General features: G+C 43.1%; 5 protein-coding genes and 2 pseudogenes across 74 annotated transcripts; 4 read left to right on the forward strand and 3 right to left on the reverse strand.

The window, feature by feature from the left end:
• Nucleotides 1-5,021: 5,021 nt before the first annotated feature.
• Nucleotides 5,022-22,396, reverse strand: LOC110502440 (rap1 GTPase-GDP dissociation stimulator 1). The gene is made up of 14 exons (XM_036960267.2): nucleotides 21,689-22,396; nucleotides 17,904-18,008; nucleotides 16,860-16,982; nucleotides 15,396-15,521; nucleotides 15,011-15,139; nucleotides 14,683-14,808; nucleotides 14,395-14,538; nucleotides 11,044-11,175; nucleotides 10,525-10,659; nucleotides 10,160-10,285; nucleotides 7,897-8,036; nucleotides 7,640-7,766; nucleotides 6,705-6,833; nucleotides 5,022-6,617 (listed from the first exon to the last, which is right to left on the reverse strand). The coding sequence occupies exons 1-14, from the start codon at nucleotides 21,699-21,701 to the stop codon at nucleotides 6,490-6,492; spliced, it is 1,683 nt and encodes a 560-aa protein (XP_036816162.1). The 5' UTR covers nucleotides 21,702-22,396; the 3' UTR covers nucleotides 5,022-6,489.
• A 10,182-nt stretch (nucleotides 22,397-32,578) lies between these two features.
• LOC149972507 (small ribosomal subunit protein mS37-like) lies at nucleotides 32,579-39,480 on the forward strand (annotated as a pseudogene).
• A 6,938-nt stretch (nucleotides 39,481-46,418) lies between these two features.
• si:ch211-51a6.2 (neurotrypsin) lies at nucleotides 46,419-66,656 on the forward strand. The gene is made up of 14 exons (XM_021580465.3): nucleotides 46,419-46,896; nucleotides 48,801-48,843; nucleotides 52,904-53,146; nucleotides 55,827-55,965; nucleotides 56,082-56,260; nucleotides 57,281-57,428; nucleotides 61,295-61,473; nucleotides 61,581-61,722; nucleotides 61,856-62,070; nucleotides 62,231-62,372; nucleotides 62,578-62,856; nucleotides 63,023-63,145; nucleotides 63,455-63,735; nucleotides 63,914-66,656. The coding sequence occupies exons 1-14, from the start codon at nucleotides 46,819-46,821 to the stop codon at nucleotides 64,231-64,233; spliced, it is 2,511 nt and encodes an 836-aa protein (XP_021436140.3). The 5' UTR covers nucleotides 46,419-46,818; the 3' UTR covers nucleotides 64,234-66,656.
• Nucleotides 66,657-74,733: 8,077 nt separating this feature from the next.
• LOC110502442 (zinc finger SWIM domain-containing protein 8) lies at nucleotides 74,734-116,305 on the forward strand. 45 transcript variants are annotated; one of them, XM_090216872.1, is made up of 24 exons: nucleotides 74,795-74,959; nucleotides 76,512-76,704; nucleotides 87,794-87,947; nucleotides 88,418-88,512; nucleotides 91,507-91,679; nucleotides 94,455-94,562; nucleotides 94,932-95,013; nucleotides 95,360-95,480; nucleotides 95,596-95,797; nucleotides 99,433-99,608; nucleotides 100,165-101,921; nucleotides 102,117-102,215; nucleotides 102,371-102,495; nucleotides 102,583-102,886; nucleotides 103,060-103,215; nucleotides 103,411-103,633; nucleotides 103,758-104,047; nucleotides 104,191-104,465; nucleotides 104,608-105,105; nucleotides 106,206-106,404; nucleotides 106,605-106,808; nucleotides 106,985-107,104; nucleotides 107,601-107,779; nucleotides 114,748-116,305. In XM_090216872.1, exons 2-24 carry the CDS (start codon nucleotides 76,527-76,529, stop codon nucleotides 114,949-114,951), a joined length of 5,922 nt encoding a protein of 1,973 aa, XP_090072998.1. In that variant the 5' UTR covers nucleotides 74,795-74,959; nucleotides 76,512-76,526; the 3' UTR covers nucleotides 114,952-116,305. The 45 variants fall into 45 exon arrangements, with proteins under 45 accessions (XP_090073008.1, XP_090073003.1, XP_090073018.1 ...); XM_090216896.1 differs by having other exon boundaries at nucleotides 103,063-103,215; nucleotides 106,227-106,404; nucleotides 106,635-106,808; XM_090216870.1 differs by having other exon boundaries at nucleotides 100,165-101,920; nucleotides 102,107-102,215.
• On the reverse strand, nucleotides 82,883-83,747 carry LOC149972508 (uncharacterized; annotated as a pseudogene).
• Nucleotides 116,306-119,611: 3,306 nt separating the features above from the next.
• On the forward strand, nucleotides 119,612-316,855 carry LOC110502443 (bifunctional heparan sulfate N-deacetylase/N-sulfotransferase 2). Of its 5 annotated transcripts, XM_090216916.1 has the most exons (18): nucleotides 119,845-119,989; nucleotides 126,722-126,761; nucleotides 195,986-196,028; nucleotides 248,808-248,885; nucleotides 286,175-286,226; nucleotides 286,346-286,553; nucleotides 288,277-289,983; nucleotides 301,510-301,597; nucleotides 301,761-301,915; nucleotides 303,574-303,759; nucleotides 311,626-311,754; nucleotides 312,056-312,238; nucleotides 312,400-312,496; nucleotides 313,074-313,197; nucleotides 314,468-314,642; nucleotides 314,976-315,146; nucleotides 315,343-315,555; nucleotides 315,731-316,855. In XM_090216916.1, exons 7-18 carry the CDS (start codon nucleotides 288,961-288,963, stop codon nucleotides 315,854-315,856), a joined length of 2,670 nt encoding a protein of 889 aa, XP_090073042.1. In that variant the 5' UTR covers nucleotides 119,845-119,989; nucleotides 126,722-126,761; nucleotides 195,986-196,028; nucleotides 248,808-248,885; nucleotides 286,175-286,226; nucleotides 286,346-286,553; nucleotides 288,277-288,960; the 3' UTR covers nucleotides 315,857-316,855. The 5 variants fall into 5 exon arrangements, with proteins under 5 accessions (XP_021436144.3, XP_021436143.3, XP_036815708.2 ...); XM_021580469.3 differs by lacking the exon at nucleotides 126,722-126,761 and having other exon boundaries at nucleotides 119,612-119,989; XM_036959813.2 differs by lacking the exon at nucleotides 286,346-286,553 and having other exon boundaries at nucleotides 119,835-119,989.
• A 555-nt stretch (nucleotides 316,856-317,410) lies between these two features.
• On the reverse strand, nucleotides 317,411-448,144 carry LOC110502444 (calcium/calmodulin-dependent protein kinase type II subunit gamma). 22 transcript variants are annotated; one of them, XM_090216924.1, is made up of 23 exons: nucleotides 447,909-448,132; nucleotides 446,845-446,939; nucleotides 387,409-387,468; nucleotides 374,542-374,596; nucleotides 371,477-371,542; nucleotides 367,611-367,683; nucleotides 363,836-363,938; nucleotides 361,504-361,587; nucleotides 361,078-361,172; nucleotides 359,537-359,659; nucleotides 359,287-359,370; nucleotides 359,141-359,183; nucleotides 357,940-357,999; nucleotides 355,109-355,152; nucleotides 351,788-351,820; nucleotides 340,261-340,344; nucleotides 338,240-338,284; nucleotides 337,608-337,662; nucleotides 335,695-335,787; nucleotides 329,196-329,271; nucleotides 327,584-327,678; nucleotides 323,872-324,121; nucleotides 317,497-320,404 (listed from the first exon to the last, which is right to left on the reverse strand). In XM_090216924.1, the coding sequence occupies exons 1-22, from the start codon at nucleotides 447,971-447,973 to the stop codon at nucleotides 323,889-323,891; spliced, it is 1,764 nt and encodes a 587-aa protein (XP_090073050.1). In that variant the 5' UTR covers nucleotides 447,974-448,132; the 3' UTR covers nucleotides 317,497-320,404; nucleotides 323,872-323,888. The 22 variants fall into 22 exon arrangements, 20 of the variants coding, with proteins under 20 accessions (XP_036815711.1, XP_036815715.1, XP_036815716.1 ...); XM_036959816.2 differs by lacking the exon at nucleotides 351,788-351,820 and having other exon boundaries at nucleotides 317,411-320,404; XM_036959820.2 differs by lacking the exons at nucleotides 351,788-351,820; nucleotides 357,940-357,999 and having other exon boundaries at nucleotides 317,411-320,404; nucleotides 447,909-448,144.
• Nucleotides 448,145-455,559: the final 7,415 nt, after the last annotated feature.

Consider the following 455,559-nt stretch of genomic DNA (forward strand, 5'->3'; position numbering starts at 1 on the left):
TGTAAGACACAGTTTGCAGAATCTACAAAGTGTGACTCCTCATCAACCATATATACTGGATGTGTTGTTATTGGGTTGCTTAGTCACACTTTATCCACACCCTTCACATTGACAGTAGAAGTTTTCAAAGCTTTGGGATCGTTAGCTATCAGATGCCATAGCCTGTAATCCACAGAGGTCAAAGGGCGAGGGTCAACCACCACCAATTGAAATGAAGATTAAGGCGATGGAGCTACAGTGCCTTTAGAAAGTATTCATACCTCTTGACTTGTTTCACATTTTGTTGTGAATGGATTAAGGGCTTGTAAGTAAGCATTTCAAGGTAAGGTCTAACCTGTTGTATTTGGCGCATGTGACAAATAACATTTGATTTAATTTACAGTATTTTTTTTATTTATGAGGTTGAGTGATACCCAGTGATGTGCACAGAAAGCTCTCTTCAGGTCATTGCACTGTCTCTCAGCAGCAACAGTTAACATTTGGAAAATGTTGACATGGACATTTTCTATTCTAAGGTACTATGACTGGATTGATGTAGGCAACTTGACAGATAAGGTTCATGGGAAATGCACCTTGAAGACTGAAGTACTTGGAAAGAAAATACATTTGTGGCCCGCAAGGCGGTTCACATCCTGATCAAACCTACAGATAAAACAACAACTCTTTGAGTCAACAGGGGGTGTTATTTGCAGTATGATTTCCTGTCTTATCCCTTACCAAACAACATCCTCAAACCCTCTACTCTGTACAAAAGCAATGTGGGGTGTGTTGTGTAAACATGAGACCCACTTAACAGAGACCAAGGACAAACCCTATCACTTGAGACCTGTGTCACCTTGGAAACTAGTTATTGCCCTCCCAGTCATGTCAGAGGAGAGTGGAACTAAGGGATTCCTATCTATGCATCAAGATCTGCAAGACCTGCTTCCCACAGGAATGCTGAGAGGCCTGATGGTGGCTATTATAGGGGGCTTAGCAAGCAGAAATCTACAGAAGGTCAAACAAAAGATGCTTGTATGTGATCCCTCACCTCCTGTGGTATATAAAAATGCTGGGTTATCATCTTTGTCCGCCATGTACAGGTGTAGGATCGTAATTTGACAAGTATTGTCGCAGCAAAATAATGAACATTTAGTCCATTCACTCTTTTCCAGATGTAATGTTGCTTGATCGTGGTTAGGCAATTAGCTGGCCAAAATTAGGCTACATGAAAGTGCAGTACTGTTAATATAACCATGTGTTAGTGCAGGTTTTTAGTGAATTTATGTAAATCCTGTGACGGAGGGAACATTCTCAGCGACAGCAAAGTAATCAAATTAAGATCCCACATCTGTACACTGTCTGTCTGTTATACAGTGCCTTCAGAAAGTATTCACATAGCTTGACTTTTTCCACATTGTGTTGTGTTACAGCCTGAATTTAAAATGAATTAAACTTCGATTTTTTGTCACTGTCCTACACACAATACCGCATAATGTCAAAGTGAAATTACATTTTTACAAATTAGTTAAAAATGAAAAGCTGAAATGTCTTGAGTCAATAAGTAGTCAAACTTTGATATGGCAAGCCTATATAAGTTCAGCAGTAAGACTGCTTAAAAAGTCATATAATCATTTGAATGGACTCATTCTGTGTGCAATAATAGTGTTTTTAATGACTATCTTGTCTCTGTACCCTACACATACAATTATCTGTAAGGTCCCTTTGTCGACCAGTGAATTTCAAACAGAGATTCAACCAAAAAGACCAAGGAGGGTTTCCAATGCCTCGCAAAGAAGGGCATTTATGGGTAGATGGGTGAAAAATGTCAAAGCAGACATTGAATATCCCTTTAAGCATGTTGAAGTTATTAACTACACTTTGGATGGTGTAGTAATACACCTAGTAACTAGAAAGATACAGGTGTCCTTCCTAACTCAGTTGCCGGAGAGAAAGAAAACCACTCAGGGATTTCCCAGTGAGGTCAATGGTGACTTTAAAACAGTGACAGAGTATAATGGCTGTGATAGGAGAAAACTGAGGATGGATCAACAACATTGTAGTTACTCCACAATCATTTAAATTTAACTAGGCAAGTCAGTTAAGAACAAATTCTTATTTACAATGACAGCCTAGGAACAGTGGGTTAACTGCCTTGTTTGTTCTGGGGCAGAACAACAGATTTTTCCCTTGTCAGCTCAGGGATTTGGTCTCACAACCTTTCAGTTAGTGCCCCAATGCTCTAACCACTAGGCTCCCTGCCGCCCCAAATACAATACTAACCTAATTGACAGAGTGAAAAGAAGGAAGCCTGTACAGAATAGAAATATAACAAAATGTGTATCCTGTTTGCAGCATGGCACTAAAAGTAATACTGCAAAAAATGTGGCAAAACAATTCACTTTTTGTCCTGAATACAAAGTGTTATGTTTTGGGCAAATCCAATGCAAAACATTACTGAGTACCACTCTCCCTATTTTCAGGCATAGTGGTTTCTGTATCATGTTATGGATATGCTTGTAATCGTTAAGGACTGGGGAGTTTTTTAGGATAAAACATTTACGGAATGGAGCTAAGCAGAGGCAAGATTCTAGAGGAAAACCGGATTAAGTCTGCTTTCCACCAGACACTGAGAGACCTTTCAGCAGGTCAATAACTTAAAACACAAATCTGCACTGAAGTTGCTTACCAAGAAGACAGTGAATGTTCGGGAATGGCCGAGTTACAGTTTTGACTAAAATCTACTTGAAAATCTATGGAAATACCTGAAAATGGTTGTCTAGCAGTGATCAACAACCAATTTGACAGAGCTTGAAGAATTTTGAAAATAACAATGGGAAAATGTTGCACAATCCAGGTGTAGAAAGCACTTAGAGACTTATCCAGAAAGACTCACAGCTGTAATTACTGCCAAAAGGTGATTCTAACATGTATTGACTGAGGGGTATGAATACTTACAGTATGTAAATGAGATATTTCTGCATTTAATTTTCAATACATTTGCAAAAATGTCTAAAAATATGTTTTCACTTGAGTGTGTGGACAGGTGTCTTTTATACAGGTAACGAGTTCAAACAGTTGCAGTTAATACAGGTAATGAGTGGAGAACAGGAGGGCTTCTTAAAGAAAAACTAACAGGTCTGTGAGAGCCGGAATTCTTACTGGTTGGTAGGTGATCAAATACTTATGTCATGCAATAAAATGCAAATTAATTACTTAAAAATCATACAATGTGATTTTCTGGATTTTTGTTTTAGATTCCGTCTCTCACAGTTGAAGTGTACCTATGATAAAAATGACAGACCTCTACATGCTTTGTAAGTAGGGAAACCTGCAAAATCGGCAGTGTATCAAATACTTGTTCTCCCCACTGTAGTTCAAAGCTTCTGCTCTTTTTTTAGATGCTGTGGGGAATGCTGTATCTGGTCTATACATGGCATGTAGGTTTCGCAAACTGGGATTTCGGGGAGGGGAATGGGCAGAGTATATGCAAATGAAATACTGTACTATTTATAATAGTTAAAAAAGTGTAGTGTTTTATAGAACTGTGTTTTTATTGCAGACATTACTTTAGTATTTAGTACAGTGTTTCTGTGTGAATAATAATGTAGTATTCACTATAATAATCAACAGTATTCTACAACATTCTATAGTAAAGTACTACACACCATACTACAGTGTGTAGTGTTGTATTCTACAGTATACTACTGTTTACTACAGAGTTCTGTAGTATTCTATAGTAAACTGTAGCAGTGTTTCATGTGTGCTTCCTGTCTGTCTAGTGCTCACAGTCTCTGGGGAATGCTCTGCTAGAGTACAAAGAAGATGTAAGAGTCCGTGACATACAAATGACATTCAAATGTCACACGACTTGTACGCTTCCATAGATAACTTGGTATACTGTGATACACAGATCTAACATGGATGGCTCTTACAGATGTATATTTCTAGTGGTATGTGGTCCTAAATGTTTATCCCACACAGATGACTTGGTACATACTGCAACAGAAATGGAAGCCACTGACATGACGGTCACGCTCCAGGTTCTAATTCCAATGTTGCGAGATGTGCAGTGCGACTCCAATAAAGTCAACCTGGTATACAACCATGTTGGTTATAGAGGTGGTTATCTGATTAGCTCAGGGTGCAGAACTTGGGGCAGGTTGGCAGCAGTGTTAATGACACACTCAGGACTCAGCTGTGCTCTGCCTGGTGTGAGACACACGCACATACACACACACGCGTGCGCACGCACACACACACACACACAAGAATACTGTCTGGGCCCGTGGCCCAGTATCCCACTCTCCTGCGGAGATCACCCATATGTTGGCCACTGTGCAATCTGTGAAAATCTGTGGCTACCCAATGATACACGTACAAGCATGTACTCACACACATAGATCACACTCGAAAACACACACACACACACACACACACACACACACACACACACACACACACACACACACACACACACACTGAGACTCATTTCAATAAGGAGCCCTGGAGAAGCATCTACTGTACCCTAAAACTATGTTGCCACCTAGTGGTTAGAATGGTTGTCTTCCTTTCTAATGTGCTACATTGTTGTTTCCCTGTCCTTCTACAGGCGGGACATACAAGGGCTTTTTACACAGTATGTATGGTGTAAAGCACAGTACGGGCCTTTAAAACCCAACGAAAAAACATGACCTCTCCTGTAACCACGGAGGCTTTACCACAACTCATTCTCCTCACAGGGAAAGAGCCTAAGGGAGTCTGTGTGAAACAATGTGTTAATCAGTGTTTCGAATACGTTAGCAGAGTGAGAAGAGCAGCCACCATGTTCGGAAAATGACAAGTAGACAGCAGACCCAGTATTGAATTGTAGGGGGAAAAAAGACCAGCAGCCCTCCTCCAATTTTTTTCACCTGTCCTGTGTTTTCAGATCAGTGCAGACGAAGGAAAGGAGACAAGGACAGGAAGTCTTTTAGAGGACTGAAACACACCCACAGTCATTCATATATACTCCAATGAACAGAAAAGAGTCACAGGCCATGGCCTTTCATATTTTTATTTTATTTCCAGTTGTTTCTGTAAGCCACTCTTTTTAAAACATCAAAATAGTTATATTTCAAAGATAAATTCAATAACAACAACTCAGCTCCCATTGAGTAGCTTATTAGGTACTATTAAGGGCAGACAGAGGGACGGAGGGCTGTTTTCAGTTGATATTCACTATGTAAATGCTTTTGAAATAGCCAGCCAGTCTCCGTTGGGCTCTAGACACCTTAACAAATTGGTCTTAAAAGGAGTTGGATGAATCAGCGTGGCTCTGAGTGCAACATTAAAGCGCCCTTCATCACGAGCCCTTTGCTGCCCCAGCATTCACACAACATATTGATCTCTTTTCATCAGAATGTTGGAGCTGGCACCCAGTGGGAAAGCTGCCTGACACTCTCACAGCTCTGTAATGATTACCCTGCCCAGTGCCCACCCACCCGGGCTCTTACATAACTAGGACTGAGCTAGATGTGTCAGTAGGAATTTTTTGGGGGGATAAATGTCTGGAGATCTTCCCTCCGACAACATGGGATAAAAACCTCTTAGGTCTACAGTTACTGTTATCTTCCTGGTACCTGGATGACAATCAAAGAATACTTTGGAATAAACTCCAAACGCCTCACACAATTGTTAATCAGATTAGATTTCTTACTTCCTCGCGCACAGTTTTAACAATTAGAATGTACTTTGGTAAAAGATCATGATTGAGATATTGACTTTGAATGCTTTTCTTGTCCTGTACACTGTAGATATTGCCAAGAGAATCTCACTATACGAGATCCACAGAGAAGAGACAGGCATGGTCATATTCTTGGAACATTTACATCCATATACATTGGTCAATACAGAGCATATATAGAACATCACATTGATAAACAGTGTCAGATGTTAGTTTTATGTTTTCCATTGAGGGTTAACACAGTAGATGCTATGAATAGTAGCCATCGTTAACTCTATGGCGCATACATACGCAAACATTTCCTTTGACAATATACACTGATCCCTACAGGAAATCTACATAGTGTACATTCAACTGATTGGTGTACTGATTAGAATAGCTATTTCACACATACAGTAAACACTCTTTCTACAGATGGTCATGATGAGTGAACCGGGGATGTTGTGATTCGTGTGCGTTTTACATGGGTTGGCTTGTGCTTCGAACATCGGCAATCACCTTGTTACCTCTCTGTCAGATTGGGTTGGTCAGTCCTAGTATATCTCTGTCCAACTGTGATCTCCATAGGCCAGGTGAATGAAAACCCAGCTTTGGAAGACTGTCAATATGTATTTTCAAACCCTCCACCTCTTTTCCCCTTTCAGAGCGAGGGATGGGTTGTTCTCTGGTGAAGTGCGGTTGATGGGTAGGATGGTGTGGTCACGGTAGTAGGGGTGATTGTGGTGGCACGTGGTGCGGAGAGTCTATGATCACATTGACCAGGGCAGTGGTCCGGTCAGGACAGTCTAGTTCGTTTCAGAGAGCATGGCCAGCACTGTGTCGGCCTGTGTGGCTAGCTTGGTGCTGGAGTGACCAGAGAGCTTGGTGAGCGTCTCCTTCAGGTTTAGAGATTCCATTTCTTCCTTCATCATGCCTGAGAGAGTGAGAAAGAAGTAGAGAAAGGACATGCATATATGTGTGTGTGTGTGTGTGTGTGTGTGTGTGTGTGTGTGGTACCTACTGGAGTTGGCCAGGCTACAGATGAGGCCTAGGGCGCTGAACTTGACCTCCACTGCCCCCACTGGGTCTTCCAGCATCTTCTGCAGTGTAGGCAAGAGCTCTGCCTCCTGGAAGGATTCCTGCATGGAGTCTGGAGAACAGCAGGACACACAGGCACACACACTCTCATTTACAGTAAGTACATTACGATATATGTACGTTGGTATGCGGGGGAATTAGTATAAACTAGAATAAGCTTACAGTAATTCGCCATTGTAAAATATGAGCTGATATTATTACATTAGCAGTATATTATTACATACCGATAATAATATAATATATACTGACATTATTACAAATATATACTTAGTATACCAAACTTTAGGAACACCTTCCTAATATTGCCCTCAGAACACCCCCCTTTTGCCCTCAGAACAGCCTCAATTTGTCGGGGCATGGACTCGACAAGGTTGTGTCAAGTTGGCTGAGTGTATTTTGGGTGGTGGACCATTCTTGATACACACAGGAAACTGTTGAGCATGAAAAACCCTGCAGCGGTGCAGTTCTTGACACAAACCGGTGCACCTGGTACTTACTACCATACCCCGTTCAAAGGCACTTAAATCTTCTGTCTTGCCCATTCACCCTCTGAATGGCACATATACACAATCCATGTCTCAATTGTCTCAAGGCTTAAACATCCTTGTTTAACCTGTCTCCTACCCTTAATCTACACTGATTGAAGTGGATTTTTACAAGTGACATCAATAAGGGATCATAGTTTTCACCTGGATTCACCTGGTCAGTCTATGTCTTCATGTTTTGTATACTCAGTGTATTAGTTTTGGTTACTGTCAGTAAACCTGTATCTAGTTATATTATGCTAGTCCAAATGGTAGGTTTAGATGTATTGGTCTTTCCCTCTGAATGCGCTCAAAGGATAGAAAAATCCCTCACCAATGTCAATGGCAGATGCAATCGCCAGGGCAACCAGGGCTTCATTCTGCATGATGACGTGTTCACTGGTTGCCATAGAGATGAGGTGACGCACCCCATCTGCTTTGGTTACAGCGTTGATGACTTCCTGTCAAAGTCAGGAGGGAGAGAATCAGCCTCTAGAAGAGATGGGGATTACGTACTGTATGTATGGTGTGTGTGCGTGCGTGTGTGTGTGGGTATGTGTGTGTGTGCACGCGCATGTGTGTGTGTCTCACCGGAGCACGACTGTGTCTAATAAGGGCAGCCAGGAGGCGGTTTGCCTCTCCCCTGACCCCTGCATGGTCCCTTGCCTCACACCACTCCATGACCCTCGCCAAGAGAACCTCATCTTTGCCCAGCACCGTAGCTGCCTCCTCTGACAGAGGTCGAAAGGAAGGAGCGGAGGAAGAGAGAGTCGGAGATAGAGAGCGGGTGTGAGAGATTGAGATAAGGGAGAGAGTAGAGATGAGAGAAATATGTTGGGTAGAAAGGGATGATTGAACGAGAGGGATATAGAGGAGAGAGACAAAAAAGAGAAGGCAGGAAAATAAAGAGCAGAAAGGATCCGAGAGGGTGAGGACATTAGAAAGTGTCAAGGGAAAGGGGATTGCAGAAGTTAGAAAGAGAACCACAGAGACGGGCAAAGAAACAGTCAAGATTGAGGTGGGCTAGTGAGTAAAGAGAGCAGGAGTGAGAAAGCAGACTCAAGAGTGGTGACTCCCTTTAGACTAGTGTATTACCTCAGTAGACTCCAGTAATCAAGGGGAGCCACAGTACCCTGCAATTTACCGTGACAGGTCATAGCAGCGCCTGTGGCGGCTTGGCATTTACTCTATTGTTTGGCGCTGAGACCTCCCACAGACAGTGTAAATAGGCTGTGATTCCAACAGTGCCGTTGGACATAGTATAACATTACAACATCTAATGGAGCTGAATTAACTATCAATTACAGATGGTTGGTTGTGGGAACAACAGCCCTGTTTCACACATTTATCACAACTAAAATGACTCCCACCACATACAGTTTCAGCCAAGTGTATTTGCACACTTGCACTTTTCTTACAATTCCCTACTTGTTCAATTCCCTACTTGTTCAATTCCCTACTTGTTCAATTCCCTACTTGTTCAATTCCCTACTTGTTCAATTCCCTACTTGTTCAAAAAAGACTTTGAAATTGAAAAAGGTCTGTCCTTGAGGTTTGATAATGCTGTGTGGTTGCTTTGCTGCCTCTGGCACTAGGGGCCTTGAATGTGTGCAAGACATCATGAAATCAGCAGATTACAAAGGTGTCTTGGAGTGCAGCGTTCAACCCAGTGTCCAAAAACTGTTTCTCTCCAAAACACACGTTAAAAAAACCACCCAGATATGGTTCAAGAAGAAACGTTGCACAGTTCTGGAGTGGCCAACGATGAATCCAGATTTGAATCCCATCGGAAATCTATGGAGAGATCTGAAAACAGTTGGTGGAAGGCACACCTCAAACTTTAAAGAATTGGAGTAGTTGAAGAGTAGGGCAAATTGCCAGTAGAAAGGTGCAGCCCATTGATGGCTACAAGAAGTGTTTGTCTGTAGTTATCTTGGCCAAAGGCTGTGCAACCAAGTACTAGCTCCGGGTGCCAAACATTTTGTCAATGCCATTTGTTTCTATTTTCGTAATTAAAATTGTAAAAGTAACGGTGCTACATATAGGTATTTCTTTGTTGAATTTTAGCATCGTATTTTCAGAAAATGTCCATAACATATATCATTGTACCATCTAAATCACTGTGAAATATATTTCCACTAACAAAAAAATAGTGTTTTTACAGCTGTTTGAAGCTGGTGGACCAAAACCTCTGTTTGAAGCTGATGGACCAAGACAGAAAGCTCCATCATCTTCAAATAGCTGTAAAAACTACATTTTTGTTATTGAAAATAGACGGTACAATAACTCCCTACACTATTGTTTTCTCACATAAACTGAAGAATTTTACAGCCAGAAAATGAGTGCGAGTTCCACTAGATAAAACAGCCAGAAAGAACAGTTATCCCAGTTTATCAACAGATGCCACTCGGGCGGGAAAAATCAATAGGCAAATATCACAGCCAATCACAACACTGGCAGGTAAATAATACTCTGAAACATCATCATTCCACTGTTAGTGCCAGATATATTATCAACATTTTCTGAAATTATAATGCAATGATTTTTGCAAATCATTTGTGTAGCACCTTTAAGTTTCCCGAAAATACATTGGTTGTGCAATGTTGAAAATATAATAACAATGTGTGGAGACCAAAAGTATTTTTCCTCAAATTTCTACATATTTTAAAAGAAATCGGGATTTTTTTAAAGAAAAGTGCAAGGGTCCCAATATGTTTGGCTGCTACCGTATAATTACCTCTATACCGGCTAAATGCATCATGCCTTTATGATTTTAGCTTAATCAGATACAGTATAACCCACACATCTACACTGAGCACACACCCCTCTTCCACCATACACCTTTTCCAGTCACCTTGGCCATCCACCATCATGCGCAGTGTGCCCAGTAGTTTGAACTGCACTGGGGGCATGTCAGAGCGCAGCAAGGTCCTGATTCTCTCTGTCACCCCGTCCTTCAGCATCCTCACCTTATTAGTGGCTGAAACACCAGGGAGAAGAGGGTTCAAAGGTCAGAGCTGACAGTCCTGAGAAGAGCTTACAAGAGAATACCATTAGTGATTCCTTTCATGGTGTCAGTTTGTAATTCAGTGGTGGGGTCAGTGTGTGTGTGTGTGTGTGTGTGTGTGTGTGTGTGTGTGTGTGTGTGTGTGTGTGTGTTTGTGTGTGTGTGTGTGTGTGTATGCATGTGTGTATGTGGTTATCCATCCTAATATGCACCTGGGATGGCCAGGTTTCTGAGAGCGCTCAGTCCGGCATGCTGGACGGACACATCGCCTTCGTCCACATGCTGCTCTAGCAGGGTCAGGATATGAGGAACCACCCCCAACTCCAACATCTTCACACAGTTACTATCTGAGAAGGTTGAGAGAGGAAGGGCGATAGAGAGAGGGTAGAGAAGAGACAGTAATTGAGTGGCCCAGCCAGAGCTTGGACTTGAACACAATCGAGTGACCTCAAAATACCTGTGCGGTAATGCTCCATATCCAACCTGACAGAGGTTGAGAGGATCTGCAGAGAAGAATGAGAGAAACTCCGCAAATTGTAAGAAAAGAAAGAAAAGAGTCGGCCCGAAGAGACGTTGAAAAAAGATACAGAGAGAGAAAGAGGTGATAAGGTAATCAAATATGAAGATAGACAGGGGCTTAGAACATCGGAGACGGGGGAGAATCCATTCTCATGTCAAAACCAAATCAGACAATGCAGATAAGTCAATCTGAAGGCATTTTGCCATCTTACCGTTCCTGGCAAAATTGGCGATGGCCAGGGCTCCAGACAGCTGCAGCTGAGTGTTGGAGGACTGCAGCCAGGAGAGCACGTCCTGGTACACCACCCCTGTGCCCTCGCCGAAACACTTCTGCATGGACTCATCTAATGCACCAAAACACAGCACACAGGGAAAGGCAGCACATCAGACTAGTCAACCACCAACTATAATTTTTTTGTGATCATTCTTTAATTTATAATTTTTTTTTTATTTTTTATTTTTTTTATTTTTTCACCTTTATTTAACCAGGTAGGCTAGTTGTGAACAAGTTCTCATTTACAACTGCGACCTGGCCAAGATAAAGCAAAGCAGTGCGACACAAACAACAACACAGAGTTACACATGGAATAAACAAACATACAGTCAATAATACAGTAGAAAAAAAGTATATGTACAGTGAGTGCAAATGAAGTAAGTTAAGGGAGGTAAGGCAATAAATAGGCCATGGTGGCGAAATAATTACAATTTAGCAATTTAAACACTGGAGTGAAAGATGTGCAGACGATGAAAGTGCAAGTCAAATGGCAAATGTACCTACGGGGGAAGGATGGACAGCCACTCAGGAGGATGATTTTTTACTAAAGTGGAGATAGAGGCCGTGCTAACCGAGATTGATGCAGGCCATTTCGGAGTGAAGTGCATGAGTGAAGTGCAACATCGACCTATACGCTGATTCGGTGAGTGAGTTTATAAAGAAGTACATTGGAGATGTTGTACCCACTGTGACTATTAAAACCTACCCTAACCAGAGTAGGTTTTGAATGGCTGCATTCACGCAAAACTGAAAGCGCGAACCATGGAAAGAGGTCTGGGAATATGGCTGAATATCAACAGTGTAGTTATTCCCTCCGCAAGGCAATCAAACAAGCAAAATGCTGGTACATGGATAAGGTGGAGTCGCAGCAGGGTCTACAGGAAATCTCAGACTACAAAAAGAAAACCAGCCACGTCACGGACACTGACGTCACGCTTCCAGACAAACTAAACACCTTCTTTGCCCGCTTTGAGGATAATACAGTGCCACCGTCGCGGCTCGCTGTGTTAACCCTCAAAAGGCTGCTGGCCCAGTCAGCATCCCTAGCTGCGTCCTCAGAGCATGCGCAGACCAGCTGGCTGGTGTGTTTACGGACATATTCAATCACCCCCTATCCCAGTCTGTTGTCCCCACATGCTTCAAGATGGCTACCATTGTTCCTGTACCCAAGAAGGCAAAGATAACATAACTAAATGACTATCGCCCTGAGGCACTCACTTCTGTCATCATGAAGTGCTTTGAGAGGCTAGTCAAGGCTCATATCACCTACACCTTACCGGCCAAACTAGACGCCCTTCAGTTTGCATACCGCCCCAACAGGTCCACAGACGACGCAATCGCCATCACACTGCACACTGCCCTTTCCCATCTGGACAAAAATAATATACCTATGTAAGAATGCTGTTCATTGACTACAGCTCAGCATTCAACACCATAATACCCTCCAAGCTCATCATCAAGCTGGAGGCCTTGGGTCTCAACCACGCCCTGTGCAATTGGGTCCTGGACTTTCTGACGGGCCGCCCCCCAGGTGGTGAAGGTAGGAAACAACATCTCCACTTTGCTGACCCTCAACACTGGGGCCCCACAAGGGTGCGTTCTCAGCCCTCTCCTGTACTCCCTGTTCACCCATGAATGTGTGGCCATGAACGCCTACAACTCAATCATCAAGTTTGCAGACGACACTACAGTGGTAGGCTTGATTACCAGCAACAACGAGACAGCCTACAGGGAGGAGGTGAGGGCACTCGGAGTGTGGTCAGGAAATCAACCTCTCACTCAACGACAACAAAACAAAGGAGATGATTGTGGACATCAGCAGTGGAGAAGGTGGAAAGTTTTAAGTTCTTATGAGTACACATCACAGACAAAAACAGTTTCTATCTCAAGGCCGTCATACTGCTAAACAGCAATCACTAACTCAGAGAGGCTGCTGCCTACATTGAGACCCAATCACTGGCCACTTTAATATATTGATCACTAGTCACTTTAAACAATGTCACTTTAAATAATGCCACTTTAATAATGTTTACATATCTTACATTACTCATATCACATGTACGGCACAGTATTTTATACCATCTATTGCACCTTGCCTATGCCACTCGGGCCATCGCTCTGGCTGGCCTCCTTCAACCACTCCCTGTTCCTCATTGCCCCTGGTCCCATATATCCCTGGACTTTGTCACCGGTCTCCCTCCGTCAGATGGCAACCCCACTGTGGTAGATAGGTTTTCCAAAACTGCACATTTCATTCCCCTTCCCAAGTTACCCTCAGCCAAGGAGACAGCCCAGTTTATGGTGCAGCATGTCTTCCCGGATCCATAGACTTCCGGGTCGACATTGTCTCTGATCGGAGTCCTAAGTTCTCGTCCAGGTTCTGGAAGGCATTCTGCACCCTCATTGGGTCATCGGCTAGCTTGTCCTCCGGATTTTATCCTCAGTCCAACGGCCAATCGGAGCGAGCCAATCAGGACCTGGAGACTACTCTTCGCTGCCTCGTCTCTGTCAACCCCACCACCTGGAGTACACCAGCAACTCCCTTCCCTGCTTGACTACTGGACTCTCGCCCTTCGAGCATTCCTTGGGTTACCAGCCCGTGCTCTTCCCTGAGAAAGAGGAAGAGGTCAGCTGTCGCGTACCTGGAAGAGAGCCTGGTCCACTCTTCTTAAGACCACCTCTAGGTATCGGCGACAGGAGGATCGCCACCGGACCCCATCTCACCGCTATCGGCCCAGACAGAGGGTATGGCTGTCCTCCAGTGATTGCCCCTACGGGTGGAGTCTGGAAAACTTTTCCCTCTGCTGTTTGTCTTCTATTGCCCCGTACCCTCTGTATACATCCCACTTTCCATGGGTCTAGGATTAAACCTTTGTCTCACAGCCCGTTGTCTCCTGTTTCCAGTTCTTCTTGTCTCATTTTGTCTCTTCAAATGTCCCAGCATGTTTTCCGTGTGTTACCTTCTCTCTTGTTCTTGCTTTATAGTCTTCCCGGTTCTGACCTTTCTGCCTGCCCTGACCCTGAGCCTACCTGCCGCTCTGTCCCTTTTAGACTCTGCTTTGGACTACGAACCTCTGCCTGCCCTTTTGTCATGAAAAATATTTTGAGAACCGAACCATCCACCTCCTGTGTCTGCATCTGAGTCATATTCTGAGTCGTGAGAGATGTGAGCTGATAGACAGTGAAATGGTGTGTGTGTGTGTGAGTGAGGCATGGACACAGAGGGTTAGGTTGAAGGGGAGGATAGTAAAGGGTTTCTGGTGCCTCCAGGTCAGGTTGAGTTCCTTACCTCCCAGCAGGAGAGACACAATGAGGTTGGAGCCGATCTTGATGCTGCAGAGATCATGGGGGTCAGAGCCACCCTGTAGACCTCGAATCATCTCAGACAGAGCCTTAGGCACCCCCGACTCCACAAACTGCAGCTTTAGCACGTCTGACAACAGCAGCACAGGAGGGGTGTGTTAGTCTGAGCACACATTCATTCAACCCTTCATGTGAAAAGCATAAACCCCATACAGCCTATTTCATCTCGCGTGTCTCTGTATAAATTATATTTCAGGCCCTTGTCCAGACTCACCACTCTCTCCCAGGGATCCCAGAACCTCCAGTATGATGTGTCTTCTCTCTGCGTCAGGAGCCCGTTTCAGCTGGGCTGTCAGCACCTCTGCCACGCCCACCTCTACCAGCGCCTCCCGCGCCGTGTCTGCAGGGATCAGAGGCCAAACGTTTTTGTCTAAACCTTTATCTAACCAGGTCTTTCAGTTATGAAACAATTATCATTTGCAGATAAGATGTGAGGAACACAATATCAACTGGTTCAAGTCAGTATACAGTGTAAAGTCTCCAAAACAAATGAGTCATTCCTCGTTTCTGTGACCCTCTAAAGTTCCTCTGGTGGTCCTCACCCATGTCGGCCAGGTTACAGAGGGCCAGCAGACACACGTTGACCAGTGGGTCATTCTCTGGATACTCCCTCATGATGGCCACCAGCCTGGGGATCACCCCACTCTGCACCAGCTGATCCTGCTGGGCCGCTGAGAGAGGGAGGAGGAGAGAGAATAGAGAGAAAGGGAAAGAAGGAGGGAAAGTCTAATGGATTGAGACTGAGATAAATAGACATAGAGAGGTGGAGGCACACACATCCACACACACAAAATCCACCAGGACAAGCATTGCGTGCTAAGATTACAGAATTAATTGAATTAATAGGGTAAAATTCATCCTGTCACTGCAGGTGAAGCCTGATTCCCTGTGGGAAGGCCCCGGCCTGCTAGAGTCAGTCTCACTCACTGTTGTCGAAGCAGATGCGTCCGATGGCTCTTCCAGTGTGGAGCAGCAGTTCCTCATCTGCACTGTTCAGCAGGGGCACCAGAACCTTCACTAGCCCTGCCTCAATGCACGTGTCCCTCACGGCCGCTTTAACACAGGGACAGAATTTCATCAACCTCTGATTCTACCCACAGTGAGCCTATGGCATTGGACTGGATCTTGGCAGATGTAAATGAAAAGTACTCTTGGCACTGTCAGTGAGTGATAACCAAAACCACCCCCTCATTTTTGGTTTAGGGGGTGGTTAGTACTGAATGCAAATAACTGAGTGGCAGAGGTGCTTTAAGCATAGCACAGAATAAGGCATAGAATAAATAACAATGTATAGTGAAAGAAGGACAGGGCACATCAGTAACAGATATTATGCATCGATCCAGTATCATCTACATAAAGCTAGAATGTGTCAACATCAAATGTGTCAACATCCATAGCAAAATCAACTTATTTTTTTTTAATCAGTGAGTCTTTCTGACACAGTATGAGTCAGAGTAGTAGTGATTAAGGCCTTGGTTCTCTACATTAAACTCAGATTGCAGGCTGGTCTCAGACTAGACATAACATAGTAAATGAAAATCGGTGACACTAAAATTAGTATGATATGTTACGTTTGGTATGGTTACATAAAACAGAAGGTTACTTAAGGCAAAAACTAAAGTAGCGTTGTTGGTCGGGGTGGGTTTACAACGCAAACGTCTAGCAACCCAAAGGTTGCGTCTTCTAATCTCATCATGGACAACTTCAGCATTTTAGCTACTTAGCATGTTAGCTAAGCCTAACCTTAACCCTTTAATCTAACTCCCAACTCTAACCTTAACGCTAACCTTAACCCTAACCCCTAACGTTAGCGTTAGCCACCTAGCCACCTAGCTAATGTTAGCCACAACAAATTGGAATTTGTAACATATCATACGTATTGCAAATTCGTACTACTGTACAAATTATAATTTATATCATATCATATGAATTGTAATTCGTAACATATCATACAAAATGGATTATGGACATCGACAAATTAATGCATACCATACCAAACCTAACATACAGTATCATACTAATTAGAGTTTTCTGGATTCTCGTTTACTATGTTACGTTTATGTAACAGTATAACTTTAGACCGTCCCCTCACCCATACCCGGGCGCGAACCAGGGACCCTCTGCACACATCAACAATAGTCACCCTCGAAGCATCGTTACCCATCGCTCCACAAAAGCTGCGGCCCTTGCAGAGCAAGGGGAACTACTACTTCAAGGTCTCAGAGCAAGTGACGTCACCGATTGAAACGCTATTTAGCGCGTACCACCGCTAACTAAGCTAGCCGTTTCACATCCGTTACATTTACCCCTGAGTCCAGGTTGCAGATTGGTATTCATGCCCCATAACCCCTGTCCCTTTGTCTACAGTAGTAGGGTGGCATCTAATCTCACCTTCCCTGGCCATTTCTGCCACCACCAGTGCCACCTGTTTGGTGAGGAGACTCTTCTTTCCGAGGGACTGGGCCAGGATGGGAACGATACCACTGGAGGCAATCTCCACTGCGGCACCCTTCTCTGGGGACAGATAACACATACTTATATGGCAACAACCCCTGGGTATGGATATAGAATAAAATGGAATATAACTGAGGATGGAAAATTACCATTGGCTCCATAGTAACATAAATATCTTTATTGACCTATTGACAACTTGCTAATTGTTAACCAGAAATTAGTTCTGACACAAAACTCTTGCTAATGTACTGTAAGTGTCCCAGCAGTAGATATAATTCCATTTCCTGTCAATCTTCTCTGTGTTGAGATTGATCAGGATCACTGGGTGCAGAGGTTGTCTTCGGCCTTCCTCTTTCTACTCCTGTTTCTGATTAACAGTGACTCTAACCCCTCTGTAAAGTCAAGAGACCAGAGAGAGAAACTAAAATAGAATCCTCCTCTGTTGAGTTTGGGAGGCAGATTCATTGTCATTAAAGCAGCAACGTGCAATAGACACAGAGGAAGACCTGATATTAGCATTTCCCCTTTCAAAGAATGACACAACAGCCAAGGAGGCAGGTCAGGTTGTCAGGCTACGCTGCGCTGCTATGGTAACGTCCCCTTGTCCGTTTTTGAGGGGAACCAAATTTAGCTGCCCGTGCACAGTGCAACTTCAGATAAACTGGATATTTGCTGGAGCAGAGAGAGAGAGCGAGAGAGAGAGAGAGAGAGAGAGCTGGAGAATAACCTGAACTGTCCCTATCACACTTCCTTCCGTTCATTTCAAGGGGGGAAGGACAGATTCCAAAACAACCTGATGAATAACGTTGAGATAATTTAAGCTGAGACGATAGATCCACATTGCTACTATAGTTTCTAGAAGCTAAGGCCTTGCTTGCCATGGCCAAAGCAATGCCATAAAAGCTGTCTGATGGGAACAGGCAATAGTGAGATTGATGAATCAGAGGTCAGTGTCTACTGCAAATGTGTGTGTAGACTCACTCTTCTCTAGTAGTACAGCCAGCAGGGTGTCCAGATGAGGCTTCAGCTCCTGCTCTACCAACTCCGTGCTCACACTGATGGCATTCAGTGCCTCAGTCAGGGAGTCTGCAACATATACAGACACAACACACACATGCACACACACACCAAGCGCACACACACCCTCACAAGCACACACACAACAAGCACACACACACAACAAGCACACACACACACACACACACACACACACACACACACACACACACACACACACACAACAAGCACACACACACACACACACACAGGAAGAGAGACACATCATGTATTAGTCATATCCTCCTGCAGAACAACTACCTTGCTCACATATACAACAAAATATTCCTGTACAAATAATACATGCTGGTAACCGTACACCCTGATGCTGTATAAACATCAACACTGCAACTCCTCATGAACCTTCAGGATCTTCCAATCTCATAGTGGCTTACCAATGCACATACATGTCAAATGTATTGCACTTGTTACTGTTGGTGCAATTCATCTCAGCCAAACACATTGGCACATAGAGTATAGGACCAGAGTGATATGAATATATGAATACACAGGCAAAGAGGTCAAGTTGCGTCATGGATTATACATCAGAGACAGCGAAGGGGTGGCTGGCAACGGTATCCCCCATGCCAGAGGCTAGGAGTAGAAGGGAGAGAAGTGGGGAATGTGTGTGCGTACATTATTTCCGCAACATGCCTCTGTCCCCTCCAGCTAGCAAATATCGGACTGCTTGGTGCGTGACGCTGTCTTGTCACATCCCACACTTTTCTGCTTGATGATGTTGTTGTGACAGGGGACACTGTGTGCGTGTGTGAGTGCATGAGTGTTTGGGGGGCGGTCTCCCCGTTCAGGCTCTCCATTGGTCTCCCTCCATACAGACAAATGAAAGAATTATCATACAGTATATACATTACATATATATATATATATATATATATATATATATATATATATATATATATATATACACATTACATATATATATATATATATATATATATATATATATATATATATGTATATACAGTGCCTTGCGAAAGTATTCGGCCCCCTTGAACTTTGCGACCTTTTGCCACATTTCAGGCTTCAAACATAAAGATATAAAACTGTATTTTTTTGTGAAGAATCAACAACAAGTGGGACACAATCATGAAGTGGAATGGCATTTATTGGATATTTCAAACTTTTTTAACAAATCAAAAACTGAAAAATTGGGCGTGCAAAATTATTCAGCCCCTTTACTTTCAGTGCAGCAAACTCTCTCCAGAAGTTCAGTGAGGATCTCTGAATGATCCAATGTTGACCTAAATGACGAATGATGATAAATACAATCCACCTGTGTGTAATCAAGTCTCCGTATAAATGCACCTGCACTGTGATAGTCTCAGAGGTCCGTTAAAAGCGCAGAGAGCATCATGAAGAACAAGGAACACACCAGGCAGGTCCGAGATACTGTTGTGAAGAAGTTTAAAGCCGGATTTGGATACAAAAAGATTTTCCAAGCTTTAAACATCCCAAGGAGCACTGTGCAAGCGATAATATTGAAATGGAAGGAGTATCAGACCACTGCAAATCTACCAAGACCTGGCCGTCCCTCTAAACTTTCAGCTCATACAAGGAGAAGACTGATCAGAGATGCAGCCAAGAGGCCCATGATCACTCTGGATGAACTGCAGAGATCTACAGCTGAGGTGGGAGACTCTGTCCATAGGACAACAATCAGTCGTATATTGCACAAATCTGGCCTTTATGGAAGAGTGGCAAGAAGAAAGCCATTTCTTAAAGATATCCATAAAAAGTGTCGTTTAAAGTTTGCCACAAGCCACCTGGGAGACACACCACACGTGGAAGAAGGTGCTCTGGTCAGATTAAACCAAAATTGAACTTTTTGGCAACAATGCAAAACGTTATGTTTGGCGTAAAAGCAACACAGCTGAACACACCATCCCCACTGTCAAACATGGTGGTGGCAGCATCATGGTTTGGGCCTGCTTTTCTTCAGCAGGGACAGGGAAGATGGTTAAAATTGATGGGAAGATGGATGGAGCCAAATACAGGACCATTCTGGAAGAAACCCTAATGGAGTCTGCAAAAGATCTAAGACTGGGACGTAGATTTGTCTTCCAACAAGACAATGATCCAAAACATAAAGCAAAATCTACAATGTAATGGTTCAAAAATAAACATATCCAGGTGTTAGAATGGCCAAGTCAAAGTCCAGACCTGAATCCAATCGAGAATCTGTGGAAAGAACTGAAAACTGCTGTTCACAAATGCTCTCCATCCAACTTCACTGAGCTCGAGCTGTTTTGCAAGGAGGAATGGGAAAAAAATTCAGTCTCTCGATGTGCAAAACTTATAGAGACATACCCCAAGCGACTTACAGCTGTAATCGCAGCAAAAGGTGACGCTACAAAGTATTAACTTAAGGGGGCTGAATAATTTTGCACGCCCAATTTTTCAGTTTTTGATTTGTTAAAAAAGTTTGAAATATCCAATAAATGTCGTTCCACTTGATGATTGTGTCCCACTTGTTGTTGAGTCTTCACAAAAAAATACAGTTTTATATCTTTATGTTTGAAGCCTGAAATGTGGCAAAAGTTCGCAAAGTTCAAGGGGGCCAAATACTTTCGCAAGGCACTGTATATATATACATAACAAATTCTCTATATATAAATGACTTTACAACTTCATTGAACCTATCTGAAAATAAAGCGATATGAACAAAAAAGAGCAGAGAACCCTTGACTTGAGCGCAGAGAGTAAGAGAGAGTAAAGCAGAGCTTAGTCAATGTGTGGGTGTGATAGTTAGCTGTCCTCTGTGCTGTGTCGTCAACACATACTTTCCAAGCAGAGCCACAGACAGAGAGTAATCACCTTGGCTAATCCCTGGTAAGCAGTGGGAAAATAGAACCTACAGTAGGGGGCTATCAGGGTTAGATATAGGCCCGGAACGATACCAGAATCACAATACTCGTCATTATCGTGGCAAGGAAACTAAACGTATTTCGTAAAACAGCCCCAATGTTGGAAACAATCATCCAGAGTCCCATTTATTTCATTACCAAGCTAGAGCACACAACATTTTACATACAGCAGGTTTTTAAAGGACCAAAAGACTTTGGTCTGCTTCGTGTTTTTATTTTTGCCATGGAAAAAACATGATGATACTGGTATAGTTACGGCGATACCTAGTAAATACACAGAGTCAAGTACCACACAGATCCCAATTTCACAGTTTCCGTTTGTCATTCATAGTGTGTGTGCATGAGTGCGTGTGTGCATATGTGTGAGAGTCTAGGGAAATGCTGCGTACAGCAGAGTGTTAATCTGTTCCACTGATATAGATATAGCCCCCCCCCCCCCCCCCCCATGGTCCTTATTACCACTGACATACCACAAACGAGGTGCTTCCTTTAGGTATCTCCAGCCCTCCCATCTCTCTCTCTTTCTCCCCTCCTCTCCCTGTCTTCCAGGGTTGCTTCTGAGACATCCCGCTGTGCCCTGTCTCTGTCCCACAATGTTTACCTGGGCCTGTAATGTCAGCCTATATTACTATGACCTTTAAACACAAGACAGGGAACTAAAATAGACAGGCTGATTGTGTCTTGGAATCTGAGCTACATCCTTGTTGATTCCCACTGTACTGTACATCCCCTGCTCCAAATATTGGCAATGCCTTCACTGCTATACTCACTCATTGGCATGCACACGCTGTAACGGAGGTTTTCAGAAAGGGTTTTTCTACTCACCCACGTCGGCCATGGCTGCAGGTCGGCAGGCGCTCACTACTGTCTCCCTGGGATTTTATCCCGGCTCTCTGGCTTCCTTCCTCTGCCGATACTGTATGTGTGTGTATGTGTGTATGTGTGTGTGTGTGTGAGTGTGTGTGTTTGACTCAGTAATGAGAGAGCAGCAGCCCTGCTTCAGGCCAGGCGTGCCCTGTCTTCAGTCACTGCGCTTGCGTTCTCTCTCCCTCTTCCTCTCCCTCTCCCTCTCTCCCTCTCTGTCTTTATTTCCCTCTGTCTCACACACAGTAGACACTGTCTCTCTTCTCTGTACCACTCACTCCCTGCCTCTGTTTTTTAATTCTCTCTTGTCTTTCTCCTTCTAGTTCTCTCTCACACAATCCCTCCCCCACCCCGCCCTTCTGCCTCTCTTTCTCTCTCTTTCGCTCTCTCTCTCTCTCTCTCTCTCTTTCTCTCACTCCCATCCATGCTCTCTCTATCTCCCTCCAGCCCTCCTTCTCGCTCCCTTTCTAATACGCTCTAAATCCTAAATCTCTCCAAAGCTCATCAGTCGACTATTAGCTCCTAGGAGACACTGAGACTGAAATACAAGAAGCCACAACAATGACGCAAAAACGGATTCCCTTTACTGGTCCAGCCTCCCTGTAAACCTTTAAAGATTACTTTAAAAAGGAACAATAACAACAAATAAAAAAATCAGGGTTTGATTGCTAAATAAAGGTCATAATGCAATATAAACTACAACACAGAGGCTACTGTGATAGGACTATCACTAGTATATGACATCATCTTATTACCTCTTATTACATCATATTTCCTTCCTATCAATAAGATTTACTGGGCCAGCAGAGCGTGAGACCTTCATTTCATAAGAAGTAGCTAAATGAAGCCACACCGGCGACACGTAATGTAAAGTATTACAAATCCAGATAGAACCTATTACTGTAGGGGTGCCAGGAAATTCTGTGGCAGATTAAGAGGCTCTGTGAGCGAGTTGATCAATACTGGTAGATCACAAACCTCTATGTGGGCAGTGTTAACACCAAATTGATACCATGAATAATTTCATTACCATGTCCATGGTTGTGTATAGAAGTCACCAACAGAGGACGTTAAAGAGAAGTCCAGTTTAGAGCCACATGGATAGTTCCATTTCTGCTGCCTTGGTTTTGAACAGCAGGTGGCAGTTTAAGACAGCTCATTAAAACCAAAGTTTCTTCCCCCAAGGTTGGTGATTCAATTTTGTTTCTCCAACTTACATCCTTGTGCTGCCAATTCATCACCATCTGGAAATGCAGATACCGGTCAGACAATGGAACGTAATTAATTCAGCCCTTTTATCACTATTCGTGACAGTTACGCTATCTACTGAAAAACTGTCATGCAAAAATGACAATGCCATTGTCCAAAGCTTTAGTGTCGTGTTTGATCCCTCCACTCAATACTAATAATGTGGACAAAATATCAAGGCCTATTCTTTGTATATGAGTCATGTCCCACTCGGGATGAAGAGGACTAAGTAAGTAAGTCTGTAAATAGTTGCCCTCTTATTGGATATCTGCTTCTAACCCCATGAACGAAATCCATCATGACCCGACAAGACATGTTATCACAGGACAATCATAGGAGAAGCACGGAGAATGTAAGGAAACCCAAGTCTCTCTGACCAGCTTGGCCTCAAAGACGGTTGCTCCGACACAGTTTAACAGGGATTTCCCCCCCAGACAAGTCAGCCTAATGTATCAGAGGGTCTGAATAGGCCCCAGAAGGTCATGTTAGCTGGGTTCCTGGCCACTGAGGGACTATTAAGCCTCATAGAGTCCGACCTATGGTAAGGCTTCAGAGTTATTAGAGAGATAGATCTTACTCAGTGATACGTCCATCCCAGACTCAGATAAAGTGAATTACATGGCTAAGTGCATCGTTGTATGTTAAATGCTCCATACATACACATGGAATCATATTTAGTTAGACTGACGCAACAAAACCATTCACTTTTATTCACAGCATGAGGAGTGTTTTCTTTGAGTGCACCTGCCACAGAGACAACACGTAACCAAATGACCTACCAATCTGATTGGAGTTACAGTTCAGATAACTGTTTAATGGACAGAGCAAGTTTAAGATCAGCCTCTGGAGTATGTTAAGAGAAGACTCCAGGAGCACTTCTGAAGTGCATCAGCTCTCACGGCGGAGAAGCACGGATTCGTATTCACACAGGTTCCTTCCTCATGTCATGACTTATAACAGAGACATTATTCACACTAATGCACAAGAGCATAAGGGCAGCTTTGTGATTCATTGTGCCTTTCCGGATTATGTCAAAATCAATGCATCAGGCATTCTCTAAATTCCCTTATGTAAATGTCTGTGAAGTAGGGCTGTAGTTCATGTTGTAGTTCTTGCATCAGAGAACCACATCTGGTCCAGACTGAATGAATCTATTTCACAGCCTTTACGTATGGTATGTGACAATGATAGTGGATGCTGTAGTGCTGTCAGCAGTGCCCTCCCTCCCTCCCTCCCTCCCTCCCTCCCTCCCTCCCTCCCTCCCTTCCTCCCTCCCTCCCTCCCTCCCTCCCTCCCTCCCTCCCTCCCTCCCTCCCTTCCTTCCTTCCTTCCTTCCTCCCTCCCTCCCTCCCTCCCTCCCTCCCTCCCTCCCTCCCTCCCTCCCTCCCTCCCTCCCTCCCTCCCTCTACCTGCCACATGAATCCAGTTGTGAGGGAAGGAAGGTAATTTCTGGAAGAGGTGCTGTTGTCTTCCCGAGACAGCCTTCATTAGCTAATGGCCTTGTCCACAACTAATCAATTCAGTCTCCCAGACATCCATCTTCAAACCTAGACAGTACGCAGTCACATTCTGTGCTCTCTTTTTTTCACTCTCTCCCACCCTCCTTCCTTCCTTCCCTCCCTCCCTGTTTCTCTATTTTCTCCTCATTCCATCCCTCCCACCCACTCAGAAACCCTGTTTTGTTTCTGTCTGTCTTTTACCCTCAGCAGTGACATTGGAGATACTGTACGTGCTCATGCATTTCCCTGTTCAACTGCCCAAGGGGCCTGTCATGACGCAGTGTGATTTTACTACAGTCTCCTCAAAATAACTACCAACTAAATGATAACATTTATTCAAATAAAAACTATTATCTGTGGAGTCGTATAGGACATTAGAGGGCCATTCAAGTAAAATGTTTGGCAATCGAATAAGTACCCTAAAGGTTTCAAAATTGATAAGTTTATCAGTGGGTGTGGGGTTCTTCTCTCTTCTCTCTCTCTCTCTCTCTCTCTCTCTCTCTCTGACAGCTGGGGCGGTGGACCAAGGCTCTATGGGGGGGGGGGGGGGGGGGGGGGGGGGGGGTCAGGGATGTTACCCCCTGTGCCAGCTGAGACAGCTCCCAGACCTTACGCCCTCATCAAATATTGAACAGCACGAACACACAGGGATCCCCTCCATCCCCTGGGGAGTACCCACGTCATGCAAATCATTTGAAGCATAATGACGACCCTACAGTACACTCACAACTGCATATTTAAAGACTATATGGAGGGAGACGTGCACCCCTTGACCTGGGGCAAAAATACAAAATGAAAGATCCAGAGTGAAGATACACCGCACACATCTAAACACACGTGTTCTCTCACTTTTCTTCATTTGCTCTCATGTGGAGTGTAGAGATTTTACAGTGCCAGAGGCTCTTAGATAACTACTTCAAGCTCACTTTTATAGATGCCGCCACTGTGTGTTGTTTTGCCAGATGAAGCTGTAAACTGATCAATCAGAGAGATTTGACACAAACTGATGAATTCCTCAAAGCCATCCTGGACCATTATGCCAAAACTCTCAAAGCCTGAGATATCTACGCTCAGACTCAAATCCCAAAGCTCTCATATGGCTTATAATAACACACATGTTGTGTTTTGATTTTCCTTGAAAAAAAAGCTTGCTACAATGTGGAAAAACATCAATTTCTGCAGTAGTTCTGTGAATCTGTTTGCCTGGTATGGTCCCATGTGCTAAACATCTACCCTGTACAGTGTTACAGTAAGTATTAAACTGTAAAACAAAGACAGAACTTGTATAGGTGCAAAAAATAGACTTTGGACAAAAATAGACGTAATTTTGGAACGGTTATTTTACTGTGGATTTTCTGTGACCCATCATTGCCCCTTGCAAATTACTTTTAAATCTCTGACAGTGCACTGCCCCCTTCCTCTTGGCCTGCTTAAACTCTGATCCTCAAATCCTCAAGCGTCATGTATCCTACCCAAGGAGAATCCATTAATTCACTCCTCTCTCCTTCATGATAATTCAGTTTCATGCTGGTTTCCTGCTTCTTCACTCTCCCCCACCTCTCCACTTACATCCAATATTCCATAACTCCTCACTATTTAGAGTGTAAAACCCGCCCACTCCGACACAGGCAAAGGAGGTGAGGGCAATCTCTTGAGGCATGAATTCTCATTAACTGTACAGCACAGTAACAATTTAAATGAATAGGGGGTTTCTTTCGTCTACATGTGTAGAACATCTCTCATTATAAGTATGTGAACATCCTAAAGGAGAAAGAACAGCAGAGGAAGGTAGAGGGACTCATAGTTCAATATTTAGCATGTACCGTATATTAATCAGACAGTTAGCTGAGCCAGACTTGCATTAAATCATCTGTATCATTGAAGCTGGAACATTGTCAATTAGATTATAACACCCTACATTCATTCAAATCCTGTGCGTCAATCGAATTAACATAATAAAACAATCTGTCAGTTTAAGCTAGAGATGCATTTGGAAAGTATTCAGACCCCTTGACTTTTCCCACATCGTGTTACATAACAGCGTTATTCTAAAATTGATTAAATGAATTTTTTTCCTCATCCATCTACACACAACACCCCATAATGACAAAGGGAAAACAGGTTTTTAGAAATGTTTGCAAATGTATTAAAATACAAACAGAAATACCTTATTTCCATAAGTATTCAGAGTGTTGTTACTATGATCTATTATTATTATCATCAAGATTTTAGCTTTTATATTTAGTATTTTTATTTAAAAAATATATATATAAATGTTATGTTTATTTATATATATATATTTATATTTTGTATCTCACTTGGTCTCTCTTCTTTCTTTCTTTCTTTCTTTCTTTATTTTCAATCACTCGGAAGGACATTATGGCAAAGAACATTGTGGCATCTTTCATGCCCAAATAATTTCAAAGAGTCTGAAACTGATTGTGTAGCTCATTAAAGTTACTTGGCCATATGGCTAGTGTTGACAACAGCTATTAAATACTGAGAAGATAACAGGTGAAACTGTGGATTAGACTATGATGCATTTTCAGTGACACCTAAGCACATTTTTGCTGGGGGCCCCATCTCACAGGCAAAACATTTTAGTGGCCCTCCTCCTGAAAAATATACTTTAATATTTTTTTAAATGCATTTCCTGAAATTGTACACATTTTGTCATAAGGCGTAGAGAAAATGATTCTGTTTTAAAGCAAGATCGCGGGGGTATTCAAAGAGCTGGCACACATTTTAATGCTACATTTATAGTTACATAAAATATACATAATGCATCTTCCACCAACAGGTTTCTGTGCCAATGCACCACATAACCAATAAGCAAAGCATAACTTCTACATATTGATTAGCCTACCTACTTTGATCGAATCAACATTATGGTTTACATTTTCAACATTCAAATAGATTAGGCTAATGTCAATCTTGACCAACATCAATTACATCCCTCCCTACCTCATACCCATTATAGTTGGCATGGTTATAGGCTTACTGTAATATCCAATCTTTTGATCATCATTATGAAGAGTAGTCTCCCTAGGCAGATGGGCTGTCAATTTCAAATCTTTATTAAAGTTTCTTTACCCTGTCACCAGTCTATGAACAAGGTATGACATCAATCCATGCTGGTTTAGTTTCCAAATACTATGTTCTAGCATTTGTGGCACAAATCTCATTCAAGACAATTATCGATATTAGTATTTTTCGTCCATCATGTCCAAATCATCCAAAAAGTTTCTAAAATTGACTGTGAAGCTCACCAATTAAATTTTTTTTTTTAAATATGCGCGAAAAATGCTTATATCGGTCCCATGACCGGAGTGCTGCCGTGGAGTGCTGCAGAGATGGTTGTCCTTCTGGAAGGTTCTCCTATCTCCACAGAGGAACTCTGGAGCTCTGTCAGAATGACCAGGTGTTGGTCACCTCCCTGACGAAGGCCCTTCTACCCTGATTGCTCAGTTTGGCTGGGCGGCCAGCTCTAGGTAGAGTCTTCGTTGTTCCAAACTTCTTCCATTTTAAAATGATGGAGGCCACTGTGTTCTTGGGACCTTCAATGCTGCAGACATTTTTTGGTACCCTTCTCCAGATCTGTGCCTTGACACAATCCTGTCTCAGAGCTCTACGGACAATTCCTTCAACCTCATGGCTTGGTTTTTGCTCACATGCGTGGTCAACTATGGGACCTTAAATAGACAGGTGTGTGCCTTTCCAAATCATGTCCAATCAATTGAATTTACCACAGGTGGACTCCAATCAAGTGTTAGAAACATCTCAAGGATGTTTATTGGAAACAAGATGCATGTGAGTCTCATAGCAAAGGGTCTGAATACATATGTAAATAAGATATTTCTTTTTTTCGTAGTACATTTCAAAAATGTTCAAAATAATCTGTTTTTGCTGTGTCATTATGGGGTATTGTGTGTAGATTGATGAGGAAAACATGTATTTAATACATTTTAGAGTAAGGCTGAAACAAAGTGTGGAAAAAGTCAAGGGGTCTGAATACTTTCCGAATGCACTGTAAGTCGTTCCATGGCCACTGTGCATCATGACTGGATAGGCTGCGCTTCCACACTCAAAATCCATGCCATTATCAACTGCGTGACCTTTAACACATGCTTTTTGTGGGTCTAAACTTCCCATTGGCGCTGCATGAAATTGTCACTTTTGCACTTGCTTTTAAGGAACCCCTCATATTGCCACCCCTCCCACCTCAGTGCAAGCCAGCTAATGTTAGACAGGTAAACTGCCGAACCTGACGTAGAAAATTCCAGTGCGCCAGTTTTTGCGTTAAGGATAGAAGTTTTACTCGGACTAGTTGAAAGTTAGTTGAACCTTTTGACAAAAGTCTTTAAAATGGAAATGTTGATCTTCGTTTTGACCTATATGTGTAAGTAGACACATATAAGTCCAACATAAAAATCTAAAAAAAGAGGCAATATTCATACCAGTGATCATCAACTAGAGGCTAGCCTATATACTGTATCAGAAAGTGCGGAGGAAGAGGACTTCAAGTTCTCCATAGTTTATAAACAGGGAATGTATAGCCTAATGACGGGGAAGTAAGATAGACATACAGACCGTACATGTTTTGTTATTCCTTTGTCTGTAGCCAGTGAACCCGTCTCTCAGGCACACTAGAGAGGTGAGAGGCTGAGAAAGCAGAGTTGACCTCAGCAGCAGCCAGCTACCCCCTCCCCACAAGGTCACTAGTAAATATGCAGATTCACTGAGCGCTTCAGAGTGATTCAGAAGTCCCTGGGCGTAAAGCTGAACAAGACAGGACAGGTCAAAGCTGTAGAGGCAGCACCATCCTCCTGACAAACACAAACTTTCCCTCAATTAACAGACAGTGTACATAGACATTATTTCCCACTGTTAGTACATCTGCAAATTGTTAGCACCTAAAACATCACTGCATCATTACTGGGGCTGTGACAGGAGAATGGGGCGACAACTCCATGGGGGCTCCGGTTGACCAATTTACCAGTTAAGGGTTGACTTTCTGAGAGCTGTTTCAATACCAACAGTCCTGTAATTGACAGGCCAGCCCAGTTCTGCTCCAGTTGGTAGGCAGGTGGTTATGGTTGGTGAACATTGACAACATTGTGGAGGACAGGCTTTTGACACTGAGCTTAACAGCAATACCGGAAGCCTCAAGCAATAAACATTCCATTGTTCATCAACAATTTTCATTTCATCATCTTAATCCATTGTACTCTTTGTTGTTCCATTGGTTGACCACACCATGCTCATATTGAGGGTGATGAAACACACAGGATATTGGTTGTCACCATTAGTACACAAACAATGTAATATATTTGCCAATGCTGTGGTTCACAAAGGCATCATCTACATCAAGCTGTCAAAGGCCCAATGCCTGTTATGCTTAAACAAGGCATTTTTTTTCATGACAGCCATATATTGTACCACATGACAAGTGTTCCCTGTGCCAATTTAGCTTATCTAAATGATTTCATTATCATACAGCAATTACATTAAAATGCTGGGGTTGTGTTGCAACTTGACTTATCACTGGCATGAGTGATACTGATAATAACCTCAAGTTAGAGTCAAGAGCTCTGGAATTGAACAAAAAGATCAACCTTTCCCATATGGTGACATGCAGATGTGTGAGAAAAGAAGAAGAAACCAGCACACTGCTCTTGCTAGTATCACTGCTCTTTATGTATCCGCCGCAGGGCCTTTGTCAGAGCGTTTTGTGGCTCTGACGAAAGGCCTTGAGGCCGATACGTAAAAGCTAAATAAAGAGCAGTGATAGTAGCAAGAGCAGTGTGCTGGTTTCTTCTTCTTTTCTCTCATGTTATTCAAGTGTTACTACGCACCTGCAACAAAGATAGCTTAGACGTGCGAGTGCCTTTGGAATTTTGACTATTTTGAATGCTCAAATAGAAAGTGTCAGATTGATTTACGATTAAAATCCTCACAAAAGGAGGAACTTCACAAACCTTTCTGAGAGTGTCTTTCTTTGTGAGCGTGTGTGCGTGCGTGTGCGCGCGCGTGTGTGTGTGTGTGTGTGTGTGTGTGAGAGCGTGATATAGACAGAGACAGAGAGAGAGAGACAGAGAGTGAGAATGAGTTAGCGAGCGAGTGATTAAGTGTGTATTTGCCATGTAGTGCTGCTCAGTCAAGCGAGTGTCTGGAAGGTTCAGGGTTTAGAGTTCAGCAGGGGCCACTTAATGTCTCCATAGCATTGTCCATCCCAAGAGTTTCCGCCTGCACATTCATCATCAATATCTCATTTGCATTTCCCCTGTCAAATTACCAGGATATAGCTTTGAATGGACTACATTCCCTGATCTGTAGATACTGTCGGGTGATTGTCTCTTTCCAACTATGTGTATCATTGAGCCCTAAACCTTTGGATGTCCAAGCTATACCTAATTGACTGCGGTGAGATTAGGCTCCTGAGGAGAAACTGATGCTGGCTGCACATCAACTATTTTATCAAGTGCTCTTATGCAAGTTTCCTCCAGGTATAAGCTTGCAGAGACAGAGTGAATAACAGAAACTTTGGGTCCAGGAGGCGGTGAATCAATGGAATGTGCCAGTGTGAATATGCTGGAGCCCATCTGCTGAAATATTACCCCCACGAAAACCTGACTAGGGAAGGAAAGCAAACATAATCAGTAAACATATTAAGTGATAAACATTATTCTACTAAGAGCCCTAACGAGCCTTGTGTTGTTCCCTGAGGGTCCAGCATACCTCTGAGCAGCTTCGATGTCAGGAAATACGACAGCAAACTGAATCACTGCAACACACACACACACACACACACACACGCACACACACACACTCACACACACACACACAAACACACACACACAGGAAAACGTTCATCATCCTGGTTATATCCACGCCACGTGATAAAAAAAGTAGGAGAACATGACTTTGCCCACCTACTATACTGTAACTCTATCTGGGTTTGAAGTTATGTGCAGCAGGCACGTGGTCTGACTTTAATGGTCTTAGATGGATACTGGATGAAATGTTGTGCAGTTGTTTATGGCCGCCTCCACGGTGCATGGCCCAATCACTGCCACGTTTCAGTGGAAATGGCATCCAGTGAAAACACGAAAGAACGCATTAGACCATTTCCTATATGCAATGTAAATAGTGTACTACTCCTTTATCGATTTTGCAAGTCCACTCCCCAAAACCATATGTTTATTTCATAACTAACTATTTATTTCAAGTGATTCACCTAGTTATAAAACTGTTATACTATTATACTGCCATTAACGTCCCTTAGATGTGTGCGTCATCTCTTGAAGATCCCCTTTTGTGTATTGGGAGTTGGGCGGTGAACTCACCTGACAGAACTATCAACACTAATATCTGCTGAGTTTGCAGCCCCCACACAACGTGCCCCAAGAGGTGAGCCAATGTTTTGACTTGCCCTATATTATAACAAAAATGTCACACTGCCGTATTGGAGAGTCAACATATTTATCTTTGCATGCTTACCTTTCCACTGGAAACTCCAGGTATCCTTGAGACAGAATGTGTCTCATTTAGAATGTGCCAATGCCAGTGAATTATTGCAGCCCATGGGCAAGAACGCAAAAGCTCAAGAAAGGCTCTTAAAATTGGTGATCTATAAATATGCGACACGCAAGTTATGTAACTCCTTTGGTACAATATGAATTGACAAAAATACATTGTTTACAAATGGTGTAAAACAAGCTTATATTTGGGGTTCTGATGGGGTACGACAGTTGAACTAAGTGGAACTAAGTAAAATTATTCAAGAATCAATGATCAAATATCCTTCATTTAAAGTTTTAAAAAATGGAAGTACCAATCGCATATTGCCGCTTTAAATACATTTCAGAGGTGCAGCCGAAGATATCCTATTAATGTATTCTAATTCCTAATTATTTGGGTGCAGCTCATTATTCGACAGAAAACTACAAATGGTGTACGCTAATATTTTGTAATGTATGGTCGTAACTTAGTCATTACGACAGTAACAGCAAAATACGATCAAAGATTGCTCTCCACGTTTGTCTCTAGTGGAAAAGTTGTTTGAGAAAATATCACTAATACACATATTATGTGCGTATGTTTTGCCATAATTTATTTGCGAAAGCAATATTTTACTTTCTTATTTCAGCTATTTAGCTACGTGTTATAATTGTATTGTGCAAGCCGCAATGTCGATGCACGGTGGGACTGCACTTCAGGAGGAGGTCGTTCAGATGTTGAGCAGAAAGCAGAAAAAAACGTTCTGAAACCCAACAAACCGCTGTCTCTGAAAGATGAGGTTGCCAACAGGAAAATTAAGAAAGGGGATAGGCAGTGGTGGAAAAAGTACCCAATTGTCACACTTGAGTAAAAGTATAGATAACTTAATCAAATAAAATATAATTTTATTGGTCACATACACATGGTTAGCAGATGTTATTGCGAGTGTAGCGAAATGCTTATGCTTCTAGATCCGACAGTGCAGTAGTATCTAACAGGTAATATCTAACAAATTCCACAACAAAGCGTAATACACAGAATCTAGTAAAGGAATGGGATAATAATATATAAGTATAAAACATATGGATGAGCCGTGACAGAGAGTCTAAGATGCAAAAGATAGTAAAGAATAGATAGTGAAGGATACAGTATACAGTATATACATATGAGATAAGTAATGTGAGATGTGACTAGTGTTCCATTTATTAAAGTGGCCAACGATATCAAGTTTGTAGGTAGGTAGCCGCCTCTCTGTGCTAGTGGTGACTGTTTAAAAATCTGATGGCCTTGCGATAGAAGCTGTTTTTAAATCTCTCTGTCCCAGCTTTGATGCACCTATACTGATTGCGCCTTCTGGATGGAAGCTGGGTGAACAGGCAGAGGCTGGGGTGGTTATTGTCCTTGATGATCTTTTTTTGCCTTCCTGTCACATCGGGTGTTGTAGATGTCCTTGAGGCCAGGTAGGTTGCCCCCGGTGAAGTGTTGTGGAAACCGCACCACCCTCTGGAGAGCCCTGCGGTTGTAGGCGGTGCAGTTGCCGTACCAGGCGGTGATACAGGCTAAGAGGATGCTCTCAATTGTGCACCTGTAAAAGTCAGTGAGGGTTTTTGGTGACAACACTAATATTTTAAGCCTCCTGATGTTGAAGAAGCGCTGTTGCGCCTTTTTCACCACACTGTCTGTGTGTGTGGACCATTTCAATTTGTTGATGATACAGTATGTTCACCGAGGAACTTTCCACCTTCTCCACTGTGTCCCGTTAGGGGGGTGGATAGGAGGGTGCTCCCTTTGCTGTTTCCTGAAGTCCATGATCATCTCTTTTGTTTTGCTGACATTGAGTGAGAGGTTATTTTCCTGAGACCACACTCCGAAGGCCCTACCTCCTCCCTGTAGGCAGTCTCGTCATTGTTGATAATCAAGCCCAACACTGTTGTGTTGTCTGCAAAATGTATGATTGAGTTGGAGGCGTGCATGGCCACGCAGTCGTGTGAGTACAGGGAATACAAGTGGGGCTGAGAATGCACCCTTGTGGGGCCCCAGTGTTGAGGATCAGCGGAGTTGAGATGTTGTTTCCTACCTTCACCACCTGGGGTTGGTCCGTCAGGAAGTCCAGAACCCAGTTGTAGAGGGCGGGGCCTTGACCCAGGGTCTCGAGCTTAATGATGAGTTTGGAGGGTACTATGGTGTTGAATGCTGAGCTGCAGTCAATGAACAGCATTCTTACATCGGTATTCCTCTTGTTCAGATGGGATAGTGTGCAGTGTAATGGCGATTGCATCGTCTGTGGACCTATTGAGGCGGTAAGCAAATTGGAGTGGGTCTAGGGTAACAGGTAGTGTGGAGGTGATATGATCCTTGACTAGACTCTCAAAGCACTTCATGATGACGGAAGTGAGTGCTATGGGGCGATAGTCATTTAGCTCAGTTACCTTAGTATATAGCCCTGCTATTGTTATTTACTGCTGCTCTTTTTTTACAGGTATTTTCTTTAAACTGCATTGCTGGTTAAGGGCTTGTAAGTAAGCACTTCACTGTAAGCCTTATCTCAGTTCACTGGTCACGATGGCAACACCCACCTGTAGCACGCGCTCCAGCAGATGTATCTCACTGATCATCCCTAAAGCCAACACCTCATTTGTCCGCCTTTCCTTCCAGTTCATTGCTGCCTGTGACTGGAACGAATTGCAAAAATCATTGAAGTTACTTTAAACATCTGCTATCTGAGCAGCTAACCGATCGCTGCAGTTGTACATAGTCCATCGGTAAATAGCCCACCCAATTTACCTACCTCATCCCCATACTGTTTATATTTATTTTCTTTTCTGCTCTTTTGCACACCAGTATCTCTACCTGCACATGACCATCTGACCATTTATCACTCCAGTGTTAATCTGCTAAATTGTAATTATTCGCCTACCTCCTCATGCCTTTTGCACACAATGTATATAGACTATTTTTTTTCTTTTTTTTCCTACTGTGTCATTGACTTGTTAATTGTTTACTCCATGTGTAACTCTGTGTTGTTGTCTGTTCACACTGCTATGCTTTATCTTGGCCAGGTCGCAGTTGTAAATGAGAACTTGTTCTCAACTAGCCTACCTGGTTAAATAAAGGTGAATAAAATGTTAAAAAAATAAAAGCAGTATGTAAACATGATTAAAGTGGCCAGTGATTCCAAGTCTGTGTATATACTGTAGGTCAGCAGCCTCTAAGTTGCAGCTTTGCGTAACCGAGTGGAAGCCGGCTAGTGATGGCTATTTAACAGTCTGATGGTCTTAACCTTTCTGATCTCCCCATCCCGGATCCGGGATCGTGAATACAGACTCAAGCTCATTACCATAACGCAACGTTAACTATTCATGAAAATCGCAAATGAAATGAAATAAATATGCTAGCTCTCAAGCTTAGCCTTTTGTTAACAACACTGTCATCTCAGATTTTCAAAATATGCTTCTCAACCATTGCAAAACAAGCATTTGTGTAACATTATTGATGGCTAACGTAGCATTTAGCATTAGCATTCAGCTGGCAACATTTACACAAAAAAACAGAAAAGCATTCAAATAAAATCATTTACCTTTGAAGAACTTCAGATGTTTTCAATGAGGAGACTCTCAGATAGCAAATGTTCAGTTTTTCCTGAAAGATTATTTGTTTAGGACAAATCGCTCCATTTTCTGCGTCACGTTTAGCTACATTAACAAAAACATAAAAGCCTTCAAATAAAATAATTTACCTTTGAAGAACTTCTGATGTTTTCAATGAGGATACTCTCAGTTAGATAGCAGATGCTCAGTTTTTCCAAAAAGATTCCTTGTGTATTAGAAATAGCTCCGTTTTATACATCACATTTGGCTACCAAAAAAAATCCGAAAATTCAGTCCTCAAAACGCGAACTTTTTTCCAAATTAACTCCATAATATCGACTGAAAACATGGCAAACGTTGTTTAGAATCAATCATCAAGGTGTTTTTCACATATCTCTTCATTGATACATCGTTCTTGGACGCATGCTTTCTCCCCTGAATCAAATGGTAAAGTAGAAGCAGCTGGCAATTGCACCGAATTCGACGCAGGACACCAGGCGGACACTTGGAAAATGTAGTCTCTTATGGTCAATCTTCCAATGATATGCCTACAAATACGTCACAATGCTGCTAAGACCTTGGGCGAACAACATAAAGTGTAGGCTCATTCCTTGCGCAATCACAGCCATATAAGGAGACAATGGAAAACAGAGCTTCAGAAATTCTGCTAATTCCTGGTTGATGCATCATCTTGGTTTCGCCTGTAGAATGAGTTCTGGGGCACTTACAGACAAAATCTTTGCAGATTCTGAAACTTCAGAGTGTTTTCTTTCCAAAACTGTCAAGAATATGCATAGTCGAGCATCTTTTCGTGACAAAATATCGCGCTTAAAACGGGAACGTTTTTTATCCAAAAATGAAATAGCGCCCCTAGAGCTCTAACAGGTTTTAAGATAGAAGCTGTTTTTCAGTCTCTCTGTCCCAGCTTTGATGCACCTGTACCTCACCTTCTGGGTGATAGAGGGGTGAACAGGCAGTGGCTCGGGGTGGTTGATGATGTGGTAATATTGTCAGCATTTGATTGTGAGGTATTCTAGGTCGGGTGAACAAAAGGACTTGAGTTTCTGTATGTTAGCACAATCACACCATGAGTGGTTAATCATGAAACATACACCCCTGTCTTTCTTCTTCCCGGAGAGTTCTTTATTCCTGTCTGCTCTATGTTTTAATTTTTATTTTATTTAACTAGGCAAGTCAGTTAAGAACAAATATTTACAATGACAGCCTACAGATGTACTTAGAACCCAGGTGGCTGAATGGACGGGGACAGTATATCTCGAGAGAGCAATGTTTTAGTTTAACATTGTATGTTACAATCCCTGACGTCTCACTGGAAGGAGATTCTCGCCCTGAGCTCATCTACTTTATTATCCAGAGACTGAACATTAGCGAGTAATATAATCGGAAGCGGTGGATGGCTTGCACACCTCCTGAGTCGGACTTAAAGTCCACTCCAAATACCTCTTCTCCGTCGGGTGTGTCTTGGAGCAGCCTCTGGAATAAGTTACATTTCCCGGGCGGGTACGAACAAAGGATCCAATTCGGGAAAGTCGTATTCCTGGTCGTAATGCTGTTGAGTTAGCGCCACTCTGATATCCAAAAGTTATTTCCGAGCTGAATGTAATAAGACCCCAAAAAATTCTGGCCTTATTATATAAGAAATAATACACACACAAAAAAATACTGAAAAGTTGCTTAGGAGCTAGAAGCAGATCTGCTATATCTGTCGGCACCATCTTACTGAAGAGTGGCTTCTGTCTGGCCACTCTACCATAAAGGCCTGTTTGGTGGAGTGCTGAAGAGATGGTTGTCCTTCTGGAAGGTTCTCCAATCTCCACAGAGGAACTCTGGAGCTCTGTCAACGTGACCATCAGGTTCTTGGTCACCTCCTTGACCAAGGCCCTTCTCCCCCGATTGCTCAGTTTGGCTGGGCGGCCAGCTCTAGGAAGAGTCTTTGAGGTTCTGAACTTATTCAATTTTAGAATGATTGAGGCAACTGTGTTCTTGGGGACCTTCAATTCTTCCGAATTTTTTTGGTCCCTTCCCCAGAGCTGTGCCTCGATACAATCCTGTCTCGGAGCCCTACAGGCAATTCCTTCAACATTGGTTTTTGTTCTGACATGCACTGTCAACTGTGGGAACTTTTTATTGATAGTTGTGTGCCATTCAAAATCATCTCCAATCAATTGAATTTACCACAGGTGGACTCCAATCAAGATTCAATGGAAACAGGATGCTCAATTTCAAGTCTCATTGCAAAGTGTCTGTTTACTTATGTAAATAAGGTAATTCTGTTTTTATTTTTGATAAATGTGCAAAAATGTCTAAACCTGTTTTCGCTTTGTCATTATGGGGTTTTGTGTGTAGATTGCTGAGGAAATAGTTTTATTTAATACATTTTAGAATAAGGCAGTAACGTAGTGCAGCAGTCTAAAGCACTGCATCCAGACTGTATTACAACCGGCCGTGATTGGGAATCCCATAGGGCGGCGTACAATTGGCCCAGCATTGTCCGGGTTTGATCGGTGTAGGCCGTCATTGTAAATAAGAATTTATTCTTAACTGACTTGCCTTGTTAAATAAAAGTTAAATAAAAATAATAACTAAATGTGGAAAAGTCAAGGGGTCAGAATACTTTCCGAAAGCACTGTATCTAGATACTCATACAGACGAGGGACAGGTTGAGGGAGAGGTTGTTTAGCTGGTACCACACCGTCAGAGTGCCAACCTCTTCCCTGTAGAGGATTGAGTGTGTCTGGGAGGGAGGAGGTAATGTACAGAAGTCTTTGACTAGCCTCTCGCAGCACTTCATGATGACTGATGTGAGTGCTACGGGTTGGTAGTCATTCAGTTACTTTCCCTTTATTGGGCCCTCTGGGCCACCATAATCACAATGTTCTTCAACTGGTCGTTCAGTACAGTAGGCTACCGTTTCAGTTGAATTAAACGCTGCACCATGTTCTGTCTACTAAAACGCCCTCAGCGTTTGATTGGTCAGCCATGTTGCCTGTTACACCTCTTTTTACTGCAGTGTGCATAAATTATACACTCTCTTTTGAAATCAATGTAGATCAGCATGCTGAGTTAGTAGTACCTTATAATTCAGTGTTTTATTCAACATTTTAATATTTTTGGTGACAATGACAACAACACTGGACAGTGATTACACTGTTTCCCCACAGATGCCATGTGTATCACTGAGATGTCCATGATGATGGCATGCTGGAAGCAGAACAACTTTGCCGATGCCCTGTGTTCCAATGAAATGCAGTCCTACTACAAGTGTGTTGAGAAGCCCAGGTAAGATGCTGCTTCTCACAGTGTACCGGAAATCCTTGCTACAGGCTTATTACACACACACCCCCCCCCCCACTCTCCCGACTCCCTGTTGTTTTAAACTAGGTCAGCGTTGTTATATTAAACATTTTATTAGGAGATAAGGTAACCAAGCAGTATGGGTAACATGGTTTTCTATGGCGTTTCCTGGCTTGGGAGGAGTCATAACAAAAAATCTACCCCAGGCCTGTTTCCTTGAAGGTCTTCCTTCCTGTTTTGCTTTTGTTTTCCATTCTTTCACAATTTCCCTTCCTCAGCTGAGATGCCCAGCTACCGCATGCTACTATAGCACTGCATGGATGGATGACAAGTCTTTGGCTAAATTACACTTTCAGTTTAGTGTCTACAAGGAAGTAAAACATTATTTACAAATGTGAATAAATAGCTCAAAGCCATTACGCTTTCAATTGAATTAGTATTGAATGAGGCAATGCATTTTCTTTAACAGTTTTTGTCTAAATGAATTTCCTCACAGATTGCAGTGAAAGCCATATCAGAGCATCACATCATTGGCCAAGGGGGATGCTTTCAACCAAAACAAGCCACAACCCTGCTGAAGTGACACCCCAAATTACACAAATGAATCTAGTACTACCACAAGCCCTACTATTAAGATGTGTTCATTGACTCAGGTTGCTGGCCAGAGACTATTTACAGTGTGGCACAAAAGTATTTAGTCAGCCAGCAATTGTGCAAGTTCTACCACTTAAAAATAGAGGCCTGTAATTCTCATCATAGGTACACTTCAACTATGACAGACAAAATGAGAAAAGAAATCCAGAAAATCCCATTGTAGGATTTTTAATTAATTTGTTTGCAAATGATGGTGGAAAATAAGTATTTGGTCAATAACAAAAGTTTATCTCAATACTTTGTTATATACCCTTTGTTGGCAATGACAGAGGTCAAACGTTTTCTGTAAGTCTTCACAAGGTTTTCACCCACTGTTGCTGGTATTTTGGCCCATTCCTCCATGCAGATCTCCTCTAGAGCAGTGATGTTTTGGGGATGTTGCTGGGCAACACGGACTTTCAACTCCCTCCAAAGATGTTCTATGGGGTTGAGATCTGGAGACTGGCTAGGCCACTCCAGGACCTTGAAATGCTTCTTACAAAGCCACTCCTTAGTTGCCCGGGTGGTGTGTTTGGGATCATTGTCGTGCTGAAAGACCCAGCCACGTTTCATCTTCAATGCCCTTGCTGATGGAAGGAGGTTTTCACTCAAAATCTCACGATACATGGCCCCATTTATTCTTTCCTTTACACGGATCAGTCTTCCTGGTCCCTTTGCAGAAAAACAGCCCCAAAGCATGATGTTTCCACCCCCATGCTTCACAGTAGGTATGGTCTTCTTTGGATGCAACTCAGCATTCTTTGTCCTCCAAACACGACGAGTTGAGTTTTTACCAAAAAGTTATATTTTGGTTTGATATGACCATATGACATTCTCCCAATCTTCTTCTGGATCATTCAAATGCTCTCTAGCAAACTTCAGACGGGCCTGGACATGTACTGGTTTAAGCAGGGGGACACGTCTGGCACTGCAGGATTTTCCTTTACTCTGTGGTCTGACTCATCCCAAACCATCTCAATTTGTTTGAGGTCGGGTGATTGTGGAGGCCAGGTCATCTGATGCGGCACTCCATCACCCACCTTGGTAAAATAGCCCTTACACAGCCTAGAGGTGTGTTGGGTCATTGTTCGATTGAAAAACAAATAATAGTCACACAAACCCCAAACCAGATGGGATGGCGTATCGCCGCAGAATGCTGTTGTAGGCTGGTGCTTCCATTCCTGTGGCGGTGGTTTTTGCTTGATGGTTTTTGCAACTGCACTATTTTACCCCATTTTTTCATATTGACTGACCTTCATGTCTTAAAGTAATGATGGACTGTCGTTTCTCATTGCTTATTTGAGCTGTTCTTGCCATAATATGGACTTGGTCTTTTACCAAATATGGCTATCTTCTGTATTACCCCCCCCCCCCCCCCTTTCTTGTCACAACACAACTGATTGGCAAGAAATTCCAGAAATTAACTTTTAAGAAGGAACACCTGTTAATTGAAATGCATTCCAGGTGACTACCTCATGAAGCTGGTTGAGAGAATGCCAAGAGTGTGCAAAGCTGTCATCAAGGCAAAGGGTGCCTATTTGAAGAATCTCAAATATAAAATATATTTTGATTTGTTTCACACTTTTTTGTTACTAAATTATTCCATGTTTTATTTCATAGTTTTGATATCTTCACTATTGTTCTACAATGTGGAAAATAGTAAAAATAAAGAAAAACCCTTGAATGAGTAGATATTCTAAAATTTTTGACCCCCCCCACACAGAAACATCAAGTTCCATCGATGCCAGACGTGATTAATCAACAAACTGGGCTGCAGATACACTTGTTGTGATTGCTATGTTTAATTGAGTATGCTGTTATAGGTCATCTAAAACAGTACCATTTAAATGGCTTCAGTCACAAAAGAAGGTTCCTACGAATATATAACTTCACTCACTGTCTGTAATATTTTGAAAAGCATTTTCATTAGGCTTTCAGTTATTGCTATATTATTACATGACTATATTAATATTACATATATTACTACTTTACTTTTTACGATGCGCTACTAATTCACATTTCTCATAACAATCAAGGACATTTGTTTTCGTAACTTACTTGACATGATATTGGGTGTGACCTGGATGAAATACTGTGACTGACTGTTAACCCAGTATCTTGAGTTAACGCCCATAAAAATGATCGCAATAATTCTATACTGCACAGTGGTTGCTAATGATATGAAGATATTATTAGTGACCTGTGCAGTATTGAATTATTGTTCTTTTGTTGCTCATCTTCTCTGGCGTGCACTATAACTCGATGGTCACCTCAATAGAATACCTACTTTGAGTTTCAAATAGATCACTCAAATGTAATTTGAAACACTCCTGATATAGTGAACATTCTAGCTATTCTGTATTATTGACCAATTTGCCAGATAGGATTACATGCCGGGAAGTAAAGCCCATTGCTGGTCATAGTCACACAGGTATTGAAAATTGCATTAAGATGACTGAGGTGCCAAGAAAACATCTCATTTGCTGACTAACGTCTACTGTAATTTCAGCTCCAACTGCATTACCTTCATACATTGTTTCCGTTTTCTAATCTTAAAACCCTCCCTTAGTCCTTTTGATTCAGGCACTGTTTTTTATATTACGCTAATGATGTTTGAAGTCAGCATTAGGATGCACTTATGCTTTGTCTGCCGTCCAGGAAACGGCTAAATCCGATGTCAGAATTGGGTATTTTAAGTATTTCCATATTAGGCTGCCCCTCATTATGAAGAGAACCATTGCCATCCCACCCCATTGCCACCCCGCCCTACCATTTCCTCACCCTCCTTATAATTTCCTGCTAAACGCCTAGACTGAAAAAGAAATGCTGTCCTTCACCATTAGCAGTGCAGATGGGTTTGATCCCACTACCACAAAATAGCAATTCACTATATATACAGTGAACAAAGTTACAGTTCATATAAGGAAATCAGTCAACTGAAATAAATTGATTAGGCCCTAATCTATGGATTTCACATGACTGGGAACACAGATATGCATCTGTTGGTCACAGATCCCTTAAAAAAAATTGGCCCTACGGCCCTACAGTGGGCCTCAGGATCTCGTCATGGTTCCTCTGTGCATTCAAATTGCCGTCGATAAAATGCAATTGGGTTCGTTGTCCGTTGCTTATTCCTGCCCATACCATATGTTCTGCTAAATTCTCTAAAACGTTGGAGGCGGCTTATGGTAGAGAAATTAACATTAAATTATCTGGCAACAACTTCATCAACTTCATTCATCAACAGCATTCCTGCAGTCAGCATGCCAATCGCACGCTCCCTCAACTTGAGACATCTGTGGCATTGTGTTGTGTGACAACTGCACATTTTAGAGTTGCCTTTTATTGTCCCCAGCACAAAGTGCACCTGTGTAATTATAATGCTTTTTAAGCAGCTTCTTGATATGACATACTCATCAGGTGGATGGATTATCTTGGCAAAGGAGAAATACTCACTAACAGGGATGTAAACCAATTTGTGCACAACATTTTGAGTGAAATAAGCTTATTGTGTTTATGGTACATTTCTGGGATGTATTTTTTCAGCTCATGAAACATGGGACCAACACCTAACATGTTGCGTGTATATTTTTGTTCAGTGTATTTATGTACAACTATGAAACAGTACAGTACTGGATTATTTCTATATTTCTGTACTTAGACTGGCAGTCATTTTGAGTTATAGTATTAAAGCATGTAAAAGGATCAAGGCCTCCTATCACAACATGCTGACCTTGGCTTAGACACTGCGAGAATATTCTAGACCAGTTACAAAAGTTGAACTGTTCTTAGACTGTGTGTTGCCTGGTATCTAAATCTATATTCATAAAAATGTGACTATATTTACTTTAGACTGACACCCCGAAAGTGATTAACAGTCCAAGACTAGAGGCAAATCAATAGGTCCTTTGAAGATCATATCAGAATCTAGAAGGCCTTTCCCCTTTTGTTTGGCCCGCTTTGATTCCTTGTTCAGACCAGAATAGAACTTCAGAAAATAATCAGCTGTTTCAATAGGATATAAGAAAAAATGGGCTATCTTTGACATCTCTTAAAAGGTTGCCAGCAGAGCATCACAGACTCTCAAGTCGCACAGAAATATATAAAAAAACCTTTGAGGAGATGTTGATTTTATCATGCTCATGTTGTGTACCCGTCTGAATATTTATGTTGGGATGCCAGAGAAAACAGTGGTGCCCCTTAAGTAGGACTAATCACGCCTTGGTCAGTGAGAAACAAATTCTAAATCCTTTAAAGCCATGTTTGAAAATAGCCTATAGGCCTATACTAGAAGTACATCTCATGATCTCATATTTGTTATAATAACGATAATCTTCTTACTAATGGTGAGAAGGTCAGTTGTGGTTGGTTTTTTAAGATCTTTATTAAAAACATGTTTCTATTAAGCATGCTGTAGATCAGTGGCAGTCAGTGTCGTTTAAGATGAGGGAGGACACTTTTTTTTTCAGGAGCATGGCCTTATTTCTATTACAGCATATTGGATGACTCATTCATATTCCATTCACCCAGTTCAATGTAACAGTGACAGGTTTAGGTTTAGGTTACTACATGATACTCAACTTTTCCCTATACCCATCTTGAGGTTGCTACAACCTGGCCTATGAATTAAAGTTTACATGGTAGGTGCACACAGATCGAGAGACACATTTGAGGTGACAGACAGTGACATTCAATACCGCCTAGCAACACTCTTGCCTGTTTCTAGCTGATATAGGGTGTAATCATTAGTCCAACAGTTGCAAACGAGAGTTTCTATTGGACAAATTCAGGTATGTTTATCCCCATTTTGTTCCGTTTGCTTCCATTTAAGAAACGTTTTTCAACAGAATTGGCAGGATGAATACACCCCTGATCACGAGTAAACAGTTCACTTTCATAGCAGCCACGTTGTATTCCTTCTCACATCTATGTGCTCTTCTCTCACCTCTTCCCTTCGCATGTGGACTTCAATGCACAACACGTCAGCTGTATTTGACCCGCCAATCCGCTACACACAGCCTACATCGTTGTCACCATATTAGCTAAAATAACGTCATAGTCAGCATAGCTGATAGAGCTAACGCGTTAGTACGTCCGCTACAATCATGCAGTAACGTTACAGTGTACAGTCAGTATGCAGTTACACCGGCGGGCCCCGCTGGCAAAAAAAAATTGTAATACCAAAAGCTTACCTTGACTTGGAAGAGTTCCAGTGTCGTGTTAGAAAGTCATAGCCAGCTAGCTAACATAGCATCCCTCTGTTTGAGCAGAATGTTTCAGTAGGCTGTACTAACTAGCTGCATTTGCTAGCTAAGTAAGTGAAACTGAAAGTGAAACAAAATGATAATCTCTATTTCTCTCTTGCTTCTACATTTCGGAATAAATTAATTTGTTCAAAACTGGTGAACTATTGTCTTTTTCTCTTTGATGCAACCACTCACCACATGTTATAGACTGCAGCGCTAGCTAGCTGTAGCTTATGCTTTCATTATTAGATTCATTCCCTGAACCTTTGATTGTTCGGACAAGATGTCAGTTCATGCTGCAAGAGCTCTGGTAGGCTGCTGAGGCGACTGTAGACCTTTGCAAAATAGTGTTTTAATATAATTATATTTAGTATAATTTTATCAAAAAATTATGACTTTTTAAATGTTTTACCATTTACATTTTATGAAATTCCCTGAGGAGGATGGTCCTCCTCTGAGGAGTCTCCACTGCTGTAGGTGTAGGTCACACTTCCACACAGAATAAAAAATCATACGTTATCAAATTCGGGACACACCTTTAACACAGTTACTGATAAAACATAGCCAAAAGGCGTAGTCTATTTCAAACTCTAAAATTAGTCCAGAGCTAACAAATTCAAAATACTCTGTAGTTGACAAACAGGCATATATATGGGTCCAACATATCAGACAACCTGGCTTTTAAGTAAGCTCTGTGCATTAGGCTATACTGCTGCTGCCAACATGTGTTCATATGGCTTCAAAGTCTCATAAAATGTTTCCACTGCTGCCTCGGGTTGTGAGCAGTAGCCTAGCTTACTCTACTCCTGGAACGAATTTAGTGGGAGAATGACTAGTACTAGCCTATTGCCAATTACATATCTGGAGATCTCCATTAGCCAAGTATGGCACAATACCTGTCACGTTCTGACCTTTATTTTCCTTTGTTTTGTCTTTATTTAGTATGGTCAGGGCGTGAGTTGGGGTGGGCAGTCTATGTTTTGTATTTCTATGTTTAGGTTTCTTTTTCGGCCTAGAATGGTTCTCAATCAGAGGCAGGTGTCGTTAGTTGTCTCTGATTGAGAATCATACTTAGGTAGCCTGGGTTTCACTGTTGGGTTGTGGGTGTTTGTTTCCTGTGTCAGTGCCACACGGGACTGTTTCAGTTTGGTCTGGTTTTCGTTCATGGTCACATTTATTGTTTTGTAGTTCTTAGTGTTCAGTTTATGTTTTATAATAAACAATATGGACACTTACCGCGCTGCGTTTTGGTCCGATCCCTGCTACACCTCCTCTTCAGACGAAGAGGATGAAATCTGTCGTCACAATACCCTTGCCTAAATGAGAGTGCCACAGTGTCATGATCTATGTTATAGAATGTGTTTAGGTCTCGTTACTGCAAGGCAATATACATGTAATTGATCTTCGAGTTTAACTTTCCATGCTAGGAAAGCATAATTTGGAGATTAGTAATTTTATGTTTTTTGCGTTTTGGTGACTGGTTGAAATGACCGTCTACATCAAATCCAGGTGGAACATGTGTCATTAAATTCAGGCATATTCTTGATTTAATATCCAACAGCAATATTAAGTTAGGGGCCTACTCAGCCCAATCAAATATTCATTAATAAAACATGAAACCTTCACTCACCTACCTATCCTCTGAGCGCAGTAACGCCCCTTTACGCAAGTGCAATAGGCCTACAACTAAACCGCGTTGAGCTTGCTGTGTTGTTTATTGTCGACATATCGGCATATGTGGGCTGCGCAGAAGGCGAGAGGCGACAGCGTGTGTCTCTCACCGGTGTCTCCTTTCAGTGACACTTCCTCACTAGGAGGTTCGTCATTTATAGTCGAAGCTTGGAGCACCTCAGGGTGTGTAATGTCACATAGGAGTTTGGATTATTTAAAAAATATTTTTCCAGACAGAAAAACAAGCACATCGTCTCATTGTCCCCCGCCTAACTTTGGACGCTCAGTAGCGGGCTCTCTCTGGTCAGTGTCGCTTGCACTCGGAGGCTGGCTGTTTGTTTTGGATATGGGTGAAATCTGCTCAAGGTGCGGGCAATGACACATATAACAGGATGATGGACAAGGACGCTTTAAAAGGAATCTTCTCTCTGTCATTTGCATGGTGTTTTCTGGTTTCAGTTTCTGGAGAGGTATGTGTATCTTTCATCGTCACTGTGCGTTTTCTGTTTGCGAGGGGATATGTATTGACAACAGAAAGGTAAACAGGTGACCATAGATAACCAAATTCCTTACGATTTACATTCATTGGGAATATATAGGTAGGCTATAGACTTCGCGTAGTCTACTGGCTATATACTTTGCGTAGCCTATTGCCTATGTAACATAAACCTATGTGTAATTGCAAAAGGTATGCTGTGCGTGGCACCTTCTCGTGTGCCAGTAAACCCGCTTTCTGAGGTTAAACCATCCAAATTGGGCCACACATATTCACTTGAATGTATCATATTAGGCCTGCTCTGGTTCTGCAGTGCATCATTACTGAGCTTTCGCTTTTATTTTTCTTCCAATTATTTTATAGTGCCCTATGTAGGCTACATTTTCATTTCACTAAGGACTTTGCTCCCAGGAAAACTTAAGAACGAGTAATAGCCTATAGCCTACCCATATCAGTTTGTTTTATTGCCGGTGAAGGAAATAATTGGGACAGACCATCACCCTATCCTCAGCAATCAATCTTGGCTTGCTGTTGTCATAAGGTAACTCATCCTAAGATACTGTTAATACAGTATCACTTTGTAAAACATTTAAGATAAATAAATGCTGAGCTTTCCTAAATGCATTTCTGAAGGCTGACTGTGTGTCCTAAATTAGCCTTCACAGTAAGCGCGCCCATCAGCTGGTAAATACAACGATATTCCAGTATAAATTCGGTTGAATTGGACCCAATTATTTTTCTTCTCCGCCAGCGATTTCATTAGATGACGAGAAATAGTTTTGTCAAACCGCGCCATCCCTTGCGGAGGTCGTGCGTCAGAGTTTTCTCATCATGCGTTTTACAGTAGTTAAAGCCATGCACACTGATGTGTGCAATACTGAACCACCAAGAAAAATATAAAAACACTGGGGCAAATGCATTCAATGATATGTTCAAACTTCCTTGCAAATAGCAATTGATTCATATAGCCAATGACATTCCTTGCGAGCAACATTTTTGTAAAACATGGTTCGAGGCTGTAGGCTACATCATTTTAAAGTGACAACAAAAACACAAAAAAAGAGTAAAGGCAACGGTTGTAGGTTACTTGCTTGCACTTTATAACTTTCAATGTTAAATGCTATAAATGCTTATGAAGTGTAATGTTTATGAAATGCTTATGCATGTTTACAAATAATGAAATACTAATTTAGGAATAATGTGTATAAGCTACTATTTATAAATAGTTTATTAATTCTCATTCATGTTATTATGAAGAGTTACCCACTGAAAACGGTGAATTCATTTTTAAATGGGCTAAGGAACTACTCCTGTCCTTTCCCCCAAAGAATCCTTCTATGGAGAACTCCAGCTGCCCCTGTCTCCATTAGATTGACAGATGCAATTATTAGAGTTCAACTGATTAAGGCGCAGCTGTTTCCCATGCATGACAGTATTGATTTTAGTGGCCTGGGTGGGGATAGTGGTGCCACAAAGTAGAACCCTTTAACTTAACCCTTCAATAATTTAATTGCTTTCTGCATAGACATTCTAAACGATGCCACCTGCTCCCGGCCTCAGTGGTAAAATAGAAAGTAATTGAAAACAGATAGCAGAAGAGAAGAGGGATGAACATGGTTAACACAGTGTAACAATGCTTTTCACAGATCTACAGAATAGCATAGATAGGTTGAGTAAAACCATATTTCTACAAGTAGGCTACAATATAATACTAGAGAGAGAAAACGTTGTTCTGTATGAAGGCTGCAAACAATCCGACAGGCTACTTATGGGATATAAGGGACTACTTATGAACAGGCTTCCATAACCTAATGTGGAAAACTTGGTCTAAATTAAATAAGCCTGCAGTTTCATATTCTGTTGTCTTTTTTTTTGCAGGTCATCTCTCAAGATGGCTACCTAAATACTATGCAGAGTGCAGGTAGACACCTCTTTTCCTCTTCCTCTAATAGGTCTTGATTTCATCCATCCATCATTGTGATTCTGCCAAGTCATCCAAGGACATGGATGAATGACTCAGCAGCACTAATTGAATAGCCTAAATCAGGGATGGGCAACTCCAGTCCACGGGGGCCAGACTGCTGTCACACTTTTGTTCCAGCTAACATAGCGGACTCCAATAATCAACTAATCATGATCTTCAGTTTAGAATGCAATTCATTTATTCAGCTGTGTTTGCTAGGGATGGAGAAAGTGTGACACCAGTCCGGCCACAGAAGACTGGGGTTGTTCATCCCTGGCCTAAATGAACAAATCAAATCAAATGTATTTTGCCCTTCGTACATCAGCTGATATCTCAAAGTGCTGTACAGAAACCCAGCCTAAAACCCCAAACAGCAAGCAATGCAGGTGTAGAAGCACGGTGGCTAGGAAAAACTCCATAGAAAGGCCAAAACCTAGGAAGAAACCTAGAGATTAACCAGGCTATGAGTGGTGGCCAGTCCTCTTCTGGCTGTGCCAAGTGGAGATTATAACAGAACATGGCCAAGATGTTCAAATGTTCATAAATGACCAGCAGGGTCAAATAATAATAATCACAGTAGTTGTCGAGGGTGCAACAAGTCAGCACCTCAGGAGTAAATGTCAGTTGGCTTTTCATAGCCGATCATTAAGAGTAACTCTACCACTCCTGCTGTCTCTAGAGAGTTGAAAACAGCAGGTTTGGGACAGGTAGAATGTCCGGTGAACAGGTCAGGATTCCATAGCCACAGCCAGAACAGTTGAAACTGGAGCACCAGCACGGCCAGGTGGACTGGGGACAGCAAGGAGTCATCATGCCAGGTAGTCCTGAGGCATGATCCTAGGGCTCAGGTCCTCTGAGAGAAAGAGAGAATTAGAGAGCATACTTAAATTCACACAGGACACCGGATAAGACAGGAGAAGTACTCCAGATATAACAAACTGACCCTAGGCCCCCGACACATAAACTACTGCAGCATAAATACTGGAGGCTGAGACAGGAGGGGTCAGGAGACACTGTGGCCCCATCCGATGATACCACCGGACAGGGCCAAACAGGAAGGATATAACCCCACCCACTTTGCCAAAGCACAGCCCCCACACCACTAGAGGGATATCTTCAACCACCAACTTACCATCCTGAGACAAGGCAATCCTGAGACAATCCTAAGACAAGGAGTATAGCCCACAAATATCTCTGCCACGGCACAACCCAAGGGGGGGCGCCAACCCAGACAGGAAGATCACGTCAGTGACTCAACCCACTCAAGTGATGCACCCCGCCTAGGGACCTAGTGGGATGGTGTGGATGTGAGATGGCAAGGTGTTGTTTCAGCAAAATGTCACAATTTCAGAACAAAAGCTTGAAAAAGCCTCCCTCCTCTGCTAAATACGCTATTATAAGAGTAATTTGATGTCACCAGCGCTGCTGATGATCAGATGGTGATTCTAATTGAGCCTCTGAAGGTTGGGTTGATATTCAGGCAACGCTCAACTCCCTCATCAGTCTCTTTTGTTATTTCTCCCTCTCGCTCTCTCTTTCTGTCTCTCTCTCTCTTTCTGTTCAACAGTGGAGGCAGTCTGCTGGGAGTGTCGCTCTCTTTATCCACAGCCAAAAGACACATAACCAGCTCCCCTCTCCCACCCCCAAATTTGTCTCATTTTTAGGCTTTCATTTATGTAAATGAGTGTCCCTGATTTAAGAGCCCTGACATCATCTCTGATCGACTCTCACTCTCCAACAACCAGATGCTGTATGTCTGGTCCTTGTCTTTGGTGAAGTTATGTAATGGGGTCTCAAAAAGTCTGGGTCTTAAAGATGGTTGTGTCCGTTTGTGGCTCAACTATAGACACCCATCGGGGATAGAATGCAAGCTATGTTAAGATACTTTAGAGCTTAGTTAAACTGGGATGGACAGTGTGACAGATTTATGACACCAACGTGCATACTGAGTTTCTTGCTCTCAATACATGCATTTATATACTCACTCCCTATCTCATCCTCTGCATGGAAACAGATTATCCATGCATATACACATTCGATACAGCACATCTGCTTTCATGTGCTGGTGATGTTCCGGGTAACCTTTCGTAATAACGCTATCCATAACATTTCTGTCTCTGGCACACCCTCTTAATGTGTGAACTCTATCAAATATGTATCTCCTCCGATTATGCGATCTGAAAGGATTAGATAGGTGTAAGCAAAATTCTATACAAATCCACCTAATCTATCAAAGAGCCAGATGGATGTATTACCTTTACCTTGCTAGAGCTATTACCATATTGCTCATAGATATCCAATCCTTTAAGATCTACATGAAGTGACCAGGGTTTGGGACAAGGTGTCAATCTGGAATTGAGCAGAGTATTGCTCCTTCAAGATGTCTTTTCTCTCAGGCATCAGTCAGACACCCTCTCCAGTCTTAAGTCACTAAGCCTGTGCGAATGTGGACCAGCAGTCCCTCAAACAAACACAGACAGGGGTTAGGCCACTCACTGGGCGGGTGTAGATTTGCGAGCGATCGCTCACAGCTGTGAATGTTTACCCAGCGACACCTCAAAGGACTTGCGGTCCTTAATCCACTGGTTTAGAGCGTTCAGGACGAGGAGTTTAGGTGCGTGAAGAGGATATCTTTCTTTCCTGGCTGGACCCCAGTGCCCATTTCCACTTCCCTCCAATCTCCTCAGGGTTTAACACTTGGATCTAGAGGGATGTTAGCACGTCTCCCCTTCATATCCTATACAGTACACACACACTGATATGGCTGAGGTACAGCCACATCAGTTACACATCACAGGAAGCATGGGCCTAAAGCTAAAGATTATCTTACTTCTACTGAAGACTGACTGCTAGGCAGATAAGCGCATACATATCCCATTGAAAAGGGACTGATAATTCAGTTAGTTATAGTTGGTTCTGGATTTGCATTTAACTGACATTCCCAAGCAACTGTCTGTATTCTTTGCATGATGTATTACCAGACATTGATCCCTTGGAAATACATGGGTTATTTATGGATCAAGTTCAGGGCTGCCTCTGGCTCTGGTTGCCATTAAATGTCTGCCTCTGCATTAAACCACAGACCCTTCCCCCTGTTTTTAAAACTCAATCTGTGGACCAGATGTGTGTTTGTGTTTAATGGCCCACTCCTATTCAATGTGATGGGTCATCTTCACAAGTGGTCCCAGTGGTTCTTTAACCTGCATAGTTTAGAACGTAAGGCTGAGCTCAGGTTTTTCCGTAACGATCCCATCTCACGTTTTCTCAAAGCCAATTAGAGAATAGAGATGCAGCACTCGCAGACCCAGTTCAATGCATCTGTAATTAAAAAGCCCTGGATTACTCAGAGAATTGCATTGCAGTGAGTTTCAGTTAATCAGTACGCCCTTTAGGAACTAATGGCTTATGCACTGGATTCTGGACATGAGCATCCACCCCTCTTGAGGAATAGTTGTCTACCCCAAAGTTGTATATCTATCATCAAACTATGCTTTTGACAGCATTGAGAAAATAATTGTGAGGATTTGAATTTTTAAAATAATTTTAAGACCTGTATGCCTGGGGTGCATTTTAAGGACAAAAAAATAGAGATATATGCACGCACGGGCACCCACACACACACACACAGAGAGAGATGGCTGCAGTAAGGGCACAGGTTTTCAGGTTGTCTGAGAAGGTAGCCCACCACGCTCTGTGACTCAGCAAAGCAGACCTACACAAATACTCTGGCCCCTGCACTGCAGCAGCACGCTGTCAGTCTGACCAGCCAGGTGGCTCACTCCTTTACCTCTGAGGATGGAGAGAGAGGGGGAGGTGGAACCAAAAGAGAGAGAGACAAAGGAGAGGAAATTGTTTGAACGCCTGCCTGGCTTAATGTGACTTAATTATAAAACTCTGCTTTAACCCCCCTCCATCACTTCGTCTCACAAAAATGTGTATCGCTATACTGTATTAACTAAGCTTCAACAGAAGCTCATCCTTTGATTAACCCCTTGAATGCGAATGTGTCTCCCCCTAGCTCCTCTGTCCTGTTCAGAAGGCTTCACTGAGCTGGGCTACTACAACGGCTCTGTGTCTCAGACTGACTCTGGCTCGCCTTGCCTGAAGTGGACAGAGTTCCCAGACTACGTCCTGCAGTACCCAGGCCGGGGGCTGGGCGGCCACAGCTACTGCCGTAACCCTGACCGTGAGTCCAACCCCTGGTGCTTCTTCCGCCAGAGCTCTGGAGCCATCGGCTGGGCCTATTGTGACTGCCACCAGGGTGAGAATTTACAGACTGATACTTACTTCAAGGGAATCAATACTGCTGGGTAACTACCTGGAACCAGATTATTTATAGTGGTGTATGAATTCCAAAGGGACCAACAAATAATTGCGAGGTATCTTTGTATCTTTGCTGTGATTTTGGGGTGATCATGTTGCTCTGGCAGGATATCTATGCCTCTGACTATCTAGGGAACCTACAGTGCATTTGGAAAGTATTCGGACCCCTTCACTTTTTCCACATTTCTGTTACGTTACAGCCTTATTCTAAAATGGATTAAGTAAAAACATTTCCTTATCAATCTACACATAATGACAAAGCGAAAACAGGGTTTAGAAATGTTTGCAAATGTATTAAAAGTCAAAACAGAAATACCTTTTTTGCATAAGTATTCAGACCCTTTGCTATGAGATTTGAAATTGAACTCAGGTGCATCCTGTTTCCATTAATCATCGATGTTTCTACAACTTGATTGGAGTCCACCTTTGGTAAATTCAATTGATTGGACATGATTTGGAAAGGCACACACACCTGTTTATATAAGGTCACACAGTTGACAGTGCATGTCAGAGCAAAAACCAAGCCATAAGGCCGAAGGAATTGTCTGTAGAGCTCCGAGAGGCTCAGATCTGGGGAAGGGTAGAAAAACATTTGTGCAGGATTGAAAGTCCGAAAAACACAGTGGCCTCCATCATTCTTAAATTCTTAAACGGGCCAAACGCCCGGGCAATCGGGGGGAGAAGGGCCTTGGTCAGCGAGGTGACCAAGAAACCGATGGTCACTCTGACAGAGCTCCAGAGTTCCTCTGTGGAGATGGGAACCATCTCTGCAGCATTCCACCAATCGGGCCTTTATGGTACAGTGGCCAGACGGAAGCCACTCCTCAGTAAAAAGGCACATGACAGCACGCCAAAATGCACCTAAAGGACTCTGACCATGAAAAACAAGATTCTCTCGTCTGAAGAAACCAAGATTGAACTCTTTGGCCTAAATGACAGGCGTCACGTCTGGAGGAAACCATGCACCGCTCATCACCTGGCCAATACCATCCCTACGGTAAAGCATGGTGGTGGCCTTATGCTGTGGGAATGTTTTTCAGCGGCAGGGACTGGGAGACTAGTCAGGATCAAGGGAATGATAAACGGAGCAAAGTACAGAGAGATCCTTGATGAAAACCTGCTCCAGAGTGCTCAGGACCGTAAAGATTCACCTTCCAACAGGACAACGACCCTAAGCACACAGCCAAGACAATGCAGGAATGGCTTCGGGACAAGTCTCTGAATGTCCTTGAGTGGTCCAGCCAGATCCCGGACTTAAATCTGATCGAACATCTCTGGAGAGACCTGAAAATAGCTGTACAGCAATACTGTAATCGGTGCCAAAGGTCCTTCAACAAAGTACTGAGTAAAGGGTCTGAATACTTATGTAAATGTGATTTTTCAGTTAAATGTTTTTAACCTGTTTTTTCTTTGTCATTATGGTGTTTTCAGAGTAGATTGATGAGGGGGAAAAAACTATTTAATCGATTTTAGAATAAGGCTGTAACGTTACAAAATGCGGAAAAATTCTGAATTCTTCCCGAATGCACTGTATGTGCCTGTCTGCTTGTGTCTCTCAATCTGTCTGCACCCCATTATTTTTCTGTATGTCTGTCAGTTGGCTCCTCCCACTGTGTTTCCCACCTATCCATTAGGCAGCCGATATTGTTCTCTCCGTGACTCCCAACCCCTTTAGTAGTGTAAAGGCATCCACATACTGTCCATCGGTTCGGTTTGCTCCTAGCAGAACTCGGTCAAGTGAATGTCTGTGCTCGCATACTCCCTAAAGACCTTTGCTTGAAAAACAAGAAAAATGCTTGGAAAAAAAATCAAGAAATCTGTAATTAGTTTAGACTTTTTTTTGCTTAGTCTTGCAATTTTACATCTAGCTAAGATGTTTGGTGCAGTACTTCTCAAGTGAAAAAATGTGCATGAAAACTAGTGCACTGCAGACAGTAGGGCCTTGCTGCTGCTGTGCTCTCCCTCGTTGAATGACAGCAAACACTTCATTGAAGAATCCCATCCATAGTTCCCACCCCTACTGTTGACCAATCACAGATGAAGGGGCGTAGACTTCGGCTACCGAACTTCGACTTGCCTCAAGAACAAAAAAATGTTGTGTGCACAAATGGCCTGAAGAAAAACCCTACCGAACACCAAAACGTCAAAAATGGTTTCATAATATATGCTCAAACTGTTTAGACTGGGAAGCATGTGTCAGCCTTTACCCCTGCGTGTCCATTAGCCAACCATCTGTCTTTGTACTGGTCTGTCAGCACCTTGCTTGTATGTAGATATCCCCGTGTTGAAATATCTGTGTTTGCTGTCATTATGTCTGCCTCTTTTTAACTCTCCCAAGTTCTCTCTTTGAAACGGTTAACCTTTCTCAGGGTTTGTAGGCAATTTGACTTAGGGTGTGTGTGTCTGTCAGGTTGGAATAGGTAAGTGTTGCAAGACCCACAAACCAAGGATAATCTATACAATTATCCTGAGATAATCACACCTGTTGGATTCATGGTTGACTTGGTAGCAATTTGTCGGTCTACCTGTTTCTGGTGGGTGTGAGAGAGAGATGTCCCACCTGTCATTTCACAATCTCTGGTGCTGTTCCATATCTTAATGCCTTCTCTCCTCTCCAGGAGCTGCCAGGTTGGTAGGTGGGTCCTCCCCTCAAGGCGGGCGTCTGGAGGTATACCTAAATGGCCAGTGGGGGGCGGTATGTGACACACACTGGACCGACCGCGATGCCAGTGTGATCTGCAAACAGCTTGGACTGGGGTGAGAGCTACTGCCATACTTGTATCACTGCTTTGTGTGTGTGTCAAATCCTATCCTCCACTCCTGACTGTCCACCGGTCTTTTTCTCTCTGTCCATCCTGTCTTTCTGTCTGCAGTGAGATCGGCACGGCCCTCCAGCACTCCTACTTCGGGCCCGGCTCTGGACTCTTCCACTATGAACGCCTTGGCTGCCGTGGCAACGAAAACACTCTGCTGGATTGCAGGAGTCGGAAGTTTGTCACCAGCGACTGTAACCATGGAAACGAAGCGGGGGTGGTGTGTGCTGCACCTGAAGGTGAGGCTGTTGGAGATTTCAAAACATCCATGGGGATAAAGCATAGATTTCGCACAAGTGCTACACATACAGTATAAATGTAGTACATTTTACTTTACATGTGTACTAGGCCTACCAGTAGAGTTATCTAAAGTTGTGAAGAACCACTTCCCCTTTTTGAGTAAGACAGTGATAGAGAGAGACTGTGTACCCTCTCTCTTAAGAGTTTGTGTCCTTATCCCACCTCATTCAGAGCTGCTGCACCAGTTTGAGATTCGTGGCTAAGATTCATCTCCATAACACAAACACTGCAAGGCTAGAACAAGAACAGTCTCTTCTGAGCAGCACGGCCAAGAGGGAGCTGATGTTGCCTGCCTAGTCATTCACGTAGCTTTTAGAGCTCTCTGAGGCTGCCAGCTCTCACGGCTTCTACAGCACTCGTGTCATAGCGTCCCAAAGGGGCATAATGAACTACAACAGGGGTGTGTGTGTGTGTGTTTGTTTGTGTGCCTCCGCGTGTGTGTGCCTCTGCGTGTGTGTTAGGAGGGTAGAGAGAGGGGTGCCCAGAGGAGCAGGCCCTGGTGATATATTTAGTGTGGTGCGGTGAATTATTCAGTCTGGAACATTATGAGGGAGAGAGCTATCTGAGAGCCCTGAGCCCCTGTCAAACCACCTACCCCAAACAACCCTCCCACCTCCTCAACTTCTCTGCCAGGGCTGCTCACATACTCCGATTGCATAACTGATCCACCCCCCTTTCCTGCTCCCTGCATCCCGCACATACTTATACTTGCTGTAGTTTCAAATGACATGCCGGAGCGTTGAACCAAACTGAGCCAGTGTTAGGGGTCACAGCATTCCAACAGTTCTGTGGTTCAGATCACTTTATTTATCATGGCACTAGGCACGAGGTTATTTACATTTGCATTCATCAAGGAGACCATAAGTGGACAAGTAGATAACTTAGAAGACTGGTGGTTTCTATTGTAACATGATGCCAACTTGTTCTGCCAGGTAACTACTTTCTGCTGTCTTTTTCAGGCAATGGCGCCCCCTTGAGGTTGGTAGGTGGCCTGGAGGACTTCGAGGGTCGTGTGGAGGTGTACCATGATGGGAGGTGGGGCACCATCTGTGATGACCAGTGGGATGACATCGATGCTGAGGTGGTCTGTCGGCAACTGGGACTGGGGTGAGCAGCACTGGGGTTCTGATGGCTCATGAGCATGGTGCTTGGCTTGCAGGTAGCTTATGGGTTATTAATGTGATTCCCTCCACTAAATGTGACTCAGTTCCTATGTAGGTAAAAACTAGAGGTGATGCCCTATCAGTGGTAGCAAGGGTTCCCAGGCATGAAGTTGCCCACCAACCAAGGCTCTCTGCACTCCACAAAGCTGGATGCACTCCTGCTAGGATAGCCTTATTTACACTGCTGCATTCCCACTGAGTGAACTATATTAATATAGATGAACGGAAGGCATGCATTTTTGATGGCCTACAGTGTTTTGGGTTGTTGCTCTGCTGGAGAGGAGCCAGCTGAACCAGATTATTCAGATGTCATCGTTGCTCTTAGCAGATCACCCACATGTAGCCACGCACACAAAATGAGTGGCTTACAGTACGTTTGATTTATTTATTTTATTGAACCATTATTTAACTAGGCAAGTTAGTTGAGAACAAATTCCTATTTACAATGATGGCCTACCAAAAGGCAAAAGGCCTCCTGCGGGGATGGGGGCTGGGATAATATATATATATATATATATAGGACAAAACACACATCATGACAAGAGAGACCTAAGACAACAACATAGCAAGGCCACACATGACAACACACCATGGTAGCAACACAACATGGTACAAACATTATTGGGCACAGACAACAGCACAAAGGACCAGTAGGTAGAGACAACAATACGCAAAGCAGCCACAACCGTCAGTAAGAATGTCCATGATTGAGTCTTTGAATGAAGAGATTGAGATAAAACTGTCCGTTCAAGTCACTAGCTGCAGCGAACTGAAAAGAGGAGCGACCCAGGGATGTGTGTGCTTTGGGGACCTTTAACAGAATGTGACTGGCAGAACGGGTGTTGTATGTGGAGGATGAGGGCTGCAGTAGATATCTCAGATAGGGGGGGAGTGAGGCTAAGAGGGTTTTATAAATAAGCATTAACCAGTGGGTCTTGCGACGGGTATACAGAGATGACCAGTTTACAGAGGAGTATAGAGTGCAGTGATGTGTCCTATAAGGAGCATTGGTGGCAAATCTGACGGCCGAATGGTAAAGAAAATCAGATCTATAAATGATGTCTCCGTTAACTAGCATGGGTAGGATGGTCATCTGAATCAAGGTTAGTTTGGCAGCTGGGGTGAAAGAGGAGTGATTACTTTAAAGGAAACCAAGTGTTGATTTAACTTTAGCCTGCAGCTTGATATGTGCTGAGAGAAGGACAGTGTACCGTCTAGCCATACTCCCAAGCTCTAAACCCTCATAGGTAGTAATCACACCTGTGGGGAGAGGAGCATTCTTCTTACCTGAACCACATTACCTTTGTTTTGGAGGTGTTCAGAACCAAGTTAAGGGTAGAGAATGCTTGTTGGACACTAAGAAAACTTTGTAGAGCACTTAACACAAAATCTGGGAAGGGGCCAGCTGAGTATAAGACTGTATCATCTGCATATAAATGGATGAGAGAGCTTACTACTGCCTCAGCTATGTTGTTGATGTAAATTGAGAAGAACGTGGGGCTTAGGATCGAGCCTTGGGGTACTCCCTTGGTGACAGGCAGTGGCTGAGACAGTAGATTTTCTGACTTTATACACTGCACTCTGAGTGAGGCAGTTAGAAAACCAGGCCAAAGAACCCTCAGACACCAATACTCCTTAGACGGCCCACAAGAATGTAATGGTCTACCGTATCAAAACCTTTGGACAAGTCAAAAATAGCAGCACAACATTGCTTAGAATAAAGGGCAATGGTGACATCATTGAGGACCTTTAAGGTTGCAGTGACACATCCATAACCTGAGCGGAAACCAGATTGCATACCCGAGATAATACGATAGACATCAACAAAGCCAGTCAGTGATTTAAAGAGCTCAGCCATGTGCTTCTTGTCAGTAACATCCACATCATCAACATTAAGGTACATGGGCAGCTGTGTGTGTGTGTGTGTGTGTGTGTGGGGTGGGGGGGTTATTCTTAAAAGTAACTAACTTTGGCCTTCCGGATCTGAGTGCACTTATTTCTCATTTGCTGAACGAGTGCCAGTCAACCTGGGTATGCATGTGCCGAGCCTTTCGCCAAATGCAATTCTTGATGTGGAGTAACTGCAAGATCACGGTCGAACCAGAGGCTCAACCTGTTTTTAGTTCTCATTATCTTTATGGGGGCGTGTTTGTTAACAATACCACAGAAAATATCAAAAATGAAAGGCCAAGCGTCCTCGACAGAGGCGATAAAGCGGATTCTATACCATTTTACAGAGGCCAGAGCAAGCATTGTCATGAACATAATTTTTTTTTAGCAAGCGTCTATGACAAATCAGGACAGGTCGTTTCACTGAGCAGTGTTACAGCAGTGACACAAGCTGTAAAACAGTAATCACTAAGGTCATTACAGAAAACACCAGACTAATACCTATCAGGATTATTTGTGAGGATAACATCGAGGAGAGTAGCCTTTTCTAGGTGTTTGGAGTCATACCTTGTGGGATTGGTAATAATCTGAGAAAGATTTGGGGAGTCCCATTGCTTTAGGACTTGGTCAGGTAGTTTAAGCATGTCCCAGTTTAGGTCACCTGGCAGGACAAATTCAGACTTAGTGTAAGGGGCCAAGAGAGAGCTTAGGGCAGGTAGGGTACATACTGGTGCTGATGGAGGATGATAGCACCCAGCAACAGTCAACAAATAGTTATTTGAAAGTTTAATGTGTAAAACCAGCCAATCAAATTGTTTGGGGTCAGACCTGGTGGAGACAACAGAGCACTGAAGGTGATCCTTGGTAAAAAAAAAAACTGCCACTCCCCCACCTTTGGAAGATCTGTCTGGCCGAAAAAGGTTATAACCAGAAAGGTTAACATCAGTATTTAAAACACTCTTCCTGAACAACTTCTCAGTAATGACCAACATCTGGATTGGAGCTGTGAACCCACACTTTCAATTGATCCATTTTAAGTAATAAGCTTCTAGTGTTAACATGCAGAGAACCCAGGCTTTTACAAGAGCAGAAATCAGTGAAGCAGATATCAGAGCACAAGTCAGAATTGGGGCTAGCAACTGTAGATGGGCCAGGGTGTACATGCACATTTCCAGACATCATCAACAGTAATACAATCAAGGTACGGCACAGGACAGGGAGAGCTCTGCAGTGCTGATTTATGACATCTGCATCAGATGGCAACAAGATCATATTGTACAGCAATTTCATCAGGTAACATGAATACAAAGCCAGCGAGAGGTGGTTAGAATAGGATGTTAGGCCAAAAGTCTGTGTAACCTATAGAGAGTCAGAGTCCCGAGTGTGGGAACAAACAGTCTGTCCCACAGTTGGGAAAAGAAAGTTCGTAGTCAACAAAGCATACAGGAATCATGAGGCAAATAGCAAAATGTTCTATATTTAATTTTTTCTTGTACGACTCGAGGCTAGCCATGGTAAGTTCAGAGTCACTCGCACCAACAGTGCGTGTGTACAAAGAGTGAATAAACAAAAAAGCAAAGTGGATCGGTCTCAGGACACTTTTCAGATATTCCACGGGTCATTAATAATTCATTTCTCAATTATATTGACTATGTTTGGTGTGCATGAGTGTTGAAACAGGGACTGGGGTTTTTGTGCCATGTAAATGTATTTATCTGCTCTGTAAGTGCATGTTTTTGTGCTCTGTACAGTACCCTTAAAGCCTGTTAACTTGGTGGGAATACATTTATATGTGTACATTTGAATGACCCTTGAGTGGTTGCCATATATTGTTTACATGTTGTCCATATATGGTGTTTGTATTTCTTGTGTGAGTTAGTCATATGGTCATTGCGTATGCCTGTGTGTGTGTCCACTCAGGGGTGTACCGAAGGCTTGGACGTGGGCTCACTTTGGCCAGGGCTCTGGTCCCATCCTCCTGGATGGGGTGCAGTGTACAGGCAACGAGCTCTCCCTGGAGGAGTGTCCCCACAACAACTGGCAACAACACAACTGTGACCACATGGAGGATGCTGGCGTGTCCTGTAACCCATATACAGGTCAGGAGTCAGGACAGGAACACTATGTGTATGTAAACACCCAGAACATTACACATATTTGTATGCAAAACACATACACACTGTTTCAAACACACACCGTGTTGCAGATGGTGTAGTACGGCTGGTGGGGTCTGACAGTCCCTGGGAAGGTCGTCTGGAGGTGTACCACTCTGGGGACTGGGGTACGGTGTGTGACGACAACTGGACTGAGCACCACGCACAAGTGGTGTGTAGACAGCTTGGCTTCAGGTCGGTCTACAGGAGTCCTTATATGTACAAATACAATCTGAACATGGGAAGTAGGTGTATCTGTATTAATAGTGTTGTGATATTGTTGTAATAGTGTAGTGATACTGTAGTAATGGCGTATTTTGTCCAGCAGAGGGCGTGCAGAGGTGACATCAGACGGGCTGTACGGAGAGGGCACAGGGCTGATCCTGCTGGATGAGGTGCAGTGTAAAGGCTCAGAGGCCACCCTGCTTGCCTGCGGGCACGCCGAGTGGGGTCGCCATGATTGCTCCCACAGCGAGGACGTAGGGGTGCGCTGTGAGAGGGGGGGAGAGACCAATGAGGTGCCAGGGTTGCCACGCATCGCAGGTAGGCCAACTAACTGTACCCACTGAGATTGCATAAGAAATCAAATCAAAGTTCCTATCCACATATCTCTGTTAGATGTCTTATCTTCTCTGGTGAATATTGCAAAGAAAATTCAAATTCATACATTGCGGTTTATGGTGGTTCTCTGTTCTGGTCCCAGGCCCTCTGGTGCGACTGGTTGCTGGAGAGAGCCGGAAGGAGGGGCGTGTGGAGGTGTTTCTGAACGGCCAATGGGGGAGCGTGTGTGATGACGGCTGGAATGACGTCAATGCTGCAGTGGTCTGCAGGCAGTTGGGATTTGTGTAAATATGGATTTTCTTCTCATATTTCTCCCTGTTAATGTATCATATCCTTTCCCTCATCTGTGGTATACCTCAAAGTCAAGTATGTGGTTAGACACCTGGGGTTTCCCTGTCTCTGAGTGATCAACTCTTACTTTAACTGCCATTCAGGAGATGGGGACATTTAGGAATTTTGAAATGTACTTTTCACTTGGCTCTTCCTCAGTGGGGTGTCGAAGGCTCGCTCCATGGCATATTTTGGAGCAGGCAAGGGCCCCATCCACCTGGACAATGTGAGGTGCATGGGGGCTGAGGTGTCCCTGGGGGAGTGTCCGGCCGAGGGAGAGGACGCCCATGACTGCAAGCACAGCGAAGATGCAGGGGTCATCTGTGACTACGTCCCCGAGCCGGTGGGAGATGGCGCCATAATAACGCAGACCTGCGGCATGAGACCAAACACACAGCGCCGCAGGAGGAGGATAATTGGAGGGGACAAGTCAATCAGGTACACTGTAAACACACGCACGTACAAAGGGTTATATTACTTTGTATCACTGCATAGATACTGTATATGCAAAACACATTACACAAGTCAAATGATCACATTATCAAGTCATCCATGATCTATTTCTACATATGTTATCTCTCCTCCCCTGGTTGTGCTGTGTTAGGGGGGACTGGCCATGGCAGGTGTCTCTGTGGCTCAAGTCCCAGTCCAAAGGGAACCATCCACTGTGTGGAGCCACGCTCATCAACTCCTGCTGGGTCCTGACTGCTGCACACTGCTTCAAGAGGTGGGACACAGAGACGTCTAGTGTTCAATGATGGAATTGCAGTGACTTCTAAAAATGACATGTGTCACGCATACAATAAATTATCTATCAAGGAGCTTGTCTATGTCAATAATTGTATAAAGTATTCTTAGTAAGAGATTGACACGCCACTGATAAGTGAAACTTTCTTGAGTCACTGTCTTGATCTTTTCAGCTTGGCTTCTTTTCAGCTTGGCTTCTTTTCAGTCTGGCTTCTTTTCAGCTTGGCTTCAACTTCCTCAGACCTTGATTTCGTGTCCTCTTCTTTTTCGTCCTCTCTCCCTCTCTTAGGTTTGGCGGGGACCCATCGCGCTACGTGCTGCGACTGGGTGACTACCACACGGAGGAGAGGGATGACTTTGAGCGCAGCCTGTCCCCGGAGCGCATCATCATTCACAGGAAGTACCACAGCCAGGGCTGGGAGTATGACATTGCCCTGCTTAGACTGAAGGGCACCGAAGGCAACTGTGTGGCCTTTAACCCTCATACCAACTCAGCCTGCCTCCCTGCGCCTGGCAGCAAGTGGGGGAAGAGGCCAGCCGCCTGTGTCATCACAGGGTGGGGCATCACAGGTGCTGAACATGAGCCTCTCTGTTACAGACAGTTCCTTTTTTGTTTATATTGGAATCAGCCATTTGATCTGTTCATTGCTTGATATTTTATGTGAGAGCATTTCCATGGATTTTGCCTCTCTCTCTCTTATCTCTCTGTTCGTCCCTCACTTTCTCATTCTCGCTCTCTCTTTCTCAGACTCGGAATACTCCCGTACCCTGCTGCAGGCCTGGGTTCCCCTGCTGCCCTCCTGGAAGTGTAAGAAGCGATATGGCGAGCGCTATACCAGCCGCATGCTGTGTGCGGGCAGCCTGTCGGACCGTCGGCGCGTGGACAGTTGCCAGGGTGACAGCGGTGGTCCCCTGGTGTGTCAGGGAGAGGGGGGCCGCTGGGTGCTGACGGGGGTCATCTCCTGGGGTCATGGCTGTGGTGATCCCTCCTTCCCTGGGGTGTACACGCGGGTCAGCAGGTTCCTGCGCTGGATTGACCAAGTCACCAACAACCCTCCAAGGATCTGATGCTGCTACTGTGCCATTGGACAGCTCACTTTATCATATGACTTTGGGGAGGTGGGGGGATTAAAGGCGCAGTGACCGGTTAGAGAGGGTTACCACATCCGGGTATCTGCTCACGGTCTCACTCATAAAGTTGCACATCCAGCAGAGCGCTTTTAAGTCACTTTTTGTTTTGCATACACTTTGAGAAGCCTGTATGGCATTGTGCATTCTTGGTTGTGTGGAAATACCACTTTGATGAGAGCATTTAATGCATCAATGGTTCAATTATGAGAGCCAGACTGCATAGGTGAATGACATTGCACTAGAATGCATGCCATAGTATCACACTGCGACACCTGTGAAAAGCCAATTAATGGTGCCAATGGGAGGAAGTCTAGTCAGAAGCATTAGGTGGAGTATCATTAAGGTACAATATTGTATATTTACAGTACATATGGCTTCTAAATTAATAATTGTTTCATGAACATTCCTGTTGTGCATGCATTTTAACTTATGCCTATGCTAATGTGCTCCACTCTTGATTGAAACAATTGGCCAAATTGGTCAGCTTACAGATCGCTGGTTTAGATCATATGAGAGGCATGAGTGGGCCTTTGAGGCTCTGTATATGTGGCAATGATGACATGGCTTCTCACAAAGGCTTAAATTATGTCTGCCTGTTTGCCTGCCCACATACAGTATCCATCTGTCAACCAATTTCTGTTAAAAAGCTGCACTTTCCTATCAGCATTATGTGAAGCCAGAGGGGGCGGGGTGAGTGTGTGTGTGTGTGTGTGCAAGCATGTCCGTGTGAGAGAGTGTGTGTGTTTACATGTATTGTGTGCACTGTCAATTTATTTTTCATACATCATCTCAATTCTATATCATATCTGAGTTTTTGTCTCAAGTTGCAGTGCAATTCCCAAATGATCCATGCAATCTTCTCATCATTCTTATATAGTTTGACAAACATGAACACATCTTACATACTTACCAAGCCTATACAGTGCAGACGTAACATGGTCACATGCCACTCTGATTTTGAAACGCTCATACTGAGGAGATGTCTAAGCTTCATGTGGTTATTACTAACGCAAAAATTACAACTGTCTGGTTTTAGTACTTCAATCCCAATAGGAAACAAAACTAACGACTCCCCTGTACACTTGCTGGAATGTTTGTTTACAGTTTCCACTGAACGTTCAAACCTTATTTTGTTATATGGGGCTTTAAGTCACATGACTGCATGTTTCCGATTGTCACTGAACAACTATTTATTTTGTGATATTTTCTTTAAAACAATCTTCAGACTCTCGCTCCTGCCACTGTTGCTTTTTCATTGAAGGATTTTTATTCAACTCCAGAATGCTATAGGTCTACTGTACTAGAGGTCGACTGATTATGATTTTTCAACGCCGATACCGATTTATTGGAGGACCAAAAAAAAGCTGATACCGATTAATCGGTCATTTTTTAAAAATGTATTTGTAATAATGACAATTACAACAATACTGAATGAACACTTTTATTTTAACTTAATATAATGCATCAATAAAATCAATTTAGCCTCAAATAAATAATGAAACATGTTCAATTTGGTTTAAATAATGCAAAAACAAAGTGTTGGAGAAGAAAGTAAAAGTGCAATATGTGCCTAAAAGCTAACGTTTAAGTTGCTTGCTCAGAACATGAGAACATATGAAAGCTGGTGGTTCCTTTTAACATGATTCAATATTCCCATGTAAGAAGTTTTAGGTTGTAGTTATTTTAGCAATTATAGGACTGGGTTCCGAAGAGCTGCTGGCAAACACACGAAAGTGCTGTTTGAATGAATGCTTACGAACCTGCTGGTGCCTACCATCACTCAGTCAGACTGCTCTATCAAATCATAGACTTAATTATAACATAACACACAGAAATACGAGCCTTTAATGCTAGCTAGCAACTTACCTTGGTTTCTTGCTGACCTCGCGTAACAGGTAGTCAGCCTGCCACGCAGGCTCCTAGTGGAGTGCAATGTAAGGCAGGTGGTTAGAGCGTTGGACAAGTAACCGGAAGGTTGCAAAAACAAATCCCGGAATCCCTGCGCTGACATGGTAAGAATCTGTCTTTCTACCCCTGAACAAGGCAGTTAACCCACCGTTAACTAGGCCGTCAAGGAAAATAAGAATGTGTTCTTAACTGACTTGCCTAGTTAAATAAAGGTGTAATTAAAAATAAAAAAAAATAGGCAAATCGGTGTCCAAAAATATTGATTACCGATTGTTATGAAAACTTGAAATCGGCCCTAATTAATCGGCCATTCCGATTAATCGGTCAACCTCTATACTGTACACACCTCTCTTCATACATATCCTGTAAGTACTCTGTATAAAATACCTTGAATGTTAAGGTGAATATATATAATGTGTTCTTGAGTGGTGCCATTAAATATCTGAGTCACTCTTGTGTTTCATGACTATTATGTTGCTCCAATATTACTCATCCTGCTCAGCACATCAGAATTACAGCTCTAATGACAATTTTCCATGTGCTTGTCTTATTCATCATGACATTTTCCTGTAGGCTACTTTGTCTTGAAGGCATCTTGGGTATTGGCAGATTGCAGAGGTTTCAGCACATGGAAAATGATGTCATACTTTTAGGATCATGCTGACCAATTGAATTGCAACCTGAAACCCCCTCCTGTACTTACTCTTATATAGTGTTTCAAGAGAAGTCAGAAAATAGTGCTGCAAAAAAAAACATTGTTTTACAATATGTCAGTGCTGTGTTTGCAGATCAAACTGTAATAATAGCTGAATGGGATTCTGCCCAAGATTGGTGGTGCTTAATTGCTACACGTTCACATTTGGCGCACAATTGCAATACTACCTGCACAAGAGTAATCATTGATGTTGACAGAAGTAAACTCTCCTAAACCAAGCTGGCACTCTGGTTCTTATCCCATGAGGCAAACCTGGCAAGGAGCAGGCCCATTGAGCGATCTGAAGTTTCTTGCTTTGTGCCTAAAATGTGTCACTGTCCCGAATCAAACATTTTTGAGGAACAAAGACAGACGACAGAAAGGGAATCCAGGCTGGGTTTCCTACACTCCTTCTAGGCTCACTCTGTGAATGTTAGAACAGCTACTTTTGAAACGATTCTTTCATTCTTATGTGTATATATAGACTGCTGGCATGTTCTGAGGTCTTGGATTAGCTCTTTGTTTTGCATTAGTCAGTTTGTGAATACCATGGCAGATGCTAAAAGAAGGGAAAACACTGATATGCTACAATGACAGAATGAAATGGAAACAAACTGACATCAAACCGCCTATATTTTTTTCTGAATTGCTGAAGAGACATCAACTGTGCAGTGGCCAATTGATCAAATAGAGGTCATGATTCTTATCACAACTCTATTAAGGTGCCTACAGATGGGCCGCGGTAAATGGCAATTGAACCACGAGAAAATCTGCCAACCGTGTGTAGAGACCAGTGGTCCCGGTTGTTGCCAGCTTGAATGTTGTCATTGATTGGTTGACAAGATGAACTCCGCTCATTGGTTAATCATGCACGGCGGCCACTCAAGACTTAATTTCATCTTTCGGCGCCACGATCGCCAAGCCAGTGGCGCCGTTTACGGGAGCGAGCATCACAAACCACGCCGCTTGCAAAACTGCTTGTGTTTTGCCATCCACCTCCATACTCCCAATGAAGTCTCTTGAACATCAGATTTGCAAGTTATGTTTACACTAGTCTTGGATGTGGTTTAACCAAAGCCACATTCCTGCTTCCTGTGTGAGTGCAGCTATTAGCTTAACGTAGTATATAGACAAACAATATAAGGATAGCAATTAAAACTATAAAGGAGCTTCTCATCCAAACCATATTGTGCATAGTGTTGCACACTTAATTAGTTCAATGATTCGTATAGATATTTTAAAAGCCTAACAGAGCTAAAATGCTGTCTACTGGTATTAAGGTAATTAAGGTCATTCTCACAGGGAGAGCTGTTGTCTTTACACTTGTGCCACTCAGTGGGACTGTCACCTTGTCGTGGTGAGGGGGCTTGTGTACCTTAGCGACCCTTTAGAGATATGTCGGTGGGAGGTAACTCTCAGCAGGTCTAACCAAACCAGACAGGTCTAGGGCGAGGGGTCAGACAAAGCATGATTACAGAAACCAAAAATATGTAAACTCAACCTCTCCAAAACCTGAGCCGAACAGACTACCCTTGAAGGGTGTCTACGAATCCCCTGGGCCAAACTCAACTGAAAGCCTAGAGGAGGAAAAGTCTACTACAGCTCAAGTAAAGAGTGAGAATTGTATGCTGGAATGTCAGAACATTACACCAGACAGGTAATCTGTCACAACTAGCCAGAGAGATGAGACGATACAACCTGAGCATTATTGGAGTCTGTGAAAGGTGGAACACTTTTGGTGAAATAACAACCACCAGGGTGAAACCTTCCTTTGCTCTGGAAGCACAAATGAAGAATACCCACAAAAACATGGAGTTGGACTACTTCTGTGAAAAAATGCAGCAACGAGTCTGATTGAGTGAAAGCCAATGTCTGCAAGAATCATCACAGACAGATTTACATCTAAAGGGTGCAACACTACATTCATACAGTGCTATGCTCCAACCAGCTCAGCTGACTTCGAAAAGACGCCTTCTGTCAACAGCCCAGGCAGTTATTCAAAAAGTACCCAAAAGAGACATCCAAATTGTATTGGGGGACATAAATGCCAAGACCAGAAAGGACAATGACAACTGGAGGGGCACAATTGGGAGAGACGGTCTAGGACAGATGAATGAGAATGGTCTTCTGTTCACAGACTTCTGTGCCCTCAATGAGCTGGCAATTTGAAGTCTTTTCCCACAACAACCACACCCACAATGCCACATGGATATCCCCAGACCACCGAACAGAAAACCAGATTGATCACATAACAATAACCAGGAAATGGAGAATAGTTCTCCTGGATGTCAGAGTCAAAAGAGGGTCTGACATGGAGTCAGACCATCACCTCCTGGTTGGGGAATTCCAGATGAAGTTGGTAGTAAAGAGCACGGTGGGCAGTAGGGTGCAGAGGCGATTTGAGATCAGAAAACTACTAAATAACTAGATATGCCAGGAATTGGGCAATATCTCTATTAAACAGATTTCAAGCATTGGCAGAGGGAGAAATCATTGATGAAGTGGTCAAGATTTGTGAAGCCTTGTGAAGAAGTTCTAGGCCACAGGGAAGTTAGGAGAAAAGACAATCACAGATGACACCTGGAAAAAAATAGAGGCAAGGAGGGAGACCAAACTTAACAGGGAATGGATGACGCCAAGTAAAAGTATGAGACAGGAATACCAACACAGAAACAAGGTGGTTAGAAAGAGATGCAAGAGGGACAAGAAAGCACACACTGAACAACTTGCTAGCGAGGCAGAGATGGCAGCCAAGCAACACAATTCCAAGGAGTTGTATAAGATCACCAGAAAGCTGGCCCGGGAAGAACAGGAGCCGAAGCCACTCCATCCGAGACAAACGTGGAAACCTTCTTACCAAACAATCCCAACAACTGTAACTCTGGAAAGTACACCTCGAGGAAAACCTAAACAGGCCTCCACCTGACTTAACCCCAGACATCATCGAAGCAACAGAAGACCTAAACATAAACTGTAGTAGGACATCCAAGGCGGAGATCAAGCGAGCCACCAAAAAGCTAAAGTTAGGCAGGGCAGGAAATTACAACATACCACATGATGTTCTAAAAAAAGAAATCCGTGCCACTGCAGAGGTCTTACACATCCTACTGAATGAGATCTGGGAAAAATAAGAAGTACCAACAGAATGGAAGACAGGTTTGATTGTTACAATCCCCAAGAAAGGAAACCTCAGTGAGTGCAAGAACTAGAGAGGGCTCATGCTCCTCTCAATCCTCAGCAAAATCCTCTGTCGGATCATCTTGGATAGGATGCAGGACGCACTTGATAAGAGACTCTGAAAGGAACGAGCAGGCTTTAGGAAGGACTACTCCTGTACAGACCACATTGTAACACAGGATAATCGTTGAACAGTGCATTAAATGGCGGACACCATTACACATAAACTTCGTAGACTTCGAAAAAGCTTTCGATAGTCTAGACAGAAACAGTCTATGGAAACTGCTACGGCATCCCTCAAAATCAGCAGTCAGTCAGGAAACCAAAGGCTAGCTTTTTCAAACAGAAATGTGCATCCTGTACCTCTAACTCCAAAAAGTTTTGGGACACTGTAAAATCCATGGAGAACAAGAGCACCTCCTCCCAGTTGCCCACTGCAGTAAGGCTAGGTAACACGGTCACCACCGATAAATCCATGTTAATCGAACATTTCAATAAGCATTTCTCTACGGCTGGCCATGCTTTCCTCCTGGCTAACCCAACCCCGGCCAACAGCTCTGCCCCCCCGCAGCTACTTGCCCGAGCCTCCCCAGCTTCTCCTTCACCCAAATGCAGATAGCAGACGTTCTGAAAGAGCTGCAAAACCTGGACCCGTACAAATCAGGGCTAGACAATCTGGACACTCTTTATAAAATTATCCGCCACCATTGTTGCAACCCCTTATTACCAGTCTGTTCAACCTCTCTTTCGTATCGTTCAAGATCCATAAAGACTGGAAAGCTGCCGCGGTCATCCCCCTCTTCAAAGGGGGTGACACTCTAGACCCAAACTGTTATAGACCTATATCCATCCTGCCCTGCCTCTCTAAAGTCTTCGAAAGCCAAGTTAATAAAGAGATCACTGACCATTTAGAATCCCACCGTACCTTCTCCGCTGTGCAATCCGGTTTCCGAGCTGGTGCACCTCAACCACGCTCAAGGTACTAAACAATATCATAACTGCCATCGATAAAAGACAGTACTGTGCAGCCATCTTCATCGACCTGGCCAAGGCTTTCAACTCTGTCAATCACCTTATTCTTATCGGCAGACTCAATAGCCTTGGTTTCTCAAATGACTGCCTCGCCTGGTTCATTAACTACTTTGCAGACGAGTCCATTTTGTCAAATCGGAGGGCCTGTTGTCAGGACCTCTGGCAGTCTCTATGGGGGTACCACAGGGTTCAATTCTCTGGCCGACTATTTTCTCTGTATATATCAATGATGTCGCTCTTGCTGCAGGGGATTCCCTGATCCACCTCTACGCAGATGACACCATCTGTATACATCTGGCCCTTCTTTGGACACTGTGTTAACTAACCTCCAAACAAGCTTCGGTGCCATACAACACTCCTTCCGTGGCCTCCGACTGCTCTTAAGCGCTAGTAAAACCAAATGCATGCTTTTCAACTGTTCGCTGCCCGCACCCGCCCGACCGACTAGCATCAGTACCCTGGATGGTTCTGACCTAGAATATGTGGACAACACCAAATACCTAGGTGTCTGGCTAGACTGTAAACTCTCCTTGCAGACTCATATCAAACATCTCAAATCCAAAATCAAATCTAGAATTGGCTTTCTATTTCACAACAAAGCCTCCTTCACTCACGCCGCCAAACTTACTATCCTACTGATCCTCGACTTCGGCGATGTCATCTACAAAATAGCTTCCAATACTCTACCCAGCAAACTGGATGCAGTCTATCACAGTGCCACCCGTTTTGTTACCAAAGCCCCTTATACCACCCACCACTGCGTCCTGTATGCTCTAGTCGGCTGGCCCTCGCTACATATTCGTCACCAGACCCACTGGCTCCAGGTCATCTATAAGTCTATGCTAGGTAAAGCTCCGCCTTATCTCAGCTCACTGTTCACGATAACAACACCCACGCGCTCCAGCAGGTATATCTCACTGGTCATCCCCAAAGCCAACACCCCCTTTGGGTGCCTTTCCTTCCAGTTCTCTGCTGACAGTGACTGGAACGAATTGCAAAAATCTCTGAAGCTGGAGATTTATGTTTCCCTCACTAACATTAAACATCAGCTATCTTAGCAGCTAACCGATCGATGTAGCTGTTCATAGTCCATCTGTAAATAGCCCACCCAATCTACCTACCTCATCCCCATATTGTTTTTATTTACTTTTCTGCTATTTTGCACACCAGTATCTCTACTTGCACATCATCATCTGCTCATTTATCACTCCAGTGTTAATCTGCTAAATTGTAATTCCTTCGCTACTATGGCCTATTTATTGCCTTACCCCCTCACGCCATTTGCACACACTGTATATAGAATTTATTTTTGTTCTATTGTGTTATTGACTGTACACTTGTTTATTCCATGTGTAACTCTTTGTTGTTGTTTGTGTCACACTGCTTTGCTTTATCTTGGCCAGGTCGCAGTTGTAAATGAGAACTTGTTCTCAACTAGCTTGCCTGGCTAAATAAAAGTGATAAAAGTGATAAAAGTGATAAATAAATAAATAAATAAAAATATATATATATATATATATATATAAAAATCTGATAAGGAGTATGTATGAAGGGTTCACTTGCCAGGTCACTTCCAACAGAAAACTTAATGACAAACTCCATCTCAAAACTGGAGTATCCCAAGTCTGCTTAAGATCCCCTCTGCTTTCACTAATAGCCATTGATTGGACCATGAATAGAGTCACAGCCCACCAAAAAACAGGGATCCAGTGGAGCCCATTCGCTCAACTGGAGGACCTGGCTTTGGACTCTGAAAGTCAAAAGCAAATGCAACAAAAAACAGATTGACTATAGGAAAACAGCAGGCAACTTGGCCTCAAAATAAATGTGGTTAATATCAAGATTCTGACAATAAAAAACAAATCCCCCGGAAAAACTCCCAATTGATGGGAAAACTACTGAAAACGTGCCTGACTGTCTACCTTGGAAGCAACATCAGCACTGACGGGGGATTTTAAAATATGCTTCAGCAAAGCTCGACATGCTTTCATGACACTCCGCCCCATATGGCTCTCATCACAGCTCTCCTTAAACATCAAGATTCGCACAATTCCTAATCAATAAACTTCCTGTCTTCACCAACAACTCCCTGCGTTACATTCTGAGGATATGGTGGCTAAACAAAATATCCAACTTAAGGAAAAAAATGTATACAGGAGGCTTATTAGCAATGTAATCAGTAGAAGGAAATAGAGATGGATTAGACATAGAGTACACTCAGTAAAGACACATCAAACATAAGACAAGCACTGGACTATTGCCTGGAAACTCAACTTTGAATTGTATTAAATACTACGTTGGGCAGAAAAAAACATTTGAATCTGGAACGTTTCCTCTTACGACCAGAATGTTGAATACGATTATATTTTAACGCACTTTACCGGTTATCCATGCATCTTGTCCTTTTGGCGGTAGGAATGTGAGACAATACATACACTTTTCAAAGCGCTGGTAGTGCATTCCGATTTTTAACACCTGAAGCATGTGCACAAAATAAAAATACATGCACGAGATGCATGCATACTTGCCAAGCTCGTGCACATGTTTACATAATTCTGAGCATGCTTCAGGTGATAGAAATCTGAACGCACTACCTGGCTTGGAAAAGTTTATGTAATTATACTGTCCTTTAGATATATTGTTTCCCGACATAGAATTCAATGCAATTCAACGTTGGGTTTCAAGGCAAATTGACTTCAACCCAGAAGAAAAAAGAAAGCAGGGAAGGCCTAAAAACAACTGGAGATGCTCCACTCTTCAATGACAAAGTAAAGTGGGGGTCTTCTGGCTAGAGGAGAAAGTCCTTGCACAGAAGAGAGTGAGGTGGAGATCCATGCTCCCAAGGGGACAAAGAGGTTTAAGTCAAGACTCAGACAGGGGTGGGTATGTGTTGTAGATGTCTCCCATGCTACCTCCAGAGGTCGTTTGGGAGACATCTCTTAAAGAGAAATTTGAATCAAGATTTCTCTTTACTAAGTATCTCTCCTGGACCTATTCTGTGTAATCAAAGTAGTGTAAAGAGACTCTAAGTAAACCATGTTTCACTTCACATACTTAAAGGCCCAGTGCAGTCAAAATTCTGTTTTCCTGTGTGTTGTATCATATTGCACAACAGCTGATGACACTAACACTGTAAAAGTGTGATTTCCTGATAGTTGCTGGTTGAAAATACAAGCTAGGACCTTCTTATCAGCAGGTTTTGCATGGGTGGAGTTTTGACTTGCCAGGTGCCATCACCAGGCGTTATAAGTTATTATAAACTGGGTGGTTCGAGCCCTGAATGCATATTGGGCAAGAAAATACATCAGCAAATCTATAAATCAGTACCTAGTACAATAGAATGTTAAATACGAAATATGCAAAATATACAAGCAAAATATACATGGCAAGTGAACACATGGCTCATCTATGGTTTGCATGTAACAACGCCTGCATAGGCATTAGCAAAATAACAGAAGGCTGAAACATAACATACTTTTTGCATTCATACTTTAAGCATATAAAGTTGTCAAAACCAATTAGGCCATGAATGCAATCATAATTTAGTTTTGTCCAAAGGGCAACTATTGACCACTCTGAAATCTGAGTGGTAGTTAGGATAGGGTTGTGAAAAGGGTCAATTTTGGTGGCGTTTATGCCAAGATTTGTACAGTCAGATGAGAGTTTGACGCTAGCGAAAACGAGGCTGAAGTTAAAATCAGCTGATAGAGGCAACAGCCAAGCTTTGCTGAAGCCAGCGAGAGCAGAAGAGCCATCTTCCCGACCAGGGAGAGTGGAAGAGTGGGGGACTGTTGAGACAATTTGGAGGGACCCCGGTGTCGTTCGAAGGCTCGAAGACACAACGTGGGAACGGTAGGACTACCGGTGTCAGTAGGGAAGAAGGGTCTTTTTTTTTTCAGTATTCGGACTCGGAGTCATCGGGAACCAGTGGGGCTCGAGCGAAGAAGCTTTTAAAAAAATATAAATACAAAGGCAAATAAATTCGAGTCAAGTCTATTAGCTAATAGAGTAGATGTGCAATCCAACAAATATAAAACTAACCGTGCACCACTTACCGAAGACCGTTGCTCGAAAATAGTATGTATTCAGTCAAGTTTGACGGATGTGTAGGTCTTTAAAGGTGTCAAGGTAAACAAACACCAAAGCCCCTGTTGGAGCGGGTGCTGCTTTAGCTAGCTAGCTAGCTAGGTCTTTGAGACATGGATTAGGACCAAGGGTATCCTGCCAGAGACAGTGTTTGAAAGAATATTAGCCAATTTTTACGATGTTTGCCACAAATTAGAACTCCTAGCTACTACAATTGTGAATAATGACAATCGAGACTCTTGTATTTTTTAGATGTTAGCTAGCTGATTTAGCAACCTATTCTTGTTGGCCAGTGTTCGCTTACTACTGTAGTTAGCTGGCTAGTTAGCATTAGCAGATAGTTTAGCTAGTTGGCAGTTTAGCTAGTTGGCTAATGCTAGCTATTAGCAAGCTATCAGCTCCTCACTCACTACTCAAGCTTGTCTGTCAAAGAAAGCTACCGTCTCTCATTCTATCTGGATTTCACTTGTTATTTTATTCACGTTCTATCCACAGGGGAAATGAAATAGGCCTGCTAGGTTGTATTGCTTGCAAGCTTTTGGAACATTATGTTCGGTTGTCTCGAGAAGGGCAGTGTGTAGCACAGCTGATTCATCGAGGTTGGAAATGGAGGAAAACAAGTTACGTTTATGTAGATTTAATTTTAAAGTAAAGTACAATAGCTGACGTCAATATTTATTTGGACAAGTTGGGTTAATCGTAGCCAATGTAGAAAGTGTTAAATTAAAATTAGTTAGATAAGAACCCTATCAATATGTGTCTATGGGCGACTTGTAAGTGAGTGGGGGTCGTCTCCCTCGAAGTACTGTCCACTCAACTAGACAGTCAAGCAGAAACAGTCCAACTTGAAACTGTGTGGTGGTAGTGGACAGAAACTAAATTGTTACCGGACTAGGATCAACTTTCTCAGACGACATGGATATACGGTGTCTCAGATAAGTTATCACCCTAAATGGCAAGGCCTTGGTAAGAAAGATGAGGAAAAAGGTCAGTGAGTGACCTAGTTGTGCCTCTCTTTTCCAGATATACTGAATACTAATGTGGTACAATTTGTGACAAAGTATTTTTCCCCCTACTGTTTAGAATGGATATTATTGTTTTATTGTGTAGCTCGCCAGCAAGACTACAGTGAGCTCTCAGCAGTGTTTTGGTTGTGTTGCGCTCACCCCTCCCCCAACTTTTACTGGAGACTTGTGGAAGTGTTCTTTCCTTCTGCTGCCTGTCAGTGGTGGGCCACTCTCACCCTTTTTATTTTTTTTAATCCTTTGACGGAAGGCCTTGGCTATTGTACAGTCCACTTGAATCCTGTGTTATATAGTCTACAGTGGATGTAATGGAACTAATGTTCGCCGAGTGGGAAGACGGAGAAAGGTTCTCCTTCGAAGATTCTGACCGGTTCGAGGAGGACTCGCTCTGCTCCTTCATATCAGAAGCTGAGAGTCTGTGTCAGAACTGGAGGGGATGGAGAAAACAGTCTGGTGGACCAAATTCTCCTACAGTTAAGATTAAAGGTAAACACACACATTATATTACTCGTAATCACATCCTCTTGTTACACTTTCAGTGTCCTCATATTGACCTTTGACCACTTAAAACCACTTGATGCCTGTTGCCAAATAACATTGTGGTGGCCAGCATGGGTTCTCCTTTCTCTCATTACTTAAAGTGCCTGTGATGATGGATCCAAATCATCTGAAAGCCTGTCTTGAATCAGAATTTGTTGTTTGTCTAGGACGTCAGTGTTTTCTTGTGAAAATCTCAAACAAACATTACACTCATGCATTAGCCTGTTTTCAGAATAGAAAGTTCACAAGATACGTCAATGTAACTATACACATCAATCTCCAAAGTAATTTATAAAATGTAATATTGCACATTATCTTCACTAAGCCAATTTATGCTTGATCTGAAAATGTGGTCGGAGGCACTGTATGGATGGTGTGACGCAATTACGGAGCCTCTGGCAGCACGCAGAGGCCAAATTTAGCTCTGTACCGCATCACCGTGCGACTCACAACATTTGTAACAATGCAGAGGGCTCTGTATAGCTCCACATTGACATGATTGGTTGACGGTAGGTGAGGGCTGGAGGTCCTATATAAATACAAACTCACTTCGTTGACAACAGCTCTGCGCTGCTCCGCGAAGCGCAAGAACTATGAATGCACTGACTTCTGCAGAGGCTGTATCACTCTAAATGCTGCTCTGCCAATGAAGAAGTAGTGCCTTTTATTGTACATTTGAATAATGGTGTAGGCCTACAATTGTAAACTGCTTTGATCAGTGTAGCCTAGTTAAAAATAATTAATTTGGTCCTAATTTCCAGTTGGTTGTCCTGTCATCATTTGACCATTGATCATTTAGGCTTTGTGCATTTTAGTTTAGTTTGGCCTTCCTAGGATACCATTTTCCCAGAATTGAGGCATTGCAAGCTTGTTCTCTCAGAATGAAGCCCATTTGTTGACTGCACAACAACAGCCCATGTTGCTCTGCTGCTTATTCTTTGGAGAGTCCTCAAAGGGCTCTGAACTCATCAGTATGGGACACTTTGCCAATGGGAGTGCAAGTGCTGGCTGCCCATGTCACTGAGTTCTCATTTAATTTAGGCCTATTGGCTGTGATGTCATTGATGATAACCCATAGTTTATTTGCAGGATAGTTCCTATAATACTTGCATAATGTCATTTCTTTCTACATCCCCCTAACCTCAGGTCTACAACATTGTCCTCCAAAATGTATTACTTACTTTCTCTACCAAAGTAGATCATGTTGTATAGGCTAGGCAGCCTACCGGTTAAGAGTGTTGGGTCAGTAACAGAAAGGTTGCTGGTTCAAATCCCAGAATAAAGTACGTGGAAACTCTAACCGTGCCCTTGAGCAAGGCACTTAACCCTTATTTGCTCCAGGGGTGCTGCACTACTATTGCTGATCCTGTAAAACCACACATTTCACTGCACACATCTGGTGTATGTGACATGCATAAATACTGAACAAAAATATAAACGCACCATGTAAAGTGTTAGTCCCATGTTTCATGAGCTGAAATTAAAGATCCCAGAAGTTTCCATATGCACAAAAAAGCATATTTCTCTCAAATGTTGTGCATACATTTGTTTACAACACTGTTAGTGAGCATTTCTCCTTTGCCAAGATAATCCATTCACCTGACAGGTGTGGCATATCAAGAAGCTGATTAAACAGCAGAATCATTACACAGGTGCACCTTGTTCTGGGGACAATAAACGGACCCTCAAAAATGTGCAGTTTTGTCACAACACAATGCCAAGTTTTGAGGGAGCATGCAATTAGCATGTTGACTGCAAGAATGTCCCCCAGAGCTTTTACCAGAGAATGTAATGTTATTTTCTCTACCATAAGCCACATCCAACGTCATTTTAAAAAATTTGTCAGTACGTCCAACCGGCCTCACAACCGCAGACCATGTGTATCCGTGCCAGCCCAGGACCTCCACATCCAGCTTCTTCACCTGCGGTAACATCTGAGACAGCTGATGAAGCTAAGGAGTATTTTGGTCTGTAATAAAGCTCCTTTGTGGGGAAAAACAACTTTTGATTGGCTGGGCCTGGCTCCCCAGTGGTTGGGCCTATGCCCACCCATGGCTGCACCCCTGCCCAGCCATATGAAATCCATAGATTAGGGCCTAATTAATTTTTTTCTAATTGACAGATTTTTTTGTTTGAACTGTAACTCAGTAAAATTGTTAATTATTGCATGTTGCGTTTATTTTTGTTCTCTCTCTCTCGCTCTCTTTTATTTATATATATATTTATTTATATATATATTTATATTTATTTATATATATATTTATATTTATTTATTTATTTATATATATTTATATATATAAAAATATATATATATATATATTTATATATATATATTTATATATATAAATATATATAAATATATATATAAATATTTATTTATATATAAATATATATATATATATAAATATTTATTTATATATATGTATATATATATTTATATATAAAAATATATATATACATATATATATTTATATATATATATATATATATATATACATATATACATATATATATTTATATATATATATATAAATATTTATTTATATATATATTTATTTATATATATTTATATTTATATATATATTTATTTATATATATATATATCACACACATTTTTTTTAAACTTTGGTTTCATTGAGCATAGTGCTGTTGGAGTGACTTAATCTGTCAATGATTTGTAATGTTGGCCGACCTGGCTGTGTGGGTGGAGTTGTACACTGGGGTCCGTCCGTCCGTGTGTGAGTGGGGGTCCTGGAGTCTCAGCTGAGTTCTCTGAGCTGGCTTATTGGACGGCAGCTGGGGAGGGGTAAACAGAGCGCCGACCCGTGTGGGTTGTACAAGCAAGTAAGGAACCGGCGGGGGGGAGAAATATTTATTAGAAGCCTCAGCTAGGGGAGTTTGGGGGAGGGTGTGTGTGCGGTCAGGCCTGTTTGTTTACGTTTAAGGAGTGGTAGGGGAAGGGTGGAGTGGAGTCAGCTGTGGGCTGTATAGAGGGCTTTGTCTTGTTCAGGTCATTCAGTTCAGAGCTGGGGATTGTGGTTTAGTAATACAAAACCCAATTTTATCAATCTTGAAGGCTAGCTTATATCTACTGACCCTGGTTCAATTCCAGGCTGTATCATAACCCGCCGTGATTGGGAGTCCCATAGGGCGGCACACAATTGGGCCAGCATCGTTAGGGTTTGGCCGAGGTAGGCTGTCATTGTAGATAAGAATTTGTTCTTAACTGACTTACAGAGTTAAAGGTTAAATATATTTATTTATCTCAATTGCTCAAAATGTAGGGTATGGTTAGGGTTTTGGTTAGGCCCTATGCATCTGTTGGCTCTGTTGATTTCTTTCTAACCACAGACTGGAGAGAGACAGTAAGCACACAACCTACTGGGTATGTGTGTGAGCAGCAATCCTTCACCACTCTACAATGGAACAGCTATTTGAGCGTGGCACCCCCCCTGCTCTCTCCTGATTGGTCAGTAAGGAGTTAGTCACCATGCAACTGGCAGTGACTGGATGGCAACAAAGACTCTGCGAGACCCTGTTACGGCACCCTCGCTGCTGTTACTGGGCTCCCCCTATTTTTCTCTTTCCCTCTCTCCCTCGCTCTCCTTCCTATTTGTAGCTTACATGGGACAGGGGAGCAGGTGTTTATAGTAATGCTGAGCGATTTAACCAAAATGTTGTTATTTTCCCAAAGTTATTAATCAACAAAATTGACCGATGTCTGTTCAATTACTTTAATTCCATTTATTTTTTGTGAGCTCAACGTGTTGTTTCTCTAGAGAGAAATCAAATCATTCATGAGATAAATTAGGCTAAGAGCTTTGTGGGACGCTGGGCTGCTTGGAAGTTGTAGTTTTCATTAGGCAAATATTGAACTTAAGTTCAGTGCAGAAACATGGTAATGAACTACAATGACCATAATCCATTGCGCCTATTCTTTCTGACCACAGACCGAAGCGCATATACACACAGACCGCATGAGAGAGGAATAGAGAGCAATAGTAATGCTGTTTTTTTGTAGGTACTAACAGAGGCTACCTCTGCCATGGCTTGATGGCCAAAGCCTATGAGGAAATATTTATTTTTATTTTTTGTTTAGGCTTTGTGGATAAATGCTGAAAATAAGGTCTGTAGTAAACACAGGTTTAGGATATCTTAAATGTTTTGTTCTATGAGAATCTGATCACATAACGCCACGTTTTGTGAATTTTGAAGCATTTATGTAATCAAAACAAGTAAAACGCTAACGATGTGTAAAAAAAATACATTGCATGCCGTTGTTGTCTAGCTAACAGGCTTAGTTTACTTTATCAGACAGACCTTATCAACATCGTCTGGGAACCGAAAAAACTAGCATCTTCCTGCTGAAGAGAGATGGTTGCAGCCTGGAGCAAACCAAAATAACATCCTTGCGTTTTTGTTCAAGCTGATAAGCAGAAAGCTAACTAGCTTTTTTGGCGGACTGCAGCATAGACAACTTTGCGTGGTTGGTGTTGTGACTTGAAAAATGTTGCGACTAATGTATTTCCATTTCTGAAAGCGACTTATCAACTGACTTATTTTGAGCACATAAAGGTCATCCATCTTAACGGACTGATATTATCTCATAGTAGAACATTTATAAGATCTCCCAAGCCTGCGTTAACCTCAGACCTTATTTTCGGTGTATATCCCAAAACCCCATTAATTTCCCTCCATAACAATGCCTAATATACCAAAGTTATAAAATGCTAACTAGTTTGGGACTACAAGCTGGCGAGCTCTATGACACTGCCAGTTTGTGAGGTAGCTCTACCCGATTTGATAGTTGATGTTAGATAATAAGCAGTCTTGAAAGTATGCCTTATCTACTTGGAAGAACTTGTCAAATGAAAGAACTAGTAAAACTACTAGCTGAACTAAATAGGATGCTGGCTGGCTGCTACTGCCTGAGCAGAGATGTTTTTAAAGGAATTTAAAAATAAGTAATCAAATAAAAACAAAGTAATATACTTAACTTAAATATTTTATTAAAGTAAGTCATGTGAGTTAATGATGGATAGTGATAAGCAGTAATGTGCGTTCACTACCATCATGGGCCTCTTATTAATTGTTAATATTCATTCAACAAACTGTCAGTGTCAGGAAAAAGGCAGTTGATGGCTGAGGGAAGCTCAAATCATTTTAATGTCATAATTTTATAATGTATTAAATGTTTTTTGTAACAAAACCGAATAAAAAAAAAAAAATAGAATCGAAACGGCACCAATCACTCAGCACTAGTTTATAGTGATGTAAGCCACCTTGGTTCTCTCTGTTTGAAAAGCTCAAGCCTAATATCTAATGCAATAGAATTCACACAACTGCCTCAGGCTTAGCCCCTAAAACCTTCTATGTTAGGACAGGGATGAGGATAGTGTCCACTGAGGGCCAGGGCTTTGTTTTGGGTGTGTAGTAGTTGTGTGCTGGGCCTAGCTTGGTTGTCAGCTTATTTTATTTTCTGAGGATTGGGTCAACATGAAATTGAGAGACAATGCAGCCTGTTCTGCGTCATCCTGAAAATGGAGTCATATCTTGTCAAAACCTTTTTTGTTATTCAAACATGAAATCTTTAAAGACTTGCATCAACACATTTCCTTTTTAGGCATTAATAACCAAGTCTGAAGTGTTTGAGCATTAATTTTAAAACATTTACTAACAATTTAACACCCGTTTGAATAAATTGTCCAAAACATGCGCTTAATCTCATTACCTGAATGGTCTGAAAACATCAAGAACATTAGGAAAGCTAATACATTTTCACATTTAAAAATATTGATTATTAACAGTCATGCACAGTTACTTGAAACACTATAATATAAATATATTTTTAAATTGATTTGATTTTGACTTTCTCTCATTACCGCAACACCTTCCGCAATCTACAACCTAATATTTTTGATATTTCATTGAAACCTGACATATTTTTAAAAAATGTGGCAAGCCTGCATTTAAAAGCAAACTACTATTTTTCCTTTCATTAAATTAACATAAAATGTTATTACCTGTTGCGGTAATGATACATATGTTTTGGTATTGAGGTTGATGATTTCGGTAATGATAATAAGTATACTAAGACTGAGGTATGGTTAAAAACAACATTTATTGTAGAAGATATGAGATATTGGCACAATCATGGATTCAAGTTCAAACAATTTTATTTTGCAGTGCTTCAAAAGTACCTACCAAACAGGCTAAAATCAGAGAACACATACAAAAACATTAGAACAGCACATGTCATTGTCACTACACACACTGGCCTGTACATTGTCCCTTGGGGATGATATTTCTATGACCCCCAAGCTGGTGCAGCTTTATCTTCAAGCCAAAGTTTTCTTGCGCTTTGCAAGCACATGTTTCTCTATCTGACTCTTCGCTGGCCAATCCAAAGTGGCTTTTCAATTTAAAGAATTGAGCCTTGGAAAGGTTGTGCCTTGGATTCTTAGACAGAAATCTTCTTAGAAGATTTGCCATAGTGTCTGTTAAGGCTCTCTTACGGAATATCTTGGCCTTTTACCGAACTTCTCTGGATTTCCCATTTATTACAGTGGAGATGAAGGAAGCGGCTAACAAGTTTACGCATTTGTCTTCTCTGGCTGTTATTGGCTAATGTTCTCTGATGACCTCTCTTTGTAGTTTTCTTCTGGACCTTTCTGCCTTCCATGTTGACAATTACCTGCTTCCTCTTGGCCATCATCTCAAGTCTTTTCAGTCTTTTCTTTATCTCTTTGGTCCTCTCCAGCAGCTTCTCTTCTGTGTTGCTCAACTTTGACCTCAATTTTGATATTGTTTTCTTTCTTATGTTCTTCTTTTTGTGTGATTCCTTTGGGGTAGATATCTTCATTGGTCCTGGTGTCTGTAGAGATTAGAGGTCGACTGATTACGCGGAATGGCCGATTTAATTAAGGCAGATTACAAGTTTTCATAACAATAGGAAACCGGTATTTTTGGACGCCAATTTTGATGTTTTTTTTTTTTTACACCTTTAACTAGGCAAGTCCAGTTAAGAACACATTCTTATTTTCAATGATGGCCTAGGAACGTGGGTTAACTGCCTTGGGTTAACTGCCTTGTTCAGTGGGTTAACTACCTTGTTTTTAGGGGCAGAACGACAGATTTTTACCTTGTCAGCTCAGGGATTCAATCTTGCAATCTTACGGTTAACTAGTCCAACGCTTTAACCACCTGCCTCACGAGGAGCCTGCCTGTTACGCGAATGCAGTAAGAAGTCAAGGTAAGTTGCTAGCTAGCATTGAACTTATCTTATAAAAACCAATCAATAATAATCACTAGTTATAACTACACATGGTTGATGATATTACTAGTTTGCATATAATCGATGCGGTGCGCATTCGTGAAAAAGGACTGTCGTTGCTCCAACGTGTACCTAACCATAAACACCAATGCCTTTCTTAAAATCAATACACAGAAGTATATATTTATAGAAATTTGCATATTTAGGTAAAATAAATCCAGGTTAGCAGGCAATATTATCCTGGTGAAATTGTGTCACTTCTCTTGCGTTCATTGCACGCAGAGTCAGGGTATATGCAACAGTTTGGGCCGCCTGGCTCATTGCAAACTAATTTGCCAGAATTTTACATAAATTTGACGTAACATTGAAGGTTGTGCAATGTAACAGCAATATTTAGACTTAGGGATGCCACCCGTTAGATAATATACGGAACGGTTACGTATTTCACAGAAATAATTAACGTTTTGTTTTCGAAAGGATAGTTTCCGGATTCGACCATATTAATGACCTAAGGCTCTCATTTCTGTGTGTTATAATTAAGTCTATGATTTGATATTTGATAGAGCAGTCTGACTGAGCGGTGGTAGCAGGCTCGTAAGCATTCATTCAAACAGCACTTTTGTGCGTTTTGCCAGCAGCTCTTCACTGTGCTTCAAGCATTGCGTTGTTTATGACTTCAAGCCTATCAACTCCCGAGATTAGGCTGGTGTAACCGATGTGAAATGGCTAGCTAGTTAGCGGGGTGGAGGCTATACTGTTACACTGACAATACTAAAGTGCCTATAAGAACATCCAATAGTCAAAGGTTAATGAAATACAAATGGTATAGAGGGAAATAGTCCTATAATTCCTATAATAACTACAACCTAAAACATCTTACCTGGGAATATTGAAGACTCATGTTAAAAGGAACCACCAGCTTTCATATGTTCTCATGTTCTGAGCAGGGAACTTAAACGTTAGCTTTCTTACATGGCACATATTGCACTTTTACTTTCTTCTCCAACACTTTGTTTTTGCATTATTTAAACCAAATTGAACATGTTTCATTATTGATTTGAGGCTAAATTGATTTTATTGATGTATTATATTAAGTTAAAATAAGTGTTCATTCAGTATTGTTGTAATTGTCATTATTACAAATACATTTTTTAAAAATTGCCCGATTTAATCGGAATCTGCCTTTTTGGTCCTCCAATAATCGGTATTGGTATCGGTGTTGAAAAATCATAATCGGTCGACCTCTAGTAGAGATGTCTCTCTTTTTAGGAGTTGAGTTGATGGCAGGGACATTTACCTGCTGAGGTGAGAATGACTGTTCTGTTGTGTCTTCTTAAAGATTTAGAAAAACTTCTTCATTTTGCTTCTTGAACATGTTGAAGTGTGTCATCTTCCTCGCTTGATGGCGTTATGTCCAAAACTGCTTTTAGGTTTTTCTTTCTTCTGTAATACCTTTGAGTTTTCCCGGCACTCTTCTTTTCATGTTGCTTCTTTGTCAGATCTTGAGTTTTCTTGATTTTACAATTTAGCTTTTGTTTTTGATATCTGGAAATGGAAAGGAAGCATGACATGAAATGAGAATGTCTCAAAACATGGGAAAAATCTTACTGTTATGGACACGTCATCCTATAGTGGAGACTGAATGGCTTACTGACTGTGTGTGTATATCCTATAGAAGGGACTGAATGGCTTACATCGTGTGTGCATCCTACAGTAGGGACTGAATGGCTTACAGATTGTGCGTGGACATCCTATAGTATAAACTAAATGGCTTACTGATTTTAGTGTGCGCATGTGTAGACTTCCTAACACTGTAGGGTATTGACTTCCTATAGACACTATGAGGGCATAGACTAATATATATATGCGCTAATTACGCTTGCTGTAACCTCTCCAACCCCTAACCCTCTCTGTCCTTCTGTACTCTTCCAGCAGTTCTGGGTTGGTGTAAACTTTTTCTCTGAATTTTGTCAGCCTTCGCTAAAGCTTTCTTTTTGTCACTTGCTGACTGTCTGCAATTAAACCAGAAAAAAGCTAAATATCAACAGTTAGTAAATAATATTTAAATGAATAGTTCATTATTTAAAAAAAATATAGTCTGTATGATTAAATTCTCATTACCGAAACAGAAGTTCTCTCTACCGCAACTGGCCTTATATTGCAGCGGTAAGTGAGAATGGTGTTGCGAAGGATGAGGAACCTTAGCATGTTATGCTAACAATAGAGAAGACATGAAGACTAAGCAAATATTTACTCAATGTACATAATTAGACATTAATGAAGTATATTTTCATAGAAAATGTTACATCTAACGTTTTACTAAATGTGGAAAACTACATGTTTCGGTAATGATAATCAATACTGTCGTGTATGCAGGAGAATGTTTAACTTTTAACTGGAGAAATATAAAGAGATCTGCTGGTAGCCATCTTGAAGGTACTGGCAGATGTGTTGCTTCAAAATCAAACTTTATTCAACATTTTGTGTGTGTGTAAACAGTATTTTAAAAATGCTTGTGGAGGATGAGAACATCAGTCATGGACACTTCATTTTTCCAATATTTTTTTCTTTATTATTATACATGAATATTCAGTTTATAATTTTTGTAATTTGAAAACATGTAGAACATCTGCTTAAATTACAACATAACATACATTCAGACATAGCTGGACGCCTTGCGCTAATGACAATTTTAGCAGAAAATGCAATAAAATACAAAAATAATGAATTCCTATGTTGAAATTACTCTTTGTGCATGGTAGAGAACACTATCTTATGATATTTTGTTATATTACTAAATTACATGTTTTATATTTAAAATCATTACTGCCATGGTATTTTAATGGTTTCATGAGAATGACCCACAAGTGGTAGGTTTATTTAAAGGTATACTGCGAGAATCTGGCAATTTGTTTTATTTTTATGACTGCCTACAGTATGAAGAAAGTTAGAGGTAGTTAACTAGTGCGAGCCAATGCTAACTAACTTTAGGTCAATGACTGGAAGTATACAGGTACTGTAGAATATACTAGATGGATTGCAGTGCCATTCCCTCATGCTTCTTCGTTAGCATAAGTCTCCCTGATGAATTAGATTGCAAGGCTGCAATGGTAATAATTTTTACAGATTAAGATTTATATTTGCAATTTTTATGGATTGTGGCTGACCTTATGGTTTCCCTAGTTGTCAACACTACAGTCCAAGCCAGCTGAAGATAGGGCTGTTTCTGGGTAGGAAACTGTCTAGGATTTTTTTAGTGTCAGTTTTCTTTTCAGGGTCTCTGTAGCTTTTGAAGAGTGCTGTGTTTGGAGAAGGGGTTGTGTGCATTCAGAACCCCTCAGGAAACCCAAACCCTTCCTGGGCTGACAGGACAGGCTCCCGAAGGGGCTGCAGGTTTGGCAGCTGTCCTGTGCTCTGAGAGACCAAGGGAGCTTGAAGTTCTAAACAGGCCCAGCAGGTTTTTCTGACCACGTGAACTGACCTGTAACATGGGAGTCCAGGTTTTTCCTCCCAACTAAGGCTGATGGTTTTTCCTGGACAGTTCACATGGTCAAGAAAAACTCTGGGCCCTAGTCATGATGAAGTCCAGGCCAGGACCATGTTGAAAGTGTGGAGGCTTGCACCAAGGCAATGTTTTGATAGGTTTACCATGGCTTCTGACCAGCTGAACCACAGCCATCAGTTTATTTAGACTGCTTTCTTTCCTCTAAATGGTTGATGGCAGAAAAATGTATTCTCTCTTGCTCTCTGTCTGTCTGTTAGATGGTCAGGTCATCCCTCTGGTGGAGCTTTCAGCCAAGCAGGTGGCATTCCATATCCCGTTTGAGGTGGTGGAGAAGGTCTATCCTCCTGTCCCTGAGCAGCTGCAGCTACGCATCGCCTACTGGAGCTTCCCTGAGAACGAGGAGGACATCCGGTAAGGCTGGACATGCGCGCACACGCTCTGAAATCTTGCAGAGATCATCTTGGATTTCCGTAATATATTCAGAGATTTTTATGGGAATTTTGTTAAAGGCCCATTGCAGTCAAAATTCGGTTTTACTGTGTTTTGTATCATATTGTACAACAGCTGAAACTTACACTAAAAGTGTAAAATGAGATCTGTGTTATTTCCTGGTAGTTACTGGTTGAGAATTTACACAGGACCTTTTAATCAGCAGGATTTTTGCATAGTTGGAGTTTTTGCTTGCCTGTTGACATCACCAGGCTGTATTAGTTAGACCATTAAAAGTTCCAAGAGTCACAAACGCCAAATACGCAATTTATACAAATGTATTTTATACAAATGGCTGGCACAACTTCAGAGGGGACATAGTTTTTGGAAAAGTTAATGTCTTTATTTTTCTCTGATCTCATCCCCCTTTCTCTGTGGATCTCCCTCTGCAGGCTGTACTCGTGTCTGGCCAACGGCAGCCCAGATGAGTTCCAGCGAGGGGAGCAGCTGTACCGGATGAGGGCTGTTAAAGACCCTCTGCAGATAGGTGAGCAATGGCCTTCACCTATACCATCTCAGCACTAAGACAACAGTAGCACGGAAGACTGAACTCTCTAAACCTCCTACAAACCTCCACAAAGTCGTCCTGGTCACACATTGGTTGGCTTGTCCCACAGCCACACACTCACCCTTTGGGCTTCAAAAAAACGAGTTGAGAATTTATATAGTTGAGTGTTATTCCCAGGTCAGATGCTGTGTCCACCTCAGCAGTGTGGTGTCCTGGTGGAACTGCTGCATTTCTCTGCTCATCCCAGATGACTGGATTAGAGCAGGCAGGCAGGATGTGTGGGGATTACAGGAGCTTTAATGACCCTAAACGTTCCTAACGGAGCCTTACTCACCAGCTGTGACAGATAGAGTTCAGATACAGCACACCACTCTCACTGCTCATTACTAGGGCCCAGAGTTTATCCTGAGCTCGTGACCTGATCAGGAAAAACTGTGGCCGCTACTGTTTTTATTTTCCCGGTCAGGTTATATTTATCACAAATCATTAGCCATTGACTTTGCCAACCCCCAGTTCATTAGTAGAATGAAAATTTGGTGTAGTGTAGGAATGCTGCTGTACTGTGCCGTTTAAGACATTTCCCAGGTCAATGAATGAAGTCACGGGTGAAATATAGTGCATATAGACCTGCTATTACATGGGGCACCTCAATAGTCACCTAGGATTATCCACAAGCCAAGCAGCCTGCCCCAACACACTGGACATACTACTTAATGATTGGGTTATTAATCCAGTCCTCTCAACATCACTGAGATGCCGGCTAGGATCAAAAAGTCTTACAGTGAAATGCCCTTTTATGCACTGCTCAACAGTGGATCAGTGGTTTATGCTTATACAGTCGCAATAAAAAGTATGTGAACCCTTTGGAAATACCTGGATTTCTGAATAAATTGGTCATACAATTTGATCTGATCTTCATCTAGGTCACAACAATAGACCATCACAGTCTGATTAAACTAATAACACACAAACAATTATATGTTTTCATGTCTTTATTTGAACACACTGTATAAACATTCACAGTGCAGAGTGGAAAAAGTATGTGAACCCTTGGATTTAATAACTGGTTGACCCTCCTTTGGCAGCAATAACCTCAACCAAAGTTTTCTGTAGTTGCGGATCAGACCTGCCAAACGGTCGGGAGGAATTTTGGACCATTCCTCTTTACAAAACTGTTTCAGTTCAGCAAAATTCTTGGGATGTCTGGTGTGAACTGCTCTCGAGGTCATGCCACAGCATCTCAATCGGGTTGAGGTCAGGACTCTTTCTCCACACATAGTGTTGTGTTCCCTCCAAACAACTCAACTTTAGTTTCATCTGTCCACAGAATATTTTGCCAGTAGCGCTGTGGAACATCCAGGTGCACTTTTGCAAACTTCAGACGTGCAGCAATGTTTTTTATTTTGGACAGCAGTGGCTTCTTCCGTGATGTCTTCCCATGAACACCATTCTTGTTTGGTGTTTTATGTATCGTAGACTCGTCAACAGAGATGTTAGCATGTTCCAGAGATTTCCGAAAGTCTTTAGCTGACACTCTAGGATTCTTCTTAACCTCATTGAGCATTCTGCGCTGTGCTCTTGCAGTCATCTTTGCAGGACGGCCACTCCTAGGGAGAGTAGCTACCGTGCTGAACTTTCTCCATTTATAGACAATTTGTCTTACCGTGGACTGATGAACATTAAGGCTTTTAGAGATTATTTTGTAACCCTTTCCAGCTTTATGCATGTCAACAATTCTTAATCTTAGGTCTTCTGAGATCTCTTTTGTTTGAGGCATGGTTCAGGCAATGCTTCTTGTGAATAGCAAACTCAAATGTTGAGTGTTTCGAATAGGGCAGGGCAGCTCTAACCAACATCTCCAATCTCGTCTCATTGATTGGACTCCAGGTTAGCTGACTCAAATGAGCTTTTGGAGAAGTCATTAGCCTATTGGTTCACATACTTTCCCCAACCTACACTGTGAATGTTTAAATGACGTATTCAATAAAGACAAGGAAAAATACAATAATTTGTGTTATTAGTTTAACCTCTTGAAGCTAGGGGGCACTATGTTTGTCTATTGTTGTGACTGAAGATTAGATCAAATTTGCTGACCAATATATGCAGAAATCCAGGTAATTCCAAAGGGTTCACATACTTTTTCTTGCCACTGTAAGTTATGTTAAAGAAAGAGACTTTCACTTAACAAGCAATCTAACCTTTCCCACTGTATTAAACCTTGGAGGGGCATGCATCTTTTTCAAAGACTCCCATAATGACCCAAGGGTTCTGATTTAAAACGTTAACAACCATCTTTGAAAGCAAGCTCTTTCTCTTTATCTGCTCTGAGTGTACTTCGTTGTTTTCCTGCGAGTCCAGGGTATGTTATTCAGTGCTGTATTAGGTGAAAAGCATTAGAGCTCATTGTGAGGTAATGGAAACCATGTCTCTCAGTGGAAGTAGTAGGGGAAGGGAAGTAGGTTAGGGGTGGAGGAGGCATTAGACTGCCAGGGAGAAGCAGAAAGACTGGAACAGAGCTCCGCTCTCTGAAGGGGGCCTATTGTGTTGAATCTGGAATAGTTACGCTGAGTTGTTCATCTAATCCCATTCCCTCTCCTCCTCTTTGCCGGCTCGGCCTCACCAGGAGAATGCTGGCTGCTGTCCAGCGGGTAAAAGCTTTTAGCCAACCTTCCTAATCTCTCTCCCTCCCCCCTCTCTCTCTCCCATCTCCTTGTCTCTCTGTGTGCTTGGAAATACAACTGCCTTTCATTTCCTGTCTGGCAGCCCTTACTGCTGCACAATGTCGGCCAATGGCTGGCTCACTATTAGTGTCAGCCCCAGCACTCTAAGTTTTCCTGGCCCACTTCATCATAATAACACTTTCTCATTCCATTTCTCCAGTCTCATTGTCTGACACAGACAAGCAGATTGACCTTTCAGAGCTGATATTATCCCCTCTGTCTTTCTCTCTCTCACTCTCACTCTCTCTCACAGGTTTCCACCTCAGTGCCACTGTGGTATCGCCCCAGACTGGCCAATCAAAAGGGGCGTACAATGTGGCTGTCATGTTTGACCGCTGCCGCATTACCTCCTGCAGTTGCACCTGCGGGGCCGGGGCCAAGTGGTGCGCCCACGTGGTGGCCCTCTGCCTCTTCAGGATCCACAACGTGAGTTTAGAGTACACACGCACACAAGGCATTACCGCATGAATACACCTATTCTGTACACCTTTGTGCTGTAGTATAGACAGTATATGTGTGAGTGAGTTAGTGTAGCACTGTGTAGTCAAATCCATTTCAATTCAGGAGCTTTTACCCAAACCTGGCACAGACGAGCCATAGCCTATAGACGGGTTGACAACGTCACAACAATAATTTGTGCGCAACTCTTGAGTTAAAAGGCTGTGTTGTCATAGATATCTAGCAACGGCGTCTAGAAGCTGCTGTGCGGTGAATTGTAGATTACTTGTTTCAGCTAGTTATATTTGTTCTTAATACCATGTCTTGTTTTGACTCTTGTCACGTCTATGCTAATATGGCTAGGGTTAGCTAGCCAGATAACCAACAACTGTAACAATTTATTTTAAAGACAAATAAGTGCTTATTGGGAAAATGTCTTTATTTTTTCAATGAACATTTGCAGACGAAATATAACTGGCATGTTATCAAGAATCCTTTGACTGTAAGCCAACCCTGTCTGTTTTTACCTCGTAGTTGCGCACCAATCAGTTTTGTTGGTAAACACCCCACCCGACTCTCCTGATATCACAGTCGAGGTGGGTCTTGCAGGGTCTGATGGGGTGTGTGTGTGTGTTTTTGCAGGAACGTGTGTGTGGGCTCAGTTCAGCCTTTGAAGTTCTGTCCAGATGTACTAAGATCATATGAACCCTTGGCCAAGCTGATTATGCCATCATGATCAGAATCAGAAAATGAACTTTGAACTCTCAATCCTCATATTTATTTTCCTCTGGAAAACAACTCTATCTCGCTCGGTAATCATCAGTCCAGGAGAGCGCCTCGTCTCCCATAGCCATCCCTGTCTTATCGCCCACTTCATCCTGTTAGCTGTTCTGTGACACGCGTGAGCGCACACACTAGTTTTCTTGTGACCATTTATCAGGCGCACATGGACCCTCATTAGCCATTATTGTATTGAATGGGTGGATTGACTGTAAATGAATGAGCAGCTTTCAGGCCCAGATAGGTGTGCTGTGCTATTTATGTTATGCTTAGCCATTTCCATAAATTCAGTCCCCTCACTCTGTAGCCATGAGAGGTGCCATTTTGTCGTGACCAAACCCATATCATCACTCTAAATACTAACCGGGGCACTTATTCCAAAATCTGTTTTAGAACGCAACAGATGTCATTTGTGACTTACGAGTTGCCACTGCCCTCATGAATTGGATATCAAATAATGAGACGTCTTGAAATGAATGCTTCTACAGGTATTATGAGAAATACAGACACACTAGTGCAGTTTTTTGAGGGGTTATGTTAAAATGGGAGCCACTGGTTGTAGATGGGCTTGACCTAGTCCATTATTAATGACCAGTTAAAAAAAAAGTTAATCCAGTGTCTTGAGTCTGTCTCCTGAGAGCACGTTCACACAATGTGTCAGAATATAGTCGCATCTGTTTTTTAAAGGCACTGTGGTTTCAACAGGATATGATCAAAGTGTGCATTTTCATAGACACCAATTGAACCCACAGTCGGAGTCTTCCCTGTTTCTCTCACTAGGGTGCATGTGCGCGCGCACACAGACACGCACACAGTGCAACTTGACAGTGCTCAATTAGTTCCACCTTACGAAACCACTCCAGAAGATCAACGCGATAAACACTGAACACACACACTGCAGACCAGAACTCTTGACTGTTCCATTTGTAAAGCAACTTACATGAACACCCCTAAAGAACTGTTACATCTAACGTCACTCTCTGAAGAAGCATCATCTAATGAAATATTTTGGTCAGAGAACATTCTAATAGAAGCGCTTCACCGGAAAGTTGAGTAACTGCTTCTAAAAGTTTGGGGGTTAGGGAGGAGTGTGCGGGCAAAGGGCATATATGCTGATGATCTAATCCTATTAAAGAGCATGACATTTTCTTTAGCAGAGTATTAGAGCACAAGCATGCCGCTGTTCCTGCTATTTACCCTGGCTCTTAGTCCACACTTAGCCAATCATTATATTCCCCCCCCCCCCCGTTCCTTTTTCTGGTCTCCATCCTGGGCCAGGAATCCTGAGGGTTTCCACTCCCATTCACCACACAGTAGCAGCAGACTACCCCCCCCCCCTCTTTTTCCCCTCTAGTCTTTTTTAATGTCAGGTATATTGTAATTTCTTTCTGTGGTGGTGGTGTCTCGTTCTGTACAACACCCACCCCCCAACATTCCATATTCCCTTTAATGACCTTCTGGAGAGCCAACCAAGAGAATAGGCCTTAATCATCAAACCCTGGCCTGGCCCATCTCGCCAACATGTATTATGCATGGGCAACATCCTCCCATTTGCAAATGAGGGGGATCTCTGCCCTGCTCCACAGTGGAGCAGAAGGTATAGCTAAGCAGTAGGCAGCACTCTCACTGCATTCTTAATAAAGTCATCACACAGCAGAGACCACTCCACAGCCTCATGGTCACAGCTAGCTAAGTATTCTAGGCCAGGGGCCACCAGCCTACTATAGTGTGGGAGTTCTGGTTGTGAAGAGGGATATGGCAGCTCAATGTTTCTTGTTTGTTAACAATGTGTAAGTACAGTATGGTTACTGAACAGTTAATGATTGTGAATTTGAAGTTTGTTGCACACCTACAGTTTTATATTTGAATGATCTGTTTATATTTGATTGATCTGCATTTAAACTCACTGTGTGAACAGAAAACAGAGCAAGATGAGATCCTAAATGTATGCTAATGCCTGTCACCCCTGTATTTATCTGCCAGGCGTCTGCAGTGTGCCTGCGAGCCCCCGTTTCAGAGTCCCTGTCCCGGCTGCAGAGGGACCAGCTGCAGAAGTTTGCCCAGTACCTAATCAGCGAGCTTCCCCAACAGGTAAGAATGTCGAACCACACTAGTTGGCTAAATTGTATGTATTAGCACTAGCAACACTGTTGAATCCCAGACACATTTCTCACTCCCTTTTTTAGGCTTTCCAAAAACTATTAGATAATGTGGTTTATGTACTTAAGTTCACCAAGTTAGTCATAAAAATAGATTTTAGTTGAGTGTAAGAACAATGTTGTGTGTTTTACCTCCCAGTGGCTAGGTTTGTAGCGGTAGCTGACCTCAGCCTGTAACTGGCCCAGTCTCAATACTCCCTTTTGTCTGTGCTACTGAGATAAATAACACACAGTAGCTACATTGTCTCTCTATGTATTGCATTTAGTACTCATTCAAACTTTTCTGTTATTTCTCCTTCAGATTTTGCCCACAGCCCAGAGGCTCCTGGATGAGCTCCTGTCCTCCCAGTCCACAGCCATCAACACAGTGTGTGGGGCTCCAGGTATGCCCTGGCTGTCTGTGCTTCTGTTTGCCTCCTGCAGAGGGCAGCCTCTACTCGTCTCACATGGGTTCATAATGTGGTTGGAGATAATAATAATAATAAGTCAAAGGGCTTCCACTTCCACCACCAATATGAGATGGGGGAGTTGCTTCCCACACCCTCAACTCTAGATAGACCCCCATCTCTGACCATTTGCACTTAAGGTGTTTGCGTGCTTATGTGCTTAGAACACGCTGTAGGGTGGTTCAGATGGGATGTTTCACAAATATCAGCTAAAAACAGTTCTTTACATTTGTTGTATTGTATTTCTTAAGCTTTCTGTTTACTCCCTGCTTTCTGTGTACAGACCCCACTGCTGGCCCCTCGGCCTCTGACCAGAGCACTTGGTATCTAGATGAGTCCACGCTCAGTGACAACATCAAGAAGACGCTGCACAAGTTCTGTGGCCCCTCTCCTGTGGTCTTCAGGTAAGAGAGCAGAGACATGCATGATCAAAGTGGAGTATATTAAGAAGAGGAAAGAGTATGTGTGTGTGGAAATATACTTGCTAATCTTTGTAGCGGGTCTTCCCTCCCGGTGCAGTGACGTCAACTCCATGTACCTGTCATCCACGGAGCCACCGGCTGCGGCAGAGTGGGCATGTCTGCTGAGACCTCTGAGGGGGCGGGAGCCTGAGGGGATCTGGAACCTCCTGTCTATCGTCAGGGAGATGTTCAAGAGGAGGGACAGCAACGCTGCACCTCTACTAGAGATCCTCACTGAGCAGTGTCTCACTTATGAACAGGTACCACACACGTAGACACATGTTACATACATACTTATAAACTGGGTGGTTCGAGCCCTGAGTACTGATTGGCCGACAGACGTGGTATATCAGACCATATACCACGGGTATGGAAAAACATGTATTTTTATTGCTCTAATTATGTTGGTGACCACTTTATAATAGCAATAAGACTCCTTTGGGGTTTGTGATGTATGGCTAATATACCACGGCTAAGGGCTGTGGTATATTGACCATATACCACACCCCGTCAGGACTTACTTCTTAATTATATACAGCAAATTACATGTTTGACTGTTTCAATTGGAGAGGGCTTCACTTTATCCATGTGAACGCACAGAGCCTTCTGACGAAATTAGAGGAATTAAAACTCCTCGCTTCTAACTCACGGGCTGCAGTAGTTGCTGTGACTGAGACATGGCTTGACGGGTCTGTGACTGAGACATGGCTCTTTGGGTTATAGCATTCATAGAATTGACCGAAACGGTGGCGGCGTGTGTGTTTTTACTAGGAATTATATGCATTTTAACCCACGTTCAGATCTGTAAACGGATGGTCTTGAGGTTGCATGGATAGATATACTTCTTCCTAAATGTCGTCCTATACTTGTTGGTCTGCTATCGGCCTCCTAAGCAGAATAATTTCTATGATTTACTTTAAACTAATTGCTGCAATCACAATGTATCGGCAGATAGGGAATGTATCCCGCTTGTCGATTTTAATACGAATGTGCAGTTATCACCCAATAAAAGTACACTAGTAAATGCCCTGTATAACTTTAATCAATTTTTGGGACTAAAACAACTGATTGTTGAGCCAACCCAGGTTTGTATTGACAGTAAATCAACTTTAGATTTGATTATTGTATCAGACCATGAGAATGTCTGTCAGTCAGCAGTCTTAAATATTGGTTTTATGGTAACCTACTGTACTCGTAAGAAATCCAAAATGCTACTAGAGCCAGGTAATAAATACATGAAGGTACTGTCTATGAAACAATACTCAAAGGAATGTTTTGCAGAAGTACTTGGAATTTCAAATCAAATTTTATTGTACACATTTTATTGTACACACACAGCGTGTGCTTCTAGTTCCGACCGTGCAGTAATATCTAACAAGTAATCTAAGAATTTCACAACTACCTTATACACACAAGTGTAAAGGAATGAATAAGAATATGTACATATATTTTGGATTGGTCTCATGTACTAAACTGTGATGTCGATCAAGCTTGGTATCTTTTTAAAGATCTGTTTCTGTCTGACTCCGATTTAAACAAATTTGAATCAGCGGTCAGGGAAATGGATCACTTACGACATCTTAGACCTCATAGGGAAAAGGGATCGCTACCTGGCCAGATTCAGAAGGACAAATCTACAACCAGATTATTATGGTTATATTAACTGTAGAAACCAGGCAAGATACAAAATGGATAAAGCCAAATTCCAACATTACATGTAAGTTGTCATTAACAGCGTCTATCAGCCTTGTAAACTGGAAATGTTAAAGGACATTGGCTCAAACTCCCCATAAGGCAAAATCCTGTAGTATTGGCCTAGATATTGATGATGTTTTATGTTATGACCAGGAAAAGGTTCAAATGATTTTAACATTGTTATTATTTTTTTTACCACGCTAGCCTCATCTCTAGTTAAGAAGTTACCTACCTGCTCTGGACACTATGGCCAGTCTTTCATTAACAACTTTTACCATAGCAAAGGTATCACAATTTGTTTTTGTTTGTGCTGTGCATGGTAACAGAGGACACATTTTCTAATCTACTATGCTTAATAAACAAAGCAACTGGGCTGGATAACCTTCCTGTAAGATTCATAAAGGATAGTGCTTGTGTCACTGCTAAAACGATAACGCATATTGTAAACCTTTCTATAAGTAGTGGTACATTTCCCAAGGATCTCAAAACAGCCCGGGTGGTTCCACTCCACAAATGTAGGAAACTACAGGCCTGTGTCTCCTCAGCACCTTATCCAAAGTTGTTGATAGATTAGTTTTTGATCAACTTGAGGGGTAACTTCTCGAGCACAAACGTCTTTGTGAACTCCAGTCTGGCTTTAGAACACCTCATTCCACTGATACTTGCCTTATCCACATTTTTGACCACATTAAGCAGGAAAGTGAGAAGGGGAACTATACAGGTATGGTCATGTTAGACTTGCAGAAAGCTATTGATACTGGACCATGATATTCTCTTGATGAAACTGAAATGCATGGGTCTAAATGATGTAGCAGTTTAGGTCTTATCTGACAAACAGAACACAAGTATGAAATGTTGGTGATGTTCTGTCAGAGGCCAAAGAAATATCCTGTGGGTAACCGCAGGGATTCATTTTAGGGCCTCTTATTTCTTATATACGTTAATGATATGCCAGATACAGTAAAGTGCAACTCCTGCTTAATGCTGATGATTCAGGTATACTGGTATCAGGGAAGGATATAATAAAAATCACATTTTATTTGTCACATACACATGGTTAACAGATGTTATTGTGAGTGTAGCGAAATGCTTGTAGTTTACATAGAGGAGACACTGAGTAAGAAGTTGCATTTTGTTAGAGATTGGTTGACTGACGGCAAATTGTCGCTACATTTGGGAAAAACTGAATCGATTTTGTTTGGAACAAAACGTAGATCGCTTAAGGCTGACAAGATAAAGGTAAACTGTGCAGGCAAGGAGATTGAATCTAAAACAAGTAACTTATCTTGGTGTGTCCCTAGATCAATCCCTTTCTGGAGGCCTGATTGCTGCTGCTGCAAAAAAGGCAAAGAAATGTTTATCGTAACACTAGATGTTTTAACATCAAAGTTAAGAAACTGCTCGTCTCAACCTTGATTCAGTGTCATGTTGATTACGCTTGCTCTGCTTGTTATAGTGGGCTATCAGAAAAGCTGAAAAAAAGAATGCAGGAGAATGCAAGTCATGCAAAATAATGTTATCATGTATATGCTGAATGTCCCCCACTAGGACCCACATAGGGATACAGGAGTTCCTGGTGGTGGGCTTGTTGCTTAAATGATCGTGCCCCAGGTTATATGAAAAACCACATTGATATGGTCTATAACCAACACAGTTACAATACCAGAGCTAGTGTTATGTCTCGTAAAATCCCAAGAGTAAACAGTACTGTGGTGAGCAGGTTTTTCTATATAGGCATTTGTCTATGGAATAGCCTTCCCTTGGAGATCAAACAAATAAAAAAATAAAAATAGCTTTAAAAAGCAGGCAAAGGTTTTAATTTGGACAAGGTTGTCCAAAGAGAAATCACTCCACTGCCCCTTGTGCCCTCTACTGTTGGTCAGGTGTATTTATTTGAAGGATCGGTATGATAGATTGATTTAATGGTTGATTTTTAAGGTTAGGGGGAAGTGCAGTGAAGAGTGCCACTTTTTAGGATGTCAATAAATGAATGTATTTATGGTTGTTTATTATTTGGTCTTGCCTTTTAGTCATTATATGTGTTATTGTTTTTACCATCGAGGACCACTTTGGAAACGAGCTTAATACTTTGAAACGATATCCTCTGGGTCCACATTGTACATTTTGTTGTATGTCTGTTACTCAATATAAATTCAGGACATGATAGGACAGCAGTGACTGTTCTCGCCTTTCTCCTCAGATTATTGGCTGGTGGTACAGCGTGCGTACGTCGGCGTCCCACAGCAGTGCCAGCGGGCACACGGGGCGCAGTAACGGGCAGTCGGAGGTGGCAGCCCACGCCTGCGCCAGCATGTGTGATGACATGGTGGTTCTGTGGAGGCTGGCTGTGCTAGACCCTACCATGAGCCCTCAGAGGTGAGGTCACTTCCCTTTCTGCCTGTTTAATGTTTAGCCTTGGGGCACAGCCCTCCTCCTGTCTCTTACCTTCATTTCACCCCTCACTTTCACAAGCGTTCCCAGGCCTGAATCTGTCTGTGTAGGGTTGATTGTCACTCCTTTTGAGGCTCTGTGAATTTAATCTGATTTGAGTAGTCAGTGTTTGGGACATTGAGTGTTTTATAAATGAGGGCATCTTCCTGATTCACTGTGTCATGTCCGATTCTCAAGGCACAGAGCCAATTTGCTGCTTGGCTTTCAAAGTGTTATGTGCTCTCGCTCTACACACTGACAAAGAAAAATGTGGAATGACTGTCAGATTTCTCTGCAGAAAGCCTTTTTGTGTCTGTGCACTTCTTCCATTTACATTGATGATTTTCTGAATGATACCCATTGTGTGTGTGTGGCAATACATTGGCAATTATACAAATTGTGTGTGTGCCTTTGTGTGCTTGCTTGTTACTATAGTCTCTGCTCTGTGGCTCTTGTTTCCTGGACTGACTATAACAATGTTTATTTTTGCACCATCCTAAAGGCGTTTGGAGCTGGCCTCCCAGCTCAAGCAGTGGCATCTGAAAGTGATTGAGATTGTGAAGCGAGGGCAACATCGCAAGTCCCTGGACAAACTGTTCCAGGGCTTCAAGCCAGCCGTGGAGTCCTGCTACTTTAACTGGGAGGTGGCCTACCCACTGCCAGGCATCACCTACTGCAGTGCTGACAAGAAGAGCGCCTCCTTCTGCTGGGCCAGGGCAGTGCAGCAGCAGAGAGGGGCCAAGGCTGGCCTGGCTGGAGACACCTCTGAACTTGGAGGAGGAGGGGGGAGATCTGGCAGCTCTGAGGGAGGTGGGGGAGACTACAAGGGCAGAACTCCCCAACAAGAAGTGGCTGTCAGGCCCAAAGAGACCATTGTGAGCAAGAGGAAGGGGTTGTCGGCCGGGGGCGGAGGAGGGGTCCTAGTGCGGCTAGGGGGCAGTGTCTGTCTTTCTCTAGAGGAGGGCAGTAGTAAGGGGATGTACAAAGGCGCAGGTTCCTCCTCGTCCATTGGGGGCAAGGCTAAGCTGGCCCAGGGGGGGAAGTCGTCCTCCGGGGGATCAGGAGTGGTAGGGGGAAAACACCAAGCGGCCAAGCGGCGCACCAGCAGTGAGGACAGCTCCCTGGAGCCTGACATGGCCGAGCTGAGCCTGGATGATGGCTCCAGTCTGGCGCTGGGCGCCGAGGCCAGTAACACCTTTGACTTCACACCCCCGCCACCCGAGATGCTACCCTCACCAAGCCCGCTACTCAGAGAGCCACACAAATACAGTGGGGGAGGGAAAGGGGCCGGAAACATGCCCAAGGAGCGCTCCTTCGAGGTCAAACGTGTCACTCTTGCTGCCACCCTGCCTGCCACTGAGTCCCAGCCCGCCTTCCCCCTCAAGGAGAACGCCGCTGTCGTCGTGGAAGCGGCTGTTGCCTTGGAGAAGGAGGTGGAAGTAGAGATGGAGGTGAATGGAAATAAGGAGGTGGCCCCCGCTGGAGACGCTCGGCTCTCCACCTCAGTCGCTGTTGTTACCGTGACTGCTGCTGCCGCCAAGCCACCGCGGGGTGGGCGCCGAGAAACTGGAGCTGGAGCCGTAGCCCTGCCCAATCAGAGCCCAGGGGCAGGGGGAGACCCTGTTGGAGAGGATGACTACCGGGCCTACTACCTAAATGCAGCCTCTGAGGAGGGGGCAGAGAGAGTGCCAGAGAACAACCATGAGGAGGAACCAGACATCTTTGCTGGGATCAAGCCACTGGAGCAGGAGGGCCAGATGGAGGTGCTGTTTGCATGTGCAGAGGCCCTCCACGCCCATGGCTACAGCAACGAGGCCTGCAGACTGGCAGTGGAGCTGGCTGGAGACCTGCTGGCCAACCCTCCAGACCTGAAGGTGGAGCAGCCCCAGACGAAGGGTAAGAAGAGCAAGGTGTCCACCAGCAGGCAGACCCAGGTGGCCACCAACACCCTGGTCAAGACCTCCTTCCTGCTGACGGTGCTGAGCGAGAGGCTGGAGCTCCACAACCTGGCCTTCAGCACGGGCATGTTCTCCCTGGAGCTGCAGAGGCCCCCAGCCTCCACCAAGGCCCTGGAGGTCAAGCTGGCCTACCAGGAGTCAGAGGTGGTGGCTCTGCTGAAGAAGATCCCTCTGGGCCTGGTGGAGATGACGTCCATACGGGACAGGGCCGAGCAGCTCCGAGACGGGAACTTCTGTGACTACAGGCCTGTCCTGCCCCTCATGCTGGCCAGCTTCATATTTGATGTGCTGTGTACCCCAGGTGACTCTCGCTATACATGTCAAATGTTCTCTGTTTGAACTCACACAATACATACAACAAACCGTATATATGCAAACAGATGTAGAACTTTTACTTGCTAATTGATCAGAATTACATATCATGCCGTCATCACACTAGTGAGACTTCCAGTAATTTATATTTCACCCCTCCCCCTCCTTTATTTTGTTTGTACAGTTGTCTCCCCCACAGGTTCCCGTCCTCCCAGCCGTAACCGGAACAACGAGATGCCTGGAGACGAGGAGCTGGGCTTTGAGGCTGCTGTCGCAGCACTGGGTAAGTTTTTACATTTACACCTTCAGTAAGTGGTAGGCACTACATTCAATTAGTGATACTTAAATAGGAAAACGTCCAGGTACCAGTTTGGCTTTGAAACTGAACTCGTTTGCTGCCGTCTGTTCATATTTCTACCTCCCTTTTTCCGGCTGTAGGTATGAAGACCACAGTGAGCGAGGCAGAGCACCCTCTGCTGTGTGAGGGGACCAGGAGAGAGAAAGGAGACTTGGCTCTGGCTCTTATGATCACATACAAGGATGACCAGAGCAAGCTGAAAAAGGTAGCTCTTGGTTTCCACACTGTAGCTAGTAGAATGAACTACTTACCAAATAATGATTGTGATGACTCTCGCTCTGTGACCTCTTAGATCCTGGACAAGCTGCTGGACAGAGAGAGCCAGACCCACAAGCCCCAAACCCTGAGTTCCTTCTACTCCAGCAAGCCAGCTGCCAGCAGCCAGAGGAGCCCGTCCAAGCACGCTGCCCACAATGCTCACGGACACGGAGGTGCCACCGGAGGGGTGTCCAAACACGCCCCAAACGCCACGGCTGCAGCTGGGTCCTCCTCTGTGCAAGTGGTGGCTGCTGGTGGGGCAGCAGGACAACTGGCGGGCAGTGGGGTGCAGAACAACGCCACACCCGGAGAGGGCGTCAGTGAGGCCAGAGAACAAGGTGAGACACAGACAGGGTGGTTATGTTGTACTGTACCTGTCCTGCACTGAATGTTGTTACCCTACCTATACAAAACAGATTTGTTGAAAATGGAAGGAATCCTTTGAATCCAACCCTCACTGTTGCTACTGTACGCATGTAAAACGTATTCAATACTTAACTTATTGTCTCAGCAGATGGCGCCCAGCCTGCGTCATGTGACCAGCCGAGTGAGGCGGTCCCATTCAAGCCCGAGGGCACTGTGCCTAGTCGCTTGGCGCTGGGAGGACGGGGGGCATACAGCGGGCGCTGCTGGGGCTCTCCTGTCCGCCAGAAGAAGAAACACACAGGTAACCAACTAATCATGACCCTCAACCTCAGATTAAGACACAGGCTGTGTCTCTAATAACAGCCTATACTACTGTATAGTGTGCACTGCATTTGACCAGGGACATGTCATATGACTGGAATGGCTTCTAGAGGTAGTATTGACATGTGGCTGACTAGAAGTTTTAGGTTTAATGGTTTTAATATTGTTGTCCCAGGCATGGCGAGTATCGACAGCAGTGCTCCTGAGACCACCTCAGACAGCTCCCCCACCCTCAGCCGACGTCCACTCAGAGGGGGCTGGGCTGCGGCCTCCTGGGGGAGGGGCCAGGACAGTGACAGCATCAGCAGCTCTTCCTCTGATTCGCTGGGCTCCTCCTCATCCAGTGGCTCTCGCAGGGCCGGAGGGGGAGCTAGGGCAAAGAGCACAGACACCAGCAGGTGAGTGACTCCTCCTACATATTCTATACACGTCTTGATGCTTTCTAATTATTGAAGAACTTAACTAAGGTATTGACGAAAATATGCTAATACCCTGAATTTCCTCCTTCCGCCACCCTCTTAGGTATAAAGGGCGTCGTCCTGAGTGCCATGCACCACATGTGCCCAACCAGCCATCGGAGGCGGCGGCTCACTTCTACTTTGAGCTGGCCAAGACGGTGCTGATCAAGGCCGGGGGCAACAGCTCCACCTCCATCTTCACCCAGCCCTCAGCCAGCGGGGGCCACCAGGGTCCCCACCGCAACTTGCACCTCTGTGCCTTCGAGATTGGCCTGTACGCCCTGGGCCTGCACAACTTTGTCTCGCCCAACTGGCTATCCAGGACCTACTCCTCCCACGTCTCCTGGATCACAGGTGAGGTTTATAAAAATAAAATAATCTAGTTCATCCCAGAAGTGTTTTTTTTTTTTAATAGTCCATGAGACACGGGTAGCTAGCTATAAGCTTGGTCTGGTCCACCACACTTTACATGAGTGTCTCCTCCTCTCCCCCTCCAGGCCAGGCCATGGAGATTGGCAGTGCTGCCCTCAACATCCTGGTGGAATGCTGGGACGGGCACCTCACCCCTCCCGAGGTGGCATCACTGGCAGACAGGGCATCACGGGCGCGGGACCCCAACATGGTTCGCGCTGCGGCCGAGCTGGCCCTGAGCTGCCTGCCCCATGCACACGCCCTCAACCCCAATGAGATCCAGAGGGCCCTGGTGCAGTGCAAGGAACAGGTACATGTCCGGTACTCTTCAGTTCTGCAGAAGACACATCGGACTACTCATGTAGGCTGGGCATCTTTTTATTCTTTTACCCTTTTATCCATTTTGTCCTGAAAATTCACTTTTTTTCCTTCTTAATCTCATAATTTCTTCTCCCTCTCTTGGCACCCCCCCCCCCCCCCCCCCCCCCCCTCTCTCCCTGCAGGACAATCTGATGCTAGAGAAAGCCTGTATGGCTGTAGAGGAGGCAGCCAAGGGGGGCGGTGTGTACCCTGAGGTTCTGTTTGAGGTGGCCCACCAGTGGTACTGGCTCTATGAGCAGACAGTAGGAGGGGGCTCAGGGGCCCAACGCGAGGGCCCGGGACGCTGCAGGGCCAACGGTGGAGCTGGGAGAAGGCCCCCGGAGACTGGTCACGGTGTGACGGACAACAGTGGCAACATGGAGTCCTCTGGTGTTGCCACAGTTACTGCCTCTGTGACAGCAGCGGCTGTGGTGCCCGTCATCTCTGTGGGCTCCACCATCTACCAATCACACGCCCTTCCTGGCTCTGCCATGGCCCACCCCCACTCCCAGGGCCTGCATCCCTACACTACCATCCAGGCCCACCTGCCCACTGTCTGCACCCCCCAGTACCTGGGGCACCCGCTGCAGCATGTCCCCCGGCCCACTGTGTTCCCCTTGTCAGGGGGTGCGTACCCACAGGTAAGAGGACTGTCTGGAGGCATCATGGGAGGGAGGATAGAGAGGGTAAGACTGATGGAGACAGAGAGCTGGGAGAGAGATGGTGGGGAGAACTGATAAGATGTTCAAATCAAATTGAGTTGCTTGGGCTTCCAGTGAAATACTGTGTTGCTAGTTCTTCTTTCCGTAATAGCTTCCATATACTTAGAGGACATTAAGTCTCCCTATAGAACCCAGCCTCTGCTTCACACTACATGCCGGGATTCTCTCAGTCCCTAGATCCCTCAAACTCAATTCTGGACCTTTTTTCCACTCTTTTTATTGTTACCCTCTAATTAGGGACTGATTTAGACCTGGGAAACAGGTATGTGCAGTTCTTTATCAGGTAGAACAGAAAGCCAGCAGGCTCCGGACCTCGTAGGGTAAGAGTTGAACACACCTCCCCTATAACATAACAGAGAATAGCTGATGGCAGAGACTGCTCCACCACGTCTTTGACTCGCAAGATCCAACAGTTTTGAATTCCATTTATTTATTTTTCATTGTTGTTTTGGTAACTGTTTCTCAAGTTTTGTTATTTTAATGACCTTTTGTTCAGTTTGTGAAGTTTGAATTGATATGGAGAAGGGAGGGAGAGTTGGGAGGGAACTGAACGAGTACAATATTGAAACTAAGTTTCAAGGAGACTCAACTAGACAATTGGACCACTGCGAAGTGATCAGTATGCACCTGGTGTACCTACAGTTTTTGACTTTGAAAATCTTTTTTCCTTTCTACTTACGCTACATTCTCTCTTGTGCATGTCAGGAAATTTGAGCGGAAATGATGGGAGAATTTATTAGTATTGACTGACAGCCACTCCGTAACTATAGGCTGAAAAAAGTAAATGGAGACGCAAGCACACCATGCCTTAAACCCCCCCCAAGGGCTCAGTGGGGAAATCTGACAACCTTTGTTTCACTATATGAATGATAAATGACTCATCTCTTATTGTATTAAGCCCACGGCCATTGTCTTCCGTCACTCCGACATGTCACTCGTCCCTTAGTGCGATATTCTTATGCACTATCTGACGTAAGACAGTGGCCCGCAACAGAGAATAGCATCTAACTAATTTTAAGTGTGTATGTGTGCCCTCCCAGGGAATGCACCCGGCCTTTATCGGTGCCCAGTACCCGTTCTCAGTGGCCACCGGCCCCCATCCGCCCATGGCAGCAACTGCGGTCACCTTCCCTGGTATTCCCGTGCCGTCCATGACCCAGATCGCCGTCCACCCGTACCACACTGAGACCGGCCTGCCTCTGAGCACCACTGTAGCAGGTGAGCGGAGACCACTGCTGCGTGTGTGTTTGCACACGTCCATGTGTATGATGTGTTGTCTGTCTATAAACGTCAAATAGTAATCTACTTAGCATGTTAGCTGATGTAGTTGATGGATCACATTCAACAGGAACAACTTTTAAAAAAGAAAACATTTACTTGATGGATGTTTTATAATGGGCTCTCCATGGCACTCTCAGGAGCCACGACTTTTTCCTCTTTCTATCCAGTAGGTGGCGTCCATTCAGGCGCCACAATCCAGGCCATTCAGGGGTCATCTCTTCCTGGTATGTCTTCCCAGCCCGTCTCATTGGTCAGCGCCCCCTTCCCGTCTGAAGACGAGCAGCATAGCCAGCCAATCAGCCAGCAGGGTCTTCACTACCTGCACTCAGCCTACAGAGTTGGTGAGGAATATACCTATGGAATATACCTATGCTTTTTTGTCCATGATAAGATTCTCTAGATGTAATACTAGATGGTATATGCACTGTGAATATCAGTTCTGTCATTTGCGATTGTTATGCTTTCTATTCAAAGTAATTGGCATTAACTGTGATATTTGACCCTGGCTCTTTGATAGGCATGCTGGCTTTGGAGATGCTTGGAAGGAGGGCTCACAACGACCACCCCAATAACTTCTCCCGCAGCCCCCCATACACGGAGGATGTCAAGTGGCTCCTGGGCCTGGCTGCACGGCTAGGTGAGAAAGGGGCAGGGATGAAGAGGGCATGCTGCGGGCATCTTGGATTCTAGTAGTTTCATCTATTAAGGTGTTTTGGGAAAACAGGGAAATATTGATTTGAATTATTTATGCACCATCATCATAACCTCTGGTGGTTGAAGAAGGCGAAGACTAGAGTTGAATGCTAAGTAAGACACACAAACATATCAATACCAGAGAACTGAATTTTCTGTGTATGTTGAGAGGATTCTACTGAAATGATTCTGCCAGAATTCAAAGTGTAACATACTGTATCTTTGTTTAAAAAAAAATGATAATAATTAGGATCCCCATTAGGCGACCCAAACTGCGACAGCTAGTCTTACTGGGGTCCGCACTTAGAGACAAAATACTTTACAATTTACATACATTTTAAAACATTAACATGTAGTGTCTGTGTGCGCATCCGTTAGCCATAGACTTTCGCTAACTGTCAGCAAAGCGTAAATGCTCACCATTCTCTCATCCTCTCCAGGTGTGAACTACGTGTACCAGTTCTGTGTGGGTGCGGCTAAGGGTGTGCTCAGCCCCTTCGTCCTTCAGGAGATCATCATGGAGGCTCTCCAGAGACTCAACCCCGCCCACATCCATGCCCACCTCCGCACGCCCGCCTTCCATCAGCTTGTGCAGCGCTGCCAGCAGGCCTATCTACAGGTAACACCAGAGCCCAGGCCACAAACGACCCCTAGACCAGGGTTCCCCAACTGGCGGCCTGATTTTATTTGGCTCCCCAAGTTTTTATTTTTATTTTTATGAACAAAAATAAATAATCATTTAAATTGTTGTACATAAGACTGTAAAAACAACAGTAAATCAGTTTAGTGATTTTAGTTTTGGAAACGTGTTCCAAAGTATTCCAACACATAGTGGCTTTGGAAAGTATTCAGACCCCTTCACTTTTTCCACATTTTGTTACAGCCTTATTCTGAACTGGATTTAATATATTTTTTTCTGGGGCTGCCTAAGTGGGGCAGCGGTCTAAGGCACTGCATCGCAATGCTAGCTGCGTTACTACAGATCCTGGTTTGATACCGGGCTGTGTCACAGCCGGCCACGACTGGGAGACCAATGAGGCGACGCACAATTGGCCCAGCGTCATCCGTCTGTGAGCTGAAGCGCAGCTGGGCCATGCAGCAAGACAATGATACAAAACACACAATCAAGTCTACATGAAAATGGTTAAAAAGCAACAAATTTTAAGTTTTGGAATTGCCTAGTCAAAGTCCAGAACTAATCCCTATTGATATGTTGTGGCAGGACTTGAAACAAGCAGTTCATGCTTGAAAACCCACAAATGTCGCGGAGTTAAAGCAGTTCTGCATGCAAGAGTGAGCCAAAATTCCCCAACAGCGATGTGAGAGACTGATCAACAACTACAGGAAGCATTTGGTTGCAGTCATTGCAGCTAAAGATGGCAATTACTTTTTCACAAAGGTTAATTGAGTGTTCCATTTTTTTTTTGTAAACTCACTTTCCCTTTATCTAATATTAAGTTTTGGTTTCACGACACTGTAGTTGAGTGCTACAAACTTTTGTAAAGGGAGACTCCGGAGTGCATCCACTGGATTGCCTGCTCTGATGGGGAAGCGGCTAACAGGCTATGACTGTTGCAAAGCTGAAAGGCATGTTGGCCTCTGGAGATTCTGCGCTAGCTCACATGCACATTTAATTCCTTGCTGTGGTTTGAGTCACTGTCTTTCTGCTTTCAACAAGGCTAGATTAAACCGATGTGTGGGCTTTTAAGGTGAATGTTCAAATTCTCAAAATGAACACTGCTTTATGAGCGTGAACATAGTCACACACACACCACCTCTTCCTATCTGCCCCAGTTTCAGCTGACTTGCTCTACCACCTGCATAATGTGTTCTTGCACACACTTTCACAAGTGTGTGTGTGTGTCGACATATTTGTTGTCAGCTGACAGTGTCCGCGTGACACATGCTCTCCTCTATCTCATCAGGCTGTTAATGAGATGAGGTATCTGATGGGTTGTACTCAAGCGGGAAATATACCATGACTAACAGTGAGTCATCTCCTCAGTCACAGGAGAGGAATTAATTCCATATGTTGGGTGTCATTATGGATATGTTCACCAGAAGAAGCTGGTGGGAGGAGCTATAGTAGGACTGGCTCATTGTAATGGCTGGAATTGAATAGAGGGAATTGAGTCAAATGTGGTTTCCATATATTTGATGTTTGATATAGTTAAATGTGTTTGTCTTTACACTGAGCCCATCCTCCTATAGCTCCTCCCACCAGCCTCCTCTGATGTTTACCAACTGTCTTTCTCTGTAATTGGTTCCTCATCTCCCTTAGAACACATCCTGCTTAAATTAAGCTCCAGTAAATGAGGTCAAAATAGTAACTTTTGAGGTTCTCCTATTGAAGTTTAAAGGACTCTCCGCACTCACCCGATCAATGAATCACTTGTCATTTATTTAGGCGTCAGACCATCAGAGCATATAAAAACACACAATGACAAAGGCCACATACAGGTAATGTGCGTCAATGCAATCAGACATGATGAGCAACACTTGTGTACAACACAAATGCCAGGAGGCACATCAGTAATCATTTATCTCAGAAAATGTGTGACTTGATTGAGACAGTCATTTTTTAAAATGTATGGTATGTATGTATGTATGTATGTATGTATGTAAAAAAGTGTCAGGTTTGAGAACCATCATAAATGACAGGAACCACATAATGCGTCCGGGGGGGTTAGGGGGAAACATATTAAAGCATGACACTCATGTCAAAATTATCATTAAGCCTTGATGGATGTAAAGTGCCACGCATATGAATCCAAAAGAGTTTCCTTTGGCACAGCTTTTTACCTCTGGATGAAGGTTTAAACTTTTTCAATACCCTGAAATCGTGAAGATTTGTTAGTGGCAGGCAAAAGGGTAATTTTCACCATTACACCTTATGGTGCTCTTGCTCACATTCGTTTCTTAAGCTGCCTAGAGATTTTCCCAACATACAAAATACCACATGGGCAACATAAGATGACAATAACATTCATGGTGTTATATGTAATATAATGATTTCAGATAGTCCTGAATTAATCATGAATAATGAAAGTTATGGGGTATGATATTTATGCCTCTTTATCACTCATCATTATTCACGATTCATTCAGGACTATCCGTAATCATGGTAGTAAACCACAACGTAAACCCTGTCTTTTTAAAGATACTTTGTAAAAATCCAAATAACTTCACAGATCTTCATTGTAAAGGGTTTAAACACAGTTTCACTTGTTCAATGAACCATAAGCAATTAATGAACTTGCACCTGTGGAACGGTCGTTAAGACACTAACAGCTTACAGACGGTAGGCAATTAAGGTCACAGTTATAAAAACTTAGGACACTAAAGAGGCCTTTCTACTGACTCTGGAAAAACACCAAAAGAAAGATGCCCAGGGTCCCTGCTCATCTGCGTGAATGTGCCTTAGGCATGCTGCAAGGAGGCATGAGGACTGCAGATGTGGCCAGGGCATTACATTGCAATGTCTGTGAGACGCCTAAGACGGTGCTACAGGAAGACAGGACGGACAGCTGATCGTCCTCGCAGTGGCAGATCACGTGTAACAACACCTGCACAGGATCGGTACGTCCGAACATCACACCTGCAGGACAAGTACAGGATGGCAACAACAACTGCCTGAGTTACACCAGGAATGCACAATCCCTCCATCAGTGCTCAGACTGTCTGCAATAGGCTGAGAGAGGCTGGACTGAGGGCTTATAGGCCTGTTGTAAGGCAGGTCCTCACCAGACATCACCGGCAACAATGTCGCCTGTACTCTGGAGCGAGATTGAGGTGGCAGGTCCGTCATGTTGTAGGGCGGTGAGTCACAGCATCATCGGACTGAGCTTGTTGTCATTTCAGGCAATTTCAACGCTGTGCATTACAGGGAAGACATCCTCCCTCATGTGGTACCCTTCCTGCAGGCTCATCCTGGCTCAGGCTCATCCTCCTGCATGACAATGCCACCACGCACAGAATGAACAGTATGGCTGATTTCTCTCTGTTTGAAGAGTGGGGTAACATCTCACAGCAAATCTGGTGCAGTCCATGATGAGATGCACTACAGTACTTGATGCAGCTGGTGGCAACACCAGATCAAATCAAATCAAATTTATTTATATAGCCCTTCGTACATCAGCTGATATCTCAAAGTGCTGTACAGAAACCCAGCGTAAAACCCCAAACAGCAAGCAATGCAGGTGTAGAAGCACAGTGGCTAGGAAAAACTCCCTAGAAAGGCCAAAACCTAGGAAGAAACCTAGAGAGGAACCAGGCTATGAGTGGTGGCCAGTCTTCTTCTGGCTGTGCCGGGTGGAGAATATAACAGAACATGGCCAAGATGTTCAAATGTTCATAAATGACCAGCATGGTCGAATAATAATAAGGCAGAACAGTTGAAACTGGAGCAGCAGCACAGTCAGGTGGACTGGGGACAGCAAGGAGTCATCATGTCAGGTAGTCCTGGGGCATGGTCCTAGGGCTCAGGTCCTCTGAGAGAGAGAAAGAAAGAGAGAAGGAGAGAATTAGAGAACGCACACTTAGATTCACACAGGACACCGAATAGGACAGGAGAAGTACTCCAGATATAACAAACTGACCCTAGCCCCCCCAACACATAAACTACTGCAGCATAAATACTGGAGGCTGAGACAGGAGGGGTCAGGAGACACTGTGGCCCCATCCGAGGACACCCCCGGACAGGGCCAAACAGGAAGGATATAACCCCACCCACTTTGCCAAAGCACAGCCCCCACACCACTAGAGGGATATCTTCAACCACCAACTTACCATCCTGAGACAAGGCTGACTGTTACTTTGGATTTTGACCCCCTCCCCCTTGTTTGTAGTCACAAGCTTGATGTTGTCATTGCGTGCTAGGAATATGGGACCAAATACCGAATTTGATAAATTTTGGTCTCCTAAAATGGGGGGGGACTATGTACAAAACGTGCTGTAATTTCTAAATGGTTCACCCGATATGGATGAAAATCCCCTCAAATTAAAGTTGACAGTCTGCTCTTTAAACTCATAGTCATTGTATCATAAAAGAAAGTGTCACTGTCCCAATACTTTTGGAGTCACTGTATACGCTTTAGGGTTAAATGTGGTTATACGTGTAGCATAGCAGTTTCTCTTAGTTTTCACACTTTTGCCCAGCAACTCTTGGCGTACTGGGAAGAGGAACCTCCATCGAAGAAACGCTGTTCCATGACTGTAGCCTTGTAAACGTAATCGTCAGTGGAGTGGCTCAGGCGTCCGTCTACAGAATTGACTCCTAGGTAAACCGTTTAAGTGCATTAGGATGCGCACTGTAAGCTAAAATAAGTGTTATGGTCTGCCTTTTTGATAGAGGGTGGTGATGAGGTTACCATCAGAGACCATTATTCACATATCTAGAAAATATAAATATTTCTAGTCACATTCTATGGAGAACTTGAGATCAGGGTTTATATCATTTGAGGAAAGAGACAAATTCATTACGTTAATCCTGACTTCCAGTCCAAATGTATCATCAATATATCTCATATTGAAATTACTGTCTAAAATTTGCAGCAGTACCATAGGGCAGTGTGTACCCTATTCAGTCATATTCCATTAAACCACACCATTGTGAGCAAAATGAAGCGCTCTCTGTTTCCCGTTAATAATTTATCAATTTAAACTCATTATGATACAGAATTTGTCCTGAGAGGTTAACAAAAATAAGTACCTGCTCAAGGCTGGGACTAAAAATGCACTGTACTGGAGATGTGCGGAATTCTCATCACTTCATTAATGCCCTCAAGGGCTTACCCTGAGATGGAGGGATGTGATTAAATTAACAAATGTAAACCTAGTTACAGGTGGCTGTATCAATATACAAAAGTATGGACACCCATTCAAATTAGTGGATTCTGCTATTTCAACCACACACGTTGCTGACCGGTGTATAAAATTGAGCACATAGCCATGCAGTCACCATTGGACAAACATTGGCAGTAGAATGATCTTACTGAAAAGCTGACTTTCAACGGGGTACCGTCGTAGGATGCCACCTTTCCAACAAGTCAAGTTTGTCAAATTTCTGCCCTGCTAGAGCTGTCCTGGTCAACTGTAAGTGGTGTTATTGTGAAGTGGAAATGTCTAGTAGCAATAATGGCTCAGCTGCGAAGTGGTAGGCCACACAAGCTCACAAAACAGGACTCCCCGGGGCTGTGGTGCATCAAAATCATCTGTCCTCGGTTGCAACACTCACTACCGAGTTCCAAACTGCCTCTGGAAGCAACGTCAGTACAAGAACTGTTCGTTGGAAGCTTCATGAAATGGGTTTCCATGGCCTAGCAACCGCACACAAGCATAAGATCACAATGCGCAATACCAAGTGAATGCTGGAATGGTGTAAAGCTCGCCGCTGTTAGACTTTGGAGCAGTGGGAACATGTTCTCTGGAGGGATGAATCACGCTTCACCATCTGGCAGTCCGACGGACGAATCTGGGTTTGGCAGATGCTTGGAGAAAGCTATCTGCCAACTGTAAAGTTTGGTGGAGGAATAATGGTCTCGTCTGTGTTTTATGGTTTGGGATGGTCCCCTTATTTCCAGTGAAAGGAAATCTTAATGCTACAGCATACAATGACATTCTAATCTATTCTGTGGTTCCAACTCTGTGGCAACAGTTTGTGGAAGGCCCTTTCCTGTTTCAGCACGACAATGCACCCATACACAAAGCGAGGTCCATACAGAAATGGTTTGTTGAGATCGGTGTGGAAGAACTTGACTGGCCTTCACAGAGCCCTGACCTCAACCCCATTGAACACCTTTTGGATGAATTGGAACGCTGACTGCGAGCCAGGCCTACTGCCCAATGTCAGTGCCCAACCTCACTAATGCTTTTTGTGGCTGAATAGAAGCAAGTCCCTGCAGCAATGTTCCAACCTCTAGTGGAAATCCTTCCCAGAATAGTGTAGACTGTAATAGCAGGAAAGGGGGGACCAACTCCATGTTAATGCCCATGATTTTGGAATGAGATGTCAGATGAGCAGGTGTCCACATACTTTTGGTCATGTCGTGTATAACACTGGCAGTGGACCACATATGTTTATCTATATTCCCACCAAACACTATTGTTCAATCCCAAATCCCTATGTACTTGTGTAAATCTGAATGGATTGGTATTCACAATGTTCATATTCTTGAAGAACGTAAGCTCTTGCTTTGAGACCACAAAATCAACCAAAACTGCTGAATAGCATTTCTAATAGCTCTATATTGAAAATACTTTGAAGAATAGCTGAGATTAAATGATTTATTCACTCTCTACCTGGTTTTATGATTTGTCATTTAAGTTCAGACTTGAGTATTTTTCATTAAAATAAAAATGTATAACAAAGAACACTTCCCGAAACCCAAATTTGGGTCATGACCCACCAGTTGAGAAATTGCTGCTCTACAAGTTCATTGGGGGTAGTAGGAGGTAGGGGTTGGTTTAGGATCTGGGTGCCCTGTCTGTGACTAACATTGACATAAGTAGTAAAGTAGATTACCCTTTGGTGCCCTGTTTGACTCAGTTAATCTGCTCCTCTGTCCCACCCGTCGTCCCCCACTGCAGTATATCCACCACCGGCTGATCCACCTGACCCCGGCCGACTACGACGACTTTGTCAACATCATCCGCAGTGCCCGCGGGGCCTTCTGTTTGACCCCTGTGGGAATGATGCAGTTCAACGACGTGCTTCAGAACCTGAAGAGGGGCAAGCAGACCAAGGAGCTGTGGCAGCGCATCTCTCTGGAGATGGCCACCTTCTCCCCATGACTGTGAGGGCAGTGGGAGTGGGAGAGGAACGACGCTCCCACCCCACAAACCCACAGCCCTGTCGAGCTCTGGCTCTCTCCATCGACATTTGGCTCTGCCTCGAATGCTCTCCCCATCCGCTTCCCTGGCCTCTCCTTCACCTGACCTGACGTCAACCCTTGTGTACCTTGATGTACATACCCTACACAGCACACAGGCAGCACAATCAACCTCCATTCCCCACCCTTTTAGATGTCATAACTGTGTGAGACGCAGAGCTTTGTGGAAAGCTGAAAGGGAATCAGCTTATGTTGTGTTCTGTTTCTGTTCGTGACTGAATTGCGTTTCCCATTGTCATGATTCATGTCTCTGTGTAACTTCCTGTAACATATATTCCCCCTCATCCTCCCAACTTTCCTTCCAGAAGCAGTCACGAAGGAGTACTTTTTGGTTGCTTGGGGCATATAAGTTGTCATTTATTTTGTTGTTGGTTGGTTATTTTATTGAAACCACTGAGTAAGTCAGATTCATACTGCAACATTCCACTGTCCTGGGGGGAGTTAGCCTCCACCAGTCACTACGGATCTGAATTTTGGGTATTCTGACAGTGTTTAAACAAGAAAGTTAAAAAAAATTGACAAAAAACAGTTTGTTGAAATAATAAAATGAAAAGAAATGTAATATGAAAATAGTAACCTGAGTACGGGTCAGGATTCTTTTAGTGTTTTGTTTTATCTTTTTGATATTTTGAATGATGTGTATGCAGAGAGGAATTTTGAGAATGAGAGAGTGTAACGTGAGTGTTGTGTGGGTTCCCTTTTCCGATTCAGCGGTTTGAGGTTTTGGGTCTGGGAACACGGGTGTCTGGCTGGACCAAACTCATTGGCCCTTTTTGAGTGGGTCAAGAGTGCAAGTGGATGGCCTTTTGCAAATCTCAAGTACAATCATCCAATCAAATATCAGGATCACATAAAGGATGAGTGGACATGCTATTTACATGCCCTACACATCTAGAATCATAAAAGTGCTATGCTCAGAAAGGCTTATATGCAGACTGGGTTTCCAGGTTACATCCATCAGCTGTTACTGTGGAATTCATGTCCACTGTCCATTGATGTTCTATAGGGGACGTTGCCAGATCCCTGTGTTCCAAACCTGCACCTCCAACCCTGCTCTGGAGCTCACGGGTGATGTGACTTAGTAGAAAATGTACTGTGATATTTTTGTATTCCTCAGTGTAGCTTGGTTGGGGAAAAAAAAAGTATATATATAAATTGTGCTGATTGCAAGAGGTTGTAATTTAGAATAAAAGAAAAAAGGACATAAAGCAATACTGAAATGTAGAGTTTACTTAATAAAGGTTATTCAAAACACATATGTGCTGTAATTTATTTTGTGGGTGGAGAGTACAAAAAATGGACATGATCAAAATTGATCGGTAGTGTACACAGATTTGCAGATATTGCAAGTGCAGCAGAATGTTTGTTTCTAGCTCCAACTGTAGTAATGCCTAGCAATAAAACATTTTTTTAAAACAATCCAGAGACACAAAAAAACAGAACGAGCAATGTTAGTCGTGTGTGTGTGTGTGTGTGTGTGTGTGTGTGTGTGTGTATATTTGGAAAGTATACAGACCCCTTGACTTTTATTCAAATTTTGTTACGTTACAGCCTTATCGTAAATTCCACCTGTCGTAAATTCAATTGATTGGACATGATTTGGAAAGGCACACACCTGTCGATATAAGATCACGCAGTTGACTGCATGTCAGAGCAAAAACCAAGCCATGAGGTCGAAGAGCTCCGAGGCAGGGTTGTGTTGAGGCACAGATCTGGGGAAGGGTTACGAAAAAATGTCTGCTGCATTTATGGTCCCCAAAAACATAGTGGCCTCCATCATTATTAAGTGGGAAAAGTTTGGAACCACCAAGACTCCCAGGCAGCGCAGTTGTCTAAGGCACTGCATCTCAGTGCAAGAGGCGTCACTGCAGTAACTGGTTCGAGTCCAGGCTTCGTCACACAATTGGCCCAGCGTTGTCTGGGTTTGGCTGGGGTAGGTCGTCATTGTAAATAAGAATTTGTTTTTAACTGACTTGCCTAGTTAAACAAAGGTTAAATAAGACTTCCTAGAGCTGGCTGCCTGGCCAAACTGAGCAATCGGGGGAGAAGGGCCTTAGTCAGGGAGGTGACCAAGAACCCGATGGTCACTTTGACAGAGCTCCAGAGTTCCTCTGTGGAGATGGGAGAACCATTCAGAAGGACAACCAACTCTGCAGCACTCCACCAATCAGGCCTTTATGGTAGAGTGGCCAGATGGAAGCCACTCCTCAGTAAAAGGTACATGACAGCCAGCTTGGAGTTTCCCAAAAGGTACCTAAAGGACTCAGACCATGGGAAACAAGATTCTCTGGTCTGATGAAACCAAGCTCGAACTCCTTGCCAAGCATCACGTCTTGAGGAAATCTAGCGTCATCCCTACTGTGACGCATGGTGGTGGCAGAATCATGCTGTTGGGATGTTTTTCAGTGGCAGGGACTGGGAGACTAGTCAGGACTGAGGGAAAGCTGAGCGGATTAAAGTACAGTGAGATCCTTGATGAAAACCAGCTTCAGAGGGCTCAGGACCTCAGACTGGGGCAAAGGCTCCCCATCAAACCTGACAGAGCTTGAGAGGATCTGCAGAAAATAATGGAAGAAACACCCCAAATAAAGTTATACCAAGCTTGTAGCATCATACCCAAGGAGGATTGAGGTTATAATCGCTGCCAAAGGTGCTTCAACAAAGTACTGAGTCAATGGTCTGAACATTTTTATGTAGATGGGATATTTCAAAATTTAAAAAAAAAATACATCTGGAAACTTCTAAACTTGTTTTTGCTTTGTCATTATGGCATATTGTGTGTAGATTGAAGGAAGAAAAAAAAACAGAAAAAAATATCCTAAACTTTGAACATCCCACGGAGCACCATTAAATCCATTATAGAAAAAATGGAAAGAATATGGCACCACAACAAATCTGCCAAGAGAGGGCTGCCCACCAAAACTCACAGTCCAGGCAAGGAGGGCATTAATCAGAGAGGCAACAAAGAGACCAAAGATAACCCTGAAGGAGCTGCAAAGCTCCACAGCGGAAATTGGAGTAGCTGTCCATTGGACCATTTTAAGCTTTGTAGCTTTTTGGCCATCAAGAAAAATGCTATGTCTGGCGCAAACCCAACACCTCTCATCACCCCGAGAACATCATCCCCACAGTGAAGCATGGTGGTGGCAGTATCATGTTGTGGGGATGCTTTTTCATCGGCAGGGACTGGGAAACTGGTCAGAATTGAAGGAATGATGGATGGTGCTAAATGCAGGGAAATTCTTGAGGGGAAACCTGTTTCAGTCTTCCAGAGATTTGATACTGGACGGAGGTTCACCTTCCAGCAGGACAACGACCTTAAGCATATTGCTAAAGCAACACTCGAGTGGTTTAAGGGGAAACATTTAAATGTCTTGGAATGGCCTAGTCAAAGCCCAGACCTCAATCCAATTGAGAAACTGTGGTCTGACTTAAAGATTGCTGTACACCAGCGGAACCCATCCAACTTGAAGGAGCTGGAGCTGTTTTGCCTTTGAAGAATGGGCAAAAATCCCAATGGCTAGATGTGCCAAGCTTATAGGGACATACCCCAAGAGAAAGGTGGCTCTACAAATTATTGACTTTGGGGGCGGGGTGAATAGTTATGCATGCTCAAGTAGTTTTTTTGGTCTTATTTCTTGTTTGTTTCACCCAAAAATATTTTGCATCTTCAAAGTGGTAGGCATGTTGTGTGAGTCAAATGTTACACACCCCCCAAAATTATATTTTAATTCCAGATTGTAAGGCAACAAAATAGGAAAAATGCATTGGGGTGAATACTTTCACAAGCCACTGTAAGCATACATGCGTGTAGATTGATGAATAATGGTGTGTAAAGACGGTATATGAATAGAAAAGGTATGTACAGTAGTAGTTATAGGATGAAGTGGGTGAAATGGTATGTAAACATTGAAGTTACCAGTGTTCAATGACTAAGGCAGCAGTCTCTAAGGTGCAGGGTAATGAATGGGTGGAGGCTGGCTACTGGTGACTGTTGAACAATCTGATGGCCTTGATAGAAGCTACTACTGAACCACAATTACTCTAAATCAGAAATACTGTTTTTGTCTAAATCCTCTGAGCACTGACTGGCAAAATGAATTGGTATGATTGATGTAAATTTTAAATGTTTTAAATGCATGCTACGGTCTGTCACAGTATGAACAGGAGAGGGAGCTATAGGGCAATTTATGATCAAGTTCACCGGTAGCCTGGTTACAGTGAGTTTATTTTCACACTTAGTTAATGATCTTCAGTTCTATGTGGTGTGGAAATAGGGCATACAATGTGATAACTAATTGTGTTTTTTAGTATTTCCCCAACAATTGACTTTCGTGGAAGGGTTCCCAAATTAAACGTTCAGACAATGGGGTTCACATTGGAATACCCAATGTTTTAGTTGCTACCTGCTCAGACGCCAAAGTTAGCATTTTGTGAATATTTTGTCATCACTTTGTTGACCCAAGTAAAAGGAGTAGCATAGCCGAATAAGCTCTGCACTTTTGCCCCTTATGCACCTGTGAGTAAAAAGTAAGCCTGAAAGAAGCTCGGGGTGTTCTGTCGGGACAAGGGTGTCATGAAATATATCCGTGTAATGGGGGTTAAAACAAGCATGATCAATTGTATTGTCCGTTTTGAGCTTTAACCTTAAAATACCAACACAATTCGGTTTCAAATTGGGTAATTTCGAGGATTTTCCTCCTCTCCTATCAGAGAAATTATTCAAAATAAACAACTTTGTATGTCCACTGTTACGAAAACTCCCTCCTCCTCCTCCTCCTGCTCACTTTGGTTCATTCCGGAGTTTCGGCAGAATGCATCGATTGCTGAATGAAGATGGCGGATTCAGGAACGATGCTGTCAACTAGACTTTAAACATTTGCATATTTTCTGTCGTTATGCATGTCGTGTGGATAATGGTCTTTCAAAAACGTACCTAGGTAAGTAAAACACCATATTTACTTTGAATATGTTGTGTGTCCTCTTTAACTTGAAGGCAGCCCATTGAATGTGTACAACACTAAGTTAGCCGGTAGGCTAACCTCTCAAGCCTATAGCTAGCTATATTTCATTGCCAGTTGGCAATGCATGGTTTTTCTCTCTATTTTTTCTTTACAATTTAAGTGAATGACGTGGACATATGTGTATTCACGTCATTAGTAACGTTCGCTAAATATGAAGAAACCAAACATTTGGTGAATTCCAGCAGCATGTGTTTGTTGGAGCTAGTCGTTCTATCGAAATGCTTAGAGTTGTTTGCTTACTATTAAGAGGCTAGTGGTGAATCATATGGCTGACTGTTACATGTAAAAGTTTTTCCATAACCAGTAACTCCCCATCGCTATTCTGGTATGTAACAACTGTATTTATTTATTTATTTATTTAATTTAAAAAAAATTTTTTATTGTAAAGTGTTTTTGTTCTGAAATATGTTTGAAATACATTTGAAACGTTTATTTTTATTTTATTACATTCATGTATTGTAAGTGAGAGGTAGGCATTAGTCTGAAGCCGAAAAGTAAATGAAATTCATGAGCACCACAATGCCTATTCCACCCATGCTCTACCAAGGCTTTCCAGCACACAGCTTTGATTTACTACAGTAGCTATGTTGGTATATTGTACTTCAAACAATGTGGTTGAAATTCACTGCCGACTACGTGATTTTACAGATAATTGTATGTGTGTGGTACAGAAATTAGGTAGGCATTCAAAAATCATGTGAATCCATGACACTCATAATTTGTGAAGCAAATGTTTACTCCTGAACATATTTAGGCTTGCCATAACAAAGTGGTTGATTACTTATTGACTTAAGACATTTCAGCTTTATATTTTAAAATGTTTCTAAAAACATAATTCCACATAGACATTATAGGGTATTGTGTATAGGCCAGTGACACATCTCAATTTAATCTATTTTAAATTCTGTCTGTAACACGTGGAAAAAGTCAAGGGGTATAAGTACTTTCTGAAGGCACTGTATGTTAACACTCAACTGGCCTAATAATTGCAGAGTATTCCAGACATTTTGACTCTTAACAGTGTGGTGGTAGAGGTTTTGCCAGGACAGAGGCTGGCTACTCCTCAGTAATTAATTGCTCAAGGAACCACATTATCTTTTTGGTTATTGAATGAAGGTTAGTAGATTTGAAGTTGTTGCCATTGATTGGTTGAGATGTGGACACCATGGGAGAAAGAGCCACAGCAACCTTGGTGTTCTTTTATGTTTTCTCTGATGAGCAGTATTAATGTGATAGATTCAAAACAATAGTTTCAAGGCTATCGATCCTGATGAGTAATGTAATGCTAGTGAATGTATGTCATTCTTTTCCCAAAGTGCACTTATACAATGCATGTAAAAAGTAGCCTACATATAGCATCATGCTCAGCTTAATTTTGCACCTCAAATGAACACTTTTTTTTACAAGCTCTATTTTGAAAGACTGGGTACAATAAGCTCAGTCCTTGTTTCATGATCCCGCTTCAACAACTTGTTTCATTCTATTTTTGAGTGGAAAGCCCAATTAGTGTTGAGCTGTGGGCTCACGACGACTTCTGTCCTCTGAGCATATTACTGATGTCTGAGAGAACCACTTTATAATTAAGAGTAAGGCCTGGGGGTGGCTCTCACAATGATTGTTTCTGCATGAAGGGTATTAACTAGGTATTTTTTAAAGTGGAACAGGACTAACTTTCCCTTTTTAATGTGGCACTGGACAAACCCTATCTCCAACAGTACATGTTTTTAAAATGGACTATGCAAAAATAAACATTTTGTTTATTTTTCATGTTTGACCCATTTATAGAATATTGCTTTGCTTTGCTGGAAGGTAAGGTTGATTGGTTATGTCCTTGCCTTTAATGCTCATCAGCAAGCCTTTAGATTGTAGGTTCCTATTCTATACTGAACAAAAATATAAATGAAACATGTAAAGTGTTGGTCCCATGTTTCATGAGCTGAAATAAAAAATCCAATAAGTTTTTCATACGCATAAAAAGCTTATTTCTCTCATTTTGTGGCCAAATTTGTTTACGTCCCTGTTAGTGAGCATTTGTCCTTTGCCAAGATAATCCTGACGTGGTATATCAAGAAGTAGATTAAACAGCATGATCATTATAAAGGTGCACGTTTTGCTGAGGATGATAAAAGGCCACTCTCAAATGTGCAGTTTTGTCACACAACACAATGCCACAGATGATTTAAGGGAGCGTGCAATTGGCATGCTGACTGCAAGAATGTCCACTGGAGCTGTTGTCAGAGAATTTAATGTTAATTTCTCTACCATAAGCCGCCTCCAATGTTGTTTTAGAGAATTTGGCAGTACGTGTAACCACGCCAGCCCAGGACCTCCACACCCGGTTTCCTGTGGGATCGTCTGAAACCAGCCACCCAGACAGCTGATGAAACGGAGTATTTCTGTTTGTAATGAAGCTCTTTTTTGGGGAAAAACTTATTCTGGTTGGCTGGGCTCCCCAGTTGCTGGGCCTGGCTCACCAGTGGGTGGGCCTCTGCCCTCCCAGGCCCAACCATGGCTGCGCCCCTGCCCAGTCATGTGAAATCCATAGATTAGGGCCGAATTAATTTCAATTGACTGATTTCCTTATGAGCTGTGACTTAGTAAAATCATTGAAATTCAGTATATTTGCTGCCTAATTAAGTTTGAGAGTGGACATTTCTTCCTTTGCCTGAGTTTTAGTCCAACACGTCAAGTGCACCTGATGTTTATGGTCCTTGCTGAGATGTTATATTTAGGCTATACTTTGTTCATCATTCGGCAATTGACACCTAGGCATAAACCATAAGAAATGATGTGGAGCTGGTATTTAATTGCCTCATTCAATTCTGCGAGGTTCTCTGCTGACTTGTGGTGGTTACGATGGAGTTGAAGTACATTAATAACATTTAATGCCCCCCGGATTGGAAAATGGGCCTTGAGATTGATACAGGGTTGCATTGACATTTTAGAGCTGAAGGGTGGCAGTTGTATGGCAATCTCAAATCAAATGTATTTATCATAAGGTGTAGACTAACAGTGAAATGCTTAGTAGTGGTTAAGTTGAGCATCAATAAATTCCTCTTATTTTTCACCTACTTGGACACAGGATTTTGTACAGATCTCAGGACACTGCCTCAAACCCTTTTCCTTCCTAGGAAAATGGGAGAATGATATTGGCAGGGGTTGAATTCCTATGCGCTATCGCAGCAACACAGGAGGCAATGCTAATGGTTTTGTCTGCTTGAGGCTGTTCTTAATGTATTATCTCTTGAAACAATTAGAACTAGTCACCAGTGTTGGGGTCAGTTGCTTTTAAATGAGGAAAATTGGAACTGGTATTGGAATTTCAGTTTGCTTCCTGAATTGACTGTCCTTTCTAGGTCATTTTCAGAGGGTCTAGGTTGTTGTTGAGTCAATGGTTCAGTACTATCTATTCTGAGCAAACATCCTGTGTATGACTCTGGAATTCAGAGTCAGGCAGTATAATGAAGTGTATCCGCACTGTGTGTTGGAAAAGTATATTTCATTTTGTCTGTTCTAGATCAGAGGTTCCCAACCAGGGTTACTAGGACCCCTGGTGGTACTTGCCCTGGGTGATATGATTTTCTCAAATTTATGGGCGATTCTATCTATCTATATATATATATATATATATACAAATGTTTTCTCTAAATAGGCCTTTCATTTGTTGTTCAATGAAAGGACAAATATACTGCATTTCAAACAGCCAGCAATAATCTAATGAATTCAGGGATTGGGAAATTATAGCTAGGCTAAATATAAGCCTTTTACAACCATAAGACCACTAATAATTGTATTATTATTATTTGGCGGCAAGTAGCCTAGTGGTTAGAGCGTTGGACTAGTCACCGAGCAGTTGTAAGATCGAATCCCCCAGTTGACAAGATAAACAATCTGTCATTCTACTCCTGAACATGGCAGTTCTTAGGCCGTCATTGAAAAAAATAATTTGTTCTTAACTGACTTGCCTAATAAAATAAAAAACAAAATTATCTGCTTTTTTGCAATAATCACTGATCTGTCTTTGAAGTCTGAAAATTCAATTTTTGTTACAAATTTAACCAGAGCCATGCATAATGCACATTCACTTCTTGTAGCAGTCATTATAGAAATGTAACACGGGTCCATAAACAATCTCTCAAGCACCACATGCTAGTGAGTAGCCAGCTAATCTTTATTGGAGTCTTCATATTTTAAGTTTAGACAAATTTGCTAGCTAACAAGGCAGAACAGTTTAATTGTTATGAACACACCCTTCAGTCCGTGTCCAACTGTTTGAACTGTAGTGATGCTTCTTGCACTGAGATGCAGTGCCTTACACTGCCGTGTGTGTGTGTGTGTTAACTATTTAACTGTACTTGAATTCTTAAAAGGTCGCAATTTTGTTTTATATCGGTTATTGGTATTGTTTTTTTTTTTTGGCAAGGGAAATACCAGGTATCGGCCAAAAATGTCATATCGGTGCATCACTAGTTTTTGGGTATACTGGTTAGAGAACCTGATTTGACAGCTTGGCCAACACTTGGATATTCAAATTAGCTCCCACATAGTGGGGCCCTGGGGCAGACTGCCTGAGCTCGGCTGCACCAAGTGAACTAGCATGGATGGATTCAGGAAGCACAATGGAACTACTAGGGCACTTTACTACAACAGCAATACATGCAGACAGATTATTTCACAAGCGTGAGTCATTTCTATTCTTTGCTTTGTCACTAAATTCCTGATATTTCTTTCTCTATTTTTGTCACTATATTCCTAGCTAAGTTAGCCGCCATAGGTAATGTTAGAATGCTAGCTAATAGAATTGACTGGCGAGATACAGGTAACTGCCAAAATAAAGGAAACACTTCAGTAAATGAGGGATACAAAGTATATTGAAAGCAGGTGCTTCCAAGCAGGTGTTTCCTGAGTTAATTAAGCAATTAATATCCCAACATGCTTAGGGTCATGTATAAAAATGCCCAGTTGCTCATTATTTTGACTACCATGGCTAGAAGAATAGATTTCATTGATTTTGAGAAGGGTGTTGTAATAGAGCATAGGTGGTTAAAAGGGTATGTGTGTCTGTCACCTGATCTCAAACCCAATTGAACACTTATGGGAGATTCTAGAGCAGCGTCTGAAACACCATTTTCCACCACCATCAACAAAACATCAAATTATTGAATTTCTTATGGAAGAATGGTGACGCATCCCTCAAAGAGTTTCAGACACTGGTAGAATCTATGCCAAGATGCATTGAAGCTGTTCTGGAGGCTTGTGGTGGCCCAATGCCCGATTAAGACACCATGTTGGTGTTTTCTTTATTTTGGCAGTTACCTGTAGTTGTTGTGTAGGCTTTGTCCTTTCTGCTAAAACCAGCTGTGAATGGCTTGTCTTGCTAGCTTGTGTGCAGTTGAGTGTGCACTACTGAGCCCATGGGGTTTTCTAATATAAGCAAAAGTTCGCCCTCTCTCCTCTGTGATCTGGAAACCGATAAGTGGTCAACACGTGTGTCAATTTATTGGTAGGCAAACAGAAGTGTTATCCCCCCTCGATAGCCACCTTTCATTGATGATACTCATGTGTATCCTACCGCGAAAATGTTTTGAAATCTGCCACACCCCCTTCGAATCAGGTTTTGTTTTGTTGGAGGAGAAAACATACACACGTGTAAAAACAATATGCTACTAATTGTTTTTATCTCTACCAAACAAAAATATAAACACAACATGTAAAGGGATGGTCCCATGTTTCATGAGCTGAAATTAAGATCCCAGAAGTTTTTCATATGCACAAAAAGCATATTTCTCTCAAATTTTGTGCACAAATTTGTTTACATCCCTGTTTGTGAGCCTTTCTCATTTGCCAAGATAATCCACCCACCTGACAGCTGTGGCATAGCAAGAAGCTGATTAAACAGCATGGTCATTACACAGGTGCACCTTGTGCTGGGGACAATAAACGGACCCTTTAAAACGTGCAGTTTTGTCACACAACACAATGCCACAGATATCTCAAGTTGAGGGAGCGTGCATTGGCATGCTGACTGCAGGAATGTCCACCAGAGCTGTTGCCAGATAATTTAGTGTTCATTTCTCTACCATAAGCCGCCTCCAACATCGATATAGAGAATTTTGGCAATACGTCCAACTGGTCTCACAACAGCAGACCACGTATAACCATGCCAGCCCACGACCTCCACAACAGTCTTTTTCATCTGCGGGACTGTCTGAGACCAGCCACCCGGACAGCTGATGAAAAGGAGGATTATTTCTGTCTGTAAGAAAGCCCTTTTGTTGGGAATTTTTCTGGGCCTGGCTCCCCAGTAGGTGGGCCTATGCCCCCCCTTCCCTAACGATGGGTGTGCTCCTTCCCAGTCATGCGAATCCCATAGTCCTGCAACAATTTTTTTTCAGTTGAATGATTTCCTTACATGACCTGTAATTGTTGTAGGTTGCATTATATTTTTGTTCAATGTATATAAAATGATTTGTACAATTCACTTAAATTGTTTTGAGTACTTTACAGTTTTTTTTATCCACCCCTGTAAACATCATTTGCCTAATGATGCGTTAGTGGCGAAGGACTGTGTCATTTCCAACAAGCGCATTTTCATCCAATGTTCACTCTCCTCGCCGACTCTCCTCGATTAACTTTGACCTTTTTCAGGTGGCGAGAGAGGGCGGCGGAGGAGAAGAGAGCGCAGGAGGTGAGCAAATCTGATTGATAAAAGGCCCATGTCTCCCCAAGCCTCGAAGGATCCTTCTCCCCACCGGAGAATTTACATACAGGCCTGTCTCGGGCCAAATAGGATGTCATTATCCAAGCAAATGTCTTTTAATTAAAAAGAAAAACATAAAAAAAATAAAACAGTTTGTTTCAAAAACAAGTTTGAAATGAGGTTTTACTGAGTGTTTTTTCTCAAATGTATGCTCTGGCCACTACTGCAAATACAGGACAAGCCAACATTATTTGGGTATGAGCAAACCGAATAAGAGCTTTTTAAAATGAGATTTTCACTGGACAGTTACCCGGTGAAGTGAATAGCTGCACATCTTAATTTCACTGACAGCTCACTAAGGAAGTGGATTGACAGGAAAACCAGAGTCCTTTTTCAGACATCCTCCTGTCAGCCCTGTGACTTTCATCAGGTCAGGGAACAAACACATCTTTCAAACATGGTCAATCAGAGAAACCCAATTGGGCAGGGAGGAGGAGCCGGGTGAAGTCATCCCATTAGAAGGCAAGATTGAATGGTCCTTGACCCCTTCTCTATCTTATTCACAGCCAGGATCAATATGTGCTTACCTTAACAGCTTCTGTTATTAATAATATACACTGTGTCTGAGATGCAGACGCTGCAGGGATTACACAGCAGCCGGGGTCAATAGGTTGAAGTAATGATGCGGCAGTGGTTTAATATTGGGGCTGCCGTGTGAGCTTTGGGCTGCAGTCAGAGCACGGTGGGGGGAGGATCTCTCCACTCGAGGCCTGTAGGGCCTCAATTAGCTCCATCTGATACACACTGGCTGGAATAGTGTTTAACGTGTCAGTTTTCTCTCTTTCCTTGCAATCAATGAATTGTGGTTGAAATTTAGTCTTAGGGTTTTGGAAATAAGGTGACCTGTGTAGCAGTGCTTTGAGAGCATTTATTTATTTAGATTACTCTAGATTGTGTTAGTTCAAAAATAGGTAATTGTGTAATGTTATGTGCTAGCCTATGCCTACAGTACCTCGCAAAAGCATTCATCCTCTTGGTGTTTTTCCTATTTTGTTGCATTACAACCTGTAATTTAAATAGATTTTTATTTAGATTTCATGTAATGGACATACACAATATAGTCCAAATTGGTGAAGTGAAATGAAAAAAATAACATGTTTCAAATAAATAAACGGAAAACTGGTTCTATATGTGAATATGTATTCACCCCCTTTGCTATGAAGCCCCTAAATAAGATCTGGTGCCACCAATAACCTTCAGAAGTCACATCATTAGTCAAGTAAAGTCCACCTGTGTGCAATCTAAGTGTCATTATCTGTCACATGATTTCAGTATATATATACACCTGTTCTGACAGGCCCCAGAGTCTGCAACACCACTAAGCAAGCGGTGCTATGAAGATCAAGGAGCTCTCCAAACAGGTCAGGGACAAAGTTGTGGAAATATATCCAAAACTTTGAACATCCCACGGAGCACCATTAAATCCATTATTAATAAATGGAAAGAATATGGCACCTCAACAAAACTGCCAAGATGGGGCCGCCCACCAAAACTCACGGACCAGGCAAGGAGGGCATTAATCAGAGCGGTAACAAAGAGACCAACGATGACCCTGAAGGAGCTGCAAAGCTCCACAGTTGAGATTGGAGTATCTGACCATAGGACCACTTTAAGCCGTACACTCCACAGAGCTGGGCTTTATGGAATTGGCCAGAAAAAAATGTTTGGTGTTTGCCAAAAGGCATGTTGCAGATTTCCCAAACATATGGAAGAAGGTACTCTGGTCAGTTGAGACTAAAATGGAGCATTTTGGCCATCAACGAAAACGCTATGGCTGGCGCAAACCCAACACCTCCCGTCACCCCGAGAGCACCATCCCCACAGTGAAGCATGGTGGTGGCAGCATCATGCTCTGGAGATGTTTTTCATTGGCAGGGACTGGGAAACTGGTCAGAATTGAAGGAATGATGGATGGAGCTAAATACAGGGAAATTCTTGAGGGACACCTGTTTCAGTCTTCCAGAGATTTGAGACTTAGGGTCATTGTCCTGCTGGAAGGTGAACCTAAGCATACTGCTAAAGCAACACTTGAATGGTTTAACGGGAAACATTTAAATGTCTTGGAATGGCCTAGTCAAAGCCCAGACCTCAATTCAATTGAGAAACTGTGGTCTGACTTAAAGATTGCTGTACACCAGCGGAACCCATCCAACTTGAAGGAGCTGGAGCAGTTTTGCCTTGAAGAATGGGCAAAAATCCCAGTAGCTAGATGTGTTTATAGAGACTAGATTAAAGATTTTTCAACGTCGATACCGATTTATTGGAGGACCAAAAAAAGACGATACCTATAAATCGGCCAATTTGTAATAAAAAAAAAAAGTAATTTATTTGTTATTAATGACAATTACAACAATACTGAATGAACACTTATTTTAACGTTTAATATAATACATCAATAAAATCAATTTTGCCTCAAATCAATAATGAAACGTGTTCAATTTGGTTTAAATAATGCAAAAACAAAGTGTTGGAGAAGAAAGTAAAAGTGCAATATGTGCCATGTAAGAAAGCTAACGTTTAAGTTCCTTGCTCAGAACATGAGAACATATGAAAGCTGGTGGTTCCTTTTAACATGATTCAATATTCCCAGGTAAGAAGTTTTAGGTTGTAGTTATTATAGTAATTATAGGACTATTTCTCTCTGTACGATTTGTATTTCATATACCTTTGACTATTGGATGTTCTTATAGGCACTTTATTATTGCCAGTGTAACAGTATAGCTTCCATCCCTCTCTTCGCCGCTACCAGGGCTCGAACCAGGAACACATCAACAACCGCCACCCTCGAAGTAGCGTTACCTATGCTGAGCAAGGGGAACAAGTATTCCATTGAATCCCTGAGCTGACAAGGTAAAAATCTGCTTCCCCTGAACAAGGCAATTAACCCACCGTTCCTAGGACATCATTGAAAATGATGTGTTCTTAACTGACTTGCCTCGTTAAATAAACCGACTTGCCTCGTTAAATGATTTTGCCGAATGAAGTCGGCAAAATCAGTGTCCAAAAATACAGATTTCCGATTGTTATGAAAACTTGAAATCGGCCCTAATTAATCGGCCATTCCGATTTAATCGGTCAACCTCTAATAGAGACCCCAAGAGACTTGCAGCTGTAATTGCTGCAAAAGGTGGCACTACAACGTATTGACTATGGGGAGGTGAATAGTTGTTTTGTTTTTTTTGTCTTCTTGTTTGTTTCACAATAAAAAATATTTAGCATCTTCAGTGGTAGGCATGTTGTGTAAATCAAATGATACAAACCCCTCAAATCATTTTTTTTATTCCAGGTTGTAAGGCAACTAAATAGGAAAAATGCCAAGGGGCTGAATACTTTTGCAAGCCACTGTATATCACCTGCCATAGTCTCCCAATTGCCTCAGTCATTGGCATGTAGTAGAGTGACCGGGACATTTTGAAATGATGTACCTTTAGGCTGTAGTCAAGGTGTGTGTTAACATGAGTCGCAGGTTGTTTTAATGACATGTTACCTCAGAAGTGCCTCTGTATTCCTCCAGTAGTAAAATAGGTCTTCTGCTCAGAAAGACCACGAAAGCATTGTAAATGTTCATACCTGAATTGCCATCAGTTCAATCGCAACTACTCCCTCTCATACACTTTCAGAAAGTCATTAGCAGCTTGACTGCCTACTGAGTGCGTTTGAATCCTCACCTCATTGTCCTTCATGAGCATTTAAGAATGGCGGCCCAGCTGTTTTCTCAACTTCCTCCTAGCAGCATGTTTAGGGTAAGAGTGGGTGTAACTAATTACATTCTTGTGCAGACCTGACCCATCTTCCCTATGCTATCTATGGGATAAACCTCAGCATTTCCTCGCTGGGGACACAGAGGGGCTAGAGAGCAGCATAATTCTCTAATTTAACATGATCATCTCAATGCCGCCCTGAAATGTGATGTTCTGGTGTGCAGTGCACTAAGCTGTATGTAGTCTAACAGTAAGTAGCTCAGTGTGCAGTGATGCACCCCTGTGCTGGAGCCATGATACCTGTCTCTCTGCTCCAGTACTACTAGGTTATATGAACTGATGGTTATATATACACTGCTCAAAAAAATAAAGGGAACACTTAAACAACACAATGTAACTCCAAGTCAATCACACTTCGGTGAAATCAAACTGTCCACTTAGGAAGCAACACTGATTGACAATAAATTTCACATGCTGTTGTCTATTCCATTTGCACAACAGGTGGAAATTATAGGAAATTAGCAAGACACCCCCAATAAAGGAGTGGTTCTGCAGGTGGGGACCACAGACCACTTCTCAGTTCCTATGCTTCCTGGCTGATGTTTTGGTCACTTTTGAATGCTGGCGGTGCTTTCACTCTAGTGGTAGCATGAGACGGAGTCTACAACCCACACAAGTGGCTCAGGTAGTGCAGCTCATCCAGGATGGTACATCAATGCGAGCTGTGGCAAGAAGGTTTGCTGTGTCTGTCAGCGTAGTGTCCAGAGCATGGAGGCGCTACCAGGAGACAGGCCAGTACATCAGGAGACGTGGAGGAGGCCGTAGGAGGGCAACAACCAGCAGCAGGACCGCTACCTCCGCCTTTGTGCAAGGAGGAGCAGGAGGAGCACTGCCAGAGCCCTGCAAAATGACCTCCAGCAGGCCACAAATGTGCATGTGTCTGCTCAAACGGTCAGAAAAAGACTTCATGAGGGTGGTATGAGGGCCCGACGTCCACAGGTGGGGGCTGTGCTTACAGAAGTTCTGCTGCCTGCAACATCCTCCAGCATGACTGGTTTGGCGGTGGGTCAGTCATGGTGTGGGGTAGCATTTCTTTGGGGGGCCGCACAGCCCTCCATGTGCTCGCCAGAGGTAGCCTGACTGCCATTAGGTACCGAGATGAGATCCTCGGACCCCTTGTGAGACCATATGCTGGTGCGGTTGGCCCTGGGTTCCTCCTAATGCAAGAGAATGCTAGACCTCATGTGGCTGGAGTGTGTCAGCAGTTCCTGCAAGAGGAAGGCATTGATGCTATGGACTTGCCCGCCTGTTCCCCAGACCTGAATCCAATTGAGAACATCTGGGACATCATGTCTCGCTCCATCCACCAACGCCACGTTGCACCACAGACTGTCCAGGAGTTGGCGGATGCTTTAGTCCAGGTCTGGGAGGAGATCCTTCAGGAGACCATCCGCCACCTCATCAGGAGCATGCCCAGGCATTGTCGGGAGGTCATACAGCCACGTGGAGGCCACACACACTACTGAGCCTCATTTTGACTTGTTTTAAGGACATTACATCAAAGTTGGATCAGCCTGTAGTGTGGTTTTCCACTTTAATTTTGAGTGTGACTCCAAATCTAGACCTCCATGGGTTGATAAATTTGATTTCCATTGATCATTTTTGTGTGATTTTGTTGTCAGCACATTCAACTATGTAAAGAAAAAAGTATTTAATAAGAATATTTCATTCATTCAGATCTAGGATGTGTTATTTTAGTGTTTATTTATATTATATTGTTATATTTATTTTTTTGAGCAGTGTATATTGTCAGTGCCTTAAAGGTCTCGAACAGTCATTCTGATTCCCATGTAAAACAACCTTTTAAGTTACTAAAATATCACCCATGAACTGTTTTTTTTTGTTTACTTTTCTGTTCTCTATTTGCTCTTTTTTCATATTTCTATGAAATATATTTCTAAGTGTTAAATTGATTATTAAAACAATGACATTGAGCATTATGATGAAGTTGTTATAGCCATGAGAGAAAAAGTATAACTACCAGGATGTTTGAAAAGAGTGAGCGGGGAGCTTATATATATTCATCTTTTTTTATTTTATTTATTTCACCTTTATTTAACCAGGTAGGCCAGTTGCTCTTTTACAACTGCGACCTGGCCAAGATAAAGCATAGCAGTGCGACAAAAACACTAAGTTACAAATAAACAAATGTACAGTCAATAACACAAAATAAAATTCAAATGGAATCTATGTACAGTTTGTGCAAATGTAGGGAGGTAGAAAATAATTACAACTTAGCATTAATACTGGAGTGATATAAAGTTGAAGTTTACATACACCTTACATACACCTTAGCCAAATACATTTAAAATCCGTTTTTCACAATTCCTGCCAGTAAAAATTCCCTGTTTTAGGTCAGTTAGGATCACCACTTTATTTTAAGAATGTGAAATAGAATGATTTCTTTCAGCTTTCATTTCTTTCATCACATTCCCAGTGGGTCAGAAGTTTCAATAAACTCAATTAGTATTTGGTAGCATTGTCTTTTAAACTATTTAAACTTGGGTCAAACATTTTGTGTAGCCTTCCACAAGCTTCCCACAATAAGTTGGGTGAATTTTGGCCCATTCCTCCTGACAGAGCTGGTGTAACTGACTCAGGTTTGTTGGCCTCCTTGCTCGCACACGCTTTTACAGTTCTGCCCACACATTTTCTATAGGATTGAGGTCAGGGTCATGATGCTACCACCCCTGTGCTTCACGGTTGGGATGGTGTTCTCCCCCTTTTTCCTCCAAACTTAAGTGGTCATAATGTCCAAACAGCTTTATATTTGTTTCATCATACCAGAGGACATTTCTCTAAAAAGTATGATCTTTGTCCCCATGCAGTTGCAAACCGAAGTCTGGCTTTTTTATGGCGGTTTTGGAGCAGTGGCTTCTTCCTTGCGTAGCGGCCTTTCAGATTATGTCGATATAGGACTTGTTTTACTGTGGATATAGATACTTTTGTACCTGTTTCCTCCAGCATCTTCACAAGGTCCTTTGCTGTTGTTCTGGGATTGATTTGCACTTTTCGGACCAAAATACATTCATCTCTAGGAGGCAGAACGCTCCTTCCTGAGCGGTATGACGGCTGCGTGGTCCCATGGTGTTTATACTTGCGTAGTATTGTTTGTACAGATGAACGTGGTACCTTCAGGCGGTTGGAAAATGCTTCCAAGGATGAACCAGACTTGTGATGGTCTACAATTTGTTTTCTGAGGTCTTGACTGATTTTTTTGTTGTTGTTGATTTTCCCATGATGTCAAGCAAAGAGGCACCGAGTTTGAAGGTAGGCCTTGAAATACATCCACAGGTACACCTACGATAGGCTAATTGACGTCATTTGAATCAATTAGAAGCCTCTAAAGCCATGACATAATTTTCTGGAACATTCCAAGCTGTTTAATGGCACAGTCAACTTAGTGTATGTAAACATCTGGCCAACATCCGGTGAAATTACAGAGCGCCAAATTCAAAGACAGAAATACTCATTATAAAAATTCATAAAACATACAAGTGTTATACATCGGTTTAAAGATTAACTTCTTGTTAATCCAACCACGGTGTCAAATTTAAAACATGCTCTGCGGCGAAAGCATACCATGCGATTATCTGAGAACAGCGCCCAGCAGACAAATCATTTCAAACAGTTACCAGCCAAGTAGAGGAGTTACACAAGTCAGAAATAGCGATAAAATGTATCACTTACCTTTGATCTTCATATGGTTGTGCTCACAAGACTCATTTACTCAATAAATGTTAGTTTTGTTTGATAAAGTCCCTCTTTATATCCAAAAACATCAGTTTTGTTCACATTTTGTTCAGTAATCCAAAGGCTCAAAGTATCAGTAAACTTCATAGAAACATGTCAAACGATGTTTATAATCATTCCTCAGGTTGTTTTTAGTCATAATAATCAATAATATTTCAACCGGACAAAAGCTTCGTCAATTTAAGAGGAAAACCAGAAAGGTGTGCCTCTGGGACACTGCAGTGTCCACTCATTCAGAGTGGTCTTACTCCCTCATTTTTCAGATTACAAGCCTGAAACAATTTCTAAAGACTGTTGACATCTAGTGGAAGCCATAGGAAGTACAATTTGAGTCCTAAGTCAATGGAATCCGTATAAGCAGTCAATGGAAAACTACAAACATAAAAAAAAGATTTTAAAAATATTTTTCTCAGGTTTTTACCTGCCATATCAGTTCTTATACTCACATACTCACAGACATAATTTTAACAGTTCTGGAAACGTTAGATTGTTTTCTATCCAATGAACACAATTGCGTTTTATCGATGGCAATTCGAATGCACAGAGAGAGCGTGACGAGATCCTGAGGCCCATTGTCGTGCCATTCATCCGCTACCATCACCTCATGTTTCAGCATGATAATGCATGAAGAACTGCAGATATCATGAACTGCAGAAGTTTTGCTACTGCTCTCCACTTTCTGTAGGACAATTGTGCCATGCTGACTCTCAGACTCTGAAAATGAATCAGATGAGGAAATTCCTGATTTAGGTAAAAACATTTTCAATGAACTAGACATTGTGGAGTCTTCCTAAATGGCGATCAACTATGCTGAATGGGTGTAGACAAAGAAGAGCTCTCCAGTACGTGTACCAAAACATTCAAGGGCCATTTTCTCAAAAGTGTGGTTAAAAGTTTATCGACTTTCAAAGCAGAATAACTTTTCCATTGTTCCTCAACTGGAGTGTGTGATATACCATTTTCTAGCTCTGAGTCTCTACTTTTATTCAACGTAAAAAAAACACTTTCAAATGTTGCTACATAGGTCCGGATCAAGCCGATCGGTCACAAATAGGATGTGGGAGCACTTCTGATTGTTCATCAGTTAGAACTGAGCACACAGAGGTCCTTGTTTGAATGGTGAAACTGTTTGCTTTGGACCTTCCAACTGAGAGGTCTACACTCTGAGCAGACAGTTACCCTTACCTCATTGACCTGTCAGTCAAATTAAGTCTGAGTGCAGGTATTTTGCAAAACCCTGCTGATGGGCAGCAGTTACGACTAGGGGTGGGATGAGAAACGGCTGTGTCACGCTCCGATTGTGACAGCCCTGGATGGCAACCCTCCGTAGATAAGTACTTGTAGAGCTCTCAAAGGTTAGAACGCCTTGCCAAACCCCAAGCATTTAGACTCCGTGCAGTCAGTGCACTGAAGCCAAGGGGGAGGGAGTTGCACTCCAGTCTTGTATGTCTGTGCCAAGAGGAGGGGACGTGCCTCTGAAATGGCTGCGCTGTTTACAAATTTGTCTGGGATAATAGTATGGAATGAGCAGTGTTCCCACTTAACGGCTCAACTGCCCAAAACCGCTTGTGGACATTGTCGGTTATAATTCCCTCTGCCCCACAAGTCCCCTCTGCTAAACTACTACTGATGAGTAAATAGTTATTACAAGCTACATGCTCCTTAGCTCTTTGTAAACTGCGGCATGCAGCCAAACTGAAAATAAATGCTAATGAAGGTAAGGCACTCTGCAGCCCTGCTTTAATCAGTGTACCAGCGTTGGAGAGAGCCTGAGGAGGGGAGTGGGGCAATGATGTTACCTTTAGGTTGAAAAACTGGATGATTTTATTAAATTAGCTGTAAATTACAGATAAAGGGGAGTGAATATATATATTTTTTGAAGCAGCAGTACCAGATTAGAGAAACTAATCATTTCATCACGGTGCTCTATCTGGCTTCAATAAATCTTATACTGAAGAAGGGTGCATCTCATGTTCTCTGCAAGTCAGTCAGAACCTTATTCACATGCTTCGCTCACACCGGGCCCATGTTCCCCACTGAAAGCCAAACAGAACTGAAAAAGGTTTATGTTCAGTTTCTGCAGATAAAGGCAATGCAGCAAATGTACTTGACTGAGGGGTCTGAGGAACTGAATCCAGATACAACAACACCTCATTCAGTGTTTTCAAGAAGTACGTAGAGTAGCCAGCCAAATAGAAAAAGTGGCCAGCCATGTGCCCCCTGGCCAGGTTTGAATATTGTTGCAGAAAGAGCTCTATTTTGGTGGCCACTGGTGCATTCTAATGCCTTGATTCCATCTGGAAATTCCAATCAAATCTTATTAGTCACTTGCGCCGAATACAGCAGACCTAACAGTGAAATGCTTACTTATTAGCCCCTTACCAACAATATAGTTCAAAAAAAGATGCGAATAAGAAATAAAAGTAACAAGTAATTTGAAGAGCAGCAGTATAATAACAATAGTGAGACTATATGCAGGGGGTACCGATACAGAGTCAATGTGCTGGTTAGTCGAGGTAATGTGTACATGTTAGTAGAGTTATTAAAGTAACTATGCATAGATGATAACAACAGTAGCAGCGGTGTAAAAGAGGGGGGAGGGGCAAATTGTCCGGGTAGCCATTTGATTAGATGTTCAGGAGTCGTATGGCTTGGGGGTAGAAGCTGTTTAGAAGCCTCTTGGACCTAGACTTGGTGCTCCGGTACCCCTTGTCGTGCAGTAGCAAAGAGAACAGTCTATGACTAGGGTGGCTGGAGTCTTTGACAATCTTTAGGGCCTTCCTCTGACTCAGCCTGGTATACAGGTTCTGCATGGCAGGAAGCTTTGTACTAGTGATGTACTGGGCCGTACGCACTACCCTCTAGTGCCTTGCGGTCGGAGACCGAGCAGTTGCCATACTAAGCACTGATGCAACCATGCTCTCGATGGTGCAGCTGTATAACCTTTTGAGGATCTGAGGACCCATGCCAAATCTTTTCAGTCTCCTGAGGGGGAATAGGTTTTGTTGTGCCCTCTTCACGACTGTCTTGGTGTGCTAAGACCATGTTAGTTTGTTGGTGATGTAGACACCAAGGAACTTGAAGCTCTCAACCTGCTCTACTAATCACTAATTCACAGCGAAATGATTGAGTATTTTATCAAGTTTACCTCCCAGATTGGAAAAATGTGTGGTATTGTGTAGAAAGACATGACTTTACAATGTTGAATTACTGAAAATGTTTGAATTCAGTGAATTGCTAGTAGTTTTGGATATTGTCTAATGTTTTAAAACATTTTAACCTGTCTTCTCGAGATTTGTCTTACTTAGTTTTACTGCAAGATATGAAATCCCACAATTATGTTCTTTAAATAATGTATTTTATTAAAACACAAAATTAAGTACATAGCCCTCATTATCTTGAAAAATGAAATGTTTTGTTTTTCCAGGTTTCTGTTTTTCAATTTGTTTCAGGTTTATACTCTCAATCACACTTTTTATACTAAACAAAAATATAAAAGCAACAATTTCAATGTTTTTACTGAGTTACACTTAATATAAGGAAATCTGTCAATTGAAATAAATTCATTAGGCTCTAACCTATGGATTTCACTTCACTGGGCAGGGATGGCCCACTGGGGAGCCATGCCCAGCAAATCAGAATGAGTTTTTCCCCACAAAGTCTTTATTACAGACCAAAAGACTCCTCAGCACCCCTTCTTTCTGCCAATCCCGCAGAAGATCTGAAGAAGCCAGATGTGAAGGTCACGGGCTGGCGTGGTTACACATGGTCTGTGGTTGTGAGGCCAGTTGGATGTACTGCCAAATTATTTAAAACAATGTTGGATGCGGCGTATGGTAGAGAAGTTAACACAAAATGATCTGATGGGCAGTCCTGCAGTCAGCATGCTATAATTGCACGCTCACTCAAAACTTGAGAATGTGGCATTGTGTTGTGTGATAAAACTGCACATTTTAGATTGGTATTTTGTCCCCAGCACAAGGTGCACCTGTGTAAGGGTCATACTGTTTAATCCGCTTCTTGATTAAATTTATCTGCAGATAATCGTTAAAAAGCCTACCAGTAGCTTATGCAAATTAGGGAGCCAAATGAACAGCTCTCTCACCGATGCGATTCGGGCTGACGATAGTCACTCACTTTAGCATCACTGTCTGGCAAGCCCCGACATCCTAGTAAAGGAAACCCTTTGGTTTACTTATCCCGATGCGATACAATGGACATGATTTATAAATGGCAAGGGGGGATAGAGGAAACCCCAACTTAATTGGGTCTATAATCAAAAGCCTAACTGTTAAATGTGCCTGACTTTATAAATCATCCGTACTGTGTATATCTACAGAAATAAGACAGATCCTGTTTAGTGTTTGTTTAATAGCCTACTGATTCCGTGAGCACCAAGCCTCACTCAACCACAACATGTCAGATGATAAACAATTTCACAAATGTAACAGTTTTTAATCTTGCTTTGCTGTAATAAAGGCTTTACGCTTTTTCCCCCCGTTAGAACAGGCTCTCTGATATTATTCATACTTTATTTTGAGTTTACACTGTTCCAAACTGTCAAAAATAAAATGTATAATAAATAAAATGTATAATAATAGTAACGCTCCTTTTTCTTGATATCCTTTGTATTGTTATTATTACTATTATTATTATGATCATAAGTAATGTCATTCTGATTAGTAGGTTTAATATAGCAGCCTTGTATAACCAGCATCAAGCTGTAGGCCTAAGAGCGCATCCTGTTGAGTCTTAATACCATCACTTACTTAGGCCTATATTTCAATCATTACAGTACTGTAGCCTATATACTGTATCTATCTATCAATCAATCATTCATTCGTTCATGTCATCACACAGCATAGGAGTCATTCATGATTTGAAATGCAATCAAGCATTTTAGTTTTAAAATAGAATGACCCTTGAATAATTAACATGAACAATAAATAAACCTTTCCATTTTGGAAATTGCATTCACAAATTAATGTGACTGTTTTTAGTCTTTGCTCTAAAAAAAGGCTTTCCAAACAACCTAAACTTTACAACTGACTCTCTGGTATGCTTATAATTTATCTAGTGTTTACATTGTTCCAAACGGTCATATTAATGATATTGTGATCTATACAGCACCTATTTGGCACATATAGTATGCATGCAGCTCCTTACCTTATTTTTCTTGATCTCACAACTAATCAAATTTATTCCACACATCTGACTTCCTCTTTACAACCAGTAAACATTCCCCAGTTTTTGAGTTTCACGTCCTCTGCATCCATTTTTCTGTTACGATGTACGGAAGATTGTTCTAACCAATTTATTGATGTGATTATGATATGCTTTATTTTAGGCCCTATTGACTACGTGCATGTGATTCATACGTGTGCCATGTGAAGAGAGCAAGGGTTGAGGCAATAGTATTAAATGAGGGATTTTGGTACCCAAACTTTTCAATCAAATGGCTGTAATTATGTTGCAGCTTCAGCAACACAGACAGCGCGATCAACACTGTTCTGTTGTGGTCGCTGCAGCAGGGTGTGAGAGTGAGACAACGGGTGCTAGTCACACATTCACTCGCTGTTTTAACGCAGCGCAGCAAGTTTGAGCCCGGCTCAGCACAATCGAATCATTTGCGGTCGGACTCTAGTCATTTGTGTGTCGTAATTATTTCTTCAAAGAGTGCTCTTAAGCTTTAGACAAGCTCAGTGCCTATATTTGATTAAAACACATAGGATTTGTCTATATATGGAAACATACACTTTTAAAAACAACAAATGACTCTCGGTCGACCAATCATTTTTTGTTGTTGTAGTGGACAGCCCAAATTAGGTTGTGTATTTTGACTCATCGTTACCACATTACATGGGAAGTGCAAATTCATGACCACTATACTCTCCTCCTTATAAAGAAGTTTAGGTCCAAAATAAGCCCATTTAGGACTGCTCTCGTGTCTCTGCATTCGTCTTTTACAGACAACCATCAGAGCAGTGCAATACTGATAAAAGCATCTGTCTTTTGTAGCACTCAGTCTTTCAATTGCAAACTTCTCTCTCCTCTCTACCAAGGGCTTTATGTAATTGGAAAGATAAAATAAAAGATGCTAAAGGGTGCTTATTCCTATGGGAATGCTAAATGAATTATGTCATTACCACTCTGTGGGCCTATTCTGTAATCATAATCACCCCCATTGAGATTGTTTTGGACATATTTGACAAGAGTGAAACCTCACGCTTTGCCTCTGCATTTCCCTGTCATCATTTGCTTTGTGACTAACAGGCGCCTATCCTATCAATAGATTGCTAGAAGATCATTCTAGCGGGAGAGGGCTCGACTGAATATCGTATTGAAACTTTTAAATGAAAATTAGCCTAGTTAATATGAATTGGAAAATGTAACCGGCTGATTTACCCGACATCCGTCACTAATGGGGAAACACTGATCATTGCTGGTGTTTCAATGTGCAGTAGGACTGCTCTCATGTCTCTGCATTCATCTTTTACAGACACCCATCAGAGCAGTGCAATACTGATAAAAGCATCTGTCTTTTGTAACACTCAGTCTTTCATTGCTGACTTCTCTCTCCTCTCTACCAAGGGCTTTGTGTAATTGGAAAGATAAAATAAAAGATGCTGAAGGGTGCTTATTTCTACGAGAATGCTAAATTAATTATGTCATTACCACTCTGTGGGCCTATTCTGTAATCATATCCACCCCTTCTGGCTGGGACATTGTCCTTAAGCTTTCTAATGTGTGTCAATATTAACATAGGCTAGCTGTTGGTGTAATGGCACGTTCAGTATGAAAGTCTATCTTTTTCAATACCCACCCGGCACCTAGAACATTATTCAGTTCTGGTTGGGTTATCAAGTCCAGGCCTGTCAGTTGTTTTTTTTTTTTACAAAGTTGCCCACTGTCACTGGCTGTCAGATCTAGACTTTTCCACCGCTGGACTGTTGTACATGCATACAGACTAGAGGTCGACCGGTTTTAATTGGAATGGCCGATTAATTAGGGCCGATTTCAAGTTTTCATAACAAATCTGTATTTTTGGACACTGATAAAAATAAAGATTTTATTTAATATTATATTTTTTTACACCATTTAATCTTTATTTAACTAAGCAAGTCAGTTAAGAACACATTCTTTATTTTCAATGACGGCCTAAGAAACGGTGGGTTAACTGCCTAGTTCAGGGGCAGAACGACAGATTTTCACCTTGTCAGCTCGGGGGATCCAATCTTGCAACCTTAAAGTTAACTATTCTAACGCAATAACAACCTGCCTCTCGTTGCAGGAGACTGCCTGTTATGCGAATGCAGTAAGCCAGGGTAAGTTTCTAGCTAGCACATTTCTAGCTAGTTAACTACACATGGTTGATGATATTACTAGATATTATCTAGCGTGTCCTGCGTCTGCGTATAATCTGACTGAGCGTACAAGTATCTAAGTAATATTAGTAGCGGTGGTAGGCAGAAGCAGGCGCGTAAACATTAATTCAAACAGCACTTTAGTGCGTTTTGCCGGTGTGCGTCAAGCATTGCGCTGTTTATGACTTCATGCCTATCAACTCCCGAGAGTTGAGGCTGGTGTAACGAAGTGAAATGGCTAGCTAGTTAGCGCGCACTAATAGCATTTCAAACGTCACTCGCTCTGAGCCTTGGAATGGTTGTTCCCCTTGCTCTGCATGGGTAACGCTGCTTCAAGGGTGGCTGTTGTGGTCCTGGTTCGAGCCCAGGGAGGAGTGAGGAGAGGGACGGAAGCTATACTGTTACACTGGCAATACTAAAGTGCCTATAAGAACATCCAATAGTCAAAAGGTATATGAAATACAAATGGTATAGAGGGAAATAGTCCTATTATAACTTCAACCTAAAACTTCTTACCTGGGAATATTGATGACTCATGTTAAAAGGAACCACCAGCCTTCATATGTTCTCATGTTCTGAGCAAGGAACTGAAACATTAGATTTCTTACATGGCACATATTGCACTTTTACTTTCTTCTCCAACACTTTGTTTTTGCATTATTTAAACCAAATTGAATATGTTTCATTATTGATTTTATCGATGTATTATATTAAGTTAAAATAAGTGTTCATTCAGTATTGTTGTAATTGTCATTACAAATAAATAAATAAATTGTCTGATTTAATTGGTATCGGCTTTTTTGGTCCTCCAATAATCGGTATCAATAACGGCATTGAAAAATCATAATCGGTCGACCTCTAATACAGACTAATGAGAACAATGCACTCCTGCTCTTCCCTCCTGACAGAGAAACCCAATCGGAGGAAGTGAGTTTCAGAGCTGCTGCTTATAGGAGCTGACGACATGTCTTTCAAGTGATTATTTCCACATTGGGCTCCTTTTTGATTCTAGATAAAGTTGCAAGGGTCCAATCAATAGTTTCGTATTACTCTCCTGATCGTCGAAGTTTAGTCACTTAAAGTCTTATCCTCTTAACATTGACTGCAGTTTGTATTCCTGCGCTCTTCTTTCACCCAAATGCTAAGCCTATAGGAAAATCAATTTGCAGTATACTCTGCTCGATGTGGTTCTTTTGTGCATATCTGTGAGAGGGGGGGAAGAGTTCTTCTCCAAAAGCCTGAGGCTGACAAACTTTCTTATTCACTGGATAGGCCTAGTGCTTCTTTGTTTAGTTGACAGGAATAACACTAATTTTTATCCACAAATAAAAAAAATAAAAAAACCTTGCTCTTTTGAATCAGTATCTGTGATGGACTCACTTTTCTAATCCGTTTGCTTTCAACGCTAGTTGTGTTTACAAAACACCAAGATGAATTGTTCTTGCTATCCCAGGAACAGACCTAACAGTGCAAAATTGCAAGTCTATTGTTGCGTCTCTCTACTCAACCTTGAACATGATGTACTGTTCCTGGGTTAGCTAGGAGGTGCAAAAAGACTCTGTCAGCAAGCCCCGAATCCTACGTGATGAAACGCATCACAGCAGCTGCTTGAAAATATTGCAATTAACATGAGAGCCTTGCTAATGAAATTATCATTGACCGTGTTGTAATGTATTATGTTCAACCAGAGAATATTAGTTTTCTGGTTGAACAAGCCCAGTTCTGTGTTCAATGTGCAAGTAGCCTGTTCTGTTCATCTGCATCTGCAATGCCTCTCTCATTGGTGTTTGGTCACCATAGCTCCCTGGGGAAGACATTTTATGGCATTTCAATTTATTGACGGGCATTCCATTGATTACCTTTTTTTATTGATTAATTGACTGGCATTCAAATGGAATTGACCCGGTTTGTCAGCATGCAATGGCAAGATGGTTAACGTGCAATTGTCCATGGTCCATCTACAATTGAAGTCTGAGGTTTACATACATTTTAGGTTGGAGTCATTAACTTGTTTTTCAACCACTCCACAAATTTCTTGTTAACAAATTATAGTTTTAGCAAGTCGGTCAGGACATCAACTTTGTGCATGACCCAAGTAATTTTTCCAACAATTGTTTACAGACAGATTATTTCACTTATAATTCACTGTATCACAATTCCAGTGGGTCAGAAGTTTACATACACTAAGTTGACTGTGCCTTTAAACAGCTTGGAAAATTCCAGAAAATTACGTCAAGCTTGGTCTCAAACGGGTCTTCCAAATGGACAATGACCCCAAGCATACTTCCAAAGTAGTGGCAAAAGGGCTTAAAGACAACAAAGTCAAGGTATTGGAGTGGCCATCACAAAGCCCTGACCTCAATCCCATAGAACATTTGTGGGCAGTTCTGAAAAAGCGGGTGCGAGCAAGGAGGCCTACAAACCTGACTCAGTTACACCAGCTCTGTCAGGAGGAATGGGCCAAAATTCACCCAACTTATTGTGGGAAGCTTGTGGAAGGCTACCCAAAACGTTTGATCCAAGTTAAACAATTTGAAGGCAATGCTACCAAATATTAATTCAGTGTATGTAAACTTCTGACCCACTGGGAATGTGATGAAAGAAATAAAAGCTGAAAGAAATCATTCTCTCTACTATTATTCTGACATTTCACATTCTTAAAATAAAGTTATTATCCTAACTGACCTAAGACAGGGATTTGTTTTACTAGGATTAAATTTCAGGAGTTGTGAAAAGCTGAGTTTAAATGTATTTGGCTAAGGTGTATGCAAACTTCCGACTTCAACTGTACATGTACTGCACCATGGAACGTAGAGCTTAATTTTATGAAATTAGAATAGTCAAAAAGCCATTTCATGACATGTCCCTCCCTTGTCATTATGCTGAAAAAATAACCGTAAGGGCCAGCACAAACAGTTTTTAAATAGCAAGTTGATTGGATGAAAAATACCAAAACCCCTGGTTTGAAGTCATTGGAAAGTATGCTGTAAGAACAGGTTTCTTTACCTCCTTAATGACCCCTGAATGCTTGAAAGCCACCCCCTTGCCTGTTCATGGCTGGATATTTTGGGATGTTAATTGCATACAAAACGTGGGAGAGCTGTAAAGTGTGTGTGTGTGTGTGTGTGTGGATTACTGTGAGGCTTTCTCTACAGCCCGTCTATCTGCATTTGTTTGGCGCTCTGTGAGAAATGTTCTGTCGGCTCCGTTGACCCTCATTAGGAACATGGAGCTTTTAAGTCCTTGCGTCTTTTCTGCTTGATCTCAGACAATTGCAAAACATTTTTCTCAAGCTCTTCAAAGCTGATGCTACTTAAAGGGAGCCATTTTGGTGACCTGTTTTCACAGATAAGCTGCCTATTTATTTATATAATTTTGTTTACTCAGCATTAATGACATCCTCCCTGACTACATTGTCAACATGTATTAAATGTCAAGCCTCAGAATTTCCTTAATTTGCATTATCAACCACAGAGTGACGTAGGTTCTCACTATTTTCCTTCCTTAGATTGAGGAAATAAAGCCATGGAGCCAAATATAAACGCAGGGTACTTCGATGAGTCATGCTAACAAAATAAAATGTTACCGGATTAAAAAACAAAAACGTTAATAGCTGGTTTCAGTTTGGTGAAGTATTGGCCATACATTGTTGAGAAGATTTTATCAATAGTTTTCCACAAATAAGTTTTAATATTATTAGTTTCCCTGGGCTTCCTTTTCTTAGCAGGTAGGCTAGTTGTCTCTGTGGTGGTACAGAACAAGCGGTGCTAATTGTCATCACCCTAATGAGTCACGTTTTTGTAATCCTGTCAAGAAAATGGAGTCATGTTCTTCAGTTGACATGTAGCTAGGCTATTCAGTCAGTTTTTTTCAGAGGTTTTGCAATGTTGATTGAACATCCTGTAACAAATGAGAAACAGCTGTGAAAAGATGCTTTTGAATGCTGATTTGTTTTTACATTTGATCAAAAACCGTTTTGTTTATCCTATGTAGATAATATTGGTGGAATAATGATGGACATGTTGGTAAAAGCCAAAAATAGGCCAATATTGGCCGGTAATATTGTTCAACGGATATATCGGTTTGGCTTTACCATCAACACACTCCTTACCCTCAGTTTTATTTGTCAAGTTAGCTTTCACATGTTCTTTCATGCAACAAGGACAAACCGTTCTAGTGGAACTCAATGTGACGATCGATGTGTTATATTTTCTTCCCCATTATCACAGCAACACCTTTCTCTGCTGTTGTCGCTTTGTGTTTGCTTTCTAGATGCACTGCTCCCGACCATGTGAGTGCTGCTTTTTTACAGTTAGTGATGTTGATGTGTTTGTAGCTGTTTGGCACCATCTTCCCAACCCACGATCACAAATTATCGTGCCATAGACACATCAAATCACATTTTATTGGTCACATACACATGGTTAGCAGATGTTATTGCGATTGTAGCGAAATGCTTGTGCTTCTAGTTTCGACAGTGCAGCAGTATCTAACAATTCCACAACAGCTACCTAATACACACAAAGGAATGGAATAAGAAAATGTGTGTGTGTGTGTGTGTGTGTGTGTGTGTATATATATATATATATATATATATGGATGAGCAATGACCGAGCGGCATATGCAAGATGGTATAAAATACAGTATATACATATGGGATGAGTAATGCAAGATATGTAAACATCATTATTAAGTGGCATTATTAAAGTGACTAGTGATCCATTTATTAAAGTGGCCAATGATTTCAAGTCTGTATGTAGGCAGCAGCCTCTGTTAGTGGTGGCTGTTTTTCAGTCTGATGACCTTGAGATTGAAAAATAGCTTCTATCTTTCGGTCCCAGCTTTGATGCACCTATACTGACTTTGCCTTCTGGATGGTAGCGGGTCGAACAGGCAGTGGCTCGCATGGTTATTGTCCTTGATGATCTTTTTGGCCTTCCTGTGACATTGGGTGCTGTAGGCCAATAGGCTGTCTTGTCGTTGTTGGTGCTCAAGCCTACTACTGTTGTGTCGTCTGCAAACTTGATGATCGAGTTGGAGGCGTACATGGCCATGCAGTCATGGGTGAACAGGGAGTACAGGAGTACAGTCTGTCAGGAAATTTGTGACACACACATGAAAAAGTACATTTTCCCATGTCCACCACACTATTTTGTTTACAGTGCATTTCAATCACAGATTAAGACAGAAACGATAGGAGGGAGGTTGGTCAGGGAGGATGGGTGGGTGTATAACGCAAAGGTCTAGCAATGCAAACATTGGTTGCGTGTTCGAATCATATGATGGATAACTTTAGCATTTTAGTTAATTAGCAACTTTGCAGCTACTTATTACGTGTTAACTACTTTGCTAGGATATTGCCTAACCCTACCCCTAACTAGGGCTGGCACAATACCAGTATCGGAATATTTTTTCCATGCCAAAAATGAAGACACAAAGCAGACCAAACTCTTTGGTCCTTTTTAAAAACCTGTTTTAAGTAAACTATTGTGTGCTTTTGCTTGGAAAATAAACAAATGTGTGGATGACAACAATGTTTGTTTCCAACCCTAGGGCTGTTTTCCTAAAGAAGTTAAATCTGCTTTGTGTTTTGTTTCCTTGCCACAATACTAATGAGTGTTGTAATACTGGTATCGTCCCGGCCCTTACCTTAACCCCTACACCTAACCCTCATACCTAAGCTTAACTCCTAGCCTAGCTAACGTTAGCCACCCCCCCCCCCCAAAAAAATACTTTTGTGTGCCTGTCACAAATTCAGAATATGTAATTAGTGTCTATTTCGTGATAATCTGTGATAGTGTGGTGCTCTTCCCTGTGGTACCCCATGGCTCGATTGGAAGACACCCTCTCTCTTGTACTCCACAGCCCCTCTCTTGCTTTCTTGCTCCAGCCTTCGTTAACCTCCCATAGGATAGGAGCCCAAACAGCTTCTATCAAATAGCAGCTAGCCTAGAACCCCAGCAGTGAAGATAAGCACTGCTCTACTGTATAATTACTTTTCTCCCTAAAACTGCTCTACTTTTGATTATAGCTTTGTACCCTTTCTGGGCTCTCTTGTGGAAGAAGTGACTGGAATTGGAATTTAAGCATGGATAGTGCTCTCCATAATCTCCGGGAATTCATTTTATGTGGGGAAATGGGGCATTCAGACACCCACCCATCCCTCTCTTTTCTGTGCATCTCTCTCTCACTTTGTGTCCCTCTTGTCTCTGTCTCTGTCTCTCTGTGTGTTCAACATGGTGGCTGGGGTCTGTCCTGACTTTGTTTTTCAGTAAATGGGCACGGTATGGTTTACTGCTCTGCTTACCTCCCTCTCCCTCCACTGTGCTCCATACATTTCATTGTATAGTATTTTCTACCCATTTAAAAACACAAGCAGATAGAGGAATACAATCTTGTACGTATGGTTTCCCTTTCTTTGAGGGGAGAGAGTGAGAGGTGTCAGAGAAACAAGCAGGGCCTTTATTACCCTACATGAGCACAAACCCTATTGACGACTTATTGATTGGGTTGTCATGGCCTGCTTTATTACTGCGGAGCCCAGGCCCTGTTGCCTTGGCAGCTCAGTCAGTCAGCTCCAGGTCTGTTGTCAATGGGCTGCAGCGTCACCTAAAGAGAAATGGACCCCATGCCTAATCTATAGATAGATTGTTTGTACCAAGGGGCTTATGCTTCTTTTAAAGATGGGCTTTTCCAGCTCTGGCTTTCCACTGTCACCACCAGGAGTGTAGCTCTGCCTTTGCCACAGTTGAGTAATGGGAAATTCTGTCTGGTTAATTTGGTCAGAATTGCAGTGGATTTGTGTGTTTGGTCACTTCAGTTACTGTGGTCTGACATTTTCAGAGGCTTCATTTATCCATACTAGATTGACTCATTTGGTGTTTCCATAGCGTCATATGATATCAGCAGTGCAATTACCAAACTGTGCTGGGAGAGGTGAGGTCATAGATTGGAAGGATGAGTGGTGTGTTAATGAATCTTGTCTTGTGCAAACCCTACACACACATGTGTCATCTCCCTTGTTGCTCTCTGTCCCCTGACATCTCTCACAGGGGAGGCTTTATTGGCTCCTTTAGCTGTTCCATTAATTAGGGCTTTGTAAACAAATGGGATTTGATCTCTGCCTATGCAACTGCGCTGTATGTTGTATGCGTGTGTTGTGTGTACCTACCGAGCCTCTGTGTATTACATTTTTCTGTTAACTCGGAGCCTTTTTGTCATGAATCCCATTTACAGTTTGGACACCTGTGAATGCCTTCATTTGCTTTGATAATGTTTTAGATTAGGTTTTTACATACATTTACATTCCCAAGTGAGACATTTTTAATCCTTAGCACTTTAGTCCCCAATATAATTCTAGAATGCTGATGTAGATTACTGAGAATATTCAAGATAAAGCTCATTTTCTCACACATTTCAAACAGACCCAGTTCAAAAATAAAGAACAAATGACAATTACACAAGTTAATTTACTTGTAAAGAGCACAACCTCTTTAATATGACACCACATTCATGTCAATAGAAATAACACAAATTTTGTCTTCCATTGTGGAAAGACACTCACTATCAAAAAATAATTAACACTCAACACAACAAAAAACCCTACAGTATTTCAATTGTAGTACATTTCAATAAGTGACAGACTCAAAATGTACCAAGTATAATATATTTTACTTATAAATATTATTTACATATATATTTGTTTAATGATCAAAATGTGACCAGAGGGAAATATATTTCAAAACCCACACAAAGGCTCTTTGATTGACAATGATTCTTACTTCTGTAACAATGCAAGAGACTGTTGTTGGCTCCCGAGTGGCGCAGCGGTCTAAGGAACTGCATCTCAGTGCTGGAGGCGTCACTACAGACCCTGGTTCGATTCCAGGCTGTATCACACCTGCCTGTGAGTGGGAGTCCCTTTGCCCAGCGTCGCCTGGGTTAGGGTTTGGCAGGGGTAGGCAGTCATTGTAAATAATAATTTGTTCTTAACTGACTTGCCTAGTTAAATAAAGTAAAATAAATACAAATGTCTCTCAATAAGATTTAGTACAGACTAGGTCTGACCCAAAATGTTGAAATTGTGGATGTGGTGGCGAAGAAAACCCACACCTTTTAAAAACAACTCCATGGATTTTAGGCCTAGGCTGTGTGGTACAAAAGTGAGTGGTGGGACTTGGGGCAGACACACTCCATTGAAATGTAGGATCCCCTCTAGGGTGTGTTCTCCCTCTGCTTCCTCTCTCCATGTTCACTCTCCTCTCCCTCCACTCTCCTCTCGCTCCACTCCTCCCTCCCTCTTCCTCCTCGCTCCACATCTCTATCCATCCAATCATCTCTAACTTCTCTTACTTCCTGCCTTCTGCTGCTGAGCCCTGACTCTCCACATCACTTCCTTCACTTTCACTGACCTAGAAGAACAGAGTGGGAGAGGAGCAATCTCCTTTCTTTTTCTCAACCTTACACACTTCCTAATAATCACCTCTTAGGGGTTTCCATAATAAATTGTGTGATAGTTACACACCTCCCATTCCACACACACACACACACACACACACACACACACACACACACACACACACACACAGATACACACACACACACACACAGTATTGCTTAACATTCTCTGCTAGCAAATAATAAAACAAACCATAGGTTTGTAATTTATACATTCTCTGTGGCTTACAGTGATTGGGATTATATGCCCTCCTGTCTCTCTCTGCAGGTGGGCAATCACTCCCCCACAGTGGCTCATGTTCAGAGGCACCATTTTCCCCCCGAAGGAGATGCACTTCTTCTTTGATGACCCTCCATCCTCCTCTGAGCAAACAGCAGGAAATGCAACCTTGGTTGAACCAAAACACCTCAAATGACAACAAAAAATAACAATTATACAAAAGTATTTCTGACAAACTAAATTCTATCTCCATTATGAATAATGATTAAACTTTACACAAGAATAAAGCCTATAAAGAGAAACAATTTACCAATGGCATGGGAGTGCTCAAGGGTCTGTTGTTCGGTCAGGAGATGACTGGCTTCCCATCCTCCAACAAGCGCTCGTAGATAATCTCCCATTCGGTGTTGGATATATCAGTGTCTCCGTCTATTAGAACGGCAAGATACTTTGTGGCTTTCAGCTTTGCTGACAGGCTCTCTCTCATTATGTCAGCAATTTGACCGATCATCTCCGCACATCTTTCACAACGAAGTATGCAATGTTTATCTTTTATTTTCAGCTGCCGCCTCTTCTCCTCCTCAGACAGCAGTACTTGCGTCCTCAAGGCTGCTGATACCGTGCCTGATGGTTTCTCCTGTCTCAACAGGTACAGATCTCTGCGTTGGATATGCCGCCGCAAGATGTTATGTTTCGCTACGATATCTCTTTTCAGATGCAGGTTTCCTTACACAAAGGACGAGTTTCCTGCCTGTTTCTGCACTCTACAATATTTGCAGAACATGAAGTTGTTTTCAAACAGTTGGAGCCAACTCGCATTGAATCTATATGTGTCTCCTTCCGACGGCTACAGTGGACGTTGAAGTGACAGCGGGGGTCACGGTAGCTTCGCTAACGTTGTTCTCAGCATCCCTAACGTTAGCTGCCTCAGGTAAACCTTATGAAGAGGCTTCATTAGTTGAACCTTGCGAATCCCCCTCGCCGGATTCCTCTTTCTCCTCGTCTCTTTTTCGCTTAAAATACAATTGAATGGGCTTCATTTTTAGCGATGTTTTCCTGTGAACTTCTAGCCTATACCGATACGTTTTTCCAGTGTTGTTCACCTTTCTCTCACTCTGACTGGACTGCGTCATCACTGAAAACTCTACTGTGGTTGGTGCATGCCGCTTGTGGAATATGCGACTTGTAGTTTTTAAACAATTAGCAGCGGGGGAAAAATAGATTTAGGGTGAGTTGTAATCTTTAAATTTTTCCGGTTCGCACATATCTATTTTTAGGGGCAAATGCGAGTGAAATACTCGCACTGTTAGAACCCTGTGTCTTACCTTGGTTCAAAGTATCCTAGCCAAAATCAAAACATATCCGTGGAGGCAATTTTTTTATATCAACTTTCTTTCATTGTCGAGTAGCCAAAGGCACACTTCTAGTCATATTAGCAAGTAATGCTAGTTGTTGCATATTAGATTTCCCCTCTTTCTAAAATTCTAATGGATATTTTCATCCTTCACATGAAATCGCTCGCAGATGCGGTGTCTTCCCGTCAATTGCATTATGGAACGAACATTCGTGCGTAGCCTACTACCTTGTGTGCATTGCTGTGCTTATGCCATTATAAGCTAAAGGGCTGATCTGTTGCATCAGTCATTTCTTTTTAACATTTAATTTATGTAGCCTAGACCTACTGGTTGTATGAATTTGTGATCTTATTTCTCTCAATAATCTCAGATTATGTTTGGAATATACTATTTATTTAAAGACAAGCTGACAAATGGATTAGGTCAACTTTTCTACTATGGGGGATAGTAGAACATATTAGGGCTGACCCCAAGTGTGTGGCACATGTCTTGATTGATGCCTATATCAGTGGACCGTTAATTCCCATAATTTCTAATCTGCAGTGTTTATTTGGTTACCATAATTTCTGTTAATGCATTCAATATATTATAATTATTTGTGTTTTATAGCTACAGTATCATTGTCGGAGTGGGCACGTTATTTTCAGAGTGCACAACCAAGGATATACTTGTGAGAAACAAGTTGGTTGGTTTATTTCATTCCATTTCCGTGTGATTTAATTTTTTTATTTTTTATTGTGTTTTGTTTGGAGCACTCCTGTCAATGTTGAGTAAGGACACACAACTGATTATGCATAGAAGTAGGCCTAGGCTACCTGGCCTGCGCGCAAATGTAGGTTTATAAATGTGCCCATTTGGGGATCTGATAGTATTTCTGATTGTCTTAAACTCGCCACCACTAATGAGATGTGGAGCTTCTCAAATAAATGTTTTCTTCACCAACAGCAAGTAAACAAAGTCTGTTTTTACATCCATTGAGAATTACAACAGTTCCTCAATGTAGCCTATTTGAAAAATCTTTCCAGCTCTCTCCCTTTCGATAACTACTAAGCACAAAGAAATGTAAAGTCATGCTCTGACTGGTGGAAACGTCATAAAATAGGCCTACTTGATTACTCCTTATCCCTTGCGAAAATAGCCTACAGCTGTGTCTGTCTGGAGCTCACTGGCACTGGAAACTGAGGGTCCAGAATATTTTACCCAATGTTACAAGTTTGTTATCCAAGCGTTGGGCTGGAGCAAGTTAATAGTTGATACAATGTTTCAAGTTCCTTGCAGACAGGCCAGGCGTAGCCAGTGTGATTTATTTGTATCAGGATATTTTCTACCTGCAGGCTGCAAGGAAAGAGTAACCTAACACAAGCGTTCATATTTAGCTAACTCTCGGCTGACAGAAATCACAGGTGACCTCACCATTGATCAAAATAATTTAGTAAAACACTTTCTAAAAATCAAAAGTAATGTGACGATGGGTAGTTTGTACACACATAAGAAGAGGAGACCAGTTAAGTTTGATCTATTTGCATTATGCATGTTGAAGGGTGTGTCGTCAAGAATCATTCACTTCCCACCATTCACTCTGTAAGTTAACTCGAAAGGTCAGTGAACCGTCCCTCAACAAGTTTTGTTATAACATCTTTGATCTGACAGATTTTTACGTGACACCCAGAAGGCATTGTATAATGTCAGCAAACATGGTGCCACACATAGTTGGCAAGTAGCTTAGCATTAGCTCATCATAATCAGTACAAACTTCAACAAAGTATAATACACAACCTATGCAAGAATCAGAATGCATGATTTGTCACCAGTACTTGAAAACGCGAATAAAACAGTAAATACATTATACTTTATACATACATATGGTACGCTACCAAATACTTATTTTACACCATAATTTGCAAATGAATTCACAAAAAATCCTACAATGTGATTTCCTGGATTTTTTTTCTTCCCATTTTGTCTGTCATAGAAGTGTACCTATGATGAAAATTATATGCCTCATCTTTTTAAGTGGGAGAGCTTGCACAATTGGTGGCTGACTAAATACTTTTTTGCCCCACTGTATATGGATAAACAGATGGTCCCCCAAAAATATAAAGGAAGTTTATATTAGTGTGTAGCCCTAACGGTTCAGACGATACAGACAGAAATTGGCAGATCATTATGTACCGACTTCAGATGAGTCCCGTGATGCTTGTGGGGATCATAGTTTGTGGGCCAAACCGTTCGGATGCTACAGATGTTTTCGTGAGAGAAACGATTTTCGGGATGTCTCATGGTCTGACAAACACCGCTCTAGCTTTGCCACCTTTCATCACAGATGAATGCAGTGGAATGAGACGCAGCCAATGCAAAAAAACATCTCTAGCTTAAACTGACAGATTTTCGCGGGGCCGCTGACATCAACGCGAGGGGTAAAGCGGCTCTCAGCAGAAATATGTGGAATACATTTTTTTTCTTCTAATTAATGTAGGTAGTTGCAGCAACGATTTAGCAGTGGCGGGGCACACAGATTAGATCCTGATTATATTCCCAGCAGTAAAAGTTCTGGGATGCTCTCCCTATTATGCAGACTGGAGTTGGACTGTACACTCACTCACTCACTCACTCACTCGAGAGCCAGTGGCGGTGCTGTTGTGTCAGCGGTCACTGACTTCTTCATCGGGCATTTTGCATACGAAGTCAAATCGCCTGGCGAGTGAATGGAAATCAACTGTGGAAAATCACCAGCTCCTTTTGGGGCCACTATCACATGAACGACCCCCTTCAGTGTAAGACCACGGCTTTATGACCTGGCTTGTTTGTTACAAAATGTTTAGTTCTACATTTAAATGTCTCATTGACACACATCCCTCCCTAGATGGAATTACCCATCAACCAAATACCTATTTTGAATAGTTGTTGTTAATCAGATATTAGCTAGTCATATTGGAGCGTCATACACCGTCTCACTCCCCTGGTACTTCTGTCTTGCTCTCTGGAAACCTGTTATCATAGTCTAATAATTTTTAGGGCCGGGACAATAACAGTATTGCAATAGTATCGTGGCAAGGAAACAAAACAGAAAGCGTATTTACCTTCTTTAGGAAAACAGCCCTAATGTTGGAATCCAGAGTCATATTTATTTTCCAAACTCAGGGCCCTATAAAATCTGCATTGCAGAGAACGCCCACAGAATCCAGACATTAAAACAGAATTCAACCATATTCTAGAATGTGTGGACTTAGTAGGAAATCAACTCAATTTATTGAACTTATTAGAAAATGCATTCATTTGCCCTTGTAAAAGCTAAGACATTAACAAAATGCATCACTGATTTGTATTTTCATGCAATTTTCTGAAGCGGCACAGGCATGCCCGTCAGTCTGCATGTGTTCGGTGTGCGCATATGTCTACATTTCGTGTAGCTTTTAGTGATGATGCTAATGATAACCTTCTTCTGGTTGAGATGGAAAGGCTTTCCCAAAAACCTAAATAAAATTTTAAACTTCTTAGGGATAGCCCCCTTTTTTCAATTTTAGTTAAAAATGACATACCCAAATCTAACTCTCTGTAGCTCAGACCCTGAAGCAAGGATATGTATATTCTTGGTACCATTTGAAAGGAAACACTTTTAAGTTTGTGGAAATGTGAATTGAATGTAGGAGAATATAACACAATAGATCTGATAGAAGAAAAAAACAGCCTGTCTTTTTCTACCACCGTCTTTGAAATGCAAGAGAAAGGTCATAGTTCTAGCCATCACTCTGATTGTAATTCTGATAGTGTTCACAAGATGGCAGCATTGCACGTGCAAAGTTTCAAATGGATAACTTGAAGTATGAGAACTACAAGACTTTTAGTGTGAAGTCCCCAGGTACATTTGGGCAAATCGTGAAGGAGACATTCATATGACATTTTTCTGCAAGAATATCGTCAAATCTATATACTTGGACGTTGATTTAGCTTTACAATTATTAGTAGCCATATAAGTTCAACATTTGCAAAACAACCAGTTTTCATAACTTCGTAACTCTGAATATCCTTAGAATTTTTGTCCAAAATGAAAAGGCATGCCATACAAGTCATACACTGTCATACAAGGTTAGTAGCTACATTTGACAACATATACACGGTTTCCGGATACTCCCATAAAGCCCAGCTCATTGGCTATCTAGCTTGTTTGACCCCGATTAGTGCTTATTTGAGAAAGATACAATCAGCGTGCCATGAAGGCGTCACTCTCTGACCAAATATGGTGTCCTATAGGATATACTACACCCCTAATGATATTGTGAAGTCTTGTTACCTTCTAGGATCTCTGAGGAATACATACAAATGGGATTTGAGTCATTGAAACAACTTTTAGGGTGAGATTTTCAGATTGCTTTTTTTGCAAATTGAACGAATGGAAATACAAAATCAATCGTGCATGCAATATGGACTTTTAGGATATGAAAAAGGATTTTATCTAACAAACACCACTTCATGTTCTCTCTGGGACCCTTTGGATGATAAATCAGAGTAAGATTTCAGAATGTAAGTACACATTTCACCTTCAGAGGTGAATTGATCAAACCTGTCGCGGTGCAAAAAGTGTTTTATTGTTAGGAGCTCTCAAACAATAGCATGGCATTTTTTTGCAGTAATAGCTACTGTAAATTGGACAGTTCAGTTATATTAACAGGAATTTAAGCTTTCAGACGATATACGACACTTATATGTACCGACATTTGTTGGTTCTCTAAAATCTGCGACCATGACATAACGTGCTGCATGATTTACAGCTGTCCCATTGACGGAACGCCAATCATTATTAATTAAGTAGTCTATGGCTACCTGGCAGAATGATATCATGATTATTTGCATCAATCCAATCGCCATTTGTTTTGCAAACTGCAATCACATGACCTCTACAGCAACACCGCTTAACCAAACAGTGGTCTCTTCCTGGGGCATACTTGCATTAAAAGCTAACTACACCCAAAAATCTAAATTTCTTCATTTTTTCAAAGACCTCAAAAATGGTCTGCTGATGTGGTTTAAACATTATTGTGGACTTAACATCCAGTTTTGTTGTATAAACAAGTATTAATAACATAAACCTGGAAAAACAAAACTGAATTTTGGGAAAAAAACAGAATCGGTTAAAAAAAAAGAAAGACTGATTGGATATGCCACTATTTATACCCAGCAGGTTTTTAAAGGATCAAAGAGTTTGTTCTTGTTCGTGTTTTCATTTTTGCCATGGAAAAAAATTCTCAATACTGGTATCTTCACAGCTACACTGACTGGCTGGAACCACATTCATAATTTAATATTTTTATTAGTGCTGAGCGATTTAGTGGTTGTTGCGGTCAGTTTGGTTTCGGTTCGATTCAGAAAAATAATCACAGGTTTCGGTTTTGAGTATTTTTTAAAACAAAAAAATAAATGTATAATGAGGTAATGACAATACAATGATTTTAGAGCTTTTTAATTGAAATTTTAAAGCCAAAAATAGTGATCATTCAATTGCCAAAACTTTGAATATTTTCCATGGTCTCTGTCAGATTCACATTGGGTAGACATCAATAGAAAACATTGGAAATTATTATGAAATAATAAAACATTTCAGTTGTGTAGATTACTTAGTTTTTATTGGATTACTTTATTTTTCATTCCTTAAAGTAATCATCTCGGCTCAGGCAGTAACAGTCAGTCAGCAAGTCAGTCAGCCAGGCCATTTGTCTTTTTTGGTTCCCTATACTGTTTTGTCTTCAGTCATCCTATTTAGCTAGCCTGCCTAAGTATGATGCAGAGCTGTCTGATGAAATAATTTGACTAGTTCGTCAAAGTAGATAAGGTATACTTTCTGTTCTGTGCTAGCTGCAGTTTAACTAGGTCTTTCCTTGCAGCGCTGGACCACACGACTGGACAATTATCAAGACTAGACAAAACTAGAGCCTGCAGAATTAGCTTTTTGGAGTGTGGTGTCTAAAAAGCAGAGCATCTCTTTTTATTGCGGCCAGACCTCTTCCCTTCTTTTCAACCATTGAATCTATGTTCTGACCATGACAGTTTACAATCTAAAGTGACACCAAGTAGTTTAGTCTCCTCAACTTGTCCAACAGCCACACTATTCATTACAAGATTCAACTGAGGTCTAGAACTTAAGGAATGACTTGTACCAAATACAATGCTCTTAGTTTTAGAGCTGTTCAGGACCAGTTTATTACTGGCCACCCATTCCAAAACAGACTGCAACTCTTTAAGGGTTTCAGTGACTTCATTAGCTGTGGTTGCTGATGCATAAAAGGTTGAATCATCAGCATACCAGGACACACATGCTTTGTTTAATGCCAGTGGCAGGTCATAGGTAAAAATAGAAAAGAGTGGAGGGTCTAGAGAGCTCCCCTGCTGTAGACCACACTTTACATGTTTGACATTAGAGAAGCTTCCATTCAAGAAAACCCTTTGAGTTCTATTAGATAGATAGCTCTGAATCCACATTATGGCAGAGGTTGAAAAGCAATAACACAAGTTTATTCAACAACAGGTTATGGTCAATAATATCAAAGGCTGCCCTGAAATCTAACAGTACAGCTCCCACAATATTTTTATTATCAATTTCTTTCAAACATTCGTCAGTCATTTGTGCAAGTACATGTTGAGTGCACTTCTCTATAAGCATACTGAAAGTCTGTTGTTAATTTTTTTACAGAGAAATAGCATTGTATTTGGTCAAGCTAAGAGCTGGCAGCAAGCTGATAGGTCTGCTGTTAGAACCAATAAAGGCCACTACCTCTCTTGGGTAGCGTAATTACTTTGTCCTCAGGCATGGAGGGAAGCCAAAGACTTTCCTCTAGGCTCAGATTAAAGATATGACAGGAGTGGCTATTGAGTCAGCTACCATCCTCAGTTGCTTTCCATCTAAGTTGTCAATGCCAGGAGGTTTGTCATTATTGATCAATAACAACATTGTGTCCACCTCTCCTACACTAACTTTGATTTTCTTTCATTATTTTTTTTTTTAAATGTATGAATACAATTGCTCACTGTTCGTTGTTGGCATTTCCTTCCTAAGTTTGCCCACTTTTTCAATTAAATAATCATTAAAATAATTGCCAACATCAAATGGTTTCGTGATGAATAAGCCATCTGATTCGGTGAAAGATTGAGTTGAATTTGTCTTAATGTCCATCATTTCATTTCAAGTACTCAAGTTTTTTCCCCCATCATTCTTTATATCATTGATCTAGGCTTCATAAAACACTCTTCTTCTTTTTGTTGAGTTTAGTCACAACATTTCTCCATTTGCAATAAGTCAGCCAGTCAGATATGCAGCCAGACTTATTAGCCACTCCTTTTCTCCCATCTCTTTCGACCATAAAGTTGTTCAGTTCCTCATCAATCCATGGAGCCTTAACAGTTAATTGACCATGTTTACATGCCCACTAATATCCTGTTATTATTTGGGATACTCAAGTATACTGTTTTTGAGTTGAAGCATATAAACGTCATATCCTGTTCACAATACCCCCAAAAATGCTGGTATCCCGGATATGAGAAACCTGAATAAGATGCCTGGGATATGCTGATTTTAGACGGGATACTGTTTCATGTAAAAACAAACAGTTTTGCATATCATGGTTGTTGTGGGATGTTTTTAAGTTCAAAAAGTAGTCTACCTGTGCAGTCCTATCCACCATAAGAATTTGTTTTCCTAATACTCCTCCGTACTGGACCGTATAGTCTACTGGCTTAGGCTACTTTCACCCCTAATTTACATACATTTCTGCTTATAATTTCCAACATTTGGTAGGCCATTTGTTTGTCAACTATAGTTAGATACATCCAGCTTCTCTTCTGTCATAACTTGTTGCCCTAGTAGACTAAATAAATTAGTGCTCACCAGAATGTCTTACATCGATAGAATGAATGCATCAGTGATCTAGTTAACACCGGTAAAGTTGTCTGTTTTGTTCAGGGACCGGGGAGAAAATGCAATACCTCCAAAACAGTGGAAAGATTTGTTCCTTTGCAAAATGTCCAAATGTGATCAGTTTGTCCGGTTTTAAGGAAATGAAAAGCTGAGAAAAATATGAAACGTGTTCAGTTCGTTTTAGGTGCATATTTTATGTAGTTGAAATATTGTGCTTGCAGAAGTGTCAAACAAAACACCAAACAAGGGCATTCACATTTTCTCAAGACATGCTGAATTAAATCATATTTCTCAACTCCTGTTCCTGAAACAAAATGATCATTTGTTGTATCACATTACTGAAAGAAGTGCATAATTCTGCAGGAGTTTATATTATATTATGCTACATGTGAGAGGTTATAGACCTACAGTCAGTGTCCAGATTTCAGTTACTATTCCATTTAACTCATATTAGTTTAAATGAGGAATATTCTGTTTATTCATGGGTACCTTAAGCGGGATATGAGCTACTATTCAGAATACTGTGCGCATGTACAGTAAACATGGTCATTGTAGTTAATTACTACATTTCTGTACTGAACTAGGTTGAATATTAGCTAAATGAAAACTACAACTCCCTTCAGCCCAGTGCTGCACATAGTTCTTGACTTGATTTCTTTCCAGAGAAATGGCACGTTAGGCTCACACACAAAAAAAAACGAAATGGAATTCAAATAATTTAACCGATGTCAGTCAATCAGTTGTTTTATAACCGAAAACCCTCTGAAATGTTGGTTAATGTCTCAGCACTACTGTTTATAAATGGGCAGGAAAAGGAATCCATCTGGCAGGTGAAATCCCATAGTGGCCCTCTACTCAGTATTCCATTAAGGCCCCAGCACAGCTGCTCATTAAAACTGGACTCATGATACAGATGTGTGTATGTATACTGCTGATTCAAGCTCCCTTGAGAGCCACTCACACATTTCATGCACACACAGCCCCGGCGCTCCATCATGTGTGAGTTTGTGTTTTCATTTTGCGCTCGGGTGTCTGCTCGCTCACATCTGTACTTCATCGAGCTGAATTTGTATGTGTGTGTGTCAGAGAGAACCTCATTTGACTCATATACTCCTGGGTGTCTGTCTCTGTAGTCTATACACAGGTCTGCTGTATTTCACTGTGTCTGTGGCTGACTGATTTCACATCCTCCTGTGGCATCTGCTCCTCTCTTCCACTATTGTGTCTGAGCAGCAGTGCTGAGAGATCTGTCTCTGTGCCCGGGGCTTCACCAGTACAAACGGGACTTTGTCCGGTTCACACAAATGCTTAACCCTGTATTGAAGCAGGGAGCGTATTGTTTTCCCCAGTATATTGCGCTCCTGGAGGGCCTGTAGTCTCCCCAGATTAAGCAAGCTTGTTTCTCCCCTCCATGCTGGAGAGTGTGTCATATTACATTGGGTGCAGGCCAGGACTGGCTGTCGTCACCCCTCCCTCTCCACCCAGGGATTAGTCTGTGGTTGGATGTGTTCTGTGTTGGCAGTAGCTTCATCCATAGCAGGCATGGCAATACTACCCAGCCAGACACATCCACCACATGCTGGACAGGGATTCTACATTGTCCCTCTCACAGAGTGATGAGTGGGATCAAAACGGGAGTTTGTCATCAGTTTAGCTTTTCAAAAACAGAATTTGGAAAATAGATGATGGTGAACCATTCAAGGCTTTGTTCTCACTCCATCAAAGCAACAGTAATATGCTGTGTTTAATTGTCTCAGCAGGGGAGAAATCAATCTAGAACACATCTATAAAAAGGTTTTTATTGCCATAGAGATGGAAGCATCTCATGTGTGATAACATGTAGCCTACACAGCCACTGTATTAGGTGTATATCAAGCCTTCTGTAGGAAGGAACATTCGGGCTACGTCTCTCCCCTCTCTTTCCTCCACATACAGTGATGGTCCTTTCCACCTTTCCAGCCTACACCTTATTCTTCTGGGTTTTGCCGGCGGGCCTCACAGAATGAATTGCTCTGGAAGTCATTGAAGCAGTAGATTGACTTGTGGGTGTGTATGCAATTATCATAGAAACGACATTGAGGCAGCGGTGAGCCTACTGGCTGTAGCCAGATATGATTGAATCTGGGAAGTGGAGTGTTTACCCGGGTGGGTGTCACAAACACAGTGAAACACATTGTTCTTAATGAGTGCACTGGGGCTGTTGTCTCATTTGGAAAGGGCATCTGATGTACTGCCTTTTGTTTTCTGTGTTAAAATATGTACACGCTGCGATTCACCATCCAATGTTTTCGTGTGTATTTGCTCTGGATGATGTCCAGAGTTGGGGGAAATCTCAGGAGAGTGGTTTTGGCTCAGCTCTCTCGCTGAAAGCGAGACAGACTCTGCGACAAAGCCTTTCACTAGCTCACAGGACTTGTCTTTTGTGTGTGGCTATTGTTCTAATGCCTTTTATCTACTGGCCTAAGAGTTGAGAGAGGTAGGACACCCACACACACACACTGCAGTCCAGGTGGATTCCATGGAGAGCAGGTTTTCCTAAGCCATTAGTGCTGCAGTGCGCTCCAGCAACCTGTTCCAGCCAGGCATAACTCTAATCTCAGGCCACGTCTCTTTCCCATTGCCCTCTCTCTCTCTCTCTCTCTCTCCAATGCCTTATGAAACATTTATTCTGTGATTGAAGTTCTGCATTGCGCTAATTGTCCGCAGCCAGCCTTCCTGTCAGAGAGAGCACCTTTCCAATTTAAAAGTGTGATTCCTCTCCTCGCCTTGCTCTCAGCAGGCAGTCCACTCCATCAGCCTCTCCGCTCTCACAGGTACCAGAGAGTCACGCAGAAGAAAACATGCAGTAATGGAGCATGCTCTGTGTTCCCACTGGCTTGGCTTCGCCTGTGTGAGCGTTCATATTCATACACTCTGGCTGTCATCGTTTTACTTATAGATGGCTTTGTTGCAGTGGAGCACCCTCCAGCTTTTAAGTGCTCTGAATCACTGTCAGAAACACTGAGTGTACAAAACATGAACACTTTACTAATATTGAGGTGCATCCCCCTTTTGCCCTCAGAACAGGCAAAAATTTTTGGGCATGCACTCGACAAGGTGTCGAAAGCATTTTACAGGGATGCTGGACCTTGTTGACTCCAATGCTTCACACAGTTGTCAAGTTGTCTGGATTTCCTATTGGTGGTGGACCATTCTTGATACACACGGGAAACTGTTGTGTGAACATCCCAGCAGCGTTGCAGTTCTTGACACAAACCAAATGAGTCTGGTACTTACTACCATACCCCGTTCAAAGGCACTTAAGTCTTTTGTCTTGCCCATGCACCCTCTGAATGGCACACATACACAATCCATGTCTCAATTGTCTCAATGCTTAAATATCCTTTTTTGACCTGTCTCCCTCCTCCCCTTCATCTAAACTGATTGAAGTGGATTTAACAAGTAACATCAATAAGGGATCATAGTTTTCACCTGGTCAGTCTGTCATGGAAAGAGTAGGTGTTCTTAATGTTTTGTACACTCAATGTATGTTCTCTGCATGTATGGTTCAGGGCTTAAATGTCCATATGGAGATGACTGGGACAGTTGTTTTGTGTGTGAGAGAGAGCACACACACACTGTACTGACTGTTCTCTCTCCTGATCTGATCCAGCAGCATGAGTCACTGGCAGGCTGTAGGGAGAGCTGAGCCACACACACACACACACACACACACACACGACTCATCCACATAGAGTTTGATGCTCCAGTCTGCCCTATTTTGTCCCCAGTCTCTTTTAGATCTCTCTGTGTTGTCAGTCTGTGAGGAGGCTTAGTGTAGATTAATGACCTGACTAGACTAAGATGGGGAGGGACTGTTAAGACGATAGGTTGGGAAGCAGGCAGCGGAGAACGAGACGACTGGTGTCTCAACATATCAACCTCTCCCAGTGGAATGCCTGGGAATGCAGCAGAAACACTCACATTATATAGCCTTGTCACGTTGCAGCGACTTACCAGTACAGCAGCTCACTACAACCAAGGTGGTTTCTGTACAATTCAACCCAGTTTTGGGTTCCTCCCCGTAGGCGGCCATGTTTGAGACCGTACAGACAGGAAGGAAGTTGTGATCTAGTTAGCTAACTGGCGGCTGTTGGGTGTTTTTTTCTTTTACCTGCCGATGTGGGGCTGACCCATTGTCTCCATGGTGACAGGCCCCTGCTCGGATGTACAGACGGAGCAGTGGAGGCTGGCTCGCTGCATTCCGCTGCCGGCGTGTCTGAGCACGCTGCCGTCATTTCAGGAGCAGCACGGCAACCAGCAAACACTGTCAGAGAGGGGGAGATGGGAGTGAGTGGAGGGGGGTGCAGTTGGTTGCCTGGAGACTGTCGCCAGGGAACTCTAAGCAGTGAAGAATCTCTCATGCCATGCGAAGCCTGGTCGTGCTGAAGTCTAAGTTGATCGCCTTTTATTGTGTTCTTAGTGTCAGGAACGTTGTTGCTGACCTATTACATTTTCTGTTTGTTTTAAAGGTAGTTTTTTTGTGGCACGTTGTATATCAAGCTTTCAGAGTTTTGAAAATAATATTCTCCCCACCAGACAAAGCGTTTTACTACGAGGCGTCTGCAATCACAGTTTGTCTGTGTTTCTGTTCAGAATGTCTTCTTCCAGCCAGTTGAGATCCGTGACACACTTGTGCGTTCTTCTCTCTGCCTGGCCCTGCTCCACACTGTCGCTCATCTCTGCTGCTTGGTGGTGGAGGATCCCATCCGGAGCTTGGGGGAGAGACTGCAGGCTCCCTGCCCTGCCAGCTGTTTGGCTGCTTGGCATGGGTAGTGAGGAGTCTGAACACCTCTACAGTGTGTGGCGAGAACAGATGGTGTGGACTTGTACTGCTAATTCTAAAGAGCCTCTCCAGCTCCATCCCAGAGGCACTCTTCCCTCTGGCCAACAATGACACACCACAGTCGGGGCAAGATTCTATTTCATTTATGATTATGCATCAGATATTTCAACGCTCGACCAATCACCATGACTTCAAATATGCAGTCCCGTCACTATGACTGCTTGACTGCAGGCTTCCTCATGCTCATGTTCTCATGCATCCATCACTGAATGAGTGCGTTCAATGGAGAACTAGCCCTTGTATTGTCAGTGTCTCCCTTTCTATCCATGTAACATCTACTTCTGTTTTCAAGATCAAAGAACATAAATAAAATCAGCTAAAGGGGCAGAACAAGGGTTTCACAGTATTCTGCCTGCCATCGCTGAGTGTATGTGTTTCCAACTCTTTGTGATTTTATTTCCTGCTCTTTTGTGGGCCCTCCCTTGGTCCCCAGCTATCCATCATGCATTGTTTGGTGCTCTACTCCTACCCCTGTGGCTATTCTTAAGCTAGCTTTGACCCCCTCATCCTGCTCCCACTCTGTGTGAAGGGGGTCTATGGGAAAGGCTCTCAAATCTCCCTCTGTGTTGCTAATGGCTTTAGACTCTGTTCACTGAGTGAGGGGAAAAGTTGAGATCAGCCAAGAAATGGCTTCTCGCTGCACTGGCCTCTTCACCCCGCCCAGCACCTCCACTTTCACTCCATGGCAGCCTCCTTTCTCCTCCTCCTTTCTTTTGAGCTTTGTTACCCTCTTTTCTCCCTAATCTGTATCCACCAACTCTCATCCCTGTCGGTCTCCCTCACCTTCTCTCTGTGCACAGGGCTTTGGTGGGGATTTGGCAGGGCGGTAGCAGCTGTCGGCCACACTACGCTACTCGGCGCTCCAGTCGAGTGCCCTCCAATCTTGAGGAGCCTTCTCCAAACCGCCCTTCTCTGGAGGGGTTTAACTCGGCCTTACTGCTCTAGACAACCCTGCGTGTGTGTGTGTGTGTTCATTCCCAGCTGAACACGTCTTCTGGTGTTACCACGGTGACCTCCCATTGATTTACACCAGCCCACCCCGATTTTAGGCTCCATTTGCATGCCGACGATAACTCGTCTAATCAGTTAACCCCCTAGAATCGATGTCCGCGCCCCATGGGAAACTAATTAGCATGACGTTATGTTAGTTAGCGACTAGCCAGCTAACGTTAGCTAGCTAACAGTACACTAACTTGAAAGGAAAATACTTTGTCATAACCCCGTTCCGCTAGCGGGACCCCCCCCCGCAACAGCCAGTGAAAGTGCAGGGCGCCAAATTCAAAACAACAAAAATCTCATAATTAAAATTCCTCAAGCATACAAGTATTTTACACCATTTTAAAGATGATACAATTCTCGTTAATCCAGCCACAGTGTCTGATTTCAAAAAGGATTTACAGCGAAAGCACCACAAACGATTGTTAGGTCACCACCAAGCCACAGAAAAACACAGCCATTTGTCTAGCCAAAGAGAGGAGTCACAAAAAGCAGAAATTGATATATATTGAAATGAAATATTCACTTACCTTTGATCTTCATCAGAATGCACTCCCAGGAATCCCAGATCGAACATAAATGTTTGATTTGTTCGATAATGTCCATCAGTCATGTCCAAATTAGAGATCGACCGATTAATCGGAATGGCCGATTTAATTAGGGCCGATTTCAAGTTTTCATAACAATCGGAAATCGGTATTTTTGTACACCGATTTTGCAGATTTGTATTTTGTATATTTGTATATTTATTTAACTAGGCAAGTCAGTTAAGAACACATTCTTATTTTCCATGACGGTCCAGGAACGATGGGTTAACTGCCTCGTTCAGGGGCAGAACGACAGATTTTCACCTTGTCAGATCCAATCTTGCAACCTTACAGTTAACTATTCCTTGTGCACTCCACAAGAAGACTGCCTATTTCGCGAATGCAGTAAGCCAAGGTAAGTTGCTAGCTAGCATTAAACTTATCTTATAAATATCAATCAATCATAATCACTGGTTAACTACACATGGTTGATATTATTAGATATTACTTAGCGTGTCCTGCGTTGCATATAATCTGACTGAGCATACAAGTATCTAAGTATCTGACTGAGCGGTGGTAGGCAGAAGCAGGCGCGTAAACATTCATTCAAACAGCACTTTCGTGTGTTTTGCCAGCAGCTCTTCATTGTAAGTTAAGCATTCCGCTGTTTATTACTTCAAGCCTATCAACTCCCGAGATGAGCCTGGTGTAACCGAAGTGAAATGGCTGGCTACTTAGCGCACGCTAATAGCGTTTCAAACGTCACTCGCTCTGAGCCTCTGGTTGTTCCCCTTGCTCTGCATAAGTAACGCGGCTTCGAGTGTGGCTGTTGTCGTTGTGTTCCTGGTTCGAGCCCAGGGAGGAGCGAGGAGAGGGACGGAAGCTATACTGTTACACTGACAGTACTAAAGTGCCTATAAGAAAATCTAATAGTCAAAGGTTAATGAAATACAAATGGTATAGAGGGAAATAGTCCTATTATAACTTCAACCTAAAACTTCTTACCTGGGAATATTGAAGACTGATGTTAAAAGGAACCACCAGCTTTCATATGTTCTCATGTTCTGAGCAAGGAACTTAAACGTTAGCTTTCTTACATGGCACATATTGCACTTTTACTTTCTTCTCCAACACTTTGTTTTTGCATTATTTAAACCAAATTGAACATGTTTCATTATTGATTTGAGGCTAAATTGATTTGATTGATGTATTATATTAAGTTAAAATAAGTGTTCATTCAGTAGTGTTGTAATTGTCATTATTACAAAAAAAATAAAAAAAAATCGGCATCGGCTTTCTTGGCCCTCCAATAATCGGTATCGGCGCTGAAAAATCATAATCGGTCGACCTCTAGTCCAAATATCTTCTTTTGTTAGGGCTTTTGGTCAACAAATCCAAAAGCGCGTTCAGGTCGTGCCGAACATCGGACGAAAAGTTCAAAAAGTTCCATTACAGCCCATAGAAAAATGCCAAACTAAGTATGGAATCAGTCTTTAGGATGTTTTTAACATAAAACGTAATTAATGTTCCAACCGGGCAATTCCTTTGTCTGTACAAATGAAGTGGAATGTAACTACCTTTCACGTGAGCGCGCCAGACCCAGGCTGTGGCACTCTGGCAGACCACTAACTCAAAGAGCCTATGAGCCCCTCCTTTAGAGTAGAATCTTCAAAACAGGTTCTAAATACTGTTGACATCTAGTGGAAGCCTTGAAGTGAAACATAACTAATATCCCACTGTATCTTCAATGGGGGCTGAGTTGAAAAACTACAAACTTCAGATTTCCCACTTCTTGGTTGGATTTTTTTCTCAGGTTTTTGCCTGCCATATGAGTTCTGTTTTATACTCACAGACATCATTCAAACCGTTTTAGAAACTTCAGAGTGTTTTCTATCCAAATTTATATGCATATTCTAGCTTTTACGGCTGAGTAGCAGGCAGCTTAATTTTGGCACGTTTTTCATCCAAGCTACACAATACTGCCCCCTACCCCAAAGAAGTTAAGACATGTAGTTAGCTAGCTAAATAATGGACCATAATCACAACTCATGACATTACTCCCCTGTATGAATCTACAGGTAGCTAACAACCAGGTTCTATGGCTATAACTAGTCAAGGAAATGTGTTTGAGATACGAAGAATAAGATCATACACATAACGTTAGCTAGCAACTCAGCCAGCTACCGTTAGCTAGCGAACAGTACACTTGAAATGAAACCACTTTCTGTCAAAATTAGAAATGTGTAATATCTAAAAATGTAGCTAGCTAGACTCACCAGTATACATCATGGTTGGACGTGTCTCCTGTCTGATGCCATACATGGTTGCCCTTAGTTTGACGATGTAATCCAGACTGGTGTTTTCTCCATCTCCTTAGCTATCATACTCGAATTCCACTGATTTCAAAACTCAGTCCTCCCGAAAGTGGAGAGCATACACATAACGTTAGCTAGCGAGCCAGCCATCTAACGTTAGCTAGCTAACGGTACACTTTAACTTGACATTTAGGTTTATGCAGTTTTACTACGCGATACATTTAAAAAAGCTGCGTTTGACACTATTACCAAGACACACTGTCAAGCTCCAATAGACAGATGCGTGCAATCCAAACTCATCTCTCAACATGTCCAGCCCACTCATTATCTCAGCCAATCATGGCTAGAGGGAAGGTTGCAAACTTTTTCTGTCTCTAAACCGACTAGGCTTGTAATTTAACAATTCTATTTGTATTTACAGATGTCATATAAGTTTGATATTAAGGCACATGAATGTTCACAAACAGCTCTCCTGTGAAGTCCTGACTTGCGACATACACCTAGTTTCCTGAATCGGGTCACATTTGTGATGCGCAATTGCCATGTACTGTTTGCATCAGGAGAGTAGACATGGCTGAGCCTGGGTGGAGAAGCCTATCCACACGGGAACATATGACATACACCTAGATTCCTGAACCGGGTCACAATTTAACTGTCTGTATCTGTCTCAGAAATACACAAATGACTTTACAAGCACTGCAAATGACCTAGACCCATGTTGGCATGTCAAAACATAATAAAGTATTTACATTTTAATATGGTTCAAGTTCTGTTTAGGACAATTGAAATTGCACTTCGGGACATTGAGGAAAAAAGTTAGTCGCGAGTCTCTCAGATATTGAACCGACACCCCAAAAAATATACCCTTTTGATTAATTTTTTCACTGTTTTTCCATGTGTGAGTCTGTTATTCAATGCGTTTCTATGGGCTAATACCTAAAATTCTAAATCAAATACAAAATAATCCTTGGCATGACAATTTTTAAAACAATTCCCAATTGTTTAAAACAATCCCCCCCCCCCCACACACACACACACAATAGGCTTGTCTCAAAGAGGCTTGGAATGAAAGGAGATGCACGACACGCACTTAGCACTCCTCTCATGAAAGCCATTTGGCTGCCTCTCTATGCAGCATGGCACACAAACTCCATTCTCATCCATGCGATACCAGAGGGGGGACTTGTAAGTCGTCAGTGGCTCCCATGTCATGTGCGTGGGCACAAGTTGTTTCCCTGCTCTCGTTTGTTTTTGTGATTTCCCACGTCCTGCTGTTGAGATGCCTGGTGGCTCCGAGGCCAAATGGAAGCAGCAGAGCAGATGAAGTGCACTTCCTGTGTGAGCATTCTGTAAGCCAAAGCCCTGATTACCGCTCAATGGACTCCCAGCAGCCGGCCAGTCCAGATAAAGATGTGAAAGAATGCGGATAAATATTTGGGTTTCTCTCTGAGTGTGTGTGTGTTTTGTGTGGTGGTAGTCTTAGCGGGAAGAGTAAAGCATGCTGGGATCTTGGGCTGTGTGGCTTGGGTGATGGGCAAGGCTCATTCATCCCTCGTCCTCTCCCCTGTAACTATTCCCCAGGTCGTTGCTGTAAATGAGAATGTGTTCTCAAGTTGTGTTCTCAGTCCCTCTCTGGTAGATTTAGGTAAGAATATCAATTTCACCAGCCGTGTTGGCAGGTGTTCAATTTGCAGGGCTCTACAGTATGACTTATACACTCACATTTTTTAGAATAAAAATAGGCAAAAGTAGATTTTGAAGTGTGTGTTGAGAATTTTAGCAGAAAAATGTTGCCGTAGCTGTTTTCAAAGTATTTGTGCTGTTTTGTTTCACAGTTGCGAATCTCACAAATGAATACGAATCCTATATCCCACCACGTGCAACAACACTGCCTGTCTGGGGAGCTGTGCACACTGTGAGTGAAGTGCTGATTAGGGATGTGACAAATGGATAATTTTTCATAACATTTAAGCAGTCATAGAGCACTAGGCTGCAGTCATAAAGTTATTTGGAGATATCTAATCAATGGAAATTGGGATTAAAATGACAGAAATAAAAGTTAAATAACACCAAGCGCCAACAGGTAGGGTGCTACTTAATAATCTGAATGGTGCTTCTACACATGCATTGCTCGCTGTTTGGGTTTTTAGGCTGGGTTTCTGTACAGCACTTTGATATATCAGCTGATGTAAGAAGGGCTGTATAAATACATTTGATTTGATTTGGAAGGGGTGAAAGCCCACAGTTAAAGTTATGTAGTCTCAACTAGCTAACATTAACCTCAATGCGTGGCATTCCTGAAACAACAACATTTTGCTGAAATAATGTTGTCTGAGAAATTAAGCTAATTGATTGCACCCAATTTGGCCAGTTTAATTTATAGGATTCTGTTCATGTTCAATAAATATAGTACCCAACATCCGATTTGGACCAAATATCTTCCTACCAATGAGTAAGACATGAGGAAACACACACTGGATAGATGCGGAGACTACCAGATTCACTACCAGATTCACAGGAAATACATTACATGGTATGGAAAAGCAATACTCCAAGCCACAGCTTCAAACATAGAGAACTGATACTTGTTGTTGGGGTGGGATGGGCATGGGGAGCAGGCAATGTTCCCTCTAAGCTGCACACAGCTCCCCCGGGACTGCCGCGCAGAAGAAATATCAGCACGAGCAGAAAAGCACGAGATTGAACTTCACTCAACTTTCTAGTTTTCCCCCTATCAACGTTTCCCTCTACTGTGCTAATTGTCAATGCAATATTAGCCATTTTCAATGCCACATACCGGAAGAAAATAGACAAATAGACAATTACCATATATGGATCTGTGCTATTCACCTTGTACTGGATTGTATTTACAGCATGAGTGGTTGTGAGTAGATGAGCTAGTTTTGAGGTCAAAGTAAATGCTGCATATAGCCAGGTGTGTACATTTGTTCATATTCTTTGCTAGTAAGTGAGGAGTTAGCCCAGTTATAGCTCATTTCTAGTCAGCAATGTGAGATTGGTTGCTTCCTACAAGAGCACAAAACGTGTGCATTTCTAGCCATCTTTGAAAAGCAAGTCAGGTAAATAATTTATTTTCTGCAGGAGGCTGTGTTACAGTGCATTCGGGAAGTATTCCGACCCCTTGACTTTTTCATTTTGTTACATTACAGCCCTATTCTAAAATTGATTAAATAATTTAATCCATCTACACACAATACCCCATAATGACAAAGCAAAAACAGGTTGTTAGAAATTTTTGCAAATTTATATTTTTAAATGAAACATTTACATAAGTATTTAGACCCTTTACTCAGTACTTTGTTGAAGCACCTTTGGCAGCGATTACAGCCTCAAGTCTTCTTGGGTATGACGCTACAAGCTTCACACACCTGCATTTGGGGAGTTTCTCCCATTCTTCTCTGCAAATCCTCGTAATCTCTATAAGGTGGGGTGGGGAGTGTTGCTGCACAGCTATTTTCAGGCCTCTCTAGAGATATTCAAGTCCGGGCTCTGGCTGGGCCACTCAAGGACATTGAGACTTGTGCTTAGGGTTGTTGTCCTATTAGAAGGTGAAGTTTGGTCCAAATCCGAAGTTGAGTACTATGTTTATTGAGTTATTTGAATCCTATAAATTAAAATGGCCAATTTGGGTGCAATGAATTAGCTTAATTGCTCAGAGATCAAATTATAGTTCAACAAAATGTTTCAGGAATGTTAACTACAGAGATGATGATTTCAGTACAATCTGAGATGGTGGGTGTCAATCCTATTTATTGTGCTTTTTTAAGGTGTAACAAACCTAGCTTAACTAGCTTCTTTCGGGTTTGATGCAGTCACGACCGGTACTATGTAATCAGATGAGATGATAAATAACTAGCAATAAGTCTACCAGTCTACCAGTGTGAGTCAACTTGGTTGCTATTTCTCTCCCCCCCCCTCCTCCCTACTCCGTCACTCAGACGCACACCGCATAGCCCTTCTCCCGCTGCCTGCTTGAACTGCTGTTCTGCTTCTCTTTCCCTCGTTTTTATAGCTCCGGTTAATAAACTGGAGAGAACATTGCCTTTTTTCCCTCCTGCTAAAGTTACTGCATTGTTACGTTAGGTATTTGTTTAATTGTTATTTTTCCCTTTATGATGATGATGATCAGGGACTGTTAGTGGTAGTTTTTTGATTACTGCACTTTGATTTTAATTTTGAGGGAATTAAACTTGAACCATTATTTTTCGGTTAGGGATTTTTTTTTTACGCTAACGATCCCAATTTTAGTTGAAACGTTCACACCCCTTGTGCTGATAGATTAATTTTAGGAGGTGCTGGATACAGGCATACAAGTTGGTATAATTTACTCAAGTCTACAAAGTGTTTCTGGGCTATTTACTTTGTTTTGTTCACAAGCTCGGTTGTTTCTCAATGTTAGTTTGAGTCTGCTGCTTCAGCTGATAGCGAAGTGACGCCGTCGACTACTAGTCAGATCCCAAATCTCTCACAGACACACATGACAGGACTCGAGTGGCCACGTTACCACTGTATCATTCCGCCCTTAAAGGGATCTCTGAAATTTTGTCTCAACTGATATTTTCGTTGAGACGCCAGTCACAATTCTTTAAAATGAAATTTAGCAAAAAACCACATTACGTCTTGCTAATACATTTCTTTCTTCACTTTTGAATGCTGGCGGTGCTTTCACTCTAGTGGTAGCATGAGACAGAGTCTACAACCCACACAAATGGCTCAGGTAGTGCAGCTCATCCAGGATGGCACATCAATGCGAGCTGTGGCAAGAAGGTTTGCTGTGTCTGTCAGCGTAGTGTCCAGAGCATGGAGGCGCTACCAGGAGACAGGCCAGTACATCAGGAGATGTGGAGGAGGCCGTAGGAGGGCAACAACCCAGCAGCAGGACCGCTACCTCCGCCTTTGTGCAAGGAGGAGCACTGCCAGAGCCCTGCAAAATGACCTCCAGCAGGCCACAAATGTGCATGTGTCTGCTCAAACGGTCAGAAACAGACTCCATGAGGGTGGTATGAGGGCCCAACGTCCACAGGTGGGGGTTGTGCTTACAGCCCAACACCGTGCAGGACGTTTGGCATTCGCCAGAGAACACCAAGATTAGCAAATTCGCCACTGGCGCCCTGTGCTCTTCACAGATGAAAGCAGTTTCACGCTGAGCAGACGTGACAGAGTCTGGAGACGCCGTGGAGAACGTTCTGCTGCCTGCAACATCCTCCAGCATGACCGGTTTGGCGGTGGGTCAGTCATGGTGTGGGGTGGCATTTCTTTGGGGGGGCCGCACAGCCCACCATGTGCTCGCCAGAGGTAGCCTGATTGCCATTAGGTACCGAGATGAGATCCTTAGACCCCTTGTGAGACCATATGCTGGTGCGGTTGGCCCTGGGTTCATCCTAATGCAAGACAATGCTAGACCTCATGTGGCTGGAGTGTGTCAGCAGTTCCTGCAAGAGGAAGGCATTGATGCTATGGACTGGCCAGCCCGTTCCCCAGACCTGAATCCAATTGAGCACATCTGGGACATCATGTCTCGCTCCATCCACCAACGCCACGTTGCACCACAGACTGTCCAGGAGTTGGCGGATGCTTTAGTCCAAGTCTGGAAGGAGATCCCTCAGGAGACCATCTGCCACCTCATCTGGAGCATGCCCAGGCGTTGTAGGGAGGTCATACAGGCACGTGGAGGCCACACACACTACTGAGCCTCAGTTTGACTTGTTTAAGGACCTTACATCAAAGTTGGATCAGCCTGTAGTGTGGTTTTTCACTTTAATTTTGAGTGTGACTCCAAATCCAGACCTCCATGGGTTGCTAAATTTGATTTCCATTGATATTTTTTGTGTGATTTTGTTGTCAGCACATTCAACTATGTAAAGAAAAAAAGTATAAAATAAGAATATTTCATTCATTCAGATCTAGGATGTGTTATTTTATTTTTTTGAGCAGTGTATATTTTTTATTCACCTGCCACAGTGGCTGGTGGACTAAAATGTTGGAGCACTCAGCTGTTGCTTCCTAGGCCTGTATATTATTTACAATATATATTTTTTTGTTTGGAGACTCCTGTTTGCTTGGCTGGTGTTGAGGGGGTGTACTTGAGGCCACAGTCTCACTTATTTTTGGAGTTTATTTGCAGGCCTATGTGAGGCCCAGTTGGGTAACCCTCTGCCTGTGTATCAGTATTAGGAAGCCTGGGTGTGTGTCACTTGTTTGTGCTGGCATCTCATGGGCCTGGCGCTGCTGATGCCGGTCTCCATTTCTCCCCGCTCTCCCTCTCAGCTGTGAAAATCACAGAATTTTGAGTACTTGGCAGAAGCTCAGCTGTGTTTTTTTTTTTTCTTCTGCTTTTCTCCTCCCCAAGGACTTTTATTTTACTTACTGTGCACAGTTGGAAAATTCATTGGCAGTTTTTTATTGTTGACTGCTCATTAAAGAGAACAGCCCGGGAAGAAAACTAAAATTAAAATTCAGATGTCATGGAGTGGATTTCACGCCAATGCCTTCGTCTTTGTGGAGGTTGGAAAAGCACTCTCTCTCCCAATGTCCAAGCGTCAGTTGGACCGTGTGTAACTATCTACCCCCCCCCCCCCCCCCCCCCCCCCCCACACACACACACACACACCACTAGTGTACACAGTGCATTCGGAAAGTATTCAGACCCCTTGATTTCTTTCCCACATTTTGTTATGTTATAGCCTAATTTTTTCCCCCTCATCAATCTATACACAATACCCCATAATGACAACGCAAAAACAGGTTTGTTAAAATTTGTGAAAAATGTAATACAAATATGTAAATATCACATTTACATAAGTATTTAGACGCTTTACTCAGTACTTTGTTGAAGCACCTTTGGCAGCGATTACAGCCTCGAGTCTTCTTGGGTATGACGCTACAAGCTTGGCACACCTGTATTTGGGGAGTTTCTCCCATTCTTCTCTGCAAATCTTCTCAAGCTCTGTCAGGTTGGATGGGGAATGTTGCTGCACAGCTATGGGTTCAAGTCCGAGCTCTGGCTGGGCCACTCAAGGACATTCAGAGACTTGTCCCGAAGCCACTCCTGTGTTGTCTTGGCTGTGTGCTTAGGGTCGTTGTCCTGATGGAAGGAGAACCTTCGCCCCAGTCTGAGATCCTGAGCGCTCTGGAGCAGGTTTTCATCAAGGATCTCTCTGTACTTTGCTCCGTTTATCTTTCCCTTCGATCCTGACTTGTCTACCAGTCCCTGCAACTGAAAAACATCCCCACAGCATGATGCTGCCACCACCTTGCTTCACTGTAGGGATGGTTTCAGGTTTCCTCCAGATGTGATGCTTGGGATTCAGGCCAAAGAGTTAAATCTTGGTGTCATCAGACCAGAGAATCTTGTTTCTTATGGTCTGAGAGTACTTTGGGTGCCTTTTGGCAAAGTCCAAGTGGGATGTAATGTGCCTTTTACTGAGGAGTGGCTTCCGTCTGGCTACTCGATCATGAAGGCCTGATTGGTGGAGTGCTGCAGAGATGGTTGTCCTTCTGGAAGGTTTTCCCATCTCCACAGAGGAACTCTGGAGCTCTGTCAGATTGACCATTGGGTTCTTGGTCTCCTTCCTGACTAAGGCCCTTCTCCCACGATTGCTCAGTTTGGCTGTTGGCCAGCTGTAGGTTGTTCCAAACTTCTTACATTTAAGAATGAAGGAGGCCACTGTGTTCTTGGGAACCTTCAATGCTGCAGAAATGTTTTGTTACTATTTGCCAGATCCGTGCCTCGACACAATCCTGTCTCAGAGCTCTACGGACAATTCCTTCAACCTCATGGCTTGGTTTTTGCTCTGACATGCACTGTGGGGGACCTTTTTATATAGACAGGTGTGTGACTTTCCAAATCATGTCCAATTAATTGAAATTACCACAGATGGACTCCAAGTTGTAGAAACATCTCAACGATGATCAATGGGAGCAGGATGCACCTGAGCTCAATTTCGAGTCTCATAGCAAAGGGTCTGAAAAGTTATGTAAATAAGGTATTTGTTTTTTATTTTGAATACATTTGCAAACATTTATAAAAACCCTTTTTTGCATTGTCATTATGGGGTATTGTGTGTTGGTTGATGAGGGGAAAAACGTATTTTAATAGATTTTAGAATAAGGCTGTAACGTAACAAAATGTGGAAAAAGTCAAAGGGGTCTGAATACTTTCCGAATGCACTGTCTGTATTCAGGTGTGAAGTAAAATAGAATTCAAGTAGGCCAGAGATATAATCTACATATCTACATACTCACCACAGTGCTTCTCTCCAGTTCAAAGGCAGGAACATACAATGTGGTCCTCTAGGCACTGCATTGTATGTCATAGCTATGTGTTTGTTGTCTAAGAGTTAAATCATGATGTCATAGTGGGCCTCTCAGCTAGCAGTGATTAATCTGCTGTAGCTAATAAACAGATTAACCACACTGGAGAGCAAGGGCCTACAGATGCATGATTGTCTGCTTGGTTTATCTTGTGTATTAGGAATCCATATTTGGGATGGTGTTTGAATTCCTTAATGCTGTAGACCGACACACACTGGGTTAGTGAGTGTGATTGATTGATTTCAGCCGTCACTTTCTGTGTGATGTGAGCTCCTCTTCTGCCAATACCCAGTTGTGTCGGAAGATTCATTGCCATTTCCTCCAGATGGGGACATGGAGTGATCTGATCAGCCATTGATGTGTCAAGGCATGTCGATAGACCAAGATTACTGAGGAGGCTAATAGTATTAAACAAAGAAAAGGGCTGCGGCCTTTTAGCTTGTGTTGTGCCCCCTTTTTCTCTTCTACTTTTAACCCCACTCAAGCTCAGTCAGCACAGCTCTCTTCTAGGGTTGGGCCGTATCCAGATTTTCACAAGTTTACCGTTTCTATACCATCCCAGGGTATATGGTATTATCGAATGTGCACATAAGGGGTGCTATTTAATAAATAAAGATGATGATAATAATTTACAAAAATCTTTGACGCACAAAACAGTTTAGGCAACAGTACTCTTCATCCAGGAGAATATTGCATGTCTCTGCAGTAACCAAGACGCTTGATCTTGACATCTAGCCACTCAGCTAGAAAGTTAGCAAACCAAATGCATATCTGTAGCCCTGAGCTGGATATTATTAATTTGACATCTTAGGTTTCTTATAGTTATATTTAACCTATAGTTTATAAGCAGTGGCTTAGCACACACACCCGCAGCCCCAGCGAGGGGATATTGAAAATCATACCGTTGGTATTTCTAAATACCCCGGTAAACGGTATATCGCCCAAGCCTGCTCTCTCCCTTCTTTTTTTGTCAATTCATCTCTCTCCCCTGTTCAACCTGGAATGCTCTGTCTCTCCTCTCCCTGCTGTTCTCTCCCAATCTTGCTCTCCTCTGTGTCTCAGTCAACTGTTGTGTTAATAGAATCCCTGCCTCCCGGAGAGCAAAGTAACGAGATGCCAGTTGGAACCAGCACACTTCGACTCGTGGGAAATGTATTTCTCTTATATTTATTTTTGCCTCCGCAATCCTCTCCAGTTGGTACCCTCTCCTCTATTGCTCCATGTAGTCATTTTCACCTCCCTCGAAACCTGGAAAACTAACTTTCAAACCCGCTTTCGATCAGTCCAACCCCAATTTTATTTTCTTTACCAAAATGAAAATGATGTTCTCCCACATTTTTCTCACCCTCCTTTCCCTCCCCTCTTTCTCAGGCGCTCACATGAAAGTTGAGAGTTTAATTGCTGGAGCGCTATCTTAATGAGGACATGAAAGATAGGGCCCATTGTGTGGCGGGCCGGGCTGGAGTCTACGGCACTGCCTGACATTATCTCTCCCTTTGACGGACTAGGCTTTGTTGGTTAAGGTATACAGCCGTAGCAGCCTGCATCCTGTAGGGTATTTGAACAGCCCCAACCCATTTAGTTTCTAGTTCTCTACTTCAGAACTCTTCAAGTACAATCTGCTTTGGAAATGGCTTCATTCTCCCCAGATTGTCTCTGATGTTCAGTCCCTGCGCTGTCACTCTCCTATTCCTTTCAACTTTTCAATTGTGTGTGTGTGTGTGTCTATCAGCAGGTGGAAATTCTGTTTGTGTGATTAAGCATGTGTTTTTCCATTAGTGCTGTGCGATTAACGGGAATGTCTGTTGTTTTTCGGTTTTCAAGCAACTAATTGACCGAAATCTATTTCAATTATTTTAATTCCACCCGTATTGCCTTTTTTTTGTTGTTCATTTCAAAATGTTAAAGCACGAAGCAGACAAGTCTTTGGACCTTTACAAACCTGCTGAATGTAAAATATGATGTGCTTTAGCTTGGGAAAAACATTGTCCCTGGATGACAACAATGATGTTTATGTCCAACATTAGGGCTGTTTTCTTAAATAAGTTAAATCTGCTCAGTGTTTCCTTAGCACGATACTAACTGTGCAGTATCATCCCGGCCCTAGAGTAGAGGCCTGCTTTCTGCGAGATCCAAACATGGAGGTTTAATTTCCTGTGGCAGGGGGGGGGGGGGTGGTTCGGGGAGACTGGGTACACTGGGGGGCGAACGATAACGGAGAGAGACAGGGCTGTGCGTTGGTGAATAGTCTGAGAACAAAATGTATAGAAAAGACTGAATTGCATCTGATTCCTTTTTAGAAAAGCAGATGCATCTCCTCTATCGCTCCCCTCTGCAATCTTCCCCTTCTGTCTCCACTCTCGTTTTGTTCATGACCAGGACCAGGGAGCAACAGTTAATATTTGTTTCTGAAATGGGAGAGAGGCAGAATAAATCTCGTTGGTATTTACCGCATTGTTCTTCTGGAGTGGTTCTATAATGTGCAACTAATCGAGCATTGTCAAGCTGCACTGTATGCTTTCCTGTGTGTGTTGGTGGTGGTCAGTCAGGCATGTACAATAATGTGTTTTCTACGGTTTGGGAGCCCAGCTTTGTTGGTCCTTCCCCCCCAGCTGTTAGAGGCATAAATCAAGCCTAAATCAGTTGGTTTCCATGGATATCTATGTGTAGCAGAGGGGAAAAGCTCTCTCTCTCGATAATTCTCTGTTTCAGCCCTACAGCAATTAATCGGAATGTAATCATTAGGTTAAAAAGCCCTTGTGTGTGAAGTGCGAGACTGTTTCTCCCACGTTTGGTTTGCTCTCAATAACCTCCTGCAACTTGGAGATGACTGGTGCCGTTGCTATAGAAATTGTTTACTGAATGTGGATCTATTTTGCTCGGGGTCTGTAGATGCCTCACCTCACCTGGGACCTCGGCAGTCTGTAAAACCGAGCATTGAAAGGTTTTATGTGTTTGTTTGTGAGGCTACAGTCTGTAGAATAAAGCGTGGGCAGAAGGAGAATCAGAAAGCCAATAACTATGAGAAGTGACATTCCTTTTTCTCTCTCTAATCTTTCTTTCTCTGGGAACTGAATGTCATCTCTCCTTACCTGTGGTTCCCTGCAGAGCAGATCTCATTCGTTTGTGTGAGTGGGGGAAGAGTAATCTGCCAAGGAGAACTGTGGGAGTTGCAGTTGACATAGAGCTTGTGCTCAATTCACCACAACAGAGCCCACGCCAGCAGTCCCCTCCCATTTCAGATGGCCCATGTGCTGTGTCCCCAGCAGCCCCTGGGAGATGGCCTAGATGTATTAATTATTGTTACCTTGAATATAATTAACAGCCCTTTATCTCACACAAATCATAAATGTAACACTGTTTGCCCGTCCCATCCCTGAGAGAAAATGCAGGTCTATGCACTTTTCCGGGTGACACTTTGTATTTATTCTTCTGGTCATGCTGTTCAGTGTGAATGTGCTTCGCTCTGAGAGTTTGTGTGTATTTGGCTGCGGTTCCCATGACAACTGTGGGCCATCTCTTTGCTGGTGTCTGTGTTCCTCTGGTACTGTCTACACTTGACACTTACATGTGATTTCTGCTTTCATGAAGTTTGCATTGAAAAGACTGGTCTAGATGCACAGAAGTCACTTTGTGGTCAGTCTACCGAATGCTCATACAGTGGGTGACGCCATCAGTGCTCCTCCCACAAGTCTGCATAAAACTTGTGTTATGGGACCGAGAGGCACCTTCATTATAATGTTGAAGGAAATACCGCTAGGAACGTGTTTGCCAACTTCATGCTAGCCAGCTTGCTAATATTTAGAGATTTTTATTTTTTTTTGGCTAGAGTTATGCTAACCCATTTGCAGTCTCTTTAGGCTAACGTTGCTTGCTAGCGTGCTGGCTAGCTACAGAGGTTAGCTGGGTAATTAGCTACAGTAGTTAGCTACTGCCACCAGTTGTTGTGTCATCATATTTTGCCTATTCCACCGTTTGTAGAATGCATACTGGCATTTGAATATAGCACGGGAAAATGGAATCTGGACACTGGACACGATAGACACATTTTAAATGTAGGTGTAGATGCATGATTCGTTTGGAAAGCCATGATCAGAACTACAGTACCAGTCAAACGTTTGGACACACCTACTCATTCAAGGGTTTTTATTTTGTAAAATTATTTTCTACATTGTAGAATAATAGTGAAGACATCAAAACTATGAAATAACACATATGGAATCAGGTTGAAGTCAAAATATATTTTATATTTGAGATTCTTCAAAGTAGCCACACTTTGCCTTGATAACAGCTTTGCTCACTGTTGGCATTCTCTCTAACAGCTTCACCTGGTGATGGCACCTCATGAAGCCATCTATTTTGTGAAGTGCACCAGTCCCTCCTGCAGCAAAGCACCCCCACAATATGATGCTGTCACCCCCATGCTTCGCGGTGGGGATGGTGTTCTTCGGCTTGCAAGCCTCCCCTTTTTCCTCCTAACGATGGTCATTATGGCCAAACAGTTATATTTTTGTTTCATCAGACCAGAGGACATTTCTCCAAAAAGTACGATCTTTGTCCCCATGTGCGGTTGCAAACCGTAGTCTGGCTTTTTTATGGCGGTTTTGGAGCAGTGGCTTCTTCCTTGCTTAGCAGCCTTTCAGGTTTTGTCGATATAATACTAATTTTACCTTGGATATTGATGCTTTTGTACCTGTTTCCTCCAGCATCTTCACAGGGTCCTTTTCTGTTGTTCTGGGGTTTATTTGCACTCTTTGCACCAAAGTACGTTCATCTCTAGGAGACAGAACGCAGTCTCCTTCCTGAGCGGTATGACGGCTGGTGTTTCTACTTGCATACTATTGTTTGTACAGATGAACGTGGTACCTTCAGGCATTTGGAAATTGCTCCCAAGGATGAACCACATTTGTGGAGGTCTATCATTTTTTTTCTGAGGTTTTGGCTGATTTCTTTTGATTTTCCCATGATGTCAAGCAAAGAGGCACTTCGTTTGAAAGTAGGCCTCGAAATACATCCACCGGTACACCTCCAATTGACTCAAATGATGTCAATTAGCCTATCAGAAGCATCTAAAGCCTTGACATAATTTTCTGGAATTTTCCAAGCTGTTTAAAGGCACAGTCAACTGAGTGTATGTAAACTTCTGACCCACTGGAATTGTGATACAGTGAATTATAAGTGAAATAATCTGTCTATAAACAATGGGGCGGCAGCGTAGAGCGTTGGACTAGTAACCGGAAGGTTGCAAGTTCAAATCCCCGAGCTGACAAGGTACAAATCTGTCGTTGTGCCCCTGAACAGGCAGTTCAGTTGGTTACACTGTTCCTAGGCCGTCATTGAAAATAATAATTTGTTCTTAACTGACTTGCTTAACTGACTTAAATAAAGGTTAAAAAAATTAAAAAATTGTTGGAAAAATTACTTGGGTCATGACTGACTTGTCAAAACTATAGTTTGTTAACAATAAATTTGGAGTGGTTGAAAAATCAGTTTTAATGACTCCAACCTAAGTGTATGTAAACTTCCAACTTCAACTGTATAATATTCATGTGGATATTTATGCAAACCTAGAGATTCCACCAAATAGGTGTATCACCATAGGCTACTTTGGTAGCCATTGGTAGGGTTGTTAATATCGATCCAATTCACTATGTCGCACAACTACTTCCAGTCTTTGCCAGCCCTTGAAGGCTCTAGGTATTTAGAAAAACGTATTCTTGTTGGCTTGCCTATATGTCCATTCAACGCCATTCAACCAACTCTGGGACGTTGAATGGACATATAGGCAAGCCAACAAGAATACGTTTTTCTAAATACCTAGAGCATTCAAGGGCAGGCAAAGACTGGAAGTAGTTGCGCGACTAGTGAATTGGATCAATATAAACTTCTCTCACTAGCCAGTCAGCTAACCGGCAAAAAGCTATGGGTAAACAAACAGTTTTACTAGCTTTATTGTCAGTGTTAGCAGGTCGGGTAACAAATTAGAATGGCAGAATAAGTATCATGCACATCATTCGTTGTTGTAATAGCCAAGTATGTCAATAAAAAAGTTGAATGAAATGACAAAAGTGTCAGTAATTTGTTTAGGATTACGCCAAAGTTAGGATAATTATATGGGAGTAATGGGAGCACCCTACGACTGTAACCTACTTGTGGGCATTGTCACGTTAAGTCACGCCTCGCCGCGTGTATCTAAACAATAGTTCAAGTAGAGGCAATGAACTTTAACCACAGAGGCCCAGAAAAGGCATGACGTTTTAGTGTCGATGTCACCAAAGCATCCCAGTCATTTTTCTTGCACTGCTAATTTCTGAGGCGATATATCTGATCTGGACGGGGTCTTGCATTAGACACCCTTCTCCTTCCCATGTTTTTAGTCCATGGAGTAATTGTTTACACAGCCATGACACCCAAATCCACACTGCGAAGCGGGCTGCAGCAATCGCCCCCGAAGATCTCACACTGTTATTACTGAGAAGCTGCAAAATCCAATTTGGGTCTCTTATCAGATGTATGGCTTGAAATCCATCTCATGTGCCTTTTCAGAGCTGAACCAACTTGCACACTGTGTGAAAATGAGCTGATTGTGGCAGCAAATGGGAAGTTGCTTTCTAGTGCAAGGTTGTTTTTCCACATGAAATGAAAATGATCTCGTGTCATCTGACACACTTTATCGAATCCTCTTCTTGATAGGACTGTTGCCCTTGGGGCATTAGGCTATATCTAGTGTGTTTGTGTGGGTTGGGGGCGTACGTGGTTCAGGGCCTTGACTCACACTCAAAAACAGGAGCAAAGGTTTTGATATGGTCAACAAAAATGAGCGTTTATATTGGGCAAGCTTCAGTTGCAAAACAAATCCTATTTTTTCTTGCCCATTTAATGCAAAACCGGGTTTCTCTGCTTCTCCTCCCTCCTAGTGGCCTTCTTTCTGCCTGCCTGCTTGGTCGTGGAGGGAGTGAGCAAAGGATGGGGTAGTGGGTGGAGAACTGGGGCAGATGGAAGTAGGGGGCCAGGACTGCCTGCTGGGTGCCATTCAGCTCACACAGACCCAGCAGTGTGGGCCAGAGAACACCAGCGTCCAGCAGCCTACCCCCACCTCCCCTCCACCCCTAGCCTCTCTCCACACCCCCTGTTCTAAATCCTCTATCTCTCTCCCTCAGCCCCTTCCATGTCTACTCTATTCATGTCTGAATGAAATGAGTTTACACTCCAGCCTTTATACAGTGTGATGTGTTGTGGTTCAAGATTGTGAGAGCTGTTCATTGCCGTTGCCTCACACTGGCTTTGTGTGTCTGTGTGAACAGATGCTTCAGGCGATGAGCTAGGAATCTGGGTTGTAAGGAGAGGTTACATGTGATAACTAGGGATGTGCATCTTTCCCTTTCAAGATGATTCAATGCGTATCTAGATAGAGGAACGATACGTTTCATTTTGAAACGATTCTGTGCGTTTCGGTTCCACAACCATAAGACCCACTAACAATTACATAATTTTATCAATATAGTTTAGCTTGCTTTTTTGGCAATAATCACTGATCTGGATTTCAAGTCGGTCTTTTAAAATACCCCGTTTTGTTACAAATTTAAGCAGAACCATGCACATTGCAAATTCACTAATAATGACTAACTTCTTGAAGCAGACATTATAGAACATGAACACCGGTCTCATCAACAATCTCTCAAACCCATGTGCTAGTGATTAGCCAGTTAATCTTTACATTTCAAGTTTAGACAACTTGGATGTATTTGCTAGCTAACAGGGTTGAACAGTGGAATTGTTATGAACACACCCTTCTGTTCATCTGCAACTGTTTAAACAGCATGCAAGCCTGTTCACTTTGTTCAGATGTTGAAATCAATTCCTTATATAACTGTGTTTTATACTTACTGCACATTTATAAAACACAGACTAGACAGCTAGTGCAACAGTCTTTGGCTAACATGCTGCTAGTGGTGCCGTGCGCGACAAACTGAACATTCTAAAATATGTCCAAATATTGTGGGCATTGCCTGACTAGATGAACAGCTCCCGACACAAACACACTAATGAAGTGTGTCCATGTGGTAGCTAGTCAGTCTCGCCATTTGAGATGTTGTCTTGCTCATTATTACGGCATGTGGTTTGACTGCAACAAGCGCAACAGCCTTCAAATGAAATGGCGGAAAACAAACAAAGGCGGCTACATGAAAACCTTTCAGAAATTAAATCACTGAATAATTATATTGAAGCAGTAGAACTTCAAAATCGGCTAACATGACTCTTCAAGAACCAAATTAGTGTTACGATACCAGGTTTAGTAAAACAATTCTCAATACCATCACGATACTCGATACTAACACGATACCACGGCAAGAAAAGAAAGCAAGTTGAAAAGTGAAGCACATTTTTGCATCAAGTTCGGTAAATAAATGCGGGTTAGATTTCCGGCACAGCAAATGCATATGCATCTGGTGGACATCGGACATAAAGTGTTCTAGTCTGTATGGACATTGTTTTGTAAACAATTAACCGTTTCAACTGTCTACATGAGAGGTCGACCGATTTTATGATTTTTCAACGCCGATACCGATTAATTGGACGATTTTTATATATATTGTAATAATGACAATTACAACAATACTGAATTAATAATGCACCATTTTATTTGAACTTAAAATAATACATAACATATATTTAGTCTCTAATAAATAATGAAACATGTTCAATTTGGCTTAAATATTGCTAAAACAGTGTTGGAGAAGAAAGTAAAAGTGCAATATATACCATGTAAAAAAGCTAACGTTTAAGTTCCTTGCTCAGAACATATGAAAGCTGGTGGTTCAATATTCCCTGTTCTTCTTCAGTTATTAAGAAGTTTTAGGTTGTAGTTATTATAGGAATTATGACGTGTCGACTATTTCTCCAGGCGGCCGAAACTTTTACATATTCCCTGACTCTGCTTGCACTGAATGCAAGAGAAGTGACACAATTTCCATAGTTAATATTGTCTGCTAACATGCATTTATTTTAACTAAATATGCAGGTTTAAAAAATACAATGCAGATAGCCCGGTTCGCCAATGTGCGGGAGCACTGGTTGGTCGGCCCAATTGAGGTAGTATGTACATGAATGTATAGTTAAAGTGACTGCATATATGATAAACCGAGAGTAGCAGCAGCGTAAAAAGAGGGGTTGGGGGGCACACAATGCAAATAGTCCGGGTAGCCATTTGATTACCTGTTCAGGGGTCTTATGGGGTAAAAACTGTTGAAGCCTTTTTGTCCTAGACTTGGCACTCCAGTACCGCTTGCCATGAGGTAGTAGAGAGAACAGTCTATGACTGGGGTGGCTGGGGTCTTTGACAATTTTTAGGGCCTTTCTCTAACACCGCCTGGTGTAGAGGACCTGGATGGCAGGCAGCTTAGCCCCAGTGATGTACTGGGCCGTACGCACTACCGTCTGTAGTGCCTTGCGTTCAGAGGCCGAGCAGTTGCTGTACCAGGCAGTGACGCAACCATGTTGGTATTACAGTTTCAATCAGAGACGTGTTGAAAATGTCAGTGAAGACACCTGCCAGTTCGTCAGCACATGCCCGGAGCACACGTCCTGGTAATCCGTCTGGCCCCGCAGCCTTGTGTATGTTGACCTGTTTAAAGGTCTTACTCATGTCGTCTATGGAGAGCGTGATCACACAGTTGTCCAGAACAGCTGATGCTCTCATGCGTGTTTCAGTGTTGTTTGCCTCAAAAAGTGACCATAGCAGTGATTTAGCTCGTCTGGTAGGCTAGTGTCACTGGGCAGCTTGTTTCTGTGCTTCCCTTTGTAGTCTGTAATCGTTTGCAAGCCCTGCCACATAAGACAAGCGTCGGAGCCAGGGTAGTATGATTCAATCTATGGCCCTGTATTGACGCTTTGCCTATTTTGATGGTTCGTCGCAGGGCATAGCAAGATTTCTTGTAAGCTTCCGGGTTAGAGTCCCGCAACTTGAAAGCGGCAGCTTTACCCTTTAGCTCAGTGCGAATGTTGCCTGTAATCCATGGCTTCTGGTTGAGGTATGTACGTACAGTCACTGTGTGGACGATGTCCTCGATGCACTTATTGATAAAGCCAGTGACTGATGTGGTGTACTCCTCAATGCCATCGGAAGAATCCCGGAACATGTTCCAGTCTGTGATAGCAAAACAGTCCTGTAGTTTAGCATTAGCTTCATCTGATCGTTTTTTTATAGACCGAGTCACTGGTGCTTCCTGCTTTAATGTTTGCTTGTAAGCAGGAATCAGGAGGATAGATTTGTGGTCGGATTTACCAAATGGAGGGAGAGCTTTGTACGCGTCTCTGTGTGTGGAGTACAGGTGATCTAGAATTTGTTTCCCTCTGGTTGCACATTTAGCATGTTGATAGAAATTTGTTAGAACTGATTTTAGTTTCCCTGCATTAAAGTATCTGGCCACTAGGAGCGCCGCCTCTGGGTGAGTGGTTTCCTGTTTGCTTTTTTCCTTATACAGCTGACTGAGTGCGGTCTTAGTGCCAGCATCTGTCTGTGGTGGTAAATAAACAGCCATGAAAAGTATAGCTGAAAACTCTCTAGGAAAGTAGTGTGGCCTGCAATTTATCACAATATACTCTACTTCAGGCTAGCAAAATCTAGAGACTTCCTTAGATTTAGTGCACCAGCTGTTGTTTACAAATATGTACAGACCCCCCCCCCCCCCCCGCCTCGTCTTACCGGAGTATTGCTGTTCTATTTTGCCGGTGCAGCGTATATCCCGCTAGCTGAATATCCATGTCATCATTCATCCACGATTCCATGCAACATAGGATATTACAGTTTTTGATGTCCCATTGGTAGGATATTCGTGATTGTCCCTCGTATAATTTATTGACCATTGATTGCACGTTGGCGAGTAGCATTGACGGTAATGGCAGCTTTCCCACTCACCTTCTCCGGGTCCTGGCGAGGCTTCCTGGTCTTTGTCCTCTGTACCTGCATCGCTTCCTCTTGCAAGTAACGGGGATGTTGGTCCTGTGGGGTGTTTGGAGAATGTCCTGTGTGTCCTCCTTGTTGTAGAAAAAAGATTTGCCCATTCTGAGGTGAGTGATCGCTGTCCTGATATCCAGAAGCTCTTTTTTGCCGTAAGATACGGTTGCAGAAACATTATGTACAAAATAAGTTACAAATAACACGAGAAAAAAGACATAATAGCACAATTGGTTGGGCGCTCATAAAACTGCTGCCATTTCTTCCGGCGCCATTTTATATGCAACGCAAGACAAGCTAGTTAACCTAGTAATGTCATCAACCATGTGTAGTTAACGAGTGATTATGTGAAGATTGATTTCTTATGATAGATTTTTTATGAGATAAGTTTAATGCTTGCTAGCAACTTACCTTGGCTCCTTGAAGGCACAAGGTCCTTTTGACGCTGCACTTGCGTAACAGGTGGTCAGCCTGCCAACATGCCATTTCTCATTATTCAAGTATGTTAACTTCTGTGTGTGCAGCATGAGTGAGGAGCTAACATATGCTGCAGCCCAGACTCCCAGTGCAGGCTACTAGCAATGAGAAGGTGGAGCAGGTACGTGCGCTCCATAATAAGGGGTTGGTTGATAGACAGGCATGATCCGTGAGACACATTTGACAGAAGTACCTAAAGTAACACAAATTCTAGTACTGAACCATTTTTTATGTTCTACTTTTGAAAAAGTACCAACGTTTCAGTATACCGTGCAACATTAGACCAACTAGAGGAAATGTCAGATTTTCAAGGTAGGCTATTCCATGATGACTGAATTGCACATTGCAAATATTCAACTAAGACTTTGAACTTTTTCAATACCTGGTTTGCATACCCATCCTTGCCTTAGTTTTTACTGGTAAATATCATAACTTTCCTACCGCTTTTCTAACACTACCGCTGTCAGTCTTTGGTAAGCTGCTCATACAACAACCAGCTGTTTAAAAGCTGTGCGACCGTTTGATAAATAATGAACTTAATAAACGAACAGCTTCGAGAATCAATAATTTAAAAACATTTATGATATAGGCTATATAAAAATAAATATCATTACAATATTTTTTTTCACTGGCCCAAGTGGAGGGGCCACTGACGGGGATGAATGACTGGCCCAGAGGGTCTCCAAAACCTCCCCAGGCCAGAGCCCTGTAGGCTATGTTGAGCCCTGACACACACAGACAGGGACATTCCCGTGCCATTGTTACCACTTCAGAAAGTTGGTTTATTTTTGATCATTTGCACATTTATGATTTGAATAACATGACCTGGTACATTTTTTTTCACTGGCACCTTTGCGACCCATTCAAAATGTGTCGCACTGCCAAGTCAAACGGTCGCAAATGCGGCTGTTTTGGTCGCAGTATCAAACCCTGGGTGTGTGTGTGAGTAAATGGGAAGGTGCACACAACACAGAAGGAGCGAAGGAGACTAAACCAAAAAGACAACATGAGAACAAGTAGACAAAAAAGCTCAAATTAAACAAATCTATTTTTTCATATACACTGATTGTTTAAAGCAAAACTACCAAAACTATTGTTGATGAGGAAACTTAACAATTTAAATGAAAGTCCCGTTCAGCAGGTAGGCTATAGCCAGATGAGTGACATCTCCGGTAAAACACAATTTTCAACAGTGCATAGATAACAATAACCTAGCAAATTGCGCAGGTTGTCACTTAACTAATAAAGCTTAATATCACACACGCCATTTTAGCATGTAAATGCTTAAATGCAAGATGTGCAAGATCAGGAACAGGCCTCCTACCTCATGTTGGTCAGCACACAAAAGCTGGGCACAATGTGCAGTTTGATTAGGCTAATGGTATTCTTGGGGGTTGTTCGGCATGCAAAATGACTTATAGATCAATGACTGTTATTTGTATCACTGGCTTTGGTGCTGCTGTGTCCCTTCTCTCTCTGACAATCTCGCTCTGCAATTTCACTCTGATCTATAGTGTGCTTCATCACACTGTTAGAAATTGCCTCGGCCAAAACGATAGCGATGCTCAATGTTTATTTGCGGCTAACTCATTCTGCTTGCTCTCTCTCAATATGCGTGCTCTGTGTGTGTTCACAGACTCTGCAAATGGATTTCCCCTCATTGGGCCTGACCTTTTCACGTTGGCTCTTTTCATTGGAGCTGTACATAATGTTTTCTGCGCCTGCATTAGCATGAGAGGAAGAGTGCCTGGCTGTCAGCTCAGAGATGTCACCTCGTAAACCTTCTCTACGTCCTCTGCCTCTCGATTCTGATAGAATGTAAAGGGCAGAGAAAGAAAGAAAACAGCTCCCTCACTCTCTCTGCTGTGGCCAGTTTATGACTATGCTAATGCTGCTCACAGGTGTAGATAACTGTTAGCCTTATGCTAATTGCGCTAATATTAACTTCTCACTCTCCCATGTCGGTAAACAGTTTGCCATTCAATCCACGCTAAGTAGTGGACGGCTGTCAGACCATTAGGGAAGAGTGTTGAATCTTAAATCTCCATCCCCCTGGCCTGCGGTGTGGTCTGATTATTAGGCTGCTGTGTAATTTGTCCCTGAGGGCCCCAGGTAGAATCCCTCTCCTAAATCAGTACTAATGTACTACCTGCTGCCCGTGTCTCTCTCCCCCTCCACCACCCTCTGTATGGGGTGTATGGCTGCAGAGTGGAGTGAGGGGAGCGAGGGAGAGGCGAAAGGCGCAGACAATAGGATTAGCAGCACCATCCCCAGCCGGGCGGAATGTGTTTGTGCTGCTACACCGTTAATTGGCGTATACATCATGGGAGCGGCATAAAGCCATGAATACGATTTGGAGCAACTTTGGTGGGTAAACAATGACAACAGTCCCTGTTTGAGCCGGTGCTGCTGCAAGATACGTGCAACAGCAGTGAGATGATCCCTCATCCGCTTTATTAAGGTGATGTGAGATGTCGGTGTCTGTTGTAGTGCTGTAGAGGAGGTGTTTGTGTGTCTGTACACGTGCGTACATGTGTGTACATGTCATCCTGTGTGCCTTCTTGTATGGGAAGTGGTTAGAGAGCTGGATGTGGGTGTGGCTAAATATGTTCCAGGGGTAAATGAGGGTCGTCAGCAATGTTCCTTCAAATCTTTTTGGGGCTCTGAGCAAATGAGCAGTGAGCAGAAACTTGAACGTTGTGAGAATTTTGTGCATCTTCCGCCGCGTATTTACAGTGAACACTGAGGCTGTTCCCTTAGTTTTAGACAGTAGCCAATAGGCTATTGTGGCATAATGTAGGCCTATCAGAGTGGCCTACCAACAAATCCGATGGAGACAATCTCATTACGTTTTCACATGGAAATAGCTTTTGATTGCTACGATATAACCTACAGTAGCCTATACTGTATGTGATGTTCAATGCAGAACTCCATTGCATGATACTTTAATATGTTTATATTATGCAGGGCTTGACATTAATTTTTGATGTTTTTACTTGGTCTGTAATACCATGGGCCAAATAGGTGACTGTAAATTTGTGTTGTATGATGCAAGAAACCACTTTACAAAATACAATTAATTACCATACAGAACATTTGACAATGTAGGCTACTCCTCTGCCTATTGGTGTATTTGAACATTCATCCCTGTCTCAGAAAACAGCACTACCCCTTAAATTAAGGCATTACCTATACTTACCGATAACTGGGCTAACAACTCGCTAACTAGGAAAGAATATCAACAAATGTGCACATGCGCTGCTCTGTGCTCTGATCTGAACTGATTTGAAAAGTGTGTTCACTTGCAGGTGATTGAAAGACCAAGAAAATTGCTCTATACAGTGCAAACTAATGGGGCGAACTCGGTGAAGTTCAATCTCTTGCGTCTTCTGCGCAGATGAAATGGCAGGCCACCCAGAGACGCACGAGATTGAACTTCATCGAGTTCGCCCCATTAGTTTGCACTACATAGAGCAATTTTTTTTCTGTGATCGAATTAACATTATATCAGCCCCTTTTCAATGCAACAAACATAAACAAATCTAACTTTGCAAGATTGAGTCTGATTTTGTTGTAGGCAGAGCCAGATCACAAAGGAGTAATATTATATTGGTGGGTAGGTGCGCAACTGTGCACGTGCGCAGTTTAGCGGGAACATTTGTGATGTGTAATACATACACTGTATGTACCAAAGTATGTGGACACCCCTTCAAATTAGTGGATTTGGCTATTTCAGCCACACACGTTGCCAACAGGTGTATAAAATCGAACACACAGCAATGCAATCTCCATAGAACATTGGCGGTAGAATAGCCTTACTTGAAAAGCTCAGTGACTTTCAACGTGGTACTGTAAGGTGATGCCACCTTTCCAACAAGTCAGTTTGTCAAATTTCTGCCCTGCTAGAGCCGCAAAGTGGTAGGCCACACAAGCTCACAAAACGGTTACGCTGAGTGCTGAAGCACGTAGCACTTACAAATCACCTGTCCTGGGTTGCAACACTCACTACCGAGTTCCAAACTGCCCCTGGAAGCAACGTCAACACACAAACTGTTAGTTGGGAGCTTCATGAAATGGGTTTCCGTGGCCGAGCAGCCAAGCGTCGGCTGGAGTGGTGTAAAGCTCGCCGCCATTGGACTCCGGAGCACAGGAAACCGTTCTCTGGGGTGATGAATAACTCTTCATCGTGTGGAAGTCCGATGGATGAATCTGAGTTTGGTGGATGCCAGGAGAATGCATAGTGCCAACTGGCGAGTTTGGTGGAAGATAATAATGGTCTGGGGTTTTTCAGTGTTTGGGCTAGGACCCTTAGTTCCAGTGAATAGAGATCTCAATGCTACAGCATACAATGACATTTTATACGATTCTGTGCTTCCAACTTTGTGGCAACAGGTTGGGGAAGGTCCTTTCCTGTTTCAGCATGACAATGCCCCTGTGCACAAAGCGAGGTCCATACAAAAATTGTTTGGCAATATTTGAGTGGAATAACTTGACTGTCCTGCACAAGAGCCCTGACCTCAACCCCATTGAACACCTATGGGATGAATTGGAACGCCAAACTGCGAGCCAGGCCTAATGGTCCAAAATCGGTGCCCCACCTCACTAATGCTCTTGTGGCTGAATGGAACCAAGTCCCCGCAGCAATGTTCCAACATCTAGTTGAAAGCCTTCCCAGAGGAGTAGAGGCTGTTATAGCAGCAAAGGGGGGACCAACTCCATATTAATGCCCATGATTTTGGAATGAGATGTTGGACGAGCAGGTGTCGACATACTTTTGGTCATGTAGTATATGTAAAGCTGTGTACTGGTGTGTTATTCATCTTTTATAGCGGTAGCAGGAGATAGCAGTGCATTATTTATCTGCCCGGGCAGATTCCGCTCCATCATGGGCGGCGAACGTTTGACATTTGATGCATTTATGCAGCAGGAGCGTTTTCTGGAGCACACTAGGTTGAGTAGCAGGCTACAGCACAACATCTACCTCCATACCACTTTGGTACCCCCTCCACCACTACCCTACCTTCAACTGTGAGCTCCCCTCTCCTTCCTTCCCCTAACTGTCTCCCCAGCAGGGCCTAAAATGAACATGTGCGGGTAAGATTTCTATTTCACCAGCCACAGGGCTCCACAGTGCGAGTGTTTCACTTGCATTTGTGAATGAAAATAGTCAAATATGATTAACATTTATAGTAAAATATTTTATAGTTTTCAAAGTATTTCCACCATTTTGTTTCATAGCTGGTTAATTAATTGCACAAAGTCAAAGGACTACGAATCTTATTGAGCCTATTCCACCTAGTGCTGCAACACTGCCTGGCTGGGAGCTGTGCTTTAGAAGCGCTGTGCACAGGCCTATAAGTTGGTCTAATTTACTTGAAAAAAGAAAGTCTGCTCAAGTGAGACTTTGCCCTTGTGTTTGTTGGCTATTTACATGGTTTTGATCACAAGGTAGGTTGTTTTTCTATGTTTGAATTTCAACTGCTAGGGAAGAGAAGACTATGCTTCTACTCGTCAGACTCAATCTCACAGGCACAAAAACATGACTAGTCGCGCTACCTCCCCTTTAACTTCTTTGGGACTGGGGGGCAGTATTGAGTAGCTTGGATGAATTAGGTGCCCAGAGTAAACTGCCTGCTACTCAGGCCCAGTTGCTAATATATGCATATTATTAGTAGATTTGGATAGAAAACTGTTTGAATGATGTCTGTGAGTTTACCAGAACTCATATGGCAGGCAAAAAACTGAGAAAAAAATCCAACCAGGAAGTGGGAAATCTGAGGTTTGTAGGTTTTCAAGTCTTAGCCTATCCAATATACAGTGTCTATGGGGTCATATTGCACTTCCTAAGGCTTCCGCTAGATGTCAACTGTCTTTAGAACCTTGTTTGATGCTTCTACTGTGAAGGAGGGGGGATTGAGAGCTGAATGAGTCAGGGCTCTGCCAGAGTGCCATGAGCTGATCACACGCGCTCATGTGAGAGCGACTTGCGTTCAAAGGAATTCTCCAGTTAGAACATTATTGAAGATTTATGTTAAAAACATCCTAAAGATTGATTCTATACTTCGTTTGACATGTTTATACGAACTGTAATATGATTTTTTGTCTGAACTTTTGCCTGGACTTGCCAGCGCCTCGTGAGTTTGGATTGTGTACTAAACACGCGAACAAAAAGGATGTATTTGGACATAAATTATGGACTTTATTGAACAAATCAAACATTTATTGTGGAACTGGGATTCCTGGGAGTGCATTCTGATGAAGATCATCAAAGGTAAGTTAATATTTATAATGCTATTTCTGACTTCTGTTGACTCCACAACATGGCGGATATCTGTATGGCTTGTTTTGTCGTCTGAGCGCTGTACTCAGATTATTGCATGGTGTGCTTTTTCGGTAAAGCTTTTTTGAAATCTGACACAGCAGTTGCATTAAGGAGAAGTTTATCTAAAGTTTCATGCATAACACTTGTATTGTGTAACATGAAGTAATATGAGTGATGATCTTCATCAGATGACAAAGGTTAGTGATTCATTTTATCTATATTTCTGCTTTTTGTGACTCCTCTCTTTGGCTGGAAAAATGGCTGTGTTTTTCTGTAACTAGGTACTGACCTAACATAATCATTTGGTGTGCTTTCGTCGTAAAACCTTTTTGAAATCGGACACTGTGGCTGGATTTACAACAAGTGTATCTTTCAAATGGTGTAAAATACTTGTATGTTTGAGGAATTGTAATTATGCGGATTTCTGTTGTTTTGAATTTGGCGCCCTGCAATTTCACTGGCTGTTGGCGAGGTGGGACGCTACCGTCCCACATATCCCAGAGAGGTTAAAGGGGCAGGTGAACATTTTTGTCTCTTCTGTGATATTTTGGTTGAAAGACTCAGGTCCCAATTTTTTAAATAAAACAATATAACACATATATTACTAGTAAGAAGTAAATTAGGGATTGTTTTAGAAACATTACAAAGCATGTTCATTTGTTTTTGTGTTTTGTTGGTGTAATTTTCGCAGCTAAAATATATTTTGTTTATGAAAAGGTTTGTTATCTCCGCTGTTATGTTGTCCTGTTTGAGCTGACAAGGTAAAGATAAAACCTCATGCATTGGGATCAGCTCCTTCACAACATGGCTCATTTATTATACATGTAGTGGCTGGTAGATCTACCTGCCACGGTGGCTGGTGGACCAAATTGCCCCCTTACCCTGAATGAATCTCATCAGTATCTCTAACATGGACACCTCTCCAATATCAGTTCCTTTATAATCACAGATAGGTGACAGGGCTGGATAGGATTTATCCATATTTCTTATCATGTCGTGCCATGGAAGCTAGTTAAAACGTACTATTTAGAGACTGCTTCTGTGGGTCTGGACTGGGAGCCCTCTCTCGCTCTCTGGCCTGCCCTTGGATCAGTTGGTTCTGCCCACTACAAAGCAAATTCCACCTGGTAGAAAGAGAGGGATATGGTGACTCAGGGTCTAGTCAAGCCAAGGTAAGGGCTCTCTTCCAGCATCATACCACCATGTGATGCTATTGAGCCCGCTTGTCTGTCTTCGTCTCTCATCTCTTGCTCTGTCGTCCTTGACAACCCTGGGGCTTCAAGCTGTGAGGAGGACTGAGGGACATATTGCCTTTCAAACTGGGCAACCGTGAAACACTTTTCTCCCTCTTTTTAAATGGAAGAGACTGCTGTGAAGATGCTGTGTGCACCCCCTCCCCCACAGCACTATGTGTATTTTAAGCTTGCTTGCTGAGGTGGGCAGCTCATATTAGTGTAGGTGTGAACAGCAGGGGTTCATTTTTGGATCATTAATGAATCCCGTTTCTCTCCTCTTCTCTGCAGGCCCTCGTCTCGTCTCGCCTCATAGACTGCTGCTCACGCTGAGGTAAGGTGCTCTTCAAAGACAACTGGATGTGCTGTTCTGTGTGTATTTTCTTTAGGGTGTGGGTGTTTGTGCGTGTATGTGATTTCATACAGTGTGTGTGTGTGTACGTTCACACATCCCATGTGTGTTATTTTGCGAATGTGTTGGTGTCAGGGGATGATAGAATTTAACATAGCACAGAGCTTTGCATTTGCTGGTTCTATGATTGGTTCACTTGTGGACCCTGGCCTACAATAGCTCATTGACTGAATCACATAGCAACTATACCTGAATCAACAGCAACACAGTCTCACAGAACATTCTCACACAGACTTTGACCTGGATTTTGAAGTGGGATTAGACACGCCCACTACCTGAATAGCTTTATCTGATTTTAACATCCAAAAACAGAAATGTGAACTGACAAACAGCACACGCATGTACACAGACATCGGCAGAAAGACGCAAGGGGGAAGCCACCCATATCGAAGACAACTGGATCCCACTGAAGGGGCTTTGTTGGGGAGGGAAACGACAGCATGGAACTCAAAGGACCCCCGCTGCCATTGCTCAGGCCTAACTTTGTCGAACATGGGCCTGAACCCAAGCAGGATGGAAGCTTTTCATGTCTTTGGGTTGGCTTCATCTAGGGTTGGGCGATAGTACGATAGCATTGTAAATTGCAGATGATTGACAGCCATCTTTGATGGTGACAACATCGTGATGTAACAGACGATGGTTAAGCCTATTGGATCTTGACTGACGCTGTGTCTCGCAGCGCACGGCAGGGCAGCACACAAGTGCCATTTTGAGTAATATTCCTATTCCTATTTGCTATAGCCTATTTCAATAAATATTTTATATAGCCTACAGAACGCAAGAGAGGAATGTAGGCCAGACAGAACAGAGAATTCCACCAAAGCGGTGCAAAATTCAAAGTGAGAAAATATTGTTTCTCTCTCAGATGCATGGGCAATAGGCAAAAGCTTAAACCTTTTTTTATTTTTTTATTTTAGCGATGTTGTCTAGCTGTAAACAACAACTAAAAACAACTAAAAAAGCCTATATTCCATTCTCTCGTCATTTTATAGGCCATGAATATGACTGACGGCTATGCTTCATCGTTTTATGCATAGCTTTCTCCCAACCAAACAATGAATGTAACAGAGTTCCATCTCCAAGTTATTTGAATCGCTTAAAAAAAAAGTAAGGTAGCCAGAGGACTAATAATGAGGGAACATTCAATGGCTTATAAAAAAATGTAATTACAAGTTTAATCAAGTTGAAGCTTATTTTGAAAGAAATTATCCATGCGGGTCGGGTAATCCCTCCATGTGAGGTTGAAAACCAAACGGCCAATAATCTATCCTCGTCCTCCTAGCCCTATCATAAAAGCTTCAAGACAAGTAAAAATGATGAACAGCAGCTTATTTCTAGCCTACAAAGTTGTTGTGGCTTTCAAAAAGAGCAAGAATAAAAGTCTGTAGCCTAAACCTAGGCCTAGGCTATTCTTAATCACAGCTTTATGAGAGAGTGAAAAAAAAACAATGATTTATTTTTATATCATTTTATGAGACCGATAAAGTAATTATTATCCAGTTCTGCTTCTAGGCCTATAACCTAGCCCTCTAGGGTAAGACAGCCCATTTCTCATCATACAGTCACTGCTCCATCATATGCACACCCCACAGATACATGCACACAAACCTCTTCTGCTCCGCCACCAGAAATGGATATTAAAGAAGATTTTCCATTGCCTTCACTTAGCCTCTTCCCAGGCTTTGAACAACATCTTTCAGCATGATTCATCCAGTTACATTCGATTTCGAGTTATAGCCCAACTGTCGATTTAGCTGAGTTTATTGTATTTTATTTTGGGGAGGGGGGCAGCCCAATAGGGGTGATATCATCGTATATCACAATATTTTAGGGGTACATAATCATGACAGGACAAAGGTTGACGTCGCCCAACCCTAGTTTCATCATCATACTAGTACGGAGCCTGATCCTGCCAAATTACAGTACAGTGTAGTCTTTCTTTTCAGTCCCTAAACAGATGATTCCTTGCTTCCAACCTTATGTTTTCATTGTATCAACGGTTGTACTGAAAGACCAGGGTCAAGGGGCTTAAGACTCTCCTTGCACACCCTTGCTCGATGTTGTGGCGTAACATACAAAGGTCACACATTCATGTCTCAGTGTTACCTTTGGTTTCTCACCAGCTTTCTTTTTCTATATTCTCCTTGTATTCCTTCTTCCTTCCTCCCAAATGATGAATGATTAATTTAAAGCCTCCAGATAATAGTTCAGTTGCTGCTCTAGCGCCGGTGCCCTGGGTCACTTCTCCTTCTCCCACCTTCAGATCACAGTACCCAAACAAGAGGCCCCTTTCTCTGTCCCTGGCAACCCACAAGCTCGGCCTCTTAGATCAACCACCCCCCTACGGCTGGCAGTGCTGTCGCTTTCTCTCTCTCCCTCCCCCCCCCCCTTCCTTCTGGCGTTGGTGTACTAATGTGTTTCTATAATTCATTGTTAGTTTGGGAAAGGCATGTTCACCCAGCCCCGATCGCCCGCAGTGATGCATCTGTGAGTGATTTTCCAATGACAAATAAATGAAATCGGTAGGGTGAAGGGAGGGTGAGGAGAGAACAACAGGAAAACAGATGATTCATTATATTTATTCTGTTGCAGTGAGCAGGCCAACGTGTCAATCATCTGCAGAGCCTTGTTTCATTCCAAACTTGCCACATTATGAATTGGAAAAACTTAGTGAAAGAGATGTACGGTACAGCACACACTAAGGCTGACCCCATTTAGTTGACTGGTCGATTGTTTTTTAGTCGATAGACTGTTGGTCGACCGAGATTTAGTCGAGCATTAGCAAAAAATATATAATATCATGGTGTACAGGACAACTATCTAATGCGCCCATGTCTGAGTGTACTGATCCATTGTAAATTCCGTGGGGTTGGCACAGTCCATCAGTCTAAGACATGTGGTACTGAAATTGTATATGGTTATATTACATACAATTGAAGTCGGCTGTTTACATACACTTAGGTTGGAGTCATTAAAACAGTTTTTTTCAACCACTCCACAAATTTATTGTTAACAAACTATAGTTTTGGCAAGTCGGTTAGGACATATTCTTTGTGCATGACACGTCTTTTTTCCAACAATTGTTTACTGACAGATTATTTCACTTATAATTCACTGTATCACATTTCCAGTGGGTCAGAAGTTTACATACACTAAGTTGACTGTGCCTTTAAACAGCTTGGAAAATTCCCAAAAATGGTGTCATGGCTTTAGAAGCTTTTGATAGCCTAATTGACATCATTTGAGGTGTGTTAACCTCTCTGGCCAAAAGCCAGGGAAAATACAGAGCGCCAAATTCAAATATATTACTATAAAAATCTAACTTTCATTAAATCACACATGCAAGAAAGCAAATTAAAGCTACACTTGTTGTGAATCCAGCCAACATGTCAGATTTCAAAAAGGCTTTTCGGCAAAAGCAAACGATGCTATTATCTGAGGATAGCACCATGGTAAACAAAGAGAGAAACCATATTTCAACCCTGCAGGCGCGACACAACGCAGAAAAAAATATATAACTCATGCCTCTGACGAGCTTCTTTTGTTGGCACTCCAATATGTCCCATAAACATCACAAATGGTCCTTCTGTTCGATTTAATTCCGTCGATATATATCCAATGTCCATTTATTTGGCACGTTTGATCCAGAACACCGGTTCGAACTTGCTCAACATGACTACAAAATATCTCAAAAGTTACCTGTAAACTTTGCCAAAATATTTCAAACTACTTTTGTAATACAACGTTAGGTATTTTTTTAACGTAAATAATCGATAAAATTGAAGACGGGATGATCTGTGTTCAATACAGGAAGAAAACAAACTGAAGCATGCTTTCTGGTCACACGCCTCTATCTAACAGTACACTTCAAGTGACCCTCGTTCAAGATGGCTGTACTTCTTCATTACACAAAGGAATAACCTCAACCAATTTCTAAAGACTGTTGACATCCAGTGTTAAGGAACTGCAAGAAGGTCCCTTAGAAATCTGGATTCCCATTGAAAAGAGTGACCTCAAAAAAAGAATATCTGAATGTTTTGTCCTCGGGGTTTCGCCTGCTAAATAAGTTCTGTTATACTCAGAGATGATTCAAACAGGTTTAGAAACTTCAGTGTTTTCTATCCAAATCGACTAATAATAAGCATATCTTATCTTCTGGAAAGGAATAGCAGGCAGTTGAATTTGGGCATGCATTTAATCCGGACTTGAAAATACTACCCCCTGTCACCAAGAAGTTAACTGCCTTGTTCAGGGGCAGAACGACAGATTTTCTCCTTGTCAGCTCGGGGATCCAATCTTGCAACCTTACAGTTAACTATTCCAACGCTCTAACCACCTGCCTCTCATTGCACTCCACAAGGAGACTGACTGCTTGTTACGTGAATGCAGTAGAAGCCAAGGTAAGTCGCTAGCTAGCATTAAACTTACCTTATAAAAAACAATCAATCAATCATAATCACTAATTATAACTACACATGGTTGATGATATTACTAGTTTATCTAGCGTGTCCTGCGTTGCATATAATCGATGCAACCCTGGGGGATGATTTAACAAAAGTGCATTTGCGAAAAAATCACAATCGTTGGACGAATGTACCTAACCATAAACACCAATGCCTTTATTAAAATCAATACACAGAAGTATATATTTTTAAACCTGCATATTTAGATACAAGAAATCCAGGTTAGCAGGCAATATTAACCAGGTGAAATTGTGTAACTTCTCTTGCATTCATTGCACGCAGAGTCAGGGTATATGCAACAGTTTGGGCAGCCTGGCTCATTGCGAACTAATTTGCCAGAATTTTACGTAATTATGACGTGTAACATTGAAGGTTGTTCAATGCAACAAGAATATTTAGACTTAGGGATGCCACCCGTTAGATAAAATACCGAACGGTTCCGTATTTCACTGAAATAATAAACGTTTTGTTTTTGAAATGATAGTTTCTGGATTCAACCATATTAATGACCAAAGGCTCGTATTTCTGTGTGTTATGTTATAATTAAGTCTGATTTGGGGCGGCAGGGTAGCCTAGCGGTTAGAGTGTTGGACTAGTAACTGAAAGGTTGCAAGTTCAAATCCCTGAGCTGACAAGGTACAAATCTGTCGTTCTGCCCATGAACAGGCAGTTAACTCACTGTTCCTAGGCCGTCATTGAAAATAAGAATTTGTTCTTAACTGACTTGCCTAGTTAAATAAAGGTAAAATAAAAAATGATTTGATAGAGCAGTCTGACTGAACGATGCAGCAGCAGGCTCGTAAGCATTCATTCAAACAGCACTTTAGTGCGTTTTGCCAGCAGCTCTTCGCAAGCACATCGCTGTTTATGACTTCAAGCCTATCAGCCTAATGACTGGTGTAACCGATGTGAAATGGCTAGCTCGTTAGCAGGTTGCGCGCTAATAGTTTTTCAAACGTCACTCGCTCTGAGACTTGGAGTAGTTATTCCCCTTTTGTGTAGCGATGGGTAACACTGCTTTGAGTGTGGCTGTTGTCGTTGTGTTCCTGGTTCGAGCCCAGGGAGGAGTGAGGAGAGGGACGGAAGCTATACTGTTACACTGGCAATACTATAGTGCCTATAAGAACATCCAATAGTCAAAGGTTAATGAAAATCAAATGGTATAGAGAGAGAGAGTCCTATAAATACTATATTAACTACAACCTAAAGCCTCTTACCTTGGAATATTGAATACTCATGTTAAAAGGAACCACCAACTTTCATATGTTCTCATGTTCTGAGCAAGGAACTTAAACGTTAGCTTTTTTACATGGCACATATTGCACTTTTACTTTCTTCTCCAACACTTTGTTTTTGCATTATTTAAGCCAAATTGAACATGTTTCATTATTTATTTGAGGCTAAATTGATTTTATTGATGTATTATATTAAGTTAAAATAAGTGTTCATTCAGTATTGTTGTAATTGTAATTACAAATAAATAAATAAAAATCGGCCGATTAATCTGCTTTTTTGGTCCTCCAATAATCGGTATCTGCGTTGAAAAATCGTAATTGGTCGACCTCTAGAGGAAACAGGTTCAAAAGCATCAATATCCACAGTAAATCGAGTCCTATATCGACATAACCTGAAAGGCCGCTCAGCAAGGAAGAAGCCACTGCTCCAAAACCGCCATAAAAAAGCCAGACTACGGTTTGCAACTGCACATGGGGACAAAGATCTGGAGAAATGTCCTCTGGTCTGATGAAACAAAAATACAACTTTTTGGCCATAATGACCATTGTTATGTTTGGAGGAAAAAGGGGGAGGCTTGCAAGCTGAAGAACACCATCCCAACCGCGACGCATGGGGGTGGCCGCATCATGTTGTGGAGGTGCTTTGCTGCAGGAGGGAGGAAAATGATGTGGATATATTTAAGCAACATCTCAAGACTTCAGTCAGGAAGTTAAAGCTTGGTCGCAAATGGGTCTTCCAAATGGACACTGGGAATGTGATGAAAGAAATTAAAGCTGAAATCAATCATTCTCTCTACTATTTTTCTGACATTTCACATTCTTAAAATAAAGTGGTGATCCTAACTGACCTAAGACAGAATTTTTATCAGGATTAAATGTCAGGAATTGTGAAAAACTGAGTTTAAATGTATTTGGCTAAGGTGTATGTAAACTTTTGACTTCAACTGTGCAACACTAATAGAAATATTATTTTAGAGCAAATATGATTTCCCCTGCATTGGATAGTAGTTGCTGTCCACGGATCAGAAACACATCAGTGCGCATTTGAATTGGTGCCTTTTCCTCGGCCATGTTGATATGTGCATAATAGCAAAGTTACCCAGCATATTGGTGTTGAGAACAATGCGGCAGAGGCAGCAGCAGAATGAGCTGCCCTTTCCTTATTGTCTAACAGTGAGGAGAGAGGAAACCCCAACTTAATTAGGTCTATAATCAATAGCCAATGTGTTGAATGTGCCTGGCTTTATAAATCATCAATACATCCACAGATGACAGATCCTGCATTTTTTCCCCCTCATCATTCAATACACAATACCCAATAATGACAAAGCAAAAACTAGTTTTTAGAAATGTTTGCAAATCTATTAAAAATAAAAAACTGAAATATAACATTTACATAAGTATTCAGACCCTTTACTCAGTACTTTGAAGCACCTTTGGCAGCGATTACAGCCTCAAGTCTTCTTGGGTACGACACTACAAGCTTTTGTTTGTAATTTCCTCACATTTTATTTGTCACATGTGCCAAATACAACCGGTGTAGACCTTACAATGAAATTCTTACTTACAAGCCCTTAACCTTTCTGAGCACGGAACCCGGTAGCGGGCTGAAATTCCACAACATACGGTGATCGCTACATAAATAGTCATATTAAACATTCATGAAAAAACAAGTATCGAAAGCCTAGAATTTTGCTAATCCAATTGCTTTGTCAGATTTAAGAAAAGGATTTACTGCGATAGAATACGATGCGATTATCTGAGCATAGAGCCCCATAAAAAACAACTATTTCAACCAGCACATTCACAAACTGCATTAAAATAAATCGATTACCTTTGACGATCTTCGTCTGTTTGCAATTCCAATGCTCATTGTTACACAATGAATTATCTTTTGTTTGATAAAATACATTTTTATAGCGTAATACGAAACATTTTGTAAACCGCTTGTGTCGTGAATTCCGTCTCATTCCATTTTCGACGACACATTCCAGGTAAATAACCCACACAGAACGTGACTTTTCCAGTCATGTTTGGTTTCACTGCAATCAACTGGTTTGTATGTAACACAATCATTTTGTGAACCGCTTGTTTGTAACACAATCAAACCTGATGGGTCATTTCACGGGACGTATTGACTGAAAGAAACCGATTTGAAGACAAGTCATGACATCATTGTGCACCAATGATTTGCCCGCTGTTTCGTTGACTGACTGTATTTTAACCCAATGACCACTGATCTTCTTGAAATATAGCTGGGTAGAAAGCCAATGAGGTGAGGTAAACGGCAATAGGTCATGTTTGTGTTGCAAGACCAACCCATTTGGTAAGCTCCGGCGTAAAGAGAGTCATTCGCTATTGAAGTTTCATACCGGAAGGAGAAACACATATTACGCACAGCGTTATTTCGCATATTCAGCTGTTTATATATCAATCATTATGGCAACTAAGTCAGGGAAAGCTAAATCTAAATCTAGATATACAGATGTACACACAATTTTAGAATACATTGATTGGGAAAGTGAGACAGAGATTGTTGTAGGATGATTCATTTAGCGATTGTGGAGGAATAGCAAGGGCATTGAAGATGAAATGTGTCTGGGTCTTTCAGCATGACAATGATCCCAAACACACAGCCTGGGCAACGAAGGAGTGGCTTCGTAAGAAGCATTTCAAGGTCCTGGAGTGGCCTAGCCAGTCTCCAGATCTCAACCCCATAGAAAATCTTTGGAGGGAGTTGAAAGTCTGTGTTGCCCAGCAACAGCCCCAAAATATCACTGCTCTAGAGGAGATCTGCATGGAGGAATGGGCCAAAATTCCAGCAACAGTGTGTGAAAACCTTGTGAAGACTTACAGAAAACGTTTGACCTCTATCATTGCCAACAAAGGGTAATAACAAAGTATTGAGATAAACTTTTGTTATTGACCAAATACTTATTTTCCACCATAATTTGCAAATAAATTCATAAAAAACCTACAATGTGATTTTCTGGATTTTTTCCCCTCATTTTGTCTGTCATAGTTGAAGTGTACCTATGATGAAAATTACAGGCCTCATCTTTTTAAGTGGGAGAACTTGCACAATTTGTGGCTGACTAAATACTTTTTTGCCCCACTGTATATGAATGGCCTACATGTAGCCTATGTGCACTACATTTATCGAATCAATTATTGTTTTCTTGCGCAAACCCAAGCAACAATTGTCAAACTCAGACATTTCTCTCAAAAAACACAGGGATGTCGATACGCACGGGACTAGTATTATCAGAGGACCGTTGAGTTTGCCAAAAAAACGTAGGTTATTCTGTCTGGAATTATTACTCTCCTGCCATGTAAAAATGACGAACATGGCAGATTCAGACGGGACTAAAATGACAGATGTGGTGTTTATCATGATCACATCAATAAATTGGTTCTAACAAACTCTGAACACCATGACAAATGTGAAAGTGGGTGGAGCGGGACTCAAACCCGGAAGCTTATAAGAAATCCTGCTATGCCCTCCAACGAACCATCAAACAGGCAAAGCATCAATACAGGACTAAGATCGAATCGTACTACACCGGTTCCGACGCTCGTCGGATGTGGAAGGGCTTGCAAACCATTACAGACTAAAAAGGGAAGCACAGCTGCCCAGTGACACGAGCCTACCAGACAAGCTAAATTACTTCCCAGCTCGCTTCGGGGCAAGTAACACTGAAACACGCATGAGAGCATCAGCTGTTCCAGATGACTGTGTGATCACGCTCTTCGTAGCCGATGTGAGTAAGACCTTCAAACAGGTCAACATTCACAAGGCCGCCGGGCCAGACGGATTACCGATGTGAGTAAGACCTTCAAACAGGTCAACATTCACAAGGCCGCCGGGCCAGGCGGATTACCAGGATGTGTACTCCGAGAACACACTGACAAGTGTCTTCACTGACATTTTCAAACTCTCTCTGTCTGAGTCTATTTCAACATGTTTCAAGCAGACCACCATAGTCCCTGTTGCCCAAAAACACTAAGGTAACCTGCCTAAATGACGACAGACCCGAAGCACTCACGTCTGTTGCCGTGAAGTGCGTTGAAAGGCTGGTCATGGCTCACAACACCATTATCTCAGAAACCCTAGACCCTCTATAATTTTCATACCGTCCAAACAGATCCACAGATGATGTGATCTCTATTGCACTCCGCACTGCCCTTTCACACCTGGACAAAAGGAACACCTATGTTAGAACACTATTCATTAACTACAGCTCAGCGTTCAACACCATAGTGCCCTCTAAGCTAAGAACCCTGGGATTAAACACCTCCCTTTGCAACTGGATCCTGGACTTCCTGACGGGACGTCCCCGGGTGGTAAGGGTAGGTAGCAACACATGCGCCACGCTGATCCTCAACACGGGGGCCCCTAGGGTGCATGCTCAGTCCCCTCCTGTACTCCCTGTTCACTCATGACTGCACAGCCAGGCATCAACATCATTAAGTTTGCCCATGACACAACAATGGTAGACCTAAACAACGACGAGACAGCCTATAGGAAGGAGGTCAGAGACCTGACCGTGTGGTGCAAGGACAACAACCTCTCCCTCAACATGATCAAGACAAAGGAGATGATTGTGTACTACACGAAAGGGAGGACCAAGCACGCCCCCATTCTCACCGACAGGGCTGTATTGGAGCAGGTTGAGAGCTTCAAGTTCCTTGGCGTCCACATCACCAACAAACTATCATGGTCCAAACACACCAAGACAAAACGTGAAGAGGGCACGACAAAACCTATTCCCCCTCGGGAGACCGAAAAGATTTGGCATGGGTCCTCAGATCCTCAAAAGCTTCAACAGCAGCACCAGAGAGCATCCTGACGGGTTGCATCACTGCCTGGTATGGCAACTGCTCGGCCTCTGACCGCAAAGCACCACAGAGTGTAGTGCATATGGCCCAGTACATCACTGGGGCCAAGCTTCCTGTCCTCCAGGACCTATATATAAGGCAGTGTCAGAGGAAGGCCCTTAAAATGGTCAAGGACTCCAGCCACCCTAGTCATAGACTGTTCTCTCTGCTACCGCACTGCAAGCGGTCCCGGAGAGTCTAGGCACAACAGGATTCTAAACACATTCTACACCCAAGCCATAAGACATCTGCTAATCATATGGCTACCCAGACTTCTACCCCCCACCCTCTTTTACACTGCTGCTACTACTCTCTGTTATCATCTATGCATAGTCACTTTAATAATACTACCTACATGTACATATTACCTTGACTAACCGGTACCCCCTGTATATAGCCTCGCAATTGTTATTTTATTGCTGCTCTTTAAATATTTGTTACTTTTTTATTTTTAAATAGTTGGTATTTTTCTTAACTGCATTTTTAACCTCAGAGCTACCCCCTACTTTTTTCAATTTCCGCCTGAAGACATACCCAAATCTAACAGCCTGTAGCTCAGGCACAGAACCAAGGATATGTATATTCTTGGTACCATTTGAAAGAAAACAACTCTGAAGTTTGTGTAAATGTGAATTGAATGTTGGAGAATATAACACAATAGATCTGGTTTAGATAAAACAATGAAAAAACACATTTGTTTTTTATTTTAATTGTTGTATCATCTTTAAAATGAACAAGATAAAACAATCATTCAGATAAGATGATGGGGACAATTTCAGTGAAAAACACAAGAGGGCAACAGTACTTGTGCAAAGTTTCAGAATGATAACTTCCAAAATGAGTGTGCTACATGACATTTATCATGAAGTCACCCAGGTGTCCCACACAAGTAGCCCAAATATACCCAAGTGGCCAAATTGGTGAAGGGATACATTTTTAAACAAAAACTATATACAAAATACCAAAATGGTATTCTAACACACCACCCCAAAAAATGTAGAAAAAAAATATGGGAAAAAAAATATGAAGAAAACAATATATACATTTACAAAATAACATGGGTAACATGGATAACTATTAACACACTTACAATATTTGGAAGACCCTCAGTCCTCTATCAAATCAAATGTATTTATATAGCCCTTCGTACATCAGCTAATATCTCAAAGTGCTGTACAGAAACCCAGCCTAAAACCCCAAACAGCAAGCAATGAAGGTGTAGAAGCACAGTGGCTTGGAAAAACTCCCTAGAAAGGCCAAAACCTAGGAAGAAACCTAGAGAGGAACCAGGCTATGAGGGGTGGAGATAACAGAACATGGCCGAGATTTTCAAACGTTCATAGATGACCAGCAGGGTCAAATAATAATAATCACAGTAGTTGTAGAGGATGCAACAGGACAGCATCTCGAGTAAATATGAACAGTAGGGTTCCATAGTCGCAGGCAGAACAGTTGAAACTGGAACAGCAGCAAGGCCAGGTGGACTGGGGACAGCAAGGAGTCATCATGCCAGGTAGTCCTGACGCATGGTCCTAGGGGTCAGGTCCTCCGAGAGAGAGAATTAGAGAGCGCATACTTAAATTCACACAGGACACCGGATAAGGCAGAAGAAGTACTCCAGATATAACAAACTGACCCTAGCCCCCCCGACACATAAACTACTGCAGCATAAATACTGGAGGCTGAGACAGGAGGGGTCAGGAGACACTGTGGCCCCATCAGATCAGACCCCCAGACAGGGCCAAACAGAAAGGATATAACCCCACCCACTTTGCCAAAGCTCTACACAATATTGTGCTGCTGATGCCAGGTGCCATAGCGGTCTCTTTCTGCTGTAAAGCAGAGGGTCACCAAGCATGTGGCGCAGGTGATGGGGGACTTAATTTAGCAAAGAACACAGTGACACCTGCATGCTGTGCCCTTTTGGTCCTGAGGCACATCCATGACTGCAGAAATACATTTGGGCAGATGAACACCACTTGTGGCAGGAGCTTGATGAACCAGCTTCAGTGGGGGATGGAAACCTTGTCCCTGGGGGCTGCAATTCGGAGTCAGTGTCACTGTGAAAGAAAATGTTCAGTTAGAATAGTTTCACATATGAGCCCTGTATCAACAGGTATAATAAACAGATACAGTGGGGCAAAAAAGTATTTAGTCAGCCACCAATTGTGCAAGTTCTCCCACTTAAAAATATGAGAGAGCCCTGTAATTTTCATCATAGGTACACTTCAATTATGACAGACAAAATGAGGGAAAAAAAATCCAGAAAATCACATTGTAGGATTTTTTATGAATTTATTTGCAAATGATGGTGGAAAATAAGTATTTGGTCAATAACAAAAGTGTATCTCAATACTTTGTTATATACCCTTTGTTGGCAATGACAGAGGTCAAATGTTTTCTGTAAGTCTTCACAAGGTTTTCACACACTGTTGCTGGTATTTTGGCCCATTCCTCCATGCAGATCTCCTCTAGAGCAGTGATATTTTGGGGCTGTTGCTGGGCAACACGGACTTTCAACTCCCTCCAAAGATTTTCAATGGGGTTGAGATCTGGAGACTGGCTAGGCCACTCCAGGACCTTGAAATGCTTCTTACGAAGCCACTCCTTCGTTGCCCGGGCGGTGTGTTTGGGACCAATGCCCTTGCTGATGGAAGGAAGTTTTCACTCAAAATCTCACGATACATGGCCCCATTCATTCTTTCCTTTACACGGATCAGTCGTCCTGGTCCCTTTGCAGAAAAACAAAAAAGCATGATGCATGATGTTTCCACCCCCATGCTTCACAGTAGGTATGGTGTTCTTTGGATGCAACTCAGCATTCTTTGTCCTCCAAACACGACGAGTTGCGTTTTTACCAAAAAGTTATATTTTGGTTTCATCTGACCATATGACATTCTCCCAATCTTCTTCTGGATCATCCAAATGCTCTCTAGCAAACTTCAGACGGGCCTGGACATGTACTGGCTTAAGCAGGGGGACACGTCTGGCACTGCAGATTTTGAGTCCCTGGCGGCGTAGTGGGTTACTGATGGTAGGCTTTGTTACTTTGGTCCCAGCTCTCTGCAGGTCATTCACTAGGTCCCCCCGTGTGGTTCTGGGAGTTTTGCTCACCGTTCTTGTGATCATTTTGACCCCACGGGGTGAGATCTTGCGTGGAGCCCCAGATCGAGGGAGATTATCAGTGGTCTTGTATGTCTTCCATTTCCTAATAATTGCTCCCACAGTTGATTTCTTCAAACCAAGCTGCTTACCTATTGCAGATTCAGTCTTCCCAGCCTGGTGCAGGTCTACAATTTTGTTTCTGGTGTCCTTTGACAGCTCTTTGGTCTTGGCCATAGTGGAGTTTGTAGTGTGACTGTTTCAGGTTGTGGACAGGTGTCTTTTATACTGATAACAAGTTCAAACAGGTGCCATTAATACAGGTAACGAGTGGAGGACAGAGGAGCCTCTTAAAGAAGTTGTTACAGGTCTGTGAGAGCCAGAAATCTTGCTTGTTTGTAGGTGACCAAATACTTATTTTCCACCATAATTTGCAAATAAATTCATAAAAAATCCTACAATGTGATTTTCTGGATTTTTTTTCTCATTTTGTCTGTCATAGTTGAAATGTACCTATGAAGAAAATTACAGGCCTCATCTTTTTAAGTGGGAGAACGTGCACAATTGGTGGCTGACTAAATAGTTTTTTGCCCCACTGTATATATATATAAATATATAGCTTATCAACTTTCAGTGAATGCTTTTGTTTATGTTTTGTGTGCATGAAGTGAATATTGCCAAATGCATCTATAAAAATAAATACATCTGCCTATTTAATGCAACCCTTGCTGTTAATAAATCACAAAGCAGCAGCATACAACTGACCTAAACGTTTGGAAATGATAAGTTAACTTTTTCATCCATAGCCTTAAAATGCATCTCAAGTGCAATTGTACTGTTTAGCTCTTATCTGAAGGCTGGGGGGCATTTAGGACATACTGTGGATCGCTAAAATATCCTAATGATTATGATCACACTTCCTCATTTCAAATATTATGGCAACATAACACCAAAGATAATTTGGTATTGTTTAGAAACATGGGAACCAAGCTTGAGTTATCAGTGTGGCCCTATCATGTAAGACATCTTGAAATACCGTATCTTCACGCCTAAAATAAAAACCTCCAGGCTTCTGTCATAACTGAATTTATTGAGAAAAAAATCATCATAAAAAATAATAAAAATCATTACATAAAAACGAATCCCATCTGAATCTGTGGCGGTCGCTGCAGCTGGGAGGAGAGAGGGAAATGGATGCTAGTCACTTGCTGTCTGTCTAATCGATTGGTATAAAGAACAGACCTCTCTTGGTTGACTTTTTTTCGGACAGCCCTAGTACGTACACACACATGCGTATATTCTGACTCATGCACACATGCACTCTTTGTGCACACAAAGACCTTCTGACATCTACACTATCTGGCACATACACAGTGTCTTATGGCACTCGCATGAACCCATATAACTCCCTCTATTTCACACATACTCTATCTCGCTTTTTTTCTTCCTACTCTCCTCTCTCTGTTTCCTCCACTCTCCTCTCCCCCGTATCTTCTCCCTATTTTATCCATATGGCTGGGTGCTAATAACCCTGGTGGCTAAGCTGGTGTCGTCCTCGGGCTGTGGGGCGGGTCATGTCCATCTGTCCCAGGCTGCTAATTACCTAACGGGATTAGCCGTTCCCTGGACAGCACCCTGATCACAGTACCTCAGGGGCCAGGCCTGCCCTACACCCATCACTCCCATTGATCCCCATTGATCTCTCACACCTGGGGAGCACTAAGTCTGGACCAGGCTTCATTTTACTATGCTATAGCCCTCTTCTAATAATCTGTCCACAGGGTGATGGGGGGTGGGGGGGTGCGCAGCTGCTGTACAGATGGGCCACCTGATGATACATCTGCGGAAGGGGGAGGAGGGAGGTGAAGGGTGAGGTGAGTGAGAGAAATTAAGAAAGAGAATGTGTGTGTGAGAGAATTTGTTTAGGACTGAGACTGTTTGTAAATAAGGTAAAGGGAGAGGAAGGATGTGTCAGGGGTTTTGTACAGTCTGGTGTTTGAGAATTAAGCTGAGTTGTTAGCACTGTGTGTGTGTGTTGTCTACAGTTTTACATCATGTAATGTATCATGTTATGATATCAATATACCTAGCTAATGGAAAATGTAATGTTGTCTCACCATCTCTTACACAACCCACACTGTCTGTGTCCCTGCAGACCCCTACTCAGTCCTGGTTATGTCTCAGCTCATTCTAAGTTATTTAAAGCTCTTCCTCTGCTTCCCCCTGTCTGTCAGATCTACTTACCCTGTCTCTCAGCTACTCTGGCTGATGAAGTGTGATTTTTAAGGAGACTTGGTCAGCATCCAAATGGAACTACTTCTTCTCCAGTACAAAGCGCTCTTGCAACATAACATTTTTACCTCCACCCTTCCTGGGCAGATGTTTGCCTAGTTGATCTCCCGGCATTCCTTAATTGATTAATTGGAGTTAAATGGGAAGTGTGTTCTGTGTAATGGATTTTCTGTCTTCTGTCCAAAGTGCCAGCGAAAGAAACAGAGTGAAAGAAAGAGAGAAGGGAAAAGAGATGGAGAGAGAAAGGGAAACGAGAGTGTCACTTACAGCCAAACTAGCTGTATGCGACAGTCAGTCCTTCAGTCTCTCAGGGTTGGTGACATCGCCCCCAGGGGCCTCATGGGGCCTGCAGATGTGATGTCATAGCTGGAGCCCCATTGGACAGGTTAGGGATTGGAGGAGTAGTTTTATGTGTGTCTGGGACTATGTGTGTCTGCGAATTGGTGTTGGACGGAAGTGCACACACCCAGTCCTTTATAGAGGAAAGCTAGGGCTGCCATTAACCTACAGGCCAGTCAAACGTTTAGACACACCTAGTCTTTCAAGGGATTTTCTTTATTTTCACTATTTTCTACATTGTAGAATAATAGTGAAGACATCAAAACTATGAAATAACACAATGTGGAAAATAGTAAAAGTAAAGAAAACCCTTGAATGAGTACGTGTGTCCAAACTTTTGACTGGCACAACCCAAGGGGAGGAGGGGGGGGTGCCAACCCAGACAGGATGACCACATCAGTGACTCAACCCACTCAGGTAACGCACCCCTCCCAGGGACGGTATGAGAGAGCCCCAGTAAGCCAGTGACTCAGCCCCTGTAATAGGGTTACAGGCAGAGAATCCCAGTGGAAAGAGGGGAACCGGCCAGGCAGAGACAGCAAGGACGGTTCGTTGCTCCAGAGCCTTTCCGTTCACCTTCCCACTCCTGGGCCAGACTACACTCAATCATATGACCCACTGAAGAGATGAGTCTTCAGTAGAGACTTAAAGGTTGAGATCGAGTTTGCGTCTCTGACATGGGTAGGCAGACCGTTCCATAAAAATGGAGCTCTATAGGAGAAAGCCTGCCTCCAGCTGTTTGCTTAGAAATTCTAGGGACAATTAGGACGGCAGGACCAAATCAGAGAGATAGGTAGGAGCAAGCCCATGTAATGCTTTGTAGGTTAGCAGTAAAACCTTGAAATCAGCCGTTGCTTTGACAGGAAGCCAGTGTAGAGAGGCTAGCAGTGGAGTAATATGATCAAATGTTTTGGTTCTAGTCAGGATTCTAGCAGCCGTATTTAGCACTAACTGAAGTTTATTTAGTGCTTTATCCAGGTAGCCAGAAAGTAGAGCATTGCAGTAGTCTAACCTAGAAGTGACAGAAGCATGGATTCATTTTTCTGCATAATTTTTGGACAGAAAGTTTCTGATTTTTGCAATGTTACGTAGATGGAAAAAAGCTGTCCTTGAAATGGTTCTTCAAAAGAGAGATCAGGGTCCAGAGTAACGCCGAGGTCCTTCACAGTTTTATTTGAGACGACTGTACAACCATTAAGATTAATTGTCAGATTCAACAGAAGATCTCTTTGTTAAAAAGTTTGCAGCCATCCACTTCCTTATATCTGAAACACATGTTTCTAGCGAGGGCAATTTTGGGGCTTCACCATGTTTCATTGAAATGTACCGCTCTGTGTCATCCGCATAGCAGTGAAAGTTAACATTATGTTTTCGAATGACATCCCCAAGAAGTAAAATATATAGTGAAAACAATAGTGGTCCTAAAACGGAACCTTGAGCAACACCGAAATTTACAGTTGATTTGTCAGAGGACAAACCATTCACAGAGACAAACTGATATCTTTCCGACAGATAAGATCTAAACCAGGCCAGAACTTGTCCTTGTAGACCAATTTGGGTTTCCAATCTCTCAAAAAGAATGTGGTGATCGATGGTATCAAAAGCAGCACTAAGGTCTAGGAGCACGAGGACAGATGCAGAGCCTCGGTCTGATGCCATTAAAAGGTAATTTACCACCTTCACAAGTGCCGTCTCAGTGCTATGATGGGGTCTAAAACCAGACTGAAGCATTTCGTATACATTGTTTGTCTTCAGGAAGGCAGTGAGTTGCTGCGCAACATCCCTTTTCTAAATTTTTTGAGAGGAATGGAAGATTAAATATAGATAGTTTTTTATATTTTCTGGGTCAAGGTTTGGCTTTTTCAAGAGAGGCTTTATTACTGCCACTTTTAGTGAGTTTGGTACACATCCGGTGGATAGAGAGCCGTTTATTATGTTCAACATATGAGGGCCAAGCACAGGAAGCAGCTCTTTCAGTAGTTTAGTTGGAATACGGTCCAGTATGCAGCTTGAAGGTTTAGAGGCCATGATTATTTTCATCATTGTGTCAAGAGGTATAGTACTAAAACACACCTGCACACCTGCTCATTCAAGGGTTTTTCTTTATTTTGACTATTTTGTACATTGTAGAATAATAGTGAAGACATCACAACTATGAAATAACGCACATGAAATCATGTAGTAACCCAAAAAGTGTTAAACAAATCACTATTTTAGATTTTTCAAAGAAGTCATCCTTTGCCTTGATGACAGATTTGCACACTCTTGACATTCTCTCAGCCATCTTCACCTGGAATGCTTTTCAAACAGTCTTGAAGAAGTTCCCACACATGCTGAGCACTTGTTGGCTGCTTTTCCTTCGCTCTGGTCCAACTCATTCCAAACCATCTCAACTGGGTTTTAGGTTGGTTGATTGTGGAGGCCAGGTCATCTGATGCAGCACTCAATCCCTCTCCTTCTTGGTCAAATAGCCCTTACACAGCCTGGAGGTGTGTTGGGTCATTGTTCTGTTGGAAAACAAATGATAGTCCCACTAAGGGAAAACCAGATGGGATGCCGTATCACTGCAGAATGCTGTGGTAGCCATGCTGGTAAAGTGTGCTTTGAATTCTAAATAAATCCCTGACAGTGTCACCAGCAAAGCACCATCACACCACCTCCTCCATGTTTCACAGTGGGAACCACACATGCAGAAATCATCAGTTCACTTACTTACTCTGTGTCTCACAAAGACACGGCGGTTGGAACCAAAAATCTTAAATTTGGACTCGTCAGACCAAAGGACAGATTTCCACCGGTCTAATATCCATTACTTGTGTTTCTTGGCCCAATCAAGTCTCTTCTTCTTATTGGTGTCCATTAGTAGTGTTTTTTTTTACTTCTTATTTAACTAGGCAAGTCAGTTAAAAACAAATTCTTATTTTCTATGACGGCCTAGGAACAGTGGGTTAATAACTGCCTTGTTCAGGGGCAGAACGACAGATTTTTTCCTTGTTAGCTCGGGGATTTGATCTTGCAACCTTTCGGTTACTAGTCCAACTCTCTAACCACTTTGCAGCAATTCGACCATGAAGGCCTGCTTCACGCAGTGTCCTCTGAAAAGTTTGTTGAGATGTGTCTGTTACTTGAACTCCGTGAAGCATTTATTTGGGCTGCAAAATCTGAGGCTGGTAACTCTAATGAACTTATCCTCTGCAGCAGAGGTAAATCTGGGTCTTCCTTTCCTCTTGGCAGTCCTCATGAGAGCCAGTTTCATCATAGCACTTGATGGTTTTAGCAACTGTGCTTGAAGAAACTTTAAAAGTTCTTAATTTTCCGGATTGACTGACCTTCATGTCTTAAAGTAATGATGGTCTGTCGTTTTTCTTTGCTTATTTGAGCTGTTCTTGCCATAATATAAACTTGGTCTTTTACCAAATATGGCTATTTTCTGTATACCACCCCTAGCTTGTCATAACACAACTGATTGGCTTAAACGCATTAAGAAGGAAAGAAATTGCACAAATTAACTTTTAACAAGGCACACCTGTTAATTGAAATGCATTCCAGGTGACTACCTCATGAAGCTGGTTGAGAGAATGCCAAGAGAGTGCAAAGCTGTCAAGGCAAAGGGTCGTTACTTTGAACAATCTAAAATATATAATATATTTTGATTTGTTTAACACTTTTGTGTTTACAGCATGATTCCAAATGTGTTATTTCATAGTTTTGATGTATTCACTGTTATTCTACAATGTAGAAAATAGTAAACATAATGAACAACCCTTGAATGAGTAGATGTGTCCAAACCTTTGACCTGTACTTTATGTATAAAAAACAATATGCCTTATAGCAATGGGTCTGTATAATTATGTAAATGAGACTTGGAATTGCGCTCAGGTGCTTCCTGTTTCCTTTGCTCATCCTTGAGATGTTTCTTCAACTTGATTGGAGTCCACCTGTGTTAAATTCAATTGATTGGACATGATTTAGAAAGTCACACACTATATAAGGTCTCACAGTTGACAGTGCATATCATAGCAAAAACCAAGCCATGAGGTCAAAGGAATTGTCCATAGAGCTCCGAGACAGGATTGTGTTGAGGCATAGATCTGGGCAAGGGAACCAAAACATTTTTGCAGCGTTGAAGGTCCCAAGAACACAGTGGTCTCAAGAAGAAGTTTGGAACCACAAAAACTCAAACTAGATTTGACTTCCCGTCCAAATGAAGCAATCGGGGGAGAAGGGCCGTGGTCAGGGAGGTGACCAAGAAAACGACGGCAACTGTGACAGTGCTCCAGAGTTGCTCTGTGGTATGGGAGAACCTTCCAGAAGGACAACCATCTGTGCAACACTCCACTGATCAGGCCTTTGTCGTAGAATGGCCAGGCGGAAGTCACTCCTCAGTAAAAGGCACATGACAGGCCGCTTGGAGTTTGCCAAAAGGCACCTAAAGACCTTCAGACCATGAGGAACAAGATTCTCTGGTCTTATGAAACTAAGATTGAACTCTTTGTCTTGAATGCCACGCATCACGTCTGGAGGTAACCTGGCACCATCCCTACAGTGAAGCATGATGGTGGCAGCATCATGCTGTAGGGATGATGTACAGTGGCGGGGAAAGGGAGACTAGTCAGAATCGAGGGAAAGTTAAACAGAGCAAAGTACAGAGATATCCTTGATGGAAAAACTGCTCCAGAGTACTCAGGACCTCTTACTGTGGCGACGGTTCACCTTCCAACAGGACAATGACCCTAAGCACAGAGCCAAGACAATGCAGGAGTGGCATCGGGACAAGTCTATGAATGTCCTTGAGTGGCCCAGCCAGAGACCGGACTTGAACCCGATCGAACATCTCTGGAGTGACCTGAAATAGACTCTCCCCATCCAACCTGACAGAGCATGAGAGGATCTGCAGAGAAGAATGGGAGGAACTCCCCAAATACAGGTGTGCCAAGCCTGTAGCGTCTAAATTCTTAAATGAATGTGATATTTCTTTTTTTTATGTACTTGCAAACATTTCTGAAAACCTGTTTTTGCTTTGTTATTAAAGGGTGTTGTGTGTAGATTAATGAGGATAATAAAAAAATATGATATTTCTGAATAAAGCTGTAAAAGCTATACAAGTCAATGGGTCTGAGTACTTTCCGAATGCAGTGTACATACTTTTGTGAATAGCCGTGTTGCTGTGTAATCATGTCTTCGTGTCTCTGGAATCCTTTCCTTATGTATTTCACGGTCTCTCCCTGCTCTCCCAGCTAGCTCCACTAACCGCTATAAATACTGTCCCAATCGCCCCTAGTTCTGCACAGTGTCCTCTCCTGTCTGAGTCCTCTTCTCACCGCTCCACTTTCCCAGCTCCTCCATGTATGACCCGGCTCATAATAAGCGGCTGACCCAACCTACTCCGGTTCTGTCTCATTACCCCGCTTCTAATGAAGCCCTGCAGGTCTGTGTGTGTGAGTGAGTAGGAGAGGTTAGTGACTCCGCCAGGCAGGGTGTAATTAGCCAGAGTGGCGTGTGTGTGTGTAGCTAGGAGGACTAGGCGATCAGTCGGTCGGTGCACTGATGGATTGGGCCTAACAGACAGCCGGAGCTAGCTGTCTGGAGGAGGGACCTCATCCTCACAACGCGTTTACTGTATATCACTTTCAACGCCTGCCGTGGGGGCCTTGGCCTGCTGTATAAGTAGGCGCCACAGGACACACATCCCCAGCCCTCCCTGTCATTGTGTGTGAGGAGGTGGCCTTTAATTGGTTTGCTGGGGAATAAAGACTAACGAAGGAGGGAAGTGAGTGTGAGAGAGATCGTAGGGTATGACGTTTGAATCACCCTCCTCAGGGCTGGTGCAGTGCCGATGCCCTTGTCTAGGACATGGTGGCTGCCTTCACAAAGCCTCTCTTCCTCCCTTTATATCTCTCTCTTTCTCTCCCTCCCTCATTCTCTCCCCCCTCCTCTCTTTCTCTCCCTCTCGGGGGTCCTTTTCGGTGTAAGGGGGTGGACATTTGTCAACGTCACCGTGGACCAGACTCTCTCCCTCCACTGTCACTAGACAGGGCAGGCAGGCCAGGGAGAAGGCTACGGCCACTGGGATGAATGAGAGGAGGGAGGCCAATCTGTCCACGTTACTTTATGAATCTGTGTGTGTTTGCATCTGTCTAGTTGAACGTTGTTGAGTGTCTGCATTCCTGTGCTGATTTGCATCGTTACCAAGGGAAACCCACCAAGTTTATTCAGGTGAGCGCTTGCATCTGTGTGTGTGTGTGTGTGTGTGTGTGTGTGAGAGATGGGTTTGCCTTAACCCCAGCAGATTAACACACTGTATACCGTTTGGGTGAGGGAGGGAAACGTGGGGAAGCACGGGGCTTTGTATGAGGTGTTGATTGCAAGCTGTTGAAAGCTGACGTGGCATGTTTCCAGGTGAGATCAATGCATATATTGGCTCTGAGCTCCAGTCTGGGGGGAAGAAACACCAAACACAGTGCAGGCAGCCACTCCATCAATAAAGCGGCCCACTCTGCACCAACCTGCTGATTAAATGGTCTGTTATGAAGGGAGGGAGTGGAAGGAGTCATCACTCAGGTGTTCTGACCTGGGGAAGTAATTCTTTCTGTATTGTAGTTCCTAAAGAAAAAAATGGTGCCTGTGCTCTTTAAGGTACTTTGGAATGGGAAGAGTGTCTTCTTCCTTGTCTATTTTCTTCCTCCTGGTTACAACTTCCTATTCTCCCTTTGTCCTCTGCCTACCCTCTTCCTTCTGCTGTCTTCCTATTTTTCACTCTTTCTCATCAACCTTATGAAGTGGGTGTTGTCAAACCCACTGAAATGAGAGAGAGAGAGAGAGTGAATTGGGCAAGGTAGTGGGAGGGGTAGTAGAATGCAGGGTGGAGGAGGGCGGGACGGGACATGAGGACGGTGTGTGTCCCGTGTTGTGTCCATAGCTCTAGGCAGTAAGTTTGTCTTGGTGGAGAGCCCAGGCCCGTCTGTATGGAGCTGCCTGCCTGCGGGTTAATTGTCTGCTGGAATGCTGGGCATCTGTTTCCACCAGGAAGAACGCAGGAGTAATGAACCGATGAGAAAAGTAGGAAGGGAGATGGAGGAGAATAAGAGAAGGCAATCGAGTAAAGAGATGCCCGGAGGGGTGGAGGAAGAGAGAGAGAGAGACGGGAAAATGATAGCTATTACAGAAAGGGGAAGGGGAGGGAGTTGGATATGAAGGGAGTGAGAGAGCAGACTCTGTCCCCCTGGGTGTTGGATTTGTGGGTTTGTTAGTCTGTGGCGCCGTACACCGGAGCTCACATCAAGTAGCTGTCTGGACAGACTTTTGATACCGGCCCCTTCCCGCAAACAAACCTCTACATGTTCATCTCACACACATTATCTCTATTTGTAGAAACACTTAAAGCCAAAAATCTCACATCCATTATCTTCAATAGGATATGTTCACACATGCACACAAACAAGCGCGTTCGATCTAACACACCCTGTCATGCACAAACACTCAAACTTACTTGTTTGCCACTACTGCTTACAGTAATGTATTCACCACTCATCTACTCAGTCATACATTGAGAGAAAAGCAACTTTCAGTGTTTTGATGAAATCTCCATGATCTCCTCCTCTCCCTGAGTTTTGACGAAAGTAGCACTTGAGCATCTCTAGCTCTTTGTACCTGCCTGCCATAGCAGACCCCTTCTCTGTCAGGTGTGAATGGCAGGCGGATCTACTTTGCTTCGGGTATACAGACAGGCAGGCCCCATACTGTCTCTACACTGCATTTTGTGTGTGCGTGTACCTCCCTGGTATGTGTGTGTGTGTCCCTGGTGTGACTGCCGATCCTGCTGTTTCATGTATTCTGCCTCCCCAGGCAGCTGACACGTTGCTTCAGGTGTATAGTCGGGGTTTGTTCCCTGAGCTGAGGTGTGTGTGTGTGTGTGTGTGTGTGTGTGTGTGTGTGTGTAAGAGAATGAAGGAGGAAAAGTGATGCTGATGTGATTTGATTCTCCTCTCTGTCCAGTTCATTTATTGCAGGGCTAACCTGATTAGTAGAGACAGCTCCAGCACTGTTCCTATCCCAGATCTTTACTGATCTTATCACAGAGAGAGGCCTAGCAGCCTGGGCCATACCAGTAACAGCGCAGTGCTGACATTTCTCTATTAGTTGTTTCTCTTAAAGGCCCAGTGCCTGCAAAATTTGACAGCAAAATTCAGTTTCTCCTGTGTTTTGTGTCATAGTGTACAACAGCTGATGAAACAAACACTGTAAAAGAGTGAACACATTTCAGTGTTATTTCTGCCAAAATAAAGGGAACACCAACATAGTGTCTTAATAGGGCGCTGGGCCACCACTTTCCAGAACAGCTTCAATGCACCTTGGCATAGATTCTACAAATGTCTGGAACTCTATTGGAGGGATGCGACACTGTTCTTCCACAAGAAATTCCATTATTTAGTTTTGTTGATGGTGGTGGAAAAGTTGTCTCAGGCGCCGTTCCAAAATCTCTCATAAGTGTTCAATTGGGTTGAGATCTGGTGACTGAGACGGCCATGGCATATGGTGTACATTGTTTTCATGCTCATCAAACCATTTAGGGACCACTAGTGCCCTGTGGATTGGGGCATTGTCGTCCATAGCCATGGCGTGGATCAGAAAAACAGTCCGTATCTGGTGTGACCAGCATTTGCCTCAGTGCGACACATCTCCTTCGCAAAGAGTTAATCGGAATGTTGATTGTGGCCTGTGGAATGTTGTCCCACTCCTCTTCAATGACTGTGCGAAGTTGCTGGATTTTTGCGGGAACTGGAAGACGCTGTCATACACATTGATCCAGAGCATCCCATGTGTGCTCAGTTGGTGACATGTCTGGTGAGTATGCAGGCCATAGAAGAACTGGGACATTTTCAGCTTCCAGGAACTGTGTACAGATCCTTGCGACCTGAAGCCGTGCATTTATTTTCTTTTGTGGTATTGACTCTACGTTTGTTCATGTGTAACTCTGTGTTGTTTTTGTTGCACTGCTTTGCTTTATCTTGGCCAGGTCGCAGTTGTAAATGAGAACTTGTTCTCAACTGTCCTACCTGGTTAAATAAAGGTAAAATAAAATGATCATGCTGAAACATGAGGCGATGGAGGTGGATGAATGGCAAGACAATGGGCCTTTGGATCTCGTCACGGTATCTCTGTGCATTCAAATTGCCATCAAATAAAATGTTATTTTATTCGTTGTCCGTAGCTTATGCCTGCCCATTCCGTAACCCAACCGCCACCATGGGGCAATCTGTTCACAACATTGACATCCACAAACTGCCGTCTGCCCGGTACAGTTCAAACCAGGATTCATATGCGAAAGAGCACACTTCTCCATTGGCCGTCGAAGGTGAGCATTTGCCTACTGATGTCAAACTGCAGTCAGTGTCAAGACCTTCCTTGGTGAGGATGACAAGCATGCAGATGAGCTTCCCTGAGTCGACTTCTGCCAGTTTGTGCAGACCTACAGTTTCATCAGTTGTCCGGGTGGCTGGTCTCAGACAATCCTGCAGGTGAAGAAGCCGGATGTGGAGGTCCTGGGCTGGTTACACGTATTCTTCGGTTCTGTGGCCAGTTGGATGGACTGCCAAATTCTCTAAAATGAAGTTGGAGGCGACTTATGGTACACCCAGTTCTCTGGGAACAGCTCTGGTGGACATTCCTGCAGTCAGCATGTCAATTGCACGCTCCTTCAACTTGAGACATCGGTGGCGTTGTGTGACAAAACTGCACATTTTGAAGTGGCCTTTTTGTCCCCAGCTCAAGGTGGACCTGTGTAATGATTATGATGTTTAATCAGCTTCTTGATATGCGCCACATGTCAGGTGGATGGATTATCTTGGCAAAGGAGAAATGTTCACTAACAGGTGTAAACAAATTTGAGCTCACAATTTAAGATAAATATGCTTTTTGTGAGTATGAGGAATTTCTGGGATCTTTTATTTCAGCTCATGAAACATGGGACCAACATTTGCATTTCTATTTTTGTTTCCCTCATTTACTCAAGTGTTTCCATTATGTTGGCAGTTACCTGTAATTGCTGGTTGAAAATACAATCAAACCTTCTAACCAGCAAGTTTTGCATGTGTGGAGTCTTGGCTTGCCTGGTGACATCACTAGGAGGTAAATTGGGTAATAGACCAATAAGAGTTCCAAACCTCTGCCAATAATAGCTATTTTTCAGTTTCTCCCTCCTCCACCCAGACCACTTCCAGATGGTCCTAGCAAAATTCTTGTTTCAGAAATAGTTTTTTGCTAAAGCTCTTGTTTCTTTTTTTGAATGATTTTTATGGAAAACTATGACAGTGAGGTTCTTAATCGTTACCCAGAAATGATTTGACGTTGATCTAAAAATGGCTGCATTGGGCCCAGAACGCATCATACTGTGACACTTTCTGTATTTTGAAAACTGGATTGCTGACATTTTGGGATTGTATCAACATTGGACTAATGAAACGTATACCAAGAGAGAATTTTTTTTTTGTGAAATTTTGCCTTAAGGTTCAAGGGCTGGGGGCAAGTTCATTTCAACTGGGCTAATTCAGTAAGTTAATTATAATACTAATTAAAAAATGTTCACTGCAAAAAAATGGAATTTTGTAATCCTGAATTGTCCAAATTGAAATGAAATTGACCTCTACCCTGGTTGGTACAGCTTCTTAGTAGGGCCTTGGTGATAGTGATATTTGTTGTGGAGTTGGACACGGATGGTATTGCACATGGAATTGTAGCCTGATGTCTGAAGCATCAGGGATGCTGTGAGTCGTTCATATCTGCACAGCCAAGGGCCATCCATTCTAGAGAGGTCTCTCACTTTTCCCCTCCATTACCCCCCATCTCGCCATTCTTCCTTAGTTTTCTGCTATGCAGTCTCTCCCCCCCCCCCCCCCTCTTCTCCATCTCCCCCTTGTACTCTCTCTCTCCCTTTCACGGTTGTGCTCAGTCTTGTGAGGATCTCAAGGTTGTTTAGGTGGAATTGTGGCCATCCATTCTCCTCCGCCGAGCTTGAAAGATGAGCCATCGTTTAGAGGCAGAGCTCAAAGGGCTCAGAGAGTGGAGGAGGTGATTTGTGAGCTGAGAGGAGCAGCATGGTCAACCATACGCGTGTGTATTCTTGCTTGTGTGTGTGAATTGTGTGTGTGTGTGCGTGCGCATTCCCGTGTGTGTGGGCGTGTGTGTGTATCTGCACATGTCTAGTGGTGAACAGTGTGTGCTGGGAGGGATGCTGTGTGTTGATGTGGAAGGCTAGATCTGAGTGTACTGTGGAGACTTCAGACAGAGCAGAGGGACAGGTGCAGCGAGTAATTCAGACCGACAGACTGTAGGGGTGTGAGGAACACTGGAGGTGTGAGGGGAGCTCTGATGAGTGTGTGTGTGTGTGTGCACAATGCGTGTGGGTCTCTTTCTCTCAGTGTGCAAGGGAGAGGTAGAGACTGTGTGTGCGGTGGGTAGAGCAGGCCATGTGTTTGATGCCAAGGTGTCCCAGGGCCGGTACGGTGCAGCAGATGGAGAGATGGAGTGCCACGCGGTGATGCCCATTAATCCTAGACCCTGGGCAGCAGAGGTGCCCGTCCAGCCTCACACCGTGAGAAGGAGACGGAGTGCATCCCACCACCATCCATCCTCCCCACTTACTAGCTCCACCCAGACCCACAGTGTACTACAGACATCCTCCATCTTACTCTACCAGATACAGACGGCCTTGTTTCATACAGATCCAAGCAGTCTAATTCACTCTCCCATTCCTCTCTCTAGCTCACCCTCTCTTTCTCTGTCTATCTGGGTCGAGTCTGTGCTTGTTTAGCTGCATGTCTGTGGGAGGGAGTCAGCCTGAGTCCCATTAGAATGTATCAGGCTGGTAATTCCGACTCTTCTGTATTGGCATTAATGTAAGCAAGACTGTAACAATGAGCTTGAACACAGCATGTTTTTGTGCCTGCTGTCTCCCGGGGAGTGAGAGCGATGCAGCTGTCAGGAGATCCATAGACGTTGTCTGAGGACCAAGTCGGTGCCTGTCACATGAAAACTAATGGCAGCTTGGAAACTGGAAAAATGTGCCCAGCGCTATCAATTTTCGTCCAATTAGTGTTAATTTAGTGCCAGATCCCACCTCCGAATCTCTTCATCAATGTCTCAACCAACCTGCTTTACTGCAAGTGTGTCCCCGCCATTATTCCAGCCCTGAGGTTAATGAAACAACAACAGTTATCTTTGTTTGCCGTCTGATTGAATGCTGCTACTCATAATCAAGCTGTGGAACGTCACATGTTCCATTTATCCAAGGGCAAATTGTTCTGTATTGTTAAAGCTGGCTATTCATTTATTCACCTTTAGAAATTAACCAAACTTTCCCATCCTCTTCATTGTCATTTCTACCAGGTTATTATTGTAAGTGATAGGTCATTATTGTTTTTAGTGGTAATCAATACGCAGCTAAATGCCAACTCGATATGGCTTCGCTCAGTCAGTCAGCCTGCCAGCTGTGATTCCCCTGATGAGAAGCATTTAAAGCCTTGCTTCTTCCCACCCTACCTCCGTCTCTCTCACACTCTCCATCTCCGTCCGTCACTCGCTCTCTCCACATCTCTCCGTCTCTCTTTTACTCTTTCCCTCTCTCCCTCCCTCCCTCCCTCTGTGAAGAGGTCCAGGCAGGAATTGGCAGCAGCCATCGTAAATCCCAGTTGTTGTAGAGAGAGAGACTGACAGACAGGTGTTCTCAGAGCCCCGTCAGGGTTTATTCTGAGTGAGAGAGGCGTTGCAGCTCGGCAGGGGGTAGCACTGAGATCTCCACTTTGTCAAATTAGTGATGGGGGTTTGAAATAATTTCACTATTTGAATGGTATCATGAGTTTTTCTCGGATATTCGAAATAGATGTTTGTTTTTCAAATGTAGCTACGTTTTTAACCAGAGCACTGCTGCCTGAGGGAGAGAGGCTGGCGCTCGATTGCACCCTGGACATTTTGCTGCATACAGACCCTTCTCTATCGATGGAGCTGCAGAGGGCGGTGTGTGTGTGTGTGTGTAGCAAGCAGACGGAGGGAAAGAGAGACTCAGAGGCAACTCTGCTACAGCCAACACTAGCTAACTTGTAGCAGCCACAATGTTATTTATCATCCCATATCTCAGTTCCTGTCATCTTGTCTGCAGTAGCATAGAGCAGGGGTTTCCCAAACTTTTTCATTCAGGCCTCTTCCAGCATTGGGGAACATCCCCCCCCGAGAGAATGCAGAGGAAATGTTGCAGTTTGAAAGCAAATTTTCTTGCAATTCTATACATTTTGCCATGTCTTATGTTTATTCATGTGATACTTGAGTGACTTAAACATTACACCAAAATCTATGGGCTAAAAGAAACCTAAAAAACGTTAACCTCATTCAGTTAAAACCACAACCTACCTGTTGGTGGCTCGTTGTAGCCTACTTCTTATTTCGCAATTGTATTCCATCTTGCTATAGTGAACTCTACCTCCACTTGCTAGACATTGAGCCTCTTTGCCACTTTGATTGGCCAACATAAACGACAAATCAAATCAAATTTTATTTGTCACATACACATGGTTAGCAGATGTTAATGCGAGTGTAGCGAAATGCTTGTGCTTCTAGTTCCGACAATGCAGTAATAACAAGTAATCTAACTAACAATTCCAAAACTACTGTCTTGTACACAGTGTAAGGGGATAAAGAATATGTACATAAGGATATATGAATGAGTGATGGTACAGAGCAGCATAGGCAAGATACAGTAGATGGTATCGAGTACAGTATATACATATGAGATGAGTATGTAAACAAAGTGGCATAGTTAAAGTGGCTAGTGATACATGTATTACATAAGGATACAGTCGATGATATAGAGTACAGTATATACGTATGCATATGAGATGAATAATGTAGGGTAAGTAACATTATATAAGGTAGCATTGTTTAAAGTGGCTAGTGATATATTTACATAATTTCCCATCAATTCCCATTATTAAAGTGTCTGGAGTTGAGTCAGTGTCAGTGTGTTGGCAGCAGCCACTCAATGTTAGTGGTGGCTGTTTAACAGTCTGATGGCCTTGAGATAGAAGCTGTTTTTCAGTCTCTCGGTCCCAGCTTTGATGCACCTGTACTGACCTCGCCTTCTGGATGATAGCGGGGTGAACAGGCAGTGGCTCGGGTGGTTGATGTGCTTGATGATCTTTATGGCCTTCCTGTGACATCGGGTGGTGTAGGTGTCCTGGAGGGCAGGTAGTTTGCCCCCCGGTGATGCGTTGTGCATACCTCACTACCCTCTGGAGAGCCTTACGGTTGAGGGTGGAGCAGTTGCCGTACCAGGCGGTGATACAGCCCGCCAGGATGCTCTCGATTGTGCATCTGTAGAAGTTTGTGAGTGCTTTTGGTGACAAGCCAAATTTCTTCAGCCTCCTGAGGTTGAAGAGGCGCTGCTGCGCCTTCTTCACAATGCTGTCTGTGTGAGTGGACCAATTCAGTTTGTCTGTGATGTGTATGCCGAGGAACTTAAAACTTGCTACCCTCTCCACTACTGTTCCATCGATGTGGATAGAGGGGTGTTCCCTCTGCTGTTTCCTGAAGTCCACAATCATCTCCTTAGTTTTGTTGACGTTGAGTGTGAGGTTATTTTCCTGACACCATACTCCGAGGGCCCTCACCTCCTCCCTGTAGGCCGTCTCGTCGTTGTTGGTAATCAAGCCTACCACTGTTGTGTCGTCCGCAAACTTGATGATTGAGATAGAGGCGTGCGTGGCCACGCAGTCGTGGGTGAACAGGGAGTACAGGAGAGGGCTCAGAACGCACCCTTGTGAGGCCCCAGTGTTGAGGATCAGCGGGGAGGAGATGTTGTTGCCTACCCTCACCACCTGGGGGCGGCCCGTCAGGAAGTCCAGTACCCAGTTGCACAGGGCGGGGTCGAGACCCAGGGTCTCGAGCTTGATGACGAGCTTGGAGGGTACTATGGTGTTGAATGGCGAGCTGTAGTCGATGAACAGCATTCTCACATAGGTATTCCTCTTGTCCAGATGGGTTAGGGCAGTGTGCAGTGTGGTTGAGATTGCATCGTCTGTGGACCTATTTGGGCGGTAAGCAAATTGGAGTGGGTCTAGGGTGTCAGGTAGGGTGGAGGTGATATGGTCCTTGACTAGTCTCTCAAAGCACTTCATGATGACGGATGTGAGTGCTACGGGGCGGTAGTCGTTTAGCTCAGTTACCTTAGCTTTCTTGGGAACAGGAACAATGGTGGCCCTCTTGAAGCATGTGGGAACAGCAGACTGGTATAGGGATTGATTGAATATGTCCGTAAACACACCGGCCAGCTGGTCTGCGCATGCTCTGAGGGCGCGGCTGGGGATGCCGTCTGGGCCTGCAGCCTTGCGAGGGTTAACACGTTTAAATGTCTTACTCACCTCGGCTGCAGTGAAGGAGAGACCACATGTTTTCGTTGCAGGCCGTGTCAGTGGCACTGTATTGTCCTCAAAGCGGGCAAAAAAGTTATTTAGTCTGCCTGGGAGCAGGACATCCTGGTCCGTGACTGGGCTGGATTTCTTCCTGTAGTCCGTGATTGACTGTAGACCCTGCCACATGCCTCTTGTGTCTGAGCCGTTGAATTGAGATTCTACTTTGTCTCTGTACTGACGCTTAGCTTGTTTGATAGCCTTGCGGAGGGAATAGCTGCACTGTTTGTATTCGGTCATGTTACCAGACACCTTGCCCTGATTAAAAGCAGTGGTTTGCGCTTTCAGTTTCACGCGAATGCTGTCATTAATCCACGGTTTCTGGTTAGGGAATGTTTTAATCGTTGCTATGGGAACGACATCTTCAACGCACGTTCTAATGAACTCGCACACCGAATCAGCGTATTCGTCAATGTTGTTGTCTGACGCAATACGAAACATGTCCCAGTCCACGTGATGGAAGCAGTCTTGGAGTGTGGAGTCAGCTTGGTCGGACCAGCGTTGGACAGACCTCAGCGTGGGAGCCTCTTGTTTTAGTTTCTGTCTGTAGGCAGGGATCAACAAAATGGAGTTGTGGTCAGCTTTTCCAAAAGGGGGGCGGGGCAGGGCCTTATATGCGTCGCGGAAGTTAGAGTAACAATGATCCAAGGTCTTTCCACCCCTGGTTGCGCAATCGATATGCTGATAAAATTTAGGGAGTCTTGTTTTCAGATTAGCCTTGTTAAAATCCCCAGCTACAATGAATGCAGCCTCCGGATAAATGGTTTCCAGTTTGCAAAGAGTCAAATAAAGTTCATTCAGAGCCATCGATGTGTCTGCTTGGGGGGGGGGGTATATACGGCTGTGATTATAATCGAAGAGAATTCTCTTGGTAGATAATGCGGTCTACATTTGATTGTGAGGAATTCTAAATCAGGTGAACAGAAGGATTTGAGTTCCCGTATGTTTCTTTCATCACACCATGTCACGTTAGCCATAAGGCATACGCCCCCGCCCCTCTTCTTACCAGAAAGATGTTTGTTTCTGTCTGCGCGATGCGTGGAGAAACCCGTTGGCTGCACCGCCTCGGATAGCGTCTCTCCAGTGAGCCACGTTTCCGTGAAGCAAAGAAAGTTACAGTCTCTGATGTCCCTCTGGAATGCTACCCTTGCTCGGATTTCATCAACCTTGTTGTCAAGAGACTGGACATTGGCAAGAAGAATGCTAGGGAGTGGTGCACGGTGTGCCCGTCTCCGGAGTCTGACCAGAAGACCGCCTCGTTTCCCTCTTTTTCGGAGTCGTTTTTTTGGGTCGCTGCATGGGATCCGCTCCGTTGTCCTGTTTGTAAGGCAGAACACAGGATCCGCGTCGCGAAAAACATATTCTTGGTCGTACTGATGGTGAGTTGACGCTGATCTTATATTCAGTAGTTCTTCTCGACTGTATGTAATGAAAGATGACCTGGGGTACTAATGTAAGAAATAACACGTAAAAAAACAAAAAACTGCATAGTTTCCTAGGAATGCGAAGCGAGGCGGCCATCTCTGTCGGCGCCACAAGCTACACACGTGGGGCGCACTTTGCACGTTATAAAAACTACATTAAAAATGTGTTTTTATTCAATTAATAATTATATTTTTCATGGTATATCCTTGTATGAATGAACATTTTATGAATGAATTTGTTTTATTTTTTATTTGTCGTATTGCCAATATGCATTCCATCCCATATGGGATTTATTGACACAAACAAACATGACAATAATTCACTATGGTAATTAAATGATCACGGTGTTCTCTGCATTGCGCATCGCATAAAAAGTGAAAGAAAAAGTAAGGTAAAAATCAAAATATAATAGTAAAGAAGGTTATCCAAACAATAATTACATCCCAAGAGCAGTAAAAAAATAATCTACATACATACGTACTGCACAAACAGAAGATTCATATGGGAGACAAGCCTATACACAATCTATATACACACATGCCATTTACCACATAGAAGGTAAATAGTCATACAATTTAATTATAGGTAGCCCTTTTTCTTTTATTCCAGGCTTTTATTAATGTCAGGGTATAGCTGGTGGTCTGTCTCCAAATCGCTCAGCCACATAATGCCAGGGTATATCTGGTGGTCTGTCTCCTCATCACTCAGCCACATAATGCCAGGGTATATCTGGTGGTCTGTCTCCTCGTCACTCAGCCACATAATGCCAGGGTATATCTGGTGGTCTGTCTCCTCGTCACTCAGCCACATAATGCCAGGGTATATCTGGTGGTCTGTCTCCTCGTCACTCAGCCACATAATGCCAGGGTATATCTGGTGGTCTGTCTCCTCATCGCTCAGCCACATAATGCCAGGGTATATCTGGTGGTATGTCTCCTCATCACTCAGCCACATAATGCCAGGGTATATCTGGTGGTATCTCCTCATCACTCAGCCACATAATGCCAGGGTATATCTGGTGGTCTGTCTCCTCGTCACTCAGCCACATAATGCCAGGGTATATCTGGTGGTCTGTCTCCTCGTCACTCAGCCACATAATGCCAGGGTATATCTGGTGGTATGTCTCCTCATCACTCAGCCACATAATGCCAGGGTATATCTGGTGGTCTGTCTCCTCGTCACTCAGCCACATAATGCCAGGGTATATCTGGTGGTCTGTCTCCTCGTCACTCAGCCACATAATGCCAGGGTATATCTGGTGGTATGTCTCCTCGTCACTCAGCCACATAATGCCAGGGTATATCTGGTGGTCTGTCTCCTCATCGCTCAGCCACATAATGCCAGGGTATATCTGGTGGTCTGTCTCCTCGTCACTCAGCCACATAATGCCAGGGTATATCTGGTGGTATGTCTCCTCATCACTCAGCCACATAATGCCAGGGTATATCTGGTGGTATGTCTCCTCATCACTCAGCCACATAATGCCAGGGTATATCTGGTGGTATGTCTCCTCATCACTCAGCCACATAATGCCAGGGTATATCTGGTGGTATGTCTCCTCATCACTCACACACATATATATATATATTTTTTTTTTTAATACTCAAGCATTCGAATATCTGTTTGAATATTCAAATAACTGTGCACATCCCTATGAAAAATGCAGCGGTTGTATTCAGAGTGAGCTTCTGAGTCACACCAGTGGCTTAAGAGAGACTCTTCAAACTGCTGGGGAGCAGGTTTTATAAATAGGTTCAGCACTGAGTATACATTTTTAATGGAAGGTATTAAACTAAGGATATTTGTATTTGTTAAGGATCCCTACTCTTCCTGGGGTCCAGCAACATTAAGGCAGTTAAAACATTACATTTCATACACTTTTTCACAACATATTAAGTCTCTGCCCTCAGGCCACTTCTCTACTACCACATATCTACAATACAAAATTAATGTGTGCATGTGGTGTACTTTACCTGTTTTTAAAAAATCTGATTCTACTGCTTGCATTAGTTACCTGATGTGTAATAGAGTTCCATGTAGTCATGGCTCTATGTAGTACTGTGCACCTCCCATAGTCTGTTCTGGACTTGGGAGCTGTGAAGAGACCGCTGCTAGCATGTCTTGTGGTGTATGCATGGCTGTCCGAGCTGGGTGCTAGTAGTTTAAACACACAGGTCAGTGCATTCAACATGTCAGTACTTCTTACAAAAACAAGTAGTGATGAAGTCAATCTCTCCTCTGCTTTGAGCCAGGAAAGAATGACATGCGTATTGTTAATGTTAGGGTGAAGTAGCAATGGGAAGATGTCTGAGTAACTCACTTTTTGAGAAACGTCATGCGTATGCTAATTGTTTTTGACTAGATGAATCCTGCTCACAGGTGTAGAGTAGACATCAATATGAATTACCTTCTACAACTACAGCATCTCACTGTTTCAATATGAGGACTAAATTGGTGTGACGGATATAATATGTAAAAGACTGGTACGGTATGCTGCTGCCCAGCTGTCTCCATCTGTGTGATTGGCTCTTATCTGTCACTAGGCTCGCTTTCCAATCAGAGTGTACTCAAGTGGCACAGAAAGATAAAGAAGTGGCTGTAAAGAGGAAATTGAAATCATATTAATAACTTGTGTGCGCGTGCGTGCAATTAAAACTCCATATTTAAACCATCTGCAGAATCATTAGGATTCATCCCTTGTTCCCCAGAGGAACTGATAAAGGCAGGGAAATAAGTCTCATGTCCTCCCACAGGAGGCAATAAAGGATCCTCTCCATGTGCAGGCCTGGGATATCCATTTGTAATTGTTGTCCCAGGGGACCGCCATGCATTTGATTCGGTCCACTCTCAGCTGGTACTATTGTCCAGACTGACAACAGCATCCTACTTTCTCCCTCACTACTCCTCCATCTCATACAGGGAGAATGTTATTCAATGAAACGACTCCCCCCTCCTCCCCTGACTACCTTGCTTTGATCTCGGGGCTCAGAGGACTCTGAAATCAGCGTCATGCCTGGTCTGTGTGGAGAGGATGAGTGAGGGAGAGATGAGTGGAGAGGGAGATGTTCTGTAGAGAGGGGTAGAGAAGTGGCATTAATGCGTCGGCTGGCTGGGGAACACGCAAAGCGTTTTAATGAGACACGGGAGACGAGGCCCCAGTATGTCTCTGTGTTTCTCCATTCAGAGCCATGAATGAATCGGTGGCTCAGGGTGACGAAATTCGGCAGGGTTCTCTGTCTCTCTGAGATGCTGTTCCGTGCTATCCAATGTGTTCAGAGAACTTCTCTCACTGTGCACGCATCCAACCTCTCAGCATTTTACTTTTTGATAACTAGGGCTGGGACGATACCGGTATAGCGATACTTGTTAGCATCATGGCAAGGAAACAAAACACGAAGCGGATGGAACTTCTTAAGGAAAATGGCCCTAATGTTGGAAACAAACATCATTATGCTGTCCTCCAGAGTCACATGTATTATTTAAGCTATTGCACACATACAGTAGGTATTTAAAGGACCAAAGCGTTCGGTCTGCTTCGTGTGTTCATTTTTGCCATGGAAAAAAATATTGCGATATTGCTATCGTCCGGGCCCTATCGATAACCACATAGGCTATCTGAAAAATTGACAGCAAATGGTTGTCTTTACATCCCTCAGTCTGTAAGCACCCTGGCTAGAGTTGAGAATGTATTTCTACACTCAGTCGTACTGTATTCTGTCTTCCTCCCAGTTCCTATCGGTCCTTCAGGGGTTGTGTGATGCGGCAGAAGGGCAGCAGGTCAGGCAGTCAGTGTGTTATCAGGGATCCAGTGTTCACTAGTACTGGGAGATGAGGAGTGCTCTGGTGGGTCCTCTGTACTGCTCTGCCTCAAGGGGAGCGCCTCTCCTTTTGATGTGATCTGACAGAGCGAGAGCAGCTCAGAACAGCCAGCACGTTTCTCCAGTCTGGAGTGCATGCTGTAGCTATACGACGGGGCTAAAATAGCCCTTTTCACAAGGCAATAAGGGAGGAAAAAGAAGCACGCATGCATAAGGAGTATAGAGCTCTTTTGTTTGTACAAGGCTGGTTTGCTGCTCCCCGACCGCTCCTTTCCCTTCAAATAACAGGCCATCAGTTTAAGTGAATGCATTCATCAATTTGGACGGAAGACCGGAGAATAACAATTTGATCCTCTGTTTTCCAAAGTAGGAACTGATTTCAGAGGTGTGTCTGTGTGCGTCTGCCCGATGCCTAATGTAGCAATGAGTTGACATGTTCTCTCCAGTTCAGTGCCGTCTCGGTGGGGAGCCGCCGCCTCCTCATCTCTTTTTGGAGACTGGCGTTGTGTGTTTGACCCGACTCTCACGCTTGGCTGGAGGAAAGCTCTGTCTACTTATAGCTGTGTGAGGGGAGGGAGCAGCCAGACACAGGTGCTCAGGGATCGCTGCACCACCGCTCCCATCTCTACCTGGACAAAGGTCACGAAGACTCATTTGGCTTTCCTGTCTGCTGCTGGTGTGTTTTTGTGAGAGATTCACATGTTTTCTATTATGTTCTTTTAAGGGGTATTCTCAGTGAAATGCTGGGTACCTGGTTTCATTTTGTGATTCCAATTGCATTTATTTAATGTACTGTTTAATTGAGAATCCCCCTTTTTAAAACAATTTACAGACACACAGGCATCTCACACCGAGGCATCACATCTTCCCTCCCACTCTCCCCGCAGGCGGCCGCTGTGTACCACCACCTCCAGAGAGCTAAACGCATCAAAGGAAAAGCTTAATTTACCATTTCCCAACATCCCCCCCACACCTCCTCGCTCCACACAGACCCATTTTCTCTAAAGCGGTTATTTTTTAACAACTATTTGATTGCTGTGGTTTACAAGACTTTTATTGCATAATCAACACAGTTTAATTTGTTATTCATTTCAATACGTGCATGTTTGGCTGCCGAACAGTGTTCCCTCAGGGAAAATGTGTAGCTGTGGGGGGGAAAGGGTTGCGGAGGGCGGTCTGGGAAGATGTCACCATCTAAAATATAATTTCCACCTCCCAGAAATGAGCCAAATAACATATTGGTAAAATGATTAGTACAAATCATTTTTACATATTGGACAGTGCATAAAGCCTAGTCATGGCCCATTTGATCAAGTATGCTATTAGCAATAAGTATTATCAGCTGTAGCCAAACTGATGTAGCATAGTGGCTAGAAATAAATAGGTTGAAGCATGGAGTTATCTGCATTTACCCTATTGGGCTAATCATTAATCGAGTCTTGCATTTGATCGGATACCCACGCTTCCCCGCGGGTGAGCCGCTAAAGAAATCCGCTGGCGGGTGGAATGAAACATTCTTTCAACCCGTATGTCGGCTCGCGATTCAGAAAAATTACATTGCTGGTTGGGAACATTTTAAGTAAAAATAATAAACTTTTTTTTAAACCCATGATCTATGCGCAGAGATTATGTTCCCTTTCTTCATGTGAGAATATGACACGTTGCCAAGTTTACTTTCCCTGGATAGCCTACCTCACGCGAAAATGACTAAAGTAGGCCTAACCGTAGAAAAAAAAGAAAGGTTATGAAAATGAATATGCTACAACACCATTGTGGAAACAGGTGCTGCGTGAGTGAAATCCCCAGTTTAGAAGGACAACAACATAAGGATTCACAGCCTGCAGGTCATATAAAGTGTAAACCAGTGCGTCTGGTAAAAGTTTGCATAGCCTACTAAATAAATGTAGTCTATTTTTGCAGCCTATATTCAGTTCTGGGAATTCCCTATGGCACTTGGAACTTGAATGTGAGTCGTTTCAGGAAAGTTGGTGTATGTTGCGTTGCGGGTCACTACTTCACAGGTAAACCATTTGGATGTAAACTTATTTATCAAAATGCGTTTTTTGGCAGGAATGCGTTCGGATTGGTCTTCCATGTAGCACGCTTCTGTCTTTAACATGAGCTGCTCAGTATGTGCAGGTAATCCTTTCTAACGCTGCGTTTAAAAAAAAATATATCACGTAGTAGAACTGCATGCAGTGTATTCGGAAAGTATTCCGACCCCTTGACTTTTTCCACATTTTGTTACATTACAGCCTTACACTGAACCCAAACCGGCTGCGCGCGTGCGCTATCGTGCATAAATGTATTTTGTCCCCCTACACCAAACGCGATCACAACACGCAGGTTAAAATATCAAAACAAACTCTGAACCAATGTCATTAATTTGGGGACAGGTCGAAAAGCATTAAACATGTATGGCAATGTAGCTAGTTAGCTTGCACTTGCTAGCTAATTTGTCCTGGGATATAAACATTAGGTTGTTATTTTACCTGATATGCACAAGGTCCTCTACTCCGACAATTTATCCACACATAAAACTGCCAACCAAATTGTTTTTAGTCATCTCTCCTCCTTCCAGCCATTTTCATCTTTGAACTTATATGGTGATTGGCATCTACACTTTCATAGTTTTAACACGACCACCGGCAAAACAGTTCGTCTTTCAGTCACCCGCGTGGGTATAACCACTGCTTCTATAAACCAATGAGGAGATGGCACGTGGGTACCTGCTTCTATAAACCAATGAGGAGATGGGAGAGGCAGGACTTTCAGCGCGATATGCGTCAGAAATAGAAAGCAGTTATATTTTAGCTCTTGGCATCGCAGACGCTCGTTGGCGCAGGCGAGCAGTGTGGGTGCAATAATTGAGTAACATGTATTTCTAAATTTGTTTTGAGACACTCCCGCATACGAAGTGTCTGGTCTGGTCAGCATGTTATTCTAAAATGAATTAAATACATGTTTTTCCTCATCAATCTGCACACAATACCCCATAATGACAAAGTGAAACAAGTTATACATTTTTTGCAAGTTTATTAAAAAATAAAAAAACAGATACCTTATTTACTTAAGTATTCAGACCCTTTCCTATGAGACTCAAGGAGCTCAAGTGCATCCGGTTTCCATTGATCATCCTTGAGATATTTCTCTACCTGTGGTAAAAAGAACACAACAGGCCCACTAGGTAAATGGATCAAGTATTCTACTATGGGTTTGTCTGATTCTTCTATTTATTTGGCCTACTCGTTTTATCTACAGAGGAAAAGTAAATGTGTGCTGTTCCAGCGTCTTCGAAGTTCGCCTTGGCATAAATATTTGTTCATTTTGCATATTTGTTTTGCTGTTGTGGCAATGATTTTGCTGTGGTGCAGCACCACAGCAAAATGACTGCAGCGGGAACACTACTACTGAAGATCTGAGAAACTCTTCTCTCTCTCTCTCGCTCTCTTTTTATTTTTTCTTTCTGTCGAAGCATTAACCGAGATTATCACTAATCTTCCTGGTAAAGCGGGAAGGCCTTGTTTGGTCATTTTTAAATACATATAGTCACTGAGGGAAAGCAACCCTGGGGAGGATTTGGAGCAAGCCTCATCCTCCCCTTTTTCCATCCCCTTCCATCTCTCAGGCCTACAGTACACTCCGAATGCAGCCTAATGGCTTCACTAGAGTGAGAGTGAGGCCTTCCTTGTGTCTCCTGTCTCCTGCATGTCATCCATACAGCTAAATCCCTCCTCAATCTTGGCATGCCACTGGATTATCATCACACTCACTCAGGCTAGCTAGGCAACCCATTACACATGCAGACACAGGATGTGCCAGACTAACAGAGACACCTGGGCCAGTCCCGTGCCTGTAGGCCTGTCTGAAATTGGCAGTGATAGGGAACGGCCCGTGCTAACATCAAGCTGTTTGAGACTTCCTAATCTCTCACTTCAGAATCACTCACACGATGCACCCACACTCACAGGACAGGACTGTATCTCCTTGATGGTGCCCAAGGCCTGTACAGAGCTAGTTTTTAAAAAAACGTTCCACTACTCTGCCCCCTCTATTTGAAAGGACTTGAAATCAAATCTAATCAAAGTTTGTTGGTTTTATACACAGTTTAGCAGGTGTTATAGCAGGTGCAGCGAAATGCTTTACCTTACTAGCTACTGACAATGCAGTAAACATTTCAAACAAGTACACAATAATAATCCAAAACACAAAAACTAAGAAAATCAAGAGGTCTCCTTAAATTATTTTAAAACTAGGGTAAAATCTATGATGGAAAATTGCCTGTTCAATTGTTTTTTGTAAAAAAAAATCTACTGCAGTGTGTTTTGTCTCATGTTGTACAGGTTTGAAACTAGGGCTGGCACAATTACTGTATACTCATGTAACTGACATTTATGAATGAAGAAAATAATAAACTGTCATAACTGTTTGGGGGAGGGGGGGGGGTGTACAGACAGCTGACTGATGAAACTTTGTTTCTCCTTGCTGAGACAAACAAAGTATTGTTGCAAACAAGTCCTAGGCAACACCCTCCTCCATGCAGTCAGTAGCAGAGGAGTTTATATATTTTTTGCTATTCAAACGAACGGTGACCGCGGCCATTTGTCCGACTGATAACGGTCATAAAAAATTCCAGGACCTGTCACAGCCTTTTTTAAAACTTTGTGTGTTCCTTTATTGGCCAGGTCTCGCTTGCAAAATGGACTTTTATTCTCAGTAAGACTAACCAGGTAAAAAAAAACATAAGAATAACGGTGATTTCCGGATCTCTCCACAGGGTCGATCACTGATAATTCCAGTGCTTTAGATATCAGCATATGGTCCTTCCAGCCTGTCTGATGGTAGCCAGAATAGCCACTTTCCCCTCTCTGATGTGTGTTAAGCCAGTGAGCTGGTGTCCTTGGGCTGACCTAGGGGCGGTGCATATAAGGACAGATTATCCCAGAGAGGTAAACTCAGATTAACCACACTGTGCAGGAGGGGGTAAGACCTTCAATAGGTCAAGGTAATTGCAAAGGGACTAGCATCCCTGTGAGGGCTCAAACAATACTCAATTTATAGTAAAAAGCCGTCAGTCAGCATTATCCGTCTTTTCCTCCCATTGGAATGTTGACCAGTTGAGGTCAGCACAGCAGAGACGTGGGATTGGTTTGGGCTCCTGAGTGGCGCAGCGGTCTAAAGCACTGCATCTCTGTGCTAGACGCGTCACTACAACCCCTGGTTCGATTCCAGGCTGTATCACAACCGGCTGTGATTGAGAGTCCAATAGTGCGGCGCTCAGTTGACCCAATTTTGTTCTTAACTGACTTGCCTAGTTAAATATAGGTGAAATAAAAAATGAAATGAAATGAAAGCAGCCCTTGTGTCATTGAGTTGTATGTAGGACATTTGCACAGTATTGCATGTGGAATAGAAACCGCCATAATACAACAACAGAACATATTTTCCTCAGAGGGCTTCTGTTTTTGTCTTGACTAAGTCATCTTTTAATGATCAAAACCTCCAAATTAGTTGTTTTTGTCACACCCATCTCTGTTTATGGTAGGTGAAGTTTGCCTGCATCTATTCTGGGATCTAGAGGTGTGTGTGTATGTGTGATCATTCATCAAAGATTTATAGCCGTGTGTGACTGTGTGTTGGGCCAGAGGCTGTGTGAAGTGGCAGGTTTCTCAAGAGCTGCTGGATGCTCCACCTGAGTGGCCATGTCGCTGTCGCCAAACAGATGTGCCTTCCATCATTATTTATCCCTCCCTCCCTCTCTCCCTCTCTCTGATCCCTGTCTCATCTTTCCTCTAAATGACCTCTGCTGCCAGAGGACCTGGCTCTAGCCGCTAACTTACTGTGCCCTGTGCGTGTGCTTAGTGTGTGCTGTGCATGTGTGTGCTTGATCCTCTGCCGGGAGATAGGAAAAACCGAGGACTTGTGAGTTGCGAGCTCATGTTATCATTGCATGTATGAACCATGTGTGCGTGCTCATGCTATAACAAGCTGGATATCATTTGCTGCGTGTGCTGCAAGTAACTTGTCTGAATGATACCGGATGTGCTTTTATCACATGCGATGTGTGCGGCTGACTGTCATAGCTGCGTTCATCAGATCACTAGTCTCTCTGCTACAGCTATACTCAGGTCCTCAGACATACCGCTGTTTCCAAAAGGGGAGGGGGGGGGGGGTGACATTCCACCCCTCACCGACTCTATCCTCCAGCGTTGTCATTGTCATTCAGCTACACACACGCCACAATAGTGATGCCCTCGTTTTTAGAATTGCTTCAAGAGTACCTTTGTCTCCGAGTGAGAGGGGAAAATGAGACTGTCATGCCCTGTGGTTTTGGATTTTTAAATGTTTTTTTTTAATCTCATGTTGTTTCAAGGGTTTTTGGGATTAGTGTTCATTTGGAGAGCACTCCAGGATGCTTGTTAGGATTTGACTGAACTGTTAGTGTCTTCTGCTTTACCATTGAGAATTATTGCTGCTACTACATGCTTGAGGAAATAAGGGTTCTTGTTTTAATCATTGATTGATTGATTGAATTGACTTGTTTCCCCCCCTAATATCAGCAAAAGGGTCTAATTTAGTGAACGGTGGAAATAACACTAGGCCTGAATGTGTTGACCGTGTTCTAAGTGAGTTGTGTGTGGGCGGTTGTTATCCCTGTCTTTGATGTGCACTCTTGCTCTCGGCAAGGGCTGTGCCCTCTGACCCCTCAGTGTTGACACAGGAAGCCTCCCGAGGGTACCTTCCTCTGGACACCGGCCCTTCCTCTGTAGTCACTAAATACCACATACGCACCCTGCCCCTCAGCACTACTCCATTGATTAGTACTGCTGCTTCTTAAGGGATTTCAGTCAATGCCTTGGGACCTCTGTGGATGAGTGCACCAAAACAGAAGAGCATGAAGATATCCCTCGTCGGTAGCAACTGAAGAGAAAGCACTTATGAATGCTCTTAAACAGACTCTGTTCGTGCGTTTAAGTAGTTGTTGAAGGGCTTCTTCAGCTGTAGGAGCCAGTAGTCCATGTGGTTTAATGGCACATAGCCATGAGAGAGGAGAAGTTAACTTTCCTGTGGATCGATGAGCTGCGTTCTCCGGGGGGGGGGCTGCCATTTGTGGTCTCTATCTTTTCTCGCACTCTTGTCCCCCGCCCCCTCACCTCATTGTCCACTACTACACCTCATTGTCCACTACTGCTATCATGGCCTTTCCTCTCTCACGTCCTCTATATGAGGAGACTCACAGGTCTGCTCATCTTTTTCTCAGTAAGTGTACTCAGAATCACAGATGCTGGGCCTAATTGAATGTGCACACATGTGGTTATAAATACTTACGAGGAGGATGGGAGTACATTTTCTTTGAAATTTCGATAAATGCCTTGACGAGGTGTCGGTCTCTGTCTGTGTGTGTGCTAGTGTTTGTGCCAGTGCTAGAGTGGTGTGTGAGGGAGAACAGGGGACGTAATTGGGGATGTTGTATGGGTGTCAGCTTTGGCCTATAAGAAGAGGGACCATGGGGGCTGTATAGAAGGGGTGGGGATCATGAGATAATGGAGCATTGGGGCTGTATAGGGGGAGGGGATGGACTGACGACAGTCAATAAAGGATGACCCTGGGGTCAGGAGTTCAGAGGTCACCTATTGTTGAGAGGACTGCTTGATGGTGTCTGGTGACGGTGTGGAAGCAAGGGTGTAGTGATGAGAGCATATTAAGACAACCGAGTGGACAAGTGTGTGTGTGTGTGTGTGTGTGTATCTGCTGCATACAGTAAGTTGTGGGTATTTGTCTGTACCTCTGTCGTAGTGGGTTTCTGTATCCTTGTGGCGAGTGAGGTTACAGATGCCTGCCAGAACATATAGCTCTGGGTCTCTCCTTTGTGTCGTCTCTCTCTCTCTCCCTCCTTTGTTCTCGCTCCTCTATAATTGAATAGACATAGTGACGGCTGGCAGCTCCTTCCATAGCAGCTCCTTCCATGGGGCTGCCATTAAAGCCCTGAGCTCCCTTCTTCATCATGAACCTCTCTGCTATAGACAGTTCAGTCACTCACAGGGGCAGTACAGCAGCACAAGCTATTCTCTCTGAAGCTAAAACGGCAGCTATCCTCTCTGAAGCTAAAACGGCATTTAAACCAATCCTACTCTATCCTCCGGCACATCTGATACAGATACACCACATACGTTTTTTTAAATGCCCTATGTGACCTGGAGGTAGGAGGTTAAGGGAGAATATAGTTGTTTCGCCCCCCAGAGCTGAGCCATTTAAACCAGGATTGCCTCAATTGGTGTCCAGCTGTTTTAAGTGGCTATGTGTAATGTGTAAATGTACCGCTCTGAGGCACTTCCAGAGCAGCCTAGCAAGAAAGTGACTCAGTAGTTTCTTTTTTCAACATCTGTCTTTATGCTTAAATTCGGCAAGCACACATCCTCTTTTCCTGTTCCTCATTTTTGACTGATGGGTTTTTCTCTCTTCTGCTCTGTTCTTGTAATGCTCCCTTTTTGTCATCATTGCCTACCTCCCTCATTCTACCCTCTGCCCTCCTTTCTATTCTGTCATGAGTCAAAGGCTCAACAAATGTAAAAGTCTCAGCGAAGGCATAACATCTGAACAAAACACAACACAGGCTGCACCACAGTTGAATGAGCCCCCCCCCCGCCTCTTTTTCCATCTAGCCTATGATGCTCTATTTACAACTACCCTCAATAAATAACACATTTGACCAGTTGAGGCTGCTGACGGGAGGACGGCTCAAATTAACGGCTGGAACGGCATCAAACACATGGTTTGATACCATTCCACGTATTCAGCTCCAGCCATCCAGTATTTCACCTTTGCCTAATTCCCCATTTGAAATGTGGATTTAGTCGGCCTATATTCTCCGATGTTCCTCATCATTTCATCAGTCTGAATTCGGGGAAGGCAGAGGGTTGATATTGTACAGTAGGTACTAGTTAGTAGTTAGAGCATGTTTGCCAGCCTTCATTTTCTTTTTCCCATTTTCTTATTGTACTTGGCTAGTAGAACAGGATGTTTTGTAACAGTGAGGCTATTTCTGTAGAGTGCTTACTCAGGGATGTGTGGTTTAGCGCTCCCTCAGAAGATTCGTAGTGCAGCTGGACTAGCGGCACGGTCTTTAGGGGGAACTCGTCTATTTGATGGAATGGATACACAAATACAAAACTCCTATATTTTACTGAAGCGATTATAAGCATTTTTCAAATGGACTTTTGACTCTTGTATTGGTCGAAGTTGCAGATAATTATTCCACCTTCAGCTCTCTACATCTACTGTACATTATGAACTGACTGAATGGTTTCTTAGTGGCTACAGATGCAGACCTAAGATCAGAACATGGTTTCTCTTTAAAAGAGTCCGTGTTCTAGCTCTCTCTCTCTCATCTCCTCCTCCCAGTCCACTCTATATAGTAGTGTGTGATAAAGTGCCTCTGAAAGGCTGATTCATTCCAACCTCAAGGGGTCTGAGCAGATTTCTCACATGTCATCTCCCCCTGATGATTCCTATCAGAGGGCAGCGCTGTGGACTGGTGCTACATCTTTTACTCCTATTCCCTCCCAGACCAGGCTACTAATGCAGGGCTTTTAGCCAACAACACCAGACTGTAGACATGTCGGCCCATAGTCTTTAGAAAATGGATAGAATTGAACTCTCTCTCTCGCCCCCTCCTTCTCTCCCGCTGTTCCTGTCTCGCATCTCTTTCTCACTCCTTTCCCCTACTATAGCTTTCTCCCTCTTTTCTTTCCTCATCTCTAGCTGTCAAATCTCATTATATTGGTCACATGCTCATGGTTAGCAGATGTTAATGCGAGTGTAGCGAAATGCTTGTGCTTCTAGTTCCGACAGTGCAGTAATATCTAACAAGTAATCAAGCAATTCCCCAGCTACTACCAAATACACACAAATTTAAAGGGGTGAATGAGAATATGTACATATAAATATATGGATGAGCGGCATAGGCAAGGTGCAATAGATGGTATAAAACACAGTATATACATATGAGTAATGTAAGATATGTAAACATTATTAAAGTGGCATTGTTTAAAGTGACTCGTGATCCATTTATTAAAGTGGCTAGTGATTGGGTCTCAATGTAGGCAGCAGCCTCTCTGAGTTAGTGATTGCTGTTTAGCAGTCTGATGTACTTGAGATAGAAGCTGTTTTTCAATTTCTCGGTCCCAACTTTGATGCACCTGTACTGACCTCGCCTTCTGGATAGTAGCGGTGTGAACAGGCAGAGGCTCAGGTGGTTGTTGTCCTTGATTATCTTTTTGGCCTTCCTGTGACATTGTGTGCTGTAGGTGTCATGGAAGGCAGGTAGTTTGCCCCGGTGATGCGTTGTGCAGACCGCACAACCCTCTCGAGTGCCTTGCAGTTGAGGGAGGGGCAGTTGCCGTGCCAGGCTGTGATACACGCTGACCGGATGCTCTCGATTGTACATCTGTAAAATGTCTTCAGCCTCCTGAGGTTGAAGAGGCGCTGTTGCGCCTTCTTCACCACACTGTATGTGTGGGTGGACCATTTCAGTTTGTATGTAATGTGTACGCCAAGGAACTTAACTTTCCACCTTCTCCGCTGCTGCTCCTTCGATGTGGATAGGGGGATGCCCCCTCTGCTGTTTCCTGAAGTCCACGATCATCTCCTTTGTTTTTGTTGACATTGAGTGAGAGAGAGTTTTCCTGACACCACACTCCGAGTGCTGGGAGTACAGGGAGTACAGGCGGGGGCTGAGCACGCACCCTTGTGGGGCCCCAGTGTTGAGGGTCAGCGATGTGAAGATGTTTCCTACCTTCACCACCTGGGGGGGGGGGGCGGCCCATCAGGAAGTCCAGGACCCAATTGCACAGTGCGGGGTTGAGACTCAGGGCCTCCAGCTTGATGATGAGCTTGAAGGGTACTACGGTGTTGAAGCTGAGCTGTAGTCGAAGAACAGCATTCTTACATAGGTATTTCTCTTGTCCAGATGGGATAGTGCAGTGTGATGGTGATTGCATCGTCTGTGGACCTGTTGGGGCGGTATGCAAACTGAAGTGCGTCTAGGGTGGCCGGTAAGGTGTAGGTGATATGATCCTTGACTAGTCTTTCAAAGCACTTCATGATGACAGAAGTGAGTGCTACAGGGTAGTAGTCATTTAGTTCAGTTATCTTCGCTTTCTTGGATACAGGAACAATGGTGGCCATCTTGAAGCATGTGGGGACAGCAGACTGGGATAGGGAGCGGTTGAGTATGTCCGTAAACACACCAGCCAGCTGGCCTACGCGTGCTCTGAGGATGCGGCTAGGGATGCCATCTGGGCCAGCAGCCTTGCGAGGGTTAACATGTTTAAATGTTTTATCACGTCGGCCATGAAGGGGGGTGGGGGGGACACAGTCCTAGTTCATGGGCCGTGTGGGTGGCACTGTATGAGTGTGACATCGGTGTCCGTGACTTGGCTGGTTTTCTTTTTGTAGTCCGTGATTTCCTGAAGACCCTGCCACAAGTCTCGTGTCTGAGCCATTGAATTGCAACTCCACCTTGTCCCTGTACCAGCATTTTGCTTGTTTGATTGCCTTGCGGAGGGAATAACTATACTGTTCATATTCGTCCATATTCCCAGACCTCTTTCCATGGTTTAATGCGGTGGTTCAGTTTTGCGTGAATGCCTTCATCCATCCACAGTTTCTGATTAGGGTAGGTTTTAATAGTCTCAGTGGGTACAACTTCTCCAGTGCACTTCCTTATAAACTTACACAGAGTCATCATATAGATCAATGTTGTTCTCTGAGGCTGATGGGAACATATCCCAGTTCCCGTGATCAAAACAATCTTGAAGCGTGGGTTCTGATTGGTCAGACCAGCGTTGAATGGTTCTATTCACTGGTAGATCCTGTTTGAGTTTCTGCCTATAAGACGGTAGGAGAAAGATGGCGTCATGGTTGGATTTGCCGAAGGGAGGACGGGGGAGGTCTTTGTATTTTTTATTTTACCTTTATTTAACTAGGCAAGTCAGTTAAGAACAAATTCTTATTTTCAATGACCTAGGCCTATGGCCTAGGAACAGTGGGTTAACTGCCTGTTCAAGGGCAGAACGACCTTCCGGTTACTAGTCCAACGCTCTAACCACTAGGCTACCCTGCCGCCCCTCTTCGTATGCATCGCGGAAGTTAGAGTAGCAGTGATCGAGTGTATTACCCCCCGCGCGTAGTGCAATCCATATGCTGATAGAATTTGTTCTCACATTTGCATCGTTAAAATCCCCAGCTACAATAAATGCAGCCTCAGGATATATGGTTTCCAGTTTACATAGAGGCAAGTAAAGTTCCTTGAGGGCCGTCTTGGTGTCTGCTTGAGGGGGAATGTACATAGCTGTGACGATAACTGACGATAATTCTCTTGGGAGGTTTGATTGTAAGGAATTCTAGGTCGGGTGACCAGAAGGAGTTGAGTTCCTGTATGTTGATATGATTACACCATGAGTCCTTAATCTTGAAGCACACTTTCCAGCCCTTCCTCTTCCCAGAGGTGTTAATCTCTTTCGGCTTGATTACACCACTGTTCCTAGGCCGTCATTGAAAATAAGAATGGGTTCTTAACTGACTTGCCTAGTTAAATTAAGGTAAAAAATATATATCCCGATAGAGCCATGTTTCCGTGAAACGGACTGTTACAATCTGTCGTCTCTTAGGAAGGCAACCCTTGCTCGAATTTTGTCTACCTTGTTGTCAAGAGACTGGATGTTGGCAAGTAGTATACTCAGGAGTGGTGGGCGATGTGCACGTCTACGGAGCATGACCAGAAGGCCGCTCCGTCTGCCCCTTCTGGGGCGCCATTGTTTTGGGTCGGCTTCTGGGATTTGATCCATAGTCCTGGGTGGTGGTCCAGATAAAGGATCCACTTCGGGAAAGTCGTATTCCTGGTCGTAATGTTGGCAAGTTGACGTCGCTTTTATATCCAATAGTTCGTCCCAGCTGTATGTAATAAAACTTAAGATTTCCTGGGGTAGCATGTAAGAAATAATACATAAAAAAACAAAATACTCCATAGTCCCCTCGCTTTTAGTCCTTAGGAAACTATCTCTGTCGGCGCCATCTTGCAGTGATCCCCCCTCTCTCTTGCGCACCCCCTTCCGCTCCTTACTCTTTTGCTCACACCCTCCCCGTCTCCTCTCTTCTCTCCCTGTCTGTCATACTCCTACTGTGTGATGGTGTGTGTGTGCATGTAGAGGGTAATTAAGACGTCTTTGTGTGTGTGTGTCACGCTCGCTCTCCCTCCCTCTCTCTGCACCAAGGTTTGATTGGCATCTCTGTTCTGTTGACTACCCTGCTCTCCTATGAGCCAGCACCAACAGGCCCATGTACTAAGTTGGAAACAGCGCTCGGGCTAATGAAATGTCAAAGAGACGGCTACATCTTTAAAGGTACAATACGTAGAAATCGTTCTGCCATTTCCTGGTTGCTAAAATTCTAATAGTTTACCTAAATTCAGTTTGGGACAAAACAAGCAAGTGTAGAGAGTAATTGTACTAAACCGCTAAAATATATTTTCAATAACCCAAAAGATTATATTTTCAGCAATATGAAGCTTGTGTACAAAACCGAAAGTAAAAGACGGAAAAACAAAACTTAAGAATGTAAACCATAGAAATAGCGCGCCTAGAACAGATTCACCACTTCTTAGACAACCATTTCTATTTGAATACGGTAGGGTCACCCAAAAAATTACTTATTTCAGCTTTAAAGGACATTTCTGCCATTGCTCTTTCTCTGAACAAGGCCCAATAAATATTATCATTTTCTAATCTCTGCCGCTGCTGCTTTGCAATGAGCTCTGGCAGCATCCTGTGGTCCCTCCATGCCTTCCTGCTGCGCTAAGCAGGCGGCCCCATCGATATACAGCCAACTCCCATTCCCCCTCGGAAAGGCCACTGGTTGTGCGCGGGTGGGTGGGTGCGATCCTGGCAAGTCGATGAAAACACTCTTCCCATGCTCTTTGAGTCTGGCTTTGTGAGGCACCCTGCTGTTTGTCTGCAGGGATGTGCTCATTGTGTGTCTGTGTGTGTGAGAGTTTCTGAGTTTGTGTAGGTCTTTGTGTGTGTGTGTGTGTGTGTGTGTGTGACGGAGCATACTGAAGTTGTGCGTTACTAGCGGTGTCGGGCGATTGATCCAGCTAAGGGTCCAGAATGTGATTTCCAGCCAGTTGGTCTGCTTCTCTAAAGGCTGCTGACAGTGTACACTGTAGCACACTGATAGAGGAAGAGGGAACTCCCGTTAGCCAATCAATTATTGGCCTTATGGCTGAATAGATAATAGACTCCTTTGCATCATTTCTGGGGCATGGAGGAGAGGGGGGTTGTGAGATGGGTTGAGGGAAGCAAAATGGGAGGGAGTATTGAGTGATGGGGAGGGAAGAAGAATGGGCCTCATCATGAGGAAGAAAGAGGTAGGAAGAGGAGGGTCAGACTCTGAAACCAGTGAGGTTGTTCTTTCTTCTTCTAAGTGGTAGTTAGAGGCTGTGAGTTAGAATGAGTTAGAATTGGCCATAGCCACAGTCCTCTTTGTTCATCCTGGTGAGCAGCCAGCTCTGATAGCCAGGGTTTGTTTGAGCTGCACTATCAATAGTAGGATAGCCACTTGAGGCAGGAGCACAGCTTCTACTGGGGGACTCTGACATACCGCACATACTCAGCATGTGACCATGTGTGTTTGTCTGAATTCCTGTTAACTAAGGTCTTGTGTAAGATTTGTTTGTGTGGTTTTAGATGAACAAGTGTGTGTGTCAGTCCTTTTGCTCTGTTCTCCCCTCCACAGAGGAGATGGCTGCTGTCTCTCTGAGCTCCATGAAACATTAAAAGGAGATTCTGGGTGGTGGAGAACAAAGGAGCCACCCTCTGTACTGTCACTCTACCTTACTGTTGTTTTCTCTCTCTCTGTCTCCCTCTCCCTTTTTTATTTTTCTTTCTCCCCCATCTCTCTCTCTCTCTCTCTCACACCCCCACACACACACACAAAAGGGAGGAGTCGCATGGTAGAGCACTGATGAAACCACTAGACAGAATGCACGTTTCACATGATCACCCGGGAAATATTCAGGCTGAAGCAACTCAAACCAGTTTGCACACACACTCACACGCACCACTCTCTCCCCTCCTGTAGCTTAACAAAAGTCTTCAGCCCTTCACCATCTTTCCCTTTGTCGGCCTTTTTCGGAGATCCACTCATTCCCCTAACTTACCTGATCTGTTTGTGTGTGTGCGCCTTGTGTCTGCACGCAGTATAGCAGCCTCCATTCTTGAGGACTACCAGACAGTAGACAGTATTTGGTTTCTAGACCTTGGCGATTAGTTGAATCAGTTGTGTAAGTGCAGTGCTAGATAAAGGAGAGGACTGAGAAAACACATTCCTAGTACACAGTACTTTGATCAAGTCAGTCATGATATTCCTGGCTTCCTGGTGGTCTAGAGGTAAACAAATGCTAACCCAATGCTCTTCCTCTCTCCCTCTCTCCCTGACTCTCTCTTTCATAAACTTCCATGTGGGTGTTTTTGTGTGTTTGTTTGCATTGAATGCCAGTTCTGTTAAGAGGCAGCCCTCCATGGCCCAGATACATGCCTGGCTAAAACCAATATTTACCATGGTGGTTTCTCCTTACCTAGAAGAACTGTCATCTCCCTGGCCTTGAACTGTTTCCCTCTCTTTGTCCTTTCTGAAGGTTTTCTGAAACCGACACATCCAACAGGAGGGACAGACACACGGACAGCACACGAGGACATCTCCACGGCAAGAAGAGGTCAGAGACTGTGTTTTCTGTGTGTGTGTTGGTGTGCAGGGCTGAAAACTGAAACCAAAACACTCGCATTTGCGACCCTTTAACTTGACGGTGCGACACCAATTTTTAGTTGGTCGCTAGGGTGCCAGTGAAATAAAGGTAGCTGGTCAGTTTAGTTTTTGGTTAACAAGTAACTTTTTTTTATAATCAAGATTTATTCATAACAGCAATGTCTATGCAAACCAGCTATTCAAAAAGTTTTTTCTGAAGTCTTGGTTGAATCTTTACGATGTGCAATTCAGTTATCATGTGCTGTTTGAATGAACATTTTCTTAAGGCTTTCCACCCAAAAACATTCCAATTCAATGTTGACTGCAAAGTAGGCCTACCTGCAGAATATCATGATGATCTCTATCAATCGCTAGCCAAACAAAGGTATCTTGCTAGGTGTGCTTTTGAATTAAAGGGCAACTACACCCTCCTCCAAAAAATGTTTTCATTTTTCCCAGATTTCAAAAGTGGTCTCCTGATGTGGTTTAAGCATTGTTGTGGACTTCATTTTTTTTTCTATAGCAGTATGATTTTGAGTGAAAACCTGAAAAAACAAGAATCAAGGATATTTTTTTACAATGAAAGCAGAATTAATGAAAAGATAAAACTGACTTTATAGGGCCCTACAAACTGCAGAGTGACCGTTAAAAAATCTTAACAATAACATCTCTTTTGAGATTGCGCAAAGGTTTTATTTATCCAAACAATCAATGTAAATATGATATTGTCAAGGTAAAATGTAATGGAGGGTAGGTCATTTTGGCTACTTGCTCGGCCCACAAATGAAAGAAAACATTTAAATGATACGCGCATCATCAGTATTCTTTTCATTCAGGCCAGTAGCTTTTAGTTGGCACTGGTAGCTTTTAGTTGGCACTGGTAGCTTTTAGTTGGCTAATAATGACCGTCTTTTAAATTCTCATGCCCTTGCCAGGCAAATTTAAAGATGGTCATTATTAGCCTGGTTCTGTATGGAATGAATGTACATTAATAAAGGACACAGGTCAAGACATTATTGTGAAAAATGTGTGCGACCAAATCGTGCTGGTGCCATGAACTTAAAGAGTTGGTGGTAGTAGTGGCACTAGTGGAAAAAGTTAAGCTGTGTGTGTGCGTCCCCGTTTAAAATACTTTTTAGTCTTTTAATCTGTTTTCACAAAGTCTATGAAGGGGGTCAATGTTCCGTAAGGTGTTATTTTATTACACAGCTAATTTGTACTAAAGCTAGCTATTAGTATTCATGGATTTAGTATAGTCGTTAGCTTCCTTGACCCATACACCATTTAACAACAAACACCCTGCGTAAGCCTATTATTGTTGAATTAGCCTTTAATAAAATTTTAGTACTCATTGATGGGAAACATTAAATGTAATGGTCCTAATTAATGTGCCTTTAATCTGCACAGTGTACTGTTTGTACTATTAATGTTCTGGTAAATCTATTTGTAGTGTTTTTCTCTGTGTCAAGGCTTGTGTTTCACGGCATAGCAGATACACAATAGAGTGCCCTCTGCACCCAAGGATGAATAGAATGGAATATGCACAAGTGCAGTTCAACTAAGTTTGTTGAGTCACTTTCCCTATGCTTTTTTTCTAGGTAATTTTAGAAGTGATTTGGATGTCAAAGTGCCCTGCTGTTGCGAGGGAAAATACATTAAGGGCTTATAGAATTATGGAGATGCTCAGTTGTAGCATTCAAAGAGGTACCACTCATTTGATTTGATGGCTTTTTCTCTACTTTATCATGACTGACTGACTGTCCTCTTTCTCCCGTCTCCCGCTGTGCCGGGAAGGGGTCTGGGTGCCTGTGTGTGTGTGTGTGTGTGTGCCTGCGTCTGCGTGCTTGAGAGAGACCGAGGGAGACAGAGAGTCCAGACGTTTTGTAGCAAGGTCGGCAGCAGTCTGATATTAGCATGCTGTCCACTGTGGGGAAGATAAACAGCCCTCTGTCATGATAAAAAAACAACAGTCCCTTCATCTTTGATGTGCTCCGACTCCCTAATTGCTTTTATCTACCCAGAGCCAGAGAACACGCAACGGCTGGATCTATCTTTATTAATCCCCATTCCCTCCCTATCTGATTACACTGCCTCTGCCTGCCTGGACTTGCCGGGTCTGTAGCCAAGAGAGACTAAAATACCCAATATATCTAGGTGAAGATATAGAGTTTAAGATGATATATAATTGTTATTTGTTTGTGTTGTTTTGTTGTTGTGGGCTCTATACGTCATGGGTATGTAACTATAGACCTAGGCTAAGTAGACCTAGAAATGCTCTCACCAGCCCTTAAAAGTAAATACTTCACATTTCCTATTTTCACCCTCTTAAGTGACGATTGACTATAATCATGTAATTCCGGCGCTTACCTTGGTGAATTGCAGTCTGGTGGAAAAGGGGTAAGGTCCATAAGAATACTCACCTCTGCTCAAGCTCCCCCAAAGAGATTTGATGCTTGAGTGATTGGCTTGTGTTGTCTGCCTCAGCAGTATAATGGGTCTCTGAAAATGGGTTGTCTCCTGAAGCCGCATGCTTCTATCCTTATTGATGCACATTTTTCTTGATTCAAAAATGTGTATCTTGATACAGTTTTTAAAAGAAAGAAAACTGTGGGGTCGGTCTTCCATACAACTAAAATAAACGTCCGTATTGGAGGTGGTTGTGTGAAGTACATCAGTCTCAATGCTCTCAATCGTGTATGTGATAACAAATCCCTTGTGTGAGCAATGGCATCACCTCAGCAAGAACAAACATGATGACAAATGTATAGTGATGGGTGAAATAATCGTTACAGTTACATATTGCTCTATTATTTTGGACGGCATTATATCGATATTTTGACTCCAAGTATCGATTTGTAGGTTGGTGGGTCTCTAGACTAATGTTTTCTTTTCCCCCTGGTGGCACTAGTGCCAGTAACTTTTTCAATTGGTTGCACCAGCCTATTATTTGGTCGCACCACAATGTTGTTGCGGTGGCACGCAATAGAACAAATTAGTTAATTCAATTAAATTAATTATCATTATACAATAATTCACAGTGCTTTATTGAGAAAAATAGACTACGGAGATAGTATGATTACAGAAAAATGTTTTTTCATCAAACATGTCCAAGCAGGATTGCATGATTCAAGTCATTTTGATGTGTAAACCAGTGTTTGAAGCACATTGGCTAGATTGCTAAATTGCCACTCCTATTTGCCATATCTTCAATCTAAGCCTACTAGAAAGTGTGTTCCCTCAGGCCTGGAGGGAATCAAAAGTAATTCCACTACCGTAGAATAGTAAAGCCCCCTTTACTGGCTCAAATAGGCGACCAATCAGCCTGTTACCAACCCTTAGTAAACTTTGGGGGAAAATTGTTTGACCAGATACAATGCCATTTTAAAGTAAACAAATTAACAGACTTTCGGTGTTGAAGGAGATTCAACAAGCACAGCACTTACACAAATGACTGATGATTGGCTGAGATAAATTGATGATAAAAAGATCGGGGTGTGCTGTTTTCTTGGACTTCAGTGCAGCTTTTGACATTATCGACCATAGTCTGCTATTAGACCATAGTCTGTTGTGCTATGGCTTCACACACCCTGCTATATTGTGGATAAAGAGCTACCTTTCTAATAGAACACAAAGGGTGTTCTCTAGGGCATCAGGAATTCTCCAGGGCAGCTGTCTAAGCCCCTTACATTTTTCAATCTTTACTAATGACATGCTCAAAGCCAGTGTGTCTATATGGACAGCCCCATCAAGAGGACCCTCCAGGATGATGTATTTTGGGAGAGAGTGGTAAGCAGCCTGAAACTCCTGAAACCTATAGCAGTAGCCCTTGCACGGATTGAGGGAGACAATGCCGTCTTGTCTGATGTTCAGAGAAGCTTGCAGATGTAAGAGAAGAAATCTGTACTGCCCTGCCAACTTCACTGTTGTTCCAAGTAAAGGAAACTGCTGTTCTGAAATACATCAAAAAGCATGGAGATTTCTGCCTGAAGCCCATACACGGCGCAGCGTACATGTTGGACCCCAAGTATGCTGGCAAGAGTATCCTGTCTGTTGTAGAGATCAACAAGGCCTATTGTGTCATCACTATCATGTCTCTCCACCTTGGCCTGGATGAGGGCAAGGTTCTTGGCAGTCTGGCGAAGTACACTTCCAAGCAAGGGCTTTGGGATGGAGATGCAAAATGGCAGTCATGCCAACATATCTCATCAGCTACCTGGTGGAAGGGACTTTGTAGATCTGAGGCTCTTTCCCCCGTTGCCTCCGTCATCCTCCAAATCCCACCAATATCAACCGCCTCAGAGCGCAACTGGTCCTTGTTTGGGAACACACACACCAAAGCACGCGACAGGCTGACTAATACAAGGGTTGTAACATTGGTGGCCAACTGGGCAAATATTGGGCTTTTTGAGCCTGACAACAATCCATCCTCAACAAGATTGGAAAATGACAGTAAAGATGAGGCCTCAGAGTCTGATGTTTTAGAGGTGGACATTGAGGAGGTCCAGGGAGAAGACATGGAAGCCTGAGAGGAATACAACCAAAGCTTTAATATCTAGACTGTAATTTTACAGATGTACAGTACTGTGCAACATTTTTAAGCAGGTGTGAAAAAATGCTGTAAAGTAAGAATGCTTTCAAAAATAGACATGTTATTAATAGATTTTATTTATCAATTAACTAAATGCAAAGTGAGTGAACAGAAGAAAAATCAAATCCATATTTGGTGTGACAACCCTTTGCCTTCAAAACAGCATCAATACTTCTAGGTGCACTTGCACTATGTCAGGTGTATGATTAAACAATTATACCAAACAAGTGCTAATGATCATCAATTCAATATGTAGGTTGAAACACAATCATTAACTGAAACAGAATCAGCTGTGTTGGAGGAATAAAACTGGATGAGGAGCAGCCAAACTCTGCTAACAAGGTGAGGTTGCTGAAGACAGTTTACTGTCAGAAGTCATACACCATGGCAAGAATGAGCACAGCAACAAGACATAAGATAGTTATACTGCATAAGCAAGGTCTCTCCAAGGCAGATTAAGGCAGACAGGGGTTTCCAGATGTGCTGTCCAAGCTCTTTTGAAGAAGCACAAAGAAACGGGCAACGTTGAGAACCGTAGATGCAGTGGTCGGCTAAGGAAACTCATCTGCATCAGATGAAAGACACATCATGCTTACTTCCCATTGCAATCGGAAGATGTCCAGCTGTGCCATCGGCACAGAATTGGCAGAAAACAGTGGGACCCTGGTACACCCATCTACTGTCCGGCGAAGTCTGGTCAGAAGTGGCCTTCATGTAAGACTTGCGGCCAAAAAGCCATCCTCCGACATGGAAACAAGGCCAAGCGACTCAACTATGCATGAAAACACAGGAACTGGGATGCAGAAAAATGACAGCAGGTGCTCTGGACTGATGAGTCAAAATTTGACATTTTTGGCTGTAGCAGAAAGGCAGTTTATTTGCCGACGGGCTAGAGAGCAGTACACGAATGAGTCTCTGCAGGCAACAGTGAAGCATGGTGGAGGTTCCTTGCAAGTTTGGGGCTGCATTTCTGCAAATGGATTTGGGGATTTGGTCAAAATTAATGGTCGCCTCAATGCTGACAAGTACAGGCAGATACTTATCCATCATGCAATACTATCAGGGAGGCATCTGATTGCCCCAAAATGTATTCTGCAGAATGACAACAACCCCAAACATACAGTGAAAGTCATTAAGAACAATCTTCAGCGTAAAGAAGATCAAGGAGGCCTGGAAGTGATGGTTCGGCCCCCACAGAGCCCTGATCTCAACATCATTGAGTCTGTCTGGGATTACATGAAGAGAAAGAAGCACCTGAGGCTGCCTAAATCCACAGAAGAACTGTTCTCCACAGAATAACTGTTCTCCAAGATGTTTGGGCCAACCTACCTGCTGAGTTCCTTCAAACTGTGTGCAAGTGTACCTAGAAGAATTGATGCTGTTTTGAAGGCAAAGGGTGGTCACACCAAATATTGATTTGATGTAGTTTTTTATTCTGTTCACTCACTTTGCATTTTGTTAATTGATATATGTAAACTATTAACATGTTTATTTTTGAAAGCTTTCTTACTTTACGGCATTTTTTCACACGTGCCTAAAACTTTTGCCCAGTACTGTATGTTGAAAACGTTTTTGGGAGATGCGATGGATCATTCAATATTCCCTTTTGTTGTTCAGTGAAATCATCCCATGTGAACAGTCAACTCATTTAATTAAAGTTCAATTCTTAATTTATATTGGAAGGATTTCATAATTATGATAAGGTAAAAGGTTTGTTTCTGTCTCCATATGATATGGTAAATATATCCAATGCAAAAAACATCTACATTTAAATGGTATTAATATTTCCAGTGGAAAGTTTCGTCCTATGAATATTACCCAAAATGTGCAACCCTAGGCATAATGTTTGACCAAATCAGGCTTTTAGCTTCCCAAAAAATAGGTTTTGAGTGAGGTGACCAACTAGAATTTGCAAGTCACATTGATGCGACCAATTTAAAATGTAACTCACACAGCCAAGTCAGTGTCGCATAATATAACTAATTGTAGCAGTTTGGAACCCTGGGGTGTGTGTGTGTGGGTGTGCGCATGTGTGTGGGTGTGCGCATGTGTGTGGGCGGGCACGTGTGTGTGTTTAGGTGTGTGTGTGTGTGTGTGTAGGCGGGCACGTGTGTGTGTGTAGGCGGGCACGTGTGTGTGTGTAGGCGGGCACGTGTGTGTGTGTAGGCGGGCACGTGTGTGTGTGTAGGCGGGCACGTGTGTGTGTGTAGGCGGGCACGTGTGTGTGTGTGTAGGCGGGCACGTGTGTGTGTGTGTGTAGGCGGGCACATGTGTATGTGTGTGTGTAGGCGGGCACGTGTGTGTGTGTGTGTAGGCGGGCACGTGTGTGTGTAGGCGGGCACGTGTGTGTTTAGGCGGGCACGTGTGTGTGTGTGTGTGTGTGTGTGTAGGCGGGCACATGTGTGTGTTTGGGTGTGTAGGCGGGCGCTTGGTTGTTTAGGCAGGCACGTGCGTTGTTTTCATTTAGCAGTGTCTAGTTCCCTGTGTCTCTCTCCCAGTTGAAGCTCAGTTCTCTGTGTCTCTCTCCCAGTTGAAGCTCAGTTCTCTGTGTCTCTCTCCCAGTTGAAGCTCAGTTCTCTGTGGTCCTGTTTGAAGCAGCCCACTGTGCGGAGCAGCACAAAGCAGCTCTCCTGTGTGGTCCCCCTCTCAGCAAGCTGTGCGTGTGTTGCTATTTGTGCACACAGTGTTTTTTTGTAGGTCTATGTGTGTGTTAGCACTGTGTATGAGCACTGTGTGTGTGCCAAGAGGAAGGCCTTGCCCCCTGAACCCTGGCAGCCCCCCCAGCTCTGTGCGCTAATTAAGGGATGTTTCCTGTGGCCTGTCTGCTCAGCCCTCAGGATAAGCATGTTCCTCCACACACATTCCTGGCCTGTCTGTCTGCTCACTGGCTTTTAGCTAGAGGAGAGAGGCTGGCTCTACACACACACACACACACACACACACACACACACACACACACACACCATGCCCAGACAGCCTCACACCATCACTCATCCTTAGCTACATACAACCCATGAACAAAAACACTCTTACAGCGAAAGGCCCCATAGTGAATCAGCCTCTGTTTGTGTGTGAGTGTGTGTGCATCTTCAGTGCATGTGGGTTGCTCGTTTTGTCTTTTTGTGTCTTTCTCCCTGGGTCTGTGCGTGTGGGGTCCTCCAGGACTTTTGTGTGCACGGTGGAATTGATGAGAATGAATTGAGAATGCTGGCAAGAGGCTGGGGAATGAAAGAGGAGAAAGGGAGGCCCTCTAATGAAAGATGATGAGGGAGAAACTGAAAAGATAGCCGGGGAGAAATTGTAATTTGTGCCAAATAAATTTTAATTGGGAAGAAGAAGCCGTCTTGTTTAGGGAGGTGGGTGGGTGGGCCTTTAACAAAGCCAAGGAGAAGAAATTGGAGAGAAAAGGCATGAGACACATTTAATACACTAGGGCTGTCCCCGACTAAACAAAAATCTTGGTCGACAGAGTCGTCTGCTCAATCGATTGGTCGACATTTTTAAATATGTATTTTACCATATATCGACACATCCTGTGTGTTTTTTAATCAAATCAACTATATTCCCTGAGCTAGTCTGATGCTTTAAGCACACTGTTTGATTGAAAAATGAAGACACACAAATAACTAGAGGGAGTCCGACCAGCAATTGATTTGATTGTGCCGGGCTCAGACTTGCTGCGCTGTGTAAAAAAATAAAATAAATAAAAGACAGCGAGTGACTTATCGCGCTGTCTGTGTTTCTGAAGCTGCAACATAATTACAGCCATTTCTGACCGAAAACTTATGTTACCGAAATCCCTCATTTGTTTAGGAAAAACATTCCCTATTCCCTCAACCCTTACTCTCTTTATGTGACACATGTATGTATCGCATGCACATGGCCAAAGACCTATTCACATGGGACTAGTATTACTAGAGAAAGTTGGTTATGTAATTATTACTCCAGAATGTCCCTCATTCCAGGAGACTATTCGGATGGGATTTGTTTTTTCCAAACTGCCCCCTGTAATTCTTATTTATTCTTTTTTTCAATGATTTGACAGTTATGTCGGAAGCCTGGATGTTTGAAGATAGTATTTCAGGTGATAGGGCCACACAGAACTCGAGCTTGGTTCTCAAGTTTCTAAACCATACCAAACCATCTCTCCTATAGTGTCGCCATAGTATTTGAATTGAGGAAGTGTGATCATAGTCATATTTTAGCGATCTTAATGCCCCCGCCTTCAGATAAGAGCTAAACAGTGCAATTGCACTTGTGATGCATTTTAAGGCTATGGATGAGAAAGTTAACTTATAATTTCCAAATGTTTAGGTCAGTTGTATGTTGCTGCTTTGTGATCTATTAACAGCAAGGGTTGCATTAAATAAGCTCAATAGACTTTCCGGAAGCATTTGGCAATATTCAATTCATACACGCAAAACATATAAACAAAGCATTCACGTTGAAAGTTGATAGGCTCCATTTAGGCCATTCATAGATATATATCGTATGTGCAACACTTAGTTAAATTTATCGAACCAGTTATTGTTTTCTTGTGCAAAACCGCTAGCAACACCTATATAACTCAGACATTTCTCTCAAAACACAGGGATGTCGATTCACACGGGACTAGTATTTTCAGAGGATCTTGGCGTTTTCCAAAAAACAGTAGGTTATTCTGTCTGGAATTATTACTCTCCTGCCATGTAAACATTACTGACATGGCAGATTCAGACATGATTAAAATTACAGATGTGGTGTTTTGTGCTCATGCACATAATGACATTACCCGACCTCCCCCAGTAAAACTAATCCCGTCCGAATAGGGCACAATAGGGTCTGACCTATAGCATATCATAATCACATCAATAAATTGGTTCTAACAAACTCTGAATAACGCAACACTTGTGACAGCTAAATGGATGCAGAAGGCATAATGAACTTTAAATGTGGGAATATTTACAGGTTGCTCAGGAGGTAAAGGGCAATTGAGATGTGTGGAATAAATGTGACTAGTTGTGGAAAATACTGCATGCGTATTATGTGTTCCAAAGAGGTGCTGTATCGATTACAATATAATTTTTCTGACCGTTTGGAACAATATAAACAACACTAAATAAGGTATAAACATACCAGGGAGTCTGTTGTAACATTTTTCTGCTAAGTCTTTATTACAGCAAAGACTAAAAACAGTCGCATTCCTTTGTGAATGCAATTTTCCTAAATGGAACGGTTTATTGTTTGTTTCAGCTAATTATTCAATGAATGCTTAATTTTATTTTAAAACTAAACTGCTTGATTGCATTTCAAATCATGAATGACTCGTATGTGTGAATGATTGATTGACTCATATAGGCTACTATATCAATGTATTTTGGCCTAAGCAAGTTACTGTATTAAGACTAAATAGGATGTGCTCTTTGGCCTACTAATAGTAGTATAGCGGCCTACACGGCGGCTATACTAAGCCTACTAATGGTAATGACATTACTTATTATTATAATAATAATAGTTATAATAACAATAAGGAGTCAAAAAGAAGTTGGAACAGTTTAAACACAAAATAAATGTTGAATAATACCAGAGAGCCTGTTCTCATGAAAAAAAAGTGTAAAGCCTTTATTACAGCATAGCAAAGATTTAAAAAAACAGCTGAATTTGTGAAATTGTTTACTTGACATGTTGCGTGAGGCTTGGTACTCACGGAATCAGTAGGCTATTAAACAAACACTAAACAGGCAACAGAAGCAGGATCTGTCTTATTTCTGTAAATATATTGATGTTTTATAAAGCCAGGCACATTTAACACTTAGGGTCTTGATTATAGACCTCGTTTGGGTTTCCTCTCTTGTCACTTTTCTTAGACAGCAAGGCATGGTCTTTGAAAAAGCGACAATTCAACAGTGCACTGATGTTTCAGAACCATGGATAGCGACCACTTTTCCAACGTGGGAGAAAGCACATTTGTTATAAAATAATATTATTTGTATTTGTGTTTTGCCATTGTTCTTATGTAATATAACCATATACAATTTTAGTAGCACATGTCTTGTGACTGATGGACTATGCCAACCCCACAGCCTCCAATGGATCAGTCCACTCAGCGCAAATCAGACAGGTGTCTTGTACACCACACATTTTTTTGGGGGGGGTCATGTATTTTGTGTGTTTTTTTGTTTTTTTTGCTACTGCTCGGCTAAAGAAATCTGTCGACCAACAGCCTATCGACCAAACAATCGACCAGTCGTCTAAATGGGGTCAGCCCTATACTAAACACACAAACAGATAGTCACCAACCAGGTATATAGAGCAGCCCATTATTGCGACCGGTATAAGGAGGCAAGTAGCTACTTGGACATAAATAATGGACATTATCGAACAAATCAAGCATTTATTGTGGAACTAGGATTCTTGGGAGTGCATTCTGATGAAGATCGTCAAAGGTAAGGGAATATTTATGATGTGATTTCTGATTTCTGTTGACTCCTACATGGCGGATAATTTTATTTATTTTCTGAGCGCCGTCTCAGATTATTGCATGGTTTGCTTTTTCCGTAAAGTTTTTTTTGAAATCTGACACAGTGGTTGCATTAAGGAGAGTTATATCTATATTTCCATGTCTAACAATTGTATTTATCAAGATTTATAATGAGTATTTCTGTAAAAAGATGTGGCTCTCTGCAATATCACTGGATGTTTTTGGAACTAGTGAACGTAACGTGCCAATGTAAACTGAGATTTTTTTTTATATAAATATGAACTTTATCAAACAAAACATACATGTATTGTGTAACATGAAATCCTTTGAGTGTCATCTGATGAAGATCATCAAAGGTTAGTTATTAATTGTATCTTTATTTGTGCTTTTTGGGACTCCTCTCTTTGGCTGTAAAAATGGCTGAATTTTTCTGTGAGTTGGTGGTGACCCAACATAATAGTTTGTGGTACTTTCACTGTAAAGCCTTTTTGAAATCGGACACTGTGGTGGGATTAACAACAAGATTACCTTTAAAACTGTATAAGATTCATGTATGTTTGAGGAATTTTAATTATGAGATTTCTGTTTTGAATTTGGCGCCCTGCGCTTTCACTGGCTGTTGTCATATCGATCCTGTTAACGGGATTGCAGCCCTAAGAAGATTTTAATATGAGTCTTCAATATTCCCAGGTAAGAAGTTTTAGGTTGTAGTTATTATAGGACTATTTCTCTCTATACCATTGGATGGACTATTGGATGTTGGATGTTCAAATAGGTACTTTGCCAGCCTAACCTTGTGAGTTGATAGGCTTGAAGTCATAAACAGTGAAATGCTTGAAGCATTGTGAAGAGCTGCAAACGTAGGAACGTGCTGTTTGAATGAATGCTTACGAGCCTGCTGCTGCCTACCACCGCTCAGTCAGACTGCGCTATCAAATCATAGACTTAATTATAATATAATAACACAGAAATACGAGCCTTAGGTCATTAATATGGTCAAATCAGGAAACTATCATTTAAAAAACAAAATATTTAGTATTTCAGTGAAATACGGAACCGTTCCCTATTTTATCTAACGGGTGGCATCCATAAGTCTAAATATTGCTGTTACATTGCACAACCTTCAATGTTTTGTCATAATTATGTAAAATTCTGGCAAATTAGTTCGCAACGAGCCAGGCGGCCCAAACTGTTGCATATATTCTGACTCTGCGTGCAATGAACGCAAGAGAAGTGACACAATTTGCCTATTTAATATTGCCTGCTAACATTAATTTATTTTAACTATGCAGGTTTAATATATATATACTTCTGTGTATTGATTTTAAGAAAGGCATTGATGTTTATGGTTAGGTACATTCGTGCAACGATTGTGCTTTTTTCGTAAATGCGCTTTAGTTAAATCATCTCCCGTTTGGCGAAGTTGTCTGTCTTTATTAGGAAGAAATGGCCAGGCTTCCCAAACCGCTGCATGTACCCCGACTCTGTTGCACAGAACGCAAGAGAAGTGACACAATTTATCTAGTTAAAATAAATTCATGTTAGTAAGCAATATTAACTAAATATGCAGGTTTAGAAATATATACTTGTGTATTGATTTTAAGAAAGGTGTTGATGTTTATGGTTAGATACACATTGGTACAACGACAGTTCTTTTGTCGCGAATGCGCTTGTTAAATCACCCGTTTGTCGAAGTACGCTGTGATTCAATTATAAATGAACAGGCACCGCATCGATTATATGCAACGCAGGACAAGCTAGATAAACTAGTAATATCATCAACCATGTGTAGTTAACTAGTTATTATGTTAAGATTGATTTGTTTTTTATAAGACAAGTTTAATGCTAGCTAGCACCTTACCTTAGCTCCTTGCTGCACTCGCATAACAGGTAGTCAGCCTGCCACGCAGTCCCCTCGTGGAGTGCAATGTAATCGGCCATAATCGGTGTCCAAAAATGACGATTACCGATTTGTTACGAAAACTTGAAATCGGACCTAATTATTCGGCCATTCCGATTAATCGGTCGACTTCTAATTCAAACCAATGAGGGTTCGGAACTCGAAAGCCAATTATCTCAGATTCATCTTTTTTGCAGATAGAACCTTTATAGTCCCAAGCTCTCGATTTGTTAGTCAACTGTCTATAATTAGATTCATGCAGCTTCTCTTCTGTCATTATATGCTGCCCTAGAAGTTGAAATAAACCTGTGCTCACCAGAATCTAGTTCACATCAGTTCTGTCATCTCTGCTTTTTTCGTGGATCAAAGACGTTTAGGCACCGGGGAGAAAATGCAATAACAACAGAAATTAAGGAAATATTTACCGTGCAAAATTTCAGAATAAGAAAATAGAAAGCTGTGAAAATGACCCAACATTGTTTCTGATAATATTTCCATTGGATGCATATTCTTTGTGGCTGAAATGTTGTCAGCTTTTAAGATGCTGATAAAGATAGCACCTCTACAGACATCCCTAACTGCATATTCACATTCTCTCAAGATGGTGAAAGAAAGAAAAATAATTTCTCCACTCCTGTTCCCAAATCAAAATGTACATTTGGTGTGTCATTTCACTGCAAGAAATTCTTAATTTTGCAGGAGTTAAAATGAAGGCTATGTGAAAGGTTATATACCTACATGGACATGGGAAGATGTTTAGGAGTGGGGGTCCTGAATTATTATTTTCTTAAAATTCTTATTTTATTTTTATAAGGGGGTGCTGCAGCACCTTCAGCAACCCTACTTCCTGCCACTATGTATAACAGCATACCTGGTTGGGGTTGTTTGCCCTGAAGGCATGGCATGCCATCTCCGACTCCGGGTTGTCGGGCTGGATCCAGATAAGGTAGTTAAAATATGTGAGGTCATTGCTGTTATTGATAAAACGTGAGATGAATTGTGCTTTATGCTCGAAGATGAAGATGGACGAGTTGGCGATATTGTTGGCAGGGACACATCAGATGAATGGCGGCATGAGCACCAGCTGAACTTCCCTGGCCTGGACTCTTCTCACTTTTCCTCTGGATCTCCGACACCAAACACGGCAGAAGAAAAAAAAAATGCCTGCACTGAAAATGTATATATCGGTCCTCTAATACAGTGCACTATTTTTGGGACAAAATGTAAACTAAATGTATTTGAGTGTTTACCAGCATTTGTAACTTAAGTCTGATAATTATCTGTACAAAACAGTTAATCTGATAATACTTGAGGAATATAAAAATACTTGCTTGATATGTTTTCCAGTTTCTTGAAATACTTTGCGAAAACTGAAATGGTCTGTTCATTCCTTCCATTTAGTAGACGCTCTTATCCAGAGCAACTTACAGTAGTGAGTGCATACATTTTCATACTTCTTTGTACTTCCCCTGTGGGAATCAAACCTACAACCCTAGCATTGCCAGCGCCGTACTCTACAAACTGAGCCACATCACCACAAATCACTTGATGTCGCAATGTACCAGTGGTGTAAAGTACTTAAGCAAAGCAGGTGGCCTCATATTGTAGTTATTTTAACTTACAGATAGCCAGGGACACACTCCAATACTCAGACATAATTTACAAATGAAGCATGTGCTTAGTGAGTCCACCAGATCAGATTCAGTAGGGATGACCAGGGATGTTCTCTTGATAAGTGTGTGAATTAGACCATTTTACTATCCTGTTAAGCATTCAAAATGTAAACGAGTACTTTTGAGTGTCAAGGAAAAAGTATGGAGTACAAAGTACATCATTTTCTTGAGGAATGTAGTGAAGTAAAAGTAGTCAAAAACATAAATAGTAAAGATAACCAAAAAAACTACTTAAGTAATACTTTCAAGTATGTTTTACTTAATAAATCCTCTTGGAACTACCGCTCCCGGATCCGGGAGAATTGTAATCAACTGACACCAATTAGCATAACGCAACGGACAAAAAATATTACTAGAAAATATTCATATTTGTGAAATATATTGAAACACACCTTAGCCTTTTGTTAATCACCCTGTCATCTCAGATTTTGAAATTATGCTTTACAGCCAAAGCAAGACAAGCATTTGTGTAAGTTTATTGATAGCCTAGCATAGCATTATGCCTAGCTAGCAGCAGGCAGCTTGGTCACAAATCAGAAAAGCAATCAAATGAAATCGTTTACCTTTGATGAGCTTCGGATGTTTTCACTCACGAGACTCCCAGTTAGCAAATGTTCCTTTTTTCCATAAAGATTATTTTTGTAGCCGAAATAGCTCCGTTTGTTCTTCACATTTGGCTGAGAAATCGACCGGAAATTGCGGTCACGACAACGCCAAAAAAGATTCCAAATTAGATCCATAATATCGACAGAAACATGGCACACGTTTTTTATAATCAATCCTCAAGGTGTTTTTCAAATATCTATTCGATAATATATCAACTGGGTCAGTTGGCTTCTTAGTAGGAGCGAGAGAAACAATGGGCGCATTTGTCTGTTACGCACCCCTATCACTCTGAGAGCCACCAGCTGACCACTGACGCAATGTTGTCGCTCAAAATAAAAGCCTGAAACTATGTCTTGTGACACTAGACACATTAGGGAAGCCATAGAAAAAGGAATCTGGTTGATATCCCTTTCACTGCTCAATAGGAACGTAGAGGTTTCTAAATAAGAGTCTATTCCTGATTATATTTTTCTCAGGCTTTCGCCTGCAATATCAGTTCTGTTATACTCACAGACAATATTTTTACAGTTTTGGAAACTTTAGTGTTTTCTATCCTAAGCTGTCAATTACTGTGGGGCAAAAAAGTATTTAGTCAGCCACCAATTGTGCAAGTTCTCCCACTTAAAAAGATGAGAGGCCTGTAATTTTCATCATAGGTACACTTCAACTATGACAGACAAAATTAGATTTTTTTTCTTCAGAAAATCACATTGTAGGATTTTTTAATGAATTTATTTCCAAATATGGTGGAAAATAAGTATTTGGTCACCTACAATTTGGGCATGCATTTAATCCGGATGTGAAAATACTGCCCCCTGTCACCAAGAAGTTAATATAAGGAATTTGAAAAGATTTGTCCTTTCACTATTACATTTGTATTTGTATTTATTATTGATTCCTATTAGGATCCCCCCAGGGCAGCAGCTACTCTTCATGGGGTCTGGCAAAATTAAGGCAGTTATATAATTATAAAAAAGCATTACAATGCATTCGTTAACCGATTTCACAGCCCTCAGGCCCTTACTCCACTACCACATATCTACAGCACAAAATCCATGTGTGTGTATGGTGCGTATGTTATCGTGTGTGTTGTATGCATGTGTCTGTGCCTGTTTGTGTTGCTTCACAGTCCCCGCTGTTCCATAAGGTGTATTTTTTTCTGTTTTTTAAATCTGATTCTACTGCTTGTATCAGATACCTGATGTGAAATAGAGTTCCAGGTAGTCATGGCTCTATGTAGTACTGTGCGGCTCCCATAGTCTGCTCTGGATTTGAAGACTGTGAAGAGACTGGTGGCATGTCTTGTGGGGCATGCATGGGTGTCTGAGCTGTGTGCTGGTCTTTTGATACTTAAGTATATTTAAATCCAAATACGTTTAGACTTCTACTCAAGTAGTATTTTACTGGGTGACTTTTACTGGAACAATTTTCTATTAAGCTATATTTACTTTTACTCAAGTATTACAATTGGGTACTTCTTTCACCTCTGCAATGTACTCAATAACTGTATTGGTCATTGTTTTCCTTCATGCTGATGGAAAGTCTACAGGTACAAACCTAGATGACCAGCCTTTGTACAATATAGTACTGTAGATTTACATTAATTAATACTTTTATCTTTCTGTATTCCATTATAATGACAATCACAGAGAAAGGGACAGGGCAACAACTCTTACAATTCCAACTATTGAATCCTGCAAGATATTGTTCTTAATTATATAACTACCTTTTTTGCAAAGAGAAGATGCTATATCGGTCCGTTAATACTAGTAAAAGCCCAATGCACATATGTATATACACTGCTCAAAAAAATAAAGGGAACACTTAAACAACACAATGTAACTCCAAGTCAATCACACTTCTGTGAAATCAAACTGTCCACTTAGGAAGCAACACTGATTGACAATAAATTTCACATGCTGTTGTGCAAATGGAATAGACAACAGGTGGAAGTTATAGGCAATTAGCAAGACACCCCCAATAAAGGAGTGGCTCTGCAGGTGGTGACCACAGACCACTTCTCAGTTCCTATGCTTCCTGGCTGATGTTTTGGTCACTTTTGAATGCTGGCGGTGCTTTCACTCTAGTGGTAGCATGAGACGGAGTCTACAACCCACACAAGTGGCTCAGGTAGTGCAGCTCATCCAGGATGGCACATCAATGCGAGCTGTGGCAAGAAGGTTTGCTGTGTCTGTCAGCGTAGTGTCCAGAGCATGGAGGTGCTACCAGGAGACAGGCCAGTACATCAGGAGACGTGGAGGAGGCCGTAGGAGGGCAACAACCCAGCAGCAGGACCGCTACCTCCGCCTTTGTGCAAGGAGGAGCAGGAGGAGCACTACCAGAGCCCTGCAAAATGACCTCCAGCAGGCCACAAATGGGCATGTGTCTGCTCAAACGGTCAGAAACAGATTCCATGAGGGTGGTATGAGGGCCCGACGTCCACAGGTGGGGGTTGTGCTTACAGCCCAACACCGTGCAGGACGTTTGGCATTTGCCAGAGAACACCAAGATTGGCAAATTCGCCACTGGCGCCCTGTGCTCTTCACAGATGAAAGCAGGTTCACACTGAGCACATGTGACAGTCTGGAGACACTGTGGAGAACATTCTGCTGCCTGCAACATCCTCCAGCATGACCGGTTTGGCGGTGGGTCAGTCATGGTGGCATTTCTTTGGGGGGCCGCACAGCCCTCCATGTGCTCGCCAGAGGTAACCTGACTGCCATTAGGTGCCGAGATGAGATCCTCAGACCCCTTCTGAGACCATATGCTGGTGCGGTTGGCCCTGGGTTCCTCCTAATGCAAGACGATGCTAGACCTCATGTGGCTGGAGTGTGTCAGCAGTTCCTGCAAGAGGAAGGCATTGATGCTATGGACTGGCCTGCCCGTTCCCCAGACCTGAATCCAATTGAGCACATCTGGGACATCATGTCTTGCTCCATCCACCAACGCCACGTTGCACCACAGACTGTCCAGGAGTTGGCGAATGCTTTAGTCCAGGTCTGGGAGGAAATCCCTCAGACCATCCGCCACCTCATCAGGAACATGCCCAGGCGTTGTAGGGAGGTCATACAGGCACGTGGAGGCCACACACACTACTGAGCCTCATTTTGACTTGTTTTAAGGACATTACATCAAAGTTGGATCAGCCTGTAGTTTGGTTTTCCACTTTAATTTTGAGTGTGACTCCAAATCCAGACCGCCATGGGTTGATAAATTTGATTTCCATTGATCATTTTTGTGTGATTTTGTTGTCAGCACATTCAACTATGTAAAGAAAAAAAGTATTTAATAAGAATATTTCATTCATTCAGATCTAGGATGTGTTATTTTAGTGTTCCCTTTATTTTTTGAGCAGTGTGTATGTGTATATATATATATATATATATATATATATATATATATATATATATACATACAGTGCCTTGCGAAAGTATTCGGCCCCCTTGAACTTTGCGACCTTTTGCCACATTTCAGGCTTCAAACATAAAGATATAAAACTGTATTTTTTTGGTGAAGAATCAACAACAGGTGGGACACAATCATGAAGTGGAACGACATTTATTGGATATTTCAAACTTTTTTAACAAATCAAAAACTGAAAAATTGGGCGTGCAAAATTATTCAGCCCCTTTACTTTCAGTGTAGCAAACTCTCTCCAGAAGTTCAGTGAGGATCTCTGAATGATCCAATGTTGACCTAAATGACTAATGATCATAAATACAATCCACCTGTGTATAATCAAGTCTCCGTATAAATGCACCTGCACTGTGATAGTCTCAGAGGTCCGTCAAAAGCGCAGAGAGCATCATGAAGAACAAGGAACACACCAGGCAGGTCCGAGATACTGTTGTGAAGAAGTTTAAAGCCGGATTTGGATACAAAAAGATTTCCCAAGCTTTAAACATCCCAAGGAGCACTGTGCAAGCGATAATATTGAAATGGAAGGAGTATCAGACCACTGCAAATCTACCAAGACCTGGCCGTCCCTCTAAACTTTCAGCTCATACAAGGAGAAGACTGATCAGAGATGCAGCCAAGAGGCCCATGATCACTCTGGATGAACTGCAGAGATCTACAGCTGAGGTGGGAGACTCTGTCCATAGGACAACAATCAGTCGTATATTGCACAAATCTGGCCTTTATGGAAGAGTGGCAAGAAGAAAGCCATTTCTTAAAGATATCCATAAAAAGTGTCGTTTAAAGTTTGCCACAAGCCACCTGGGAGACACACCAAACATGTGGAAGAAGGTGCTCTGGTCAGATGAAACTTTTTTGGCAACAATGCAAAACGTTATGTTTGGCGTAAAAGCAACACAGCTGAACACACCATCCCCACTGTCAAACATGGTGGTGGCAGCATCATGGTTTGGGCCTGCTTTTCTTCAGCAGGGACAGGGAAGATGGTTAAAATTGATGGGAAGATGGATGGAGCCAAATACAGGACCATTCTGGAAGAAAACCTGATGGAGTCTGCAAAAGACCTGAGACTGGGACGGAGATTTGTCTTCCAACAAGACAATGATCCAAAACATAAAGCAAAATCTACAATGGAATGGTTCAAAAATAAACATATCCAGGTGTTAGAATGGCCAAGTCAAAGTCCATACCTGAATCCAATCGAGAATCTGTGGAAAGAACTGAAAACTGCTGTTCACAAATGCTCTCCATCCAACCTCACTGAGCTCGAGCTGTTTTGCAAGGAGGAATGGGAAAAAATGTCAGTCTCTCGATGTGCAAAACTGATAGAGACGTACCCCAAGCGACTTACAGCTGTAATCGCAGCAAAAGGTGGCGCTACAAAGTATTAACTGAAGGGGGCTGAATAATTTTGCACGCCCAATTTTTCAGTTTTTGATTTGTTAAAAAAGTTTGAAATATCCAATAAATGTCGATCCACTTCATGATTGTGTCCCACTTGTTGTTGATTCTTCACAAAAAAATACAGTGTTATATCTTTATGTTTGAAGCCTGAAATGTGGCAAAAGGTCGCAAAGTTCAAGGGGGCCGAATACTTTCGCAAGGCACTGTATATATATATGCTGCCACCCCCGTGCTTCACGGTTGGGATGGTGTTCTTCGGCTTGCTAGACTCCCCCTTTTTCCTCCTAACATAACGATGGTCATTATGGCCAAACTGTTATATTTTTGTTTCATCAGACCAGAGGACATTTCTCCAAAATGTACGATCTTTGTCCCCATGTACCGTTACAAACCTTAGTGTATGTAAACTTCTGACCTCAACTGTAGCTTAGTTCCACAAGATTTGTACATTTATGGATTTTTTTATTCATTTTCTATTCATTCAACCTGCCCACCAGCCACCTGCCCTTCATCCACACAATATTTCATGACCCTGTATATTATCGCGGGTACTGCGAGTTATGAGTCAATCTGTGCCTCACTATCGTTCAGCACTACTTGACTAGACAGAGAGAGCGAAAGAGGGTGTAGGTCTGTTTTCTTTGTGCACCTCTGACAGCACTGGGCTTTAGGAAGCAGTGGGCTACTGCCGGCCAATTAAAAATCTCACAACCACCTCTCTGAGCTGTTACAGGAGCAAGAGGTGATCAATCTGTAAGGTTTTGGAGGACTACCTCTGCCCACAAAGCCCCCCTAGATACTGTCCTCTAAAGTAACGCCTCCTTCCCTCACTCCTCTCCTTTTTCTCGCTTTCTGTCTTTCAGAAGCATTCAAACTAGAGTTGGGTGGTATCCAGATTTTCATATTGTCATACCGTCCTTCTCATTACCGGCTTCATACACAAGTGGGGTGCCCAAAACACGCAATAAAAAAACATTGGGCTTCTATTGCCAGAAGTAATAGCAAATTTCCCTTTTGGCTGGTAGCTAAATATACTAACAAGCATATTTATCAATCTATACACAATAACCAATAATGACAAAGCAGAAAACATGTTTTTAGAATTTCTAGCAATTTTTTTTAAACAGAAATACCTTATTTACATAAGTATTCAGACCCTTTGCTATGAGACTCAAAATTGAGCTCAGGTGCATCCTGTTTCCTTTGATCATCCTTGAGATGTTTCAACAACTTGAATGGAGTCAACCTGTGTTAAATTCAATTGATTGGATATCATTTGAAAAGGCACACACCTGTCTTCATAAGGACCCACAGTTGACAGTGCATGTCAAGACAAAAACCAAGCCATGAGGTCGAAAGAATTGTCCATAGAGGTCTGAGACAAGATTGTGTTGAGGCACAGATCTGGGGAAGGGTGCGGAACAATTTCTACAACATTGAAGGACCCAAGTGCACAGTGGCTTCCATCATTCTTAAATGGAAGAAGTTTGGAACCACGAAGACTTCCTAGGGCTGGCAACCCGGCCAAACTGAGCAGTCGGGGGAGAAGGGCGTTGGTCAGGGAGCTGACCAAGAGCCCGATGGTCAATATAACAGAGCTCCAGAGTTCCTCTGTGGAGATGGGAGAACCTTCCAGAAGGACAACCATCTTTGCAGTATTCCACCTGTGCGATTGGCATCAACTACTACTACTAGTACTATTATAATTTATTTAAAACTTTAGTCATTTTTTTAACTGTATTGATGGTATTGAAAATCTATCCATTGGCTACTTGCAACTACCCCGGTATACGGCATACCGCCCAAGCCTAATTCAGACAGTTTTTGTGTCCGTCAACAACAGACGCAAAAACTGCGGCTCTCCGACTACCATTTATATGTGTGTCTTTCAAAAGTTAACTTTAGAAAACTTTCGGTAGTTAGATTGCATAAGACATTATTAATGTGTTTTTTCAATCTCTGTCTGTGCAAGCCTGTACTTTGTCTCTGAGTCTGTAGATACCCACCTGAGGAATTTGGCCTTGTTTTTATTTTGTGTTTAAATTGCCAATTTATTTAGCAGTCTGTCATTACTGCACAAATAACACTCAGCTGATTTCTCTGTGTGATTAATCTCTGCAGATAAGACATTTCTCAGGGTTGTCTGTTTGGATTTAATAATAGCAATAAAAGCAGCACTAGCAGTACTGGCCTACGCACACAAATCAGCAGTGTACTGTAGCGGTAGCTAGCAAGCTATAGAAGGCCTATGTTCCATGGTGCTCAGGGTATGCCTATATGTCTGTCTTTTTGTATATCCAGCGCCCATGAGCTGTCATGAACTGGTCGTTCCCCTATACGCTTTTACAGTGCTGGGCCTTTCTCCCAGTGGACTCACAAACTGAGGTGGAACTCTGTGATCTGGGACCCCCTGGCTGTCTTTCTGACCCCTCTGTTGTCACACGACAGGGGACATGTGGAGGGTGATGTGGCTTCAAAGGGTTGGCTCCTCTGCATGTACTGCAGCTGCTTACTCCATGTCACAAGTGTCAGTCACCACTGTACACTCCCACAGGCAGCCATGGACCCCTAGACACTGCTCTAAGGTCATCTTTACCTTTTCTGTGTGTGTGGGGTAAACTGATCATAGGTCTGTGTGCCTAAGGGGAATGTCTACCCGGAGTGTCTGTGTTATGGAGTTCTCAGTTCTATAATATGCTGTCTCACTTGTACTCTCCGGCCGTTTACTAGATCAGGAGTCAATCTCCAAGCCTCCATCCCCAAGGCCTGTTCCATGTGTTTTAAAAGCAGGATAAAACATTGAGGCAGACAGAATGAATGGAACCAGCAGAAGAGAAGTGGTCAGAGGGGAGGATACAGTAGTAAGTGGACAGAGAGGGATTGTGTGGGAAGCAGCCTGAGATGTTTGGCCAATTGAGAGAGCAGCGACAGTCCCAACCGTCAGAGCTATGCTGGCTGCTGTTAAGCCTGTAACCATTGATTAAGACTGCTAATCAGATTAATGAGATAAAGGAGTTTAGGAGGGCAGGCTGAATCTGATGCTGAGGGAGAGATGAGGATGTCGTGTCTCTACTTTGGCCCCCAGGACGGGGCTGGAGCTGTTGTGACAGAGGGGGTGTAAGTGTGTAATTGGTGTGACTCATCGTTGCATGACTAGTGTGAGAACCCAGGGTGAGATCTGAGACACTCTGCCATGGCCTGAGAGCAACATCTCCCATACCAATACATACCACAGTATATACAGCACAGTATACACTGAGTATACCAAACATTAGGAACACCTTCCTTATATTGAGTTGCAACCCCCTTTTGTCCTCAGAACTGCCTCAATTCATCGGTGCATGGACTATGCAAGGTGTCGAAAGCTTTCCACAGGGATGCTGGCCCATGTTGACTCCAATGCTTCCCACGGTTGTCAAGTTGGCTGGATGTCCTTTGTGTGGTGGACCATTCTTGATACACACGGTAAACTGTTGAGTGTAAAAAAATCGAGCAGCGTTGCAGTTCTTCACACAAACCGGTGCGCCTGGAACCTACTTGAATACCCCATTCAAAGGCACTTACAGTGGGGCAATTTGCATCATAGGTACACATCATAGGTACACTTGAACTATTGACAGTCAAAATTTGAAAAAAAAATCCAGAAAATCACATTGTAGGATTTTTTATGAATTTATTTGCAAATTATGGTGGAAAATAAGTATTTGGTCACCTACAAACAAGCAAGATTTCTGTCTCTCACAGACCTGTAACTTCTTCTTTAAGAGGCTCCTCTGTCCTCCACTCTATATTAATGGCACCTGTTTGAACTTCTCAGTATAAAAGACACCTGTCCACAACCTGAAACAGTCACACTCCGAACTCCACTATGGCCAAGACCAAAGAGCTGTCAAAGGACACCAGAAACAACATTGTAGACCTGCACCAGGCTGGGAAGACTGAATCTGCAATAGGTAAGCAGCTTGGTTTGAAGAAATCAACTGTGGGAGCAATTATTAGGAAATGGAAGACATACAAGACCACTGATAATCTCCCTCGATCTGGGGCTCCACGCAAGATCTCACCCCGTGGGGTCAAAATGATCACAAGAACAGTGAGCAAAAATCCCAGAACCACACGAGGGGACCTAGTGAATGACCAGCAGAGAGCTGGGACCAAAGTAACAAAGCCTACCATCAGTAACACACTACGCCGCCAGGGACTCAAATCCTGCAGTGCCAGACGAGTCCCCCTGCTTAAGCCAGTACATGTCCAGGCCCGTCTGAAGTTTGCTAGAGAGCATTTGGATGATCCAGAAGAAGATTGGGAGAATGTCATATGGTCAGATGAAACCAAAATATAACTTTTTGGTAAAAACGCAACTCGTCGTGTTTGGAGGACAAAGAATGCTGAGTTGCATCCAAAGAACACCATACCTACTGTGAAGCATGGGGGTGGAAACATCATGCTTTGGGGCTGTTTTTCTGCAAAGGGACCAGGACGACTGATCCGTGTAAAGGAAAGAATGAATGGGGCCATGTATTGTGAGAATTTGAGTGAAAACCTCCTTCCATCAGCAAGGGCATTGAAGATGAAACGTGGCTGGGTCTTCCAGCATGACAATGATCCCAAACACACCGCCCGGGCAACGAAGGAGTGGCTTCTTAAGAAGCATTTCAAGGTCCCGGAGTGGCCTAGCCAGTCTCCAGATCTCAACCCCATTGAAAATCTTTGGAGGGAGTTGAAAGTCCGTGTTGCCCAGCAACAGCCCCAAAATATCACTGCTCTAGAGGAGATCTGCATGGAGGAATGGGCCAAAATACCAGCAACAGTGTGTGAAAACCTTGTGAAGACATACAGAAAACGTTTGACCTCTGTCATTGCCAACAAAGGGTATATAACAAAGTATTGAGAAACTTTTGTTATTGACCAAATACTTATTTTCCACCACAATTTGCAAATAAATTCATTAAAAATCCTACAGTGTGATTTTCTGGATTTTTTCTCTTCTCATTTTGTCTGTCATAGTTGAAGTGTACCTATGATGAAAGTTAGAGGCCTCTCTCATATTTTTAAGTTGGAGAACTTGCACAATTGGTGGCTGACTAAATACTTTTTTGCCCCACTGTACATTGTTTTGTCTTGCCTATTCATCCTCTGAATGGCACACATACACATTCCATGTCTCAATTGTCTCCAGGCTTAAAAATCCTTCTTTAACCTGCCGCCTCCCCTTCATCTACAGTGAGTGAAGTGGATTTAGTGACATCAATAAGGGATCATTGCTTTCACCTGGATTCACCTGATAAGTCTGTCATGGAAAGAGCATGTGTTCTTATTGTTTTGCATATTCTGTGTATACAGACTACGCTCACACTAAATGCATACTATTTTCATGTCAGTTCACACACTTACTGTACCGTTAAACGCAATTATTTTGTTAATTCCTGCATTTCTACACATTTTGCCATGCTTATGCCCTGTTCTTATGCTATCTGAGTGACTCAAACGTTATAACAAAATCAATGCGGACCCCATGCCATTACATTTTTGGAATTAGTGAGAATTTCTCCTTTCCAAGATAATCCATCCACCTGACAGGTATGTCAAGAAGCTGATTAAACAGTATGATCATTACACAGGTGCACCTTGTGCTGGGGACAATAACTGCACATTTTAGTGGACTTTTTTGTCATAAAACACAATGCCAAAGATGTCTCGTTTTGCGGGAGAGGGCAGTTGGCATGTTGACTTCAGGAATGTCCACCAGAGCTGTTGCCAGAGAATTGCATGTTAATTTCTCTACAATAAATCACCTCCAATGTCGTTTTGGAGAATTTGGTACCATGTCCTTCCGGCCACATCCCAGTTTGTTCTCATAGACTAGACGTAACATAAATGTAAATCCTGTGTATATGTGTATATGTTACGTTTGCTATGGTTACATAAGGCAGATGGTTACTCAAGGAAAAAATGTAAGAAGGGTGGATGAGTCGGCGTATAATGCGAACATCTAGCAACGCGAAGGTTGCGAATTCGAATCTAATCATGGACAACTTTAGCATTGTAATTAGCAACTTTTCAAACGCTTACTACTTCATTTATTTTTTCTTAATTTTTTTTTCTACTTTTAACCCTTTTTCTCTCCAATTACGTGGTATCCAATTTGTAGTTAGTCTTATCTTATTGCTGCAACTCCCGTACGGACTCGGGAGAGGCAAGGTCGAGAGCTGGGCGTCCTTTGAAACACAACCCAAACACGCCGCACTGCTTCTTCACACAATTGCCCTCTTAACCCAGAAACCAGTCGCACCAATGTGTCGGAGGAAACACAGTGCACCTGGCCCGCCACAGGAGTCGCTAGTGCGCGATGGGACAAGGACAACCCTGCTGGCCAAACCGTCCCCTAACCCGGCCAATTGTGCTACTTTTTTAAGCTACTTTGCAACTACTTAGCATGTTAGCTAACCCTTCTCCTAACCCTAACCTTAACTACTCCTAAACTTAACCCAAACCTCAACCCAAACCCCTGGCTTAGCTAACGTGCTTCACTGTTGGGATGGTGTTCTTCGGCTTGCAAGCCTCCCCCTTTTTCCTCCAAACATAACGATGGTCATTATGGCCAAACAGTTCTATTTTTGTTTCATCAGACCAGAGGACAGTTCTCCAAAAAGTATGATCTTTGTCCCTATGTGCAGTTGCAAAATGTAGTCTGGCTTTTTTATGGCGGTTTTGGAGCAGTGGCTTCTTCCTTGCTGAGCAGCCTTTCAGGTTATGTCGATATAGGACCTGTTTTACTGTGGATATAGATACTTTTGTACCTGTTTCCTCCAGCATCTTCACAAGGTCCTTTGCTGCTGTTCTGGGATTGATTTGCACTTAGCGCACCAAAGTACGTTCATCTCTAGGATACACAACGAGTCTCCTTCCTGAGTGTTGTGACGGCTGTGTGGTTCCGTCGCCGTGGATAGGGGCATGCTCCTTCTGCTATGTTCTGAAGTCCACGATCAGCTCCTTCATTTTCTTGAGGGAGAGGTTATTTTCCAAGCAGCACTCTGCCAGGTCCCTCACCACCTCCCTGTAGTCTCGTCATTGGTGGTCATCCAGTATGAATGAATTTTTGTATATATGTTTACTGTTTATGTCCCAGGTGAGTTCTATATTTGTGTATTTCAGAGAGCAGCAATGTGCCTCCTGTTCCCCCTCACTATACATTAATAGCCTGTGTGAATAAGACAGCTTCTTCCTGTCAATGCAATTAAATCTCTGAATGCCACCTTGTTTCAGTCTCCTGAGCAACTTTGCAGTATTATACTTTTTTATGTATTATTTCTCATTATTAGCCCAGAACGCTGTTCACATTTTCATTATGTACAGCTGGAAATAACTTTTTGGATTTCAGAGAGGCGTTAACTCACCAGCATTTCAACCAAGAATAAGACTTTCCTGAATTGGATCCTTTGTCCCGTACCTTCCAAAGCGATTGAATTTATCCCAGGGGCTGCTCCAAGATGCCGCCGGCGGAGAAGAGGTATTCGCAGTGGACAGTGCACACCATCCACCGCCTCTGTCCAGTCCCTGGACAATAAAGTTGACAGGCTCAGGGCGAGGATCTCCTTCCAGAGGGGGCTGTAACTTACTCTGTTTCACGGAATCATGGCTCTCTCTGGATATACAGTCCCCGTCCATACAGCCAGCTGGGTTTTCAATAGATTGTGCAGATAGAAAAACAGAACTCTCCGGGAAGAAGAAAGGTGGTGTAAGTTTCATGATTAACTACTCATGGTGTGATTGTGGTAACGTACAGGAACTCAAGTCCTTTTGTTCACCCGACCTAGAATACCTCACTATCAAATGACTTTTGATAGTTTCTTCACAGCCGGGGAATATTCCCCCTCAAGTGGATACCACGACCGCTCAAGGAACTACACTGGACCTTGCGCAAACTGGAAACTGCAAATCCTGAGGCCGCATTTATTATAGCTGGGGACCTTAATAAAGCAAATCTGAGGAAAACACTACCGAAGATCTATCAACACATCATCTGCAGTACTCGCACTTCAAAAACTCTCGACCATTGTTACTCTCCCTTCCGGGATGGCTAACAGGCTCTACCCCGACCTCCCTTCGGCAAATCAGATCACGACGCTATTTTGCTCCTCCATCCTATAAGTAGAAACTCAAACAGGAAGTGCCTGTGCTAATGTCATTTAACGCTGGTCTGACCAATCAAAATCCATGCTTCAAGACTGTTCAAGACTGATCACGCCAACTGGGATATGTTCTGGGTTGCCTCAGAATAACATTGATGCATACACTGACACGGTGATGGAGTTCATCAGGAAGTGTATAGGGGATGTTGTTCCCACTGTGACTAGATTAAAACCTATCCAAACCAAAAATGGTGGATAGATGGCAGCATTCACGAAAAACTGAAAGTGTGAACCACAGCATTTAACCACGGCAAGGTGACTGGGAATATGATTGAATACAAACATTCCAGTTATGCCCTCTGTAAGACAATCATACAGGCAAAAATGCCAGTACAGAGACAAAGTGGAGTCTCAATTCATCAGCTCAGACAGGCAGGGATTCCAGACAATCACGGATTATGGAAAACCAGCCACGCCGCGGACACCGACGTCTTGCTCCTGGACAAGCTAAACATCTAGAGGATTTGAGGATAACACAGTGCCTGCCAACACAGGCCACACCCAAGTACTGTGAGCTCTCGTAAACCTCACAAGGTTGCCGGCCCAGATGGCATCCCTAACTGCGGCCTCAGACCATGCGCAGAACAGCTGGCTGTTTCTCTCCCTATCCCAGTCTGCTGTCCCCACTTGCTTCAAGATGCCCACCATTGTTTGGGTAACCAAGAAAGCAAAGGTAACTTAACTAAATTACTCTCACCCCATTGCACTCACTTCTGTCATCATGAAGTGCTTTGAGTCTAGTTAAGGTTCATATCATCTCCACCTTACCAAACACCCTAGACCCACAAAATATGCATACAGCCCCAATAGATCCACAAATGAAGCAATCTCCATTGCACTGCACACTGCCCTATCCCATCGGGACAAGATAAATACCTAAATACCAGCCTTCAACACCACAGTAACATCCAAGCTCATCATTAAGCTGAACCCCGCCCTGTGCAACTGGACACTGGACTTCCTGACGGGCCGCACCTCAGGTGGTGAAGGTAGGAACAACACCTCCACTTTGCTGATCCTCAACACAGGAGCCCCACAAGGGTGCGTGCTCAGCCCCCTCCTGCACTAACTGTTCACCCATGACTGTGTGGCCACGTACGCCTCCAACTCAACCATCAAGTAAGTTTGCAGACAACAGCGGTAGGCCTGATTACCACCAATGACGAGACTACAGGGAGGTGGTGAGGGACCTGGCAGAGTGCTGCTTGGAAAATAACCTCTCCCTCAAGAAAATGAAGGAGCTGATCGTGGACTTCAGAACATAGCAGAAGGAGACATGCACACACTCCCAACAGGAGCACTTCAAAACACACTAACACAGTGTTGACCGTGCCGCTTTTCCGCTCGGATTATAGCCTTGGCCTGCTCTCTGAGAACGCACTGCCTCCTCAGTACTGGCTGCCAGACTGACACACACAAATACCGACACACACACATACTGACACACACACACACACACACACACACACACACACACACACGGAGCCACCAGGCCTTCCACCTAACCCCTATGCCAAGGCCAATGGCAATGCTCACATCAACCTTACCTCTCATGTTCAACCAAACCCCAGTGACTATACAGACAACGTATCTACTAATCTCCTGCATAGGTTAATGTATCTTATTTCCTCCTTGATTCCTATTTTGGCTATTACTGCATTATTATTGTTGAGGAGATAAAATTACCTATTTATTCAAAGCGTTATGGTTAGGCATAAGGTTAGTAGTGTGGTAAAAGGTTAGGTTTAAAATCAGATTTTAAGAAGAAACATTTAAGAAATAGGTGGGGTTTAGCCATAATTATGACTGTGAATGTGGACCTCATGATACCCCACTCCCTTTCAAATGTTGACATGCCCACATACACACACACGGTGGGTGGCCTTATGTGGCTCCTCCACCAGCCGTGCAGATGCATGCGGTTTATTACGTAAACACCAACAACGTTGCGTGTGGGAATGGAACGCGGCGGAGGTAGAAGGAATACAGCAGAATCCCATAGAATAACGACAACACACAGTCCCTCAACACATACTTCCTGTGTTTTGCTGCTGAGATTCCCTGAGCCTGATTCTTGTCAGTAGTGCTTTCTCAGCTGGGGTTTGTATTGTTTCAATCTCCTCTCCATCACTCCAGGGCCACTCTCTCCTGCCTGGTAAAATATACGCCTGATTCCCCTGTTTTGTCATGGCTCTGCTGGCGTGATACACAGATGGTAATGGAGGTCTCAGCCCCCTTGTGCTCTCTTTCTCCCCCTCTCTCTCCACCTCCACAATTGCCTCATTCCCTCCTTATCTCCAGCTGGCTGCCCTAGTGTTTGCATGGCACTCCATGGAGAGATTAACTGGGCCCCGGTGGTTTTGCGTAGCGGTAACGCACCTGGTAACAGTGTAAATATTGTGACATCTCTCCCTCTCTCTCTCTCTCTGTCTATCTCTCCCTCTCCCCCTCTCGCTCTGTCTGTCTCCCTCTTCCTGTCTATCTCTCTCCTGTTCTCTTATCCATCTCTCTCCCTACCCTCCTTTCTCCCTGCGCCAGTGCTCTGCTGCGACGGATGGCCTGCTTAATGAAGTGCCATCTCTAATCTTTAAATATTTAGTCTGCTTTAATGAGGAAGATTATATTTGAATGTTTTTCTCTGGGAGGCTGATGATGAAGAGAGGAATACTTTTTTTCTCTATCTCTGCGGCACCGAGCAGTCTTGGTGTGTCCTCTTCTGTCCTCTCAACTAAGACCATGGTCTCAAACTCAATGTAGATATTTTTAGCTGTCCATCTGGCTAACAAAGCCATGCCTGCCAGTGCTGTGTGTTTGCATTGCTTTCCAGGAACTGTCAAGCTATTGAATGACAGGAGGGAGAGAATACATTTGCTACATTTGCTAGTCAAAGGTAATCAAGTTGAACTAAGTCACCATAAATGGAAAGACCTAAAATAAAAGCTTACAGTAATTATCTTGTGTTTCCAGTCTATGAGAAGACCTCCCTCTGTCTTTCTATCATAGGCTGAAATGGGGAAATTCATTTGATTAAACTCAGCAAAATAAGAACTGTCCCTTTTTCAGGACCCTGTCTTTCAAAGATAATTCGTAAAAATGTAACACTGTTTCCCATGCTTGTACAATGAACCATAAACAACTAATGAACATTCACCTGTGGAACGGTCGCTAAGACACCAACAGCTTACAGAGGGTAGGCAATTAAGGTCACAGTTGTGAAAACTTAGGACACTAAAGAGGCCTTTTTACTGACTCTGAAAAGCACCAAAAGAAAGATTCCCAGTGTCCCTGCTCATCTGCGTGAACGTGCCTTAGGCATACTGCAAGGAGGCATGAGGACTGCAGATGTGGCCAGGGCAATAAATTGCAATGTCCGTACTGTGAGACGCCTAAGACAGCGCTACAGAGAGACCGGACGGACAGCTGATCGGCAGACCACGTGTAACAACACCTGCATAGGATCAGTACATCCGAACATCACACCTGCAGGACAGGTACAGGATGGGAACAACAACTGCACGAGTTACACCATGAACGCACAATCCCTCCATCAGTACTCAGACAGTCCGCAATAGACTGAGAGAGGCTGGACTGAGGGCTTGTAGGCCTGTTGTAAGGCAGGTCCTCACCAGATATCACCGGCAACAACGTCGCCTATGGGCACAAACCCACCGTCGCTGGACCAGGCAGGACTGGCAAAAAGTGCTCTTCACTGACAAGTCGCGGTTTTGTCTCACCAGGGGTGATGGTCGGATTCGCGGTTATCGTTGAAGGAATGAGCGAGGGGTACACCGGGGCCTGTACTCTGGAGCGGGATCGATTTGGAGGTGGAGGGTCCGTCATGGTCTAGGGTGGTGTGTCACAGCATCATCGGACTGAGCTTGTTGTCATTGCAGGCAATCTCAATGCTGTTCTTACAGGGAAGACATCCTCCTCCCTCATGTGGTACCCTTCCTGCAGGAACTGGCAAATCTGTTGCAGCCCATGAGGAGGAGATGCACTGCAGTACTTCATGCAGCTGGTGGCCACACCAAATACTGACTGTTATTTTTGTAGTTTTGACCTCACCTTTTTTCAGGGACACATTATTCTATTTCAATTAGTCACATGTCTGTGGAACTTGTTCAGTTTATGTCTCAGTTGTTGAATCTTAATATGTTCATGCAAATATTTACACATGTAAAGTTTGCTGAAAATAAACGCAGTTGACAGGACGTTTATTTTTTTGCTGAGTTTCTATCAGTCGGTGCTGGCTCACATAGCAGTCCATGTTATGATCTACTCATAACTCCAATAGAGTGTTGCTAGTCAGGAAGAGATAATGATCAGATCATTGTTCATGGTTTTTCTATGAGCTCCATCTACACTCAATTGTGAACGTGTTGTAGTTGAACATTAGCTGAGGGTTATGGTCAACTCAAGTGATAGGTACTATTTAAAATACCATAGATTACCACATTGTTTTGTGGCACCCTTGGGGCCGGTTTCCCAGACACGGATAAATCCTAGTCGCAAACTAAAAAGCATTCTCAATGGTGAATCTACATTCTAATTGACTTTAAGTCCAGGACTAGTTTTAATATGTATCTGGGAAACCGGCCCAGTTTTAATGCCCGAAGTTTATACGATTATAAAAAAATATATAGACGAGTATGTTCTAATCTATCTATTACCATAGACTCCGTGCCTGGCCTCCAACTAAAGAGAAGATATCCACAGTGTTTGAAGCCAGACAAACTCCATGGCAACGAAGGAGAAAACGAATGAAGAGAGGGACTTATCTGAGTCCAGAACACTCCATTTTAGTCCTGCGGTATGAGAGAGCTCTTCTATCGACCCTCATACAAATTCATAACCTGCTAAACAAACACACAGAGTTCAGCTTTCATGTAACACTGGGGAAAACCGGCAGATCTGTCGCTCTCATCGTTGCTGAACAACCTTATTCCAAGATCACTCAACAACAAGGAACAAACGTGCAGAGAAATACAACCGACCCTCCTGCCTGCTTGTTTCATGTTAGGTGTCAGCGCTGCTCACAGTCTACCGGGCGTGCTGTTCTGTTGGAACCCCTTAGGGGGATGGATGGATGGAGAGAGAGAGAGAGGGAGGGAGGGCATTTCCTCCCGGAATTTGATGGTCAGCATTCCTCTGATTGGGCTTTTGGGTGCATGACCCCGGGGTCCGAACAGAGGAGGGTTGAAGAGGGGGAGGACTTCATGTTTTCCTTTCTTCCCTTTGTTCCGTCTGCTTTTTGGTTCACAGAGCAAACACAGTGGTTCTCGTCCCTCTTGATATTCCAGTAGATGGACATGCATCTGATCAACACAGCAGGCTTCTCGATCCATCCTTTCGGCTAGGTGAATTACACGCACATATACAGTTTCTCTCAATTTATCCGATTCAATTCAGGCCAACCATGTACCCTAATCTGACCCTATGCCTTATTTAGGAGATACATATTCATGGTAACCTCCACTTAAAGTATTTCATTTTTTTAACATGGATCTCCAAGAGCAGCATTTTAAGTCTATTGTTCTCAGTCTTGCCATTGGCCCTCACAAAATGCAATTTGAGGCTTTGCTTTTTTGACCCCATTTATCAGGGTTTCCAGTCAGGCTCTTTGTAAGTGTTGGATGGATAAGTCATAGGTTATACTGACCATGAGGCAGTGCACCTGTGAGTGAATAAATAAGACACCCCTGGGGCCACATAACAGTCCCCTGCCCTTCTTTCCTGTTGCCTTCAAAGGAGCCCAGTCATTGTGTTACTGTGGGCCTATCTCCCCCTACCGGTGGGTTCCTGCATTGAATGTACTGACTTGGTAGGATGAAGTTGTTGCCACTAGACAATGATGTAAGTATTGCGTTCCACCCCCCCCCCCCCCCCATGGTTAAAGTTATTAGGGTAGGGTAATCTGATCCTAGACCTGTGTCTTAGGTCAACCCCTCATCATCTTGCCTGGATGGATCTGTGGAATGTGAGGCACCAGTAGAAACGGCGGCCTCCCACCAGGCCCTCTGGTATACCGTAGTCTCAGGTCAGGGGTCAGTCAAATGGTGTGGACAGGATGCATGCTGGTCCTTAATAGAGACGCTCGTAAGAGCAAACCCAGGTGTAGGACTGCAATGGTGTTTGTGTGTGTGCTTACATAGACTGGAGCCTTATTCACTATCATACAATCTTGCAGCATTCTTAAATCTTCTCTAGATCGAATAACCTCTGTTATCGTCTGATCTGTCATTCCCTCTGCCCTCTGCTTCCCTGTGTTATCTTGCCTAATTTAAAAACACATGGCTGCTCTCTTCTGAGTGTAAAGAAAATACATCAATAATTTAAACTACCAGAATTAATAACAGGGCATCTGTCCGGCATATGGATAGTTTAGTATGTAATGCTCTGTGTTTAGTATGTGCTCTGTGTTTAGTATGTAATGCTCTGTGATTTGAAGTATAATCAGGGACTTTCCAACCCAGGAACCCATCTGGTCCTGTGATAGAGGTCGTCAGAGTCCCCTCATTTCCACTCTTTATCTGCATGCCATTCTATATACTGTAGCGCTTCTATAGTCAGGATGCAGTAAAATAAGGAGAGGGTTTGAAAGAGAAATGCTTACCTTTTTTCTAGGAAAAATCTCTCTGTGGGCTTTATGTTCCAGATCGGCACTCATTCAGGATGAGCTTGTTCAGTTTGTTTTTGATGCCCAAATATACTCTCTTGCGCACTTTCTCTCTTTCACACACCTTTGAGAGAGAACCTCGCCCCACACACACACACACACACACACATACCTCCCCAGCTCCCACCTGCTGCCCTGTTTGTGTCTGCTGATCCAGTCTGCAGCAGGGTGGGGTCTGTGGGATTAGTAGTCGGAGTCTCTCCTTTTCTCTGTGGTTTAGTCCTCCCTCCCCAGTGTGAGCCAGACGAGCCCGGGGTGAGGAGGAGGACCTAATACGGTTCAAGCCTGCTCCTCCAGCCGTCAGCAGCCTCAGCATTTAGGCTTTATAAGCTGCTCAGGGCGATAGCCCCGGGCCACTGCTACTGACAGGAGGCAGCTGGAAGGGAGCGCTCTCTATAAACTACACTGCTCAAAAAAATAAAGGGAACACTAAAATAACACATCCTAGATCTGAATGAATGAAATATTCTTATTAAATACTTTTTTCTTTACATAGTTGAATGTGCTGACAACAAAATCACACAAAAATGATCAATGGAAATCAAATGTCTCAACCCATGGAGGTCTGGATTTGGAGTCACACTCAAAATTAAAGTGGAAAACCACACTACAGGCTGATCCAACTTTGATGTAATGTCCTTAAAACAAGTCAAAATGAGGCTCAGTAGTGTGTGTGGCCTCCACGTGCCTGTATGACCTCCCGACAACGCCTGGGCATGCTCCTGATGAGGTGGCGGATGGTCTCCTGAAGGATCTCCTCCCAGACCTGGACTATAGCATCCGCCAACTCCTGGACAGTCTGTGGTGCAACGTGGCGTTGGTGAATGGAGCGAGACTTGATGTCCCAGATGTGCTCAATTGGATTCAGGTCTGGGGAACGGGCAGGCCAGTCCATAGCATCAATGCCTTCCTCTTGCAGGAACTGCTGACACACTCCAGACACATGAGGTCTTGCATTAGGAGGAACCCAGGGCCAACCGCACCAGCATATGGTCTCACAAGGGGTCTGAGGATCTCATCTCGGTACCTAATGGCAGTCAGGCTACCTCTGGCGAGCACATGGAGGGCTGTGAGGCCCCCCAAAGAAATGCACCCATGACTGACCCACCGCCAAACCGGTCATGCTGGAGGATGTTGCAGGCAGCAGAACATTCTCCACGGCGTCTCCAGACTCTGTCACATCTGTCACATGTGCTCAGTGTGAACCTGCTTTCATCTGTGAAGAGCACAGGGTGCCAGTGGCGAATTTGCTAATCTTGGTGTTCTCTGGCAAATGCCAAACGTCCTGCACGGTGTTGGGCTGTAAGCACAGCCCCCACCTGTGTACGTCGGGCCCTCATACCACCCTTATGGAGTCTGTTTCTGACCGTTTGAGCAGACACATGCACATTTGTGGCCTGCTGGAGGTAATTTTGCAGGGCTTTGGCAGTGCTCCTCCTTGCACAAAGGCGGAGGTAGCGGTCCTGCTGCTGGGTTGTTGCCCTCCTACGGCCTCCTCCACGTCTCCTGATGTACTGGCCTGTCTCCTGGTAGCGCCTACATGCTCTGGACACTACGCTGACAGACACAGCAAACCTTCTTGCCACAGCTCGCATTGATGTGCCATCCTGGATGAGCTGCACTACCTGAGCCACTTGTGTGGGGTGTAGACTCCGTCTCATGCTACCACTAGAGTGAAAGCACCGCCAGCATTCAAAAGTGACCAAACATCAGCCAGGAAGCATAGGAACTGAGAAGTGGTCTGTGGTCACCACCTGCAGAACCACTCCTTTATTGGGGGTGTCTTGCTAATTGCCTATAATTTCCACCTGTTGTGTCTTCCATTTGCACAACAGCATGTGAAATGTATTGTCAATCAGTGTTGCTTCCTAAGTGGACAGTTTGATTTCACAGAAGTGTGATTTACTTGGAGTTACATTGTGTTGATTAAGTGTTCCCTTTATTTTTTTGAGCAGTGTATATAAGGAGGAGTGGAGCAGGAAGCTCAATGAATCAGTTTGGCCTTGGTGTGAAATGGTCAGTGACCAGCTCATTTCCCTCTCCTCTCCCCCACATCGTTGGGCTTAACCGTCCTGGACCTGCTCTTGGGGCCGGTTTCTGTCTTAAATGTCAGCTGTAAAATCTGTCAAATTCACTGGGAGCCCTGTGGGACTCATGGTTGTGTTCAGGGTCAAACGCTCTGTCTCTTTCTGTTTTTCTCTCTCTTACCCGAAGGCTTGTCTGTGTGGCTGGGAGGATGACTGGGCGCTATGTAGATAGAAAATACACTGAACACCCACTCTTTAGATGGGGAAATCTCAGCACTGCATTCTCATGTTCTTTCTTTCTGCTCTCTCCCTCACAGGTTTTCCTGCCTGACCAACCTCGTTAGATAAGACACACACGCCTTTTTTCAGGTGAGACCTCTCTGCTTCCTCCTGTCATAACACCACCTCAAACCTACCACCTCTGTTTACCCCCCAGTCTGTCAGATCCTTACACTAGTCGCTATTACCCCACCTCCATTCTTTTCCAGGTATGACCACCAACTCAGTAGTAAAACAAAAAAACAAACATTACTTCAGAGGACAAGGTGACGCTGACCCATCGTTCCCTTCGATAGCCCACCCAACCCAGTGCCGCCTCCTCACCCAGTTTCTGTGCCCCTGTGGGAGGAGAAGGAGGACCCTGTGTTGTTGTGATTTGTCTCCCTGCAGCCAGTTGGAGGGGAATTGGTCAGCGAGGTGAGGCTGTTCTCAGGCTAAAAATAGAGCAGGTTCCTGTTTCAGGATGCCCCCCCCCCCCCCCTGTTCACACTGAGGGTGATGGGTTGTGTCTGCGTTGAGGGAGGGAGGTCCGCTCCAGAGCGCCACGTCTCAGAGGTTCTGTGTTGGGGGCGGAGGGTTGGGGGATGCGGGGGGTTCAGAGCGGAAGCACCATGAGGGTTTCTCTTGTTACATTATAGTCGGGAGGGTCTCTGTCAAGATCTTTCTCTCTCCTTCCTCAAGTTCTTGCTTACCTTTTTCTTTATCACTCCTCATTGTCCATTCTGGATCTCTCTTGCCGTCTGTGTGTTCATCTTCCTTTGTGTTTTACTCCGTCTTTGTTTCTCTCGGTCAAGGTGCCTTTGTTAAAGCCAAGGCTTAGTTGGCACTTCTGAGAGAAAAATGATCCTTTAAGTGCTTGCCCAGGGAATGTTGCGTAGGGGCATGGTGGATGACATTGATCATGTCAGGGAAACTTTGATAGATTGCAGCATCCTGTTTATAATGCAGGGCTGTGAGAGTCTGTCTTGGCTTCGGACTCGATGTCTGTTTTTTTTGTTAATAACGAACTGATATGGGCTACTTGTTTTGCTCTTTGCAGTTAACCACATATTTGTATTTGCACTGTAGCGCCATGTTGGCTTCTTCCAGTCCCCCCACAGTGATAAATGATCCAGCCAGTCTGCAGGGACTGAGACACTCTTTCACTGCTGATGTATGGATTTGCGTGAGCTAGTTTCGTAACCTGGTCTCAGTGGAATCAACCCAGCCCACTGCAGGTGGAATGCCTTAAATTTCTGGTGGCTCCCGTTTAAGGCAGGTGTTGTTCTGGAGATATTTCCCAGTTTGCTAACACACTGACAGTGAGCAGCTCTCGTGGCATTGAGTTCCCTGACCCCCCCCCCCCCCCCCCCACGGAGCTACCATTGTGCACCTGCGTCTGTGTTCGACCGGCTGCAATCGTAAACAAAATATTGTGCTGTGCAGCATTGGCCCACTTTTGAGATTGTGAACACCCTCAGCCACCCACCCACACAGCCATATAATCATTCACGTTTAAGGTCAGAGTTTTCCTTTCACACCTGTAACGCTATCTTTGTGGAGGAAGAGAGTGCGGGAGGAGGTTCAGGTTCTGCCGTGGCTATTTTGGGCTTCATGAGAAAATGTGTTCATGACACAGGGCTTCGGAGATGGCCTGGTTTTGAGTTGGGGGGGGACATGGTGGGAAATTCACGAGGCTGCAATTTTTAGGCCATATGGAAGCATCATGAAATCAGATGATCAGTAAACTCACCCTGCCTCATGTTCTGACTTGTTCTCTGAAGACGTAGGGTTTTGGGCCACTGTCAGCAAACAGACGACGTGTACCCACTGGGAACAACTCAGTCTGACAGGAAGTTACTCTCTTAAGGTTTTATAGCTGCCTTTGATTTATTATGCTGTTAGCTGAGCAGTTTTTGAAAGTGCAAACAAATAATTTTTGCCTATCAATGTCAAGTTAACATGCATTTGTACTTTTAATTGAATTGCTGTCTTTGTTGACCCTGCTTCACCACTTTTACTTCTGTTTCAGTTTTGCGTTGTCATGAGAAAGACATTATCCTGAGGACACATTTTGGATATGAGAACATGGTGTGATCTGATGTGCACTAACCCTACTTTCTCTCTCTCTCTTCTCTCTCACATTCTGCCCCTCCTTCAGGCTTTTTCTCCCTCTGCCGCCCCCAAGATGAGCAGGCTGGGCCTCCACAGGGGGCAGTGTTCAGGGTGCGCCCCAGCCCCAACCGGCCCCCAGCCGAGAAGCTGCTGAACATAACGTACAGCCACACACACACAGAACCTGAGAGCAGGAGCTACACACCCACGATAGGGTCGAGATACAACCAGTGTCTCCTGATAACGGCCGTGTTTACATGTGTACAAGGGAGTGGTGTGGTGTTCAGTGACGGAGAAAGGAGAGAGATCCGCCTAGAGGAGGGGAGCGAGCGGAGGAGGAGGAGTGTGAGGAACACACAGAGAGAGAAACCCAATCCTCTTCGGTAGCAGAGCTGCGGACGGGCGAGCCTGGGAGAAAGAGAGAGAGAGAGGGAGGAGAGTGTAGAGGGAGCCCTAAGTCCAGCGCAGACGGTCAGAGCAGCCAGCCAGGCAGGCATCTTGTCCTGCATACAGAGAGGTGGAGCGACGAGCAGGGCCCCAGACGGAGAGTCATGGGCTATGGGGGCCATGGTGACCTAGCGTAAATGGCTATTCCTCAGCACAGCTTGGTGCCAGTGTCTGGAGCTCAACCCTCCCCCTCCTCCTCTTCTTGTGTCCCTGCCCGCTGCTGTGCCACGCTGCTGTTCGTCCCCGACGCTGCCTTCTGCTCTGCCCCTGTCGTGCTGCGGCTATGGTGGCCAGCCTGTGGAAGCTGGTGCGGGGCGTCAGGCAACTGGAGCTCCATCGCCTCATCCTGGCGCTCATCGTCTTCTGCCTCCTCTCCATGGCCTTCTTGGCCTACTACGTCAGCAACAGCCCCAAGATCAAGGAGGCACCCCCGCTGCCCTTCAGTGACTGCGGGGGGGTGCCGGTGGCTGTGGGAGGGGGGCAGCGGGCGCCCCTCTTCCTGCCTCGCTCAGGCCGACTGCGCCAGGTGAAGGCCATGGACAACTCTCGTACGGATCCGGTGGTGCTGGTGTTTGTAGAGAGCATCTACTCTCAGCTGGGCCAGGAGATCGTGGCCATCCTGGAGTCCAGCCGCTTCCGCTACCGCACCGAGATCGCCCCAGGGAAGGGAGACATGCCCACGCTGACTGAGCGCAACCGTGGCCGATACGCCCTCGTTATCTACGAGAACTTGCTGAAGTACGTCAACCTGGACGCCTGGAACCGCGATCTGCTGGACAAGTACTGCGTGGAGTACAGTGTAGGCATCATCGGCTTCTTCAAGGCCAATGAGAACTCGCTGCTCAGCGCCCAACTCAAGGGCTTCCCTCTCTTTCTGCACTCCCACCTGGGTCTGAGGGACTACCGAATCAACCCCAATGCCCCTCTGCTTTACATCACCAGACCTAATGAGGTGGAGCAGGGCCCCCTGCCCGGGGACGACTGGACTGTGTTCCAGTCCAACCACTCCACCTACGAGCCTGTCCTCCTGGCCAGCACCAAGTCCTCTGACGCCCTGACCCACCCGGGGCCACTCAGGGCTATGCACTCCACCGTGGTCCAGGACCTGGGGCTTCACGACGGCATCCAGAGGGTCTTGTTTGGAAACAACCTGTCCTACTGGTTGCACAAGCTGGTGTTTGTGGACGCCATCGCCTACCTGACGGGCAAGCGGCTCTGCCTCTCGCTGGAGCGCCACCTGCTGGTGGACGTGGACGACATCTTCGTGGGCAAGGAGGGCACCCGCATGAAGGTGACCGACGTAGAGGTGGGTTCACTTGGTCTTTCTTTCTCTCACACTCTCCCTCTCTGCTCTCACGGTAGGCCTGTATGTGAGGCTCAATTCATTTGCCTAGGTTCACTGTCAGTGGTAATTAAGAATGTGTAAAGATTATTAATAACGCAGAAACACAGAATATTCCAAAAGGGAAGATTATTTCAGTCTGTCACCTTAACAAGTGTAGATGTTTCTGTTAAAGCACCCTTTGATTATTTTAAGAAAGTGTGTCTTTCCTACTCCTCGCACCGTGGGACACACGGTTGAACATATTGATTTCCATTGCCATTCTCCGTAAGGTGTGACTTGCTTCTAAGGCAAGGCCAAATAAAGGCTAGCGTTTATTAGGATGAATCGCAACAGGATCTGTCTCTTCTGCCATTAGTCTAGTATCTGGTTGTTAGTATGCTACTGTGTCAAATAGATTTACGTGTGTTCTCTTCACTTTGAGAAAAACCTCCACTGGACGACGTTAAGGCTTTTCCAGTCTTGAACAAAATCTTGTTTCAAGTGACAAAAACAGATGTGTGAGAGTCTCCAGTACGTCACAGCACTCTTAATGGGTTTTCTCGCCGCTCTATATAGCTGTTGAACACATTTAACCCACGTCAGCAGTTTGTGGTGCAAAAATGCGAGCCACGTTGCCTGGAGGGCCACTCTGCCAAATGCATCAAACTAAATTAACACAATTAATGGGAAATAATAGGAGTATTAATTAGGCTTTAGCACTGATAACAGGGATGCAGTTTAGAGTGTAATGGGGGACGGTACAAGGGGGCAAACTTGTCGCTTCAGCAAAAAGAGACCTGCTCACTCCAAGCGTGTCTCCTTCCCCACGAGTGGTAAGGGGGTGGGGAGGTGCAGGGCAACCAAGAGTCGTTCAACCAGTTAATGAGCCTGTCATCAACTAAACCTGACAAGGTTGGTATCAGGCAGTTGCATAAAAAGGGCATATGGAAGGAGAAATGTACTGTTGGCACCGCCGCTGTGTTTAGTTATCACACCACCGGTTAGACATTTCTGCTTAATTGCTCCTGTGGAAATTGTATGACTAATAGACCATTGACGTCTCAGGCAGCCGAGTCAGGTACATGCTTTTGAGGCCATTCTCTAAATGGAGAAAGCAACATTACATTACGTGTATATATGGATTAATTGTGGAGCACAGAATAGAACAGCCAAGGTAGTGTAGTCGGAAGAATGGCCCATTGATTTTGCTCACCTCAATCTTCTGAACAGAAGTGGTCCTCTCTGAAAAGAATGGGCCAACATGGTCTCTCGAGCATCAAGTCAATGGAACCACTTACCACTTTCTAATGTGTTAAAGATGCTGAAATATATTTGATGTCTATCCAAATAACATTTTCACCACAGCATATTGATCCAGAGAGTTATACCACATGACCAAAAGTATGTGGACACCAGCTTGTCGAACTTCCCATTTCAAAATCATGAGCATTAATATGGAGTTGGTCCCCCCTTTGCCATTATAACACTCTTCTGGGAAGGCTTTCCACTAGATGTTGGAACATTGCTGCTGGGATTGCTTCCATTCAGTCACAAGAGCATTAGTGAGGTCGGCCACTGATTTTGGGCAGTAGGCCTGGCTTCCAGTTGGCTTTCCAATTCATCCCAAAGGTTTTCGATGGGGTTGAGGTTAGGGCTCTTGTGCAGGCCAGTCAAGTTCTTCCACATCAATCTTGATAAACCATTTCTGTACCTACCTCGCTTTGTGCACGCACGGGGGCATTGTCAAGCTGAAACAGGAAAGGGCCTTCCACAAACTGTTGCCACATAGTTGGAAGCACATAATCGTCTGAAATGTCATTGTATGCTGTAGCGTTAAGGTTTCCCTTCATTGGCACTAAGGGGCCTAGCCCAAACCATGAAAAACAGCCCTAGACCATTATTCTTCCCCCACAAAACTTTACAGTTGCCGCTATGCATTGGGACAGGTGGCTTTTTCCTGGCATCCACCGAACTCAGATTTGTCCGTCAGACGCGTTTCCACTGCGCCAGTGTCCAATGGCTGCGAGCTTTACACCACTCCAGCCGACGCTTGGCATTGCACATGGTGATTTTAGGCTTGTGTGCTGCTGCTCAGCCATGAAAACCCATTTCATGAAGCTCCTAATGAGCAGTTATTGTGCTGACGTTGCTTCCAGAGGCAGTTTGGAACTCATAGTGAGTATTGCAACCGAGGACAGACAAATTTTACCCGCTACTGAACTTGGCAGTCCTGTTCTGTGAGCTTGTGTAGCCTACCACTTCGCAGCTGAGCCATTGTTGCTCCTAGACGTTTCCACTTCACAATAACAGCACTTACAGTTGACCGGGACAGCTCTAGCTCATAGATTTTGGTCAGGTTTCTTCCACCTGTCTTGACATGGTGTAAAATGTTGTGGCTGTTGCCATGCAGACTATAGTTTAATTACTGCTGTGTTGCCTTCCTGCACTACCACCTGGCCTCCTGTTCAACAAAGCAGCTTTAATCACCTCAAGCAGTTGTGAGGCGAGTAGCAGGGCATAAACAAGGCATGGCTAAAGGTGTCCGCATGCTTCCCAGCCGAAACATATATTATGATGACATTTTGTGACGTTTTTGTTTGTTTTGGACTTTTGGGGGGGGATTGTTTGGTCACATTTTTTGTCTTGAGGCAAGCTGAAGTCGTTACCCGAAGTCTATGCCCCTTCGTCGGTGATTGGTCAACAATGGGAATTCTTCAGTAAAGTCTTTGTCATTCACCGTGAGATGACTCATTTTCAGGCAAATTTTTTCATTTAGAAATACTGCACCAAACATCTTAGTTGGATTTAAAATTGCGCGAACAAACAAGAGAGAACTATTGTAAAGTAGACTGTGTCTGTAAAATGTGTATTCGATGTATAATTTGAAGGTAAAAGTGTTTATTAGTTTACTCCAATTGGAGGATTGGCGGTAGGGTTTGCAGGGAATAATAATAAAGGTATATTCTTTTTTTTAAAGTATGTATGTCTATATAGGTATGTGTATGTATTTATGTGTATATGTATGCATGCGTGTATGGATATATATATTTACCAAAAAGATATGGGGGATTGGAAATGATGCAGACAATTACATTGGAAGCAACATTCTTTCCGCAATATTAAGCTGATCCACGCTTAAACAAAAATGTAAAAAAAATTGCACGCCTGCACACTCATTCGATTTGCCCATCACTCGTTCGGCTAGCCACCAACTGAACTGAAGCATGCTGATGCCTTAATGGACCACTAATCTCGTCTATTCTCACTCTGGGGGTGCAGCCTCAGACTCCTAAACACTAAAGCTGATTTCCCATACACGCATACCCCTGTTCACTTTTCCATGGTGCATTTGATATGGTTGACTCCTTCGATGTAACGTCAGCGATACTCTATTTGCTTTAGATGGTTGAATTTACATACAGTGCACTTGGAGTGCTTCCATATTCACTCCGGTTGGATGGGTACTCTCTCACCTTAGCATCTTAAATAAGCATTTCTATTTCTCTGCCCATATGGTAAATGGCAGCTGCTGATGTTTGTCCTTGGCCATGTCCCCTTTCATCATCCTCCTGTTATGCAGGCCAGGTGGGAGTCCTGTTGACAGTCTAAAGTAGGGTCAGCCAATGCCCAGAGGCTTAAGTCAGATCATCACTGCAGGGTGAGGTTTTTAGCCAGCCCAGGGAATTCACAATGTCTTTAGATTTTTCGCAAGACAATTCAAGCATATTGAGGTCAATGATCTGAAGAAGAAATAGAAGCACACACAGACGGTGGAGATCAGTTGCAGTGGAGACTGACTGACAAGGGCCTCCTGACCAACCCCTTATACCCCACCCTCATTCTGTCCATCTGCCCTTCTGTTTAACCCAGCTCTCCCTACCTATACTCTTCTTTTCCAGGCTGGCACCAAGTTCTGTCTGTGTGCCCACAGAACAATGCCCCTTACCTCATCCCCCTGTTTAGTTTCACCTCTCTCAGTCCCCCATGTCCTCCTCAGAAACACTGAAGGACTTTTGAAAAAGAGGAGCAGTTGTTGTTGTGCTGGAGGAGATGGAGAAGATATCAGACGCTGCTGTTCAGTTTCTGATCGCCGCTTGTCATCATACATGAATTATGTCTTGATGTCTGTGGGGAGACATATCTCTGTCAGCAAACCTCAGGTGCTCCTAGGCAGCTAATACTGAGACATGGATCATATTTCCACACACACACACAAACACACACACAGACCCCACAAACACTCACACACACTCATCCTAATCTGCAAGGAAAACAAACAGTGAATGCACACATGCTCAAGGACATCAGTACCCCTTTAAATAAGTCAGCGATTGGGTCTTATCAGGTACAGCTGCTATCTCTCTCCCAGAGGTTTGAACAGTGGAGGTAAAGTGCATAGCTCTGCAGCTCTGGGTTGATATGTGAAGGCAGAGCAGCAATCTCTTTCCCCATGTTGTGATTTGTGTGAGGATGCTGCTGTAGTCATCTGATATAGCTGATAAAGTGTGACGGTTTGGGGAATTTGTTGAACAGGACTCCAGGGCTCCGCGGGTTTGCTTTGCAATCCCATTAAAATCTTTACAATAACCCAACATGTGCACATTTTTTTTACCCTTTATGGGTACAGCAGATACTTTTATTTATTTATTACTTGTCTTTCCACTCAGACTTTTATGATGCATCTGCATTTTGTTGTATCCAATCTAGTTGTTAAAGGCCCAATGCAGCTGTTTTTTGACTCAATATCAAATCATTTCCTGGTAACAATTAAGGACCTTACTGTGATTGTTTTCAATTAAAGTAGTCAAAAACAAACAAAAATAGCTTCTTAGCAAAGACCGATTTCTCAAGCAAGCATTTTGCAAGGACTGTCTGGGCGTGGTCTGAGTGGGAAGGGGAAAACTGAAAACTAGCTAGAGGTTTGGAACTCTCTTTCTTTTTGGTCTCACCTGGCAGGCCAAAGCATCATCCCGCCAAAACAGGCTGCAATATCATGCAGTCTTTTCAAACAGCTCTTACACTAAAAGGGTATTATTAGGGCTGTGGCGGTCACAAAATTTTGTCAGCCGGTGATTGTACGTACATCTCCCAACCAGAAGCCATGGATTACAGGCAACATCCCCAATGAGCTTAAGGCTAGAGCTGCCGCTTTCAAGGAGCGGGACACTAATCTGGATGCTTATAAGAAATCGCACTATGCCCTCAAACGAACCATCAAACAGGCAAAGCGTCAATACAGGACTAAGATGGATTAATACTACACCGGCTCTGATGCTCGTTGAATGTGGCAGGGCTTGCAAACTATTATGGACTACAAAGGGAAATCCAGCTGCGAGCTTCCCAGTGACTTGAGCCTACCAGACAGGCTAAATGCCTTTTATGCTCGCTTCGAGGCAAGCAACACTGAAGCATGCATGAGAGCACAAGCTGTTCCGGACGACTGTGTGATCACACTCTCTGTAGCCGATGTGAGCAAGACCTTTAAACAGGTCAACATTCAGACATATTACCAGGACGTGTACTCAAAGCATGCGCGGACCAACTGGCAAGTGTCTTCACTGAAATTTTCAACCTCTCCCTGACCGAGTCTGTGATACCTACATGTTTCAAGCAGACCACTATAGTCCCTGTGCCCAAGAGAGTGAAGGTAAACTGCCAAAATGACTACCACATTGTAGCACTCACGTCGGTAGCCATGAAGTGCTTTGAAAGGCTGGTGATGGCTCACATCAACACCATCGTCCCGGAAACCCTAGCCTAGACCCAGTTCAATTCACATACCACCCCAACAGATCTACAAATGACACAATCCCAATCGCACGCCACACTGCGCTTTCCCACCTGAACAAAAGGAACACCTATGTTAGAATGCTGTTCATTGACTATAGCTCAGCGTTCAACACCATAGTGCCCTCAAAGCTCATCACTAAGCTAAGAACCCTGGGACTAAACACCTCCCTCTGCAACTGGATCATGGACTTCCTGTTCACCCACGACTGTGGCCAAGCACGACTCCAAAACTTTCATTAAGTTTGCTGATGACACAACAGCCTGATCACCGACAATGATGAGACAGCCTATAGGGAAGGAGGTCAACAAGCTGGCAGTGTGGTGCCAGGACAACAACCCCCCCCCCCCCCCCCTTTGTTTTTACACTGCTCGCTGTTTATTATCTATGCCTAGTCGACTAACCTGTACCCCTGCTTATTGACTCGGTACCGGTACCCCCAGTATATAGGCCCGTTATTAATATTTCATTGTAACTATTTTTTTAAACTTTAGTTTATTTAACTCTATTTTCTTAAAGGGCTTTTAGGTAAGCATTTCACAGTCTACAACCGTTGAGTTCGATGCATGTGTCAAATAAAATTTGATTTGAAATAACTGTCTAGCGCAGGAACCCCTCGACAAAATTCCGCTGAAAAGGCAGTGCGCGAAATTCAATTTTTTTTTTTAAATATGTAACTTTCACACATTTACAAGTCCAATACAGCAAATGAAAGAAACATCTTGTTAATCTACCCATCGTGTCCGATTTCAAAAATGCTTTACAGCTAAAGCACAATATATGATTATGTTAGGTCATAGCCAAGTTGAATAAACACACAGCCATTTTTCCAGCCAAAGATAGTGGTCACAAAAAGCAGAAATATAGATAAAATTAATCACTAACCTTTGATGATCTTCATCAGATGACACTCATAGGACATCATATTACATAATACATGTATGTTTTGTTCGATAATGTGCATATTTATATCCAGAAATCTCAGTTTACATTGGCGCCTTACGTGCAGTAATGTTTTGATTCCAAAACATCCAGTGATTTTGCAGAAATACTCATAATAAAAGATACAAGTGTTATTCACAGAATTAAAGATAGACTTCTCCTTAATGCAACCGCTGTGTCAGATTTAAAAAAAACTTTACGGAAAAAGCATAATCTGAGAACAGCGCTCAGAACCCGAAACAGCCAGAGGAATATCAAAGTTGGAAACAACACCATAAATATTCCCTTTGATGATCTTCATCAGAAGGCGCTCCCAGGAATCCCAGTTCGACAAAAATGACTGATTTGTTCCATAAAGTTCCATCATTTATGTCCAAATAGGCACTTGTTAATGTGTTCAGCCCAGTAATCCATCTTCATGAGGCGCAGGCACTTCATCCAACTTTTAACATAAAACATCAATAATGTTCCAACCGGAGAATTCCTTTGTCTTCAGAAAAGCACTGGAACGAGAGGTAACTCTGTCGGGAGTGCGCGTCATGAGACCAAGGCTCTCTGCCAGACCACTGACTCAGAGGTCTCATGAGCCTCTCCTTTATAGTAGAATGCTCATTCAAGTTTCAAAAGACGGTTGACATCTAGTGGAAGCCGTAGGAAGTGCAACTTTATCCATATCTCAATGTGTATTCGGTAGGCCAAGCTTTGAAAAACTACAAACCTCAGATGTCCCACTTCCTGGTTGGATTTATCTCAGGTTTTCACCTGCCATATGAGTTCTGTTATACTCACAGATATCATTCAAACAGTTTTAGAAACTTCAGAGTCTTTTCTATCCAATACTAATAATACTATGCATATAGAAGCATCTGGGACAGAGTAGGAGGCAGTTCACTCTGGGCACGCTATTCATCCAAAAGTGAAAATGCTGCCCCCTATCCCAAAAAGTTTAATATAAGCATATTTTGCTTATCCTGTCTTCCACACATAGCCTACAAGCCACTGATGCAAACCTTTGGAACGTCTACATTTTTAAAATAAATCCATGTAATTTAGCCTACACCTTCACAATAAATGCATTTTTCAAATAAACATGATATGAAAAAAATGTATATTTCAGAAGAACAGAAAAGCATACTCTTAGTTGTCCTTAGAGTGGAAAGTTTTCAGACCCCTTCACTTCTTCCACATTTTGTTACATTACAGCCTTGTTCTGAAATTGATTCAATAGTTTTTTCCCCCACATCAATCTACATATGATGACAAAGCGAAAACAGATTTTTAGAATTTGTCAAATGTATTAAAAAAAAATCACATTTACATTAGTATTCAGACCCTTTACTCAGTACTTTGTTGAAGCACCTTTGGCAGCGATAGCAGTCTCGAGTCTTCTTGGGTATGACGCTACAAGCTAGACACACCTGTATTTGGCAAGTTTCTCCAATTCTTCTCTGCAGATCCTCTCAAACTCTGTCAGGTTGGATGGGGAGAGATGCTATTTTCAGATCTCTCCAGAGACATTCGATCGACTTCAAGTCCGTACTCGGGTTGGCCACTCAAGGACAATCAGAGACTTGTCCCAAAGCCACTCCTGCATTGTCTTGGCTGTGTGCTTAGGGTCATTGTCCTTATGGAAGGTGAACCTTCTCCCCAGTCTGAGGTCCTGAGAGCTCTGGGGCTTTTTCGTCAATGATCTCTCTGTATTTTGCTCCGTTAATCTTTCTCTCGATCCTGACTAGTCTCCCAGTCCCTGCTGCTGAAAAACATCCACATAGCATGATGCTGCCACCACCATGCTTCACCGTAGGGATAGTGCCAGGTTTCATCCAGACGTGACACTTGGCATTCAGGCCAAAGAGTTCAATCTTGGTTTCATCAGACCAGAGAATCTTGTTTCTCATGGTCTGAGAGTCCTTTAGGTACCTTTTGTCGAACTCCAGGCGGGCTGTCATGTGCCTTTTTACTGAGGGGTGGTTTCAGTCTGGTCACTCTATTATAAAGGCATAATTGGTGGAATGCTGCAGAGATGGTTGTCCTTCTGGATGGTTCTCCCATCTCCACAGAGGAACACTGGAGCTCTGTCAGAGTGAACATCAGGTTCTTGGTCACCTCCCTGACAAAGGCCCTTCTCCCCCAATTGCTCAGTTTGGCGGGGTGGCCAGCTCCGGGAAGAGTCTTGGTGGTTCCGAACCTCTTCCATTTAAGAATGATGGAGTCCACTGTGTTCTTGGGGACCTTCAATGCTGCAGACATTTTTTGGTACCCTTCCCAGATATGTATCTCGACACAATCCTGTCTCGGAGCTCCACGGACTATTCCTTTGACCTCATGGCTTGGTTTTTGCCTTATATAGACAGGTGTGTGCCTTTCCAAATCATGTCCAATCAATTGAATTTACCTCAGGTGGACTTCAATCAAGTTGTAGAAACATCTCAAGGATGGTCAATGGAAACAGGATGCACCTGAGCTCAATTTCGAGTCTCACAGCAGAGGTTCTGAATACTTATGTCAATAAGGTATCTGTTTTTTATTTATTTTTATGAATTGACAAACATTTATACAAACCTTTCCTTCGTCAGTATTGTATGTAGCTTGATGAGGGAAATGTTGTATTTAATCCATTTTAGAATAAGGCTGTAACGTAACAATGTGGAAAAAGTCAAGTGGTTTGAATACTTTCCGAATGCACCGTATGTTATGTCCTGATCTCGTTATACCAAATGGCTGTGGGCTACAGTAGTTCATTTAGCAGACAAGATTTCCATATAATTCTGTGGCATTATTTTATATTTAAGCTGAATTGAAATAATATTTTTTCCAAATGATTTGAGGTTGCGCACTTGCGGCTATTCTGTGTTGAGCAGTTAACAAATAAATATGTACTCCTATCTGCTTAATTTAAAGTTATTAATGTAACTTTAGTTGTTCCTACAAACGGGCTATATGTATATGTTTTGATTTTTAATACATTGTTAGGCTGCGTGATGCGACTCTAATGATGATTTGATAAAAGTTGATTCAAAGGCATGAGCTCTGCTTTGTTTTTGCGCAGGCTATACACACTTCATCAGTCTCTCATTCACAATCTGACAACCACTTGATAATGCCTCAACTTCCCGGGAACATCCATTTTGTGTGGCTGTAATGAACCCTAAAAGAAATCCCTGATTTTTGCAACCCCGAGTGCTGCGTTGTGCCCTTCTCCCAGAGTGCTGCGCACTCCGAAGCACCTCTCACTCACATGGCTCTCCATCACCTGATCAGGTTATCCTCAGAGGCTACAAGTGAAGACAGACACATCAGGGATGCAACTGCGCGCGTTCTTATCCATTTCCGAGGTGCATGTTGAAGATATTGGAAGAACGGTCCACGTTTACTTTTTGTCAACCAACAAGATGAGTAGGTCTAATGAACAGCAAAAGCACAAGCTTATGTCAATCTACTATCCCCCATAGTACAAACGTTGACCTATTCTGTGCTATAAATAAATATTCCAAACATAGTCTGGGACAGTTGTGGGATGTGATAGATCTCAAATTAATACAACCACTAGCATAAACAAAATGGTTTTATGTAATGTGGCTGACTCAACAGCTCTGAACGGTTAGCTTAAAATGTTGATAAACTATTAGGCTATTTCTTAACATTATAAGCGCAGGAATGTGCATACGGCAGTAGGCTATAACCTTGAATGTTCCATTAGTGGGAAAACACCATTATCAAAAGTGACCGCAAATGCGATTATGCATGTAATGCTTTTATTATAAAGGTGCTTTTTTTATGGTGATAATTATCTTTTCCAAACTTGAAACTCGCCCGCTGTTTATGTATGCCAGTTAGACTTTGCCAAAGTACCAGCAACAGTGTGTGAAAACCTTGTGAAGACTTACAGAAAACGTTTGACCTCTGTCATTGCCAACAAAGGGTATTGAGATAAACTTTTGTTATTGACCAAATACTTATTTTCCACCATAATTTGCAAGTAAATTCATTAAAAATCCTACAGTGTGATTTTCTGGATTTTTTTTTTTTTTTCATTTTGTCTGTCATAGTTGAAGTGTACCTATGATGAAAATTACAGGCCTCTCTCATCTTTTTAAGTGGGACAACTTGCACAATTGGTGGCTGACTAAGTACTTTTTGCCCCACTCTAAGTAATAGGCTAATATTGTCACCTATCAGACTATTCTTGATTTAATCTGTGACCGACCGGCTCGATTCGGTCTTATGTAGCAACATTTGAATTTGTGTTTTTTTCCATTGGATAAAAGTAAAGACTGAGAAAATGGTATATCATATACTACAGTTGAGGAACAATGGGAAAGTAATTCTGCTTTGAAAGTTGATACATTTGTAACCTCACTTTTGAGAAAATGTTCCTTGAATCTTTTGGTACACCTACTGGAGAGCTCTTCTTTGTCTACACCTATTCAGCATCGTTCACACCATTTTAAGCTTTAGCACCACGCCTTAGCATCAGCAGCATCAGAGCTTGGAGAATCCTAATTACCGTGACTGGTCATGTGGAATTTGACTGCCTTCATGACTCGTGACCGCTGGTGTGGCGGTAATACGGTCACCAAAATAGCCTTAGGTATTATAATTTTTACAATTTCAAAGTGTTATTCCGACATTGTGTGGAAATATATATGAAACACAGGAAAATCATGTTTTTGACTGCTCTGGGCCTTTAAGTTTGTCAGCAACATGATCGTTTTTGAAGCTAATAACTGCAATTGTGACTATAAATCCTATTCCTTTTGTCATGTCCTCGTTTGCAGGCCTTGCTCAAAACGCAAAACAAGCTGCGAATGCTGGTCCCCAATTTTACCTTCAACCTCGGCTTCTCTGGAAAGTTCTATCACACAGGTGAGGGCATCACTAAGTGAAAAAACAAAACATACCCTGTACTAGACAGTGTCACTGTAGATTCTGAGTTTGATGGTGTCATTGAGAAACTTTGTACCCATTATTTCCTTCCCTCCCCCTCCTCCCGCCCTCTCTGCTCCCTTCCTCTTCCCTACCCCTCCAGGCACAGACGAGGAGGACCGGGGAGATGACATGCTGCTAAGAAACAGGAAGGAGTTCTGGTGGTTCCCCCACATGTGGAGTCACATGCAGCCCCACCTGTTCCACAACGTCAGCGTGCTGGCTGAGCAAATGAGGCTCAACATGCTGTTTGCCCAGGTGAGTGTGCGTCCATGGACACCAAGCATCATAATCATACTATAGCTCTCTCTGGTAAGATGCCGTGTATACAGGTATGCTCATCCTCAGCACATCGTAGTTAGGCATGTAGTTATGGCCTTGTTAATCCAAATGGTGAGTGGTAATTGAATTCCTGGATGCTGGCCGTTGTGGATTTTTACTTGTGAGCAATTACCTGTCATTTCATATGCACAATGAATGAATATATATATATATATGATATCTACCATCCAATATCCTTGTGCTTCAGCTTGTATGTTAGAGGCTGGGGACTTGGCCATATGCCAAATAAAAGTCCAATAAGGCCCATTCTTAATGTACAGTAACATGGCTCGCAGACATTGGTGCAAAAGATGCCCCCAAGGCTGCCTTATTGATGTAGTGAGAAGCATGCTGCCCCCAAGGCAGCTGTGTGTGTTGATGTAGTGAGTGGCATTGGGAGTCAGGGGCCTGGGCCCAGGGAGCAGACGGTGTCAGCGGGTGTGTGTGTGAGGTGAATACTAGCCAGCAGCAGCGTCCCCTCTCAGTAATCCCTGCTGCCAAACAGCTGCCCTTCTGGCTGACAGTGATGGACTGTGTCTCTGAGTGGTCAGGGAGAGAGAGGGTAGTGGGTCCTTCATCATGGCTTAATGAGCATCCAACTTCTTTCGCCAATTAGCTTCACCTGGCCTGTGTGCGACAGTTGCAAAGTTGGTTTGACTTTGTATACTCTGTGGGTCTAGTTAGGGACCGTAAATAAATTACACAATGTAAATGGGACAATAATTTCATGTTGCACATCTTTTAGTTGTTTCATTAAATGCTTTAAATATTTGTGTAGGAATTTCTACAATTTATAGTTGTTTTGAGATTAAGTGCCATTGCGATATCGAATGTCAAACCAAATTGTACAGTGTTTGTATACATTAATGTTGTGTCAGACAAGTATATATTCTGGGTTCTGTAGGGGTACAACAGTTGAACTAAGCTCATGAGGCTTTTATAAGTCATATTCTTCAAAAATCAATGGGTATCATTAATTTATAAGTAAAAAAATTATGTAGCAACTGCGGATTCTAGCTTTAAGCATTCCCAGCACTCTGTGTTCTGCCAGCGAGGGGCACAGTGCCACGGTACCACACTATACATTCAGTTTGATGTATTTGTGTTAGTCTATAAAGCTGGGCTCTCAAACTTTGTTCCAGGAGAGCTACCCTCCTGTAGGTTTTCGCTCCAACCCCAGTTACATATATCCTGATTTAATCTTATCAACCAGCTAATTATTAGAATCAGGTGTGCTAGATTATGGTTGGAATGAAAACCTACAGGACGGTAGCTCTCCAGGAACATGGTTGGAGATCCCTGCTCTAAAGAATTTAAGCTCCTGCTGAGCTTCCTGACTGTTGCGTTTTTTACAGTGTAGTGATTTGTAGATCAAGCAGGGCTATGTTGCCCTCCAGTGGAGAAGTTGCACATATTTTTTTCTGCTGCGTGTTTGTTTTGATGCAGACTGTGACTCATTCATGATCATTAAAATGGCAATTTCATCACGTTTGTTATTGCAATTTGTTCTGGGTGTCCCTCCTGTCCCTAGACACTTCTGACATCCATCTTTCTCTCTGTCTCATATCTATCCCCACCCCCGTCTTCCCCTCCAGGAGCATGGGATTCCTACAGACATGGGATATGCTGTGGCCCCCCACCACTCGGGGGTCTACCCTGTCCACAGCCAGCTGTACGAGGCCTGGAAGTCAGTGTGGGGCATCAAGGTGACCAGCACAGAGGAGTATCCTCACCTCAGACCAGCCCGCTACCGCAGGGGCTTCATCCACAATGGCATCCAGGTCAGTCATGGCAGTCAATCAGTTTATTGAAGGAGAAGTTGACCCAAAATCACACATTTCCCAAAAGATTCCATACCTTGAAATTAGTTTGGTTGAGTTTGCCTTCTCCCTCTCTCTCCCTGCAGTCTAGAACTGGAATGAGTCTCGTGACGTATCTTTGTGCACTGCTAACTCTGCTATGTTGACAGTCAACAAGCCATTGAGAAAATTCTTTGTTTTAATGAAAGCGAATGGCCGAATGAGCTGTTTTTAGCAAAAGTACCATTGCTTTTGAGACAGGAAATTTGTACTTTTCCACCTAAAATGATTGAGATTATTTTAGATAATTATTTTATGTGGCCGACTAAAACTACAGCGGAGATGGGCAACAACTGTGCATGTGCACTCTCATGGGGCAAACTCTGTGACATATACAGTACCGTTCAAAAGTTTGGGCTCACTTAGAAATGTCCTTGTTTTTGTCCATTAAGATACCATAAAATTGATCAGAAATACAGTGTGGACATTGTTAATGTTGTAAATGACTATTGTAGCTGGAAATGGCAGATTTATTTTATGGAATATCTACATAGGCGTACAGAGGCCCATTTTCAGCAACCATCACTTCTGTCTTCCAATGCCACGTTGTGTTAACTTTGTTCTAAAACTCATCAGTCTATTCTTGTTCTGAGAAATGAAGGCTATTCCATGTGAGAAATTACCAAGACACTGAAGATCTCGTACCACGCTGTGTACTACTCCCTTCACAGAACAGTGCAAACTGGCTCTGAGCAAGAGGACTAGTACATTAGAGAAACAGATGCCTCACAAGTCCTCAACTGGCAGCTTCATTAAATAGTACCCACAAAACACCAGTCTCAACGTCAACAGTGAAGAGGCGACTCCGGGATGCTGGCCTACTGGATATTTTCACACATTTTCCCAATGTCTGATGTTGGCTAGCCATAGCTTATTTGCATGACAAAATGTCAGGCAACTGTATAGCCTTGTGTGGAATACCTGGAAATAGCACATTAACAAAAGTATTCAGACCCTTTACTCAGTACTTTGTTGAAGCACCTTTGGCAGCAATTACAGCCTTGAGTCTTCTTCGGGATGACGCTACAAGCTTGGCACACCTGTATTTGGGGAGTTTCTCCCATTCTTCTCTGCAGATCTTCTCAAGCACTGTCGGGTTAGATGGTGAGCGTCACTGTTCGATTGGGTTCAAGTCCGGGCTCTGGTTGGGCATTCAGAGACCTGTCCCGAAGCCACTCCTGCGTTGTCTTGGCTGTGTGCAGTGTTTGGAAGGTGAACCTTCACCCCAGTCTGAGATCCTGAGCACTCTGGAGCAGGTTTTCATCAAGGATCTTTCTGTACTTTGCTCTGTTCATCTTTCCCTCGATCCTGACTGGTCTCCCAGTCCCTGCTGCAGAAAAACATGCTGCCACCATCATGCTTCACCGTAGGGAGGGTGCCAAGTTTCCTCCAGATGTGACATGGCATTCAGGCCAAAGAGTTCAGTATTGGTTTCATTTGATCAGAGAATCTTGTTTCTCATGGTCTGACAATCCTTTAGGTGCCTTCTGGCAAACTCCAAGCGGGCTGTCATGTGCCTTTTACTGAGGAGTGGCTTCTGTCTGGCCACTCTACCATAAAAACATCATTGATGGAGTGCAGCAGAGATGTTTGTCCTTCTGGAAAGGTTCTACCTTCTCCACAGAGGAATTCTGGAGCTCTGTCAGAGTGACCATCGGTTTCTTGGTCACTTCCCTGACCAAGGCACTTCTCCCCCGATTGCTCAGTTTGGCCAGGCGGCCAGCTCTAGGAAGAGTCTTGGTTGTTCCAAACGTATTCTGTTTAAGAATGATGGAGGCCACTGTGTTCTTGGGGACCTTGGGGACCTTCAATGCTACCCTTAACCAGATCTGTGCCTCAACACAATCTTGTCTCTGAGCTCTACGGACAATTCCTTTGACCTCATGGCTTGGATTTTGCTCTGACCTGCACTGTCAGCTGTGGGACCTTTATATAGACAGGTGTGTGCCTTTGCAAATGATGTCCAACAGTCAAATAATATTACTATATTTTAAAACACAGCTTAGCCTTTTGTTAATCACCCTGTCGTCTCATATTTTGAAATTATGCTTTACAGCGAAAGCAATCCAAGCGTTTGTGTAAGTTTATCGATAGCCTAACATAGCATTATGTACACTTAGCATCAGGAAGCTTGGTCACGAAAATCAGAAAAGCAATCAAATTAACCGTTTACCTTTGATCTTCGGATGTTTTCACTCACGAGACTCCCAGTTACACAGCCAATGTTCCATAAAGAACGACGTTTGTTTGTCGCGTTATGTTCAGAAATCCACAGGAAAGAGCGGTCACGACAACGCAGACGGAAATTCCAAATAGTCTTCATAATGTCCACAGAAACATGTCAAATGTTTTTTATAATCATTCCTCAGGTAGTTTTTAAAATATATATTCGATAATATATCAACCGAGTGTGTAGCTTTTTCCATAACAGCGGGAGGACCAATGGCCGTTTTACTCAATTGCGCACCAACTCACTCTGAGAGCCCCCACCTATCCACTTACGCAATGTGATACTTCACGCTCATTTTTCAAAATAAAAGCCTGAAACTATGTCTAAAGACTGTTGACACGTTAGGGAAGCCCCAGAAAAAGGAATCTGGTTGATATCCCTTTAAATGAAGGACAGGCACGCATAGCCTAGTAACCGGCAGCGTAGCCTAGTGGTTAGAGCGTTGGACTAGTAACCGGAAGGTTGCGAGTTCAAACCCCCGAGCTGACAAGGTACAAATCTGTCGTTCTGCCCCTGAACAGGCAGTTAACCCACTGTTCCCAGGCCGTCATTGAAAATAAGAATTTGTTCTTAACTGACTTGCCTGGTTAAATAAAGGTAAAATAAAAAAAAAGGAACAGAGAAGTTTCAAAATAAGAGGCACTTCCTGATTTGATTATCCTCAGTATCAATATCAGTAGCAATATCAGTAGCCATATCAGTTCTGTTATACTCACAGACAATATTTTGACAGTTTTGGAAACTTTAGAATGTTTTCTATCCGAATCTGTTAATTATATGCATATTCTAGCATCTGGTCATGAGAAATAGGCCGTTTACTTTGGGAACGTTATTTTTCCAAACATTAAAAATAGTGCCCCCTAGCTTCAAGAGGTTATTAATATAAGGAATTAGAAATTATAAACACGGTCTGGCTCAGTGCCTCTACTTTTAATTCCAGTCTGACTAGATGGAAAGGGCCTGTTGTTTTTTTCCACCAGCCACTCTCTGACGTCCAAAGAATTAAATGTTTTTATTTGCTTACGTGTGTGTGTGTGGAATCGTGTTTACGTTTTCATTGGCTTTCATATACACATGTGTGTATATGCGTCGGTAGGGTTGCCAGCAGGAGGGATTTGGGGGTGGGGGCATGATGACTCAGCCCCCCCAGGTGTTGCGTTGCCATGGTGATAGATGACTCACCCTGAGGTCCCTGTGCACAATGTCATGCTGGTGCTTGATTGATGCACTGGATGCAGAGAAAGGAGACACAGGACACAGAACACACACGTCAATGCACAGACACATCATAACCACAATACACAGTATGGGGTAGGAACTAATGGAGGCTACATGGATCAGATGAGGTGCATTTCCCCTTGTCATTTAAGAACTTTGAACACTTGCAGGAGTGCAAAATCAATCCAATTCATGACTATTGCTGTTTGTTATTATTAGAAGCGGTGAACTAGAAGTAGAGGTGTGCCTCCCGAGTGGCGCAGTGGTCGAAAGCACTGCATCGCAGTGCTAGATGCATCACTACAGACCCGAGTTTGATCCCGGGCTGTATCACAACCGGCCTTGATCGGGAGTCCCATAGGGCGGTGCACAATTTGACCGGGGGGGCTTTACTTGGCTCATCGCGCTCTAGCGACTCCTTGTGGTGGGCGCCTGCAGGCTGATCCCCGGTCGTCAGTTGAACAGTGTTTCCTCCAACGCATTGGGGCGGCTGACTTCCAGGTTAAGCGGAAGGTTGTTAAGAAGCGTGGTTTGGCGCGTCATGTTTCGGAGGACGCATGACTCGACCTTTGCCTCCCGAGCCCGTTGGGGAGTTGCAGCAATGAGAAAATATCAAAATTGGGGAGAAAAAGGGGGTAAAATAAAAAAATTATAAAAATAAAAATAGAATGCACCTAGTCACCAATCAGTCGTCAAACACCTGAACTCCAACAATTATATTGTTTTAAAGAAATCAAAATTGTAAACAATTCATACATACGCTGAGTACAGTGCATTCAGACAGTATTCAGACCCCTTCCCTTTTTCTAGCCTTATTTTAAAATGTATTAAAAAAAAAAAATCTAATCATTCTACACACAATACCCAATAATGACAAAGCAAAAACTTTTTTATTTATTTTTTTTATTCAAATGTATTAAATATTAAAAACAGATACCTTATTTACATAAGTATTCAGACCTTTTGCTTTGAGACTCAGAATTGAGCTCAGGTGCATCCTGTTTCCATTGATCATCCTTGAGATGTTTCTACAACTTGATTGGAGTCCACCTGTGGTAAATTGAATTGATTGGACATGATTTGGAGAGGCACACACCTTTCTATATAAGGTCCCACAGTTGACGGTGCATTTCAGAACAAAAACCAAGCCTTGAGGTCGAAGAAATTGTCCGTAGAGCTCCGAGACAAGATTGTATTGAGGCACAGATCTGGGGAAGGGTGCCAAAAGAATTTGCACCATTGTAGGTCCCCAAAAACACAGTGGCCTCCATCATTCTTAAATGGAAGAAGTTTGGAACCACCAAGACTCTTCCTAGATTTGGCTGCCTGGGACAAACTGAGCAATCGGGGGAGAAGGGCCTTGGTCAGGGAGGTGACCCAATATGACAGAGAACCCGATCGAACATCTCTGGAGAGACCTGAAAATAGCTGTGCAGCGACGCTCCCCAATCCAACCAGACTGAGCTTGAGAGGATCTGTAGAGAAGAATGGGAGAAACTCCCAAAATACAGGTGTGCCAATCTTGTAGCGTCATACCCAAGAAGACACAAGGCTGTAAACGCTGCCAAAGATGCTTCGACAAAGTACTGAGTAAAGGGTCTGAATACTTATGTAAATGTCAGTAAAGTTGTTGTTTTTTTATCAATCTTTTTACAAATCTGTTTTTGCTTTGTCATTATGAGGTATTGTGTGTAGATTGATTAGGGGAAAAAAAAAAATTGGTACATTTTTTAAGGCTGTAACGTAACAGAATCAGGAAAAGGTCAAGGGGTCTGATAACTTTCCGAATGCACGATACCAAACATTAACATTGAGTTGCACCCACCTTTTGCCCTCTGAACAGCCTCAATTCGTCAAGGCATGGACTCTACAAGGTGTCAAAAGCATTCCACAGGGATGCTGGCCCATGTTAACTCCAATGTTTCCCTCAGTTGTCAAGTTGGATTGATGTCTTTTGAGCAGTGGATTATTCTTGATACACACGGGAAACTGTTGAGCGTGAAAAACTCAGCAGTGTTTCAGTTCTTGACTCAAACCGGTGTGAGTGGCACCTACTACCATAACCCATTCAAAGGCACTTAAATATTTTGTCTTGCCCGTTCACACTCCATGTCACACATACACAATCCATGTCAAAATAATGGCGCCAGAGGGGATGGCTGCCGTTTAACGGGCTCCTAACCAACTGTGCTATTTTGTTAGTTTTTTTTTGCATTGTCTGTAACTTATTTTGTAAAATAATGTTGCTTCTACCGTCTCTTATGCCCGAAAAGAGCATCTGGACATCAGAACAGCGATTACTCACCTCGAACTGGACAAATAATTTTTCTTTAATGAGTCCGACGCGAAGGATCTACTGCTTTCTCGAGACCAGGCCCAAATCCCCGTCATTCGCATGAAGAAAAGATGGAGAAAAAGGGGTAGGAGGTCGGGCGCCTCGTGAGAATTCATAGACGAGTTGGTAAACCACCAATACCATCCGTATTATTGGCCAATGTGCAGTCATTGAACATAAACTGGATGATCTACGATAAAGACTTTTCTACCAAAGGGACATTAAAAACTGTAATGTCTTATGTTTCACTGAGTCATGGCTGAACGACAACACGGATAATATAGAGCTGGCTGGGTTTTCCGTGCATCAGCAGGACAGAGCAGCGAAGTCTGGTAAGATGAGCGGCGGGGATGTGTGTCTATTTGTCAATAATTATTAAATGTCTAATATTTTCACCAGAGGTAGAGTACCTCATGATAAGCTGTAGACAACACTATCTACCAAGAGAGTTTTCATCTATATTATTCGTAGCCGTCTGTTTACCACCACAAACTGATGCTGGCACTAAGACCGCACTCAACGAGCTGTATAAGGCCATAAGCAAACAAGAAAATGCTCATCCAGAAGCAGCGCTCTTAGTGGCCAGCATGTCACATGCTGGTAGAAATTATGAGGAAAAAAAACTCTAGACTACCTTTACTCCACACACAGATGCATACAATGCTCTCCCTCGCCCTCCATTTGGCAAATCTAACCATAGTTTATCCTCCTGATTCCTGCTTACAAGCAAAAACTATTGCAGGAAGTACCAGGGACTCGCTCAATACGGAAATGGTCAGATGACGCAGAGGCTACGCTACAAGACTGTTTTGCTAACACAGACTGGAATATGTTCGGGGATTCATTCAATGGCATTGAGGAGTATACTCAGTCATCGGCTTCATCAATAACAGCAACGACACCGTCCCCACAGTGACCGTACTTACATATCCCAACCAGAAGCCATGGATTACAGGCAACATCTGCACCAAGCTAAAGGCTAGAGCTGCCAATTTCAAGGAGCCGGACACTAATCCAGACGCTTAAAAGAAATCCCGCTATGCCTAAAAATGAACCAACAAACAGGCAAAGCTTCAATGCTAAGATTGAATCCTACTACACCGGCTCTGACGCTCATCGGACGTGGCAGGGGTTGCAAACTATTACGGACTACAAATGGAAATCCAGCCACGAGCTGCCCATTGACAAAAGCCTACCAGACGAGCTAAATGCCTTTTACGCTCGCTTCGAGGCAAGCAACACTGAAGCATGCATGAGAGCACTAGCTCTTCCGGACAACTGTGTGATCACACTCTCTGTAGCCGATGCGAGCAAGACCTTTTAAACAGGTCAACATTCACAAAGCCGTGGGGCTAGATGGATTACCAGGATGTGTACTCAAAGCATATGCGGACCAACTGGCAAGTGTCTTCACAGACATTTTCAACCTCTCACTGACCGACTGTACATACATGCATACATGTTTCCTGACTCAAACCTAATAGCACTTTTGATATATATTTGTTTATATAGCTAATTCGGACATTCTTTCAATAAAACAAAGAATTTGTCCACAATTCGCAGATTTCTCAATCGCTAGGTGACTGACAACAGAGCAGAGCTAGCAGTGCACAAAGATACATCATGAGGCACCTGACCTGTTTTTGCAGCTTTCCCGTTCTAGACTGCAGGGAGAGAGGGTATGGAATCACTTGGGAACTTTTGGATTTGAGGTAAACTTCTCCTTTAATTGCTGCTAGATATAGTAAATCATTCAGGGGTGAGTCTTAAACTTTAAGTTGAATTTTCGCTTGGATCTCCCATTGACATCAGTGCATAACTATGTGAAAATGTGACTTAAAACAGAAGTTAAGATTTCCCCTCAGTGCTTAGTGAGAGCTCTTATTAAGGGCTTAGAGTTTATGCAAATGTACTAAGGCCCTATTCATTCATTACGTGGTTAGAAAAAATAGTTGGTTATTTCTGTTCCTACACTGTTTTTGACAATTTCCCTCTGTCACTGCAGGTGTTACCCAGACAGACATGTGGCCTCTTCACTCACACCATCTTCTATAATGAGTACCCAGGAGGCTCCAAAGAGCTGGACAAGAGCATCAGGGGAGGAGAGCTGTTCCTCACCGTCCTCCTCAACCCTGTAAGTTTTTAGTTCACTCTCAAGATACTCTGTCTCTCCTTACTGGAGCTGCTACCTTCTTCAGGCCGCTGCTCTATATGACCTGAGAAACTTCAATCTGGAAAAGTCCTAGCTTGGGAAAATTACCTGTAACTTTGACTTTTGTGTAAATCATTAATTGATGTCAGTCTGTGCTACAATTTCAGTTTTACGAGTGGGATTTTGCCTAGTGTGCATTTAAGATGCGTAGACAAACAGTGAAAGGTCTCACTTCCCTACTCACCTGTTGGTATAGTCCTCTGACTCCTCTGTCCCCCTCCAGATCAGCATCTTCATGACCCACCTGTCTAACTATGGAAATGACCGGCTGGGCCTGTACACCTTTGAGTCCCTGGTGAAGTTTGTTCAGTGTTGGACCAACTTGCGGCTGCAGACACTCCCCCCCATGCAGCTGGCTGACAAATACTTCCAGATCTTCCCCGAGGAGAGAGACCCCCTCTGGCAGGTTAGGGGACTGCAATGATCAATTATTATTACAGATGTGATAATCCAGTTGCTGTTTCCTATTTTAGATATGTACTGTTTATTGAGGTTATTGTTATTACGTGACTCGATGATAAGCTAGCTATATGCATTGGAGACCGTAACCCCTCTTTCTGTCCTCAGAACCCATGTCATGACAAGAGACATAAAGACATCTGGTCGAAAGAAAAGACCTGCGATAGACTACCGAGGTTCCTGGTCATAGGCCCACAGAAAACAGGTGAGACCCTGCAGCCAACCATTTTCTTAAGGCAGCTTCACTCTCTCGCTCGCCACATACTCTCTTGGCCAAAATGGATTGCGTGATGGCGTTTGTGGTGGCGAGTTTCAGTCAGTGTATATTCATGGGCCTCCCGGGTGGCGCAGTGGTCTAGGGCCACCAGAGACTCTGGGTTCGAGCCCAGGCTCTGTCGCAGCCGGCCGCAACCGAGAGGTCCATGGGGCGACGCACAATTGGCCTAGCGTCGTCTGGGTTAGGGAGGGTTTGGCCGGTAGGGATATCCTAGTCTCATCGCGCACTAGCGACTCCTGTGGCATGGGGCATGGTGTTTCCTCCGACACATTGGTGTGGCTGGCTTCCGGGTTGGATGCGTGCTGTGTTAAGAAGCAGTGCGGCTTTGTTGGGTTGTGTTTCAGAGGACGCATGGCTTTGGACCTTCGTCTCTCCCGAGTCCGTACGGGAGTTATAGCGATGGGACAAAATAGTAACTACTAACAATTGGATACCACGAAATTGGGGAGAAAAGGGGGTAAAAACATTTATTTTAAAGAGTGTATATTCATCTGTGTTCTTTCAGGCACCACAGCCCTGCACTCATTCCTGAGCCTCCACCCTGCCATCACCAGTAGCTTCCCCAGTCTTGTCACCTTTGAGGAGATCCAGTTCTTTAGCGGCCCCAACTACAACAACGGCATTGACTGGTAAGACGACTTTGCTGCCCACTATGAGATTTTAACACTAATGAAGCCTGTAGCCTTATTTTGTCTGAACTGATCTAAGAGCCTATATCCATATGGTAGCACCTTCGGAAAGTATTCAGACCCCTTGACTTTTTCCTCATTTTGTTAGGTTACAACCTTATTCTAAAATGTATTAAATAGCTTTTTTTCTCATCAATCTATACACAACACCCGATAATGACAAAAGAAAATAGTTTTTTTGACATTTTTGCAAATGTATTAAAAATGATATCACATTTACGTAAGTATTCAGACCCTTCACGCAGTACTTTGTTGACGCGCCTTTGGCAATAATTACTTCTGGATATGACGCTACAAGCTTGGTATACCTGTATTTGCGTCATTTCTCCCATTGTTCTCTGCAGATCCTCTGAAGCTCTGTCAGGTTGGATGGGGAGCGTTGCTGCACAGCTATTTTCAGGTCACTCCGGAGATGTTAGATAGGGTTAAAGTCCGAGCTCTGGCTGGGCCACTCAAGGACATTGAGACTTGTCCCGAAGCCACTCCTGCGTTGTCTTGGCTGTGTGCTTAGGGTCGTTGTCCTGTTGGAAGGTGAACCTTTGCCCCAGTCTGAGGTTCTGAGCGCTCTGGGGCAGGTTTTTGTCAAGGATATCTCTGTACTTTGCTCCGTTCATCTTTGACGGACAATTCCTTCCACCTCATGGTTTGGTTTTTGCTCTGACATGCACTGTCAACTGTGGGACCTTATATAGACAGGTGTGTGCCTATCCAAATCATTTCCAATTAATTGAATTTACCACAGATGGACTCCAAGTTGGAGAAACATCTCAACAATGATCAAAGGAAACAGGATGCTCCTGAGCTCAATTTCAAGTGTCATAACAAAGGGTCTGAATACTTATGGAAATAAGCTGTTTTTTAACTATTTTTTTAAATACATTTTCTAAAAGCTGTTTTCGCTTTGTCATTATGGGTATTGTGTTTAGATTGCTGAGGATTGTTTCTTTAAAATAAATTTTAGAACAAGGCCACATAACGTAGCAATATGTGGAAAAGGTCAAGAGGTCTGAATACCTTCCAAAGGCACTGTGGTTCCTTCCTGCTTACTTGTAGTGTAGTCTTCCTCCATATTGCTCTCACGTATCTATTTCTCCCATATCAGTGAGAATGTATAACAGTCCATTAGGTGGAAAGGGACATGACGCAGGAAGACATACGCTCTGTTATGGCCCTCGCTAACCGTATCTGCTCTCCCCCGTCCTCTCTTCAGGTACATGGATTTCTTCCCCTTCCCATCGAATGTCAGTACAGACTTCATGTTTGAGAAAAGTGCCAACTACTTTGACACGGAAGTAGCCCCTAAGAGAGCGGCCGCCCTGCTGTCCCGGGCCAAGATCCTGGCTGTGCTCATCAACCCAGCGGACCGCGCCTACTCCTGGTACCAGGTGGGTCTGTCACAATCTTAACTTCCTCAGCCATAATATGATCAGGGTCATGAAATATAAACTGTTCCCAGACCATTTGTCAAGACCGTTAATTGACCACATGGAAAGGACTCCTGGCTGCCTCACTCCAGAAAAAAGAAATGCCATCTGTTTTTATTTGAGCTTCACCTGTTTATTTGCATGTATTTATTCTCAAGAGGCCAAAGGTACAAAGTCTGTCAAAAGTTATCTTGTAAAATCACTTGATGCGGGATTCTTCTGAAGTCTGACTTCTGATAACCTTTGACTCAAGATGTCTGAACTTTAACCTTTCCCCTGTGTGTGACCCTGCAGCACCAGCGGGCTCACCAGGACCCGATGACCGTTAACCACACGTTCCAGGAGGTGGTGACAGCGAGGCCTGCCTCCCCCCGAGAGCTGCTCATCCTGCAGAGGCGCTGCCTTAAACCTGGGGCCTACGCCACACACCTGGAGCGCTGGTTACACCACTACCAGCCCAGCCAGGTAACATTACATTACTGGAAATACACAAACATCCTAAATGTGCATAGCTAGATACTGAAAACTACAGGAGACACCCCCGTGAACAATTCAAATGCATCCATTCAGAAACATGGCTTCACAGTTTTTTCCATGATTGATCATGGCAGTACTACCCTTGTGGAATCCAGTATGTGAGAGGTGTGATTCCTGTTTCCAGGTCCACATAGTGGATGGGTCCCAGCTGCGAGCCAACCCTGCCCTGGTCATGGAGGGCATCCAGAGGTTCCTGGGGGTCACACCCATCTTCAACTACACCCAGGCTCTGACGTATGATGAAAGTAAAGGGTTCTGGTGCCAGAGGGTGGAAGGAGCACGACCCAAGTGTTTGGGCAAGAGTAAAGGCAGGAAATACTCTGAAATGACTCCTGAGGTACAGTTACTCCATCTTTCAAGGAAACCGTCAGACACTGCACATTATCCCATCTTGTCAGCTTGTTTCTCCGAGTGGCCATGTTGTATTTTGACTTCTGCCTAACATGTAGATATGTCTTAACAAGTGCCTCATATAGTCCTTCGCTGACTGTTCTCTGTTGTGTGTATTACAGTCGCGTGCCTTCCTGACGGAGCATTACCGGGAGCACAACATGGAGTTGCTGAGGCTGCTGAACCGGCTGGGCCAGCCCCTGCCTGCCTGGCTGAGAGAGGAGCTGCAGAGCTCCAGCTGGAGCTGAGACTGGACCTCCCTACGGAACCACAGCCACAGCCTGGGACTGGAGCACTGCCTGGCCTGGCCTGGCCCGGGGTAAGAGGGCCCTGTTTACCCACACCCAACACCAGTCACTACAGAGAGTGGAAGAGGAGAGAAGGCGGGAGGACAGCCCCCTATCAGGACAATGGACTCCTCCACCCTGAAATGCCACTGTAGAAACCAATCCTCACGGGAGGGGAATAATGGCCTCAATGAGTTGGACTGCTGAAACAACCCTCCCTCTTTCCCCTCGCAGTCATCATCTTCATCCAGAAAGTAGAGGACTTGTCTCAGCCTGCAGCCGGTTGGACTGACTGACGCCAGAGTCTGGCAGACTGAGAGGGGATGGGGGGTCTAATGTCATGTTACCCCCCTTTTTAACAGGAACTGATATCTTGTGGCCCTGGAGTGCATGAATAAACCCAGAAACATGCTTGTGGTCACAAGCTCACACACACACTTCTCATTTCTTCAGAAGAATGAATGTAAAATGTTGTAAATTTAAAAGCTGTTGTATATTGTTGGTGGGGGATGGGTGGGACATATGACAGAATAGACATGAACTAAACAAGACAGCAAACTCTAGTGCTATGGACAAAGACGTGTGCCATAGGATGGATGTAGTGCATCACAGGCCACGGCTCCAACAGACTGTGCATTCCACTACCCCAAAGCTGAGGCCTTTGGAGTACATTCTGATAAACAAACGGTCTAATAGGCCCCACAAGTCTACAGAGAAACCCACACACTTTAACCATGCACGTTCTCCCTCACTCTCACGTAGGTACCCAGTCAGTTTAGAGCTGTGTAGAAAGAGAGCAAGTTAGAGAGAAGAGGATGAGCTAGAGACAGAGGTTCTAGGTCTCTCTGCTTGTGAGTGTCTGTCGTAACAGGAGCTGCTGTTTTGTTTTCTGTTTATTTTGCCAAAACTACAAAACAAAGACCAACGCTGTATCATCTCTAATAAACTCAGAGGTTGGAATGGATTGTTCATTTGTCTTTTATTTACCCACAGCTTCTGCATGCCTGTCAATGCAGGAGCCACTGTAATTTACCCGTGTCTGATGCTGTCTACAGAAGACTGGAATGGAAACGGCAGTGCCTATGTAGTTTAACAGACAGGAGAGTAGAGGTACATATTATAGTCTGCAGTACAGTAGTAATCAGTTTTCGGGAAGGCATATTTTCAATGGATAATTCGACTGAGTCACCTTTATTAGACTCGCGTATCACGTGAAATACCTCCTATCTAATCATCCTCTCAGTCGCACGACTAATCGGTGGAAACCTGTTCAATGGGCAAATCATGTTCATTAATCAGTCTAGTGTTAACAAGGGACTTCAATCTCTGATGTCCCTTTGGATAGACTCCCAGGGATTAGTCAGACAGGCTATAATGAACAAGCAGAAAAATATGAAATAAGTAATGTACTCAACTGTAATATTCTTGTGATTTGACACACACAAGATGCAACGTTTAGGTCCTGCAAGGATGGACTAGCACACACTCACAAGATAATGATAAACCGGACACAACTTATGTTGAAATGTTATTTTTATTCGATGTTTCTTGTTTAAATAACAAAGATATGATCTGCTAACATTCAGACAAACACTTGATAGTTTTAAAGTAATGATTTTCTTTATTGTATGGTCATGCAAAACTCCAGCTCAGAGTATAGTCATATGCATCCCCTTACTATATGGTTACAACGCAGTACATTTACAAATAAAGGGAAACATACCAAGCGAAGGCTTTTTTTGTAGTTTTTTTTTACGTGATACATCACTTCATTTCAATATTTGAGACAGAGCCATTTTCATTGACTTTGAAGGTGCAAGTTACATATATAGATTTCCATTTCTTAAGTAAACACAGACAGTAAATAATATTACCAGAAAGAAGACATGCATATTTTTCCTCTTGTAAAACTGCATATATATTTTTGTTATTAAAATCTGGCTTTTAATATTTATTTTTTGTATATCAACTCTCTCCCTATCCTGCTGGCCAGTAAGGTATAGTATAATCAAAGGTGAACTGTCCTTCCCTCAGTAACTACTATTTCTCTCTTCTTCCCTTTGAATTATTTTAAAGAATTGAAATAAACTGGATGGTTATACTCTTTCACATGGCTGTGTGAACACACACTGAATGGAAGCATCAGGCCCGGTGGGGGAGAGAGGTCAATGCCCACAGCGCAAAGTCAGGAAAACTACTCGGATCCAAAAAACATCACATAGTTCAGTACTGTATACATCGCATCATGGTGCAAAGGGGAATACAGTCTCGTGGCATTGCAGATATGTCACAACACCCAGCAGGGCTACATGTGATTCATGATAAAAACAGAGCACAAGTTTTGTTTTAACATGTTTCCTTCAACATTTTTTGATATCATCGGTAGGTTGTTTTTTTTTTAGCTTTTTGGTACCCGGCCTTTGACAGGTTCAATGGAACACGAGTACTATGGAGCTGCTTAGCACAGAAGTGAAGGGGTAAACGGCAAGCTTCACCCCACAAAGCCACACACAAGTTTCTACAACACAGTGAAAAACAGCGTTCCAATGTTTTACCATCAACACAAAGATATGTTTAAGTGAGACTGTTTCGAGGGTTTATTTAGTGTGTCTGGCCATATATATTCAAATATCATTTGCATTGGGAGTACACCGTGTGTGCGTGTGTTGATTCCATGTCTATTGTGGCATTTTCTGCATGTGTGTGCGGGGTTGGACAGGATGTGATTTGCTAGCAGCCTGAGCCCCATCCCTCACCTCAACTGCCTCCCCATATTTCAGCTCCAATCTCAAAAGAAAACTTAGATCACTCGTAAGAACACTAACATCTAGAACCGTTACAACAGAAACCGTGACAAAGGGACCAATCCATTGATTGCTTTCACCGTGGCTCCCAAGCACCCAGCCTCCACCGTCCCATCCAATCTTAGGCCCAGCCAGAGATCTGACATGCCACGGGTCAACTCAGCACCCCACTTTACTGCATTCTCATTTTCACATGCTTTTAAAGAGGTACGGCAAGCAAAAAAGACCATGTACGTTAGAGAACAGGACGGGGATCAAAACGAGACAGGCAAAGGGTGACATCGTCACACTGAATGGCACTAAAAGCTAGACAGCTGATTAGCAGGGTCGCTCGCTATAGAAACACAGGTAGAGACCCCAGGAGTGGGCGAGCTTAACCTGAAGTTGCAGAAACATTCACCTGGGGAGTGAACAGAACAGCATTGAGTCTCAAATTTATGTGCAAAACAGTACAGGCCATTTTAGACCCCCCCCCCCCCCCCCCCCCCCCCCCCCCCCCCCCCAAAACATGCTAAAATCATAGTAGGAAATTATACAAGGGAGAGGTATCCGAGCTTTCAGAGTTTGTAGATTGGGGCCTCTGTCAGAATAGTATCAGTTGGCTTGACTGATTGTGTCATTGCCATCTTCCTTTGGGCCTCTAGAGGGCACAACTCAGCACTGAAAACCAATGGTAGTGTTCTGCAACTTCAGGTTGTGTTGGTCAGGAGATTGTGGCTGAAGCTGGAGGAGCAGGCTGGTTTATAGACCCAAAGGGCACAGCACAGGGGCCTGGAGTTTGGGCCTTGTGTGTACACAGGGGATCTCAAACTGAAAAAGAGGCTGAATAGGGACAGGAGAACACACATTCACTCTCACACACATCCATTCTCCAAACTCTGAAAGTAAAGAGTCTTTTCCCTTTCTCCTTATAAATATCTATGTATACATTACTATATTAAATAAAGTCCCCCATTTAAAAATTATTCAAACACAAAATACTTTCAAATAAAGCATTCAGGGGATACAAATTAAGAGTTCCACAATAACACATGAATACTAAAACACTGTCCCTTCTGAAACCCGCCTAACCCATAAAAACATACATCTACATTAAAACAATGTATTTAAATGCCTAAAGAGGCCTAAAGTCTACACTTTGGTGTTCTTAATTCTAATACTAAGTATAATCATTTAGTTTCTTTCTTACATTTTTCCTCCTAGCATTTGTTTGCATCCAGAAAAAGAAAGAAAACAACTAGATTCATTGTGAAACAAAACACAAAAACCACCACCACTAATATTAGGGTGTGTGCTCCTTTTTTATATAGAAAATTCATATTTAATCATTGTTGATTAATGTGACTTTTTTTTAATAATTTCATATTTTTTGTACATATGTTAATACTTTAAACACCTTTCCAAACAAAGGGCAAAAAATATGGATCCATGGAAAAAGAACAAGACCGCGCGCCCCCCATGGGCGTCAGAAGCATGCACTGTCCTGAGGGGAGGGCCTCGGGCCCCAGCCGGCCCCCAACATCAAGCTAGGGTTGGACTGGAGTGGTTATGGTGGTGTTGTCGGTTGGCTTTTAAATATAATTTATTTTTATTTCCCCCCCCCCCAAGGATTGTAAACTTCAAGCGGTCTCTTCCGGCCGGGCTCCAGGCGCCAATCCAACCACTGAGAGGAAATGTTCCAATCGTCTTCAGAATTCAGGCAAAGCTGAGGAAAAGAGAGAGAGGGAGAGTGGTGGGGAGTGCACAGGGCAGCCTCTCCAAACTACTCCTGAGTTTACAACACTATAATAGGTTTATATACAGCAGTGGAGGCTCTTCAGAGGAGGAAGGGACGAACCATCATACTCAGTAAATTTCCTTTTTTTTTATATATTGAAACATTAAAAAAGTTATCCTTTTTAGATAAATGTCACCAAATCACTGTTTTGCAATGGTCAACAGTAGCATCAACAGCCCTCTCTAGGGTAGCACTATGGTGTAGCCGAAGGACAGCTATTTTCCCTCCTCTTCTGGCTACATTGACTTCAGTACAAAACCTAGGAGGCTCAAAGTTCACACCCCCTTCCATAGACTTGCACAGTAATTATCACGAGTTTCGGAGGACGTCCTCTTGCAGTATGAACGGACATGTTGTCCATCCAATAAAAGGATCATAAAATGAATCTAGTACTGAAAGCATAAGCTACAGCTAGCTAGCACTGCAGTACATAAAGTGTGGTGAGTTGTAGACTCAAAGAGAAAGACAATAGATTAACAGTTTTGACTAAATTATTCTTAAAAAGATTCTTAAAAATCTAAGGAGAGTAACAAAGATAGCGAGAGCTAGCTATATTTCATTGTATTTCTTTTTATAGCTAATGCAGCTAATTTAGCCTACTCAACAACCTAACTCAAACATAGAGGAATGCTGTTTATGTTAGCTAGCTGGCTAAGGCTATCCAAAAATGCAATTCTTCCAAGTCAAGGTAAGCTTTCGGTTTTATTAATTTATTCCCACTGGGACCCGTCTGTGTAACTGCTAAACTGCTAGCTGTACCCTGTACTGTGTGATTGTACACATGTATTTGATTGTGGGTTTACTAACGCATTAACGTAAACTCGTACATCGCCTTGGTCCGTATATTTGCCCATATTTTAGCGCCCCACAAATGTAATACTTCCAGATCAACTGTAATGTCAATACCATTGTAAAGCACAATTTCTCCCCTTTCCAACAGAATCAATTACATGACCTAAACACTGCCCGTTTCTGCATAATTCAAGCAGGCAATGAGCCCCGTCGTGTCTTTTTAAAAATGGCGGGTGGGGAAGCCAAACTAATGCGTGGTAGTGAGAAGGAGAGATGTTGTGTGGGTAAATTGCTTTTTTTCCACTCGATCTATCTATCCTTATCGCCTCTAAAATGTAAATAAAACACCATAAAGAGTTTATATAATGTGTCATTACATACCTATTTGAAGGTTTGTGTCAAATTTGAATCAGGTTTTTAGGGCAGTGCTAAAGGGATCTTAGAAGTAAACAGCGGCTTTGAGAATGATGATCGCATGCAATGATGACGCTAAAAATGACTAGGTATCCCCCCTTACCCCCGTCACTGTCCTTTTCTTGTTTTTAAAGGATGATAGAGAGATTGTAAGACATAAATAATTGCTTTATGCATGCTGTACGTTACGACATGTCAAGATGTAACGGAGGGTCAGTTTTTTCAACTTTTCTCCAATACTATAGGGCCATTACCATGTCGATCAACACTTGAATAGAAACCTAGTTCACACCCCCGATTTTGACTGCCTCGTTTGAATGTTGCGGTTGCGCACATTTGTACGGAATGGGGTGAGTTTGCATTAGTTCTTGTTTGTTGACTATAACCTTAATATGGTGACAAGATGTAGGCTGTGTACCAATATGGTATGAAGGTTTGGCTTGAGGAGTTTTTTTTACATAAACAAAAAGATATAGTATGTATCAGCACTTCAGTACATGTACAGTGCCTTGCGAAAGTATTCGGCCCCCTTGAACTTTGCGACCTTTTGCCACATTTCAGGCTTCAAACATAAAGATATAAAACTGTATTTTTTTTTTGAAGAATCAACAACAAGTGGGACACAATCATGAAGTGGAACGACATTTATTGGATATTTCAAACTTTTTTAACAAATCAAAAACTGAAAAATTGGGCGTGCAAAATTATTCAGCCCCTTTACTTTCAGTGCAGCAAACTCTCTCCAGAAGTTCAGTGAGGATCTCTGAATGATCCAATGTTGACCTAAATGACTAATGATGATAAATACAATCCACCTGTGTGTAATCAAGTCTCCGTATAAATGCACCTGCACTGTGATAGTCTCAGAGGTCCGTCAAAAGCGCAGAAAGCATCATGTAGAACAAGGAACACACCAGGCAGGTCCGAGATACTGTTGTGAAGAAGTTTAAAGCCGGATTTGGATACAAAAATATTTCCCAAGCTTTAAACATCCCAAGGAGCACTGTGCAAGCGATAATATTGAAATGGAAGGAGTATCAGACCATTGCAAATCTACCAAGACCTGGCCGTCCCTCTAAACTTTCAGCTCATACAAGGAGAAGACTGATCAGAGATGCAGCCAAGAGGCCCATGATCACTCTGGATGAACTGCAGAGATCTACAGCTGAGGTGGGAGACTCTGTCCATAGGACAACAATCAGTCGTATATTGCACAAATCTGGCCTTTATGGAAGAGTGGCAAGAAGAAAGCCATTTCTTAAAGATATCCATAAAAAGTGTCGTTTAAAGTTTGCCACAAGCCACCTGGGAGACACACCAAACATGTGGAAGAATGTGCTCTGGTCAGATGAAACCAAAATTGAACTTTTTGGCAACAATGCAAAACGTTATGTTTGGCGTAAAAGCAACACAGCTGAACACACCATCCCCACTGTCAAACATGGTGGTGGCAGCATCATGGTTTGGGCCTGCTTTTCTTCAGCAGGGACAGGGAAGATGGTTAAAATTGATGGGAAGATGGATGGAGCCAAATAAAGGACCATTCTGGAAGAAAACCTGATGGAGTCTGCAAAAGACCTGAGACTGGGACGGAGATTTGTCTTCCAACAAGACAATGATCCAAAACATAAAGCAAAATCTACAATGGAATGGTTCAAAAATAAACATATCCAGGTGTTAGAATGGCCAAGTCAAAGTCCAGACCTGAATCCAATCAAGAATCTGTGGAAAGAACTAAAAACTGCTGTTCACAAATGCTCTCCATCCAACCTCACTGAGCTCGAGCTGTTTTGCAAGGAGGAATGGGAAAAAATGTCAGCCTCTCGATGTGCAAAACTGATAGAGACATACCCCAAGCGACTTACAGCTGTAATCGCAGCAAAAGGTGGCGCTACAAAGTATTAACTTAAGGGGGCTGAATAATTTTGCACGCCCAATTTTTCAGTTTTTGATTTGTTAAAAAAGTTTGAAATATCCAATAAATGTCGTTCCACTTCATGATAGTGTCCCACTTGTTGTTGATTCTTCACAAAAAAATACAGTTTTATATATTTATGTTTGAAGCCTGAAATGTGGCAAAAGGTCGCAAAGTTCAAGGGGGCCGAATACTTTCGCAAGGCACTGTATGTGAGTGTGAGGGAGGGCACACATGTAGACAGAACCTAGAATAAGCTCTCTGCAGTCTGTACCTGTGTCTGGTAAAGGGTCACTGGAGAGGTGCGGCAGGCGCTCCTGAACAGTGAAAATGCACATTGAGCCACTTGGCGTCGCGGCGGTGCCACACGCGGGTCTCTTCTGACTGGCAGGAGCGCGGTCGTCCCTGGCTGTCAATGTACTGGGTCAGGCGGATGTAGGCGATGCAGGCCGCGTCTTCCCCGATCAGGTGCACATGGGGATTCAAGATGGTGGTGTGGACCGGCTTACTGTTCTTACTCAACACTACATAGGAGACACGGACACACTCAGTCATCTACTTACATGTGTTGGCTTCATGTACTTCTTCCTTGATTAGATTACAATAGAGAAAGGTGGTTACCAGGCCTTTAGCGTAAAATAGGGTGCTCAGTGACTTACCTGGTATATGTTTTTTTCTTCAAAATATACAACAATTAACATAATAGGGTCACGCCATGAATAGTACCTTATGTCTTCCAGACATTGTGCTTACATTTTGATGAAACACATTTTACAGTTGGATACATACATCTATGCTCTAACTACACTAAACCATGTTAAAAATTCCAATAGCAGTGTGTATTCGTTACATTTTTTTGGGCATGTCTCACATCATCTTGGGGCGGCAGGGAGCCTAGTGATTAGAACGTTGGACTAGTAACCGAAAGGTTGCAAGATCGAATCCCCGAGCTGACAAGGTAAAAATCTGTGGTCCTGCCCCTGAACAAGGCAGTTAACCCACTGTTCCTAGGCCGTCATAGAAAATAAGAATTTGTTTTTAACTGACTTGCCTGGTTAAATAAAGGTACAAAATAAAGGTCCAACTTCTAAAATGATCTTAACCCCAAGTTTGCACAAACATTGTAAAGCCCTAGTTATTCATTAGTGATTAATTGACAGGTCAACCCTGTAACATGAACTGAACTCTAGTTTTAATATGGTGAAACTATCCCTTTTTAAATGATTTTAAAAAATATTGTAGTGTAAAAGCAGGCGAGATGTTTTTTTTCTGGTGTTTTGTTGTGGAAAACTGAGCATTTCGAGCATACCACGTCAACCCTGTTACCACGTCAACCCTGTTACCGCGTCAACCCTGTTACCACGTCAACCCTGTTACCACGTCAACCCTGTTACCACGTCAACCCTGTTACCACGTCAACCCTGTTACCACGTCAACCCTGTTACCACGTCAACCCTGTTACCACGTCAACCCTGTTACCACGTCAACCCTGTTACCATGTCAACCCTGTTACCATGTCAACCCTGTTACCCATAGAGAGTTCGACTAGAAATATTTTAACAAGTTCAAATCTTTTGTTAAGCTTGCATCCAATTGTCCCTCCCTGTTGCACACAACAAGCTTCCTTTCCCCTGTCACAAGGAGAGCCTGATTTAAGATGAAATATTCAAACCTGTTAGTCAACCCTCCCACTGGGCATACCACAAAATGTCAAAGTGGACAATTGGGTAATATTTGGTTGAGGAGTTGGTCAATGAGATAACAACCTACATTCACCCACTCAACAATACAGCCAAAATCTGGTTGAATTCTCAGTGTTTTATCACTATACTTTCAACCATCTAAAAGCACAACAAAGTTCAAATAGGAATACAATGTCAGATATTTAGTTGATTTATACAACAACTTAATGTGTTATCATTGTGCTTCATCTAATAGCACAATCAAATGACCTGGATTGCAGTTGAGATTACATTCAAAATAGTGGTGCAAGTGATCAATGTCATTCTAGATTCTGCACAGATTATTAAAGCAATTGTGAAGATCTCCACAGACCTGCAGCCTTTGCATGCCATCTTGAACATGCACACTTTCTATTGTTACATAGGAAGACAAATGTCTTCTCCTTTGGAGTATACATTATGTGGAATACGCTGATTATTATTATTTGACCATGTTGGTCATTTATGAACATTTGAACATCTTGGCCATGTTCTGTTATAATCTCCACCGGGCACAGCCAGAAGAGGATTGGCCACCCCTCATAGCCTGGTTCCTCTCTAGGTTTCTTCCTAGGTTTTGGCCTTTCTAGGGAGTTTTTCCTAGCCACCGTGCTTCTACACCTGCATTGCTTGCTGTTTGGGGTTTTAGGCTGGGTTTCTGTACAGCACTTTGAGATATCAGCTGATGTACGAAGGGCTATATAAATACATTTGATTTGATTTGATAGAGACAGTAATCTCAAAATGTGGCCCTGGATGTGTTACTCATTTTAAAAGGGTAGGAAGCATGAGTTTTTCCTCACCAATGTAACAACACAGTGTGGTCAAAGACTTAGTCATGATCTGGTTACCTATAAGTACAAACATAGTTATGTTTTTGGGTTATTATATATTTATAAACGTATTTCCGGATAACTTCTAAACTCCCCACGATGCACTATTTCTCAACGTTATATGGAGGATCTACTTGTGCTACCAAGTTCGTATGCTAGCTCGGTAGCTAGCTCAAGCTGAACAATTGTTTCAATTTTACCATCGGATGGGCCCTAACCACCAATCTGTAAATCTGCTCTCTCTTTGCTTTTAATCTTAGGTTATGTTTTAGTTGTGTTGTGTTAGTTATGTTCTAGCTAGCTGGTCTCTAGTAACAAAATATCCACATTTGAAGGAGATTATCTTCTCCCTGGATAGTGCGATCTGTGCCACGGACTGAGTCTGGCTTTAATTTCAGTCTACAAATTAATAATTGATAGTGTATGTTGGATTCACGTCTCCATCTCAACCAAGTTGAATAAATACGACCAAATCAAATCAGATCAAACTTTAAACTCACTTTAAATAAAGTTTGATTTGATTTATTCCTATCCTTTAACTTCGATTTTTGGTTGAAATAGCGACGTGAATCCAACATATTATGAACTAGTTGCTCTGTTAAACCTACCCTTTGGAATGACTTCGATAGTAACCGTGAATCTATTTTTTTTTTAAAGTGGAGACCTCTCAACAGTCGTTCTCACGATAGCACATTGGTAATAGCCAAAGCTAAGCAGGGCTGGGCTTGGTTAAAACGCTGGATAGGAGACCAAAGAGATAGCTGTAGATCACGTCTCAAACTCATTCCACGGAGGGCCGAGTGTCTGTGGGTTTTCACTCCTCTCTTGTACTTGATTGATGAATTAAGGTCACTAATCAGTAAATAACTCCCCTCACCTGGTTGTCTAGGTCTTAATTGAAACCAAAAACAGACATGAAGCCCTCAATGGAATGAGTTTGATACCCCTGCTGTAGATATTTCAATTCTCCAGTCGGAGGTGCTGCCCAGCCTACTGGTTTATTTTCTGATAGTGGAGATAAGGTTGAAGAAGTTGTTTCAAAAGGTACAAATACAACATATTTTATACAAGGTTTGTCTATGTTGAAAATTGGTTACCATGATGACATACATCTGTGGTTGAATTTTCACCCTCAAAACAACAGTTGATGACTTTTTGCAAATCCACTGTACTTTACACATAGATTCCACTTCACAATATGTTGCCAATTTACGCTGAAGCAACTTTGATTCAACACGTTTTTGCCCAGTGGGCTATTCATTTAATGTTCACTTTTATAGTAAGAGATGTTTGTTATGAAGTTGAACATGTGCTCTTTATGACAGATGGTTAAAATGAAACCTTTTTTTTTTACCAAAGGACACTACCCAAAAGGAACTATTCGTGGAATGACACTACAATGTTTAGTTCCCTGTTGATAAGAGATGCTTACAGTTCTCAAAGTAGAATTTGTGGAAGTCCATGCCCTCCACCAGGTTTCCCAAAGCCTCGGGTTCAAACGAGGTGAGCCCGGGGTCACAGATTCTCCTGGAAGGGAAATCAGACATACAGTTAAACATATAATTAAATAGTACACATATTTATCTTCTATCTGGTTAATGGTGTGTGTATATAGATTGTGTATAGGCTTGTCTACCATATGAATCTTCACTTTGTGTCAGACTGGGTTCAGTGACTTCTGTTTCTTTCTTTTTTTTCTGTATTTATTTGTCTGTTTATAGTATGTATGTACAGTGGGGCAAAAAAGGATTTAGTCAGTCACCAATTGTGCAAGTTCTCCGACTTAAAAAGATGAGAGAGGCCTGTAATTTTCATCATAGGTACACTTCAACTATGACAGACAAAATGAGAAAATCACATTGTAGGATTTTTTATGAATTTATTTGCAAATTATGGTGGAAAATAAGTCAAACTACGATTGACTCAAATGATGTCAATTAGCCTATCAGAAGCTTCTAAAGACATTACATCATTTTCTGGAATTTTCCAGAAGGCACGGTCAACTTAGTGTATGTAAACTTCTGACCCACTGGAATTGTGATACAGTGAATTATAAGTGAAATAATATGTCTGTAAACAATTGTTGGGAAAATGACTTGTGTCATGCACAACTACAGTTTATTAACAAGAAATTTGTGGAGTGTTTGAAAAACTAGTTTTAATGACTCCAACCTAAGTGTATGTAAACTTATGACTTCAACTGTATATATGCAGTGTGTATGTATACATTTATATTATTGTAATGCTCTAGGGATGTAATTATTGTTTGGATAACCTTATTGACTATTGTGTATTGTATTTTTACTCTATATGATGCTCTATGCAGAGAAAAATATGCAAAAAAAAATAAATGGAATAGGTCTATGCACAGACAAAATCCTAGAGGAAAACCTGGATCAGTCTGCTTTCCAGCAGACACTGGGAGACAAATTCACCTTTCAGCAGGACAATAACCTAAAACACAAGGCCAAATATATACTGGAGTTGTTTACCAAGAAGACAGTGAATGTTCCTGAATGGCCGAGTTACAGTTTTGACTTAAACCGGCTTGAAAATCTATGGCAAGACTTGAAAATGGCTGTCTAGCAATGATCAACCACCAACTTGACAGAGCTTGAAGATTTTTAAAAAGAATCATGTGCAAATATTGTACAATCCAGGTGTGCAAAGCTCTTACCCAGAAAGACTCACAGCCGTAATCACTGCCAAAGGTGATTCTAACATATTGATTGACTATTTAATTTTCAATACATTTGCTAATGTTTCGAAAACCATTTTTTCACTGTCATCATGAAGGAAATGTGTGTAGAAGGGTTAGATACATATATTAAATACATTCTGAATCCAGGCTGTAACACAACAACATGTGGAATAAGTCAAGGGGTATTAATACTTTCTGAAGGTACCGTATCATCAGCACCTCCCACCCTCTCACATTCCACATACTACTCTAGTAATTTAGAGGGAAATCAGCAGGGCTAGGGGTAATTCATCTGTCAAAACTAGGAGCTAATTAAATGTATGCACACAATCTATAAACTCACGTGTAAGCCTCAAAGTCTCCATTGTTGATGGCCTCAATCAGCTGCTCGGTAATCTTGATGATCTCTTGTTTGCGAGCTGAAATCCAGAGAACGACAGCGAGAAAGAAGAATGGCAGGAGAGAAAGAGATGGCCAGATGCGATTAGAAACCCTCGGAGTGCTCCGGTCACAAATACTTAAAGGCAAAGCATGCAGACCCCCTCCCTCACCATGCTTCCTTTAGTGCACTGAGTGCAGAGACATTGCATGTCATTGATGCCTATTGTTATTTGGTTGTACAAGAACACAGTTTACAGCAGCACTACTGGTGACTTTAGGGGACCACCAATCCCACGAAAACGACCTTAACAGGCCCCAACTTAGCTGCAGTCCAGCTCTCTTTCCCTTCCAATAGTCCGCCCTACCCAAAGCACCTGGCAATGTTTGAGTTGTTGAACAGTTTCACTTCCCTAAACCTCAAGTGGGATCTGGAGTTGTTATATCTGGAGTACTTCTCCTGTCTTATCCGGTGTCCTGTGTGAATTTAAGTATGCTCTCTCTAATTCTCTCTTTCTCTGTTTCTTTCTCTCGGAGGACATGAGCCGGAGGACCATGCCTCAGGACTACCTGGCATGATGACTCCTTGCTGTCCCCAATCCACCTGGCCGTGCTGCTGCTCCAGTTTCAACTGTTCTGCCTGCGGCTATGGAATCCTGACCTGTTCACTTAACGTGCTACCTGTCTCAGACCTATTATTTGACCATGCTGGTCATTTATGAACATTTGAACATCTTGGCCATGTTCTGTTATAATCTCCACCCGGCGCAGCCAGAAGAGGACTGGTCACCCTGCATAGCCTGGTTCCTCTCTAGGTTTCTTCCTAGGTTTTGGCCTTTCTAAGGAGTTTTTCCTGGGTTTTTAGGCTGGGTATCTGTACAGCACTTTGAGATATCAGCTGATGTATAAAGGGCTATATAAATACATTTGATTTGAAGTGCGTATCCTCAACCACACAGACAAGTGACACATAACCCAGCTGGGCTGACTGAAATGTCATCTGGGAGCGTGACACACATGAGAAGTGGCAGACACACAGACAGCCCACTACGCAAGACAACCTGCCAGTGAGGTCAAGAAATCCCACGCGGCACACATCAACACACAACACGGCTTATATATACAAACTGCGAGCACACCTCTGTTTGTTCAGTTCATATTCTCACAGGAATGATGAACTGGCAAAAAGCAGCTCATGCATGGCTTTATTGGTATTGTACCGTAGCCTATATGCTACTCTCACATAAATATAGCTGTGTCAGCTGACTAACTGTGAGGCAGGGTTAGCAATGAAAGCCAGTGCATGTCACTAACTCTTCTGCGTAGTGTAGCTACCTCAGGGCTGTCTAACTTACTCAGCTGCGTGTTGCTGCCCCCTGGGGCCATGGAGGGTGGTGCAGGCAGAGCTTGCTCTTAGTTAAGACAGGAGCTATGACCTGAACAGTTCTAATTAGCAAAAAGTGTGCTTGGCATCGTCATGCAGTGGGGCGGCTGGAAGACAACAGGACAACAGCAACAAAATGGCAACCATGTAAGCGAACAAATCAGAAACCAAAGAAAACGTCAAACACAACTGATAGGACCACAAGACCCGTTTTCCCAAACTGGAACACTTTGCCACTCAAACGGCAGTTGTTACATATTGTGTATATCTTCACAGTATAACTTCACAATGCTCTGAAAGGCGCACAATGCCCACAAGCAACAGAGTTATATAAAGGGCATGCTACATAGAAGCCAAACTTAGAAGAACATACACACACTAATAACAACTTAGATATACCAATGGACATAGCGTCACACAGACGGACAGAGGGGACAAGTTGTGAACACAGCACCACAGCAGGAGATGGAGAAGACACTGAGGCCTTACAGCCAGCAGGGGGTAGCAGTTAAGCACTAAACCCAGTTACAGGCCACCACAGAGGACACAGCCTGAATGGGGAAGTAAGAGAGTACAGACAGACAGAGACACCTCCGGGACAGGGGGTTGCTATTTAGTGAGCAGGGGACTGGAGCAGACCAGATTCTGGGGGTGAATCTCAAACGTCTACAATGGCTTTCTCTCTTCAGCTCATCTAATTCGTCAGATTCAGCACCGATTTGACAAGATCGGATAGGTGAAAGCAAGTTGGCAGAAGGCCAAATATTAAAGAGCAGCAGTTAAAAATAACAATATATACAGCTGGGTCCCGGTACAGAGTCAATGTGCGGGGGCACCGGTTAGTTGAGGTAGTACGTACATGTAGGTAGAGTTAATTAAATTGACTATGCATAGATTTCAACAGATAGTGGCAGTGGTGTGGGGGAGGGGGAGGGCAATGCAAATAGTCTGGGTAGCCATTTGACTAGATGTTCAGGAGTCTTATGGCTTGGGGGTAGAAGCTGTTTAGAATCCTCTTGGACCTAGACTTGGCACTCCGGTACCGCTTGCCATGTGGTAGCAGAGAAAACAATCTATGACTAGGGTGGCTGGAGTCTTTGACAATTTTTAGGGCCTTCCCCTGACACCGCCTGGTATAGAGGTCCTGGATGGCAGCAAGCTTGGCCCCAGTGATGTACTGGGCCGTTCTCACTACCCTCTGTAGTGCCTTGCAGTCGGAGGCTGAGCAGTTTCCATACGAGGCAGTGATGCAACCAGTCAGGATGCTCTCTGGCGCAGCTGTAGAACCTTTTGAGGATCTGAGGACCCATGCCAAATATTTTTTGGTTTTGTCGTGCCTGCTTCACGACTGTCATGGTGTGCTTGGATTATGCTAGTTTGTTGGTAATGTGGATATCAAGGAAATGCTCCACTGCAGCCCCATCGATGAGAATGGGGGCGTGCTCGGTCCTCTTTTCCTGTAGTCCACAATCATCTCCTTTGTCTTGATCATGTTGTCCTGGCATCACACGGCCAGGTCTCTGACCTCCTCCCTATAGACTGTCATCAGCCAATTTAATGATGGTGTTGGAGTCTTGCCTGGCCGTGCAGTCATGAGTGAACAGGGAGTACAGCAGGGGGCTGAGCACACACTCCTGAGGGGCCCCTGTGTTGAGGATCAGCATGGAGGATGTGTTGTTACCTACCACCTGGGGGTGTCGGCCCGTCAGGAAGTCTAGAATCCAGTTGCAGAGTGAGGTGTTTAGTCCCAGGGTCTTAAGCTTATTGATGAGCTTTGAGGGCACTATGATGTTGAACGCTGAGCTGTAGACAATGAATAGCATTCTCAATAGCATTTTGTCCAGGTGGGAAAGGGCAGTGTAGAGTGCAATAGAGACTGCACCATCTGTGGATCTGTTGGGGCGGTATGCAAATTGGAGTGGGTCTAGAGTTTCTGGGATGATGAGGTTGATGTGAGCCATGACCAGCCTTTCAAAGCACTTCATGGCTACAGACGTGAGTGCTACTGGGTCGGTAGTCATTTAGGCAGGTTACCTTAGTGTTCTTGGGCACAGGCACTATGGTGGTCTGCTTAAAAATGTTGGTATTACAAACTTGGATAGGGAGAGGTTGAAAATGAGACACTTGCTAATTGGTCAGTGCATGCTCGCAGTACACGTCCTGGTAATCCATCTGGCTCTGTGGCCTTGTGAATGTTGACCTGTCTAAAGGTCTTACATTGGCTGCAGAGAGCGTGATCACACAGTCTTCTGGTACAGCTGGTGCTCTCATGCATGTTTCAGTGTTATTGTCCTCGAAGTGAGCATGGAAGTAGTTTAGCTCGTCCGGTAGGCTCGTGTCACTGGGCAGCTCTCGGCTGTGCATCCCTTTGTAGTCTGTAATGGTTTGCCACATCCAACGAGCATCAGAGCCGGTGTAGTACGACTCGATCTTAGTCCTGTATTGACACTTTGCCTGTTTGATGGTTCGTCGGAGGGCATAGTGGGATTTCTTATAAGCTTCCGGGTTAGAGTCCCGCTCCTTGAAAGCGGCAGCTCTAGTCTGTAGCTCAGTGCGGATGCTGCCTGTAATCCATGGCTTCTGGTTGGGTTATGTACGTACGGTCACTGTAGGCACTTATTGATGAAGCTAATGGCAAATGTGGTGCACTCTTCAATGCCATTGGAGGAATCCCGGAACATATTCCTGTCTGTGCTAGCAAAACAGTCCTGTAGCTTAGCATCTGCTTCATTTGACCACTTTTAATTGATCTAGTCACTGGTGTTTATTTAAAAGTGGAATATGAATTGCATCATTCAAGTCAGGAGTGTGTCCCAAAATTGATGGGTTTATTGATCTCCTCGCCATTCTCTGGAAGTCACCCTCGGAAGTTTCATCAGCAACACATAACAATGGAGGGCCCTCCAAGCGAGTTGGAAGGGGCAAGGGATTCACCGACACTCACTAACACCTGTCACTGAGCAGCAATCTGGACACTTTGAATGGTCAAATACGCCTACATTTTTTGGATCCCTAAGTCACTGGCCATGTCTAAATACCCGTACTTGTGTTCCAAATATTAATATTTTTGATTATGCAAAATAATTACCTTTTAAAGTATGTGAACATTTTGTATGTTTTAAAGTGGCACTCTAGACTCCTTTCACTATAATTTAACACCTGATTTACTTAACAAAAGGAACATCTCAATAAGTGGTCAAGGTGAGTCATGACATATCACAAGTGGTGGGGTGAGCCTTTCCTCTTTTGTTCTCTAATGTTCCTCCAATTGTTCCTCAGGCAAGGAGGGAGGGTGACCAACAGACCAACTCCTTGAATCTCCTACTCCTTGAAGTTTGCGGTTGTTTCAAAAAAACACTATTTAGCTCAAAACATTTCCTATATTTGTACTTGGGATATCGCTTTGCAACTGGAAAAGTTCAAAAATCACTGGAGGACATCTTTAAATGACAGAATGTCATACTCACTTCGGCTTTTCATTTAGTTCGCTGCACACAATTGAGGAAGAGAATCGTCTTTCGAGACCGGCGTGATTGATAACAGCTAATAATAAGCTGACGGGATGCGCTGTACCAAAACGTACAAATGGAATTAGATGACGCATTCTCAGTTGGATGAGCCTAACATGCTGATATTTGTTGCTTACTACATTCATTTTTACTAAACAGTACATCCTAAATAGCATGTAATACGATTAGTATACAGTATGCAGTTTAAGTAAATAGTAGGCAAGCCAGATTTCAGACACGGCCATTGGCTAATGACTGTACCAAATTTATATTGTCTTTTTTTTAAACCTTTATTTAACTAGGCAAGTCAGTTAAGAACAAATGCTCAAATTCTTATTTACAACAACAGCCTAGGAACACTGCCTTGTTCAGGGGCAGAACGACATATTTTTACCTTGTCAGCTCAGGGATTTGGTCTTGCAACCTTTTCGTTACTGGCCCAACGCTCTAACCACTAGGCTACCTGCCGCGCCTTAGTATGCATTTGTCTGGAATACTTTGATCAAAATGATAAGTGACTGTGATAATTAGTTCCTTTTTGAGTGGGTGGACAAGTGAAAGGAATATGCACAAACAGAAGATTCTTCAGCTGAAGAATCTCCATTGAAGATAGTGAGGGGGACGTTGTACAATATAGTCCCATTCGAGACAGGGTTAAATCTGTATCGCCGAAGTTTAGCTCTCCAGCACGCTTGAAATTTAAAGGTAATTTCCGATTGAGCCGACATATGCAGCGTTTACCGTGAATAGAGTCTCGGCTGTTGCGGGAACATTGCAGCTGCAAAGACAAAGACATGTTTACACAAGCACATATATTTATACCCTCCGACTAGGAGGAGTCCTTGCACATCTAGATAGCCAATACATCTGTTGCTAGTCAGGAACTTAATTGGTTCCTCTCACTGGTGTAGTCATGGCCCCGCCTCCTGCTAGAACATTCGTGGGCGTGGAAATATATGTGCGTCGGATAGGATAATTCCTTCTCACGTCGTCAGACCTGACCTCGGGCCCGAATTCCTCGCTCCTCCCTAATCCACGACTGTCCTACCTTATCAGTGACTGAAACCAGACTGTCGCCCTTTGCCTCCCTCTTTAGGAGCCATGAGATTGAACAAAAACATGTTTTGACAGAATGTAAACTTTCTGCACTCCCCCCTTCCCCACTCAGTAACTTTCCATAGACCTAGTTCTTATCCACCCTCCACTGACCTCAACATATGCATTCATTACATGTAAAGTAATCAATAAGTCCTGGTATGGTAAAATGAATAAGTATATTTCAAGCTAGAATCCAACACCTTTAAATGTCAATTGCGCTACAATGTGGAACTTCAGCGCTACGGATTGAATCCAGCCCCCCTAACAGTAATACAGAATAGTAATACAGGAAGAGTCTTGGAGGTACACTATTATGGGGAATCTTAAGTGGTACAGTATTATGGGGACAGACAGCCTTAGGGCGACAATATTATGGGGACAGTCTTAGGGGGACAATATAAATGAGTTCAAAGGGGGGAAAGGACACCAAGGTCAGAGTTGAGAGGTGAGGGGTGATACTGCTGCTGACTTACAGGTGGGTGGGCAGTGAGGGGGCTGGCTCTGTTCCTCACTGGCACTGCACTGGCTGACCATTGCGCTGTCCGCGCTAGACCCGCACGCAGACACTGCCCCCACCGCAACACACACGCCAGAGAGAGAGGAGGATCAGACACAGTTCTGTACACACTACTATCTTGCCAAGGCAAAACACTACACCCCCAACCCGACCATACACTAACAAAACACACCACACATTAAATATCCCACCACCACCGTACACAGAGAGACACACACAGTGGGGTGAGACACAATATAAACCCAGCCCACCACAACTAGCCAGAGAAACAGGGGCGTGAGACCACACTATACACCTCACAATCAAAATACAATACACACGGTTACATTTTCAATATCTAGTTTTGTCCCTATTTTGCCGATGTCCTCTAATTGACGGAGGAGAGTGTGTACTGTAGAGCCACTTGGCCAGTATCCACGTTCCAGTCAAACCTCTCTTTGTCAGTGCCAGAGAGCCTGCCGGTCTTAGAGAGTGTTGCAATGTTTCCCTGACAACATGACACAAGAGTGCCATGGTAAAAGCCAGGTTTTCCCTGGGTGAACTGTGCTGTGAAGCCCCGGCCGAGCTGCACTGAGTGGACAGGCTTGTTTCCCAGATGAAGCCATGTCGCTCGCGCTCCGCTTGCCTTCCCCCCCTACTTTAAACAACGCAGTTTTGACGAGAAACACACACACACACACACACACAGGTTTAAGTGGTGGAGTGCCAACTCTTTAAGCCCAGGGGAGCTGTGAGACCAAGAATGGGGAGACTATCTAAAGGCTAGGGATTCGAGGGGAAAACCAAGACATATAAGGCCTTCATGTGACCGCTCAGTATTCAGCTCTGTCTCTCAGACCACAAAGCACAGACTACTGTGCAAGTTTTTCATTCTCAGCAAGACATTTTCTTTTCACTCCGTCGGAATACAAGCCTTCAAACTACTAAACTACTTCTTTGACTTCTCCGCAGCAGCTGTAGATGCCGATAAAGACCAGAGCAAAAGCTGTTCTCCGTTATGTCAGTGCTTCATCATTCCCTCTCCAGACATATATACTCAGCTACAGTCTACATATCCCAGATGTTCACAGGCCCAGACACCCGCCCAACAGTTAACTCAGGCCATCATATGCTTCTCTGGACTTGATCGTGACCTATTCTCTTTCTAAAGAAATGAAGGAGAAGGATCGACAACAAGGGAGCACAATGATTTTGTAACCCCATTTCTCATATAACCATGGCTTTTTAAAACATATGTATAATCTACACTCAGTGGGCAGTTTTTTTTAAGGTACACCACCCCGTTTACGGAAATGGTTCGCTCCTACAGACAGTGAGTCACGTGGCCGTTGCTTGTCATATAAAGCTGGCAGACAGGCATCTTGGCATTCAGTTGCTGTTCGATTGAACGTTAGAATGGGCAAAACGGGTGATCTAAGCGACTTTGAGCGTGGTATGATTGCCGATACTGGAACCGGGACGCGCCTCCTGGGCTTTTTCTACGCACGACAGTGTCTAGGGTTTACCGAGAATGGTGCGACAAACAAAAAACATCCAGTCAGCGGCAGTCCTGTGGCAGAAAACAGCTTGTTAACGAGAGGTCGAAGGAGAATGGCAAGAATCGTGGCGATGGTTAATGGTGTGGGGAATTTCTCTCTAGCACAAGTTAGGTCCCTTGATACCAATTGAGCCACGTTTCCATTCCCCTGAGAATTCAGGCCGTCATGGAGGCAAAGGGGGGTCCGACCCGGTACTAGATGGTGTACTTAATAACCTGTCCTATCTTGCATTCTAGCTCGGTCTTTCTGACAAACACCTGCGCAGACAGTTATATAGATACAAGAAGTGAGAGAACAGAGTAAGTAGAGTAAGTGAAAGTTTGACGTGTACCTTTTCTACTTTTCACATCTTCCTCTTCTGTGGTGTTACAGCTCTCTGTGGAGCCCTGTAGCGGAGAAGAGTGATGGACAGAAACATGGAGGACAGAGAGAAGGAGTAAATGAGAGAAAGAGATAAAGCAGCAGGAAACAGCGTTAGTCTGTGTGGTGAGAGCTGACTTGGGTGAGGCCTTCCCCAGGTGTACGGACAGACGGAAGGTCAGACGGACACTCCCTCAGACGGACACTCCCTCAGAGGAACACAAACCCTGCACAAACCAGCCAGGCAGACAGGAGAGCAAGCGCACGAGGATCCACACCAAACACAGCGTTTTGATGACGCGGGGTACAAACGGTGTGTGTTAAAGACTGCGTGTACTGTGTATGTGGCTTTCTGGTGGCTGAGCCAGTGTGGTTTGGGCGAGTGAGGGACTCGCGCAGCAGGTGTGGCTTGTATGTGTTTTGACGGTTAGTGAGACTAAGAGCGTGACTGTCAGTAGATGTGGAGTGTTTAAGTCTACATGGTGTTAGCATCGCTCTAAGGTACCTTAGTAGAGTTCTAACCACTCTAAGGTATTTTAGCATTAGCATTAACTGCGTTAGACAGCGACTCTTTTGGATTAAAGAGGTACAGTAGCGGCTTACCTTGGTGCCGTCAGCTGGGTTGTGCACAACAGTGGTCTGTGGTTCCTAGGGGAAGCAGGAGAAAGTTTAACATGCGGGGACCACCAGGGAAGGCCCAGAGCGTGTGGGATACACACAGTCCACACACCCAATGCATGTAAACACACACACATAGCCAAGCACAGGAGCCACAGCACAAAGGCAGCAGATGGGCACCGTCATGGGGGGCAATGAGACATGATGGGGGTTTGAGAATTAGAGGATACTACAAAGAGCCACACTACTCCATTCCACTAGAGGAAGGAGCTATGGACTAATGTCACTTATCATTGGAGATATGGCCTCTACGACGTAAAGCAACAGAGGACAAAGAACACACAGAGAGCCTGATATGAGGATGATGGGGTTCGCTTTGAAATGGGATCAGCAGTTCACCCATCAATCCCCTCCCCCCACCTCCCTCATCCCAACCTTGACCCTGCTGTTGTAACCAGTAACCATGGCAACACTCATCGCAAAAGCGCCTAGCTGCTTAAAATACTGCGACACAGACACCCCCAAGTCACTGTCCCACCCACACCAACAAACAGTAGCACAAAAATGGACCCTCCCACAGGACACTGGTCTACGGACTCCACCTCAACAAAACCACCTACACAAATGAAGATGCAGTCCTTTGGCTAACATTAGCCATTAGCTTAAAGGGATAGTGCGACATTTTGGCAATTAAGCCACACAGAAACATAAAAATGGTATCCATGAGTTAATCCGTTTCTGGGTTAGGAGAAACAAAGTCTTAATTTGCCAAAATGTTGCACTATCGGTTTAAATGCTACCACAGGGTCTGACATTCTGCCCTTTAATAAGTTGATGTATTGTAGCTGATTAGAAAAAGCTAGGAGACTGATATAGGATAGGCAGCAATGCCTTGGAACCACTGTCAGATCAACTGAGAGCTGACCCAGAGAGACAAACCATCCTTTAACACTGACCACAGCCAAGTAATCCAACCACATACAGTCGCTTACCAGTAGCCCTAATGGAGAAGAGTAAGAAACTGATCTTACCCATCAGTTTGATGGAGGTGGTCCTGTTATTTGCCTATATTAGAAAAGGGATTCTCTTGTCTGACATTCCACAATGCTACAATGCATTGTTGCATTGCCAAACACCCAGGTTAGGATTCTGACCCTCATACAGGTTTCATGTCTCTCTCAGGTCACTGCAGCTCAGTAGTCTTCCTGATAGACACCACTATACATGTTTCTAGGCTTTTCACCACAGCTCTTCGCTTCCCCTGTAGCTATACATTATTTTAACAGGGCCAAGGACCATCGACAGGACTATACCATTGAGATCATTGGAAAGGGAGATAAAATTTGACTTCAGATGAGATGTGTTTCTTTGACATGGCGCCTGTTGTCTTCACAAGGAGATACACTTACATAGAGGGACTGCATCTTCCATACAATTGGGCTATATCTGTATCCTGACATTGCTGGATCCTGTTTCACCCATGGTTTTAATGAGCTTTTGAATTGTTTTGAAATTGGTATCACATAAATTGTTTTTCATATGACCGCCAATTCAGCTATTGTAACTGTGTAGTATGTCAAATCATCAGCTTTATCAAGGGGGGAGAAATACAAACGCCAAATAGAGACCCCTAGGTATTTTTTATTGTGGCATGTGCAAAATACCATAATTTGTGTATATCTTATTGAGCATTGTCATGCATATCTGTGCATGACAAGAGAGTAAGTCTGGGTAAAACAGGAGCCTAGTGAGAGAGGGTCACAGGCACAAACCAGTTGTTCAGTTTAAAATCATCAAAACCATTGTTAACATCACATTTTTCTCAAAATGGAGGTGAAGAGGAGAGGGTGGAAGAAAGGGAGGGAAAAAGAACAGGGAGAGCCAATGAACAGGGGATGAGACAAACAGATGGCAAAAAGAAAGAACTAAACAGAAACTTAGGGACTAATCCAATGGAACAGGGTGAGTAAAGCAACTATGAGAGAAAGCAAGTATAGATGAGATACCATTGGTGCTGAAGATGATATGCTGCTGTCTTTGGTGCTGCTGGTACTGCTCACTACACTGTTTTTATTGTTGTTTGTCTGCGGCTGGGACAAAAAAAAACAACAACACAAAATGACTTCTACAGAGTGCCCACATAAAAAAAAGACTATAGTATACTATGGAATACATACTATAATATTCACTGTAGTGTTTTTGTGGATTTTACTCCAGCATTCACTTCAGTATTTACTGTAGTATATATAGTTAGCTATAGTATAAATACTGTAGTAAAAAAAAAACTGTAGTATATACTTAAGCAATAAGGCCCACGGGGGTGTGGTATATGGCCAATATACCATGGCTAACGGCTGTTCTTATCCACGATGCAACGCGGAGTGCCTGGATACAGCCTTTAGCCGTGGTATATTGGCCATATACCACAAACCCCCGAGGTGCCTTATTGCTATTGTAAGTGGGTACCAACGTAATTATAGCAGTAAAATGAATGCTCTGTCATACCAGTGGTATACAGTCTGATATACCACGGCAGTCAGCCAAACAGCATTCAGGGCTCAAACCACCCAGTTTATAATAGTAATAATTAATGTAGGGTTTTGCGGAATGTAGTATACTGTAGAGCGTTGCTACCTGACCTGAGCCCGACGGGCCTCGACATTATACATCGGGTTATGCTCGGGTAGAGCTTGTTTTTTCATCAATCAGTAGGGTACGGGCAAGGCCTGGGTATCACTAAATTGATCACTAATAATTTTAAGCGGAGCCATTTGCTCATGCTCTGCTGCATAGTACAGACATACAGTTGAAGTCGGAAGTTTACATATACCTTAGCCAAATACATTTAAACTCAGTTTTTCACAATTCCTGACATGTAATCCCAGTAAAAATTCCCTGTCTTGGGTCAGTTAGGATCACCATTTTATTTTAAGAATGTGAAATGTCAGAATAATAGTAGCGAGAAAGATTTATTTCAGCTTTCATTTCTTTCATCACATTCCCAGTGGGTCAGAAGTTTACATACACTCAATTAGTATTTGGTAGCATTGCCTTTAAATGATTTAACTTGGGTCAAACATTTCCACAAGCTTCCCACAATAAGTTGGGTGAATTTTGGCCCATTCTTCCTGACAGAGCTGGTGTAACTGAGTCAGGTTTGTAGGCCTCTTTGCTCGCACACGCTTTTTCAGTTCAGGCCACACATTTTCTATAGGATTGCGGTCAGGGCTTTGTGATAGCCACTCCAATACCTTGAATTTGTTGCCCTTAAGCCATTTTGCCACAACTTTGGAAGAATGCTTGGGGTCATTGTCCATTTGGAAGACCCATTTGCGACCAAGCTTTAACTTCCTGACTGATGTCTTGAGATGTTGCTTCAATATAGCCACATAATTTTCCTCCTCATGATGTCACCTATTTTGTGAAGTGCATCAGTCCCTCCTGCAAGAAAGCACACCCACAACATGATGCTGCCATCCCCATGCTTCACAGTTGGGATGGTGTTCTTTGGCCTACAAGCCTCCCCCTCTTTCCTCCAAACATAACGATGGTCATTATGGCCAAACTGTTCTATTTTTGATTCATTAGACCAGAGGACATTTCTCCAAAAAGTACGATCTTTGTCCCCATGTGCAGTTGCAAACCATAGTCTGGCTTTTTTATGACGGTTTTAGAGCAGTGGCCTCTTCCTTTTATAGGTTATGTCGATATAGGACTCATTTTACTGTGGATATAGATACTTTTGTACCTGTTTCCTCCAGTATCTTCACAAGGTCCGTTGCTGTTGTTCTGGGTTTGATTTGCACTTTTCGCACCAAAGTATGTTCATCTCTAGGAGACAAAATGCATCTCTTTCCTGAGCGGTATGACGGCTGTGTGGTCCCATGGTGTTTCTACTTGCATACTATTGTTTGTAGATGAACGTGGTCCCTTCAGGCGTTTGGAAATTGCTCCCAAGCATGAACCAGACTTGTAGAGAACTACAATTATTTTTCTGAGGTCTTGGCTGATTTCTTTTGATTTTCCCATGATGTCAAGCAAAGAGGCACTGAGTTTGAAGGTAGGCCTTGAAATACATCCACAGGCACACCTCCAATTGATTCAAATGATGTCAGTTAGCCTATCAGAAGCAGCTAAATGCCATGACATCAGTTTCTGGAATTTTCCAAGCTGTTTAAAAGGCACAGTAAACTTACTGTATGTACAGTGCCTTGCGAAAGTATTCGGCCCCCTTGAACTTTGCGACCTTTTGCCACATTTCAGGCTTCAAACAAAGATATAAAACTGTTTTTTTTGTGAAGAATCAACAACAAGTGGGACACAATCATGAATTGGATCAACATTTATTTCAAACTTTTTTAACAAATCAAAAACTGAAAAATTGGCCGTGCAAAATTATTCAGCCCCTTTACTTTCAGTGCAGCAAACTCTCTCCAGAAGTTCAGTGAGGATCTCTGAATTATCCAATGTTGACCTAAATGACTAATGATGATAAATACAATCCACCTGTGTGTAATCAAGTCTCCGTATAAATGCACCTGCACTGTGATGGTCTCAGAGGTCCGTCAAAAGCGCAGAGAGCATCATGAAGAACAAGGAACACACCAGGCAGGTCCGAGATACTGTTGTGAAGAAGTTTAAAGCCGGATTTGGATACAAAAAGATTTCCCAAGCTTTAAACATCCCAAGGAACACTGTGCAAGCGATAATATTGAAATGGAAGGAGTATCAGACCACTGCAAATCTACCAAGACCTGGCCGTCCCTCTAAACTTTCAGCTCATACAAGGAGAAGACTGATCAGAGATGAAGCCAAGAGGCCCATGATCACTCTGGATGAACTGCAGAGATCTACAGCTGAGGTGGGAGACTCTGTCCATAGGACAACAATCAGTCGTATATTGCACAAATCTGGCCTTTATGGAAGAGTGGCAAGAAGAAAGCCATTTCTTAAAGATATCCATAAAAAGTGTCGTTTAAAGTTTGCCACAAGCCACCTGGGAGACACACCAAACATGTGGAAGAAGGTGATCTGGTCAGATGAAACAAAACGTTATGTTTGGCGTAAAAGCAACACAGCTCATCACCATGAACACACCATCCCCACTGTCAAACATGGTGGTGGCAGCATCATGGTTTGGGCCTGCTTTTCTTCAGCAGGGACAGGGAAGATGGTTAAAATTGATGGGAAGATGGATGGAGCCAAATACAGGACCATTCTGGAAGAAAATCTGATGGAGTCTGCAAAAGACCTGAGACTGGGACGGAGATTTGTCTTCCAACAAGACAATGATCCAAAACATAAAGCAAAATCTACAATGGAATGGTTCAAAAATAAACATATCCAGGTGTTAGAATGGCCAAGTCAAAGTCCAGACCTGAATCCAATCGAGAATCTGTGGAAAGAACTGAAAACTGCTGTTCACAAATGCTCTCCATCCAACCTCACTGAGCTCGAGCTGTTTTGCAAGTAGGAATGAGAAAAAATGTCAGTCTCTCGATGTGCAAAGCTGATAGAGACATACCCCAAGCGACTTACAGCTGTAATCGCAGCAAAAGGTGGCGCTACAAAGTATTAACTTAAGGGGGCTGAATAATTTTGCACGCCCAATTTTTCAGTTTTTGATTTGTTAAAAAAGTTTGAAATATCCAATAAATGTCGTTCCACTTCATGATTGTGTCCCACTTGTTGTTGATTATTTACAAAAAAAATACAGTTTTATATCTTTATGTTTGAAGCCTGAAATGTGGCAAAAGGTCGCAAAGTTCAGGGGGCCGAATACTTTCGCAAGGCACTGTAAACTCTTGACCCAATGGAATTGTGATACAGTGAATTATAAGTGAAATAATATGTCTGTAAACAATTGTTGGAAAAATGACTTGTGTCATGCACAAAGTAGATGTCCTAACCGACTTGCCAAAACTATAGTTTGATAACAAGAAATTAGTTTGAGTGGTTGAAAAACAAGTTTTAATGATTCCAACCTAAGTGTATGTAAACTTCCAACTTCAACTGTATCTGACGAAGTTCATAGCATGGTGTCAGAAGTGCTTCAACCTCGTCAAATATAAAACTGGAGAGATTATTTCTCCGAAAACAATAATGTTCCATGAGTTTTGTCGGAGTTTAGAGTGATGAAAAGTAGCTAACAGCTAACTGCTCTCTAATGTCTAATCATTGAGCAGAGCATCCCAAGCGGAGCCATTGCTATGATTACTCGCAGACTCAGAGCCACCATGAGCAGAGCGTGTGCAGAGCGAACAACACGCATGAGCGAGTGACAGACAGAGAGGAGCAGTTAATGGATTTACTAATGGAAGAAAGTTATTTTGGGTTTTGGGCAGGACCGGGCCTTAAATTTGGCAGAAGTAATCGGGCCTGGGAAGGGTAGGGCCTGAACAGAGCGGGCATGTGTAGGGCTCAGGTTTAAAATTCATGCTCCTGCAGGGCTCTAGTATAGTTTAGTAATATATAGTTTAGCAGTATTTACTATAGTGTTTTAGTATTAATATCTTTGACATAGAAGTATAAGCTTTCTCCTTGAGGTAACTACTGGAGCAATTCACTATATATAGAAAAGTATGTGGACACCCCTTCAAATTAGTGGATTTGGCTATTTCAGACACACTCGTTGCTGACAGGTGTATAATATCGAGCACACAGCCATGCAATCTCCAAAGACAAAGATTGGCAGTAGAATGGCCTTACTGAAGAGCTCAGTGACTTTCAACAAGGCACTGTCATAGGATGCCACCTTTCCAACAAGTCAGTTTGTCAAATTTCTGCCCTGCTAGAGCTGCCCCGGTCAACTGTAAGTGCCATTATTGTGAAGTGGAAGCGTCTAGGAGCAACAACGGCTCAGCTGTGAAGTGGTAGACCACACAAGGTCACAAAACGGGACCGCCGAGGGCTGAAGCGCTCAGTGCATAAAAATCGTCTGTCCTTGCTTGCAAAACTCACTACCGATTTCCAAACTGCCTCTGGAAGCAACGTCAGCACAAGAACTGTTCGTCAGGAGCTTCATGAAATGGGTTTCCATGGCTGAGCAGCCGCACACAAGCCTAAGATCACCCTGCGCAATGCCAAGCAGCTGGAGTCATGCAAAGCTCGCTGCCATTGGACTCTGGAGCTGTGGAAACATGTTCTCTGGAGTGATGATGTCTTCACCATCTGCCAGACCAATGGACGAATATGGGTTTGATGGATGCCAGGAGAATGCTACGTGCCCCAATGTATAGTGCCAACTGTAAGGTTTGGTGGAGGAGGAATAATGGTCTGGGGCTGTTTTTCACGGTTTGGGCTAGTTTCAGTGAAATCTTCAAAACAATGACACTTTAGATGATTCTGTGCTTCCAACTTTGTGGGGAATGCCCTTTCCTGTTTCCGCATGACAATTCCCCTGTGCACAAAGCGAGGTCCATATAGAAATGGTTTGTCAAGATCAGTGTGGAATAACTTGACTGGCCTGCACAGAGCCCTGACCACAAACCCATCAAACACCTTTGGGATGAATTGGAACACCGTCTGCAAGCCAGGTCTAATCACCCGACATCAGTGCCAGACCTCACTAATGCTCTTGTGGCTGAATGGAAGCAAATCCCCGCAGCAATGTTCCAACATCTAGTGGAAAGCCTTCCCAGAAGAGTGGAATCTATTATAGCAACAAAGGGAGCACCAACTCCTTCTTAATGCCCATGATTGTGGAATGAGATGTTCAAAAAGCATGTGTCCACATACTTTTGGCAATGTAGTGTGTACTAAAAGAGAACATTTTCCATAACCTGTTGGCAGGTAGGACTGGGGTCTGAACAGATAATTCAGCGCTTCCAATCTTTTCAATAACCTGTCATGTAAGAGATGTCTTCTTCAGGCTACTGTAAATGTGAGTTGTCTGCCTATAAGTCTATGCAGACAACTGCAGTGTGCCTACCAGTGTGTTTGGGTGGTGTTTTTGCGGGGACAATTGTTGAATACTGTCTTCTGCACAGTGCACATTGCTTTACATTTAGGCAGCAGTGTTTTCCCTTTAATACATCAAATGACTGCCTCTTGAAAGTCGCAAGGAATTTGTAGGTCTAGAAAACCTCGCTCTGAAGACATTGGCACTTCCGTGCGAGCACATTAACATTCTTGACACTAAATGACGTTAGCGTTTTTCTTTCATTTCGGCTGCCTGTGTGGAGGTCTCTATCTGGGTGTTTTTTTTAAGTGGTTTTAAGTCTGTGTCTACCTCTTGAGTGATGTCTTGCTGCATTCGTGTCTGCAGTCTTTGTGGATATTAACATTTCTAAATACACAGGAATAACAACACATGCACTGTAATAATAACTAAGGACTTTGAGAGTAGAAACAGACAGGATCCAGCACTTCGACCTCAATATTGATTGGTACCTGCTGGGGTAAAGAAACCACAGTCCCTGAGGAAAAGCAAAGAACATAGTCTGCGCCACCTTGTGGAGTCAGATCAGAATGAACACTTAACGTCTATGGACTCCAAAGAGACAACTCGATCGCCAATATCGAATAGCTACAGAATCTGGTTGAGGAACGATTTATAAGATACTAGCGACGTCCGAGTCTGTGCATGCAGTGAAATCCCTTGATGAGAAGGTTGTTGTTTCTCCCAAATGGAGAACGTATGGATCTGGAGGTTTTCCTGAGTAAGACAATGAAGAGTAAGTTGCATAGAGAAGAAGAAATGGATCGATTAAAGTCTCTCACCAACAACCCCACAGCCTGACTGTTGCGTAAAGAAACAACACTAGACTCTAAAACTACTTCAAGGCAAAGAAGCCTTCAGAAAGTATTCACACCCCTCGACTTTTTACACATTTAGTTGGGTTAAGGCCTGGAATTAAAATGGGTTAAATTGATATTTTGTGTCACTGGCCAACAGACAATACCTCGTAATGTCAAAGTGGAATTATGCTTTTAGACATTTTTTTTTTTTTTTACAAATGAATTAAAAATGAAAAGCTGAAACGTCTTGAGTCAATAAGTATTTGATCCCTTTCTTATGTCGATCCTGAATAAGTTCAGGAGTAGAAATGTGCTTAACAAGTCACATAATAAGTTGCATGGACTCACTCTGTGTGCAATAATAGTGTTTAACATGGTTGTTTAATTACTACCTACATTACTACCTCCGTACCCCACACATACAAGTGAATTTCAATCACAGATTCAACCACAAAGACCAGGGAAGCTTTCCAATGCCTCGAAAAGAAGGGCACCTATTGGTAGATAGGTAAAAAAAAAGACATTAAATGTCCTTTGGTGGGTGGTGAAGTTATTAATTACACTTTGGATGGTGTATCAATATACCCAGTCACTACAAAGATACAGGCGTCCTTCCTAACTCAGTTGCCTTAGAGGAAACTGCTCAGGGATTTCACCATGCCAAAAGCCACTTTAAAACAGTTACAGAGTTTAATGACTGTGATATGAGAAAACCCAAGGATGGATCAACACCATTGTAGTTACTCCACAATACTAACCTAAACGACAGAGTCAAAAGAAGGAAGCCTGTCCAGAACAAAAAATATTCCAAAACATTTATCCTGTTTAGACACTAAAGTAAAACTGCAAAACATGTGGGAAAGAAAATAACTTTATCTTCTGAATACAAAGTGTTTTGTTTGGGGCAAATCCAACGCAACACATCACCGAGTACCACTCTTCATATTTTCAGGCATTGGGGTGGCTGCATCATGTTATCGGTATGCTTGCCATCGACAAGGACTAAAAATTGAGCTAAGTACAGGCAAAATCCTAGAGGAAAACCTGGTTTAGTCTGCTTTCCAACAGACACTGGAAGACAAATTAACCTTTCAGCAGGGCAATAACCTAAAACACAAGGCCAAATATACACTGCAGTTGCTCACCCAGACAACGTTGAATGTTCCTGAATGGCCTAGTTACAGCTGAATTAAATAATCTTGGAAATCTATGGCAAGACTTGAAAATGTCTAGCAATGATCAACAACCAATTTAACAACCAACGTCAAAGTTCTTAGAGACTTACCAAGAAAGACTCACGGCTGTAATCTCTGCCAAAGGTGATTCACACCCTTGACTCAGGGGTGTAAATACTTATGTAAATGAGATATTTCATTTTCAATACATTTGCAAACATTTCACTGTGTTTTCATTATGCGTTATTGTACTGTACATGTGTGTAAATGGGTGAGCGAAACAAATACGTAATCCATTTTGAATTCTGTCTGTAACACAACAAAATGTGGAATAAGTCAAGGGGTATTAATACGTCCTGTAGGCACTGTCCCTAAATTCGCAACTATCCGTTTAACAGAGAGGTTCTTTAGGAATTCATGAGAGGTGTTGAAAGGTGTAGAGAACTGTGTTCCGTCAATAAAAGGTTAATAGCAATATGCTGTTCAAGTTTCAGCTGGTACTGAAATACTTAACGGTGACAAAATGACAGTGTAACCTTTTGACTCTCTGACGTGCTCACTGGTGCTCAATGCTCAATGCTCGTATGTCGCAAGTCACAACTTCACAGGAGAGCCGTTTGAATGTAAAAAAAAGTATTTTAATCAAAATGCGTTTCTTGGCAGAAATTCCTTCTCGAACATGTGAACTTTCATATGCCGTAATAGCAATCTTGTATGCCATCTGTAAATTTGAATACAATTGTTAAATTACTAGCCTAGTTGGTTAAGCCACAGAAAAAGACAGTAACCTTTCCCCTAGCCATGATTGGCTGAGATAATGAGTGGGCTGGACATGCCAAGAGATGAGTTTCAACACCGGTTGAATATGGCCGAAATTACATTGTTGCCAGGAGCACAGTTACGCCCTGGATAACATGAAAACAGCCCTGCTAGGGCGAGTAAAATGGTCAGAGTTTGTGTGGGGGCTAAAGCTTAAGATGTTTCTTATGGCATTGCACACGGTTAGTGTGAACCAGAGTTACTTGACAAAACAACAATGGGCCAAGCAGGCTGTACATACAAAACGGAAAGGACACAGGACATCTTATTTAATGAAAGGGTTGCAGTCTGCCGTGAAGCTTTCATCCATGCATATGGGTAAGAGTCTAGCTACTGTTTCAGATATTATACAGTTGAAGTCAGAAGTTTACATACACCTTATCCAAATACATTTAAACTCAGTTTTTCACAATTCCTGACATTTAATCCTAGTACAAATTGCCTGTTTTAGGTCAGTTAGGATCACCACTTTATTTTAAGAATGTGAAATGTCAGAATAATAGTAGAGAGAAATATCTATTTCAGCTTTTATTTCTTTCATCACATTCCCAGTGGGTCAGAAGTTTACATACACTCAATTAGTATTGGGTAGCATTGCCTTTAAATTGTTTAACTTGGGTCAAACATTTTGGGTAGCCTTCCACAAGCTTCCCACAATAAGTTGGGTGAATTTTTGCCCATTCCTCCTGACAGAGCTGGTGTAACTGAGTCATGTTTGTAGGCCTCCTTGCTCGCACACACTTTTTCAGAACTGCCCACAAATTTTCTATAGGATTGGGGTCAGGTCTTCGTGATGGCCACTCCAATACCTTGACTTTGTTGTCCTTAAGCCATTTTGCCACAACTTTGTAAGCCATCCCCCGTGCTTCACAGTTGGGATGGTGTTCTTCAGACTGCAAGCCTCCCCTTTTTTCCTCCAAACATAACAATGGTCATTATGGCCAAACAGTTCTATTTTTGTTTCATCAGACCAGAGGACATTTCTCCAAAATGTACGATCTTTATCCCCATGTGCAGTTGCAAACCGTAGTCTGGCTTTTTTATGGCGGTTTTGGAGCAGTGGCTTCTTCCTTGCTGAGCGGCCTTTCAGGTTATGTCGATATAGGACTCGTTTTACTGTGGATATACAGTGGGGCAAAAAAATATTTAGTCAGCCACCAATTGTGCAAGTTCTCCTACTTAAAAAGATGAGAGAGACCTGTAATTTTCATCATAGGTACACTTCAACTATGACAGAAAAAATGAGGGAAAAAAATCCAGAAAATCAAATTGTAGGATTTTTAATGAATTTATTTGCAAATTATGGTGGAAAATAAGTGGTGGTGGAAAAGCTGACATTTACGGAGTCGGAATTGGCCCAATACTGTATAGCTTACTGTATTTTTACAGCTATTCTACATTGCATATATTTTTATGGAGTGTGTATGGTGTTGTGGGGAGTGTGCAGAGGTGGTAAGCATGGGGTTTGAGGTAGTGCTGGTTTGGCGTGGTGCAGGGGGGCCAGAGAGGAGCGGGGCCCGGCTGTGGGATGGACCCTAATGATGCTCAGAGTGAGGTAAGTAGGTGCCTGCACATGCACTCCACATCTCCTGTGCCTCAGCCTTACCTAATTCCGGGACTCAAGGTCTGCAGCACTGCTGGATTTTATCCTTCCCCTCTAATCAGGGACTAATTCAGACCTGGAACACCAGGTGATTGGAATTTCTGGTCAATCAGTAACACTGATCAATCAATCAATGACCAGGAAGAAAATAAAACCAGAGGTAGTGCGGAACTCAAGGCATGGATTTGACTACCCTTGTCCTGTGGGTTACTACAGAGAGGCTGGGATTGGATAACCATTTCAGTGTGTCCCCAAAGTATGTATTGTTCACAAGAGACAAGTGAAGTCTCCACCCATTTTCGTTTCTACTGGGTTGTTGCTGCTAAAGATTGTTTTGCGGGCAACCAAGACAGAGAAAACTAAAGTTGGAAAAAAGACTTGAAGGAGAAAAAAAACATGAGGGTCCAATAAATACTCGAAGACCTGAGAAATGAAGAATAAAAAATATAGATATTTACAACGGCACAAATGTCCCCTATTCCTGTTGCTAGGCCAAGCCTGCTGCCATGGGATACATGGCCATGGTGGTGGTAATGTGTGGTGGGGTGGGGGGGGGTCCTCAGAGAGAAAGAGTCACTTGTGTGTCCATTTTCAAACAGATCCTGAAAAGCCTGCTTTAAATGTTCTCTCTCCTATACAGAACAAATGTCCTATTTCTTTTCCGCTGCAGTTTTACTTTTATGGCCCATTTTTTTCTGCTGTTTGGAGGGTTGTAAGGGAAAGACCTTGGCTATGGTTTGGGGTTTGAGTTTTTGGCTTGGCACTGACCTACAGCTTCCTTCTAGGCAACCCTAGAGCTGTGAGCCAAGGTGAGGGGTGAGGGGACCTACTCTGTGGGGAGACAGTGTGCTAGTCCATAGGCAGGTAGGTTTGGGCCGGTTTCTAGGGAGAGCATTGATGGGGAATGCAGATGGTGTGTGTGTGTGTGTGTGTGTGTGTGTGTGTGTGCGCACGGGTGCGTGCGTGTACAGTACGTGAGAATGTGTGTGTGTGTGTGTGTGTGTGTGTGTTTTAGCTCATGTACTGTAGGTACATGTTCTGCGGAAGGGAAATGGTTCTGGTGGTGAGCATGTTGGGGGATGTTGGATGGAGTTGAGAGAGCCAATGGAATTCCAACAAGACAAACTGCCACAGACCCTCTAGCACCTCAACCGAGAGAGAAAGAGAGAGAGAGTGAAAAGACAGAGCAGATCTCACCATTAAACAAACACTGGAGCTGGACTTCCTTTTCTGAACAGATAGCAACAGAGAGGAGGGGAAAAAACAGGGCATCATAGGGAAAAAGGAACCAATAAAAATAGGACAAATAAAGCTTCCATAAAGCTTCCAGTTAGATCCCAAAGAGAAAGAAAGCACCACAAGAGCTTTGAGAGGGACAAATGGGAAACATAGAGGGAGGGCTTCCTAACAATAAAACAAAATGACATAGCTGTAAAGCAATATGGATCTATTAACTTCAGGATCGGTGGGTCCCCCCCGCGGGACGGTTGAGCTAGCGTAGGCTAATGCGATTAGCATGAGGTTGTAAGAACAAGAAAATTTCCCAGGACATAGACATATCTGATATTGGCAGAAATCTTAAATTCTTGTTAATCTAACTGCACTGTTCAATTTACAGTAGCTATTGCAGTGAAAGAATACCATGTTATTGTTTGAGGAGACTGCACAGTTATGAACTTGAAAAGTTATTAATAAACCAATTAGGCGCATTTGTCTTGATACAACATTTTGGACAGAAATGCAATGGTTCATTAGACCAGTCCAAAATATTACACATACACTGCTGCCATCTGGTGGCCAAAGTCTAAATTGTGCCTGGGCTGGAATAATACATTATGGCCTTTCTCTTGCATTTCAAAGATGGTACAAAAAAAATTCAAAAAACTGTAGTTTTTTTTCTTTGTATTTTCTTTTACCAGATCTAATGTGTTATATTCTCCTACATTCCTTCACATTTCCACAAACTTCAGTGTTTCCTGTCAAATGGTATCAAGAATATGCATATCCTTGCTTCAATGCCTGAGCTACAGGCATTTAGATTTGGGTATGTCATTTTAGGCGAAAATTGAAAAAAAGGGGCAGATCCCTATTAATATTCGACACATTTTTCCAGCTAAAATAAAATGGTTTGAAAATCTCCTGGAACTTAAATTCTTAATGTGTGTGTGCATGTGATGTAACCTTAAGGTGGGTCACAATTGTGTACTTAGTTGATTTCATGATATCTACGACCGTTGGATATCCATTCCTCCCTTATTTTATTTATATATATATATATATATATATATATATATATATATATATATATATATATTATTGATATTTGTAAATTGACCAATGATATCGTGCCAGAGCCGGCCATGATTACAAACACCTGCATGTACTACCCCTACTGTATTTATTTATTTTGCTCCTCTGCACCCCATTATTTCTATCTCTACCTTGCACATTTCACTGCAAATCTACCATCCCAGTGTTTTACTTGCTATATTGTATTTACTTCGCCACCATGGCATTTTTTTTGTTTGTTTTTTTGCCTTTACCTCCCTTATCTCCCACCCCATTTGCTCACATTGTATATAGACTTATTCTCCTACTGTATTATTGACTGTATGATTGTTTTACTCCATGTGTAACTCTGTGTCGTTGTATGTGTCAAACTGCTTTGCTTTATCTTGGCCAGGTCGCAATTGTAAATGAGAACTTGTTCTCAACTTGCCTACCTGGTTAAATAAAGGTGAAAAAAAAAATGTGTCCAATGGAAACCTATATTTAAGCAATAAGGGGCGAGGAGGTGTGGTATATGGCCAATATACCATGGCTAAGGGCTGTTCTTATGTGCGATGCAACGCAGAGTGCCTGGATATATCCCTTAGCCATGGGATATTGCAGTGGTTGAAAAAATACCCAATTGTCATACTTGAGTAAAAGTAAAGATACCTTCATAGAAAATGACTCAAGAAAAAGTGAGTCACCCAGTAAAATATTACTTGAGTAAAAAGCTAAAAGTATTTAAATATATTAAATATACTTATCAAAAGTAAAAGTATAAATAATTTCAAATTCCTTATATTAAGCAAAGCAGAGGCACCATTGAATGTTTTTTTTTACATTCACGGATAGCCAGGGGCACACTCCAACACTCAGACATAATTTACAAATGAAGAATGTGTTTAGTGAGTCCACCAGATCAGTGGCAGTAGGGATGACCAGGGATGTTCTCTTGGTAAGTGCGTGAATTGGACCATTTTCCTGCTAAGCCTTCAAACTGGAATGAGTACTTTTGGGTGTAAGGGAAATTGCATGGAGTAAAAAGTACATTACTTTCTTTAGGAATGTAGTAAAGTAAAAGTAAAAGTAGTCAAATATATAAATATTTAAAGTAAAGTACAGATACCCCAAAAAATAACTACTGGTATATTGGCCATATACCACAAACCCTCGAGGTGCCTTATTGCTATTATAAACTTGTTACCAACGTAATTAGAGCAGTAAAAATAAATGCTTTGTCACACCTGTGATATATGGTCTGATATACCACGGCTGTCAGCCAATCAGCATTCAGGGCTCGAACCACCCAGTTTATAAATACTTGTGACCTGCGTGGTTTGACATGAAACCCTGATAAAGACAGCTGTGGAAACATTGGTGAATAAATGATTGCATCGGTGCTACTACGGTGTGCAGCTTTAAACCTGGGTATTGTTTGGCCTTTGTCGATCACGGCAATTCACTGCATGCACTGACTCCTTGTTGAACAGGGAGAATCCCTTAGGATCAGAGGAGAGGAGAGGTTCGCTGCACCACAGGAATTGTGGAAAAGATCATGCTTAGCTAAGTCCGTTTTTTAGAAAGCCTGTCCATAACGCAGGCTCTTTGTTCCTCTTTAGTTGCACAGAAAAATTGACTTTTAACTCCATTCTCCCGTTCTCAAATGTGAAATGAACTGTCCATCAGCTGCCAGCTACAACTCATTGGTCCCGTTAGAGGGGCCCACGGTAGGAACTAGTGGACAAAAAAGCATTCTTGCCTTTCTGTGCTAGCTGTCTGCACACAGTCACACAAATCCACACACACAAAAATACACAAACAGACTCACACATATACACACAAATCATAACTTTACTATGGGTGTAGACAATATATGCTATAAAATCTGGACAGCTGAGATGGACAGTGAAGTAATATTTACCTATAATAACCTTATATCATTCCCCCTAGCAAGTGATAATATTATTTCAACTGTCTGTCATTTTATATACATTACAGACACTGAGTTGTGAGATGTCTTAAGATGTCTTGCGGAAGGGGAGACCAAAACGCTTTTCTTTCCATTCCAACAGTATACACAGGAAATCTGTCTCCTAACACCAACACACTTCTCAGGGAGAGACAGAGAGAGACAGAGAGAGACAGAGAGAGACAGAGAGAGACAGAGAGAGAGACAGAGAGAGAGAGAGCGTTCAAAAGAGTAGAGAAAAAGAAAAGAGGCACAGAATTTCCATTTAGCCCACTTACCTTCACTCCACCATCCGATTTTTTGTTTAGTAAACTTTTGCATGCTGAAACAGAAGAGGGAGAGGGCCAGACGTTAAGGACATGACTAAACTAACGTAGCAGGCGTTAAGGAAACGCCTGAGCGGGGTCCCCGCATCCGGTTTCCAGGGGAAGAGGAAGCTAGGTTGAAGATACTGTATCCCTGAAAACCGGATGTTTCCGGTTTCTACCGACCCGCATCAATCAACCTGGAACCATAATACTGTAGGAAACATAGGTCAGAAAAATAGAGGACAGTGATGTCACAAGTCTCTGTGGTCACCGAGGTGAAGAACTGCTCAGGAGTCATCTGATGCTCGAGACTTGAACAGTAAATTCTGTAGGGAGTAGGGTATGTACAGTGAGAACAGGGTGGTACAACACAGTACCGTTTCCTTTTAGGCATGCCCCACAGACATATTATCACATACATTGTCTCCACGCCACACACACTGTACATACATTACAGCACAGAGCATACGCTCACATAGAAAAAGAAAAATGACAGAGAGCCACATAAACAGAAAGAGACACACAGAGACGGACAGAAACCCTCACACACATATACAGTGGGGCAAAAAAGTATTTAGTCAGCAACCAATTGCGCAAGTTCTCCCACTTAAAAAGATGAGAGAGGCCTGTAATGTTCATCATAGGTACACTTCAACTATGACAGACAAAATGAGAAAAAAAATCCAGAAAATCACATTGTAGGATTTTTAATTAATTTATTTGCAAATTATGGTGGAAAATAAGTATTTGGTCACCTACAAACAAGCAAGATTTCTGGCAAGATTACAGGCCTCTCTCATCTTTTTAAGTGGGAGAACTTGCACAATTGGTGGTTTACTAAATACTTTTTTGCCCCACTGTATGATAACCATCAATCAGGTTTCAAAGATCCTCAAAATCCCTTAGCTTCCTTTGACACAAGTAGGAAGGAGGGCAAGGAAAAGAACACAAGATAAAAAAAATCCATATTCAGTATCTTGGTCTTTATATAAAGTGACAACGACGACTGCAGGCAAACATTGGTCTCAGGCTCGTTCGCAGGTGCTTCATGCGATAAGGTGCTTTGTGGGTCATATCATAAGCTCGGCATGCATTATCCACTGCAAACTAACAGCTCCCAGAGTGCAGCTCAGTTAAAGAGTGCATCATAGGGATGAAAGGGAGACACCCTGCCTGCCGCCTGGTATAGATTGGATCCAAGCTTCTAAAGACTGTATTGCAGGCGGAAGCCGTAAGCAGTATATCCTCTTTCAACCGCTGCAATTAAAAGAAGTGAATACCATCTATCATCGTTGTAGGAGACTTGTAAGATCATGATCAGGGGGTCAGAAACAAGTCACCAAACAAACAGCAACAGAAAGGGCAGGGTCGGGGTCCAAGTGTTAGACCAGCCAACAAGCAGCCAGTGACAGAAGTGTACTTCCTTTCACCCATAGGAAGGTACAGATAGGAAGAAATCAAACGGAGCAAGCAAGACGCCAGAGATAAAGCAAGAGAGAGAAATCAGAACCACTCCGGTGCATCTGGTAACCCATGAAGGCTGACAGAGGCACAGATACATGCTGGCTTGCTGGAGGTACCAGGCCATGCAGAGGAATGCTGTGGAGTATGGGCAGAGATAGACTGGGCGATCAGCTGGGCATTGACTAGGATCTGTGGATCTTAACTGGACTTATTTGCGAGGCAAAGGTAACCGGGTAACCGATTGTTTGTTTTTAGTCCTTATTAATTAGGGCCAAGACTGCCCAAATGTTTGTTGACAAAGCTTTATTTGTTGGAAAAAAAGAGAGACATGCTCACACTGCAGTATGTAGACTGGCACGCATATTGTGCATGCACATACACACATTGTCCTGTTGTGACTGAGAGTGCATTAACTAGGTTATGTTACAGGTCTGAAATCAGTCTGAATAAACGGAGAGAAAGTAAGACCAGTGTCAGCGGCAACGACATGGATAAGGTAAAGCCAAATAGATAATGCACCTGACTAATGGAATTATTATGGAAAGGAGATTGTTGTGTGCTATCACACAGCAGCGCTACGGCAGAAGGAGTTAGAGGCATAGCCTCAGGCCAGCCTGAATATAGCAGGCTAACTGCATTTCCTCTCCGACATCTTCCCTGATTTGGTGAGAGTGTGTGTGTCTGTGTGTGGGTGTGTGTATGTGTGTGCGCATGTGAGTGTGTGGGCAGGTGTGCGTGGGTGTGTGTGCGTGGGTGTGTGTGCGTGGGTGTGTGTGCGTGGGTGTGTGTGCGTGGGTGTGTGTGTGTGGGTGTGTGTGGGTGGGTGTGACCATAAAAAGTATGGCTATTACCTTCAGTTCTAATGTCAGTGGAACATCACACAGTTCTAATGTGATCTGTCCATGGCTCATGAATACAAAACCATAATGCATTTTGAGTGTCACACTGTCAGTTACCAGGTACCTGCCTGCAAAACACCATAACAAGGCTGTGACAGGTCTTAAAATCATATGCATGGGCCCATAGAACAAGGTGTCTGTAAAGCACGGGTTAGGGTCCTGCGTTCTAAGCCTTAGGTAGGGCCAGCCTTGGTCCATAGTCATGGATCACTCAGAGGGTGTAGTGCGGGCGTGGAGAGGGAAGGAGAGGGTTTGGGGGGCAGCGGGTGTTGTGTGTGTGAAAGGCCACTCCGGAGCAGTACAGTACGTGCCAGTGTGCGAGCTGGTGGGGCAACCAATGGTCAGTGGCTGGCACCCCGGGCCACATGCTAACAAGACCAGGGGGCAGTGTTGGCACAGTGCCAGGTTGCTGCGGCTCCACTGCCCTGACTGACATACCTTCTGAAGCCAGAGCAGCCGTGCTGGTGGTGGCTGCGGGGCTGGTGTGCTGTCGGCCCACTATTGGACAGAGAGGCATTCAGTTGGGAGGGATCAACCAGAGGATAGGCGGAGCCTCCATAGAGCACAGTGTCACTTCCTTCTTTAAGTGCCTGGTCCCAGCTTCACTCAACTCACCCACCATTTTCATGTCATGGGGGGGGATTTGAAGTCCATGGATACATCCATCCATGGCCTCCAAACTGTACATCCTACCAGATACTGATACTTACCCCAGTGTGCACACTCAATGTTAGCAAACACAAAAAAACACCTTCAACGGCCCATCATCGATAACAACCGGTTATTCAAAAATATCCACATAAAACACTGAGATCGACAAGTGTTATGAAGCAACATCGAATTCCTGGGATGCAGGACACAACTTAGTATCCCAGTATTCCTGGGACGCAGGACACAACTTAGTATCCCAGTATTCCTGGGACGCAGGACACAACTTAGTATCCCAGTATTCCTGGGCCGCAGGACACAACTTAGTATCCCAGTATTCCTGGGATGCAGGACACAACTTAGTATCCCAGTATTCCTGGGACGCAGGACACAACTTAGTATCCCAGTATTCCTGGGACGCAGGACACAACTTAGTATCCCAGTATTCCTGGGACGCAGGACACAACTTAGTATCCCAGTATTCCTGGGACGCAGGACACAACTTAGTATCCCAGTATTCCTGGGACGCAGGACACAACTTAGTATCCCAGTATTCCTGGGACGCAGGACACAACTTAGTATCCCAGTATTCCTGGGACGCAGGACACAACTTAGTATCCCAGTATCCCTGGGACGCAGGTGGCTTGTGGATTCATACAAGGACAAACAACCTACTCTACAAGTCTGCAGTTTACAACGCTCCTTATTACGAGTGACATGATCGTATTTATAACGTCTGTATGACAACGGGACACCTCAACGCATCTACTCAGGACATATTTCGGTTTCAGAGACATTATACTAAGTCTTCAAGTTTCCTCTCTAAGGGCAATTCAATCGGCGGTAAGGGCACCAAACCCGCTTTACGTTACTCAACACTTCTGAACAAACAGAATGTATCATTGTCCATCGTGGAATCATTTTGACTTACTCAAACTTAGAACGACGCTAAAGCCATTCTAAATGCGAACCCCCAGGTGCCCCCCCTCACCTGAGAAGTTTCTGGTCACCAGCATGGTGGTGAGGATGGCTCCCTGGGGAAGACACAGAATACAAGGTTAGTATACCATCTCTCTAACACAACAGATGGGATATATACGTGTGCTGTTGTATGCGCTCGTGCGTGTCTGCACACACCTTGAGTTTTCTCCTGGCGTTGAACTTGCGCAGGCACTCCACGGTCTCTTGACGATGCATCATGGAAGCCACAGTGGAGCGTTGCTGGATTGGGGGGGGGGGGGGGAGAGGACGACAGGAAAGAGGAGATTGAACAACAGATCAATGACTAGGCTGTGGCAGCACCAGTTACGGAGGTATGATGGGGCCAACGTCACCAGAATGCAGTACCGATTCCATCCACAAGTAAAACCCAAGGTGAATGACTTACGCAGACCCATGGGTGCTTGAGGGCCTGGTCAGCAGTGATCCTCTTGGTAGGGTTGATAGTCAGCATCTGGTTAATCAGGTTCTTGGCTTCGGGGGTCACTGTGTCCCACTCAGGGGAGGGAAACTGGGAGGGAGAGAGAAGGGGGGCGAGAGAGAGCGAGAGAAGGGGGGCGAGAGAGAGAGAGAGAAGGGGGGCGAGAGAGAGAGAGAGAAGGGGGGCGAGAGAGAGAGAGAAGGGGGGCGAGAGAGAGAGAAGGGGGGCGAGAGAGAGAGAGAGAGAGAGAGAGAGAGAGAGAGAGAGAGAGAGAGAGAGAGAGAGATGGTTATTGCATTATGTCAAGACGGTACGAGGACAGAAACAGACACAAATACACACAGACACTCAACAGCCCGGTGCTCTTTGTGATGGAGATTTATTGAAATAGTAAGCACAATGATAGAGAGACTGAGGAGGAGGAGATAGTGCTGGTCATGGCAGGTCTTTCCGCTTCAATCGTCCGGCTGCCCCACACTAATGCCCTGCCTGGTCCTCACAATCCTTCAGGAGAGCTACTAGGTGTGCCAGCTTTTGCTCCAACCCAGTTGTAACACATCCGAACCTGAATTAGAAGGTAATTAGTAAGTATCTGGTCAACAGATAACTGTAGTTAGCAGAATGATGTGTGCTAAATTCGTGTTGGAGCAAAAATCTGCAAGAATGTACAGTAGCTCTCCAGTAGAGAGGGTTGGCACCCCTGCCCCAAATCAAAAGCACACGTAATACAAGTTATAGTCCTGCTGCATGTATACATATCACAGCATCCTTGTTAGCTTGGATTCTTCAAGCACTAGTTTGAGCTGTGCCCCTGGCCGCCACACTGCTGTAGTGTCTACTAGGCCCCTCACCCTCGATTAACAACTGCAGAGGGCCGCTCTGACATGATCGATGGGCAGGAAACACAGCTCTCTATCGCGAGCCAATTTCAAAATGAAGGAGAGCTACATCTGGACCGGGTCCGCTTGGGTCGTTGCGGGGACCTGAAAGTGTGTGCGTTCGTGATTGCGTGCGAGGAACACTACCCGAGCAAAAGTGTGCACTCAGACAGGCAAACACTCTCTCTGTTGGGGACACACACACACACAAACACCCACACACACACAGAGTGAGGCTGTTCCCCCTCTCCTTCCATCAGTGCAGTGTTAATGGCCTGAGAGCTGCTAAAAGCTCCTGCCAGCCCAAACCAACACCACTCCACTGCATCTCTACAGCTCTCCCTCCATCCCTCTCACCCAAGGCCTCATCCAAACTGACACATGTACGTAAACGGACAGACATAAAGACATAGACAGATTTACCCACACAAACACACAAGATATTACTCACCACTCTGAGTCAAGGACACTAACAAGGCACACAAACGCAAAAATGCACACACAGGCACACACACACTGGCATCTCAGTGAATTTGACGTTAATCACGCACACACAAATCTGTTCTCATCCCATAGTGGTGAATGGTAAACAGAGAGAGAGAGAGAGAAGGGCAGATGGTCACTACTCACATCGTAGGCCCCAGCCTTGATCTGCTGATAGAGCTTGTGCTGGTCCTCATCCCAGAAGGGAGGGTAGCCCACCAGGAGAATGTACAGGACCACACCTGCACACCGAACACACACACAGGGGGTTAGTACACACACACACACACACACAGCTATGTCTCACTATACTTGTGAGGACTTTTTTTTCCCATTAATAATCCTACTTTTCCTAACCCTAACCTTAACCCCTAAACCTAACCACTAACGCCTAACCCTAATTCTAACCCTAACCCCATAGCCTAAAATAGCCTTCTTAAAAGTGAGGACCGGCAAAATGTCCTCACTTCTCTGAATTGTAGTTGGCTTACTATTCTTAGGAGGACTTCTGGTACTCACAAGTATAGTAAAATGTGTACACATACACACACACAGGTTGGAGGAGTCACTCACCACATGCCCAGATATCCACCGGCTTGCCGTAGGGGTCCTTCCTCAAGACCTCTGGAGAGAGGTAGCCCGGAGTGCCTGCAAAACCTACATCAGCAAATAGCATGTCAAAAAGAATAAAACCAAAGTCTAGGATCTAATGTAATGACATTGCCAGAGAAGTGTACCAACACGGCATTCCGTCAAAACCCCCTATCATCCCCATTCAGAAGAGCTATATCAATGAGTAGCACTATGATCTGAGAAGAAAGAACCAGCCAGAATTCCAATCACAGATGTCCAGTCTGTCCCTGGAACTCAGTGTGCACAGACTTCTGTCTCATTGGCTAGATAAGACCAAGTCTGCTAATTTGGAGCTTATTCCTCAACACCAATCTAATAAACATCTATTAATGCATGTGGGCACTCAGCCAAGGCCCGCTGGCCCCTGTTTCTCTCTGGAGTGCGGTGTAAGTGACAGGTTCAAACCACTCTGTCTGGAGAGGTGGACAAGGGGGGGGGGGGGGGGGTCAAATCAAAAGGTTGTCAGATTAAAGGTGAGGGTCCCTACTGTCAATACTGCACAACCTCTGGGCCCACTACATTGATGTGCAAATGCCAAGCGACATTATGCCAGTGAGTAAGAGATGGAGAGCAGAGCTATGGAAGGAATGGAGGGATGAGCAGAAGAGTGGGTGGTGGGATGAAAGAGGTACAGAGGAGGGCAGGATGGGGAAGGAGCAGAGGTGGAGGTAAAGTATTGGCACTGGCCCATAGGACTGCAGTTGTAAGATCGGTGCCATTAAAGAGTACTGCTTATCCTTTTTTATTCACTGCAGACATTTAACTTACATTTTAGTCAGTTAGCAGATTCTAAATTTAGCGACTTACAGTTAGTGCACCTTAAAGATAGCTAGGTGAGACAACCACACATCTCAGTCATACTAAGTCAATTTTTCCTCAACAAAGTAGCTATCAGCAAAGTCAGAGCTAGTAAGAAAGAACATTTTAAAATAAGTCAAGTGTGAGTGTTAGGTTACTTAAAATATTCTTTAAAGAGGTAGGGTTTCAGATGTTTTTGGAAGATGGGCAGGGACTGTGCTATCGTCAGGGAAAAGCCAAGAGACCAGATGTGCCAGAAAAGAGTACTCGTGTTGGTGTGTGGGTTTGAGCATAGCCTGAAGGTAGGGAGGGGCAGTTCCTCTTGCTGTTCAGTAGGTAAGTGCCATGGTCTTGTAGTGGATGCGAGCTTCGACTTGAATCCAGTATAGGGTGCGGGGGAGCGGGGTGACATGGGAGAACTTGGGAAGGTTGAATACCAGGCAGGCTGCGGTGTTCTGGATAAGTTGCAAGGCTTTGATGGCACAAGATGGGAGCCCAGCCAACAGTGAATTACAGTAGTCCAGACGGGAGATGACCAGTGCCTGGATTATGACCTGTGCCGTTTCCTGTGTGAGGTGAGGTCGTACTCTACAGATGTTGCAGAGCATGAACCTGCAGGAGCTCTGATGTTTGCAGAGAACCTCAGGGTGTTGTCTAGGGTCAGGCAAAGGTTATTTGCACTTTGGAAGGGGGACACCGTAGACTTGTCAACCATGATGGAGAAGTCTTGGAGCACGGCAGGCCTTCCCAGGAAGGAAGAGCAGCTCTGTCTTGTCGAGGTTGAGCTTGAGGTGGTGGCCCCACATCCAAGCAGAGATAGGCACGGGTATCAGAAGGGGGGAAGGAGAAAAGTTGTTGAGTTTCATCCGCATAGCAATGATAGGACAGACCATGCAAGGATTTGACGGACCCAAGTTACTTGGTGTTTAGAGAAAAGAGGAGAGGGCCCAGACCTGAGCCCTGGGGAACACCAGTAGTGAGAGCATGTGGTGCAGACACAGATCCTCTCCACGTCACCTGGTAGGAGCGGCCTGCCAGGTAGGATGTAAAGAGTGTGCAGAGAATGAGAGACCAAGCCCTGAGAGGGTGGAGAGGAGGATCTGATGGTTCAAGGTGTCAAAGGCAGCGGATAGATCTAGGAGGATGAGAACAGAAGAGAGAGAGTCAGCTTTGGCAGTGTGGAGAGCCTCCGTGACACAGACGAGAGCAGTCTAGGTTGAGTGACCAGTCCTGAAGCCTGACTGGTTAGGGACAAGAAGATCATGCTGAGAGAAATTACGAGAGAGTTGGTCAGCGACAGCAATACTCAAGTGTTTTGGAAAGAAAAGATGGGATACCGGTCAATAGTTTATGATGTCAGAGGAGAGGAAGTCAGAAGAATGACTTCCTGTCATTGTACGTCTTCCATCTTTGTCATTGCTAGCATTACTCTTTTATGCAATGTACATTTGAATGTTTAAAGTCAAACTCTTACCAAACCACGCCTGCTCATCTCCCTGCACCTCGATGGCCAGCCCAAAGTCAGCCAACTTCACCGCGGCTCCTTTCAGCTTACTGGCCAGGAGCAGGTTCTCTGGCTACAAACCAGAGCCAAACCATAGAGGGGAGACAAGACAGACAGAAAGAGAATCAATCAATTAGGCAAAACTAATTGAAGAAGAAACTCCTTCAAGAGTCGATAAAAGGCACAGACAGAGTTATTCAACTGAACTGTGAGGCACCATGAACACTGACTGCAAAACATGACAGGAATCTGGATCAGAAAATCCATGAAAAACCATACTGTACCAGTCAAAAGTTTGGACACACCTACTCATTCAAGGGTTTGGCTTTATTTTTACTATTTTCTTCATTGTAGAATAAGTAGAATCAAAACTATGAAATAACATATTTGGAATCATGTAGTAACCAAAAAAGTGTTAAACAAATCCAAATATATTTTATATTTCAGATTCTTCAAAGTAGCCACCCTTTGCCTTGATGACCGCTTTGCACACTCTTGGCATTCTCTCAACCAGCTTTATGATGTAGTCACCTGGAATCCATTTAAATTAACAGGTGTGCCTTCTTAAAAGTTAATTTGTAGAATTTATTTCCTTCTTAGTGCATTTTAGCCAATCTGTTGTGTTGTGACAAGGTAGAGGTGACATACAGAAGATATCCCTATTTGGTAAAAGACCAAGTCTATATTATGGCCAGAACAGCTCAAATAAGCAAAGAAAAATGACAGTCCATCATTACTTTAAGACATGAAGGTCAGTCAATACAGAAAATGTCAACAACTTTGAACGTTTCTTCAAGTGCAGTCGCAAAAACTGTCAAGCGGTATGATGAAACTGGCTCTCATGAGGAACGCCACAGGAAAGGAGGACCCAGAGTTACCTCTGCAGCAGAGGATAAGATCATTAGAGTTACCAGCTTCATAAATTGCAGCCCAAATAAATGTTTCACAGAGTTCAAGTAACAGATACATCTCACATCAACCGTTCAGAGGAGACTGCGTGAATCAGGCCTTCATGGTCGAAATGCTGCAAAGAAACCACTACTAAAGGACACCATTCAAGAAACACGAGCAATGGACATTAGACCGTTCTGTTCTTTGGTCTGATGAGTCCAAATTTGAGATTTTTGGTTCTGTGAAATGCAGAGTAGGTGAACAGATGATCTCCGCGTGTGGTTCCCATCATGAAGCATGGAGGAAGAGTTGTAATGGTGTGGGGGTGCTTTGCTGGTAACACTGTCAGTGATTTATTTAGAAGGCACACTTAACCAGCATGACAACCATAGCATACTGCAGCGATATGCCATCCCATCTGATTTGCACTTAGTGGGACTATCAATTGTTTTTCAACAGGACAATGACCCAAAACACACCTGCAGGCTGTGTAAGGGCTATTTGACCAAGCAGGAGAGTGATAGAGTGCTGCATCAGATGACTTGGCCTCCAAAATCACCTGACCTTAACCCAATTGAAATGGTTTGGGATGAGTTGGACTGCAGAGTGAAGGAAAAGCAGCCAACAAGTGCTCAGCAAATGTGGGAACTCCTTCAAGACTGTTGGAAAAGCATTCCAGGTGAAGCTGGTTGAGAGAATGCCTAGAGTGTGCAGAGCTGTCATCAAGGCAAAGGGTGGCTACTTTGAAGAATCTCAAATATAAAATATATCTGGATTTGTTTCACTTTTTTGGTTACTACATGATTCCAAATGTGTTATTTCAAAGTGTTGATGTCTTCACTATTATTCTACAATTTAGAAAGTAGTAAACATAAAGAAAAACCATTGAATGAGTAGGTGTGTCCAAACTTTTGACTGGTACTGTAGGGGAGAATGAAGAAAGGCATAAATCATTCAATGTCATGTGTGTCAGAAGTGGGTGGGAGTACACGTAGTGTGCCTCTGAGGGTCAGAGAAGGTCAGAGAAGGTGAATGTAAATACCCCTGGGGTGTGACCTTCAATCAGTATCTATGGGGGGCTGTTGGGAGGGAGGAGGGAGAATAGGAGGGCAGGGGAGGGGAGGGGACAGGGACAGGTGGAGTGGGGCTGTGGTGTGACTGCCGTGTGCAGTGCCGAGTGCCCTCATGGCCCCGGCTTAGTTTGACTGATTCTGCGACGGAAGCGTGACATTTTTGCTAAGTCTCCTCCGTGCGCCTCTGTCTCTCTTCACTCTCTCTTGAGCAGGGAGCATAGAAGGAAAGGAGCGAGGGAGACCGAGAGAAAGAGAGAGGGAGAAGAGGGAGAGAGAGAGTTCAAGAAAGACAGGGAGAACAGAGAAAGGGAGATAAAGAGAAAGGACAGAGAAAGAGTGTCGACAGATGGAGAAGAGCGAGAAAGAGACACAGAGAGGTTACACCCGGCGTGATGAATTAGAGGTGGCATAATAAGTCCCCCTACAGTCTACGCTGGCGCTGGAGCGCTCCAGCGTGACATCACCCAGGTTGCCGTAGCAACCAGGCTGCCACCAGCATCTCTCTTGTCCCGTTCGCTCTTCCCTTGTTTACCTTCAGCCATTTGGCCTCCGGAGATGCCATGCAGGCAGCCAGCCCATTGTGATGGTCTTTGTGTTTGTTTGGTGGGGGGAGGACAGCTCTGAGCTTCTCTCTTATTCCCTGTATGTCTCACTTTCCATCTTTATTCTTGACTTTATTGCAACCTCCTCCCTCTCTCTCTTTTTTTTTAAATTTCTAAAGGACATAAAACATATAATGGAGTGGCATGAGGCCTTACTCCATGGTAACAGTCTTACACACACATGCGTACACACACACACACACTTCATTATTTCCCCCTCATTTCGCACGCACACACAAACTTCATTATTTCCCCTTCACTTCGCACACACACACACACACACTTCATATTTTCCCCCTCACTTACTGCTTGTCTCTGCAGTGGATCTGCTGGCAAAAGTAGTAACAATGTATTTGACTTTTATGGAACGCCATCCAGCTGAATGACAGATGGTTCGACTGGTACATGTACACAGAATCACGGTGGTGATACAAGATGTAGTTGTAGTAGTATTGGTAATAATGCTTTCAGTGCCGTGTTTGTAAGAGCTGTACGTTCAAGAGGCTCACCGTGACATTCAACACATCTTGTTGACTAGAGCATGTAAACGGTTTGCTCTTGACAAAGCTAAGCATGCCTAAATGGGTCCGTTGTTCACCTTTCAAACCAAAAACAAAATAACACTTTGAAGTGTGTCCTATTGTTAGTAATGGAGTGCAGTGGTAAGTATCACCAGGCCAGCCAGCACTGTGTCTATTCACCGTGATGTCACCCTGGCTATAAATAGAAGTCAAATGGTGCTCCGTCTGCTTTCGTCAGAGATGGAGAGACCGAGGGAGAGAGAGAGAGGGTGAGACACACAGAGAGAGAGAGAGAGAGAGAGAGAGAGAGAGAGAGAGAGAGAAAGAGAAAGAAAAAGAGCGAGAGAGACAGGCTGGGGAATGATAATCACCTGAAACACGCTGTCTGGCTCAGTGTCTCTACTTTTAATTCCAGTCTGACTAGATGGAAAGGGTCTGTTGTTTTTTTATGAGCCACTCTCTCTGACGTCCAAAGAATTGTATTTTTGTATTTGCTTACGTGTGTGTGGAATTTTGTGTACTTTTTCATTGGCTTACGTATACACACGCATGTGTGCCTATGCGTCGGTAGGGTTGCCAGCGGGAGGAATTTAGGGGGTGGGGGCATGATGACGCAGCCCTCCCAGGTGTTGCGTTGCCATGGTGATCGATGACTCACCTTGAGGTCCCTGTGCACAATGTCATGCTGGTGCATGTGGTGGACACTCTCCAGGATCTGATTGATGCACTGGCTGCAGAGAAAGGAGACACAGGACACAGAACACACACGTCAACGCGCTGACACATCACAACCATCACACAATAAACAGTACGGGGTAGGAACTAATGGAAACTACTGGTTTATGGATCAGATGAGGTGCGTTTCTCCTTGTCATGTAAGCACTTTGAGCACTTGCAGGAGTGCAAAATCAATCCAATTCATGACTATTGCTGTTTGTTATTATTAGAAACAGTGAACTAGAACTACTGTCTGAGAGGCAGAGAAAGATAGAGACTGAGAATGTGGGCCTCCTGAGTGGTGCAGAAGTCTAAGGCACTGTAGGCGTCACTACAGACCCGGGTTCGATCCCGGGCTGTATCACACAACCTGCCGTGATCGGGAATCCCATAGGGCAGTGCACAATTGGCCCAGTGTCTTCCAGGTTAGGGAAGGGTTTGGCCTAGGGGAGGGTTTGCTCTAGCGACTCCTTGTGGCAGGCCGGGTGCCTGCAGGCTGACCTCGGTCGTCAGGTGAACGGTGTTTCCTCCGACACATTGGTGGGGCGGGTGTTAAGAAACGCGGTTTGGCGGGTCATGTTTCAGAGGACGCATGACTCGACCTTCGCCTCCTGAGCCCGTTGAGGAGGTGCAGCGATGAGACAAGATCAAAAAAGGGCTAAAAAAATAAAACAATTAAAAGAGACACACAGAGACTGAAAGAGAGCAAATAGGGAGACTGAGAAAGACAGGGAGATGCAGAGAAAGAGAGGGGAAGAGTAACTGTGCAGAGGACTCTGTGGGGAGCCAGAGAAACCTCGCTAGCCTCAGCCCTTTCTCCATACGGGGCTGTTTTCTATTAAACCAAAAGCCTGCAAGACAGTAGATTTATTTACCATGTCAATTCAGCGCCAAGGCACATTTTCTACTGTCGACCTCACATCTGTCATATCCTCCCAACAATCTGACTGGACGCACACACGGTTATATTCCATCTAAATGGGCAACAGTCACACTGAAGCTGGTGCTTTTTGGCCCTACTTTACACATTGCCGGTGGCAACGTAACTTCTCTGCAGTTATATAAGGTCTGTGGGTAAAACAGACACCTACTAGGCTTAATGGTGAATAAGGCTATTATCGACTTCAGTATGTTTTAAGAGAATATGTTGAAGTGGGTTTGACAGTACATGGTCTGTTTCCTAGTCTTTCCCACATCATTTTTTGTTTTTACAGTTTACTATAGAATGCTGTAGTAAACGGTAGTATACTGTAGAATACTATACTACACCCTGTAGTATCCCTCGATCATGTGCAGTACTTACTTTAGAATGTAGTATACTGTCGAATACAATAGTGAATACTACAGTATCATCGAGAAAAAAAACACTGTAGTAAATACTACAAAGTAAATATAGTTATAGAAAAAAGCAGAAGCGCTGAACTATCCATTCAGTCTGAGTCCTACCTACAAACATTATGGAAAATGTGCTATTTTTGCTAGTTTCCTCAAGGAAAATGCCTCTAAACAGGGTATTCTAGTAGATGCCAGGCACGCTGGTTTGTGTCAAGAACTGCACTACCGCTGGGTTTTTCACGCTCAACAGTTTCCTGTGTGTATCAAGACTGGTCCACCACCCAAAGGACATCCAGTCAACTTGTCAAACTGTGGGAAACATTGGAGTCAACATGGGCCAGCATCTCTGTGGAACGATTTCGACACCTTGTTGATTCCACGCCCTGACGAATTGAGACTGTTCTGAGGACAAAAGGGGGCTGGGTGCAACTCAATATTAGGAAGGTGTTCTTAATGTTTGCTATACTCAGTTGTATTTTAATACAGTATTTATACTATAGTTAACTGTAAATACTACAGAATATCACAGTATACTACAGCAAATACTACAATATTCACTGTACCGCAAAAACACTACAATAAATACTATAGTAAAGTCCCCAAAAACACTACAATAAATACTATAGTAAAGTCCCCAAAAACACTACAATAAATACTATAGTAAAGTCCCCAAAAACACTACAGCGAATAATATTGTATTTATACCATAGTATACTATAGTATTTTTTCATATGTGTTAGTTCAACCTTTCTTTTTACTCGGTCTTTACACTCTCTTACACATTGTATTATTTTTTTATTAAACAGCTAAGAGGCTGCTATGTGCTGTGTTACATCAAACAAGCATTAAAAGCAACAGCCCCTTTCCATCTCATCAGACTGGATTTAAAAGTGGAGGAAGAACACAAGAGAAAAGGGGATGAATGATAAAAGAAGGAGAGAGAGAGAGAGAAGATATTATGAGACAGGGTCCTAGGGGAGCATGGTACTCATGAAATATCCTTTCGTTCAGAGTAATCAGGAGAAAAGCATGTATTGTGGCCAAATTTGTACCCTGCATTCCATTCCATCCCTCCACAAAGGCACCTCTCTCTCTCTCTCTCTCAAGATCTCATAGTTACCCCTCAAAATTCGACGTATTATGGATGAACGTCTATTTTGGACGCATTCATATTAATTCCGTGTGGTTTACAGGGTTACTTCCGCACGTTACAGAGTTAAAACAGAAACAACTCAAAGGTCCACACTATGGTTCGGGGAAGGCTCTGCAAACCAACAGACCTCATACCATCGAGAATCATCAAGTATTCTCACGGCTTGCTAGAGTTTTGTGAACTACTGGAGCGCAGTGGTATGAGCAATGTGCTTCGGCACAAAGCATAACGAGTTCTCGCCCAGTTCTGGGCGATTGGGCGCCGTGGAAGGCATATATCAACGTTCTCAGGACCTCAAACGTCCGAACTCGAATTCTAGTGATTAGGCTGCTTATCTAGCTTACACGTTTTCTCACTCAACCCCAAATTCTTTATCCTCCCTCCTTGTCTCCTCTCCTCTTTTTCTCTCCCCCCAGTCTCTCTCCCTGTTCATCTCTTTCTCTTTCACCCCCCCCCCCCTCCTCCTTTCCCTGTACTTGTGAAAAGTCATACTCTTCCCCCTCCTTTCCCTGTACTTGTGAAAAGTCATACTCCCGGAGGCATTTTGCACCCTATCATATTCTCTCGCTTCCCCTTTTGCTTGATTAAATGAGAAGCTCAGGTTTCGTGGTTGAGCCCGGACCCAGACTCTGTCCTGGAGAGAAACTCTTCCCAGCCAGAACAGAGCCATGCAGGCCTCTGGGCCAGAGCCTCCATATTGTCCACAAACTGTCTGCAGCTTCCTTCCCCCTCTGACAGCCACACTCACCCGTGGCCCACACTGAGTCTCACACTCTCTCCCACACAGCCCATGTGCACACAAACACCATGCCAGGACAATACTCAGCCTAGGGAGGAAAAGCATGAGTGTGGAACTGTATAGTTACACACAATGTCAATGAACATTATGTTCCACAGGAGGTTGGTGGCACCTTAATTGGGGAAGACTGGTTCGTGGTAATGGCTGGTGCAGAATGAGTGGAATGGTATTAAATACACGGAATCTCTGTGTTTGACGCCATTCCCTTCGCTCCGTTCCAGCCATTATTATGAGCCGTCCTCCCCTCAGCAGCCTCCACTGTTACGTTCATATGTGCAAAAGGTCTCCAAAGAAACATGTTATGGTACAGACAGAATTGTTCAAGTGAAGCCTAAATAAATGTAGGCTGCAGGGCAACAGAGTGTTGTGTGTTCTCAATAAGGATGTAGAATGACAGTGTGCACTGTACTGTGTGTGTGCGTATAGTAGGAGAGTGTGTTTTAACAATGTGTGTGTGTGTGTGTGTGTGTATGTGTGTGCACGGGGGTGTGTGTGTGTGTGTGTGTGTGTGTGTTTCCACCTGGCATCAGCCTCACTGTAATACTCTCTGGCAACAATGTCTTCAAACAGCTCTCCACCGGTGACACTGGAAGGAGAGAAACAACAGCTTAGTCAACACATGGACACCAGTCTGGAACCATGATGGTATGATGGCACACACCCAGTCTACCAGAGACATCGGGGAACACTGCCCAGAGAGAGCATGTTCCACTGGACAAACAAAACACACACACACACACACACGCACACACACAAACACACACACACACACACACACACACACACACACACACACACAGTTTATGCAAAAGACAATTCAGCGTAAGACAATTAAGAAAGTGTTTTGGTTGAGGAAGAATGTTACCTACACTTGGGGATTAGGGTGTTAACCATAGATGTGTCCCCTCTCCTGAATGCCCTGTAGTTACACAGTGCTATCTGAGTGGTGTCATATCAGCCTGTCCTCTCCACAATAAGAACCATTCCACTAGACCAGGGATGTTGAACTAATTTTGCCCTGGGGGCTGCATTCGGTCTTCAACGAGGTCCGGAGGGCCACACTGAAAATTGGATATATTTCCTCGCTATCAAAATGTGGAGAAAAATTATCCTCTGTCCATCGTTTTTTTCAATTTACTATTCTCCCTGACTGTACAGGGCCATCGGAAAGTATTCCGACCCCTTGACTTTTCCACATTTTGTTAGGTTACAGCCTTATTTTTCTCATCAATACGATACACACAATATGCAATATTTTTTGCAAATGTATTAAAAATGTGGCGGGTGGCGCAGTGGTCTAGCTGTGCCCCCAGAGACTCTGGGTTCGCGCCCAGGCTCTGTCGCAGCCGGCCGTGACCGTAAGGTCCGTGAGGCGATGCACAATTGGCCTAGCGTCGCCCGGGTTAGGGAGGGTTTGGCTGGTAGGGATATCCTTGTCTCATTGCGCACTAGCGACTCCTGTGGCGGGCCGGGCGCAGTGCACGCTAACCAGGTCGCAAGGTGCACAGTGTTTCCTCCGACACATTGGTGCGGCCGGCTTCCGGGTTGGATGCGCGCTGTGTTAAGAAGCAGTGCGGCTTGGCTTGGTTGGGTTGTGTTTCGGAGGATGCATGGCTTTCGACCTTCGTCTCTCCCGAGCCCGTACAGGAGTTGTAGCAATGAGACAAGATAGTAACTACTAACAATTGGATACCACAAAATTGGGGAGAATTTTTTTTTAAAGAAATTGTAAAAAATAAAAATTTAAAACGAGAAGCTAGTACCGGGAGAGAACATTTAATGGATAATAGACAAGAAACAAACAAGGACAGCATCTGGACAGGGGAAAATGTAACAACATCAATGCTGACACGGGGAACAAACTGAGGAGCAGACAGATATAGAGGGACAATCAACAAAGTAATGGAGTCCAGGTGAGCCCAATATTGCACAGATCCACGAAATGATGGTGACAGGTGTGCATAATGAAGGGCAGCCTGGTGCCCTCGAGTGCCAGGGAAGCGGGAGCAGGTGTGACATAAGTATTGAGGCCCTTTACTCAGTACTTTGTTGTAGCACCTTTGGCAGCAATTACAGCCTCGAGTCTTCTTGGGTATGACGCTACAAGCTGGGCACACCTGTATTTGTGGAGTTTCTCCCATTCTTCTCTGCAGATCCTCTCAAGCTCTGTCAGGTTGGATGGGGAGAGTTGCTGCACAGCTATTTTCATGTCACTCCAGAGATATTCGATCAGGTTCAAGTCCAGGCTCGGGTTGGGCCACTCAAGGACATTCAGAGACTTGTCCCGAAGCCACTCCTGCGTTGTCTTTGGCTGTGTGCTTCAGGTTATTGTCATGTTGGAAGGTGAATGTTCGCCCCAGTCTGAGATCCTGAGCAGATTTTCATCAAGGATCTCTCTGTACTTTGCTCCGTTCATCTTTCCCTCAATTCTAACTAGCCTCCCAGTCCCTGCCACTGAAAAAACATCCCCACAGCATGATGCTGCCACCACCATGCTTCACAGTAGGGATGGTGCCAGGTTTCTTCCAGATGTGAAGCTTAGCATTCAGGCCAAAGAGTTCAATCTTGGTTTCATCAGATCGGATAATCTTGTTTCTCATGGTCTTAGAGTCCTTTCGGTGCCTTTTGGCAAACTCCAAGTGGGCTGTCATGTGCATTTTACTGAGGAGTGGCTTCTGTCTGGCCACTCTACAGTACCATAAAGGCCTGATTGCTGGAGTGCTGCTGAGATGGTTGTCTGGAAGATTCTGGAAGGTTCTCCCTTCACTACAGATGGAACTTGGGAGCTCTGTCAGAGTGACCACTCTTGGTCACCTCCCTGACCTAGGCCCTTCTCCCCTGATTGCTCAGTTTTGCTTGGACATGCGCTGTCAACTGTGGGACCTTATATAGACAGGTGTGTGTCTTTCCAAATCATGTCCAATCAATTGAATTTACCACAAGTTTTCTCCAATCAAGTTATAGAAACATCTCAAGGATGATCAATGGAAACAGGATGCATCTGAGCTCAATTTTCAAGTCTCATAGCAAAGGTTCTGAATACTTATGTAAATAAGGTATTTCTGATTTTTTCGCTTCGTCATTATGGGGTATTGTGTGTAGACATATTTAATCCATTTTAGAACAAGGCTGTAACATAACAAAATGTGGGAAAAGGGAAGGGGTCTGAACACTTTCTGAATTCACTGTATTTATGTATATATATTATACTTAAACCACTTGCAGGCTGGATTGGATCCTCCGGGCTGTTTGTTTGACACCCCTGTGCTAGACTGTACTCTACAAAGGGCTCTCAGTCTACACCACTTGACCTGCTGATAACCATACACACTATCACAGTTATCTATTACTGAAACTAAACAAAGAAACATGTCTTATGTTTTTGACTATTGGATGAATTAATGATAATAATATGGCCATTTAGCAGACTTATAACTATTACATATAGCCATTACATGTGGCCTCTACAGCAACCAAAGCCACATGTTACTGTCTGGTGTTATAAGCAGCTTTAAGTAGGAGAGTTGTGAGAGTATATTGGCCAGAGAGAGCAGGGGACTGGCTGACAGGTATCAGTATACTCACAGATCAAATACCAGGTAATGGAAGCCTTCCTCTGAGATACTTTCGTGTAGTCGTACTGTGGGACAGACAGACAGACAGAGAAATAGAGCAAGAGTTAGAGAACAGTCAACACACACACACACACACACACACACACACAGCTCTTATCCCCTTATCTCCCGTCTCGACAATTCCTCCTCTGCTTCCCCCGAGCCCCAGGGACGCACTTAGGGCAGTGAGAGCTCGTTTGTGTCACTTTGTGACCTGCAGTTCGTGGAAAGCGAGATGTGAGATTTGCGTGGACACACACACTTGCTCAATCACCTGTAGCCTCAGGCTGTGGAAGTGAAGCTCCTTCTAGATAGGAGCTTAAGCTGTGTCATTCAGGTGACATCAGCAGGTGTCCGTGGGTTCATTCATTAGTGAGTGTTATTGCACTGCCACTTAAGTCCTGTTGCATGTCTGTTCACGGTCTTCAGTGGCCAATATAATACACAGTATGTGTTGGCATAAGAGATGTAGTTTGAATGTGCTGTGTGTGTGTGATTGCATGGGAGTATACAGTATGTTCATGTGTGTAACACCTCACAATGATGTATGGAGCAATGAGCTCAGAACATCCAGCTGATTCAGCCATCGTACACACACCCCATCCCAACAACACACGCACCCCATCCCAACAACACACGCAAAGCATCCCAACAACACACGCACCGCATCCCAACAACACACGCACCGCATCCCAACAACACACGCACCCCATCCCAACAACACACGCACCCCATCCCAACAACACACGCACCCCATCCCAACAACACACGCACCGCATCCCAACAACACACGCACCGCATCCCAACAACACACGCACCCCATCCCAACAACACACGCACCGCATCCCAACAACACACACACCGCATCCCAACAACACACGCACCCCATCCCAACAACACACGCACCCCATCCCAACAACACACGCACCGCATCCCAACAACACACGCACCCCATCCCAACAACACACGCACCCCATCCCAACAACACACGCACCCCATCCCAACACACGCACCCCATCCCAACAACACACACACCCCATCCCAACAACACACACACCCCATCCCAACAACACACACACCCCATCCCAACAACACACGCAAAGCATCCCAACAACACACGCACCGCATCCCAACAACACACGCACCGCATCCCAACAACACACGCACCACATCCCAACAACACGCGCACCGCATCCCAACAACACACGCACCGCATCCCAACAACACACGCACCGCATCCCAACAACACACGCACCGCATCCCAACAACACACGCACCGCATCCCAACAACACACGCACCGCATCCCAACAACACACGCACCGCATCCCAACAACACACGCACCGCATCCCAACAACACACGCACCGCATCCCAACAACACACGCACCCCATCCCAACAACACACGCACCCCATCCCAACAACACACGCACCCCATCCCAACACACGCACCCCATCCCAACAACACACACACCCCATCCCAACAACACACACACCCCATCCCAACAACACACGCACCCCATCCCAACAACACACGCACCCCATCCCAACAACACACGCACCGCATCCCAACAACACACGCACCCCATCCCAACAACACACGCACCCCATCCCAACAACACACGCACCCCATCCCAACAACACACGCACCCCATCCCAACAACACACGCACCCCATCCCAACAACACACGCACTCCATCCCAACAACACACGCACTCCATCCCAACAACACACGCACCCCATCCCAACAACACACGCACCCCAACAACGCACACACCGCATCCCAACACACACACCGCATCCCAACAACACACACACCGCATCCCAACAACACACACACCCCATCCCAACAACACACGCACCCCATCCCAACAACACACGCACCCCATCCCAACACCACACGCACCCCATCTCAACACCCGTCCCATCCCAATGACACACACACCCATGCCTGGCTTTGTCTCTGTGGGAACAAAAGGGTCCCCATCCTGGTTGGGAGCTTGGGGGTATATTAGGCAACAATGTAGATGTTCCCAGTGAGCTTCTGTACTTACCACGGAACACCAGGATTTAAACTGGAACACACAGACTTCCAATGCTAACTCCACTCAACGCACAGGGGCTTAGTGATATGTCCCTCAACACATGGGCCCCTGACTTTGTCTGAAGGGGGGGGGGGGGGGTATCTATATGCCAGCAGTCTGCTGGCATATGCCTAATTTATCATAACCATTACAGAGAACCAATCCTAATTGCAAAATTACCCTATATGCTGTATAGTCGTGGCCAAAAGTTTTGAGAATTACACAAATATACATTTTCACAAAGCCTGTTTGTATGATGGCAATTTGCATATACTCCAAAATGTTATGAAGAGTGATCAGATGAATTGCAATGAATTGTAAAGTCCCTCTTTGCCATGCAAATGAACTGAATCCCCAAAAGACATTTCCACTACATTTCAGCCCTGCCACAAAAGGACCAGCTGACATCATGTCAGTGATTCTCTCGTTAACACAGGTGTGAGTGTTGACGAGGACAAGGCTGGAGATCACTCTGTCATGCTGATTGAATTTGAATAACAGACTGGAAGCTTCAAAAGGAGGGTGGTGCTTGGAATCATTGTTCTTCCTCTGTCAACCATGGTTACCTGCAAGAAAACAAATGCTGTCATCATTGCTTTGCACAAAAAGGGCTTCACAGGCAAGGATATTGCTGCCAGTAAGATTGCACCTAAATCAACCATTTATCGGATCAAAGAACTTCAAGGAGAGCGGTTCAATTGTTGTGAAGAAGGCTTCAGGGCGCCCAAAAAAGTCCAGCAAGCGCCAGGACCGTCTCCTAAAGTTGATTCAGCTGCGGGATCGGGGCACCACCAGTACAGAGCTTGCTCAGGAACGGCAGCAGGCAGGTGTGAGTGCATCTGTACGCGAAGACTTTTGGAGGATGGCCTGGTGTCAAGAAGGGCAGCAAAGAAAAACATCAGGGACAGACTGATATTCTGCAAAAGGTACAGGGATTGGACTGCTGAGGACTGGGGTAAAGTCATTTTCTCTGATGAATCCCCTTTCCAATTGTTTGGAGCATCCGGAAAAAAAGCTTGACAAAGTGAGCGCTACCATCAGTCCTGTGTCATGCCAACAGTAAAGCATCCTGAGACCATTCATGTGTGGGGTTGCTACTCAGCCAAGGGAGTGGGCTCACTCACAATTTTGCCTAAGAACACAGCCATGAACAAAGAATGGTACCAACACATTCTCCGAGAGCAACTTCTCCCTACCATCCAGGAAAAATTTGGTGACAAACAATGCCTTCTCCATCATGATGGAGCACCTTGCCATAAGGCAAAAGTGATAACTAAGTGGCTCGGGTAACAAACCATCGATATTTTGGGTCCATGGCCAGGAAACTTCCCAGACCTTAATCCCATTGAGAATTTGTGGTCAATCCTCAAGAGGAAGGTGGACAAACAAAAACCCACAAATTCTGAAAAACTCCAAGCATTGATTATGCAAGAATGGACTGCCATCAGTCAGGATGTGGCCCAGAAGTAAATTGACAGCATGCCAGGGCAACAATGCAAATATTGACTCTTTGCATCAACTTCATGTAATTGTCAATAAAATCCTTTGACACTTATGAAATGTTTGTAGTTATACTTCAGTATCCCATAGTAACATCTGCCAAAATATCTAAAGACACTGAAGCAGAAAACTTTGTGAAGATTAATATTTGTGTCATTCTCAAAACTTTTGGCCACGACTGTATATTCAGTCAATAAAAAAGCAAGTGCCATTTGAATGTACAAGTGAATGTATTAATACAATTAATACAGTTTCAATACATTCACAATACAAGTGAATGTATTGAAACTGTAATATCATCTGGTTATATTATATCGTGGAAGACACTCTTCAAAAAGGCATTAACCTCAGCAGTGGCACTTGCTCGTAGAAGCCTATGGCTGTGCAATGGCATAACCTTGTTTTGTTCATATAGCAGAAAAGACACTCGTTTCCCGAGCCCTTATCACAGTCAAGACACGCCTATTGTATAGTAAAAAACATGATATCATCGAGAGGGGTGAAATTACATTTAATTTCTTCCCAGTATGGGACCTCTTATGTGTGTGTGCACGTGCATCAAAAACATTTATGGACCTAACAGACCCGCCCCTGGACATTCTGCCGCCACTAGGCAAGACGAAAAATTGCCACCCCCTCCAATCCCCACTAAACTAGAAAGGTGTATCGCAGGGGTCAGCAAATGTAACGTATATACAGTTGAAGTCGGAAGTTTACATACACCTTAGCCAAATACATTTAAACTCAGCTTTTCACAACTCCTGACATGTAATCCTAGTAAAAAAATTCCCTGTCTTAGGTCAGTTAGGATCACCACTTTATTTTAAGAATGTGAAATGTCAGAATATTAGTAGAGAGAATTATTTATTTCAGCTTTTATTACTTTCATCACATTAGTATTTGGTAGCATTGCCTTTAAATTGTTCAACTTGGGTCAAACTTTTCAGGTAGCCGAAAAGCTTCCCACAATAAGTTGGGTGAATTTTGGCCAATATCTCCTGACAAAGCTGGTGTAACCGAGCCGAGAACGCTTTTTTAGTTCTGCCCACACATTTTCTACAGGATTGAGATCAGGGCTTTGAGATGGCCACTCCAATACTTTGCTTTTGTTGTCCTTAAGCCATTTTGCCACAACTTTGGAAGTATGCTTGGGGTCATTGTCCATTTGGAAGACCCATTTGCATCCAAGCTTTAACTTCCTGACTGACGTCTTGAGACGTTGCTTCAATATATGCACATAATTTTCTATTATTTTGTGAAGTGCACCAGTCCCTCCTGCAGCAAAGCACCCCCACAACATGATGCTGCCACCCGTGCTTCATGGTTGGGATGATGTTCTTTGACTTGCAAGCCTCCCCTTTTCCCTCCAAACATAACGATGGTCATTATGGCCAAAAAGTTATATTTTTGTTTCATCAGACCAGAGGACATTTAGTGTCTGTAAACTTCTGACCCACTGGAATTGTGATACAGTGAATTATAAGTGAAATAATCTGTCTGTAAACAATTGTTGGAAAAAATACTTGTGTCATACACGAAGTAGATGTCCTAACCGACTTGCCAAAACTATAGTTTGTTAACAAGAAAAGTGTGGAGTGGTTGAAGAACGAGTTTTAATGACTCCAACATAAGTGTATGTAAACCTCCGACTTCAACTGTATGCTGGGAGTCAGGAAGCAGGTGCAGAAGGTGAGTTTAATCATAAGAAAAAGGCAGATAAGCAAAACAGGAGAAGCGTACTGAACGTGACAAAACCAACACTGACTGATGACTGAGGCTACTGAGGGCTAAAGAAAGGGAGAGTAATCAAGGTGATGGAGAATGATGGTTGCCAGACCGGTGGTTAGTAGACCGGTGACGTCGAGGGCTGGAGTGGGAATTAGGAGTGACAGTAATAAGTTTGCACATTTTGTTCTCAGCTAATATAAAGCAGAACAGAACACAATAGCAGCCCGTTTCATAGGCTTATGCTACAAATGAAACACCATTTTTAACAGTAGGCTATATAATCAGTTCAATGTCAATATCATTTCCTAATATTTTCTATCTAATTACACTGATAAAATCACCAAAGTCGATTAAAAGTGTTGCTCTGAAAAAGTCTCAAAAGAAAGGTGGATAATGAAAATAGAATTTTCAGGGAAGAATGAACAGAGAAATAAGCATTATTACCACATTTCTCCAATGTCAAACCAGAGTATCTTGTTTCCAATGAAACGGTTGCTGTTTGCAAATAATTCAATATTAGACATCCTTATGAATGGCACTTTCAAATGCAGAAAAACGAAAGCTTCAGCTGCCTGCAACTGATCCATTGCTTAACCCAACAACAGAAGTGCTTCCCTAAAAGCTGCCTGGGTTTAAACATCTTCTCTTTTTAGAAAGTGAAAAGCTCAATTAATAGGAACATAATATCAAATAAAAAAATGAGTCTCCTCCAATATTGAAGGCCACAGCTCAACTTCAGAATGTCAAAGACAAATCAATATATATCCCCACATGCCTCAGTCACATCTTTTGTGGGCATTTCAAAGCTTGTTTCTAGCACAAGGCATCGTGGAGTTATGCATTGTTATGGAACGCTATATATTATCTGTATTCTTTTGTTTTCTATACAGTTACCAATAGGTATCCCTTTTGCCATTTTCTTTACCAAAGTGTATTGCATACCCTCACTCAGTTTGAGCCCTGGTTTCAACCGAACACACCAAGCCCTTCCCAGACACAGAGGTATTTAAAGAGTGCATGGTGACAGTATTGGAGGATTTGGCAAAAACGACAAATCCATGGATAGCATAATTGCATCTGTCAAACAGGTAGGCTGACGAAATAGGCTCCAACAAAGCCCTCGTTTTTAGTTAAGTCAAATTAAAATGAAGACAATTGTTGAAATGACTTACTTTCAGCACCATTTGCTGCCCACCTGTTTGATTATGCCGCAGCCACTCCAAAGCTGATGTCTGCCCGCTAGCCTTTTGAGTTGACTTACTCCTGCATTCTCTCTCCTCATTAATAAGTTAATGATTGAAAAAGTGTCTGTCTCATGACATTGTAATAAAGATGGTCTCCAGTCTATGGGCTACAGAAAATCCACATAGGATGCTACTCTTTCTACCATAGGCTACATCATTTATGTTAGGCTAAATGAATTTGATGGAGCGTTGGTGTAGCGCCAAAGCGCCGAGTCTCTCCAACAGCACCCTGGAGAAACGCGCTGGGCATGGAGCTAAATATTTTGCGCCCCTGCCTTCGACAAAGTGGGCACTGCTTATCATGGGGTGGCATCAGCGCTCACCTAAATAGCCCTCATCCCACTGGGTGAGAGAAGTTCTCATTGTTTTTGAGCAGAATAATACGAGGTGTTATGTGTTGTTGGAGGCACGTCTTGGTCAGTTTGGGAAAATTACCTCTTCATCAAACTGCCGCTCTTGGCGGCTGCCTAATCCATATGGGCGGATGACCTTTTTATTGTGGCATAACACAACCAGTCACGATGTTTTTGTCTGATTGTCAAACAATCACTTCAAAGGGCTCCTTTACTAGGCTACCCGCGCACATTCATCCACTCACAACATATTTACAGCCTCCAACCAGTTGCGGATGGAAAGAGACATCTGTTACAGAAATCACCCAAAAGTGTAATGACATTTGGTGATTGTCATTAGGACAGAATGTATGCGTCTGCTGTCCGCGTGTGTCTCGGCGTTTCGGCCACACGGCCTTGGCAAAATGTGAGTGTTCTCATCAAACCACATTGCATTTTGGATCGTAGGTTATAGGCCTACCAACTGTTTTCAAGTCCAGTTCGCAAAGTAGCCTAAGCGGAAAATAAACGGGACGCAACTATTCCAAATCTGCAGCTCGTTGTTGGAACACATTATTACCATTTTGAATTTGTGATAAAACTGTTGTCATTTGGCAAGGAATGTAGTTAGATACTTTTAATCGGCATATATGTCTGTAGGCGTGCGTGATGTTTGGCTTGGTTTCTTTTTTTTGAGCCCCGCAAATAGGTCTTAGGAAATCTAGAGTCAAAGCAATTTAACGTGGTCTTCAAGACAACATCAAACAAAAAATCTAAGCACATTCTACCAAATAGTTTACAGTATTTGAAAAATAAATTATCTGTGCTTAAAGAGACTCATGCCCATCCTTCTATTTACTTTTTTTGTTTGAAACACTGTCACAATGTCACCATTATGGGCGGCAGGGTATCCTAGTGGTTAGAGCGTTGGACTAGTAACCGGAAGGTTGCAAGTTCAAACCCCCGAGCTGACAATTTACAAATCTGTCGTTCTGCCCCTGAACAGGCAGTTAACCCACTGTTCCTAGGCCGTCATTGTAAATAAGAATTTGTTCTTAACTGACTTGCCTAGTAAAATAAATAAAAAATAATAATTGTTTAACCTCTCTGGCACCAGTGGGACAGTAGCGTCCCACCTGGCCAACAGCCAGTGAAATTGCAGAGTGCCTAAATTCTAAATACACCATTCGTAATATTAAACATTCTTGTAAATACATGTGTTTTACATAATTTCAAAGCTTAGCATCTTATTAATCCAGCCGCTGTGTCAGATTTCAAAAAGGCTTTACGTCAAAAGCAAACCATGCGATTATCTGAGGAGAGCACCCAGCTAACAAAAGTATTACTAGCATTTTCCTACCAAGCATTAGCATCACAAAAGTCAGAAATAACAATAAAATAAATCGCTTACCTTTGAAAATATTCCTCTGGTGGCAATGCCAATTGTCCTAACTACACAGTGAATGTTCATTTTGTTTGATAAAATCCGTTTTTATAGCCTAACACGAAACATTTGTAAACCGCTTGCGTCGTGATTTCCGTCTCATTCAACTTTGGACTAAACATTTGTGGTAAATACACACACAAAACAAACGTTTATCCAGTCATGGTTGGTTTCATTGCAATCCTCTGTTTGTTAGTAACACAATCACACTTGATTGCTATTTTCCTGGGACGTATTGACCGAAACAAACCCATTTGAAGACACCAATCAATGACCTCATTGCGCACCAATGGTAGGAGCTGTTGATTGACTGTATTTTGGCCCAATGACCACTGATCATCTTGAAATCTAGCTTGGAAGATAGCCAATGAGCTGAGGTAAACGGCAATATGTAATGGTTATACGTTCAAAGACCCGCCTTTGTCGTAAACTCTGCCGTAAAAAAGAGGTTCATTCGCCATTGAAAGTCCTACTTGACGGAGCCACGAGTGTTATGCATAGCAGTACATAGTGAAGAGCATTTTCAGCAATTTTATATATTTAAATTATGGCGAATAAATCAGGAAAAGCTAAAACAAAGTCTAGATATACAGATGTAACCCAAATTATAGAAGAAATTGATAGGATACTACAATGTTCTCCACAAAACCACAAAATGGTACAAGACATTTTTCATTTCATCGACATTGCTGTGGTGAATGCCTTCATCCTCCAGAAGGAAATGCTAGCCTTCAGGGAGCTGCTCATCCAGGAGCTTGCTAGCTACAACAAGTCCATTGTAGCACCTTCTGTCCCCTCTACCTCTATCCCTTCTGCTGCTTCAACCAGTGGTGTTCACCTGCCCAATTTAATCTCTGCGGGCATGAATGTGCCTCGGGGCAAAAAGGGCACAGTAGGGAGGCGTCGTTGTGCCCTTTGTCACGGGAAATGCCCCATCACCTGCACCACTTGTTCAGTAACCCTATGCTTTACAGCAGAAAGAGCCTGCTATGGGCCATGGCACCAGCAGCACAATATTGTGTAGAGGACTGAGGGTCTTCACAATATTGTAAATAGAAAATGTGTAAATAGTTACCCATGTTATTTTATTTTTTATTTATTTTTATTTTATTTAAAAAAATATATATTTTTTTTTTTTTTTGGGTGGGGGGGTGTGTTAGAATAGCATTTATGTATTTTGTATATAGTTATTTCCTTCAAAATGTATCACTGTACCAATTCGGCCACTTGGGTACATTTGTGGGGGACACCTGGGTGACTTCATGCTCAATGTCATGTAGCTCGCTCATTTTTGAAGTTATCTCTACAAAACTTTACTCAGCTATTGTTGCCATTTTATGTTCTTCATTCCAACCATCCCCAGCATCCTATCAGTATGTTTGGCTGTTCTTGGTCATTTGAAAGATGATGCAGCAACAATAAAAAACAGAAAACGTATGTTTATTTCCTTGTATTTTCTTCTACCAGATCTATTGTGTTAAATTCTCCTACATTCAATTCACATTTCCACAACATTCAGAGTGTTTCCTTTTAAATGATACCTAGAATATGCATATCCTTGCTTCTGGGCCTGAGCTACAGGCAGTTTGATTAGGGTATGTCTTTAGGCAGAAATTGAGAAGAAGGGGGGCTACCCCGAAGAAGTTTTAACCTGTCCAGGCAGCATACATATTTGATACAACAAGGATAGAAATTGCTTATTTAGTTGATATTACTAACAAAGCAAAGCAGAGCTGTTTTATCGAGGAACAAATAGCCTGCTCTTTTTCATTTTGCTCATAGCCGCACACAGAAACAGTTTGACTACATTGTATATGGGGCTCACCCAGGACAGTTTCTTTCGTAACTGAAGGAAAACATTTTAACAATGTGATTTAACCGGTTGATGTTGGGAAAATAGATGGGAAAATGCAGAATGGTCTTCAATGCCTATTTCACATATTTAATCATGCAATATTAGGCCTACTGATTATTCCTAAGTATCTACTTGCAAGATACTAATTGACAACCCGCGAGCTACCGGACATGCAGTTTTCTGGTAGGCTGTGGGAGAATACAAATTGCATACTCTTGGCGTCCTCTCTCCTTCTCAAAACCCATTGGATGACACACCTCTCTGAACTTCTCCTCCAATGGGTATTAAAGAGGTGAGAGAGGAGAGAGGACGCAAACAATTGAGATTCTCCCAGAGGCTGCGAATAAGGCAAAGGTTAATCAGATATGCCCGTGCTCATCATGCTTCTTACAAGCAAAGTGAAATGACAAAATTGCTTGTGGTGCACGCCTCTCAAATTATATGCAACAACACCCTGAGTGCATCGGACATGAAACAACAACACAACTGTAACAGCACAACAAAATAGATGAACAATATTATTTTGCAGGTGCCTTTTGATTTTAAACACCAGTGGTGCAACTAGTGATTTCTAACTGCACTGAAGCAAAACTAGTGGTTAGGATTCGGCCCGAGTTCGATTCCCGGGCAGGGAATATACATTTGGGGCGGCAGGTAGCCTAGTGGTTCGAATCCCTGACCTGACAAGGTAAAAATCTGTTGTTCCCTGAACACACTCTTCCTAGATCATCATCGTAAATAAGAATTTGTTCTTACCTGACTTGCCAAGTTAAATAAAGGTTCAGTAGTGAAGCAAAACCATTCAGCTTGAGGCAACATATATATATGAAATATATATATTTATATATGAAATGGACATATCTATTGTAATACAGACTAGTTCAAAACATTACTAATCATAGAAAATGACAAATTACCCAATGGAGCATGATACTTTTCTGGCAAAAACATATATTTGCACCCCTGTTTTCAAAGTGGGGATGCAGCTGCTCCATTTTCTCCAATGCTCAGGCACTTATTAATATTTGTTTTATTTATTTAACCTTTATTTAACTAGGTCAGTCAGTTAAGAACAAATTCTTATTTACAATGATGGCCTACATCAGCCAAACCCAGACAACACTGGGCCAATTGTGCGCCGCCCTATGGAACTCCCAATCATGGCCGAATGTGATACAGCCTGGTTTCAAACCAGGGACTGTAGTGAGATTTCTTGCACTGAGATGCAGTGTCTTAGACCACTGCGCCACTAAGGAGCCCTATGCTTCAACACATCATCTATGTCGCTCAAGGCACAGGATGTGTGTTTGTGTGAGTCAATGTGTGCATGCGTAAGTGTGTGTATGTACTGTATATGTATGTGAGTGTGTGAGAGAGTGTGTATAGTGAGGTGTGACAAGAGTGCAGAAAGAGAGCTACAGTGAGGGGGAAGAGAGTCAGTGTGTGTGTGTGTGTGTGTGTGTGTGTGATGGAATGGAATGGAATGAACTAGCCTGCCCAGCGGCAGAGCACTCCTTGAGCACTCCATTCCTCCCTCCCTCCCCCTCTCTCTCCTTTCGCTCTCAATTACTCCCTTTGTTAAGAGTTTATCTGCAGTCCAAGCAGAAAACATGACAATCTGTCCCTTTGACTGTACCTTTGACAGAGAGGTGAGGTGAGGTGAGGAAGAGAGAGAAGGAGTGTGCCTTATGGGACAGAGAACAATCTGGGACAGGGAGAGAGAGAGGGAGAGAGAGAAGGGGAGAGGTGAGAGACAGATGGAGAAGGCAGGTGGACCAGAATGAGATGCTGCTGGAGAACAGAGAGAAGGAGAGAGAAGCAGAGAGAGGGGGAGAGAAGCAGAGAGAGGGAGAGCAGTAAGAGGAGGATGAGAGAAGGGAAAAGCAATTGTGAGGAGAGGTGGATGCAGAAGATAGAAACAAGAAGCAAGGTAAAGCAAAAGTAAGGAGGAAATGCAGAGGAAAGGAAAATGGGGAAGTAGGTGCTCTGCATGTGTTTAGTTTGAAGATGTGACTGGGTGATGAGCATCGATACCAGTACGAGAAGATGCATTCATGCGGTGCTATGTAGTCTTCTCTCCTCCCTCCCTCTCTACCCACCCCTTTCTCTCTGTGGCTTTGAAAGTGTAATTACATGCAGCTCCCGTGGCCTACTTGCTGCTGACTTGCAGTGTGAGGCAAGGTGAAGACTGTGTCATTTCCCTGAGTTAGCATGCAGTGGTGAGTTTCGCACCTCATCACCAGTCGCCCCATGCAAATGGCCCACACCAGTGGGCATCAGTTAGCTGGCTGGCTCCATTTGCCTACACCCTAACTCTTTTCCATGAAGTGCTTCTGTGACACCATGTAACACACTGACACTGGAGACACCCTCAATTCTCTTCAAAACAACGTGGCTGAAATGTTGGGCAGAATTGAACCACTCAAATCAATTTTCTTCCTCTGGGCAGCCAACGAGATTTTGTCAGCGGTCAAATGTGCAGCAAAGAGACTTCACCTGTTGCTAGGCAACCGGCCGAGCATGAATAACCGCTATCGTGTTAGCCAGCTCACCAACTAGACAAAACGATGTCGCCTCGGTTTCGTCCTGTCAGGTAGGTTACCATACAGACACACTTTCATTTAGCCTACTATAGTAAGTAGGAGCCACTCACCTATGTTGGGGTGTTTGAGCAGGCGACAGATGCGGGCCTCTCGTTCCAGTTTTTGATGATCTGAGGGGGAGAGGAAAGGGAAACGTGTCAGAACATAAATACAATCACACACCTTTCTGTTGTTAAGTCGATATTCTGCAGGTTTGGTCTTAAATAAAAGTAATAAAGGTGGCCTCCCGAGTGGCGCAGCGGTCTAAGGCACTGCATCGCAGTGATTGAGGCTTCACTACAGACCCGGGTTTGATCCCAGGTTGTGTCAGAACCCCCCGGGATTCCCATAGGGCAGCGCACAATTGCCCCAGTGTCTTCTGGGTTAGGGGAGGGTTTGTGCCAGGGTGGCTTTAGCGTTTCCTTGTGGCGGGCCGGGCGCCTGCAGGCTGACTTCATCATCAGTTGAACAATGTTTCCTCCGACACATTGGTGCAGCTGGTTGCTGCGTTAAGCAAGCGGGTGTTAAGAAGCATGGCTTGGTGGGTCAGGTTTCGGAGGACGCATGACTCGACCTTTGCCTCTCCTGAGCCCGTTGCGGAGTTGCAGCGATGAGACAAGATCATAATAGGATATCACAAAATTGGGGAGAAATTAAATACAAAAAAATCACAAACCACCATTGGGCAATGGGACTGGGAGGCACATCCCTATACATCATGTATGTTATATACATGCATACGTGTTGCACGGTATACCGAAACGTTTGTACTTTTACGATACTAGGTTTGGTCATACAATGTTTGTTACTTTCTGTACTTCTGTCAAATGTCTCTCGCGTCATATACGGATGGTGAGGATCGAGTCTGTCTAGTCATTTGTCTGAATCTTCTCAAGGGGCAGTAGTAAGCTAGCCAGGCTAGTGGCTACTTGTGCTTGAGCATGCAACTGACATAGCGGGAGCCACTTTTTAGAAGCAAGTGAGAGGAGAGAGAAAATGCAGACAGCATGGCTTCTTATAACGAAAACATCATTCCTCCACGCCCGCAGCTCGCTGACAAAACAGGCTCCAGAATACTTTGCTTACAGAGCAGATGATAAGAGCCAACCCATCGAAACAACTATGCAAAAGGTGTTACAAAGCACGGTAAGGGAGGTTTAGTTACAAAATAACATTAACAACGATTTTACACGTGACATTTGCATTGTAACGTTATTCTACCAGCAACTAAATTCAAATTGTTTTTGAGTGGTAATGAACATATATTCAGCATTACATTTTTTTAACATTATAATATAATATGATTAATGTGAAATGCACTCATAACTTAGCTACGACACCAATATATTTAGACTACTTCATGTCGCAGTAGCCACTAGCCAGCCAGCAGCCCTGGATTGAGCGTTGCACCCTAGGAGTTGAAATGCACTCTGGGAAATGTAAATACGCAATGATAACTTGGCTGTATACATGGGGTACCAGTACCGAGTCGATGTGCAGGGGTACGAGGTAATTGAGGTAGATACTGTATTTACATGTAGGTAGGGGTAAAGTAACTAGGCAACAGGTCGATAATAGACAGTAGCAGCAGCATATGTGATGAGTGTGGAAGTGTGGACGTGTGTGTGTATGTGGTGAGTGTGTGCCGGTGTGAACATGTTATGTGTGAGTGAGTGTGAGAGTGTGTGTATGTGTTGGAGTGTCAGTGTGAATGTGTGGGTCCAGTGTGTGTGCATAGTGTGAAAAAGAGTCAATGCAGATAACCAAACAGCTACCCGGACTAACTATTTAGCAGTCTTATGACTTGGGGGTAGACACACTACATCACCAAAAGTATGTGGACACCTGCTCGTCCAAAATCTCATTCCAAAATCTCATTCCAAAATGGAGTTGGTCCCCTCTTTGCTGATCTAACAGCCTCCACCCCTCTGGGAAGGCTTTGCACTAGATGTTGGAACATTGCTGCAGGGACTTGCATCCAGCCAGCCACAACAGCATTAGTGAGGTCGGGCACTGATGTTGGGCGATCAAGCCTGGCCCGCAGTCAGCTTTCAAATTCATCTCAAAGGTGTTTGATGGGGTTGAGGTCAGGGCTCGGTGCAGGCCAGTCAAGTTCTTCCACACCGATCTCGACAAACCATTTCTGTATGGACTTCGCTTCATGCACTTCGTACAAGATTTTCCTTCACTTGACCTAAGGGGCCTTGTCCGAACCATGAAAAACCACCCCAGATCATTATTCCTCCTCCACCAAACTTTACAGTTGGCACTATGCATTGGGGCAGGTAGTGTTCTCCTGGCATCCTCCAAACAAAAGATTTTTGTGTCAGACAGCCAGATGGTGAAGCGTGATTATTCACTCTAGAGAACGCGTTTACACTGCTCCAGAGTCCAATGTGGGAAGCTTTACACAAGTCCAGCCGACGCTTGGCATTGTGCATGGTCATCTTAGGCTTGTGTGCGGATGTTCGGCCATGGAAACCCATTTCATGCCGCTCCCGACTAACAGTTCTTGTGCTAACATTGCATCCAGAGGCAGTTTGAAACTCAGTAGTGAGTGTTGCAACCGAGGACAGACGATTTTTACACGGTTCAGCAATCGGTGGTCCCGTTCTGTGAGCTTGTGTGGCCTTCCACTTAGCGGCTGAGCCGTTGTTGCTCCTAGACGTTTCCACTTCACAATAACAGCACTTGGAGTTGACCGGGGCAGCTCTAGCAGAGCAGAAATTTGATGAACTGACTTGTTGGAAAGGTGGCATCCTATGACGGTGCCACGTTGAAAGTCACTGAGCGCTTCAGTAAGGCCATTCTACTGCCAATCTATGGAGATTGCATGGCTGTGTGCTCGATGTTATATACCGATCAGTAACGTGTGTGGCTAACATCGCTGAATCCACACATTTTAAGGGGTGTTCACATACTTTTGTATATATAGTGTATATACATGCATACATCAATAAGATACATATACATAAATATACAATCATTCAGGCAGTGCAGCCTCATCTGTCAATATCAACATGTGTTCCCTATTATAAAGTGTGACAATGTTTTTTCCTTGCTGAAAATGTTTCCTGAAATTCCCTAATTGAACAGAAAGGGACACACCTCCCTGCTCTATGCCATCTGTCTACTAGAACACATAACAATGCACAATCAATCAATTAAATGTATTTCTTTAGTTATAAAACCCCTTTTACATCAGCAGATGTCACAAAGTGCTTATACAGAAACCCAGCCTAAAACCCCAAAGAGCAAGCAATGCAGATGTAGAAGCACACAGCAGCACAAGCCTATTGCACTTAGTTAAATTAGTCTCCTGGGCTCAGACTCTAATACAATCAATGTCCAGTTAATGACTCTAATAGTAAGGGGCAGCACTGTGTGTGTGTGTCTGTGTGTGCGTCTCATGCAAATGCTCGTGTGTGTGTGTTCATATCCAAACATACGTGGGTGGGCAGTACTTAAATCTACTGCTCAATTGTAGCCCTACATGGACAGATTGGATAGACAGATAGATGGATAGAATGGCAGATAAAGAGATGGTACAGTGGGATGAGGAGAGAGATTGTGGGCCAAGTTCAGCCAGACCTTGGCACCAGCTGTTAGGCTCCCGGGGACAGATGTGTGTGTTATGTGTGTGTTACTACGCCGGGGCAGAACGAAGTAGGCCTCTAGCCTCCCTAATCCCTCTCTCACGCTCCTGTCCCCGTCCAGGATTTGGGATTTGGGAAGCGGAGCCTCCCAGTCATCCCAACAGGCTGCAAGGTGCTGGAATCACCTGTCAGACCTGTTACATGGCTGGCCCACAGAAAGAATGTGACCTCATCAATAGAATATATGACATATCATTTTCAGTCGCTTCTCTCAATAGCTCATTAGCATAAAAATGCAATGTCGACATGGTCGACATGGTCTGTTTTTGGATTAAAACAGAATTCACTATAACAACATGTTTTCTATGCAACCCAATTCATTTGAATGTTGAAATCTTGGTGTAAGTACACTTTTAAAGCCTCAGATTTAAAGCCTCAAAACGAGTCATTTGCTGGCTAACAGTCAACAGACAAGCTAGCTAACTATATGTTTAGCTTACAAGCACACCCACATTAATTTTAAAACATATTAACCTTTTCAAGCGTGATTTCCAAATATTTTTACAGCTCGTTTTGTTTATGCGCGTGATGTCAGAATGCACTCGCTGTTCCAAAATGTGATTGTCACGCAACAGGACAGTAAACCAACGCTGCCCTCATACCAAGGCAAGCTGCCTGCTAAAATAGGCCTGACCCCAATGTCACGATCGTTTGAAGCACACTCAGACCAACGTGCAGAGTGATCTGGGTTCCACATCTTTATTTAGTGAAACGCACAAAACAATAAGGCAAGAACGAAACGTGACGACAATGGCGTGCTAACATGCAACTACACAAACAATATCCCACAAAACACAGGTGGAAAAATGCTCCTTAAATATGATCCCCAATTAGAGACAACGATAGCCAGCTGCCTCTAATTGGGAATCATACCAAACACCAACATAGAAAACAAAACTAGAACCCCACATAGAAAATATAAACTAGACTAACCCCTCAGTCACGCCCTGAGCTACTCCACCATAGAAAATATGGACTCTCTATGGTCAGGACGTGACACCCAATTAGTTGGCTGGTCGATTGTTGGTCGATAGGCTGTTGGTCGACCAAGATTTTCTTAGTCGAGCAGTAACAAATATATATCATATATATGTGTACCCATCTCAGTGAACTAATCCATTGCAGAGGCCTAGACTAAAAGACAATTTATGCTTGATCCAAAAATGTGGTCGGAGGCGCCATATTGCGCAGCCTCCAGAGACATGCAGAGGCCAATTCGAGCTCCGTACCGCATCGCCATGAGCCTCCCATTGAAATGATTGGTTCATGGTAGGTGGGGGCGGTACATCCTGTATACACATAAACTCACTTCCTCGACAACTTCCTTCAAAACAGCTCTGCACTGCTCAGCATGAATACCCTTATTTCGGCCTAGGCCGTATCACCATAATGCTGCATAATGACACATTGCTTGCAAAGCGTAATTAAGGCGGAACAATATGGTTGTGGACAGAATTACAGAATCTCTACATGAGACCTGGATGGAGTCTGAGGACAAAGTGAGGGAAAAGACCTCTGAGAAATTGAAGATGGACCACAGAAAGAGGTGGAGCGCACCCACAGGAATGGAAAACCCACAACCGGCCCAGGTAACAGGCCCAGGCGGATAGTGGTCAGGTTCCTGAGGTTCAAGGACAAGGTAGCTGTTCTGGAAAGAGCCAAGAACTTGAGGTTTGTATATCTTCCTCAACGAGGACTATCCTGATAAGCTACCCAGGAAAGGGCTGAAAATATCCCATATTAATATATGTAGCCTTAGAAATAAGGTTTATGAAATTAATAAATTGCTGACATCAGATCACATTCCTATATTAGCCATTTCTAAGACTCAATTAGATAATTAATTTGATGATACAGCAGTAGCAATTCAAGGATATAACAGAAATGCTTATGGGGGAGGTGTTGCTGTATATATTCAGAGCCATATATTTCCCATTAATGCTTAGAGAAAATCTTATGTCAAGTGTTATTGAAGTGTTGTGGTTGCAGGTTCACTTGGCACATCTAAAGACTTTCCTTTTGGGGTGTTGCTACAGGCCACCAAGTGCTAACAGTCAGTATCTAAATAATATGTGTGAAATGCTTGATAGTGTATGTGATGTAAACATAGGTCTATTTTCTTGGGAACCTGATATTTGACTGGTTTTTATCAAGCTGTCCACTCAAGAGGAAGCTTCTCACTGTAACCAATACCTGATTCTGGTTATTAATCAACCTACCAGGGTGTTTACAAACACTACAGGAACAAGATCATCCACATGTATCGATCACATTGTTACTAATACTGTAGAACATTGTTCTAAAGCTACATCCGTACCCATTGGATGCAGTGACCACAATATAGTAGCTATATCCAGGAAAGCCAAAGTTCCAAAAGCTGGGTCTAAACTAGTGTATAAGAGATCATACAAAATATTTTGCTGTGACTCTTATGTGGATGATGTTAAAACTATGTGTTGGTCTGATGTGATTAATAAGAAGCCTAAAGACACCATACTTGATGAATTTATGAAATCACTTCATCCAATTATTGATAAACATGCACCTGTTAAGAAACTGACTGTTAGAACTGTTGAGGCTCTATGGATTGATGAGGAATTGAAAAACTGTATGGTTGAAAGAGATGGGTCAAAAGGAGTGGCAAATAAATCTGGCTGCACATCTGACTGGCTGACTTACAGAACATTTAGAAATGATGTGACTAAACTCAACAAAACTAATAAGAAACTGTATTATGAAGCCAAGATATATCGTTTAAAAATGTATTTAAAAAAAACTTTGGAGTACTTTAAATGAAATGATGGGCAGAAAGACAAATTAAACTCCATCTTTCATCAAATCAGATGGTTCACAAAACCATTTGATGTTGCCAATTATTTTAATGATTACTTCATTGGAAAAGTGGGCAAACTTAGGCAGGAAATGTCAACAATGAACAGTGAGCCATCGTATTCATGTATAAAATAAGAAAAGCATTGCAAGTTTGAATTTTGTAAAGTTAGTATGGGAGAGGTGGAAATAATTTGATATTGATCAATGGTGACAAAGCTCCAGGCATTGACAACTTAGATGGAAAGCAACTAAGGATGTTAGCTGAACATATAGCCACTCCTATCTGTCATATCTTTCATCTGAGCTTAGAGGAAAGTCTTTGTCCTCAGGCCTGGAGGAAAGCCAAAGTAATTCCGCTACCAATGAGTGGTAAAGTGGCCTTTACTGGTTCTAACAGCAGACCTATCAGCTTGCTGCCAGCTCTTAGCAAACTGTCAGAAGAAATTATGTTTGACCAAATACAATGCTATTTTCTGTAAAACAAAATAACAACAGACTTTCAGCATGCTTATAGAAAGGGGCACTCAACATGTACTGCACTGACACAAATTACTGATGATTGGTTGAAAGAAATTGATAATAAGAAGATTGTGGGAGCTGTACTGTTATTATATTATTGACCATGTTGTTGAAAAAAGTATGTGTTATGGCTTTTCAACCTCTGCCATAATGTGGATTCAGAGCTATCTATCTAATATAACTCAAAGGGTTTTCTTGAATGGTAGCTTCTCTAATGTCAAACATGTAAAGTGTGGTGTACCGCAGGGCAGCTCACGAAGACCCTCTACTCTTTTCTTTTTTTTACCAATGACCTGCCACTGGCATTAAACAAACCATGTGTGTCCATGAATCATGATGATTCAACCATATATGCAACAGCAACCACAGCTAATGAAGTCACAGAAACCCTTAAAAAATAATTGTAGTCTGTTTTGGAATGGGTGGCCAGTAATAAACTGGTCCTGAACATCTCTAAAACTAAGGAGACAGAACACGTTATTTGTTACAAATAACTCCTTAAACAGTTTGACAAGACAATGTGTTAGCTAGCTGGTTAATTAACCCTTTGACATGTGCAAACACACGGATGTGATCATTCTGCAGTGGTCCCTGCAACGTACACTCAAACCGGTTTGATTAGAACACTTATTTAGAATGTCCAGTTATGATTGACGACACAGTCAGCGTTTGCACAAACACAGTCTTTACAATGTTATGTCCTCAATGTTATTTTTGGATGCAATGTTCAGACATTCACAGAAGTAGTGATAGCATAACACAATTCTCATCCAAACCAGAAAAATGTAGGCTACATTAGTCATAACGCTAAATGAGAAAAGAGTGACCTAACACAAGCGTTCATTTTTAGCTAACTCTCGGGTGACAGAAACCATCATTTGAGTTAGCTAATAGCAATGGCTATTTACAATTCATCACATCATGGGTAAAACATTTTTTAAAGTAATCCGATGATGGGTATTTTGTGCACGCCGTCATGTTTTTTTTTTCCCGCATCAACCAAAGATTACAAGATGTCACAAGATGTGTTGGGTCTGTTTGCAGTTTGCATGTTGAAGGGGGTGTGTGGTCTACCATCCTTCACTTCCATCATTCACTTCCGCAAGTTTACTTGAAAGACGAGTTGAACCATCCCTTTCACCTCGTTTTGTTATAACATCTTTGGTCGGACAGACGTTTATGTGACAACCAGAATGCATTGTATGTTGTCAACAAACAAGGCGCCACACATAGCTGGCAAGTAGCTTAGCATTAGCTCATTATAATCAGTACAACCTTCAAAAAAGTATTTTACAAACATCATGTGTCCAGTACAATCTATGCTTCAAGAATCAGAATGCATTATTTGTCATCAGTACTTGAAAACGTGAATAAAACAGTAAATACATTATGCTTCATACATACATTCGGTGTGGTACACTCTTCGAAAAAAGGGTTTTTTGTCTGTCCTCATCGGAGAACCCTTTTTGGTTCCATGTAGAACCCTTTGGGGTTCCATTTAGAACCCTCTGGAACCTTTTACCTGGAACCAAAAAGGGTTGTTCAAAGTGTTCTGCTATGGGGACAGCTAATCTGAAGAGTGTAGAAATGATAACACGATATACAGAAACTATAATGATAACCTAATAAGGCACATACTTTGATAGGAACACACACATGTCCAAAGTTATTATGAGTAAGGAAAACAACAAGGAAGGCAATGCGGGCGCCAGCCTGAAAATGAGCCAGGGGGAAAAAGTTTATGTTCTGTTCTGACTGGAGATGCACAAATGTCTGCGTACTTGATCTGGGTAAACACTAGGGAAGTGCTTGAGATCTTGTCGAAGAGTGAAGTTTGTCCTTCTCAGTAATGCCTCAAATGTAAATTGTCCACAACAGTGAAATGGGCTACTTCTATGTGAATTAATGATGAGGCGGAACACACCTCAATTTGAAAATCATTTGAAATTGACAAGTTGAAACATAGCCTATAGATAATTAAATAATCTTGGTTGCCCGAAAGTCGTCTGTTCTTTCAACCAATCGATTGGTCGAAATGTTTTAATGTGTAATTTTCCATATGTAGACACACCCTATGTGTTTTAATTAAATCAAGTATATGCATTGAGCTTCTCTGATGCTTTAAGCTTACTGTTTGATGAAACAAGACACAAATGCCGCAAGAGGGAGCCAGAGATCTATTTTACCAGAAGAAGAAAAAACAACCTGACCTAACCATTCCCCTCTCCTGCTGGTTTTCACAGATTCTGCCATTACTCTCCTGAAGTTGCCGGTAATAGGCTACACAAGGAGTCGTCAACCTTTCTCATGTGGAATTCCAATTCATCTTACCATATCTACCGATCTGCAAGACAGTTATGGTTTTCATGTGCACATTTTCGTGGAACACTTTAATTTAATTTATAATAACGTCTTCATATCTCAAAATCATTGTCATGTAGTTAATCAAAACTCTATCCAAATCTAAATGAAAATGATACAAACCTAAAAAGTAACTTACTATGCCAACTATGTAAAAATAGCCTACATAAAGCCAACAAATACAAACATTACAGCCTGCAGGTAGAAAATATCCTGAAAAGAATAAATATCCTATAAATAATATTGGCTACACATGGCCTGTCTGCAACAAACTTGCAACATTGTATAAAACACTTTGTTCCTCAGAGTTTCCCTGGACAGTGAACTTGGAACAGACACAGCTGTAGGCTATTTGCGCAAGGGATAAGAAGCAGTGCTTGACTTGGGCAGTAGCTCACCAGAGCTGAGTACCAGCACTCAAATGTTCTACTGCTTGAGCCTACTGCCTGTTCCTCTTATAGAATATTAGCTCAAAAGTCTGGAGTGTCTGCACCTAAATATAAACAGTACCAGCACCCAAAACGAGTACTGGAACCTATTGAAAAATCTCTGTTTACATTGGCGTGTTGTTATGTTTTGCCTCAAAAACATCCGGTGAAAGTGCAGAGAGCCACGTCAATTTACAGAAATACTCATCATAAATGTTGATGAAAATACAACTGCATAGAATTAAAGGTATACTTCCCCTTAAAAGAGTTGCAAGCAATCTACCAGTTATGCCAAATAACAGACACGTCTTCTACATTGCCACTTGCGTTGCGACGTGCAGAATGCAAATGGCGCCATGCTGAAAAATTATAACAAAGTTGTAGTTATAGGGTAGGGGGAAAAAAATCGACAAAGATAAATTGACCAATATTATTTTTTGCGCTAGTTGGCTGTACCTGCACCAAAACTCCAGGATATTCCTTCATAGCATGTTCTCCATCTTCTTTTTAAATAGGGAAACAATTTGCTTCAATAATATATATATGTAGAGCTCAAAATGTATGTATAATGGAGCCCAGTCGCATATGAAGCCCAGTCGCATATGACATGGCTACATACACAGTGCATGGTTGACTGTGACAGCCTTTAGATAGGTAGAAACAAAAGGTTTATACAGGAGTGGCTGTAAGGGAGAGCAGAGAGCATGTATGCCTCACTCCGATACACATACACACAGGCACGCACACACCCATGCTCACTAACGCAAACACACCTTTCCTGTTCAGAGAATGTCATTGAAGTGGAGTCAGCTCTCGAAACTTGAGCTCCTGGCCTCAGAAAGGCTTGTCATTCTGGGAAATCACACACAAACACACAAACGTACATTAAACAGCCGAGAACATACGCATGCGCGCGCACACACACACACACACACACACACACACACACACACACACACACACACACACACACACACACCTCCAGGTACTTTATTCTACAAATGGGGATGCTGTGCACACGCACACCTTATCTCTGTCTGACAAACACATTCCTGTAACACACACACACTCTGGACACACACAAGCTGGTTGCCTTGAAAAGATCATGGTAGACTAGCATGGAAGGTCTGTCACTGAGAGCCAGAACAAAAGGAGAGAACGGGAGGGAGAGGAGAGAGAGAAGGAACACAGGAGAGAGCAGAGAGCTAGAGAAAGTGAACATAAGAAACTGAGTGTGAACGAGTACCGTAGAACAAGTGAAAATGCTGAGTGAGAACCAACAGGAAATAGGGGATAGGGGGGACAATGACACACAGACTCGGTGCTGGATAGCTACTGCGTGTGCATGCTTTTGTTCCGGCCCAGCACTAACAGAGGGAGAAACACTGTGTTAACAAATGAGTTCTACCATGTTGGTCCTGTATGACTCACTCATGTAGTCCCCTCTCCTTCAGTTGAGTAGGAGACAGAGAGACAGGAAGAGAGAGAGAGCACACTGTGCACACTGCCCACAATATGATGTGGAAACTGAGCTGCACTTCCTAACCTCCTGCCAAATGTATGACCATAATAGAGATACATATTTCCCTCAGATTACACAGACCCACAAAGAATTTGAAAACAAATACAATTTTGATAAACTCCCATATCTATTGGGTTAAATACTACAGTGTGCCATCACAGCAGCAATATTTATGACCTGTTGCCACAAGAAAGGGGCAACCAGTGAAGAACACACACCATTGTAAATACAACCTATATTTATGTTTATTTATTTTCCCTTTTTTACTTTAACTATTTGCACATCATTACAACACTGTATATAGACATGAAATGTCATTATTCTTTTGCAACTTTTGTAAGTGTGATGTTTGCTGTTAATTTTTTATTGTTTATTTCACTTTGGTTTATTATCCATTTCACTTGCCTTGACAATGTAAACATGTTTCCCATGCCAATAAAGCCCCTCAATTGAATTGAAAGAGAGAGAGAGATTTAAAAGAATAGCAGCACCCCCAACAGCTTGCCCCCTGACACCCAGCCTGAGCCACTCAGATAACCCATCAAGCATGGGGACCACTGAACTACAGCCAATCACCATCACTCTGGGTGGGTGCACGTGTGCTTATATTTGTGTACTGTATGCACGGGTGTGTGTTGTGTGTTTGTGAGTGTGTGTGTGTGTGTGCATCCAACCAGCTGCCACTCCTCTTCCCCCCTCCCCATCTCACGTCTCCTGTCCAATCGCTTCTGACACGGAGGCCTAATTTCCAGAAATGACCTAACGCAGCCCCTTACTGCATTAAATATGCATCTCAGATCCCTCTCTCTCTGCGCTTTCCCTCCTTTTCTCTTCCTCTCTCCTTCCCTCTTCTGCAACTCCCTCTCTATCTCTCTTCTGCTTCTCCTCCCTCCCTCTCCCCCCCCCTCTCTCTCTCTACCGTTCAGGAGAGGAGCAGCATCAAAGCAGCAGCCTATCCAGCTGTGTCCAACCACCTACTGTCACAATGCCATGACCATGCCATAATAGTACAATACAAGTAGGTAAACAGATAGGGAACCATACACTGTAAATGTTACCAATACATTCACCATTACAGTTAGCTTCAGATCAAAGAAAAGACAGGGCCCATGTTGAACTCTCTCATTTATTCACTCATGTCGAGTCATCCAATGGTCTTCACTGTGATGTTCAAAATCAACAGCTCAAAGACAGAACGAAACCAGAGCTATAGGAGTGAAGCACAGTGCACACAGACTACGTTTACATTCACAAGTAGGATTAAGTCTACAGTGTGCGTGTGTGGGTGTGTGTGTGTGTGAGACAGAGAGGAGAGAGAAAAGAGAGAGAGAGAGAGAGTCAGACCTGGGCCCTGACAATAAATATCAGTAAGACAAAAATAATGGTGTTCACAAAAAAGATCCAGATGCCAGGACCAAGAATACAAATTCCATCTTGACACCGTTGCCCCAGAGCACACAAAAAACGATACATACCTCGGCCTAAACATCAACGCCACAGGTAACTTCCACAAAGCTGTGAACGATCTGAGAGAACAGGCAAGAAGGGCATTCTATGCCATCAAAAGGAACGTAAAATTCTACAAACCAATTAGGATCTGGCAAAAAATACTTGAATCAGTTAGAGAACTCATTGTCCTTTATGGTTGTGAGGTCTGCTCACCAACCAAGAATTTGCAAAATGGGACAAACACCAAATTGAGACTGCATACAGAATTCTGCAAAAACAATTCTCTGTTTACAACTTAAAACCCCAAATAATGCATGCAGACCAGAACTAGGCCGATACCCACTAATTATCAAAATCCAGAAAATAGCCGTTAAATTGTACAACCAACTAAAAGGAAGCAATTCCCAAACCTTCCATAACAAAGCCATCACCTACAGAAAGATAAACATGGAGAAGAGTCCCCTTAGCAAGCTGGTCCTGGGGCTCTGTTCACAAACACAAACATGCCCCAGGACAACAACACAATTAGACGCAACCAAATAATGAGAAAACAAAAAGATAATTTCTTGACACATTGGAAATAATTAACAAAAAAAACAGAGCAAACTAGAATGCTATTTGGCCATTAACAGAGACTACACAGTGGTAGAACACCTGACCACCGTGACTTACCCAAACTTAAGGAAAGCTTTGATTATGTACAGACTCAGTGAGCAATGCTATTGAGAAAGGCTGCTGTAGGCTGACCTGGCTCTCAAGAGAAGACAGGCTATGTGCATATTGCCCACAAAATTAGGTGGAAACTGAGATGCACTTCCTAACCATATTAGAGACACATATTTCCCTCAGATTACGCAGACCCACAAAGAATTTGAAAACAAACCCAATCTTGATAAACTCCCATATCTATTGGGTGAAATACCACAGTGTGCCATCACAGCAGCAATATTTGTGACCTGTTGCCACAAGAAGAGGGCAACCAGTGAAGAACAAACACCACTGTAAAATACAACCCATATTTATTTTATCTTCTCTTTTGTACTTTAACTTTTTGTACATAATATGGCATTCGGGGCAGGAAGTAGCCTAGTGGTTAGAGTGTTGGGCCAGTAACCGAAAGGCTGCTAGATCAAATCCCTGAGCTGACAAGGTAAAAATCAAGGCAGTTAACCCACTGTTAACCCACCCAAATTCTTATTTGTCATTGCAAATAAGAATTTGTTCTTAACTGACTTGCCTAGTAAAATATATTTTTAAAAATGTTTTTATTATTTTGGAACTTTTGTGAGTGTTATGTTTACTGTTAATTTGTATTGTTTATTTCACTTTCGTTTATTATCTACTTCACTTGCTTCGGCAATGTTAACATATGTGTGTGGCATAGCAGTCAGACGTCTTTTGTCCTCGTCTTGTCGTGTCCCGTATATATATATATATTTACAACTTTCTTCACATACCTTTTTATATATTTTTTTATTTTCCATAAACTCATCTTCAAAACACTCTCCTGCAACCCGCCTCACCAATTTATATTTTAAAAAAGAAAGTATTATTTACCTCAAATCTGAAATCCTCCTTAGAAGCTAACCAGAAGCTAGCCAGAAGCTAGCCTGAAGCTAGCCTGAAGCTAACCAGAAGCTAATCAGAAGCTAGCCAGAAGCTAGTTAGCTTCTTTACTGGCTAATCGTTAGTATTCAGCTAACCACGGTTTGTGGTCATCAGCTATCCTTTAGCTCGAAAATCTATCGGCAGTTTTGTACGGCGCGGCTCGGACCGGAACATACCGGACCTATTTTTCTCTCCATGTCTCAAGATTTCAACCGCAAGCTCTGGACATTTATACCTGGATCTCGCAGCTAGCTAGCTGCTATCCGTGTGACTATTGGCTTACGCCGATCCCGGAGCAAACATCAATTATTCCGGAGCTAGCCAGCTGAAGAGTTCCATCAGCCACTCCTGGGCTACAATCACCTATCCGGACCCGTTTTACTGCCAACACGGAGCCCCACCGGGCCTTCACAACTGGACTACCGACGTTATCTGCCCGAGGGAGTTATCCAGCTGGCTCCTCCGACGTTACCTGAACACCCATCTGCATTCCGCTAATCGTTAGCCGTCTTATCGGCTGCTATCTGAATAGATCTAATCGGACAATTTTTTTCTTTTTTTTCTTTCTTTGGCCTCTATAACTATATCTATTTTTTTGCGAATTGGATTGATCCCTTCTACCACACGGAACCCCACTAATCCTACCGACAGAAACGCACACGGTGGCTAAAAACAGACCTCCATCCTATGCTAGCCCGGCTAGCTGTCTGAATCGCCGTGACCCCAACCAACCTCACTACTCACTGGACCCTTTTGATCACTCGACTAAGCATGCCTCTCCTTAATGTCAATATGCCTTGTCCATTGCTGTTCTGGTTAGTGTTTATTGGCTTATTTCACTGTAGAGCCTCTAGTCCTGCTCACTATACCCTATCCAACCTATTAGTTCCACCACCCACACATGCGATGACATCTCCTGGTTTCAATGATGTTTCTAGAGACAATATCTCTCTCATCATCACTCAATACGTAGGTTTACCTCCACTGTAATCACATCCTACCATACCTTTGTCTGTACATTATACCTTGAAGCTAATTTATTGCCCCCAGAAACCTCCTTTTACTCTCTGTTCCAGACGTTCTAGACGACCAATTTTCATTGCTTTTAGCCGTACCCTTATCCTACTCCTCCTCTTTTCCTCTGGTGATGTAGAGGTGAATCCAGGCCCTGCAGTGCCTAGCTCCACTCCTATTCCCCAGGCGCTCTCTTTTGATGACTTCTGTAATAGCCTTGATTTCATGCATGTTAACATTAGAAGCCTCCTCCCTAAGTATGTTTTATTCACTGCTTTAGCACACTCTGCCAACCCGGATGTTCTAGCTATGTCTGAATCCTGGCTTAGGAAGACCACCAAAAAATTCTGACATTTTCATCCCTAACTACAACATTTTCAGACAAGATAGAACTACCAAAGGGGGCGGTGTTGCAATCTACTGCAAAGATAGCCTGCAGAGTTCTGTCCTACTATCCAGGTCTGTACCCAAACAATTTGAACTTCTAAAAAAAAATCCACCTCTCTAAAAACAAGTCTCTCACCGTTGCCGCCTGCTATAGACCACCCTCTGCCCCCAGTTGTGCTCTGGACACCATATGTGAACTTATTGCCCCCCATCTATCTTCAGAGCTCGTGCTGCTAGGCGACCTAAACTGGAACATGCTTAACAATCCAACCATCCTACAATCTAAGCTTGATGCCCTCAATCTCACACAAATTATCAATGAACCTACCAGGTACCTCCCCAAAGCCGTAAACACGGGCACCCTCATAGATATCATCCTAACCAACTTGCCCTCTAAATACACCTCTGCTGTCTTCAACCAAGATCTCAGCGATCACTGCCTCTTTGCCTGCATCCATAGTGGGTCAGCGGTCAAACGACCTCCACTCATCACTGTCAAACGCTCCCTGCAACACTTCAGCGAGCAGGCCTTTCTAATCGACCTGGCCGGGGTATCCTGGAAGGATATTGATCTCATCCCGTCAGTAGAGGACGCCTGGTTATTTTTAACCATCTTAAATAAGCATGCCCCATTCAAGAAATTTAGAACCAGGAACAGATATAGCCCTTGGTTCTCCCCAGACCTGACCCCGTGATATGCAGCTTTTCAGGGAAGCTAGAAACCATTATACACAGGCAGTTAGAAAAGCCAAGGCTAGCTTTTTCAAGCAGAAATTTGCTTCCTGCAACACTAACTCAAAAAAGTTATGGGACACTGTAAAGTCCATGGAGAATAAGAACACATCCTCCCAGCTGCCCACTGCACTGAAGATAGGAAACACTGTCATCCCCCTCTTCAAACGGGGGGACACTCTTGACCCAAACTGCTACAGACCTAGATCTATCCTACCCTGCCTTTCTAAGGTCTTCGAAAGCCAAGTCAACAAACAGATTACCGACCATTTCGAATCTCACCATACCCTCTCTGCTATGCAATCTGGTTTCAGAGCTGGTCATGGGTGCACCTCAGCCACGCTCAAGGTCCTAAACGATATCTTAACCACCATCGATAAGAAACATTACTGTGCAGCCGTATTCATTGATCTGGCCAAGGCTTTCAACTCTGTCAATCACCACATCCTCATCGGCAGACTCGACAGCCTTGGTTTCTCAAATGATTGCCTCGCCTGGTTCACCAACTACTTCTTTGATAGAGTTCAGTGTGTCAAATCGGAGGGTCTGTTGTCCGGACCTCTGGCAGTCTCTATGGGGGTGCCACAGGGTTCAATTCTTGGACCGACTCTCTTCTCTGTATACATCAATGATGTCGCTCTTGCTGCTGGTGAGTCTCTGATCCACCTCTACGCAGACAACATCATTCTGTATACTTCTAGCCCTTCTTTGGACACTGTGTTAACAACCCTCCAGGCAAGCTTCAATGCCATACAACTCTCCTTCCATGGCCTCCAACTGCTCTTAAATACAAGTAAAACTAAATTCATGCTCTTCAACCGATCGCTGCCTGCACCTGCCCGCCTGTCCAACATCACTACTCTGGACGGCTCTGACTTAGAATACGTGGACAAGTACAAATACCTAGGTGTCTGGTTAGACTGTAAACTCTCCTTCCAGACCCACATCAAACAATTGGCTTCCTATTTCGCAACAAAGCATCCTTCACTCATGCTGCCAAACATACCCTTGTAAAACTGACCATCCTACCAATCCTCGACTTCGGCGACGACTTCATACTCGTCGCCAAACCCCCTGGCTCCATGTCATCTACAAGACCCTGCTAGGTAAAGTCCCCCCTTATCTCAGCTTGCTGGTCACCATAGCATCACCCACCTGTAGCACGCGCTCCAGCAGGTATATCTCTCTGGTCACCCCCAAAAACCAATTATTTCTTTGGCCGCCTCTCCTTCCAGTTCTCTGCTGCCAATGACTGGAACGAACTACAAAAATCTCTGAAACTGGAAACACTTATCTCCCTCACTAGCTTTAAGCACCAGCTGTCAGAGCAGCTCACAGATTACTGCACCTGTACATAGCCCACCTATAATTTAGCCCAAACAACTACCTCTTTCCCTAGTGTATTTATTTTAGTAATTTATTTTGCTCCTTTGCACCCCATTATTTTGATTTCTACTTTGCACATTCTTCTACTGCAAATCTACCATTCCAGTGTTTTACTTGCTATATTGTATTTACTTTGCCACCATGGCCTTTACCTCCCTTATCTCACCTCATTTGCTCACATCGTATATAGACTTGTTTCTACTGTGTTATTGACTGTATGTTTGTTTTACTCCATGTGTAACTCTGTGTCGTTGTATGTGTCGAACTGCTTTGCTTTATCTTGGCCAGGTCGCAATTGTATATGAGAACTTGTTCTCAACTTGCCTACCTGGTTAAATAAAGGTGAAATAAAAAAAAAGATGTTTCCAATGTCAATAAAGCCCTTAAATTGAATTGAATTGAAAGAGAGTGTGATGAGAAGAGAAAGAGATCTACACTTAGTACTTAGTCGTCTTTATAGGAATGTTTTGATTGAGTTTACAATAACGGCTTTAAAGACTCTACATGGAGAGGCTGTGCAATTCCTTTTGCAGAATGTAAAACAAGCCCCCAGCAAGCAAACACACTGCGCATAATCAACAGTGGATTATGTGAGTGACATTCAGTGTGTAAAGCTATGACATACCAGTGGAAACCTTTACAACGGCGCACAGATGTCTTTATTACCTAACCACATTAACAGCGGACACTCTATATCCACACAGCCCCCCCCCCGTTCCAGTACAGCCCCACCCGGCTCCCACTGCTGGGCCAGGTAACGACCAGTAGGACAGTTAATCTAGAACATAGCTGTGTTTGTGTGTGGGTGTTACTGTCCCAGACACCGTGCCAGGAACACTGCATGGGGCCAGACAGGAAATATAAACCAATACACACACTCAGACAATACGAACAAAAACAATCTTGGTCGACCCGAGAAATATTAAAACATGTATTTTTCCATATATAGACACATCCTATGTTTTTTTTTTTTAAATCAACTATATGCATTGAGCTTGTCTGATGCTTTAGGCGCACTGTTTGATTAAATAATTAAGACACACAAATGATTGGAGTCCGACTGCAATTGATTTGATTGTGCTCAGACTTGCTGCGCTGTGTTAAATGACAGCAAGTGACTGTGTGACTAGCACCCAATGTCTCTCTCTCCTCATAATCTCTCTCTCCTCATACAGGCACATTAAAAAAATAAACAAATTCAATCTTGTCTCATCGCTGCAACTCCCCAACGTGCTCGGGAGGCGAATGTCGAGCCAAGCGTCCTCCGAAACATGACACGCCAAACCGCGCTTCTTAACACCCACCCACCGCACCAATGTGTCAGAGGAAACACCGTTCAACTGACGACCGAGGTCAGCCGGCCACAAGGAGTTGCTAGAGCGAGCCAAGTGAAGCCCCCCCCCCCCCTCCTAAGAAGCTGGATTTGGAGGTCCTGGGCTGGCATGGTTACACATGGTCTGCGGTTGTGAGGCCGGTTGGACGTACTGCCAAATTCTCTAAATCGCCGTTGAAGGCGGCTTATGGTAGAGAAATGAACAATCAATACTCTGCAAACAGCTCTGGTGGAGATTTCTCCAGTCAGCATGTCATTTGCACACTCTCTCAAAACTTGAGAAATCTGTGGCATTGTGTAGTGTGGCAAACCTGCACATTTTAGAGTGGCCTTTTAACTGTGTAATGAACATGCTGTTTAATCAGCTTCTTGATATGCCCCTCCTGTCAGGTGGATAGATTATTTTGCAAAATAGAAATGCTCACTTACAGGGATGTAAACAAATTTGTGCACAACATTTTTGAGTCATAAGATTTGTGTGCGTATGGAACATTTCTGGGATCTTTTATTTCAGCTCATGAAACATGGGACCAACACTTTACATGTTGCGTTTATATTTCTGTTCAGTATAATAATAGTAATAATAAGGAGGAGATTAAGAAAAAGGAGGGTTATTATTATTATAAATATTATTCTTCTGACAATTTGGAAGAGTGCAAACACTGAATAAATTATAATTAATACCAGAGAAGGTGTTCTAACAAAAAAAAGTGTAAAGCCTTTATTACAGCAAAGCAAAGATTAAAAACAGCTGAATTTGTGAAACTGTTTATCTGACATGTTGTTCGCGTGAGGCTTGGTGCTCACGGAATCAGTAGGCTATTAAACAAACACTAAACAGAAGCAGGATCTGTCTTATTTCAGAATATATACTGTATATGGATGATGTATAAAGCCAGGCACATTTAACAGTTAGTCTACTGATTACAGACCTACTTAAGTTGTGGTTTCCTCTCTCCTCACTCTTCTTAGACAATGAAGGCAAGTTTTCTCGTCTCCTAACGCTGCTGCCTCCGCTGCGTTGTTCTCAACACCAATATTCTGGTTAACTTCTCTATTTTGCACATAGCAACATGGTCTAGGAAAACGCGCCAATTCAACACTGCACTGATGTTTCAGAACCGCGGACAGCGACCACTATCCAACGCGGTAGAAAGCGCATTCGTTATAAAATAATATTATTTTTATTAGTGTTACACCATTGTTCTTACGTTATATAAGCATATGCATTTTCAGTAGCACGTCTTAGTGATGGACTGTACCATCCCCACAGCCTTTACAATGGATTATTCCACTCAGACATGCGCCAATCAGACAGGTGTCTTGTACTATAAAATTATTGCATTTTTTTGCTACTGCTCGACGAAAGAAATCTCGGTTGACCAACAGCCTATGGACAAACAATCGACCAGTCGACTAATTGGGGTCAGCCCTAATACGAACGCACCCACACACTAACATCGCACACTCAAACCATCTCAAAACAACAGTGGGTGTGGGGGTTTAGGTAAATGTGATCTTGAATGTGGAGCGAGCCCTTGTGAATTCAGTAATCGGCAAGGCAGTTAGTTTGCAATCAATGACTCGCAGCTTGATTGTGCATCATGTTCTGCTTAGTAGAGGCCGGTTGTTTGATTGCTGCTAATCAGCGGAGGAAGGGCAGTGGACAACCTCTTTCTCCTCTCAGATTCTACAAGTTCTCATAGAGGGACATAGGTTCAACCCTTGAAGAAACCCCCCAGAACGTTCCTTCAGTGTAAAGTATAAAAGTGGTGGTGAAAACAGGTCTGCACAAAGCCTTTCCTGTGTGAGACATTCAGTCCTTCTTCTCGACATAACCTATTGAAAGCAGCTAGCACGCAAACTCCCAAAAGACATCACATCAATTATGAAAATGTTACAGTAAGTGGACTTCTTGGTCAGTTTTATTCACAGGTGTCTGACATACATGATGACAGCTCAACTTGACCAGGGGGAGTTCTAAGCACGCACTAAAGCTACCAAGGCTAAAGTACCGAGGGAGGCCAACGTAACCCCTAACAGAAAGAGGAGTTTGGTTCCCTTCATCTTCCAGACATAAGTAAGTGACTGGAGTAGACTGAAGGGCGCTCCATCCATCTTGCTCTCTGTCTCTCTGTGTAGACCTCCTAGATGAGATGGATGGATAAATAAACAACGTGCCTCACTGTCGGCCATCTTGAAAAACCAGTTGGGATAAGTGTTGCTCTCTAACACTGGACCATCCATGCCATGATGTCATAGGCTCCACTGTTTAGTGCTGTTCTCGAGAACAGGTGACAATAATTCAGAATAGTGTACTTTTCTCGTATGCTGTGTTTCATAACCATTCCTTGGTAAAATAATTAGAGTACATCTCAATTGCTCAGTGGCTTCTGCTCCTCGTCTCATTTCTTCAACAACGCAGATGAAGGGAAGGAGACAAAGCCAGGAAGCTACTTCAGACTATTTAGATGCACCCCTAGAGATACATGTATTTACACTATAATACTTTGACCTAACAAGGGCTTTGAGATCAGCTATTTTGAGGAAAATAAGTCGGTAAGAGATGGATATTTCAATGAGCGGTCATGGAGAAGAGACAACGGTGGGTGTGGGGGTTTAGGCAAACGTGGTTTGCAATCAATGAGATTCGCTGCCATCATATTCTGGCTGCAAAACAACACAATTAACCCTTTACTATGACCATCAATTCAAGTAACACATATATTCCTATTTTTACAGTGATTATGTTCCATCAACAGAGAAAGAACATACTGTTTCAAGCCCTAAGAAGGATAGGTTATGTCGACAGTACGCTTTGATTTCACTTTTAATAAGTAGACTCGTCTGAGAAGGAGAAAATAACGTAGTGAAGAGCGAGTGGAGTGAGGGTTATCTGTGGCATATGGGGAGCTCACTGCCACCTTGTAATCCTACCCTGAGAACGAGTTGTATCTGTGATCAAAGAACTGTCGCTTCTCGCAGAGCGCGGGAACACAAACGGTGGAACGCACGTTCACTTCACACACACACAGCTATCTATCCTTGCTCCAATTCAACAAGTAGTCATGGTTTGTGTGTGTTGCTACAGCAGGGAGCCAAGTAGAAACCTTTGTACTCCAGTCCCCTCCCATTACAGGGATTCAAACTGTAGGACATCTTACCAATCATTTCTCGGGTGCCTATTGAATATAATAATGTGATTATATAATATCTGCCATTTAGAAGACACTTTAATCAAAAGCGATTTACAGTTATGTATGCATACCTTGGAGTCAGGGTTAGCTGGGATACTGGTTGGAGTTGTGTTTTGCACAACTATCTCTCCCCCCAGTTTGCTTCTAAATCCCCAGTTTGGTGAGCTTGCTGGACAATTATTTTGCAACAAGCCACACCGCTGAGGCAGGAGTCCAAAAACCAAATATTTATCATAGATAGTACCTTAGCGTGGCATCTGCTCAATGTCTGTGCTCAGACATGGTCGGTCTGGCTAGGAGAGATTATGAAACAAACAGTGTCTCAGATATAGCAAGCCAAGTGGCTCCACTACTCTGAAAGATATTATCCATTGAGGCAAAAGCCGGAGCGTATCAAGGCTAGGTTTACCCTATCATATTAGCCCTGCTGCCCTGGCTGACCTCCTATCCAGACTACACCTTACTAATCTTCCTCCAACACCGTGGCTCAGACAGAGCTATTTGCTCCTTAAACATCTATAAGTAATTGCTGACTAGGAGAGAAAATCCATTCCCTCTGAACTCATGAGCAGGATCTGTGATCTGTGAAACAAGTGAGCTATCAAGTGCAGCTACATACCTTCATTAATACTGTGAGACTCCAGCATAGAGAAAGACAGCAGCAATACAGCAAAACAACAGTGGTGAAGTAGTGTTGTGGTTGCCTTCCTGATTCTGCTTCTCAGGCAGTAGGATTGGGTAGAAGCATGCAGAAACACATGGGAACACGGTCATACAGTGACACGGTCAACCTCCTCTACACACAACACTGGCAACCTAACTGGCCTTCAAATATCAGACACAACATTCTGCGCTGTCCAATCACATGACAGGGTCACCTTGACAGAAGCCAACCCCATTCATTCACACACACTCTCAGTCCCAGTTCCCGATCACCCTTAGGAGCCCTTGTCAGGGGCAGAGAAATGTCCAGAGAGTCCCAGTGGGTGCCAGGTGGGGGGGGGCTCACGGGATGTATACAATGACTCCCAGTGGTGACAGATGAGCAAGAAGTGGTGGGAGAGATTAGCTCTGTTGATGGGAGCTTTGGGAGACTTAGGAGCGTGGCTGAGGGAGAGGTCAGTGTGGCCCAGACGGCTAAAAATACCCCGATCCATCCTAGGGCTCAGCTTGGCGGTGAGTCAGCCAGCCAGCTAGTGCTCAGGGGAGGGAACAGACACACAGGGAGATACGGAGATACAGACAGAGCAGAGAAGAAGAGAGTCAAACAGGGCAGAGCAAGGTTACTAAAAGGCACAGAGAAGAGACCCTATCGTCAGAGCTCAGATTGAGGGTTCATTAGACTGGTGGGCTAGGGAGAGTTGGGGGTGGGGAGGGGGTGGGGGTGGGTAGAGTGTGGTAAAGTGACATAAGCAAAGGCTGTGTGCACTGCCTGATGGTGTTAACAGTCTGAGGTCCTGAGACCCTGGCAGAGCCCATTGAAAAGGGAGAGCTCTGTTGGCTGGTCGCCAGCGACAGTAGCTTCACACCCCCTACTTCCACCTCCGCAGTATGCAAACGAGCTTGAGATAACCATCACGGCTTGCTGTGCACCCCAGAGACAGGCCTGGTGCACATCCACCACCCAGAGAGGAGGAGAAAGGGAGAGAGAGAAGGATGGAGAGAGAAGGATGGATGAGAGAGGGAGAGAGAGAAGGATGGAGAGGAATGGAGAGAAGGAGATGAAAACAACTTCGGATCTCTATGCCCTAAGATGCAGTTAAAATTTTTTTAACCATTAATAATCCATTACAATTCATTATAGTTATAGGATAATTCATTACAACACCCATCCAATCCAATCCACCCCTGCTTTTGCTATGTGGTCCCTATTTTCACACTCTGTTCCCACATGCCAGTAGGAAAGGGCTAAGGCATGTGGTGGCCTGTACCAACCCCAGCTGCAGTGGGGGGGGGGGGGGGGGCTGTTTGTTTGTTGATGTGTTTGTTTGCCCTCATCAGCTCTGGCTGCTCAATCCTGTGCGTTTCCGGCCCATCACACAGACAGCATTGTCGTCCCCGGTCCCCTCTCCCAGGGTCACTGAAAACAGACCTTATGTAAGCACCATCAGGGGCCACCGCACTTAAAACACTCCTCTTTGGGATACATTTACGACAAACAGCCCTATTTTTTGTACTTTTCCTGTTGTCATGTGTTGTTCTAGATGCTGTCCCTTGGATGCTCTCACGCTTAGTCATCAGATTGAAGTCAAAGGAGATATTTTGAGAATCATGGAGACGAAGGCGCAGACACATACCCTGACTGCTCTCCCAACATCTCAGACATCCTGTCCCTTCTATTATTCTCTGGTTTAAGACCGGTTCAGCTGGAATCAGGTCCTTTCCTCCTCTATGTTCAGAGCTAATCTCTGTGTCCGTATCCATCAAACACTGCTAACGCTGGGTCTGGGGTCAAGGCTTTGAGTGACTAACATTGGGATTTCAGAGCGATTACCAAAAGCCAAACATCTACTGATATCATGAGACAGGTAAGGATTGGGGGAGAGCTACGGACACGTTCGTTTTCATCTTAGTACATTCGTGGGTGGGGAATCAGAGCATACATGTTCAAACCTGGAGGAGAGGAGGATCGTGGGTAATCCAGGGGTGGCATAATATCAGCACCCAAGGCCATCACCATAGGCCAAACAAGTCACAGAAGAGAAGGAAAAGAGGAAAGGATTCTTCTACCCATCATCTGCTTACAGTATCAGGCGTCACTTAGGGCAGATTAAGCCCACTCTGGCCATAAGAGACGGCTTAGTGATTAAGACACGGCTTAGTGTTTAGGCAGGCGACACAATTGAAATGAGGCAGGCGTCTGTGGCCTTTGTCTAAACTTGACACTGACATACGACTTCTGCTATCAGAATATGAAGCTCACATTGAAAAGACAGGCCTAGACGCGCAAAAGTCGCTTTGTGGTCTGATTGTGTTCAGATCTGTCTGACCTCAGTCTGGTGGTGAGGGATGCATCGTGTGCAGATTTCTCCACAGTCTGGACGCAATCAGGCTACCAGAAAGTGCATACAGTGGCTGACATCATCAGCACTCCTTCCATAAGTCTCCAGATAACTTTTATTTTGGGACCGAGGCACCTTTTCATTACACCGTTGAAGGATATACGTAAAACATGTGTTTTCTGGTCTCATAAATGCTAGCCAGCTAGCTAACATTTAGATTTTCTTTTTTCGCTAGAGTTCTGCTAACTTGTTTGCAATTCCTTTAGTGTTGGTTGCTAGTTAGCTGGCTACTTAGCTGCAGTAGTTAGCTACTGCCATCAGCTGTTGTTGTGTAATTAGAGCCCTGGGGAGTCGGTGTCTAAGTAGGCTACACGTCGCTAGCTATGTGGAAAACATTTAATCACAGGTAAGACATTTAACTTGTTTAGTATAGTCCATTTGTAACTCCATTCAGTACATGTAGCTGACTGTATAGTCCGTTTGTTTGTGTTGGTGTTGGCTAGCTTAATGTTCCGGTCGGTAGCTAGCTAGCAATCACTCACGTGGCTGCTAGCACTGTCATGAAAAGGGGCAAGAAGGAAGCAGTGACAACACTCTAGAACAGGCAATGTTGAAAAGTAATCTTTAGACATGTACTTTTCTTGAATGTAGTTTTGTAATTGACTAAAGCAAGCAGACAAAACAAATGTGCGATAGAAAAATGTCACGTTTTTGCTGTGAGCCAATGGGTAACCTAGGTAACCACAGGTTGTTTTCCCCACAGGTGGGCAGTGCAGCGACATTCTAACACCAACTGGGAGTATCTATGGCTGCCTGGTATTGTGATGCAATCATTTCCATGTTAATGTAAAATGTTCATTCAAATGATGTTAACTGATTTGGCTCATGTAATGGAATGTATATTTTGTAATGTCAGTTGAGTTGAATCAGCAAATCACAGCATATATTTTAGCACATATTTTACTTCCTGCTTAACTCATATGGGTAGACTCGCAATGGCCGCCATTCCTCCCATTTTGCCATCATCGACTTGTACGCCATTTCTATTCATTATATTTCTATGTCTCCACATGCGGTAAGGAGCAGAGCAGAGGAGAGGAGAAATTATTATTATTATTTAAAATAATTATTTTCGAACAGGTATTACAGTGACCGTAGTGACCCAGTTTCGATTGACACAACTGTCGGCATTTAAAGCTAGCCACACTGTTTTTTCACAGGACATTTTGAACAAACACAGTCCTTACAAAGTTATGTCCTGAATGTGACAAGTTTATTTTTGGATACAATGTTCAGACATTCACAGAAGTATGGACAGCATACACAATCATTCAAACCGGAAAATGTAGGTTACATTAGTCCTAGCGCTAACTGAGGAAGATTGATGCAACACAAGGGGTCATATTTAGATAACTCTCGGCTGTCAGAAACCACAATATGAATTAGCTAATAGCAATTACTAGTTATAATTCAACACACCGCGGGTGTGCTCCCCATTGTTCGAAATAACTGAGTAAAACGATGATGGGTCAACCCATCCAAAGATGGGTAGTTTGTGCACGTGTTTGTTTTTTCACGTCAACCAAAGATAATAAGAGGAGACAAGATGAGTTTGGTCTGTTTGCAGTATGCATGTTGAAGGGGGTGTGTGGTTTATGATCATTCACTTCCCTTCATTCACTTCTGGAAGTTTACCCTTCACCTCATTATAACATCTTTGGTCTGACAGACGTTTACATGACACCTAGAAGGCATTGTATAATGTCAACTAACAGGGTGCCACACATACCTGGTAAATAGCTTAGCATTAGCTCATTATAATCAGTACAACCTTCAAAAAAGTATTTTACACACATCATAGGTGTCTTTTACAATCTATGTAATAATCTGAATGCATTATTTGTCAGCAGTAATTGAAAACATGGGAATAAACTGTAAATACATGATGCTCCACACACACATACATAATGTTTGCTACAGTAGAAACGACAACACGATATACAGAAATTAAGGGCTACTTTTAATGTGAATTAATGAGTAGGCGGAAGTTGAACACACCTCAATTCAAACTGTTGTTAGAAAATACAACTTGTTAGAAAATAATTGGAACTTGATTATTTGACTAACGTATCCTATAGATAATTAGCAGGCAGCGCGTGTTAACTATCCTGTTGTGTAACATTCACATTTTGGAACAGTGAGTGCCTTCGGGACATCACGTGCATAAAACAACTCCCGCTGGGGCGATCACTAGAGATATTTGGAACTCAAGTGTGAAAAGGTTAAAAAGCCAAACATAACACAATATCTGCCAATTCATTTACAGCAATATTGCCTGTCTGTCTGTTTAGTACGCGCATTTGACTATCACCCCGTATGTAGATACTGTAGTTAGCGATGCTAATGATAACCGTCTTGTGGGTAAACAGAAAGACTTTCCCCAAAAACCTTAATAGAATGTTAACTGCAAAGTAGGCTTGCCTAACACAAAGATATCATGATTATTTCTGCCATGACAGCAGAAACATCGCAAGACAAACTTATTTCTATCTTGCTTAATGTGCATTTAAAGGTGAATTACACTCAAAAATGTATTCTTTTTTTTACCTCAAAATTGTTCTTCTGGTGTGTTTTAAGCATCGACGTGGACTCAACATCAATTGTTGTTGTTTCTCTATGAATAATTGTAATATTGAGAGTAAAAAAAAAACAGAAAAATAAAAAAAATGAACAGGGAAAATAAAACAGAGAACAAAATTCTGGAAAATACTAAATATAATTTTATGGGGCCCACATAGAGTTATTTAATAACCATTATTTTAGCAGGTATATTGACAAAAACACATCTATTGTCCACATCCCCACAATCTATCATGGTCCAAACACACCATGACAGTCGTGAAGAGGGAACGACAAAATTTCAGGGGACTGAAAAGATTTGGCATGGGTCCTCAGATCCTCAAAAAGTTCTACAGCTGCATCATCGAGAGCTGCACCACCGGTTGCATCACCGCCTGGTTTGTCAACACCAAGGAACTTGAAACTCTCGACCCGCTCCACTACAGCCCCGGTGATGTTAATGGGGGCCTGTTTGGCCCGCCTTTGCCTGTAGTCCACGATCAGCTCCTTTGTCTTGCTCACATTGAGGGAGAGGTTGTTGTCCTGGCACCACACTGCCAGTTTTCTGACCTCCTCCCTCGTTGTTGGTGATCAGGCCTACCACTTGTGTCATCAGCAAACTTAATGATGATGAATAAGTACACACCGCTGAGGGGCCCCAGTGTTGAGGATCAGCGTGGCAGACGTGTTGTTGCCTACCCTTACCACCTGGGGTGGCCCATCAGGAAGTCTAGAATCCAGTTGCAGAGGGAGGTGTTTAGTCCCAGGGTCCTTTGCTTAGTGATGAGCTTTGTGGGCACTATGGTGTTGAACTCTGAGCTGGTGTCAATGAACAGCATTCTCATATAGGTTTTCCTTTTGTCCAGATGGGAAAGGGCAGTGTGGAGTGTGATTGATATTGCGTCATCTATGGATCTGTTGGGGTGGTATGCGAATTGGAGTAGGTCTAGGATATCCGGGAGGATGCTGTTGATGTGAGCCATGACCAGCCTTTCAAAGCACTTCATGCCTACTGATGAGAGTGACTAAGGGGTGATAATCATTTAGGCAGGTTACCTTCACTTCCTTGGGCACATGGACTATGGTGGTCTGCTTGAAACATGTAGGTATTACAGACTCAGTCAGGGATAGGTTGAAAATGTCAGTGAAGTCACTTGCCAGTTATCACACAGAGCGTTATCACACAGTCATCCAGAACACCTATTTCACACTATGTTGAGGTAAAATTCGGAGTATAATGCTTGTATGGATGTCAACCCCAACACATGTTCATGTCATCATCACCAATCAACTGCATTACAGCTAAAAAAAATGACTCCCACCACTTATTTCTTTATGCTAGCAATGCTAAACAGCTTATACAAACAGGAGTTAGCGTTTAGCACTTCTTCAAAACCTGAAAAGGGACAACTTATACTGTAAATGTTGTGCAGCATAAATAGCCAAATACATCCAAATCGGATTTAAGTAACCACATTGTGGGCCTGTTACAATACAAACAGTGCCTTCAGAAAGTATGCAGACCCCTTTATAAGTTACTTATTCTAAAATGGATTAAATAAATAAAAATCCTTGGCAATCTACACACAATAGCCTATAATGACAAAACAGTTTTATTGAATTTTTTTTACAAATGTATTAAAAATAAAAAACAGAAATACCTTATTTACATAAGTATTCAGACCTTTTGCTATGAGACTCAACATTGAGCTCAGGTGCATCCTGTTTCTATTGATCATCCTTGAGATGTTTCCACACCTGTGGTAAATTTAATTGATTGGACATGATTTGGAAAGGCACACACCTGTCTATATAAGGTCCCACAGTTGACAGTGCATGTCACAAAACCAAGCCATGAGGTTGGAGGAATTGTCCTAGGCTACCCTGGGCGGCAGGGTAGCCTAGTGGTTAGAGCGTTGGACTAGTAACCGGAAGGTTGTGAGTTCAAACCCCCGAGCTGACAAGGTACAAATCTGTCGTTCTGCCCCTGAACAGGCAGTTAACCCACTGTTCCCAGGCCGTCATTGAAAATAAGAATTTGTTCTTAACTGACTTGCCTGGTTAAATAAAGGTAAAATAAAAAAAATAAAATAAAGATCTCTGAGACAGGATTGTCTCGAGGCACAGATCTGGGAAAGGGTACCAAAACATTTCTGCAGCAATGAAGAACCCCAAGAACACAGTGGCCTCCATCATTATTAAATGGAAGAAGTTCGAAACCACCAAGACCACCCAGAGCTGGCCGCCCGGCCAAACTGAGCAATCGGGGAGAAGGGCATTGGTCAGGGAGGTGACCAAGAACATGACAGAGCTCCAGAGTTCCTCTGTGGAGATTGGAGAACCTTCCAGCACTTCACCAATCAGGTCTTTATGGTCTTCACCAATCAGGTCCAAATATCTTTGATGAATACATGAATACATGCTTGGAGTTTTCCAAAAGACACCTAAAGACTCTCAGACCATGAGAAACAAGATTATCTGGTCTGATGAAGCCAAGATTGAACTATTTGGCCTGAATGCCAAGTGTCACATCTGGAGGAAACCTGGCACCATCTCTACGGTGAAGCATGGTGGTGGCAGCATCATGCTGTGGGGATGTTTTTCAGCTGCAGGGAATTGGAGACTAGTCAGGATCGAGGCAAAGCTTAACAGAGCAAAGTACAGAGAGATATTTGATGAAAACCTGCTCCGGTGTGCTCAGGACTTCAGACTGGGGCGAAGGTTCACCTTCCAACCAGACAACGACTCTAAGCACACAGCCAAGACAACGCATGAGTGGCTTCGGGACAAGTCTCTGAATGTCCTTGAGTGGTCCAGCCAGAGCCCGGACTTGAACCCAATCGACATCTCTGGAGAGACCTGAAAATAGCTGTGCAGCAACGCTACCCGTTCAACCTGACCGTATTTGAGAGGATCTGCAGAGAAAAATGGGAGAAGCTCCCCAAATACAGGTGTGCCAAGCTTGTAGCATATCATAACCAAGAAGACTCAAGGCTGTAATCACAGCCAAAAGTGCTTCAACAAAGTACTGAGTAAAGAGTCTGAATACTTGTGTAAATGTGATATTTCAGTTTTTAATTTTGTATAAATTTGCAAAAATTAAATAAAATGTTTTTGCTTTGTCATTATGGGGCATTGTGTGTAGATTGATGAGGGGGAAAAACTATTTAATCAATTTTAAAATAAGGCTGTAACATAACAAAATGTGGAAAAAGTCAAGGGGTCTGAATACTTTCCGAATGCACTGTAAATCATGACGGATTTGCGGACTATCCACTTTGTTAGACCAGATGTGTTTAATGTGCGCCAATCTGGTCAATGAAACATTCTGCGTTCTATTGACTCCTTTACTGCATCTTTTGCACTCCCAATGAGTGTAACAGTAAAATTGCCACATTTACAGGTTCAAAGCTATAGACTTCTGATTATTCACTGTTAAGGGTTCATAAACATTTTCCATGACTTTTGACAAATTTTCATGACTATTACAATAGGCTACATGAAAAAGTAAGAATTATTGACACTGGAAGGCTGCTGTGTCTGATCCCATGTAGACATACCATCACCTGCCGTTGTGCCCTTGATCAAGGCACTTAACCCCCCACAAAGTAGAACTGCACTGTTAATCACATGTTGTCGACATGTGGTCAACCCTCCATCTGGAGATTTCCTGGGCATGCAGGCTTGGCTTTTGATGCAGCCCTGAAACACTAAAGTCTGCTTATCAAGGTCCTGTTGAGCAGCTGGTGTTCAGGCTACACTGTGGTTAGACCAGGGCTTGAACAAAAGCCTGCACGCCCAGTATGTAGCTATCCTGGAGGATGGTTGCCACAATTGATATAAATTAATGCAAAATTTAAACCAAATACTTTTGTCTTTATAAAATGATTCCCTCATTCAATGAACCAGGGATCAAATGGATAAGGTAGGCTACTTCAAAGCAAGGTATCTTACTAGATTATTTTTTACCACAAAGCAAATTTCAGGTCTGCTGAGCGCAAACTTGAATGTTATGAAAATTCTGTGCAACTTCCAGTGAGAGTTTACTGTGAACATTGAGGCTGTACCCGCTTTAAGTTAGTTTTAGGTCAAGTAGGCTACAGTGGCTATTTAATCATAATGTAGGCCAACCAGAGTGGCCTACCAACAAAAACAATGGAGAAAATAGCTGTTCTATCATTCAGCCTACAGTAGCAGCCAATGTGTGGTGCTCAATATAGGCCTACATTCCATAAGACTTTTGAAAAAACAAAACATGCAAGGCTTGACATTAACCTGTTTATCCACTTGTCCTTCAGAGAAAGAGGTGACTGCAAATGTTGTTGTGGTGTTTGATGCAAGAAACCACTTTACAAAATCAAATGCATCATTACCATTATTACAGAGAATCAGACAAATGATGCTACCCTCTGCCTATTGGTCCCGAGTGGCGCAGCGGTCTATGGCAGTGCATCTCAGTGCAAGAAGCGTCACTACAGTCCCTGGTTTGAATCCAGGCTAAATCACATCCGGATGTGATTGGGAGTCCCAAAGGGCGGCACACAATTGGCCCAGCGTCATCCGGGTTTGGCCGAGGTAGGCCATCATTGCAAATAAGACTTTGTTCTTAACTGACTTGCCTAGTTAAATAAAGGTTACGTTTTACAAAAAAAAAATGGCAACTTCGCTTATTCATGCCTGTCTCAAAATATAGCACTTCCTCTTTAAGAGAAAAAAAAGCTCTTTACCTGACTTTCTTTTCAAAGATGTCTAGAAATGCACACGTTTTGTGCCCTTGTAGGAATCAATCACTCCCCTATTGCCGACTACAAATGATCTATAACTGAGCTAAATACTCACTTACTAGCAAAGGATATGAACACGTACAAATGTGCACATGTTGCTAGATCTCGCTTTGATCGCAAAACAAACGCATCTACACAGGACCAGTGGGGCTGTAAAAACAGTCCAGTTCAAAGTGAATGGCACAGATCCGGCAATGGTTAATCTGCATATAGGCCTACTGCTGCTCTGATTGGTTATGGCGCACCGGTTTGTGTAGAGAACGTGCCTGAGTTGTGCCTGTCAATGCAATAGAATCCTACTCCGATGCGTTCTGCCTACAACATTTATTGTGTAGTTGGTTTTGCATACTAAGTCTTGTATAGTTGACAGTGGCTAATATTGCGTTGATTCGATCAGAATTCACACAGTAAAGGGAAACGTTGATAGTGTTAACTAACGGGGAAAATTCTAGAAAGTTGAAGTTCAATCTCGTGCTCCTCTGCGCGCGCTGACATTTATTCTGTGTGGCAGTCCCGGGTGAGTGTGCGCAGTTTAGTGGGAACATTGAACTAAACATGTTTCAGGGGAGATCTATGCACAGCAAGCTATTTGTCAATTAGCGACAACGACATGAACGCTTAGTTAGCTATAGTTAACAACCGAGATAACTGCTACATGTTATGTTTTGAATTGGTGATCTAGTTAGAATGCCTGCTGCTGGAATGTTGCACTCTCTCCTCCGGCAATGGCCCACTCGCACTAGCTCACACGCAGCACAAACAGATATGCACTGAAGGGTCATTCCGATAATGGATGATATGTAGATTTTTAAGTGATTGATCATATTTGAAAGTGTGCCTTCATGTATTACATGAACAAAAAATATGAAACTAATTCCCATGACTTTTCATGAACTTACAAACCCTTATTTGACAACTTGGAAAAGCACATCATGCGCATTCAGGTTGGCGAATGTTCTATCTGTACAATCTTGAGCAGCCTACTGTCACGCACAGATTCACAGACTAGCAGCAAATAAACTTGAAATAAAAGCGGAATCAGGAAATGAATGTCCACTCTCCATTGCTATTCAAAGCAGATTTGGCCTTCATTCCACTTTGATCAACTTTTTTGGCCTTGTGTGTGAATCTGGGCCTGCAATAGGCAACTTTGCTTTAAAAAGGAGCTGGTACTTTATTCCCAAAACATTTGAAGTACCGGTAAGGCAATCCTGACAGCTCCAAGTCAAGCACTTCCTAGAGAGGAGAGTATCTTTATGGCAAAACAGACACACACACACCACTTGATCCAGCTACCATATAAGGGGAACGGAGAGCTGCAGGTGCAGTCATCATCATAGTGTGTCATCTGTCTTCTCTTTTCTATGCACATTTGAATCATTTACATCATAGGAGACAGACAGTTCCACCACCAGCACTCCACTGGATCAGACCCTGGTCTCTCTCTCTCTCTCTCTCTCTCTCTCTACCTCCATCTCTCCTCACAGGGCCACCTGGGTTTGCTCCTCTCAACTATTCATCCATTCAGCCTCAGCCCCTCCACTCCGCTTACCAGCTGTCTGGGCACACTGAATTACAGAGACAAAGGACCCCGCACAGAGAGACAGAGACGTTGAGATGGAGTGAGCGAGGGAGAGACAGATCGAGAAGGAGACGAGAAAGGAAGGAAGGATGCAGAGGGAGAAAAGGGAGAAGGAAGACGCAGCCGTCTATGATCCGAAATCCCAAAAGGCCTCTATTATACTTGTAATATGTCATCACTTGATTGATATGAGGTCTCCTATGGTGTAAATTATTCAAATATGAATAGAAAAAATAAGACAGATGACACACTATGTCTTACAATGACTGCACCTGCAGTCTCTCCGTTCCCCTTATACGGTAGCTGGATCAAGTGGTGTGTGTGTGCGTTTGTCTGATCTATTCATCTCCCAGGAATAGCTCCAGAACCCCCCACCCGATCCCACAGGAGGAGGGGTGAGAAGAGAGATCATCCACTATATAAAGCTTACACTGCTGACTAAGATGGGTGCCCTGCTCTTCTCTCTATCCCTCCATCTGTCCCTCAGTCGCCATCTCTGCCTCCCTCCCTCTATACGCACCTTGCCAATTGCTCTCCTCCTCCACTATGGCGTTCTGTCCTCTCCCCTACCCCTCTTTCTCTGCCTGCCAGGTCATTTCCTCTCTTTCTAGCGTACTTCATCGACCTCTCACTCCCCCCCCCCCCCCCCCCTCTTTCCCGTGTTCTACCGCTCTCTGTGAATCTCTCACTTACAGTTCTATTGTTTGAATTCATGAATTAAGTCAGTGGAAAATGTGCCTGGAAGGACGAACGCACGCACACACACTTACACACACGCATGCGCACAAAAACACTCCTCTGAAAAGCGGCCACCGCCCAGCCAGACAGGTAAACCCCACAGTCCAGTGTGGCTGGCATGTGAGAACACACAAATCTACGAGAAACAACCTGACACACTGTTGAGCTGTAACACGTGGGTGGCTGACATGTTGTTTGACAGACGTGCCATGTGTGTTTGTACAGAGAGAATATCTACACGGACAGGGTACACCACCATGGCACCATACTAATTCATATGGTTTACTACTGACAAACAGTTACTCAATACCTAGCCAAGGTTATGTCATTATTGCAATGGCATAATACAGAGGTGTAAAGAGGCCAATGTAAACAACCCTAGCCTTGCGGTACATTGTCAACGACGCTAACCTGTTGTGTCGCATCTCTCGTCTCTTCCTCTCTCTTTCTGCCCCTCTCACACACACTTGCACAAAGGCACACACGCACACTGGCGAACACACACGCACACACATTAGCATGCAACCACACACCCTGGCAACAGTGCAGTGTGCATCGGTAGTGAAGACAACAGCTCATAGCAACCCTCCAGACTCCACCATCACACTGCGGCACTGGGAAAGCACTCTTCACTCTCTCTCGTCTCTCGTCCCCCCCCCAATCCCTTTCAAATCCTCTCTGATGCCCCTCTCCCTACTCTCTGCACCTCTACCACCTGCTGCAGACCTTTTCTTTGCTCTCCTCGCCCTAACCTGCATGAATTATGAATCACGCATCCTTTCCATTCCACTCACATTTACCCTCATTCCAACATGCACACACACATATACAGTACATACAGTGCATTCAGAAAGTATTCAGACCCCTTGACTTTTTCCACATTTTGTTACGTTACAGCCTTATTCCAACATTTAATTAAATGTTTTTTTTCCCTCATCAATCTACACACAATACCCCATAAATAAAAACTGAAATATTACATTTACATAAGTAATCACAGACCCTTTACTCTGTACCTTGTTGAAGCAACTTTGGCAGTGATTAGTCTTGAGTCTTCTTGGGTATGACACTTCACCATAGGGATTGTGCCAGGTTTCCTCCAGACGTGACATTTGGCATTCAGGCCAAAGAGTTCAATCTTGGTTTCATCAGACCAGACCATTTATACAGCATTGATGAATGCTGTATAAATGTTTTGGTACCCTTGCCCAGATCTGTGCCTTGACACAATCCTGTCTCGGAGCTCTACAGACAATTCCTTCTAACTCATGGCGTGGTTTTTGCTCTGACATGCACTATCAAATGTGGGACCTTATATAGACAGGTGTGTGCCTTTCCAAATCATGTCCAATTAATTGAATTGAACACGTGTGGATTCTAATCAAGTTGTAGAAACATCTCAAGGTTGATGAATACTTACAGTACCAGTCAAACGTTTGGGCACACCTACTCATTCAAGGGTTTTTCTTTATTTTTAATATTTTCTTCATTGTAGAATAATAGTGAAGACATCAAAACTATGAAATAACAGATATGGAATCATGTAGTAACGAAAAATTGGTAACCAAATCCAATTTTTTTTATTTTTGTTTTTTATTTTAGATTCTTCAAAGTAGCCACCCTATGCCTTGATGACAGCTTTGCACACTTTTGGCATTCTCTCTACCAGCTTCACCTGGAATACTTTTCCAACAGTCTTGAAGGAGTTCCCACATATGCTGAGCACTTGTTGGCTGTTTTTAATTCACTCTGCAGTCCAACTCAACCCAAACCATCTCAATTGGGATGAGGTTGGATGGGATACCAGATGCTGCTGGAAGTGGTGTTGGAGGGCCAGTAGGAGGCACTCTTTCCTCTGGTCTAAAAAATATCCCAATGCCCCAGGGCAGTGATTGGGGACACTGCCTTGTGTAGGGTGTCCTGACTCTCTGAGGTCATTAAAGATCCCATGGCACTTATCGTAAGAGTAGGGGTGTTAACCCCGGTGTCCTGGCTAAATTCCCAATCTGGCCCTCAAACCCTCACGGTCACCTAATAATCCCCAGTTTACAATTGGCTCATTCATCCCCCTCCTCTCCCCTGTAATTATTCCCCACGTCGTTGCTGCAAATGAGAAAGTGTTCTCAGTCAACTTACCTGGTAAAATAACGGATAAATAAAAATAAATAAATAATATAAAAGGTTGTGTGATTGTGGAGGCCAGGTCATCTTGTGCAGCTCCATCACTCCATCACTGTTTATTTTTATTTTTTTACCCCCTTTTCTCCCCAATTTCGTGGTATCCAATTGTTAGTAGTTACTATCTTGTCTCATCGCTACAACTCCCGTACGGGCTCGGGAGAGACGAAGGTTGAAAGCCATGCGTCCTCCGAAACACAACCCAACCAAGCCGCACTGCTTCTTAACACAGCGCGCATCCAACCCGGAAGCCAGCAGCACCAATGTGTCGGAGAAAACACAGTGCACCTGGCGACCTGGTTAGCGTGCACTGCGCCCTGCCCGCCACAGGAGTCGCTAGTGCGCGATGAGACAAGGATATCCCTACCGCCCAAGCCCTCCCTAACCCGGACGACACTAGGCCAGTTGTGCGTCGCCCCATGCACCTCACGGTCGCGGCCGGCTGCGACAGAGCCTGGGCTCAAACCCAGAGTCTCTGGTGGCACAGCTAGCACTGCGATGCAGTGCCCTAGACCACTGTGCCACCCGGGAAGCACCTCTCCATCACTTTCTGTCTTGGTAAAATAGCCCTTACACAGCCTGAAGGTGTGTTTTGTGTCATTGTCCTGTTGAAAAACAAATGATAGTCCCACTAAGCGCCAACCAGATGGGATGAGGTATCGCAGCAGAATTACAAATAAATCACCGACAGTGTGACCAGCAAAGCACCCCCACACCATCACACCTCCTCCATGCTTAATGGTAGGAACCAAATCAAAGTTTATAGGTCACATACACATGTTTAGCAGACCACTTCAATGCACTTATTAAAATAAAATAAAATTTGTAACAAAGTCTTACAGAGGGAATAACTACACTGTTTGTATTCGACCATATTCCCAGTCACCTTGCCATGGTTAAATGCGGTGGTTCACACTTTCAGTTTAGCAAGAATGCTGCCATCTATCCACGGTTTCTGGTTTAGGAAGGTTTTAATAGTCACAGTGGGAACAACATCCCCTATACACTTCCTGATGAACTCAGTCACCCTGTCCACACATGCGGAGATCATCCGTTTCCCTACTCTGCGTTTCACAAAGACACGGTGGTTGGAACCAAAATTCTCAAATAACTTTTGACTGGTACTGCAAGTTATTTCTGTTTTTTATTTTTAATAAATTTGCAAACAGTTGTATAAACTTGTTTTCACTTTGTCATTATGGGGTACTGTGTGTAGATTGATGAGGGGGAAGAAATAATTTAATACATTTTAGAATAAGGCTGTAAAATAACAAAATGTGGAAAAAGTCAAGGGGTCTGAATACTTTCTGATTGCACACACACACACACACATATACACAAGCTAGATAAATACATGACAACATTATCCCTCACAGCCCTCGCTCCTTCACCCCCCAGGCACAACACCACCCCTCTGACAGCACCAAAGCCCACCCATGCCAGTCCTGTTGCACATCCTCCCTCCTAACCCAGCAGCCAAACTGCTGAAATATTCTCCACGTCCTCTTGGAAATCACTATACGGGTGAAAACTGGTCAGAAACAAATTAAACTTCATGTATGTACAGGTAACTACCAAAATAAAGGAAACACGAGTAAACTAGGGATACACAGTATATTGAAAGCATGCGCTTCCACACAGTTGTGGTTCCTGAGCAATTAAAGGGTGAGTGCACTAGCCGATTTGGCTTCCTTTTGAAAATTGCTCATTAAGAAACGCTATCAGCCATGACTAAAGCCCAACAAGAGTTGTCTTGGGGGTGTGTTTTGATGTGGGTGTGTTATGTTTGCATACTGTACCCTGGCAGGTACTGCTGTTTGTCACTCCTGAGTCACTGTTGTAACAACAGCCACTTCCTCAAAATAGTCACTTCCTTAAAATAGTCAGAATTGATCAAGAAATCTGTCATTAATTTAGGCGTTTTACCGAGGAGGACTTTGTCACGCAATTTTACATCTAGCTAAGGTGTTTGATGCAGTATATCTGAAGTTTTTTTTGTATGCAAAAAAAACTAGCCAGGGCACTGCATACAGTATATCAAGTCGGGAAAGTCTGGCTGCGAACTCAGGACTGATTTATGAGAACAATAACATGTCTACAACTTCATCAACTGCAAGCTGTCAAACTATCGTAAATAAAGCACACGCTACATGCTGTTTATCAGTGGCCAAAATCACCTGCTAGCTAGCTAAGTTATAATTCTGTGTTTGTCAATGAAGCTAGCAGGCACATTGAGAAGCCAGGCCACAATCAGCTTATCAAGTCACTGGTGAGTGGCGACGTGTGCTTCATTTTTTTGTTTACAACTTTCTCATAGGGAATCATGTTACAAAACAGGTCGTGGGGAGACACAAGATGCTTGCTAACGGGTTTTGGAATATTGACAAGTTGCAGTTGGGATACAAGTGCTCTTTGATCATCTCAATTCTCAAGTTTCCCAATGAAGTGGCAGACTTGAGTGAGTGACACTACCAAACACATCAGCAAGTGGCCACTCCATAAGGGGCTTAGGGCCAAGGGTTAGTTCAACATAACATTGGCAACATGTTATTTTATGTAAACAATTCTGAGGCGCTGTGTAATGGGCAGGTCTGTCTAAAAGTTATGGGACCTATGATTGGATAGAGTGCGTGCAGCTGATAGAGTGCGATAAGCAGAGCTGCTTCTCTCATGCTAGTACCACTAGGCAAGTGGGGATGATCGTAATCCATACTCCAGCCTAAATCTGGATGAACTCACTTACAAAACTCCGTTTTGAACAAGAATGACTTTATGACCAAAATGATCATATTTACACAATTTTGACACTATAATTTTGACATCGGTGCCACATAAGCCGTTTAAAACCAGAGAAGTTGGTTCTAAGGGACAGTTGACCTTTAACATCCCTTCATGATTAGGGTCATGTATAAAAATGCTAGCCAGGCCCAGTTGCCCATTATTTTGGCTAACATAGGATGACAGTGCCCCCACCCAAGCAAAACATATACAGTGGGGCAAAAAAGTATTTAGTCAGCCACCAATTGTGCAAGTTCTCCCACTTAAAAAGATGAGAGGCCTGTAATTTTCATCATAGGTACACTTCAACTCTGACAGACAAAATTAGGAAAAAAATCCAGAAAATCACATTGTAGGGTTTTTAATGAATTTATTTGCAAATTATGGTGGAAAATAAGTATTTGGTCAATAACAAAAGTTTATCTCAATACTTTGTTATATACCCTAATGCCCTTGCTTATGGAAGGAAGTTTTCACTCAAAATCTCACGATACATGGCCCCATTCATTCTTTCCTTTACACGGATCAGTCGTCCTGGTCCCTTTGCAGAAAAACAGCCCCAAAGCATGATGTTTCCACCCCCATGCTTCACAGTAGGTATGGTGTTCTTTGGATCCAACTCAGCATTCTTTGTCCTCCAAACACGACGAGTTGAGTTTTTACCAAAAAGTTATATTTTGGTTTCATCTGACCATATGACATTCTCCCAATCTTCTTCTGGATCATCCAAATGCTCTCTAGCAAACTTCAGACGGGCCTGGACATGTACTGGCTTAAGCAGGGGGACACGTCTGGCACTGCAGGATTTGAGTCCCTGGCGGCGTAAAATTACAGGCCTCATCTTTTTAAGTGGGATAACATGCACAATTGGTGGCTGACTAAATACTTTTTTGCCCCACTGTATATATTCTAATATTTTACAAGTATACTTAAGAATACTTCAATATACAAAAAAAATGAATAATATACTTGAAACTACATCTCGTATTTGAAGTATATCTTAAGTATACTATAAATATACTATCATCATTCTTCAATATACTAACTAAAAGTGTACTTTAAATTAATATTGTTTCATTCTTTAAGTATATGTTCACTATCATTAAACTTAAACACATTCATTAAATATGTACTTCAATTTCAACACATTAATTGTACTTTATTATATTAATTCAAAATACACGGAGTTGTTTTTAAATTGAAGCACAGATTTTTGGGGGGGACAACTCTGCTTGTGAGTGATCAAGTACACTATAAGTATACAGTGCCTTGCAAAAGTATTCATACCCCTTAGATTTCTTCCCATTTTATTATGTTAAAAAGTGGGATTAAAATGTATTTAATAGTCATTTGTTGTCAACAATGAACTCTAAAAAGTATTCAGTTGCTTTGTTTAGACAAGCCTGAAATGAATTCAGGAGTAAAATTTGGCTTAACAAATCACAGACTATGTTACATGTGTTAAATAATATCGGTTGACATGATTTTTGTATGACTAACCATTCCCCTGTCCCGCATCCATATAAGGTATGTAAGGTCCCTCCGTCAAGTATTGAATTTCAAGCACAGATTCAACTACAAAGACCAGGGAGCCTTTCAAAAGCCCCATAAAAGGGCAGTTATTGGTAAGTTAAGTTAATAATCAAGTTAATAATTATGCTGTGCATTATGTATTAAACCACCCAGACACAAAGATACAGTCGGCCTTCTGAACTGAGCAGGACAGGAATGAAACTGCTCAGGGATGTTACCATGAGGCCAATGGTGAGTTCAATGTCTATGATGGGAGAAAACTGAAGATGGCTCAACAACATTGTAGTGACTCCACAATCATGATTTAAATGAAAGACTGAAAATAATAATCAAATATACAGAATAAGAATATTCCAAAACATTAATCTTGTATGCAACAAGGCACTAAAGTAATACAGCAAAACAAAGGGGCCTAAATGCAAAGCCTTATGTTAACTGGGGAGTTTTTCCGGATAAAAATAAATGGGATGGAGCTAAGCACAGGCAAAATCCTAGAGGAAAACCTGGTTCAGTCTGCTTTACAACAGACATGGGGATAGGAATTCACCATTCAGCAGGACAATAACCAAGGCCAAATCTACACTGGTGTAAGAATATTTTGAAGATAAATACACAACACAGACCAGAGGTCAAGAGGAAATTAACGATCAATGGAAATAGTTGTTTTTCTGTAATATGGAATTAATGATTCATGGATCAGAGACATAGGAGGGATTTCAGTACAGGACTCATAGCTATATGGCATGTTCTCATTGGTCCAAATTGTCTATACAGTGAGCCTGAAATGGCCCCCACTGAGGACAGGGGGGAATGAACATCTACCTCTCAACATAACATTTATGATTTGTCCTCTATTAATGAACTTATTATTCTCCACCTGATTTTCCTTGGGGTCTGTGTTATTGAAGAGTAACATCAACTGCAAACACTTGGTGCCGTGACCCGGATGAATTGGTCTTGAACAACAACAAGGAAAAACTCATCAACTGTGTGTTGATCCAGGGAAAAGAGAGAGAGATGGCTGAGCACAACCCATGGGAGTCAACTCTTGATCTCCTGATTGACTGCTAACATATTGCTGGGTGAGTCTAGACCGATATCATTTAAAATAACCAAATCAGGTTAAAATTAGTGCATGCAATGAGTGATACGTATCTGTGATGTATACGGTTCGAGTCCTTCGTTCTGTTACAGGGTTTAGTCCGTTGTTTGCTCTGTTAGGGGTTTGAGTCCTCTGTTACAGGTTTGTTCAATCTCTATCATAGGGGCTCGAGTCCTCTATTAAAGCTTTTAGTCCTTTTTGTTAAAGCCCTAGCAGTTAAATAAGCCATCATTGATTAAGGGTGGGAAACCTTCTTGTTGCATGGAAGTGAATTGCTAGTTGAGTAGCCATTTTTACACGTGTGGGTAATGTAAGCCTTGTGACCATTCAACAAGGTTTTGAAGTGAACACAAGTTTTATGGGTAACCCGGCCCTACAGAAACGACTTGTGTTCTAGAAGATACGGTTATAGAGGTCATAGTCCTCAAAAGGGGGTATACATATACAGTGCCTTGCGAAAGTATTCGGCCCCCTTGAACTTTGCGTCCTTTTGCCACATTTCAGGCTTCAAACATAAAGATATAAAACTGTATTTTTTTGTGAAGAATCAACAACAAGTGGGACACAATCATGAAGTGGAACGACATTTATTGGATATTTCAAACTTTTTTAACAAAGCAAAAACTGAAAAATTGGGCGTGCAAAATTATTCAGCCCCCTTAAGTTAATACTTTGTAGCACCACCTTTTGCTGCGATTACAGCTGTAAGTCGCTTGGGGTATGTCTCTATCAGTTTTGCACATCGAGAGACTGAAATGTTATCCCATTACTCCTTGCAAAACAGCTCGAGCTCAGTGAGGTTGGATGGAGAGCATTTGTGAACAGCAGTTTTCAGTTCTTTCCACAGATTCTCGATTGGATTCAGGTCTGGACTTTGACTTGGCCATTCTAACACCTAGATATGTTTATTTTTGAACCATTCCATTGTAGATTTTGCTTTATGTTTTGGATCATTGTCTTGTTGGAAGACAAATCTCCGTCCCAGTCTCAGGTCTTTTGCAGACTCCATCAGGTTTTCTTCCAGAATGGTCCTGTATTTGGCTCCATCCATCTTCCCATCAATTTTAACCATCTTCCCTGTCCCTGCTGAAGAAAAGCAGGCCCAAACCATGATGCTGCCACCACCATGTTTGACAGTGGGGATGGTGTGTTCAGGGTGATGAGCTGTGTTGCTTTTACGCCAAACATAACGTTTTGCATTGTTGCCAAAAAAGTTCAATTTTGGTTTCATCTGACCAGAGCACCTTCTTCCACATGTTTGGTGTGTCTCCCAGGTGGCTTGTGGCAAACTTTAAACGACACTTTTTATGGATATCTTTAAGAAATGGCTTTCTTCTTGCCACTCTTCCATAAAGGCCAGATTTGTGCAATATACGACTGATTGTTGTCCTATGGACAGAGTCTCCCACCTCAGCTGTAGATCTCTGCAGTTCATCCAGAGTGATCATGGGCCTCTTGGCTGCATCTCTGATCAGTCTTCTCCTTGTATGAGCTGAAAGTTTAGAGGGACGGCCAGGTCTTGGTAGATTTGCAGTGGTCTGATACTCCTTCAATTTCAATATTATCGCTTGCACAGTGCTCCTTGGGATGTTTAAAGCTTGGGAAATCTTTTTGTATCCAAATCCGGCTTTAAACTTCTTCACAACAGTATCTCGGACCTGCCTGGTGTGTTCCTTGTTCTTCATGATGCTCTCTGCGCTTTTAACGGACCTCTGAGACTATCACAGTGCAGGTGCATTTATACGGAGACTTGATTACACACAGGTGGATTGTATTTATCATCATTAGTCATTTAGGTCAACATTGGATCATTCAGAGATCCTCACTGAACTTCTGGAGAGAGTTTGCTGCACTGAAAGTAAAGGGGCTGAATAATTTTGCACGCCCAATTTTTCAGTTTTTGAAATGTTAAAAAAGTGTGAAATATCCAATAAATGTCGTTCCACTTCATGATTGTGTCCCACTTGTTGTTGATTCTTCACAAAAAAATACAGTTTTATATCTTTATGTTTGAAGCCTGAAATGTGGCAAAAGGTCGCAAAGTTCAAGGGGGCCGAATACTTTCGCAAGGCACTGTATATTGGAGTTAAATAAATATATAAACATAAAGATATATATTATACAACCTTTGAAGTTAATGTAATGCCATTGTTAAGTGAGAAAACCACTCTAGAAAAGGGCGGAACAGCTCCTCTGGATGTGAACATAAAAAAGATTTTGAATTCACTGTCTAGTGATATGAAGAACCATTTCAAAGTAGAGAAGTGTAGGCAAGAGATAAATAAATATTCTGTCATTGTTGACAAAGATGGACTATGGAATCTGTCTGATATACAAAAAGCTTGGGGGGAAAAACAGAGAATGTCTAACTCGTTGACAAAAACACGATGGTCTTTAACTGTATTAGTTGAAATCAGAAAAAGGGAGGGTAAATTATTTATTGATAACCGTGATAGGACATTGCAGAGAGACGAAGAGAGTTTGAGGGTTCTTGGTGAAAGGCTCTGGGGCATCCACAACAGTATGAAGACATGGGGCCATTTGAAGCATTATAAAAAAAACTCTACAATCTACATCCTTATGATGGGTTACAGTTATTAGCGTTTGTTTTGAACAACCGTGAACATGGTGTACTTGAAGAAAATGTTTATAGAGCTGTGGGGGTGGTGAAGAGCAAGATGTGGCCGATGGATGGAGAGCCATACATGTTTCCCTTAAGGGCCTGACCAATGCAACCACCAACTGGGGAGAGATAACCAAATGTGTTCAAAAACCAAAATAACCGTTTGTTGAATTTGAAGAAAGGTTTAGAGCAGAGGTGGTTAGACACAGTGGGTTACCCGACACGGAAGATGAAGATGCACTCAATTCCTCCAAAAATGGGGCAATCACCCATCAGTTGATGCAATCCATACAGGATTATTTGTGAAAAATGTTTGTTTCCACAACTACTGACTGGTAGAGACAATCTATGGAGACATCATCGACAGGCTGTCACGACTGGACAGAGACATCAATCAAAACAATAAACCGCTTGTTATCAGAGTTGTGCAGGTTTCCCAGTGAAACCAACAACATTATCCGTTCAGCAGAAGAGAAACCTGGTGTATGTCATTATTGCGGGATTTTTGGTCACTGTGGCAAGGAGACTGTCGGAAAAGAAAATGTGTCCTTATGAGGAATAAACAGGAGAAGGTCTGTCTAAGGGAAAATGAAAACAAGACAACAGCCCCAACGACACAATTCTGATGCAGAAATGTAAGAAGCTCTCTCCGGCTCAACAGCAGAGTTTGCTGGATGCTGTGGAGGGAAACTAATAGACTCCCTCGTACATATGAAATCAGATGGAATATATGTGAACATGATGGTTAACAACTTTGCAGTAGATTGTTTAGGTAATACGTGTGCTGAAGTCACTGTATTGCCCATATCTTATGCAAAACATAAATGTCCTCAGTACATGGGCAAGAAAATGAGAGCAACAGGAGTGTGGGGGAAGACAGACATGAAACAGACCAAACCATTATCAATTTCTATTGGTCCAATGAAGATTGATGCAGGGGTGTGGATAGGCTCATTTGAACAACCTAATTTAGGCCTAGATGTTATTATGCAACTTGTCTCTACACTGAACATCTCTGAAGGAAAGGTGACATGGCAAATTAGACAACTGCAGGGATCTACAGTTCAGAACCATCCTATTTGCACTACAAAGACAAATGAGTGTGGAACTTAGGATATGGAACCAGTGTGCTTGACAGGTGTTGCCCCACCTTGAACAAAACAATATCCCATTAGCAAGGAAGCTATTGCCGCTACTAAAGTAGTGATTAAAGATCTATGGGGCATGTGTACAGTTAAAAAGACACATTCTGCCGACATGCTGTCCATACTATTTTGACAATTAATCGAGCTGCACATGTCACAGCTGCTCGTTGGAACAAATGGTCGACTGTGTTGGAGGCTCCTAACATGATCACACAACATGGCACACTGTAATCCAGCTACTCTGATGCTTCGTCCAGATACCACATTACTTGAACACCGACTGTTGTGAGTTGGTTTTGGATCAGCTCTCTGATGGGTTTACTAAGAGCCATCCGTTGGAAAACCCTGAGTTTATCTTATACACAGACGGTTCAAGCATTGTGGAGGAGGGTGTGAGGAAGGCAGGCTGGGCAGTTACTACAATGGACAATGTGATAGTGACAGGCACGTTACCTGCAGGAACATCAGCACAGGTGGCGGAATTGGTGGCTGAAGGAAACAGCTAATATCAGCTAACACAGACTCAAGGTATGCTTTTGGTTTTACCCATGATTTTGGACAAACATGGTAAAACAGAGGATTAATGACATCACTGGGAGCTCCTGTGAAGAATGGACCAGAGGTGATGGCTCTACTGAATGCTCTCCAGTTACCTGGACAAGTTCAATTTTGAAAATGAATGCACAAATCGCGTGGTGAGAGAGAGACTTTCAAAGATGCATCAAGAAGGGATAGCATGGCAGGATGCCTTGCCTACGGTGTTATGTAGTATACGGGCAACACATAAAAACCCCAAGCTTGAGTCCATTTGAGGTCATCACAGGTCGACCCATGTCACTACCAGACACGTTAGATTTGAGAAAAGCAGACGTTCACTTTATGAGTGACACAATGCTTAACTATTGCATACAACTTTCTAATGCAGTAGGGGAAGCAGACAGACAAGTAAAAGAGGCGTGGGGAATAACTCAAGAGGGGGGACATGACGTAGTGTCAGGACAGTGGGAAGGAAGGCCAAAATGGGCAGGTCCTTATCAAGTTTTGCTCATAATGAGCTCAGCAGTGAAAGTCAAGGGAAAATCATAATGGATACATGTTACTCATTGCAAGGTTGTCCATTTTGATGTCAAAGCGGAGCCTGGAGAATAAAGAACTGATTGATTAGCAATCGGGGGCCGATCTCAGGTGAAGAAGCATAGTAAGATGATCAGCTACCTTCAGAAGCTGAAGCAATATCCCAAGGACTGTACCTGAAACGATACAAGATCACCGGTGAAGTGTTCATTAGAGAAGTCCTTATCAACCAGTGGAACGGAAGAAGAATTCCTCACTACCAGCAGACTGTCAGAACATCATTTCTAATAGTTATTATCTATGTGGGACTGACACCAGTGTGGAAGAGCTGGTCACTTTTAAAGGACTTGGTGAATAACAATGATTTATTTTGTGAGTTTCCTCCTAATACAGGGTGTGGTAGGAATCGTAAGGGACCTCACTACACCTGTTAACACTTATTTTCTATAGCTTTCCTTTAAATCTATTTCTTATTGCAACAGCAAGTAGAATATGACCATTGTGTTTTATAGAAATGTAAGGTGTTTCATGTAAATTATTTTATGCTTACTGCTAATGTATTTTATACTGTCTATTTTTTCATGTTTTATATTTTTTAAATGGTCTAGGGGGAAGTGTAATAATATTTTGAAGATAAATACACAACGCAGAGGACTAATGGTCAAGAGGGAATTAACAATCAATGGAAATAGTGTTTTTCTGTAATAGGGAATTAATGATTCAGGGGCCAGAGACAATTTCAATCCGGGACTCATAGCTACATGGCAAGTTCTCATTGGTCCAAATTGTCTATACGTTGAGCCTGAAATGGGATACTTGTTATCTGGCCATTGGCCCAATTCTATTGCCAGGAATTCTAATTGGTCACCCACAGGCTAGTTTGGGGGGATAAAACTACATCCTGTCTCTTTGTTCTGTGGAGAGAATCACTGAGAACAGGGGAGAATGAACATCTACCTCTCAGCATGACATCTATGATTTGTCCACTTTGAATAAACCTATTTTTCTCCCCCTGATTTGCCTTGGGGTCTGTGTTATTGAAGATGAATATCAACTGCTAACACTGGAGTTTCTTACCAAGAAGATAGTAAATGTTCCTGAGTGGCCAAGTTACAGTTTTGACTTAAATCTGCTTGAGCACCAACATCTTGACAGATCTTGAAGAATTGTGAAAAGAATAAAGTACTAATCATGCACAATCTAGGTGTGTAAAGTTCTTAGTCTTACCCAAGAATATTCACCACTGTAATCACAGCCAAAGGTGTATCTAGTATGTATGGACTCAGGGAGATGAAAACTTATGCAACGACTATATTTTAGTTATTTAATTTCTATCAATCTTTTCAACAATAGTTTTTTTTTTTAATCTTCCACTTTGACATTAGAGCATTTTGTGTAGATTGTTGACAAAAAAAATTATAATAAAATCCCTTTTAATCCCACTTTGTAAAAACAAACAGTGAATAAATCCAGAGGGTATCAATTCGTTTGCAAGGCATTGTAGTGTTTGTGCTAGTAATTTGTTTAGTACTTTTTGAATTACTTTTCAGAAGAGTGCAGAAAAAGTTGATAACGATTGTTTATTGCACAGCTGAGGAACATGCTTCCTGAGAGTATACTTTTTCATATCTCTAGAAAATATACTTAAGTATACTTTCAAAAAAGTATATTTAACTTAAATGTCCACAAAATATATTTAAAGTATACTTTCAAAAATGCATGTGCAAAAAAATGTGCATATTCCCCAGCATCCTTTTCTGCAGTTGAAGTTATGATTTATAATATGATATTGTTCCTCATATTTAGCTTATTCAAATGTTTTGATGTACATTTTCAAAATGAATAATGTTGTACCTTTAATTACACATTACACAATGTATTACCGTAATGTGAACAACTAAAGTGTGAAATCCCAATAGTGCACAATTCTGAAAAGTGTTGCTTGTAAATTGTTGTTCTAGTCACAACTGCTTTGTAAATGGCATGTTAACATTGGCTGAGATAATGCCTTGGTCAATCAAGGTGACCTTTACATGGCTAATTACAATATCTAATGTGGTTAATGAGTAGAAGTATGTTTGTGAAGGTATACTTGAATCACTCTATAAATATTGTATTTTGTAAAGAAAATACAGGAATTGTAATTCTAATTTATGAGAAATATACTTAAAATGTACTTAAGATCTATATTTGTTTTGCTCTTTAGCTACTATACTAAGATCATACTTAAGTACAAAAAAGTGTACCTACTTAGATCATTTTTTATGTATTTAATATACTATACTAATCAAATAGAAATACAATTGATATTAAATGCATTAAATGTATTTTAAAATGTTCAACTGTAGCTCAAATGTAGATTTAAATATAATATTTTTTCTACTTGGGCATCCACAGTGCACGAGTGGTCACAATGCTTTGATGAGCATGAAAACGATGCCATGGCCATCTCAGTCACCAGATCTCAACCCAATTGACCACTTATGGAAGATTCTGAAGCAGCACCTGAGACCACGTTTTCCACTCCCATCAACAACAAAAAATAATTATGGAATTTCTCGCATCCCTCCAATAGTTACTCTAGAGTTCCAGACACTTGCAAAATCTACACCAAGGTGCATTGAAGCTGTTCTGGCTCGTGGTGGCCCAACGCCCTATTAAGACACTTCACATTGGTGTTTCCTTTATTTTGGCAGTTACCTGTATATGATATGTACTGAATATTATGAATATGGATATGTACAGGTGTGTGTATGTGTTGGTGCCTTTGTTGGCGTACGTGTGTATTGTATGTGTGAGTGTGTGCATGGTTGGCAAACATTGCTACCAGAGAGAGAGACAGCTGAAGCTAGTATGGAGGATTACACTGTCAAGCATGCACTCCTCACCTCCTCTCCCTTTCAACCTCCCTTCAGAAACAGCTATGCTACGTTCACTAGCTGGTTTGATGTACGCAGCACCGCTTACGCCACGGGCAACCAAGTGAGACACAACCTTGTCAACAGGGTGTGCACAATTAGTGGGGCGGAATGAGGCCACTAGCACAGATAGGTAAGTACACAAACAAACATCACAAACATCCTACACAGCACAGAGTAAATAGGCTGCTGTTATGGGTTAGAAGAATGGTATTGCACAGCCTCGTCCAGCCAGTTAGGAGAGTCCAGTTTGAGGTCAAGGGTGAACTGAGGTGCACTAGGGCCAGTGTGGTGGTTACTAAATTAAACCCTCTTCCTACTGATTAAATAGAGGGTTGTGACTTATCACACAACAGAGATGCAGCATAGTTTGACAATATCCAATATTTTGTTCCCAGTAACAGTGTCCTGTAGCAACCCCTCTAGGGTTAACATGCCAAACGTGATTATGGTGTAGTGTCAAGACACATATGTACGATACAGGTTTTTGCCAATATACCATGATTAATTCTCATTGAGATAATGGTCATGATCAACCTAATCACTATTCATTATCCCTGAGTGACCCTACTCTGCCTGTTTGATGTGTTGTATGATGTCAGGCTGGATGGTGATTGACAGCTCACTGGAGGAGCCTTTTAAGTCTTGACAATAGATCATCTCCAACTACACTTGCACACGTACAACATTAGAAGCCAATGTGAGGACAAACCCCATGAGGTATGCTCAGTGAGCAGAGAGGCTAGCATCACTAGCGCTAACAGACAGACAGAGCTAAGAGCAAACCTGTGGTCAACCTGTTCCTGACAGCCAACATCTTCTTATTCACCGCCATCTAATCAACCTCTTTTAAATGAAGGGTTTGGTTTTATGTTTGACTGTTGTCTGAGGTGAACTAAGCTGCGTTTGCTAACCGTCTGCCACTGAAGAGGGGACCTTGCTGTGGATGTTATACTTTACCTGAGTTTATGTGACCGCACAGTTGATTCTCTGGCTGCCATAAACAGAGCAGAGAGACAGGAGGCAGCCTTGGGGAAGGACAGGGCCATTCCAAAACTGGGCCACGGGCAAGGCTATGTGTGCCTGTGCATGTGTGGTACCTAGGGTCACTTGCCAAGACATTAAAGTGCCTACATTTACCTTGAGCACACATGAGGGGCAGGCTGGCCGCTCAGACGTCCTCTTAAGAAATACTGCAGCTGTCAGTGAGAGAGACAGGAGTACAAGTAGAGAATTACAACTAAAGGTGCATCAACATTTACTCAGAGGAGCTCCAGAGAAGGGTGTGTGTGTTATACAGTCACACGAGGATATAAACAGACATATAAAGGAGAATATAAACAAACATGTAGAGAAGCAATGTAAACTGTCCTTCACTCAACTATTTAGTGGCTCTTGTCGGTGGCACAGACAGACAGATGGTTCTAGTTACATTTGTAACAAAAAGGGTATTTTCATAGACAGACTTGAACGCCAGATCAGTGATTTTTGCAAAAAAAAAGCAGGTTTAACTATTTTGATGAAAAAATGACATTATTTGTGGGTCTTGTGGTTTTGGAAGACTTATATTTATCCTACCTTCACACAAGCCCTGAAGTCATTAGATTATTGCTGACTGTTTAAATGCTGTGTATTTGACCTTTCATTTTTACAACTGTGCTAATTTAGAGTAGAAGTAGTGTTAGCTCAGGTCACAGCAGACTACAGGCCAAGAAACACGCTCTTCTGCACTGTTAGATGGCCATATGAACTGAGCCATCCAGACAGCACAGCAGCCACTTAAACCGCATTATTTAACCGTTTGGTAATAAATCACACCAAAATTCTCCACGGCCTATACTACAGTACTTACTATCAAGGGTAACTAAGGTTTTTACCTTTATTTCACTTGGTAAATCAGTTAAGAACAAATTCTTATTTACAATGACAGCCTAAACCAGCCAAAACACACTGGGTCAATTGTGCACCGCCCTGTGAGACTCCCAATCACGGCCAGTTGTGATACAGCCTGGATTCAAACCAGGGTGTCTGTAGTGACACCTCAAGCACCGAGATGCAGTGCCTTAGACCGCTGCGCCGCTCGGGAGCTATACTGTATGCTCAAATATTTTTATTATTTTATTTTTATACTAATACAATTGTTTAACGAGTAATAAAATGAAATCTAAAAAAGGGGTAAAAATGATTGGCACCTCTGTTTTCAATACTCCAGTACCCTCCCACTAAGAGGATAACAACACTGAGCATTTTTCTAACATGTTTTATGAGGTTGGAGAACACATTGGGAGGGATCTTAGACCATGCTTCCAGAATCCTTCACAGGCCCTTGATATCCTTTGTCTGTTCTTATGGACTGCCCTCTTCAATTCAAACCACAGGTTTTTAATGGGGTTCAAGTCCCGAGACTGAGATGGCCATTGTAAAATGTTGATTTTTTGAGGATTTTGATTAATGATTGGGGTTATTCTCTTGCTGGAAGATCCACTTGCGGCCAAGTGTCTTCCTCCTGGCAGAGGCAACCAGGTTTTGGGCTAAAATGTCCTGGAAGCAAAATAGCCCCATAACATCAAAGATCCACCCACCACCATATTTTACCGTAGGTATGAGGTACTTTTCAGCATATGCTTCTGTTTTTCCACAACAAACCCACCACTGGTGTGCGTGGCCAAAGAGCTCTATTCTCATGTCATTTGACCGTAGCACCAGTTCCAATCCAAGTGTCAATGCCGTTTATCAAACTTCAGGCAGTGCTATGGTCAGATGACATGAAAATAGAGCACTTTGGCCACCCTCCCAACATGTTCACCAATCTCATACAACATTTTAGAAAAAGGCTCAGTGTTGTTATCCGCGCAATGCTAGAGTATTGAAAACAGGGGTGCCAATAATTTTGACCCCTGTCGTTTTTAGATTTTTTTAAAATTACTTGTTAGACAAAATCTCTTTCTCTGGGCAATTGTATTAGTATAAAATAACTCCCCGCCCAAAGAATTGCATACAATATAGCTCAGTATTTGTTTTATTTATTTTTATTTTTTGCTCATCGTTATCAAGGGGGTCAATAATTATGGACGTGATTGTATATATTTAGTGATTTCTGTATAGTGACTGGTGTGATAGATCAAATAAAGGCCAGACTAGGTCTAGGAGACAGTAGCAGTGGTAGTAGAGCTGCTCATTGCCAGGCGACAGGTTGATTGAGGGTGTCACAGCACGTCTCTGTGATCAGGCTGGGATTATCCTGTTTCATGCCTCAGAGGCTCGGAGAGCCACAACCATTGCCTGGTCTGGCAGGCTCACTATATAACACAGGTACCTACTACTGCACTACAGACACTTGACATAGAAACCACTACCATCCACAGAGAGAGGCAGGGGCAGGGAGAGGGAGAGTGAAAGGGAGGGATAAAGATAAAGACAGTGGAAGAGAGAAAGTCAGCTTGGTTAGAGCATTACTGTCACCCTGATCCGAGCGTGTGCATGTACGTGCGCACACACACACACACACCTCCACACCCAGAGCAACGCACGCTTTTCAGGAAGGGACTTGATTCCTCAGGGTAGTCTGACACAGAGCTGGCAGAGTCACACTCACATCACTAACAACCACTTTACAATACTGCAGTACTTTAAACTGCCACACATACACACACACATGCACGCACACAAACCAAAACGTAACCAAAACAGTGTTAAACAAATCTAAATATATTTGATATATATTCAAAGTAGCCAACCTTTACCTTGATGACAGCTTTGCAAACTCTTGGCATTCTCTCAACCAACTTCACCTGGAATGCTTTTCCAACAGTCTTGAAGGAGTTCCCACATATTTTGAGCACTTGTTGGCTGCTTTTCCTTCACTCTGCGGTCCAACTCATCCCAATCCATCTCAATTGGGTTGAGGTCAGGTGATTGTGGAGGCCAGGTCATCTGATGCAGCACTCCATCACTCTCCTTCTTGGTCAAATATCCCTTACACAGCCTGGAGGTGTGTGGGTTATTACCCTGTTGGAAAACAAATAGTCCCACTAAGCGCAAACCAGATGGGATCACGTATTACTGTAGAATGCTGTGGTAGCCATGCTGGTTAAATGTGCCTTGAAATCACTGACAGTGTCACCAGCAAAGCATACCCACACCATCACACCTCCTCCTCCATGCTTCACGGTGGGAACAACAAATGTGGAGATCATCTGTTCACCTACTCTGCGTCTCACAAAGACACGGCGGTAAGAACCAAAAATCTCAGATTTGGACTCATCAGACCAAAGGACAGATTTCCACCGGTCTAATGTCCATCGTTTGTGTTTCTTGGCCCAAGAAAGTCTCTTCTTATTATTGGTGTCCTTCAGTAGTGATTTCTTCACAGCAATTCAACCAGGAAGGCCTGATTCACGCAGTCTCCTCTGAACAGTTGATGTTGAGATGTGCCTGTTACTTGAACTCTGTGAAGCATTTATTTGGGCTGCAATCTGAGGTGCAGTTAACTCTAATGAACTTCTCCTCTGCAGCAGAGGTAACTCTGGGTCTTCCTTTCCTGTGGCAGCCCTCATGGGAGCCAGTTTCATTATAGCGCTTGAAGGTTTTTGCAACTGCACTTGAAGCAACTTTAAAAGTTATTATTATTTACCACAAAGTAGTGTGGGAAAATAACAGGTTTTGACTGTTCCTGCTATACCGCCAGTCCTCCTTACTCATTGGTAGGAAGAAGTTTGGTCCAAATTGGGTACTATATTCATTGAATATTATCTGAATCTTATCTATTAAAATGGCCGATTTGGGTGCAATCAATTAGCTTAATTTCTCAGAGATCAAATTATATTTCAACAAAATAATGTTTCAGGAATGCTAGTCTTAACTGTTACTAACTTCATAAATGATGGGGGGGAGTCAAAATGTTTTTGAGGTAGAACGACCTAATTGAATGTTCTCAATATTTGGCTTTGGCATTTAAATAAAACAGCTCTGAAATAATTTATACGTCATATTTAATAATGCATTTAATGTTTACAAAAAAATGTAAACCGAACCGAAACGTTCAGTGTGAGGTCACTGTGAATCAGGAAAGTACTGGCTGTGCAAAATAGCTTCCAAGCTATCTTTATATAAACAATCCATATTTCTTTTTCCAATTTTGGAGGACAACTTCATTATTTGAATAGCATTATCTGTCATCACACAAAGATATAGTAGGCTATAAAAACACATGCACCCACACACATTCTGACACACACACACACACGCTCTCTCTCAAACACACAGACACATACACACACTTGGCTTGGTGTCATAAAAAATGCACAATTCGTTCCATTAAAGATTCACCATGGCAGTACTGCTACGTTTACCAGGACTCTAACGAGCAGCACAGAGGAAGCCTTCCAAGGAGATGGAGGGAGAGAGATTGGGAGGAGGGAGAGAGAAAAAGACAGAGATGATTGGGATTAGGGAAAGAGGGAGAAGAAGAGAGATGGAGAATAAGAGAGAGAGATGGAAAGAGGTAGAGAAAGGCTCTCTCCATTTTTCCATTTCTATCCAGCAGAGCCTTGTGCTAGTGTCAATTATTCAGCAGCACAGTTCCATCAGCCTCTCGACACCATCCGGGGCCTCGCTGCCTTTCCTCTCCTCTCAGGCTGCTCACTCAGGCTTTGGGCTCAGGATCAGGCTCAGCGTACATTCCATCCCATCCAGCCAGGCAGGAACATAGAGCATCCCCCCCTTCCCCCCTTATTACCCAGCCAGACCCTCACGTCCCCAGCAGCTAACCCTAACCCTGCAGCAAACTCTGTGAGTGACAGGGTACATTTCAAAAAGACTATCCATGCAGAGGCATAATGACACATGCCCACAGGCAGGCAAACACACAAAGACACACACACGTTGGAGAAAGAAAAGGTTAACCCCTGCAGTACTGGACAGAGCCCCCCAGAAGAAGTTGTCCAGAGTGACCTGGTGAATAATATGAGAGGGGGGGGAGACTGCTTCTACACCTGCATTGCTTGCTGTGTGGGGTTTTAGGCTGGGTTTCTGTACAGCACTTTGTGACATCGGCTGATGTAAGAAGGGCTTTATAAATACATTTGATTGATTGATATTGACTGTCAAGAACCATAATATAACAGAACACGTCCAATATACAACCAGGCCTGCTGGCATGGGCAACTCAGCTAACCCTGATGCACTGGGTTAAGACACGCACACAGTCCAAAGGCATAGTCACCGACCGACAGTCAACTGGCTTGACCTCTATGACACACATGCAGCCACACACACTGGGATTTAATCCGACTCACATCATGCACTCAACTCATCTGCACAAATGCTGCAAAGCTCCCCACTCGCACCAACAAAAAAAATCATTTATTTTTCTAAACACACATCACACAGAGAATACAGAATGAACACACACACCAAGCACTGTCTGCTAATAGCTTGTTTGGACTGGGCTTGTTTGTCTTCACCAGATCTCCTCCTGTTGAAGAGATTGGCTTGCTGGCGCTCTCCCATGCCGTCCCTAGAAGGGGAGCATCATGCCGTGCCAGGCTTTATTCACTATACCACGACCTGAGTGGGTTGAGTCACTGACGTGATCTCCCTGTCCGGTTTTGCTCCCCCTCAGGCTCGTGCAGTGGGGGAGATCTTCGTGGGTTATACTCAGCCTTGTCTCAGAGTAGAAAGTTAGTGGTCTGTTGATATCCCTTTGTTGGTGTGGGGGCAGTGCTTGGGCAAAGTGGGTGGTGTTATATCCTGCCTGGTTGGCCCAGTCTGTGTGTAACTTTGGACAGTGCCACAGTTTCTCCCAGCCCCCCCGTGTCTCAGTCTTCAGTATCTATGCTGCAATAGTCTATGTGCCGGGGGGTGGTATGGTTAATCTCCCATGCCGTCCCTAGGAGGGGTGCATCACATCGTGCCAGGCTTTATTCGCTATTCTCGCTCTCTCTCGCTCTGCTGTGTGTACATCTCGCTAGCTTTCACTCAGATGGCGAGGGGCTAAAGCTTATTGGCTATAACATGAATTGCTAAGGGGTTGGCCAACGTGGGGGAAAATGGAGGGGAAATGGTGCAGCACAGCTTCCAGAAAAACAGTTGCTTGTGGCTGTTTGAGGTAAAACAGCAATTCTGCTCATAAATGATGCATGTGTGAACACCACATTGACACATCCAGCCCAAGGCGGGAGGTTTACAAAATGCTTAGTAGTCGCCAAAGTTCCAGAGCATGCCTTTAACTTTATACATAAATACAGCCTCATGATGGCAGATGATTGCAGCTTCGGTTTGTGTAAAACACATTGGCATGCTCAGGACCTTCGGCTCTGATTAAAGGCAGTGGGCATGAGGAGCAGTAAGGAGATGAGGAGGGGGGTGAGGGGCTCTGGCTCAGCTTGGCTCTCCTCTACTCAGCTCAATAGGACTGGAGCATTCCTCTCCTTCTGTGGCAGCCAACATCATGAACAGTTTCAAGAACCCAGTTGCCAGGTTACTTGACGGGATCTCTGCCAGCCGCAGCTAAAACACAGCAGATCTAATTACCTGTTGTTGTTTTTTAAGGCTTTTTTAAAAGAAATTCTTTGTTTTACTGGCCCCTCCGTTGAGACCATGGCAGAGTGGGGCAGAGGGGGGAGGTTGTAATTCAGCTGGCATCCCCAGAGGACGGAACAACCTCACACCGAGGGCTGGCCTTTGTAATTCTCCTAATAATCAAACAACCTCCACTGCCCCTCCATGGCCATCGCTAAAGCCTTCTCAAGGCGGCAGAGAGGCCATATCTGCAACAGTTTTGTCACGGGAAAGAGGTACTTTTTTTACGACTAGCAGTAAAAGACTGCTTGGATTAACAAGTCAATACCCGGTCAGCACAGCTAAGACTGTGCTTCCGGAAGATTTCTTCTTGGAGTAATTGGCAGCCGGGACTGACGCACGAAATGGCTGCAATGCCTTCCAAAAATTGGTGACGCAAACATTGAATTGCAGTGTAATTACGGTGTGACAAGCATGGCGTTAGCTGTTTGACATTAGTCATGGAAATGTATGCCCTAATGCACACAGTGACAGAGAGAGAAAGTGCTGAGGCCTAGAAAAATCTAATTAATATCCATCTCCATCACGATGTCAAGCGCAAACAGGAGATGGGCCAACTCGATACCTGAACAAATAGGTATCAGCCGCGTCCACTTTCCCAAAATAGATCCGGAGCCTTTTTTTGTCTCTGGCACCGCAGCAGTGGCAGATTGGCCATGTCTCACGTTTCCCCGTGCAGCCCTCCTGGCCAAGGCTTGATTAGAGCAGATGATATCCACACTGAAGCGTGACAGTCTCCTCCGGCCAAGAGGACATGCTTTTCAGTCTGGACTCCACGTCTCTGATCAGGGGATCTCACAAGGTGAGGGGGGAAGATAGCGTGAGAGGAGTAAATGTAAAACACTGGTGTAGCCCTAGCAGCAAATAGAGGTATTGTGACCACAGCTATGACGAAACAACACGAAGGCGCTCCAGATCCTTCTAAATGGGCCTCCGGCAAATCTGTATTCACAAACACACTCGGTTGCTGAGGGCAGGAATAGAGAGTAAACAAATGCAACACACACAGACAGTGGCTGAGCTATGGCTCTGGGGTAGGCAGGCACAGTAACAATATGTCCTGCTGGACTGGAACATCATGAGGTGAATGCTACTGTTTATCCCATTGAACAAGGAGCTCTGTGAAGTCATAGTTCCTAAAATATGTCGCACTTACCTACACCATGCAATTTGGCACACACCTTTTGACAAGTTGCTGAAACGGCTATGTAACACTAACATATAATGCAATTGTATTATGCTGTTTGAACTAGATATTACATGGATCAAGCACTTTCATGTGCACATGGCTAACTGAATAAACCAACAATGAAAAGACTACCTTCTCCGGTGTCGATCTCCTATTGAATTTTGATTGGTCGAAACAATGTCACAGGCATCAAAGCACACGGCATAGTAAATGGTGTAATGTTTCCCTCTGTCTTACCTCTTGCTGATAGTTTTTTTGTGTTGATAATTTTAGCAGCAAATTCCTGGCCATTGGACTTTTTAACGCATCGCCGGACAACGGAGAAGGCACCCCTGCAATGAGACAAATTAATAAACAAAACAGCAACATGAGATCATGTGACAACTCTTATATTTTAGATTAGAATCCCAGAAAACTAGATGAAATTGCTTGCAGTGCTTCTGGGTGTCTCCCTCATTTGCTGCGTGTGAGGGAAATCAGCTCAGAGGAAATTGTAATTGTAAGCCTACACAGGAACTAGTGTGCAGAAGTAACTTGAGCACCACAAAACTATCCAGGGAATAAACCAAAACATGTCAAGTCTACTCTAGGCTATGCTAACTGAGTGTTGTATTAAGCCTACCATAGGTCTACCGTCTATTATGATTTCATCATGCATACTTGAAACTGAAAATGTATGGTTATAGGTGGAGTTGGACGTACACAATAACTAGCTACTGCTAACTGCAAAAGATAGAACAGACGGGTTACAAAGTATCTTTCTACTTGGTGGTTTATGCGTGTAGTACTCGTGTGCTACAATGTTACAACGCACAGAATGAAACACATTGGATACATTTTTTAGGTGGTTACACAAGTAGTCAGTGTAGCGTTCATCCCTGTGTGGCTCTCTACAAAACAATACGGAAAAATAACCCAAAAAGTAAAACAAATGATACAAAAAATAGATCGCGGGAAAGTTGTTGCCTTGAGATAAATAAACACTATACCTATAGCGGATGTCGTTTAGGTGTCCCATATCTATGGCACACCGAGGCATGGTAAACTCAGTACACGCAAGCCCTCCGACACTAGCTCGATATGTAACCTTATTCTAATAAAATGCTGTTGGACTATAAAGCTCCCTGAACGAGGATAGAAGCGATCATCTATCTCTTCGTTGCGGGGGGGATGCCTTTCCTGTTTTTGACAACCTATCCTTGTCTTGTCAACAGTGGACTAGACACGCACAGCGAGAGTCTACGAAGCAGTACAGGAAAATGTATAACAACAATAGGATGATATATGTTCATGTCGCTTACTTTCCGAGCTCTTCGTACAGCTGATATTCGTCTGTAAATCTGGTCGAGGTTACAATTGCAGCCATGTTGTGCAGGAGGGTAATCGCCTCTCTTTTCCGTGACTGCCTCGCTCAGGTTTCGGGAGGAGATCTCGTAAACTCAAAGGGAAAGGGAGATACTGGAGCGACAGAGACGGAGGGGAGAAAATAGTAGTGGTTTTAGCCCTAGTGGTGGTGGTTGAGGTAGAGAGAAAAAAAGGATAGTAACGCGATATTTCCTCTCTGGTCTCGAGCGCCACTGATCTAGGATCAGCTTCATCTACCTAAACGCTGTAGGTAGCCTATTATCAATCTTTGTTTAAAGTAACACTGACCCCAGAACAGATTATATGGGCTGCGTTAACCTGAGGGTAGTCGAGAAGAAAGCATACGTGATCTGATGCTGCATTGGCACAGAGATAGGGAAAGCCTAAATGAAAGTGACCTCAAAAAATTATATCTAAGTGTGAATATTGCAGATTTCCACCTCTGAATTTCTCAGTGTAGACATTTGAACTGTACAGATACGGTAAAGATAAACCTACTGTAAAGATAATCTTCCTGAAAAATGATAGTGTGAAGTGACTAGGTTTACCAGTAGGCCTTGACTGATTTTGGTTGATATCCATATGGGTTGAAAGGGATCTATCAGGTGTAACACCGACTTGCCTTGCATAGAATTTGATAGGATTTGATCACGATCAAACACATATGGCAACAAACCCCCAGAGCCAATCCATACCTGTCTCTCAGCACTTCTGATTCACGGTCCACTCTAAGGCTCGGCCTTCCTTTTCAGAACGCAAAGCTGCCTTTGCATGTCACCTGCACACCCATGCACACATTTCCTCCTGTCCTGCTTGCTACATGTTCCTTCCTACCGATGACCTTTCAACATATTCCTTTGACTGCCGCTCCTATACTGGATGGAGATCCTCTACTATCGCCTGACATGAACCCATTTTGTAACATAATGGTCTTCACTGTCATCATGCCCCAGGCTTCCCATGTCCAGCTGTCCCCTGCTGGCCCCTTTAACCCCCCCCCCCCCCCCCCTCCAGCTTCAACATTCATCAGAAGGATGTGACTCCCATCTCCCCAGGAGTCTGGAAGAGCTGCCTACTTCATTATCTGTACTAATGTCTCCATCATAACATGCTCATAAACCCAGAGAGCTGCTGCCGTGGAGAAATGTGTGTCTCGTCCCTCTGGGGTTATAGGTTGAGAAAATGGAACTAATTACTGTTAAGTCTCTTCTTAGCCTTAGAGTAGTACTTAACTGTAAGTTGTTGAAGCATCATCTTGATGTAATTGCATGCTCCACTGCAACGGTTTATCTGAGCTTTCATGAATTCTTGATGAGGAGTATTAGTATGACTTGTTTCACAGTATGTTTAAGTGTATTGCCACTGCTCCCGATCCTTGTCTGTCTGTGTGCACACATGCGTGTTTGTATAGAGAGAGTAAAAGACAGAATGCGCTGCAAGCGTATTTGTACAAGGCTGTGCTTCTGTTCGTGTATATCTGTTCAGATAAATTACATATCTGTATTTGTCAGTGTGTGTTTTAAACAATGACTGTGTGTTCGTTTTTTTTTTTATTCAGAAAGAGAGATACAGTATGTGTCAATGTGAGCCTGTTCGTGAGTGTATTTCTCTCACAGACCCGGAACTTTGTCTCTGAACTGGGCAAGCCCTTCACAGTCAGGCAAGAGGTGGAGGAGGGAGAGTGCCAGTGATTATAGAGTGTTTGCAGTGAACACAAGAGCTGTGCTCCGGGCTTCTGCTGTAATTACAGGGAGGCTGACTGATATGAAAGCCTAGTTAGAGCGGTGCACAGGTGCCTCAAAATTAATTGCAGCATTTTCTATGATGTTCATGTCAGACAAGACTTCAGCATGCAGGATGGAGTGGTGGGTGGTAACAGTGGGATGTCAGATCATAGGAAGAGAAAGGAAAGAGGAGATGTCACGATCGTCATAAGGAGTGGACCAAAATGCAGCGTGGTATGTTTCCATCCTTTATTAGGGAATAGAAAACTCCAATAACAAAAAAAACAATAAAGAGAACAATCGAAACGTGAAGCTCAGAGTAGTGCTCACAGGCAACTATACCTAGACAAGATCCCACAAAGCACAAAGGGGATGTGGCAGCCTAAATATGATCCCCAATCAGAGACAACGATAAACAGCTGCCTCTGATTGGGAATCATACCAGGCCAACACAGATATATATTTACCTAGATGACCCACCCTAGTCACACCCCGACCTAACCAACATAGAGAATAACAGGCTCTCTATGGTCAGGGCGTGACAGGAGAGAGGAAAGAGAAGAGGGGGAAGAGGAGGAGAGGTAGTTGCCACTTTCCTCTTTGCCAAATAAAAGCTGTATGTATCAGGGTGATTAGTGAAATAATGCATGGTCCTATGGAAACAGTATCCATTTCCAAGCCAGTGCCGTTTGACCTCTCCTGAATGTACCAATTGTCAATATTATGTGTTATTATGATGTAATCCATTGGTGGTGTAGTGCTGCAATGGTGGTTGTCTCCTAGATTTAAAGGACAGCTGAACTCACTGATTTTGCCTGGACTTTTCTGCTGCTCATTAAGAAAAAAACGAGACTTGACTCTTGGGGGTGTGGTTCGATGTGGGTATGTTATGTTCACTATCTCGTACCCTGGCAGTTATTGTTGTTTTTGCCTGTTGTGTCACTGTAGCAACAACATAGCCCCTACCACTTCCTCAAAATAGTCAGAATTACAGGTGGTTTTTGTTGTTTTTGCCCAGAAGGTCTTAGTCTCGCAATTTTACATCTAGCAAAGGTGTTTGGTGCAGTATGTCACGGTTTTCTTGGTGAGAAGGAGAGTCGGACCAAAATGCAGCGTGTCGATTGCGATTCATGTTTAATGAAAAAACACACTAAACACAAACACTGCAAAAACAATAAACGTAACGAAAACCGAAACAGCCTATACTTGTGTAAACTAACACAGACCAAGGACATCAGGACACTAAGGACAATCACCCACAAAACCCAACACCAAACAGGCTACCTAAATATGGTTCCCAATCAGAGACAATGACGAACACCTGCCTCTGATTGAGAACCATATCAGGCCAAACATAGAACTAGACAAACTAGACATGAAACATAGAATGCCCACTCAGCTCACACCCTGACCAACCAAAACATAGAAATATACAAAGTAAACTATGGTCAGGGTGTGACACAGTATTTCTCAAGTAATTTTTTAAATGAAAAACTAGTAAGTGTACTGCAAAGCACAAGCTACACACTCTTTATCGGTGCCCTAAATCACTAGCTAGCTAGCTAAGTTCCATCTCTGTGTTTGTCAATGAAGCTAGATAGTAGAAGCTAGCAGGCACCTTGAGCTGGAAGACCACATTAGCTAAATCAGCTTATCAAGTGACTGGCGAGTGGCAACGTGTGTGCTTTGGTGCCATTTTGTTCTTACAACATTCTCACTATCTATTACCACAGAGTGGGTCTGTCTGGCAGTGTTTCATAGCAAATCATGTTACAAAAACAGGCGGGACACAAGATGCTCGCGAATGGCTTTTGAATTTTGGAATATTGACAAGTGGCAGTGGATAACTTGAGTGATTATTATTAAACACATCAGCAAGTGGCAACTCCATGAAGGCTTAGGGGCTAAATTAGTAATTCCATACGCGCCAGGCCAAAAAACAGACCATGATTTGGGGATTTATAAAAATAATTATCCATTTTTGGGGTTGATACGTTTTTCTTTGTGGCAAATCAAGTCAGACCTTTCAAAGTGGAAATTACAAACTTTAGAAACCATTTAAAAACTCAAGTACACTACAAATACACTGGGCCGCCCCCTGGTGGTAAGGGTAGCTAACAACACATCCGCCACGCTGATCCTCAACACGGGGGCCCCTCAGGGGTGCGTGATCAGTCCCCTCCTGTACTCCCTGTTCACTCATGACTGCATGTCCAAGCATGACTCCAACACCATCAACAAGTTTGACGATGATCACCAACAACGATGAGACAGCCTATCGGGAGGAGGTCAGAGACCTGGCTGTGTGGTGCCAGGACAACAACCTCTCCCTCAACTTGATCAAGACAAAGGAGATGATTGTGATTGCACACCCAATTTTTCAGTTTTTGATTTGTTAAAAAAGTTTGAAATATCCAATAAATGTCGTTCCACTTCATGATTGTGTCCCACTTGTTGTTGATTCTTCACAAAAAAATACAGTTTTATATCTCTATGTTTGAAGCCTGAAATGTGGCAAAAGGTCACAAAGTTCAAGGGGGCCGAATACTTTCGCAAGGCACTGTACATTAATGTTAACATATCCCAGTCCATGTGATAAAAACAATCTTGAAGCATGGATTCCGATCGGTTTGAGTTTCTACCTATAGGAAGGGAGGGAAAAATGGAGTCGTGATCTGATTTGCCAAAGGGAGGGCGGGGGAGGGCCTTGTAGGCATCCCGGAAGAGAGAATAGCAGTAGTAGTGTTTGTGTGTACACGCACATGCAAGTAGCAAAAACATGTTGACTCACACTACTTGTAGAGAAACGCCAATGCCGTCCTCTTTCATGTTGCCTGAATGGTCTATGACTCTGCCATCCAGTACAAGCTGTTAGTTTTGGTTGTCCTAGGCTACCTGGCTAAAATGCTTGCTCACTAGGCTGACTTCCTTTCATAGGCAAACGATGCGCCAGGCCAGCTCGTTAACATTACCCAGCCAACTAAATCTAGCTACATGTTGAATTTACAGTAAAATTATAAAAAAGGATTAAAAAAGTCAAAATCCCTATCTCCATCCATAGCTTATTTAGGAAAGGGATGATTTTAGCTAGCTAACTGCCCACCGGAGGACAACGACATGCAACAATTCAAGTTTTCTGTCAATAACATTTGGCTTCTAATGTGATGTGATTGGTGTGAAGCCAAATCCAAACTGGCTTCCCTTGACACTTTTGTTTGGTGCGCCAGGACCATTCACAGCTGAGCTCACTCAGTTTAGCTCAACGCTGATTGGTTATTTTATTTTATTTTATTTATCAAGGGAGGCGAAATGCTCGCTGGCTTCCCTAGCATTCAGTGCTACGCCTGCAACAATGTCATGCTCTTTTTGACCCGACAGCATAGATAGGCTACACATACAGAGACAGATGGGCGCTGTTCCGTTCACTTGGATGCTTTCCCCCGGGAGACACATTCAGCCTCTTGTGAATTGAAGGAAATTTATGAAACCTAGAGAAATGAAAGAAAAATGACTTTGTATGTTTTTTTTGAAGCCTGAAATGTGGCAAAAGGTCGCAAAGTTCAAGGGGGCCAAATACTTTCGCAAGGCACTGTAAGTATAGTAATACTACAGTATTCATACCATATTATACTATAGCATTTCATGTGGGCAGTTCTACACAAGACCTGATTCTCCACAAGCCAATTCAAACATACATATACACACACTGAGACAATAGATCCCTCCCCTCTATTCCTGTTTTTGTTGCCCCGTCATCATTGTATTACATTGCATAATTTCTACGCGTAGCAGACACCTCCAGCCACGGCTGGCTGAAGAGCTTCCACGTTCCATAGTAAACAACTCCACTCCACAGCAGTCTGGTACTCAATGGTACTGTAGCGGTACCATTGAGGTTGAGTGACTCACTCAACAAGAATTACGCCAATTTGGCTGGTGGATGGAAATATCTTTCAAGAGCATTTCCTCACTTCCAAGTTCATGCTTCAACTGGAAGAGAGACTAGGAGTGAAGTTTGGCATGGTGTGTAGAGCACAGCTGATAAGTAGAGGTTGGGCAAGAATTCAAGAGCTGAGAGCACCGCCTCCCTCATCGCCTCCCTCATCCAGCCCTATTGACTCTCTCTCTTCCACAGGAAAGGAAAAAAGTACTGTACTCAACAACTCTGCACCTCTTTCCAAATGCCTGTTTGTTATCTCTCTGTCTATCTGCACAGAGGAAGGATAAGCAAGACATTGTTATCCCCAATCATATGGTGAAACACTCAAACAAATATAGTACATATAGTTTACTATATACTGCATCTGAAAACAGGAGGCTGCTGAGGGAAGGACGGCTCATAATAATAGCTGCAATGGGGTGAATGGAATTGTATCAACCACATGGAAATGATGTGTTTGATACCATTCTATTTATTCCTTTCCATCCATTGTGATGAGCCTGTTCTCCCCAATTAAAGTGCAACCAGACACCTGTGGTATCTGAGTCGCTATGTCTTTCTGCACAGAGGGAAGATGAGCCAAGACATTATCGGCAAAATCATATGTTGAAAAACCCTAATTAAAACATTTTTGCAGTTTGTTCCAGTCATTGGCAGCAGAGAACTGGAAGGAGAGGTGGCCGAAGGAAGAATTGTCTTTGGGGGTGACCTGGAGCCAGTGGGTTTGGCGACGAGTATGAAGTGAGTGCCAGCCAATGAGAGCGTACAGGTCGCAGTGGTGGGTAGTATATGGGGCTTTGGTGACAAAACGGATTGCACTGTGATAGACTGCATCCAATTTGTTGAGTAGAGTGTTGGAGGCTATTTTGTAAATGACATCGCTGAAGTCGAGGATCGGTAGGATAGTCAGCTTTACGAGGGTATGTTTGGCAGCATGAGTGAAGGATGCTTTTAGGTTCGGAATAGGAAGCCGATTCTAGATTAAATTTTAGATTGGAGATGTTTAATGTGAGTCTGGAAGGAGAGTTTACAGTCTAACCAGACACCCAGGTATTTGTAGCTGCAGGCTGTCAATTACAACACCATAGGTTTCTACTAATGACCTATTTAAAAGGACAGTTCAATCCAAGGGCTAATACGTGACCCTTTACCAAGGGACACTGGAAATGTGTCCCTGCCCATTTTTTGGTCATCGCACAGGTTTAAAGGGTGACCGCTTAACAGCTCTGCTGTGTTTTAGTGTGTTTATACCACAGTATGTATCCACTGTCCACACTATGTTCATGTGTACTACACATGACTTCACTCCAGGGCCACAACCCTTTCTTTAATTTCAACTCAAAACGCTAGAGGTTTCTGACTCTGAACATATCAGACTGCTTATGTTGCCGTTGTTGCTGTGTGACGGATCGCTGTGACGTCATTAAAGGTCACTCCCCCCCAGCTGACCTCCTGGACAGCACACTGTGTGTGTCACCTCAGTGATTTATAGCTTGTGTCACTTCACAGGAATCAGCTCGCTATATGGTTTTTGCCTTAGACCTACAGGGCCTCTGAGTTTTGGAGTTTAAAGCTGTAGTGGCTGGCTTCAGAAAGCCCCAACGTTAATTCAAAGCATTCTTGGCTAATCTCATTCCCAGATTACAGTTTCAGTGTTTGGGCTGTGATGATAGTACTATGCATATATCTATATGGAATGTGTGCACACACACACGCAATGTCACAAATATTAATTTCCACAAAGTTTGTTGCCTCAGTGTCTTTAGATATTTTTGTCAGGTGTTATTATGGAATCCTGAAGTATACAGGTAATTACAAGCATTTTATAAGTGTCAAAGGCTTTTATTGACAATTACATGAAGTTGATGCAGAGTCAATATTTGCAGTGTTGACCCTTCTTTTTCAAGACCTCTGCAATCCGCC

Source organism: Oncorhynchus mykiss, chromosome 23 (assembly GCF_057628025.1).
Source record: "Oncorhynchus mykiss isolate SJ-2025 chromosome 23, ASM5762802v1, whole genome shotgun sequence".
NCBI classification, from domain to species: Eukaryota; Metazoa; Chordata; class Actinopteri; order Salmoniformes; family Salmonidae; genus Oncorhynchus; species Oncorhynchus mykiss.

Coding starts and splice junctions, on each gene's coding strand:
- LOC110502443 (XM_021580469.3), top strand. CDS start 288,961: ATGGTGGCCAGCCTGTGGAAGCTGGTGCGGGGCGTCAGGCAACTGGAG. Junction 301,598..301,760: donor TGGAAAGTTCTATCACACAG/GTGAGGGCATCA, acceptor CTACCCCTCCAG/GCACAGACGAGGAGGACCGG. Junction 314,643..314,975: donor GCGCCTACTCCTGGTACCAG/GTGGGTCTGTCA, acceptor GTGACCCTGCAG/CACCAGCGGGCTCACCAGGA.
- LOC110502444 (XM_090216924.1), bottom strand. CDS start 447,973: ATGGCTGCAATTGTAACCTCGACCAGATTTACAGACGAATATCAGCTG. Junction 361,173..361,503: donor GGTGGATATCTGGGCATGTG/GTGAGTGACTCC, acceptor TTCGGTGTGCAG/GTGTGGTCCTGTACATTCTC. Junction 340,345..351,787: donor GCTCCAGTGTTTGTTTAATG/GTGAGATCTGCT, acceptor TTTTTGTCCCAG/CCGCAGACAAACAACAATAA.
- LOC110502440 (XM_036960267.2), bottom strand. Junction 14,809..15,010: donor CTGTAACCTGGCCGACATGG/GTGAGGACCACC, acceptor TGATCCCTGCAG/ACACGGCGCGGGAGGCGCTG. Junction 6,618..6,704: donor CTGTAGCCTGGCCAACTCCA/GTAGGTACCACA, acceptor TCACTCTCTCAG/GCATGATGAAGGAAGAAATG.
- si:ch211-51a6.2 (XM_021580465.3), top strand. CDS start 46,819: ATGATGGACAAGGACGCTTTAAAAGGAATCTTCTCTCTGTCATTTGCA. Junction 62,071..62,230: donor AGGGTTGCCACGCATCGCAG/GTAGGCCAACTA, acceptor TTCTGGTCCCAG/GCCCTCTGGTGCGACTGGTT. Junction 63,736..63,913: donor CACAGGGTGGGGCATCACAG/GTGCTGAACATG, acceptor TCTCTTTCTCAG/ACTCGGAATACTCCCGTACC.
- LOC110502442 (XM_090216870.1), top strand. CDS start 76,527: ATGGAACTAATGTTCGCCGAGTGGGAAGACGGAGAAAGGTTCTCCTTC. Junction 76,705..87,793: donor TCCTACAGTTAAGATTAAAG/GTAAACACACAC, acceptor TCTGTCTGTTAG/ATGGTCAGGTCATCCCTCTG. Junction 103,216..103,410: donor CCAGAAGAAGAAACACACAG/GTAACCAACTAA, acceptor TTGTTGTCCCAG/GCATGGCGAGTATCGACAGC.